Raw genomic sequence first — 566,201 nt, forward strand, 5'->3', positions numbered from 1 at the left:
GTTCTTTTGGGGGGAGGCTGCAGTCCCAGATGGTTACACTTCTGTTGCTGAAGTGCAGGAGGCAACCGTGAGCCAGGGAACAGCAGCCATTGCAGGGGATCTGATCTGTGAAGAAATGTTGAGACAGTCAGGTCTCTTTTCCTTCATTTTTTTCAAAAATATTTTTCTTTAACTGTGCTTTTCAGCTTCGCATACGTTGTATGGAACATTATTTGCTGTAGTCAGCAGGATGTTTTGAAAACCAAGGCAGCGTCTCTGCAGCTAAAAGGAGAGCACCGCCCTGCCCCTGGGGGCGGCGGGGTCAGCGCCGTAGGGCCACGGACCCGCGGCCATGCAGGGTCTGCTCTCAGCCAGACAGCTGGCACCTGGGCACTGGGAAATGCCTCCACCTTTCCTCAGAATTATTCTTTAAAAATAAAAACAAAGACCTACTTTGTACTGGGATTTGTAACTATTCTGGCCTTGTCTGTCTAACACATCAGGGAACATGTGAATGGGATTATGGGGAACCAGAGCTGCATTTTTGGTTCAGTTCACCAGACGTGTCTTTCATAAATCTCTCAAAGCCACTGAAGCTGGAGCTCTCTGTGCTGCTGCAGTGGGTTTTGTATCAAGAAAATGCCTCCCGTTCTGAGGGGCCGTTTAGAGCCCAGCTGACGCTGGCAGGCTGCGGCACGCCAGCTGCTTGGGGCAGGGCGAGCGCCCTCCTGGCCGTCTGCTTGCCCGCTGCAATGCCACCTCGGACACTTTCCTACCTTGCTTTTGTACAAAAAAAACTTTCTGAGCCTTAACACGAAGCTTAGGAGTAAGCACTAAGGCAGAGAGGTTATCTGTCAGTTGTCTGTCGCATTTAAGTTCTCAGTTTTAAAAGGTTTAGCTTTGGAAGCACGCGAGTGCCGCCCTCCTGGAGCCAGAGCTGGGGCGTCCGGGGGGGCCCTGCCTGCACCGCACGGGTCTCTGTGTGCAGTCTTCCGTGACTCTTTCTCTGCAAAGGATAAACAAGAGAAACAATATTTTATAGTACGATATTAAATTTTTAAATATTTTATATGCACAAATGCAGCACAGATGCAATGGGGAAAGCCCCTTCAAATGATGCAATGTACATGACTCCTTTAATCAGCTTTGTGAACTATTTAACATTAAAGTTGTTATGTGAATGTTCTTTTGCCACCTAGTTTCAATTCTTTTTAACTGAACTAAAAAAATTGCCTACTTTGGTATCAAAAGTTACGCAAGTCTCCTACTTGTTTTCATGGCCATAATGCTGTGCCACCCACTTAGGTTTATTTATTCTAAGTAGATATTCAATATGTGCAGTATTTTTCTTTCAGGAAAGCCTTAAGGTTGACATAATAAAAAAAGAAAAAAAGAAAAAAAAATGAAAACTCTATCTAAACTGTGGTAGCGTTTGTGGGTGCATGGTCACTTGCCTGGATTGGTGCTGCGTTGCACGTGCATTTACAGCCTCTTAAACCCCTTCCACCTGCTTTATTTTTAACACAGCCTGCGGGGGAGCAGGGACGCTCGCAGCACAGCCGAGTGAGCGGGGCAGGGAGGCAGGGACACTGCCCTCCCGTGTGCCCCGGGGGCTTGGTGGGGAACGGGCGAGCTGGGGAGCCGGGGAACGAGGGCGCTTCAAAATGTTCATTCACAGTTAAGAAACAAAATTACTTTCAAAACCCAGATCTGCTTGAATACGCAGCGTGGAGAAAATGTTTCTACTATTTTGTGCTTGCTGGAAGAGTTAAACCAGAGCTCATGGTTGCAATCTGTGCACAGCCGAACAAAAATCCATCACGGGCTGGTCTTTCCCCGGTAGTTGTAGATTTAATTGATTCAGATGGGCATTCAACTGGGTCAGCAAAGCAAGCTGTTCCTTCCATGCCTTGTTACTAGGCTTCAGCAGGAGAGGGTGGCTGCTGTCTCACGTAGCAAGGATGACTTCTCCCTGAAGTGCATCAGTCTGTATAGGAAGCATCTGAGTTTTTCTGAATTTTCTCTTATTCTGCTTCAACAGGCAGGGACCTGCCTTGTTTGTGCACCTGAAGCTTTATCATTGATTGCACCTCGTGTGTTGAAATAGATGCCACAAAAATCACCACCAAAACCCAGTGACTCGGGGAGTACACAGAGTGAGCCAACAGCGGGGGCTGCTCTCCTCCTGCAGCGCCAGGAGCCCTGGGACGTGGGTGCTGATTGCAGCCCGGGTGCTCGCAGCCGCTGGTGCGACTCAGCCACCACTGCCTGTCCTGCCTGGCTTTGCACAAAAATGTCCCAGATCCAGCACGGGCTCCCAGGGCTGAGCCAGCCCGCTTGCGGGTGACCCAGCCCACCACCGGCCAGCCAGAGGAGCGCAGCACGGCCGCTGGTGTCCACGCCTGGTCCCGACACCGCCTGTGGTCCCATGGCCTTTGTGGTGGGAGTGCTGGGGGGGGCCGGGCACTGCCCCGGGAGGGGCGTGAAAGGCCAAAACAGCTCCGAGCGCCCTGTCCCTGCTGCCCGCCTGTCCCAGCCGTGCTGCAACCTCCGGGACACGGTGCCGGGACAACACCCCCTGGGCTGGATAACACGGCCACTGATAACTCAAAGCAATGTATTATACCTCTGCGATTTCTGCTTCGTGTCAAAAGTCTCTTCACTTAATGCAGCCAATGCAGCCCGTTTCAAACTGGGGTGATACCTTTCTGTACTTTCAGATCAGACAAAAATTAGAGGCTTTTCAGCTGCCCTTCCGGGCCATTCCAAGCGAGGTAAATTCCTGCCTGCACGGCTCCCACTTCTCCCGAGCAGAAACAACCCGTGCTGCTGGGCGGGCTGACCTCCTCGCCGAGGGGATGGCGGCCTTCTCTCCGTGGGGACGGCCGCCCCCAGCCCCGCGCTCTGCAGCCGCAGCGAATGCTGTGAGCCGGGCACGGGGCCTCGAGCACCCTCGTGCCTCTCAGCCTGCCTGCAGAGAGGGCCACACCAGCACCTCTGACCCAGGCACGTGCTGGCGTCCCAGGCGAGGCCGCAGACCTGGCCCGGGCTCTCCACGGGCTCTGCCCTGGTTTGCTGCGATCTCCAGGAGCGAACTGAGCAGAGGTTCCCCACGTGCTGGGGCTGGTGGCAGCACCAGGGCACCCGAGGGCTCTGCAGCAGCAGTGCTGGGGCCGGGGCACTGACAGGAGCGTGGCGGCTCCCACCTCGCACCAGGGGCAGGGCAGAAGGCACTGCGCAGTCCTGGGTGCGGCCCTGAGTTTAATGGGGGGTTATTTATGGAGACGTGTTTGTAATGGGCGCATGAATTTCATGGAAATGCGCTGCTGTGGCAGCGTGTGGCATTGGGTGCCGCCGCTGCTGCTAAAATTAACACCCTTAAATCACATCCCCGAGCGGCCTCCCGGGTGCAATGCTGGGACGGGGATGGAGACGTGGGTGCGATGGCTGCAGGGGCTGCGTGGTGGCAGCACTGTCCCGCGCCCCACTCGGTGCCAGCCCCGCAGCATTGCTCACATCCACCGCCAGCAGCCGGGGCATGGGCAGGGCCGTGCGCAGCCCCGTGCTGCCACTGTACGAAGGGTTACGCATGGTCACATTTCATTCTCCCCACACACCTCTTCTTAAATGCAAAAAAAAAAAAAAAAAGGGGAAAAAAAATCTCAACAGGGTGTTGTTCACTCTAAAAACCCTAAGCATGATTTGTGAACTCTCACAGCCTTGGTAATCTCATCAGAGTAATGGGATTATATTTCAAATCACCATGGCCTGTTCATTACACATTTAAACTCCTTTGACAGAGGAAAAGTTAAATAAAATGTGTGCGTCAGCCCTGGTTGACTTTCCCAGTTCTCTTTCTTGATTAGACAAACAGATGCTGAGCTCCAAAATGAAAAAATAATGTGCTCATTTATTCATTTTTCTGACAAGTCACAATAGATTTTTAACTACAAATGAGCACCCTCCCCAGGTGGGGAGCGCAGGGGGTCAGCGCGCGCCGTGCCGCACCGCAGCGGGCGCTGAGCTGGCGGTGCCCCGACCCACTGCAAGCGGCTGCACCCGCGGCCAGCGCCAGGCCGCTGCCATCAGTGCCCAGTGCCTGAGGAAGGTTTCCGAGGAGCCCTGCTCTTTCCGAGGAGCAGGGCTGCAGGTCGAGACATCCCCATGCCCTCGCATCCTCTGTGCAAGGAGGGAAGCGGCCGGCGTGGCCTGGGAGCAGCCGCTCTCTGCTCCCGGCCGGCGCGGTGACGCCGGTGTCCTGTGTGAGAGCTGAGCATGCTGGCAGCTGGGCCGCGCGCCTGCCGGGGCGACTTTCACACCGAGGAATGCCGGGGCTCTACTAGGGAGCTGAAATGCCAGATAATTAGAAATACACCTGCAAACACCCTTACTGTCAGGAGAATGCAATCGCATACAGTAATGAAGCAATTATTAATGAGCAACTGCAAGGCTGTCATTAATTTAAGCTTTTCAGGATCACAGGCTAAGGCAAGCTAAATGCTACAGCAGGACAGGGTGGTCAGAGGCGGGAACACCCCAGGCCCACAGCCCGAACAGACCTGGCACCGTCCTCGTGCCCACAGCAGCCTTCCCAGCCCCGTGCCCTCACCTCCCCCGAGGCCCTGCCCTGTGAGTGAGCCCTGGGGACGCCTTCATGTGGCGTGGAGACGGCTGGGGGACCCCTCCGGCAGCGGCACCCGCGAGGTGCCCCTGCCTCGCGCCCCAGCTCGGTGCAGCCCCCCACCAGCGCGCGGCCCCGTGCTGCAATCTGTCACGGCGGCTGGGGCTGCGCGGTGCTGCAATCTGTACCTCGTGTCTGGGCTGTCATCTGACATAATTCCTCCCTGCTGGCATATTGCTGATTTGTGCATAAGTGATGCATGCAATCCACCTGAGTGAGGAGTCAGGGGTTTCGTGATCTGGGGCTGTCAGGGCAGGGTGTTTTAGTGCCTCCTGCGATTAGGTGGAATTGACAGGCCCTGAAAGCAGGGAATTGCACAACAGGGGAATTAACAGCCAGGGACTGAAGTGGAGTGTGGCACTCGTTTAATCTGCAATTTATCAGTTTACGTGGCTTCTTGTCGCAGGTGGAAGATTACACTCCAAAAAAGAAGGCTCCCTTTTTTTTAAATTTCACCTGACAGGGAAAAGGAAGAGCAATATTTAGAGGCCGACACATTCCCTGGCCCTGGTGTTTCACTGGCCTGTGCTGCACTGTGCTGGGCTGCACCGAGCTGCCTCACAGCACAGTGGCAAGGGCAGCCCCAGCGCCAGGGGCACCCAGAGCACCCAGCCCAGGCTTCAGAACTGCTGAATTTTGCCTCACCAGGACAAGTGGCTGCTGCCTTGCCTTGCATGAGGGTGGTGCCGTCCCACAGCCCCACGTCCAAACCGTGCCAGGGCAGGGCACTGGTGAGCATCCCCTGGTGATGTGCCCTGCCTGCAGCCCCGCTCCTTCCCCAGTGCATGCCCTCACCCACCCCTGTCCCACCCCACCAGGAGTGGGTGCAGGTGCTCCCACGTGCCAGCCATGCCCCTGGGCACTGGCAGGGAACGAGTGGCCCCGGAGCTGTTCTTTGCTGTGCAGATTCCCTGTCCCTAAGTGCCGGGGCGGCCGCAGCCGGCTCCGCGCTGATCGACTGCCAGGCCATTAGTCTGTCCGCACGGAGCAGTTCCTGGAAGCAGAGCTCCAGCAGCGCTCGCTGGCCGAGGCAGAGCTGAGCTCGTGCCCTCTGCCAGCTGCTGAGAGAGCGTCCAGCGCCGCTGCACCCGCCAGGCATCGCCACGGGAAGGGCAAACCCAGGGCAGGACGTGGTGAGGGCGGTGTCCACGTGCCGGGTGTCTCCTGTGCAGGCACAGGCACAAGGTACCAGCACGGCCCCTGCAAAGGCTCCCCGAACCACGCTCAGATGCATGGGACACCGGCACCCAGCAGCACACCCACACGCAGGTGCCTGACCTGCTCCAGAGGACGCTCTGCAGTGCAACAGCCCCGTCCCACAGCTCCAGCCGCCCTGCAAGGGACGCAGGAGACGCATCTCGGGCAGAGGAAGCACCAGCCGTGGTGCCTCCTCCTGGCCCCCACCACGCAGCGCGCTCCAATTTTGATAATATCATTAGAGTCTGATAATGGTTTCCAGGAACACTGTAGCCTTTCTGCGAGGTGACAGCCTGTAAAGGCAGCATGACAGATAATGTATTCTACAAGGGTACAATAATGTGACTCCAAGCACATTAAACTCCTTTAATGTGGGTGACATACACCTTCCTCTTAACATACATTATCATCCTGGGGGCACACGCGGCACGCAGCAGCATGGATCCAGCACCCTGAGCTGCAGCCGGCCGCCCTGGCACGTGGCCCCTCACCCTGCCTTCCTCCCGCCTGCCCCCGGTGCTGGTGCCCCAGTGCCGGTGCTGGTGCCGGTGCCAGTGCCGGTGCCAGTGCCGGTGCCGGTGCCGGTGCTGGTGTCGCTGCTGGTGCCAGCACCCCACACCCCACCACGCAGCCAGGTTCTCCCGCACCCACCGCGCTCTCCCTTCCCCGGGTGTGAGGAGGTTAAATCGCGCAATGCAAATGCTTTTGCTGCTTATAAGCAATCTCCTTGGCCTTCTTGGCGGCCTGCTCTGATACTGCAAACCTTTATCCAACCTTATGGTATCAAAGATTATTTATAATGAATTAAATATGTTTTTAGCAGCTTCTTTCCACACTTACTGCCACACTTTCACTGCCGCTTCAACTTAATTAGGGAGGCCTTGCTAAAGAGATGGGAGTAAATGCATCTAAAGAAATATATCTATGTATAAATGAAAAAAGCAGCCACCACAGGTCAAACCAGTACTTTCAATTTATTGCCCTGGTACATTCATTTGTAAATAGCTTTGCCTTGCTGGTTTCTAAGTGCAAGGCTAATGTTGGAGTGCTTAAATTAATAGTGACGCACACCTTTCATTATTGCTATTAAATTAGGTGCTGGGCTTTGATGGATTCACTTGTTGCTGAACTAAAAGCCTTGTAGATGTGGGTGTGCGTATCCATTTGGTTTTACAGCAAATTTAGGTCTTAATGTCAAGGCAGACAGAACTGAGAGAGTTCCTCCTCAGCACGCGCTAATTAGCAGGACGGGCACCTCGCCCCCGTGCCCCTGCTGCGGGGCGGCGGCGCAGCTGGCGCGCAGGATGCTGGCCGCGGTGGCTGGCACGGCGCGGTGGCACTGCGGGGCTGCCGGGGCGCCGAGCCACCACCCCGGGCATCGGCCCCGCGGGCACCGCGCTGCAGCACCCTGCTGGAGCCGGCGGCCCCCGGCCCCACAGACACCGGGTGTTGTGACACCGAGCGTCAGCCCTGACACGTCCCGAGCACCGTGGCTGACGCAAGCCGGCGTGAGGAGCCCCCCATGACACCAGGCACGGCAGCGGGGAGCCTCCACGCCAGGAGGTTTGCAGCCAGCTCCCGCTGTGGGGGCTGCGTGCGCCCCTCGCCCTGCCCTCACCCCCCCGGGGGTGCCGCTGCCCTGGTGCTGCCCCCCCCCCCCCCCCGCCGCCCTCCCTGCTCCGCTGCCGCTAATTAATCCTGAGGTTTTGCCAGTCGCATTGTGAAGTTCCCGGGCTGGGAGAAAGAGCAGCTTGTCTCCTTGACAGCAGAGAAGAAAAGGGAAAGAAATCGAAGCAGCAGCACTTAGTCCCTTCTCCTGTCAGCCAGACAAGTTGTTTTCATCTCCCTCTGAAGAAGATCATAATGGGACGGGCAAAACTTGGCCGCCTCGGAGCCAGCACCAGCGCTGCTGACGCAGGCAGGCCTGGCTGCTGCCCCGCCGGGAGCCTGTGGGCCCGCCAGCAGCAGCGGAACCGGGGCGCCTTCACAGAGGGGACAGCTCAGCGCCCTGCGCGGCCTGACGGAGAGCCGGTGCTGCTGCACGCCGGGCAGGCTGCTGCTCGGCGCTGTCGTGGCACCGATGCTGGTGCCGGAGGAAAAGTGGCCGTGAGCTGATGGCCTGGCACCGGTGCTGCCACCGGCAGCGCCACCCAGCTCCTCGTGCACCAGGCGCTCAGTGCCAGGGACCTCGGTTGTGACTCATCCGTTTGGATAATCGCGGTGTTTGGCCACCAACACTGCACCGTGCCCCGGCCCCAAAGCCGGGATGGGGCTGCGGGATGGGGCTGCGGGAAGAGCGGCAGGACGAGGTGCAGGACGGGGCTGCAGGATGCGGAGCAGGACAGGAGCTGCAGGCTGGGCTCTGTGCAGAGCTGCCTTTGTTCTGCAGCACAGTTCCCACTCCTAGCGTGCCATCTTGAGGCCGCTGACAGCAGCCCTGCGGCGCCGCACCGCCTGCGCGCCCACCACCACCGCCACGCTCCCTGGCCCTGGCCTGGCCCTGTCCCCACGTCCGGGGTGGCTCTGCCCGGGGGAAGCGGGGACCCCAGCACCCCCGCACGGGGCCGGCGGCCGCTCTGCCCCAGCAGCACGAGGAGCTGTGAGGGCTGCGGGGAGCCCCCCGTGCTCGCCTGTCCCAGACCCCGTCCCCATCCCATGCTGCAGAGCAGTGGTGGCACCGGTGGGATGCGCCTGCGGTGCTGCCCAGGGCATCAGTGCTGGTGGGAAAGCATTGACAGTGCGCACGCAGAGCACCTTTGGGATGTCCCCGCTGCTGTTCGGCCTGGGGAAGGGAAGTCTGGGGGGGGGGCAGCGTGGCAGAAGCCAGCCCTGGCATTCACAGAGACTTGGGGCCAGACGGGAGGGCTGGCCCGTTACGGAGCGCTGTCCCAGAGAAAAGGACAGACACCTCCCATAGGACGACGTGTCTTACTTCTGGAGAAGAAGCCTCACTGGCTCAGTTAAAAAAAAATCTCCCATCTTGGCCCTGGCAGCCGAGGGGGCACTGCCCCGCCGTGCTCCCAGGACACCAGGAAGCCCCTCGCCCAGCAGCAGGGCACCCCGCTGTGGCGGCACAGGACCGGCTCCTGCACCAGGAGCTGCCGGCAGCGCGGTGCCCGTCCGTGCCGTGCCGCCCCGCCGCGCTCGTGTCTCCGCACGTTATGCGACAGGCATGCACAAGAAATATTTCAATGCTAATTCTTTTTAAAATGATAAAATTTGTCTGTATTGTAAAATATAAGTCTCTGGGTTCCTGAGAGCTAAAATATTTTAATATATTTCCATGTAAATCTCGTTTTAGACTTTAATATCCTTTTAACATACATTAAAGTTTCAGCATTCCTGAGTACTTGACTATTTTAAGGCGCTGCTCTGTACATGTGGGATAAAAAGGCCTGCCCAGAGGAAAGAGGGGATCGAGGTGTGCAGGATGGCAGCGGGGGAGCAGCAGCCACCCTGCTGTGCCATCAGCACCGCACTGGGGCTGGGGACAAGGGGCCACGCCAGTGCCACCAGGCACCTGAACACTCATGGCACTGCGGTGCTGAGCACTTGGGTGTTTTCACACAGGCAATGAAATGTTATTAAAAAAAACCCTGCATGTGGTAGCAATTCCAGGATTTCTGGTGAACGAGGTTAAAAGTGTTCTGGACAAATAGGTAGCACAAACCTCTAACGAGGGACAAAGGACAGGGACGCTCCCTGCCGCAGATGTCCCTCTTCCACAGCTCCTCTCCCCCAGCACCTCCCAAGCCCCGCTCTCCTGCCATGCCGTTTGGGAAGCTTCAATTGCACAGAAAAACCATCTTCTTGGGAAACACAGCCATTTGCATTCCAGTTTGATGCTTCTCATTGCTTCGCTGCTGGGGGATTAAAATCATCACCGTGCTAAACCCTGGAATGGAAAATAAACAAACAAAAAACGTCGCTGTGAGCCGGTCGCTTCTTGGGGCTCAGACACTTTCCTTTGGCGCAGGGCCCTGGTTCTTCCTTTGTAAAACATTATTATTAGTCAATAAAAGTTAAATCCCCTCGATAAGCCGGCACCCCCGCGGAGGAACAGACGGCCCCCCCTGGCCTCGCTGATTGACTCTGCGCAGCCCCGGGACTGCTCGCGCCTCCGCAAATGGGAAGATCTGATAAAGACCTAATCCAATTACAGCTCGGCACTTGCCAATGTTTGTTCTCTTTTAATGGGACTTTGGGGTTGTTTTTTTTCTTCTCCTGCAGAATTTCCTGCGGTTCTCTGCTCCGGACGACAAAGCAGTGCCAGCTGCAGGAAGAGTGCGGCGGTGGCTCTGCCGGGGCCAGCAGCCGGGTCACCGCCGGGCCTGAGGGACCCGCGTGCCGGCTCCATCCCGCCCAGGGCAGAGGTCTCTGTGCCGAGCAGCCCAGGGCACGGCGGGGCTGTGCTGGGGCCATGGGGTGAAGCCCAGGGCCGGTGCGAGCGGCTGCGGGGGCCACGGCTGGCTCACGGGCTCTGCGCGTGCCCTGGTGCCAGGGCTTGCTCGCGCCCTCTGAACACAAGCGGTCACACCGCACCACCTGCCAGGGACATGGCGCGTGCAACGCGCTGCCATCGGATCAGCCAGCACCACTGCTGCCCTCGCCGTCGGGATGTGGCAGGGCAGGCAGTGGCGCATGGCAGGAGCAGGATTGGGCAGGAGGTGCCGGCAGCGCGCTCCTGGCCACGGGGCTGGGCTGGCACGGCGGGGCCCTGCGTGGAGCCGGTGGTGCTGGCAGGGCCTGATGCTGTGCCACGTGCCAGCAGGGACCCCTCCGCCAGCAGCGAGGCTCGGTCACGGGCAGTGTCAGACACATACACACACCCACACGCACACACCCCCCCCCTTCCCCATGGCTCCTTTGGTGTTTTAGAGAGAATAAATTGCTAATCAGCTGCCACCCCCCTCCTCGGTGTCCTCTGCAGCAACGCTCCAATAATTAATTATAAACTACAATACTGATCAGCTTGCATGTACTCCGTCTGCACTGACAATCATTAACCATAATATGAAATTTATAATGTTGAGACGTGGAACCTGGTGAGATGAACTGCTCTGCTTTTTAATCAGTTTTATGGGATGATATAATGCATTGATCGACAAAGACAAGATACAGTACGTGTTCCCGTGTCTATAGCCGGGCAACCTTATTAATTTAGATTTACAAAGAGTTGCTTCATCTGAAGGGGACAGAGATGGCCAGGCCACCTGGCACAGGACAGCCCGCTGCCAGCCCCCCGGGAACAGCAGAGCTTTCCATGAGGCTGCTGTGATGCCAGGGACCCGTGCTGGGGTGGCCCCGTCGAGGTCTTGGCGGTGGTGGAGCCGGCCCCGCACGTGGTGCCGGGCAGCGAGGGCCTGCCCGCGCCTCCCTGCGCCCGGCTGCACCCGCGGCTGGGCATCGCCTCCCGGCCCGCGCGGCCGTGGCGGCCGGACAGCTGGTAGCCATACGGGTGTGCCTTGGGCTGTCATACCGCATTTGCACGCCTGCTCTTGCGCTGAGCCCGGGAGAGGCTGGATTGGTTGTTTTCAGGTCAGGGGCTGCAGCCAGCATAAGAGGAAAATTCCCATTTCCCCACCGAGCCGTTAACCGTGACGTGGCCTGGCCCCGCTCCTGGGCCCTGGCGTGGGCAGAGTGGGGCTGTGCCGCCACCCCCGGCCCCACACCCCGTGGGGCGCTGGGGGCACACGTGTCCCCATCCTGTCCCCAGGGCAGAGCCCAAGCCAGCCACATGCCAGGCACCGCCGGGCACCTCCCTGTCTGCCACGGGGACCCTCCACCACCACCGGCTGTCGTGGGACCCGTCTGATTTGTAAAATCCTACTCGGAGCAGTTGGTCGCACAGAGCAGGATAAGCCCACGGCACGTGAAGCTGTGCCTGCAGCTCTGAGGACGACCGAGCAGCTCCTGAGCGCACTCAGCGCTGCGCCAGTGTTTGACGGGCACGGCTAATCCCCTTAGTCCAACATCAGTCCCGCAGAAAGCAGCTGAAGAGCTCGAAACAGATCCAATTGGTACAGAAAGGGAATGTAATTAGTGCCAGTTAGCACAGCTTTATGGAAAGTAGGTCTTGTCAAAAAATTTGGTTTCATTCTTTTAATTTAAAAGTTTAACTAATGAAAGTAACTGGGAAGCTGTGGTATACTTAAGTTTCTGTTAGGCGTTTGATTTAATAGTACATGACGTTTTGATTAAAAAATTAGCTCTATATAATATCAATAGAGCACACATTAAAAGGATTAAGAATTGGCTGACTGACAGGTCTCAAAAAGTAGTTGTCAATGGGGAATCATCACCGAATGAAGATATTCAACATTTTCATCCACGATCTGGAAGTAAATATGAAATCACTGCCGACACGACTTGCGATGACAAGGACAGGGGAGGTGAAACCGGCAACATCGGGGGGGCGGCCGGGACACTGCCCTGTGCACCAGCCCCTTGGAGGCACCTCCTGGGGGCCGGGGGCACCAGGCAGCCCTGGGCGGGGGTCCCTGAGCAGCACACAAGTCCTGCCCGGCCGGAGCGGTTTTGGGAGGCACAGGCCGGCCCCGAGCTGTGTGGGGCAGGGTTTGCTGGGTGCTGCAGCCTGGCCACGCACCAGCGAGCAGGAATTGTTCATGGGGGGCAGGGGAAGGGGGCAGTGAAGGAACAGCACTGGCAGTGCGGTGAACTGAATGACCGGCGTGTCTCCGTCTGGTTCCACCTGGAGCACCGCTTTGCCCCGAGCACCAGGGCAGGGGCAATGGGGCACTGGACCTGCACCCCCCGGGGCACAGCCTGCTGGTCCCCAGGGCCCCTCAGGGACACAGCAGTGGTGCTGAGAGGTCAGGGCTCAGCCAGCTGCCCCACAGCCCCCGGGCCCGTGTCCAGCCACCAAGGGACACGGCTGGTGCCGCCGCAATGGCCCTGCAGGAGCCTCACACCCGACACCTCCTCAGCCCCTCTCGCCGCAGCACCCTGCCCCTGTGTGGTGCCAGCCGCCACCTCGGCTGCAGATCTGGGCACCCCGTTTCTTACAGCAGCTTAACAGAAGGAAAACCTGCTGCTAATAGAGCCGTTTCGTCCCTCCAGCTCTGCGCTGTGAAGAGCAGCAGCCACCTCTGCTGGAGCGGCAGGCCGGGAGGACTCGCATCGTGTCTCGGCAGCCGCTCTGCATCGAGCAGCCCCGGCGTGCCGGCAGCGAGGGCACTGCCCCCGTCCTGTCCCACACAGCTCCTGTGCATCGCCTGAGCAGACGGGATTTTGGGGGATGGAGGGGACATCGCGTGCCAGCACCGTGCCCTGTGCCGATGCCGCCCCAGCCCCTGCACTGCAGGAGCGGCCGAGCGGGGGACGCACGCAGCCTGTGCCATCGGCCGCTGCCTGGCACGGGCAGGGCGCTGCAGGCACCATCCCTCCGCTGGCCTTCAGCAGGCGGAGATTTTTGAAAGGCAAATCTTTATTAGTGCAGTGAATGTGTCTAACCCGCATTAATTCCCAATTGCGAATGCTTTCAATTAGCGACTGCAGGCACTCGGAGTGCTGGATGTGTTCATTAGTGACATGGCCTTGCGGCTCGGTGACAAGTGGGATGACAAACCTGTCTGAGGGACTCGTAAGGGCTTCAGCTGTGGCAAAGCTCTTGCACTAGCAGAGGGAGAGGGAAGCTGAGCTTCCCCAGGTGCCTGCAGCGGTGCGGGGACACATTCCCACCGCCGGGTGGACGGACCCCGTGGGACCATGCACGATGGCAGCGCTGGCGGCAGAGCAGCCCCGCACCCACAGCCTGGTGAGGGTGACCCGGTGCCCTGACGGGTGCAGGCTGGTGGAGGAGCCCCCTCTGCCCGGGCCTCAGCACATCCATCACCAGCAGAGGCATCTGCAGAGCCTCTGGGGCCACCGCAAATGCTGAGTCCTCAAAATCCTGCCTGAGCAGATGGCCCTGAGTCACCTCCAGAGCCACCTGGGGAGCAGAAGGACTTGTCCCATCCCTGCCCGCGGGCAGGGGGCTGCACAGCCCTGGCAGGGCTGCAGCGCTGCCCGAGCTCAGCCTGCGGTGCAGATTTACCCCCTGGGCACCGCCGCCCCCAGCAGACAGCGGGGCTCAGCCACGCGCCCAGCCACAGCACCCACAACAGCCCTGCAACGGTACTGTGCTTTCACAGGGCTCTGCTGGCCCAATAAAAGATTATCAGCTAAATAAAACAAGAAGTGAGTGATGCCACTATGCCCTGCTGGATTGAAATTGTGTGAGCAAAGTGGTTTTCTCAGGGAGATTTATTTCCGCTGCTGGATGCAGGCAGCCAGCCCAGCGGAGAGAATAAGCCTTTCGCTCCGAGGCCACTGCTCCCTCCTGAAGTCAGCACTTGGTTTTTATCTCATTTTTGAGGGAATCAGAACAATAAAGGAAATATAAGCAGATATTCGCTCAACACTAGCGGATGGAGGTGTGCACACGAGTGCACGTACACACGCACGCTGCCAGGAGCCACGTGCTCCAGCTTCTGCCGCGGGTCCTGCCCTCCACCACACCAGCAGTGCCCAGTGCCCACGCTGGGCAGGATAGGGACTGAATCACCGTGATTTGTCTTCCCAAGGTGGGTGCCTGCTGCCCAATTGTTGGGTACAAAATGCTGTTAGCCAGCCCCCAGGGGCAGTTAGTGGGAAGGGGGCAATGCACTGACCTGGTGCGTGCAGAGCAGTTACAGAACTGACCGTGGCAGCATGGTTTGGGCTAAAGCAGAGCCAGCTGTTACAGTATTTTAAATACCAACAACCCAAACTCGGCTTGTGTTGAGTTACAAGGGAGCACCTCCAGTCCCCAGCGCTGCCCCAGTGCCTGCTGCGGGGCACGGCCGCTCTGGCAGCAAAGCCCAGCAGCCGCTCACCAAATGCTTTGCTTCACCCCGCGCCGGCACTCACCGGCGGCCACCAAGCAGAAGGCAGCGAGGCTGATGTCTCCTCTGTGCCAGCAAGCTCTGCACCTGACCGCAGATGCTGCCGCTCCTGCTTTCAGTGCTGAGCACCACAGAGGCTGCACGTGGACAAGGACAAGCCCCCATGGACGTGGAGGTCCTCGGAGGAGGCTGTGAGCTCTGCCCTGGGTGATCGCCCACGGTCAGGGACAGAGCCCCCAGGCTCCCCCACACCGCAGCCTGCAGGGAGCAACCAAGGCACCCAAACACCACATCTGAGATTATCAGATTTCTGCAGCTCAGAGCGATCCCCCTGCAGACGTCACAGCAGAACAGGAGCCTTAAACTGCTCGCCTTCACCTCTCCCACTGCGAGCTTCGATTTCAGATACCGTCACCCCGTAATAAGTGGGCACCAATATCTGCTCCTGCACGAGTCCTGCTCGCTGGAAAGCATGCCATTATATCTCCAGTAATTGTAAATATTGTAAAGTGCTCGAGTCAGCAGTCTTGCTGAATTTTGCTTTCAACATCTGCAGCCCTATAAATCTTTGTCTCCTTCAGGTGAACTGTGCTCTCCACTCAGGCTCCCATTTACATCCTTCGGCACAGTCACCCGCAGCAGCTCCCAGCCCCGACCACACCGCCTTCGGCTGCCCTTGGGGATGGGGCCACGAGGGACCTGCTGGCCTCCCGGGAGCCGCGGGCAGCCCCGGCTCCACCAGCACCGTGTGGCCGTGCTGCAATGGGCCCAGCGGCCACCGGCACCGTTCGCTTTGTGCCAAAACCCTTCCAGTCACCAGACCTTCACTGGGCTTTTTTTTTTTTTTAATTGTTTTCAAAACAGATTTCATGTGGTCCCAAAATGAGACCATGATTGTAAATTAAAGTGTAATTAGCCTTTACGCTTTTATATTCATTAACTCTTCTCTGTTAATGATGCAGAGGCTGGAGTACAAACCCAGCATTATGAAACCACATCCAGGAAATAAAATAGTGATTTAGATAATGGCCAGAATGTATTGCTACTTACACATAATTAAACAAATGCTCAATTTACACTTGGAAACATGAATGAATGTTGATTAACCCCAGCCCAACGACTCCGCTGGCGACGCGGGTAAGTGGCCGCGCTGCCGGCAGGGCAGGGCAGGGCAGGGCAGGGCAGGGCACCCGCTGCCCCAGCGCATCTGCCCGGCCCAGCTGCTGCAGCACAGCCGGGCCCGCGGCCGCCCCAGCCCGGGCCCGCGGGCGGCTCCGGCGCTGCAGGTCAGTGCCAAAAACCGCCTTGGCACAGCGGCCGTGTCCCTGCTGCTGTGTGGCCGGGGCAAGCACCAGGGCTGCCGCTGCCAAACCCAGCTCCTCGTGGGGAGCCGCGGGGCTGCAGCGGTGCCGCAGTGAGGAGGCATCGCCTCCGCTCCGGGGCTGCGGGGCTGCGGGTGGGCTCTGCCTCCACTCCTGCACAGGCTTTGTCTCCCAGTCCCGTGAGCCTCCTGCCCTCCAAATGTGCCAGTTACTATGGAGACGTCGCCTCGTTAGCACAGGAGGAGCTTAACGAAGTCCACTTGTGCAGGATGATGTTATTTGCTGCTGCAGATCCGGATGCAAGGAACACAGGTGGGGGCACAGATGGGCCCCTGCTCCATCTCCTGCCCCTCGTGCCCACGGCCACTGCGAGACTGCCACCACGCTCTGCGTGGCCACGAAGCGAGCCCAAGGAAGGGACCTGGCCACACGGAGGGCTCGTGGCCCCGCCGTAAGGAGCTGCAGGATCTGGAGATGGTTCCAGTGCCAAGCGGGGCTCCCGTGGTGTTTCCTGATGCAGTCAGCCGTGGGCGCCTGGGGAGGTCAGGGCAGCTTCTGCTCCTGGGGCTCTTACTGGGGAGAGGGGCTGGCAGCAGCCCTGCAGCACAAAGCCACCTCCATCCCGGGCCTCCCTCAGCCCTCCGCGGGCGCCAGGGCGGGGGCAGCGGGCAGGACAGGCGCTGGTGGAGACCTCTGCTCCCAGGGACGTGTGGTTCATGGATCGTTGACTCAACAGGCCATAATGGCTCCATCTATCGGGGTCAATACGGGCGCCTTTGACACATGATAGACAATAATTGCTCCTGCTTAGAGACTTTTTCGTTCATGGATCATTGACCTGATGGGCTGTAACAGCTCCGAAGGAGGCCGCTAACGCGCTGTACACCCCTGCGCTTAAAAGCCCTCAGGAAAGAGCCGCGGCGTGAAACCATGGCACTGCCACACCGGCGGGCGCCAAGGCCCGTGCAGGGCCGCCTGTTAGAGGGTAATGGCCAGGGGCAGGGTCCAGGCCTTGGCCTCTGCCAGAGCAAAGGCGCGGGCGTTGCTGGGGCAGAAGAGCGCTGGCGGGGAGGAGCGCGGCGCTGAGCTCCTGGGACTCGGCCGCGCGGCGGCCACCAGCCCTCGCGGCCCCACAGCGGGCAGCCCCAGCGCAGGCACCAGCCCAGCTCTCGGCCAGGCAGCCCTCCCACGGCAAGGCCAAGGGGGAGCAGCAGCCCGGGGAAAGGCCACGGCCCCCCCGCGGCACCAGCACCCCTCGAGGGCCGCGGGACGCGACCAGCACATGGGGACGGGCTCCCCTCCCAGGGCCCGGAGCTCCCCTCTGCGCTGGCAACTTCCAGGTATATGATTTAATGAAAGGCACAATAAGAAGTGAAACAATTAGAATTTCTGCCTCATTATCATGGTAATCTTATCAGTCGGATAATGAGGTATTAATGGAGATTTAATGTGCCTCTCATAACAGAATCCCTTGGAGAAAACACATAAGGAAATTGCTGTAAATCCACTTAATGATGGAAAGGTCCCCAAACGCCATATTCCAGAGGATGAAAAATGCCGGATGCAAATGAGAGAGAATCAAGGTCAATAACGCTGCGGGGACCCAGCGGAGGGCGGCCGCGGCCGGGCGGCGGAACCGGCCCCGCTGCTCGGCGCCCCGGGGCGGGGGGGGACGGGACCGGGACCGGGAGCGGGAGCGGGAGCGGGGCCCGGCGCTGCAGGCGCCCCGCGCGGCCGCCAGGGGGCGGGCGAGGGCCGGCGGCGGGGGCCGGGGGGTGGCGGCGGCGGGGGCCCGGGGAGCGGCCCGGTACCGCCGGGGCAGGCAGGGGCAGGGAGCCCCGGCCCTCCCGCAGCGGAGCCCTTCCGCAGGGCCCCGCCGTGTGCCCGAGGAAGCGAAGGGAAAGGCCGGCTGAAGCGGGAGGAGAGCGGCGCCTCCCCGGTGCCGCCCGCTCCTCGTGGGACGGTACCTGCGGCACTGCCGCTGCTCCGGGGAGCGATGCAGAAAGAGGAAGCCTAGTCAGGTAAACTGCTCTCCTTTTAATCGGTTTTTTACAGAATAGTACATTAATAACCATGTTAGAGACAAGATGGGTTTCCTGTGTACAAGATTGTGCAAGCTCATTAATTTAGATTTATAAAGGCTTTACCAGTCTCAAAGAGGAGAGGCAGTACAAAGCTTTTAAATAGAGGTAAAGCACAATTAAAAGGTACAGAACACACATTACTAACGCAGCAGAGATTAATTCTCAAGTAGTACAGGCTCAACCAGGTTACCAGCTGTTACCCGAATCAGAGCATCCTTCCCCCTCCTTGTCCGCCGTTTGCCTGCTGCTCCAGCTCTCCCGTCATGCTGCCAGCCCCAGGCTGCGCAGTGGGTACAGCAGCACGGCCACATACGTTACACTCGATTTCACACACACATGCTTCACTTGCTTGAAGCTTTGCGGCTAAACAGGTCTGCCTTCTCCTGCTGCTCCTTCTCCGGCCCACCAGCCTTCCCCTACACGCCACTCGGCTCTAACGCGGCGGTGAGTTCTCAAACTTCTGCTGGAATTTTGCTTACAGAACACCGATGTTTGCGAGTGATACAAACCAACACTGTGCTCACCAGAAACCCACCTACAGGAAAGGGGATCGCGATAGTGGCTTTTTTTCCTGAAATTTATGGCAGTTACATTCAGCATTTGGTAATATAAGGTCTTTAAAACAAAAACCTTTAAACCTAAATGATTAATAGGTCATACACATTCCAATTCTCCTTAAAGAGGATCTAAAAAAAGCCTTAAAGAGAAAACTCCTTTAGAGTTAGGAGCAAAAAAGGAATCTCCTGGGGATGAAAGAACCAGCCCTTTTCTTTCACTCCGCTACCCCGCAAAAAAGGAAAACACCACCTTTGCAAAAATTAACAGGCATAGTCAGGCCATTGTTCAATTTGGCAGTTTCTCCAGACACGCTAACACCCAGTGCTGAAGTCAATGACCAAACCCCAAGTCCATGAATGCAATCTACTTACTGCTAATGACCTCCCCCCAGCCCCTTTCCCTCAGGGTGTTCCATTCATTCTTCAGTGGTTGACGTAATTTTAACAGAAAGCACCAAGTTTACAGAAACAGGTGTACATGGTTGGCTGGCACCTTTTGGCAACAGTTCTGTTACTTTTGGTCCTTTATGCACTCTTTTCACATTTACTATTGCACACCAAAATCTAACAACATCACTTCCTATACACGTAATTTATCATTTTAAAACAAAATGTTATGGGACACCAGGGGAAAATATTAAGATGACATTACAAGGTTTTTAATTCTTTGGAAAGCCTAATTCTCTAACTACACCTAGTAATACTATATAACGGACTTTCAAGAGCAGGTAAAAAAAAAAGGCAAAGGACCATCTTGCAATGAATACTCTCAGCTAATCTGGGGCTCACCGAAACACTTACTGGTTTAAAAATGTTTTTAAAAAATTACTCCAGTTCTTCTAATCATTTTTCTACACAGAAAAGCAAATTAATAAAAATAATGAAGAAAATGGTTCTTGCCACTTCCATGAAGGAAAGCAAATCTGAAAGACCAGGTGATGCTGATCAGACTCTGTTTGCCAAGCTTGCAAATGGGACGCAATGCACAGGGTCATCACCAGCTTAGGTGTCGTTGTGCCATCTTTTAAACTAGTAAGATTTAGAACAAGACTGATTTAAGGATCAAATATTATCCTCAACTAAAACCCAAACTTCAGGACTAAAAGAATTTTCATACATTGGTCTTAACATCTCAGATATTCAAGTAATAATTACGTATTATAGGACACTTCAATATAAATAAATTTATATTGCTTTTAGATATGATCTGGCCATATCTTTTTCGAGGGCATATTTGTGCTTCACTGCTGTGTGTTATCGGTCAGGGCTGTGCTTGCAATATTAAGTTACATGTTCAGCACCAAAAACCCATCAAGGCTAAATAACCAGAATGTTGCAGTGATACACACACTGAGTTCCCACAGTAAGGCAGATCAGAAGAATTCCATTTCTATTGAGTGTTGCTCCTCCACACAATCAAGTCTCTAATAAAGGAGAAAGACTATTAAAAAAAAAAAGTTACCATTCCACTCTTTCACCTGTGATTACCTTGGCAAAAATGCTATACTGAATTACATATAGAGCCCTAGAAAATAAGTTTCTTTAATTATGCCTTGACAAGCAGCACAGCCAAATCAAGCACTTGATACTTTACATAAATTGTTCTAATTTCAGTTAACCAAGTGATTTTAAGTACTAGTTCCTTACAGGTTTTAATCATCAAAATGCACACACACAAACACACACACAAAACCCAACAAAAAAAGCAAAACAACAACAACAAAAAAGAACATATTTTGTAAAGAATGTGAGAAAGATTTTGTTTCCTTTACCAGTCACAGACACCAAGTCTTAACACATCCCTCTGTCAGAAGTGCACTGAACACTCCAGGAAGAGCAAGGAATAATACTGACATGAAAAAGTTAAATGCTCACTGTCCTTTTTCAGTGTAATTCTAACTAAAAAAGAACAGCAATTGCTTATATACAGGTGACAACCACTGGCCATCACTCAGACCATTTCATTCATGAAAAATTTATGGGGTGTTGTGCATAAAAACGTCTTTGAATTCATAATTAGCAGTTTAAGGGAAAGGTGGGGTGAGAAATCTATAAAACACCCTGACCTGATGTCATGATATGTTTCATAAAGAACAGTGTTATATTTTAAAATATTTTATATGAACAGTAAAACTTGCACTGCTGCATAGCAGACAACATGAAGAACATTTAGTAAAAACATTCACTGAAACCCCTGGCATATGTATTTAATGTCACTAATCAAAATATATATTACAGCCCAAGGTTTTGTTAAGGATCTCTGTTTGGGGTTTGTACAGTATACACAATATTTCAGAAAAAAATATTACAGTAAGGTATTATTACTCCTTTTTATATTAGACTTATCTATTGTAACTTACAGTCCCTCTCCTCTATATATTCAAACCTTTATAACACCCTAATGCCCTAGCCAAAAAGCGTTTAGCTATCAATTAAGCCCTGTCTATTATAAATTCCAGTTTCAGAAATTTCAGTAATTACATTTTAATAAATAGTTTAGTTTGTCCTTTTTTAATCTTGAGATCTCTCCTTTTGAGAAAGTCCTTTCATTTACCAAAACACAGTACTTAACAACCTGTTAGAGGTCAGAGAGGCTTTTGCTTGTTTATTTAAAGGATAATGAGTCCAAAGATAATTGCAATGCATTAAATATAGTTATATAATATTTACATTGTCCTCTCAGATTTTAAATTTAGGTGAAATACAATTGGTAACTAATGTCACCTACTACAAACTTGCAGTGTGGCTGGTGTTTTATTAATAAAAGGTGTATTAAGCTAGAAAGTATACTAAGTGGTTGCCCTGATTCTTCTTGTTTCAGTATTCCATTAGAAATGAAGTGAATTATTCACGTGAGTAAGAATTCAGGAAAAGGGGTGATGAAAAAAAACATGGAGACTTTTCTGCATATTTTGAGATTCCAAAATACCTGAAAACTGTGGTCCCTTTTACAGTGCCAGTATCTACAGGGGAGAAAAACGCAACCAAAAGAGAAGAGGAAAACCTGTTAAATTAATTTGGTTAGTAAAGGTGTGTTTTAAAATGCCGCAATTCTGTACAATATTATATACAAGGAAAGTTTCTTCTTAGCTTTTGCAGCTGTTGTACATTCTTATAGACTCTTCTGCTAACAGTCTGCCCGTGTATGTGCTGTTTGAGTTACTTGCGATCATCAATAGTCTTAATGAATTCAACTGCTGCTGTGAACTGCATCCACCAGTAAGATTCTTCTCCAGATAAACAGTTGGCATAGAAACTACTAATGTACTGAACAGTGGACAGCAAGCAAGGTGGATTTGCCTGAGGGTTAAAGAAGAAAAAGATAGTTTGTTTGCAAAGCTAACTGTAGAGAATTGTAAGATACATAGTAGTACAATTCTATTTCTGCAGTGATCTCACAAATATGTACATGATTATGCAATACATCTGTAGGATAGTGACTGCTTATCCAGACCACCCCCTTTTCACATCCTCAGAAGACATCTGACTTGGTGAAAGGAGCATTTTTCCAACAAGGAAAAACAACTAACAGGCCAAGAGAAAGAACAACACAGGCAGAATCTATAAAAGCCATCACAGATTTTAACACATGGAATAGCCTATTATTTTAGAATTTTATACATCACAGACCATTCTCCAAACCCTCATGCTTCAAAAAAATGCAAGTCAGTACTAATGTGAATCTTGGATGTCGAAGAGGACAACATTAAGCATGCACAGATAACAGAGGCTGATGGACACACAAAAAAAAACCCACCACCCAAAACAACAACTACAAAAAAGAACCATCACCATCACTCCAACAATGCCTGGTCCCAATTTCCTTGGTTCCAACTAGCGAAGTTTGCTTGGATTCAAAAACCGTAACTGTGATCACATTTCTGATGTTTCTATTTAAACATGCTGAATTAGTTTTTTTGTTTGTTTGCTTGTTTAAGTTTAGCATGCTCCCAGTTACCCAAATGAATTATTTTTCTTCCTAATGTGTGCTTGCTTATTAAAAGAATTAATTGAAGTTTGTGATCTTTGCAGAAGAACTCACCTTTATGAGAACAAAGACCAGAACAGGAACAAAATCATCTGCCCCAGGTACTGAATCTTCATTTGCCAAACTAAGCAGGTTCATGATTGTTGAACACATTCGCAGGATACACTGTACTTTGTCTCGGGGGGTTTTGTAAGCGCTTATTGTGCGGATTTCAGACTGTGCAGATGGCCACGGTGCCTCCCGGAGATATACCTAGGAAAAAGAAACACATTGCCTGTTCTCATTTGTCCAAGCTACTAATGTGCACCACAAAGGATCTGAGGTACCACAGACTTGCAGGCGGGAGCAAGGCTCCAGACTAGCAGGAAGCTCTAGGTCAAGATGGTTGCATTACACTCAGAAAAAAGGTCGCTTCCTGCTGTGTTATAATGAAAAAGTACAAGGAGACAATGCTGTATGTGCAAGTAACATGATTAGCCTGTACTTATTACTGACTTCTCCAGTACACTATTTTGAAAGAAGGTAGAGCTGTACGTCTCTGTCTTCCCTATAAGCAGCTTTATGAATGCTCACTGTTTGGAGTCACACAGCTCAAGCACTGAACTAGGAAGGCTGCAAACATTCAGCCTCTCGCAGACTTCTTAAGCCTACCAACCTGCTTTTAGTTACCTTATTAACCATGAGAAAATTGAAAATGCTGTGCAAATTCAGAGATGTGTCACGGTTCTGTTAATGATGGCTAGTTCTGAAAGCTAACTTGATAACTGCAAACCACAGCTATAGCCTATGAATCACATTAGAAATATAAAGGGTTGAAGTCTTGTCTTTTGAAGGAAACTATCAGAAAGTTACTGCATCTTAGTATTGGCGCAGTGTTTTTCGTGCAGGGTATTACAGCTGGCACAGATAGAAAAACAATGTTTCTAGATGTAAAGCAAAACAATCCTCCCCTCATCATAAACACAATCAAAACCCAAGAACCTCAACGCACAAAGCAAAGGAAAGGAGAAGTTGTTACCTCAGGTATCTGAAGTGCTTTGTGGTTTGCAGTCACTACTTTAGATAGCCTTTGTATATGTTCATGAAGGACCCTAAAAACAAACAGAAAAAATAAGAGTAAGAGGTAAGCAGCAGCCAGCCAGTAGCCCCCTGGGGTTTCCCAGTAGTTTCAGGTTTGGTATACTGTAAAGAAGATCTTCAGAAATGTATATCACGGTGGTCCCAGCTAATGGACATTAGGTCAGTAAGTGACACGCAGGATTTTGCCATACAATCAAGTTCAACTATGCAGCCAGTAAAGCATTCAAAAAACATGTTCTAAGAAGTAGCAAAACACCTAAATGCATGGAGAGTGCTGTACTAAAACAGAAAATGGAAAGAGCAAGTCCTGAAGCAGATTTCAATTATTCTCAGCATACACACCTGCAGAGCTGAAAGTCTGTATCTCAAGTCATTATACTTAAAATTTTATTTCATTCTAGCTGTTTGCTGCAAACACAAACTTTTGCACGTGATGCTAAAGTACTTCTTTGGTTTTGTACAAAATGTTCTAAAAGGAAACAAGTTTATATGGCATGATGGCCTTACGACAATCAAGTTTGTCACATGAAGACCACAGAGCTTCCTTCTGCACCAACTGCAAAAAAGAAACCAGGTACTTCAAATTGCAGTAACTTACTGGTCACGCAAAATATCTCCATCCTGATTAGGGTAGAACGCAAGTTTGAAAATACGATTCATCACACTGCGCTCTATAGCTAATTGTGCATCCTGAAGCTGTTCTTCACTGGCATTCTGCCATATGGCATCCTGAGCCATCGCCCCATATAAGAACTGAAGAAAATCTTCAACTTGGGCTGTTTTATCATCTGCTGCTGTAAGTTTCTGGAAATCTGATAAAAAGTAAAAAAAGCACATTCAGTTAAAGTTTAAAAAACAAACAAACAAAAACATTTCCTAGATATTTTTCTGGAAAGAAGAGCTCAGAATACATTTCAGACTTCTCGCTAGGCAACACTGGAGCTCTGTTTTGCCCACACCCTGGTCAGGGAAATTCAGGCAAGAACACCTGAATTAAGCAAAGGAATTAAAGGAAAAGCATATAGACCATATTTAGCAAAGCATACGGTTAAAATACTTGATAATGTATCAATCACTTCCTCTGCAGTACCAATTCTTGTACTTTCTTTCTAGCCACCCACAGAGATAACGCAGAACAATCACCAGAACTGGTTGGAATGAGTGCACACAAAGTTGTCAGGGAGAGGGAAAAATAAATAAAATCAAGAAAACCTGTGTGTACTATTTTCTACCCCTACCTTTATTAAGTATGCATAGTTGCAACATTCACATTTATCTACAAAATACAGAACGAGTGATGCAGCCAAGTTAATGCAGCGTGACCAAATCACTGGCCATTCATCAGCATCATATTTATAGCATTCTGGATCAGAAGACAACTGCCACTCACATCTGCCAGCAGCCTAAATGCCACAGTTGCCAATTTCTCTTTTAGATCATCCAGAAATAGCTGCCTTCTTTCTGTCCAATGAAAGGGCTTAACTCCTTTTCTGGGTCACTGAATCTTGTTACCAGAATTTAATCCCAGTAGATATAAATTCTTATACTAATACCAGCCTATTCAGACAGATTTAATATACAGCACTATCTGCTCCAGGAGCAAGAACTGACTCCAAATTTCTTATGTGCTTCATTAAGTCAGGTATGTGCATATATAACAGAAATAGTTTGTTCTAAGAGGCCCTGTTTTGGGAGTTGTCTTCCTGTGCCTATATTCCTTATGCTATGACATTTTTGTATCTTTGATTCATCTGATTCAAATTACTACTCTTCTCCACATCTTCTAAGATACAACCACAGGATCTGTGCTGATGACTAAATGCTGCAACTTAATTTATCATTTCATAATTAGTCAGTCAATCTTAATTGCTTAACAGTGTTCATGCTTGGAGCAGATGCTAGATAATATGACTTAGCATCACTTTTAAGGCCAGGTGAGGTGAAATTACTTTCATTCTAGCCCATGAAAAACACAGACAGTTACCACAGCTTAGCTGACACAAGACAATGTTAAATCACAGTAATCTGTACATTTGAGCCATTAATTCACTAGCTGAAATGAAGACTGTTTTAGGAATCCGCTCCTCAGACCAGGAGTTATACTTTAAAATATTAACCCAAGACAGTACGTAAATACCGAGTGAAGTAATATAAACAATCCACAGTCTGCATTAATCTTACCTTGAATAAACTCCCTTATTTTCTTTTCTTTGCTCTCGAGCAGTAACCTCACACATACTGTAGTGAAGTATCTGTTGGCCACTTCTTTATCTCGCAAAACTCTTTGCAACAGCCTTTCCAAGTGTGCTTGTGTTGTTTGTAGACCTTGGCGACACCGAGTTAAATAAGCGATATATGGAGCTCTTTTCCTAAAAGAAGTGTTCTACATTAGATTCACAGAGAAGATAGAAAATAATAGCTTTATAAACTGTTAAGCTGTAGTGCAAGAATAATCTTCAACCTGCTGTTTTTAAAACAAAGATAACACCTGAATTAGGAAATTCAGTCTTACACAGACTTCTCTGCCTGAATTCACTGCCCTTGCAGCACTCCAGACTGCAAGACTAAAGCAAATTCTAAACTGCCTCTTTTGTGTGTTAAGAGCTGAACATTAGCCACAAACTGATTTAATTCAAGTTTATTTCTACCTGAACTGACTTAAGGTCCAAACTTTAAGCCATTCCCAGAAACAGGAGACAATGTCATCACTTTGTGGGAAAGCAGAAATATAATACCTGATTTGGTAAAGTACAATTTAAATCAAAATGGATCTTTCCAATCTGTTAGTGAGTAAGTATATGAATTCATAAACCCACTAATAATGAGACACAGAACAAACCTATAGTCCTCTGCAATAGAGGCCAGCAGCTTTCGACAGGTCCTGTTATCAAAGCGGCTTACACATCGCATTGTTTCTTGCAGCTGGGCCATCAAGTTCTTGTCTTGAAGGTTAATAGCTTCAGCTAGCTGAACTTTCAAGAAGCACACTATTTCATTATCTAATAAAGAAAAAAGAAAAATTATTAAGGAAAAGGATGTAGGCATAATGAAAATGGAACAACAGTCTTGAATATGGGAGACGTATGCAGCAGTTTAAACCAAAACTTCTGTACATGACACAATGAGTGTTAAATTAAGTATTTCTGAGCTTCCCAGATATCAAGGGGTAAGTTTTCATATCACTACCTTACTTACTATTTAGAATTATTCTGAAATGTGAAGAGGACCAGACAAGAAGACAGATTGACCTGTCTGCAAGTAAACCTATAACCTGCAGTACAGGCATCATTAGACTGCAGAAAAGAGGAGATGAATACAGTACAAAACATTTGAATGCATAAAGAAAATTTACCTTCAGGGTCTGTGTGATCTGGTAGACCATTCCTTGTTGAATGTGTCAACATTGGAAAGGCAACAGAATCTGCTGAACAAAGAGCCAACCTCAATTTCTTCTTTGCATCCCTTAAAGAGGAAAAGCATTTTCTTAAATGCAAACACAGCTTCTTCATTAAGCAGTCTGTTTTTTGTTTCTGTTGTTTTATTTTAAACTTACTAAATGTTATTTAACATAATTTTAATACACCCATGTTGTCAAGACTTTCGAGTATCAGTTCTTTTGATATACCACTTAGACCAGTTTCACATGAATTTTTCCAATGAATTGCTCTCTCCTCTCAAATTACAACATCCCTCACTACCTCGGTGGAAATAGAACAGTCTGAGATGCTCAAAACTAAAAGCACATAGAAATTTACAATTAAGGAAGACACCATTATCCACACTGATATTTGTGGGAATCAATAACATGGCTTCAGCTTTTACTTCTGCTTTGTGGTTACGATTAAACTCGCAGATGTGTTTACCTATAGGAGAAAGCAGAACTTTGTGGCTGGGCTACTTGACTTGCAGAGTCTGGTAGATCATCTGCAGACATGTTTTGCAAAGCCTCATCACGTGGAGAGTCATGCACGCTCTCACCATCCCCTGTAGTCTCTATGAAAATAAAAAGTTACACATGAGTGAAGGAGTCTGAAGAAGAACCTAGACTAATACTCTAGGAGAAACAAAGACAGCAAATAAAATAACTTGTTCTGAATAAGTGGAAGACCTATATTGAAAAATACGCAATCTGCAAGTTACTAAGAAGAAATTGCAACAGTTTTCAAAGACAATATACTTCTTCAGTATCCATTTGTTAATAGCACATCTCTTGCCAGTTTGCTTTTTTTAAACAGCCACCTCAATGGCAACATGGAAGAGCTGCCCTTGGGAATACTAATTTAATTCTCAAACAAACTACTCTACAGGTTATATGAGAAAATGTTCCTGTTTTAAAGCTCACATTGTTCAGGTGTTAGCACTAACGTTTGTCTAGAACACTGAAGTGCTTTTTATCTTTAAGGAGGAAAAACTATGTCAGTGATGACTATAAAAGCCAGGTTCTCACCTCCACTGTCATAGTTTACTAAAGCTCCTTCACTAGGACTGGTTCGCTTAATTGCATTCCTGTATTTATCCAGAATATCTTCTGCAGCTTGCGCCTGTGCACTGAGCCTTGGGCTGGGATCATCTGAAAAGACCATTAAAAACAAAAGGAGTTAACCTTATATTGTGACAACTGAAAGCTAAATACAAAAATTTAGACTCACGCATCTGGACTCTGCCTTAGCCAAAACAAATAGCTGCTTGTGTTGCATAAAACCACAATTCAAATACATTTATGAGGTCTGAAGCAAAAGTAGGAATATAAAAAGTAGAAATAAAGTGCAATGAAAGCGAGCAAATAAAGCCAAATCCTTGGCATATTTATACTGTATACACAAACAGTTCTTGTCTATTTGAAGACTTCTAGAAATGACTAGGAAAATAGAAAACTCAACACCCAGGTCCAAATTATGTTTAAATTTAGCACTGAAGAAATTATCACAGGAATGCGTCTGCAGCTAGCCTTACAGCTCAGCTATGATAAGGACGCAAGCTTTTTAATGGAGAGAAAAAAAAAAAAAAGACTCGAGCCAAGGTTCCAGTACTATTGACAGAAGCATCATGACAATTTAAAAATCAGTCTTCAAGGAAACAAGTCTTTATCCACTTTCTTATTCAGAAAGTGGGTTGTGAACATTAACTATAATAGTGCATTTCTTTCTGGTATTGGACACCTAATGGGCACTCTGGAATTTTAAAGGGCATGTTACAAGCAAAAATTTCTATGATGATATTATTCACATACCTTGAAGTGTTGAGTATCTGTCAGGCACCATGTCATCTTTGTCTTTTTCCTGTTTTTCTTTCTTTCTAAATGGAATTGGAGCTGAAAATGCAAGGTAGCTTATCAGGGACTACACTGAGATAAAATCCAGACTGAAGAAACTTTAAGAAAATGGCTAACGAGGAAATTTGTCACCAAATAAACATCATCAAAAGCCTATCTGTGAGTTGGAGCTAAACTGTATTATCAGCATATGCAGTAAGTTCTACGGTTAACAAAAATACTACCAAGAGCCAGGCAGAGCGCTTTTTTTTTTTTTTTAAAACAGCTTTGCCTTCCAGTACATTCTACGAAATTATTAGGAGTCATGTTGGTTTCCATTTCTATTTATTTTTAATTTATATTTTAATTTAGCCAACAGTCATAACTCAAATATTTGTTGTAATGACAAGAATCTTTTCTGGCAACTCCTTCCCATTATTAAGTCCAGGGGGAAGATGTAAAGACAGTCAATTGTGAAACAGAAGACCAAATAAAGCAATATTAAAACACTGATATTGTTATTTATAGTCACACATTGATGCTCTGAGGATTATCTTATGAAACAGTAAAAAATTCTATGGAAGTGACTAAAGATAAAATAAAAAGGCATCACGTACTAAAGCACCAAAACCAGACAGACATGATCCTACCTTTGGGCATGGCAGACACAAAACGTTTTCTCCACCATGGCTTGTTTCTGTCAGACTTCTCATCATCACTGTCTTTTCGCTCTTCAATCTGTAGAGGGATGGAATATGTATTTTAGTACATTACCACATCACGTGTAAAGACAATTTCTCCTCAACAGCTACAGGTTATGCTTTATCAACTGTAAAAACAGAACTATGGCAGAGTACAGAAAGCCAGAGCAGGTTAAGTTAGAAATACCCCTCCTGAGGAGGACAGCCAAGAATACAACACAAATGCTGTGAAAAGAATTTATTTTTTTTAAATCAATTGCTTTTCAGGAAGCTGCACCATTTTCCATTTTAACAATACAACAGAACTATTTCTGAAATCCTACCAAGTCAAGTAAAGCTTATCCAGTAAATTTAAGAGGAAACAGGTAGATTTAAGTCAATCTGAATGCCTGTAGTTTTAGTTTGCAAGTCATTGGCCAATTTTTAAGAAGTACCCACAATACATTGTAATTCCTTGGTTAAAAACATTTACTAACAGCTTTCTGGCATGAGAAGCATAGTTATAGTGGGCACGCTAGGGAAAAAAACAAACCAACAACACAAAATGATAAACAGGAACCTCACCTCTCCCCTAGAGGAGTCTTTACTGGGAGATGAAGACGACGACTGAGATGCAGCCACCAGAACGGCTGTCCCAGTGTTGGTGGTTGGCATCGGAAGTTCCCTCTCCTCGTTACCAGGACGTCTGTTCCACCCAGGATCACTCATAGGTCTCCGAACTGATGACACTATATCTGAACTCCTGCTGCGGACTAGCCTTTCTGGGTAAGAATGCCTCTGCTTGAATGCTTCTAGATCAGTTGGAATTAAAGCGTGAGACCCAAAGTTTGGCAATCGGGCCTCATTACCTCCCATAGCTCCTTCTAAAATCGGTGGATCTGGTGGTGGGTGAGATGGTCTTGCATAGTGTACTTTAGGCCTTACTACAGCTGATACACCTGAGGTAATAAACATAAAAGAAGCCACACACATTTCTGTTAATATTCATCCAAATTAGCTGATACTAACATAGAAGTATTGAATGGCAATTTTTATTAACAAAGCTTATTCTTTACCACTTACCCTCATTTGATGACAGAGGGTCAAACAATGCAAGCAAAGAATCTGTCTGAGAAGGAGGAGATGTCAACTGACTAGCTCCTGAAACACAGGTTAAAAAAAAGTTAGCATTGTTCAAAGAACCACTTGCATGTAAGGGACATTGAAAAAACAGCCCTCAGTAACAGTTCACAGAACTTATGTTCTAAAAAATTATTAAAGATATTCTGATACGGAAAGATTCCTGTCTAATGTGGCCTGATGATCAAAAAACTGCATCACAAAAATGGGGAAAATCTTGAGGAGCAGACCAATTCCAAAGTGCAAGAAAACAATCAATGCAATCGAACAGAATTAGCAAAAGGCAATCTTAGATTGAAGGATCAAGCTCTAGTGCTACAAAATACCGGTATCTCTTTGCCAAACAAATACAGTGCTAGAAATAAGGAAAATATTGAACTTCTCAGCCATCAGATCTTTGAAATAGGGAAAAAACTAGGAGAGGAGGAGTATCCTCTGAGCTTCTACTGTGCTTCTACTACAACGTAAAAATTTGGGGATTCTCAATATCCATTATAAACACATCACTTTTACTAATGTTGTGAGACCTCAGTTATCAGAGTTTTTACTTCTCATTTACTGGTATCTTACTTACCATGGGCTGTTTCATCCATGTCAGGACTTGTCACAGAATCTTTTCCCCCAAAGTCAGAGCTACATTCAGACCTGAGATCCTCAATCTTATTAGGAATATCTTCAGATGTTGCACTAATACCTTACATATAACAAAAGAAGCACCTTAAATACTCTTCCAGACAAAAAGGAGGTAAAATCCTGAAGCTGTTAAAATGTTTGGTGAGCAATGCAATAATCAAGTCCTAACTGACAGCACCACTTAAGAGCATTCCAAATTTCCATAATTGTAAAATGAGATTTTATATTTCTGCTTTACATATTCAATGGTTTTAACACACCCATGAATACACTTTGAAAACGTGCATTAGAAAGATATTTCACTCTGATAAATACTTTGTGGAAAACTAGGAACTCAAGTACATATATGCCGATTTACTTAAAGTTACGATAATAAACTAAATACAAGAAAGTTAGGAGTTTCCTCTAAATCAATGCTCCACTACTAACCATTACTACTGTACCACACAGTATTCTATGCATTGCTACTTTTTTTTTTTAATTTTCTAAGTTAAATAAAGAATTACAGCTTTGAAAATCCCAGAATGAGTACAAAAAGTTACATATAATTTTTTTCTCATGAAACTAAAGCAAACGCAGCAGAGCAGATGCTATGTTCTAATATACCAGTGTGTTTTCAGACTCAATTAAACACACCTGATACAACGCTGAGGCCTGGTGTACTGGGTCGAGAGCTGACCTCCCTTACATCTGTGTCATCAGATGTGCTACCCAGCCCAGAACAGCTTTCCAGTTCTTGCAGTCTTTCTTCCTGTTTTAGGTCTGGGGCCTCTACAAAGGGAGACAACACAGAGAAGAGAGAAAAAGCATCATTACTCAATGCTAGGCTCCCTTAAAATTCACATACAAAAAGAAGAGTGTGAGGCTTGATTTGGAATATTAATTTTTAAGCTAACTGAACCACTTCAGCAAGTTTTCTCCGTGCACAGAAGGCAGGACTCTGCACAGATAGCAATGCCCTATTTGCATAGGCATTTTGACAAGTTCTTATCAGTTTAAGTATTGTATTACTTAGAGACAACAGTATACAGCCAAAACAACCAAAGTAAATCGTGATCAAATATAGCACTACTAAACAGCACTATAAAAAAGAGCTAACAATTTTGCTTTGCATTCCCTTCCCTCCTTTTTCAGCCCTTAAGAATTTATTAAGTAGCAGTAAGTCTCTTACAATGCTTTTTATCTTCTCTCTGCCTAGGAATAATACATCCTTCTAATACTAGAAGTATTCACAAATATTAACTTAAGCTTACAACAAGAGTTTCTTGAGGAAACAGAGGAAGAGGCTGTTGCTTTGGATTATATGCCTCTGGTTCACACTGAAGTAATAAATACAAGCTACATAATTCTGACCTGAGTCACTTGGTAATACTTCCACACTCCAGGCCTCGCTTGTGGTTTCTGATATGGTTGAACCTGTGCAAGGATCAAGCAACACAGATCCTGAACCTGGTAAACACAGCAAGCTGCCTAGCATGTTCTCTGCAGCTGCACCTGCAAAAGTAAAGCAGAAATGTACAACTAGATGTATACTTTCTGAAGATAAGTCTAACACAACGTGTTCTTATTTTTCCTCTTGTAAGTGTCCTTAATAAACTAATAATGAAAGACAATGTTACAAAGATAAAAATGGGCAACCAAACACAATACAAGTCATGCACACAAAATCCTCCTACAGAGCAGCTCCACTTTAATCAATGAAAACACCTATTTAGAAAGAGAGGAGAAGGGTTCTGGAGCTTCACCATTTCAAAGCAAGCATGAAACATTTTAACATACCAGATGCACAACTGAGTTACCTGCAATTTCTTGCAAATGGTCTTCATCAATATTTGGATCAAAGTCACTACCCAAGACATCTGTACTCCAAGTTTCGCTGACAGTTTCTGATATATCTCTGTCATCAGTCAACCCCATCATATCACGGATTTCAAACTTACGGAGCTTGTCATCAAGATTATCCTGAGTTGTGGCTATATAAAAATAAAAAGTTCTGAATTTTTTGAAAGGCTTCTCTGATTACTTCTAATTGAAAATCTGTAAGAGTACATTAAAGGGGGGGAAAAAAAAGCACAAACACTAATTCTGTCACATAAGATAGTGTTTACAAGTAAGGCCTGTAAAGCACCATTATACAATTCAAGAGATGCTCCCTGAAAGCAATGTTTAAGTACATCTGAGATGTAAGAAGAGTCTTAAAAAACACATGGTGACCTATCAACCAAACTGACAGATAAGGTAATGGATAAAATTTAACACATTATCAAGAAACTTACACAATTCCAATAAAAAACTTAACACAGAATTGTTGAAGTTGGAAGGGATCTCCAGAGATCATTCAAGTCCAAACCCCCTGTTCGAAACATGGTCAATTACAGCAGGTTGCTCATGGTCTTGTTTTGAAAATCTCCAAGGTTGGAGGCTCCAAAACCTCTCTGGGCAACCCGTTCCGGTGTTTCACAAATTTATGTTAAACAGAAAGCTATTCAGCTGCTTTAAGACTACTCCACGGTAGACCACCTTATTCCCTTAAAGGGAAATTAAGTATCAAACAAAACTTTACAAGCAGTTTCCTATAAAGGACTTAAGTCTCAAAATTCCATGCAATTTTCTTTTCCTGTGGACTACAAGAAATATTTCTAGGAGGAAAAACAAAAACGCCACAGAAATAAATGCAAGACTGATTGCACAGGGTGAACATTTCCTTATTTTTTCCCCAAACTAGTAAATTTCTCAACCTTTTTCCACAGAACTTTGGCTTTAGCATCTACAGCACCTCAGGCACTTGTTTCAGAGAATTAGCACCTGCCTTGTTCATGCTCTAACAGCTGCAGAGCTTCAACACCATTGCTCCCAGAGGGGCCTGCACCAAGCTCTGATACAGACTCTCCTTCTAAATCCAAAGATGATACAGAGTTGGAGCGATTTGAAGGACCTGTGAAAACACATTTTACCATAAATCTAATTTGAATAACAGTTTCCAAATATACAGGATTAACAATCCAGGACACAATTAACAACAACGATTAAGAGAAATTAAGTAGGTGTTCCAATACAAAATACTGAACTGATGAACGAAGTGTTTTGCTACTCTTGATCCCGACTCTGTAGATTCTTAATCTGCACTATGATTTTTACTTCACATGTACGAAGGACCATGCTGACTATCATAACCTACAAATAGATTACCAGAGATATCTAGAATCTCACCATTACCATACTTCAACTGAAAGTCAATAAAGCCTTCTTCTTTAATTAAATTATTGTTTATTTGAGAAGAAAGAAAAGAGAGCAAGAACTACATTACAGAAGCTATAAAAAATAAAGCACACTAAATAATTTGTACAGACCTCTTCGACACCACAGATAAACTTCTGCTTTGTTGTGTCTGAGGTTAATATAAAGGAGTTGTCCTGAGTCCAGAAACCATTCTGAGATATGTAATAGTTTATTAAAACATGATGAAAAAAAAAAAGTCTGAGAACTCTAAGTTTAGAGGAAAGTTAGATTATCTTTAATAATTAGTTGTGCATTTAATTAAAAAAACAACAACACTCTTCTTCTAAATACACTTACTGTTTTTGGTCATAATACTCAGACTAAGTTATGCCTTTGCAGGTCAAAGTTCAGTTCCAGACTTTTTTCTTTGAATGGCTAACAGAAAAGACAAGCTCTTAGCTTGGTCTTTAAAACAGCAGAGATGACATGCTATATTTAACAGAAGTTTCTTTTACAGATAAGGGGAAAAAAAGTGACAAAACTTCTTCAAGACTTAAGTAACGCTTCACCTTCAGATATTCCTTCCAGATTATCACTGCAGAGGGAAAAGCGCAAGGTTTTATCAGGTTTACCATGGAGTTTGTTTTCATCAACAGGGACATCTCCTTGTCCGCCATCTGCGAGCTGCATGTTTAAGACCTGGAGAGTTGGGGGGAAATAAACAAGACTTTCTTAACATAATCTATTTTCCAGATAATTACACAGTGAACAAAAACTTGCACATGCTTTTTGTACTTTTTTTTCTAGATGTTAATGGTATAATCAAACTCCTAACATTCCATTTGAAAAAAACACATTTATCTCCAAAGTTAGAGCCTGGAGGGGATATAAGGTAACCAAGACATGAACATAGGGCAAACCCTGGTAATAGCAGGCCCACCAGCTCCCTCCTTACTCCATCAGTCTGATGTAATATGGAAACTGATGGTTACACAAGGCTGCAGAAGGAGATAATCCCAACTATCAAGCAAAGCAGTGAAGATGAAAGCAGAATGCTGTTCTGTGCCTGATGAAAGAACAGGCTAGAAAACCAGCCTTAACCTAAGTGACATATTTTGAAGGCATTCGTGGCAACGTGACCACAGCTCCACCCTCACAAGAAGCTGGGCTTGTGTGATTCAAGTCTGAGCTGCCAAAAACATCAGGATCAGCGTTCCTGTGCTGTTATTCACATACATCACTTGATGCAGAGGACAAAGCACACAGGGAGGTAATAGAATTAATTTATTCATGCTCAGAAGAAACAGCCCCGGTTTGTTAAGCATGTTAGATGACAAAGCCTCTTCATAAAACTGCCAGCCTCATTTTTCCTGTGTTAATATACTGTTTTTCACAACTTGCAGATATACTAAGGGAGGAGAAAAAACTTCTAACACGTGGAAATTGGAAAGCTAAAACACCCAAGTTCAGTAAAACAAACAAGTGAAGATTTTAATCACTTTTTGAATGCATTATCTGAATTTAAGCACCACAACTTCATTGTTCTGCTATTAAAGAACACAGAGGCTGTATTTTTCAAAATATCTAAGCTGTAATAGATTTTGCATACCTCATTTTCTGACATCATTCCTGGAGTAATCTGTGGACCTGTTCCTAAAGAAATCACCAGCACTTCTTCCGGCTGAACTTCTGGGATAGTCTCCTGCGAGGATCCTTCGTGATCTCCATGCTGATCCATTAGAATATTTGATCTACTTCTGCTACGAGTTGCTAAGAAAGTGTTTTGAAATATCAACATTAGAAAGCTGTTCCTTGTTTAGGGAGAAAAAAAGACAATACAATGGAGATACAGAACTGCAATGTTTCAAATTAATAACATGCATACTAATAAATTTATAAAATGCCAAGTCTTAATAGAATTTGAGAGATAGAATCAGTGTTTAACATTAAGTACTGAACTGTGAAAAAGCACATAACATAAAAATTGAGAGAAACAATGTATGTCACATCCTGTTTGCCTGCACAATTTTTTACACCAAAGATTAGCACAAATTTCAGTAACTTTAAAGGGTCCAGAGTTTTGACGTGTAATCAAAAATGCAACCAAGTAGTAACAGTGAATTTGATGTGGTGGTAGCTGCAGAGGAGCTCCCCAACTATATACACTTGGAGGTGGGAATATGATGTCTGCACTCATTTTGTTAAAAAGACTACTCCATCCATATAATTCAAAGGAATTGAGGAAGATATTTATGTTTTAAATATTTTAAGAACCATGTGCTATTTCTTCGCTCTTTAAATAGTAGTCATACATGCCCACACAACCTAGAAAAAACATCTATCCTTAGAAGAGATTGCCACTGATCTAGTAATAGGCAAAGTTTAAAAAGCACCCAAAAAGAAACAAAAAGATCTCTTGAAAAACAGATTCTGCCTTTGTAAAATCGTGTGTTCCAATCACAGAAAGACCCTTCATAAATTAGTTGATAACATTAGGAAGTCTGTTACCAACAAAAAAGGTCTAGGTTCCTGTGGCTTATAAACGATGTTTAATTAATTTGCATTTTAGGAGGAAAAACTTTTAAGTAGAGAAAATTTATTCTAGTATGTGTCTCAAATGCAGATCCGCAAATACAACATCAGGTGTTTTATTCTGATTATTTGGTGACTCTTTATTAGTCTTTTCAAGTAGCCTCATTTTCATGTTTGACACTGTGGAAGGAAAAACACCCACAGGGAATTAACATTGCTAAGTATGGCAACATGACACCAATTATTTCTTTATTTGATCCAGGGAAAACAAGGCAAGTATGCAGAACTAACAGCCAAATTTTGATTTTAAAATCATCCACAAATACACATACGGTATTCTTAAAAACTACACGTACATAAAGAATGAGTTTCATATAGAAATCAATTACAAAATCTGAAAAAGAACTGATTGCCAAAGTAAACCAAAAGCATGCTTAAGTATGACAGTTGTGTTATAAGTAAGTTTCACAGAAAAGAACGGAAAGAGGGCATTACCCACCAAAAGGGGTTACTAGAGTTATATGAGCTGAAAGATTGGTAGCAGAAGTATCCCAGGCAGTAATGGCTGCCAATTGCTGTCCTGGATTTCGAAAGCATTAAAGTAAAACAAAAGAAATCAAAACTTTGAGTAACAAAACTATTTTGTATCATAAAATAAATCTTGTTGTGCCACTACTTTATAGGCCTAAGACCAGACCCATTCAGCAGCAGAGTTAAAACAACATGGGATAGGTTTGTTTTGGGGTTTGTTTTTCTGTGCCGCTTATCTGTCTGTATGTATTTTGATCCTACTACAAACTAACACGAAATGTCTCAAATGAACAGAAATATCCCATTTGGTCATATCCACATAAATACACAGTGACAAAGAGTACCACACTTCTTATATTAAGAGAAAATATTACTGAAATGGAAAAGTTCAAGATTCGGAAAACCTGTTCAAAAACAGGAAAAGAAAACATAAAATTGCATTACAGTATCTTAACTACTGAAACTAGATTGGACAAATAATGGAGAACAAAGAGAGATTCTCTTCTCAACACATACTCAAAGTTCTACTCTTTTTCTTCCTCCTCCACATTTGCTCCCTTCTATGATACAATCATTTTAAACTTATTTTGCCCCACTATTTAAGTGTCATAGCTTCCATCTTACCAATTTCCTACGCAATCTTCCCTCCTAGATCTGCTTCCCATCTTCAAACTTTCCCTTTACTATCCTTGCATTAACCTAAAAACTACTCCAGCATTCTTCTCCAGTTCAGTCCAGAGTGGGGAAGCTCACGACACTCACATCAGAAAGTAATAAAGATACCTGGCTATTTATGCAAAAGAAAATTCTCTATCATCTACAGAATAAAAAGCAGGACCTGAAGGTGTAGCCAAAGAATAATCCTAAGAAGATGATTAAAAAAAGGTTAAAAAAAAAAAATATATCATGGTATCAGAAATCATGCAGGAAGCCTGTTTGCTGTCCTTACCTATTGGTAAGCGATTTTTTTTGTTAGCTGGAGTGGTTGCAGGAGAGAGCTGTGGTGTATTATACGGAGTCATTTCAAGGCTGCTGCTTTTCCCTGGTTTGTTCTGGGGCAAGTTTGCTAGCAAGTTTTCCAAAGCCATCCGATCTTCCTTAAGTTGATCACTTGACATCACATTCCGCATAAAACCAACCTACAAGTTTAGAAATAGAGTGGGTAAGAACTGCAGTGTGAATTACCAGCCCTGTTTATCCGATCTGTAAACACATGGGTGCAAGTTTATATTAATTCTATTTAGGAACTTAAAATATTACCAGACTAGTTAGCTGGCTGTATGTCATGTAAACCACTGTTCTACTCAGCCCCTCCAGGAGATTAACTGAAGACATTGGAGGAGTTTCAACTGCACGCCCATCAATAACTACGTCCAGGAAAGCAGCAACGCAGCTCTGCAAGGGAAGAAGTTTTGAAATGAAAGACCATGTACCAGCGGTTGAAAAGAACCTAAGTTATGACAAGAGCTAAATAGTTTACATAATAACATTAAGTTTTGCTTCCTACTTCTAACATCTTAGGATAAAATACCATGCATTATTAAACCCACTGAAAGGCAAGTAAGGAAAGTCTGCAGTTAGTTTTAGTACTTCCTGCAATCCTTTTCTGCATTTAAAAGTGCTACTTAAGTGTTCTTACAGTTTTTAAAGTGTTTCATTGCAGAACAGCAGTTTCAGATCTTAAATATGAATTAAACTGTTTATGGCAAATAAGCTGCCCCTTCCTGAAGGATCTGCTGAGCACAGATTAAAAGTGAAACAAGGAAGCAACACACAGTATCACTTTCTAATCTGACTGAACATTACCTGTACAATAGATATGTAACTTCGTATGATGACTGAAGTGCACTTTTAATTAACCAAAACCTGGAAGTTACACAAGCAAATTAAGTGTATGGGGTTTTTTTGTTTGTTTGTTTTTAATATATGGCTGTACATAAAAAATCATTAGTTTCATTGTTCTGATGAAGCTAATTGCTATGGAGGAGTCATACTAACACATGAAAAGGCAAACAAAAAAGCAAAAAAAAAAAAAACAAACAGAAGTTCCTTGTGCCAACAAATGACTTTTTAAACACTAGATTTCATAGAAAAGTTGCCTGCAGATCTAAGTGTTTTCTTTCGCATCAGTAAAAAACAGACAGTAATTCAGCATTTCAGTTTAAAAGGTAACTTGCTTTAATTTCTTTTCTGCATTTTCTTTTAAGAAGTATGATGTCAAAGTAGAAGTGAGAATCCCTGAGCCTTAATTCTAGTACTCAAGATTTTGTTCCCAGCTCTGTGCAGATTTAATCTGCTTTTCAGTACATGGAAATCCTAAGTTAACTGCTCAGCAAGTCCTATGCAATGTCAGAAAAAAGAGGCTACAGAAGGATGAAGTATACACAGGAGTCTTGGTTTTTTGAAGTCTGGACTCTTACTTTGTCAAATTTAGCAAGGTTGTTCTTCATACGTGGATCCCCCTCTTCAGAACCTGTCATTGCCAATTGCTGCAGAAGTCTCCCGACCTGAAATGAGGAATAAATATTGCAAAACATCATCATGATGGACCCTGTTATAAAAATTAGTTAAGGCAACTCTTCTGTTCTACGTTCATTTTAATTTAACATTATAAATACTTTTGGTTGATTGGATAGTTTTGTATTTGCTTTTAGGGCAGAAAAAATGCAAGCATATTAAAAAAAAAAGCAGTCATTGCATTTAATAAGAAAATCTGCATGCACAGTATGCCATGAGTATCCATACTTCCTTCACAAGAACAAAGCATGTTTGTTTTTACAACATGACCTAGATTCAACTCTCAATTCCGATTATCTCAAAGCTAGAGATTTTAAAAGGCTGTATGTACTTTACTAAGTGTAAGTGGGGAGAAAAACAAAACAGGAAAAGGTCTAACTCTTGATCAGAGAGTATACTCGTTATAAATCACCAACTGCAACCTACTCTCAGTTTTAAAGAGTCAACAACTGCAACCTGTGCTGCAACACGCAAGCTGCGATACTGGACAGGACTGCTAACGTACCTGAAAACCAATGCAAGGCCCTGGCAGTAAAAGTGTAGTGAGTAAAATTCACAGGAATGATTTTTGTGGGGATCACTGTCCACTTCGTAGACATTTTTTAAAAAGTTTTGTTACTTGTGTGGGCCATATCCTCAGCCAAACGAGTCTCACTTAATACCCACAGGCTACACCTCTATATACTAGCATTAAATTGTCCAAGTATTCACACAGACAAAAATTTGCCGTGAGGGCTGGGGAATACTCTAATAAAAGAGTAGACAGCTACACAGCTACATAGTGGTCACTACTGCTTGACAAGAGGTTTTTTTGTCAGAAAAATATTTCATTATTTTGTTAAATACCTGGCATAATACTTAACGTTAGAAAGAACAGCACTGCATTAGTTTACATACATTCCAGAATTCATCTTACAGTCACGTTTACACTTTATAAAAGCTACTATGAAGAATGGAAGCTAAGTACATTTGCAGCTCTTGTAAGAGAGAAAGGAATACACCCTGTAACATTTTTAAAGTGAATATTTTAAGCAAACAAGCAGATAAACTTTAGAACATGCCTTCTCAGCAACGATAAATACTGTATTAGCATTTATCTTGTAGACTGGAGGTAGAGCACTCTACCTTTAACACAGTACCACCCTGTTGCAGTAGAGGAAAAAAAAGCCAAGGACATTTCTTTCAAATTTTTTTTTAGATTAGCTTAAAAGGAGTCATACCTGCATCAGATTAAATCTTGCCACCTCGTTTATAGGAGCATCAGAAATTATCCCGTACTGTTCTGGGTTAACAATCGCAGGACAGATGAAACATGCTAGCAGGAGATCCGTGCACATTGCTCTGACCTCTCCGACCTCCAGCCTGTCTACACATGAGAGCGTTTTGTACATTTGTGACACGATCCATCGCAAGCTGTGTGGAAAACAGTATGTGTTTTGTTTGAGATAGCCTATGAATTTGTTCACCAAGGTCACCAATTTGGCCTCGTTGGAGTCGACCATCTCTTGAACTCTTTGCTTGAACTTTTCTGTGCCCTTCTCTCCAAACAACTTTTCCTGTTGTACTGGAGAGAATCTCTCAATTAATTTGTTTGGATCGGTTTCCAGGTGGTCTTCGTCTTCAACCAGAAGCTGCATGATTGGCTCGTGTAAAGTTGCAGTAAGAAAAAGTTTTGCAGAAAAAAGTCCTTCAGAAAAAAGTTTGAATAAGATGCTGAACGCACAAGTACCTCGTCTCAACAGCCGCCTAGGGTTGTCACTTTCCTTAAGTTCAAATTCGATCAAGTAGCGAAGGACCTGGAGGAGGTAGCTCTCGTCCTCCTGCATGATGCAGTTGCCGTAAATGGAGGTGAAGACTGTGTGGATGACGCCCTGCGTGTTGTCCTGGTTGAGCTTCTCTCCGGCAACCAGACAGGATGCAATAAGCCTAGGGTTCTCTCTCAGTCTGTTTAGGAATTCTCCATAAGCAGTCTCCTGAAATCCCAACTGCTTGTATCCATCCACAAACTGCGTGTCCTCCAGGATTTTTGCATGCTGACAGCATTCAGCAGGAGAAGCCTCAGCACTTTAAAGAAAAACACAGAAACAGTGTAACTCATAAGCAAACAAGTTTACCAGAAGGCATCAGGGGGTCAATCTGTTAACAAGGGTACACGAAGGCAAAAAGTCTTCCCATACAGTTAACCCAAACGATTGCCATATTCAGGGACAAGGACAGTTTGCTCCCATAAACTCTGAACAGAAGTAAAACAAATACACATATGAAATGGGGGTAGCTTAAACAGACAACAAGCAAGCCTCAGGTGAGTCAGACACCCTAGTTTAGATTTTTAAAACTTCACTATTTTTATAGTCAGCACAGCAAAGGACTCGAGATAATAAGGATGAAAAATCTGATAGATTTGCTGCAATTCACAGAAGTTTAGAGTTTTTTCTCCCCACAAATTCTCCACTACCACCCCTCCTAGTCACCTTGTTATGATCAGTCTGTCCAAATTAATCCTTTGCTGCTTGGAAATCCATGCTGTGCGGTACAGCTTTTCAGCTGTCTTCAGTACATCCGCATTGAGCCTCTGAATCAGTTGCTTTTCCGAGTTCACATACAGTCGTTCCTGCTTGAGGTGATGAGCCAGCGTGTGTATATCCAGCTTCACCATCTTTGACAGTGGACTACACAGCACTCACTGAAAGAAAACGGGGAAAAAAAGGTGAATTTCAACACTTCCAGAACTAGCTTTGTTGGCCCCGATGAAGCAGTAAGAAGGCTGCAAGCTTAGCAGTAAATATTTCCGTGGCCATCCTGCCTTAATGTGAGCTTTCCTAACAGCCAGTTTCATTAACCCCTTGACATGTCAGCACATCAGGGACACTTGCACAGCAGTGAGTGGCATCTTCAACTCGCACATCACCTGAGCCAGCAACACAGTACCCACAGCCCTCTTACACCGCACCTCCAGCAGGCAGGGTGAGCAACCGGCCACTACTTGGAGAGGGGCAGACATTCCTGCCGCTTCGATGCCACGAGCTCGGGAGAGGAAGAGGAGTCCAATTCTGACTACTGCCTGGTGAACATGGAAAAAGAGTTTTGTGCTTGCTTCTTTGCTCTAAAGCATGCCCGCATAACACAGCGCCACGCAGGTATCTGGGGGTAGTTATCTCTGGTCCATTAAAAGAGCAAAAAGCTGTCCCCTAAAAAGGAGACCCTGGGTATAAGGGGCACCAAGCTCTCAATATATTAATTGGATTTTTCTGCTACCTAACTAAAAAAAAAAAGAAGGATTACCACTACCTAGGTAAGGCAGAAGTTGGAAGTAAGTCTGGAGATGCTTCTCAATGGTAAAACTCACCCAGAAAACATTCCTCAAATATTTCCACTCAGAAGAGTATTTGGGGGGGCGGGGGGGGAGGCGTGATCCAAAAAAAATTATTTTTTTTTAAAAGAGAAAAACCTGAAACAACCAAAGGTTTTCCTAATACACCAGTGACAAAAAAGAGGTCACCACTAGCCACTGTCTGTCTCAACATCTTCTCCTTATGAAGTCAGAGCTTATACTAAATCTTAGTTACTAGTTAACAGTTACATAAACACAGAGTACCATACCACTCACAGCAAGTTCAAGCAGCTAATCCATCTAAAAATTAACTCATGGACAAAAAAAAAAAACAAACATCAATTGCATTAATGCTGACAAGGGAAGGGGTAGAACCACATAGATCAGATCACGTCTCCATAGCATTAATCATTAACTGCTCCAAGGCTTCTTCACCAGCAGCATTAAGAGCCATGCTAGGTAATTTGGGAAGAGAAGGGCTTTGATCCAGACCTAACAGCTACCTGTCGGACATCCTGGTAACGGATGGACGTCAGAGCTGTCAAGGGATCTTAGGGAGGATCCTTCAAAACCACGCTACAGTGAAACAAAAGATTTACTCCTCATAAGAGGCACCCTGCTTCACAAGACCATTTATTCCACGCTTGAACAACTACAAAACGTTTACCAGCCACCAGTCTAATGCTCTCTCTCTTTACTGTTTTAAAGACCTGTGGCTCACTGCTCCTCATAGCTAGCAGACGATCCTCTCTACACACACAGATTACAGAATACAGATTAGGCCCAGGTTTTACATTCGTTGGCGGGGTTGGCTTTTTTGTTCTTGTTTTTTCCCCAGTGAATGGAGAAAGCCTGCTAACCAGGTGCACCGACAACCATCACTACTCCTTGAGCACACAATAAAGTTCTTTCATCTATGTTTTTTTACCTGACAACAAAAACCCTAGCAGAGATGGAAACAGATGTTGTCACAAGTCTTTATGCATAAAAAAGTGTAGTATTATTACACCTGGTGGTTTAAAGGACGTTCCTAGCAAATAGAGACAGACACATATACAAAACTCTCCTTAAAAACAAAAAGCAAGCAAACAAACAAAAAACCCCAAACCAGCAACCCTAACCAGTTAGAGCTCATGCATATTTCCTATCAGAAGATGGAATTAAGCGAGGAACTTCAAGGATGCGGTAGTTCTGATGTTCTAACTAGGGCAGTCTCAGACAAACGATTAGAAAAAAGAAACACTGACATTACTGCCAAAGTTCTTTGAGAAACAAATACCAACTTTTTGCAACAATTTTATTTTTAGCCACAGAATTTTAGGGCTTGCAGAAAAATAGCATCAAACTTGATATTGTCTGTAAAGAGAGTAAAAACTTGTTATTAGACTACCAGCTGTTGATATCAACCAGGAAAAAAAGTTGCACGTGTATAAATATACATACTCTGCAATCTGCAGAACTATCTTCTGCCTTTTCACATGCTTTCCACCATAGGGCTGGACTTAAAAGTTGCTCACAGCTTACTAAACCATAATGGTTTTAGTTGACGCTTTCCATTTTAAGTTGTTCTCCCACTTATGAGCAAGTTTTGGGAAGGAGCAGGGGACTGCAGGGAGGACCCTCATGAAGAGCCTGCGTTCCTGTGCCTTTGCCTTGCCAAATTTCCCAACTGGTTTCTATTTGCGTCACTCATTATAAAAACTTTCAACAATGGACATGCTGATTAACCTGCTTCTGAGATGTCTCGTATACTTACTAGTAAAGTTATTTCTCTCACAGAGAGTTTCACTGCCACTTTTTTTTTTTTTTTAAACAGAGAAGGTGTGAGACATGTAAGCACTGAGTAACCGTGGCAAGTTTCACGCTGCTGTGCAGGTTTTTTTACTTCTCCAAATCACCACGGCAAACCTCAGGCCCCGAACAGCACACAGCTCAGAAGACTGCTAGCACCTGCAGCGGCACTTCTAAACATCCTGGTGCCAGGACCACTCACTAACATCCTATCAATTTGCCAGGGCCCACGTGTCTCTTACCCATTGCTACTGCAGAACACCAAATATAATGAAAGAGGAGAACCGATCTGAAATCGAACCGTGGGAGGGTAGCAAGTGCCACCATTTTGTCAGGAGCTGTGAAAATCCAGAGGGCAGGAAGCTGACTGCATGACACCACTCTGAGCCCTGTGTACAAGAAAAAGGGAGCAGCAGCTTCCGTGGCTTTACAGTCCTCCAAAAAACTTAAACATGTTGACAGCTAATGACAGCTGCTGAAATACACCGCTGCAGACGAGGAACGTCTCATTCGTTCTTATTACCAGTTCTTAAAAGTTAATTATTTTGAAATCACACAAGCATAGAAAGTAACAGTGCAAAAAACTTTGTCTTCACCTTCAGCGTCTGGCCGACGTCTGAGAACACCAGAGCTGTAACGCTGGTAGTTCGACACATACGGCGCTTCAGCAGGCTTCAGGCTGGCTCTAAAGAAAACATGCAGCACAGTCAAAGAAAAAAATTAAAAAATCCCCAAAACCTCCTTAGGCGAGATGCAGATGCTATTACTCTGTTTGGATACTGATATGAACACAGCCTAAGCTGAAAGGGGAAACTCTTCTACCATGAATACACCTATACAGCGCACCGCTCCCCTCAGAAAACCTCTTCCCTTTACAATCGGTATAACAGGACAACAGCTGTATTCTCTGACCTTCCCACGCTTCACAACATTCACTCCATGCCAGCGCTCAGGACGAGAGCTTTAAAAAGCAATTAGCCACACTTACGTACTCGGTAACGCACTGCAGAAGGCAACGTTAGACAGAGCGGCAGCAGCTTCAGCTGGTACTAATTCCAGAAAGCTGTTTATCAGATCACCTTATCGGTTTCTCACAAATAAAAAAGCTGTCCATAATTACCCAGTTATCTAGTTTAAAACTATCATTCATCAACTTGAAATGAGAGATGTCTGTACATAGTTGTATAAAAGAGAGTTTAGGAAATTTACCTATCTGGCAATCTGATGTGTCTGAAGAAACAACAGGTACTAAATAACTCCTGCTATCTGCCAGCTATTTTTCAATCCCGGTAATCTCATTTTCATAGGAAAACACTTCATAATTCCTAAGGCTGCTCAGAAAGCTACTGAAAGCTGTGGCACAGTATGAAAAACTTATCACAGCAATTCAAGCAATTCCACTTTGTGACGCTCCACCAAAACCACAAAGATTGTGTGACCTGACAGCTTCTAAGATGTTTTGTCCTGCCATCAGCACGACCTAAGTTTATTAGAACCCAAGACAATCTCTGCCTTTGATAAATATGGGACTAACCATGGAATTGCTTCTCACGTTTAGAATTCCTGGAAAACACTCTCATAAACCTTCAGGTACTGAACTTACAGAGTATGCGGTTTTGTACCGTGCCATACAGAAACGAGCGACACCTCCATTAAATATTTCTGCGATTCAGTTGACAGAAGAGAGATTAAGCAAAGCCACAGATACTGCCAGTACACCAAATTCTCCCTCCTCCAACGCTTCCTGCTCAAGGTTATTTGCTCCTCCTGAGTCTAGCTACGCAAGACTCAACTTCCAAAGCAAGTTTGGGCAGATCTAATGTAGGCAGGGCAGGGCAAGGCAAAGCTGAAATCACTCCATCTTACTGAAAAAGAATTCCAAAGCAGGGCTGAATAACTTCCATGCTAGTTTACCCAGATGAAACTCTCTCTCTCTTTGGTAATATTTATAGTAACAACTAACAAGCCTTCTTTATACAAGCTAACAACTTATCTCCCAACTTTGAGCAAAAACAAACAAACAAAAAAACCTTTTTCAGCAGGATAGTTCACCATGACCTCGGATTTACCCGCTGAACTCTCACGTTACAATACCCACCATCTCAAAACACGTCCAACATGCAAAACGCATTTCAATCTGCTACAATTCGACTGTCAATATTAAGCTGAAACTCTTTCTTCAAGTTAGTGTCTTCATTTGAAAGTGGCTGCTCTGCAGCCAACACGCAGCGTAGTGCCTATGCAATGAGATCTACGTGCAACAAGCTCCTTGCTTCTCATGCCCCTTAACAGGGCTTATCAGGAATGCTCAGGCTCAGCTGGCTCCTGAGCTGTCAATTGTGGTATGATTGCATTGCGCAAAAATCCACAGGAGCACGCAACTAGGCTAAAATGCACTCCGGCTGCCTGTGCTGTTAGAAAGAGGGGTTCCCCTTACATAATGAGTCACACTAATTAACTTTCAGTCAGAAGAAGCGCAGAACTTGAAGTCGCTGACAAAAACAACCCGTTCCCAGCCTCCTTGCTTGAGACCAGTTCCTATCTTCATCTCGAGACGTCCCAGCGCTGCAATCCACCGTAAAGGGGGACTGACTGCTGTTCAGCACAGCCTGCACGCTCTGGGACCTGATGCATCACACACTGAAACCTTCCCGTACGGCACCTCAAGCACTCTGGAACCCTCCCCAGGAGGAGCAGCTCCTAGGAGCGTTTCCTAAAATCACCGTCCTGTCTGCTGCCCATTTTTTGGAAGCGCACCATACTGGATTTCACCTATTGTCTGTGCCATGCCCCCCTCCATCATCTTCAAACTGCAGCTTCCACTTGTGAGTCAGCTGCATCGTCCACAAAAATAGCCTTCCACCTATCGCTAAGTAGAGCATCGCACGCTCCGGGTGAGAGCCTAATCTCAACGGCACGGACGGCGCTTCCCTCGCAGCACAGTATCATGACTTTGCAAGAAAAAAGACAGACACTCGCTCGGTCGACTTCTCCAGCGTTAAGACCCTACTACCAAGAATTTAAAAAAAAAAGAAAAAAAAAAAGAAAAAAAAAGAAGAAGGAAGTCACGGCGCTCTGCAACTTGCAAGTTGTAAAGCTCCGGAACGCGACGGGCGCCGCGGAGCCGCGCTGCCGGGCCGCCCGCTGCCCGCCCGCTGCCCCCGCCGCGGCGAGCAGGGAGGGCCGCGGGGCAGCCCCGAGCCACGCCGGGGGCCGGGGGCCGGGCTCCAGCCGCCCCCCTCGGGGCCAGCCCGGCCGCGCTGCCCCTGCCCCTGCCCCGGGGACGAAGCGAGACGGCACCTCCTGCTCGGCGCGCAGCCTTCCTCCCGCTCGGCTCCCGGGAACGGGCAGAGCTCGGCCAGGCCCGGGCTGCCGCCTTCCTGCCCTCCCGCTGCCCTTCCTCTTCCTCTCCCCTTCCCCTCCCTTCCTCCCCTTTCCTCTTCCTCCTCCTCCTCCTCCCCCCCGCCCGGCGGCCCGCGCAGCGCGCCCCTACCCGGCCAGCGCCCCGGCTCCGCCGCCGCCCGGCTCCCGCTGCGGCCCCGAGCCCGGCGCGGCACTGCGCAGGCGGCGGGCGGCGACGCCGCGCTCCTGGGACCCGGGGGCCCTGGGACTTGTAGTCCCGACGCCGGGGCCGCTTGGAGCGGGGGCCGACGGCGAGCGGAGCCAGCGGCGCGCCGCAGAAGCACGGGAGAGCCGCCGACAGAGGGGCGCGGCAAGCCTGCCCCGCACGGAGCGGCGCGGCCGGGATCGCTGGTCTGAAAAGCGACCCGCGCGGGGGGGCTCTTACTCTGCCCGTCCTCCTCGCCTGGCACGCCGGCCTCGGGGAGCACGGAGCTGCTGGCTGGGCGCGATGCGGCCTCGCACGACTTGGCGGCCCAACGACTGCTGAGGTCACGGCGCGGACGGGCATCGAGTCCAGCGCTGGGACTGCCAGCCCGGCCGACAAGGCCGCTCCTCCCAACGCGCGTACCTCTAGGCTTGCGCTTGCAGGAATGCTAGGGGAAGCTAAAGAGTTGGATGTCGTTTATTACGTGAGAATTTGTCCCGACAGAGGATTTAAGAAGCTTATTCTCTAAGAAAAAACAGAGGTAATCGCAGACACGTCAGTGGTGCCATTTGCAGCGTAACCGCTGCGGACTCGCAGGGAGTTCACCTGGGCACAGCACCTCGTCGCAGCGCGCAGTGACAGCTGTGCTCCACGGCTCCTGACATCCCTGGTGCTGCGAATCCCCCAGGGCGAACACCCTGGCGAATACCCCCAGGTGCCCTGTGGTAAGGACCGGGCATCCAGGCCTCAGCACGGGGCCGGTGGTGGTGTAGGTAGGAAAGCAAGTCCCTGAGTCACCGCGGCTGCTCTTTCTATGCCTAAATCGTCTGTAAAGCTCCTCCAAGGGCCAGCTCAGCACAAGAGCCACCCATTTACGCTTTATATCTGTTATTCTCTGAACTATTATGTGTGTGCCTCTTCCGTACTGGCACAGGTACCGCCTTGCATTTTCTCCTCTGATAAAAGAGAATGCCTTATGCAATTGATTTCTAAAAAGCCAACTGACGTTTTAGAAACAACCTTGGCAAACTGAAATACAACAAGAAAACGTTTATCGAGCGTGACCACACAACGTGTCACCAAACTGCTGTGCCTGGTACCAGGCAGCCGGCTGTCAGCATTGCTCCCAGCAGCACCACAGGACACCAGGGGTGTTTACGGCATTACTCCCCCAGGAAAGCTGACAGCAACGAGCCTGAGGCCTAGCAGCACGCAGCTGTCCCCTCGCCTGCACCAGGCTTCCTGGGAACCCAAAGGGGCTCTTTACAGCTCCCGGACACACGGCTGTGCTGACGCCGCCCTCTTCCACGAGCTAAGCATCACTCACTGAAGAACTTCAGGAAACGTCCCCCCCGCACACGGGGCGGCTCCGAGGCGAGCCCTGCCCGCAGGCCGCTGCCGGCCCCGCTCCCCGCGGCTCCGTGCATCGCCCCCAGCCGCTCCCTCACGGCTCGGCCCTGGCACGGCCCAAGGGGAGCCAACGACCTCGCGGCCCCGTGATACCGCCCGAGCCCCCGGCCCGGCCCGGCCCTGCCGCTGGGCTCCGGGGCGGGAGCTCGGGGGTGCGCGGGGCCGTGCCCCCACCCGCCCCGTCCCGTCCCTGAGGCGCGAGGCGCGGCGGGCGGGGCGGGGCCGCGCGGTCACCATGGAAACTTCCAGAACGTCCCCCCGGCGCTGCCCCGTCCCCGCCGTGACGGCGTCCCGCGGCCAATGGGCGCCCTCCGCTTGGCTCACGCTTCTCCGCTGATAGGCCCGCGGCGCCGGGGCACGAACCAATCGGGCGGCGGGAGGGGCGCGCGCCCGGTGTGTCAGAGCGGCCGCGCGATCGTCGCCAATCGAGGAAGGCCAGCTTAGTGGCAGCCGACCAATAGGCGCGCTCCAGCGAGGGCTCTGCAGCCAATGGCGAGCCTCCACGCAGGAGTAACGGAGGGTATATATGGGCGGGCGGCGCGGCCTGGGCGTTCAGCGGCAGTTGGCGGCGCGGTCGGTGTCACGGTACGGATGGGACGGGAAGGGGTGGGGGGATCGGGGCCTGCATTGGGCCTGGCCTGGGCCTGGGCCTGGCGGGGGGGCGGGGGGCAGGGCGGTTGCGCTGGGGGCCGGGGCCGGCGCGCCCCGCACGTGGCGCCTCCATTTTGTGACCCTTGGCTCCCCGGCAGGGCGGCGAGGGGCGAGCGGCCGGCATGAGGCATCTTCTGTGGGCGCTGCTGGTGCTGGGCTCCGCGCGGGCGGACGACGAGGAGAAGAAAGAGGACGTGGGCACGGTGGTGGGCATCGACCTCGGCACCACCTACTCCTGGTGCGTGGGGGGCCGCGTGGGGGGCAGGGGGCTGGCTGCGGGCCGTGGGCCCGGCTGGGGGCCTGGGAGAGCGGTTCCGGGGGGGCGGGGGGGGGAATCGGCGGAGCACGGGGAGGGGGAAGGGAGAAGCGGAACTTGAGGGGGGGAAGGGGAGGGCAGGCCCCCGTGCCGCCTGACGGCTCCGCTTCTCCTGCAGCGTGGGCGTTTTCAAGAATGGCCGGGTGGAAATCATTGCCAACGACCAGGGGAACCGCATCACCCCATCCTACGTGGCGTTCACGCCTGAGGGGGAGCGTTTGATCGGGGATGCCGCCAAGAACCAGCTGACATCCAACCCTGAGAACACCGTGTTCGATGCCAAGCGGCTCATAGGCCGCACCTGGAACGACCCCTCGGTGCAGCAGGACATCAAGTACTTGCCATTCAAGGTGTGCCTGGTTACGGGGTGGTGGATGGGGGGGTGGGTGGGGGTCAGGAGAACAGGCTGCAGATGCTGCTTGCTTTCTCTCTTGCCTGAGAAAAGCAAGGCCATTAAATCAGCGTTTTTATGAGCAACCCTGTGGCTTTTATAGCCCTGCTTTCAAATCAACTGTCTTAAAGGATTTACTGAATTATCAGAGAGAAGGAAGCAATCTGGCAGTTAGGAATAACTTTTGGAATTGCTGGAATATGACACCATGTCTTTTTCTTCGCAGGTTGTTGAAAAGAAAGCCAAGCCCCATATTCAGGTTGATGTTGGTGGTGGACAGACAAAAACATTTGCTCCTGAAGAAATTTCTGCTATGGTCCTGACAAAGATGAAGGAAACTGCAGAGGCTTACCTGGGGAAGAAGGTGAGTTGAGTGCTACTAACAAGAACTTAAAGCAGCAGCTGCCTTACAAAACTAAAGATAACTGGGCAGAATCTCAGGATTAAGCTTGCTGTCATAAACTTTGTTCAGTGCTTAGGCGGCTCAGCTGACTGTGGGGTTTTACTAGGACATAAGGAACAATGGGCTACTTGTTCCAGGCGTTGCTATGCTCATTTCTAAGGTGTGTAGCTTTTCCTTTATTTTTCTAATAATCTTCTCTTGCTACTTCTGCAGGTTACTCATGCTGTTGTTACTGTGCCAGCCTACTTCAATGACGCTCAGCGTCAGGCCACAAAGGATGCTGGTACTATTGCTGGACTGAACGTGATGCGGATCATCAACGAGCCGTAAGTAGCCTAAACCACTTTGCCTGCTGGTTGGCTGGGGGTGGGCTCTAGAGATCAGTCTCCTGAATTTGTTACTCCCTAAACAGAACGGCTGCTGCTATTGCTTACGGATTGGACAAGAGAGAGGGTGAGAAGAATATCCTCGTGTTTGACTTGGGTGGTGGGACTTTTGATGTCTCCCTCCTCACAATTGACAATGGAGTCTTCGAAGTTGTGGCTACTAATGGAGACACTCACCTGGGTGGAGAAGACTTTGACCAACGTGTTATGGAACACTTCATCAAGCTCTACAAAAAGAAAACTGGGAAAGATGTCAGGAAGGATAATAGAGCTGTGCAGAAACTAAGACGGGAAGTGGAGAAAGCAAAGCGGGCCTTGTCATCTCAGCATCAAGCTAGAATTGAAATAGAATCCTTTTTTGAGGGAGAAGACTTCTCTGAGACACTTACTCGAGCCAAGTTTGAAGAACTGAACATGGTAAGCTTAGAAAACTAACAGTAAATTTCCTCAGCCCCTCCCAAAACTGCTGCTGGTGAATGCACAGGACTTCACATTGTGCCTTACACTTCAGCAGAATATAAGTAACTTAGAATTTAAATAACTTGCTACTTGACCTAAAAAGCAGAAAGCCATTGTTTCCTCGGGCATCTGGGGCTGCACATGTTACTGACAGCTGAGGTCCCATCGAGGCTGAACACAAGCCTTGTTGATGATCGGACTCGGTAGTTCTTAGTACCCTAAGCCTGCATAACTTGGGGACTAGGCGTGTGGGAATACAGTCTCACTGTCCTAACTCTTGTCTTCTCAGGACCTGTTCCGTTCTACGATGAAGCCTGTCCAGAAAGTTCTGGAAGACTCTGACCTGAAGAAGTCTGATATTGATGAGATTGTTCTTGTCGGTGGCTCTACTCGCATCCCCAAAATACAACAACTCGTTAAAGAGTTCTTTAATGGGAAGGAGCCTTCTCGTGGCATTAATCCAGATGAGGCTGTAGCCTACGGTGCAGCTGTTCAGGCTGGTGTTCTCTCTGGGGACCAAGATACAGGTAATTACATCTTCATTCACACTTTGAGGAGTGCCTGAATAGTGGGTATTGTTACTGACAAATAGTGGTAGATCTGAATTTCCTGAGTCCTTAATTAGTTTTGCATCTGCCTCAGATTGCTCCTCACAGTGGTGCACTCTGTCAAAGAGGAGCTGAAGTCACTCACATTCTGCCCCTTGACCTGTTTGTTACAGGTGACTTGGTACTGCTCGATGTGTGTCCTCTGACACTTGGTATCGAGACTGTTGGAGGTGTGATGACTAAGCTGATCCCAAGAAATACTGTTGTTCCCACAAAGAAGTCTCAGATTTTCTCTACAGCTTCTGACAATCAGCCAACTGTGACAATCAAGGTCTATGAAGGTAAGTGCTGCCTCTGTCCCCTGCAGCAGCTGGAATCTCGCTGAGACTCGTACTTGCTACCAGTCAGACAGCTGTAGGTACTCTCACACTTAAACCTAGCTCTGGCTGTTAACAGACTGAGGCAGCTCTGAGCAGCATCAACTGCAGATCAGCTCTCAAACATGATTATTCCATGGTTGCGTTCTGAAGAGCTTCTCTTCAGAGTAAGAGGTGATACTGTAGGCATCAAGATAAATGTCGAGGTGGAATTTAAAACCTCAGCTTTGACAAGCATGTAGCTTAAAGCTGATGGTCTTGCAAGAAGTGCAAACCACAGGTAGCAAAGGAAAAACTATCTAATTGTGAACTATCTAATTGTGTAATTGCCTCTTCTAGGTGAGCGTCCCCTCACCAAGGACAATCATCTTCTGGGAACTTTCGATCTGACGGGAATCCCTCCTGCTCCCCGTGGCGTCCCACAGATCGAAGTTACCTTTGAAATAGATGTAAATGGAATCCTCCGTGTCACAGCTGAAGACAAGGGCACTGGGAACAAAAACAAGATCACAATTACAAACGATCAGAATCGGCTAACGCCTGAAGAGATTGAGAGAATGGTTAATGATGCTGAGAAGTTTGCGGAGGAAGACAAAAAGCTTAAGGAACGTATTGATGCCCGCAATGAGCTGGAGAGCTACGCCTATTCTCTGAAGAATCAGATTGGGGACAAAGAGAAGCTGGGTGGCAAGCTGTCATCTGAAGACAAAGAAACAATAGAGAAGGCAGTAGAGGAAAAGATCGAGTGGCTTGAAAGCCACCAGGATGCAGATATCGAAGACTTCAAATCACAGAAGAAGGAGCTAGAGGAAGTCGTTCAGCCCATTGTTAGCAAGCTCTACGGAAGTGCAGGCCCCCCTCCCTCGGGTGAAGAAGAAACAGCAGAAAAGGATGAGTTGTAGATACCGGCATCCCTGAATGTGGTGTGTGTATATATTGGACTCAGGAACACTTGTTTAAAATATTGAACTCTTAATTTGGAATGTAACTGAATCTTCACTCGTGAGTGGAGCTGGAAATGCTAGCCCAAAGTGGCTGTTTACTGCTTTTCGTTAGCAGGTGCTTGATGTCTGGGGAGGGAAGGGCATGGGGGGGACGTGTAAATGAGAGCAGGGGCGTAGAAGTACTGGCCATGGAAGCGTTCTATTTAACAACTCGGTCATGTGAAGTTGGTGGAGAACTTTTCTACCTGAAGTGACCACAATAAATTTGTTATTTACACTGGATTGTTGTAGCTTGTACCTCTGCCACTGAGCAGCAGCTGCTCCTTCTACTGAGGAAGTGGGGGGGGCCCTAAATGCTAGGGCTGGGTAACCCCTGACACCCTTCTTCCTCAGGGTAAGACTGCCCTGGGAGGGTGCGAATTGTAGCAGCTCTGCTACAAAGCTGAGCTCTGGCTGCAGAACTTGAGTTTGATACAAAGAAAGCTGCCAAGGAAAGGTGCTGGCTTGAGAGCTGTCACCCTGCTGCTGGGGTTTGGTGCTGAGAGCTGGGTTCAGGCCCCTCCTGTTGTGCAGGAGCTGCCTGTTCCAGGACAGCTCCCAGCCCCGGTTGGATGAGGCTCCTCACGCTCAGCACTTGCTGCTGCTGGAGTGTGGCTGTGTAAGCGTCTGAGGGAAGCTAAGCTCAAAGCTCACAGGGACTGAACCCCCGCTGCAGCACCGAAAGCTCAGCCCTCCTAGGGGATGACAAAGCCCCTCACACCAGGGGAGCAAAGTCCAGCTCTTGTACCTGCTTCCTGCCTGCGGGGCTCTCCCTGGTGTGGGGGACAGGTGGCCCTGTGCTTCCCACTCACTTTCACAGTACTGGCAGCTGAACCCCTTTAATTAAACCCCTTTAATTATCCTTCAGAAAGCTGTAGCTAACAGCAGCGCTCTGCAGGTTTCTGTGGCCGAGCAGGACCATGAGAGCTGCATTAGGGAGAAAGCTGCCCAGAAGCGATGCACAGGCCTCTGCCTCCCTGCGGTGTTCCCAGAGTTTGCTGCTGAAGCTCTTCCCCAGCAGCAGCCTTGCGAAGGGACTCGAGGCATGACCGTGCAGAACAGGCGGCTGTACCGGGGGTGGGCGCAGCGCCACCTGTCCGGCAGCACCAGCTCCTTTATTGGAGGGCAGGAACTTGATCAGATGCCACTACAAAACCTGCCCGGAAAGGACCGCCCGCGGGCTACTCGATCAAGGTTACAAGGCAGTCCCTGAACATCTCCCCTTGTGTGTCCATGCCCCCAAACACAAACAGCAGATGCAGCGCTGGGTCCTCACCGAGCCCCTCCTCGTCCCGGCTCCCCTGGAGGAGGTTGGCCTTGCCCCCAGCTGGCGCGGGTGGCTCCTCTTCAGCTTCCTCTTCCACAGTGCCACCGGCCCGCCAGGGAATGACGCACATGGCGTGGTCCAGCCTCCCCGCGGGCAGAGGGGCCTCAAACTGCAGGAGCGTCCACCGCTGCTCCCCTGCAGTGCAAAGAGATGTGTTCGCATCTACAAACAGCGCATCCGACTCAGAGACGCGTGCTAGAGTGGTGCCATCACCACGGACTAGTTTGCAACATCATACAGCCTTAAAAAAGCAGCAGAGAGAAGCAGCTGCAGCGTTTAGTCTTGTCCTGGTGTAGTCCCAGGGCAATGACACCAGCTGCTAAGATGAAGCCCGGGAACGGAAGGCGTTAACGTTTTCAGACAGACCGGTGTTTACTGCCACGTCCCGAGGGGCCTCCCTACCGATGTGGTACTTGTGTGTGGTGTTGAGGGTCCCGGCCGGGCCTATCCCCCCGAAGATGTACAGGTGGTCCCTAAACACCGCTGAGGCGTGGGACGCCCGTCCTCCCGGGACATCACCGCTGGCTGGTATCTTAACCCACGTCAGGTCGTCTGTGGGAGGAAAACACCACACCTACGGGTACATGTTATTAAAAAAACCACAACACAAAAACAGTCATGCTTAGCATGACTGAAGTATTTCACGGCAACTACCCAAAATCATAGGTTCCCTTTATTTTAAAAAGGGTTCCTGTAGGGTTTTGCTTTTCTGAGCTCAGGAAATAAATGTTACGTGTTTAAAAGAGAAAGCAAAGGCAGCTGCAGATTACTTGGTACTACTCTGCAAACAGCAGCAGAGCCAAGCTGAGCAAGATGCGGCACCACGCGGACCTTGCTTCCCTGTCTACTACACTTCAGAGCTGATCTTTTAGCAAAAAGGTCTCCCTGAAAGCAAAACGCACCACCACGGCTCTTGCTCCAAGGAGCCTGTACCCATCCTTACTTGTATCGATGCAGAACAGGTCATCATAGAAAACGTCGCCAGCCAAACCTCCGTGCACGAGAAGTTTGGTCCCGACTGCAACCACGACGTGCCCGTGCCGGGGGGACGGGGGATCACCGCGGGTGTCCGGCTGGGACCAGGTACAGGTGGCTGCAATGGAGCACGGCTGCATGAGGGAACGGCCCTGGGGCCCCCCAAAGCAGCGGTCCCACAGCCCCGCCGATGCTTCTCCTTGCTGCACGCGGGGCCGGGGAATGAACAGAGCAATAACGACACCAGGCGAGCACACCCGTGGCGTTGCCATCCCACTGCCATCCTGGTCCAAGTTCCCAGTTACGGTATGAGGGTGAGCGTGCATCAGCAGCCTCCGCCTCCGTCCACCCAGTTAAGCTGGCGGCCGAGGCGGGGGCCCAGTGTTTGGGTGTCCCTGACGAGCTCAGAACGCGGACCTGCAGCCTGGCGGGTGCTCGTTCCCAACCTTCGACAACAACCCAGAGGTACCTGTGTCGAACACGTGAAGCTGCTGGTCTCGGACCGGTTCTGCTCCCTTGTCTCCCCCTCCGAAGACGTACAGACGGTCCCCGATAGCTGCCGAGGATGTGTGGAACGTCCTGGGCAGCGGCGGGGTGCCGGCCACCGCGGGACTCTCCCAGGTTCCTGTTTCTAATCGAGGCGTTTCGTTAAGAAGGCAACGCGGCAGGCGGGGGGGAACGCAGAACACCCCTGGGCCTGAGCCGGGGGGCTGCGGGGGCTGCCCGCTGCCACCAGCCCGCGGCCCCGGGCCCCCACCCGCCCTGCCGGGGCCGCGGCCGGGCACTCACCGGGGTCCAGCGCCTGGACGCAGCTCCTGTTCCCGGCCCGGTGGGCGCCGCCGAAGACCCAGAGGCGCGGGGGGCGGCGGGCGGGCAGGAAGGTGGCGTGCTCGTAGCGCGGCCGCAGCCCACTCCAGCCGGCCTGGGCCCAGCGCAGGGACCCTGCGGGCACCGCCGGCGGCGTCAGCGCCGCGAGGGCCCCGCGAGGGCCCCGTGAGGGCCCCGCGCCCCCGCCCCGCCCGCCCCCGGCGCTCACCCAGCTCCACGAGGTGCGCGTCCGCGAAGGCGCCGTCGGGGTCGGCGCCGCCCAGCAGCAGGACGCGGCCGGGCCCGCCCGGCACCGGGAGGCAGCCGTGGCCCACGCGCCCGCTGGGGCCCGCACCGCGCGGCCGCAGCCGGTACCTGCGGGGAGGCGGCGCTCAGTAGCGGGGCGGGGGCAGGGGACCGGGGGGTACCGGGGGGGTGCCGGGGGCAGCGCTCACCACGTGCCGGGCTGCGGACGCCGCCCCGGCTCCAGCGGCGGCAGCGGCGGCCCCATGGCGGGGCCGAGCCGGGCCCTGCCTCGCCGCCCTCCCGGGGCCGCCGCCGGAAGCGCGCCCCCCTCCGCTTCCGCTTCCGCTTCCGCTCGTACCGCTCAGCGCCGCTGCCCGGAAGTTTCGCGCTCCGCTTCCGGCCCCGAGCCGCCGATCCCAAGATGGCGCCGCTGGACCTGGACAAGTACGTGGAGATCGCGCGGCTCTGCAAGTACCTGCCCGAGAACGACCTCAAGGTGCGGCGGGGCGCCGGCACCGGCACCGGGGCGGCGGGGGGCGGGCGGTGGGGGGCGGCGGGCAGCGGGTAGCGGGGCCGGCGGCGGCGCTGACCCGCCCCGCCCCGGCCCGCTGTGGTCGCCCCGCAGCGGCTGTGTGACTACGTGTGCGACCTGCTGCTGGAGGAGTCCAACGTGCAGCCCGTCTGCACGCCCGTCACCGTCTGCGGCGACATCCACGGGCAGGTAACGGCCGCGCCTCGGCGCCCGGCGCCGGCCTCGGCTCCCGGTGCCGCCCGCCCGCGCTGAGCCCGCGCCCTCCCCGCAGTTCTACGACCTGTGCGAGCTGTTCCGGACCGGCGGGCAGGTCCCGGACACCAACTACATCTTCATGGTACGTGCGGCCCTCCCCCACCAGCCCGCTGCCCCTCCCCTCCCGCTGCCGGGCCCTGCGGCGCTGCCCGGAGCTGCCCCGGAGCTGCCCGCAGCGTGCCCGGCCCCCGCAAGGATCCCGCAGGTCCCAGCACCGCGGTGCCCCAACGCGATGCCAGTGACCAGAGCCCCTTCCCCTGGGCGCATCCCTCCGGCGCTGGGTGCCTCGCGCACCCGGGAGTTCCCGCGCTGCCTCCCCCGCCGCTCCGTTTGTCCATTCACCGATGTTTTTTTGACTTGCAGGGGGACTTTGTAGATAGAGGTTATTATAGTCTCGAGACTTTCACTTACCTTCTTGCACTAAAAGCTAAGTGGCCTGATCGTATCACGCTGTTACGGGGCAATCATGAGAGCAGGCAGATAACGCAAGTGTATGGATTTTACGGTAAGTCCTCATCCCAATGCTTTCTGAGCGGGGGTTAGCGCGCAGTGAGCGAGTGCCTCACCTCTCCCTTGGGAAGCCCGCTTTGAACTGCGTGGGGCTTTTCCAGAACTGGGGGGGAAACAGACTCAATAAAACTTAAACGTTAACATTGTCAGCGCGGTTGTTGTGCTCGTGAAGTAAAGGTGTTTTAGACCACACCTCGCCCGTCCTTTCCTCCAGCGTCTGTGTTTTCTGTTTGTGCTTCTGCTCGGCAATGTGCTTTGGTGTCTGTGAATGAAAGGTGCTACGCCAAACGCTGCTGTTACTGTAATTCTCCTTAGGTATAACCAAAAACGTCTGTGTGTAGTTTGCTGTGGAGGCCGTGTATTGCCAGCAGTTCCCATTTGGGAAAATGCCCCTGACAAGAAGTGAGCAGCAGAATGACTGCTCCGAAATCTGGGGGAATTAAGTTGCTGGGGAACTTATTTTTTCCTCGGTGCGAGGCTTTGATAAAGTCTGAGGAAATGCTGGGAAGTATCGTAGCGCCTGCAGCAGCGAGCATGGCCTGTGACGTGCGTCCTGCTGGGGAACCGTCACCAAGAGCACGAGTAAACGAGTTCACCAGTCAGCCAAGCTCAAAAGAGACATTTGTCTGTCAGCTTCAGTGTCACGCTTGTACAGCTTTAACCAGAGCTGCCCTCGCGCCGAGGGGTCTGTGGGAAGCAGGGAAAGCATCGGCTGCTGGGGACCTCGCTGTCTGCGCGCGTTGCTCTGTAAGCAGAACACTGCAGGCACCGGGGTCTGCTCCCTGCCGGTGGGCCCAAACAGCAGGGAGGGGTGGCTCCCACCCACTGCTCGCTGCTGCTCCCGACCGGGGTTGTGTTTGCTTGGTGGCTGGTTGTGTTTTTTTTTGTTGTTATTTTTGTATTATACACCCGACTTTTCAAGTTCTGTTGTGCTGCCTCTGATCTTACTGCCTGAACTACTTCTGATCCATTGAGAAGGAAAAACTTCTCTGTTCGACAGATGAGTGCCAAACCAAATACGGAAATGCTAACGCTTGGAGGTACTGCACCAAAGTCTTTGACATGCTCACAATAGCAGCTGTAAGTGTAAACGCCGCAGTGAAACCACGAGTAGACTATCTAAATATGACCTCCAGAACCGGTGGCCGTTAGGGGCCACACCAGCAACGCTCTGGGTTTGAGTGAAATACTGAATGTTTTGCGTGTCTTTCCCCAGTTAATAGACGAGCAGATCCTCTGCGTGCACGGCGGCCTGTCTCCAGACATCAAGACGCTCGATCAGATTCGAACCATTGAACGCAATCAAGAAATTCCTCACAAAGGCGCCTTCTGCGACCTGGTGTGGTCGGACCCAGAGGACGTGGACACGTGGGCCATCAGCCCGCGGGGCGCAGGCTGGCTGTTTGGAGCCAAGGTGACGAACGAGGTGAGGGCGCTGCCGCGTGGCACGCGCGGCAACTGCGGGTACGAGACATGGGGCTTGGTGGCAACGCTGGCGTTTACCCGAGCGGTGAGTGGCCTGGGGCGCTGTGAGAGGAGCTGTCCTCCTGGGGAGCTGCAAGGAAGCTGTGGAGGAGGAGGAGGAGGAGGTTTGCTTGTGCCTTATTGTTGTCCCTTTGAGCCCACTTGAAAAGAACAAGCTGTTTCATCCTAAAGGCATGGATAAAACTGCCAAAGGAGAGAACAGGGATCTTGCTTTTAAAAAGCGCAGTGCAGTGCGACTAGCCAGGATTGTTGGGGAGTGCGTAGGGTACTTGGCTGAGGAGTCGGGAGAAGACAAAAATACCGTTTCCTGAGCAATTCTTCACTTAATTTTTGTTACTTTGCAAAACAGCGAGCAGACTTCTCGAGGCTAAGACATGTTGATGTTCCCAGGCTTCTGAGCCAGCAACGTTACAAGAGCCTCGTGCTGCCCCTTGTTCTCTGAGGTCCTTCTACAGAGGAAGGACTGACACCCCTGACAGCGCAGCCGCAGGCATCCCGACTGCCTCTGAAAGGAGCAGTTCGCACCGCTGAGCGTTCAAAACCCCAGCGTGCCCTCGGCGTGCTCCCAGAGGAGAGGCTCACTCGTGGCACTGCTGGCACTGCGCTGCCCCCGCCGCGCCTGGAGGGCCTGGAGCCCGCTGCTGCCGCTGCCTCCAGCCGCAGGGGGACCCTCGCACCGGGGCCCAGGGGCGGCAGTGCCGTGCTGCCGGGCTGGCTGGGGGCGTCTGCGCAGCCTGACCGTGACAGGGGGCCAGGAAGGAGAGGGGCCTCGGGGCGGGCTCACAGGGCAGGGCTGCAGCTGGGGGCCGTGAGGCAGCTCCTGCCGGGAGGGGGCTGGCCGTGGGCGCCGGGCGGAGCGCTGAGGTTCCTTTCTCTCCGCAGTTCGTTCACATCAACAATTTAAAGCTCATCTGCAGAGCGCACCAGCTGGTTCACGAAGGCTACAAGTTCATGTTCGACGAGAAGCTGGTAACGGTGTGGTCCGCTCCCAACTACTGCTACCGCTGTGGGAACATCGCCTCCATCATGGTCTTTAAGGACGTAAACACGAGAGAACCAAAGCTGTTCCGCGCCGTGCCAGACTCGGAGCGCGTCATCCCGCCGCGGACGACCACGCCGTACTTCCTCTGAGCGCCCCGCGCCCCCCGCCCCCCGCAATACATTTTTATTGAGCACTTTGCTGCCGACGCGCTGCCTCCTGCCCTCGTTATTGATCGGTTGCCGAAATTTGCTGCGTGTTGCACAGCCTGCGGCGAGTTCCCCCCACCCCCCCCCGGTTAATTTGAGAGTCCTGGCCCGAGGCCTTGCCCGGGGGGCCCCTCGCTGCCGGGGGAGCTCCGGGGGCTTTCGGCAGCGAAGGCCCTGCCGGGGCCGCTGGTGCCGCGGTCCGGGCGTTCCCGCGGGGCGGGGCGGGGGCGGACCGGTGCCGGAGCCGGGTTCCGGTTCCGGTTGCCGGTTCCAGGGGGCGGTTCCGTTTCCGGCGGTCCCGGTTCCGGTTCCGGCATGGCGCGGAGCACGCTCTCGTCGCGCTTCCGCCGGCTGGACGTGGAGCGCTTCGACGGGAGCCGCTTCGAGGACGAGCCCGAGGAGGCGCCGCCGGCGGAGCCCGAGCCCGGCCCCGAGGCGGAGGCGCTGCTGCGGCAGTATCCTTGGGGGGGCGGCCGGGGGGGCGGGGGGCGGTGCCGCTGCCGTTGGGGTCCTTGACTCGCAGCGCCGCAGGGGGGACGCGGTGCGGGCCCTGCAGGCCGCCCTGCGCAGCGCCCCGCGCCTCGCCGCCAGCCCGGACACCAAGGTGAGGGGGGGGGGGAACAGAAGCGCCCCGGTGACACCCGCGTGGGGCCCGCTGCGTGCTTCGGGGCGGGGAAACGGGGCTTAAAGCGCGGCATTCGCGGCAGCGCGGCGGGCGGTGCGGTTCGGAGAGCTGCTCCGGGAAAGCAGCGTCAAAAAGCCCAGCTCAGAACGGCCTCCTCGTCTTCCTTCTCCCCGCCCGAAGCGAAGGCCGTTCGCCTGCTGGGCACAACGAACAAACCGTCCTCTAGAGCAGCCGCCGGCCCCCTGAGCACGCTTTGTCCGGCACGGGCCCGGGGATCGCTTCCAGCTCTGCGGGCTCTGATTCGTTTTCCTTCCCTTTGCAGGAGCAGGCCCAGGGAACCATGCTTAAAGTCCTCACGTCTTTTAAAAGCAGTGAGATAGAGCAAGCGGTGAACTCCTTAGACGGAAATGGCATTGACTTGTTAATGAAGTATATTTATAAGGGATTTGAAAAGCCAACAGAAAATAGCAGTGCAATATTACTTCAATGGCACGAAAAGGTAGGTGTCCCCTCCGGTGCCCTCTTGGCACAGGCGCGGTCAGCACGGCACCGCCAGGGAGAGCCCCTGGGAGGAGAAGTATGTGAGATCCCTCCCTGAGGAGCGCAGTCCTTGGTCTTGCATTTTATCTTTGGTCTCTTCAGGCTTGGACTTTTTAAGTGTTTACCTGATTTCAGAGCTTTCCTCAGCCAGGCAGAGAGGTGAGACGTGGCAGGGCAGCGACCGCTGCAGGAGGCGTTGCACGTTCTGACTAACGTGCGCGGTGGTTTCGCCCACCAAGGAGAGAGGACTGGGAGCAGGGATGTAACTGGCTGAGAGGTGTTTTCTTGGTTTGTTGTAGCTGAGTGTTTGGCCAGTGGGGGGCTCGGGTCTGACGCTTCCCATCAGCCAGGTGCTGTCAGCACGCTGAGACCCAGCTCAGCGGGATTTCGTGAGCTGGCTTAGTTTGCACGGTGAGGGCTTCTGCCAGCTCTGGAAGGATTCCAGTGGCAGCCGCGGCGGTGCTGCCTGGAGTTCCTGTGAGTTGCTCGTAGCGGGGTACAGAGGGCACAGAGAGGACAGGTGTGCTTGTGCCCATCAGCTGACTGCTTTTTGTGCTGGGGCGAGGCACGTGAAGCAAGCGTTCTGTGCCACTGCTGCCCGGTGGGAATGCTGCTGAAACGACTGCAGACTCCCCCAGCTGCACAGGTTTTAACCACAGCACTGGCTATCAGCAGCTGTCACAACCTTGCAGAACGTTGCCAGGTGAGGAGGAGGAAGAGGAAAGTTCTCAGGAGGGAACAGGTTTCTGCTTGACTTGTTTTTTGTTGTTGTTCGTACTACCGGAGACTGTTTTTGGGTAACCGTGGGTTGGTGCTCCCAGTGTGTAACATTGCACAAGACTGTCCTGACTGGAAAGACGTCTGCGTTCAGAGCATGTGGCCACATGTAAGCATCTCTTCCTTGTTGTTTTGAAAGGAACAAGGCGGGTCAGAAGCAGGCTGGGCAGTATTTAAAACTTTGCCTTTGTCCTGCATTGTGGCAGTACAGGTAAGAGGTGGCTTGCTCAGACTGGAGGCAGCTGCGGGAGTTGAGCGGCAGACGCACACCCTTTGTGTGATGGATCAGCTGCACCCAGAGAACCGCTGCCAGCCTGGCAGGCTGTCGAGAACAATGCGGTTTGGTGTCTGAATGAAACTTTAAAATGTCTGGAATGCCTGCATAGTCTAGAGAAAACAAATAGCTTTTCCCCAAATAACTGTTTTAAAGAGTTGAAAGGAAAAAAGGGTAGAATGAGGTGCAACCTGCCCGTCTGTGAAAAGCAGTTTTATGGAGAAGAGCCATCTACGCCTCTGTTACTAAACACACGCTTGTTCTTTTACGATACCGTTTGGGCACGGCGTGGCGGCTGGCTGTGTGTGACTGGAGTAACACCTCTCTCCTTTTCCCATCCCCACAGGCATTAGCAGTAGGTGGACTAGGTGCCATAGTAAGAGTTCTTACTGCAAGAAAGTCTGTTTAAAGACTATTAACGAACCAAGATGATGATCAGTTTTGGAGCCAGAAGAAGGAACTAGCTGAAACGACACCAGTCCATCCTTATTAGAGATTGCAATCTACTGAACTACTACGGGAACCTCCTCTTGGAATGCTTTTAACCTTAAAGGTGGGGAAAGAGCAAAGGTATTCCTGCATATTCTGACTACCACATACAGGAGCCAAGACATTCTCCTGATCACTTTAAAAAGGCAGAGAGAAGGCAACCTCCTGCCTCCTGTTACTGTAAGTGAACAGGTGTTCGCAGATGCTGCTTAATCTAGCTGTGGTGATAGCAGATCCTGTCTGTACTGCTTATTTAAGAGGGCCTTAGCGGATGCAAGATTCTGACAGCTTATGAATGGAAGAAGTGTTTATTAGAAAGATGGTTTTGTGTGTATACATACATATATATATGTGTGTGTGTGCATATATATACATATGGTCGAAGGACTAGTTGGGCTATGGGGTTGGTTTCATTGTAAAGTGCCTGCTGCGGTAATAAAGTTCTTGGATCATACAAGTTTAGTAATGTATTTTTGGCTTAATCCTAAGTATGACACATTCAAAAACAATACAGCACTTCTAAGCTAAGGGCCCGCCTCTAGAAGAGTGCTCTGATCTCCACTTCCCTACAAAATCTGTCAGTAAATTAATAAAGATGCAGCTGTTCAAACCAGCGTTGTCTCCAGCATCCGTTACAAGCAGCCTAGGTAAGAGCACCCTGTTTGTAGCGTCCCTCGGGGCTCAGTTTGCAGTGTAGGCGGAGTCTGGGCCTTGCTTCTTTTGGCACAGCCCTGTGTACGCCACCTGAAGCAGCTGTGAAGGGAGGCTGTATTCCCTTCTGTCTTTGTTTTTATCAGCTTCTAGAAGTGCAGTAGCAGCTGTCCCTGGTGAGATGATTTTAGGAAGCACTCTGCCTCATTCCTGACCTAATTCTCTACGAGAAAAAGAGGCCTTAATTACCTAACTACCCCTTCTTATGATGGGCAGATGATAAATGTTGTTTCATGCTTTAAAACTCCCAATTTTAATTAGCTGCAGCGTCCCAGGGGACATAACCAGGACTATAAAGATAAAGAAATCAAGATTAGAGTTTTAATCCAAAATGTATTGCACCACAAATTTCATAGTGTTCCAATACAATCCATATTTACAGCATAGAAGGAAAGAAATCCATTGGCCATAGAAAGGATTGTGTATACCACTGGTTTTATACAAGGGAAAGTGCATTAGCTCTTTTTTTTTTTTAGTACACCACACACACACACACACCATTCTTGCTCTGGTATCTGAAGAAAATTCAACACTTAAGAACTAGTTCTTATGGTAAGTTGATCCTGTATGAGCTTTGAGATCTTAAAGCGTTAGTCAGTCTGTTATCTAAGACACGTATCACGCTTTCTTCTAGGGTACCTGTACTGCATTTGTTACTATTCAGCAGTAACTTTTCAACCCAGGCTCAACTTAAACCAATTTGTCATTAAGCAGGCATCAGCGTGAGAGAATCCCGTCCCATGGCCTTGGGTCCCACAGAAACAGGACAAGGGGACATGCTAAAGAAGGCCCTTCCCAGAACCAATGGGGTTATCATCCTGCCCCCACTTTGTTTCAATACAGGAGCAGCTGACAGCAATATACCTTTTGATTGTCTGTTTTCATTATTAGAGTTGTACTCTTCCCCTAACCTTCCCTACTCTATACAGTTAAGTGCCACAGATCAAAAGTTGCTAAAGACTCTGTTTTGACAAGTTTAATGTACTAAAAAGTCCTGTTGGTTTTACTAAACTTAAATAGAGCCTAGCTCTAAACTGAGGAGTGTCACCTGTACCAAGGTAATAGCTACTGTGAGTACCTACGTCTTGTATATGGCTACTTAACCAAAATCGAAGATTTGCAGCAGATTTACTGCTCTATCAACTTGACCTCATGTAGGATACTTTCATCTTCACCACAGCGTCCGTGTGCATGGGAGCAGTTCACATGCTGAAACTCAACACTACATCTTGACTGCCACCACCACGGTCATTCAGACCCCTGTTAGCAAAGCAAAGTTAAAATTCTGAACAGTGACCGTATTTCCACTAAGGACAGGTGGAATTGTCTTGACTGCATTTAACATTGTTAGTAACACTAACCTCAGTGTAAGAGACTTCCCAGAATTGCAGCCTGCTCAAATTCCATACATGCATAGTTTTTGTGAAAATATATCCAAATTTTAAGGAGCCAGACTGATTGCTGCTTCCTATTTTCGTCTAGATTGTGTGGTGGTGCTGTAATTAAAGGGCAAAATTGTGCTTCCAGTCTGTGCCAGCTTGGTCCCTTCTTCCTAAGGCAGAAGAAAGCAACCTGCTGGGACCAAGATCTATTAAGCGTTGAATTTTGCCCTCAAAACCAAAAACCTCATAAGCAGCGTTCCTTTTACCATGTAGCTAGGACACAGTTAACAGCCCACTACATGTTCATAGCAGTTTTTAAGCATCAGTATCTGAACTATACAAAACCACAAGAGAGGTGGATACTGGTTATGAAATTTTGTCACTATCAGACTTGGAAAGGAAAAAAAATTAGTACCAATATTCTTCACCTTTTTTTTCTTCTTTTTTTTTTTCTTTTTTAAATAAAAGCTATTTTCAGTGTGCATTTACAATACCTGGAATTCAGCTTTAAAAATTTAAAATAGTTTACCACCCCTTCTTCCCAATGCTAACAACCTATAGTACAGACTAATAGATTAGTTTTAAAGGCGACTGAGTATTAGGACTATAATTAAGACCATTTTAAATATTATTTTTCTTTAAGAAAAGTAAAATCAGACAACTCTAAAGTTGTGCTCTCAAATTAAATAATCGTCATCAACATGCAGCCTTCAGGACTGCAGGCCAGGATATATGCACCTTAAATTACACAGTGATATGAAAAGATGCAAATTATTAGTTATGTCAGTATAACAAGGCAAGGCAAATTTCGTTTTTGGTTAAAGCTCCTGCTCCTGTTCTCTGAAAGCCTTCTCAAACTGTCAAAAGTTCAGTACAGTATTGCCAACATTTTTCTTCCATTGCTTGCTTTCCACAGCGAGACAAGGAAGCTTTACTGTGCCTAGAGTTACTCAACTCTAGCACTCCATGACAGAAGCTGGAGCCACCCTCATAACAGATGCACGTGTTAGAAGCTTGAACTGCCAGCACCGGTGTTAGTGAGGTTAACGTTACCCTTTGGTGCCAAGAAAACCAGATTGACGAGCACAAGGAGCTGACTTCCTTTGAATGAAAGACCATCGAGACAATGGTCCCCGAATCCAACCCGGAAGAGGTGTTTCAGTCTGTAGTGAAAATTTCTCCTTGCACAGTATTACTTTTGTAAACAGCTTCAACGTTCTTGTACAAAATACTGCAATGACAGTGATTAAGACACACCTGAAGTGGTGTGTTCAGTGTTCTTTTCACAGAAAAAAAAGTGGCTAGATGCTGAACGCCCATTTTCAGGTTCCCTTAAGACCACAGTGTCCTTGGGCTCGAGATAGATGGCCGGATACTGCCTTTAGGAGATGGCTTTGACCCAAACCACGACATCTAGGACAGGAAAGCACAACACGCATTATGCTAGGTACACACTTTTAAGAAGCTGAAGACCTGAAAATGAATACAGCACCTATGTATCTCCCTATCATTTGAGGGAAAGAGCTATTTACAAAACAACACTGTGCTCTTCAGATTAAGAAACTGAAAACCGTTTCACATAACCAAACCTGGAAGGAACAGCATCCTGTTTTCACAAGTGAAGATTACTGAAGAGTACACTTATATGTATTCTTTAAAGTAATAACAAATCTACAGTCCTTTAAACGGTACCTGTAGCCAATCTAGTATTAAGCTGCTCTCTGAACAAGACGGCAAGGGGTACGTAGACTGAATGCGTTCAACCTACCAAATCAAGAGAAATAAATGCAGGGCACATTGAAGAAACTGAGGCAGCACTCGTTTATGAACATCCACTGACAATGACATAGCCAGGGGCATAGAGCAGATCTCGTTTTATGCAAGGCAAAGGGAGAAACAGATCTAGGTGTCTAAGCCTAGTGTCAAAATGACAAGACCAAGAATTCAGCTTCCTCTTAAACATTTGACTACTCAAGGAGCTTCTAGCTTCCTGTCACAGACTAAGTCCACTGGGCAAAACTGTGCTGTCACTCCTCTGAAGCACCAGAAAGTTGCTCTGTATTTCCCTCACTGACAGACTATTTCCAACACGTATCTATGCGATCAGTTAACGTTTTAATAATAAGTTACATGTCTTATGGTACCTAACATTTGGAAAAGATATTTTTCATGATCTCCTAGCATCTAAGAACATTCATTCCTTTTGCTCGGAATCCAGTTAGAGATTACAAGTGGAACAGAATCCTTACCTTGTACTCCAAAGTTTCTTTAAGCATATTTTCTTCCTCTTGTGAAAAATTCAGTAACACAGATACAGCTTTAATTAGATGGAATGCCTGAAAGAAACCACAGAGTTTTGCTGCTTATGATGCTCTCAGGCTCCACATTTTGGACTACAGTGCAGCACCGTTTTTCTGTAGGTTTAGTCACAGACTTTTTAGTCACAGCTGTGAGAGGAAGAGCAACAGCTTTCCATTATCCCCAATTCCAGTAGACTAGGACAGCCTGTATCTTATTTCTTCTGTTTGTGTTTCCTGGCTTTCTGTTCTTTAACAGTGGTTTGCATATTTGGGGGAAAAAAGACAAATGGGGAGCCTAGTTAGTAAGAATAAAGAAGCCTGGCTCCTGTGGCATCCTAGTTTTTTTAAGCTTTGAAAAGTTGATCAAGCCAGCATGCAGGCAGGTAAGAATCATGGTGTTTTAAGCACACACTTAGGTGTATTAACTGCATAGTACTAGTATTCTAAACGTGACACATCATGGAGAACTAGTAAAGGAGTCAAGCAGTCAAGATGCCATGGAGCTGCACTATTATTTCCTTGATCTTATCTACTGTCTGACTTGCAAATAAGCGTATTTTGTCATGACTTTTACCTATATTTTTTCCAACATAATGTGGAGAGTATAAAGGAGCCCCAATGCACACAGAATTGCACCTCATAAATATCACCTCAATAGCAAGTGGTTTATGTCGTCCTTTTTTGTTGCTGTCTTAAATACACAGCCACTTTACACTAATTGCATATACTCCATATGCTTTTTAAGAATAGTGCAGAGAGAACGTCTTGTAGCTTCAGATCTTTAACTTCCAGACGCAACTACCTCCTACCTTCCATTTAGTTCCTAAAAATCTGTACTTCCAAACATACTGCTGTTAGCTAGTTTGTGTTACTGTGCTGAATCAGTCAATTACTTTTTAAGTGCAAAAGTACGGAACTGGCACAGAAGTATCCTTAGCGGGTGCCAGTTTCTAGAGAATGAAAGACTTAAAAGACAAGCATACATTTTTACCTCAGACTCCCGGCAGGACATGAATTTTAGTACAACGTGTTTAAGGTATTCAAAGTTTATCTCCCTCGAGTCATTTAAATCAGAATTGTTTGTGACAGTCACAGAAGTATTAGGCACTTCAGAATTTGTTTTTTCACGTATTTCAGGTACCTCACTGTCAGGCCTTATTTTCTGAAAAGGAAAAGAGAAATACGTTGTGGACTGTGTCAGTTTGGCACTGGGAGAAGATTTGCGTCTGAAATATCTAACGCAGAGGGCTTGTATCGACAAGGTGGGTAAAACCTTGGCATCAATAGGACGAGCTTCTCATCCTTCATGGGATCATAGCAGAGCGACATCTTCACCTCTCCCTAGACTCTAGGACAGAAGCTAGTTGCTGTTAGTGTTACGTCTACATGCCACAAACTAGCAGAATTGGCTTCAGCCTAGAAACTGTCATCTGGTCATTTTCTTTCACCACTCATCTGCTCTATGCTTTTCAAATGAGGGCTTTCTCCAAACAATTCTCAAGCTCAGAACAAAAATCACATCATCAGAATATTTAAAAATTGCTTTTAAAATGTTTAAAAGAGAACTTCTTCTCAGAGAGAAAAGCCATTGTACAAGGGATTAAAGAAGAGCTTTCCCTGAGGGCTGACATCACTCCCGTGGGAAAACTTCAATGAATGGCAGCTAAGTAGCAATCAAACCTCAGCCAATCGCTCCACAGAAATGTACTGGATGCTGGACACTACCAAACACAGGTCATCTACAGCTAAAATTTGGCGTTGCAATAGCTCAGTGGTGATGGCTACCTGTCACACCATCCATTCAATAAATAATGATCTAGGATGACGTATTTCTTAAGTTAAGGGTTCACAGAACTTGCCTAAAATGCAAGGAAACTGCAAGCATTCCCAGTAGAAAAAAAATTACACTGTAGCTAGCAGTCAAGTTTTTGGAACTACTAGTTCAAGTAACTGTCAGCGAGTGCCAGCTGGAGAGAGACTGAGAAACACAACCCTTACCAGTTCTTTTTGGAGGGTTTTTTTCAGTTCCGTCATTCTTTGCTGTAGCTGCTTTATCATCTATAAACAGAGCAAAGGACAGCGCTAACATAGCATTCACTGTTAGGACACATTTTGACCCACAGGTGTACGTAAAAACACGTGACAAGTAAGTGTAAGGAACAGAACAATAATTAAACACAGACAGCTCCAAAGAAGCAACCTGAATGTCTTGCCTTTCTAGCGGCACACATTCACAGGCATGCAATAGGATACTTGGGTTTTAATGTGACAGCACAACGGAAATTAATTCAATGATTTCAAACAAAAGGGCTCTGCAGGAAAGCTGTACGTGGTATCATTTGGTGCTTCCTTCCTCCAAAACAGATAAGGAGCAGAACATGCCACAAGCAGAGATTTCCTTACAACTCTGGCTGCAGTTTTCATTTACTGTTACGATACCCTTATACAATCCAGAGGGAAAAAAATTACTCATAGAACGTTGGATTCAGGTTGGATCTCTCATTTGGAGAAGCCTGCTTCGGCCTGTCTTTCTAAGGCTGTGGCACAGGTAGCTCCAATTATTAGGCTTCCTAATTAAAATGGGAAAGACTAACAGCTGTTTCTCCTGTTTCAGTTTACCTTGTTTTTCTCAACAATTTGCTGTTCCAGCTCTCTGTTATCCTTCTGAAGTTGAATGACATCTGCAGCTGCTATCTCTCCATTCTGTTCCATCACACGGTTTTCTGGAGGATGTAAATGCTCGTTGTTCAAGGCTCCTGCTGATTCTTCTAGATCTGAAACCTGTAAAAATGAAAACAGTGAATTGCAGAGATATCATGGTATTTGCAGCCCATAATCACTCTTCAAGAAGAAAGCTGGACTTTCCTACTTCTGGAGTTTTTTTGTTTTGTTTTATTTTTTGTTGTTTTTACTTGTTTGCTTTTGTGTGTGGGTGGCAGCGGTTTTCTTTTTGTGTGGGGGTGTTCTTTTAAACCACAAAGCATTAGTGACAATCGAGTTGGCTACATCATCTCCCAGTGGCCTCTTCAGAGCTTTTGGGTCTCTGTCTCATAAAATGTCTTGAGGGAATTGAGTAAGTCAAATAAGATGGTATCCTTCATGAACCAGTCACAGATCTGACAGCAAACAGCTTCCTTTAGGAAGACAAGGAGCAACAACTAATGGTGTATAACCAAGGAATGACAGAAGCAGATCTCTTGCACAACTACTTATTTTCCCAAAAAGTCAGAACAGAGTAGCTTTGCAATTGCACTCACATTTTTCTCATGTTCTCTGGCCAACATGCATTCCTGTACCTGCAACTTCAACTCATCTATTTCCTTTCTTGCCGTTTCTTCTTTCTCCACTGCTTGGCTATTACATGCCTCTATCTCAGATTGCAACTGGTGCATTTGCAGCAAGACAGCTTCATGATCTGAGGAAGGAGAAATCTGCTTAGTATCAGTCTTCTGAATCAAATGGGATTTTTTTTTTTAATTATTTTTCTTAGACAAAGCAAGATACACTGACAGTAAATCCTGACCTTTTTGTTCTGCTCTGTCACAAAGACAGAGGACAATGAAATTTAAGCCACCCAAGCTCATGCACATATTCTTGCAGAGGAGCGCTCTAGCTGTTTAAAAGTCAGGGTGATTTTAATACTTAAAAGTATAATTATAAATTATACCCTGTTCTAAAAGAACACGGACCTCCACCAGAAGTCTGCAACTTGTGTTCTGACCATGCAGGAACACGTGGGGCTGAGCTGCAAGCACAAATGGCTAGCTGGCACAGATGGCTAGCCAATGGAATGGTGCAACACGAGGCTAAAGTTTTGTTCCCTTTCTAAATAATGACAACACACAAGAGAAACACAGAATGTCTGAAATTGAATGAAGATGACTGCACTTCATCTTTTAGTATAATTGTGGAATATCGGCCTACAACTGCTCTTTAAGAATGTAAATAATGTATTTCATGCAAGTGCAGTTTTTAAAGTGGTACAACAAAGTAGCAGTTTTTGAACTGCAATTCTTTATTTCACGTGTTTTGCACAATACATTTGCCTACAGCAAGACTGTACTCAGATGAAGCTGTCTGGAATACAGTAAGCTCGTTTGATCTAACCTTGTCTGAGTTGGTTTAGTTCTTCCTTCTGTTTTAGAAACACATCCGATTTTTCACCAATAAGTCGGTCTTTTTCCTTTATTAAGGAAGCCAGATGTGAAACCTTCAAAGCAGTCAAACAAACAGAATTCATTAAAGACATGCAACTAGAAGAGGCTATGGAAAGATTTCAACATATCTCAGGTTCAGAATTTGGGGGGGGGGGGTGGCAAGGGAGGAGGACTGGAGAAGAATTCTCCTCTCAGTGGAAGGCAGCAGCTGGTATCTACAACTAGGCAGGGGCTGCCTGAGCCCTGCGCTAGGCAATACAGCACCTTGAGAAGTAGTTTGTCCAGCATTAGTGTTACAGATAATACAACCTGGATGTCTGTGATCTGTCCCAAGACTCACAGAAGGCATCACCTCCACACTCTCCTCATTTAGAAAGCACTGAAGTCAATGTGCTGCCGGAGCTAAAACCACACTTCCACTTCTAACAAGCTCCCTGTCACAACTACAGCTTGCCTCATAACCAGCAGGTGGCAGCTGTAAAACAGCCACTGTGCAAAACCAGAGATCACTGTACCCCTTCTACAGCTGGATCGAGCAAGCACATTATCTACAACTGTTCTAGAAGCATGAAGAAGCCGGAAGATCAAGATCAAACTAAATTCAAACTTGCTCAGCTGGCAGTTCCCAGCTTCAGAAAGCAGGAGTTCCCATTATCCACTACATTGCTTTGAACAAACAGAACAAAATAAGACTACCCAGAGTTTACATTTGGTTACTGGATATAAACTCCTCCCTAAAAGGAAACTTAGGATTCTAGAACTGCTGTGCTTAAGAGGGACAAAGATGTGATACAAGCACTGAAAGGAACAACAGAATGATTAAAAAAAAAGAAAGCCAGCTAGCCAGTGTCTCAGGATGACTGGCCCACTGGGACTACACACCATCTTACAGATTAAAGGGGTCTGAAATAATCATCTTTGTTCTGAGCAAATGTGTTCATTTGCTACCAACTGGTCTTCCCCTCAGTTTTTTATAGTAAACGTCACAACCTGCCCTAATTCTTGAGCCTACAAACTTACAAATACCTTCAACTTTGCAGCTAGCAGCATTTTACATTTTCCCACCGGAACAACTTGCATAAGTTGGTAAGATTCCTGTGCAAGCATTTACATATTCACCCCAACTTTCAAGTTTACTGAGGCAACCCTGGCTGTCTTGCATGCTGAAGATGATTCCAATTAACTAACGTAAGTCAGGAACATTACGTCCAAGTCTCATCTGATCTGTGCAAGGTTAGAGCACCTGAACGTATTTTAGACTATTGGTATTGACCAACCTGCTGTTGTAATTCCTCCCTCTGTTTTCGTGTTTCTTCCAGTGCTTTGGCAATTTCAGTGCTGACAGTCTCTCTGCTGCTTAATTCCTTCTGCAAAACAAAGGTAATTCAGATGTTACTTGAGGCAACTAAAATCAGGTTAGTGTCTCATCTTTAAAACCAAATCCATTAGCAACTACAATTTATCGGTGTTCTAATACACTATGATTTACATTTATTTCCAATTGCGCACCACTGTTTTGTTTGACTGTACTACTGACACCCGCACACGCAGCAGTACAGAACTCATAATAGACCCCAAACACATCCAACACTTAAAAACATCTTTTATTAGCTTGAAATATCTATTACAAAGTGGTGGCTCCTTCCTACAACTATCTTTAAATTTAATTAAGCATCTAACAGTAGCTACAGAAAAAAACTTTCAACAATCTAAAATTAGTCAGAAGACTAAGTATAAGCTGTAAGTACCTAACCAAGTTCCACTTACGTTTATGACTGCTTTTTTTGAATGCTACGAGTGGAATTGATGTTGAACTACTCTGCGTTCATTGCTGCCAACAAGATTTAAAAGCTCTTCATGCCTGACAGTATGGGAATGTATTATTTCTGCATGATTTAGGCAGATACAAGCATTCTGTTTCAAGAAAGGATCACCCATTTGTAATGCTCCTCAAATGTGTTTCTACTGAGGACCAGAGATGATTTACAGCTTTAAGTACACAGAACCTAAATGCAATCTGATTCCAAGTATTGAGAAGGTAACATACTTTGCCAGGAACGGTTTCTCAAACTAAGCACAACATTTAACCAGTATCACTAACCAATTAAGCCCTTACCTTTAGCCTGTTTAGTTCAGATTCTTGATTTTTTAAAGAACTCTCGTACTTTTCTCTGCTTTCATTAAGATGTTCATTTTCCTTCTCCAACTGGTTCTGTAAAATAAAGATTGCTTAACTACTAAGTACAAGTATTCCAATGCTTCGTTTAAACACATCTAGTGAGTTGCTCTGTTCATATTTAGTTTCTCAAAGTATTAGATCATCTATTGGAATGCTTAGGAGCTCTAAGTAAGCACATTCAGACAACATGAGTATCTACTAGCTTTGTTAAAATAATTGTGAAGACTCAGGTGCCCCCTGAACAGTATCTGTACTTACTATCTTGTGCCGAGTAGATGTTTTATCAAATTCCCAAGCTGTTTCAAGAGCAGCAATTTGAGACTCCAGCTCAGTAACTTTCTGGTCATACTGATGTTTCTCACTTGATATCTGCTGCTGCAGTTTATTTCTTTCATTTTCCAGATCTGTTTGCTTAAGAGAAATAAAGACCACTGAGTAATAAAACGGTATTTTATTAATTGTATTATTCTCTGATAAGAATTGGACATCATTTCATGTGACATATACTCAAACTGAATTAACACTGTTTCTTTGGCAGCAGTGCCATGCACTCTCATACAGACATTATTAGTTTAAGGAGACAAACAGCAAGAAAACACCGGAGCAACGAATTGAACACAGAGAAAACAGTGCCACTGGAGATGCTGAAAACTGATTTGCTACTGGTCACGAAAATATTATGCAGCATACTCACCAACTTCTGGATCTTCAGATCTTGCTCACCAGCTGCTTCTTTGATCTTTTTCAATGTTTCTGTTGTGATCTGCAGTTTTTGTTCCAGTTCTCTATTCTAAAACATAACAATACAGTAACTTCCTTATCCATTGGCATCTACACTACTAGAAAAAAATAATAACATACAGAACGTGGGATGATCCAGTAAATATCAACACAGTGAAACCACATAGTTCAGAGAGAAAGTCTACTTGACACATGCAGCTTTCTTTAAAAATTCTTCACCATCCCAGCCCTTTCCTCAGCAATGCTTGCACTTCAGCTACTTGTTTCTTCGGGTAGGAAAGATACGCTTGAAAACTCTCAACTTCAGAACCACTAGGCACCTCTCCATCACTGTAGGTGGGGAGATGACCAGAGCCACAGATCAATTAAACTTTCCCTTCAAGACTAAATGGGACACAGCCTCACCTTTGGTCAAGAGCACAAGTACAGCGAGAGGAAGAGGTATTGTGTATAAAGAGGATGGAAATAGTGGGAATTTGTAGGAAAAAAAATATTTACCTGTGTTTCCAACTGGTTCACAGTATCAGTGTGATGCATTCTGTCTGTTAGTATCTGCTGTCTGGTTTCATCCAGTTTCAGCTCGAGAGCAGCTTTCTGAAGATTATATTGGGTTGAAGAACAGGAGAACAGACAGACAGAGATAGGATTTTAATTAAGATTTGTCTTTGCATTTCATTAATAAAACAATACTAAAATGGACCCACGTGCAAAAAAAAAAAAAAAACAGTTTCCCACTCCTATCTTAATGCTTTGCCATTCATGATAATAACAAATGAAGAATACGAAAAAGTGCGCACTGTTCTCTGTAAGGATTAAACAATAAAACTTTCCAGTTGCTCCACCTTTTGTGGGCATGTTAAAAAGCTCTTCTTTCCCTTCTAAGCAGATAGACACGTTGCCTAAACAGACAATTCAGAAAGACCAATGAAGACATCTGTGCAAAAAGTACATAAATAGGCCCAATGTAGTCATCCACACAAGCCTGTCCAGCACAGCGTGCCAGTATACACTAGAAGATCAAACATGCCTGCATTACATCATCATATATTCTTTCCATATGTAGTGAACAATGTATGTTCTAAAAAGATCTCCTTAAGACTGCACTTTTAAGCAGTCTATAAATGTAAAACTACCTCCTTGAGCAGTTCCTGCACATGTTCATCCCCTGAAAGATTTCTTTCTAGCTTCTTTTCCAAAGAGGACACTTTTTCCTGCAGCTGTTCGGTAAGTTTACTTCTCTCAGCAAATTCAAAAGTCATCTGTGGGAACAAGAAATCATTTTTATTTTTTTTTGTAGCCAAGCTTTCATCCAATCCATTGTAGTTTGACTTGAAAAAAATGCCACTAGAAAGAGAAAAGTTCTATTTGAAAAGACAATATAATGTTCAAACACTTCATGAACACCAAATTTCAGACTAACAGTGCATTACCAAAGTATACACCTTCACACCAGGCAACAGAAGATGCATCTGAAAACACTTAACCTTTAGCTTGTGTTGTTCATATTCCACCTTCAGAGATTCATGCTCCACCTGTAACATTTCCAGTCTCTTCTCACAACCAGAACCAGCAACTTGAGCCTAAAAATTTTGAGAAATGACTTGCTTTGAACCTTAGATTTCCAAAACCACAAAACTGATATCAAATATAACTTCTGTAAACAGCGAGCTCTTTGAATCAAACCTCACTTATCTGAAACTTACATTTTGCAAGTCTACAGAAAGCTGCTGAATGACAGCTTGGAGTTCCTGTTCTCGTAACTCCAGAGCAGTGATCTTATTTTCTGCATTTGTCTCAGCTGTCCTTAGTTCATCTCTTCACAGAAAGAGGGAAAAAAAGTGATATAGTATTCTAGAAAAATAACCTTTGGAAAATAATTCTGCTTCTTATGAAAATGGACTAAGCAACATGAACAACATTTTCTTGCCTTCAAACCAGCCACCATCTTGACTATATGCTTTCCAAAGAGGTAATGATTAAGTATTCAAACTACGCACACAAAAACTGTAACATTCTTACAAAATCCTAAACCAGTACCGCTTTAATTGGCTTGAAAATCAAGATATATAAACTTGGCATTTGCATCCACACTGGCACACTAGAAGCAATTACTCAGTTAATGCAATTATTGTTCATTGCATATATAAACTCTTCCATAAAAGACAGACTCGGGCACAAAGTAGAAGTATAGGGGAAATGAATACACCCATCACGAAATACAACATCCGTACCTCTGTGCTTCTAGCTCCAAGAACTGCTGCTGCAACTCCTGAAGATCTTTTCGTAGGCCTGATGACTCACTGCTTGCATCCTGAAGCACTTCCTTAGTGTGGGCTAGCTCTTGAGTGCGTGCCTCTAGTTCCTGCTCTGCTTTGCTCAGAGATTCTTCCTTTTTCAAAAGCTGGATACCAGAACGTTATCTTTAACAATATATATGAACTGGTAATGCTGACAGAGTCTTCTCATTTAAACCTGTCTCCCTTATTAAGTTATGAGCTGAATTAAATGAAATAACTCCCAGAAAAGTCACTGTTGTAACACTCTGTACAGTACTGTATGCACATACCTACTGATAGGACTTGGACACTGACCAAGACTGTATATAAGCATTAGGGCTAAAAATAACACAGTGCTACCACTGAGTAGGTATTCTAACAGAAATTTTAGCAAAAAGTCATGTTCAAAACAATCTTACCATGTGTTTAACTTTGGCCATTTCCTGCTGTTGAAAGCCTTCCAGTTCATCAATTTCATCTCTCTTTTGAAAAAGGTTCAAACTCTGCTCCCTCATTTCTCGTAATTGCTTTTCAAGCATTTTTTTTTCCTGATAAACAACAACAAAAAAAAAAACACAAAAGGAATCTGAGAATATCTGAATGCTAATTTGAAGTCAATATGAGTTTAGTTAAATTCTCTGGGAAAGAAATCTTTTCTGGCATCCCCAAGGCACTCTGACAGTGCCACATATAGAACTAGAACCTCTTCAAATTCGTGTTGCACCAGGCAATGTGGAGCAAACTACTGAACTTCAAAAATCTTTTTTTAAAAATTGTCTTCGTTACAATGCAGTCAATGAAAACGCAACTCTAAAAAACTGACAGCAAGTAGTAACATGTTTAATGTCTTCATAGTCAGAGGTACTTTAAAATAGACTAAGTTAAACGGCCAGAACTACAGCAAAACTGAACTCCCATACCAAAAAATAGGTTTATTTCTTTTATGAAACAGATGACCCACTACAAGACCTCAGACTAAGTCACTACCTCTTTCTACATCCCAGCTGCCTCCTCAGTAAGATCTTTCCTCTTGCAACCCATCGTTCTTTTTTTCCGCATTGAAAATTAATTCCAGAAATATTTCATGAAGCACTGGAGCTGGTAAATCCCTGGCCCCACCCACTGAACAATGATCAAATATTAAAAAGAGCTGAACAGAGCTGAGCTGTAGAAAGCATGTGGGTGCTGTTTAAAAATACAAAACAAAAGAAAAGCTTAATTACCTTTTCAACTTGACCCAATTTTTCCATCCACTCCTGAACAAGAAAGAAAGAAGAAAAATCAAAACCCAGCTGCAGACTTTAAAGGAGAGCAATTATGGTTAAAAAAAAAAAAAAGAATTTGTACTGATACAAAGTTACTGATACTGATAAGTTGTGGAAATGATAAAAAAAAAACCACAGTAATCACCAAAAAATAACAGGTAATATTTCAATATATAAAAACCGTGGAATAATTTATGTTACCTGCATATATAAGCATTATTCAAGTAAAATAAAACAAAAATGACAGCAGGTCTACTGCAGTGGAATCTTACAAGTGTGAACTTGACATTAGAAAGTTTTGCGGGCTCTTATTAAAAACATGAAGAAGACTCAGAAAAATGACAAGTACTACACCATTTTAATTAATTTATTTTTTTTAAACTTTGGCACACTAATCGAACACGATGCAGAACAACTACTTTAATTAATGGTGACCCCTGTTTAAAACATCAACGTCATGCACTCAGGTCTCCACAGCCAGTCAAAACCCGAGCTGTTCAAGCTCTGTTACCTGGTCCTTTTTTTCTAAGGCCAAAGCCATTCCCTCAGCCATCTTGGCTCGGTTGGCCTGGTGAGCTTCATTCTGCTCTTGAAACTTCCTCATGGAGGCTATCAACAGAGAATCACCAGCTGTGTTAAAAACCCATCAACGGCTTCCGAAATTTCTATGTCATTTACATCACACTGCTTGCACATGAAACAAGTTCCAGAAATAACAAAGATATGAGTATCGTTCCTCACAGGATTATAACAAAGCTGTAGCTTTCAAAAGTCTCTCCTGCACGTTAGCCCCAAATTTGCCCAAAAAGAGTGTATTAACAATTTCATTCATCAGCCAACAAACTACTGCTGCTTATCATGCTGTAAATAAGGCAAGAGCTTGGGTTCTATTTCTTGCAACCCACAGGTGCACAGTTTGAAAAGAAATGTTTAAAACAACTATACATCAAAATTGTTTCTTTTCAGCTGTATTTAAATCATAGCAGTTTTCAACTAAAAAAAAAGAAGAGAGAGAAAAATACGTACAATCCTGATGCTTTTCTAATGCATTCTCAAGCTTCTCTTTTATCTTCTGCAAGTTTCGGATCTGATCAGCATAATCTTGTGTGAGGAGGGAGAAGCACAGACCAGGAATGGACAGACATTAGGGAAGGAAATCAAAGAGAAAAAAAAAAACAATAAGGGAAAAAAAAAAAAGAAAAAAGGATGAGTGGAAAATGACAATGATTTTCTCAACCAGAAAATCATTCCTGCTGAGGAAAACTCGGGTGACCGTAACAATGAACACAAGCAACTAATTCTACGCTGTCCATAGGGAAAACGACCGGTACAAACAGGAGGGACCTGTCCTAGGCACGCTAGTTACTCAAAAAAAGGGCAGTACCAGAGAATGGAAAACTATCCCCACATCTGGCTATAAAAAAACCTATCTTCATCTGGCTATAACCTCTCCTTATTTCCCAAGGCCATCTCTGACCTTTGGGAAGGAGCTGCACAACAGCTCATCCTAGTCTCTGATCCACTCCATGCAACAGGAATGGAAACAGTCTTGAGCAGAGCCCTTCCAACAGCTCTACAGATCAAGGTACCATCTTAGAAAGAAAAACAGCCTCAAGACTGTTTTATGCTCAATTCTCTGCTTTTTCTTCATTTCAACGGTGTTACTGTCAACACCACAAGTCTTAGATACTGAGAGACATGAACTATCACATAAAAATATATTAAAAAAAAAAAGTGGGAAACACTATTTGAGGCACGGGGACAGAAAGCTACCCCAAAAAGGAGTACATAAATGCTGTTCAAAAGGATCGCATAAATGCATCGAGGAACCAGTAGAAGAGTCATCCATCAATGTTCAAACCAAACATACATTTTAAATAAATGTAAACACTTAAGTTGAAAGGAAAATAGTTTCTAATAGGATTTTATATGCATCAAGACACATACCAGACAGCTTGATCTCCAGCTTTCTTATTTGTTCATTTCTTCTGAACAACTGGGATGAAAGATCCTCTCTAGAGCTGCTTCCATCAGAAGCCTTGACAGAAGAAGAACACTTGTGTAACGTATAAATATAGACAAAACGATCCTGTCATATACTAACTCTACGATGATAAACACCGTTCCACCAAGGAACGACGCTTCAGTTTTTCACATAAAGGGGGGGGGAGCTGTACTAGCACAGCAGAATGCACAGAAAATGTTAAAGAAGAACGGTAAGGAGTTAAAAGAGTCAGCTGTGCAACACTGGCCTGTTCCATGAAATATAATGCTTTTAAACAAAGCCATAGCTGAAAACCATTTGTTCAAACTGATCGCTGAGGAGATGGCATCATAGACTTTTTCACTTTTATTTATTCTCTGTGCTCTAAACTCACAAGAATGAGCTTTCCTTCAATTTCAATAAATGAAAATTCCATTTGAGAATCTGTTAAGTGCAGAACAGAAACCGGAAAAATAAAAGGCTAATATATATTTCCACTGGCAAGTGTATTTAAACATCAGGAATTGCAACTTTCTGCACAACGGAACTTGCATTTCAACTACGTGAGCTTCAGAACAATGAGTTAAAACTCCACTGGGTAACTAACATCTCAATTTTGCAGACAGCAAAATGGAAGCACAGAAGTGACCTGCTGTACGACTGCAATCAATACAGCAGGCACCAACTATAGCAACGTTACCCTGCATCTTAATCTGGGGTTTGAAAAACACTATGGCCATCAAGGGGCTGAGGTGCCAGAGCATTACAGCACTCATTTAATCCCTTCACACCTGGAATTATGCAGATTGCTTAAGCAACGTTTTATAACAAAAGACAGCTTGTGCATAACATGGGAGGTACGACAGTGCCCTGAGTGCAACCATACCCAACGCGCGCTCTCAGCAGTTACGCAACGTGCTGGCTAACCAGGAGGCAAACGCAGGTGCACGGCGAGATCACAGCTAACCAGCATCCAGCTCCCTTTCCTACTGCTTCAAGGAATTAACTTCACGAACAGGTATCTTACGTGTTCGTTCGTTTAACATTCGTTCAGTTTTATAACTGCTCAGCAATGTTCTGTACCGAGGCAGCTCTGTAGCTCACGTTTACGTGAGCAAGCTACTAAGCGCTGTAGTAAACACACAAATATTTTCTCATCCGTGCTTAAGTCGCCTCAAACTAGTGACTCATCCACGTATTAAGGCGCACACCTACAGAGACACGACACGTACGCAACGCGCACGGCCGGCTCAGCACTTATGGCCTGCGAAGCCACGGCAGAAAGGCTGCGGAAGCAACCAAAACCCGGCGCGGGCCGCAACTCACGAAGTCGTCTCCCGAGTCGGCCCCCACGGACGTTATCGACTCCTTGCTGAGGGACCTGGGGATCCTGGCGGCGCCCCCCGCCCTGGGCGCCACGGCCGCCTCTTCCGCGATCTTCTTCTTCAGCTTGGCGAACATTTTACCCTCCGCGCTGCCGCAACGGCCCCGTGCTCCCGCCGGCCGCCGCGCCCCGCTCGGGTGAGGCCGCGGGGCTCCGCGCGCCGCCTCCCGCTGCCGGGCTTCGGCTCCGAGCCCCGCCCGCCCTCACGGCGCCCCTCGGCCCATAGGAGCCCCGCGGCCCGGCAGCGCCTGCGGGGTACGGCCGGGGGGTTCGCGCCGCGCGGGGCGGCCGCGGGCCGCGCACGGACACCGAGGGGCCCGCAGCCCCCCCCCGCAGCCCCCCCGCCGAGCGGCCCCGGGGCTGTGCGGGAGGCCGGAGCTCGGCGCCGCCCGGCCCCGCCGCCCCCGCCCCGCTCCCAGGCAGCCGCGGCCCCGCGGACACCGCGTCAGCCCTGCGGCCCGGCCCCGCCGCCTGCCTCCCCGGTTCCCGGCCCCCGGTTCCCGGCCCCGCCCCGCCCCGCCCGCCACCGCCGCCGGGACCCCGCGGCCGCCGCCGCTCCCCTGGCGACGCCGACCCGGAAGCGCCGCGCGGGCCGGAAGCGCCGCGGGACGCTGCGCACGCGCCGTGGGCGGGCGGCGCCATGGCGGGTCCCGGCCCCTGCCCACAGCCGGCCCCGACCTAGCCCCACGCCCGCCCCCCCCGGCCCCGGCCCCGGCCCCGCTCCCCGCCCGCCCCCGGCGCAGCAGCAGCAGCAGCCGCCTGGTCACGCACAAGCACTTGCCACAGTTTATTGACAGCAAACGCGGCAGAGCAGCGGGGTACAGCGGCGGCGGGGAAGCAGCGCGGCGCGCCTCAGGCGGGGCCCTGGCTGCCCCCTGACGGGGCCCGCGGCCGTACAAACGCGGCTCTCTCCTCCCGCAGCCGCCGAAAGCAAGGGCAGGACAGGCTCTGGTATTACAGATCCCCGGCAAAGAAAGGCTGTTTGCTCCAAAAGAAAAGTTTATTTATATATCTTTATATTTTTAAAGTAAAATATCTGTTTTTTACCAAAATATGATATACAGGCACATGGCTGTGAAATAACTTTAAACCAATTCACTATAAAATTACTTTGCGTAACAAATCATCTGGTTCTCAGAGGCAAAACGCTCCTTTTACCTTCGCGGGCGGACGGGCCCTTTTCCCTCCCCGTTCTGCTTCTGCAGAACCCTGCCCCTCGCCCTGCCATCCGCACCGCCCTGGTCCTGCCTGAGCCTGGGGCTGGGGCACAAGCAACGTCTGCTTTTTAGGCTGCACCATGCAGAATCCTGCTCCTAAGAAACCGGTTACAACTGAGAAGTGATAACAAACACATGCCAAAAGAAATCTGCGAAGTCAAGGGGGCAGATATTCAAACCAGGCTTTTATTCTTGAACAAAGAGCTGCTGTTAGATCTAGAAAGATCTAAATAGCTAAAGAACTCCTTTGGACCAGCAAGTAGCAGTTGAAATCTGCTCTAAACGTGAAACCAGGAGCTTTAAGAGAAGCATCTATGCATGCTTAGGGCAGCTGGCTCATTAACGTAGCAATCAGAATGCAGAGACAGTCCTTGATTTTCCAAAAGATCTGTCAAATTCAGAAATCTCAAACTTAGTCTTTTCTGTCGTGGTAGAGGAATGGTTTGGTGTTAAGGTAAAAAAAAAAAAAGTTAAGTAAAAAAAAGTAGCTTTACTTTCGTTCTTGAATATAAAGCAGACAAATTCGTTTGATGTATTCCTTCCTGGTTCTATTTGTAGACATCTGAATCTTGAAAGCACTTGCAATAGATTTGGTCACAGTAACAAAGTTGCTCTAGAATTCAAAGATACTAGAAAACACAAGAGCCATCTCAGGAACATGTATTTTCTCTACTCCGCAGACTTTTGCCTTGTCCTCTGCACCAGTATCCCTCACGCTGAGGCTGACACCAGGCTCATGTCAGCAAGGTGTACAGAAGAGCTTCCAGCTTCATACGTTAGCTTTTTCCCTTGCTGGTAAGATTCCCTTACTGTTACCATCTGCGGAGCTCCCTCAGTCACAGGAACTGCAGCAGCCATCACAGATCAGCTGCCGACTCCGAAGCAGCCTCTGGGCCTGGAATGGGCAGGACTAAACGAGGACTGTGCCACTGCCATCATTAGTGATCTGTAGTAAGAACATCTACTGAAGAATCTAACATAGCTAAAGATCTTACAAAAGAAGCCTCAAGAGAGGGAAAAAAAAAAAAAAAAAGTTGTTCAGACAGATTCCAAGCTTTTTTTTTTTTTTTTTTTTTTTTTTAGCTTTCAGGAAAAAGCAGATTTCAGGCATAGCATGGAGTTACAGCGCAAGGAAGAAGGCAAAGCAGGGGGAGGCACTTCACAACAGCATGCCTGTGGATGAATGATGGAGCAATACTTCCATCCTTAGAAGGGAAGCCTGACCAAAGCTACTCAAGTTGCAGCTTTTGAAGACGATTACCTTAAGTCTAATTCCCTTTCCTCATCTATTTCATATGGTCTTTAAAAGACATCTCTGCACATCTCCCTGTCATGAGAGTTTTAACAAGTCACAACCTTGCAGATACTGTTTTGACAAATTACCCAAACAAAGTCCTGAAACTTTTCAAGAAAGCACTCCAGGCAGCAACTCCAGTTCACACAGCCCACAGAAGCTAGTGCTCCATTTAGCTGTGCATGGAGAAAATGATACATGACATCCCAAGAGTAGTTAAAAACAGAGCTATAAAGATTCATGACCCTCTCTTCCCCTCTCACTGTTATTCTGAGAAGTCAAACGGGAAAAACAGAAGGCAACAACACTAACCTAGATGTCCTAAAGCCAGTTTGAACAGAGGAGTAGGAATAGAGGTGCCTCCTGTGGAAGTAGGATTAATTTGAATGTATCACATGCAGTAAGTAGGGAGCTAGGTAGAAGGAGTCCGACACAGAGACATTCAGTACAGCTCACATTTTCCTCTCTTAGTATATTACATACAAAATTTACCCTTTTAGTTCAGTATTGCTTGGTGGTGACTAGTCTTATTCACTAACATATGCAATATAGTTATATGTGAAGAAAGGGTTAATGAGACAAGAGGGAAGGCATTAGGCCTGAGAAGAAAAGGATCTGTTCTCTTCTCACTTAAAAATGGTTCAGTCTTTCCTTCGCTTCCAGTGAGGACTGCTAGATACACAAACCAATTTTTTTCTTCAGTACATACAAGCATACATAGAGAAGGTACCTACAACCACGGCACACAGCACACAGTAGCACAAGTTTAGAATGACTTAGTAAGTTCAAACAAGACGAGGAGGGAAAATAGCAATATTTTCATCTTGAAAGCAGTCGTTTTGGGCCAGAAGGGAGGGGACTGGCTCAAAATCCAAGATCAGATACTCATCCTATCTACAGCTAGAGCAGACAGAAGGTATCAGCCTTTTTCTTACAAAGTACAATTTTGTACTACTAACACAACAGGAGTAAAATCAATATCTTTGAATACTCTTGTCAGCAGCAAACCTTCTGAAGCAAAGGTCAGGAGGTAAGAAGAGAATGAGGGACCTCCAGAATGAATTTTTGACTTGGACAGTCAACGCTGTTAAGAAGTTCAACTTCTGAACTAATTTCCAAAGCCTTAAATTCTCCTCATGTATTCTAGCTTCTTCATCTTTGCTTTGTTGTTTTTTTTTTTTTTTAAAAAAAAAGCGCATTCTCCTCTGATTAGATCTGTGTTGGTAACAAGCAAACAAAACCTCTTCTCAGGGCTGCACAGTGGATTAGAAGCCTCCCGGATCACAAGCAAGGACTCCTCGCTTCAGCGCAGCTAAAGTGAAAACTCGCAGTCTGCCAAGGCTTCCCCAGTCAGGTAACACGCAACATCCCACAGAGGGTCACCAGCCCACGCTGATGGTCATCACTCCCATGCTTACAGTTAGCATACTATTGTCCAGATACACGGAGCCAAAATGAAAACAGCTTCATCAAAGCAAAAGCTAAAGCAAAACAAAAGCATTTGACTGGAAGGGAGTGAGCTGGGGAAACCTGAATTCCCCTCTCCCGTGCAAGCTGAACACTGCTGGAGGAGGAACAGCAGACGGGGTAACAGATAATGCGTATCTATCCCCTGCTGCTGCATTAAAGGCTTTCACTATTTTCAGCTTCCACATACAATCCCACGATTTAATATCTGGGGACCTCCTACCAGAAGAAAAGGCAGATCATCAGCTTCACAGTTAAGAATCTATGAATCTAATCACTGTCATACATACAGGAGTACTCATTCCCCCTGGCTAACCGAGGCCTCCTGTACCTGAAATCAGATCTGAATTACTTCAAGGACCAAGTGCAAGTCCATGAAAACAGAGAATTACAATGGCAGAAGAACAATAACCTTTACTACAACCACAAATGATCTGGTATACTTTGCGGAATGCACCCAGAATGGCGTATGTGTGTATATATAAATTTTGTATATAGACATTGTACTGTTTCATACTTTTTAATACATATACAAGTACCTATACATATATACATATTTACAATTTACACCAGCCAGTAGATGTATGCGTATTGTACATATACACACAAACGCCTAGAATACACATGCACACACACAAACACACACTCTTTAAAATAAACTCCACATTCCATGTAACAAAGTCCTGCCATAGTCCAAGAAGAGCAGCACCAAGTGATGGTGGGGGCAACATAATAGCTTCAAGACTGCTTAGAACAAACACGTTTTTTCTTTTTTAACACTTGGGAAATTAAAGAACGGGTTGCATCAGCTACAGCCCAGATACAGAGAACCCTCATACAAACTTCAACTCCAACCTACACTCCAGCAATTCTTGCTATTCCATACTGTGCTCTCTCCAGCTGAATGAGGATGTATCAGTGCTGATCTGCTGCCCTGCACTATTCCAGCTGAGTACATCATACCTCGTATGACAGCACTACAAACAGGTCTACTGTAGTATCTATGGCAGTCAGGTACTCACCAATTTTTTTTTTCCCAACAAAAATGGAGGCCTGGCTGGGGTTCAACATTAAAAGAACTGATCAGACTTGTTCTTTCACTTCCTTTCTAGTATATGGAACAGTGAACATTGGCTTATTTAACTAAAATATTTTCATTTCCTTCCTTCTGATCGTGCCTTCACTGTCAGGAGTTGCAAGAGGTGCTCTAGCTTTGCAAAGAAGGAGGTACAGTCCAAATGAGGCAGGCAGTAACTTTTCCCAGCAGCCAGAACAGCCTTCTCCGGCAAGTGCCTTTGCAAAGGCCACTGTACTCCTTAACATACCAAGTCTGAGGGAGCCCATAGTTCTGCCAAACATAACTACAGCCCCCCAGTTTTACTGGTTCAAAGAAAGGACCGAGATGCAATGATGACCACTCAAAACATTAACAGGGCTTTATGGCAACACCCACTTCGATTAACCTGCGAGAGGAGCACCAGCATCTCTCCTTGGGCACTGGGATCCAGCACAGACTAGTCTGATAAACGAGTGACAGGAAGGGATTGTTTGTATTCAGTGCTTTTTGGGGCATTCTTTCAACTCCAACCAGGGACTAACTAGTAACACTGTGGGAGCCTCGCATTTCACCCACACAAAGAAAATAGGGTAACACACCTGCTGAAAATTTAAAGATTTCTGTCTAGTATCTCAAAATGAAGAATGCCCTCTCCTAGAAAATCATGGCAGCAATACAAGTGGCAGGATGACCCTTATTACATTGAGAAGGGGGCTAGCTTTCTTAGTTTCTAATTTATTAACCTGCTAACCACCTACCCAGCCAGGCAGAGTGGAAATTGTGTTCTTGGTCAGCAGTACAAATTTATATATAAATTGCTGTGTCGAATTTAAAGGGAGCATTAATTTCTTTACAACTTCATTTCAAACCTGCTGCCTCCAAATACAACTTAATCTTCCACAGTTTTGTCTACTTACTCGCCTAAGACTGAAAAAATATATTTGTTATGAAGGACTCTGTGTTATTGCTATTGTTGGTTTGCACTGTGTTGTTCCACCTTTACCATTTCAAATCCAGACTCTTTGGGGATAAAATATTGTGGTTTTTTTCCCTATTGATTTTTTCCAATTTCTTAAAATTTGTATAAAAATAAAGAATTTCCACAAATGTGGGCTAAAGGTAACCAATAATACGTATATGCTTAGGATCAGCTGTTGGAAATGTGGTTGATATCCACAAGACCACAAATAAACCTCTAGTGATTCTTTAGTTTAACATTTACAAGACAAGAAAACTTCTGCTTATAAAATTGACCCCATACAGAATGGAACAGCTAACCTAACAGCTGTTTATTGTTACTTTTTAAAATAATGGTCCTAAGTTTAAAAATAAAATCAAGTACTTCCTTTTATGATTTTCACATTAGAAAACTGCACCATTCAAAATCTGTGGCCAGGGAAACCCCTTTGCAGTAAGACAGTTTCTTTTAATAGTCGTCGAGAGTGTTTTCCATGAAAACATTTCTAACATCCAGTATGGAAGCCAGCTCCAAAATGTGCTTTTGGAGGTGAGGGTTCTCCACCGTTTCATCTCTTGGCAGCTGAGGATAAGATTCTGGATAATTTCGTGTTTCCTGCTAGATGACAGTGAAAACAAAGAGAATCAGACATTCATTTATTTTTACAGCCTTTCAGAAGAAGATTGCAAAAGGCCAGTTTCACGTAAGAGATACCCTAATCTGTTTAGCATGCCACAGAGAGAAAAGATTCTAGCAGAAATAAAGCCACTTTCAGTTTTCTTTTCCTTTTGACTCAGAGATGGTTGTAGCGGCAATACAAATGCCCATTCATCTAAGATGGTTATTCATGTTCAAAGAAGCTTTGCAAATAGAATAATAATTGAAAAAGGCTTGACATATACTTACCTACTAGGCTGGAGTTCATTTCTTGAAATTGTAGACATCTAAGCATCTCCACTGGGAGATTCATCTCATCCTAAAACAAATATCTAAGACACGGGGGGCGAATCCATCCCCGCTCAGAGATAACCTACTTTTCCCCGATACCAAGGAAGCCAAGGTAGATTAACTTAGGTTTGGAAAGCTACTAGATGTCTGCAGTTAGACGAGAAGAATACTGCACCTTTCTGTGTTTTGACTTTTGTTTTTTTTCCTCTAATGTTTAAAACGGAGCAGGCAGTTTATATGCCAACAATTATAAATAGAAAATGATGTAGATCCAGAAGTAGGACTTCACTGTTGGCACAGCACTAACCAACAGGGAGGGAAGATATCATCTTCCTGTTTAGTTTACTCAAACTTCAAACACCTTTCAAACTCTATTTGTGCTATTGCATTCCAGCAGTAAAGTTCCACTACTCCCCACTTCCTCTTATTCTCTCGTTTTACAGCTTTTTAGTTGCATAGAAATAATAACCTTGACTTATTAAGAGGAATTTTTCTACCAGACAAGGCTGTTTAGAGTGACATAAGTGAATCAGAAGGTGTCTGCTACTTATGTAGAAAAATAAGACTGAAGCAAGTCAAAGGCTTCATGCCTTTGGAGAGGTACAGAGGTACAAATTCAATACAAGCTGAAGTCATTAGCACGTGAGAATCAGCTGTCTTTCCGAACTCACAGTGATATGCTTAGCCATAAGACCCTTCCAACCTGCAGTTCTATATGCACTCAATTGTTGCTCTCACAAAGGGACAGAAATCCCTGCATACCCGGAAAATTTTGTGCATCCTCATAGTAGCCGAGCAGAAAATAAATCTTGTTAGAAGCAAACGAAGAAATTCATCCCCAAAAAACTGAAGAAAGGACTGATCTGTAAAGGAAGGCAACAAAGAAAACTCAATTTAGAAAGGCTTTAAAAACAAGAAAAGACCTGGAGGAAACCACCACAAATACTTGTGCATTCACTTTATTCACTGTTCTGTCCCTTGGAAAGGCTGGGCAAGAACAACCAGCATCTCCTCAAGCAGCAGAGTAAGTCTTAGTTGTACATCTGTAGGCACATACCTATGGAGCGGGAGTGGGTCAGCAGCTGGGCAATATCTCGATTGATTTTTCTAAGGTAGTCTTGACACTTCTCCCACAAACCTCTGCGCATGCTTGATAATCCAGAGACAAATAGGAATGCCATTAAAGGATTGTTCAGAAAGAGTGTGAAGAGGCTACCCCGCTGAGACTGATCTAAAAATCAATAGACAAAGAGATACATTTGGCACATGAAACAGAAAAGAGGTCCCTGCCACAGAATAGAGTCACTCACCCGCTAAATTCTCTAACAGCAGAACTACTCGTTTATGTTAGCTACGTATATTCTGCTTTTGTGGAAGATCTGTTCTCAAGGTGATGCACAAAACTAGCAATAAAGCCTCACTGGAGATGTGCATTAACACCAAGAAAAATGAGATTCTCCCATGAACTGTAGGAAGCCTGTGTCATCATTTTGTGCACACAACTTGAACACAGAAGTTGTAAACAACTGATAGAAGATACTGATTATAAACCCTGAGAGGAATTTAGTTAAACATGGACATTCCTATTCCACTCCCAGAACCAGACAGCTGAACCTATACAACATCTCAAAAGTCTACACAGTTGCGCTTTTATTGGGCATCGCAATATCTTAAAGTCCATTTATTTCATGCAGCTCAACATAATATGCAGGGGTCCAAGCTTCAGCTCAATAAGCTAAGAAGTCTCTGCATGGCGCTCTAGTGCAGTGTGCCACATCTGCAGGACTGCTGCAAGACATTCCTGACTGGTCAGTGAACACCATATAAGCATCTGGTATTTGAAAAAGAATTAAGCTCTGTTTTTCAGAGTTTGTTTAAACGGGATTCATCATTACAGTATTTACTTTCTACTCAAGTTTCAGCTAAGTAACAGGACTAGTTCTAAAAGAAATGAGAAGCTTCTATTTCTCGTACATTTGATCATGATACTTGCTTAACACCTCTCTACGTGGCTTGAGCTAGATCTTCGTACCTGTCTTTGTGACAAAGATTATAATGTTTTGTTGCCCGTTCCTACTACAAACCCACCTTCTCAGGCCATACAAATCCAAGCTTTCCTAAACTTACCCTCCAAAATCAGAACCAGCTCTGAGAAGCTTTTGCTCTACATATAGTATTTAAAAGCTGATAACTTAACTGACTCTGCTGACTTTCTGGTACTAGTAAAACTACCCGAAGTACTACTAATAACAATGATAAATAAACAGTAATACAATAATTAGAATCCCAACACTGAGCAGGCAATATTCTGAGTCTTCGTGTAGGAGCAACTTTGCCTTTTAGCACTTATTGAAGCTGTCTGTTGTTAGAGTAAGTTATTTGCCATAAACTTTATGTCAATTCTATCATACTACTTTAAGAATGTTAACCTGATTTAGGGAATACATAATGATAAAAAGATATCTTTTCCTGAAGAATCTACACTACATATGTTTGAGATGGACAAATGACGCAACCGTAACTTGTTAGGAAATGCAATGTACTACACATACCTTGTAATGCTTTTGGATATGCTGTTGGAGAAAGCAAGCACACCAATGGTTGTCCAAATAAGTTTGTGAAATTCTGTAACAGATAAGAATTTTGAAGTATTGATTGTCACTCTGCTTGCTTTTGAATTTTTAACAGGTTAAGGGTACAAAGACTATTCATGACAGAGAACGCGCTAACACCTGTCACACAGTTAAGCATTGACAGTAAGGCTGACAAATTGACTTACTCCTAGAACACAGCACAGAAGGAATATAACCCATTACATATTTAAGGATGTTTAATTCTCTCATTTCACTGTTATCGATAGCAGACACCGATTTCATAGAAATACGGCTTTCAGTAGTAACATATTACTTGAAAAAATAAACAAACAAAAACCCAACCACCTTCTGCAATAAAAATGAAAGCCAATGGTTTTCAGGTCAAAACAGATCTACTGTCTTTCCTCAATACCAACTGAACTATCCAGTCAAAGTGATTTCTTTACACTTTTCTTTCTGATGAAACAGTAGAGACCAATGGAGAAAAGTTTTAAAATACATTTGCTTTAAAACAAGTGGGTCATGACCTTAACATCTGCTATACTGAAGTCGTATTGTAAAATAACCATTTCCTGGACCAGCATCTTAAATATTGCACAAGCGTCCTGTGGCACAGAAATTTCTCCAGAAACCTCAAAAGAAGCGTGTCTAGTTTCACCAACAGTTACCTGGTAATAGTCCTACTATGTATCTAAGAAGTATGTTCATTGGTAATAATGATTACTAAGGAAAAAAAAAAAACATTTTTCATTTAAACAACCTCCCTGCATCACCTCTCATATCTCTTGTCAACAGCAGCTTTCTTAAAACTGAAGGAGTTTAAAACTCCAGGAGGAGTCACTCAACATTGCCAGTTTGAACTGAATAGGCACTGGCAGGTCACACATTCTCAAGCAACATACATGCTTAGGATTCATGAACAGATTCACATGTTGAATTCAATCTTGTATCATGCAGCTAGAGACCAAAGTAGACTTCCCATACACTCCCTCAGTAAAAATAACAATGCTATTAAATGCTGCCTACAGCAAAATCAAGGGTCATTCATATATCTCAAAAAGGCTATTATTCATTGACAACATCTGAGAACATTTTGGACTCTAAATGTCCCATAAGAGGCTAAGTCAACAAAACAACTACATCCTACAAAGAGGAGAAACTACTCGGTTTACCCTAACTCACAACTCTCTGGAAGATGATTGCTTATATCCAGTCGCTACATCTAAACTGTAGATCCAGGAGAATAAGACTCTCAAGCTCCCAGGTACCTGTTCCAGGTCTTGCCCGGACACAACTGCCTAACCACAGCCCAAGCAAACGCCAGGATTCACTCTCCACCACCTTAGCCCCTGACTTCAACAGAAAAGAGTTGTGTGCACACATGCAACAAAGGAAAAGGAGCAGGTTACAGCCATGATTTAGAGAGTAGGACCACAACGTAAACAGGAAAGAAATAGCCCTGTAGGGTAGATGTTAACAGCAGTTCTGGGTAAGGAACAACCTACCCTTCAGTGCACGGACAACTCAAAAAAGGTGTTTTTTTTGGTTCAAAATTGACTCTTTTTTGACTTCAGTATTCAAGTTTTCCAAAAGAAGCACTGCGGCTTTTAAAAATACATTTCACATCTCACAAACATCTCTTTCCAAAAAAGAGCTACCTGTCAACACCAAAAAGATCATTTCACAAGTAAGTTTTACTGAGTATTATATCACATCACCAACAAAGACTTTGCATTCTTACTGGCTGGAGCAGTACTCTTTAAGCCTTTGGATTTGATCATAATCTTAGACAACCACAGCTACAAGAACATACTGAATTTAAAATATTATTTCATCCACAAACACAGTGGTAACCTTCAAAAGCACGGCCATCTATATTTAAATGGAGGTTTAAAAAAACATTCAAAGCTTTACGTAGATATGCTTGATTTGCAGTTCTCTTCCACTTTCAGCTAAATATATAGGGGAGGAAGCTATTCAAGTGAGTGCCGCTGATTTGGCAAACTGGCGAATCACTTCCTGGCAAGACTGACTCTCAGTCATCACCATTTAAACCTTCAAGAAAGACAGTGAGAATGAGAATGCGCGCAGAAGATCAGAAATGGGTTTAGAAAAAGATGTGCGAGCAGTTGCTGATACTGCCGGTATTGCTAGCAGTGACATTTAAATGTCAGGATAGCTGCTGTCCTATCAGAAAAGATCAGAGCAGCCATGTGGAAAAAAAGTCAGTACACTGACTTCAACTTTTCACACAATTGCACAGAACCTCTTTGTTTGTGCCAGTGCTTGAGTCTACAAAGCATCTCGTAACACACCCAGAGGGTATTTGCAGGACAACACTATGGGTATATTCTGGCTATGTGAAACCAAGCATGTAAACACATGCAGAACAACAGACGGGAATTTACAAAGGCTAGGAAGTACTGAGATCAAGAACTCTGTCACTGACCTTCAGTTGAAAACAAAACAAAAACCCTATACCCATTCCCACATACTCACCTGCCTAGGTGCAATTGCAATCGACTGTGAAGGTGAGTGCAAGTTCTTAAATGATAAATATATATATATATTTTAAATAGAGGACCATGCTTTTTTTTTTTTTTTTTCATTCTGTTCTTAGATTCCTCACAATTATACCCACACCATTCGCATTTCTGTGCTCCTTAATAAAGACAGGAACTACAGGACCTCTCTTACACCAGCTGTTCTGTGTGCTTAACAGACAGAGCACTGGGGTATTTTACACCACTGATGGTCAGTTCACTGCAGAACAAGGTAAAAAAATTGGAGACTTACGTTTTTACACACTGTGTGCCCACAAAAAAAACCAAAAACACCAAAAAAAAACCCTGCAATCTGAAGATAATTCAATTATCAACTTAAAATTTAGTACAAAAAGTGAATTCTACTGAAAAAAACCTTGGCAGTTATACTCAAAACAGGTACAAATCTGCATGTGGGAATCCATGACCCCAAAAAGACCCTTTGCTCTAAGCTATCCACAGAAGCCAGCTATGTCTAGAGCTGTATTGGAACTAAGGATCTCCAGAAATCCCTTACTCTCTCTTCCAGAGATGATCCACTTGACCACTTTCAGCAAATCTAGTAGAAAGGGGGAGAAAGAAGTCCATACCCAAGCTGCTCTTTTTCCCCTGAAACAAACCCAAACTCCCCTGTTGTTATACCAGAATCAATGTCAAGAAAGAGCAAAGGAAAATAAATCCCTACCAAATCCTCATTTTCTCTGAAAGACAAGGAAACCATTCTAAAATAGAGAAGGGAATTTAACAAAAAGCAGATTTGTGTTGATATCTAGTGCAGCGAAGTTAAATGCAATAGTGGTTAAAAAGCCCTTTGAAATGCATTACAATACAACAAGCAGAAAAACCTACAGAGAGGGCCAGATCATTTTTAAAACTATTGGGTAAAAATTCTATGATACAATACTGGACGACTCTGAATTATACTGATCACTAATTTAGTAACTCGTTAGCCAACACATGCCTTTAAAACAAATGACACAGACTATGGATACTGAACAAAGAACGAGTTCATCTGGCCACTAGACGTCCCTATTCCTCTTCAGAAAAGCAGCTGCGAATGTTCACTTTTCTCACTGCAAATAATGGAGCTATAAAAAAGGAAGACATAAGGAAGTGGCACTTTCCCCAGATACAGCATATTCTTAATATCCCATTCAGGAATTAAATAATTGTCATAATGCTATCCAGATGCAACTGGCAACTGAGATTGAAAATGCCTGCTTCTTTATTACCCGAACTGCAGATTCCCAAAGGTGATTTGGCATGGAGTAATTCTACTTTAAGTCGATAGCCCCCTAGAAGGAGACTCATTGTCCAAGCATATACCACTCTACAGTAACACTGGATGCTAATTTGAGTCTTGTTATTTCCTTGGTTGAGACACTTTTCAGACACAGACACCCCGTGTTTTAAAAGATCAGGCTCAATGCTTTGACTCGTTTCTGTTGGTTAAAAGCAACTGAGTGCTGGACGACTGGAAAAAGAAAAAGCAGATTAGTTAGCTCCCTCCCCCATGCACACGCACCAAGATTTGTCTTTGGTATATAACAAAAATAAACCTCCCACCAGAGATCTTGGAAATCTTGAACCTTTTTTCCCTCCAGGAGGATTTATTACTTTCCAATGAGCGGCTGTTCATGTGGTTCTCCTTCTTGTTCCTATTCATAGGATCAGATCCTGACTAGCATGCACAACCTCAAAAGAAAAGAAAGACTGAATACAAAGTGTTTAAAAAAATAGCCCATTAAAAGTGTAAGCTAACTAGGGGTTGACACTGTATCCTACCATGTAAGTAGCTGCCTTCAAGAGCCTTACCTTATAGGCGACGCTATTTGATGAATCCACAATGATAAAGAGAGGCTTTCTTGTGAAAGGGTAGAGATCTCCAGGGTGAAGACTGAAAAGAGAAAGAGATGCTTCACAGAGCACTAGAATCGCTACAAAGCTGTGACAGTGCAGAAGTTTCTCAGATACACAGCTGCCCACGTCCAGATAAAAAGAAAGCAGATTCCTCTTGCCCCGGTCTTCAGGCGCATCCTGAGAAAGTAACTGCAGAATTAATTTGGTATTCTCTGTAATATACCAGACTTGTTATTAGCACCTTCCCAAGAAGAGATGTTTATCTTCTTGCAAACTTATAATCCATTACCTGAAATTTTCCAATAATAAAGAACTTACCTTAAGTCACAGTAATACTTTTCAGTGCTTAAATCATCATTCAGAATTGCATATTCATTTATAATTCTTGAAATTCAAACCAATCTACATTTATAATGTTCTACAATGATGAGTTTGAATTCAAGAGGCTTTGATGTATTTTTCTCTACTAAAAACAAATTCTTCTCAGTTGTCACATTCATGAGACTTACCAGTGCATCTCCTTGTAAGATTGGTTTCGCTTGTGGATAGCATCTCCATTTATAACATCCCGGTTACTATTTGTCAGAACACCACCAAAATCATATGGACCTACACATGGCAAAAAAAAAAAAAAAAAGTTAAAATTAGCAGAGGTAACTCAGCTCTGTTATGGACTTAATGAATATATGAAAGGAAAGAAGCAACCAAAAATCCCAGAGAACTAAGTGAATCTGAACTACTGTAGCTGTAGAGACTTTACTAGCTCAATTGTATGCATTTTTAGTAGTTTCAGCATCTATCATATAGAAGAAAACAACGCAACTTTGTAATTTCTAACTTGCTATTTATCCACAAATATAGCACAAAAGATCCAAATACTGTCTCTCATTATACTACATAGCAAAAAGTTTAAAACCCATTACATGTTTCATACAGGAAAATCAATACCTCTGTTAAATTACTATGTAAGCTAGTATATTCTAGAATCAGAATGTGACCAAAAACTAATGCTAAATCAGTCAAAAACTCTTTTGCCTCTCAGAATGGATATAATATCTGCAGTAAGAAGTCTGCAAAGGGGAAAGGAAAAAGCTCAAAGAATGAATATGCTTTTAATACTTCTAGAAAGGAAAAAACATTTTAACTGGGTTTCAAATCTGCAGAGAAGATTTATTTTTAAGATTTCAAATAAAGAATTCACAGTTTTTAAATGCACGCACCCTGGACATGTGCTCCTACTGCACCCTAAAGAAAGATTCCACTAATCTTATACAGCTGAGCACCTGCCTATCTGTTTGATTTAGTGCAAAGATGAAAGTAATAAAAATACCAAACCCTACAAAAAAAAAGCACTAGAAATACCAAGAAATATTTCTGCCATTGATACAGTTATGAAGCATCATTAACATTAGTAAAAGACAGTATTAGGTTTTCCTAATTCTGTTATGTATTTGCAGAGTTGAAAGACTAGTATTTGGCCACCAAATGCATTTTTTTCAGGCTTGGGTATGTCAGACACCCTTCCATTTTAAGGGAAGCTTTGGGAATAGAAAATTAGGAGCAGAACATACATTAATTTAGTACTGTTACAAATGTTTAATGTGATCTGTCAAACTGCTTACAGGCAATCAACAGAGCAGCTTGCAGCTGCTCTTCCTTTTAATAAGGTAGAACTTTTTGGTCTTTGCAGACTACACTACCTTATTAAAAAATGCAGTTGTAATGAGATTCATTTAATAAAAACTAAAGTCTGACTGTGCAGATTTACAGAAAAAGGAGCCTTGATGGCTCTATGGTAAAGTACTAAGCTGAAATAATACATGCAGTGAAGTGAACGTAATACTGTTAAGAACACAGTTCAGTTAGAAGCCACCACCAAGTCATAGCAAAAAATAAAATGTTAAAAGCATTTAAAAAAAATCACTGCCACAATCGGATGTTGACAGAGATTTTTTTTCCTTTAACATTTTGGGAGCTCAAAAGTCATGCATGAGAATGGACAAGGCATGCATCTTATAAAGGAATGCAAGTCTCAAACAGATGAGGCGTGTACAATATTTAGGATGTTAAAAACATTTTTTTTCCTTAAATTATATAAACAGATCTTTTGACTGTGTTTGCTTCAGCCAACCAGTTTTCAACTTTTAGACTGCAGCTGCATCCAAATATTCTGCTAGATTGCAAAGAATAGGAGGATGAGGTGACGGGAATTGTCAAAAAATCATGAGAAGGGCTTGAATTGTCACATGAACAAACACGCAAATAGAACAATCCCTGCAGATGCTTCAGCCCTTTTACCACCCGTTTCCTGACCATATGTTCTCATGGTACTGGAGATTTGAAAGAATCACAAAGTGCCATTTAGCCATTTTATTAACTTTGCACGGATGCATCAATAGAGACATGTAGTCTTCAAAACTGGTGAAGCTTTTAATACTTCAGATGCATCAAAAACTGTCTATGTCCCCTGAAAAGGTCTCAGGTTAATGAACACTAATTAAAATACATGGAATTAACTACTGTTTGTGCAAAGAAAAGACTATCTGACTAAGTAGACAGGAGAATAAAATTGACTTGTCTTTTAAAAGGAGCTTTGTGACATCTTTCTTGGCCACTTGTCCTGGAACACATAGAGAATTCAAGCCCTGTTCATGACAGGGAGCATTCCTTTATTGTACCTTCACTATCCGAACGACCTGATGGGAACACGCCCGTGGCAGACAAGTAAATCAGCAGTACACTGTTTGCAGGCAGCTCCTGAAATTCAAATAGAGAGAAGAGTAGCAAGGGAGAAAATGCATAAATTTATTATAATACACTACCATCACCTTAGTAAAAATGTCATCATTTAAGATTGCGCTACTTCTGCTTCTAGCTTCCCTTCACTCTATTATTCTTAGGTGTATATACCTCGCCCCACTACATACACCCCTTCAAATAGGTGAGTACATAGACAAAAATGTAAACTGGAGATACATTAACACTTTTTTTTTTTTCCATATTGACATTTAAGCTGACATTAGAGGTTCAAGCAGCAATTAAAAAAAAAAAATGAAAGGATTTTCGGATTCTCAAGATACAGAATGGAAACCAAAAGATCCATGCAGACTAACTCCCAAATAATTCAAGATCCTAAGGGAAATTCTTTGTTTCCAAATATCCCAGGGTCTGCAACATCTGCCTCTTCCCCCTGACCCTTTCAACTTCTCAGCTGGATAACAAGCACAACACATCCAGGTTCCTGTATAGACCTGTAAAAGAAATCTATTTTCCACCTGTCTACAGACTGGGCCAGCCACATGAGGAAGCAGAAACTTTTAATTTCTGCAAAAGGCTGAGCATGCAGGCAGCCAGAAGTGACCACTTTCACAAACCTTAAATGATGCTGCTAAAAACGTATACAGCTGGCTGAAAGTTGGTTTATAAAGTAGATATTTATGGGGGTTTTCCCGCCTGGCTGGTTTCTCTGTTGACTCCTGTTGAAAAAAAAAAAAAAAAAAAAAAAAACAACTTTAAATTTACGAAGCAGCTTCATAAGCCTCTAAATTTGTATTTATTAGAATGCTCACCTTCAACGTATTTTTCATACAAATGCTCTGTCTGTGCAGCATTTCCTACTACATAGTAAAGTATGATGCACAGTACTTGCACCAGAACTTTACATTATCCCTCATTTTATCTACATCTTTCTTATTCTCTAAAGCATAACCCATGAGAAGAATGGAAAAAAAAACACTCCCCATGTCACCTGAATAAATTAAAATCTAGCTGTTTAATTCTGCCTACAGATAAATAATTTTTGTGCTTTCTCTGGAAGGGACATTTAAACTTCCTATGAATTAGCAAGCTGATGAACTTGTGTGGCTGCATGACTGCTAGAGAGAAAACAAAACAATGGGTGAGTGTACATGGACAAGGATAGCCATTACACACCTTCAGAAGTACTCAAACTATACCAGTGTAAACCTTTTGTGAAATGATGCCCAAATATTCACTTCGGATACTTTACCCACCAGTGAAGGTTTCCCCAAGAAAACAACAACAAAAATTGATTACTTGGGTCAAATTCCAGAGGTTTGAACTACCCTTCATAACCTGCATAACCTCTGCACAGGGACAGTACAGAAATATTACACCCTTTTTTTCTTTTAAATCTATTTAAGATCTGTTGTCAGATTTGTCACTGAAATACAACTCACTTGCATTCCAGGTTTGTTCATCTGTGAAGCTAAATTCATTGGTTCCCTTTCAAGTGCTTGTAGCATTCGAAACATATCAATTGTTAATTCACTGAACTTGACCTGCAAAAAGAGTGAAATGGTTTACTCTGCCAGACACAAATTAAACAGTCTCTTTCTTTAGAATTACCCAGATAACAGCTTCAACTGCATCCCAGACAGACTGTTTTCTGTCAGTATCATCTCTGAATCTCTAAAGACCCATTAACATCTTAGAAGAGCTCACAGAGGACAAAGTCTATTTATTAAAGGTCCTCTAGTCCAGTTCACTGTCATGCAGACTCTACTTCACAAGTTAGACTTTTCTGAGGTGTTTACAAATCAAGTGCTGGAACCTGCTATGTACTGTGAATCTAGACAAAATCTGGAAGATACACAAACTGTACTTTAGATACAACTTGCTTACCTGAAAAAAGAGCTCAGAGAAAAGTCATGACGTTTGCACAACTTCATTATCATCATCGTGTAAAACACAAGACCTTGAATATCTTGTGAAAATCCCTTCCTGTTGCAACTGAAGTTGCAACAAGCTGGGGTATATCATATGAAAGCCCGAGTCAAGATTTTTATAGACAGCCTACAGGCTCTTCGTGCTTGAACATTACTAAGACTGATCTGTTATATGAAAAATCATTTGTATCTACTTATTGACATGATGAATAATAAGCAATATGAGGTGAGTACCACAGGTGTAATATCTAAAAAAAACCTGTCTCTTATTTCTGAGAACCTCTTATGTTTGCTGCCACTGCAAACATCACTTCCAAAATATTTCAGTGATCACTTTATTGCAATCTCTAGTTTCTACTGTATGATCCAAAGGGATGTCACAGGAGGAAGGACTTTGTGAGGCCTTGGGCTTGTATCTTTGGAGTTCAATCTCTTTTACCTGGTTGTTGCAGTTCCCAATAATCAGTGCATCTGCAAGAGCAAGCTGTCCCACTATCATTCCCTGCTCTAGCAATGGAGCTCCGGTTTCAGAAAGCCTGTTGGAGGTGATTACAATGGTGTTGTCATCATTTAAAACCATTACAGGGTCTGCCTAAAAAGACAACCAGAATAAATAAGGAATTCAACGGAATGTACAGATTTACAGTTAGAGAGAAGATCGAAGGTCTCGCCACTTACAACAAACCTTTCATAACCGAGGCAGATTTTTAAAATTAATTTGCCATGCAGATGTTTGCATGCAAACCACACAGCAATGCCTTAGCGCTTGGCAAGGAAACAGCTTTTAGAGACTTCAAGCAAATACATGGTACAAGTATTTGAAGGTACAGCAGATAGAAAAAATGTATTCCCTCAAACAACACGAACTCCACTTCCTATACTATAGCTTTTCTACACCTGAGGAACCGAATGTCATCAACAACCGGACAAATTGATGCAGAACAAACTACACATTCCTAAAATACAGAAAAATCGTGCACTATTTTACTGCTTCTTCCCTTCCTAGAAGGAACTAGGAAGGGCGATGAGTCAATCAAAGATAATGCTGCCATCTATTCTGGCAATATTTAAATACATAATCATGCTACACAATGACGTCTTGTACAAAAAGAAGAAAGTAGAACACTGTCTTGTTTGATAGAATAAATACATTTATTTTAACAAACTTCAGAAGTTGGTCACATTACAACTTTGCTACGAGACACTATCAGTTAACTGCCATGATTACATTGTATTTTCCAACGGTTTATGTGTTGCCTGTGTAAAAGGCCAGTACTCCAACAAAGTACACTTTAAAACAGTCGAAACGCCAGCAAAAAAAAACAGTCAACAACTGACAACTAAGAGAGACCGCTATTCTCACCTCAATAAAAGCTGCCACTTCCTGAAGAACCAGGTTCCACTCCACCTGATCTTCAGTATTAAAACGATGAGTGTAGTCTTCAATTTCATCTGACAGCTCCTGATGTAAAAAGTTCAAAGACACAGTTACTTCTTAAACTGAGAACTTAACAGTCAGTAACTTTACAATTTGGTTAGCTGTGCTGGCCTTTAAGAAGGAAAAAAAAAATCATTTTACTTGAGAACATATGTAGCATGCTTGTGACTAACATGCTAGCCAAAGCGTGCTCTTTCAAGAGACAGAATGCCAATGTTGCACTGAGCTTTGGCAATGAAAAGTGTCTTTTCATCAGGTCCCAATGCAAAGAATATCTGGAGTTAAGTGTAACTATCACACTCACATACAGCTACGTCACTGGTTATTACCTGAATCTACGGACACAGAGGACTCAAATTTAAGCTTACAAGCAATTTTAAATACATTGAGAAAGTGAATGGTATGGCTTTTTTAGCTGCTACTGCTAGTTCAAGTAAGCTTAGACAAAAAGACAGTAATGCAACCTACACAAAACTGTCAATGCCAGGAGTTGCTTGCATAAGGTTGTTAGAGCGGTTTGGGAAACATATGCTGTCAGGAGAAGCATACTGATCCTTCGGTGTAGTTAAAGGGTACCTCCCAATCTCAGTTGTAACTATCAGAATATTTTACTTGGTGTTCAAACAATACTGTCAAATCATTGGAACATTAAGTGTCATTATTAAATGTCAGACTCACAGAGGATATTCATTGTGTTGGATGTCAGATATACCACAAAGGCAATGATCAACATTGGTCAGTACTTTATTCATTGTACCTAAAGACTTGAGTTTATATGCAGTCAGTACTTTACTCCCACAGCAGAGGCATATGCAGACTCAGCCTCTCCAATTTCATAGTAATATTTATATCCTTTAGCAAGGTTTTATTTTGATGGGTCTCTGGAAGGTGCAAAATATATTCAGGATGTGTCCTAGACATGGGACAGAGTGACAGCAGTTTGGAAAGAAGAAAAAATAAGCCCAATATCAATCTAGGAGATACTGGCTTTCACAGCAATACAGTGTCATAAAGACTTTCTGGGGAAGATTTCAGCAATGTCTTAAATGAAGTATAAGAATGAAGATGTACTCAGAGCTACCGGATGATTCCCACACTTTCAGATTACTAACATGCATTTTACAGTTTATTCCCAGTAACTATATCAATTTGTAATTTTTTTCTCTAGCCAAATGTTCACATCATACTGACATCTTTCCACAGATCAATCCACGTTATTCCTTCCTTTTGTGGCATCCAACAGCACAATCAAATTAAATTTAAAAAAATGAAAAGCTATGTTGTAGCAGCAGCAAACATCATAGATCTAATGAATCATATTTCAGATGAAATAGACTAAATTATAGATTCCTTAATTAGGAGAAAAGCCTTTAATAAACAGCAGCCTCCCACCCATCACCTTTATCATCATTTTAACATACCTTTACAAGGTCCTTTACAACATCCATTTTGTTGAGCAAGAGACAAACCACTATAAACCTTGCATAGTAACGCAGCTTCTTAACCACTAATTCAGGCCTGAACACAACAAGAACACCACAGTCAAATTTGAGATTGAAATACAATATAGATAGGCAACTATGGAGCCACGGTAAGGGAGAGGAGGAGGTTAAGATCAGAAAGAGATCAAACACACTGCAAATTAGGAATTCTAACTGAATTCGTGTAGACATCAACAGGTATCTGGCTCAGTTTATTTAAATTGAATACAGATACAAAACCCAGAAAACCCCTTTCCTCACAGGCTCCTTACATGAGAAGAGGCATGGGAATCAGTTATAATAGCTGTCTTTAAGCCTTTTGACAGTTCATGGGCAGTATCTGACCCCATTGCATCAGATGATTATCACAGCTGGCTCAGAGTTCACCCACCTGGGACAACTTAAGAGACCTGCAAGTCAGCATACCCTGTAATTACTTAACCACTTCTAAAATTGCCTGACAGCATCTAGAAACATGCTTGCTCAGTCCTATCTTGTCTGGAACTGCTCAAGCACTCAGACTGAAATTGAGAGATTTTTTAAGAGAGAAGATAATAGGAGCAACAGACACCAGAGCAGAGCAACTTTCATCTTTTTGTGGCACGTAGGTACATTTAGAAATCTGCAAGACTACAGAAGTGCAAAGAAGTCCAGAGATCCTTGAATACTTTGCAGGAAAGTCCCTAACTAAACCTTCTGCATTATCTTGATGACTTCAGATAATTTCTTCTTTACCTTTAATTTGATAATGGAACCCAGGTTTACTCTCGAGAACATATTATCAGGATCCACAATTGAGTTTTCTAGCTATTCTTATTTATACCTATGTTCTTGGCAGTCAGTCAGTCTTGGCACTGCCACAACACATCCCTCTTTTGAGTACACCTTCAAGACACTATACCGACAAAGGAAGATGTTATGCCTTCTTAAGCTCTTGGACCTTGTCCCAGTTAGTTACAGAGGGCTGTTGTACAGCAGTACCAAATGATGCTCCCTCAAAATGCCTGATTAGAAACAAACAGTTCCTCTGCTCCAGCCCAACTGATTTATCTCCCAGGTGCAGCATACTAGGTCCTAGCACTGCCACTGTGCAGGACTCAAAATGACAAAAACCTTTGGGCTAACAGCTTTCTAGCCAGGACTACACAATAGAATATTCTTCCAGTCATCCTGAAAAGCTCTTATTTATCCTGAGGTTTTTAATCACTGCAAAAGGGTTGAAAGAAACTTCCTCCAAAAACATTGATTTCATCTCAGTTTTGATCCTACAGTCCATAATTATTTGCTACTTTCATACATCGTTCTAGCCTTGGGGAAGAAAAGAAAAAAAGGAGTGCATGCATTCAGACATACCTGTCTTCTTTGTTGACTTGGGAATAGTATGACCTCTGCCTAATTGCCGAATAGAAGGAGAAAGCTTCATTGAGATAGCTGGTTTCTGAAGTGCGCAAGCTGTAGAGGAAGAATCAGATTAGCTCACTGCTTCAGATGAAAATCCATGCCAGACCCTCCCTTCCTGCCCCCTCAACCATCTTGTGCATCAATGGCAAAACTCCCTCCTCAAGTAACATTGTATGAAAGCCAGACTCTCATTCTTTGTGCATGCTGGGAATACAGATTTCAGAGCTTGGATTCCATTTCTGAAAACAATCAAATCTGCCTATCTTGTGCCCACATGTACAGGTGACAGGTTAATTCATGTTTAAAGGAACATTAAGCTCCCAAACTTGTAAATCACACTTTTGCACAAGAGTCAAATGTAGCGCACATGGAAGACTTAAAGACACTTCTGAGGGAGGAGACAACTCCTTAGGCAGTATCAGTGTGACTCTCGCAATATCACATCAGGCTCACAGGTGCCTTTCTCTGCAGCACCCCCATGCAGTCCCAAGTGTGTTCTCATTCACAAACAGACATCACAACTCAACTGGCATTCATTTCTACCTCAGCAGGCTCCTGACTGAGCATCCAGATAACTGGCGTGAAACTGCCACTAACTCTGCATTTCCCTACCGAATCCTTTTCTGTGCTTACTTACTAATAATGGTAATAGAGCTGCCCAATCTTGGAAGCAATTTCCCCAATTTGCCACCGCTTCAACCCATACCGATTGTCCAATACTTGTCTATTTCGCAAGAGAGAAAAGAGAGATTAAAAGGCATTCCAGAATTTCTCAGAACATCACACCAGACAAGACAAAGAGCCATTGTAGGGCCAAATTCAGCTTTCATTCCTGGTGTGGCATTCCCAGTAGCAGTCCCTCACAGAGCCAACAGCACTGCATACACACACCAGAACAGGGACCATTTATGTTGCAAAAACTTGCAAGAGCTAGACATAAGTATGTTGCACAAAATACACAAAAAGGTCACCACTTCCCAGGAGAACACTCAACAACACAGCCAACATAAGGTGTGAAAGATCGGAGCCCACACTGCAGCAAGGCGCTTCACACCATTCCAGATGGGTTCTGCACCGCAGAAGCCATCATCTCAGCTTCTCCTTGGCAATATATTAAAGCAACATGCATTCAAGTAGAGCAAAAGGTTTTGTTCAAAAATAAAATAAAACGAAAACTCTGTAACATTTTAATTCATTAGACTGTGAGCACTCCAGGAAGTGACTGTTCCCTCCCTTCATGCTTGAATAACAGTGAAATCACAGTCTAAACTGGGGCCCCTAGGCATACCGTAATACCAGAGATTAAAGTTGCCTTTAAATCCATAGAAAACGGTTGTCTACAACATTCCCTTACCGATGTTGCTGTTGGAATTTCCAGAGTTTGGTGTAAACATCGAACGTTCGCCCGAAATAGGATTGCCACTGCTTTTGCCCATACTGAGGTAAATCCCTGCAACAGACAAGCGACAAACACAGAGTTACTGAGTAGATTCCAGTCAACCCAGCATGATGGCAGCGTATTTGAATCAGTGTCAGAATAGCTTTGTTCAGAATTGACTTGAAATATTTTCAAACTCTGCCTGCACCCAGAACTACAAGAAGCATGATTCCTACAGTTTTTCAAAACCTGTTCTAACTGCAATCTCCAAGGAAATGCTGTTTGGCTTGTAGGAAGTACATATATCGAGATCTGACCATACTGTCCCCAACACATTTACCCCCAAAACAGCCAGGCAGCATATTCACTTAACATATGTACGAGGCTGTGTACTCATATATACGAGAAAGAAGCATGCATGGGCATGAAGCAATTCTTCACTACTGTCTCCTAACTATGGCTTCCTACTTCCAGCTGAATTCTCTAGTCACTTTTCAAATGAAAAAAGAATTAAAGTTGTCAGTGTTAATAAAGGTCCCATGCATTTTGCAAATGTTCAGAATGATTGCATAAAGGTAATCACTGTTTGGGGATACAGAGAGCCAGTGTCATAAATTGCCCTGGTTTTACAGATTCCATCCAAAAAACGACAACGCTGTCATGTTAAACTGAAGGTATGCAGCTTAACCATAAGTGTCTGAGGTAAAATTTTCCTGCTAAGACAATACTTCACCCTTCATATGTGTGAACTGTAATTCAATCACTTATTCAAGGAACAGCAGAATTATTCTAATCATTCTAGTGTCTATCACCAGTCAACACCCACCCGTCCTTAACACCCTACCTGAGGGCACCTGTCCAGCTACAAATCAGACTGGCCAACGATCCCGACACAGCAGACCCCTTAGGAAAGGCTGACTGTCCGGGGTGAGTTGTGTCCCACAGCTTCCACCAGTTATACAGGTAGACATTCACTTCCAAGTCAGCTATGAAACATATGGTATATTTATGATGCATTCATACCGTATTTGTTATTAACACACAATACACTGAACACATGCGCCTGTTCTCTCCAGATGTACCTGGAATGCCAGAGTGGCTACTCCAACACGCAGAATGGCAACAGATGGAAGTAGTACTCCCATGAGTGAGCTCACATGAGTCAAGTGATTGGATATGCACAAAAACATTGTCTAAGGAGTAGAAAGGAATCCATGCTAACCCCATAAACATGCCTTTATCAAGGCTCCTCAGTATTAACAGGTTCTCAACAACCTTAGAAAAATAGGCCTACAGTCAACCCAAAGAACAGACGACCATGTTCCTACATGCATTTTTCAACATGTGATTGAAAACATCTTACTGTCTTGCTAAGAGAAGTATTTTCATTGGTTACATGCACTGAAAGCTAAACTGGACTCTTACCCATAATAAAAAGAAAAAGAAATTAAAGACAAAACAAAACAAACCACACTACCCAAGAGCAAGCAGAATAATCTAATGGTAATTAGTTCACTTAGACTCATTTAGATTGAAAATATTTCTTGCTACCCATTAAGGAAATTTCCTTTTTTAGATGGATGAGGCTGCTCACTGTTTCAGAAACAGACCCTATTATAACATCATCCATAAATCAGCTGTGCAAGTGTCACCAGGCCAAGCAAGCAATACAGATGCTCACGGCTAACATTCACTGGGTCAGGTTACATCATCAGAGAAACATTTGTCACCCTCTAACTCACACTTAGTGATAGGTTGGAACCCGAGACTGTATTTTCCACACTGGTCTCCAGTGCAGAAAGACAAGTTAGTCAAGCCACATAACTCTCCTTGCGTACGTTCATTCAAGCTCCAAGCTGTATTTCCCCCCAGCTCCACCCCACAACGATGATGTAGTCCTAAGGATCTTAGCTTTAAATACACATGCTCTTCATCCTAGTAGAAGGCCTTCATCTGGGAGTTATTTGAGCCTTGGAACGAATGCAACAGAGGAGACCAAAACCCATCAGTCTCACTGAATGCATGTTGCTTACAAACTATACTGAAGCTGATTCAGAGGAGGTATACAACCCTACACGGAACTGGAATCACTTGTGCAAGATGGCATAATCTGTCATTTGATTCCAGAATTATTCCTTCAGGGAATGCTCTCTCAGATCATTGGGCTGCTTCACGCACCATCCAAAACCTCAGTCTTCAGCAGACTTGCAGACAAAAGCAGAATATTCTACCTCCAAGCCTGGGATGCCCAGACTGCTGCAAAACCACTCCAAACCGCCTTTTGGAAACCACGCCATGTCCTCTGGAAGAGTAAGACAGGCAAAGCAGCACACCACAATTTCCAGAGAAAAAAAATGTGGTGCATTTTTGCTAACTGGAACTACTTTAACAGCACCCTGGGTAGAAAAGTAAATTAATATTCTTTTGCTCATCAGCCAACTATACTTCCCACACAGCTTGAGGGGACCTAGCTTAGTTACTATATGCAAAACGAATCTGTTATCAGCTATGACACTTACGAACCCAGAAAAGCCGTTCCAGTACCTGCTGCTGCTATTCTATGGAGATGCCAAGGTAGCATTTTATTTTAAAAAAAAAAAAAAAAGGATCATCTCAGACTGCTCAACATCTTGGAACATACTTTGTTGTAGCGAGGGGTAAACAGGAGCATAAGCAGGTGCTTCAGACCAACACAATATACGTCTTCATCCAAATACAGATTGATACAAAAATACATACATTTAAATAATTTACTGCAATGAAAGATTCACCACTTTCTATTGTAGTAATATATGCAAAATATTGTAGTAATAAATGCAAACATTTCAGCTAAACAACGAAGTTAACAAATTGTCCAAATACATGACTAAGATATATTGCAAGCTTTGATATAGCAAGAGGTAATGTTAAATTTAATTAGCATGTGCACAAGTTTCATTGTTTGTGGGGTTTTCTTTGAAGGGGTAAAAAAAAAAAAACACAAAAAGAACACAAAATAAGATGCAAACTCATCATTTAAAATTAAAAAAAAAGGAAAAAAAAAGTTCAATGACACTGACTTAATGACTGAATTAGTAAACTGACTCCAAGTATTAATTTGAGCTTTCTAGGCAAAGTTGCTCAGGACATTTGAGCAGAGGTCTGACATAAGGAGAGAAGAAGATGCACCCTTCCTCCCTTGAATACTGGGAAAAAGCAGGTATTTGCACAAATGAAGAAATAAACATCTGTTTGCTGATGATGCTTACGAATATATCCCACATCAGTAAGCTAAAATGTTCTTTGTACCTCACCTGACATCTTCCCTCATGCAACTGACTCCTCTTATTTTGCACCTTCCTCTCTATACAAGCCTGAGCATTCCTCCAAAACCGAGTTCAACTTGCTGTGCTGCACTAGTTCGGAATATGTGAAAATCAATGATATTTTAAAAAGCTGTTAGTGCAGCGTACATATGTTTGGCCATTGTTGTCCACGGTCACTGCTGGGTGTCCACACGTATATTTCTCTAGCTTTATGCTCGCCTAATTGCAGCTGGCATAGCTGCACAATACCATGCGATTCCTCAGCTCCCCAGGGAACAGGAAAGATCTCCATGGAAACAGACAGTAGCACTTGTTCTTTTGATAGTATTCTGACATGGCTGTAATAACACTTCATTTATGACAATACATTACCATGGTTCCATCTCAGATTTTTGCAGACAAGCCCTGCCATTGCTACCATCCATTTTCCTTCCCATTTGCTGTTCTGTGTTCTGATCACGCATGTTGCTCCCATGTATCAAGAAATTTTGCTGTGAGAAAGCAGACGGCATAAGCAAGAGAGGACATTTAGTGCACAGCTTCTTTAATGAGACCAGAGGATCTGCCTTCTTTGGTGAGAAGTAATAGCCCAAAAGAATTTTAGAGACTCAGCTGACTGCAAAGCGGATCATTAATACAGCTTCTCCCACTGAAGGAGGCAGGGAATATATGATCCAGAATTAACTACACACCCAAATTGAAAGCAAAATACCTACAGTACAGCAAGACATTTTGCGGCTTTCAGATCTAGAGAAGGACAAAAGCCATACATAGAGAAAAAGGCAACAGCTCCCTCTTCTTCCAGGGTGCGCTTGGCTCAGGACGCTGGGTAGGGACCAAGGGGCACTCACTCATGCTATTACTGATCATGACCAGCTTCAGAGAGGGACGAAGGGGCAGCAAGAAGCAATCCCCAGCAACACATGGAGACACATCGGCCTCCAGCAACACATGGAGACTGTTTCTGATTTTTTGATGTCTCAATATTCCAAACGGGACGTGAAGACAAGAACTCCCGTGTTCTGAAAGGATGGGTTTCTCACCTCGGGCACAGAAGACTGGTTCCTTACCACACTGGAGTGGCTGGTGGGTAAATTCCACAGAGAATTTTATCCACTATTGCTGCATAGCCTTAGCAAAGACCAGCACTACTCCTGTGCTTGTAATTCATTTTCTGCCAGAAGTTTGTTCCATCCGTGCTGTTGGCAGATGCCAGATAGTACAGGAAAGCAATTAAAGGTGCTGAGATTTGTTTGGCCAGCACCTCGTGGGAGCTGTCACACAGGGACATAGCTCACAGAGACACTGAGAAAGTCCTAGGGGCTCAGCAGCACACTTCGATTCAAAAAGAAGGTTACAGTAAGTTTAACATTCAGAGCTTCAAACACATTCACAGTTTTGACAGGAGATAAAAAGGACAATTTCCTATTATGTTCATATGCTTGTAGTAATTATAGGCTCCTGTTCCCAGAACCTAGACAGCAGTGGGATAACGGGGTTTCAGCACGGCGTCCCCCTGGCCTCTACCAACCCACAGAGGTAAGCACACCAGTACAGCACGCAGTCGCCCGCCCCACCGATGCCATTGGTGTGAGAAGCCAGTCCCTTTCCCAGCGTGAGCCAGGGCTACAGCCCGCTGCATCACCTGAAGCTAGCAGGGCCCCGTTGTTTCTAAATCAGCAGCATCTCATAAAACTTAGAGGTTCAATTTGCATCTTACTGCAAGTCTGAGAAATAACAGCTAAATACTACCAGTTCTTTCCATGAAAGGACAGCAGTCGTGATTCTTGCAGCCAACACAATGAGTAACAAGACTTTGCAGTCTGGGAAAGTACAACACATGTGGAAAGTCTCCTCATTTAAGTTTCAAGCTTCTCTATGATACTGAACACACTGAAGCACTTTTTAGCATCAAAAAGAAGATAACAGGAGACAGCACACCGTGAAAAGCTGCTTTGTAACACACTCCTCTCCACATTTCGATGAGAAAAGCAAGTGGGAGTGGGGAAAGGAGGAAAAAGAGAAACTGGAACACACTTCATTAACAGTTGTTTATAACTTATAGCTCGTCCAAAAACAAGTATAGATACTAGGAAGACAACCTCCTTTCTAAGTTATTCTAGTAGGTATGGCCACAAAAGGACGGTATCACTGGCAGTGTGAGCATGAAGTATACTTTGGAGCAGCAACCTTGGCAGATCATCATATGTTTTCCTCAAATGCTGTATTTGGCATCTGTATTGGGAAGAGAGGAAGGAAATGCTACTGAAACAAAGACGTGGCAGGCTGAGCCCTTGCATTTTTGGCAGCAGCAATAGCTAAGCATCTGCCAACACAGCTATAGGCTCAGTTCCCTGTAGCTGAAGTGCCCAGAGGAGATTTCGGGAAGGAAATCATTGCTCTCCTCTCCCTCCCCCACCACATTTTTTTTTTCCATGAAACATGTTAGGGACAAGACAATGGCATCAAATACAGCAGCAAAGGCTACCATCATCTTCAAAACAGAAGAGGGCAGGCAGGTATCAATGTATTTATTACGCTAAAAGGAAAAGCAAGCAACTGGACTAAGAATCAGGATACTTGCCAAGTCCTTTCCAGGTGAACTATCCGGAAGAGAATAAGCATTAACAGAGGAGATAACCTGAATGCTGCTTTACCCAGCTACAGCCATAGGAATCACAGGCCTTGTAGGTGAAATGGCGGTGAAGTTTGGTGCAAGAAGCACCTACATTAACTGTGCCAAGTTACAGCAAGGACAAAGGCAGCTAACCATTCTAGGATGTTTTTATTTTCACACAGGAGAGCTGGCTGCTGAAGCCCATCTCTCTATTTTTTATTGCCCAAATTCCATCCAAAGGTTACCTCCTATCTTCTGTCTGGATAAGAAGGTTACTTTTTGTCAAAATACCATGGATGTACATGAAAACTACATCTCTTATCTGGTAATCCAATAAAAGTACTAACTCTGCCCCAAAAGAACAGACAGAATGGCTGTAAGTACTCTGCTATCTTTGTGATCTGCGCTTGAACAACATGCAAACAGCCCATGCGAACTTCTACAGACGTTCTTACATACATGGTCCAAAACCACCCCTACACAGGTGCACGCTGCTCTCTCCTAAACAAACTTGCTGGTTTCGAGATTAAAATGCTGATTGTACGTCGTACTTCACATTCACTCACATACTCGAGCGTATGTTCCAATGCTTTTCTGAAGGAGTACTATCAAATATGCAATGCACTAACCTTAAGCCATTGAAGAGCTGTTTAGATTTATCCAACAAGTAGCAAAAGTCTGTAACTGTTTTCCTCTCTGCCTGAGGAATATCATCTTCAGCTCCTCCTGATGACATGATTTCTTTTAGGGCAAACTCAGTCCTACAAAGAAGAAAATAGACATATTACTCAGTAATTGAGGGCTACTATGAACTCACCCAGATTAGATGCATGTTCCACAGGGATGGTGACAACGAGCATGCAATGCTCCCTTGGGTGACTCAAGACTCGTTAAAAGCAACATCTGAGAATCAAAGCATGGGACTTATTACTTCACAATGCACTAGCTAACAGAACAAAATTAAAAATAGAATTGGCACAAGAGTCATAAAATAACTGAGGACTGTATTCACAAACACAAAAATGCTAGTCAAAGGATTTTAACATAAACATTTGAGTTTCATACTTGGACAAAGACATTCTGAATTTGCCTTCCAGTTTGGGGGGATGGCAGTGAGTGTGCACTGCTGACCAAGCAATTCTGTGATTCCCAGGGCAGACAAGATGCAGACACATTCACCTGAGTTTTGTACACCCACGTGTCAGTGCACTAGAGCACTACTGCAAGAGCACAGGGTGCAGCGCACCAGCTGCCTGCTGAAGAGTTCCAGAAAAAGAGGAAGTTTCTGCTCACTGTCAGGAGACTGCAATATGGGTGAGTATGGGTGCCAGACCATGTAAGAGTTCAAACATACCAGCCAGATGTCGAAACCTGTTGGTATGAGTCCAGCAAAGCAGGATGTGAATATTGCAAAGCACCAGCCCACGTCTGAGATCCCTACGTTTGCGATCACACAGCGTGAAACACAACAGCCAGCACTCAGAGCACCAACACATGAAACCGAAGGGAACAATGAGAGCTGAAAAACAGATGTCAGAAGCAGCCAGGAGGTGATTCAAGAATTTCAGGAAGAGGGACAATACCCCAGCTCCCGTGTGTTCTGCAGCAAGCTTGACCTAAATCCTGTGGCGAGGCCCCTGGGTTCTGCAGCGCTCCGCTGGGGACGATCGGACGCTCTAGAGCAACTTCAGACAGATTTCTAAAAAACGAGGGGTTGCTTAAATGGCTAAGTATGTTTCATACAGTCAGTATATTATTCCCCAAATTTAATTTAATGGTACAGTCAGTTTTATCGTATGCTGCCTTTAAATTACACTACTCACCTACCCCAACCATTGCTAACATTGGCCAACTGAATCTGTGTTAGCCCTGGAGCAGGCAAGCAAAACCAACCACAGTCCTCACATTAGAGTCGCCAGGCCCTCTGCAAAGAGGACTGTTTATGCAATCACTAAAAGACAAGCTAGCAAATTCCCTGCCTGCTGCTCTGAAAGGTATCAGGCAGCAGACAAAATACTTGCAGAGAAACCATAAAAAGCTGGGGGAGAACAAAAAATGGGAATGAAGGAAGGAAAAAAAGACTTTTCAGATTGTAGACAGTTAAGACGTACTTTGAAAGCCTATGCTAAGCCCTGCCAGTTCCTAATTATTTAGCATAAAACTAATTTGTGGAAAGTCAGAAGAACTGCAGGGGAGTTGGGGGGAGGAGGGGGAGAAAGGAAGAGATTCCCCAGCTGAAAACAAAAAAAAATGGAGAATATTCTGTATGTTCAGCTTCATGATATGGCTACTGGCATAAGGCTTTGGACTTCTTATTGAAGCAGAGGGCCAAAGCACCTTTTCTGCTTATTGAAAAAAATGCCTGAAAGCACAGGGAACGACCTGTCTTCTTATCCAAGACTCCTGCTGAAAGAACCCAGAAAACAAACCGCATTTCAGCATACTTGGACGCTGCACACATACCTGGAAAATTAGTACACCCCGGAGACAGCCCGCTACAACATTCACAACATTTTTTTCTCCCCCTCTATACAGGGGTTCAGGAATGCAAACAAATGCATGTTGCAACCGAGCCACGCAGGCGGCACTGAGGCAACCACCAGCCCGGGACCAGGCTGAGAGGTGGCACCGCGAAGCGGGGACGAGGAGCGCGGGGCAGGCTCACCCGCAGCAGCACGCCATCCCCGCCGCTGCCCCCACCACCTGGTGTCAGAAAAACACCCACCTTTACCCAAGAGCCTTTCAGCCCCCATGACAACAAACTGGCTCTGAAGCCTGTTGTTTTGCTGTTTCACAAGACCCAGACCCGGTGTGGATGGGCGCAGCACGGCGTGGTGGCCACGCCGCCCTCCCGGCCGCAGGCAGGCTTCTCCTGCAGGGCTTTGGGCAGAAGTCTCTGTGAGAAACCAGGAACACCCTGATCCACAGCAGGACTTGGAAAAAATCCTACCTGCCAGCTTTTCAGACATGCACAGCCTAACTTCATTAATATTTGTCGAACATTTTGAGGGTATTCCTCTCGCCCAATGTTAATCATTACCTCGTGAGACGAGCACGGGAACTTATCTCATTTTCTGCTGATGCTTTTAGAGGGAGGGAGGTGACCAGAAGACAGCTGGTCTGAGACATCAGAACGAATGGGTAGGACTCAGGCGTTTGTAACAAGCTATTTCATTAGTACACAATACATTACACACAGAAGTCTCAACGTGCCCTATTTGTTTTAGGTTATTTTATAATGAAACAGCCAAATCGCAGTTAAAAGGAGAATGAAACAAAACTGTAGTTATCCACACAGTCACAAAACCACCAATGACCTGAAGATGCAAACGTAATCGCCCGTGGGACAGAACAGATACAACAGACACAACGCCTCCGTGGGGAGAGGGAATGAGTACGCCCCAAGTAGCGCCGCTGGACGGTGCCTGCGGAGGAGCTCAAGTTTCACTCTCTTGCAGGATAATTAAAGGCACGTTTTGGCTCTGCCACATCTTGCATTCAGAAAACTGGAGTACTTCTAACCACCTGGTGCATTTACAGATGGACACGGTACAGTGGAAAGTCCTCCTGAAATTCCTTAAGGAGATGCTTAAGGAGTAAGACGAGGCTTGCTCAGGATGGACACGTTTCTTACTCACCGTGCATCAAACCTATCTTCACGCTGATTATAAAAACAACCATACAGAGGTTACGCTACCAAAACATTCGGACTGAGCCACATAATGGGCAAGCAGAGCCTTCCTTCCAGGGAAAAAATAACGGAAAAAGAAATAAGAATTTCAACCAAGAAAGAAGTAGAAGCAGAGAAAAAATACGTGCAGTTGTAAGAAGCATGACAATTTCCATCTGTGAGGTATGTTTAGAAAAGCTGCTAGAAGGTAATTTTTTCCACAGATCCCAAGTTCAAAGCAACATTTTGGTTACAGGCACGAGCTGAGCACTGCTGCAATTTAAACCCTAGTTTCACTCAGCCACAGCATGTGCCTGAATATGAAGAGAAGATGGGAAGGGAAGATGGACAGAAAAAGGAAAATGAGCAGTTAAGTGACAGGAGAAGCTGGCTTTTCCTTTTTAAATCAAGAAGAAAAATAAAATCAGTTATCTCATGCACTGGGTTTGGCTTCTCATGCACCAGAGAGGGTGGCATTTGGTGCTGTACAAAGAAAGAACTACGATCGCAGCAGCGCAGGAAAGGAGGAGGTCTTCCCTGCCTCAGAGACTGTGTTGTAATGCAGCAGCATCACAGACAGAAGAGAAAATTATTATTAGAAACAGCAAGTGGCACAGCAAAGGGAGGAAGACAGCTACTGACATCGCCGTTTCCTCAGGGACTGCTGAGCTACAAATGACAAAAAGAAATAAAATGCAACCAGTAGTATATCCACAATGTAGACCTCTCCTCCTCGATTCAAGAAGTAACCCCGCAGATCCGTGCTCCTCTTCTGCAGACAGACGGTTGTCCCAGTTTTCTAAGCCCGGCTATATTAGAAATATCACCTACTTACGTTTTTTTCTTGTGTTTGATGTTTTTTGCTTTCTTTCACACAAAAGAAACCACCGGGCTGCTCTGCACATTTCTTGTTTTTTATTCAAGTAGCACATTTTAGAACGATGCTGCTGGGAAAAAATATGTATATATATAAAAATGGGGATGCAGGTAGGTAGGTAGGTATCTCTAGAGTCTGAAGGAAACTCTGAAACATTGATTTAAGACTTAAAATAAGACAGAAAAATGTTACTTTCGGCAGAAGTTATTATTCTCTCAAAGGTTTTGCCAACTCCTCAGGCTATACAAGGCAGAAAAATTGTGCTAGCCAAACACAGCACTTCACGTGCCAGGTTCTTACCAACGCGCTCTCAGAATGCACAATTCCAGGTTTGCTCAGTACAATACGTTGTTATATTGTGCAAATTCATCCCACTGCAGCATGGAGGATGGGAGAGAAGAGCTTACAGGCATCCCAGAGAATGCCAAGACCATGCAGAGCAGTTGGAGCTGAAAGGCAGTAGGAGGAGGAGGGGTTGGATGGGAAACGGATGAAAGCTTCACGATGCTAGCAAGTAGTTTTTAAAGTTATGTGTCACTTACATCACACACATTTCCACTTCCCTGCGGTTTGCTGTCTTTTGGCTAAGGTTTTCCAGGCTCGGTTGGAAGGGAAAAAGTCTGCTCGAGTCAACGGTGTGCACTCCCAACTGGCCCTACGCTCAGGCTCAAGCTTGCAAGGCAAGGCATGCTTTGTGCATGGTGAAAGGACACCCTGCTTCACAGAAACCAAGCTGACAGCGGAAGTCAAGCACAGATATGTTAACCAACGGCATTACGCGCACATCTCCCTAGGCAGATTTATTGCTCAGCCAGGGTAGCTGTAACCTGCGATCCGTCTGTCCGGTAGGAGCGGGCGGTCACAGCCTCACGCCTGACACTCGCTGCGGAACAAGCGGCGATCCTGGAGCAGGATGGTGCCCGCGACCTGGGCAAACTGCTGAGCACGGGCACGCCAAACGAGGGAAGGTGTCTGGAGCTGCACAAGCAGCGTGGGCTGGACGTGGCACCTCGACCTCCTGATGTCTCCTTTGCCAAGCCATCGCTCCTGCTCAGCAGCGGGATCAGGAGCCCAGCTGCCTTCCAGTCAGCCCGCACAGCTCCTCACACGCACAGCTCCTCACACAAATGTTTATGGGATAAGAGCCAAGAGTGCCCATTAGCAGTGCTTTATCTACTTCATTTAAATGGTCAATTGAAAAAACAACTCTTCTCACCAGACAATCGGCGTTAGACTTAAAACTCTCATCCTGTACTAGGAGAGGCACAATCCCATTACACAGCCTTTAGCTGCACATCTCTCCTGTATTTTAAGAAATCAAAGTCTGTATCACTGAGCACAAGCGCAGATACTTCACATACGTGATAACCAACCAGTCTTTCTTACTTCAAATCGGAGGAATTCAGCCCTAAAGCTTTAGGCATTTATACTTCAAACCATCACTTTCATTAAAAAATCCTATTATTTCCTAAGTATAGGCACAAATACATCTTTCGGAAGCAACTCTTCCTAAAAGCAGAACACATCGCTCGCATAGCGAGTGACTTCACGCACCTTACAAATACTGATCCCCGGGGAGGTTCAGCCTTTCAAAGATTAAGTCTGGATGTTGAATATTCACACTACGCAGATAAATGTTTATTATGACCCAGAAAAGTGATCAATATGACCCAGGGAAGCTTCGTGGCGAAAATTAGAACAAGAATCTGTATTTTATTTCAGGCTCCAGCTGTTTTGATTACTGGGCTTTCCACTCTGTCCCTTAAATAACCCCCACAGGAGCTTCAAAACAGGACAGCAGATGCAAGCCTAGCATGGCAACCCAGGGTGGTCAGTCTTGGGAACAGGAATAAGAGGAAGAGCAACATCTTATGGCAAAAGTGCTGCTCTAGTGTTTTTCACCCGCGCAACTGATGACAGCAGGCTGCAAACCAAGCAGCGAGCTAGGCTGGGCTGGCTGTCTTGATTAACCCTTAGCCTGAGAATCAGAACTTGCATTTCTGCAACAGATGCAACATGAAACAGCACACTGTCATATGAACGGCACGTCCTAAACTCTTGCTGATCTGGAGTTTCATTGCTTGCACCGAATACAAATGGCCTGGGGTTTACAGTTGAGGCTCTGATTAATATTCAAATGCTGGAGTCGAGCAGGAAATATAATCATGTGCTTAGACAAGTGAGCTAATGATAAGAGTAAGTTATGGTTGCATCCTGATTCACAGCTTCATGGATAGTTTTACCATTTTAATCAAGAAATCACAGCAGAGAAATATAAACTGCTTTTCAAATGCTTCCCACTCCTCGCACAGAGATGCAAGTAATAACCAAAAAGCAAAAGCAAATAAACTTTCTACATCTATCTTGTTGAAACAGGAACTTCCCCAGACTAAGGCATTATTAGAACTGCTCTCCACAGAAACTATTGGTGGAATTCTATTTCTAATCATTCTAATCTGTCAGGACTTGAAAGGTTTCAAACCTTGAGTCAGAGAGACCGGCTCATCCTGAAACATCTCCCACAGCATCACTGCCAAAAGGGAATGCAATATAAAGCCAGACACCCAGTAGGTATTAATTGGCTGATAAGAAATAGATAAAACTAAGCTCTTGATCACTCATACCCAAAGCCTGGTACCATCACAGCTCGAATCTCTACCAATAAAGGTCTGATTTGCTGTCCCTTACTTCCAGATCAGATTGAAGCACCATTCTGTATCCAGAAAGCTTCAAAGTTCTCGCTAGATGATACTGAAATATGGTGCTGGGCTCCTAACAGCCCGCTAACTCCCTGTTAAAAAGAAAGGACAGATGCCAAGAATCTTCCTCATGCTTTACTCCGAGCAGCTGGTTGTGGCACCTCCCCTGCTGAGAACTTCCTCCTGAAAAACCACACCGAACCACTGCAGATGACGGCAGTACCCATCAAAAGAAAAAAAGAATCCCGCCCCTGCATTATGCCAACGTTCTTTCCCATTTCATCCTTTAAGGAAAAACAAACAAAAGATTACTGGTCTACAACAGATGGACCAGCACCACCCTGCTGCCATTGGCCAGGAGAAATATGAGCATTTCTGCTGCTGTCAAGCAAGACGTCTACCTTTGCTATTCGCCTCTCTCTTCCTTCTACAGACTGGCATACTCGCCTCTTGTGTTTCCTTTCAAAGCTACGCTGCACGTTTTGGGAAAACCATCTGTGTGTTTCCACGTACTCTGCTCAGAGCGCTAGTCCTGACAGAGCTGCAGACAACACAAAATTAATTAGAACCCAAATCCATTCTTCTTGCCAAAATACCTAATTCTCTGCTGAGCGCCACCGTCCCCAAATTCCTGAGCCGCCGCTCAGTTCTGCGCAAGAACCCCTTTTCACATCAGCAAATATGTCAGTAAATGCGTGCCCCCATTCACACGTGCACGCCAGAAGCTTCACAGCTCGCTGGCGCCAGCACTTCAGGGGGAGCGGCGAGGGGCAGGCATCCATCGCAGCCGTCACAGGCTGACAGGCAGAGGAATGGGACACGTCGGGTACAGCGACTTGATAAAGAAATATGAGGAAAAAAATATATAGATTCCTTTATCATTCCAAGGTTTGTAGTACGAGCTGGAACCAAACAGAGGCATTTCTCATCCCAGCCACTGCTGACCCCGGGGCACGCCCGCGCTGCGGTGACTGCGGCTCCCCGGCCCCATCCTGCTCTCCCCGCGCCGGGGCGCAGGCCGGGGGCTGCAGCCTGCGGGACGGGCCCGGCCTACACCCGGCCAGGCTCCCCATGGGCTGCGCCCGCTGCTCGCACAGCACCCCCACGGGATGCACAACGAACAGGGCTTGCACAGAGCCCGGCCTGCGGAGACATTTTTGTGTCTGACCAAACAATCAACTTAAAATGTAACTTCAGACACAGAAACAAGTACCCCTTTCGTTCGGCTCGAAACGCCGGTCGGATCACGTTCTCTGTGCCTGGATGTTGGGTTACTTCAAAAGGGCACTAAGGGGAAATGCAGCACGAGCAAGGAGGGTGAAAAACTTCTATTTTGTCAATAAACGAGTGTGGCTGACTGAAAATCACCTGCAGATGCAAATAGCTCTACACAATCGGGAACTCTCCAGGAAAGTATTTTTCCTACTCAAAACGTACCGACTTTACAGCTCACTTGCAGAAGTAGCAAGCTCTGCGAATCAAGCAAGAGGTGAGATACGTTAAAAAACTAACAAAGCCACAAAGCCAAGGAGTCCTGTGGCACTGCCCCGCACGCTGGGCCAGGCCGGCGCCTCCCTGCGCACCGGTCAGCCGACGGGCCGCCCTCCGCTCCTGCCCCTCAGACACACCGACCGTGTCCCGCTCCTTCAGCTCCGCCGTGCTGTGTGGAATCACTGGCTCGAGAACCGTCAGGGCCTTCGTCCCTCCCGCAACGCTGGTGTCATCGGACAGCGACCCAAGAGTTACTGGGAGAAGCAGGAGGAGGCCTGACTGCAACCGCACAAGCCTTGTTTGCCGCACAGGGCGGAGGAGAGGGAAGATGCCCGAGAAGACAGGGCGCACGTGTAGCGCTCTCCAGACCCCCAGCGCTACGGCACGTGGACGTGGCCGACGGCAGACACGCAGGTGCACAAGCGGCAGCCACCGCAGGCTGGCAGCGCTCTGCCTTCACACGAACGCGCAGCCCGTCCCCGGCCCGCCAGGCGCCCAGCGGCCCGCCAGCAGCCGCCGAAGCCCGCAGAGACGTGGGCTGCCAGCCCCGCGCTGCCGCCCGCCCCTCCGCAGGAACTGACTCAAGACTCCCGCAGGGAAACAGCCAACGCTACAAATCCTGCTCCGCTCGGAGGCAAATGAATTTGAATACCCAGAACAGAGTGTCAATCTTGTTATTTCAGTTTCAAATACGTGCCTAGGCTATAGGACCAGTTTTTTTTACAAGCCCTTTATTGCTTCCAGCACACCTGCCTGCACCCAGAACTGCAGCTTTGGCACCGTTCCCCCAGAACCGCGTGGAGCTGCCCACCGGCACCATGCCCTGGGAACAGAAAGCTGCCCCTTCCCGTCCGCTACAGCAAGAGATCGTCTACGTCACGCCTTACCAGCAGGCTCTCTCTGAATTCACTCCAGGCCGACTCACTTTAAATACGAGCGACACAATATCACCATGGGATGCATATGTGGCCTTTTTCAATTAACTTCATAACACAAAACTTTTGCTTCTCTTCTTTATGCTCCTGCCACTCGCAATCTGTTCCACATTTGTCCGCTCCGTGCCCTCTGTGATCCCTCTTTTGCTACAGTTCACGACCCCCTGTGTATGGGATGAACAGAGGGCAAAGCCCCAAAACGCCATCACAGTTGGGTCTCTGCTCTTGTGCTGACTTAACCAGCTCACAGCTGAAAACGAGCCCAAGCCCGAAGTCAGGCTGAGGCAGAGCCTCTGGGTCACCAGAGTCCAGGAATCCCCAGAAGATGGTTCAGAAGCAGCATGGAAGAGGATGCACCTACTTCCTTTCGTCCACGTTTAATTCAAATCGTGACTCTGCAGTGGTGCCTGTATACCACCTACATGGTGCTTAGCAGTCATTTGCTTTGTATGAAAGAGCAGGAGAAAAAAAGAACATCAGGCTAGCCTACTCTTGGCAGGGGTGGGAGGGGAAGAGGAGAGAGAGAAAAACACCATCAGCTGCGGCGGGTTGAGCTGTGTGTATTTACATTTCACAAGCTCAACTATTTAGTGGTTTATTTACACACAATGTGCTTGGAGCAGCTAAAATGCCAGTTGTGTTTTATCTTGATTTGGTGGCAACGTGCAGAAGCCACAAAATCACAGGAAGAGCCTGTAAATGAGACGTGAACCTCGCACATCTGGAAAAGCACACAAGCCACTGCGAGAAGGGAGGAGGATTTTGGAAGCACAGGCACAGTAAGGGCTGAAACGCATCAGTTATGACAAGACACCAAAATACAACCCAGGGACTCAAAGGCAGCTCCCGAGTCACAGCAGAGCAGCACGCGCTGCAGGGCTGCGCATCCCCACGTCGCTCCCGCGGCCAGGACAACCTGCAGCACGGCGTACCGGGGCCCCGGGACGCGCGGGGTGCCCCTCCATATTGCAGCGAGCAGGGAGTTGCAGTCAGCTCCATTTTATGCACGTTCGATGGCACGACGCCAACACAACTGTTGACTGAGCCAAAGCTGGGCCCCCTTGAACTAAGCCATCACCTAAAGCAGTGTGGAAAAGCACATGCCTCTCGCATATACGGCGGCCAAGTTCCTGAAAAGCATCCGAGCTACACGATAATTTTTTTTCTTGACTCAGAAAACGACCGATGTTTTAACTCCTTTATACACACTCCTAATTCAAAACGGAAAGGTTGCCATACAATGGGACTTGATGTTAATGCGGTGCAGAGAATCCGGAGACCTCTTTAGGGCAAGCCATTTACTAGATAGTCCAAATGGCAGTTGGGGCCAGCATCCAGCCTGCAGGGCAGGACTCATCACATGCTACATCTTGTTAGAGTTCTTGGCCAAGGTGTCAATGGCTGCTTTCCAACAGGATCCGTACCCTGACAAGAGAGAATGCAGTGCAAGCTCGGGAAAGCTTTTTGATCAGCTCAGTTCTCCTCCTCCCTCCAAGACGGTGTTTGGCATTGAGCTGCCAGCAAGCACGGGAATTGCACGGAGAGCGTCACCACTCCGGGAATTCACCCTGCAGAGCACAAACCGCTCCTGGACCGTTACTCTACCACAAGGCAGAGAAATCCCTCTGCTGATTTCTACCTTAATTATATAAAAAATTGAGCTTCTAGTCTGTGTTCCATTATAATAATAGCAATAATTAAAAATCCTTCAAGCGAGGAGTCCTCCAAACCTGCTGTTCCATCCAGGCTTTTTGGCATCACACACTTCCTTTCTTGACTGATATCCTGAGGGAACCAGACTGATGGTTATTCTATTCTATTCCTGTTGCAGGACTGTACTGTGCTCTCTCAGCACATGTAAACTGCTAGGTAATATTTGTGTTGGCAACTAACACACATACTTTACAGAAACAGACCTCTATTTGACCCTCCATGCGGCTCCCACGTACAGCTTCGTGCACTCCTTTAAACAGCCTTCCTCTGCTGCAACACATACCCCATTCCATAACTCTGTTTCCAGCCTGTTTAAAAACTACATATCCAGAATAGGGCTTATGTGCTTAAAGAGAGCAGCTTGGCTATGAGAGCCAAGCCCGCAGAATGTTCTTAGGCAAGAATACCAAAGAAAAAGTGTAAAAATTGCATGTAGAAGTCCTGGTTTTCCTCCTGCACAGCTCGCTCCAACTAAACATTTCTATGAAAAGAACTATGAAGAGTTCTGTGAAAAAAAGACACCAACACAGATTTCTGTGATAAAACTGATGGCTGTATCCTGCTTTTTTTTTTTCCCTTCCAAATACTGCCCAAATAGCTAAGACTTAACTGTAACATCACTTCAGAACAGGCTTTCACACCAGAACTCTTCCTTCTGGCCTCAAAGTCACCATACATGGCAAAAGACAAGCCAAAGCGACGCGTCCAGATGATCGGATTCATCTCCATTATCCATTTACACTGCTGTTTATCAACAACTCCTTTTAAAGCCAGCTGAGCTAAATCAGAGCAGAACCGATGCAAAGGTGCAGCGTGCACAGGCTGCATGGCGCAAGCACAGCGGCGACTTTCAGCCTTTTATCACGAGTAGACCTAGTTTCTCTAGTGACCACTGCGAACAAAGCACAGGGTGCTACTGTCTGGATGGTCCTCACACGTTTGATGTAAGCATGTTCTCACATGCTCACCCCAACCGGCCATCTTTGTGAGAAAACCTCCAGTGTTCATAAGGGACGCGGATTACCAAGTGACTTTTGTCTGTGCGTTGTACCCGCACTTCAAAATAAAGCAATGATGACAATTGTCTCTATAAAGCAGGAATATATTTTTCCTCTACATATGGTTTCTGTGAATAATTGCTTTTATATTTTCTGGAGCAAAGTACCTGGCTATCACATTTGTGTACGCTGTCTGTATTATTTTGGCAGCCCAGACTGACTGGCAAGTTATATTCTTCGCTTCTCGTTAAGCAGCTCATTATTTCATTTTTTTTTTTAAACAAGCATAATCCAGTTTACCAAAATATCTTAGAAGAGACCGACTTAACCGACTCCAAAAAGAAGCAAGAACACGATTTAGGAGCAGGTGTCACGCTTCTTCACCGCTCCCTGCGCCGCCGGAGCGCGGCGAGTCGCGGCCGTTACACAACGGGGCTCACCCCGGGCCGCCGGGCAGCGACTGCAGCCGCAAACTTCCAGGGCGAGAGCCCCGGCAGGCCCCTGCTGCCATCCCCAAGGCTGCTCCCACCACCGCAGTTTCGCTGCTCGCAGGAATGGTGGGAGGGCATGCGCATGCTGGGAGATCCGCTTCGCCCAGCGTTTTCATCATCCTACGGTCCGACAGTGCTGCTCCGCGCTGAGACGAGACGCCGAGAGCCACGGCTCGCGTTCGGACAGCTCTTGCAAAACCTGGCAATTTTTTTTACGATAACGGATCGGGGTGGGGGGGCTAGAACTGCCGAACCGAGACACGGCACGAGCTCGGAGCCCGATCGCTACGGCACAAAAGCCCAAGGGAGATGCTGCCACGAACGTGCCCCGCTCTACGTGCCGGAGGAGCAGAGCCTGGGAGCTGACAGCCGCCTCTGCCCGCGGCCTTTCTTTGGGGCCGCCGTCAGGTGCTGGAGGGCACGGCTGGGGGCAGGAGGGCGCAGCCGGCCCCGGGGGGCACGGCCGGACCCCAGCCAGCCCCCATCCGGCCCCGGAGGGTCCCCGGGGGGCACGGCCGGGCCCCAGCCGGCCCCCGGTTTCTCAGCGCCCGCCGCCCCGCGCGCCCCCCGCACGGACCCCGACCGCCTCCCGCGGGGCGAGCCCGCCACGCGCCGACAGCCCCGGGGGAGCGCGGCCGGGCCCGGGGGCAGGCAGGTGCCGCCCGGGGGCCGCTCAGCGCCCACCGCCGGCCCCGGGGGAGCGCCGGGGCACCGGGCACCGGGCGCGGCGCTGTCACGGCCGCAGCGCGCTCCCGCCGCGCGCCGGGCACCCGCCGCCGGGGCCGGCCCCGCACCTGCCGCGGCGCCGCCGCCTCACCTGGGCCGGGCCTCGGCCTGCGGCGGGGCCTCTCCGCGGGGACCGGCGGCAGGCGGGGGGCGAGGGGACACCGGCCCGGCCCTGCCCGGCCCCACGCCGCCGCTGCTGCCCTCCCGCCCCGCCCCGCGCACCTGGAGGCCGTGCCGGTGCCGCTGTCGGTGCCCGTGCCCGTGCCGGTGCCGGGCGGGCGCTACCGCCCCCAGCCCCCCTCGGCTCCGGCCGCGGCCGCCCAGGTCCGGGGGCGCGGAGCGCGGCTGCCGCCTGCCGCCGCTCGGGGCCGGCCTCGCCCCGCCCCCCCGCCCCCATTGGGCGAGCGCCTAGGCAGCGGCGGGACGGCGCGCCCTGATTGGCCCCGCGGGACGTCACTCGGGAGCCCGCCTCGCCCCCCCGCGGGGCCGGGCACGGCGGGAGGCGGGAGGCGAGCGGCGGCGCCATCGCGCGGGGACGCGGCGCGGCGCCACACGGGGCCGGCCCAACGCCGCTCCGCCGCTCCGGGACCGGCACCGGCACCGGCCCTCCCCGCGTCCCGCCCGGCCTCAGCCCCGGCCCCGCCGCGATGACCGCCCCCCGCCCGCCGTCACGTCCCCGCCGCCCCCATGCGGAGGCCGCCGCACCTCGGCCCGCTCCGCACCGCCGGCTCCGCTCCGGGGCAGCAGCGAGGCGGGGCGGCGGGGCGGCCAGCCAGCCCGGTACCGGCGCCCAGCCCCGCCGCCGCCCCCCGCCCTCCGCGGCCGGTACCACGGCGCGGCCCGCGGGGGTGTGGCGCGGCTCAGGGCCCTCCCCCCCCCGCGCCGCCGCCCATTGGTAGGCGCCGGGCCGCGGCCCCTCCCCCCCGCCCCGCGCCGCTTCCGGCCCTTCCGCCCGAGCCGCGACGCCGCCGCCATCATGGTGAGCGCCCCGCGCCGCCATCCGCCGCCATCCGCGCGGGCACCGGGACCCCGAGCCTCGGCCCGGCGGCCCCGTGCTCTGCGGGCCCGGCCCGGCCTCACCGCGGGGGGGGGGGAGAGGGGCGGGGGGCGGATGGGCCGGGGGGCGGCCGGGGCCGGGGCGGGGGGCGGAGGGGGTGCGGGGCGCCCGCCTGACGCGCCGTGACCGGCTGCCCGCCGCCCGCAGGCCAAGATCAAGGCCCGGGACCTGCGGGGGAAGAAGAAGGAGGAGCTGCTGAAGCAGCTGGAGGACCTCAAGGTGGAGCTGTCGCAGCTGCGCGTGGCCAAGGTGACGGGCGGGGCCGCCTCCAAGCTCTCCAAGATGTAAGCGGGGCCCGGGACCGGACGGGGCCGTGAGGGGCCGAGCGCAGGGACCGGCAGGGACCGGCCGCCCCCTGCTGCCCGCGCCGGGGGGCGGAGGGGAGCGTGTGGGCCCGGGGCTCGGTGTGCGGGGATCTGCTCCGGGGCGCTGAGGGGAGGCCTGCTGGGTGGTGCTGTGCCGCAGCGCAGAGCGGGCACGGTGCGAGCTGCGTGGTTGTGGAATATCCCCGTCGTCTGTTTTCCGTGGTTGTTTAAAACTGTGGTGGTTGTCCCTTGGTGCGTTCTGAGACCTCCTTTTTTTTTTTTTCCCCCATCTGCAGCCGTGTGGTGCGCAAATCTATTGCTAGAGTCTTAACTGTGATCAATCAGACTCAGAAGGAGAACTTGAGAAAGTTTTACAAAGTAAGTCCGAACTTCCTACGCAGTGATTTTTGTTATTCTCAAACACGCTAAAATTTCAGAAGCATTCTAACATTATAGATTCTTACTTTTAAAGCTTTAAACTTAAGGAAAAAAATGTTCATGTATGTATAAAGTTTTCTAATCATGGTTCATTTTAAAATACTGTTAAGAGACTAACCAGGATTCTGTAAGCTCAGTGTGAGTATGTTTTGCCAGGAGAGTTTTCTGGGCAGCACCCTTTCTCTGAAAGTCTAGTATATTTTCTTGAAGGTGCGGTTCCCAGAAATGCAGATGCTCTGCTTGCTAAATCTTAATTATTAAGTTGCAGGTGAGTGAGCAATTCTCGTGCTCAGCACATTCCTGTAGTTTTTAGAATAATACTTGTTAGGGGTGTGGGTTGGTTAGAATGGGAGAAGAAGAAAATTTCAAAAGGTCTTGGGAAATTGGGACCCATAAGATCAACTACTTACCTCTAACCTGAGTGAAGGTTAGTAGGACTGGTACAGAAGTTAGTATCAACTACTGCTTCCCAGCGGAGAGAAATCCGATAAGCTTGTAGACTGTAATGATAGTTCTAGTGCAAAGAAGCTTAAAGTACTGCTGCTAATGTTTTTATAGGTAACTCAGCTCCTTGTGAGCTCATGCATCGATCTCTGCATTGCAGTCTTTTAAACTCAACTGTTTCATGTTTTTTAAAATAGGGCAAAAAGTATAAGCCTCTGGATCTGCGGCCGAAGAAGACTCGTGCCATGCGGCGCAGGTTAAACAAGCACGAAGAAAATCTGAAGACCAAAAAACAGCAGAGAAAAGAACGTTTGTACCCTGTCCGGAAATATGCCATCAAGGCATAAAACGGCAGCGTACTGAAAGTTCTTAATTGTATGGGCTGGGTATGTCTCATTAAATAGAACTTTGTTTGGAAGGTGTTAGTGGTGGTCTTTTGAGTAGCAGTTAGATAAAGATGTCTTCAGCTTTATGGAGAGAAGTCAGAGGATTCTCAGAAAACTTGTTTGAACTTTTATTGGTAATGAATATGCTAACGTAACTTGCAGCCTACGATTATCTTTTCTCTCTGAAGAGCAGGTAAATGAGTACAGATCTGTGGAGCTGGCACAGAACCTGTTAAATGATTTCTTTTTCTGTCCCTTGCTGGAGTTCTTTGGAACCCAAAGTTGTGATTCTGAAGGCCTTTTTTGGTTCTGATGTAGTGAAGAGTTGCACAGAGCTGTCCAAGCGTTATTGATGTAGTAATGGTTTGTGTTAGTATAGCTAATGTATTCTAACATGAGAAATTCTCTACCCATCAGGGAGTCCTTACACACAATTGGATCCAGATTCTGTTCAGGGAAAAGATCTTAATTCTGCTCGCTGAACTCAACGTAGATCTGAAGGATTTTTAAGCCTCAAGCAAATCGTAACCAGACAGAGGTCTAATTACGTGTGGTAAAGTGAATTTCCCATATATTGAGATATTAGGAGGGATAGCTTTACAATGACGCTAATGTTGGCTGTGTGATAGCTTCATTAAGGGCTTAGTGCGGACCTGAACACGATGCACTTGGCAGTGAAGGAGGCGCAGCCTGACAGCTCTGGCCCGGGCCCTGCACGCTGTCAGGTTGGAGCGTTGAGCTGTGGCTTCTGTAGGCTAATGCGTTACCGAAATACGTGCAGCGTTACAAAATGCTTTGCTTACCATTTCTGAATGCCCTGCAGTGGCCAGCAGTAGCCTGTTCGGGATAAGCACGAGCTTTTCCCCCAGCACGCGTGGCCCTCCAGAAGAAAAACAAGCAGACCGCTGGGAGGATGCAGATCTGCGCACTGCTGTCCCAGGAGCCTGATGCCGTTGGGTTACAGATTGTTAACATGCTGCCCACCATTCAGTAAAGAAAGGGGGGAAAAAAAGAGGGGGGGGGGGAAAGCTTAAGTACCAGGCCCTGAGAATCTAAGGTGAAGCCACAGGCTTGGACAGCATCCTCATGCCCGGGGAAGACTCAGCATGTTGGCCAGGCTGCACAGATAAAAACGAATCGTGGCTCGCAGCTGACACCTCTGAACATCCTAAAGCCATTACTGAGAATTTGTTAATTCTGTGCTGCGGTTCTCCAAGGTGCGGTTCCAGACAGAATAGTTGAGGTCAGAAGGTACCTCTGGAGGTCTCCAGTGCAGCTGTGCTGAGAGCAAGGCCGACTTTGCAGTTAAATCAGTTTGTCTACCTTCTTCCATATCTAACGGGTTGTAGCTGCAATCTGCTGTTTTTCAGAAGCTTTTCTCTGTCCACCTGTGAAACAACAAAGCAGAAAGCTCAGCTTGCCTCAGCGCTGCCCCTCTGAGCTCCCCTCAGTGCAGCGTTCAGGGTGAGGGGCACACTTTGTTTCTGCATTCTTACACAAGCGGTGGTGGAGCAAAGTGTAACTGCTGTGTGGGGTGGGGTTCTCGTGCTGTGCTTTCCTGTCGAGGGGGGCAGTAGGTGACCTGTTAGATACCTGGCTGTGAAACCTAGAGTGCGAGGCAAAGGGATCGCCACACTGCTGCGGGAGTTAATAGGGGACAACACCGTAAGTTTTTGCACAATCTGCACCAGGTGTGTCGGGAGAGCCAAGTGCGTTTCAGGCACTGCATTAAATCCTGGGGCTGAATTGCTCCATCTGCCTGTAGCAGGGCGGCAAAACGTGCGAGCCCTGCCCTTTCATCAGAATCGCCCTGCGCTGCTACAGAAGACATCCTGTGGACAAAAAACTCTAAAAATATTGGGAGCAACTTACTGCGGTTCTCTGAATGGATGCAGGAGTGACGGGCTGCAGGGGGAGGACCGCACGTTACAGCTGTCGGAGCAGGAGGTGCTGCTCCCTGCCCTCCGTGCCACGCTGCGCAGGGCCGGCAGCGCTCTGTGCCGCTTCCCGCTCCGCCGAGCGTCCCGGCAGCCGCTGGCCTGGCTCTGCCGCCGGCCGCGGGCCCTGGGCGCTGCCGCCGCCTCCGTGCTCCTGCAGCGGCCCGGGGGCAGGGGGCGGTAGCGGGGCCGGGCTCCCGCTGGCAGCCGCAGCGAGCACCTGCTGCCTGCCCCCGGCCGGGGCGGGGGGCGCTGGGCTGACGCGGTCCTGGGGACGGCCGGACGGACGGACAGACAGACAGACAGACGGACACCCCTCCGGACCCCTCCCTGCCGGCAGCTGCCGCTGCCCCGTCCCGCGGGGCTGGGCGGGCCCGGGCTGGCCCCGGCCGGGCTCCGCGTCCCCGCCGGCCGCGGGGCGGCACCAGCGGCACGGGCAGAGCCCGCGGGGAGCGGGGGGGCGGCGGCCGGGGCCCGGCGGGGCGGCTGCGGGGAGCCCCGGGCACGGGGGGGGGGCTCCGCTGCACACAAAGCGCGGCGCTCCCGGCCCTGCTCCCGGTGCTGCTCCCGCTGCCTCCCTCCTGCGGGACGTCAGCCCCGCGGCTCCCCTGGGCGCTGCCCTGGCTCCTGCACGCAGCGGGGGACGTGGGGGCGCGGCGGGCCGTGCGGGGCTGTGACCGCGGCCCTCGTGTCCTCGGCCGCGCCCGCTGCCCCCCGCGTGCCACCGTGGAGCCGTGCGAGCGGCGATGCCATCGTCACCCCCGGCCCGGGGGGCAGAGCTGTGTCCCCCCGTCCCGCCAGCCCCGTGGGCAGCCCAGGTCCACCCGGGGCAGCCGCCCGCTGGCTGCCCTGAATGCTGGTTTTGTTGGCCGGGCAGGGGGAGGCCTTGTCCCCGCGCCGCCCCCGGCCCCGCTGCTCCCGTGAATGCGGGCAGTGTCTGCACGCAGGCGCTGCGCCGCGGGGCCCCCTCCCGCTGTCCTGGTGGCTCCCGGACAAAGGTGGCACTGGGGCTCCCGGACCCGGGGGTGCTGCGTGCCGGGGCCCTCTGACTCCCTGCCAGCCCGGGCCGCGCACCCGATGAAGGGAGCCTCTGTGCGAGGCCGAGCAGAGCCCAGCCGGGGGAGCAGCGCGGGCGGCCCTCCTCCCCCCGTGCCGTGCCACAGGGCGCTGTCTGGGAGGGAGCGTTTGTAGGTGCGGGGGCACCCCGAGCAGCAGGAGCCCCTCCTGCAGCGGGCAGGGGGGAGAGGCAGCGACACGGCCACCGCGCTGCACGGGCACCGTCCGGCCCCGGCGTGGCCCCGCTGCCAGCCGGCCAGTGCCGGGGTGCGCAGCAGGAGGGAGCAGGCCCGGCCGGGCTGCGAGCAGGCAGTGTGCGCGCTGGGCCGAGGCAGCAGCGCACGTGGGAGAACAGTAGCAAACCCCGACATCTGGAAGAGTTTTGCGTCCTGCATTGTTTCTTTAGTTCTGGCCCATTTTTGCTGAGATTCTCCTTGGCGGGGACTGCAGAGCGCAGGCTGGCCAAGCAGAGGAGCTCCCCGGGAGCACGACACCGACGGAGGGGTGGAGGCTGCCCTGGGGCTCGCAGTGGGGGCTGAGGGTCCGAGTGGCCCCTCTGCGCATCCCCCCTGGTCCTGGGGATGCCCGGGGGGGCTGCTGCTGCCCAAGCAGGCGGAGGGACTGTTCTGGGAGTGGTTGCTTTGTCCCAGCATCACCTCTGGCCCCGTCCAGCCCTTAGGGCACCCCGAGGGGGCTGCCATGCTCGGCTGCCTCGCCAGGGCGGTTTGGAGCAGCAGCGGTGAGCCTGGGAACGGATTTGTGTTTCCACTTGCGAGTGAGTCAGCCCCGGCACCGCCAAGGCCCGTGGCTCCCTCCCTTCCCTCCGGCCGCTGCCGCCTGCCGCTGCCCACCCCTGCCCCGCGGCGTGCGGGGTCAGCAGGGCTCGGCCCCACATCACCCACGGCTCTGCGGGTCCTGCACTGGGACCTGCGGAGGCACCGACACCTTCCCACCAAACGAGTCCCAGCGCAGGGGGCCGATGGGGTCAGGGCACACAGAGGGGCACGGGCAGGGGCTGAGCCTCCCACCCCCGGGGGTCCTGGGGGCCGCTAGGCTCTGCTGAGCTGCTGCCGGCACGTCTGGGCACCGTCACGGCACAGCCCTCCTCTGAGCCCCAGCCCTGGAGCCCCGGTGTGCCGGCAGGGACCAGCAGCCCCCCATCCCCCAGCCCCACCACGCAGCTCCCCGCCCCCTGGGCCTGGGGACAGTGGCTCTGCTGGGCGTGAGGCCGTGCTCCCTGCCGAGCTGCGCTGCTTCCTGCAGTGACTTAGTCACAGCCCTGTCTTTTGCTGGCCCTGGGGACCATCAGCTCTATTTTAGGTACAGGGAACGACGGTGTCTGATACGGCACAGGGAAGGGGGGCGGTGGGGCCCAGGGCAAAGCGGGAGGGGTGAGGGGATGCCCCATGCCCTGTGCTCTGCCCCTTCTGCCCCCTCCTGTCCTGCAGTGTCTGTGCGGGGATGTGCCCTCGGTGCCTGCCCAAGCCCAGAAAGGGGCACTTCAGCGGATGCCAGAGCCCCCCTGGTCCTGGGGTCAGTTCGTGCCTCGGCTTCCCCTCCGTGCCGTTCCTGGCAGCCCCGCGCAGCCCTGGGGGCTGGGAAGGTGTGTGGGGGCCGGCAGCGCCTGCTGCTCGCCCGACCAGCCTTGTTTGGGTTGGTCGATATTCGCATCCTGAGCCTCCTGCTGCACTGCCAGATGCGGCTTCATCGGTTACAAGAGAAACAGCTCCCTGCCGCGAGCACGGCCCCGCCAAGGGGGGGACTGGAGCAGGCCTGGTGCTGGGCAGCGGGGTGCTTTGGGGGGAGCCCCCCCCTCACCGCCAGCCGCGGGTGCAGCGAGCCGGGGGCTGCCAGGCAGCTCGCAGCGGGGACGTGCCCCTTGCAGGCGAGGCGCAGCGGGGAATGCCTCCTGTGCCGCTGGCAGGGGCTGCGCCCAGGCCCTCACGTAGCAGGGACAGTGTGGAGGGAAGGGTCAGGGAGGGCGATAAAAATAGACCAATGTGACACTCGGTACGGCTGGCTCTGGCTTTGAAGCATGTTTGCAATGTGGGCACAGCACCAGGACACACTTCCATCTGCTGCCGGACACACATTGCTTCATTCCCCGGGTCAGCAGCTCTGGCCAGAGATAAGAAGTGAGGGAAGGGCCCAATTCCCCGGCTCAGATTCCCTGAGCACCGCCAGTCCCATCTGTGCAGCACCATGGGCACACGACCCTCAGCTGTCCGTGGCCAGGGCAGGTGGGTGACGCCCAGCACAGGGCCATGCAGGGCGCGCAGCCCCGCGTGCGCCAGTCCCCTCGGAGCCACCCACAGGCAGATGTGGCCCCGTCCTGGTGCCCGTCTCCCTGCCAGCCTCCCCCGTAGCTGATGGCTCCTCTCAGGTGTGGTGAGTCTTGGAGGCTGGGGCCGGGCTGGTGCCGTGTGCTGGCACAGCCGCGCTCAGGGGAGGACGTTTGGGCAGCCCCGCTGGCTGTTTCTGAGGCTCCAGCAGCCGGGGCTGGGGGCTCCCAGCACAGCCAAACCCCCGGGGGCTGGAGGTGGGACAAGGACTGAGATCCGTGGTGCAGGGCTGATCCCCGACAGCGGGTCCCGGCGGTGCCCAGCACAGGAGCTGGCGGGCGGGAGGTGCGCTTGGCACGGCAGCAGCTCCCGGCACTGCAGGTCCGGGCAGGCTCCGGCCCTCCGGCAGCCACGCTGCAGCCAGGGCTGGCTCCGGCTGAGCCACGCCTGGAGCAGAGCCCGTGCCTTGCTCAGCACCCCTGCACCGCGCCCTCGCCCCGTCCTGCTCTGCACGCTGCCCGCAGGGCTGGGCTGCTCCCCGCCATGGGGCTGGCACCCTGGGGGGTGCCTGCAGCCCCGGGCAGCTCTGTGCTGAGCAGGGGCCCCAGCCTGATTAGCTGGGCCAGCGGGGAGGCAAAGCTACCGCAAACACACAGAGCCGGGCCGGTAACTGAGAAGGAAGCAGACGGGGTCAGGGGGGAGTTGGGCCTTTCTTGCTTCACCGCCTGCCCTGGCAGAGGGGCCCGCAGGGGGCAGCCCCCCAGGACCCGCCTGCGCCCCGCTGACCACAGCGGGTGTTTGTGGAACGGGGCACGCGGTGCCTGCAGCCACCCGTCCCCGCTGGCCTCGGCCGCCCTTCCCCAGGTGCCGCGTTACCGTCACCAGCACCAGGCCTCGGGCGCTGCCACCCCGCTGCGTCCCCATCTCAAGCTTCGTTTGCTGCTTGCTGCTGCGTGGAGGGATTTTTAATCTCTTAATCACGTTATGAGCAGAGGTGGCGCTGGGCACGCACAGGAGGAATGTCTGGAAGTCAGTGGCGTCTGGCGCGGCAGGAACCCGGCCCGTCCCCAGCCACGTGTCCCCACCGCGTCCTGCGCTGGGACCTCCGTCCTGCCCGGCCTAGCTGGGGACCAGCAGCAGGAGCAGGACGAGCACAAGCTGGCACCGTGCAGCCCACGGGCTGGCAGGGCTGTGGTCCCCACATGCGCAAGCAGCCCGACCCCGTGGCGGTGGCAGTGGCCCAGGAGGTTTCACATGGCCCCGAGCCGTGTGTCCCGGCTGCGTGGGCAGCCCCCGGGCAGGCGCCAAGGGGCAGCTCCATGGCCACGGCCGGGGGGGAGTCCCCGGCACACAATAGCGGAGAAAGGCATCGGGGTGACTTTAGGTTGCGAAAAAATCATGGAGCGGTGGGGGGCCGGGGAAGCCCGAAGAACCCAGCATAATGACCCCTCCGGGAGATAAAAGCCCCTTTGTTTTTGCTCGCTGCTGGTGTTTTTTCAGGCAGGAGCGGGGCAGGGCTGCTGTGGTGCTGAGCCGGGGGTCGGGGATGCTTCCACAGCCCCTGTGGCCAGTGCAGGGCCCAGCGGTGGCGGGCACTGGGCAAGCCCTGGGGACGCCATGCGCTGGGGTCGGCGTCACCCAACCACCGGCGTGTCCCCCAGGGCTGCGCCGAGCTGTCCTGGCCACGGGTGCCGCGGGCTGGGGCCGCAGGGTTTGGGGAAATGCCAGCAGCCGTCGGGGGAAGGACTTATCTCGTGAAATGTCTGTCACTTGGGTGTAATTAAAGTTTCTCGTTATCGTGGTGTTAATGGCAGCCAGGGTGTGCTCGCAGAGGGGCGCCTTTGCCGGAGGCTCCGCAGCTGCAATTAGGCAACGCTGCCCTCCAGCCACGCGGTTTTAATTAACCTTGCCCTGGGACCCCCCACTCCCTTCCCCTTCGGGCCCCAAACCGTCTCCTCTCATCGCATCCTCTGCTCCCCGGGCAGCCGTGGCTGCGTCTTCGCCTGCTGCCCCGGGCACGGGCCCAGGCAGCGCTGCCGGGGGCACCGGGGGCGCAGGGACAGGCCCCAGGGCGCTTCGGTGCAGGTGCCTGCGGGTCCCGTGGCGCTGGGTGCGGCGCCTACCCCCAGGGCACGGCCGGGGCCGTGCTTTGTTCCTGATGTTTTCGTTCCCAGAGGGGATCGAGGGACGCCCCTAACCCCAAGCCCAACGCTGGTCCGGCGCAGCAAGACAGCGCAAGGCAAAGCGGCAGCCCCCGCAGAAGAACAACAAAGCCCTGGAATTAGAGATGTGCTGGGAGTTTACTTTACCGCAAAAAAATGTCAGAAATCCGTATTGTTTAGACAGGGATTTGCTGGGGATCGTTAGATAAAAGCCTGGCAGAGACCCAGCCGGGGGAAAAAAAGTCAGCCAGCTCCTTTCCCCTGGCGGGGGACTGGCGGATGAGCAAGGGATGTGCTGCACCGCACCGCACCGCACCGCACCGCCAGCGGGGCACCGGGGCAGGATCCGGGCTGGGGCTGGAGCAGAGGCGGCGAAGGGCGTCCCGCAGTCCCAGGGCAGCGCCGGGCTGCCTGTGCGAGGTGCCCGCCTTGGGCGTTTCCAGCAGGAAGCGTCGTTTCGGCCATGCCCAGGATGTGTGCTCCGCTGGGGGGGCTGCTCTCGCCCTTTGGCCCCTCGGGGGCCTCCTGGCAGCTCCACGGTTGCAGAATTTCGCAGCAGGGCTGGGGCAGCTGCTGCCGCCCATGCCCACGCTCAGCTGCTCTCGTCTCTCTGTGTCCAGGTTACAGTGAGAACAGATTTCCTGGCAGCCGGTCCCGGCTCCCAGATGTTCCTCCTCAGGCTGCAGCTCAGACCTGGAAACAGCAAATTCCTCTTTTTTCCCCAGGACTGAGCCAGGCCGCGCTCCCGGCCCTGCTCTTGGTCCTGGCCTGCCTCCTGCACCGCCAGGCAGGGGCCCGCGGGACGCAGCCGTGGCCGCGCCGGGTGCTGCAGGCGGGTGCTGACCCCTCGGTGCCCACCCCGGGGCCCCACAGGGCCAGGCTGGGGCGGGCTGAGCCCCCCTGCCAAAGGGTGGGAACGAGCAGCATCGCAGCACGGTGCCCTCCCCGGGCACGGCCAGCGTGTGCAGGGAGAAGCCCCCATGCATGCAAGCAGCCCCTCCACGCCTGGCTGTGGGATGGGCTCACCCCGAGCGGGACCGCGAGCACCCACACCGCCCCATCCCGGCTTCAGGAGAAACGACGGAGGCACACAATCTGGTTTTACGTCTGTTACTTTTTAATACTGTTCACTTCTAAAATGACAGAAACCAAGCCAAGCAATCCTGGGCCCTCGCCCTGCCGTGGGAGGAGCGCAGGAGGGCCACGCGCCCCCTCCCCGCCCGGTGCTGGGCGCAGGCAGGGCGCAGGGCACACACCAGCGCTGCAGACAGGCTGCTCCGTGCCAGCGCACGCCTCCTGCGAATGCATTTAAATAACAAGCTAATGAATCGCAAAAGCATAGGCATCTTATTTGCATCTTCTAAAATAGCAATCAGCGGCTGTTCCTGCCGGCGAGGCAGCGCCCGAGCTGCAACCACCCTGCAGGACAAGGTCCCGGGGGTGCTAAGGGCACCAACGACCGCAGCGGGCACGGGGCCAGGCCGCATATAGCGGCTTGGGGTGGGAGAGGTGCCGGGCTGCCCCGTGCCCTGCCGCAGCCCCGGGGCCTCCAGCAGGCAGTGCCGGACCAGCCGCCAGTGGTGGCACCCGGCCCTGCAGCCTCAGCAGCCACCTCGTCGTGGGGGTGTCCCCGGGGCGCTCCCCGCACCACAGGGCCCTGACAGCCCGGCCCTGCCGGTGGCTGCCGGCTGGGAGAGCCCTGGGGGGGGAGCCGGGCTCTTCCCGTGGCCCCGGCCCAGCTCGGGTGCCGGCGCCAGGCTGCTGCCGGGTGCCTGGACCCGGCCGGGCGCTCAGACCACGAAGTGGAGCCTGTAGGTCATCTGATGGCCGTTGTCCCAGGCGTAGAGCACCTTCTCTTTGGGGTTGTAGTCGACCTGCGTGGTGAAGGCGTACTCGTTGAGGAAAGGCAGCCGGAGGTCCGCCTCTGTGTCCGTGTGCGTGTCGAAGGCGTAGGAGATCTGCCCTTCCTTCTGGTTGTAGGTGTCCACGGCGTACAGGATGCCGCAGATGATGAAGCAGTTCCCGTAGGCGTTGCGCTTCAGCCCCGTCTTCCAGGTGGTCTCCCTGCGCACCGACAGGTCCCCGGGGTCGAGGCGGCTCAGGACGATCACCTCCTGCTGCGAGTAGTCGTAGTCCACTGAGGGGTAGATGACCCAGAGCCCGCTCTCATCCACTGCGAAGTCGATGTCCGAGTGCCCCCTCCACTTCCAGGGCGTCGTGTCCTCGTACACCACGTCGTGGAGCAGCGCCCAGCCTGCCACGTAACGCTCCTTCAGGTCGTACTTGATGATGTTCTTGGTGAAGGCACGGTTGTAGTAGAAGGCGCCGCGGTACACCACGTGCCCGGTGCCGATCCAGTTGTAGGGCAGCTTGTAGAGGTTGCTCCAGCGGCCTGCGGGCAGGCGGGAGGTGTTGAGAGCTCTGGGTGGCCCCGTCCCCTCACACCCTGTGCTCCCTGGGGCCGGGCAGGACGCCAGGCACAGGGAACCAGGGGCAGGTCCCCGTCCGCTCCCCACGCAGGGAGGCAGCGCCCAGGGCCTGGCACAGCGCCCGGCAGGAAGCGAGGCCCCCCTCGGCCCCCAGCCTCACCCTGCTTGAAGTTGTCCAGGCTCCTGAACTCCACCAGGCTGTTGCCGTAGTAGTAATTGGTGACATAGATGCGGTCATCCTTGGCCACCGGGTCCTTCATCCAGGCCCCCTCGTTGCGCCCGTAGCTGTGGTGCTCCGTGGGGGGCTCCACCGACTTGATGGTGCCTTCACACTCCACCTCCTTCACTGCGGGAGGGAGGAGGAGGAGGAGGAAAAAGAGGAGGAGGAAGGCTCAGTCCTTGCAGGGCCAGGAGCTGGGCCACCAGCCCGCAGGAGCCAGGGCGGTGCTGTGGGTGCCCCCTCCCTGCAGCCCGGCTGTGCTCACTCACCTCTGTTGGGCGCTTCGGGGCCACTGGTGCTGTCGGCCCCATCCCCGGGGGGGCTGCGGGCAGCGGTGCGAGGGGCCAGGGCGGTGCTGGGCGCAGCCGTGGTGCTGGGCACGGTGGTCTCTGCCCGTGCGCCGGGACGGGACGGGGTGCTCTCGGCTGGGGGGGGCGTGGGGCCCCTCTCCTCCTGCCGCTCGGGCACAGCTGCCCCCCTGGCGGTGCTCTCTGTGGGGACACAGGGGAGGGTTCGGTGTGCCGGCAGCGACAGCCCCTGGCCCCTGCCCCACAGAACAGCCCTGCGCTCACCGCGGCTGCCGGCCGCCCCCTGCGCCTCCTCCGCCTGCCCGGCCTTGTAGTAGGTGATGCCCCGGACCACGGTCTGCTGGTGCGCGGGCGGCTTGGGCTTGGCCGTGGGCTGCGACCCGCCTCGCTTCGCGTTTTCCTTCTTGGGCTTCTCGGGCTTGAGCGGCTTCTCCTTGGGCGCTCGTGCAGCCGCCCTGTCCGCCAGCGCCTTGTGGGGACTGGGGAACCGCGCGGCCTCCTTCCCGCGGCCGGCTGCCGTGTCCTGGGGGAGCCCCGGTCAGACCCCTGCGGCCCCGACGCAGTCCCGGGAGCTGCAGGCACCCCCGGGGCAGCTCGGCTCTGCAGCGCCGCGGGGGCAGCCCGGCGGGGGGGTCGGGTACCTGTGCCTTGCTGTCAGGGACCGCAGCGGCGTCCTTCTGCAGCAGCTGGTAGCCCAGGTTGGAGATCTCCTTCTTGATGCTGATCATGATGTCGGAGTAGTTCTCGTAGCGTCTCATCTGGTCGGTGAGGTGCAGCACGCTCTGCTTCATGAAGTCGTTCTCCCTGCTCAGGTTGGTCTTGATGGTCTGGAGGGAGGGGAGGATGAGGGAAGGGGAAGGTGGGGAGGAGAGGGGAGTGGATGGAAGGGGGGCGGCCCTGCTGGGGGGAGCCCATGGCACCCCCCAAAAGTCCTAAGTGCCCAGACGGGGCCAGGCCACACGTCGAGGGCGCTGCCGGGCTGACTGTCAGCACGCAGTGGGGAGGGTGCCCCGGCGCTCACTCACCTCCTCCAGGGTGTTCATCTGGGCGACCACCTTGCTGATGTAGGAGTGCACCTTCATCAGGTCCATGCTGTAGAGCGTCCCCTCCAGCAGGTCCACCATGGACTGCAGCTGCAGAGCGAGAGCTGGGCTGGGGCAGGGGCCACAGGGCAGCACCCCACGGGGTGCCCCACGCGTCCCCTTCCCCGCCTGCGGCTGCAGCGCAGGAACCGCGCCGCTGCCCCCCCAGGGGCCTGCCGCTGCACGGGGCGGGGGGCCCTGACCCCCAGCCGCGGTCCCACCAGGCCTGCAGGTACCTTGAAGAGCTCGGGCGCCTGCTTCTTCAGCTTCTCCATCTTCCACTCGTTCTCGCAGGGGTTGAGCGAGGAGGGGGGCGCGGTGCAGGAGCACTTGCAGTCGGCCCCCGAGCTCACCGTCTCCACCGTGTAGAAGTCCTCCACCCGCATGCTGCCGTCCCTGACGCGGCTGCAGGCGTCCTTGCTGAGTGGCCGCAGGATGCACTTGCAGCGGCAGTCGGAGCCCTCGGAGGTCATCCGCACCTGGTCCGCCTCACCCAGCGCCTGCGGGGGACGTGGTGCTGGGGGTCCCGCGGGGCCACCCGCCGCCACCGAGCCTCCCTCCCGCGGCAGTCCCGAGCTCTGCGGGGTCTCCCCCTCCCCAGGGGCTCCTGGCCGTGCCCTGGGAGCGTGGGGCATGGCCCAGCCCGGGCCACCCTGTCTCTCCTCTCTGCATCCATCTGATGGTGACGGAGACAAAACCCGAGCAGCCCCTCACCCCCATGGCCGCCTGAACCTCTCGTGCCCTGGGGACGCGGGGCCGGTTCCTGCTGCCATTTCCCAGCTGCTGGCAGGACCTGGGTGAGCGGCGCTGACGGCGAGAGGAGCCAGCAGCGCCTCCATCCTCGCGTGCCTGCAGCATGGCCGGGGGGGGCCGCTTGCACACCCCGACCCCACACAGGGACGATTGTTCGTGATGAGACGCAGCCACCTCGGGGTGAGCTCAGCCCCTCCAGACGGGGACGGCTCCCGCGATGGCCTCAGGCCCAGTCAAGGACTCCCTTGTTTCCACACATGGCCCTGACTCACGCAAGAGCCCGGGGTGCTTTTCGGCTGTTTTTTCCAGATAAGGAACTGCTCTCTCCCCGGCTGTGCTTGGGAACAAGGCCCCCGGTGCAGCAGGCTTGGAGGGACGGGTGGGCACGGCCGTGTGTCACCCAGCACCCACTGTCGTGCCCAGACGTGGCTGCACCGTGGCATGAGGCCGCTCCTGCTCCTCGGAGCCGCTGCGCTGTGCAGCCCGGTGGCAGGGGCACCGCTGTCCGGTGGCAGGCAGCTGGCAGCCCGTCCCGTGCTCCTCGCCCCGCTGCTGGTGCTGCCCACGCTCTGGTCAGGAGCAGGGTGAGAGCAGGGCTGGGAGCCGCAGCCGAGCAGCTGCTGCGGAGGCTTCTCCAGCCCGGGGCAGCGGCCGGCAGCAGTGACGCCAGCAGAGCAGTGAGAGCTGCTTGTTCCCTCTCACACCCATCTGTGTGAAAACCCATGTCCCAGCCTGGTTTTGGCCAGGCTGCTGAGTTGGAAAAAGCAGCTTGTCTGTGCTCCAGGCTGCCTTCCCGGCCGGCCGGGTACATCTTCCCCTGGAGATCTGGGGCAGCGCGAGGCAGGAGCAAGCCAGGGACTTCCCATGGGGGCTTGTCCTGGGAAAACGCCCCCAGTGCCTGGGGGTGACGGGGAAGGAGAGCGCCCGTGGTCACGGCCACACTGGTCACTGCTGGCTGGCACCTGCCCGTTTGCGGACGTGCCCTCGGTCACATCCCAGGGGAGCGGTGGGGACGCGGGGGCTCAGCTCCCGAGCAGCCAGCGGGGTCGCAGCCCGGGGACAGGGGACGCCCCGCGGCTCCTGGCGGCCCCTCCGAGGGCAGCCTGCTGCGGCCACAGGGAACCTCCCCCTGCCCACCAGGCTTCCCTGCCACCGGCCACACCTTGCACACACAAACCCCGGCATTTTTGTGCCAGTGCCCTAACGAGCGCCTTGATTAATGAGGAAATGCAGAGCTGCTTGGAGGCTCCAAGAAGAGAACCCCCGGGTGACGGGCGGCAGCTGGGGCTCGGCTCCCGGGGCTGGGACAAGCGTCACGCGTGGGCACCCGGCAGTGCCCGCGTCAGCCCCCGGCAGCCAGGAGAAGCCCGCCGGTGAGCTCAGCCCGTCCCCGCAGCCTGGGGGGCAGCGCAGGGCCCCCCACCTCGGCTGGGTCTGCGGGAGCCCTGGGGAGCTGGGGACAGGTCCTGGCGGGGGCAGCGGCCGTGCTGCGCCGGGAGCGTCCTGCTCCGGGGACTGTCCTCATCTGGGGACCGTCCTCATCTGGGGACCGTCCTCATCTGGGGACCGTCCTGCTCTGGGGACCGTCCTGCTCTGGGGACCGCCCCGCTCCACGCACCACGAGGCTGCGAGAGGCAGCGCCGGGGGCCTGGGGGCAGGAGGGCTCCGCAGCCAGGGGCCAGCCTGACTCACCTCGGGAAACCAGACGGGGGCAGGGCCGGGAGCTGAGTTTCCCCCTTGCTGCCCCCCCCCCCCCCACCCCCGGAGCACGACGCGCCGTGGGAAGGGGCCGAGGCGCAGCCCGCAGGCAGCACCCGCGGCTCCGCCGGCAGCGCCCCGGGACCGGCGAGCGGGGAGCTGCGTTCCCGCGGCCGCTGCGCTCCCGGCCGGGCCCCGGTGCCGGCGGCTCCCCCGGCCCCGGGAGCTGGGGGCTGCCCTTCCCAAGGCTGCGGAGAAGCCTCCCTGCGTTTTGCATTTCAAAAAAAATCCCCTCTCCCTTTTCATAGGGAAACGAAGGTCGCACTAGCCGGGAGGAAAACATCAGGCTGCCGGGGAGCGCTGTAAATTTCCCAGGATCTCATAAACCTCTCGGCGGGGTGCCGCGGGCAGCGGTGGCAGAGGGCTGGCGGGACGGGGACGGGGATGGGCAGGGCAGCGCGGGGAGCAGGATCCTCCTGGGCGAACACCGCGTCCCCAAGCTCCCGCGCTCGCCCCTGGCTCCCTCCGACCTCCCCGTGGCAACGCAGGCGCTTGTGCGAACGGGCAGGGCAGGACGGTTCGGAGCCCAGCTGCCAGCCCCATCCCTGCACACCCAGGGGGCCGCGCGAGGTCCCCGCGTGCACGTGCGTCCCCCTGCCAGCCCCGCGAGGGCTGCGCCAAGGGGCTGGGAGGGCAGCGCTGCTGGCACAGCCCGTGCGGGGCTCCCCGCTTCCCACCGGCACCCCAAGGCCAACCCCCAGCGCAGCCCGACGGCCGAGCCCTGGGAAGCACGCTGCGGTCCTGCGCGCGCCAGCACCTTCCGCGCGGCACGGCTCCAGCTCCTCGTGCCGGAGGCTCGTTCCCGTGGGAGCAGGCGGCGGCGGGCGGCGCGTTCCCTCCCATCGCACTTGGCAGCGCTGCTCCAGGGAGGAACGGCCTCGCGCGGAGGCCCAGCGTCGCGCTTAGGTGGGGCGTGCGGGCTGGGGCCGTGCGCAGCAAGTACACCCGTAGCGCTGCCGCGGGTTGTTTACGCTGCACAGTGCACGGGGGGCTGAGCAAACCAAGGCTCCCCCGCGGCACCAAGAGGCAGCGACCTCTAAACCAGGAGACCGAGTGATCTCCTGCGCGCGTTTCAGCAGCAGCCCCTGCTCAGGGCAGCCTGCCCGCAGCCCCTTTGTCTCACGGGGGGTCAGCAGCAGCGAGAGCCGCTCGCCCCGGGCTGTGGGTGAGAGCGGGCGCTGGGGCTGCGGCGAGCCCGGCGCTGCACGCACCTCTGCGCAGCAGCCCGGGCACCGCGCCTGCCTGCACCCGGGCGGTAACATTAAACCCCGCTCTGCCTTTTAAATGGCTTCCTTAAACAGGAACCATATGTTCTATTTATACACAAAAGGCAATAAACAAGGAAGTCTTAAAAAAAGGTCCCCGCGCAGCCCACTCTGCGAAGGTCACTGCCTCCGAGCATCGCCTGCGGCGCTGAACCTGCGCAGCCCTGCCTGGCTCCGCGCTCAGCGCCCAGCCCCGCACCGTGGGGGGCACGAGGCGGCTCCTGCCGCAGACCGGGGGACCCCCACCCAGTGGCTCCCCCAGAGGCGTTCTGGGGGTGGCCGCAGCCCCGGGGTCGGGCTGCGTGCTGGCGGCCGGCAGGCGAGAGCATCCCTGCGCCGTGCCGAGGGTTTCCGTGCTCCCAGCTCTACGGGTTGGGTGATGTTCCCAGCGCTGCTTAGCTTCTGAGACCTCTTGCAAAAGTGTTCGTGCGAGCACGGAATTTGTGCCAGCGTTTGGAGGAAGAAGGGCTTTTGACAACGAGCCCGGCCAGCTTCTGAGCCGGCCTTTGCTCTCTGCCAGAGGACCTGTCCTGTCCCGCAGGGAGAACGCTCACCGGGAAGCTCGCTGCCGTGCCGCGCTCCTCGCGTGCGGCGGCTGGAAGGCGTCCGTGCCAGGGCAGGGCACCCGCGGCACCCAGGGCACCCTCACCCTCCTCCTCCTCGCCGCACGCCGTCCGCACGTGCCCCCGGAGACGACGCCGGGGCCGTGAGCGAGTGCCCAGCGGCGGGGCCCCGCGGGCGGCCGAGAGCCGAGCCCTGCGCTCAGGCCCCGGGGGGGCACCGCGGGGAGCTCCGCCCGCGGATCCCGGAGCCGGGCGTTGCGCACCGGCTGCCCGGGAACGTCCCGGCTCTGCACCGCCCTTCCTGCCCCGGGGCCGCTCCGGGCACCGGCCGCTGCCGGCTCTGCTCCGTCCCGGGGCCGCTCCCGCCGCGGGGCTCCGGTTGCGGCGCCCCTCTCCGCCCGCCCGCCGCTCCCCGCGGCCGCCACCGCGCTCCCGGCCGCGCCTGGCCGGGGCTGCCCCCGGGGCTCGCTCCGCGCACCTGACTCCAGCGCCCCGCTCGCTCCCCGGTGCCCGCCCCGGGGGTCCCGGCCCGAGCTCGGTCCCGGTCCCGGTCCCGGTCCCGGTCCCGGCGGGTGCTTACCGTGGTGCCGCCGCGCGCCGCGGCCAGCGCCGGGAGCAGCAGCGCCGGGAGCAGCAGCGCCCGCATGGCGAGAGCGGCGCCGAGCGCCCGCACCGAGCGCCCGCTCCGCCCGGACCGGCGGCGGGGAGGAGCCGCGGGCCCGCCCGCCCCGCCCCGGCCCGGCCCCGGCCCCCCGAGCGGCGCCGCGGTGCCGCCCCGCCGGGTGCCCGGTGCCCGCCCCGGGGCCGGCAGCGCCTTCCCCGCAGCCCCGGGGGCTGGAGCTGCCCCCGGTGCCCGGTGCCTGCCCGGTGCCTGCCCGGTGCCGGGCGCCCGGTGCCCGTGCCGGGCCGTGCCGAGCCGTGCCCGCCGCAGCCGGCCGGCGGCTGCCCCCTGGCGCCCCGCCGCTCCCGGTGCACCGGCGGGGGGCGGCCGGGGCACGGCGCGGGGCGGGGCGGGGCCGCGCGGGGGGGCGGGGCCAGGGGCGGGGCGGGGCGGGGCGGTGGGCGGGGCCGCCGCGGGGGCGGTCGGACTACGTTTCCCGTCGTGCCCCGCGCGGGGGGGAGGGAGAGGGGCGGGGCGGCCCAGCGGCGGTGGCCGCGGCTGTCAGCAGCGCCCGGAGCGGCCATGGGGGCGCGCGGCCGCCGGGGCCCCTGAGAGCGCCGCGCCCCGGCCCCGGCGCCGCCGCCATGGAGCTGGAGCCGCCCGCCGAGCTCCCGGAGCCGCGCGCCGCCGCCGCCAAGGGGCCGCCGCGCAGCGGTGAGTGAGCGAGCGGGGCGCGGGGGCGGCGGGGCCGGGCGCGGCGGAGCGGAGCGGCGCGGAGCGGAGCGGAGCGGGGCCGCTCGGGGCGGGGCAGCGGCTCCACACGGCCCGGCCCGGCCCGGCCGCTCGGGCGGCGGGGGCGCAACAAAGGCCGCGCGGCGGGCACGGCCCCGCACGGCCCCGGCCCCCCGGGCCTCGGCCCGCCCGTTCCCGGCGCCGTGCGGGCGCTTCTCCACCCGCAGCGCCGGGGCCGTGCCCGTCCCGCGGCCCCCGGCCCCGTTCGCCACCCCGGGGCGCCTCTCCCCGCACCGAAGGGCTCCCCGCGGGCAGCGGCCCCGCAGCCACGCGCGCGGTGCCCCCGCGGCCGCCCCGAGCGCGGCTCCGAGCCGCGTCCCCCCCGCGCGGAGCCGCCCCCGCCGCGTTTCCCTCCCCCCGCGGGCTGCCCGGCGGGGCGGGCGCCGGGGAAGCCCCCTCCGCGGCGCTCTGCTCGCGGGGCAGCGCCTGCGGTGCCCTCACGCAGCGGTGCCGGCCCCGCCGCCTGCCTCCCGTGGCAACGCGGGGCCGGGGCGCCCCCCCCGCGCCCGGTGCCACCGCTCGGAGCGGCCCCGCGTCCCGGCGGGTGCCGTGCCCGTGCCCGCGGTCAGCCTCCCTGCAGGGGTGGGGTAACAGCCTTTTACTACTTCGCCTTCAAAAACGTGAAACGTGGTGTTGGGCCGCGGCGTGACCTTCAGTCCTTCTAAAGCCCGCTGCGGGCGGGGGAGGAGCGGAAAGGGTCGGCTTGTCACTGCGTTGGCTTGCAAAGTACCTGCGGATGGTAACGCAAGGCAAGGGGTCTCGATGGTTCCTTATCCCAACAGAGATTCGGAGCTCTTTCGATGCCCTGAGGTAGGATTCCTTCTCTCGCTCTTTTAAGGAAGAAACGCCGTATGGAATCGTGCCCCAAAGTAGGTTGCGTTACTGGTGGCGGTGCCCAAACCCATTAATGAACTGAAGCCCTGCACGTGGCTCCTGTGCTAACCCCGAGCACGCTGCCGCGGGTTTACCGGGCTCTGCGGGGACAGAGGCTCGGAGGAACTTTGAAATGCGGCCGCGGGATCTGAGAGCAGCGGTTACTGGCAATTACAGCCTCATTATCTCAGGGGGCATTTCGCATGTCCTCAGAATCTAAGGCGATGGCTTTTCCTTACCACTGTGAGCGCGTCCCCTTCTGTGTAAGAAACGTATTTTGTAACTGGGTGAATCAAAGGCAAACGAGTCAAGTCAATTCTTTTTTTAAATAATATTGTTAGGGCTTTCACTTTTCCTGCACTGCTAGCAATTAGTTGTTGGCGGGGTCCCCTTAAGACCAATTTCCCTGGGGTTTTCATTTGGTATGTTGTTTTTTTTTTCCGTGAAAGAAACATAAAATAATTGAAGCGGTATAAAAGTCCTCATGTTTCAAATAAAACAAGAGTAAAGCTTGTTGTCTAGAATTAAGACAACTGCGGGCGCTTTGTGTGAGTAGTCTTGGAAGATTTAAGTATCGGGAAACTAACTGAATTATTTAGTTCCCTTAATGTTCCCGATGGGTAAATTTCTGATCCGGGTGAGCTTTGCAGCAGAAAGAAGGACAAAGTTGTGAGAGCACAGAGAATGCGAAGTTTTCAAAGAAAAATGCCACTGCTTGCATCCCTTCCCTCTCCTGCAGCTCTCTTAGAAAGTTTACTGGTACGCACTGACATTTTTAGTGGCTCTTTATGCTTGGTTGCTTTGCATCTGATGAGATAAGCCTTTGCTTAACAAAGACTATTTCATTGATACAGCTAGGTCTTAGTTTACTTGCTATAAACATTTCTTTGAAGGTTTAGGAAGAAAAACAAATTGAGTTGTCGAATGGCAACACTGCTGAAGTCAAATGTCTCTGAATAAACAAGAAGTTGCGGTGTTATTTCAGCTCGGTTTTGACTTGCGTAACGTGTGTGGCTCTTGCTTTTGTAAATAATAATAGACAACAATAAACACCAGAACTTTGAGCTTGTGGATGTGGTGAGAAATAAGATTTATAATTTAGGAAGAACTGATTCCTCTGTTTTGGTTTGATGGTTAGATGGAAAAATACCTCTTGGTGTAAAGCTGGAATTCAGTATTGATGGCTTCTGTAGATCATTAATCGGGGGAAAAGGCTTTATGCGTGCCTTTTTGTATTAAAAACAAGACTAGCAATGTATTTAGCAGGCAGTCTGTGATGTGGAGCTGCAACAATTTTTTTCTGCTATGAATTGTTGTAAAGTTACTCTACAATAGAAAATAAAACGGAATCTTCTGGTCAGGAGGCTGTTTTTACTGCTTGTTGGGAAGCAATGTTGAGCTTTTAGTCATGGGTCTGGCAGGTCACTTTTGATATCTTTTTTTGGGAGGCAAATTTGCAAGTGGTTTAGTGAATTACTGTTCAACTCTTCGTGGTGGCAGCTTTGAACAAATGCTTTTACACTAGCATTCTCTGAGAATGAGAGCACAGTTTATCCTGTCGATAAACTGCCTATTTAAATAAAGCCTTCAGCAGTGTAATCTGGTGATTCTAATGAAGTCATTTACATAAAGAATTGGCCCAGGATTTCATCAGATGGTTGCTGGTGAGCCGAAATGCATTCTTTCCCTCCAGCTGTATTAAACCAGCCTTTTGATCCTTCCTTTTTTTTTTTTTGAGCCTTTAAGCCACAGTGGTTATCACTTCGCAGAGTTAATTGAGAAAGGGAAGTTGGGGGACAAGAGGACCTGCGAGGTTCAGCTTTAGCCTTAATTATTACAGTTCTAATTACCTAATTAGAAGACTGCAGATTTTATGTTGATAAAAATGGTTCTGTACAGTTTTTTTCTAGAAAGAGGAAATACACTGCTGGTAGGCTAGCCTCAGTGAAATTCTGCATCGGTAAATGATTGCCAGTAACTTATCTGGAAGGCAGACTACGCCTGGAGTACCCTAATTCTGCGGCAGCTCTTCGGTAAGGAGCTTCGCTCACCGGAGGTGGACCCCGTGTCCTTCACGAGGCGTGAGTGGTGCGTCTGCCTCGCGTCGCCTCCTCGCCCCGGCTACTGCCTTTGTGGGGGCGCTGGAAATTTAACCTGGAGAAGTTGCTGGTCGCTGTGAAGGATTAATGCTTTTAGCTGTTTTTCCCTTTGTGTGAAAATGCTAAAAATTCACTGGAGCTCTAACGTCAGGCTGACTGCAGAGTGCTGTGCTGTCCCTGTCTTGAAGCACATCTCTCGGCTGAAACTTGATGGGAAGTTTAAATATTTGAAGGAAATAAACCTCGGATTTTACGTCCTTGGACGTCAGTCTGAAAACTCCCAGAAGGTAGGAGTGCGGAGGCAGTCCGTGCTGTAGCGGAGAGCTGCGGTGGGCGCGCTGTGCGGGGCTGCCGCTGGCTCCGGCACGCCTCTGAGGAGCACGTGGCTTACCTGGGTGCCTGGTGGCGCTCAGCGTTGTCGTAAGGAAATGGAGAAAGTTGTGCTGCGTGGAATTGCTGCCAGGCGCTGCCCGTGTCCTCTGCAAGTCTTCTCCTTCGGTCTCCCAGCCGTAACCTGACTTCGTTCTTTGGCAAGGCACAGTGAGAACTGCTCTGAACGTATCGCTACTGTAAACGTGTTACGTACGCTCTTGCTATGAGATTTCAGGTCCCCAGCCAGCTCTATAGACAGCCTCGGAGAGCTGCCTTTCTGCTGGGCACAGGCAGCAGCTGGCCTCACCTGCGGGCAGCTTCCCTCCCTGCAGCGCCGTGTTCTTGGCTACCGAGCCTTGGCTTAGGGTGGGTACCAGCCTAGCCGGGGTCTTCTCTTATTTTGCAGTGGAACGTAAGCTTTTTAGAGTACTGTTTCTCCTGGAGTTGGAGCTCTGGGTGTCAGTTCAGCAGGAGCCGAAGTTGCTGTGCTCGTTCCCAGATCCCTTTGGGCACAAAGAGAGCTTGGCCCTGGTGCGCTGTGTGGCCGTGCCCCGCTCGCCGCGGCGTGCCGGGTTCGCTGAGACAGAGTTCCTAGCGGCCGACAGGGTTGGCTGACATAGATTAAGTCAAAATCAGCAGGCTTCAGTCTGGCTCTTTTATTTCTGTTGTCGTCTTCCACGAAGCGTTTGTTCTGTACCCTGGCCGGGGGCGGTGGCAGAGCCACGACCCGCTGGCCCTGCGCTGCCTGGCGCTCCTCTCCTGGGAGCGGTGCTCCTCCGTAGCACCTCAGGCCGGGTTTCTGAATCGCCCAGCAGTAATGCTGGGTGCGTGCTTGGTGTTTTTCGGGGGGGTTAATTGCGAATGCAGCCTCTAGCACCCAGCTTTCCCAAGCAGTCTCTGTCAGCTTGGCCACCCGGGGCAGGGCCCCGGTCGGCCATCGCGCCCCTGCGCCGCATGGAGCCCGCGTGGGGTGACTGAAGGCCGGTCATAAAGCCCACCTGGTATTTCGTTAGGGACGTGGCTCTACTGCTCGAAATGGGGAAGTGTGTGCAAAGTGTGGGCTGCTGGGAGGTGGATTTGAAAGGCTCATGAAGCTCGGTGCTGGGTTTACGGTGGTGCCACCGGCCTGTGCGAACCGGGAGCCGAAGCTCAGCCTCGTAATTGAGGCCTCGTTAGAAATTCTTGTTCGGTGCTTCCCAGGCAGAATGTTCTGTTGAGCTTTCAAGTTTGTTTTCTGAAAGCGTCTCTAGAAAGAGAAGAGACGCAGACCTGTGGCTGGACGCGTTTCCCTGCCCGACAGGGCTGCGGAGCGGTGAGGGAGCAGCCGTGGGTGCGGGCGTGCCAGGCGGCCTGCCGTTCCCGAGGCGCGGGAGCAGCCTGACGGTGCGGCTGGTCCGTGCCTCCCGCCTTGCCCGCGGCTTCACGAGGCTTTTCTTTGCCTGCTTCTCTTTCCCTGCTTCCCCGATGCCTGCTGCATTGCCTTGTTACCTTAACGCTGGAGCCAGCCTTTGGTGTGTTGTCTTGATTCACACAGCAGCTCTCCCCAGCGCGCTGTCCCTGCCACAGGATGATATCCATAAAAATGACACTTCCTAGTCTTGGAAAAGCTCCCCAGGCCCGGTGGAGACGTGTAAAAAGGGCACCCAGCAGGAGGAGAGGCCCATGGCTTGAAATATTCATCAATCATTTTCCTGGCACCAGGAAACCGATCGGCCCTTCTAAGGGGCAGGGCGTGATCGATCACCCCGTGTGGGAAGCGGGACCGCTGCCCTGCCGGGAATGCCCCCGCGTCGGCAGGGAGGAGCGCGTGCCGTGCCCCTGTCCTTCCCCGGCGGAGACTCGCACACGAGGTGCGGCAGGCTGCCTTCTGCGTTTGAAAACAAACAAACAGCAAAGTTGTGAAGAAAACTGATTAATCGCCTCTACGCGGTCTCAGCTCAGACTAAAGACGTTTCCGGCACTTGAGCTGAGCTGTGTTTTGCTCCTGGATTTATTTGGTGTTTCTGTAGCCGACAGCAGGCCGTTCTCGTCTCCTGTTCCCAAGCCTCCCTGTCCCCACCCGCAGGTACAGCAGCACGCTGCCTGCCCCTGCAGGAGCAGAGTTACAAAAGCTTACAGCTTCTTCCTGAAACGAGCTAAGTTTGAAATAGCTTATGCTGCAGACTGGTACTGGGGAAGGAACGGAGCTCTGGATGCTGCTCCTTTTCTTGCGTGTTTAACCCGTGCTAAAAATAAAAATATATACGTAGACCTAGAGATTGCACAACAATAAGCAAACAGTCACTGCCAGCCTCCGCAGGGTATTTTGTTGTACCAGGTGGCTGGGGGTTACTTGAACTCTTATCTAGTAAATTGCTGTAAACTGAAACAAGCAAGTTGTTTACAACTGCGCTTTCTCTGAGGACTCCTGCAATAGCCGTTGTGTAAGGAATACCGTAATATTTATACTGAAATAGCTGTCACTTCCATTGCCAGAATTCCTTCACCGGAAAAACAGTTCTTGCATGCCTGCTATGGAACGAGCAGCGCTGCGCTCGTGGCCCTAGCGAGCCCTGCAGTGGGCTCGCCGTGCAGGCAGCGCGGTCCTTGGGCGGCGTCGGGCTCAGGGGCGCTCGGTGCCGCTGCCCTGGTGCCCTGGAGCTGCTTCGTGCCCTCTGCTGGGGGTGGCGCAGCGTGGCTCCCTGGGCCGTTTTTCTATTTTAAGAGCTCCAGAAGCTTGAACCCAGTGCTGTCGGTGTAGAACGTCTGGCCTTTCAGCCCTTTGCACGTGTGCTCGGGAAGGTGCCGGGCTTTCCCTCCGGGTGGCCGGAGGCCTTTGTCCTGTGCCTGGGGCTCCCCTCCTTCGGGCCGGCCTCCGGCAAGGCCCTGCACTGCCCGTCCCTGCTGAGCCTCCCAAGGGCCTCGCACGAGGCCGAGCTGGTGCCCAGGGGCTGCCGGAGGGGGCATCGAGGGTTGGGGCACCCACGGCCTTCCCTGTGGGACGAGGAGTTGCGCTCTGGCAGCTCCTCGGGCGCTGAACGCGCTTTCCTGGCATGCCCACGCAACACCCAGCGAGGAGCAGCGCTGCTCAGTGCATCCTCCGCCTGCTGGGACGGCGTGCTGCTAACCCCTGAAACGGAACAAATGCTTCATTGGAAGTACTCCGTACTTTTTTTTTTAAAGTCTGAGAAACCCCGGTGTTTAGTACACACCTTCACGTTACGCGCTGGGGTGGTTTACTGGCCACGGCAGCTCCTGGAGCCCGTGCCCGTAACCAGCGGGTGCCGGAGGCACGCGGGCAGCTGGGTGCATCGCCGGGTACCCAACGGGTCGGTCCCCGTGCAGCTTCAATGTCCGTTGTTACAAACTAGTTCCTCTTTCTGTAGTCAGTGAGGGTACTGAGCTGCTCACTATCTTCTAAGTGTGCAAATTTAAACAGCTCCAGCCCTGCTGTCAGGAGGGTGCTGTTCCTGTGGCTTTGCTCTGAAACACTGCTCCACTTCTGTGGCTTTCCAATGTAGCCGGTACGATCTGCAAGGTTTTTCTTGCTTCAGAGTATTCTGGTCCAAAATGATGTTGAAACCCTTTTTCTTATGTTCTTTGAGCCATTGTTTTTCCGGTTGAGCTGTGACTATTAGAAATTCTGAGTCTTTTTCTTATAAAAATGTTATCCTATTTGTCAGCAAGGAAGATAATGCCCTGTAGCTCATAAGGTGATAAACGTCTAAGGGGAAGCTGTGATATGCTTGCAGCTCTCGTGCCTTATGTTGTAAATGCTCGAGGAATCACCTCCTGGCCATCCTGCCCCTCTCTGGAACACGGGGCAGCACTCGGGCTGCCTTCACCTCGTTCAGTCGGCTGCAGATCAGGGCACACTGGGATAACTTTCTCCTTCGGTAGGGTGAGCCGCTTCCAGGCTCGGACACAGCTTGTGGCTGCGGGTGGGGGGGAGCTGGCCCGGTGCTCAAGTGGCGAGCCGCGAAGCACGCCACTGGCCAAGCAGAACGCGGCCATCTGCGGAGCGCGGGACTGCCGAGGTGGGGTTCTTATTTCGGGGTCGTGGGGCGCTTGGTTCCTCTGTAACACGAGGAGAGAACTCGAATGTCTCCGGTTTGGGAGTGTGAGGGAGTCGGGCGCTGCTGAGCAGGGACGCTGTCGGGACAAAGGAGGCTGCGGTGGCACGCCTGCCCCGGTGCCGCTGTGCGGAGCTCACCAGGAGGAGCCGTGCCCTGCGCAGCGCGAGCCTGGCAAGCGCTACAGAGCGGAGCCGCTCGGTAAGTGCCATGCCTGTGCCTTGCCTTGGCTGGCCCGAGGCGTGGGACGCTGGCCCAGGGGCCAAACTATTTTGTCTGAGTCGGATATTTTCCATTCACGCTTCAGCTGTCCGGGATGCAGGTTTTCAAAAACGCTTTCCTAAAGGAGATGGCGAACGAGTCATGAGCAGAAGGGGAGGTGCTGATACCCTGTCCTGACAGCTGGAGCTGTACGCCGAGGAGCTAATTCCTTTAAGCTGTGTTTTTGCTGCTGCATAAAAAATTGAATGATAAATTGCTGCTACTGTTTAGCCTGGTTTTGGTGGAAAAAAACCACATGCTGATCTTCAAATGTTTTTAATCTACTTGGTGAGCAAATATGCTCAGCTTCAAACGGAAGAATAGAAACAGATTTCTCTCAATGTATGTGAGTAGTGCTTTAGAATTACAAATTTTACAGTCATATGTCTTAACCTGGTACAAAAAAAGGCAAAATTTTATACTGCCTTTTCATGGAAACCAGCAAAATGTGAATTCCTGTACTATTGCTCTGAGGTTAGATTAAACTAGAATTAAAGCCTCAGATTTGTCTTTGGAGCAGCAGTGTATGCTAAAGTCACTCAAAATGAGTTTTCCACTGGGGAGAATGGTAGCTTCCTTTTTAAAAATGCAGGTATTTTCCTTGTCCTTAAGGTAATCTAGTACAAGTGGAGATAAATATCAACAAATATCCGAATGCCAGGAATGATGCTTCTGTCTTGGAGTGTGTTTTCTAGTTCTCAAACACTTTCTGCCATGTTTTCCGTGATGCTTAGATGTGTGCTACCACACTTAAAAGCTAATAAGAGACATGGCATCCTGCAAAATGAGATTATAGCAGCAGACAGATGCAGATGGAATGAGGCCCAAAGAGAAAGGAGTGTTTCTGGAATCGCAAGCAGCGCGAGCTAATACGGTTTGCAAACACCAGAGACAGTAGGCAGAGAGGTAGGTGCTGAGAAAGAATCAAATTTCCCTTGATTCTTGTCTGTATGCAGTCCCCATTCCTAGGAGGCCGATAATGTAAGCTTTTCACTCCAACAAAACCCGAAATGTCAGTATTTTAGGGCTGCAAGGCAAGTAGTCAATGAGACTGGAAGGCCACAGATCACTGAATTTCACGAAAGTTGCTCGAGTCAGTAGTTGAGGAAGGAAAACGTCTTTAACAGGGCGTAAAACTCAGATCCCGTAGCAGACATGGTTAAGAGGAGCTGCGTGTGCTCTCGGGGTCCAGGTAACTGCAGCTGCAGGACAGCTGCCCCTTCCCGTCTGGTCTCAGGGAGAGGTTCAGAGCTGGCGCTGGTCTCGTGTCTGGGACGGAGCCCAGTGCCTGCTCGCGGGGCGCTGGCGGCTCCGGCTGCAGCGTCGTTGGAGCTGGAGGCGCACACCCGGGCACTGAGCATCCCTCGGGCACGGGGAGCTCCGGGTCGATCCTTTTGCTGCCAAAGGACAGTTCGTTTATTGCAGTCGTCAGCGTGAGCCACAAAACACTTTCAGGTGGCCGTAGGAAGAAACAAAGACCTCACGAAAATGAAAGAGCACCAACCACGGCTACACCCGCACTGACAAACTACGTGGTAAGCTCATTCATTGATTTGGTCCTCTCGTGACATGCGGCGAGAGCTACAGCTCTGGTGATTGATTTATACAACAGAGAATATCATATTTCTAACACCTGCCACTTCCCTGTGCTGAAAATGAGTTATAGGCTTAAACACAGGATGCCTACAGTAGCTTTCTGTATGGTACAGGGAGCATACCTGCTGCAGCTCGGCTATCTTATTTTAGGATTGAGCATTACAGAAACGTGTTGTACGTAGGCCCTTATAAAGCTTTCACCCTCTCTCTGATGCGGTGTTTTGATGTTCACTGTGCATTCAGAAGTTAATTTTAATGGTTCAGTCTTTCTGAGCATGTGTGGCAGCAGTGAAGGAATGTTTGCATGCGTAGTTCCTACACCTGCTTCTCACGTTCTAGAATGCTGCCAGGATCCTTCTACAGAGCACGACCCCGTGGCCAGTAAGTCCCGGTTACTCTTCTCTCCTTTCCAGGTTAGCACCGAGAGCGGAGTCCTAGCAAGCTTCGGCTGGGTGCAGCTGAAGCCTGGTACAGAGAGGAGCTGTAACGCTATCTTCACAAAATAAAACTTGAACACTGTTAAATTCATTCCCCTTGAGGTTAGGGGAAAAACTGTTTTCAGAGCTCACCACATGTCTGTGCTTGCCCAGGATCAGTTTGGCGGTGCTGGTCGTGCACCAGCTGCTGAATTACAAGGGCATGGCGAAGAGGTCCGGTCGTGCTTCCATTCTGAAGCACTGGTGGTTGGCATCCAGAACCAGGCACCTCTGGGAACGCTGGCTAACTTACAGCCTGGTTTCTGGCATGTTCTACGTGACATAATGTGCTGTTAGTTGTTGGTGGTCGAGTGTTAGTCTGGGTTGATAACGCTTCAAAGACCAGTGGCATCTCTACCCTTGTATAACATTGGTTAACTTTACTTTTTAATGTAGGTAAATCTAGTAGACTGAAGAGATGGATTTTTCTAAGGTAGTATGCCAAGGACTTGTGTTGGCCAACGTTTTATCAGTGACCAAAAAGTAAATATAGGATTTTCACTAATGTACAGACGGCACAAAGACTTACAGAATGATTGTGCAATTGCTCTTTCAATATTGGAGTAGTCTGGGCTGTCTGCTAGGCAATACCCGGTTCAACCAGAACGTATTCCAGGTAAATGGCACGTCCGGGAGCAGAGGCAGCGTGCCTTTGGAGCGGGCAGTTAATGCTGAGAAGCGCTGGCTGCGAGATGTGTTTACGAGTAAGTGCCTGTCATTGCAGTGCTTCGGCACAGAACACCGATGCGATCCTTTGGAAGCTGGAGGTGGGCCCTTCGTGTTCACTGCCCATCGGCACTGACAGCGCTGCGTTGGAATGCTAACGCTGTAGTGCTGCTGAGAGCCCTGATGCCGATCGCCTAAAATACTGGGAATTGCCCCAAAAGATCAAGGGAGCCTGATAGTCTTGTCTTATTCAGTTTATCAAAAAGACTGAGAGTAATTATGTGGTTGGATTGCAGCTGCAAAAAGAATATCTTGGGCAGAGCTTCCAGTACAAGCAGGACCCGGTGTTAACAGACTGCGACCTGAAGCTCTGAATTCAGATTGAAAATACAAATTGAAGCCAACGATTTTTTACTATTGGCTACTTCTACATTTTGTAGTCGTTTCTGCTCTCGAATCAGGACAGAATGCCTTTGAAAAGAGATGGGCCTTGTGAATAAGGGCAGTGCCGTGCTCTGAAATCCTCCGTGGGAGCCCGTGGGAGCGGGGTGGGAAGGTGCGCGCTGTGCGGGCTGCCTGCCGTGGCGCGGTAAAGAAATGCAGAAGGCTTCTGGAAACGCAGTCTGGAACTCAAGCGGTAAGGCTGACGCCACAGCAACACGCATCTCCTCTCTGCCCCAATTTTTGTGTCTCAGCAGGCATTTCAGGAATCCTGTGACTTTTGATGGCATCAATAAATCAGACACCACGCTGACAGAATTTTCCTGGAATGTAAACAGACATTTAGAAGAACAATGTCTGCGTAGCGTTTAGTGAAGGGAACGGTGCAGGTACAGCTCCTTCAGCATGTGGGACGTTGAAGCGCTGTGAATGCTCGCAGCTCTGTTGGTAAATAGGAACCGTGATTGTTTTCCATGTTAACAAAAATAACTCAATATTTATCACGAAGTGACCTTACTTCCCGCTCCTCTCTCCAAGCAGCATGTTTTCAGCAGAGAGGTGAGACAAGAAGCTCCGCCTGATGTAGGGGAAAGGGGAGGAATGTCTCTGTATGGTAAAATTCGCTGATAAGGGATAATGAATCACCTTTAACTCGGCTCTGCTTAGCAGTAGCTGATCTGGAGAGCTGCAGGCTGGTCAGCCTTGCCTCAGTCCCTGGGAAAAGTATGGAGCTCATCCTCCCGAAGGATGTTTCCAGGCACAGGTAGGACAGGAAGGTAGCTGGGAATGCTGACGGGGGCTTACCCAGAGCAAACCGTGCCTGAGCAGGCTCCTTCCTCCTGTGCCGGGATGGCTGGGCCCCCGGACGGGGGGAGAGCTGACTGCCGTTTACCTGAACCTTAAGCAAGGCTTTCGACGCGGTCTGACGTGCCATCGTTGTGGCCAAATGGGGAAATGTGAGCGAAAAACTAACTCTGCTGTCTGGCCCAGAGGGTAGCAGTCGGTAGCTGAAAGGCTGACGGGTGGCCGGGTACCGAGGGGACCTGTGCAGGGTCGGTGCTTGGTGCCGGCACCGGCCAGGGCACGACGGGGCGCGCGTCTGACCGGCCGGTGAGGCTGGGCTGCTGTCCTGGAGGGCACAGGAGGACCTCAGTGACCAGAAGGAAAGGATTGACTGAAACCTCCAGGTTCAACAGAGACCAACGTCTGGGACGCGGTAACCCCCTGCAGCTGCGGCGCGGCTCTGCCGAAACGGCGCGGGGCCCTGCCGAGCCTCGGGGTGTCGGCAGGGTGTGCTGGGGGGGCGACAGCTCGCCAGGGGCCGCCTCGTGCGTAGCCGGCAGGCGGCGGGGAGCGCGACGGCTCCTTGGAGCGGTGCTGGGCTCCCCCCGGCACAGGACGGGCTGGGGAGCTGAAGTACGGCCGGAGGAGGGCTGCTGGGGAGGCTGGGGGCTCCAACGCCTGACAGATGAGGACAGGCCGAGGGGATTGCGTTTGTTTAGCTTGGAGAAGAGGAGGCTAAGTGGAGATTAACTGTCGGCCTCTCAGTCCTTTAAAAGCGGTTCTAGGAACAAATGGAGCCAGACTCTTTGGAGGTGTATGGCAAAAGGTCAGGACAGCGATCACAGGTTGCAGCAATGGAGATTCCTGCTGGATGTTTTGAGGGGGATAAAAATGTTATCGGCAGTGACGCAGTACTGGTGTCCAGAGAGGCCATGGAGTCAGCATCCCTGGAGGTTTTCAAAGCTTTGGTGAGGAGACCCCTGGTCAAACTGGTCCAGCCTTGAAAACAGGTCTGCTCCCAGTGGAAGGGCACTAGGTGAGCGACAGAGACCTCCCAACGCGAATCTCCTGATGGTTATACGAGTACGATTCTGCTGCTTCTGATGGTAGGGCTCCCGCAGTTGTTCAGGGCACCGTGCCTCGCGTGCTGTACTCCTTCTGTATGGGATGCGATGGTTACCGTTGGTGCTGGGCTGCCAAAACTCGTGCACCGATACCTTCAAAGTCCAATGCTATGTCACAGGTTCAGGCTAAGTTCATTTCTAGGAGTAGCCTCCGTGCACCCCTTCAATTAGCATAAACGGGGACAAGGGCAGGCAAAGGTCAAGAGAAGTTCAGAATAGCATAACCTCTAAAAAGCTGGCATTTCCCTACGTTCCTCGTCCTGCAAAGCTCTCCTCGCTCTCCTCGCCATCGTGTTTACTATACAGCCGTAAAAGTCGAAGAACAAGGCCTGGCTTGATACAAGGGGAGTTAGAAATCGAGTGGTTGAGAATAGGTAGCATTGTTGCTTAAAACAGGAGAAATAATTGATTTATGTTATGGTGGCCAATTAGGCTGTAAAGTAGGAAAGTCTTAAAGCAACCCTGTGGCTTCAAGGCAGCCTTGTGCTCTGATTTCTGCCCAGCAAATAGGGGGTACCCCAATAAAGGTCATCAGCTCCGTGAGCTAAATTATTAATTCCTTTCATGCCACTCAGGGCTTGTAAACAGTATATAATCCAAGAAAACAATTGGCACTGTTCACTTCTTGGGCAGAGGAAAGGTCAGAGGGTAAATAGTTGTATTGGCACCAGCTGCTCTTCATAGCTGAGCAGACTTTTGTCCTTTTCATCTGTTAGCGCAAACCTGTTTCCAAAGCTGCAGCCGGTTGTTGATCCATATCTCCTCTCTGAGCTGAATTGTTTTTAGGAGCCTAACGTTGCATGTAATGGTGAAAATAAAAGGGCTGGAGGGGAGGGATGTGTATAAGAACCAGCATTGCCGTGCTTCATAAAGAGCTGTATGAAACATTGAACATGCTGATTTATGGGAATAAGAGACATTTTATAATTCACCTATTCAAGGCAAGTTGTAAGGTAAGTTGTTGCTGCTTTTTTGGTGTCTTGGCTCGCCGTGTTTCCGCTGGGATGGCGTTGTGTGCCTCACAGCAGGGCTTGGCCGAACACGGAGGTGGTCCGAGTAACTTCAGAGCTGGGCGCCAGGAGAGCTGTGACCAGTGTGCTAGCCGTGGTGAATGTTGGTAATTAAAAAATCGATGTAATTTCAAGCATGAGCTGAAATTATCCTTTCAAGTGTAGCTAGGAAGTGTTGCGCTTCTGTTGTCTACAACTTTCATGCGGCATTGTAGCAAACAGCGTAAAACTTCAGGAGCCTACGCCAGCTCACTCGCGAAATGCTTACCACTCAGAATTACTCTTCCGAAGGCACGTGTGTTATTTGGTTGCTTTTTGAATGATACTTGATAAATTATTCCAGATGTTTGCAGGTGTAGCTTACCGCCCTAAGTGCTGGTCATTCACACCGCCGCTTCTCGAGTGCTGCGGGCTGCGCTCTGCCATCTGGCTGACGGGGGGGCAGCTGACCTCTCCTTGCCAGAGAGCAGCAGGTAACCTTTAAATGACCATCTGCTGATCTGTTACTTCAACCTTTCTGAAAGCTCAGTTGTGCGCAGAACTGACGTCTCCATGGACTAAATCTTGCCGTTCTCAGAAGGATAACACTAACTTTAATGCTGCACTTACTATTGAAGTTATCTTGGCTATATATGAAAGCATATTTAGCTTTAAATAGGGGGGAAAAAAAAGGCGGCTCTTTCCATGTATCTAAAGTTGTTATACTGCATATAAAGAATCTTTTTTACTCACAAAAATGTGTGCAGTTTGAGTTGCCTATAGCTCTTCCAAAGGGTTAGCAATTCCTGCATTAAGGAGATCATAGAAATAAGGTGGAAAACAGGAAGATGCAAAACTTTTTTTTTTCCTGTAAGCAGATCAGAAGAGCTGTAAAATGTGCTGCGTGGCGTGTGGCTGTCGGGAGTGCTGCAGGATGGCTGTGCCTTACACAGCTTTCTGGGCAATGGTGCGAGAAACACAAGGAAGAGCCAAGCCATACAAATGCATGTTTGTTCAGAAGTTCTGGGCAGTAAATCTCTAGTTCAACAGAAAATAAGACAGGCATAACCCAGGCCGTTTTTGAATAAACCTGTCACTTGCTTTTATTGTGAGTGGCAGTTCAGATGTTGAACTAAAGCTGTTGGTCTTGTGTAGTAAGACCGAGGCTCCTCAGCAAAGAGCTCAGCAGGTGTGGCTGAAAATATAGCAGGATTAATTTCCCTAAGCACGGTGCTATGTCTGCTCTTCGTGTTCCATGACAATGGTCTGCTGAAGGGTTTACATTCATTTGTGGTTTGCCTAATTAGAGCAGAACTTTGCACTTCTCAGTGTAAACAGAAGTCCTCAGTGAATTGCTGCTGCCGAACGAATCAGAACTGTAAGAATGTGAAACGCGTGGTTTGGCCTGGCAGCAAACCCTGGCTGCGGGCTGAGCTGGGCTTCTGGGGCTGTGTTCTGTGGCTGAGGAATGTAAACTTGTAGTATGCGTTTGCTGGCTCTTAAATATGACAATTATATATAATTGTGGGTATCTACCATCCTAAAAATGATGGAGAGGGAGGCTGATTTGTTGAACTTGGGCATTTGTGGTGATGGGATAAGAGTGAATGTTGTCTTTTTTTTTGAGAGAGAGAGATCCAGCCCCAAAGAGAATAATTCTTCATGCTACCTAATCTCAGATTAAAACTGACCCCATTACTAGAAGATGACGTCCTTGGTTTGGATCCTGGGAGGTTGGGTCTTTCCTGAAGTGCAGAGGATACCTGGCTCTTGGTTCAGATCACGCTTTTTTTTTTTTTCATTTGCAAGCACAGGAAGGTAGTTGTTTCTTTTCTCAGATGTTGGAAAATAAAGCTTTTTGGAATGTCTTTGTCTTTAAAGATACTTGCTTCAGGTACTGCTTCAGATCAAATGCCAGCGTTTTGTATACTTTTGGAAAGGAATCTGTCCTCCTATCAGGAATCTTTTGAAGGTGCACTGGACACAGTTGTCATCTCTTTCCTTCTGCGGTAATGCTCTGCTTAAAAGATGCTATTGTATACAGTTTAAAGCAGTCAGAATTTAGGATTTCTTCATGCTGAAGTGTTCTGAAATCATGTTCTTATCTAACTTGCAGTGGTTTTGCTGGAATGGCAATTCTGAAAAGCAAATCTGCAGGTAATGGGTATGTGAGATAATATTGTAAAAGGGAAAAGGGCAGTGTTGTTAAAAACTGCTTCTCAAAGCTACTTCCATAGATAAGAAAGATATGCCTATAAATGTACGTATAAATGTACGTTTTCAAAATTAAAAACTACTTAAGGCGCTTGGTAAAACGCACATCACAACTTTCTCATTTTCACTTTCTCATTAGCTACAGATGTGGAGCAGATGAGTTCCTCTTCTCCTGTCCTCCCTATGAACTCCGTGGGCAGTAAGTACCTCTTTTTCTTGCCAAATATAATGAGGTAGAATTTCTCGCTCTGAGATCATGTAAAGAGATGAATTCATACTTCACTGTAGAGACTTGGAGAAGTTTTACAGCTAATGCTTACTCACAGAACTGAGGATCTGATATTTCATTAGCTTTCTCACAGAAGTAGCACAGTCCAGGTCTGTACATCGCTGTTTACACCAGCACAAGGTAGGTCGCCTAAGATTTTACCATGAGAGATACATCAGTGAAAGCTGTAGAGTAGATGCCTGAATGTTAGTGATACAATGACTAAAAAAGAACCTGAGGTGCTGGTAGATTACATTGACCTAAAAGTATCCATCTGAATTGTATCCCTATTAAACTTAGAAATGCTATAGCTGGGGATTTCTAGTGAAACTGAAAGCAGTTGGTAAAATCTTCCATTTCAGTGCAATTCTGGGCCTGTAACATTCTGTGACTAAAAATCTGGGCTGCTGGACACTTAAAATAAGGTGAATTCAGAATTCTTTTTTAATACTCCATCTAGTGGTATTTGCTGTGTCCAAGGATCAAATGCATTTTGTTGGTTATAATCCACTAGATGGCAACAAGTCCTTGTTGGACTTGCAGATGTTACAGACCTAAATCAATACAATTCTATTCATAACAGAGGGATGAGTTATGTGCAAATTTGTAATTTAAAGCAACTTTTTTGTCATTTTTAGAAACACTGGATTTTTCAAGTGTGGCATACTATTAACTGACATTTTAAAGTAATGTTTGGATGCTCAGAACTACAAAAGTTCTTCCAGAGTCAGGACACTGGTCATTCCACTTCTGTTATCATGCCGATGGCACTTACTTTTATTGGAGAACTGTGGTTCCTCTGCCAAGGGGAAGTGTTTCCTCCCTCTGTAATGAGAACAGTCCTGTGGAATGAACGTAAAATAGGCTCAGAGTTGCAAACGTGCGTGCAGTTATGTGCGTGTTACGGAATACTGTTATATTCATCTAGCTAGGCTTTCTTGTAGTTGCTCATTTTTATATAGAAATTTCACATGCACATATAATAGTTATTTTCATAAACTATATGTGTATAGCTTATGAAAATATTGCTTAATGTTCTGTTGAATCTTTGTAGCCTGACATAGCTTACAGTTAATGCATGGGGGGCCGGAATGCAGTAACAGGTATTGAGACTTAATTTTCCACTGTATTCTCATATCAGGATGTATCTGCCAAATACTGAAAGCAAAGGTTTCTAAGATGAGTTGAATGACCTCTTTTTCCCCGAAATATTTGTATATTATTGCTGGTCTGAATTTGTCTAGCTGCAGCTTTGTCTGTGTTGTCTTTGCTAAACCGAAAAAATGCTTGTCAAACTTCTGTTCCATATGAAGTTATTTATATAAACTTTTCGTAAACTAAATAAACTGAGCTCCTTGAGTTCTTTTCACGTCTTCCTGTCTTTCGATCACACCTGCAGTGCTGGCGGGCAGGCTGACCCTCAGCAGCTGGGACGCGGGCACGCTGCCGGCGGTGCCAGCTGGTAGGAGTGTCGGGTGGGCAGCTGGGCCCTCGCGCCCGAGCCGCTGGGCCTTGATAGATGAGCCCTGGCAATTCCTGCCGGGGCAGCTCCTAGACCTCTGCAGCCCCAGCTGTCCGGTCCGCAGTGCTGGCAGCGCTGGGTGTGCGCTGGTGCTCGGCTTCGTCCTGCGCCCGTGCAGCTGGTTCTGCTGCCTGTGCTGCGGCTGCTGGCCTCTGCTGGGGAGCGAGCAGCTGGCGCCAGAAGCATCCCAAACTTCCCAAGCATGATTTTTCAGAAATTCTGAGTATGTCGGGTAACCTGTTTTCCCCTAGTAGTTTTTTTTTCTCTGCTTTCTCATTACAAAACATGATTAAAGCAAAAGACTTAAGGGTTTTCACGGTGAAGTAGAAAACTGAGTTCTTACGCTTCTTTGTGCATTAGGAGTATTGTGCTGTGGAGTGTCTGCTTAAACCTTGCAATTTTCATGCATTAGCAAACTTGTTCTGTAGTTTTGTCTGAAATGTCTGTCTTGGAGTAATTGCAGTGAATTATTTTCACATTTTTTTGCAGTAAGGATGAACATCTGGCAAGACTTTATTTTGTATTTTCATACAGATGTATGTGGGGAAAACCAGTAGGTCAAGTGAGATTTTGGTGTTTAAAATAACACAAATGCTTTCTTGTATATTGTTTAAGAAGCCACTGGAAAAAATACAAGTTGTGTGCTCATACTTCTTCAGCAAGTCTTCCAAACATGCTGAAAAATTTGGAATTTCAAAGGCAGAATGTCAAACTGCATCAAAACAATCCATTTGTCTAGCTCTCATGGCTAAACAATTACGCAGGCATGCTTTCAGGCTGATCACTTCTGTACTACTGCAGTGAACTGTCTAGATCCAAACTGATTTTTTCCAAGGGTTTCAGTAGAAAAGCTGTGTGTAGGCGGCTGGCACTGAACAGAGCCCTTCTGTGTCACACCTGGAAGACTTTTTCTAAAGCCGTGTTTTGCAGAGTTGTCTTCAGTTTGTGCATCAATTGAGCTCGGCAAAGCCGTTCCCATCTAAAATTAAACAAGTTGGTCTTCTGGCAGAATGAGTAAAGGGGATTTATTACTAATATTCGCCTAACTGGAGTTCAAATACCATTAGTAAGTTCTGACTGGATCTGTGCAGCACATCACGGTTACTGATTGGGGTACCCCGCACAGCGCGTCTGACCAGGCTGCTTTCAAAACGATCCCCTAAAAATAAGCAACTGCGGGAACAAACAAGGCTCAACAAAAATGATCGGGCCCATTAATACCGTGAATTGACTGTGATACTTCTGCTGGGTGAAGCAGCGTTCACCGTCGCCCATCTGGTTGTGCCCGGCGCTGCATTTTGGGGGCTGTGGGGTGCTCATGGGGGGCTCACCATGCGCTGGTCTCTGCAGCTGCTGCCCAGTGCTTTGCAGAGACCACGGGGCTCCTGGGCACGTGTCTGTGTCATGTAAATCATGGAGACTTTGGAAGACTGCTGAAGAGGTCACTTTTTCTGCCTCAAGGCAGCGGCAGCTATGTCTGCCACGCGTATGAGGTGTCTGATCCTCCCGGGATGGCCGCGGAGCTGGCGCATCCCCGCCTGGCCGGGCAGTCTGTGCCAGCGCTGCCCCGGACTGCCTCTCGCACAGGGCGTCCCCGACCTGAGCTCTCGCCTCTGTAGCTGAAGCTGGCCGTGCCACCACAGCGATGAGGAGAGCCCTCTGCAGCATCTTACAGCACCAGTGACTTGCTGCTGTCCCCCTCCCGTTCTTACCCTTGTCACCTGTAAGCCGTGCAATCTCAATTCTTTGTCATCTCTCACTGATCGCTTTTTAGGGCTTGATGTTGTTCCATAGTTGCCTTCATCAGAAGGAAGATTCATTTCCTATAATCAGGTGAAGCTCGCTGCATAGGCCTGTGCTTTCCTGATAGTGAAAGCTCAGAGAGCATGGAGATTTACAAATGCAACAAAGAGTTAAGTGTCCTTTTAATTAGAATGGTTGATCAAGTGAGTTTTCTCTCCCTTATGCCCCTTTAAGTCCTACTGTAGCTCTTTCTATCGTTCCTTATCTATAGTCTGTTAGCTGTCCTAGGTGCATTTGGGTCTTTTTTTAAAAAAAAGTACTTTTTAACATATGTAACTACATTTAATGTTCAAATTTGCATCACGTGAAGGACACTTGAAGTCACTGATAAATGCCAATAATCTATTCCTGCTTTTCAGTGTTTACTTCTCAAGTAAAATTCTTAAAAAAACAAAAATAAACCAACAACAAAGAAAAAAACACAGCAGAATATAAATATTACAAGATACTGTTTTAATGTGCTTCAGTAGACAGTACAGACTCGTATAAAAAGGCAGTGACTGCGGTTGATCAGGCTTCCACATTTAAGCAGAACGCTTTCTGTATCTTTACAAAGTGTCCAGCATGAACGCAGCTTCCATTGAAGCTGGTAAGTGACAGGGAGGAATAAGTCAGTCTGCGCTGAATTTGGATCATGATTGTTTTCCCGTATTTAGAACAAAAACACAGCCTTGAAAAAAGCTGTGTTCGTGCCCTGTTATAAGATCTGCTTTTCTACAGGGAATGCTTATTTTATCCAGAATTTACTGCTTTGTAAAACATTTAATCTTCGCAGCGGCTGTCAGGTGGCAAAGCATCTGTCTGGGCCTGTGCTCACGAAGGAGTGTGACCCGCTTGTCCCACAGCTCTTGGCGAGGTGATGGCAGAGCCATAAACCCGCCCTATGGCCAGCGGTAGGAGAACCTGAATTCAGTGCTGCTTCAGCAAGAAGCGTACGTCCCTCTTGCCAGCAAGCCCCAAGCAGTACGAGTGCAGTCTCTCAGCTAGCTGGTCCGCAGTTTGCATTCATTGATCAGTGAGTTGATAGAAATGAAAACCCACCGACAGCAATGAATGTTGAGTGCAGCCATTAGGTGCTGGGACGCGAGCGCCGCTCCTGCGGGCAGCTCCGCTCTTCCTGTGCTTCCACGTGGGACGGTCGGTACCGCAGCCATCCCGGTCTCAGGGCACACAACTCTTTCAGGGCTTCTTGTATCTCGGAGACTCCTGGGAAGTACACTTACACAGGGAGAAGAGCAGGAAAACATTCTTCACTTTAGAAACAGCATTAAAAATACAGGATTTCGTTTCTTCATAAAGGTGATTTTGCTTGGTTACTCCACTTAGGCTACAGATCCCTGCTGTCAGGCATATCGATTTTGTAATCAAGACCACTCTTGACTCTGTACCACAAGGGCTTGAGTCCTACATCTGATGTGGTCCAGCTGGGACGGGCAGGGTACGGGGCAGATACTGCCGAGATGCCTGGGCGTTCACCTTTCCTTTCCTTGGAAAGGAAGGCTGTTTTCTTGCTGTCGCTTTACAAGCAGGCAAACATGAGTTGCAGGAGCAGCTGGACCTTGCTGGGAGGAATCCAGTCCACAGCCAGTGTTCCCAGTGAGCAGCTGCTGAAATTGAGCACAGGTTCCTATGAGCAAATGAACTGACATTCCACAGCTTTTTCCAGACGAGCTCAAGTTGCCAGTCCAAATGGAAAGGAGGTTTTCCTCCTGATCTGGCCTATATTCTGCTATTTTGAACATATACCATACCCAGACTTGTTTCCAAGCATGCCATATGCCGTGGACACATTACTGCTTTTGTGCTGCCCATAGAAAACCTTCCATTACTCAGTTTTTTTGCAGAAATTCTGGTCTAGCTCATAAGTCTTTTTGTTTATTGTTGCTGTTAAATAGAAAACAACCATTTTTTTTAACTAGTTCATTTTTGGAGAAGGTAGGGAAGTAGAGCTGGAAAAACTCAACCTCTAGCTCTTAATATAATCTAAATCATGACCTGTTAATAGCAACCATATGCGAAAAACTCTGAAGGTTCAAGCTTTCCATTTAAGAGAGGGTTTGTGATAAACCTCAAGGTACAGTCAACGGTCGATGGTTTTTTTTAGTTCTCAAACTCACCGACAGCGTTGAATGTTCACTGAAGCTATCCAAAGACGGCTGTGTACATGCACTGTACATACTTTCCATGCATATGTTTTCCATAGACTAGCAGTGGAAACACTGCTGAGGGCTGCACATTCTTTATTGTAAAGTCTTAAACTGCAAGTATTTTAATTACGAAATGGAACCATGCGGACTAATGAATAGCAGAAGTGTAACACTACTGTTATCGATGCTAGCTTGACTTAGTGGTTCTTAAACCAGCTTCGAGTATATCTGAATCACAGTTGTGAAAAAGCCCTCCTCCTGTGGATGTGCACGCTGTAAATAGCCTCACTAAGGTTTTTAAAGATGTTTCAGATTCCTTTATAAAGCTCATTAAAAAAAAAAAAAGACACCTGTAACTGTAAATCCTCCCAAGTGTGAGGAGGAGGGATCTGTTTCTTAGTACGTGATGTCTGTCTGTGGTCCTACAGCTCATGTCCCCTTTCTTCTCGCCTGTGGTTTCTAAAAGCCTTTCTCTGTGCCGTTGCTCGAAGGCATTCAGGTTCGCAGCGGCTGCCTGCTGAACCGAGGGGACCCCTCAGAGGCAAGAGCATCGCTGGGCAGAGCTGCTTGAGCGAGGCGGGCGCCGGGCACGCTGCTGACTCCAGGGGGATTGACTTCACGCTAACACGTTTTTCATCTTGGCCGCAGCGGAGGTGACGTTCCCAACCTTGCTGATGGGCAGGCAGCACAAAATCATTTCTACCTCTTGCTGCTTCTGCTTGCTTGTCCGATATTCTGAGCTACTTCCTACGTGCTGCAGCGAACCCGCAGGTACATCTGCAGTTGTCTGTGGCAGCTGAAAGCGTGGAAGGGCCTCACTGGCCCCCAGGTGAGTCTGTACGCTCTGGGCAAGCTTACAGAGGCACTTGGTGTTGGGCTTTGTTCAGCGCCTGATTCCTCCCGTTTGGTGGGAGTCCATCAGCCTGCTGTTAGGTGGCTTGGGAAATCCTGCCCAAAGTGAACAACTGCCTCAGAAGTCTTTCTGATTCTCGGATCGTTTTTAATACTATCGAGAGCGTTACTGGAACAGCTTTTCCCTTAAACTGTGAGTTTTAAACTGAGTATGTAAATGTCTGCCTAAGAATGTACCGGTCAGAATACCTGAATTGTGTTATCTTCTTCCTGTAAAGTGGAAAAATGGATTTATTCTCCTTAGATTTCTATATTGCGTTCAGTTACCTTCACTTTTTCCACCTGGCTTCCATGGTTTGAAAGAGAAATTACTTGCAGCTTGTTTGTTAAAAATGGAATCTATTGCTTTATCTGAAATAGCTGCTGTAAGTGAAATGGAGCCTGCGAAGCCTGTAGGAATGATTTCTCTTTAAAATTCTGTAGACTAGCTTTTAATTCAGTGTTTTCTCTTGTCCTAGGGACTGAGTCTCTCTCTGAATATCCTGAGCTGATACATGTAACTTAAAAAATAATTTTCTTATACCGAATAAGTTGTATCTTTGAGAGATGAGCTTGTTCATAGAATATAGCTTGTAGACTGCACTTAAATGGACTGACTTCAGCGGTACCATAAAACATCAACTGATCCTGAAAATTAAAGAAATTCTCTGAAAATTAGTCTCACCTTGTTCCTGCAATCTTTTTGGAGTGGGAGCTGGTGGAATGAACAAAGAACATTTGCATTAATAACAAGCAGTGATCGACCTCAAGTGCTGAGCCCCGTGAGTGCCTGAATGTGAAGGGTGACTACAGGTGGTAGGTACAGCATAAAGCAGGGAACCAAGTGCAAACCAAGCATGAAACGGTATGCATGTATTACATAGAGAGGCTGTTCCTCAGTTCGCGTCTTCCTCCTTTTGTACCTCCACTGACCCTCTACCCGGTAACTGTCGTCATCTCATTTCGGAAATGGAAAGCATTTTTTTCTGAACGCTACAAACAGTGTGCATATTATTTCTATATTCTGGCTGCATGCTCCCTCCCTCTTGCAAAGTTCAAAGCTCTCAATCAGCTAGATTTTGGTCAGAATCTGAGATGAAAAAAATATTCCCCAGAAACAATGGAACTGGGCAATGTGTGCAGGCTTGGGATGGACAAATGAAATTGTTACAGGTGTCCTTTTGTAGGGGATTTCTCCCCCAAACTGCCTACAGAATCCATTTTCTCATTTCACTGACCAAGTGTTTTCTCTCTCCTGGTGTGTGTTACACTTTTATAATACAGAGGGTATGTACATTGTGTAAGCACGCTCAGAGGGTCACCCTGTTACTGCAAGGGCCATCTGGCAATGACAGCAACGTGCACGACCAGCCTGGAGACCGGATGCTCTCCTATGTAGTCCTAGCGTTTTCTCTTACTGTTGCTCAAATGATTGCTTGTATCCTATCACACAACGGGCTGAGTCACTTTTCATGCCATTTCTTCCCTATTTTGTTTCCCTACTGAGGTGTCTCACCTGCGTGCTTAGCGGAAGCTTCGTCATGGGGAGCGAAGCAGGAGCTGAGCTGGGCGAGCAGAGGGCAGCCTCACAAAGCTGCTGCTGAGGGGTTGTTGCATGAGCCTACTGCACGACATTTTTAGCAAATTTCTTTTGCATTAGCATAGCAAAATTGTTGAGATGCTGTTGTGGTTGTACTTTGTGCTGGTCTGGCAAACCTCAGAAGTTTGGAAGCTTCATTATCTGCACTGAATCTCGAACTCACTTTCCTTTCAGACTTTCTTCCTAGCAAGCGCTGAAACCAGCCCATATTTGACAGTTGCCATCTCTATTTCTATTATTTTTTTATATAGTGTTACGGATCTATCTTGTAAATCGGGGAGTGTAAAAAAAATAAAAATAAATTAACACTCCCCTGCCCCTCAGTCATGCTTTTACAGAAAGTGAGCATGGCTCTTCAACAAGACCTTCCTGAGTCCTTTACTAACTTCAGCTGAAACCAGCCAGGTGGGTAACGGTCCTCCCTGAGAGTGGGTTCCTACAGAACCGGTGGCAGTCAGTGTCTTGGTGGGGAATCTGTTCGGGAACCTGCTGAGAAGCAGCAGTGTGCATGCACCGCTGCACAGGAGAATCCACACCTCTGGAGGTGCCTCAGAAGTGGAAAAGGCACTAGGGGGACCTGACGCCTTCCCTAGGTGGTAACGGCAGTCAGCTGGTAGCCACGACCCGTGGAACTGCGGCAGGGCTCACTGATGTAACGATACAGATCGGGGGCAGAGCGCTGCCAGAGCAGAACTGAAAACGCTGCAGACTCAGAGCACGTGGGTTCTCTTTGAACCTGCACTGGAGAGAACGGGTTTTTGTATGAAGAAAACTTTCCTCAAAATGTGCATACGCATCCTGAAACAGGTTAATTGCGTAAGGTCTGGTGACAAGATTTAGTTGGTTTTGTGGACGATTCTGATACTCTGTGTATTTACGGTGCCTGAACAATTCTTACACCCTTACCGAACCCTTCTGTCACTTCCTCACAGCAAGACTTTTATTTAGAGCCTAGCAGGAATCCTAGCAGCACTGCCCCAAGTGCCACTACATAGGTTTACAGTATGCAGCTGGTAGTAAAGCAGCTCCGCTTCTCCAAAATCTCTCCTCTGCTGGGGTTGCTTACGAGAGGTGCCCCAGGGGCGCGCGGGATCAGCGCCGAGGCTGTGCCCTGCGGCTGTGCCCTGCGGCTGTGCCCTCGCGTGGCGCGGTGCCAGTGCCCGTCTGAAGCATTTATGGAAAAGCCCTGCATAAGCATGTTTGCTTTGTCCCGTAACCAACTTTGATTGTACTATAAACATGTGTTTGTAGAGGTAAATTACTTCAGTGTAAGCATGCAAATACACCTTAATGACACGGGGGGAGATAAGGATGCAATCACCGGCGGTGTTTTTAGTTATTGCTATTTCACTGGAATTTGGGTACGTGTTTAAGTAGCAATGCCACTGCCAAACGCTTCAGCATCAGCAGCCTTCTGCAATTAGCACTGCACGGTTTTATTCCTCTTAACTGTCCAGAAGCTCGCTGGATTACTACTTGACAAGTCTTGTGATAATGTGAAATCGGGACAAAGCTACCAATCTGTTCCGTTTGCCCTTTTAGAATATAGAATATGTTACGATGCCGATCCCAGAGAAAACAAACACAGCTCTTCTGGGACCTGAGAGAAGCGCGACTAATACCTGTTCCCAGTGATTTAGGGGGGACTTAGGTTATTTTGATCTAACTGTGCATCGACAAACTTGTCAGTGGATGCAGCATAACCCTAGACTTTTGGAAGGTGTTTGACTTAATACTGTATAACATCTTAGACGGGTATGATATAAATTTGCTGTGGCGAATGTTAAAAGGATTAAAAAATGACAAACAGGGAGGTCTCGGTGTAATTCTAAGTGGGAACTTGACCAAGTGATGCAGTCCTGTTCTGCTAAAGGCTACACTAGAGAGATCACTAAACTGGAGAGGTTGGTTTCTGAAAAGGTAAGTGGAGAGCAAATTAAAAAATCAAGAGACTTGGCAGCCTCTGTTCAGCTTAGGGTCAGGATCAACTTGATCAACCCAGCAGTGTGCATACGGTGAGCAAAACCTCACCTACAAAGGGTCCTTCAGCGTCAGAAACGTAAGCAAGGCATCTCTGCAAGTACAGAACAGCGTGCTTCAAATCTGCAACTCTCTGCTCTAAGAAGGAAACTGTTCCAGCTGTTGTCAGTGGTCCAGATGGATTATCACTAGGAGTATTTAAAAACTCTTGCGCTCTGTTGAGAAGAGCTAGTCCTGTTCATACGGGTTGTTCCAGGCAAGCCCTATGCCCTGCTGTTCAAATGGTGCCGAGGTCTGCACCGTTTGTCTGGTCCCGTTTGGGAGCTGGGGATCTAAGCAGCACCTCAAGGGGGAATGCTCAGAGAAAACAGCAACAAAATCCTCAAATACAAAATAGGTGCTTTGGTTATTCATGGAGCAAAGCTGCTCGTTCAGCCAGTAAAGGTATTTGATTATCTTGAAGTGTAGCTGCCTTTTGATAACCTACCAAATCTGAAAGGGGAAAAAATTGCAGACACTGAGGTCTTGAGCGGATGCCCATGAAGATTAAAAGTAGAATAAAGCTCTCTGAAGCAAAATGGTGGAGGGTAGGGAATTTTGTCCTCTCTGTTAATATCTTTACCTGCACAAATGAGCCAATTAGAGCGCAGCAACGCTGGCTCAAGCGTAGTGGTGTATCTGGTTTTGCAGGGGAAATGCAGACCCTTGAGGCTGGGTTAAGGATACATGCAGGAGAAACTTGCCCATGTCCTACAAATCATCTCTTGTCTTCCAGATGTTTTTCAGCTCCCCCTCTCTGTTTCTTGGTTTCTGTGCATTCAGCAGCAGTGAATGAGTTTTTGTGAACTGTCCAGCATCCCTGTGAACTCTTATCTTATCCCACATCTTTTAAGAGAACATTTGTTGCCATGAAGATTACTGTCAATATTAGATTCATTGTTAGGATTCCTGAGATTCTTCTCTATTAAAAATGAACTCCTGCCATTGTGCTATGCTCTGACACATCTAATGCTGGGTAAGCAGCTTCTGTAGATATAAACAACCTTGTCTCCGTTGGTATATCAACATGCTAGTGATTCTTCATCACTGAAATATTTGTCCTGCACCGCACTAAACCTAGGACATTGTTATTATAATGGTGGTGGTGAATTTAAGATAAGCACTTCCTCAGAAGACACTGCTATGCTGAATGCTCTTACTGACTGATCTGTGCTGAAGATCACAAAGATCTCCCACTCGCGAATTTAGGCGCAGTTCCACTGACTCGGTTCAGGAAGGAGAGCGATGATTGTAATTACAACCACTTGAGTCTGCTACCAGTGCGAGCATCAAGCCTGAGATTGGTTTCTTCCTTTCAGTATTTTTAGAATCTACTGGCCCAGTTGTCGGTACGACAGTTGTTAGCAAAAGCTACTTCTGTTGGAGAGAACTGACTTCTTGCTTTCGGATGGGAAATGGTTGGACTTGGCCAGGCTTGTTGGTGGTAGTAGGGAGGGCAGAAAACGCTTTCTGTCCGTAGACACATCTCAACAGTCAAATTGAGATACATTATACACTTCAGAAAAAAATAAGGGTAGCTGGAGATTATGTGAATTCCAAAGACCAGGACTCTCTTTGATATATCTTTAGTTTTTGATGAGCCAGCGCGTGCTGCAAAGTCTGCTTTGTGCGAGCTCTTCCTGAACGTGGTGTCTGCAGTGAGATGTGTGTCTTACACGGAAACATCCTGTGTTTCGATGTAAGGTAGTGAAGCAATGCCCAGGAACTGCATGTACGCTTGACAGATACAGAAAAATGTCTTGCAAAGTAATCAGCAGAGAAATTTAAAGAATTTGTTTTGTTTATATGGTTTAGTCTTGAAAGACTACATTAAAATGTGATCCCTGCAACAGAAGGTCTGTTCCTAGGTAGGGACACCTCAGAGGTGTCTTCCTGCAACGCAAGCCACATTCTGGCTGTTGCAATGTACCTGTGTTCGCACACTGATCATACTTAAAAATATAAAAATGCACATTTTTTCATATGCTAATTAGGACTTTCATATTTCACGTACTCTATTGGAATATTAACAATTCTAGCTGGATAAACCTTAGATTGTCTGCTCTGGAGGCAGTATGGATGGAGAGGGATCAAATGAAGGATTTGCTTTTCATAATCATGTCTCTTCCTGATTCATTGATAGTTTGTCCTTTGAAGATAATTAGTTTCTGTTTTTCAGCTACATAAACCAGCAGTTCTCAGCTGATACAATTCTAGGTTTGCAGTTCTCAACAAAAACACCTCTAAATTTCACGGGTTTTGGTTCAGTTTAGACAGCATGGCACCTCTGAGTCAATTTTATTTTGCCATCTTTCAGGACTCCATTTCAAGATACATTTAGTACGATAAAGATTTTACTTCTAATAGCCCTAAATAACTAAGGCAAAGTAAATGACAGTATGATGAGCTGCAAGAACATACTTAAAGATCCTCCCCATTCTCCTCGCAGCCTATTCTTACAGCTTGGCCGTGTCTGGTTTAGCTGGAAATGTGGCGTTCTCTTAATGAGAAACGTCTTCCTCAGGAGCTGAACGGGTGCGGTGATCTCATTGAACTTCAGGACGCTGGCTTCCCAGTTGTGCTTTAGGTTATTCCAGTTTAGCCTCCGCAGGTACCGTCAGGCTTCAATGCAGTGCTCCTTACGCCATCAGGAAAAGAAAAGCACCGTTATCAGATCCCGTGCCTGCTCTAACTCACACGATGAATGAACTTCCTCAGTTTCACTGCTCCTTGTTCAGGTTTCCATACCAAATTCCTTCAAGCTTGTTTATGAATGATCTGAACTACAGCGTGCAGCCACAGCATTGACTTTGGAGAACTTCAGCCACCGGATGCCTCAGAATGCAAGGACGGCCTTCTGTTATCTAGCGAGGTATTATAATACTACAGCATTGTGCGTATCGTTGATATCTCTAACTTCATTTTCTGTTTTTAGAGAAGATTCCGAAGTACTTTTACATTGGGTATACTGTTACTGCTAGAAAAGCTGATGGGTGAAGGAAGCAAATGGATTTCTCTCTCGATTCAGATTAGGCTGTCTGGAATTCAGAATGCAGTTCCTCTCAAACTTGCTGTTTTGAAAGATGCAAATTCTGGTAGCGTGCCTGACTGCTAGTCAGTTATTGGCCAATAACACTTCCCTTCCCTAAGAAACTCTGCCTGCAGGGATCGTGGGCCCTTTCAGTTCACTTCTTAGAAAGAAAGAAAAGATGGAGAACTGCTGCAGGGCGCCATTGTGAGACCAAGGATTCCTTTCTTGCTGTGCTTTAGTGTCCGTTTCTCACTTCTCCATTCCCACATGAGAGAAAAAAGAAAAGGACACATCTAAAACACACGTTGACAACTGGAAAAGCCAGTGCCCTTGTTACTCTTGTCCTGAGCCGGGGTGCAGCAGACAGCCGCAGCAGCCCTGGGCATTCGTTGCTTCTGGCGTGCCCAGCCCTGGGTGCCACGTTCCAGGACCCGTGGCTTCACAGTCGTTGAAGGCTTACCAACTTCATAACCGACCCTCTTTACAATTTGGAAATGACCCCCGCCTGCCTGGTTCTCGCCATTTGGCACTACTTGTTTACTGCTCCTGTTCTAGCATCTCCTGCAGCTGACGCTGGAATTGGAGAGGGTGCCTAAAGCAGCAGTACGGTCAGCCAGGGTCGCCCGCTGTCTGTGATGCTCTTCTTCCACTGCTTGGGCGTGCTGCTCAGCTAGAGAGCAGCGGTGCCTTTGTAACTGTTCTTCGGGTGTTAACATTTAAAATAGAAGCCTCTTCAAAGGCTCTTGTAGAACAACTGAGTATAATTTGGGGGTGGGTGGGAAGACACTCCCTTACATCTGGTGACCTGGCACGTATCCTGCTGGAAGGAAGACCTGCCCCCCTCAGGTATTTAATTTCTTTGCTTTTGTGTACTTTCAAGTATCAGACGATGATGGGTATGCCATCCAGGTGAGCAGGACTCGGCCATTCTTTTCAGACTTGTAGACTTAACCTATTTAAACGCAGCCATTCTGTGAAACACAAAGGAGAAAATGTACGCATCTTCATTTAGAAGAATGATCTTTGGGTAACGTCACCCAAGTACTACTGGTTTTTATCTTCCCTATAAAATAAATTGGTCCTAGTGTGCTGAGATGCACATAAAAGTTTGAATATGGAAGTAGCATGAAATTCAGATGACTCGGTAGAACCAACTTCAGAATTTTGAAAAGACTGGAGTGGATTTATGGAGCACAGTTTATGAAGGAGTAACGTGCTGGCGGTTTTAATCTCTGAATCTTAATCTGCTGGCTTTGTTTTATTTTTTCGTGCTCTTTTCTACAGTTTAATTCTATTACCTGTCTTTCTCTTGGGGTGTGATAAGAACAGAACTGTTTCATGCCACAGTTATCAAAGCACAGTAACGAGCCACAGACGGTAGATGATGAGTCTGAAATGTGTTTAGTGTACTGCTCTTTGAGTTGGGGATTCAACAATCGCATCGTTATTTTTAGTTTTCCTTTTAAACTCAATTCATTGGTATTTAGAAAATATTTTCTAATACTTTAAAGTATACCTTCTTTCCTTCCCTCTTCCGTGTACTTTCACTGAGAACCCGGTGTGTTTGCATATCTATGTTTCTGTAATTGCCTTCTAACTGGGACAATTAAGAGCTGTGAGAAGAGAGGGAACCTGTCATAAAAGCAGATTTCCATTTGGAACACTTTGTGGTTTCCAAGTGACAGCACAAAGCATGGGTGGACGTACTGCAATAGTATCAACATTCAGACAGCGAGACCCTTGTGCTCAAACACGTAAATGCAGGTTTTTGGAGGGAAGGCTGCTGCTGTTCTCAGGCTGAGTGATGCAAACCACTGCTCTTGTAAGGGCACCACAAAGCTCACAGAGAGGACACAGATGGAACAGCCTCGCTCTGCTCAAATACTTCAGCATGTTCTTCATTTTCAGAGTATAATGCTGAAATACTGCATCTATCCACTGGGTACTGAAGGAAAATATTATTAAGTAGGGCAAACAAAGCTGAAGCTAAGCTATTATGTATTTCAGCTTGCTTAGTATTTGGCATGTGGACCAAATGCTTTAGATTATAAGGCATAAGCCGTTCAGAACCTTAAGTTATTTTAAAATTAAATGGATGACAGACACAGGTCTGCTGCACGGATTTGATTTTCTTTGTGTATTAGTAGAAGTAGTAAGCAATGTCTGTAAGTATCTAATAAAGCTATTTTCTGCTATTATAGAAAGGTTTACTATGAGAAACAGAACTGACACAGTACTACATTTTCAATAAAACAAATTGAACAGATTCTCAGAAATCTAGGTCACAGTAACAGATGACCTATACATGGTCCTAGTTTTTGATGCAACTGTCTAATCTGCTCTGAGAGTACTAGCCAGACATCATTCCTAATTGACCTTGATATTCAGTGAACAGAAAGAAAGCTAAAGCCACATGATATTTAAATCTTCGGCAGAAAAAAAATATATGGCAAATCTGAACGCATTCTTTTATACCTGGAATCTATCCTTGTACTGCGAACCTTAACTGCAACTATGCTGATATCTTAAAAAATCTGAATTTGGGGCTCCACCTGAAGCAGTCTGAGCACAGCCGTTCCCAACACCTCGCACGGCTGGCGTTTGGGACCGCTGTGTGACCGTATCCTGGACTGTGGTTGCCCGTCGGGCTCCCCCAGCCTCCCGTGGGCGGACAGCGCGCTCCGGCTACGTGAGAGCGCTCTCGGCCCTTGGGCCGGTCAGCTCGGCTCGGAGCACGATTCCGCCGAGCACAAGGCCGGTGGTACGCGGAGGGAAGGCCCTGCAGTTATGGAAATGGAACCGCTGACACGGGGCCCGGGAACGCAGTGCGGCTGTGAGCGTACGCCTCTGATGGAATTGGAAATTACGGTATGTGTGGTCAAACCCTGACCGCCTCAGTTTGCGGACCCCACTCATCCTTTTTGTTCGTGACGTCCGACTTTAGGGCCTGCTGCAAATAATGCCACATTTACAGGCTTCCTACGTGTGAGAACAGAGGGATGTGCGCTAAGATAAATGTATGGTCTGCCAGTAAACCCAGAAGAAACTAAGTAATAAAGCCTTAAATGGTCACAGGACAAGATATTTTCCAAGAAAATATTAAGTTCCTTTAGGGAACCGATTAAGAATCAGTAAAGGTACCACAGAAGGTTTTGGGCTGATGACCTGTAGTTTGCTGGACCTCACTAGCTCTGTTGTCACGTGCCTGCGTTTGGCAGGTGACGGCATTGCTCCCGTCGTGCCGCAGGAAGCGCAGACGATGCCTGCCGGCGTTAGGAGCAGCGGTGCGTTGTGCTGCGAGGCCTGCCCCGAGCTGGCGGCAGTACCCCCGGCAGTACCCTCCAGGGAGACGTGTGGGTGCGCTGCGGGCAGCTCCGCGCCCTTTCGTTTTGGCCTCCCACCCCCAAACTTCTCCTGTCCTCGACTGCATTTTGGCATCTCATCTCAGACAGCCAGGAGTTTTTGTGTGGAACACGGGTTGAGCACAGGTCTGAGTAATTTGCTGTTGCAAAACCAAAGTGATGCGATTGTAAGAGAGCCGAGACTGAAAACTCGTGGTGATTGTGCTCAAGTGCTTCCTTGGGTTATGGGGTCGGGGCAGCTGCCGACGGTCCAAACTTTCCAGGCAGTACAGGGAAGCTGAGGGTGACTGAAGTCTGTTTAAGAAGTGTTTTTACTAATCTACGTGCCAGCGCTGCTGCGTATGGCGAAAGGATGCCTTTATCTTATCTGTAATATGAAAATACCTGATTGCTGTCTCCTGAGTTTTTTGTTTGAATCTTGCGTGATATTAATCGATAGTACGGTTTTGAAACGATCGTAGCATCTGCTGGCTATTACTGAGATAAAATGAAATTCTTAAGATTCCACATTTGTTAAATTGCCAAGTATATTGCTAAATTTGGGCATACCTGGTACATTTTTATTGGCAGCTAACCCTGTAATGCAGTACTATATATTAATAAATCCTCAGATTATATACGCTTTGGTATTTTGCAACTGCTGCAACTTCAAAGCCTGTTAGTAGTTAAAAGGTTTCTTCTTTTTTTTTTGAGTCTTCATAAACTTTATACTGGAATAGCTGTAAGTGGAGTTGGGAAAACTGACTTTTGAGTTACCCCGTACTTCTGTGCGTAGTTCAAGAAAACCTGACCAAACAAGATCTTCAACAGCTATCAGCAACCTTTTCTTATGTGCGTGACGGGGATTATTCTGATGTCCCAGATGAGTTTACAGATGTTTACAGCCAGGAGGGCATGCCTGGACATTCTTTTTACGCCTATTTTGATTAGGCAGAAACTCTTTTTGCCAACCTCTAACAGTATGTTTTCCACTCAAAGTGAAATGCCCAACAGCTATTCAAACTGAGACACCTAATTGCCAGGGCAGAACAGAACTTCAAGCAGATTTTCTTTTTAGGAAGCAATTTCAAGAGACTTTAACTTTTTTTTTTTTTTAATGTTTTAAAATCAGCCTACTGATTGAATAACCAGTATTAGTAGTCATAGAGGCAATGGAAAAGGTTGCTGTAATTTAAGAATACAGTGGTATTTAATCTAAAAGTGCTTTGTTGGTAGATGCATCAGTATCCGTAACTTATAACAGAAATCATCTGTACTGTTTTCATTCAGAGGCTTCTTTTTGATAGGTCCTTCTGGGTTTGTAAGTACCATGAAGAAAAAAAATAAAATAGCTTGATTGTAATCTACCCTGATTCTTATCACCAAAGTTTAACTGAGAAGTAAAACACCCAAAGCCATTGTACTGCATTAGGAAGAGAATTCAAGGAAATTGTATAATAATGCAGACAGAACTGATTCCTGTGAAAAGTATTTACATTCCTGTTTGTACTTCTAATGCCCTGAAACAGCAGCTCAAAGTGCTACGAGCTGGCCCTGCACATACAGGGACATTTTACCTCAATTTCACTAGCATTACAGTAGAGAGGGCTTCACGTTTTTCAAAAGTCGCGTAGTATTTCAGTCATCCAGACTTTTTGCTCCCCTATATTGCCAGAAGGAGCACTGGAGGCACGTCCTTGTCTGCCTGCTGGGCTGGCGCCGGGCGTATCGGCAGGCCAGGGGTCCCCACCCGTCTCCCCCAGGTGCCGCAGAAGAGGGCCCTGCTTGCCTCACTTCAACACCCTTCCCTTTTTCGCTGCGGTCACAAGGATTGCATTGATAAAGCACGCTTAAGAGCAGCAAACAGCAAAACCCGTTTTCTCTATGCGGTGATGCTGCAGCTCGGGGCAGAAGCGTACGTTTCCCAGCTGTAATTTATTACAGGTCTCTATTTTGTCTTTTCCCTGGGCGAAGGAGAGAGCTAAGGTATTTCTGCTGTGCTTGCGGCCGTACAGCAGAGATCTGCTGGCTCCTCTTAAATGCTGGAACCGAGAACTGCATCGGTATGCCCGAGAACGTGGAAAGCCGTGACATCCAGTTGGAATGGGTGTTTGCTGATGTTCACGGGTACGAAGATTTATGGAAGATCACGAGGAGCAGCCCCAGCCTTCTGCCTACTGGTAAAGGCTGAACCTACCTCCCCCCTCGGCGTACAGTTAGGGGCAGGCTTCTCATCTCACACAACCTGCTGGTTGGCTTTCTAATCTTTATAATTTCTGCTCATTGGCTCCAGTCAGAGGATTAAAGCCCAGTCTCTGAGGAGGTTTGTTTTTTTTTTTTTTTTTTTAAGTCTGAAAGACTGGGGGGTGGGGGGAATAGGGGAAATAGGAAGTACGAGACACTAAGTATTTTGTTTTCCTTATTTATTGTGGTATTTGCCAGGCTGACCCGACTGAACAGCATCCTCCTACACGCCTGACGGGGCGAGGCATGCGGTGAACTTGCTGTACCTTTAGGACGGAGCCAGCGCTCCAGCTCCAGCCCCTTCCAGCTGCCATTAACATGAGGCAGCACATCTCGGGCTAGACATCAGCTGTCTGGGTAACGGATCTGCGCTGTTTATAAACACCGAGGCTTTCTGTCATCAAAATTCCTTCCCCCCCCCCCCGTGAATTCAAACCTCCAGCTCGGCCACGCTCCTGCCTGCCAGCCCACGGGGCAGGCACCGGAGCTGAAAAGTAACCGTACGGACTCACGATTTGATGTACCGTGACAATAAAGCTTTTATGACATTCTAGGTGGTTAAAAATGGCAGTAAGGAGCTCTGAAACATGGCACGGTCGTGTTGCCTCTCCGTGACGGCAGACCTGCCAATAGTGCATCAAAAGCCGTAATTTCCTGTGCACTGAAGCCCCCTGTCTCTGCTGCCTTCAGCTTTGTGTCCCCCGGCTTGTGCCTGTGTGCTAACAAATCTCTATTGTCCGGCGGGGCGAATAGCGGCTGGGAGCAAAGAATTGCTGTCTGGTTTCTATTCAAATCCAGGTAGTCAGATATATGAATGGACTTTCTCGAACAGCCGTGCGAACAGCCTCTGCTCTGCACGGAGCCTCCAGCGCTTCCCTAGCTGGGGGGCTGCGGCGAGCAGAGGGATTTTGGAGGCATTTTAACGCCGCTCTCGGGGGGTGACACCGGGAACTTGTAAAGCTCGCCGCCCCACGCTTCCGGACCCGAGCCGCGGGGGCGAATCGCCCGCTTAGGAACTTTCTGAGCTCGCCGCAGGATTCAGCTCGCGGCACAGCCCCGCTGCTTCTTCGCGGCTCAGAAACCGCTGGGAAAAGTTCGGCGGCCCCGAGCCCCCCGCAGAGCCCGAGCCGGCCGGGCCCTGGGGCGGGAGGCGGCGGCGCGCAGCTCCGGGCCGGGGGAGGGCTCGCGCGGCGGCTCCGGTGCTGCGGGCACCCGAGGAACGGGGCTGCCCCCGGAGCCGCACCGGGCCCCCCGAGCCGGGCCGTGCCGGGCCGTGCCCCCCGCCCCAACTGTTGCTGCCTGTGCCGGCGGCGCGCACAAAGCCGGTGGCGGCGGGCGCCCTGCCCTGCCCTGCGCTCCCCGCGGGGCCGCCGCCTTTGTCCCCGCCCGCCGCCGCCCCCCGCCGCCGCCGCCGCCCGGTGGGGCCGGGGCCGGGTTCCTCCCCCCTTCCCCCCTCCCCTCGGCTCCCCCCGGCCCGGCCGCGCTGCCCGGCGGCGGCGGGGACCTTCGCGCCCGCCCGGCCGCGCCGCGTCGGGGCCGTCCGCGGGCAGCTCCTGCGCGGAGAACAAAGGAGCACGTGCGGGAACGGCACCGGCGGGCAGCCTCCCGCCGGGACGGGCTCCCCGTGCCGGGCCGCGCCCCGCCGAGCGGCCCCGCGCCGGTGCCGGCCCTTACCTGGCGGCGCCGTCCCGCGCTGCTGGGGCGCTGCTGGGGGCGCCGCGGGGCCCCTCGGGCTTTGTCCCGGCGCCGCGGCCGGGAGGCGCCGTCCCGCTCCCCCCCCCCCCGCCGTTCCCCAGCCGGGAGCGGAGCGGAGCGGGGCCCGGCCGCGCGCGCGCGCGCACACGCGCCGGTGCCGCGCCCGGGGTTTGCCAGCGCCGCGGGAGCGCGCGCGCGCGCAGCCGGGGCCGGGCGCGTCCCCGCTCGGCTCCCGGCGCCCCGCAGCCCCGCGCGCGCCGCCCCGCCGGGCCCTTATAGCGCCCGCTGACGGACAGCGCCGCCGCCGTCACGCGCGCCCTGCGCCCGCGCCCATTGGCCCGGCCCGGAGACGGGGCGGGGCCGCCCCCCGCCCCCCGCCCGCCCCGCCCCGCCCCGCCCCGCCCGGCGCTGTTTGGGTGTCTGGGCCGCGGGGGGGGGGGGAGCGGGGGGCGGCCGGCGGTGCCCCGGGGGCTCCGTCAGCGCCGTCACCGCCCCCACCCGCGGCCCCGGGGCCCCCCCGCTGCCGCCGGGAGCCGCGTCGCGGGCGGGGCCGCCCCGGGCAGCGCTGCAGCCCCGGGGGGACCCGCGGGGGTTTGGGCTTCGCCCCCCGGCCGTCGCCAGCCGTGCCCTTCCCCCTCACGGGGACGCCGTGCCCCGGGGACCCGAGCTGCGGGCGCTGCGGGGCCTGGGCTGCCGGTGGCCCCGTCAATGAAACGTCCTGCGGGGGGGGGGGGGGGGGTTCGGCCCCGCCAGGCCTCGCGCCCCTCGTCCCGGTGGGCTCGCCGCGGGTGCGGGCCGCACGGGGGTGGCGAGGAGGTCCCTGCACGGGGCGTTTGCCGGCACCGAGGGGGAAGCTGCTGCAGAAGCGAGAAATTGGTTCCCCGGGTTGTTCCCCCGGCACCGCCTGGGCCGCCCCCCGCCGTGGTGCTGGGCTGCTGCCAGCGCCCCTCGCAGCGAGCGGGGCCGGGCACGGCTCCTCGGGGGGCTGGGGGCCCCCGGGCCCCGCGGCACCGAGCGTGAGCTGCTGGAGGGACGGGTGCCCGCAGGCGTTTCCCCTCGCACCACGCCGGTTTATTAACACGCTGACCACACGGAAGCCGCCCCGGTAACGCGGCCCGGGCCCTGCGGGATCTCCCAGCACGCGGCTTTGGGACGTGCCGGGATGCCAGCACCAGGAGTCCCTCCCGCGACAGGAGCGCGGGTGGCGAGAGGCCCCTGGCCGCGTTCCTCCCGTCACTTCCCGCTGAATCCCCCCCTCAGGGGCTGGATAGATGCACAAATGGAAAATGAGATGAAAAAACAAATGACAGTTACGTGGCAGTCATCAAAGGAGAGGCGATTTGAAAAAAAAAAGGCCAATGCGGTGCTTTAGCGGTGACCCCGGCTCCTATCAGCGCTGTGCAGCTGCCATTGATGTGGGGGAAGAGGTTCCCACCTCGTGTCCGTGAGTGTGAAGGAGATAGCTCGTATCTGCTGTCCGTTCTGCCCACAAAAATCATTCTAGTAACTTCTCCGGTTCCCAGACAGCTTCCCCTCTGTCTCCCACTTCAGCGATTCTCTCTCACTTGCTGAGGCACTTGACCGTTCCTCCGTCCTGCTGTTAAAAGCTCGTTCTGGTGCTTTCTGGGCTCTGCATGGGCGCCCGAGTGGTCAGCTGCGGGTCACGCTGGTTGAAAAGAGTACGGTGTCTTTGAACCTATTAATGAAAAGTAAAAAATTAGACTGCAGGAGTGCCTTTGAGGGTAGTACGGGTTTCGCAAGCCACCCAAATGGCTGCTGCGCTCTAGGAGCTTTTGCAGCCTCCTGTGCATGGATACTGTACTTCCCAGGCCTCGTGTGGTGTCCAGTAATGAAATCTTTTCATGGAATGTTGTAGCAATGATATAAAAGACCCCAAACATGAAATGTTAGGGTCTAGAAAAAGAAAGTGCTTCGCCACAGTGTGTAAATGGAATCGCATCCCAGTCTCCAGATACCCCTTTGTGTCTCCCGTATCAGAGGTGATCTCCAACTGGTTAAGTTGCTTGAATATTTTGAGGCTTGTCCTAATTGTATTGCTCTCATTATCAAAACACTAGGTCCTGTTCACTGGATGTACATTGTGATTACGAAATTAGAACCGTGTTTCACTGCATCTATGGAAAACATCGCTCCCCAGTGGGAAGCCGCTGCTGGAGCGGTCGTGGAGAAAAAGATCTCCAGGCAAGGGCACCGCATCCGAGGGCGACCTGACACGCTGCTCCTGGGGCCTGAAGGACCCTGTCACCGGTGATGGCGCTGGGAGGAGGAGCTGGGGGTTTGACCCAGTTTTCAACCCTTAGACCATGCTAAAATATTGTAGTCAACTTTGTGGTATATTCTGCTGCAGCAAATTTACCCGAGTCAAAAAGAAAGCACAACGGAGATCTGCTGAGCCACCACAGGAAAGGCAGCGCAGGGGCACCTGGTGCTTCCCCCTGTTATTTGCGAGTCCTTTTGGCACGTCCAGTCCTGGAGAAAGGCTGTGACAAAACAGGGGGGGGAGGAATTTTTCCACAAGTTTGATCAGATCAAATAGGCTTGACCCAGACGGGTCAGCATCTGGGTCAAATACGTCTCATTTCTCTTGACACCTTGAAGCCCAGTGAGCTCAGAAGTGAGGGCTTAAATGAAAGATACTTATCTTTCTCTTCCTGTGTCATCTTTATTGTAGCTGCGGAGAAATGGGATACATGAAGAGCGTTAACCTGCGCACAGGCTTGTGGGGCTGTCTGGGGAGCGCTGCTGGTTTGCAAACAGTTGCCTTACTGGCCCCGCTTCTGATAAACTGGGTGCCCAGTCACTGCAGGGGCATCAGGAGAAGGGAAGGGGGGCTTGGTGCGGTCCTCGTCCGCGCTGGCGGTGACTTTGCTGATGGGCAAGGTGTCGTGAGGGGCGCCGCAGCAGGGGAGCTCGCGGCAGGAGGCAGGCTCCCGGCGGAGAGGCAGTTTGTCAGCGGGGCGACGGGAAGGAAAGGGGGCTTAACGGATAGGGGTGCCCTTAGACAAAGTCCTTGCGCTATGACGTGTTACTGTCCGTCCATTGACTGATTTTATTAAAACGTTCCAGCAGTCCCCAGTAGGAATTAGTGTAGCTCCTGAAGCTGGGGCTGTGAGCTGCTGGACTTGGGGCTGCTCAGCAGGGAGCGGAGGGGTCTCCCTCCTGGCTGCATGGCTCACGTTCATGGTCGTTACTCTTCCTTGGCCTCGCTGCTGGTGAGAGTAAGTTAAGTTGTGCAAAGCCAAAAGCCGTTCTGACCCGCTGAGCAGATCCTGGAGTCGAGACCCGCGTTGTATGGCCTTACCTCTTCCACCCGCCCGCTGCGTGCCCCGCGAGGCAGGCCAGCCGGGCTGTCTTCTTACGCCTCTCCACCTCTGTTCCTCTTCTGGGGTAATCGAAACGTGTCTATGGTCCCGTTCAGTCAGGCGAGACTGAAAATCAAACTATTTAAGAAAACAGTTTGGACAAAAGTTAATTTGGGTCAAAGAGGGATTAACTGGGGAAAATGTTCCTACTCGTTCATCCATCTGCTAAGAAGTAAGTGGGTAAAAGCTTGAAAAGAAACCTTGCTGAGCCCGTTTTATGAGATATTTTGTATGTGCTCGGTCCTTTTGGTAGCTGTCAATACTTAAATCTGTCTGCATCAATGAGGAAGGGAATAGATTGATTTGAGAGCAAATTCAAAGGGGAAAGATTTGGCCAGTGGCATGATGAAAGGCAGAAGCGTAGGTAGGATGGGATTAAGCAGAAGTACTCTTGGTATTGACCACACGGTCAGAGGCCTCCACTACTTCGAACAGTCATATTTAGGGCTAACTTGATACCTCTTTAGCATGAAAAAGGAGGGAAAAAATCAAAAACATCGGCATGAAACTGAGGGAGATAGCAATTGTTTGCTAAAACTGATAGAAATTGACGAAGACTCACTACAAAGCCTGAGGAGCAGCCTAGGGGAAGCCCACATCGGGAAGGCCCTCGGATTTGGGGCTGAAAACTGGAGGAATCGTCGGCAGCCGGCAGGCTCCTGGGGCTGCCCTGCCACTGCTGGAATCCGGCCGCCGTGCGGGACCGCGCGCGGCCTCGGGGCTTGTCCTGGTGAATCCCCAACAAAGAGCCCTGGGCTTCCTTCTTGCCTCTCTGTGCATGCAGTTTCCTCTCTCCTGTAAAACCTCAGTTAAAAGAAAAGCAGCCTTTACGAGGGGAATTACATCAGCCACCCGAAGCACTGCCACTGGAACGCGTTCTGTACACAGACCGCGGTAGCGCACCGCTGCGCTGGGTGCTGTGCAAAGTCAGTTTTCCTCACAACGTTGGAGAGTCAGGGAGTAGCTCGAATCTGCTCACTTGAGAAGTAAACAAGAGGAAAATACAAAGGAGTAAGACCAAAACTAAATAACAAGTCAGTGGAAGAGCCAGGAACGGGTTCTGCTAACTGTGCATGTATTTGTTTTTTAGGGTATGCTGCCAGTATTAATAACAAAAGAGTTGGCTCAGTTTCCACATTTCAGCTATGAAAAATGCATGTCTGTATTCCTGTAATCAGGGGAGCACTTGTACTCAAAGAGAGGAGCGCTGCAGGTTAGCACTCTGACTGTGTCCCTGTGGCTGTCTTTTTCTCGGCGGCTGTCACCTTCTGTAGTCATCAAGTGGATAAAGAATTTTTGTCATGCTGCTTCGTGAATGAAGTCTGTGCTCTTAAAGAGCATAAGAATTAGCTCTGAAGTGTGCATTATCACAAAGCGTATAATGACGCTGGAAATCATAAAAACTCAAATATACTTTCCTCTCTATTTTCCATTTCTCTTATCACGGCTCTGAGGAGGTTCAGAATCTGTTTTTAGTTTGTCGCATTTGTTGTGTTTTTTTTTTTTTTTCCCTAGCTGCTGCAAAAATGCTTGGGATCATGGCGAACTACCAGCCCTTTGCTTTTTGCATCATTCAAAAACCTTCCATTTAGAAACCATTCTGATATCTTGGTGGTTTTTTTCTTCTTCGTCTTTTTTTAACTACTAAGGAAATTTGCATGAAAATGGAATCATTGTTTCTGAAGAGTTCCATCTGCTCCCGCTGCTTATTCTGTAGCTGAAGTCATAATCCTCTGTTTGTGACATTTCCCATTGAAGAGATTTTTGGCTTGTTAGGGTTTCAGCACAACATTTCAGAACAGGGGACATAGAGATGCTTCACCTATATATATATATATATAAAAGAGGTGCCATCTGCAGTGGCTGCACTGCCGTTCCGCAGGGACTGGACGGGTGGGAGATAGGGCAGGCAGGAGGTGCGCCGGGCAAGGCTTAGGAAGGGAGAAGGAATTTCCTCACGTTGTCAAAGCTTTGGCTAGGCGTACTGCAGGCACACTGGTCTGTGGGCAGCTCAGTGCATGCAGCCTGGCCTCTGGCTGAGGTGGGCACGCAGGGCCGATTCGGGGTTATACCGGTGCTCGAACCAGCTGCAGGGAAGGGGCGAAGCCCTGTAACGGGAGGCAGCAGCCGGGCGTCCTCCGGCAGCTACCGAGGGTCCCTCGGATGTTCCTGGAGGAGCTCCCACGGCCCTGCAACTCCTTCAGGAGAATTTCCTGCAGATGGGAAGGGAACCTTGTTGTTCTAATTCCTCCCCTTCCTGGGGTCTGTGCGTTTTACGTGCACGTGTATGTAGCACCGTCCCGTGCGCGTGTGTGGGAATGTGAAACGCATTCCTGCAGCGGGAGCAATAGGAAATGGAGAATCCTGTGAGCCGCAAAGTTATACTTGTCCTGCTAGGACCTCTGTCGCTATGCAGAAATACTGCAGGAAAGTGGGTCACAACGCAGAGCTCCGAGCGGCGCAGCCGGCGCCAGCCTCGCTGCAAGGCTGGTGGCTCTGGGCGCGCGGGGCGGGCACGGGGCTGCCACCGGCCCTCGGGGCTGCCCGGAGAGCGTTCGTCCCCTCGCCCTGCACCCCCGTTTGAGGGAGTGCTTCCTGCATCTGTGAGGTACCTGCGAAAGGCACGGCATGCGTATGAACCAGGCTGTGTTTTAAGGCAGGCAGCGTTTAGTTCTGCTGAGGAAAACAATTGCTCTCAGACGTCCTTCAAATCTTAGCTTTACATTTTCTCTATTAATCGCCGTGTGGTGTGTGCACGTACCCTTGTGAGCACCGTGTGTGCTCGGGGACTGCTGTTAGCCCAGGAGCAGTGCCCAAAATGGCCTTCCCAGCACTATTGCTGCAGATTGAGTGGCTGTGCCCTGCCTCCCCGGCTCTCTGACTGTCCCAGGACGGCCACGAGGGCCCCTGCCCTTCCCCAGGCAGCGCCACGTCCGTGCACCGCCGGCCGGGCGCGATGCGGGTGAGTGGCTGGAGCGAGAGCCATCCCCGGCCGGTGCTGCCCCACGAGCCCGCGCCCTGGGCTGGCCTCTCCCGGCCGAGCTGCCCTCCCTGGGGAGAGCTCTTCACCTGGGAATCGCCTCCGCTGCGCTGCTGGGCCGCAGCTCTGCCTGCAGCCGAGCACAGCCTTACAGTCCTCCAACTCTGCCCAGATCAGGTTTGTAATTCTCCTCTTTAGGGACAAGGATAGCTGATACCAACAGATCCGCAGACCTGCGTACGGTTGTGGTTTGTAAGCTCCACAGGAAATACACTTAGCTAAACAAAGCCATAATTACGTGCAGCTCCCTACCTCTGTTTTCTTGCTGTTCTTTATCACGTTAATGCTCAAGTACCTGCTGTTTAGGAAAGCTCGCTCTCGTGCCCCTGTTGCCAGCATCAGGTCCCGCTCCGTCTCGTCTTCTCCTATCTGCCCTTGGCCCCTAGAGCCCTTCGGGGCCCGCCTGAGGCTGCTTGTCCGGTGGCACCCGGTCACGCAGCCGCCTCCGGGGGCTGCACCAGAGCCCCCGGCCCTTGGCACAGCAGTGCGGGGCTCCAGCCAGCCCGGCTGCAGGTGGGGAAGGACAGACAGACGGATGGGCGGACGGACGGACAGACAGACGGATGGACGGACGGACGGACGGACACTGCGCAGCGTGCGACCTCCCGGCGCAGCACGCTGTGGTCATGGGCCTGGCATCCCACAACATTGGTCGGAGGCAGAGGGGGGCAGTGGGTGCGGGCGGAGGGTGACGGGCTGCAACCTGCAGGTACCGAGCGCCAGGCGGGGGCTGCTGCTGGCTCCCAGCGTGACTGAACGCCGGCAAATCTGTGCGGAGGCGCTCTTCTGACGGGTGTAAGCAAGCCGCCTCTCCTCAGGGGGAAAAACCCTCTGTAAAAGTTTGGTTTGAGTATCGGCGCCTTCGTTTTTGAGGAGGGGTCTCTCACACATCCGACAACCCCAGGAAGACGTAGGCCTTCCAGTCTGGGTCGCGCTGGTGGAGCTCTTCTGGGTTGGGTGCTGCGTGTAAGGCTGTGAGCGTCGCCTTGCTGCACGAGCGGGGCCGGGGCTTCTCTGTTTGTCCTCCAGAGCCGCTTAGACGTCTGGCTGTAACACTGCATGGCACTAGCATGTACACATCACCTCAAACAAAGGGCCTTGCATCGCTGTTTGCATGTGATTTTTTTTTTCCTTTTAAAATTAATTCCGCTTTCTATTTCCGCGTGCAGAAGCACAGCAGTGCACACGTATGACCCAAGTACAAATTCTGCACAGCTACAGCCAAGGTATAAACGGGACCAGAAATTACATGTAGCTCCGTGATTTAATTTTCTCTGACATATTGAGTCTATGTTTTAGCCTACAGAACTCCACAGCTGTGCCCTAATTCTCCTTTCCTTGTGATCTCAGCATCGCTGCCTTTTAAGGCATTGCTATTCTGGGAGCTCAGCAGGACACCGTGTTACACTGCCACCGGGAGCTTGGCAGTGCTGCCACTGCAGAGAGCGGCTCCTCGCCGGACTGGCAGATAGTACGTGCAAGGAAAAGTTTTCAGATCTAGTCGGTGGGGGATACCAGAAGAGAGCACTTCATATTCCGCGTAATAACATACATTAAACTGTAGGTGCGGGGTTTCTGCTGTGATTTCTGTCCGAGGGCACGAGAAAAACATTTATGTTTTCTTACAAATAATGTGCAGTAATGTAATTGGATAAGACCTGTGTCTGAGAAGGCAATTCATTCACACAGAAAAAGATGGCAATCTATCTCCTTTGCTTTAAATAATAGAGTCACTGCCCTGTAGGTATTTACGCTCTGTTTTGTGAAGCGGTGTTTGGATCTGCAGAGCTAACAGGCCTAACTCTTATATTATGTATTTAACCAAATAGTGACTGGGTTTTAATTCTAGTGCTGCCTCTTTCTAAGGTCTTGGAGTTGCTCTTATGGATGTGGTGTGGCACGGTTTGCTGAATTTGCTAAGTCTGGGGTAGGAACTTGGTAGCTGCGATTTAGGCTGCTCCTGCACGTGGTGTGGCACCCTTGCTGTGTTCAGATCTGTGAACGTGACCATTCAGAGAATGTCTCCTGTGAGCAGCACAGGCTGATTTTCTGTAGTGGGTGTGCTGCAAAGTCTCCGAAACGCAGCACAAATAGCCCCGTATTTCCGCTGATAAGGTGCCTTGTGGTAAGCGCTAGGAGGTTCTTTATTTGCCTTGATTTCAAGGTACATACCACAAACACTAATGCAGTTTTTTTTCTGTTACAACTTTTAAAAAACAAATAGGCGAGCAACCTGGAAAGAAATCTGTCTATAAACACAATTGGAATTTCAGAAATCTAACTTTGAAATCCAGGATTAGTTGCTGGGGCAGGCCACTCCGGTTCCCACCCTGGCTCTCACGCTCTGGCTCCGCGCCGCGGCGCTGCGTGGTGCTGGCCGGGGTCGGGGCCATGCTGGCGCCTGCGGCAGCCCCGCACCAGGCTCGGCACGGCCGTGCTGCGACACCGCCGGCTCCTCTCAGCCCCGTTCCCTTTATGTAATCTGCCCTTTTTGTATTCCCAGCACAACAAAGCTACTAACACCTGAATAGCAGCAGTGGGCTTCGTGAGGTTTTGGCCGGGGGCAGACCAGCTCCCCGGCGGTCGCGGGGGAAGGCGGGCTCCTTCGGTGGGTAGTTAGAAGCATCTGTTAGGAAATTATCACTTAGCTGTGGTAGGTATCCTCAGAGAGCAGTTCAGCACACCTTAATTAAGGTTGCTAATTCCTGTCAGGCAGCTGCTTCCGAACCTGGAAGAGATGGTTTTGCTCCTTGGCTTGTAGAGGAGCGAGCCTCTTAACCTGCGAAGCATAGCAGGTGGGAATCCCTCCGGTCCTGGTTCCAGCTCTGGCGGTCTGTTGCTTTTCGTCTTAGATACAAATATTGCTTCCGTAATTAACAGAGGCATTAACCCGCACCAGCTATTAGACGTCGTACAAGCTCAGCGTTACCAAAAAGCTGCTCCATCAGCTGTGCTCCAGCGCAGCATCGACTCGGGCTCCTGTTCTCCCGCTTGGAGAAGATGGTTTCCACGTTATTCTGGGCCTTGATGGAAGGCGGTGTAGGACTTCCCGGTTCCCTTTGAGGAGTGGGCCGAGCCTGTATGGACCGTGTCACCGACCGGCTCTCAGCCCGGCACCCGGCACTGCGTGAAGCCGTTACGGCTGCGAGAGTGCGAGCAGTCAGCCCGTCAGCCGAGGGCAGGCCGGGCAGCAGCTGCTGGGTGACCTGCGTTACGGGCTGAAGTAGGTGCCTTGGTTCCAGCACGCTGCTGGCTGCCCCGGGCGGCAAACACCGCTCGTTTCTGCCGCTCGGACGGGGCCTGGGCGCTTGGGGCCCGGGGGCTGGGAGGGGAACGCCTGCTCCCGGGGGGACACGGGCACGGAAAGCGGAGTCAGGAGGTGACGGCAGTGGGAGAATGCTGCAGGTGGTGGAAACCGCTGGGGAACCCAGGGCGCTGGGTAGGATTGCCAGTCGAAAAGGACAGATGAAAAATTGAAGCCACTTCTATGCGTCCTGAATTCACAAATGCCCCCAAAACATCTGCGGTTGCTCTGAGAAGAAATGCAAAGGCCAAGAAACCCTCGTAACGATGACAAAGTGGGTAAAGAACAAGCCACTTGGCTTACTTTGCTGCCAGCACTGAATTTCAGAGGACAAATGAAACCTCTGCTGGCCTGCCAAAAGGACTCGGATGTGGAGAATTATTTTGTGCTTAAATGTCTTTCTCTAAAATAAATCTAAGTTCTACTTCAGGAAAGAAAAAAAAATTAATAGTTGTAATTTGTTGTTTCCTCTGCATCTGCTTTGGCCACCGCCTGCGACCTGGTCGGGGTCGCATGGGGCTGGCTGGGCTGAGGTCAGCGGCTTTATGGCGGCGCCGCTGGGCCGCCCGTGGGTGGCAGAGACACGGTGAACACAAACGTCAGCGAGGGCACGGTCGTTTCTGGTTATAACTGTTCGGCTGACTGGTGTCCCAGGTCTGCTCAAGCAGCTTTTTATAAATATATATATAATATATAAAAAAGTTGTTATGAGATACATGGGGAAGAATGAGAGAGGAAGGACATCGCTGCTGTACAGACCCCAAATTCTACCAGCACGAGGGGCGTTTCTGCATCGTGCGAAAGTAACGCGTGGCAGTGCTGCTCTCCCAAAGGAAACCGCCCCCTGCCACCACGCAGCACGTCCCAGCAGAGCTGCTAATCCTGCTCGGCTCAGCACCTTCCTGCCTCTTCCAGCGCCTGTCGAGCGATCCCGCTGCGCGCAGGGATTGCAGAGCTGCACACAAAGGAATGCCGTCAGCAGAGCAGCAGCGGCTGGTCCGGTCCTGGGTGCGCGGGTCCCCGTTAGGTACAGATGCCGCGGTGAGGCGGGCTTCTGTGGGCAGGGCTGCTGACAGCAAAGAAAGAGGGGAAAATTAAAATGTTTGCAGTGAAGTACCTTGGGAGGAGCATGCCACAATATTCAGGGACTCTTAATGTCCTGAGGACAAAGTTGGAGGAATTCAAAGAAATAAAATCTCTTGGACGGCTGTGACAAACCAGAGCGCTGTTACATTACATTTCATGTATTTTAAATGACTCGGGTGTTCTCTCCTGTGTCGGCTTTACAGCGCTGTCATCTGGAAGACAAAATGTAGAGCTGTGCTTTCCCAGCAGAGCTGCGCTGGGTCCGTACTGGCTGCACCTAGACGAGCAGACGTTGTGTGAACCGAAAAATTACCCCGTAACTGAACCAGCGCAGATGTAGGCTTCTGAAGGGTCTTCTCATGGGAGGCAGGTATTGACCAGCTACCAATTAAGGTGGCACGAGGCTGGATCACGTGGAAAATAGCGTGTGAAGATGGAGTTAAGGGCAGTATCGGGAGGCATATGTGTCCAGGGATCAACCTGATCCCCAGAGACCCACCATGTGGAGCAAGTTCTCGCCTCCTGAGCAGGTACCTGGCACAGAGCAGATGTGCTGCTGCGTGAGCCCGCCAGGTACCCGGCAATGAGAGGCTCATCCTAGTGTCAGTCGGCTGCAAAAGCACAGGAGGGCACACTTTTGAATGGGCTTGCTGAAAACAGAGGGATATTGGTTTTAAAGATTCCCTTTATTTTTATTTTTTTTCTGGGTTTGGAGAAGAGTGCAATTTGTCAGTTCCTTGCGAACTTGCCCTTGTTGGTGTATCCTGCCCTAGTCCTCTTCCTGTCTACTCAATTTCTTTGGTGGCTGTGGGTTGTTGTTGTTGTTTTTCCTGGGTGCAAGGTGATCGCTTTTCCCAGTTCCTCCTGCTTTCCTTCTCATTTGCGCAGTTATGGGAAATCCCTCAGTCTGCAGAAGACCCCGTTTATCTTTGAACTCTCTCTCTACGTAGAACAGTTTCATGACTACAGGAATTTCATCCCCAAAATGTGTTGCAGTCCTGGGGATTTGTTTTATTTACTGCCAGTTGTAGCTGCTACCCGTATGTAGTAGCTTTCCTCCTCGAGTGCATCGTCTTATTACAATAGATTTTAATATTGGATTTACCAAATGTTACTGCCTGATGCTCCAGTAGCATCGCGTAAGACACGTCACAGTAGATACGGGCTTTAAAGATTGTTTTAAATGGCTTTAATACAGACAGAGGTCAGAAAAGGCAAGATAACAGCAAAAGAGGCTATGTCAAAAAGTAATTAGAGCAGGACAAATGGATTGTGCAGGCATGTCGAAGGCTGTTATTTCTGTAGGCAGTGAGTAGGAAAGGTGTTAATGTAATGTGACAGATCTGGAGCAAAAATGAGGGTGCAGGGAAAACAAATAGGAGCTGACCAATGGAACGATCTAAATTATGAGGTTTGCTTTAACATAATTTGATAACACATGAAAGAAGTGTTTAGTGTAGTTTCTTTGAAAATCGAATTGTCTTAAAGACTGCGTGTTTGATTCAGCCTTCGCACCCCGAGGAGCAGTGCCCGCTCCGTGGCAGTCCTGCTGCGCAGCAGTAATAGGGTAACAGGCATGGGAACAGTTTGCCCTGTGCAGCTTCACGAATGGAGAGAAGATTTTTTTACTAGTGTTAATCTAGTAAGATTGGCTTTTATTTGCAGTCATGTACGTCTCAATCGGGGACCTCGTGCTATCTGGCGTGGGTGGTATCCGGGGCCTAGGAGCCGCTGGTATGGATTACATGAGGACTGAGAGCCTGTATTATTGGACGGGAAGGGCTGGGATCACATTTAGCGGACGGAAGATGGGCAGGTAGCAGTTATTTTTTCAGGACCTGGCCGTTGTGCTATGCAAAAGAGAGAGCAATGTTACACGGAGGCGGGAGGCAGCAATGCAGAAATACCCTGAATTTCCAGGCTGCTCCAGAGGACAGAGCAGAACAGAAGATTTACCTTCCCGGGTACTGTCCTCCCCTGCAGTGTCATGTTGAAATGCCACTACCTGCTGTACAAGCAAGGGTTGGACTTTTCAGGAGGAACAACCTTTACAGTTTATGGGAGTGTTTTTCCAGCAGCTGCCATAAGCAGAAACTTGAAATGATGAAAGCATTTCTCAAGGAGCTGCAGATAAAGCTTTGGACTGGATGCATAGGGCTAGACAATGAAAGCCCTCAAGGATTCAGAGCCCATGGAAAATCGTGTTCCCAGCCAGCTGGGCTTGCCATTGACCCCTCACCCTGGTGTAACAGCGCCGGGTACATCCCAGTGCCACGTCTGCTGTCCCGGTTGGCCTTCCTTCCCGGCTTGAGTCCCTCTAGGAATGAAGTGGAAGTCGCACTGGTCCGTTTTGTCAGTATGGGGGCGTTCCTGCCCTGCTGTCCAGGGTCGTCTTCTCTTTGCTGAAGTTTTATTTCTAATAATCGCAGTTTCTGTGGATTTTGACGTTTTGTGGTTTCGTCTAAACTTCATATGATCTCATGAAATAATGGTGGTTTATAGGTGGCTCAAGTGAGGTACATCAGCAGTGGTAAATCATCCAGTCTTCAGCCCGAGGAGGTGTTGGCAGTTAAGAACAGAAACTGGGAGCTCTGATGATGTTCTTTTTTTCAGCGGAAAATGCTGTTCTCTGATTTGGTGCGTTCTTGGCTAGTTACCTGGGAACAAAAGGAAGGTCTGTGGGTACTGTCAGGTGTAGCAAACTTTTATTCCATGGTTTTATTCCCATTGTTGTAAATTCTAGAAGGAAAAGCTGTTCAGCTTTTCTTTCTCTTCAGAAACATAGAGAAAGGTGCTGCGGTCCTGCTGCGGGGTGCTGCGGGGTGCTGCAGGGTGCTGCGGGGTGCTGCAGGGTGCTGCAGGATGCTGTGGGGTGCTGCGGGATGCTGTGGGGTGCTGCGGGATGCTGTGGGGTGCTGCAGTCCTGCTGCGGGGTGCTGCGGGATGCTGTGGGGTGCTGCAGGCTGCTGCGGGGTGCTGCGGGATGCTGCGGGATGCTGCGGGATGCTGCGGGATGCTGCGGGATGCTGCGGGGTGCTGCAGGGTGCTGCAGGGTGCTGTGGGGTGCTGCGGGATGCTGCGGGGTGCTGTGGGATGCTGCAGGATGCTGCAGGGTGCTGCAGGGTGCTGCGGGGTGCTGCGGGATGCTGCAGGCTGCTGCCCCCTCCTGTCCAGCCACCGGCCTGGCAGCACCACCCGCGCAAGGCGAGGGCCCAGCAGCGCAGCAGCGGGTTCCAGGCCCGCAGTGAACGCGGGCCTCCTCCCGCAGAGCTGGGGCAAGGCGGCGGCGTGCGGTGTGCGGGATGCGTCCCTGCGGGATGCTCCCGGGGGAGGGCGAGGACAGGGCCCTGCCTCACCGCAGTGGATAGTAAGGCTTGGGAATAATGTGTTCTTAAAACTCGTTGTAAATCCCTAGGATTACAAACTGCGGCCGTTTTTCCTCTCAGCAGAGTGCAAGCAGTTCTCTCTGCTTGGCAGCAGCCCTGCTTACGGCACACGCAGCTCGTGCCTCGGTGCTCAGCATCGCCCTGGTGTCACACATTCCTGCAGGTCAGCCTCGCTGCTCTGGCTGCCAGCGATGCGCAGGAGGCACGGAGCAGTGCACGGGGGGCATTTGTGCCACACTCCTGGTGATCTCAAACAGCTAATTAGCAACTGTGGTCGTAAAAACGTGTCTGGTGCAGGGTCAGGATCCGCAGCTTTAGCTGTGGAGTGTTTTCCCCCTTCGTTTTGCTGCCTGAGCTGGCGCCTGGGGAAACGCCCTCTCACTGTGGTTTGCGGTGGCAGTGCCCGGGTAGCAGGCACCTCTCATCCGCTGAGCTGGCTGCTTGGAAGCACTGGTCAGGGCTGTGATACTACTGGTTCTAAGGGCACGCCGTCAGCCTGCTGCTGTTATTGTTATGAAAAACACCGGTGATCCTGTGGCCAGGCCAGCAGAAATCTTCTGGCTTGTCAGGTTTCCACCGACGTGCCTGGCACTTCTGCCTCCTCCTCGGAAGCTCCCTTCGCCCTCTGACCCCAACGCCTCCCCTCTCTTCCTGCCTCCTGGCCAACGTCTGCAGTTGCTGTCCAGGCACGGACCCATTTTGGTTTTGGATGAAGAGATTTCTGCTAATTTGTGCGTGCGCTCGCGGCCAAGGTGTGTGCCAGGCCTCGGGGTGCCCTGTGCCGTGGCAGAGCCGTGTGTGCACCCCCCCTGTGCCCTGGGGGCTCGGTGCCGGGAAGGAAAGCCGCTGGTGCCAGGAGCGGCTCCGACGCGGTGCCGGTGACAAGGACCCCGCTCCACGGCTCCCGAAGGCTTTCTGGAATGCTCCGAGGCCGTGGGGCCGGCCGGGCTCGCTGACTGTCGCAGAATGCCGGCATCTGGGCAGGGGATGAAGTCATCCTGTGCCGAGAGGAGCTCTTTCTGCTGAGGGTTTAGAAAGGAGCTCGATTGCCTGCTCATAGAAATGTAAAGCTTTTTCCTTTGCAATTCTCTTTTCTTGTACTTGCCCACTAAGGCAGTAAAGCCATATACTTCTCATTCCTACAATCCCATTTGTTTTCCCTTTTTCCTCTGAAGGTGACCTCTCTAAGGAGCCCTTAACCTCCCCCCAGCTTCTTCCTCTGTCTCACAGCCTCCGCTATTTGTCACCCATCGAGCAAGATGCAATGAAACGCTTCTTGCAACCCGTTCAATGGACCCGCACGGCAAATTCAGCGCCCGAGCAAACGAAAATGTAAACAAATGAAACTGGAAATCTGATAGAAAAATCCACTTTGCACAACGACCTATGAGCGATTAAAGAGGAGGAAAATTCTGAAGTCTGTGTACAGCAAGCAAACGTCTTCGGCAGAATAATTAACGCCGTGTTCCTGGTGCGTTAAATGCTAGGAGCGGTAATTACTGCATCTGTTATTAAACTGTTATCCCGAGACCTCTCACAAGTCAGACCAATGTTTGTGATCATTTCTTGCAGCCCCTTGCATAGCTTCTGAACGAGTTTCTGTTGAAAAGAGAGGCAATACACCGTTTGTGTAAAAACAGAAACAAATCACACAAACAATAGTTTTGCACAAAGACTAGCCATGTAAAAACAAAACAAAGCCGCTTTAATATTTTAAACACAGCTTTTTCCTGTCCTCACTTGCAGACAAGTGACCATGTTGGTAACAGGCCGAGCGCGAGCAGGTAGGATCACCACGCAGATGCATGCTGCCAGGCTTTGACTCGTACATTTGTTCAGTTTACCTTTTTTATGGCATCAGGAATTGCTCCCTGTGACTTTCACACTCACGTAGTGCTACGTTCAAGTACAAACCTTTCCGATACGCTTTGCGCAGAGTATCTGGACTGGAGAACGGGGGAAAGGAGCAGGATGCCTGGTGGAGGCGGGGGCGGCTCGCTCTGCCTCCGTCCAAGTCCCCCGCAGGGTACCCCGGGTATCTCGGTGCGTCCTCCTCTTGCTTCCTCTGCCTGGCCCTTATGGCCGTAGCGTCAGGACAATAAATCTGGTGCAGGCAGCGTCGTCACTTGTCGAGTTGTTGGCGGTGTTTTTGGCTTTTACTGTTGTGAGCTGGTAGGCTTCTGAAATGGTAGCTGTCAGTTAGAATAGCATCTTTTTGTTCGGTTGTTTTTGTTTGGGTTGGGAATTGGCTGATTCAGGCAACATAACAGGCATAACGTAAGAACCAGCCACAACACTTTTCCTTTTACCAAAGTAGCTTTAAGGCTGTTTGGTTCAGACAATAGAATTAATCTTTCTTGTCTTCTTTTCCTGCCCTGTGCCCCATTCACAGTTTGGGCTCTCATTTTACAGAACAGTTCCAGATCTCTGCAGTTATTTTCTGCCCTTAAGGATTTATTATGGACAAACTGTGACATGAGTATTTAATATAAGTGAGTTTAGAGCAATTTGGAAGATTTGGATTGTCTGGCCAATTATCCTTTTCCCAGCACCACGTTTCGTCTATACTTGCAGTTGTTTCTGGATTTTATTTTATTTTTTATTTTTTGGATCTCTGTTTTCAATCCTAACAGCAGTTGTGAGAGCAACATTTCATGTTGGCCTGTTATCCTGAGATTAAGGCACTTTATTTCAGCTCCCTCTGCCCACATCACACCGCAGTGTTACAAAATAAGCGCTCCGCATTCTGGTCACACTTCTCCGAGGGGTGCCGGGAGCAGAGCAAAGCGCTCGCGTAGGATAAAGAATGTGGAGATTTTGGAGCAGGCACAATTGCAAACAGCTGTGTAAATAGCACAGCCAGGGGATGGGCTTACCTTGGCCGTGCTCTGAGGGTGCAGGATAACAGGCTCCTCTCACGAGCCCTGCTTTGGTAACCTCCGCAGTGAAAAAAGAGAGGTCAATCCGGAGAGCATGTCAAGGACTGACACAGCGGCTCCACGGATTTACAGCACGAGCACAGCAGAGGACCGGGCCCACTGCACGACTGCTTTGCAGCAACTTGCTGCCGCGCCGTGCACCTGCTTCTGCCCGAATTCGGAGCAGGACAGAACCTGGGCTGGGAGCAGGCAGAACCCTGCTGGTGGCTGGGGGGGTCCCGGCCCCACGGGCCGAGCCGGAGCAGGTTGCCCGGCCTGCCGGCGCCTGCTGCCGAGCCCTGCTGCTGCACGCACGGGGTTATTTGCATTGCTGGATGTCACCAGAAAGCAATAAAATTTCAGGCTGGGGATCAAGTGAAATATGACCTCTTTTGTTGCCTCTGTGACTTGTTTATTCTAAGCCAGCCATTTTTCAGAGCGCGGTTGAGCCCTGCAGCCCTCAGGATGAGGAACAGAAGCAGGCTGTGACTTCTGAGCTGAACCAGTGTAGGCTTCTCGAGGACAAGCTGGGTTTGGCATTGGCAGAAACTGCCAATTTTGGCTGAGTTCATCCCAGGAGGAGGGTGAGGGTGCAGATAAATGTGAGGCGGTATCTGATGAGATCTCACCGGTGCCTGTTCTGGGACTGACAGCTAAAGCAGTAACAGATTTATTGTTATGCAGGCCTGTGCTGCCACCAAGTTTGGAGGCAGACAATCCGCCTTGAGGAGAACAAGCAGCATGGATTTTCTTCTTACGTGAGAGAAAAATTGGGAAAAGATGAAACGCTCAATGTGTCATGTAATGTTTTCCATTCTAGTGCAGGTTTTCTTTTTGGAGCTATGGCGCTAGTGTAATTTTAACTGCATTCTAGCAATAACGCTGCTGAAATTATTTGCTTTTCATTAGAGAAGTGAATGCAGGCTTACTGACAAGCACTGTAGATAACATTTTTAAGTTCTGATCGTTTGACTGACCCTTGTCACCAGCACACACCTCTCTGCTCTACACACACGGCTTGTGTCAGCCCACTGCGGGGCCAGGCGAGCAGAGCTGGGCTGCAAAGCCCGCTGCGGTGATTGAGGAGAAGGAAACAGCACATCCAGGAAGGACCTGGAGGGACTCACTGGCCGTTCCCTCTTTTCTAATGCATCCCTTTTTAGAATATCGCTTTAATTGTTAAGTAAATCCATTAAAACTTTCAGCTGAATTCTGATGCATGGTATGTACGGCTGCGTGCTCAGCATGGCTCCATCCAGAAGTTACTTGGAACGCGTGTGCTGCAGCAGTGAGGAGGGAGCGGGACGCGTTCCCCTGCGGTCGGACCTACAGCGCTGAGCTCCGGGGGCTCCCGCGCACCCGCGATGGCTTGGGCAGAGCGCAGAGGTGGCGGCGTTGTACGGCAGGGGGAAACAACAGTGACTGGGTCTAACGTGACCAACACGGTCTGGAAATTTAGGCCTTGCAACCTAAAAACTGGACCCTGGGTGAAACTGAGACGTGGAAGACCTGAACCACTGACACCTGCCTCGGTGCGACACGGACGCAGTGCGTGTAGGCTGCTTTGCCAGCTGGGAGCTCAGCGAGATGCAGAGTACTGGAACGCCTGATGCCGGCTACTGGAGCCCTGCAGAAACCTCAGGATGGGCCTAGGGCATCCACATCGAACAGAGGTTTGCCAAAGGGCTCCTCTGGGGCGCTGACGGCCAGCACTGCCCGCAGCAGCTCCTTCAGCTTCCTTCCAAAGCGCCCGGTGCTGGGCACGGCCACGGGAGATGCTGGAGCAGACACAGACACGCTGCTGCTGCTCTGGCAACTGCCACGAAGCCCGAAGCGGAGATCTGGCGCGTGGCGTGGGTCGGGACGCGTGTCCTCCCGCAGCAGCAGCACGCGGTGCCGCTCGGCGAGGGCAGGGCGCGGGTGGAGCGGGCGCTGCGGTGCCTGTGGGAGCACCCGGCGGGCACCGGGCAGGGCCCTGAAGGGAGGGACGCGGCGGGGGGGCGACCCGAGGCCCCCACCGGCTCCCCCGAGCCCCGGGCTCCGTGAGGGGGGAGGCAGCGGCGCCGCGTCCCGCTCCCCTCGGCCCTGCTCCCCTCAGGCCCCGCTCCCCTCAGGCCCGTTCCCCACAGCCCCTCGGCCCCGCTGCCCCCGGCCCCGCTCCCCTCAGGCCCGTTCCCCACAGCCCCCCGTCCCGCTCCCCTCGGCCCTGCTCCCCTCAGGCCCCGCTCCCCTCAGGCCCGTTCCCCACAGCCCCTCGGCCCCGCTCCCCCCGGCCCCGCTCCCCTCAGGCCCGTTCCCCACAGCCCCCCGGCCCCGCTGCCCCCGGGCTCCCCTCGCTGCTCCCCCCCGGCCCCCTGCCCGCAGCCCGTCCGCGGGGGCCGCCCGCCGAGCCCCGCGGTGACATCACGGCTCGTTAGCATAGGGTCGGCCCGCGGCGGCGGGCGAGGGCCGAGCAGCCCGGCCGCGCCGCGGCCATGAGGCGGCCCCGCTGAGGAGCGCGGCGCCGGGGGGATGAAGCGGGACTCGACCTGCATGGAAGGTGAGGGCGGCACGGGCCGGCCGCGGGGACGCCTCGCCCCGCGCCTTTGTTCGGGGCCGACGGCCTGGGCCCGGCCCGGGGGTGGGGGGGGGTGTCCCGGGGACGGGGGGGAGGTGGGGGTGGATCCGGGGCGGGCGGGCCCCGAGCGCAGGGCCCGGGCCGGGGCCGGGGGGAGCGGGGCCGGGGGGAGCGGGGCCGGGGCCGTGCGGGGCCGCCCGGTGCCCGCGGGGCTTTGTTGTGCCCGCGGGGCTCGGCTGCGGGCCGGGAGGAGGCGCGGGGCGAGGGGGCTGGTGGTGGGCCCGGCCGCCGGCGCCCGGACCGCCTCATCCGTGCGGCCATCTGGAGGAGGTTTTTCGGTATTGTTAATTACTGATGGCATCGGGGTCGTGCGGGCTCCCGATAAGGCAGCGCCGGCCCTCCTGGGAGCAGCACCCGCTGGCAGATAGGTTGCAGCCCGGTTTTCTGCCTTCCCCGGTGATGGAAGCCGGGGCAGAGCCGCCGCTGGGTGATGCCGGGCCCGGGACGGGAACGCTGCGGGGGGAGGCAGGCCGGCGGGGCTCGGCGGGGCAGGCATTGTTCGGGGCCCGGCCGGGGCAGGCAGCGCCTCGCTCCTCGTCCGCCTCCCGAGCTGGGCTCTGCGTGGTGCTGCGCCTCTCCTGCCTCCAACAGCTCCGGCGGAGACGTTCCGGGGCGGGGAAGCCAGTTTTTAACCGTGCCGCTTCGTAATTCATCGATTTTAAAAAACTCCTCTAACCCGGAGCTTAACGGGGAGCGTGCGGCGGTGCTGGGACGGGGCGAGGAGACGGTGCCCGGGTCTGGTTTTTAAATGCAGGGGAGGCCGAGAGCCGTGGGAGCCGGCTGCTGAGCCCCGAGCGGCTGCGGAGCCGGGCAGCAGCTGCAGAACGCCCCTCCGCCGAGCTGGCGGGGCACGTTTGGGCGAAGCGGGCTTTTGTTCCCCGGGCTTTGTGAAACAACTGGCTCAAATAAACCGGCGGCCTCTGCAGGGCTGCCTTTCATGCGCAGCACAAAGGCGTGGGACGGGGACCCCGGCGCGGTGTGGGCCGCGCGTGGCGCCCCGCGACGAGCCTTGGTGCGCCGGTGGTGGGCCGTCGCCGGCCGGGGGCATCAGCTGCGCGCCGTGATTTATACCTGTGCGAAAACGGGGAGCGATGCTTCCCCTGACTTTTTTACGAGGGTTTGCTTTTGATGGAGCCCTTCTCCTGCAGAAACAAAATCAATATGGAATAAGCCCGCATCTGCTGGATGTAATTACTGGGGGAGATAACAAACCGAGCTGCACTGGCCGTTTCTCCGTCGCAGCATCTCTACTTTTGTCTCCCACGCTCCAGCCGGTGCTTTTTGAAATGAGCCCGATCTTTGTGTCTCTGTAGCGCAACACCTTTTTACAGCAGAGAGGAGGAGGTTGCAGGCCACCTCTTTTTCCACCCCCCCCCCTTTTTTTTTTTTCTTCCCGAGGCTTTAGGAGGCTTGTCCGTTTAAATTAACCTCTATCCCAGCTGGGCACACAAACGTTTTTGTTCCAGTTCGCAGAGGGTTGGTGCCGGCCGGGCTCGCGGCGCAGGCCGGAGGGGCAGCAGCTCCGCCGGCTTTGTGCGCCCTGCGGCGGCCGGGGGCCAGCCCGAGGACGTGGTCCCTGCCTGCCGTCCTTCCCTGCTGGTCGCTCGCAGACCCCCAGCAGATGCACCGGGTGCCGGCGGGGCGCTCGAGGCAGCAGTGCACGGTAACGGGGCCGTTGCTCCTCAGTATTGAATTTAACCGGACCTTTTTCCCGAAACAAAAAGCCGACCATGAACGAAGTCGTGGGGAAAGATAAGGGGCAAAGGAGTCTCAGCACGTCTCTTGGTGTTTGAGGCATCGTCAGAGGTGAGAGGTGAGCGAGGCTGTGTTAGGCTTTCAGTAACACATGTGTGAGAGCTCCCCTCCCCGCGCCCCTCCCCAGGCAGCTGCTGCGGAGCAGCTTGAGGTTTAAACGCGCCTGAGCAGGGCTGTGGGTGTCGTGTCCTCGGACGAGTTAATCAAGAAGCAAAGAAACGATACGTAGGTGAAGAGATGTTAAACCTATTAATTGCGGTGTTGGGTGCCACCTGTAATCTTCGCTGTGGAAGGTTTTCTGAGCTGTAAAGTGAGTTCAGTTGCGTGAACTGGAACTCCTGAAAACTGCAGCTTTCTTTGTCTTCCCTTTCCCTTCCCAGCCAAACTAAATCCCAGCACGTTCTCTTCTTTGGATCTTTGGTGCAGGTTTTGTCTTAACTTCTTGGCTCAGTCTAGAAAATGTACACTTTGTTTCTGCTCCACAGTATAGCACCGGTGCTCCAAACAGCACGCTGCCCGTGCGGACGCCGGCTCTGCCTCCCAAGGCGGACCCCTCGCAGGCAGCCGCGTGCTGTGGGTTTGAGCTGCACACACAGCAGCGGGTACGGCGCCTTTTGCGGCTCGGGGAGTCGGCTGCGATGCCGCCAGCGTCTGCTCCTCTCCCGAAGGCGGCGTGCTGCCGGCCCGCTCGGGAGGCAGCAGCAGAGGCAGTGCCCTGGTGGCAGAGCTTCTTTGCACGAGTGGCACCGCTGGGAGCGGTGACGGGGGCTTGCTGGAGACCAAACACGTGTCCTGATACTTTAGTTTATTTGCTCTGTATTTTATATGCGCATTCATGGGTTTTAATGTTTTCTGTACTTGTATTTTCTGTGCCTGTGTGCAGACGTGCCCAGACAGTTGAATGCCGAGTGCTTCAACAGGAATCTGAGGTATTTCTTCTGAGAAATTCGTGGGAATTTTGTTTCAAAAATGATTCCGAGTACTCATCTCATTGATGGGAAAAGTAAGTCTTTTATGAAGTAAGTGCACGGCTTTTACCGCTTGCCGTACAACACACAGACAAGTGGAGGTCCCTCTGCTTTCTCACACTGTCTGCTGTGACTCTTGTGTAACATCATAATATTCCTGTAGAATTTGCATTGTATTAAAATGTGGTATGAAACCTACCATGACCTTTGAAAACAATACATCCTTTAATGTGGCTTTGGGGAGGGGTTAGTGAGGGAGTAGCCATAAAAATCTTCAGGGTTCAAGATGAGGTTGAGATTTTTCTGAGTGCTTTTGTCGTAGCAGCAACTGTTTGATTTAGTGGCCCCTGTTACAATAGGTTGTGAGAACAAAGCCCGAATATCCCCTGTATGAGTCCGTTACGTGTAAGACCTATCAAAAAAGCTGAATCGAAAGGTGTTTGCTCAGCCCTTTCTCCCTGACAAACCACAAACAAGCTCTTTGGAACAGCTTGGTACCCGTGGCTTTATTTCCTAACCACCATTGTCAGGAGTCGGGGAGATGAGCACCAACACACCAGGGAGGGGGGCAGGCTGCTGCGCTTTGAAATGGCTGTACCTACACCGAGCCGTGGTATTCGGTGAAATTTCAAGGTTAAGGGGGTTTGGAGCACTCCCAGTGCAAGGCTGCTTTAAATTCACCCGTGCTTTACGATTTCTGTGAAGCCCAGTGACGATTCGGCCTCAGCGATCCCAGTGTGCACTTGCACAAGGAGCTTGCGTTAAGCAGGGTGAAAAATAGCAAAGGTCAGGAGCTGGCAGACCCGCGGGCTGTGGGAGGATCGTCCTGGGCCTGAGCACAATTTCTGCAGGATTTTTTAAAGCACCCAAACTCCGAGACTTTCTGTAGGCAATTATTTTTTGTCTGCCAGTTTTGTTTGAGGAGTAGTTTACGGGGTACACGGGCATCTCTTTCTCTGTTCCCTGGAGGTTTGTTTCTTTGTTCGTGGCATGAAGCACTGCTCTGTGGTGTGTTTTAATCTGGAAACACACCCAATTAGCAGTTTCTGCAGCGAGGCATGTGCAGCCCGAGGTTATTGTGGCAGCGGGGTCATTCACACTACCTCGCCGCTGCCCTGCTCGCGGGGAAATGGGCATCGCAGGGGAAGGGTCCTGTGCTCGGTCGCTTTAATCCCCCGTGCTTCCTACGTTCTCTAGGCGACGGCCCCATTCTTCCAACAACAAAAAGCTGCGCCTGGAAATGAGCCCTCGTTTCAACGCCCCTCATCAGCCCCGCAGCCTGTGCGGCGGGGGGACGCTGCCGGAGCGCGCCAGCCCGCTCCTGCCCGTAGGCGAGAGGCCGGCGGCCGGCTGACCCGCGGCCTGCCCGCGGGCACGGGGCTGGGGGACGCGAGCACGGCCCCGGACCCGATTTATCGTGGCGGTGGTGGGAGCAGGGGGGCGCTGAGCTCGGCCCTGCAGGGAGGGCTCTGCGGCCCCGCGCTCATCCCCACCGCCTCCGCGGCTTTGCGGGAGCGTGAAGGGCGTTGGTGGCGCAGCTCCCGATGAGGAGTCGTGCCCAGGCCTCCCTGGGCGAGGGGCTCGGCCGGCCCCGGCCCGGCCTGGGAAGCCTTCAGCCGCGTTGCTCGGGGCGCACGCCTGAGGTGGGCCGGCCGGCGCAGCCGGGAGCGCGTCCCCGCGGCGGTGACGCCGTGAGGGCTGCCTCAGCTGAAGTTCGCGTTGCCTTCCTTCAGGCCTTTGTTTTAGGATCCCGTAACAATTGCGGTGAAATTTGCAGAAGAATGCAAATTTGCATGCCGCACGTTAGTAAATCTTTTAAAAAATTAATGCCGATCGGTTGTGGTCACTGCTGGGTTTAAGCTGTGGGGAAAACTGCTCGTGAGTAAGAGCGGCTGGTTTGCGTTTGGGGCTGGCTTGTGTAACCGAGGGCCGGTTTCCTTTCTGCCCGAAGTGCTTGGCTCGTTTCTTTCTATCGAGCTCGTATGTTCTGCAGTAGGAAGGAGCTACGCTGGTTTGTCACAGTGCTGAGGCTACACCACGATCGGGGAGGGCCTCAGCGTGACTTCTGTCTCCTGCCACTCCAAAACCCGGCAGACAAAAATATCCGTGGCTGGGAAAGCTCCCGGTCAGGCGTGACTGAGGAAAGCCCGGCGGCGTGCGTGCGTGTGTGTGTGTGTGTGTGTGCCCAGGGGTCTGTCCAAACGCCAGGGGCTGGGTGGTGAAGCTGGGCTCCGGGTGCCTCGGGCTTGCAGCATCTGGCCCCAGGGAGCTCCAGAGAGCCATTGCCACCTCCTGGGGCCTGGGGGAGCTGCACTGTTCCTGCCCGGCAGATTGCGCTCAGGCCAAGAAATACCAGGAACGATCCGTCTGAGCCAGCACCCGCAGGAAACACACTGCGGCCAGAGACAGAAGCGTGGTTCCTCGAGTCCTGCTGACAAAACCGCAGTGATGTCCTTTCTGCCCCGCGGTGCCTCTGCCTCGCCAGGCCAGCGTGACCGAGGCATCCCGCAACGACGGTCTGGCTCTGGGGAGAGGCCAGGTGCCACACCGCACACCGTGTGTACCCAGCACGCCCCCGAGCAGTGCCCGTCTCCTGAGCACAGCTCTGTTTGCCCCGATCAGGGTTTCGTTGGGTTAAAACACGGGGGCAGGGGACGACAGAGCGTTGCTGGGTGTGCGGGGTTAACGCGCCTGGTGGTTAAACATCTGCCGGAGAAGGCTTCTGGTGCGGTGGGCTGGCGTTATTTTAGTAGGGCTGACTTTTAACGTGAAGCAGGATTTAGGTCTCCCCGTGCAGATGCAAGATAATGAGACTACATCTAGGTTAACGAAGTCAGTTGCTTTAGCCATCATTTACTTTTTCCTTTCTGTTTGACATCCACGTCTATGAAGATTACTGCGTGCTCGCAGAGGTTCTCGCTGAGCCGTGCATCATCCCTCTTCTGTCTCACAGGGGCTGTTAAAGCCGTAAGATACTGAATTTAATATGACAGCTCCTGTTGCTGGGGGTCGTACAATTTACATGTTTTGTCATCCAGAGGCCTTCCAAAGGTTTGGAACAGGAAGAGTAAAACCAAGTCACAGCAGCTTAACCTTGTTGTCGGTCCTGTGGTAACGTTCGCTCGGGTTGCGGACGCATGAACTGCGCAGCGAGGCTCTCCACGAGGTGGCCGTGTCCCCACGCCCCCCTGCCTGTCCTGTGTCCTGGCTGTACCCAGGGCCCCGTCCCGGCGCGTGGCGCAGCGCCCGGCCGCTGCCCGCCAGGCACCTTCACACCCTGCTGTGTCGGCTGGCGCAGGGCGCCGCAGCCCCTTTTTCCTCTCTGCTGGTCCCTGCGAAGCTCAGAAGGGGCTGCAGGGCAGAGCTGAGCTCTCAGGCCCGCTGGAAGGGTCCTGTCCCAGCTCTGGGGAAAGCCGTGGATGGAGCCCCCTGCTTCGGCGATGCGTTACTGCTCTGCAGTGCTGCGCCCTGGGTCTGGACGAGTGTGACACGCTCGCCTCCGTCAAACCTGGCCTTACAGAAATGCAGGATTTCCTTCCTGGTGTGTGCCCGCAGTGGGTGCCGTTAACACCAGCTATTGAGAGGAACGTTCAGGCAAAAAAAAGATTGGGAATAAACTTCGGAGGCAATGCGGCTTTCTTGTGCTCTGCTGGTGGGAAAATACAGCGCCCATTTCTCTGAGCACACACAGGCCGGTGCCGGGGAGGCTGCTCGGGGCTCGCTCTGCCCAGGTGGTGGGGAGCGATGTGCCCCAAGGCTGCTCGGGGAGCAAAGAAATTTCTGAGACGCGCAGGTAGCCGCGGTGGTGGGATCTGCTGCAGGCTTGCACACGCACTCCTCACAGTCTAAAAAGCAACTCCTTTTCCAGACCGCTTTGAGTTTCTGGTAAACCGTATGACTAAGAAAGAGGGTTTCTGTATGATCAACTGTGAAATGCGCTGCTTTGAGTAGGTTTTGGGCAATGAAGGCAACTCCAGTCCCGTAGGGGCAGGTCGGGTCACTTGGGGAAGCCGGATCGCTGACCACAGAGCCCTTTCCCTTCTCTTCCAGATGACCGGGTTGACCAGCGAACCTGCCTGATCTGCGGGGACAGAGCCACGGGTCTGCACTATGGGATCATCTCCTGCGAGGGCTGCAAGGGGTTTTTCAAAAGGAGCATTTGCAACAAGCGGGTTTACAGATGCAGCCGAGACAAGAACTGCGTCATGTCACGCAAGCAGCGCAACAGATGCCAGTACTGCCGGCTGCTCAAATGCCTCCAGATGGGGATGAACCGAAAAGGTAAAGAAACCTGAACTTTGGGTGCTGTATGTGCAGGCGTGAGCCACACGGCCCAGCTGGTCTTTCTGGGACAGAATCTGCTTTTTCCCTCTCGGGCCGCCTAAATAACCAAAACTAAAATGAATCTTGTCCTGTCTTAAATCCGTTGGCTTGCCTCTGCCACCCCTGCTCCTGAGGGTTCAGGGCTGCCCGGGTTCGGTCGGTCTGTCTGTCTGTGAGAGCTGAGGCTTGCAGCTGCTGGCCTGCGACAAGTGCAAGTGGCCCTGGCTGCTGCCTGTTCCCAGCCGATGGCACGCAGCCCCCAGCGGAGCAGCTCCTGGGTTTGGGAGCACAGGAAACGCTCGCCCCCAGCGCAAGGTCTCTGAGGAGGCCAGGACCGGAGCTGTCCTGGGTTAGGGACAGCTGTGGCGTGGTCCCCTGAGTGGCCGAGGTACAGAGCTGGTGAAATGTGGTGTCATCTTCCGGATGAGAAATCCTAAGTAGCTCGGAAATTAATAGCAAAAAATAGACTGGGATTTATTTCAGAGCTGTGTCTCTAGTCTCCACTCCAATCTTTTGACTTTTTAATCTGCAGAAAAAAGGTTGTTACCCTTTAAAAGCAGACGTTTCCTAGTTTAATGACAATAAGCTGAGTAGAAGCAGGGGCTGCTGTAGCACAGGGGCTGCTTGGGCTCAGGCTTTGATACAGAAGGACTGCTGCCCAGCCTCACAGACGCAAGCATCGGGTTGTGTTTGTTAAACGTAGCTATCAATGCTTCGAATATCATAACTCATATGAAAGCCACCTGTCAAAAGCACTGAAACCTCCATAAATTCACTGCAGATCCACCAGGGTCTTTGTTACAAAATGCATCTCGGGGGTGAGATGGAAAGCTTATTTCCCGACTGCCTTGATTACAAATTTTCCTGGGGATGCCGTTCGATGGAGGATGCCTGCTGCTGCTCGGCAGCCCCGTAACCTGCGCGGGGCAGCGCCGCCATCTCCCGGCCGCCGCGCCGGTGCTCGGCCTGCTCCCGGTCAGCGGCGGTCCTCGCTGCAGCCCGAGCCTCCCGGGGACAGGACGCAGCTCCTGAGGCCTCCTGGCTCTTTGCAAGTGCCTCGGGCTGGGCTTTTCCGAGCAGTTGGTGCGTGCGGTGGGGATTTGCAGCCACGGATAAACACCTGCGGCGTTCGGTTCGCATCGCACAGACCTCCCGGACACGGAGCGCGGTCGGTGCGGAGGGCACGGGGTGTGGGACGAGCTCTGCCCAGGAGGGCTGGGCGGCGAGCCCCGGGCAGGCTGGTGCCGCGCGCTGCTCCTCCTCGGTTCCTTGGCTTCTTTGCCCTGACAGGTACCAGGTTAAGGAACATTTTCTTCGGTATTTTCTTGCCACTGTGCAAAAGTTATTGCATAAATGAGGTGCAGAGTTACCCCATAAGCAGGTATAAATACAGTTATTTAATTCACATAAGGCATAGAGCTTAACATTTGGAAAAAGACCTGCTTTGAGGAGACTTTGGCTCCCCTGCCTGCCCTGCTGGCCTGCAGGCAGCCCCGGTGACGAGCGGGGCCCAGCCTGGCTCCTGCTGGCGTGTGCTGGAGCAGCAAGTGTGGCGCCAGCCCAGGTTTGGCCCCGCTGTAAAAGGTGCAGAAATAGCCCAGAGGGAGACGCTCCATGTCAGAAGGGTGCTGCTGGACACCACGAGACTTGCCCGCTACGGGAATTTTTCCTTAAATTTTGTCCCGTTTTCTGTTTCTGGAGAGCCCCCCCAGCCCTGAGCGCAGCGCGGGGGGGCAGCGGCGGCTGCAAGGTCATGGCGCAGCTGGGGAGAGCCTGCTGCCAAGTCTGCCCCGGCCCGCTGGGAACGAGATTGGGCCCTGATAAACACGGGGACCCGGGCCGGAGGGCAGGTCCCCTTCTGCAGGGCTGCTCCGAGGTCGGGGCTGGTGGGGAAGGGGCAGGTACAGGAGCGGTTCCAGCATCATCTCCTTAATTGGGCTTCGCTGAAGCTTTCTGGAAGTTGTTGAGAGAGGCTTAAAAATGCAGCTGCAGTACGGGGCGACGAGGCTGCTCTTCTGAAATGAAACTGCCGAGTTCAGGCCAGTAACTCAGATTTTAAACGGCCACTTTGCGTGCAACCATCTTGGTCAAATGTCTCCTCCGTTTCTGTGATAGCTTTAGGAGAGCTGGCCCTCTGAAACAGCAGCGGGGGCGAGCTGCTTTACCTCTGTGTTGTCTCCAGCATCAGCGGTGTCTGTGCTGGTGCAGCCTGGCTTGTGGTGGCCTCGCCGGGCTGTGTGCTGTGGCATTAGAAATGCCGCTGTTGGCTTTTCATTTTCTAGCAGACCTGCGCATTTGTTGAATTATTTGGGGGGAGCAGTAGCGTTGCTCTCCACGTGCCATCTCTCAAATTAATACAACGTTGTGATAAAGGACTGAGTATTCCTTTGTAGGAATCTATTAGTAGGAATCGATTTTTTGATACCAAATAGTAGTGTTCCTTACCAAGATTTGTTTGTTTTCTTTCAGCAATCAGAGAGGATGGCATGCCAGGAGGCAGAAACAAAAGTATCGGACCTGTCCAGGTGAGCACATGCAGAAATGTCTCCAGGGTTCGCTTGCTCCTGTTCAGCTGACCTTGGCACACACCTCTGCATCAGCTGGGCTTCCCTCTGCTGTGGCAGGGGAAAGGCTGGCCGTTTTCTGATGGGAAGGCAGGTCCTGTCCATGGGAGGTGTGTTTTCCAAGTGCTCTCCTTGCCATTACTCCTGGTTCTAGCTGCTGGGAGCCGGAGTCATGAGCAGCGCGCCCTGGGACGGGGAGGAGGCACCGAGCTGAGCGCCTTTGGGAGCGGGCTGGGGCGGTGCTGGTGCCGCGGTGCCGGGGAGCAGCAGGGGCTGGGCTGGGGCCGGCGCTGCTCTGGCAGAGCCTCCCAGCCCTGCCCGTGCCTCCTGCCAGCCTGGTGGGGATTTGGCTCCCCGTCTGGTAGAGATGCATGTCACAAACAGTAGGTTTGTAAATAAAGCGCGGCTCCGCTTGTCTGCGGGAGAGGACGCGTCACAGCCCCGGGGGATTGCTGCAGGTGCTTGCACGAACACCCTGGGATCCCTGGGTTACTGCTTGAGCCAGCGCAGTCGCCTGCCCTTTGTGAGCAGCACGAGGACCTCAATCCCTCCAAAGCTCCCAGTAAATCTTGCAGGCTGTGTGCTGCAATTTCTTAAGTTGTTGCAAGTGGGGCTCCCAGTAAATGTCTCAGTGATTGATGGCGCAGCTTGTCTGGAGATGTCTTGTAAAACGCGAGGTAATTCAGCACAGCAGCTTGTACCGCACGCGTGAGAAATGATGGCTGTTTCCAGCTTGCTTCTAGAAAAGTGGCCTTTAAAAAGTTTACTGTTTATTTTAATAAAACAGAAAGAATACTGAAAGCATTTTTGTGACAGCGCGCCTATGAAAATGCTGCGCACCCCAGCGCAGAATGGCAGATGTGAAGAGCCAGGGGCCAGGCAGCTCAGGTCCTCCGTGACTGACCAAGAAGAAAACAAGAATTAGGTGGTGTGGCCCTGCTGACAGTCAGCATTAGGAGAGAGACAGCTCAAATAAATAAATAAAAATCCCTTAGAAATGATACAGCATTTCCTGCTCTTTGCAAACATCGTGTTTACAACCACATTGGTTACTAATTCCAAATCCCATGTGGGTCTGTCAAGAAGAAACATTTATTTCTGGCTTGGTGACTGAATTTTTGCTGCCTCCGAATAATGCAGCTCTAGTAAAGGAGCAGCCTTGGCTAGGCAGCACGGGCCCTTGCTCACCTGAGGCTTGTGTGGTCGGTCAGTGCTGGCCCACAGGTGATGCCGTCAGCTCCATTTCCTGGGCAAAGACAATTTAATTATTGCACTCCTCACGTTTTTTACCTGGGTAAGCCTGGTAGGCTTTTCTGACAATTTTGCAAGACTGGAATAAACTCTGCAAGCAGTGTTTGAACGTCATTTTCAAGAGCCTGAGCTCACTGCACTGTCTAGCAGAGTGCTAATTCGAGGTCTTTCCATGTTCTGTGACAGCCATGCTGAGGTACTCACAATAAAAAAAAAAGAAGCCAAAATCTTTGTTGCATATTCATCACTGCCGATGCAAATCTCCAGGAGCGTAGCCAGCTCCTTGAACCTTCCTACTTCTGGTCTCTCCAGTATCCTGTAGCAGTGAATTCCATTATTTTTTTAAGTCCATTTTAGCTTCATACATTTTACTCTCTAATACTTATTTTAAGTAATAGGTGCTTGATGACTTCCTTAGGTGCAACCTGGGGAAAAAGCAGTGAACAGTGATTCCCTATGAGCAGTTTCCTGACTAATTCAGATACACCACAGTGCCTCTCTCAATGGCTCTGTCAAACCAGAGCCTGCCCCACCTGCTGATGGCCTTTTACCTCTGCTCAGTACCGAGTGGTGCTTTCAGGGGACTGGCCCCAACTGCTCCCCATTTTTTCACTGTGTGATCCAGCTGATTTATGGCTCGTTGCTGTGTGCGTATTTGACATCATCTTTTCATGTGTCCATTCCTGTCTACTCTGTTATCAGCACTTGAGTTGTACTGCTGGAGCTGAAGGTCACCATGACTAGCTGTAAAGAGAATTTTTCATGTATGTTGTTAAATGCAAAGGGAGAGTGTGGTATTTCTCGGGACACTGAAGCATTTCTGCTAGCGCAGGTCGGTTCCAGCCCTGTTTGTTGTGGCAGGACAGTCAAGGTGTTTGCGTATGGAAACTTTGCCGTGTTTCTCTTCTCAGTGGAAGTAGCAGCTTGGCACTAACTGTAATAATCTTATGTCTGAAAGATATCGGAGGAAGAGATTGAAAGAATTATGTCTGGACAAGAATTTGAGGGAGAGGCAAACATGTCATGGAGCAACAACGGAGACAGCGACCACAGTTCCCCTGGAAATGGAGTTTCTGAGAGCAACCAGCCTTCACCTGTTTCTACTCCATCTTCAAGGTGGGAATTACCTCTGGAAGAGTTTCACGTTACAATAATTTTGACTGTATTTCCCCGAGTGATACTTGGGATCAATGTAGGAAAAATTACCCTGGAAGTACCTCCTCGTGTAAGCTGAACATACTGCACATTTACTGCACATTCTTACATCTCTAAATGCGCTTTTAGAAAGACAGCCACTGGACTGGAAATAATTGAGAGGTGAAATGCTAATGATTAAATGAAAAAAGAAGGCAATGTTGAGTTAATGTTCTGATATTTGAAACAGAGTTCTTAATTTGTATTGATTTTTCCCCCTGCAGATCATGGAAACCTGATTAGCTCTCACTGTTTGTTCTATATAAGCTCTTATTCTCCACTGTGCTCAGATTTTGAAAATAAATGAACTCCATTTAGGTTACTAATTGGTGGTGTTATATTGTCAGTTACTGTTAGTGCTGGCCACCTGATTCAGCATTTGATTGTAAACACGGCAAGAATCTCGGGCTTGCAGTCCGTCTGCTTTCGGTTGCATTCTAAGCTAGGAGGTGTTTGTGTTCGCCGGCTGTATAAACTGCTTAATTTACAGTCCTAAATTCTGGCCCTTTAAGAAAGCAGGAGTGGAAATGCTTGCTGCAGTCAGCTCTCTGTGCTGTGCTCAGAATGGCTGCTCGGCAGCAGTGCCCCGTGCTTCGCTAAATGGATCTAGCTGGAGTCAGGCGCAACGCGAGGCGAGTGCGAGGCACCTCTCTGCACGCCCTGGTATTTCCAGTGCAGGATTTAAACACAAAGGGATCTTCTCTTCTCTTCTCTTCTCTTCTCTTCTCTTCTCTTCTCTTCTCTTCTCTTCTCTCTCTTCTCTTTCTTCTCTTCTCTTCTCTTCTCTTCTCTCTCTTCTCTTCTCTCTCTTCTCTTCTCTTCTCTTCTCTTCTCTTCTCTTCTCTTCTCTTCTCTTCTCTTCTCTTCTCTTCTCTTCTCTTCTCTTCTCTTCTCTTCTCTTCTCTTCTCTTTCTCTTCTCTTCTCTTCTTCTTCTCTTCTCTTCTCTTCTCTTCTCTTCTCTTACTCTTCTTCTCTTCTCTTCTCTTCTCTTCTCTTCTCTCTTCTCTTCTCTTCTCTTCTCTTCTCTTCTCTTCTCTTCTCTTCTCTTCTCTTCTCTTCTCTTCTCTTCTCTTCTCTTCTCTTCTCTTCTCTTCTCTTCTCTTCTCTTCTCTTCTCTTCTCTTCTCTTCTCTTCTCTTCTCTTCTCTTCTCTTCTCTTCTCTTCTCTTCTCTTCTCTTCTCTTCTCTTCTCTTCTCTTCTCTTCTCTTCTCTTCTCTTCTCTCTTCTCTTCTCTTCTCTTCTCTTCTCTTCTCTTCTCTTCTCTTCTCTTCTCTTCTCTTCTCTTCTTCTCTTCTCTTCTCTTCTCTTCTCTTCTCTTCTCTTCTCTTCTCTTCTCTTCTCTTCTCTTCTCTTCTCTTCTCTTCTCTTCTCTTCTCTCTTTCCTTTTTCATTTTTTTCAACATTTCTGGTGGAGCTGGATTTTTAACATTTTAATGAATTGTGTGGAATTCTTGTAGTATATTAAAAAGCTTTTCCTTTTCCAGTAGGTCTGTGGAGCTGAATGGATTCGCTGCACTCAGGGATCAGTATATTGGGACGCCGGTGTCCATGCACTATCAGTACCTCCCGCACCTTTTTAGCTATTCTGCTCACTCGGCTCTGATGCCCCCGCAAGCGCGCAGTCTGGACCCCCAGTCGCACAGCCTGATCAATCAGCTGGTGTCAGCGGAGGACTTGGAGCCGCTCGGCACTCCGATGCTCATTGAAGACGGGTGAGTGTGCGCAGCGTGGCGGAGGGGGCAGCCCCGAGCTCCACGTTTCAGCTCGTCCTTCAGTAAGCTGCCCGTGTGTGCGCACGCCCGCAGCTCGTGCTGCGCAGGGTGCTGGGGGCACGGGGAGCCGGGTGTGTGCTCTCAGCCCCGATGGCACGGGGAACAGCGCCTGGGGAGCAGCTGCAGCCACAGTGCAAGCAGCAAACCAGAGCGTGTCCCATGGCTAGGCTGGGCCCTGGGCTGGGGCTGGGGTGCGCAGACCTTGGCGGGGTGCCTCGGGCTGCATGTGCCAGGCTGAGCCTGCACGGGAGCAGGGTTTGATGGTTTCAGCCCCGAGCCGTGCAGAAGGGCTGGGGATAAGCCCCATAGCTGGAAAAACACACACGGCTGGAATAAAGCCGGGTGGTCAGCCTGCTGGGGCCGAGCTGCCCCCTGCCCCGGGAGAGCCCCTGCTGCCGGGGGGGCTCCCCCAGCCCCCGGCAGGCTCTGGCAATCGCTGCTCCCACCGCCAGGTGACACTCTGGGCACCGGCATGCCGGGCGCTCGCACGCCAATTCCGGTGACATTTTCCTTGCTCTTCAAGTGCCTTGTCAGATTATGTCATTCAATGTTTTTAATTATTTCTCTGCCTTCATATTAACTGTGCCTGCAGGTATAAAGTGACTCAGGCAGAGCTGTTTGCATTGTTGTGTCGTCTGGCGGATGAATTGCTTTTCAGGCAGATTGCTTGGATCAAGAAGCTGCCGTTCTTCTGTGAACTCTCGATCAAGGACTATACCTGCCTGCTCAGCTCCACCTGGCAGGAGCTGATCCTGCTTTCCTCGCTGACTGTTTACAGCAAGCAGATCTTTGGTGACCTCGCGGATGTCACCTCCAAGTACTCTCCCTCTGATGATGAGCTGCACAGGTGAGGCGCTGGGCTGAGCCCCAGGTGAGGGAGCGTGATGTGGTGATGGGGGAGCAGGCAGGGAGCAGGGTGGCCAGGTGCCTCTTCCCTACCCCACCACCCCTGTGGGGACAGGCTGCTTCGCCCGCTGCTGCCGCCTTTCTGTTTTCAAGGCAAGGTTATTCCGTGCTGAGAACAAATGCCTGAGACTTCATATGTGACGGGGGCCGTGGCTAGTCAGTGCTGAGTAAAGCCTGCATTTTCAGGGCGGTGTGTGATGCTGTCTGAAGTTTCCTTTTGGTCGTGCTTTTGGAGTGGATGTCCCCGGAGCAGGGTGGGCACACGCTGTTCTGGCTCATGCTTGTGCTCCTTAGGTCCAAATGCCTTGGGAAGAGCCACTGAGGTGCCCCAGGAAACCTTTTAAAAATCTGCATTTAGGGAGGCAGCAGATTCACTAAATGTGACAATCTATTACATCGAAAAAGTGGGTGCACATTTATGCATCTTCTCTGCAGGCTTCATTCAAATGATCCTGTGAGATTGTATTTTAAAACCAGCAGGTTTTAATTGGTAAGAATTACAGGCTTGTTTTCTGGGGCTGATGAGGACCAAGAGCTCGTGTAGACTCAGTGTTTCTGAAAATTATACCTCAGACTTAAAACGTATATGCTAGCAGTTCTAACAGGTAGAAGATAAGTGGTGTTTAGCTGTGCAAACATTTTTAGGAAACCTGATGCACCTTTGCTTTGAGTCTCATGTATTTGGATCCGAAGGGTAATTTCCATTTAAGTAGTCTCTTTTTAAAATATAGTTTTATTTAACTTGAAATGTTTGTCCTTCTCACTCGCATCCCCATTAATTTTATACAGAAGTAGGGTTTCAATTTCAGCCTCTCTTAATGGTGACTTGTCTTAGAATTCCTCTAAATTTTCAAACTGACTGACTTACCTGGGTCCTCAAACTGTGGGGAGACAGCTGAAGGTAAATCATGTTTGGAAATATTCATTTGGAATTGTGCACAGAAAAAGGGCAAGACTTGTAATATATTTCAGTCTGATCCCGTGATATCAGTTAGTGTTTTCTATTGAGACTGATAGTTTTGTTTCTGTCTGGTCTCTGTGGCTTCATGCAGCTCAAAAACACTTGCATTCTATGTTTCTCAGTGAGTGGCCCGTTTCTTCCTATTTTTTCCTGAGCTTTCTCTATATCCTTCTTTAAGAATTTTCAGTACATTTAAAAAATATATTTTTTTTCTAATTTCTTTGATAAAAGCTGATGAAGTTGATAAAATCAAACTGCAAATAAGGGAAAAAAAAACTGTGGATGTAGTCTGTTTCTCGTTTCTTTGTTTTTTAAACTAACAGCAGCACTAACAGAAGGGTTCCCCCCTGTCCTGAGCAGATAGCTCAGAGGCTTCCCAGCTGTTGGAGGAGAAAACAGGTACTGGTTAGATCATTTCGAGGATGGTTCGTTCTCCTGTAGCAAGGCTGTCTTCCTCCAGCACAGCTCCGCAAGCTGCCTTTACCGTGGAGAGAGTAAAACTAACTAGTCTGACACTTTGGGTAACCCTGAGATACAGAACAGAAGGTCTCCTTTAAAAATCTCTTGGGCCAGGGGAACGATTGTTCACAAAGCTGGTCATCGTTAGTATCAAAGTCTTCATTATTAATTGCTATTTCAGTGTTTTGATTGCATAAATTTAAAGATGTTGCAACTTAGCTGTTGTTTTTTTTTCCGTAGTGTGTACTATCTGATGTTCTGAGGAACCTGCCTTTCATTTATCATTTGGGCCAGGGTGATGGGTTTTTGTGTCCTTTTTTTTCCCTATTTTCCCTTTCTCTCCTTTCTCTCTCTGCTGTAGTCTTGGTGCCAGACAGGTCCTCCTTTTGGTGGCAGACTAAACTGCTGCCCACCCTCTGACGTTTGCCCTGTTCGTTCCCTGCCTCGATAGACCCGGCAGTTCTGCAAGAGTCGGCGGGGGATCTGAGTGTTTGGGGAGCAGAGATTTAAAACACTTCTGCGCGCTCGGTCGTCCCAGCACCTAGCAGTTTCACGCGGTTCCTTTGTGAACCGCTCTCACAACCTGAGAGGCTGACTGGGCGATGGCCACGAGGAGGCGAGGACTGGCCCCAGGTGCCTCATTTCCTGGGGCAGGTCCTGCGCCCGGCCCGGCCATTCATCCCGCATCTGGTGCCGCTCCTGCGAGGAGCAGCGAGGGTCACAGAAAGACACAATGCCACTTGTTCCTGTATTCAGCCTTCCCTTTGTTCGCGCTGTCCTGGTCGGAGCCTCTAAAGAGAAGCGTGCGTTTCATTTTGGGGTTGTGATAAATATGAGCGAGAGGTAAGAAAATAAGACAAAGGAGGAATCCTCGCCCTTCAGAAACGGGCAATTCAAAGCCGGTAGCCTCAAAAGTCCTTCAGGGCAGATCTGTGCACATGGGTGAAAATAGGTGTGCTTGGGAGTGCGACGTTTCTGTGGTCTCTTCTTCTGATTTAGCTTTTCAAGTATTAATTGTCATTAATAGGGAAAATGGGAAAACGTGCACCAAAAAGCCATTTAGCGGGAAGCTGCGCAGATGAGGGATCTGAGCTGTGCCCTTTCAGTCTCAGCTGTCGCCGTGGTGGCTGCCCCCAGCGTAACTGCGTGCGGCGCTGGGATCCGTGCTCGTGAAAGAGCTTTTCCTTCAGGTTTGTAAGGGGACTCAGAAGGAGAGGTTTTTCTTGAAGAACCTCAGTTTCCTTGAATTCCGGTGTTGGTTGATTATTACAAACTGAAGGCTGGTCTTACAGCCAATTGAAAAAATTAATTTAAGCAGTGCTAGTCTGGCTTTTTGGGGTGAATTTCAGTCTCACAAAATGCCAGGAGCAATGTTAATGCTTAGGTGGGTGACAAATGAACATATGGGATGAGCTCCTGTGTTTTAATCACTTCTAACAATGGGCTGAATGTTCTCGTGGCCTGCTGGATCAAATGTTTTCTTTTATTGTGCTGTTTTTCTGTAGATGACTATGAAATGAATAGATTCCTGACCTCCCCCAGCACTCTCCTGATACCGCTTCCCTTCCCCCTCTCCCCAGCTGATCCTGATAACCCATAGCCAGAAACCCGCCTGGTGTAAACTGCGAGGAAAAGTGTGTGGAGGAGTCAGTCCTCAGGAAGAAATAGGGCTGTGAAAAACAGAACAGCTTTGTTTGAAAGGGGGAGGAAAGTATGCACAGAAAAGTAAGACAGTTCAACTGCAGGAATGAGAGAAGAGCTCTCCTGGATTTATGAAGTGATGAGTGGCTGGTAAAAATGTGCACGCTCTAAAAACAATTAAACCCAACAGACAACTGAGTGGTCTTTGTGCTCATTAACTTCTTGAGCTTTGCAATCTTGCACCTGCAAGATTTTTAATGTTAACTTGAGAGCAAGGAAACTTGTACAACTTTAGATTAGCCGACAAGGCTTTCATCACTTACAATATTACTTTCCTGAAGAATTGACCTGAAGTTCAGATAGCTTGTTTTCACTTCTCTGAGGCCAAACTCCACCATGCATTTTACAAATAACTTTGAAGTAAACAAACACATGCCAAAATAAGGTGTTATTCAGTGAAAAGGGTTCTATTTTCGTTCTATTCAGAGATGGCTTTCTGGTTGTGCTCTTATTCTTTGTGCTGTACAATGCCAGAGCGCAGCTGAAGCTTGCCTAAACACTTCTGTCCCACTTCTCAGGATTTATGCAATATATGGTTTCTTTGAAACCGGTGGTATCGCGGTGAGAGGCGCTCAGGAGAGGCTGGTACTGGCCATTTGCACACGTGGGACATCGCCTGCAGGCACCGGGAGCTGCTCTGCGCCCTTCAGGTTCTGCCTCTGCCTTAAATCACCTCTGTTGTGCTGGCACGCAGGCAGGGCCTGGCTCCTGCGGGAGCCCAGCACTCACATCAGCATGGGGATTTTGTTCTGCACCCATACAACCTCCAGCAGTCGATTTCCCGGGGGATTCTGAGGGGCTGCCTTCCCGTGCATCAGGGTGCCCTCTCCCACCCCTCCCGTCAGCTCCTGGCTTCTCCTGGCGAGGGTGGGAGCTCGGGGAGAAGCCTGCAGCTTGCTTTCAACGAGCCTCCCGTGCCTGAGGCTGATGGTTTTCTCGGAAGCATCTCATCCCCCTCCTGTTTCTGAAGCTTCTTAGATGTCTGTTATCGTGCGTTTAGCATCGGACTCCCACGCTGGCCTCTAATCTCCTGCTCACCTGCCTGCTTTGAGTGAGCCCACGCCGTTCTGCCTGACAAACAGCCCGGCTCCCTCGCTGCGTATCGCAGCGTGGCCGAGCACAGAGCTCTCCGTATACAGACGACGCACATTCAGAAATGAGCGCGCCTTGTACCCGGTGAGAATTTCCCCTGGGCTTGTGCAAAGGGTGGCTCCAGGTCCCAGCAGCGGACCTGTGACAGTCCTCGCTAGCAGCAGTGGGTTTTTGATTGGATCTTGATACGCATTGATAAGGTGGAATGAAACCTGCACATCCTATTTGAGGGGCAGGTTTTAGAAGCAAATAGCATGTCCTACCTAGACCCTTAGGCATTGCATCTGTGACCTGGAGTTTCACTCACTTTAACAAGGATTATTTGTGCTTCTGTGCATGTTTGTATTTGCGGAAAAGCTCCCAGCCTTACTGTGGTGTCTCACTTCAGGAAGCTCTCAGTCGACAAAGATCAGCAAACCGTAACACACGGGCAATAAATGGGGTTGTGTGGAAGTCCGGAACCCTTATCAGTTGCTCGTGGGAATTTTAGGGAGGTGATGGAGGTGATCTTCCTCACCTGCCCATTAGATAATTGAAGGGTGCCACTGTTGTGCATGGGGCAGTGTCGTTCTTTGGTATATAAATAATGCTAACTCAAATAGCAGTATGTAGGTAAAAGAAACTGTAGGCACTTCTGCTGTTGGCAACAGGAGGTGGTTCCTGTGCGGCAGGGTCTGGTGTCCGTATTCCCGCAGCCCTGCACCACGGATGCAGCTGTGTTTTGGTGCTGCTCTGTTCATGTTGAAAAGCCCTGGGCAGAGCCAAAGCTTGCTAATTGCATTGATTTTGTAAGAAAAGGATAAAATTAATGTAGCAGCTCTCTGAAACGGAGGGCTTTGTTTGTAAAAAAAGGAAAAAGAAAAAAGCCAACAAGTTGGGTGTCAGGTTAGATGTCTGTTGCAGAGAACTTGTGTTCCTCTGTAACGTGCTGTACAACAGTACCAAGCCTAAATCCCCCAGGTTGGATGTGCGGTATTGTCCAGCTGTATGGGACACCAGCACACCTTGCAGGATGCTTCAGTATTTCTGCTGGCCACTTGCAGGGATAAATTCAGTTGCTGCAGGTGGCAGAAAATACAAATTGAAGAAAGGTGCCTGCCCAGTGAGGTGAGAAGGCACTATCCTGATGGAAAGCGGGGGAAATAGAAGTGTAGAGAGGCAAAGCAGTGTGCCTACAAGCACACAAGAAGTTATTGTGCATTTCTGGCTCTGTCAAACCTTAAGCTCTGTCAGAACAGGCTGATGATGAACTGAAACACTTGCTTCAACTTCAACTTAATAGTCCCAGCAGACTTGAAGCAGTTTTGACAAAGATTTTTTGAATTCCACTTCAAAATTTTAAAATCTCTGAAGTTATTTTAATAATCTTCTTACCTTTCTTGTGTGGACTGTGTCCTGAATGCATTGATGTATGATCTCTGTCCTCCAGATTCAGTGAAGAGGGGATGGAGGTGATGGAGCGGTTGATCTACCTCTTTCGCAAATTTAACCAGTTGAAGGTCAGCAACGAGGAGTATGCATGCATGAAAGCCATTAACTTTCTAAACCAAGGTGAGTCAATGAAGAGGAGGAATCAGTCCTGCCGGAGAAATTGTCTGAAACGATCTGAACAGTCTTTGCTTCCCTGATGAAAAAGGGGAGGAAGGGATCTGAAACCCAGGGACAGATGTGGGCTCTGGAAACTCTGCCCTTGTACAGACAATGCGCCACACAGTGTCATAGATACCTGCCTGAGGAAGTTCTGGAAGTGAATGAATTCATTTGCGTAGTCATTTGTATCGCCTTCAGATGTAGACACTGAAGGTAGTACGTGTGCCATTTTACACATGTAGCAACTGGGCCAGTATCAGAGTAAGACCATAGCAGAGAGACTGGCGAAACTTTCCTAGAGGACATTTGGGTGACCCATTACTTACCAACTGCTAATGAACTTTTCACCAGGCAAGGATCTGTCATCTGAAAGTATCAGTGGTTTAGGTAGCTCTTTAGGCAATTAACTAAATGATTCTTTTAAAACAGTTAATTCACATGTTTTTTTTTTCCAAAGTAAGTATTGATTATTTGCATGACGAGCTTTCACAGATTCCCAACTGAAAAATGTATTTGTTCATTCTTCTGCTTGAAAGGGTGGCTTTGTAAAGCTTGATTTTCCCTGTTTTTTGTTTGTTTGTTTTTTTTTTTTTTTTAGAGCTTTTCTGATTCTGTAAAATATTTACCTTCAGGATTTATGCTTAGGTCACCTAGCTGGCTTCCTGATATTTAGGTTCTTCATCAATATATTTTCCTGTGCCTAATGCTACCTCTTTAAAATGGAAAGTATTCACGAATGAAGTATTTATGTGCAAGCAATGAATTCCGCCTAATAAGGGGCTGTATCCTCCTGTTGATTAACCACTCTGTTAAAGCTGGCCGTCCAAAACGTTGCAAGACCCTTGACATTTCAAAATCTTGAATAAAGTCAGTGCAGAATGAACTGCAGATTAATTCTTCAATGAGTGAGGAAATCCTGGTCATTTCCTAACAAATGCAGTGGGCTGAAATAGTTTGGAATCGATAGGTTTGTTGTGATTCCCTGATACAGTAGTTGCTTGTCGTAATTACACATCCGTGGAGCCTCTTGGGACGTTTCTTTATGTTGTGTGTGCATAAATGAAGAAAACCGTGGAGAGGCAAATGCTTAATAGATGGTGTTCAGCTGTAATTTTGGAAATAAATGTCCCCAGAGTCTTTTTGTACTGTGAAAGATAGTTGCAGTCTGTAAAAATGTGCTGAAAACTCCCTCCTCCCCCACTCGTTTTCACCAGGAGATAGTGCTGACGCTTCAATGTGTGCCCGGGCTGAGATCCGGTTTGCTTCCCTGGGCAGTTTCCTGACACTGGATAATGCACTTCTTTAGCTGTCTCCATTGTTTTCCGAAATGTATTTTCATTAACTTCCTGCCTCCTTTTATTTTTAGTTGAAGTTTGCAATTTTTTATGTGAAATACCTGAAAATTATTTTTAAAAGTCAGCTCTTGGGCAGGAGATCAATGCCTCTTCCGTCACATTGTCGTACGGGAGCGAGCCGCAGCGAGGGTTGTGCAGTTCCCGTGCTCCGGCCGCGCTGGATCCCTCCCAGGACACCCAGCAGCATGCAAATGTCATTGATCATGCTGAAAGGTGGCAGGGGGACTTCCTGCCCTGTTGATGGCTTGGAAATGTCCATTTTTCCTTTGTGTACATTGCCTGACACTGGTAAAGCTAAATTTGAAAACGAGAGCTTGACCAGGTTATAAATGATATGACATAATTCGTAAGCAAGTGGGGAGAAATGCGACGATACCTGGAGTTACAGAGTTGACCGCTTTCCTCAGCCAGATGGTACAGTTAAAATCATGATACAGCTAAAATCACCGTGTTTCTGTCTGAGGTAGTATTACAGCGAATCCACTGTGAGGAGTGAACCTTGACACACAGCTGCCTTGCAAAAGGCAGTCAGGGACTGCAGGTCTGGAGCTGTTACCTGCGAGAGAGTTCACTAGGCTCTGAAGATGAGCAGCTCAGGACTTGGGCTGTTCTCATCCGTGTCTTTTGCGGAAGGAAGTCTTGCACCTGGACACCCTGGGGGTGCAGGCACACCAGGAGAGGAGTGAGATCTTAGTCTCTGGGTAACTAGACATTTGAAGTCAGCCTCCAGAACAGTGACCCAGCTTAGAGTTTTAGAAATCAGTCTGTCCTTCCTGAAGAGATGGCAGTAAGTGTGAATCTGCTGTTGTTCTCAGATGTTTTCCTCGTGTTTTCATTTCTCTAATCATATGCTCTTTCAGACATTAGGGGCCTGACTAACGCATCCCAGCTGGAGCAGCTGAACAAGCGGTACTGGTATGTCTGCCAGGATTTCACAGAGTACAAATACCCCCATCAGCCCAACCGTTTTCCGGATTTAATGATGTGTTTGCCAGAGATACGATATATAGCAGGTAACTTTTTCTCCCACCGCACTCATGTGCAAATTATGAAATCCTCTTTTAAAAGAAAGTTAATCTATGAGAATGAAAATCTTGCCTACTTTGTCAGAGGGTGTTTATGTGAGACCTTTTTCTACTTAAGCTTCTCCCTTGTCTTTGAAGGGGTCTCCCGTCACCCCCGGTTCTGCAGGTAGGCTGACACAGGGCAAGTTGTCCCCCTCTGCTGCACGGTGCGGCGCTGTGTGCTGCTTGCTCATAGTCCCCTGCTGCTGAGAAGACAGGCTTTGTCCCTCAAGTGCTTCAGTTTAAGTACTTGGGTCAGGTTTGCATTTTATTTTCTTCCCTTCAGTCCTGGCTCAGAGGCATTTTGTCTTAAATAGGTGTAGTCCTGGTCTGAGAGGTTGTTCCATGAGAGGTAGAGAGGTCCCTGAAGTGCTGCTGAGGAGCACAGGGCGAGCAGAGCAGTTGCAGTCCTACGGGGTAAACCCTGGGCGTCAGCTCCTCTGGGCGTTAGCATATCTGAAATACGCAGGTGAATTGTAAACTTCACTTGAGTCACTAATTAGATCTACACTGTCTGGTGTTATTAAGACATTGTTTGTTCCCAAGTGTTATGGTAAAGGAAGATACTCGCCTCCTGGTGTCAAGGCTCCGTATGCTTCATCCAACCCTGCTGTAACAAAGTAGATAATAATCACATAATAGCTCACATAATTTACTCACTGGGATCTACAAGGGAGTTTGAGGAGAGACAGCATTTAGTCTTTCCCAGTTTCTATAAATACTGCTCCATTGTGGAGAAATCATTTTGATCTGACTTTGCCCGTTTATTTAGCTTTCATTTCAGTAAATAATAAATCCTGTTGTGTCCAAATGGGTATCAAATGTCTAATGTAGCAGTAGGATGATTAACTGTTTCTCTGAGAGGTTCAAGGTAAAACCATCGTCAGCGGTGCTGGCTTAGGTGTCTCTCGGAAATCTGATTCAGGAATGGCTGCTAATTCTGGTCTTTTTCTTAACAGGAAAAATGGTGAACGTCCCGCTGGAGCAGCTACCTCTCCTTTTTAAGGCCGTTCTACATTCCTGCAAGACGAGCGCGAGCAAAGAGTGAGCCCAGCTTGCCCCCAACCCGTGCCTTACTCTGTGCCTCAGGCAGGGAGCGGGCTCACCTGGAGAGGAAGGGGGAAACATGACCAGGGCAGGAGGGAAGTGCTGAGACAGGGCAATGGGTGTCCCTGCCATTGTAGCAAGAACCTTTTGTGTTTGTTTTTGTTTTTTTACTCTTTTTCCTATATATTTATTTCACGACAGAGTTGAATGTATGATCTTCAACACGATGCACATGGTTCTGTATGAATGCAGCAGATGCATTCTCCAGCAGTTTACAGAATGTGAAGATGTTTAATGTGACAGTGTTTGTTAGGGTTAGTTCTTTTGTATTTTGGGGCTGGGGACTGAGATGACTAAGACTACCTCAAGGAGAAGATGCTGTTCGCGCACTGCTCTTTCCGTGATTTGTATCCAAAAGCGTTTGTCAAAGAGCACAAACTGCCTCACCTCACTGACAAGAGCTGTTAGCATCCCAAATGGACAGTTTTGGAGAAGTGGGTGTTAGAGAAGTGCCAAGCTTTATTTTTGTTATTGTTTAAGGAAATTAAAAAAAAAAAAAAGACGACAGGGAGAGGAAAAGAAGAAAAAGTTTGCTTAGCCAGTTGTTTTTATTTACTCTGGCAGTTCTCAGCCACAAATGGCAGTGCCTGCAGTTTCCTTGGATTCTGCCCCCCAGGATTGCAGTGCTCCCAGGCCGAGAAGGGCTTGCAACCCCTTTCCCTCCTGGAGCTGCAGGAGTGCAATCTGCCCTCTGTCTCCAGCCTCACCAGCTGGTCTGCCACTGCTGCTGCACCTTTCCATTCGACTGAAATTGTGCTGTTGCAGGTTGTAGCAGGTCTCTGACATTACAGCAGCAAGGTACTCTTGTTGAGAGAGAGAACTGCAAATAATTTCTAATCGGTTCCTTAAGATCCGTTTTACATTCATAAAAGCAGGAGAGAAGAGGCAGGATTGCCCCTTTTAGTGTATTCCCCCAAGGTGGTGTCTGACTGCTGAGGAGACTTCTGCACTGCAGCCATCAGAAGCAGCCTGTTTCTGGGAACAGTTAACCCACCTCATGGTTTAATGTAACCTGCATAATGGTGACCAGGGACTCCAGTATCCTCTGGCATGCTTTTCTCTGCTGGACTTGGGGAGGGCATGATCCATAGTTGTATTCTGCCAGGACAGTTTTACTGCTCAGTGGAATCCTTTCGCACCAGGAAAAATTGGTGTGAATACAGTACTTGGTCAGCTGTTTGTCCCAGGCGTTGCAAGGCTTGGATTTTCCATCTAGCAACCTCCACACCACTCCACTGCATGGAGGAATGGTTTAATGACAGCTGGTTAGCTGTGTGAGTAACTGCTAAGCCCTGGTGCTTATCTAAATTTGGGTATTCTCATAGGAAATCTCATGGCATCTTGCCCGTGGTGGTGGTGGGGAGCGTAGGGGACAAGCTCCTGTTCTGATCTCTCGTTAACAGTTAACTTAGGAAGATTCCCCTGGGCAGCCACGTTACCCTGTCTGGACTTCCTTCCCTGTATCATTATATATGATCTTCGGGTAACAAATTGTTGAGTGCTGTTTTGTAAAATACGTTGGGAAGCAGCTTCCGTTCCTTCAGGGTCGGAGGAGCCAGTTGCTCCCTTGATGTCTTGTCCTGGTAGCAGCTGTGCATGGCACACAGTAAGTACTGCTCGGGAGTGAAGCTGCTATGAGATGAAAATGAATGTGATGGTGAGCAGGAATGCCTTCACCAAAGTCGTCTTTCCTTCCCCTGCGTCCCAGAGGGTTCAGCTGCAACCCAAGAGACCTTGTGACCCACTAGCTTGGCACATCTCTAGGTTAGTCAACAGCGGTGCCGGGTGCTGGGTGCTGCCTGCTCCCTTCAGACCTCTCCTCGGAGGTGTGCTGTTGACTAGCGGCAGGCCCAAGGCGGCATTGCCTTCTTTGTGATTCTGCTTGGGAATCTTCCAGCTTGTCAGTTTCCCTTTTCTAAAAGTCCACTAGCTGCTCATTTTTCATTATTTAAATATGATGTTACGGGTAACAGCTGCTGGGACCAGCAGCAGTTCGGTTTGATAGAGCTTCACAAATCCAAAGTTGGTTCTGTAAATCTCATTTACTTTCTGATTGTAAAATGAGACAAGCACATATTTCTCAGGAAAGCCTTCTGCATACAGCATATACCTCAAGTGTAAATGGTAAGAGTTTAGTATATCTGTTTGTAAGTTAGAAATTATTTCTCAGCTTTTAAGTTTAATTTCCAAATAGCTTGATATGATCTTTTTATTACGGGTTATCTTCTGGCTTGCTGTTTTATACACTCAAGGAATTGTTAAATTGCATAGCAGTAATTTTATTCTATGATTACTGAATTCTTATAATCTGTTGATGAATGAGAGTTTGTTTTAATTAGTGTACATAGAAGTGGTCATCTTATTGCCAAATACCCGACAAAAATAACATATTTGCTATTCTGTATTTATCCAGAATACTCCCAAGACTAATGTTGTACCAAAAACAACAACAACAAAAACCACACCTAAATTCATATATGATGATAAACGGTCAAGAATGTTCTGCTTTCTATTATATAAACCAAATTGTATAAAGGCTGATTGGCAGCAGTATCTGTTAACAAATAATAGGTTTATTGTAGGGAGTAAAAAGCCTTACTAAGTTGACAAGTGAGGCAGAAGCTGATATACCAAACCAGAATGTAACTCTCTGGACAGTCAGTCGTAATATCTTCTGCACCAAGTCCTCTAATGACTTGTATTTTTTAAACAGGGTAAAGTGAATGTGTTGCATTGCAAACTCAGGTATTATGAGAAGGTAGGAACGTAGCTAGAAATGTAGAGACATTAGGTCAGTCGCTAGATGTATTTGTGAATTTGGTTTGAAGGACACCCTGGAAAGGTTGGAATTTTTGTTCCATTCTTCACGTAACATTCAGTTTACAGGGACTCATATTTTATTTGTGCTTAATGCTAGTAGGGGGAAGTTCATTATCTTTGGTACCTATCTGCTGTTGCTTATCTGACCTTCTGTCATAGAGGAATCAATCAACAATAATAGTCTTTGGTAGAATTTTCTGCCATGACAAGTCAATTTTTATCCCCGATTTGAAAGATAAATTGGCTGACTGACCCCCTCCTCTCCTTCATAGTATTTGTGCAAATAGAAGGCTGAAGAGTTACTTTTAATCCGAACCGAGATTCGGGACATAAATTTGAAATGCCCAGGCTCACATATTCAGAGGAGCTCTGCTTAGGTCTCTTAGTTGCTGTTTTACGGCTTGCAGCTCATCAGCCAGCACAGAGCGCAGAGCAGGCACTGCTGCTGCAGGTGTTGGGGATGAGTCTTTGCTTGAGTGGCAGGATCCCGGGACCTGAACAAAAGCTCTTTGAAAACCTCTGCATTTTCTTCCGAAGCTTGCCTTTGGGTCAAGCTTCTGTCACATGAACGGAGTCGTGACTCCACTGCGTGCGTCAGAGCAAGTTCTTGTCCTCGACGTGCCCCGGCCCCTAGAGAGGGCAGTGGGATGGGGGCACTGCCAGGATGCTCAGAGATGCCACGAACCTCTAAACCGAGAGGTTCTGGAGATGGCAAAATGGATGCAGCAGGAGCTATCCCTAGAGCCATTTCACATCCGTGCAAGCTCCTTTTTAATTGTTAATCCTGCTAGCGGCTGTTCCCTTGCTCATCTCGCGCCTGTTAGCCTACACTGCTGGGCAGAGGCATCGCATGCTTTGGGGAACCAGGGCATAGCTCTGGCTTGTTCTGTAGGTCCTAAATTCTGAGCTTCTGTAGTCTGCTGTCAGCACAAGCAGTGAAGGGGAGCAGCGGTTTCCAAACGGTGAGGGCAGGCCGCTCGGCCGGGCTGCCGGCTGCGGGCAGCAGGAGCACGGGGGAGCCCGGCCCCGTTACATGACGGCGAGGTGCGGTGGCACGGCCCCCCCGGCTCCCTCCCCGCAGCACCTTGCCCCTGCCAGCGCTGCTGCTGAGACCAGCTCCAGCCTTTTCCCTGCGCTGCCGTGGGCTCGGGGCGAGCCTGCGAGGGCATGCGGTGCGCGAGGAGTGCGGGCGTCTCGGCCGGGCTCCTGCTGCCCGTGGAGCCGTGGCTCCATCTGCTCCCGGCTGAGCGCGTGGGCATGGGGCTGTGCCGCAGGAGCAGAAGTGACCTGCGCAGGAGGTGGGCTGCGGGTACCTGTCCCGGGGGTGCCGACCGCTCTGAGCCCCTTGCTGCCCGTCCTGCCCTCCCTTACGCGCGGCACATCTGTGTGCCGGCATGGACAAGGGCTCTTCAGAAGTGTGCGCAGAACAGAAGCACAGCCAGCTCAGGTTAATGATTTTAAGTCTTGTCCTTCAAACCAACCTTAAAAAAAAAAAAAAAACTAAAAAAAAACCACTTGAATTTCTTTTTATTACATTTTTAAAAACAACAAAAAATTCTCCCGTGAATGTGCTATTTACCGTTCATTCTTTCTTCTTTCTTGGTTTTGATTTGAAGCTATGAAGCTTGGTGTCTGTGAAAATGTTATTTCTGTATTTCTCAGGATAATAAGCGGCAATCATCCCTGCCACATAAAAGGCAGGAGAAAGGGGGAAACTTGGGGAACTAGTTTAAGTATGAAGCTAATTTTTAAGTTTTAGATGATGTTTAAATCGGGGGTAACGCGTGAGATGTCAGTATCAAGCTGTGGCGTTTCTCTGGGTTCTCAGTGTGTTGTTTGCAATGCACAGCAGCTCAGGGATAAGTATTTAAAACGGGACCCAGAGAAACCCGAGTTTTGATGTTGCAACAGTTGCTTCTTTCATGACTTGTCTGGAGGACTCTTTGAGACCTGAATAAAGCCCCCATACGGAGGTGTCGGGGGGAGAATTCTGTTTTTCCTGGTGGGACGTTTGTTTAGGCCCCTCCGGTGGCTGTGGGGAACCCTCCCCAGGGATGCGTGGGGCTGGCAGGGGCACTGCGTGGCGTGGGGCTGGCGTGGGGCTGGGGAGCAAACAGCAGCCCCCGCAGCGGAGCTGTGCCGTGCCTCTGGCTGGCGCCCCGCTGCCTCGCCCCGCAGCCCCCAGCCCCGCAGCCCCCAGTCCCCAGCCCCGCAGCAGCAGCTCCACCGGGGTGGGAAGGGCGAAGCGTGCAGGGCCAGCCTCGTGCGTAGCTGCACGCCCTCACCGGGCACGTCAGCGTCTGGGAGTGGGAGAGGGAGGCTCCTCTGTGCTTCCATGTTCAAAGCAGCGCGTAAATGCACCGCATCCTTTTGCCCTCAGTGCTCAATGGGTTCGGGTGCTCATGGAAAAGGAAAAAACGGGCACCTCTCTTTCTCAGGCAGTCCCATTCCTGCCGTCAGTGTGTGGCTTAGGAATTAGAGCATTTGGATGTCCAGTTGGTACAACTTCCTCGTCGTGTTTGCCGGGACTGTAGGCTCATTCAGTCTGGCTGAGAGGTGTACTGACGTGTACAAGCGGTTCACCCGCAGCTGCTGGGAATATCCTAAATGGTGCCCTCCAGCCCGCTGCAGCCGCGGGCAGGGCCGGCACCGGCAGAGCAGCAGCACTGAGCCTGGCAGCAGGTTTGCGGGGCTAAAAGCCACCTCCTCGGCTGTCCCAGCAGCCAGGATGTGCACGCTGAGTTTAAACCAGCAGAGCAGAAAGCTGGTGAGGGCAGTATAGGCGGTGTCTTTGCCTTGAAAGAAAAAAATTGAAAAAAAATACTGTGCAGTTGACCTCTAACAAGTCTATGAAAGAAGCAACACGGTTCAGTGGAAGAAATGCCCCCAAGGGCAAAAAGAAACAGAAATTGAAACCAGATGACGATCAACCTTAACAAAGCCTTTTGTGATTCATTGTTTTCTTTCGATTTATGAAATGTCTTGTAATAGTTGATAACATTATTGACTCGATTTCCATAACAAAACTACCTCGTGTGACATCCTGTTTATCATCTCAAAGGGATTGTGAGAAAAACAAAATGCTGCCGGTGTTTGTTGCTAGAGAAGACCGGTCTGTGTGAATGGCAGGAGTTCCCTGCCTGTTGGTGCCGTTAGACGCACCCGTGGTGGTTCCTGACCTCACGTCCCCGAACCACCGGGCACCCCGGCTCGCAGAGGTCCTGCTGCTGTTCCTGGGACGAAGCACCACGGTGCCACGGGGGCACCAAGCTCCGCGTTCCCTCCTGACAGAGCACAGTGCCGTACAGGATGTGGCTCTTGCCAGCTTGGCTTGTGTTGGCACCCACCACTCCACGAGCAGGCAGCTCCGTCCCTCTGCGGCACGGCGCAGACCTGCACTGGTGGCCCGGGGCCTCCGCGAGCCTGCGCGTCCTGGCGGCGGATCCCGAGGGAGCAGCTCCGGCCCGCTGGCTGGTGCTCGTGTTGGCCATTGCTGGCTCGTGGGGTGGGTCCGAGGCCAGTTTGGTCCTCGGGCCCTTCCGCAGATGCTCCCAGCAGTGGCTTCTCCCAGTAAAACACTGTTTTTCCCACGATCCCTTGCCTAAATCAGGGAAGCAGGATGTTGCCTGGCATGGCACGTTAGCAGGGGGGAGCCGAGGTCGGGGCAGGAGCCTGCGCCCGAGTCCTGCGCCCTGGGAGCGCCTGGCAGGAGCCGTGTCCCCGTCGCCTTGCTGCGCCCCAGGGAATGCTCCTCCCGGCCCGGCGTGGCGCGGGGCACGGCCGGCCCTGCCGCAGTGGCACCGGCGCAGCTCCCTGCCAGCCCGGCCTGGCGCGGCTCCGCTGCCCCGCTCTGTGACTTGACTACCTGTGGAAATGTGACCAATAAGTGTTGAACGCATGTGTAGCGAGTGTTAGCTGTATGAACTAATAAATGTGAATTGTTCTGCACCGCTGGTGAGGCTGCTGCTTCCTTTCATCCACGAGGCGGCCGTCCCTGGGCGATGGGGCTGGGTGCTGGTGTGGTGGCACCCGCGGCGCTCCCTGGCACAGTGGGGCTGACACTGGAACCGGGGTGGCTCTGGGAGGGGCTGGGTGCCGCCGAGGTGGCTGGGTCTCCCCAGGGTGCATGATCCCGGTGTGGCTGGGTCTCCCCAAGGTGCATGATCCCACCCGTGCAAAAAGTGACCTCTGCTGAGAGCTGGGCGTTGGGATCGGCAGGCAGGCACCGGGGAGGGCGATGCGAGAGCAGCGGCTTGCACGGCGCATCCCCTCCTGACCAAGAGGTGGGAGGGCAGGGGGACAGAGCTGCTCCTTTCTGCCGTGGCCGTGGCGGGGCTGTCACCTGGGGACCCGGGGGTGGCCGGGACAGGCCGGGAGCTGCAGGAGGGGCGGCTGCAGCAGCAGCTGCGGCAGGAGGGATCGTCTGCATGAGCGGCTGCGGCGGGGAGCCTTGACCAGCAGCTCCGGAGGCACTGCAGAAACCGTTTGGAGATTTTCCATGTCACCGAGGTGGGTGTGTGGTGAGAGACTAAGAAGTGCTTTTCGTGTTTACATCTCTGTGGGTGCTGGGGGTGCACGCTGAGGCCCACACACTGCTGAGCGCAGCGGCTGCACCAAGCGAGTGGCTGGGCCCTGAGTCTGTCCTGGGATTGCTCTGCAGCTTGTGAACTGCAAAACTTCCGAAAACGGTGGTTCTGGGTCCTGCACGGAGCAGATGGGTCCATGCAAGGTGCCTGTGAGGACAGGGCTTTGACCCAACAGGCCTTTTTACTTCGGAGATTCTGCAACATTTCTTCTTCAGGGACAGCAGAAATCCTTTTGCTCAGACCTAAAAGGGGCTTTGCCCCAGGGAGCAGAAGAGGGCCAGGGGAGCCGTCTCAAAACCAGGCCAAGGCAAAGGGCTGGCTGAACGGTGATCTGCTCCAGCCTGGGCCCCTGACAGTAATTTGCAGCCAGATGAAGCAGTAATTCCCCCTGAGCTGGAACTTCGTGCTCACAATAATCCCTTACAGCAGCCGCAGTAAAGGTGTCAGGCCATAGATCAGCGCTGAGCGCCTTCAGCCTCATCTGAGGGCCGGTCCTGAGCTTGCACCGGGGCCCTGTGCTCGCGGGAGGGTTTTTGCTCTGCCCACAGGCCACGGCCTCGCGCTGTCCTGTGGTTCCCACACGGCACCTCCCGAGGGTGGTGTGGGTGCGGGCAGGGGCGAGGGAGGAGAATCCCAGGGTCACGTCAAGGGGGAGAATTGCTCCAGCAGCCCGTCTGGGTGTCTGTGCAGACCCTCCTTTCCCACAGGGAGAGCTTTGCTCCTCTTCCCAGTGCTGCAGGGACCAGCACACGAAGCTGGACGTGCCCGGCAGGGAGGGCTCGGAGCGGAGCCTGGGCTGAGGAGGGGGCACGGGGTGATGGCAGCCGGCCGGGTCCCCACCAGCCTGGGCACTGCTCCCGCTGATGCTGGCCCCAAGCCGGGTCCAAGAGCTGCCCGGCCCTGCACAGCTGCTCCATCCCTGCCACCACAGGGGCTGCAGGGTGGCCGTGTCCCAGACCCCAAGCTCGCAGGGTCCCTGCTGCCCTCTGCAGCGCCGTGCCTGCCCCCTCCACTCTCCTTCCAGGGGAAATTGCGTCCTCATCTCGGTCCCCGCGTGAGCCGTGCTGCCCCGCTCCTCTGCCAAGCGCTCTCCCTTCTCCTGCCCCCTCCGTCGTGTTAATGTTTCTTATTTACAGCACTTCCCCTCACCTGCGGCACAGCTCCACCGTCTTTGCTGCCACGCCGCCTGGATTTATTCCCCCGAGGGGCCCTGAAGGTCGGCAGTGCCGAGGCGCTTCGGGAGGTGGCGGAGGACACGGCGCACGTGGGGCGCTGGGCTTGTCCTCACCTTAAAGGCGAGCCGCAGGAGAGGCTGGGGGTGCGCGGAGGCGCTGGGTGGCCTCGCCGCGCACCGCCTGGGCACGGAGGGCTGCCTGGAGAGCAAGCCCGCAGTGGGAAAAGTACCAGCACGCTTCAATTTCCAGCTCAACCTCTACTGACCACTGTATTTTGATTAGAGCTCTGCTTCCTTTTCATCTCCGTGCTCCGGCTGGTGACAACTGCCACAGCCTCGTGCGCGCGGTGCCATAGTTTATCACCGAAGGCCAGCCGCTCTATGAATTCAGAGCCAGCGCGGAACAAATCACGCTGTCACTAACGTCAAACTTGTTAACCTGATCTTTGGTGGATCACTAGTGTCAACATTGCATGGGACATACATTATCGGGCCCAAGGACTTTGGGAGATGTGTTTGTCAGGCTGTTCTGTCACAGTCCCACTCTTGACCTTCGCAAAGTAACTTTCAAGGATAAGCTGCCTTCCTCTTAAAAAGAGGTGCAGTTCCCAGGAGCATCACCCCTCGGCCAGGGGCTGGGGCAGGGCTGTGAGGTGAGGCCAGGCCCCCACACGTGCGGTGGTGCTGCCATGGCTTGACCCATCGATGAGCAAAGATCTGCTGGGGTGGTCCCCAGGAGCCTCCGCCAGGCTTCAGGCTGCGGACGGACCTCCGCTCGTGTCTGTCACCGGCCACATCCCCTGTGTGAGCTCCCCACCGTGTCACCAACTGCTCTCGCTTGCCTTGCCCCTGTGTTTTGCTCAGCCACTGCCCCTGGCGTTCAGACCTGGACACCAGCCCATTGCGTGCAGTGGACCAGTGGGGCTGCGTTTACTGGACCAGTCCGAGTACCTCACCTCCCCGTTTGCCCGGCGCAGGTGCACGAATGGCTGCTGGCGTTTCTGGCAGGGCTGACCGCGCAGAGGTCAGACGAAGGACAGGCCCCCACGGCCGGGACAGCAGCAGCATGGTGAGAGGTCTGCGACCCCAGCAAGCTCCTGCCGCCACTCCCCTTCCAGTGCCCAGGGCCCTGCTGGGGCTGCGCTGCTGCCGGCCCCGCTGTCGGGACAGGGCTGCGCCGGGGCCGGGGCGGCTCGTGGCCGGCGGGACCCCGAGGCGGGCACTGGGTTCCAGCTCCACATCGCTCTCCCCGCAGGCCGACCCTGCTAATCAGCTGTGAAAGAGAGAGAGAAAGCTGGAGAGAAATCTTTCTCTCTGCTAACCTCATCACAATAAAGATTCCTATAAAGAGCTCTTATCCTTGAAGAAAATGAGGCACATAAGCAGGAATAGTAAACAAAAGGCTGTCATTTTGACCCAGGAGTGCTTCATGTTGTTGGCAACTGCCAAGAGGAAACATAAAGAGAGGCTGCATCCAAGTCCCAATTATGCAGAACTATGTGACTGATATGTCAATGAGTCCCCCCGGGAGGAGACCACCAGCGCTGCCTGTGCACCATCTGCACACGCCGCCATGCGCCGGGCCTGCCCGCACCCCCGAGTAAAGGCGTGCGTGGCATCGGAAGAATGCGGGGGACAAGGTAATGTCATCGGGAACGCTATCGCCAAAGTCCTCGCCGCGCGCACGTTATCGCCACGGGCCCCGGAGTCAGGGACTGCGGGCAGCCGGCGGTGCAGGCGGCCGGCTCTGGCCAACAGTAGTGCTGACCACACCTGCTGCAGGCACGCTCCGGGAACGTGGCGCAGGCAGGAGGGCTGCCCCGCCGCAGATAAGCTGAGTGGATGAAGATAACATCCGAGAAGGAGATATGCTTTGCCGAGCATCAAGGCTGCGCACCAGCAAGGAGCCAAAGCACGGCTGCGTCCCGCGGCGGGTGGTGCGGCCCCCGCGGGCTCGGCTGTGGCCGTGCCGGCCCTGTGGTGGTGGCCGGGGCTTTGGTGACAACAGGTGGGGTTGGCGATGGCCATGGCAGGGCTTGGCCCCATCGGGAGCACGAAGCAGAGGCTGTGCCAGTCCCTCAGCCATGATGGGGACGGCGTCACTGCGTGGCCGGAGGCAGCGGTGCCTCCTCTGTGCCCGCGGCTGTTGGGGACACCCCCACCGAAGCTGCTGCAGGGCCTTTGGGTCCAGGCACCCAGCGGCAGCCGGCCCCACCTCCCAGCACCTCCCTGGGGGCCTGTGTCGCTGGGAGCACAGGGTCCCTGTCCCCTCCTGAGTGCTGGCACCAGCTCGTCCCTCTGCCCCTGAACCCTTGCCCCGCTCTGCACCTCTGCCTGTCCCCAGGCACCCCCGGGGCTGTGCACAGCCTTTGGCACGGGCTCTGCACGCCCGGCTGCTGCTGCCTGAATGGGCACTTGCTGCGGGGGTACACGGGGTGCCCCCAGGCACTGCCGGTCCTGTGTCCCAGAGCAAGCCCAGCACCGGGACAGGAAGGAGAGCAGCAGCCTGGGCAAGTGGTGGGTGACACTGCTGCAAAGCGCCCTGGTGTTGGAGCTGGCGCCCTCATTGCAGACAAAGCCGGGCATCCCCAGTGCCAGAGCCCCCCGTGCCCACCTCGCCAGGAGCAGGCTCGCTGCGGGGCCCCCTGTGGCTGCCCCGACCCGCGCCTCCCCAGCCTGCCCTTCCGCGCGGCCCCACCGCGCTGCCCAGAGAACTAGCACTGACCGTGCGCCCGCCGCAGGAGCTGGCCATGGCCTTGGCGAGGGCCTGTGCAAAGGAAGGTGCCCAAGGCCAGCAGGGACGTATTTACCCCTGAAAACACCTAGCTTCAAAAATAGCAAGTGGCCGGCATGAGGCCGGGGCTTCCCGGGGGAACAATGCCCGGCGGGAGGAAGCGGTGTGGCCGCCCCGCGCTGCTCCGTCCCCGCCTCGCGCGGGGCTGAGCCGCGAGCCGCTGTGTGCCGGCCCAGCGGGGACCTTGAACCTGCCAAAGATTTATTTTCCCTGACATTGGCATTGCATCGGAACATCTGGCATTCGGCTGATAATTGCTTGGGATCGGGGCGGAAGCTGCCTCTCCAGGCCTGGCTCTTCTACAGAGCTGTGTTTTCGTTACTTTTCTCCTCTCTTCAGCTGCAGAGCAAGGAAAAAACAACCGGGGCTGCACAGCTCGTGGCTCCCGCTCCTTCCCCACGGCCCCGTGCCGCGGGCTCCCCGCTCCCTCCTGCGGTGAGGCCGTGAGCTGGGTCCTGTCCCCGTGGGGTGACGCCCATCCCGTGGCCCCGAGCCTGGGTCCTGCTGTCCCGGTACCCGCTGGGGCTGCAGCACAAAGTCCTCGGGACCGTGGTGCTGGGATGAGCCACCAGCAGGGCTCTGTGCACAGGCACGTGGGGAGACGCTGGGGTGATGGATAACGGGGCCTCGGGGTAGAAGAAAGAGCAAATTCCTGCCCTGGCAGGAGGGAGGCGTCGTGAGCCGGGGCCTCGCTTCGCTGCCCTCCCAGGGAGATGGAAACCAGAGCCCCAGCACCACCACAGTGCCCGCGGGACAGGACTGTGCCCGGCGCTGTGCAGGAGGTGGGAAATCCACGTGGCGGGGAATTTGCTGCCCCAACGCCTTGTCCCTGAGCACATTGCCCATGCACCCCAAGTGGGCAGCTGGGCTCCGTGCCTGTCCCGGCCACTGTGGGTGCTGGCCTGGGTGGCCCAGGTTCCTTCGAGGGCTGGGGAGGCCTCGGCCGCTGGTCCGCGGTGCTGGGTTTGTGCGTCCCGCGGATCCTGCTCCTCCCGAGGCGTCCTGCCCCACAGCCTGACCTGGCGTGGCCGCCCCACGGCCCCCTCCCTCCCGCCGCGGCCATAAATCAGCGCGGCCCTGGCGTGGGCGCAGGCGCTGGTGCGCTCGCCCCTGCCCACCCGTGCCCCCCACCTCCCGCCGGAGTTCCTCTCTCCTGGTGCTTTATCTGCTGCAGAGGTCCCACTTATCTCCCCTGTCACTTTCTAATGCTAGTTTATGGGCAGCATTTTGTAGCTTAATTATGATGTTTTTCTGCATGGTCACGTGGCCACAGAAACCAATAAGGCAACTAAGTTGGTCCACCTCGGCTGAGCCTGGCCCCCGCGGGGAGGAGATTGGCTGGTGTCCTGCACCGGGCGCTGTGCGCGCAGCCAGAGCCCCGACACCTCCCCAGCGGACGCGGGCCCTATAAATCCCCCAGCCCACTCCGGAGGGGGCAGCGGTACCCGGCACCCGCGGAGGCTCCTTGGGCTGGGGCTGCTCGCCGGAGGTGCGAGCGAAGTTCTCCTGCCACCCCCACCCCGTGTGCAGCGGGGCGCAGCGCCGTGTCGCGGTGAGTATTTGCCAGTGGGGACACCCGCGGCCACCCTGACCTGCCTGTTCCCTGCCCGTGCCCTGCTTCGTGGGGGTCTCTCTGGCACGGTGGAGGCTGGGGACACTTGGCAAGGAAGCGGGAGCCGTGCGTGGGCCTTCGCTTCCCGTCCCATCCCCATGAGCGGACGTGGGGATGGAGGCACCAGCATCAGCTGGGCGTGGGGACACCCAGGGACACCCAGGATCGCCTGGCCCTGCTTTGGGCCCCAAGGGCAGCAGAGCGAGGTCCCACCATGGCCTCAGCCCTTTGGCCTTGCTGCTGCCCAGAAATGCCAGATCCAGCCGCGGGGCAAGGGGGTGGCGAGCGAAGGCCACCGAGGGGCTCTGGCAGTCCGAGGGGTGGTGAGCTGGGGGTTCCTGGCCACCCCAGCTCTGTCGCAGCCCCCTCAAACACAGGCAGCCCCCGCACCCTGGAGCAAGCGTGGGGGCAGCCAGGCCCCCCGACCCCTCCTGGGCTCCTCTCCCCGGTGGCAGCTGAAGCTCCGCGGCTCCTGGCAGCTCCCCTGGAGCTCACCGTGAGCGTGGGGGCTGCGGCCGGGGGGCTCTGCGAGCGGTAGACGCACTCCTTCCCAGCCAAACCAGCCCGCGCTGGGGGCTGCCTGCTGCTATTCTTAGTCTGGGCTCGATTCCTGGTGGCTCTGGAGCGATCCTCTGCCGAGCCCGCTTCCTGTTTGCCGCACATCCCTGCCAGCGCCGCTTCCTCCCTGGGGCACCCGCGGGCCGTGACGGGCGTGCGGGACGAGCCGCATGGGGCGAGCTGTGGGGGACGAGCTGCGTGGAACGGGATGTGTGGGGTGGGATGTGCGGGATGAGCCGAGCCTCGGGGCCTGCGCCCTCCCTGCGGCTCCCTTGGGCGTCAAAACGCCTCAAATTGTGGCTCCGTCCCCCGTGGGCCCTTCTTGGCGCAGAGCTGGGCAGCCAGGAAGCGTCTCTCAATGAGAGCGGGCCGGCCCCGAGGGGATGGGTTGAGCTCCCCTGCCTGGCTCAGCGAGGGAGCCTCAAGCTCCCCGTGGCCAAGCACCCGGACCGGGGCATGTGCCTGGCCGGCCTGGGAGCAGGAGGCTCCTCCTGCCTGGGGTGATGCAGTGCCAGGCCAGGCACGGTTTTTCTGCGCCCAGACTCACCCCTTGCTGTGTTTTTGGGCTCGGTTTGGCCCTGGTTGCTGGCCAGGAGGAGCCCCCAGCTGGGCTGAACCCGTGTGTGCCTGCGTGAGGCCCATGGCTGGGAGCGGGACAGGCCACATGTGAGCCGCGTATCGGTGCTGAGCTCTGTTTGAGCAGCAGCAGCTCCTCCATCCCCACCGAGAGCTGGAGGCAGCGCCCGTGCTGCCCGCACTGCCCTGCGTGGGCAGGGGCAGGGGGCGGCTCACCGAGCCCTGTGCAGCCGCCTCTCCGGTCGCCCCTCAGCTGGACGGGGCAGGGAGGCTGGAGGCGGCCGCCTTCGCCTGCGAGCAGGAAACTTCCCCAGACAGAACGAAACCCAGCTGACGGCGGGGACGTGCTCTGCGCCGATCTCTCGGGGAGTGTTTCAGTGCCTAAAAGTGAAGCAGGGAACTGAACAGCGGCAGTGAGCGGTGACTGTCCGGCTGGCGCCACGTCCGTGCCGTTACCATCGCCGGTGGCCCCAGGGGAGGTGCCGGAGGTGCCGCACGCCCCAGCGCTCCTCACGCGGCTTTCCTGGGGCTCCACCGGCAGCCGTGGGGGTAACGGGCCCGCTCTGGCAGGCCTTGGGGGACCGGGGGCTCGGGGGGCTCGTGCTTGCCGTGGGTGCTGCGGGGCACCGCGCCCCGGGCCCAGGCGACGCGGGCGGCTCCTGGCCCCTTGGTGCGGCCCCGGCCCGGGGGCTCGGCTCCCACCTCCTCCTGCCCCGGGGCCGCCGCCGTCGGGGCCGCCGCACCCGGGGGGCCGTGGCCGGGCCGTGCCCGCGTCCCCGCGCCCCCGGGCCGCCAGGTCCCTCCTCCCCAGCCCGTCCCCAGGCGCCAGCCGCCCGCTCTCCCAGAGGAGGTTCCCCAGCCCCCGGGGGGCTGGCCGCTCGCCCGCACCAGCATGGAGCTGCTCTTCCAGGCGCTATAAAGGGCTCCGGCGCCGGCACCTGCCGCTCGCTCTCCGCCGCGCCGCGCTCCCGCTCCCGCTCCCGGCGCAGGGCTCGGGGCCGCCCGGTGCCCGTCCCCCCCCCGGCCCCGTCCCGCTGAGCCGCCGCCGTGTCCCGCAGCAGGGCCGCCGGCGGGGATGGACTATTCCTATGATGAGGACCTGGACGAGCTGTGTCCGGTCTGCGGGGACAAGGTCTCGGGGTACCACTACGGGCTGCTCACCTGCGAGAGCTGCAAGGTAGGAGCGGGCAGCGGGCAGGGGGCTGCGGGGGGGGGGGGGCACGGCCGGGGCCGGGGCTGGGGAGAGGGGGGGGGGGGGGCACGGCCGGGGCCGGGGCTGCGGGGCCCCCGCGGGCCGCCCCTCGCCCGCTTTCGTTAGCGGCAGCTCGCCGGGCGGCGGCACGGGAGCGCGGCCGCGACGGGAGCCCCGGCGGCGGGCGGGGGGCTCGGGGCAGGGCGGGGGGCTCCGGGGGCTCGGGGCCGGTGCCCGCCGCATCGCCGCCGCTGCCCGCCGCAGGGCTTCTTCAAGAGGACGGTGCAGAACAACAAGCACTACACCTGCACCGAGAGCCAGAACTGCAAGATCGACAAGACCCAGCGGAAGCGCTGCCCCTACTGCCGCTTCCAGAAGTGCCTCACCGTGGGGATGCGCCTGGAAGGTAGGCGCAGACGGGACGGGTCGGCTCGGGACGGGCTGGGACGGGTCGGGACGGGTCGGGACGGGACGGCCCGGGGGGCTCCGGGCTCGGCGCTCGCCCTGCGCGCTCCCCCCGCGGCGGTCGCGCTGCCCCCGGCCGCCGCCGCGCCCCCCGGGCCGGTGATTGCCGGGGCCGCTCCGGTTCCGTTTTTCCTCCCCAAGTTAAACAAAAATTCGTTTTTTCGCCTTGCCTTCTGCTTTTCGTTCCTTTGTTTTTGTTTTGTTTCTCCGGGGGTTTTGGCTGCTGGGGCTTCAACTTTCCAGGATTTTTTTCTTTGCTGGCAGAACGGTTGGGAAATAGCAGAGAAATTATTGTTTTCCTTAATCACATAATTCCAGAAGCTGACTTAAGGAAAACGTTAAATATTACGAGACTCACAATAAAACTACGTGAGACCCACCACGAATTATATTTTTCCTCTTGGTGACATTTAGTATAACAGATTTCTCAGCTGCCTGACTCTCGGGGAGTGCAATTACATCCCCCACTGTCGTCACCTCGCTCGTGTCAGAGAAGCTGATCCCGACTGAGGTGTTCGAGTCGGGCCCTGACATCCCCGCGTCTGTTGTTGTGGTCTCTGCAACGCTTAGCACAGGCCAGCGAAATACATGCAGGACACAGTTCGCTGGCAAGCGATTGCAAAGCAAAAGCAAACGCAAACGCGGAAAGGAAAACTCCTGCCGTTGTCAGCTCCCCCCCAACCCCTTCTGCCCTGAAACCCTTCACATTTTACGGCAGATGGATGGGGACAGACGTGCCAGCGGGGCTGACACTTCTCACCTGGCCGGGCTGGCCAGGCAGGGCTGCATCCGCGCGGGAGTTCAAGGCGACGTGCGGGTTAATCACAAAGTACTGCGCGTACTTGCAGGGAGCGAGCCGCTCGCTTCCCGGGGAGCGGGGTTAGAGCGCTGCTGGGGCGGAGGCGCAGGGCTGAGACACAACATCGGGCTGCAGAATCAGCGCCTGCAAACTCCCGGCGTGGTCCAGCTTCCAGCCCTGTCTCCAAACTGATCCCAGTTCCCTGCTTCTCCCCGGACTGGAGTTACTGGTACCCCGAGCCTGCCGTGCGCGGGCCAGCAGCTGGGCCAGCACCGCACCCGTCAGGCAGGGGCTTGGGAGTGGGGCAGGTGCCGGCTGTAAGGGACAGGCAGAGGCAGCATTTGGGGGGGCAGATGCACTTCTGGTTTCCCATTTTTGGCTGTTTTTGTCTTGCTTACCATGGAGCTAATTTGGCCCCGTGTTTTGCCTGGCTAGGAGGGCAGCGGCCGGGCTATCAGCAGCCGGCTCGTTCCAAACAGCCTCTTTTTGTTTATTTTCTTGCTGTTAGCTGCAGCAGCTCGCTGGGGAGGGAGGCACCCAGAGGCAAATAGCATTCCTGTGGGACTCTCGTGTTAAAAACTGGAGCTTACATTGCCTTCGTTATTGAATTTTTTGGTCAGGGAAGCCAAGCTACACGGAGAATGCTTCAGCAACACGGGACAAAAGCAAGCCCCGAATGATTAATTTTGGAGACAGGCACGGTGGTGATACTGGCCCCCTCCTGAAGCCGCAGTGCAGCTTGCGGCCGGGGGAGCTGCGGGGCAGGGGGCGCAGGGCTGCCGTGGGGATGGCGACGTGGCCAAGGGCCCAGGGCAGGGGGCTGGAGACTGGGGGCTTCCCTCTGCCCACCTCTCCCCCTGCTCCGGGCTCTCGGCCGTGAGATGGTCACGGTGTGAATCCGGTGGTATTTAGAAATGGATGCAGTCCTGAAATGGAAAAGTGGAGCAGGAGGGGTTGAAAGCCCCCTTCTCTCTTTGTGTTCTTGGTCCGAGATGGAAGGAGGTGACCAGTGTTTGCCTGGGGAAGGTTTTGGGCAGGGAGGATGTAGGCGGGCTTGGGATGTGCTCCCTGGGCTCCCTTTCTCAAAGGGTGGGGGAAATGCTGGTGGGAAAATAAACCCCAAAATATTATTCGGAGTGGGTAGGAGAGGAGGGCTCTCGGTGTGCCCTAGGGTGTGGGGCTGGCGGTGGAAGCCAGGTGCCAGCTGGGGCTGTGATGGGGTGTCCCCGCGGGGAGTCCCATAGGGGTGCTGGCAGCAGACCCTGAAGGCAGGCACGGCCCAAGGCAGCTGCGTGCGGGGCAGGCTCCCACGAGCCGGGGAGCTGAGGCATCCCGGGTCGCGGAGGATGCCTGTGGCCGCGTGGCTCGAGATGCTGTTTCCATGAATAAAGAATGAGGGAGGAAGCACAGGGCGGCTCCCCTGGGAGCACATTCCTGCTCTCCCTGCGAACGCTGCTGCTCCCGGCCAGCACTGCCGCCCTTCCAGCCTGCCTGCGGAGAGTCTGGGAGCTCTCCGGGGTCTGGCCACGCTTCCAGCATCCGCGGGGCACATGGGTGAAAGAGAGGCAGAGGTAACAGCGGCGACACAAAAGCAAGAACCGCCTGCTCTCGGTGAGGCTGCGAGCCAGCTGAGGGGCTTTTCCCTTTCATGCTCAGCCGCGGGCTGTGCTCGCTGGCTCGCTCGCCTCTGGTGCCTGCCGAGGCGTCCAGCTCGCGGCCTCCCGAGCTGGGGCTGTGCGGGTGGGCTGGCGGCCGTGGGGCCGGGATGAGCTTGTGCTGCGGAGAAGCACCTGTGTCCTCGCACAGTGACACATTCTTGGGTTTCCTCGGGGTTCAGCAGGAATGTCTGCTTTGCTGCAGGCCATCAGGACGACTCCGAGAGCGGGGCGCTTGGGCTGAGCCCCAGGCAGCCTGAGGGCACCTCGCAGCTGTGCGCAGGGCTCCGAGAGCCCTGGAAATGGGGAGAGGGTTGCAGGAAGAGTGCAGCTTGGGTGCACGCAAGCCAGAGTTTGTGTTGCCCCAGGCTCAGCAGAAACAAGGAAATCCTGGGGCTGGTCCAGGGTTGAGGGCTGTAAAAATGAAAGCAGGCGTCAAGCCCCCCCCCACCCCCCCACCTTGTCTGCCCAGGCTTCTGGGGCTCTGCTCTAAGCCCACACAGGGCACAACCTCCCCTACCCCCGTGCATTTCGTAGTTCAAGCCAAGTATCTCTTCCTTCCTTGCAATTCCCAGAGGTTTTGAGGCACAGCAGACCCCAGCCCCACAGCACAACCCTGCCAGCAGCTCTCTGGGCAGCTGTCCCAGCGCCCCCCCATCCCATTTGTCTGCCCCCCCCCCCCCCCTCGCGCTGCTCTCCCTCGGCGCGGGTTCACTGCAGCCTCTGCCGCCTCTGCCCCACAGCCGTGCGTGCAGACCGGATGCGCGGAGGCAGAAACAAGTTTGGGCCCATGTACAAGCGGGACCGTGCCTTAAAGCAGCAGAAGAAAGCCCTGATCCGTGCCAACGGCTTCAAGCTGGAGACCGTGCCCCAGATCGTGTCTCCCGTGCAGAACGACTACAGCCTGTCCTCCACCATCCACAGCATCCACGCCATGTCCAAGACCCTGCCGCCCAACCCCGCCGCCCTGACGCCCGTCGACTACGAGCGCGGCCCCTACGGGACGCCCTCCCTGGGAATGACTGTGCCCAGCCACGCGCCGCTCGCAGGCTACCACTACCCTTCCTTCCCCAGCCGCACCATCAAGTCCGAGTACCCCGACCACTACACAAGCGCGCACGAGTCCATGCCCTACATGTACCCAGAGACCTACCCCAGCAGCTCCCCCCCCGACATCCCCGAGGTCATCCTGAAGCTGCTGCAGCTGGAGCCCGACGAGGCCCAGGTGAAGGCGCGGATCCTGGCCTGCCTGCAGCAAGAGCAAGGCAAAGGCCGGCACGAGAAGCTCAGCACCTTTGGCCTCATGTGCAAGATGGCCGACCAGACCCTCTTCTCCATCGTGGAGTGGGCACGGAGCTGCATCTTCTTCAAGGAGCTGGAGGTAGGGGGCCTGGGCACTGGGAGGGGTGTGGTATGGGGATGTGGGCAGTGAGGGGAGCGGGGCTGAAGTGCCAGCAGGATGGGGTGCTGCAGCGGGCAGGATTGGGCCTGACGTGCTGGCAGGAGGGCGATAGCCATGACCACAAGCCGGCCGGCACCGCGGGGCTCGCCGTGTCCGGTGCGTCACGGCAGGGGCAGGTGCGGAGGCAATCGCCGGCAGAGTGAGTGCGGTGTCAGGCTCTAGGTATAATTGAAAAATGTAACGTTGAGGAATTATAGTTGAGACAATTCTCTCCTCCGCCTTTAGGAGGAAAATCGATGCTGTCAGGTGGGTGCCTGCCAGCAGCAGGGAGCCAGGGCCGGGCTGGGCCGAAGGCAGCTCCTCTGCATCGGCCTCAGCTGCCGGCAGCCCGTGTGCTGGGGAGCATGGTGCTGACCCCACCTGCCTGCCCCTCGCGTCTCCCAAGCCCCCCAAACACTTACTGGGGCCAGGAGAGGGATGAGCAGGGCTGGGGCAGCCACTGCCAGCCTCGCCACATTCTCAGATATTTTATGTTTGTGTTCTGGGCTGAACTAAGATCCCAAATTGCTGCAAAAATGGGAGAATATTTTGCAGTGTTGGCACAATGCAGCGAGCTGAATCTCGCGACTGCTGGGAGAGGCAGGTGCCTTCCCATGTACGCAGTGTGAGGCTGCACTGCCCAGGTCTGGCCAAAATCAGCACCCATCGCAGTGCCACAGGGACCATGCCCAGGACAGGGCCATGCTCCTTGCCATGCTCACCCCATGGATACCGCAGGGCAGAGCCTCGCTGCTCAAAATAGCCCCTGGCTATCCAAAACACTGTCAGGAAGTTGCATTGTGGGGCTGGGTCGGGCTTATTTCAATCATATCAGTGTCGAGCCTGGATTTTGGGAACAGGGTGGCTGTTGTTTTGCAGGAGATATTGTAAACAGTGTAAATTCAGCCATCAGCTGCATTGCCGTGTAGCCTTGTAACTCTATTGTCTGCCTGATCGCACCACGAAAATAGGCTGCTTCCGTGTGAATGCACCTCTGAGGGCGCTCCTCCTCCTGCAGGGCTCGGGACGGTGCCACGAGGTCTCACCTGGCTGGGGCCACCGGTGCCCTGAACACATCCCGGTGGTGCCCAGGGGTGGAGCTGAGCAGGGCACCCCGGGGCACATCCCCCTGAGCTGCCCCGTCCCTGGGGTGGGAGCGTGCTGGGGGCGCAGCCCTGCTGCCCAGCGGGTGCACGCCGCAGCCAGCACCGTCCTACACAGCACCGGGTGTCCCCCGGCACGGGGCGGTGGTTTATGGAGAGCGTGGGACGGGGCAGCAGCTCCACAGCACCTGGAACCTCTCCCTCTCCTGCCCGGAGCATAAAAGCGCGCGGTAAATGAACTCCTGCTAGTGCAGAGTTTATGGCTTTGCCCTAAAGCCCACTAGCACAGTGTAAAACCGCGGCCTCGGGGATCGATGGCCGTAATGCAGGCAGTCCCCGCGGCACGGCCGGAGCTCCCTGGAGCAGGGACACCGCAGCCCCCCTGGGAACGGCCACGTGCAGGCGGCCGCTGCTGTCCCCAGCCAGGGGAGGGCTCCTGGGGGGGCCGGGCTGGGAGGGCGATGCACCGGCATCGCTCCAGGATGATGCTGAGCAGGGAGCGGGTACAGGTCACCTTTGTTTCTGTGTCCCCCCCTCCCCGAGCACTCCCAGCTACCAGGTGTGCTGGGGCCACGGGCTCATGCTGCGGGGCCATTTTGCAGACAGACAGCTTCTGCCCAGGCCTGGAGGGGGCAAACCCCCAGGGGTGCCAGGGCGAGGCTTTGCTCCCTGCCTAGGGGAGCAGGAGCAGGTCCCCCCAGAGCCAGCAGGTCCCGTTCCCATTCTCATTCCCACACCAAAAGCCCAGCGAGGGACCCTGGCGCACCGGGCAGACCGGACCCTTTGCTGTCTCCTCCCAGCTGGATGCCGGGGCCAGGGCTGGGGACGTGGTGAGAGCCCCCCCGGCTCTGCCGCTGCGCCCTGGGAAGGACACGGGGGGAGAGGGGCTAACGGCCCCTTGACATCAGCTCGCGCGCCACGTCCGCCCGCAGGCGCGGGGCAGCCAGATTGAAAACAGATTTAACTTCCCAGATATATCGTTTCATTTAAGGGCCAGTAATTCTGTCAGTCTGCCACTGACAAACGAGGGTCCCCATGCCAATCCGCCGCGAGACTGATGTCGCCGCGTTCATCTTGTGTCACCAGGCGGAGAATTACGGACTGCGCTGGCCTTCGGAGGCAAGACTAATAATGCCGCGCGGCAGAGGGGGATTTGGGGGCCCGCTTGTTTATCGAGGGCCGGCCGCGGAGCCGTGGCGCGAGGCCGCGCGGGCGGAGGTGGAAGAGGTCAGCGCTGACGCCCATAAATACGAACTTTAACTGAGTCTAGATGAGATGTGTCAGGACTGAGGGAAGATTTGCAGCAGCTCTTCAGGAAGAAAAATATGGGCCGGGGGTGAAATATATTTTGTTGGGTCGTGAGTCTCAGGCAACTTTGTCCTTTCAGATGTAATTTTTTTATATATATATGGAGAGAGAGAGAGAGAGAGAGGGATGTGCATGCACACGCACACTTGCACACTCACATTGTGTCTGCTCGAGGTTCCTTTTATATACAAATATCTTGCACAGTCTGGTCTAGATAGGTGATATTGCTACACGTATCTATAAATATCATGCACACAGGGGTGCGATGACCTTTAGATTGGGATGAGCAGCCAGGAATGTTAAACAAATTGCCGTGGTTTCAGCCCGAGGCCGGTCAGAGCCCCAGCGGCTGGGCACGCGGGCTTGCTGCGATGGGCTCACTGAGATGGGTGCGCACGGCCAGGGGCCAGGGGACACCGATACCCAACAGCCCTTCCTCACTGCTCCCCACCCGTGGGTGAACACCAGCCTGGGGGAAACGCCGCTCCGAGGGGCTTCTGCGGCAGCGGGCGCTGCGCTGTCCTCGGGGCTGGTTTCCCTCGCTCCTTGTGAGCGATCTCGCAGCCACCACTGGGCCATTTGCAGTCGGCTGCTCCTCTGCCTTCAGCACGCATGGGTCATCTTGACCCCCATCTCCTGGCCAACAGCCAGCGCGTTTTTGGCAGATTTAAAATCTCCTTCTGGTCGTGGATGCTGCAGCAATGTTTAGCATCCTCTGCACTGGGGTAAATGTGACTGCTTCCCGTGGCTGCTGCTGGTGTGGCCCCTCGCTCCCGCAGCACGCTGATGCCCACACCACCTTGCCGAGGGCTGCTGCTGGCGCGGGCAAAGGGCAGCAGCCCAGGGCCGCAGCGCGTGCTCTGCCTGCAGGGAGGTGTCACCCCAGCCCTGCTGCGCTGGGCTTGGTGGTTTTTTTTTTTTTGCTTTAAGCTGCCCATGGCAGTGGTATCTGGGCAGGGGGAAGGGGGCCTGCATCTGACCATTAACACCTTACTCTTGTGTGGGGTTTTGATTGCTGGCACCCAGTGGATGGTTAATCCACTTTCGCACTTCCCAGCAGCCGAGGTGACAGGTCCTGCTCGCACCCAGTAATTGCCCGGGCTGCGGCTCGGGGTGCTGGTGCTCACCGTGTGCCCGCGCTGGGACGGAGCCGCTGGGGCCAGCCCTGCACCAGGTTTTGGGCAAAGTCCCTGAGGGCAGCGCTGGGGTGCGGTTGGGTCGGGAGGCGTCCGAGCACTCCTCAGGCCTGCAGCGTGCTGCAGCTGGAGCTGGATGGGTGAGCTGGAGCCGCTGAGCACCTTGGAGCAAGGCGAGGCTGGCGGTGCTCGCTGGGGTCACGGCGCTGCAGGGATGCCCGAGTGCAGGCAGTGGTACCAGGGGGACGCCCCGTGTCAGTGCATGCAGCAGCACGAGGATTTAGCTGCTAGGGTAATGCCTGCCCCCTCCCTGGACCTTTACAGCCCAGCCCCATTTATTGTAGGGAAATGGATTTTTCTGTCGGTTGCGGACCTGCCTTCCTCAGAAAGGCCTTTTCTGCGGCTGTGGCAGCAGGTGAGTGCTTGCCCCGCATGGGGAGCGTTTCACTGCCGCGTTTTGTGAATGGGTTAAATGCTTTCTTTAAAAAAAAAAAAAAAAAAAAAAAAAGCCTCTTAAAGACAGCTTGCATCAGGTCCTTGATAAAGCACTCCGCTGAAAAGCCTTGACATTAAAAGAGGAAGATCCTTTGCTTAACTTTTAAAGGCGAGTGTGCGTGCGTGCCGCCTCGCCGGGAGGACTGATGGACGCCGAAGGGCTGTCCATTAGGAGCCCCCTCCTCCGCACAGCGCAGGCTGCAGCGGGGGCACCGGGGAGGCCGCCCCCATGGTGGGAGCGAGGTGCAGGGATGCCCCCGAGCGCCCCATGCAGCGCTGGGGCCCGTGGAGCCGCTGCTGGGCTGTGCTGGCTCCACGCAGCTCCCCCAGCCCAGCCTCGATCCCACCAGGGCCCCATAGCGCTGCTGGGAAGGCCACACACAGCACGCTGGGGCAGGCCAGTGGGCATTTCGGGGCGAAGTGTGCCGTGGGTGGGGTGGAGGCGACACGCTGAAACTGCCTGCGGAGCTTGGGAGAAGCCAGCTAGTATTGTTACAGGAAGAAATGGGGGTTTCGAGATTGTTTAAATGTTTCCTTTTGGAAAAAGATGAGTTTCTTTAAAGCATTTTTTTAGAGCAAAACCCTCAGCCTGTCCCTTCTGGAGCTCGTCCCGGTCAGGAATGAGGCACAGGAAGGAGGTTACAAAACAACACTACGAGACGAGCGGGGGGCTCGGCGCTGGCCGGGTGCTGCTGGCTGGGAGCGTGCGGCCATGCGGGGAGCCCGGCTCCCTGCGCCGCTCACCAGCCGCCGGCCTTGGGGCCGGAGGTCGTTCAGAATGCAGAAAATCTCCATTTTGTTTTGACGCAGAATGAGCTTTTCCCCAGTTCTTTGTTCAGCAGCTGAGCAGAAACCCCGCGTTCTGTGGGGCTCAGGTCTCGGGGGCTCGGGCAGTGCTGGGCTGGGGGCACATGGCCGGGGCAGCCCTGCTGCCTGCTGCTGCGGGCATTTTGCACCGCCGGGCACCTCCCTCCCCAGTGCCACACGGGTTCAACCACCACCACACCTCCAAAATACGTCCAGGCAGCCTGTGGGGGGTGCCGGGCTCAGGAACCATAAAGCTCTTTCTCATCCGACTTCCATTCCTTTTGCAATCTACCGACCCTGGTTTATTGCAGCCTCTTCAGCCAAACGATGGTATTATCCAGCTCCATGATACTGCATCTGTCTTCCTTCTATTAAAAGCAGCGAGCACAATGGCCCTGCAGAGCTCTTCTGGTGGCGCTGAATTTGCTGGGAGGGAAGTATTGATGATAAACCCCCGCGCTCGGCCCGCCGGTGGGGACGGCGGCTTTGTGGCTGCCTCCTCCCTGCTGCCGGGGCCGGGACAGCAGCGTGGTCGCATCCTGCAGCACCCATGGGCACAGGGACGGGGCAAACACAGCTGTTCGTTTAGGCTGGCTCATCCCAGCTATCGCTGGTGCTGCCTCCAGCCCCTGGCTTTCCGAGGACACCCTGGAGGCCTGGGCAGCTTGCCCCCTTGGGCTGAGCCTCTTAACAGGGGCATTTCCAGAAATTTCTTTGCAAACCTGGCCGTGCACGCTTGTAGCTGTCCCTGCGTGTCCACACCACCACACATGCAGAGACGCATGTGGCTGTGTGCGGGGGTACGCAGAGGTGCAGGCAGGGCGTGAGTGCCGGGAGGCACCAGGGTTAAAGCGCTGCCCTGCGCCTCCCCCAGACCTGCCGGGGGTGGGAGGCCGGGCGCTGTGCTCCTGCAGCTTTAAAGTATCCCAGGGACGGGCAGGAGACACAGGGCCTTTGTGCAACAGCAGCATCGCACTCCCCCGTCGCGGTGCCAGGCGAGGGGATGCGGCCGGTAGTCATTTTGTTAAAGTCTTGTGCATGGCTTCGGCGGGATTCCTGCCGCGTGGAGGCAAGGCGGCGCTGATAAGAGGCAGCCAGCACCGGCGAGGCACAGCGGGCACCCCGAGCTGGCTGTGCACCCACCCCACTCCCCTCCTCTGCTCCGGCCCCGCTCCCCCTCCGCGGGGGGTCTCCCTGCAGCTGCGCAAGCCTCCGACAGTGGAGCCTCCCCGGGGTGCCTGCGGGGCGGTGGGGCTGCGCTGCCCTGCGTGGGACGTGGGACGCTGCGGGGTGCAGCTGCTGCTGGAGGCGCCCACCCTGGGGTCCCTCTGCAGGCGGGGACGGAGCTGCCCCGGGTGGCACTGGCAGTGCAGTGAGCAGGGCGCAGGCATCCAGCCCGGTGACATGCAGGGGAGGAGGAAATGGAAACCAGGAGCCAGACCTGTGCTGAGGGGAGGTGTTGGCAATTAACGTTTCATTAATCAGATGAAGCATTCCCTTGCTAGGAGGGTGTTTGCAGGCAGGCTGCAATTTCTACATAGAGATGTGTGGGTGAGAGTTTAGGAAAGGCCTTACAGGTAGGCTGCAGTCTGTGAGGGAACACAGAAATCCCAGAGAGTTAAAAAATGTGGTTTTTGGCAGACAGTGATGGTGGGGGCAAAGTCCCGGTCCCCGGGAGCAGTGGGGCTCCCTGTGGAGGTGCCAATGCCCCTGTGGCCGCGAGCCTTCACCAGCCCAGCCCGGCTGCTGCCAGCAGGCAAACCTGGCCCCGGAGAGAACCTGGGGTGGGAATGGCCCCGTGGGGTCCGGTCACCTGTGGGCCTGTGGGGAAGGCGGAGATTCGGCAGGCCTCCAACACGTCACGGTGATGCCGTACCCGTGCCAAGGCACTGCTCATCCTGTTGGCAGGTGGCCTCACCCGTGCTCTGCTTAATGTAATGGCACTGCTGGCCAGACTCACCGCTGTGCTTCTGGCTGCTAGAGCAGTGAAAACAGAGGAGTTTTTGACACTGCTGCCTCTGTTACCATCCCTTGTGCCTCTGCTGTGCTGAGCACAACGCTCCGGGCCCCGTGAGCAGCTCGTGCTGCCAGGCTGCAGCGCGGTGCTGAACCTCAAAAGGCAGCACCGGGGTGGGACTGGGGCTGCCCTCGTCCCCTCTTCAGGCTGGGAATGACTTGGTGTGGATGCAGCCCAGGCTCCTGTGCTGCATCCACGTGCGCGGGGGCATCAGCGGCGCGGCTCTGCCTGTGTTGCAGGTGGGCGACCAGATGAAGCTGCTGCAGAACTGCTGGAGCGAGCTGCTGGTGTTCGACCACGTCTACCGGCAGCTGCAGCACGGCAAGGAGCACAGCGTGCTGCTGGTCACCGGCCAGGAGGTGAGCGTGGCACTGCCCCTGGGGCTGCGGGGCCAGGGAGATTTTTGTCTCGCTTCTGGCCGCGCTCCTCCCGGCGTGGGGTGGCCGGTTTGTTTGTGCTGCGGGCTGTTTATGCAGAAGATGATGTTTTTGCTGCACTCTGCAGATAGACCTGAGCCTTCTGCCCGGCTCCAGGGCATGGCCCCATCCCACTGCCCTGTGGGCACCTGGGGTTGGCTCCTGGGTCTGCCGCAAAATGTTTCCTGCAGGGGAAAATCCACAGCCGGGTGTTTATTCACAGAGCGGGTATGAGCACGCTGGTTGGGGAGGCAGCACGAGCACTCAGCAATGTGCAGCTCTACAGGGACCCCCATTTCTGAACAGCACTGGGGAAGTGGGCAACACTGCCTAATTTTGGCTGGAGCCGTGGGCTGGGGCGAGCTGGTGGGCGCGGGGGGGAGGGTGCGGGGCGCCGCAGCTGATGCTCGCGCCCTCCCTGCAGGTGGACCTGTCGACGGTGGCGGCGCAGGCGGGCTCCATCCTGCACTCCCTGGTGCTGCGGGCGCAGGAGCTGGTCCTGCACCTGCACTCCCTCCAGGTGGACCGGCAGGAGTTCGTCTGCCTCAAGTTCCTGATCCTCTTCAGCCTCGGTGAGCAGGGCGCGGGCAGGGATCCTCCACGGGGGCCAGGGGCAGCGCTGCGGCCGTCGGAGCACCGCGAGGCCGCCCCAGGCGTCGCGGGAGGCGGTGGGAGCGGCTGGGCTGGCTGCTGGGGGAATGGGCACAAAGGGGCTTTTGGCAAGGCACCGGGAACAAGGGCTGAAGCCTCTCAGCTGCCCTGCCTTGTGCAAGAGGCCTCTGCAGTTCCTCGGGCTGTTTCTGCTCCGCCGTGGCTGCGGAGGACGTTGCAGCCCCAGGTGCCCGCAGGCAGAGCCTGTTTTGGTCACCCACCCGCTGCACCAGGCGGGGAAACAGCCGGCTGATACAGCCCTGCAAAACAGGCGTGTTGACAGAGGCGGCCGCGGGGACGGCCCTATCTCCCCCGGGATTTGCGTCAGAGGGCCCTGGCCAGGGGCTGCACGTTTCTCCTGATTAGGCGCTGCCTCGGAGCCTGCGGTCGGCCGACGCGGCAGGTTCACACGGTCCCTCCTCACCCAGACAAAATACGCGGGAGCCGCGGGCGCTGCCCTGAGAGCCCTCCCCATCCCTGGGCTGCAGAGCAGCTCTGCCCCAGCCCCGGCCCCGCTGCCGCCCCCGGGGAGCATCCCCCATCCGCCTCAGCCATTGCAGGGGCGCGGTGCCTTTTGCATTTTCCCACAAGCTTCGCCCCAAGGAGAGCAGCTCGTGGGGTCCAGCCGGAGCCACCTCCGGCCCAGCCGCCTTCGTTACCAGTACCGACACCATCTGCTCGGCCCCGTCCCGGCAGGAGCTCTCACCCCCCGGTGTGAGGACGGTGGCAGGGCCAGCGAGGGGCTCAGCTGGCTGCCGTGCTCCCGGCTCGCACCTCTGCTGCTGCAGCCCCTTGGCTTCACACCCCGCTGCTGCCACCGCTAATTGCACTTGCCCGCGTGGGGCAGGGAGCGGCGCTGCCCCAGGGACGGCTGGCGGCTGGCTGGGCCCCCGCAGTGCGGGCTCTGGGGCCGAGCTGGGGCCGTGAGCCCAGCCTGGGGCATCTCCGTCCCCATCCCCAACCAAATCTCCTAAATCATCCCCAGCTCTACCCCTGGCTCCAGCCCTGTCCCTCTGCAGCCACGCGGTCCCCCTGGGGAGCGGTGCTGGTGCCAGCAGCTCTGTGCCCCACTGCCAAACGCGGCAGCCCACGAGCTGTGCTCCTGCACCCTACGGGCACCCAGGTATTCCTGTGCCTCTTTGTTGCTGGAGGGGCTGCATTACTGCTCCAGCCTGCTCCTGGGGCAGCCTTGCTGCTGCGTTCATGGGGTAGGGGAAGCACCTGGCGTGGTGTGGTCAGTGGGAATCAGCTCCCCAGTGGCTGGCCTGGGGGTCGCTGTGGACATTTCCCTGCCAGCAGCGGGTCCCTCGCCGTGGGATCCCGGCACCCCGGGCAGGGTGGGTGTCTCAGGGCCTGGAGCCACACGGCTGTTCCCTCCTGCAGCTGCGGCATCTCCTCCCGGGGCTTTCTTTTTCTTTAGAGCTGTTTTGAAATCCAGAGAAATTAGATATGGGATTTGCTGTTCAAACAGTGATAAAGTGTGGCACAAACAGTGCCTGGGCTGGGAAATGAAGAAGCTGGTGGGGCCCGCACCCCAGCCGCTGCCCCGCAGGATCTGCAGCGGTCAGGCTGGTCCCTGCTGCGCTGCCCTGTCCCCCATGCCTGTCCCTGTCCCCCATACCTGTCCCTGTCCCCCATGCCTGTCCCTGTCCCCCCTTCCCATCCCTGTCCCCACCACATGTCACAGCGAGTAGGGGCCGCGTCCTCCCGGGCACATGGTGAGCGCCTGTGCCCGTGGAAGTTGTGCTGAGCATGGCGTGGGATTCCTCGCCCTTGGAGCAGCGGCTTCCAGGGAAGGCATGGAATAAAATAGCTGTGTTTTCCCAGACATCATGTTGCCCCAAATCCAACTTTTTCTCTCCATATTGCAGAGCTCACTTGGAGTAATTTGCCCTTCGCAGGCTCAGCTGTAGAGGATGGGATTGTGTATTATGTGCAGGATGTAATTGCCTTTAACAAGAGAATTTCCACATTTACCACTCTGGCATAGCACAATCAAAGCCAAGCCCTGCTCACAAGAGCTGCCATTTGAGTTCTAAATAGATTTCTCTCCTGAGCAGGTAAAGAGATTTAATTAAAATTAGGGCTTCTCAAAATAGCAATATTTATGAGGACGGCACAGGTTAGCTTTGTTCTACAGAAGGGCTTAATAGAGCCTTAATGGATTGACCTATCATTCGATTTCATGACTTACATTCATGAAGCAGCTACTCTTGGGGAGGGGAGGAAGAGAGGCTTTTATAGCCCACATTCCCTTAAGCGTTTGCAATTTATCAGCAGCTTCTCCCAAACAAAAGGAGCTGTGAATAGGAAGAACACTTGAGGGCATAGAAATAATCCCAGGCATATCTGTATGTGTGATGGGACGCTTTGTCACAGGACAGTCTTTGCAACTGCTGCAGTGTCGCTAAATGAAGTGAGTCAATGTTATTTGGACAACATTCTTTATTCCTTGCAGGAATGAAAAGATTATTCAAATATTCAATTAAACAGTGAATAGGGTCTTTCAGAGAACCAGGTGAGTTCATCGAGTAGAACTAGCTATTGTTGAGCCAACTCAGGGGATAGATTTGACATTTATCAATATAACTTCTTTTTTTTTAATGACTTGCACAATAACCTTATGCAGATAAAGAGATTTCATAACAACAACCCCGGGTAGAAGGGAGACGGCCACAATAGGAGCAAATGTGCCGCAGGAGTGAAAAGGGAAGGGTGATCTGATAAAGTGTGCCTTGGCACAACCCGTGGCACTCGTGCCTGCACCACGCAGCGCGCGCCCGGCCGCGCAGCCCGGCCCCGGCAGGGCTGGAGGCTGCGTCCCCCGGGACCCCTGGCAGTGCCTCCGCTCCTCGCCGTGCCTGTGCCGGGGCTTGGCCCCCCCCCCCCCCCCCAGCACCCCGCTTTGCCCTCCTGAACACTCCCCAGCCCGTTGGCCATGGCCACAGCCCATTTGGCCCAAAAGCCAAGTTCACCTCCCTTCTTTTTTGGGGGCAAAAGCCTGAACTAGACCCCAGACCTGCCACTGCCTTGGCTGAAGCCCATGCCCGGATCGAGGAGCTCCGTGAAGCTGGGCTGTGCCTGAGCTGCAAACCCAGACCTGAGCCTGGGAGCCAGGAGCTGGTGGCACCATTGCCCACGCAGCCGTGGCGGCACAGTAAAGCTGCTAAATCCGCTCGCCCCAAGTGCTCTCAGCGCCGATGTCTGCGACAAGGTCTCCCAGAGGCGGGTGCTGCGATACGATCCGTGTTTGGCTGTAGCCAGCCGATGGGGAACAGCACGGTGCGTAAAGCCATTAGACCTGCTGATGCAGCACCGCGGTAGGCAGCTTGACACCCAGTGCCTCGGCCGCGGAGCAGCAGCAGTGAACCGAGCGCCCACGCTGTGGCTGCAGGGGGAGGGCAGGCCTGTGGGTGTCACCCCGGGTGCCCAAAGCAGAAAGCCCCCCGCCCACAAGCTGGGCTTGTCCCTGGTGCTGCCCCCGGCCGCGGCTTCGGTTGTGGCGTGGTGGTGGAGGAGCAGCTCAGTGGGGCAACAGCTTCAGGGCCACCCAAAGGTGGGGTCCTTGCGGATCGGGCACGGGTCTGCAGCAGCAGGGGCACCCACGAGGTGGGCAGGGATGGGGCCTGATGGCAGCACAGCAGGACCCCTTGTGCCATGTGCTGGCACTGGGTGCGGTGACCGCAGCAGCCTTGGTCCCACAGGGTCGGGTCCCTCCTGGTGCACCCAGTACAGAGCGGGGCAGGTGGCTGTGTTTGTCACTGTGTCAGCACCCCCTGGTCTCTTGTAGATGTGAAGTACCTGGAGAACCACACGCTGGCTAAGGACGCTCAGGAGAAGGCCAACGCGGCGCTGCTGGAGTACACCGTCTGCCACTACCCCCACTCCACGGACAAGTTTCGCCAGCTGCTGCTGCGGCTGGCAGAGGTCCGGGCGCTGAGCATGCAGGCGGAGGAGTACCTGTACCACAAGCACCTGAGTGGGGAGGTGCCCTGCAACAACCTCCTCATCGAGATGCTGCACGCCAAGCGGACTTGAGCGCGGCCCCGCGCACGGACTCGGCAGAGCCCCGGCGCTGACGGCAGCACCACGGGGCAGGAGGTGCACCCGGGGCGGCCGCTGCCGCCTCTCTGCCCCGTGCTTCTCAGTGATGCTATTTAACCCGTACTATTGGAAAGGTCCCAGATGATTTATTTTAATACACAGTAAGGACTGTTAATGGCTGTGGGGCCATGGGCTCGGCCGCTGGACTGCCCCATCGGCAGCGTGGCCCCGCAGCTCCTCTGCACACCTGGTGCCCAGCACGCTGCCTGCCCGACCCGGCTCTGTGGTGTGAGGAAGGGTAAAGCCCGGCTTTTCTCCTATTTATGCTCCTCTCCTGCTGTCCTTATGCACCATCTCTTTGCCACTGCCCTCCCTGCCCCCAGCCCTGCCCTGTCTCAGGACCCCTCATGCACAGGGCAGGGGAAGAAGCGAGGTGAACCCCCAGCAGGCGGTGGTTTCGCAGGGGTCGTGGTGTGCCCAGGCACTGGCACGGTGGCAGAGGATTTCTGCAGGGGCAAACAGAGCCCTGGAGCTCCCACAGTGTCGCTGCCTGGTGGGTGCCGAGCAGCACAGGAGGGGCCAGGCACTGCTGAGCCCTCAGCTGGGTTTTTCTCCGTGCCTGCTGGTGCAGGGGCAGCAGCCGTGGCTTTGCAGCCCTCAGCAGCTGCAGTGCGCCCTGTGCCCAAGGTCAGCTTGTGTCTGGGGTGGCAAAGCTTCATACAGACGCTCCAAGAGAGTCAGTGCTGGGGGCAGGGACCTGTCCCTGGGATTTGGAGCCCATGGCCCTGCTGCTGCGACCCCCCTGCAGCAGGGCAGGAGTGGACACACAGAGGAAGGGCTGAAAGCTCTGGCCTGGGAGCATTGCGGGGGCCTGCGGGTCGCTGTGACCGGGCAGCTCCTCCACTGGTGCCTGGGCAGCCAAGGGACAGGGTGAGGCCAGGGGAGGGCTCTGTGCCCTCCCTGCCCACAGGTGATGCTGGTGGAGGTGGCACAGCGGCTGGGCAGGAGGGACGTGCAGGTCAGGCCCTGTGCCGCGGCACCGGGCAGCCGCAGCAGCACGTGGCAGCACGTGCCCAGGGCCTGGGGTGCAGCTGGAGGCCCCGGCGGCACCCCCTGCGTCCACCTCCAAAGCACTGGAGCGAGGAGTGGTAAGAACAGCCCCATGGTTCACGGGGCCTGAGCTGGGCCTCCAGGGCCCCATCCTGCCACCCCCGGTGGAGCCCTCCCTGCCCAGCGCCACCAGCACGGCCCTGTCCCTGGGTGGCAGCAAGCATGGTGCCACACGCAGCGAGAGGCTGCGCCGGGGGCTCGCAGGCACGACGGGGCAGCGCCGGGGGCTCCGGCTGCTCTCGCTGCTGCTTCTTCTCCAGCTCAGCCTCCACCCGCCCCACGCCTCCTCCTCGGCCGGGTGCCCAGCGCACGGTCCCCCCCCAACGCAGCAGCGAGGCCCCGCCAGCTCCACTGCGGCTCCCTCGGTGCCGCTGGCTGGGGTTCAGGCGTCTCCTCCGCTGCGGGTGGGTGTCCTTGCTTGGAGGGGACTCTTGTACGCCGCGGCTCTGCGCAGAGCCGGTGCCTTGAGGAGCTCTCACGCTGCAGGCGAGCGCCGCTGCAGACTGCTGTACCCAGAGCCGCTCATCCACGGAAGCTTGTTAGATGCAGAAGAGCATGTTTGTTTCTGCTTTTCAACGTTTGTGCATTCTCCTCCTGAAGTCTGTGGTTCAGTTTCACCTTCTTCTTTTTGTGAACTTAAAGAACTGGAGAAAATGGTTTCGGAGGTAAAAGATGTTTTATTTTCAGAAAATTAAAAGTGTCCTTAAGTGTCTTTCTCTTTCTCACATCCTTTCCTGTCTCTCATCCCTCTCCTTCTTCACTCCCCACCTTTCCTTCCCAGGCAGGAGGTTATTAACTTCCTTGTCAGGAGCAAACCACTGTAATAAATTTTGCAGTTCATTTAAAAAGGCAGACTTTGTCTTTTTTGACTGTATTTCTAATGGTCCTTTCTGGTGCCCCCCCGTCCTGGTACCAGGGCAGGGCTCAGCCCCGGTATCTCCATCCCACAGCTCCCCCGGGGTGCTGCTGCCTTCGGAGGGGACGGGGACACAGGTCCCTGCGGGAGGGAACCGCTGCTGTGGTTCAGCTGGAAGGCACGGGTCTCTCAGGACCTGGTGCAAAGCGCTGCTGAGAATTGCCATAGCGACTCTGAGTGTGTTTTGCAAGTGAGCCCAGGGATGACAGCATTTAGGGGCAAGGGGCACACCCAGGATTCTCTTGTAGCTCTTGGTCTCACTGCGGCCGAGAGCCGCTGGTGTGCCACGTACCGAGGGAGGGAGCAGGATCCCAGCACAGGCAGAGCTGTGCCGCCGGCTCGGTGGCCTGCCTGAAGGCGGCCCTGCATGGCACTGCCCCACGCGCTGGCTCCCTGGGCCCAGCAGCTCAGATGCTGCTCTGCCAGGAGCCAGGCACCAGAAGTGATGGCTCTGCACTCAGACCTCGCTCTTTTGGCCAGTATAAAGCTGCTCTGAGGGCTGCAGTTTCCAACAGCAATTCAATCCATGCCAAGCAGCACATGCTGTGCTGAGAGCAGGGAACACGGCGTAACGCGGCAGGCAGCACACGGGATCAGGAGGTGTCCAGGAACCACCCTCCGCTGCACCCAGCCTCGTAAAGCCACCACGTGCTGCCATGCCTGGCCGCGAGACCATTCCCATGGATAAAGTACAAGGAGAGAAGTCTGCCTTTAAAAATCAGTATTTACTGTCATCGTAATCAGCAAAAAACCAACACATTTTATGTGCTCTAAACACTAGGAGAGTAACAGGAAAAACAGTCCGATGCAGAGAGCAGAGAGGGAGGGAGAACATAACGCCAGCTGGAGCAGAGAGCGACGCCAGCCAGACGGGAAGCCCAGGGAGAAGCAGGGAGATATTTTATTGTCCTAAACACAGCAGAAGATGCTATTAAAGTCAGCTGGTTTAGAAAAGCATTGAAGCCAGCCGCTGTCTTCCTTGGTGCGTGTGCTTCCCATGCAGCCCATCCTCAGCCCTGCCCCTGCAGAGCGCAGCCCAGGCAGGAACAGGGCCAGGGAAAGCGATGTCCTCGCCTGCACGGGCACAGCCCCCGGATGGCTTCCCACCACCGCCTCATCTGAGAGAAACCAGCCCTGGTGGTGGCACAACCAACACAGGCAGCCGAGTGCTACCAGCAGCGCCTTGGGGCACACGGCTCCACCGGCTGGGCTTGGCCACGCTGCCACGGGGACCCAAGGGCGAGCCACACGGGCTGGGCAGCAGCCACACTGCGGGGTGCTCTGCACAGCCCCGGAGAGGTGCAGGGTGTCTTCGGCATCAGACGAAGCCCAGCGGCCCCGTGAGACCCCCCCAGCTACCCCAGTCCTGCCTTGGCTTTGTCCGCACATGCTGCTAGGAAGAAGCACAGGGTTAACAGCTCTGCCTGGACGCGAGGCCCTCCGCACGAAGCCAGCTCCTCTGCCCCGCCATCCTCCAGGCTGCTCGAAGGCCACCACAGTGTTGTGGCACCCAGAAACCGCCTCTCAGAAACCTAAAGCAAAAGAGAGATGGGCTCAGCTGTGCCGGCCAGCAGCGGGGCCAGGCTCCCTCCCAGGGCCGGGGGGCACCCACGGTTGTAATGTGGGGACAAAGCCCAGCCTGGCTCTGCCTTGGGTGGCTGCCTGGTCCAGGAGAGGCAGCCCGGCCCCCACCAGAACTGCTCTGCCAGCCTCCGTGTCCCCTGCCCCTGGAGGGGTCTTGGGGGCATGGCCCTGGGGCAGGGAGGTGCTGCAGTGGGCAGGGGCAGCCGCGAGGAGCCCCCCTTCCTTCACCCTGCTCAGGAATGAGCACACCGCACACACTGCCCAAGGCACCGCCAGGTCTGAGCGCACTGAAGAGTGAGGTTTCAAGGAGATTTGGTGAAAAATACCTACGCTGCCATGGAAGAGAGCACTGGTTCTGCACAGGCTGCGTTTCCTTCCGTCAGGGCATGAGGTGCCCTCTGCCCAGCAGGGAGGGATGGTGGATCCCACCGCAGGGCAGCCCCGCGGGGTCGGCATTTCCCTGAGTGCCCATGTGCCTGACCGTCTTTGAATCCCAGAAATTAATAATTTCCCTATTATTTTAAAAGAAACCCTACTGAACACGGTATTGCGAGAGTTGCAGAAATACTCAGTATTGATCACAGAAAGGCTGGGCCATGGAGACAAGATCCATGTTGCTATGTGTGGCTTAGCAACATATAAATGTATTCAAACAGAATAATGAAATTATCGTGGGGAAACAAAGAAGCCATCACTTGAAGAGATGGAGGATGTGGAGGCCTCTTGGAGCTCTTGTTCACCAAGACAAGGAAGACGGTACTTATTGTTTGTACAAATATGTGAACCCCCCCGGCCATCCCCTTCTTACATAATGGGTGTAATGAATCTGGGCAGAGTGCTCTGTGCAATGCGCATCTTTGTACAGCTGGGCTGGAGCTCATTACTGTGAAAAACGTGCGGCCTCTCCAAGAGAATTGAGTCCTTGGGGGGAGCCCGAATACTGGGGGTGTGAGGCGGGGGAGGGATGCCGGGGGCAGAGCACAGCCCTTGCCTGCCTCCTTGCCACAGCGACGCTGCCGAACTATTCATTTTTGTGTTTCTAAAACTGGCCTGGTGTTTACGGGGGTTTGATCTGCCTGCAAAGTGCAGCTGGGAGCCTGCTCCCGTCTCCACCACGGACCCGACGGTTGCCTCCTGCATTGGAGCAGCAGAGGGGCAGCACCAGTTACAGCACTGGAGCGGGGCAGAGAGGAGCTGGACCCCACCCCAGACCTCGTGCAGGTTCCCTGAGAGATTCTGAGCGAATCCTGTAAGCCCTGAGTTGCCCACCCGTGCTCCTCCAGCCCACGAGCTCTCCCCATGTGGGCAGCAGGGCGGGTGGCTTCTCTCCTGCATCTTCACATAACCTGCAAGTCTACTGCTGGTATTGTGGCAATTTTCATTAGAGCTGGCTGGAAATGTTCAAATAAAGACATTTGGGGCAAAATGCATCTCTTTTCATTACACTATCCAGGCAGAAAACAAAACAGAAGAGGAGAAGCAGTGTCCGCATTGAAATTATTTGTCTCTCAACCACCATCAAACACAGGTTTATGGCTTGCTTCCCCTGATGGCTGTTATTCCCAAGGGAGACGCAGCCTTTTGCTCTGTTGAACAAGCTGTGAAGACCCTGTGCAACACTGACATGCCCTGGGATCTTCCAGGCATTACCACAGCCGGGCACTGCTGCCTTTTATTTTACTTTCTTTAATGGCTGGAAGCACTCGTCTTAGAGCCCTGTGCCTCGTGCAGTGCAGCACATCTGCCCACCAGCGCTGTGCTGAATCCTGGCTTGCGTGCACACAAGTGTGCAGAGGAGTGCTCTTCTGGCTCAAGGAGATCTTCTCAGTCACCCTCAAGGTGCACCCGTCACCCCCAGGTGCGAGCGGAGCCGCTCTCAGGCTAGCAGAGAGGGTGGGCACGCACGTGCTGCCCTGCCCCAGCCTACTGCTTCCACGGCTTTTGTGTGGCCGCTGACCCAGAGAGAGGGGAGGCACCAAGCCCAGCCCTGCTGGTCCAGCATTGGGGACCCAGGCACCCCCTGCGTGCCCCCCCATTGGGTTCTCCTAAACTCGCTGGAGAAGGCACAGCCACTTCGAAGGACTGGGGGCTCCCACCCTTCCTTCAGTGTGTGCAGTGCTCTGCGGTTTTTTAGACATATCCTGAGGGCTTACCTGAGAATACAAAAACAAACTAAACAACCCACCTCTTTACACATCTGGAGTTTAATTACAATGCGGCTCCATTAATATATGCAGGAGCAGGTGAGGGTGAGAGCCTGGGGGACAGAGCACAAATGCCTGTGCTCAGGGTCCATCCCGCTGAGTGTGACCCCGCTCCTACGCCTGAAATGCCGCAGCACATTTATTCCTGGGTGCCACCGTTTCTGCCTTGCTCATGTGTCCACTGTGGGGAGGAAAGCTGTAATGCTTCTGGGTGGCATCTTCTCGAAAATAGTCTAAGCATGCCCTGCTTAGACACTTAATGTGGAGCAAAATCAGAAACCTGCTAATGCACTGCATCCCTTGACAAAAGAAAATGTAACAATGCAGGAAAAATAATATCAGTCCATCCCCGCTGCTTCTTCACTGCACTATCTGCTTGAGTGACCCCATCCAGCGACTGCACAGAGAGAGCTTGGAGTACTCATTGGTGATGGATTAAAAAAACCACCACAAACAACCAAAATATGCTACACCCATGCACAGGGGAGCTGGGGAGTTGGCCAAAGCCAGGCAGGGAAGTCAGGGAGGGAGCAGGGCGCTGCTGCTGTCGAGCAGAGGTCTGGGGCTTAGGAGGGATTTCTGTTTTCAATTCTACCCACCTCCATGGTGACATTGGCCTTTCTACAACCTGAAACAGAAGAAGCTAAATGGCTGCTTTTAAGCTCATAAATCCATCCCTGTCTGAGCACCCCACCTTCCCCGGCTTCCCTTCTTTGGGAGAAAGTCACTTCTAACACCCGCCAGCGCCTTCTGAGGCAGCTGCTGTTTTCAAATACCCCGTGGCAGCAGAGAGCTGCTGGGGCTCCTGAAAGCAGCCTGGATCTCACCAGGCAGCCTGGCGTGCTGGTCCCTGCCAGAGCTGCCTGCCGTACCCGCTGCATCTCCGCTGCCTTCCAGAGCCCGCCGAGCGGCCCAAGGGGCTGGTGTGCAGCAAGCTGCAGACACGTGGAGGCAGCAGGGAAGCTGCCGAGACCCTGGGGACAGGCAGGTGGGAGCTGTGAGACAGGCACCTGCGGCTGAGCGCTGCTGGGTGCTCAGGTTACTGAGCTGGGTGCTGTGGGGAGGCAGCGCAGCGGGGCCTTCATGCACCCACTCTTCAGCTCCTGCTGCTGCCCTGTTCAGGGGGACGTAGATCCCTCAACAGCCTTGACAGGGCTGCAGCCACCAGGGCAGTTTGGAAATAAAACATTCCCTAAAGTCTTAGTAAAAATAACCTGCCCTCCACCCTCCGATCCACGCTCCACGATGCAACCAGAGAAAGCAGTACCAGCAGTAACAAAAATGAAAGGAAATGATGTAGGCAAATGTTACCTGAGGATTTGAATGCTGTCAGCTCCACGGCCTGAAAGAGGGGAGAACATTTGTTAACAGAAGGCACGAGTCTGTGTGCTTGGTGGCTGGAGCCCTCTGCCACCCCCCCAGGGCCAGGCAGGTCCCCCGTGGGCACCGAGCGGCCTCGCTGCCCTTGGCCCCCAGCCGAGCTCCTGCAGAGGCAGGGACGCAAAGCCTGCACCCCGGCCCCACAGAGATCCCGGGTGCTTTGCTTAGTGCTGCTGCAACCCCATGCTCCTCTCAGCCTGGGTGCCTGCTACAGACTGCAGCACAATCCAGGCGTGCAGCAGAGCGAACTTTCGGCCTGTGCTCTGGTGGAGAGACCACACGTAAACCTGCTCCGTGTGCCTAAGTGATGGTTAATGCTCTCCGAGGTGTGAAATTCCTGCTCCCAGCCCAACAGCAATAAACATCACCAAACAACATTTAAAAAAAGCTGAAACACAAAGAACATCTTGTCTGTGTTTGTATCTTCACTCGCTCAGTGTTTTGTCATTTTAAGTGTTTTCAAACGTTTTTAAGTAGCATCTTCTCTTCATCCCAACCATTGTGCAGCTGCCAGTGACATCCTTAATTCACAGCTCCTCCAGCGAGTTACATGACTCATTTAGTCAGGGAGCAGGAAAAACAGCCCAGACTTATATAACTAATGAGCGCAGAAAGCAGCGCCTACCCTGCGGAGGGTAGCACCACCTGGGCACGGAGGCACCCACCGCCTCGCCACTGAGGAGCCTGGCTCTGGACAGGGGCTCCCGGCACCCCGGGGCTGCTCAGCATCGCGGGGCCACCTCGGCTTCGTGGGGGGGCCCTGTGGGCACAGCGCCACTGGGGTGCGGATTCACATGGGGACCGGCCCTGTGCCCATCCTCACCCCCCGCAGACGCGGGCACCAGCCCGGCCTTTTGAAGGCTGCTGAAGGCACGTTAGTTAGCACGGAAACAAGTCCATTAAAAATGAAATGTTTAAGCGGCAAAGATACAGTAAAGTCCTAAGTGACCCTCACGCAGAGGAAAGCGGCTTCTATCTTTGCCTGCTAGGAAATGCCATGGCCTTGGCATTTAGGAAATCTGCCTCCTAATGCTCCCTGCATTAGAAAACTCAGGCCTCTGGGCTAATCTCTTTAACCCACGTCTCGCATTTTGTGCCAGGGAGCTTAGCCCTGGTCCCAGTTTACACAGCAAGCACCTGGCTGGCTGAGAAAAGCATCACCTGCGGATCCTGGTCGGTGTTTAGCACAAGGGAGGAACGGCATTAACCGCAATATAAATCAAGGGAGATGAAAATATGGATTTTATTGAGTGGCTTCAAAACGATATGCCAGCTATAGAAGTATTATCTATTGGATAAATAAGAGCTGTCTATGTGACACGGGTTTTCAAAGGATAAATATTAGAGAGGGAGAGAGAGATCCTTCAGTGAGAGACTTATATGAAAGTAGTGTTGGATTTTATTCTGAGGAAATTACAGCACTTGTATGTCAAGTGCACAAGGACTGATGATCATTTCAATAGTGGGAGATGGAAGTGGTATCAGAGTAGTCAAATTTAAATTGTTCTCCACTTTAGGCCATGCCTTGCTGAGCTCTACGTCAGACTCACTTCTGCTGGGGGGGTGAAACGGCTGCAGAACAATACAGGGCTGCCCTCCCTGGATGGATGCAGCTCAGCTGCACAGACAACAAGCCCCCGCTGCCCTTTTTAAACTTGCTGGCCCTGGGGGGAGTCTCTTGCCATGAGCTGCACGACTGCTGCTCGGTGCTTCACGTACTCAAATTCACGAGCTCCTTCTGTTCATTTATATCCCCTGCTGTAAATCAGCCCCCAGATGCGCCCCCCTCCTGGAGAGGAGCTGCAAGCCCTGGGTGCGGCCGGGAGCAAAGCTGTGGCAGCGCTGGTTCCCGCAGCCAGAGGCGAGCTCTCTGCTTGGAAGTGGCTGCTTGGGGGCTTCCTCCCCGCCTGCCCCCCTGCAGGCACTCTCCTGCTCTCCCGTATTGCCCTCCGCTGACTGCCCTGCCCCAGGCCAGCCCAAGAGGTCAGGCAACAGCCTCCCGAGCCAAGCCCCCACGGGCACCGCGGAGCCAAGACAGTTCCCAGCCAGGAGAGCCTCCCTGCCGGCCGGCCGCGCTCTCCTCCCCCTGAGCAGCATCCTATGCTCCTGCAGAGGATGGCAAATGCTCCGTTGCATCTGGCTTGATTACTAGAAGTGGCAATTATGGGCATGAAGACACTTATCTTAAGTTATTTAAATGACTTAAATGAATATACTACTAATAACCAGTACGTATTTTAATAAATGAGCGTGTTCAGGGTTCGTATCAAGACCTTTTTTTGTTTCAGTCCAGGCAGACCACGTGTCTAGATTGGTCCTCAGGAACAGGGCATACACGCTGTGATAACACACTGTCTCTGGTCCACTACAAACACTTGGCAAGTGGTGTAACACCCTGGGACAGAGGGAATCATCGTTATCCTCGGTCTGCAAACAGGATGGATGAGTCAGACAGCTTCTGGGACTTGCTCAACATAAACCACTGAATTTGTGCCAGAGCTGGTAACACCACCAGGTGTTCCGAGGCCCAGCCCGTCGCTAGAACCTCTGTATACCATTCCTACATAACTGTTATGCTCTGTATATGGGTGAAGGTGGAAGAATATCAGAAGACATTACATACCGGTCTCTCTGGTGACATAATTGATGAAATCCCCATGGGAATTTTGGCTCCAAAGTTGCCTAGGGGGGAAGAAGCACAATGAGTTTGGAGACCAGAGAGCAGAAATATTCAAGCTTTACCAAGAACTCAGTTCTTTGTGCCCCCTAAATATCTTCCACTGAAGCAAAGGGACCAACCAGGTTATCCGCATAATTGCAAGTAAATCCTTGTACCCACAAACAGGTTGGAGCCTGCAATACCTTCCTTCCCATTCCTACTGCCACTTTCATGCCTTGGGAAAAACGTTTTACTGTGGTCTCATCCCACAGCCTGAGCAACAGCAGTGACAATCCTCTTTACCTTTGTTGGTGATGTTCTTCACTGGTGGGTCTTTCTGCACAGGGCTCGACAAGGCACGCTCAGCTGCAGAAGGACTCAGTTTCCCGGTCTCCCAGGAGGTCGTGTTTCTTGGACTTGATAAGTAGTTGATGGGATGAGAGCAGTTCTGTGGTGACAGGGAAGAGACACAGGACAGTGAAATCTGCAACTTGTCTTTGCTGGATCCAGGTCCAACTTTGAAGACTGGTTTTATCTGCACTGCTGCCCCTGGCGCTTGGACTCCCATCCCACCCCGGTACTGAAGGCTGCTTTCTAACTAGGGCAGGTGATCTTTGGGTCTGCATTGTCCAACAGGACTGCAACAAAGGGATTCAGTCTCTGCCGTTCTTCCTACATTGGACGAGTAAGGAGGAAAAATAAGACTTCTTTCCAACATCATCTCCTCAAAGAAGTCCAAATGTATACTTAGGGCCCTCCTCTAGTGGCTAAACGATGAGCAAATGGGGGCAGCAAGGCTTCCTTGCAAACTTACTGTGAATGAGAGTGCTTTCTTCTTGTCCTTCATCCTCTGGATGGCATTCCTCACCTGGAGCAAGGCAAGGACATTAGAGAGGGCCACAGCAACTCTTGCAGAGCAAGAGATCCTCCAGGAAGTCATGGAGAAAAAGCAATAGCTGTCCCAGAAGCACAGTCTGGGCTACGCTGTCTGTTGTATCTACTACAATCCCAGCTACCCCTTAACTGCTACTAAACACTTGCTCTGTAGTGACAGAGCCCCAGCCAGGGATATCTCTTACCTCGCTGTTATAGATTGCATAGACCAGGAATATATACACGCCCTGAAAAGGAGAGAGCACAGGAAGTCAGAGATGTACAGCTGTTTGGCTGCTACCTTCCACAGGAGGAAATGAACTTGATGAGTATTAGAATAGGTGGCGACCTAAGGAGAAGAGGCACAGGCACTGGGCATAGCACAGCCAGGGGACAGCTGGGCTAGAGGGATGTTCCTTAAAATCCGACCTGAGAGCAGGCTCTTTACAGAGAATCCAAAGCAGAGAAGGTCACCCCCCGGTCACTCTTCCTTTTCCTCTCCCTCTGTTTCACCTCGGGAGCAGCAGTTTGGGCACTCAGCAGAGGCTGCTCCGCACCTCTCTCGTGTGACGGACGGAGAGCTGGCATCTCCTGCTCGGCCCCTCTGCTCCCCTCACCCCCAAGCTCTCCCACACTCCTGCTCACTTGTGCATGCAAAATCCCCCCAGAAACACCTCCTTCAGATCTCAGAGACAGAAACCACCAGGAATTTGTTGCAAGAGGAACCCAAATCCAGGAAGCAGCCCTCCCTTTCCACTGAGCCCGGGGAGATGGGCTTGAGCCACCCTCCCACAAAACGCAGCATGATGCCATGGGCAGATCCGCTGTCCTACACAGTGACAGCCCACGGTGTGTCAGCAGGAAACTCCAATGCAAGTTTAGAGGGTACAGATCCAGAGGCTTTGCCCAGCCTGGACAAAGCTTTCCCCTTCTCAGACCAGGACCTCACAGCTTGGACAGCACAGCCGTGGCCACCCTCTCCCTTCCCACCAAACTGGTGCTCCTGTATGCAAATACTGGGAACCAGCATGCAAGCAAACACTCTGCCACGGCCCAAAGCTTGGTCAGAGCCCACTGACCGCTCGCGGCTCACGCAGGGTGTGCGATGGGCACAGCCCGCAGCGAGCACCACCTGGAGGCCACAGCCAGGGGCTAATTACAGCTCCAGACCAACAATTTTGGCCTTAAGGCAGCCCTATCTGGCCCACCAGATTTATGTTATATCTGTGGGGTGTTTGTTATCGCAGCTAGATAAATCAGCTGCAGCAAGAAAAGTAATCCATCTTGTCTTCAATGAGCCTTGCTCTTCATCTGCGAGCTCTTGGCAGGCGTAATGGTAGCAATACCCTGGCGCCGTGCCATGACCTGTCCTTCAGACAGCAATGCTGGTCACTCCTCCAGACCAGATTTCTGGTCGGGCTGCCAAGGCAGGTCTTCCTTGAAATAATCATTCTGTATGAAAGCGGGGTGGGGGAGGGAGCGGTGAGGTCGGCTGGGAGGAGAGCAAGGAAGGAGAGGAGGCCCAGCTGCAGCGGGCGGAAGCAGAGCCATGGCGCGGAGCGGTGCTGGAGGAGCCGCTCCTGCCTGCTCCTGCCCTGCTCCTGCCCACACCGCCAGCTCCCAGGGCAAGGCAGAGCTGCCATCCTCCCCGGGGACCTCCATCACGAATGGCACCTACTCCACTCAGGGGGGGTTTGGAGACGCCGAGCCAGCTGCGCTCCCGCTGCAGGAGCCCGGAGAGGGCCCAGTGCGTCGCGTAGCCTGGGAAGGGAGGGGACAAACCCACATTTGTCAGCAAGCGGCCATCATTAGGAAATAACTACTCAGCACAGTCCTGTGCAATCCTCCAGACCAGTCCCAGAAGCTGCTGCACCAGTAGGAGATATTTTAAATAGCTCTGAGTACAAAGACATCCAGCCGGAGGCCTGCCCCAAAGGGGACGGTGGCGCCGCACGCCCAGGCAGTGTGGAGCACCCAGGAGGCCACAGCGGCGGGGCAGCAGCGTGTGTGTTCCACAGCCGAGCCACCAAAACACCTCTGGCTGTCCCACCTCCACCGAGACACAGCTGGCAACCACCTGGGGGACCCTTCCCGCTCTGCTGGCCTGGTTCGGATGGGCCGAGCCGGCCGGGCCAGCACTGTCCCCGGCTGACATCAGGGAGCTCTGCTGCTTGTGCTCCGTGGGTGCCCACAGGTACCGAACCAAGGGTAATTAGTCAGTGTTGTACAGAAAAGCAACCTTTTTTTTTTTTTTCCTGCAGCTGTCTCATGGGAATTTCAAAGCCCAGTGCCTGGCAAGGCTCATCTGGACAAGACCAATGGGTGGTTTCACCTGTACTGGCAGAGGTCCTGAAGCCCTCGCAGTATCAGCAGAGCTGAGCAAGAAGGAGCCCTGGGGTGGCTCCAGTCCCCTCCAGTCACCCCTCACGCTGGTGACGGAGTGAGGGACTCATTTTGGTTGGGCTTTGGCAGCAGCACTGCAGCCTCCCCGGCCCAGCACCACGCAGTGCTGCTTCTCACTGGGCTGAATTCTTGTGCTGCCTGGCTGGAGAAGGAGTTGTCATGTTTGGTGTCGACGCACAGAGTAACCTTGAAAACAGGCTTCAGTTTCCGCAGATAAACAGAAAGCAGTCAAACAAACAAACAACTACAGCAGCAAAACTTTCCTACACAACACCAGCACATAAAGAAGCACACTGGCCTTAAAGGAAATCCCAAGGTGATCTATAGAAGTTGTCCTCAATAGGACAGCCAGCAAAGGAGCTGAAATGTGACGCTTTTATCCCTGCTTTCTCTCAACTCCACGGCTTCCCACCAGCATCACGCTTTCTTTTCTAGGGTAATATTTAAACTGACCTAACTTAGCAATGAAGGAGCAGAAGGCAAACAAGCACAGCACATTCATGGGCAAACCCTTGACTGTTTGCCCACACAAGAGACCGGGCTCGTACCGAGTGTTAGGAGAAAGAAGGAAAACAAAAGAAGCAGTAAGTTGGAAAGCAAGGGAAGAAAACAAATCCTGATCCAGCCAGCATCCCTGCTCCTCTCACCTAAGGTGGACATTGCTATGGGTTGTGAGAGGGGGTCTCAGGAGACATATCATCCAGAGGATACATTTATTCATTTCAGAAGATATTTCTTGCCCTTCCAAAAAAAAAAACAAACATATGCCTCACATCCATGTTACAACCACCTGCATCATATAGCCTCTCTGCTGTCATCAGTGATGAGGCAAAGGCTGAATGAACCATAGAAGATGCAGTCTGGGAAGTGACACTGTCAGGATAGCATCATGAGGCATTAGCAGTCGCTGAACCAGGGAACTTGTCGTGGGGTTCCTCTTGCCATTGCCGGGTCGCAGAGGGAAGAGCAGCCCTGAGTGCTGCTGGAAAGCAGTTCCCCTGAGAGCTAACCAGCCTGAGACCCTCAGCAGCACCCCGCTGCTGTGATACATACGCTCACGTTTTTACAGCATGAAAGCTGAAGCAAGGCAGAGACCTTTCAGCATCAGAACAACTGACAGAATAGTGCTGGGAAGCTGTACTCTGATCTGCCTCTCTCTGCTGATGTTGATGGAGTTCGCCTGTGCTGAGAAATGGTTTTGCTGTGAACAAAAAGATGCTGGTGCTGTCCTCAGCCCTGTTCGTCTTAGCATCTCTTCACAGCACTGAGCTTGGAGTTCTCTGCTGCTTGATAATCCAAGCATGGCATGAGGAGGCAAGGAGAACTGAGGCTGTATTTAAGTACAGTCAGCACAGGCTTCCTGCCACCCTGCTGGTATCCTTAATAGCAGAGACGTCCAGAGGCTGCCCTTTGGCCTTAGGATTTCCCCATCCAAGAGCTGACAGATGTGCATGAGCAGCACCCAGCCACTGGACCAGTGCCAGCCACAGGCAGAATGTGCCTTGGAGCAACCACACATCTTGTGCACATGGTGATAACGCCTGCCTTTCACCCTTGGATATCTGGGCCAATGTTACACCGAAGCCTGCCAAGTAAGCCAGAGGGAAGCACTGGAACTCTCCTGCTCCATAGACGAAAGCTTCTGCACTGGCCATTTTCTATTGCAGCCAAAGGAACAATGGAGATGCGGGTGGAGAACCCTTTGAGTCCCAGTGGCTTGGAGGATAGTGCCTGATTGCTCTCTTGAATTGGATCCCCCAGAGTAAGATTTGTCCTCAAGCGCCTGGCAAGGGACTTTGAAAAATGTGTCTGTGAATATCTGGTAGAAAGGCCCAGGACTGGCTGCGTGGGTACACCCAGATGGTTTTTGTATCAGTGCTGGCTTAGCACTGGGAGCTGGACTGCGTCCATGCATGTTCTCCTCTGCATGGCTCTCTGCTGACGGTAACTACCTGTTCGCAGAGAAGTCTGCCTTCTGCCTGGGGACATTTGTCTCTCCTGCAAATGTCAGGAGCAATGCTGTTTAGTGCTTCTCTAGCTCCATCTACAGCTGCTTTCTCTCGAGGTTTGGAAGCTTTCACCGACCAGGTGGATGATGCTTTGAATGTAGGTGGCAAGCACAAGTTCTGGGACTTCAGCAAGTCCTTACAACATTTTGTCACCCCGTGTCCCTGAGTTTCACCTTTTCTGAGGCCATGTGAACAGCTCTACCTCAGTGCAGAGCTGAGTGCTCCTGGCTGCTGTAACTATTACCATTTGCTTTGCTCTCTTAACCACATACAGGCTGCTTAAAATTTTAAGCTCTTTGAAGAAACCAGTAAAGTTAGAAGCAAATATTAAGTACTGCTTCACACACCAGGGTTACTTTCTGTCCTGCAGAGATCCCTATCAATACAAATGTATTAACAACAGTGACTCATACATATGCCAGCACTCAGGAGTCACACCAGAAGACACAAGACTGCCAAATATTCCTAACTAGCAGGAGAGATGGGTTACACTGAAGCGCAAGGAGCTGCAGGTACCTGCTTGGCTGTGAGGCGAGGCTCCCGATGGCACAGGACTCACCTGGAGGGAGTTGAGCACGATGAAGACATAGGCCCAGACGATGCTGAGGTGGACAAGGACCCCACACACCCATGTCAGCCCCAGCACGGGCAGCAGCACCAAGATGGGCTTGGCTGTGGCCCTGTCACAAAGAAGAGCTCCGAGTTACTTGGGCGTATTTCCAAGCCGAAATGCTACGCACTGGCACCCCACCAGCACCCCTCTCCCAGCACCACCATGAGGATCTCAGCCGTGCCCCATGTGCTCGAGCTCAGCACCTCCTGGCAAAGTGCCCCAGCCTGCCAAGTGCCCACCCTGGCCCTGCAACCACTGCCAGGGGCTTGCTGCCATCTGCCTGGGGCTCTGCACGAGGTTGCAGAGCACTGCGGAGTTTAGAGCGCTCTGCTCTGCACCGTGCAGGTTAGAAGACAGCTTTCCTTGTCTCCGTGCGGGAAACGGCTCTGTGCCCCCAGCAAGTGCCTACCAGACGGTGTGTTGTGCAAGCAGCACCCAACATGGCAGCTATGAAACAAAGTTCTTTGCAAACAAAATTAGAGGAGAAAAACCAAACGCTTCACCTCCTGGCCCCCCGTGTGCTAGCCCTGCTCTTTTTTTATCATTGGCAGTTAGCAAGAAGGGAGCTCTTTGACGTCATTAGCCATGAGAAGGCAGCTATTTCCCCCAAGTCGCTGCCACAAGCAGGACTTCTGCAATTGTTTTATTAGCATATGGATGTCACCCTGCCCTCCTGCATTGCCCTATCTTTCTGCTTCTGTAAATTTGGGAAAATTTATTTATGATAGAGGGGAACAATGCGTGTCTAGCAGGGGTATCCGGCGCCAGCTAACAACAATAAAAATTCACAGAGGATGATAAAGTAGTGACTCAAGCAGCAGTTTTTTAGAGGTCTCCCTACATTAACTGATTACAGAAGTCCATGCTGCTTCTCCTTGCCCATGTATGTAACCCCCACCAGGGCTCCTTTTGATCCACCAAGTCCCAAACACATACAGAAAATGCTTCTTATTATGGTAAACAGCCTGACCGCCCCGCACTTGGTTCATCTAGCATCCTTCTGACGGGCATGCACTAAGTAAGGGATGAGTTTGAACTGCAGTGCTCTGTGAAGTGGAGAGGACTCACTTCTGTGGCTCAGAGCCCTAGAAAATTCCAGGAGACTAGGCACCTAACGTCATTTGGTTCCTGGAAATGCCCCAGATTGCCACCTCACTTCCCTATGCTTCTATTTTGCAGGATGTCTGCGTGTCTGCCAACAAGCTGCTCAGCAGCTCAGAGGCCTACTGTTCTCAGTGGTGTAGTTGTTCCAGCAGAGACTGCCTTTGGGTGATGCACAGGTACTGTGGAGGAGAAAATCCCTTCTGTCCTGACTGCTTTTCATTGCACCCCCCAAGGCAAAGATGCTCAGCTTAACAGTAATTCCACCATTTCAAGCCCAGACCAGCCAGTGTGGGGATACCCAGCCGCTGCCCTGCTCACCAAATCTGTATTCCGATCTGGTTTTCCAGGCTGCTGTTGGGCGTCAGCATCTTTGATCTCCTGCGAGCACTGGACACAGTCACCATCACCACCCGGAAAAGCACAAAAGTATTCACCTGTCAGAAAAGAGCCAGTGGACCCCATGAGCTATTGTGAGCTTCAGCGTGGTGAGCCTTTTCTGCTGGGAAGTCAATAACTAGTTTCAGAACATAGGGAGAACGTATCACTCCTGACAAAGCTTTAAGTAAAATACTTTATAGAGCTATCTGCACAAGTATCAAATCTATAAAACTTATCTCAAAACCTCTCCCACAGAATGTATTGTTGAGTGTCAGCTCTAGTCCCCTTATGCATTTCACCTTTTTCTGCTACTGTGCTGTTCTGGAGTGATACTGATCCTACTTCAGGGAGGTAGCTGTTCCCATGCAACAAGCAGACCTTTAATTAAGGCAATGTCACAGTCAACCTACACATTTACCTACATTCCTAGTCCAAGAGCCAATACAAGAACATAGGGCAGCATAATTTTCTTAAAACACTTTTTTCTATCAAAAAGCTGCTTTGGTTAAAAAGATGTAATTGTATTGTGCTAGCATGTATGAAGTGTAACAAAAATTCCCCCATAAAAGCAGCGAGGACAATGGGGCCAGCGAGCAAGCACCTTAGCTACAGAAATGCTGCCACCGCTGACCCTGCGATGCTTTCCCAAAACCAGACACGCGGGAATCACACCTTGCAGGAAGGTTTCGGCACTTACTGCCAGGATGAAGAGAACCGGCCCGACAAAGGCCCAGATGACATTGGTCTGAACGTTCAGCCAGCAGCGGCTGTCTGCCACGTACTTGTTAAAGGAAGTCGCAAGGGTCACAGCCACGATAACGGCTGGAAGGCCTGCAACCACACACACAAAAGGAAATCAGAACCCAGGAAAACCAAGAATGACCCAGGCAGATTGGCTGTGCTCTAGACAATTGCTTCAAAACCCCCCCGTGACCAGACACGCTCCAGCATGAGGCAGCTTAGCCTCTTAAACCCCATGTGCAACATCAATTTACTGCAGCTCAAATCTGTCCCAGCTCTACAGGACCAGATTTATATGCTGTCAGCATCATTCTCTTAGGTATAAAGCATTCCTAGTCCTGAGCCCTGATCAAAGCAATTTACTCCTCACAATGCTTTTTTAACAATCAAAGACATAAAACAATGCAAAATACTGGGGCCAGTTGTCCACCATCCAACTAGGTATGTGTTTTGCAAGGAGCAAAAGAAGCTTGACCTAAAGAGGCTCTTCTGATACAAAACTCTGCTTATTCTATGTCCCCAAAGGACTCACTCAGAATAAAGGCTGCTTAGTCAACGTGTTTATACATTAATTACCATCACAGTAGTAATTATCTCCAAGAATAAGAACTTACCATAAACCTCCTCCTCTAGTTCTTTGAACTGAACCCTTGGTTTTAGAAAAACAACAGAAATGTTTTTAACTTACACTCTAAGACTGGCAGTTTGACACATAAGGGTAAAAAAGCCTCTACAGAACAGCGGCTCCCAGCTCTCATATTGAATCGAACCAAACATTTGTCTGGCTCAGCATCGCTATTGGGGGAATCTCTCCTATTGAAACTTTTGCTAGAGAAAAAATTGACACATTTTTTTTGAGTTCCCAATGCAGAGGAAGCTGCAGATACCCCAGCCTGTCAAATAGTAGAACTTCATTCTCCTGTCTTCACTCATGTTGACTGCTACCACTTTGCTCCACAGGAGAAGTCCCTCTACCAGCATCCACGAAAAGGCTGCCATGAAGAAGAGATGAAGGAAGGCAGTGACCATGAAACACACCACCTGGAGAGAAAAGAAATCGCATGCTGTTACAGGAAGGGCAGTCCTCTGGAAACTTCTCAGAGCGTGGTCAGGAAGAAGACAGGAACCTGCAAATTGTGCTGCAGGGTGGGCAGGATATAACTGCTTACATTTACAAGTTACTTAAAGTTACAGGGAATTAACAAAATGTTATTAGAAGGAATTAAACTTCTGTTCTGTTTGCTCTTACAATAACACTTAGCAGAACTGGTCCTGCTGGGTAAATGGGATACTTTCAGTGAGCGTACCTGGTTGGTCTTGGCCAGTTCACTGAACATGAGCAGAGCTTCTGCTGCAGCTAAGGCAAAGATGAGGTTCTTGTGCACAGTTGTTCGCTCACTCTTGGGGACACTGAGGAAGGAGACACGAAGCCCTCAGCTGCAGTCACATTAAAGGGTGCACAAGCTCTGTCTAGTGCTTACTGGGCAGCTTCTTCCCACCCACCTACATAACCGTACCTTGTTTGTGTCCTTGTTCGGAAGCAAAACGTCAAAAAAAAATACAGAGAAGGCAACAAGTGTCTGGAATTTTCTTACCCAACTGCCAAGAATAAAATAAAGGTAGCAATCAGGGCACAGAAGGAAACTCCACATCCAATAAAAGTCAAGGTCTGTAGTGTGATCTCCTCCTTGGTGGTCCTCTGCTCCAATCATGAAGCAACAAAAGACACAAAACCCCCACAAATTACCCACATGCTGCTTGCAGTTCTTGCACCCACCCCACAGAGCAGTAGAGAAAGGCTGCTCACTTACCTGCATCTCGTACACTTGCAGCAGCACTGCAAAGTTTGTGGTGTGGTTGCAGAAACAGGCAGTGGAGTCCGGGAGAGAAGTCACCACAGAGCAGCCAGCTGTCGACCACATCCCGCCAGCATCTGGGCTAACATGCAGCGAAAGACAAAGAAACACGTGGAAATTGCCATCCACAAGATGTAAAGACAAGGTGCTAAGGGAAGTTCATTGTCCCAGAAGAAGCAGAGTTGAAATGAGGAAGAAGAGGATGTCAGAGACAGGTCTTCATGTGGACTTTGGTTTGGATTGTCTCAGCACATTTACCTTATCCATCAGAAAACAGATCTAGCATCAATGTGTGTAATACAAAGTACAGTTCAGCCACTGCTGCTTTAAACAAAGCTCAGTAACTGCACAGCTCTGGGAAGAGCTCCTTCTAAGCACATTCACTGACAGCATCCCTGGACCAGACATCTAACCCTCTCCATTGGCTTGGCTGCCACAGTTCCACCGGAGTCTTGATTTCCAAGGCAGGACAGCCTGTCTGCAGCCGGCCAGCTGCTCAGCGCTGCCCAGGCAGCTAGCAAAGCTCCAGATTTGAATTTCCTATGCAGGGACCAAGGCTGCACTGGCTCAGCTTGTTCTCACTGGGCAGCACTGCCCTTCTGAGTGTGTGGTACCAAGGCAAGACCAAATTCAGACCAGGGCTGGTGGAACTGTTTGTGCAGCAAGCAGCTCCCTCCGAAAACACGCTCTGCTCACCTTCCCCAAACGCAACCATGCCTATTACAAGACTGTGACTCCAAAGAGGTCTTTTGCAGTTGAATGACTTAATTGCAAATCCATAATACATCACAGTCTCAGTGCTCTCACTGTGGTGACATTCAGCAAAAACATGTCTCAATGCCACGCAGTATTTATGAGGCTTGGGAGCCCTGAGTATTTGTTGTGCTATATATCTCGGCCCAGCCCTTCTTTGTTGCAGACAACAATCACAGTTAACGGGCTTTCCATTTTAGTTGTACATACTTCATTAAAGGTCACTTGCTTTTGAGTGACTTTTCCAAAGGAAATCTTCCCAGGAGAGAGCTCTGTTCCATCAGATGGAGGATGTCAGCATGCAAAGCATGCAAAGAATTACAGGTCCCTACTTTTACCATTATATTTGTATCGTTATGTTTGGTTTACAGTGGAAATAAAAGTTTGTAAATCTGGGGACCTGAAGAGAAACAAGGCACCTGAGGCTGAAGTTCCAGAAGGCACAGATGGGCCCCGGCGGCTTGTCGGGCAGATCCTGCAGGAGAGATGGACAAGAGGAGGTCATGCAGCCCTGCACGTACATCACATGGACATCGCTCCCTGGGCTGCAGTGGACCAGAGCACGGGCTGTCAGCCCCAGACAACGCCTCCCCGGGGAAACAGGAGTCAAGGTGAGAGCCGGGCACTGGACACGCGTTAGTCCAAGAGCTCCGGGGCCCTTGGGCAAAGTCTCCGCAGGGCCTGGGGGGCTCGGGCTTTACAACTGGCCTGGGAGGGGGTTCCCCGGGGCTCCCCGGCCCCCTGTCCCGGGTACCTCGATGCGGTGCTGCAGGCGGTAGCGCACAGACGTGCTTATCTCCTGGTCGTCGCTGAGCAGAGCGGCCGAAATGACGGCGGTGCCCACCGCGGTGCGCAGGTACCTGCGAGGCAAAGCGTGCTGCTCGGGGACCCGCCACAGCCGTGCTCGGGGGCAGGACCGCACCGGGCACACACAGGGCAGGCGGGGACCTCCAGGGCCGCTGCTCCGGAGGTACGGGGCGGGGGAGACCCCCGAGCACCGAGCGAGCAGCGGTGTGCGGGCGGCCACCCCCACCTAGCGGGCGCGGGGCGCAGCGGGGCTCTGCTGCCCGGCTCCCGCTGCCCGGCTCCTGCTGCCCGGCTCCGGCAGCCCCCGGTTCTGCCCGGCCGGGGCCCCGCCGCAGCCCCCCCGCAGCCCCCGGCTCGCCCCCGGCAGCGGGAGGTGGTGCGGAGCCCGCGGGACACGGGCAGAGCCCAGCCCGGCACTGCCCGGTGTGCCCAGGTCTCTGCTTGCACAGAGCACCGACCGCTGAGCCCCCCCCGCTGCTGTCCGGCCGCCCCGCAGAGCAGGGGGCAAGGGGAAATGGGGTGGGATGGAGCAGGGTGGAGGTGACCCCAGAGCAGGGGCACTGAGGGGCTCAGCACGGACTCCGAAATGAACACCCCAGCCCCGGGGTTCTGCTTCACTCACTTCTGTCCTCTGTCGGAGGCAGCCATGTCCTGGGAGGCCGTGGCGCTGCCGTGGCCGGTCAGGCAGCGCTGGAGGGAGCCGTAGCCAAACCACATGTTCTTCACCGTGACCCTGCGGAGACCTGGGCAGAGAGAGCCCTGTGGGACGGGTGCAAGCACTCCCCGGGACTGCCAGCGGGCACAGTGAGGACCCTTCCTCCCATTAAAGGTGTTGTGGAAGTGCCACAGGGACAACCAGGGACAGGCTTCGCAGCCTACCTTTGGCTTTCAGCCTTTGCATCTCTTCCTCGGGAACTTCAATGAGGTCAGGCCTGTCTTTTTCGGGGCTCTGGATCAGGTATGCCTCACTGCTCAGGTCTGGCCTGCTCAGTTCCAGCTTCCTGACCTCCATCCCTGTGGCAGGGGCAAGATCAGGTTTTGAAGCAGGGTTCACCCTTCCTCCAGGGCTATTGCACAGCACAATGCCACCAGGACATTACAGCCCCAGGCAAGACAGAAGCAGCAGATAGATCCCTTTCATCTGCATCTGGGCTCAGTTTGTCTCTTGTACCCAAAGGTTCCTTACAGTCCTTTTAACCCACTTGTTTTCTCACAGTGGCCCAAGTTCTGTTCTTACAGATAACAGCCTGCAGAAGTGGACTGAGAGGGGAACATGGTAGGTGCCTCCCCTCCATCCCGATACAGAAGAAAAGGATGCCTGGTAGGCAGCCAGTGATGCCATGTGCTGAACGGAAAGGAGCTGGGATCTGTCCAACCTGAGCCATCACTGACTCAGGCACACCCAGGAGAGAAGTCCTGAACTAAAAGGGGGTTTGGAGAGGTGCCTCCCACACTGCGACACTTCTGCACAAAGGAAAGGGGGAGGAGGCCGTAAGGGTTAGCAAGGGATGAGCTGGAAGCCAGGCAGGATGACTAAGCTGGGTCCCTGTGAGATGCCCGCCTCTGCCCTGCCATCACCAGTGCCACTCACCAACATTCCTGTGCTGAATTGTGATCTTTGTCCTCCCTGCGGTCAGCAGTGGGGCTAGGAGTGACACCATTCTGTCGCAGAGCTCAACAACAGCCATAGGCCCTCTGATAACCTGGAAACGTGCAGAGAACAAGAGGAGTCAGCACCTGTACTGCCAGCTCGCACTGCTTACAGCTCACAGGAGTTTTCTTATACGCTTAATGTTCGGCAGAAAAAGAGATGTTGGGACTCAATGCTTCTGCTTTGCTTTTCTCTGTCTTCTTTAAAGAAAAATGTTCCCAGTTCCTTCAGCAGCGGTGGAGAGACTGGCAAAAAGGGAAACTTGACCGTCTTTATAAACAGTCATTAAAATAGCAAGCAAATAAATAAATCAACAAATAAAACAATCTTCTGGAAAAAAAAAAAAAGCATTTTAGGCCTGGCTCCTTATTTTTTCAAAGCTGTAGAACAACCTGGAAAAGGTTTCCCTGCTGGAGGTGTAGCAGGTGACTGGCCCAATCACTCCAGGTCCTGCGTGTGCTGGGCAGCACAGGTGCCACCCCTGTACACAACACAGCCATTAAAACCTCCTGGAAACAAAACAAATCCCTTCTCCTTCTGCAGATACACCTCCTGCACCAGCTAATCCGAGCCAAGGCTGTTTTTATGCCATCATCAGGAAGCTGTGAGTAATTGTGGCCACAGAGACCACAATTACTTAGTTTAGCTACTCTGACGAGGTAAACTCTGAACTATTCAGCATCCTTTCATCTCTGGAGGTCTCTGGCTCAGTTCCTGGAGCACTGGCCAGGCCAGACTCTGTCACATTTTTCCAAGACAGGTGGAGAGTTTGGGTCGTACAAAAGACATAAAAGACCCATGTGAGAAGGGAGGAAGGCAGTGGGGAAAATCCGAACGGGGGTGGGATAATGAAAATTCCTCACATAAAGCCTGGCGGTGTTTTGAACAGCGTCGGTCTGATGACAGACAACTTCTTGGCAGCCCACCTACATAAAATGCAACAAACTGGAAACGAAGGGCATTGCCCTGCCAGACAGTGGGATGTGGGAGCGAGGAATCTACTAAGCAACGGGAATCTGCAGACTGTGTGCAGTCCTGCAAACCAAGGCTCCACAAAGTGGAGAAGCTCAAAGAAAGCGGAGATGACCGTGGGAGCCAGCCCTTCTCTGAGCTGGTAAAAAGGCTCCGTGCCCATGCTCACTGCAAATACTTGAGCTCCAGAATACGGCCAGAAAGGCTACACGGACCATGCAAGGAGAGGTCTTCAGCCCGTGGTCGTGCTGTAGGCCAAAGAACTGCACACACAGCAAGATGAACCGACGTGGCACAGGGCTGGCCAGACTGCTGGTGGCATGTTACCTGGCTGACTGATGACCACGTTTCAATATTGTGCTCTTCCAGGATTAACTCGGTCACTTCCACATAATATTGGCTCAGTTGCTCCAATATCTTCAGCTCCTCTCCCTCCTGGACTTCCACATTGGAAACTTGCTTTAGTAACAGAAGCACCGCAAGCAGGTCCGAGGGCTCCACCGGTGCCTCTCCTTCCCTCAGAACAGCTGCCAGGACATCAAGAGCACCAAGAGCGACGGAGAGGTTCATGTCTCGGACATCACTCCTGAAGATGTTCTCGGGGATCTGCCATGGAAAATATATTTTAAGTCAGTGTATAGCCATGACCTCTGCCTGCTCATCAGCTACGCAGTGTGCTGGGGACGTGAGCAAGGCCCTGCTCACTGCTGTGCAGACACCTGCCTGGGCAGCCTCCCTTCAGGGGAAGGTCTGCCCGGACATTTTGAACTTCTTGTCCAGCCTCAGTCTCGGTGACAACCTGAGGCCACACTCTCCAACAGCACCCCAGAAGAGGCCACAGGCATAATTTCTGGCAAAGTGACATCAAACGCCAACAGAAGCCAGCAAGCCCACCCCAACAGCTCCTGCTGCTGCCAGCGCCCCGGGGCAGCTAGCTGCTGCAGCTGAGCCTGCAGGACTCACCACAGTCCTCTCTGCAAGCGCGTTCACACGGCTGACAAGCGAGTGGCTGGATTCCAGCTGAGCTTTTTTCAGTTGCCAATATGCATCTGGGAATAAAACAAAAGCGTATCTATGGCTGTGGTGTCTAGCAGCATGGTTAACATATGCCCTGTTCAAAGCCTGGGGAATGCTCCTCGGATGCTGAGTGAGTTTATAGGACAGTCAGGACAAGGAGACTTTGCAGCTGTGTTTTATTTCTAGTACAAGATCCCATCTGGAGAGACAGTCTAACCCTTCTTCTCTGCCTCCTCCCCATGTCCCCCTGCCAGCGAGTTTGGAGGTGCCCAGACTGGGAGGCCCCCTGCAGCATTGCATCCAGGAGCCATGTGGTGTGTACAAGCACAGCTTCACTACAGAGTAACAAAATAACCCATCAGAGCACATACAAACGAAGCAGTCGCTGCTACAGCACATTTTGCATGCCATCTCTTCAGAGCAGACACCAGGCCTCCCCATCACTGACCGTGATCCCAGTTAGGACCCCCAGGAGTGAACACGGTGGAACCAACGAATAAATAAATAACAGATGCTGTACCCTTTCTGTAGCGACAGATAAAAGGCAAAGACTGCAAACAAGGCATGTAGCGGAATCCACTGCTGCCAACTTCAAAAACTCGGCATTCCTCAACAGGCCCTGTGGAAACACACAAAGAGAAGGCCCGCCATTCCCCAGGGACACGCCGTGCCCAAGCAGATCTCGTTTCCTGCAAGCAACCCACGAACTCTGTTGAGGACAAAAGCTGCGGACTGCTCCGTAAGCAGCCCCACTGCTCAGTCAGAGCAGAGCTTGCGCTGGGCTCTGACTGCCTCCAACATCCAGGAAAACATCGGAGGAGGTGGCAATGCCAGGTCCTGAGTTTGTGTTTTATCAGCATTGCCAAGCCGACCTGGCTGAGGGGCAGCACCTGCCTCCCAGCAGGGCACAGAAGCTCTGGGTGTGCAAAACCCAGGGAGCAGCGTCACTGACAAGTAAGACATTTCTCCTGGTAGAAGAGAAAGTCTCGCTAGCCCCAGGCATCTGAACAGCTATCTTTGCTAGTGTCGTTGTAAGCGTCTTCCACAACCAAGGATTTAGTGACAACTGTGGTTCTAATACGATTTGGAAGTTGCCCAGCCCACCTCTGGATCTTCTCGCACAAGGAGATGGTCCTTCCCACCAACCGTGCAAAACTCCCTTGCTGAGGATGGGACTTGTTTCTTGGGCCATCCCTGCGTGCTGACCTCCCACCGCGGAAGGGAGCTGCAGCAGCAAGAGGCACAGGACTTACCTGGGCAAAGAAACTGTGCGGTCACCTCCTGGATGGTGCTTTCAACCTCCAGAGCATTTGAGCTCCACCCAAATACAAGCTCTTGTTCTACCATCCAGCACGACCGAACTTTCTCAATCTGCTCCGCACTCAGGACTTTCTGCCAGATGTGCAAGTCTGTGATGTTCCCACTGAAGGACTCTTTTGCCCTGAAGGTGCCCCCCAGGGAATCTTGATCCTGACCGATTATGAAAGTGCCCTGGCCGTAGATGGCCTGGGGGGCAGCCAGCCCCGCAGCACACAGACCGCTGGCAGACGCCCTCCTTTTACCATCGGCGTAGATGGCCCAGGTCCCATTTTCCTGCTGCCAGGTCACACAGAAGTGATGCCACTGTCCATCAGCACGGAACACAGGCAGGTATGGGGAATGGTGCCCGTGGACAATGAGAGCAAATCGAACAAAGCCTTCCTCATCGACAAAGCCACGGAGCTGGAATTCATTAATAAAAGCTGGCACGGCATAGGAGAAGATGGTGGCGATCTCCTGGGTCCTGGTGTCCCACTGGAGGTGGGCACAGGCTGTGACAGCAGGCAGTTCTGGGAAGTCAGAAAGCACCTTCACGTATTTTGTGTCTGTTTTGTCTTTGAACACCAGGACTGGTACGACATGGTCCCCTAGAAGGAGAAATTTCAGCCAGCATAAAGAAGAAGCATGGCCAAAGCTTGCTCATCTTCCACTGCAATAAAACTATCCTTTTCATTGGACTGCTACCCAAGCTAAGGACTCACAGCCCCTGCACACGAGAACATCCTGCATGTATGCAGCGAGGCTTCAGCTTCCCCTGTGCCTGGAGGGAATCAGGAAGGCAGGAAAGCCAAGGTTGCATTATTACAGCAAGTATAATTTCCAGAAATGTAGGTCTGCAAACAGTGAATCCGGAAAGAACTGCATGTCCCCAAGCATCCCATGTTATAGCAACCAGGAGCACAGTCAGATAAGACCTTTGAGGCATCTGCCATGCAGAGCCTTGTTACTGGGGAACCCCGTTCTCCTGGTCCTGTCTCTGCAGGACCATCACTGCTCTGCAGAACTGAAGACCACAAATGGCAAGGCTGAGCAAAGCCAGAGCTGTTTTACAGGGAGATGGCACAGAAGGACAGAGCAGATGAGCCCCTTTACAACTCCCTTTGGTTGCAATGCATTGCGAAATCTTGACAGTGGCTGGGCTGCTGATGTACCAGGTCACTGGTGTTCCTGCTGCCAGTTCCCGCTTGTGACGGGAGGCATCACCACAGCGACAATAAAAAGCAACTGGCAACCTTTCCAGCCAGATTACTTTTCCAGGATAAAAAAGATCCAGCAGTGAGCGTGTCTCCAAGTAGTCCACACCCACTTATACTCACGTCTCCGTTTTGGCTTGTGCAGGACACCATCCCTGTCGTTCAGCCAGAGGGAACCTTTGATGTGGTGGGACTGCAGCAGTTGGCTGAAGGAAGCTTGCTCACTGTCTGGGGGTTCAAAAAGCAACTGGGCAAAGCGCTGGTCACAGTATCTGTCTGCATGCCACCAGTCCAAAGCAGTGGCCACATATTCGTACATGTGTCTTGAGGTCTCTATCGTGACAGGAGCAAAGCCTGAAGAAAGACACACACAGCATAGAGCGTGTACCTCGGGCGACACCCAGCCTGCAGGACACGCAGCAATTTCCAGAAAGCAGCACTTCAGCTCTCGGGCTGCCCCCTCCCCGGCTGGCTTGCCCACCAGCACCCAGCGTTCTCCAGCACAGCCCCTGCCATCCCACTTCCACGCTGAACAGGAGGCAGGGGTCAGCCTCTTGCAGCACCCCAAAGCATTTACAAACCCTGTGCACCCCAGGGGAGAGGAAAGCGGGTGCTTGTTTCTGTGTTCAGCCCCTGGGATGTTCAGAGGGCGCAGCGTGACAGAAACGTCCAGACTATCTTGGAATGAAAATGCAGGACATCCGTGGGTCTGCTCACAAACTGAATCACTGGCCTAGAGTTGCAGCTCAGCCAGACACCCAAAGCCATGCCAAACTCCAAAGAAAAACCTCACTGTGGTATGCCCAGGGATTGCCCTTAAGGTAGTTGGGTAGTTTGTTCAAAGTAGATATGGACAAGTAAATTTTCTCTCTCTTTTTTTTTTTTTTCCATTCCCCGCTCCTACCAGCTTCTACATTTGCAGATCCAACTTGCAAGCACAAGATGATCTCTGTCTTGTTTGCAGCTACAGCAGAAAAGGCAAGCAGCTGGGCAGTACTCTCCTGATTTTAGAGTAACTAAACTCTAACTTCAGTAACTTCAGTAACTTCATCGTTAACCAAGCAAGAACTTACTGTACAGATACAACAGCCACAAAAAATGAGATCAGAAAAGGTTTCTTCACTTTTCCTTCTGCAGTGGGACACCCTTTTATGCATTGTTTCTCTGTGCTGAATATTGCTTGTAAAAACAATACAGATTAAAACCAATATAGACTAAAAATACAGAAGTGCCGATAAGAACACTAACCTTTAGAAGTCTGATTCTCAGCAGGGGCTGCAAAGACTAAGAAACTTCTGGACAGACTACCAACCTGTTGGAGAAGAGGTTTTTAACACTCATACAAAGTATTAATATTATCTGAAATATTCAAATTATTAAAATTGCTGTAAAACTCACCAGAAAGCTGAAGAACCAAGAATCAGATCTTGAGTCTCTCCTAAACATGCTGACCAACTGGTAAGCTTTCACCCCTTGCTAGAATAAACAAAATATTACTAGAGATGCACTGCAGAGACAGAAACATTCTGCAGAAAGCTAGTCTTCAGAGCAAGGCTGCTTTCCTCATTAGGTCTGAAATCAAAAATGAGAAAAGGGCTCTCTGAATCACCTATCCTGGCTATTATCCTATCGAAACAAGCCTCGGTTCTTAAAGAACTGGAGGTCTCATTTAACATGTGTTTCCAGGATACAGAATAACTAATCATAAAACATATATGGATGTGTGATATTAATAGGCAAGTTAGCCTCTTTATCTGCATTAGCTAAATAAAAGAGCCGTCATAAATTTCAGGGTGAAACAGTGCCAGCTCGTGGGTAGCTTTTCTCATTTCTCTTAAAGTCCAAGGGAACACAGCACCAGCAGAGGTCCTGCGGACCAGTAAGCCCAGCATGCCCGGTCAGAGCCCGAGCACACCGCGCAGCAGCACACAGCGCCAGGCCGGGGCAATGGGGTGGAGAGCTGGAGGGTACAGCCACGTACGAGCTGGTGGGGACATCGATAAGGGTATGTAGAGAGACATGGAAACTGGCAATGTGCTCTCCAGTGCAAACAAGTCCTAAAGCCGTCTCTCAGCAGTGACACTGCTGGCTGCAAGAAGTCCCGGGGCTCTCCGTGGGACTCCTGAACTGTGCGGACAGTAAAAGTGCATCCCAAAGCACTGGGTGCTAAGGGGCTGAGGAGATGGGTTCTGAAGCCCTGACTCAAAATACGTTCTCAAAGGGGTCTTCCAAAGCTCAGCAGCGGCTTTACGAAGGGCGAACACAGCTCCAGGCCCTGGGGGAGTGCTCGGCTCCCACCCGCCCGGCCGCTGCCTGCAGGGAGCCGCGGCCGGCAGAAGGCGCCGGGGGCAGCCGGGCGGGCGCTTCTCGGGGAGCTGAGCCCCAGGTGCAGGGAATGGGGCAGGGCCCGGGCAGGGGGAGCAGCCAGCAGCCTGGGGATGCAGGCGGGCGTGCCGCGGGAGGCGGCCAGCTCCGGCGGAGCCGTGCCGGGGGACGAGCCGCCAGCCGGGCGGGCTGCGGGGCAAAGCTCACGCAGGGGCCACCGCGCCCCGCATCCCGCATCCCACGCCCCGCATCCCGCATCCCACGCCCCGCATCCCCCCCACGCCCCGCATCCCGCATCCCGCGCCCCTACATCCCACAACTCACACCCCGCGCCCCTCTCCCCGCACCCCGCGCTCCGCACCCCGCTCCGCCGCCGGTCTCCTCCGCCCCGCTCCGCGGCTCCCCCGCCCCGGCACCGGGCGGGCCGGGCACCCCCAGGGCCGGGGGCGGCCGGCGGGGCTGGAGGCCGGGGCCACCTCCAGGGGCCGGCAGCGCTCCCCGCCCCGGGGCTGAGCCGCCCTCCGCCGAGCGCCCCTCGGCTTCGTCGCTCGGGCTGCAGCGACCGCGCTCGGCTCCCACTCCTCCCTCCCGGCGGATGCTTGAATCACGCCACGGGTTCACGGGCAACTGGCTTTTGTTCTCCGGGGTCTTCGTCCGGGAATGAAGGCAATTATCGCATCCCGGTGCCTCTGCTCGCTGCAATAAATCTCCCTCCGAAGAATGGACCTTGGAGGCAGCTGCTCGGGGCTGCTTGGTGACCGCCGCCAGCCGGGGGGCGGCCCTGGCGCACACGCAGCGCCCCGGGCTCGCCAAGCGGCGGGGCAGCTCCCGGCCGGGCCCTGCAGCTCCGCCAAAACCGGGTCCTGCCTCGCTGCGTGGTGGGGGAGCAAGGGGTACGGACAGAGCCCAAGTGCAGACCAAGGATCTTCAGATGAAAAAGTGCAAAGTATCTCTCAAACGTACAGCTAGGTTAGGTTTAGTAAGAGTTAGGGTTACCCAGCAGATGGTAAACTATTTTCTTTCTGCCTGTACCTCAGACAGAGTTAACCAACTTGTAATGGCAATAAATGTAGTTTCCTGGCAGCATTAGAAATGGAATCCAAACCACAGCCTCCAGCATCACCCCTCTTTTCTACAGACATACACAGAAAACATCCTCTGTGCACACGAAGAGAGGGTGAAGAAAAGTTTCCAGTGCTCAGTGAATGCTGCCTGAGTTTCTAACCTCACCTGCACAAGTTCTTTGGATTTAAATTTGAACTAACTTCCCTGATCACACACTGGAGTTTCAAATAAGGCTTCTGTGCTTTGGCTGGAATCAAGGACGGCTCTAGAGGGCTCTGGTGAGAACACTGCAGGCGTTGCAAAGCAAAGGTGGCAGCCTGCATGTGGAAGCCAGTGCCTGGCACCTCAATGTCTTCCACCTAAAATCACACCTGCTGTGCAAGGCCCCAGAGTGCTGGGTAAGTCCAAAAACAGGGGTCCGAGGCCTGGCCTGCTGGAAACTTCCTTTGGATGGCTCAGCTCCCCAGCAGGTTTCCTGCAGCCACACACACATATTGGCGCTGCAATCTGTTTGCTTCTTGCCATGAAGGCAGCCATCACCACCAGTTCTGGTAATTCAGCTTTGTATCTGCACTTATTTACACAAAGCAAATACTCAAGACGGTCATCTGTCCCCTTAAGGCAACTGCAGTTCCTAGAGTCAGCCTTCATTCCATACATCTCAAAATAAATTAGAAATAACAGAGTTTTTAGAGTTGAGAGATGTCCAGGCAGTGCAAGAAGACCTTAGCAAGTAGAGGTATGACCTTGGGACAGTAAGATGGTGAAATCCCAATGTACTTTTAATGCCTGTAAATCTCTCTAATAAGCAGTTGAGCAAAGGGCAAATTGTATTGTGCAGTTTGGGTGATGCTGTCACTCTGGGTTAGCTTATTTTTAAATAGGTTGCAATTCTGTTTATATGCAGTCAATTAAAAAAATCAGCTCAGGTGCATTTTAGGAAGCGTTAGCCTTATCAGCTCATAAACCCTGATCTGCCACCCTCAAGGCACATCTTTCACACAGCCCTTGGAAGAGCTTCCCAGCACATGGGCTAGCAACATGTTAATCTTTATAAATCAAATATTTGCCAAGTGGAGTAGAAAGCCACGTGTCTAAATAAGATGTATTGAAAAATGGAACAAAGTGATGTGTGTGTCAAAGATCACTAGGTCATGTTGCAAGCCTGTCCCCTTGCAGAGTTATCCTTCAAACATCTCCCTAGCCCAGCTGTACATGTAAATTCTACTCCAGTATTTGTTTTTTCCCACTTTTTAATACACAAAACTGACCCTCTCTCTGACCCGGCTCCTCCTCACTGAGTTTAATGCAACCCAAACTTTGTTTGAATTAGATTCACTACAGACAGGGCTTGCCAAGTGTTGACTTAGGAGGCATTGGGAAAGAAGATGCAGACTTACCCCCGCCCACCCAGTACCAGGGCAGTGAAAGTAAGTCTCATGTATTTCAATTATTTTACGGTTTCACACAACTGAAAATTTGAAAACCTGCTGTTTGTGCTGATGCCTCACACTGATAGCAATGCTGCTTCTGCAGTTCAAAGCTATCCTTATTTATCTGCATATGGAGGCTTCCCTTTGCTTCTGCAATGGATACTTGTCATGAGGTTTGGAAGGACCTGAAAATGCAGACTCTTTCTTCATCCTAACAAACCATCTTGAACTACTTCGCTATTTATTATTCAAAAAGAAAAGTGAAGCGATTGCTTCTGCTTTCTTGGCTGATGCTGAGTACTTGAAAGGGGGCACCTGGGCTGTTTGTGAGCTCAGGTAAGAACCTGAGCCTTCTGCTTCCTCGAGTTCAGACACTCTCTTGGTGAGCACAGACAGAGCCCAGATGTCTCTCACATGCAGAAATTAAAACTTCAAGCTGCTTCTACGTGCCCAAAACACTTCTGCTTTCCAGTTTCACTAACAAAGACTTCCACCAAATGCCATCCACCCAGCGTAAAGGCATTGCAAATTGGCAGTTTTTAACTACCACAAATTAAAGTCTGTGGCAGATTTAAGGCTCTGGATGGTCAGTCTGCCGTTGCACTAGGAAGAAGACTAACGGATTTCTGAGTGCGTTCTCAGCCTGGACATTTAACACATCCCTGGAACAGGTACTTCTGTGCTAAAACTCCTCTTGTCCTTCCCACACCCTGAGAATCCAGCGTGTAAGCAGCGGCAGGGGAGCTGACTGCCCCTTAACTCCAGCTGGTTGAGAGGCCTACCAGGCCTGGCTTCGGCTCCTCCAGGACCTCCAGGTCTCCCGAAAGAAGGCCATCAGTATTCAGCAAGCAATTAACAAATATTTGGACATTTGCATTGATCCACTCATGGCAAAACTTCCCGCTGCTCCAGCTGATGGGGACATCAGCCCCGGACATCCTGTCACTCAGAGCAAGCTGTTAACACATGCTGTCTCACATGGATCAGGCTATCAGAAGCAGCAGCGTCTGGAAAAATCTACACAATCCTTTCACTTCCTCTGGATAAAGACACGGGATCAGCACCTATCATCCACGCACACACTGCCCCGAAGAGCAGCCTGTAACTACACAGCAACCACCGGCTGGCCAAGCTAGCAGCAGCCATCAAATGCACAATTCGCTCTTTGGACTTTGGATTGTGGATGCAATTTCACATTCACAGCTCTGCAGGAGAGAGGCATGAGGACATGTGTTCTGGCTAATTCTTCAGGTTTCCAAACAAGCTTCCGTATTCTGCACACTAAAGGTTTACATTGATTTGCTTTTATGGCCAGACACCTGCATGTTTGGCGATCCCATTATTTGTCTAGCTCTGTCTATTTCCTCTCCCCCTCTCCTCTCAAGTCTGTCACATCAGGGTTGACCAAACTTCCTGATGCTACAACTTCACACCAAGAGTCTGGCACGTCAGGGACGTGCGCCGCGGGAAGCTGAGGGCAGAGGGCAGGAAGAGCACCACCTGCCCGAGGGGACAGAGTGACCCAGGCATGTGGGTCTCAGGAGCCTGTCCGTACTGGCTCATATCCTCACACAGCAAACACACAGTGTTCCCCTGCAGGACTCATCCCACCGTGCCCCGTTACCAGGCCTGACTCCAGCAAACAGCCCACGCCTGAGCCGCTTGCGAACAGCAAGCCGTGCTGGAGCTCCGGGGTGAGGATCTGTGCCCCCTCTGCCAGCCTCGTGCCCCTCACACTGCTGAAAGTGCAGTTTGGGATCTGTCAGTGAAGACCCACAGGAGAAATTAGTTTGTGGAATACAGCAATCATGAATCATATACCTGAGAAGATGGAGGTGATAGCACTGAGAAGGTTTGCCTAATTTACCTCTCTGGCTTTCCTGATGTCTGGCAGTTGGAAGAATTCCTCCAGCAGAAGAAGTCTGAGACTTGCCGACCAGTTCAGCCTATTCTAACAGAGAGCTCTGTGAAGGCTGAGCTGGGCAGCGGCTTCCCTTCCCGTTTCAGTACTGGTCACAAGAAGTAGCTGAGAGCAGCTATTTCTGATGCTGCTTTGCTTTTGGGGCCTTTGTAGGGTTAGTAATTTGGGAGAGCTTTAAACATTCAGAGTGCCAAGTATGGAGGATTGCCTGGGGCTTATAACTTGCATTAGCAGGGTAAAAAGTCAGTTCCACTGGCCTTCTGCAGGCACTGACGCTTCGCCCTCGTCCTGGTTAAGCAATAAAAACTCCCACTGCAGCTGCAGCATGCCGAGCCCCGCTTGGTGTTTATTTCCTATGATACACCACTGACAGCTACAAGATCTCTCAGTTGAGAAGAAAGTCTTTCCTCCACAACCCCAGGCTTATATTTCTCAGGCAAATGATACAATTCCAGTGCTACTTTGCTTTCTAGACTTGTTTGTAGAGTTAGCTTTAACTAGGGTTTTATTTTGTTGTTTTTGTGTTTTCAAATGCCCAAAAGTCTCAGTGAGATTTGTTTTAACAATCTCTCGTGGAGATGCCAGCCTTAATCGCACTCTTCCAGGCCCTTCTTATTGTCTGGGATGAAAGCACAACACAGAGCCTCCCCTGCTAATTGCCAGCTTTCTGTTTTCCAGTGACAGGTGCATTGTCTGGAGGAGCAGACTCGATTGTGTCCCTGCACAGGAGGGCATCAGCTGCTGATATTAGAGAGCCTTTCAGCAGAGCTCGGGCAAGGCTTGTTATTCAGTGCCATCATTTATAACAAATCTGTGTAGCCTAGAAACTTTTAATAGAAAAAATAGGACCTGCCGTTATAATTCATTTTTGTTTGTTTTTTTTCTCAAGCTGCTAACTACTCCTAAATCTCCCGTCCTCCTACGATCAAGACAGGGCATTTGGTTCTGATCCTCTGTGAAACACTATATCTTTCTAATATCCTTTTTCCATAGTTTTCTCGTGAAAGGATTTTGTTGGTTTAGCCAGACACCCACTATGGTTCTACTTTAACCTGTAATCAGAATTGGCAAAAACTTTTTTAACTGGTGTTCCTGTGAGGTCCATTCTGAAGCGGTGGGGCTGGTCAATGTGCATCAGCTCAGGCTCAAAAATGTCCCAGAGCTCTGGCTGGTGTTTCTGCCATCCTCTGAGATCCTGAGCGAAAGAAGAGATCGCTCCAGAGATGGGGACCTGCTTTCTGGGGTGAAAAGAGGGGCTCTGGTGCTCACGCAGAGTGAGGGAAGGCAGCAGCAGGAGAGCTGCTGCGAGATGAGAGCAGTAAGCATGAGAACAACATTAGGCACAGACCACATCTGTCTTTCCCATTTTTCACATTAAGGGTAAAGTTTTCCACATGCAATTGTTGTGCAACACCAGAACTCCAGCGACTGCCACAGCACCATGCAACCAGGCACACACCAGACCATGGAGCAGATGGCCTGGGTTTTTGCTGCAGGAACCTGGCAGTAGAGAAACCATCTTTTTCCTGGATCTATTCACCTCAGTCACAAGAGAGAAGGGAAGGTCTACAAACAACTGGTGTAAGCAGCACACCCCACGGAGCTGAGGCAGGGGCAGCTCCCAGGGATGCAGGGTGCCTGGGGCCACCGTGCCTCCTCGGAGCCCCCCTGGGCTGGCGGGGTCCAGCACCCCTTGCAGTAAATGCTCTTGCCCAGCAAAGCAGCCCTACCCACACACACAGGCCTCCGTAAGATACCTCGTGTTTACTTATACAACACAACAGTGAGCGGTGAGAAAAGCCAATGTGACTTTTATGGCTTAAAAAGGATGTGAGGCTTCACTTCCACTAGGTACAGAGTGAAGGGTTTTTCCCAGTGCCAGGAAATTAATGCTGTGAGGCTGAAACGATTGGTTCAGAAGTGGATCGGCTGCTTTCAGTATCTAAGTTACTCTCCGTTTTCCCTCTAGGATGTTCAGTGGTTCCTGTCATGACCCCACAGAAGGCAAAAGTACAGTCGGGGGCTGCGACCTGCACCAGCCTGCACCAGCAGCGCCTGCAGCAGGTTGTTCCTCAAGGCCAGGCTCCGCTCCCCACTTCCCTGCAGTTTTCTGCATGGGGAATCGCAGCACACCTGGCTGCCTGGCCCCACCACCCAGCCTGAGACCGGGTCCTGCGCTGCTGGGGGTCCCCGCTGAGCTTTTCTGCCCAGATCACCCAGCAGGGCATTCCTCAGTGCAACCGGGCGGTGCTCCTCCTGCAACACGGCGGGCCACACACTGCAGCCTGGACCTGGACCTGCTCCTCCTGCAAATGCCAGCACTTAGAGGTTACCAACACCTGTGTTCAGAAGTTTATCCTCTCTTAATAACAGCTGTATTTCTGCAGTCATGTTCAGCCGACTCAGCTGCGTATTCACAGTCCAGACGGAGACTCCCCGCTTCACACCCTTCTCATGACACACAGCAGCATCTCAGAGAGCTGCACAGACCTCTTCATACCTGAAACTCTCTTCTTCCTTTTCCAACTTGTCTAGTTTTGCCAGCCTGTTCTGACAGAACCTAAATAAAGCTGAAAACTCAATCCAGCACTACTAACAGAAGGACTTTTCCAATTGTCAGCAGAACACCAGAAATTCAGGCACTTCTCCTAAACAGTATTGACAAGTGATAGACAGTAGCAGAATGATTTGAGTATCATAATGCTAGAAAATAGCATAAGATCAGCACTGGACTTTCTTGAGTTTCTAGCATCCAACAGCATCTAGCTAAAAGCAAGCAAAAGGCTCCCCATGCACTTTATTTGTCCCCCCTAAGGAAGGAGACAGTCTATTTCTTGTTTCTGTATTCTGCCAGGTCCTTTCCCCCCATTCAGAAAATTGTTCTTTCAGAAACTCCTGGAAACTTGCTTCACGATTCAGTGCATCATCACTTGCCTGCAGCACTTCTCTGCTCCCAGCTTCAATCTCTTCTTTCAGTTTTTACATAACGAATAAACTTCTCAGATTAGGTATCTCTATTTCCTGTAATGAGTTTGAACACCTTGAATAGATCTCCTGCTTTCAGAAGCAACAGTTACATGATGCAGAAGATCCCTGAGAGATCACCTTCTGTCCCAACCTGGGGAAGCGCTTCCTTGATTAGCTTTCTTGTACCCACAGGTTGGTAAAGTTTTAGTCCATCTCGTTCAGATCTGTCAGAATTGTATTTAAATTCTTCTGACAGATTCTTGGCCTGCAGCTTGCTAACAGATCGCTGTTGAGGCAAGATGTTTGAAATTAGAGTGGTTTTGAACAGGAGAGACACATGGTGCATTTATTCTCCTGTTCAGTGATTGTCTCTGCCTGGCTCCGCTCCTAACCCAAGTTCACCTTGGGACATTACGGTCGCTCCTGGCTAGTTTGGGAACTCATGAATGTGTTTGTTGGATAACACACAAGACAGCCATGACTAGGGTTCAAGCACAACCACAGTATGCGCTTTCAGCTTCTGGACAATCTGCATTGCCTCTGGCCACCTCTAACAAAACCCAGTCACACGCAGGGTTGGGTGGTGCAGGAACCCAGCACGTTCCCCCACGAGTTCTGCAGGCAGACATGAAGCATGAGGGAAGTCGGACGTTCTGCCACCAGGACATCATGCAACAGAGATACAAGTGTGGCTACTCATAGCACAAGAAAGCATTTCTTAGGCTTCTTGCACTGCCTGTCATTTCACATGCATGTGCCAGCAGTGATGTGTCACTTTTCAGTTTGAACAGTTGCAGGCACCAGTCCCATAGCCCCAAGTCGCTGGGCACCGTGCTCCCACCACCGACACAGCCAGCTCTGTGTTGGCTTTCACCTCCCAGCACTGCAGGCTTCGCTGGCGTGCTGTAGAGCACTCGGGATTTTCTCAGTGTGCGCAGCTGTTGTGCTGACTGTGGCTACCAGGGTTGTCTGACTGTCCTGTGAAAACCTTAAACAAACAGGTTTAGGTGCCAAGTTATTCCACCAAGGAAAGCTGGAACAAAGGCAACCCTTCACCCATCACTTGATCCCCCATTACGCAAAACCAGTCCTGTCTCTGCGGGATCAAAAGCCTCATCTGCTAAGACTTTACTTTTTCTAACTCCCTTATCCTAGAAAGCAAAACTCTGGTTGATGATTTACACTTGTTACCCTGAAGAAAAAGCATGTTTGTCTTTAATATGGCAGGAGCAGGTGCAAGCTTCATAAAGTAAAACCGTACTGAAGATTTTTTTAAACAGTCCAAGCTCTGCACTGCCTCTTTAAATAAGGTCTGAGAATTCAAGATGTCATTTGGCACTCACACACAAAGAAAGCACTGACTACAAAACTGGGGAACAAGGCAGGGTGTAAATGCAGACACCAAAATACCTGGGAGTTTGTAAATTATACACAGATACAAACCGTAAGGATGTAGACTTCAGCCTGAATGCCCACTTGTTGAGAAAAAAAAAACACCATAATTCCTTGTATCCCAAGTAAGTTTCAAAAAAAAAAAAAAAAGGTATTTGGGGTGCTATTTAACTTCCCTGTCAGATGCCTTATAGGGCGATAAACTTGGATTGCAGGTTAAGGCTTGAAACAGACTTCAGGGCAGCTTTGTAACAAAAGCAAAACCAAAACCCAACAAAACAATAACAAAATAAAAGCTTGCGGTCTTCAGGCTTCAGCATAGCTCATCATAGGAGGCTAAGCTAAGCTCTGGAAAGTATGTAGCGGTAACAGAAACTCTGAACAGCCAATTTCACTGCCTGTCTGGAGACCACACAAGCACACCTTTATAAATGGGCCCAGAACCTTAAAAATTCCTTTAACTCCACACTCTTTTCCCCAGTCTTCTTTCTTCTCAACAATTTCAGATTTACCGAGCTCTTCAGAACAGGACCACCACGTTATGTCCTCCCAGTGTGGTACTGTGGGTACGCAGCGGCCGTGGCTGTGCCTGGTGACAGCAGCCACCACCCCGCGTCTGTTCGGAGGAGCACAGGGAGGGTGTCAGCGCTCAGTGGTCCTGATAACGTCCCACTGGAGGACTCTGGACAACTGTAGAAAACTTGAACAAGTCATCCGTGTGTATAGTGGAGGGCATCGACCCAGAAGCAAAGATTGCAAGCAAACAGCTGTGAAAAAGCCTGTGTAAGATGATCAGAAAATAACTTGTTCTTAAGACCATCGGTTGTGCCTACGTACGTGGGACTGGAAATAGGTATCCTACAAGGCTGAGAGGAAGAAACAAACACTTATCTGAAATTCAGCCAGCTGTTAACCAGCAATAGATGGAGCTAGTGGTGCACTAAGACAGCTTTGAACTAAGGAAGAGCCCTACCTGCACATCTGCAAGAGAGCCAGTTGCATACCTGGGAGGATAGGAAAAGACACTATATTACTAGAAGGTAAAACAATAATCGTAGGACATCTGCTTGGTTGTCAAGGACCAAGAGGGAAATAAAGCTGTTGTCCCCTCTAGCTAAAACCTGCTGTTTCTTTTTCCCCAGACTCTCAACCACCAACTGCTCTACAGTTTGTATGCCAATCTAATTTTGACGCCTGTAATTCACCCTAGAGACTGTTTATTTTAACTTTATCAACTGAAGAGAAAAACAACTGTGTTAGAATTAAAAAAAATAAAAAAAAAAGAGCATCTGGGAGCAGGATATTCTTCCTCTCAGACATCTTCCCAGCCTAACTGGTGTACAAGAATATGGGATTTTTAGTTATGCAAGGGTTGAAAGAAGGGGGAGAAGAGAGTGCAGGTTCTTTGTGTGCTTATCTTATAGATGGTCTTTTGTGGTCTGTTGGAACAAATGCTGTCAGTATACTGCACTCCACCTCAAACCAGGCAGCCAAGCTTCATCTGGGACCTACAATACACAGAGGCAATGAATCCACATGCAGGGACACTGTCTGATTTAGCCAATGCCAAAAATGTGAACTCTGGAACTCCACCAGCTTAGCAATGTACCCCTGGGAGCCCACAGCTGGTGTGGATGAGAGCAGCAAGGCTTTCTGACAGTGACAGAAACCAAAGGGCACTTAGAAATAACAGAGATGCCCATTCCTCTTTCCAGTTTCAAGCATCAGGCGCCTTTCCCCACTCTGCAGCGGGCACAGAGACTTTGGGCAGTGTCAGCACATTTCGCAGAGTTAGCCATCTGCAAGGTGTCCTCAGCAAGGGCTTGCAAGTCATAGGATCTGGAGTTAACCTATCTCTAACATAAAAATTGATTCTTGCCTATTTCACAAGACTTTTCTATTAACTGGCAGGGACAAATGCCATGTCTGGCTCTCCAGCTCCTCCAGTCTGAACACTGCTTTAGTTATTTTGCTACAAGACTGGCATAAACAAGAAAAATGCTGGATTTTGTTTTTCATCCCCTTGGCTGTTTTCTTTCCCCTCCCATTGGCATCTATTTTTGAACAGGGAAAAGCAGACATTGCACGATAGCTTTGCCCACCCATCTCATTTTTGTTTGCATACCTTTATCTGAATAACACACTGATGGGGAACATTTTAAATAATTCAGAGGGGCACTGCAGACATGTAGATTTGTTCTGGACACATGGGACCCCCGTTTCAATTTTAGGCCATCTGCTAACTGGTGCTTGTTCAGAGGGAGTCTGCAAGATGTTTGATTCACTTCTGATGCAAGAACTACCGTTCCTTCTGGAATGAAAGCCAGACCTGCTCCTGTCAGCAATGCCACATACTCTCAAGATGTGCTCTGAGGATGAAGCACCTCAGGAAGGAAGATATTTAGTAAAATGCTTGGAAAAAGTCTCCTTTAGGCAAGAAGCGAATGCACTACTTACGTTCTTGTGGTGTTCTAGAAGAGAGAGGGTCTTGTATAATTAACATTTAATGTTCAGAACAAACAACATTTGACTTTTTAAAATCAACAAGATTTTTAATTTCAGGCACTTATGTCTTTTTTTTTACCTAATTCTCTAGAAAACAAATTAGACATGTAATAAAATATGCGGTAGACTTCTGAAAAATCTCACTACGTTTGCATTTAAGATGCATCCTTTCTTGAAAAGCTGCCCCAAGTTCTTTTGTCTGTGAATACACCGGGCCATTCCTTTTCATATGTCAGTAACCTGGGAAAAAGAAAGCTAAAACAAAAGTCTGATGTAGTTTATCTAGAAAACAGTGAAACAATTTTATTGATCTCCTTGAAATACAGCAGGAGTTTGCTAATTTTGAAAACGGGCATTTATATTTTCTCTCTCACCATACAACCATGACATTAACAGCGCAGCAACGTCAGGTGGGTTTGCATTTTCTCTTGCAGTTGTAGGTTCTTTGTAAGATCTAAACGTAAGAGTCAGTCTGATGAGTGCATGGAGAAACAGGATTATAGTAGTGCAGGACGGACCACCTTCGGCTGCTCGGTGTAAATTACATGTAAACTGCAGTTCACCCGTGTCGCTTTCTTGTCGCTTATTTCAGCCTGGAAACAGACCAGCACTCACTACGGGGGGCTCACACTGCCCCCGGCCCCACACCCAGAGCCCACCCTTCCCTCTCCCTGCGCCCCAGCACCTCTGCCACCGGCTCCAAGCGCTCTGAGCGCTGAGAGCAGGGCAGGGACCCGAACGCAAACGGCTCCAGAAGCACGGCCTGGCACCTCCAGGGTGGGAGGAGCGGCCCCCCCGGCCCGGTGCCCGCACGGAGCCCTGCCCGCACGGAGCCGAGCCCTCACGGAGCCCGGCCGGGCCGAGCCGTGCCCCGCCGCCATTTCGCAGCGCCCGGCCGGGCCCCGAGGCGGGCCCAGCCCCGGCAGCGGCCCCGCTGCGCGCGCAGGCGGCCGACCCGGAACCGCTCGGCGCGTCCGTGCCGCAGCGAGGAGATGGCGGCCGTGTCCGTGCTGCAGGCGCCCAGCGGCGGCTTCAGCTTCGACAACTGCGCTCGGTGAGGCCCGGGGCGGGCGGGCGGGCCGGGGGGGCAAGGGGATGGGCGGGCGGGTGGGCTGCGGGGCTCGGGGTCGGCGGAGCCCCCCCACCTCCCCCGCCCGGCCCCAGCGCTCGCCCTGTGTTGCAGGAACTCGCTCCTGGAGGCCGAGCTCGTCCAGAAGGGGCAGCGGCTGCCGGCGGCCCGCAAGACGGGCACCACCATCGCGGGCGTCATCTTCAAGGTGAGGGGCGGCGGGCGGGATCCCTGCGGCGGGCCGGGCCCGAGCGCTGAGGCGCCGCTGAGTCACGGCGGGGCCGGGCCCGGTGCCGGCCCCCCCCCCGGTGCCGGCCCCCCCCCCCGGTGCCGGCCCCCCCCCCGGTGCCGGCTCCCCCCCCGCTGCCGAGCCCCCCGGTGCCGGCTCCCCCCCCGGTGCCGGCCCCCCCCCCGCTGCCGAGCCCCCCGGTGCCGGCCCCCCCCCCGGTGCCGGCCCCCCCCCCCGCTGCCGAGCCCCCCGGTGCCGGCTCCCCCCCCGGTGCCGGCTCCCCCCCCGGTGCCGAGGCCGGGCTCTGGGAGTCGTTCTCTCCTTGCGCAGGATGGCGTGGTCCTCGGAGCAGACACGAGAGCAACCGAAGGAATGGTCGTAGCTGACAAGAACTGCTCGAAAATACACTTCATTTCTCCTAACATCTAGTAAGTGTTAAATCGTTTGTTGTGTGAGATTTTCAGCTGTTCCCTTTGCCAGCAGCAACTATTAAGGTGCTTAAAAACAGTAATTTACGTTTATTAGCCAGGCTTGCTCATTTTTGGCATTTTATTCACATCTAAACAGGATATTTTGTTTTATGCTTTGAAAATATTAACTGTATGGGAACTTAATTTCTTCAATTTTGCAATGAGGGAAAGGGATGCTCAGACTGCAAATGCTGAAAAGAAAAAAAAAACTCTTAAGGGGCTATAATTACGTATGTCGCTCATTAGAATTACCAGTAGCAAGGCTGTTGTGTTTCAGAAACTGTAAATGCTGTCTAGGGATGGCCAAGAAGAAAACCCAAGTAGTTACAAGGAGTTGAATGACTTGAGGCAGCTTAGGAAGAAAAAGGAAGTTTAAACTTGTTGAATAAAGCAGGCAGAATGCTCATAGAGGCACAGAGTTCCTTTTTTCCCCTCCCCACCTCTTCCAACTCACTTGCAATATTTTCCAGTTGTTGCGGTGCTGGAACAGCTGCAGATACTGATATGACAACTCAACTGATTTCTTCCAATCTGGAGCTCCACTCGCTGTCTACTGGGCGACTTCCACGCGTTGTCACAGCTAATCGAATGCTAAAGCAAATGCTTTTCAGGTAACCGAACGTTCTTATTTATTAATAATGCTATTAAAACTTACCAGCTGTGACTCAAGCTCCTGTGAGTGCGCATCCTCACTTAGCCTGCTTAACCTCCATAACAAGACTCGAGGAAAGACTGAAGAATTGCTGTATGTGTGATATTTTAGAGAACTGATACTACGGTTGTGCTGTGTTGGTAGCATTTATACTGCAAAAATATAAGGACAATACTTTAATGAACTGTTCACACTGTTCACACCAGTGAAAATTGATCTGTATCTTTTTGTGACAAGATGGCTGGACCAGTAATCTTGTAAATGCAAGCTTTTGAAATTGAGAATTTTATGACCTGTAATAGAAATAAAATATGAAAATCTATTTTATTTTCAAAGGAATAGAATGACTCACCATTTGAAACTTGCAGCTTCTGTTAATACAGAATTCTGCTGGTGGTTTAGTGAGATACAGGAATATAACACTTGGAAGTTGTTCTGCAGTTGTCCTAAGAAAAATTATCTGATTGCTTGACTGATTGGAAACCATTACAAATATGGCAGTTGTACCCCCTAAATAGCAACGCAACTTAAAATGTGCCGTTATTGAGGGCATGTTCTCCAAATCTTTTTAAGCATTGCAGTATTGTTTTAATACTGTTTTTTGTAGAAGTAAAGAATGCTGTTGAAAGAGAAAAAAGAATGAAACAAGCATATTCATTTAGAGAGATTGTTCAAACTATGGAAGAGTCTCCAGCACAACTTTGTTCAACCAAGTGACCTCGATGAATTACAATAATTCAGCTCACTTGCTTGATGCTGTATTGCTGGGCAGTTTGCCTTAAGCGTGTCATAAGACAATGAATTAAAAAGTTAAATCAGCCAAGAACATCTTATGGAGGAAACGAAGGAATATATTTTCTTTGAAGTCTCTAAATATAAACATAATTGCAGATACAGGAATTTCATGCAAGGCTTGAAAACTGTTCTGAATTCTCTCCCTGTCAGCACAAATGTATCTTCTAGCCTCCTTGCTTGTCCAGTGCACGCTTGTTCTGGTTGACAGTGAAATATATAATGTTTTAGTTAATTTCTCAGTTTAGGCTGTTGCTCACAGATAGTGAAAGCAGTCTTTCTGTTATGGAAATGTACCTGGTGTAATCATGGAATAATTCTCAAATGCATGCGTTGTGTTTAAAACAAACAAAAAAGCACAGCTTTATCGTAGGTTTCCATGTTCACGTATAAACATCGTCCCTAGGTATCAAGGCTACATTGGTGCTGCCCTGGTTTTAGGGGGAGTAGATGTCACAGGACCTCACCTTTACAGCATATATCCCCACGGATCAACTGACAAATTGCCTTACGTTACCATGGGTAAGTGCTGGTTCCCTAGTACTCTGACACAACTATCTGGTAAAAAAGTGTAATTTTTACGTAAATTCTGTTGTTTGCTGTGAGCTGTGTAGAGCTCAGACTTCAGAGATAAAGCTGTACCCGTATTTTTGTGGCAGGTGAGATGTTCTGTTTTGAATGCTTTAAGGATATGGGCTATTATACTATCTAAATCTTAAGCGGCACAAAAATGGTATTCAGAAAGTTGCTCTTTTGGTTTCCCAGCTTACCTCAAAGCAAAAGAATTTGCAAAAACTTACTGTAAAAAATCTATAGAAACTTGATGTGCAGATAGTGCTAACTTATGCTTCATATATAATCTTGCGTGGGGAACTGCGTTCTTCCTGAAGTTTTACTGCAGTTCCATTAGGAATAAACGTGTCTCGCTTCTCATTTGGACCTATTGTATTTCTTGCTAAGTAGCAGCAGTGTTTTAAGCAAGAAGGTGCTTCACTGTAGTTTATTTGCTACGTATGATTAGTTTTAATTACGATAGGGAGCTTCTCAATAAGAAGGTTATTTCTGTTGTTGGGGTGCCAACTTGACATTAGTAGCCCACCGTCAGGTTATTAACTCTAAGTCTTGCATCTGTACCTTTTCTGTAATAGCACTAATTTGAACTATATGGAACTGAAGTAAATTTTTAAAAGTTTCTGTTGTTGTGGAAGGTCCTTTATTTTATTATTATTATTTTTTGAAAATGTCCTGCAAGCTGATAGCTAATTTTAAGCATGAACCTTCTTCCTGCTCCTGCCTTGTGAGGGCTGTGGAGGAGAGTGTGAAGCTGTTCTTTGATCTTCCTGGCATCAGCCTTCTGTTTTTGTTGGCCAGAGGTAGCCAAGTTTTAGCTTGCTTTAACCACATAGTTTTCACCTCTTGCTAAGAAAAAGATAGAGGTTCCTAGAAGAACCAAACCAGCCTTTAATCTACATGATGGCCTTGCTTCTTGGTGTCATTCCTTTCTCTTCTTGTGAGATACATAGTATATTCCTCTTTAGCTGTTTTTCCAACTTCCTATTCACAATCAGTGTTTCCTGTGGTCCCTACACTCCAGGAACTAGCTTGTCAGTTTCAGAAATTGACATTTGCAACTTGAAAAGGAATCATCTGGCTTAAGTACACATTGTTTACTCCAGTAGTTTGATACAAGTGTTGCATTTGAGGGCCTGCAGACTGTGAAGATCCCTTCTTTGCTATTTCTGCCAGCAGTTTGTGTTCTAAAAATGAAGAAAAAAGCAACTTAAACAGTAATGTTTGTCATGCGTAATGCTTTCATTGCCAACAATTAGAAAAAGCAAGCAAATCATAAAAATGCATTTCTGTATATATCTTATTCAGTTCTGGATTAGGGAGTGTGATACCAAAAACTGAAAACGTGTAATTTTTGCATGCATTTTTTTGACATTCAGGTAGTACTGCCTTGCCAAGACCAAGTACAAAAGTAATGTTCAAGGTATATAATAAAACACAGTCTTGGTAAATATATTCTGATTTTTTTTTTCCTCAACTGTAAACAAGTATATAGGATAACTTGTAAATGAGTGCTTCATGGCAGCAGAATGCAAATGCAAATCATGGGCAGCTTTTCTGGAGTATCTTGTCTTTCTCCATTAAAAGCAGATCCATTCTTCCATTGCTTTCCAATTCCACAGAAGCAGATGAAGAATACCTACAGGAGAGAATTAAACTTTTGAACTCCTCAGTGGTGCTTTGCAGTAGCAAAAATCTCACACTGAAGTGGCTCTTGAGCATAAGCCCGTTTAGTTGTGATCTCCTTGATAGAGCATTGGAGGCCATTAGGAGTATTTTTAAGAAGACACTATTCCAGAATACAGAATCTTCATTCAGCTAGGAATTCATACTATATCTTAAAACTATTCATTGTCTGTGTCGTCTAGATAAATTTCATTAGCTAGACATCTTGATCAGTTTTTTATTTATTGAGGGAAGATTGAAGAGGCCCCTTGGTAAGAATCCAGAAATACAATCTTCGACTTGCAGGAGAGCCTTGGTGATTGCCATTCTCCCTGGTTATTTTTTTTGAAAAGGGAATTAACACACACGTTTTTGAAGAGGACACACACATCTTGAAATATTACTGAACTTGTAAAATCTTTTGCACACAGTTGTACTTTCAATGGTTTCATCGTTTGATCAGTTCTGTTCTGTTTTATAGACAACAATTTGAGGTTGAAGAGTAAAAACGGGTAAGAAAGGTAACTGAGACACTAGTAAGAGAGAAAACTGGTGTCTTATGAGCTGATAATAGTCATGTGCTGTATCACCTATGATTTTTAAGATCACTACCCTAGCAAGAATATCTTATAAGCTGGAAAAAGTAAAATTCCAAACATAACTGGGGTTGCAGTTGGTCTCTGAACTCAAAAGAAGACACTCGTTTCAGATTTACCTTTCATTTTGAAGACTTGAATGATTTTTAAATGAAATCTTGGTTTCTGCAGAGTTGCAGAAGTGTAATGTAAAGTCCACATAAATCAGAAAAGCAAATTGAAAGCAGAAAAATGAAATAGGTCAGATTAATAAGCAAGACTTGCTCTATGTAGCTTTTATGCTGACTCTGTGATGGGAAAATACAACTTCAATTTTAGTTAATCTTTTCCTGTTCATGGTTGTTATCTCTAGATTAAATGCCATTAGCTATATTCTTGGAAATTTTAAAGCTTTTTTTTTTTTCTTTTTTTTTTTTCCTTCTGGGTCTCTCTTGGAGTATCTACAAAATGGCTTTTCTGCTCGTCTGGAAGAGCAGGAACCAGAAATGCCATAACCTGTGGTTTGGGGATTTTTTCCTGAAACGGATTCAAAATGCCACCACAACACTAAGAACAGAAGTTCTTAGTGAGCAGTTTTTGTGGAGTTCTAGTACAGTGCATTAAACTAAAACAGCCTCATTGTAAAAACAGAATTTATGCTGTAGGCTTTTTCATTTATTTGTCAGAAAAACGTGTACTTCTGTGGGACAGGGATTTAACTTGTCCGTTCTCTGAATGTGGTTAAGGAAGTAGTGGGTTTTAAAAAACGCTCAAACTATTTGTTAGGGCTTGACTTAACTTTCTTGTACCAATTCGTTTGACCTTCAGGCCACCACTTTCTTTGAATTTGTTTTCAAATTTCCGTTGCGTGTTCTTGGTAATTTTAAAGAGATCACAGCCTGTTTTTATCAGAGCTTTAATATTCCTCATTTGTTAGAGCTGAGGATGTGATCTCAAAGTTTATTTTCTTAAACATTTTTAGCGTGGAAAAAAAAAAGTCTTTGAGAACGCTGGAGGAAACACAAAGATTCTGGTATAAGTGATAAACCAGGGTTGTATGTATGAATCTATTTCAAATGTTCAGCGGATTGAGCCTTTGTGTGGGACAGTTAAGTGTGCATGTGGTAGCTATTCCGAGAAGCTGTGGCCTCTGAACTAACTTGCTATGCGGGAAGTTAATGAACCTATTTTTAACGCGCAGCCTTTAACAATTAAAGCTTTCCATGCCTTTGAACTAGTAAAACAGTACAGCTGTTAAACTGAATGATCCGGTTAGCTCTGTGGGTATGAGAACTGTGATCAACTTACAGAAATTCTGCAGAGGTGGTGCTGTACCGATAGATGGTGCCGTTACCTTAGCAATGGGAACATTACTTGCTTGGCAAATGAAACCCATGTAACAGTCATGTTATGTGATGTCATTGTTTAGCCTTTAATAGAAGAAAAAAATAGTGTAAATGTCTGATTCTTATAATTGCCTTATGTCCAATATTGTAGTAAACTGTAAAACCGTAAATGACTTTAAACTGCTAACTACTAGGAGCTGATTGCCTGAATAAAGTCGCACAGCTGCCGTTATGTTCACGGTTACTTCTGTGCCTATGCTTTCAACGCTTTAAAATATGGTATTTCTGAAAATCCTGGCCATTCCTCTCCCTCTACAAAAATAACGTAGTGGCAGAGCATGTTCAAGTAAGTAAGGGAGTAGGCTCTCAGTGGATTAATTTTACTCTAGTTTAAGCTTTGATTTGCTGTCAGCTGTGCCAGATCTGTCTGGTGATTGCATGTTACTTCTGTCCATGCTTCCACACAAAGCCCTGCTCAGCACAAATGTTCTTTACCTTTATATACGCGGTACACTGATACTACTTTGTCTAATGACTAGGATATATTTTAGTAACAGGAGATCTGCTTACCGTTATAAATGAAAGAGAACTGAAACAGCAGAAAATGTATCAAAGGTCATATCCAAGATAGTAATAGGAGTTGTATTTCTGTTTTATGTAGACCGTAATGTTTTTCCACAAACGTTTGAAGGGTGGTTTATTAAATCAGGATACATATCTTTGGCCAATCAATTTCTGGAAATGAAATTCTTAATGGGAAATGTTGCTGAGGTGTTGGGTTATTTTTGTTTTAATGTGCTAAAATATCTTGCCTTGAATGTATTTGTGGACGGGTAGAGAGATGTCCTCCCTTGCAAGGCAGATTTAAAAGATACTCAGTGCTTACTCAGGAGTGAAAACATCAAATTAAACTGTTTATGCTGACAAAGGACAAAATTGGATTTCAGCAAACGATGCAAGATTGTCTGATTGCTTGGCTTGTCTAGGAAAGCTCCTGGCCAAGACTTATAATGAAATGCGTGCATAAAATTAAACCACTTGAAGTCTGTAGTTCAGCTTTTGGAAACAGTAAGTATGTTCCAGTAGTCTCTAGTGGCAGAAGCCAGTCCCCTGGTACCTGTGTTGCTCCATATTCATAAATCAGCTCTTCATGCATTGGCAATGTTGTCCTGCCGAGCAAGCAGTACCACCACTGAGACTCGGCCCCTCAGCCAGGAACCAGGGTGAAAAATGATCCTGATCGATGGGGCTGTGGAGATCACCAAATTTTTACCTAGGATGAACAGCAAATTGAATAACAATGAGTGCGTGTGAATAAATGCCCTGTCAGGGAGCCCTGACACTGATGGATTAGGAATTGCTAAATGTTGCTCTCGCAAGGCTGTGCACATCCTCCGGTGTGGCAGGCTGAGGTAGCAAACAGGTCCTTGGATGATGAAAACGGGCTGTGCTTAGCAGCGAGGAGCTGTCCTCAGTGAGTGCTCTGCTAAAAAGGTCCAGTTCGTCTGTCGTAGAAAAGCTCCTGCAGTTGCAAAAGACAATGGAAGTTGTTAGCTGGATTTTCTGCCAGGTGTCAACAATTATCTTTTACTTCAGATCTGATACCGAAGTGGTACGACTCCTCGTGTAAATGCCAAAGGCATTTTTAAAGTCAGATTATTACAGTCAAGTCTAGGAATTTTTGAATAATTTGGTTGTGAAAACTTATTAAATGGCCAGTCTTTCTTAAAGAAGTAAAACAAAACAAAAAAACTCGTGTGGTCTTTTAATTAAGTTCTCTGGTTCGTGCTAATTGCAGGACTGAAAAGTATTTGCCTTGGAATACAACTTTGCATCTCGGTTTTTATGGTTCTTTATTTTTTGGCTATTGGCGTTTTTATATCTTTAGATGCCAGTGTAATATTTCCTGAATATTTCTGTTTCAAAGGTGTAGCTTACTGAAAATGGATGTGAAATAAATTCTTCAGAATTGATACGGCACTTTTTTCTTGTTTCCCAAGGTGTTGAAGTAATATTGCCATTGGTGTTTTAAAAAAGTCCAGCTAAAAGGTTTCTGTATATTATGTAGCACAAATGCATGAAGACTTTACCAATTGTATTTGGTTTTAATTACCCTTACTGCTGATTTACAGAAGAGTTGTAAGCTAACATCTTTTTTTAAAAAAAAAAAAAAATCCAACCAAGAGAAGTTCCTATTTCTGCACTGATAGTGTGGATTGTGTGGTGTTAAGTTCCCAAACTTAAAAACAAGCTATCTATCTCAAGCTATCTAAGATAAATAACTGTTGAGGTATCGCTTTGGGTCTGATCTCAGTTGAAGATGCTGTACAAGGATTCATTGCATCACTGCTTCCCTGATTATTTTAATAGATTTGACGTTGATTTGCTGCAATGTTGGATCCTCGCTGACTTGAATCAGTTGTGTGTGTATGAGGTGGAAGCGTCTATTCCTCATTAGTGGGTTGCGTTTTGCAGTGCTTGGATTTTGTCTTTCTCCAGACGTTGTTGCGGGCTTACGGGGAGTGCAGGCAGGGGGCTTGGTGGCTGCTGCAGAGCAGCGCCCGCGCCGTGTTCCTGCGTTTCTGTGCGCGCTGTGTGGGACCGGGGTCAGTCCTCCGGGAGCACAAAGGGTGGATTGAGGCTCCTTGCCTTGGTGTGCTACAGGTGGCTGCGTTAACTCACATCGGTAATGGTTTTCAAGCAGTTCCTATTGCTGTTGTCAAACAGCAGGTGATTTGTTCTGGTGGAGGAACTCAGAAGTTTCCATATATTGATGTTCCTAAAAACACAGTTGTTACAGCTGGTGCTAGGAAGAGTAAAGAACTTCCATTGTGATAGTTAAGATTACCAAAATCTGTTCTTTCAGAGAATATTTAGCTGTGTTGCAGACTTCTGCTAAGGTACCTTTTTTTACAGGCAAGCTTATAAAACTTACCTTGGGATTCATAACCAGTTGAGGAAAAAAACTGGGTTTAAGCTGCTTTTCCATCGTTGCTTCCTGTTCTTGGAATCTTGATTTTTAGACATAAACGTTTACATGTAGTGATAATTAAGTACGTTTTCAACAACTCTCCTACAACCTATGTTGTAGGACCAGCTACATTTACGTATTTAAAGCTGATATTAAATTTGACGTTTATTTGCATCTTGGTAATGTGGTGAGATAGTTAAGATTTTTTTTAACCTTTCATTAGAAATGTTCCAGCGTCATTGTACAAAAAGAATTATTTTATAGTTTAAGTCCTGTATTTGTTTTGGAATGCACCTTATTTTGACCTTGTTTGAAGGATCAGTAAAATTCCTTTTATTTGGTGATTTGTTCTGTGACATCAGCTGTTTGTATCAGCAGTTCATTTCCGCTATTAGTTGCTTAAAAATCCTTTTTATTCCCAGCTTCATCATTTAAAAAATGGAATCGCATATTGCTCCAAGGTGTAAATGAATAGTCACAGCCTGTAATACAAGTATGCACTTAGAGTGTCCTACTGCTTTTGGATGTGATGTATTTGGTACTGTAAAGGTAATGATCCTCAACCACAGCAATATTCTGTAACAGAAATATCTGTCATATTCATTGGGATTACCATGTTCATTGATTTGTGTCTGTAAATCTGCTGTTTCTACCCTTTAAATTTGATCTATAATTGGACCTCCTTAAATGGTTCAGATAAGGTAGTCTCTATTTTCTCAACAGTGTCACTGTCAGCTTCTCCTTTTTCATTATACATTCAGCAGACTTGATAAAATCAGCAGGACACCTCATTTGAAACTGTTTAATCGCTGCCTTTTTCTTTCACTAAACCATTGAGGTGGTCAAGCGATATACACAAATCATTTTAAATAGAAAATATGGCTTTCACTGTGACCCAGCTAAACAGATAGCAGTATGCAAAACAAGTTAAAAAGTAATAAATGCCAAAAAATCTTCTAATTGGAGTAAAAAATTGCAGGTAACTTTATTCACTCCCCAAAAGTAGCACACACTGAAATATGGTTAGGGCCACAGACAGACGGGATCCCTTCCTGAAGATTCACTCTGAACAAAGCACGTTTACAGTTTCCAATAGTATTGTACTGCTTTTTGTATTCCTTTATGGAAAGTGTATTTGTAACACCTGCAGTTAGTGCTTTGGGTAGAGACGGGCTCCCTTACGTTATCATACTTGCAGCGTGGGCTTTAGGAGAAGTAATGTTAAACTCGTGATGTCATCTTTGTCATTTCGTCTATTGAGTTGTTATTGTTGAAAGTAAAAATAATGGCATGAAATAAATGTGTAATAAACTGTTAGATGTGGGAAATAACCTGATGGCAGCAGCCAGCAACCCAGTTACCTCTGCTGGCTTACTCGTCCCCTGCACAAAGGTGGCTGTGCCGGGGCAGCTCGTTAGGGCGATCTGTTCCCTCTGGGCACCCCAGTGTCAAGTGCCGTGCCCTCTGGTGTGGGTCGGGGAGTGGAGGAGCAGGAGTTGAAGCTGGTATTCAGGTAACTCGCTTTTGCTAACCTCATTTTCATATCTCAGTGTTTACAGTGATAAAAAGGCTGTTGGGACAGGGGACACTAGTCCGTGTACACCAGATAACAAATTTAGGATTAAATTAGGTGTTGGACCTCAAGAGGTAGATATTGTGTAGTGGTTTTAAGCGAAGGTAGACTTGAGGTCTGATTTGTGTTGTTGATTATTTGTTACCTTTTCTTTAATAAATTAATAAGAACCAACCCAAAATCTTGTATCTAAATATGTTGGCTAAAGAAGCGTCCTCATTTTGTTACCATAGGTTCTGGATCACTAGCAGCTATGGCCATTTTTGAAGATAAATACAAACCAGACATGGAGGTAAGAGATGATTTTTTCTTTCAGTGTTTCTTTGGCTACAGTAATTCTCATGACATGACAAATTTAAGAGATTTGCTTTAAAAAAGTTAAATCTGCTCAAATGCTTAAAATACATTAATGTCAGCTTAATGTAAAGAAATTGGGGGATACAAAATTTGAATAAATGTATAACCTTGCAAATTTAAGTATGGAAACACTTGTATGATTTTAATGTAGATGAAAGCTTGAAAAACATGTACATTACTAATCATAGTTGACTCCAGGAGTTTAACAGCACTTGCATAGTCAGTTTTGCTGTTTTTTTTGCTCAGTAGTCAGGCAGTCTCTTCTTTATGCAACTCTCAGTCTTTAAAAGAGAATAGATGATTGTAAAAATAACAAAATGTTCAAGTAGCATAGGAAACCAGTTAGATTTTGGGTTGATTGGCTATGTTCAGAACTAGCAACTACATTCTTGTTGTTACTATCTACTTAAAAGCTGGTTATTGGGAGACTTGGTTGTGAGTTGTTCATGTTTTGCCAATGATCAAACTTGAGAAACGTTATGGTTGTTCATGAAAGGGAATCATTAAGGAGAGCTATAAAAGCTGGAGTGTCTTGATGAAGATCTGAATAAGTTATTCTGTTATATATTTTTTTAACGGATTTATCCAAGGACATTATTTTTGTATTCTCTCTAGTATTTCATTACACTTAATAGCACCATGTTCAGTGTCTGCTAAACTAAAAATGGCGAAAAATCTAGTTACCTGCAGGCTCACGACTGATGAAAAAAAACAACACCAAAAAACAATTGTAGAGCTTTCTGTGACCATATTTTGTGAAATGCCTCAGTAGTGTCAAGACCCCCTTTAAACCATGTTAATCTCTTCAGAATTTGTGAATGCTCCTTCTCATTCTAATCAGTTAATAAGTTCACAGTAAAGAAAAAAAATTAGAACTGAACACAAAATCAGAAAGTTAACCCATTAAAATGACTTGTAACATTAACTCTTGCAGTCATTTGAGCATGAAATACACAAATAACAAATCTTACTAGATATTCAATATCGCTGAATAACACACGAAAAGTTGATGAACTTCAGAAAAGATCTTCAGACGTTCCTCATCTTTGTAGTGCAACTGCGGTGGGCCATTTTCTCCCCTCCAGATGTTGCCATGACTGCAGCGTGTTTTCTGGGGATAATCCCATAACTCTTGAGTTCCTCACTAAAACTGATCAATTAAAATTTACACTTAAAGCATGTCATATGCTGTTATATATATGAAATAGTTGTGGGTGTGCAAAAATAAAAAATGCAGGAAGATGAGGATTTGTATGTTGCTTCAGTGTTTTAGGTAATATCTGAAGAAGCTGGATTTCTGGCCTCCAGTATATTTATAAATGCTATCAAAAACATTGGAACCTTTTAATAGGCACTCAAGTATCTTCTGTAAGTAGCATTGCACTAGATAACTAATACAAAGAACCACTAGGTGTAGAGGTAGTCTTTCTACTCTTTTTTTCCCCCCATACTGCTGTGAGAATGACACAGTCTCTTTTCTAGCCTCTCCTGTGACTATGCACTTGGCATGTGTGCTATTCAGACTGAAAACATGGACTGCAAATCCTTGGAATCAACAGCTACAGCATAATAGTCCCCTTTCAAAGATACAAATGTCAAAGAGCTATGCTATGAAACTAAAAATCTTACCTCATTCTCAGCTAGTTTTCAAGCTTGTATTTTAAGGCTTTCTTTGTGTAAGAGCAACCGAAAATGCACCCAAATTTGGTAATTTTCCAACTTTTCCTGTTTAGAAAGGTCATCCTAATTAAATTGTCTTCATACACAACCGTAAATGGCAGCAGATACTCACTGTTAGAACAAGCATGTGGAAATGCAGCCTACCAGTTTGTTGAAATAGATATTTAGATGTTTGAGGCTTGTGTGCAAGCCTCAAACCCTTAACCCTTCCTTTGTTTTTATGAGACATTCTGTTGTCTAATAATTTAATAATCAGAATATCTAAACCAGCAAAGTTTCAAGTGGTAGAGCTCAAACTGTACTTTTAAACACTTCTTCTTGCTGTTACAGCTGCCATCTTAAAATATTTACTTTCTATGCCAGATTTATTTTTTCCAATAAAATAACCAAATAGCACACTTCTATTGAAATTAAATTAAATCCGAACCACGCTGTGTATTTTATGTAAAATTTGCTATGAAATGGCAATGATGATTAAATTTAAAATTCGTGGAGATTAATTTAATGAAATGGGTAGAGGATTAATATTTTTCTGTCAAGATCAATACTGCTTTCTTTTGCACTAATTGTCAGAATATCTTGCTAGGGCTACTGAAGGGTAGTGGTGTGCTGCAAGACCATCACATCACAGAAAAATGATTCAAAGGCAAACTGTCCTGCACCCTCTGGTATCGACTTGCAAATTAGCATCTGGAATGTAATTAAACAAGCTTAATGAAAGTAGCAGCTGAATACTACTGGAAAAGACAATCAGCTTTTTTCCCTCTGATACATATTCTGTACTATTGAAGCTGATCACCAAACACATCGTATGAGCACAGTTAAAAAAAAATTAGCATTTATTTGAAGAATAGGAACTGTTTTTCATTCTGTTATGCTTTTGGCATGCACTGGTGTCCCATGAGAGCCATGCCACAGCAGATAGTGCACAATATTTATAAATCCATGACAGGCAATAATAGCAACTTGAAAAATTCTTTTGCTAGAATTTCAAGTTGAGAGCTGCCAAAAGCTGAGAGGATCAAATCTGCAGTGGCAGCTGCTGTGCCCTACAGTTAGAATTGTAGACTTTGAAGATTCTCAACTTAAAAAAAAAAAAAAAAAAAGGAAAAAAAAAAAAAAGACTGCAGGCTTAGCCAATTTTTGCAGGTTTCTAGAGCCCTGGCTCTCTGCCTTTTGAAGATGAGTTGCTGAAGCTTCTACCACTGCCTGAGGCATGCTAACACCAGCAGGATGTGTTTTTTTCCACAGACTTAGTGTGTCTTCAGATTTAAGTAGCACATGCTTTATCAATGCCAACTGTGATGGTCCTTTCCCTGGTTGCAATGCCGGGAGATGATCTTTACCCAACATCCTTCAGAGAAACTGCTAAGATGGATGGTGACGTACACAAGTGCCACTTCTGCAGTCTGATTTATGGAGGCATGTTTCATTATGAAGCAAGTGCTGGCCTCTAGAGGAACCATTATAGATTGCTGAAGATGTGAACACTTTCAGCCCTGAAGGCCTGTAGATGCTTCAAAATGTAATGCCAAGCACCTAACTACTGTGGAACAATATTAATCTGTCATGTGGGCAGCTATAGATCTACTTTAAAAAACATAAGTGGAAGAACAGCACATCTAATAGAGTGTTTTGAGCTTAGATCTTTCATTGCAGCCAATTTTTCTTTCAGCAGAGTAGCCATATGGTTTTTAAACCTTAGTCAGAATTTGCAAATACGCTCATGCCTTCCAGTGTTAAACAATAGTGAAGAAGTGCTCTGAAGCAGTAGATACGGCAGCCGTCATGATCTGGGAAAAAAGTCTGCCTATGGTATTAGATACTGGAATCCTGGCTTTATCTATGCTGTGGTTGTTGAATTCCTAGGGAAATGGGGGAGGAACGTTGTATGTTTTGTCCTGGTATTTGACTTCTCTTTGAAAAGTAGAAGGTTTTTTGTCTGTAGAAGAACTACTACATGTACAGTGAGGCTATACTGTAGCTTCATATTTAAGCATGGAAACAGGCTGTCTGTAACTTTCTTTTTTGTATTTCATCAAAACAGCCAAGTTTATTAAAGGAGGATCTAAAAGGAAGAGAGTGAGGAGAAGCCACAGAAAGCAGTATTACTGCAGAGAAAAAATAAAATACGTCTCGTAGTGAATTCAGGGGCACAGAATAGGTGGGGAAAAATGGAAGGGGATAAGAATCTGGCAGCTATTTAGTAATTACATCTGAAATGGATCGTTGCAAAAATGTGAGATTATATTTACAGTCATTTAGTACACCATTTTTAGTGTGGCAGGAAGTCGAGCAGCGATGACAGAAAACCAGAAGCTCTGGAGGGCAAGGAATGGATTTGAAAAGGGGGTTGTGATGCTGTGACTGTGTTCCCCTCGACGCACACTGGCCCTCATGCAGGAGTAGCTCTGCTGTCCGGGAGTTAAAATATTTTGCATCCTGCTTTCCCACCAGCGATGTGCGCTCCTTCACCTGGTGGCCAGATTTGCTTTTGTGGCTGTTCCGCAGTAGCTACCTTTGCTGACTTGCTTGGTTTTGACAAACATGGGTTAGGGAGCAATCTCACGAGCAGTCCAGCTGGCAGATTTGGTAATCCCTTGTAATGGAGAAATGAGAAGCAGACCAGCCGTGGGAGGTAGTAACCTTTTCCAGCTAATGGTTCCAACTGTCCGAGTAGGTGTGCTCACAAAGAAATTACAGAAAGGAAGAGGGCTGGAAGTGATCTAGGTTTAAAATGCGTAGTCTCGGGCTCTTTTGGTCCGCAGTTTTGTTCCTGGCTTTGCCATCGATTTTCGAGGTACGTGGGAGCAGCCCCGTGCCCCCAGAGCGAAGGAGCTGTGGCATAAAGGACGCCTTCCCCGAGATGCTTTGCGTGCACTGAAGGTCTTTGCTGTATCAAAGGGGAAGGTAGTATGAACACTAGTTTCAGCACATGCTTCTTATTTATTTATCTTACTGAAATAAATATCAGGCTTAGTACAAAATATTAGGAAAACATGTCACTTTCTTCCATTTTTAAACAGCTGACATACAGATCATTCAAAAATGTTTCTGTGCTTATATTTCCTACTGTCCCTCAATATAGTGGCATTATTTTTGTTTATTAGCTACTGAGAATAATACTGAGCTATTTTTGGAAACTGCCAAAACTCTCTAATCTTCAACAACAGTTCTCCTCATTCTTATTTAGACTGCATCTGTGTGATTCGGGGCTCAGGAGCAATGACAAGCTGCATATGAATTCTGTATTCATTAGTGATGGTGATCAAAATGCCTGTGTCCCCGCCATAGGGCTCAGGTGTGCAAGTCTGCAGGCTAATCCCACCAGCTGACATTCAGAGGTTTAATGACTCCATGGGAAGGTGACCACTTGCTGGGAGGTTTGTCGGCTGAACTCAGACAGCAGACAATAGAGATCAAGCCAGACTATCAGAGTTAAGCTGGAGAGCCTGCCTGAGATACTTGAACTCCTGTTGGTGTCAAACACAGAGATTAAGTAAATGGAAAAAAAAATCTGACTCTGTGAACAAAAATAAGTACTTAGTATTTATGTGCTCTGTATATCTGTTTATTTCATTACTCAGTGACAATAACGGAGACTGTTAGTGGCGTGTTTTCACTGCCTTTTACTGATGGAGCTCTCAGTGATACAGTTTTCATGCTTTCCTTACGTACCTGTATTATTTTCTCCTTCAGGGACCTGAATACCATGGGTAAATATCAGATATTACCACAGACAGCCATCCAGAAAATAAAGGCTTCTCATGCTGTTCCTTACTTTTTTAGGTTAAACTTAGTGTACCCTAACTCCGTTTCTGCTTGGCGCGTTGGCCAGTCAGTTCTGTTCTCATCTTCCGCAGGATTGTGCCTTGGATTGATTTCCATTGTTGAACCAATGTTAAATGGGAAATACGAACCTGATTTAAAATGGTCTGTGCTGCTTCATAGCTACGTGGGCTCTGAAACGGCTAAGATTACTGGAGAAGAGTTTTGAGGTGTGCTTTTGAATATATCAAAGTACAATTTCTGTGCAGAAATCAGGTGGGAAACCGCCGGCAGTATTAATCTGGGTTACCAGTAGTACCCCGTAGCACTTTCTTCTAGCTTTCTGTTTATGGGCTCTCAAAATAAATAAATTTTGCCTTGTTTTAAATTGGGCCTTGCTGCATGACAAAGAGCAACCATTTCTTCACCTTTACGAAAGTAATACTTAAACTTTGTACGTAATAATGTAGACAAGGCAGTCAGAAGCAGAGCTCCATGTTAAGAGATCATTTCACTGCAGAGGGTCGATGTAGGACAGGTAATTATTTTTGATGCATTTCTCAGGAGCAGGTGTTCCTGTTTAAATTGTTTCAGTTTGTATATCTCCTATAACCGCAGAACCCAGGCAAAACATGCTGGAAAATATTTCAGGTGGCACGGAGCCCGAGTGCCGTCCTGCAGCGAGGACTGCGAAGGCAGAGTGCGTCTCCGTGTGAGCGGAGCAGACCGGATGGGCGTGAGGCTGAGGGGGGATTGTGCCTGGGCTCCGGGGGGGAGGCATCCTGCGAGCCAACAAGGTTTATGCAGCTTTTTGGCGTGTTTAGGAAGAAAAAATTACCAGGGCCAAAGACTTTTATTTTTTTTTCCCCAAACGTTCACTTTCATTCCCTTCCATCGTTTTTTTAGAGTTTAGGTAATAGTCACGTGAAAGTTAATTTGCTTTAGTTGAAGCCAGATGTTATTGCTGGATATTAATCTTTTGATGCACAGTACTAAGGCATAGATTTTTTTGTTTTTATTCCCTCCATGGTTTACATTTCTTGCTACATCCTGGCAGCTAAGGTTCAGTGCCTTAGTGCAAGGTAATGCAGTGGTACAGAAAACCGAGGGTACCGCGCCGGGTAGAACTTGCAGCCTGGCAGAATTTACAGCTCTGTTGTTGTTGAGCGAGTTCATTTTATTCTGAGAATCGATTCCCTGAAAAACGTGACCTTTACACAGATACAAACAATAGATTAAATGTGTTTTCATATTAATTCTTAGCTCAAAGTATGGAAGTAGTATTAAAAGAAGCCCTGCAGCTGGGAGAGGAGCTTGTGATTTAATTCTGTACCAGCGGAGTCATGTATTGTACTAGTCTCCTTGTAAGGAATGAAATATAGGAACTAATGTTATTGAATAGGAGTTCCGAATCATATAAGTTTTTTGCCTTGGCAGGTAATTTGGCATAAATTGTTAATGTAAATCCAGGTTAGTGGGGAAGACATTATTTTACTAAAAAAGATAAACTGCTGATTAATTCAGTATAGAACTCAATTACAAATTGAAAGTGTCTCTGCGGGACGCCAGTACCCTAAAGACAGCAGATGTTGAATTGATACTCCAGCATATTTCACACTGGTATGAAATATTAACATGGTTTATTATACTTGTGTGGTGTACAATATCAGAAAGGGGGAGGTGGCGATGAGCATGGGCTTGCAGGCGTCTGTACCAATGGAACAAGAAAAAAATGTAATTACTGAGAATAGTAATTAGGGACTTAGGTATATTTTATTTGAAAAGATCTTAGTAAGAACAGTTAGAAAAATAAACATTTACTAATATATTATTCACAACAAAATTTGCATCAAATGCAATACAGAATTATCCGATATATTAATGAATTTAGGTAAGTTTGCGTAAAAACTTAAATTTGATGAGGTTTAACAAGGCTGCTAGGTCACTGCTGTGCTCTGATTTCTTTTTTGCATAATTTTCTGCCTATGCCACTTGTGCTGAAAATTACTTCCTTTCAAAACTAAATTTCCTGCATTTTTTGTGTATTGTAGGCAGCATATTAACCCTGATGTATTAATAACCCAGAGTTTTAAGCAAATTTTTTTTTTGTCTTTCAATGTATTGGATCAGTGATGGTGCCACAGTCTCTGTAGAGTTTGCATTTGAGAATATGCCACGTTCTGAAGGGAAAAGTGGTGTAGTGGCACAAGGAGACACAGGAATGTATGTAACTTAAATTCGGTTGTGCTTCATTTTTATTCATTTAAGTAGAAGTCCCAACTTTAAAAACTTGCAGAGAAGGTAGAATTCAGACAAATGCGATTAAAGTTACCTTATTATGAAAGCCATTCCAAACAGAAGGCATGATCCACAGCATTCGACAGGATGTGTTCTGGAGAGAAAATTGTAATCGTATTTAATAGTCTTCGAGTCCTTTTAATTTTTCCATCACACTTACTGAGAATATTCAGTAGTTTCTACCCTTTCTTTATGCGCGAATTGGTATTTGCTCCCAGGACCCATCTTTTGTGTCTTACTGCTACATGTCTCCCAGATGCTGCTAATCTTTACAGATTCTGATTTTCATAATCCTTTTGGCTTACTTTGTGACTTTTTAGAAAATGAACAAAAGCTGGTGGTGGAAGGAGCTGGGGAGGGGCTAGAAAGACTGACCACTTCCGAATTTGTTCATCTCATCAAAGCTGAAAGAAAAGCAAGATACAGTGATTGTAGCATAGTTTATTCATTTTTATAAAACAGATTTATGAAACAAACTATGTTTTTCATCTGCTTGTGAGGTACTGCTTGAAATTCACACTCTTTTTTGGTGAAGACTTGTGAAACCCAAGTGGTTGAAATTACAAGTGCCAGCCCCTTTCCAGCTTCAAAAGGCAGCCAAAACAAATTTGTTCTCACTAAATGGAGCCTTTCAACGTCTCTGTACAAGGAAAAAAAAAAAAGCAATGTACTTTGCTTCCCAGTTTTGTTATCTCTTTGGACTTACCCCGCAGATTTTAGCATTGCTTCCAGTTACATATTGATCTCTACCACGATTCCTCCCAACAGACAGACCTGCACATCCTCTCGCATGTTGTAGTCTGCTGATTACTCTTCCAAAGTCTAATTATGCTTCTGTAGGTGCTTATGTCCTTCAAGAGGTATCACTTTCCTAGCCTCCAATTCCCAACACTTCTTTATAGATTTTTTTTTTACCATCTCTGCCCTTCCTGAAGCTTCTGATTTCTTCCCCTCTGCTTCCTTCCATTCTCTTCCCACCTGCCAGTCTGGTGGACTCTGCCTTTCAGTAGGACGTACTTTTTATGTTACAGAATTTGAACAGATTTAATTCTGCTGTAAAAGTCAGTTTTGTTAAATGTTTTTAGATTTTTTTTTACAAAAGTTGTTACTTATACCCAATGATATTCATTGTGTACTAATATTTCAAATTCTTACTGAGACTTAGATATTTGATACATAGTGCAGTTCTCCAACACTAACAGGATACTGACGACCTGCAGAAGCCATTCATTCCTTTTTGGTAAGAATTAAAAAATAAAAAAGCTTTCTGCAGTTTTTAAGTATGGAAAAGACATCTTATTTAACTCGCTTGTGAAATTTTTAAAAAATAATAATAATTTAGGAAATAATATTCACAAAGCAGTTCAGCTGCTCCCCTTACTGCTGTAGGCATCATGATTAACTTGTTTAAAAGCTATTAGTACAATAGCATTAACATGAAGTAGAAATGTCCACATCCTCTGTAGAAAAGAGTCTTTTTCACTTCAGTAGTATTTGAAATCTGGAAATCGCTTAAGTGAGAGGAGAAACTTGATTCAAGTCGTATACAAGAGTAATGTGTAAAAGTTCCTTATTGGTGCTGTTTGGGACTTGCACCATAGCAGCTGTAGAGAGGTAATCCATCAGTTCTTGAGTGTCTACAAAATGCAACTCTCCAGATAACAGGTTTAAAGTAAAGATTTAATACAGTCTCTATCTACTATGATGCTGCAGTGACAGTTTAAAACTCATTCTCTAAATCTCAGCAGACTTTATAGCTAGCAGTGGGCTCATATAAAGCTTAATGGCATTACAACACATAAATCATCTTTTAAAGATGCTACCAGTAGCTCCAATATTAAATGCAGACAATTGTCTGTGTTATAAATAATTTATCAAACACCATTTCAGATTAGCCTTTCATGCTGAGTTATTTATTTTAGCCTTTACTGTACTATTCCTAAGACGCGTTTTGAAAGATCCATTACTGGTCAGTTTAATGAACTTGGGGGTCTGTTTGCTCCCCCTCCAGCACTATGGTACATCTGTGGTGACCATTACGTGGCTGATCTGGACCTCTTTGCGCCTTTTACAAGTGCTGCCCATTTGTCATGTAGTGGTAAATGGAGTTGCACATTGGAGTCCTGGGACACATTGCGTGATGTAGTGATGGAGACAAACGGATAGCTCCATAAAGCGCTGCTTGTCACAACTGACTTGTATTACAGTACATCACTCTTGCTGTAATCTCATTTAAGAAGCAGTGTGGACCCGAGAGAATGATATTCCCAGTTAGCTTGGTCTTTGCAACCATAAAGTAGGAAGTGCTCCTTTTATATACTCTGAACTTTTAGGGTTTTTTAAGATTAATTATTACAGTGACTCATTCGTGCCCTTACACTTAAGACTGTGTCAGCACTTTTCACCATAACCCCCTATTTTCGGGTTGTAAAATAGCAGTCCTTGCTAGAACTTTGTATGCAGCATCTCTATCAAGGATATTTTTTTTCCCCTCTCGTGGCTATTCTGGTCATCTTTCTAAATTATGGAAAGGGGAGGAGGAGTAAACATAGCACTGTAGTAGGGTTTTCTATAATTAAAATTATTCCAGGTTCCTGAACTAGGCTCCACTATATCAGATGAAGGAGCTGAGATTACATTTTAGACCTTCTCAGTGTAACAGATGCTGTAGCGTGGTTACAGCTGAGCTCTGTTGACTGTACTGGTCATTTTAGAAGCTTTCATTTTGATAACAGTAGATTAATAGAGTACATTTTAAGAAATAATAAAAAAGAGTTGACTCTGCAAGATTTTACATAATTCTAAAAAAAAAAAAAAGATTAAAGGGGGAGGGGAAGAAACACTCATTCTGCTTTGCTTTTCCTAAGCTGTGATGTTTCTCTGGTACCAGCAGCTCAAGTAATAGGTTGAAATGTTTCTGGTTTTGCTGCCACTTTAATTAAAAAAAAAAATCCATGCACACAGTATTGTTTGTTTGTCTTAGTAGTATTGTGAAAATAAACATAAAACACCATCAGCACACATCTGTGCAAGCAGTCTTGTATCAGCTGAAGGAGAAAACACTTGCTTATCAGAGCTTTACTACCGAAACACAGAGGAAACATACAGGAATTATTTTTACAGCATGTCTGTTTTGGTTTAGTCAGCTTGGTGGAAAGTGTAATTCAGTGGAGGTGGGTTTCTCGTTTTTAAAGATTGAGGCTAATACGAACTTAGGCTGTTTAATAGTTTACTGAAAGAGCCCCACTCTTGGTCAGTACCTTAATGAAGCTGTTAGAAGAGGAACGCTGCTATTAACAAATTCTTTTATAGAGGGCCATTGGAGAATGCAGAGTATGCGCTGGGAGCAGACGTGATTGTAGCTGAGCTAATTTTGGGCTCCTCTTCAGCTGCACTTGAACGCTGGGGCTTGTGCAGCTGCCGTCTGAATCGGAGGCGTTGGAGGAGTTGGGCTCTCTTAGCATCGTGATTTTCACGGGCAGGGTAGTGTCAGGGACGCTGAGGCCTCTAAAATGAAGCAAATGAAAAAGGTGCCTCTATCAGCATCAGCGCTGGGCGTTTGCTCTTTCGTTCACGTCTAACGGCAGAAGATTACTGAGAGGTGGGAAATGTCAGCGAAGCGACAGAGTGCCCGCAGCATGCAGTTACCCCACCGATCGCGTCGGGCTGGCTGTGCAGTAACGGCCGTGAAGGACTGTAAGCTAAAACTGAGACAAAACTTCCGTGTTCATGGGCTTTTTTCAGTCTTAATCTTTCTCCTTGGAACAGGCCTGCTCTGCTCGTGGTGTTTCTTAAGTTCTTGTACACATTGGAGAAAAACCTAAGCTGGCAGCGAGGGGTGTGCTTTGTGCTCAGGTGCGTACCTAAGGAGGCCCTGGAAAGATGAAAATGGGGCGGGTGCAGGTGCAGGGGGCATCCCTGCCTGCCCTGCAGCCTGACGCTGCTGCCAGCAGGAGGGGGCAGGCGCAGCGGCAGCGGGGCAGGGAGCTGCAGGGAGTCCTGCGGCACGAGGGAGCGGCCGGTGCTGAAAACAGGCGCCCGTCGCTGTGTTCTGTAGGATTTAAATGAATGCAGTAGGAAGGTTGGTTCGCAATATTGATGCTCGCTATCTTTGGCTACAGTGTACAATTAAGGATTTGCTGGTTTTAGTTCATTTCTGATATTGCTGGATCTCATCTGTGACTTTCAGCTTTTGGAGTTGCTTTTGGAATAAAAATCAGCCTTCCTTGGGAGCTGTAGAGGGAGCCAGTGCAGCTGTAATAGCCTGTACTAGAAGAGAAAGTTATCGGGCGTATCAGAACTTGGACTTCAGAGGCCTCTATGTCAACATGCCGTTTATTTTGGGATGGGGGATGAAGATGATTACAAAGCTGTTGTGATATTTTAACGGAGAGTTTTGATGATTTTGAAATGTTTCCTTGTAAAAAGACACTAATCTGAATGTTAACGTGTTTGTGTAACGGAGATGCTATGGTGCTCTGTTTCAGACTATTTAGACAGTTTCCAAATAATGTAAAAAATAATTTAAAAAATCCTCAGTTATGGGCAGCATGCGTAGCTCACCAGCTGCATATTTGCACATTTAAAAGACAGTAGATAATACAAAACCTGTAAGAATGTGAACACCTGAACTTCTGCAGGATTAGTGCATGGTTTCAGCAGCAGTAAAATGTGAGCTTTATTTCCTGTTCTAGTTTTTGATTCTAATTTTGCTACAACTAGGATTCTATTAGTTGTACTAAATAATGTAGAAATGTATGTTTTGAAATACATAAATTAATATGCTTTGTATATATATATATATATATATAAAATGCATTAATTACCTATGGGATTTCTGAAGTCTATAGCAGACGAGGGACTGTAGCAAACTTCCCATTTTCTCATCTAAATGCTAAGAAGTCAATCAAAACCTGCACTATTTTGATGAAGCCACCTAGTTCTGCCAGTATGTTCAGCCAAGGTTTCTGCACTTGTTTTCAGGACTGGAATTAAAAATACTAGTAGGCTACAATTCAGTGCAGAGCTAGGCTGCCTTGCAACGCAGTTACAGAATATATTTTGTAAACCAAGCTGTGTTCCAAAATTATACAAATATTTTTGATACTGCAGAAGAAGAGTAAGTAGTTCCTGCCTAGGGAAAGATTGTAACTACTCTGGGTCTTTAATTTGTATGCAGCTGTTACAGAGGGCACTATAGGGAACTTGTTTGTGTGCACAGAAGCCTGTAAAATAAAATCCACATGTTTAATTTCTCCACTCATTGAGACAAAAATCTTAATTTTGTTTCTTTAACTCTCTTTACTAAATCTGATGCCTCTGTCTTCAGGGGCGAGAGGGATGGAGCCTGAACAGGATGAAGGCTGTCCCACTGTTCAGTAGGCTGCTGTTCATGCTCTGTAGTCCTTGGTGATTATCTCATTTATTGTTGTGAGAGCTCACAGCTTCCACTGTCACATGGACAAACATTTCTGTGAAATGCCAACGCTTGTGCAATGACAGCTTTTTTTTTTTTTTTTTTAAACTTTTACAGGAAGAGGAAGCCAAACAGCTTGTGAGAGATGCCATTGCAGCTGGCATATACAACGATCTGGGCTCTGGCAGTAACATCGATATCTGTGTCATAAGCAAGAATAAGTTGGATTTTCTCCGTCCATACGATGTGGCCAACAAAAAAGGCGAAAGGTTAGTGTTTCCGAAGCTGTGCATTACCTAGGCTGCTCCTAACCGTTCTTGTTTTGTCATACTAAATTTTGTCATAGTGCTCTCGAGATCTCTATACTGAATTTCAGCTAAAAAAGAGAACAAAATTAGTGGCTGTACTTGGCAGTTGAGAAGAGGCTTAGTTGCATTTACAGGTGTGTGAAAGAAACTAATTGCTTACCTGTCACCTCTTTGCTATGTTGAGTCTGTTCATGGAGTTTCAGGCAGTTTGAGTGTGATGAAGTTTCACATTTGTGACTGAATAGATGTATCAGGTAGCAAGAAGGTCCCACTGTGCATGTTTGCTGAAACGTGTGGTGCCAGAAAGACTCGTGGCATCACCATGCCCGCTGCAGTTCTGCCTAATTGTAGCATGGGGATGTGAAAAAGGAGCACATGGCGCAGCCCAGCCTGCCGTAGCTGTTACCTATGAACTCACTGCAGGGGTAAAACCTAAAGAAAACTGCTGAACTCTAGCCTGGGACTGCCAGGTTGTCTTCTAGTTCTAGACTTATTTTCTAGCCTGTGGCTGGAGAACATAACCTATGTGAGACTGCGAAGACAACAAACAGACATTGTTTTGATAATTTTCATAATTTTTCTCATAAATTAAAATTGTCTAGAAATGTACAGTAATGTGAAAGGACAGTTTACAGTTAATAGCTAACTATGGCAGTAGCAAGATTTAAGACTAAACTTGAGTCCTAGTTTATGTATAAATTAACTACAACTGTTGTTATGAACGTTCTTGCTTTTCTAATGAAATAGTGCTCTTAACCACTTCGGCCGTGTAGAAACCTGTGCTGCTTTCCAGCTCTTCCCTTTTGCAAGCCCCATCAAAAAGATCCATTTCAGTATGCCCACCCCACCCCCTTTTTATGGTTCTCAGTGTTCATTGCCTGCATTTATTGAAAATGACATTATTCTGTGACTTGTTTTGAATGATTGTAACACAAACCTAACTCTGTAAGTTGTTGGGAAACAAGGTTACATTTAAGGATGTAATATTGTCTTGCATCACTGAGAATATTCAGGATGCAGAGGTGCTGAGATTCTCAAGTGAGTAAAATTTGAGTGTTAGCAGAGCTGACAAATTTTACCTCTGAAGGCTCAGATGTGTTGTTTGGTGAACTACATTGCCTCGTCAGTGAAATTACAGCCCCCAAGGCAGTTAAAGGATTTGTGATACGTACTTTTATGTTATGTGTAGCAAGTTGTGCAACTTTTCAGTACACTACCAAAATAGTGGACTTCAAAGGAATCTCTTTTCCCCTTCTTTTTAATGCAGGTGGCCATAGCCAAACCCAAAATGAATTGCACTGCTTCAGTTAAAAATCCTTTGGCTTTCTTACTATACAAACTTGTACGCATGACCCTTTATTCTGAGCAAAGACTTCTCACTATGTAGGCAGTTAGCCAGAAGACTCTTCATTGAACATTTTAAGTGAGATTATGGCTTCTACTGTGTAAATGGGAGAGGAGTGACAACTCCTTTACAGTCAGATGCAGCAAAATTTCTGAAATATGGCTTGATTAGAGGCAGGCTTTGTGTTAAATGGTAGCTACAATTAGCATGGAAACCCAAAGTTTGTACACTGGTAAAATTAATCTAGAGATGAAAAAAAGCTTGTGCTTTGAGCGGAAGTACACAGCAAGAATGGCCTATGCTATAATGAGATCCAACTTATTTCTACAACGTAGCCTTTCAAGTTACCTGCTACTTTTTTTTTTTTTTAAAGACCATGCATTTCATGAATATGCTAGGTTAACTAAAACTTTATTAGTTGTTGCAATCAGTTTAGATTCTGCAATAAGCACAGTGTCACTCTGGACACTTCCATATCACAGAAGGCTAATTAGTTCTGAACTTTTAAATGAGTTTTCTTAGGTAGTACCATCTTTCAGCTTAACTTCCACTGTTTTCTTTAACAGGTATGGTAGATACAAGTGTGAAAAAGGAACTACTGCTGTTCTCACAGAAAATGTAGCACTCCTGGAAATTGAGGTGGTGGACGAAACTGTACAAACCATGGATACTTCCTGAACATTATGTGCAGCCCTTCTGTGTCACTGCATATGACTGCTAGTTATGTTTCGCTTTTAGAAGCCTTCCTGCTCAAAGAGAAACATGCAACTGCTACAGAATAAAGAGGGTTCTGACCATTCTCTTAATTAGTATTTCACAGAGTGCTGATTTCTTTTGTTGCTGCTCCATTCTTACCCCCGATGAAAACACAGGACTCATGCAGAACAGAACTGAAGCATCTTACCACTGTGAAAATAAGTTGTATGCGACCCAAAAAGATCTGTTATTAACAAAAGAGGGCTAGAAGTGTCCAACATCCACACTGGTATAAAATGTTTCCATTTCTACATTACATAACCAGAGAAAACATCATTTAGAAGTCTTAATTGTCTTACTTGCCTGAATTTTTCTATAAGCCTTCACTTGGAACTTTTTTGTCCTAAAATCCTGAGTTCATGCTCATTGAGATGAACTGATTTCAAGTTGTTTTACACTGTATTCCATAATCTTAAGCAAAAGAAAAGCTAACTGAAAATCCACCTATAAAATTATTTTCTCATCTACTCAAAAGAGAATGCATAACATTTACAGTCAGCTTCAAAAGGTTAATTGGTACTAGGCCCTAGTCTTACCATCCTGGAACAGCCATCCGGAGGAAAAAAAATCTTTAGAGCAGCCACACTTCTAGAGGTTGAAGACTTGTGTACAGTTTTCCATCAGGACAACTGATAACAGCTTATGTAGGCCATTTTCCAGCAGCAGAGCTTTTTGTCAGGTATCTATATATCATGGTAGCTGTTAGCAAATTTCACACACATTTAGTCCTGTTTGAGTGTTTTTTTAATTTTTTCCCCCTCTATAGTTGACTTTTTTTTTTTTAAACAAAGGTGTTTATTTTGTAAATCATTTTTTTTATTTATCTAAAAATGCACAATTGCAAAAAAAAAATTACCTTTTGAAATACATTTACTTATAAGCACTAATGAATTTTATGCAGCAAGAAAGTGACCAGACTTCTCAAGATACTCAAATTTAAGCTGAGCTTCCCTGGAAGCCAGAGATCCTTTTCTATGTCACACCAATAGAGGCGCAGCACAGCCATCCCTATGAATGTGTAGCTGCCACCACAGCTTAAAGGAAACCTGCAGTGTGAAAGTGACAGTCTTCACTCTTGAATCTAAGAATTGCTAAAGAAGCTGGCTATAAATTAAGCAAGTTAGCATGGGAATGGTGGAAGCAATTTGGTGCCTTTCCTACATTCTCATGCTGATTTGAATTTCCTCAATCTCTCAGGAGAGCAGCAAGATCAACTTTCTGCTGAGAAGCCTCGATAAAATGGCACCTTGCATTAATGATACCAACATTATTCACAGCAATTAATAGCTTTTCTTTGCTACCTATATAAATACTTCAAAATTTGATGGAAAGTAGTTGAAGATGGCACTGCAGTTTTCCTTTAAGTAGAGAAAATTAGGTTAAAAAAAAACACTAAAAGCATATATATGTATGTAACCCTCTAACCCTAATCTTATTTCAAAAAAAAAAAAAAATTGTATTCTTTTCTTAAAGAAAAAAAACAACAAAACAACAACAACAGAAAAAAAGGCACAGGCTGCATTTGAACTGTCACACACAAATCTACATTTTGGCATTAGCCACCGTCACACATGGAAGCAGCGCTGTAACAGAACAGGCTTATTTATTTCCCCCGCTGTAGTCCTCAAGAACACTAAGTGCAGCACTGTTCCTCTGAACAGGCAAATGAAATGGAAACACTTGAACGTGAATCCAAGTTTTGTTCCTAAAGCAGTGAATATTTTTCATTGACAGTAATGAAACAAATCATTGATTCAATGAATGAATTTAGTTGGTTGAAAATTTTCATTTAGTTAAAGAAGATGACTCCTTCAAATCAGGTTGAGATTTTTATAAAAATTCACATTCTGTAAATTAGCTTTCACAGTTATATAGACGGGGCTGATCCTTATGTAGAATTAGATACACAAAGCATTTTACTTACTTGTTTTTTAAATGTTTCAGAGTTTAAAACACTGCTTTGCTTAAGTTTTACCTACTGGTACTTAACATACTACTGAATGTGTAAAAGTATCTTCCCCAAAAATCTAGCTGTATTAAACACTGGTTTTCAATATGAATTTGTAGTCTAAAAATAGTCACAACAAATGGGAAGATAAGTTTAGAGGAATTATTTGCAGAAGCATGATAGTTTGGGGTTTGTTTGGCATGTGTTTTTTTTTTTTTACTTCCCCCCCCAGCTATATGCTGAATTCATCTAATTGACTGTAGTCAAATTAGCAAGTAAATGCATCAGCAAAATATTCACTCTTAAGTTTTCAGTTAAAAAAAAAAATAAAAAAATCATGAAACAAATGCATTTCTCTCCTCCCATGCCCCTCCCAGTTTCTAAGTCTGAAGAGGAGGAAATTAATAAAAACACATAAATGGATGCTTTAAAATACACAAAGTAAAAATTGAATTCGCTATTAACCATTTGCAGAAGAGGCAAAGTAGCAGTTATACAAATTACACAAAAATCTACTGTAATTCTTACATTAGTATAAAGTGATTTCACCGAAGGAATTATTTCAATATTTCACATTACAGTTAAGATAGAAGAGGTGTGTCAAATGCTCTGACACCCTTGTTAATATAATCTATCCTAGATTACACACGACAGTTTTAAGAAAGGACCCTTAAATGATCTACAACTGTAACATGTTATTGGCTTAAAAAAAAAAAAAATCACTTGCAATACCTCACAGAATCTTCACTTTAAAGCATGACCACCTTGTAAGAGTCCTTGTCAAATAACCTGCAGAAATAATAGAGCATCTTGCTACGAGTGCTCAACCCTCTCGCTTGCGTGACTAGGCACCAGTCGGTTTCATCTGAGAAAAAAATTCAAGTAAGACTAAGCTGTGCTGGCTTTTGAGAGTGTTTGCAGATGGTTCAAGTGCTGGAGGTCCAAACATGCATTTGTTTTGCTATTTGGTGCACGTAACCAATATCAGGTCTTTGATCGGGATCGGGGTATATGCACATGCTGACCAACTCCCGTAGCTGAAAGACAGAAAAACAGGCATGCAAACACGTAAATGGATCAGCTCATTTCTCACTGGAAAAGGCTTTGGGGCTGTCTGAGCACTGGGCTGCCGGGCAGGAGCTAGGAGCCCTTTTACACGTGGATGGTCCTGGGCAGACTGCAGGCACGCATTTGTTCCCCCTCCTCTCCCGCCCCATGGAAGGACTAGAGAGACCCTTTTCCACCAAACCATCGGCACAGGAGCTTTAGTCCACACATCACAGTGGATTTCGTGTCATTTACAGTGCACCGCTAGCACCTGTGTACTTGGTGGGTTCGCCGTTCACTGCTCAGAGACGTCGCGCGGCTCCAGAGGGCCCAGCAGCCGCCTGGCTGCTCCACTGCTCCTGACTCTGCTAGTTTCAGAGCTTTAAAAACAAACAAACAGAAACAACCTTTTTTCTAGTGGGATTTTTGATTTGCTTCAGAGAAGCGGTGAGGCTGAGCAATGCCATCAGGTGACAGCAGCTCGCTCAGTGGGGCCTGCGGCACGGCCGGGTGGGCACGGGCAGGGGAAGCAGCAGGGGCACGGGGAGCTGGGCACCAGGGGCAGGAGCAGGACGTGCACGTGAGGAAGGACTGACCTTCCAGAAGTCCAGGTGAGCCGACAGACACGGATGGACGTGTCAGTGAAAGGGGAATCAGAAGAAAGGGGAAAGTAGAAGGAGGGGTTTAAAAACCTGTCCTGAACAGAACTCTCCTGTACAGCAGCCGTACTGCCCACATCAACCCTTTGTAACAAGCCGGCAGGGTTTTAACGTAAAACATCTGAACAGCACCTCTGTCTTGAGACACAGGATGCCTGAGCATGGCTGTCGAACACCAATGTTTCCTAGAAAACCTTTGTGAAGGAGAGACTGGTCATTGATTATGTTTAATAAATAAAATGCAGAAGGGTGAAGTCTCCCCACCTCCCTACACTCTTTATTGTGCACATGAAAGATTGTAGCTTTTAATTATACAGACACTGAAAGCTGCTCGTACCCCCGAGGCGTAGGGAGAAACAGCCTTGAGCCTCTGATCTTCTCACATCCTCCCAGTAGCCACAGTGCCAATTATTTTAATGGTAATTAAAAGCATGACCATACAGCTATCAGGCACACATTTCAGCTGCATTACTGAACGTACCCAAATGAGGTTTCAGCTCTGAGCAGAGCAAGGCCCCGTGCTGCAGGCTGTCGCAGGGGCTGAAGCCCACTCCAGCAGGATTTCTGAGGGCAGTCGGCACGCAGGCAGGACAGTGCCACGGGCACACGTCCCATGCAAGCAGGACGCGCCATAACGCGGTCACTACCTCACCACCTCCCGATCCTGCTGTAGGCACACGCTGAGATGTAAAACCTGGCAAGCCCATCCTCAGTAAAGTCAGCCCCGCTGTCCCTCTGGCCCTGTCCCACTCTCACACCTGCCGTGGTGACCTGTCCGATTCATCCGAGGGCAAGTGGTGGTTTGTAACAGCTGAGACCCCAACGATTTGACACGCACCTGAGCCCTGAGCTGTCCACAACAAAGCACCCACAAACAACCACGGTGCTTCTAAAGCTCTGCCCGAAGCCTGCGCTCTCAGTCCAATGTATCCACCCAGCAGCTGCGCTCCCAGGTAAACCAAGGCGCTTCGGCAGAGCGTGGGAAGTTCTGTTCTCAACCACCACAGTGCAGGCACTTCTGCATCAGCTGTAAGGAACCGGCAGACCACGCTTCGATAGTCAACCCATTACTAGTAAGCTTGTCTCTGAGAGAAAACCAATCCTGGCTGCAGTCCCAGCTCCTCCTGCTAACAGAGAGTAACCCAGTTCCTCGGGAGACTGGACTGAACAGAAGGCTACCGCCAGGAGGACACTGCTGAGGGGGAACGCCATGAAAGCAGGCATTCCTCCATAAATGCTCTGCCTTGTCCACGTGAAACAATGCCCCACGTAAAACACTCGTGGATCAGCAGCTAGCCTGCAGCTGAAGCCTTGGTTTGAGGCTGCATTGCCGGGCAAAGGACGGACGTGCTGACGGCTCCAGAACACCACTGAGAACCGGTAGCTTGGCACGGCCTAATCCGTGTCCCTGCCCCAGGGTGGGAGGACGCAAAGGCTCTGCTGCCTTCCCACATCACTTTCAACCCTGCTGCAGGGACAATATTAGAGCTGCTTAAAGAATCTGCCCTTTCCATCTAAGATGGAGACACTCGCTCTTCAAGGAAAACTCACATGTCCAGACAGAGGTAACCAACCCCTGCCCGTCACGGGAAGAACGAATTCCTTCTGGTGCAGCTTGCTGCTGCCGGGAAGTGCTGCCACATTTCTGAGCCTTTCGGAAGGACCCAGCCTGCATGGTTGATCTAGCTTGGCTGGTGGAAGACACTAACCCACCTTTCCCTTTGGCCCCTCACTCCAAAATAATCTCCAAAGTCCAATCTTTAAGGCCACCTACAGCACCAGATACCACTCGTGGTGGAGCCACGTTCTAATACTCAGAATTAAAGCTCTTTGTGGTTGATGTAAGCAGCAGCAGCTCATACAGCGAGCTAAGCTACAGCCAAAGGCACAGCCCTCCTCAGACTTTGTCAAGCATTCTGTTAATAGTGTATGAACACCATCTGGAGTCTAGTTCTCTGGGACCTGGCGCCTTTGAGCTTTAAACCATCCTTCTCACCCTGGATTGTATCACTACACTACACACACTCTTTAGCACTGCCAGAGGGAAGCAAACAGACAGTAATTGTAAAGACAGGAAACACATCTGTCAACTTACACTAATTCTTGCTGCCAGCAGGCATATCCTGAGATGCACGCTACAACAGCATGGCGAACGTGAACGCACAGAGCTGGGACTTGCTGCCACGGCAGCTTGGGAAAAAAAATCCACTCTTCCACAACAGCTCTCGAATAATCTCACAATGGTTCTTTTGCTACGTAACTTATGTAAACTGTGTGGTGGCCCAGAGGACAGTACGACACCAGCCCCAAGAGACCGGGTCGGGGCTCAGGCCGGAGCGAGGCACAGCGCGCTCCACGCAGGCCCCTCCACAGCCCTGCCTGAGCGACTCGCACCGTGCAGCGCCGCATGCAGCTCAGTCAAGCTTGGTGAAATCTTGGTGTTCTTACTCCTCTTTTAAATGCCATTAAAAGGGAGTTAATTATGTCCAGTCTGGGGAAAAGCACTCCTGCACCCCACTCACCCTGCGTGTGCCCAGCGCGCAGCAGCCCAGATGCCGAGCAGGTCGGACACGGGGCCGCCGCTAACTGCTGTAGCCCTGTAGCCTGCCTCTTGCCCCTCACAACTTTGAGGCAGAAATAAAACAAAAGAAAACCCTTGAAGGGTATGGTGAACATTTAAAATTACATTAGCCATTTCCTTTCAAATAGCAGGCAACTGTAAGTGAATGAGGAAGTAAGGAAAACAGATGGTTTGTCAAGGTAAGGAAATCTTAAAAGAAAAAAAAGCAAAGCTCCAACAGCCCTGCCTAAAAAACAACATGGGTGTTCGCAGCTTACGTGAAACATCACCGAGCAAGTATACATAGTGGATTTTTTAAATTTTTTTTTTTAAGGTAGACCAGCTCAGCTTCTGCTCTCCATCCCTTCCTTTCATATGAACAAAACCCAAATTTCAAAAATCCCCCCTACCCAGCTGGTGTATTGACACTTACTGTGTTAGACTAAGCGACTTTCCTTCCCTCCCCCTCTATTTAAAAAAATAATAATAATAAAAAAAATCCCCTCCTTGTAACAAACTGAAATCTACACAAACAAAAATTTAAGCACTGCTTTATGGTATGTTATTTTAAGGGAAGGGAAGCAAGGAGAGGGCTTTCCCACGGTTCATTGTTGTTTTTTGCCAGCATAACAGACTTTCAGTATCAAAATGCTCCCCATGTTAAGAAATCGCATTAAAAAAATCTTTTCTGTCTTAATTTAGCTTGTTGATATTCAGACATCACAACAATAGCTTCCTTAGCCAGCCATAAAGGCACCCAGGGCATTCTCTCTGGCCAGCCCCTGCTCTACCTTAGACATGGGCTCTTTTCCTCCTGGCCTCCTCTCCTGTGCTCGGGGCGGTACTTCACAGCACCCCCACATTCCCCTCCAAAAATGCTCCCAATTTACCTTTTCAGAATAATGTTCAGCTGGAAGAGGTGGGTAGTCACATTGCTCTATTTTTTGGCAAAGAGAAAACAGGTTCATTTTATCTCCATAGAAAGGACTCTGAAGAGCTGCCATCTGGAGAGGAAAACAGAGAAAGCATTTCAGAAATGTGAAAGATTTAATAGCCCTCAGTACTGCCGGCTTGCAGGAGCAAATTTTGGTCTTTGACTGTGAGCAAATGCTGCTGCCGAGGTCAGACAGCTCCGCACACCGCAGGGGCTCCCCGAGGCCCCGCCGCCCTTGCAGGGGGTGCAGAGCTGTGGCTGTGTCCCCAGGCCCCCCCGCTCTGCCCCTGTGTTACGGACCCCTCGGAGCCATCCTGCGGCAGGATGCCGGGGGCAGCGGGCTCTGGGCAGGGCTTGCGCCGCCCTTCCCGGCACCCCCACGCAGCCACACATCTCTCCTCCTTGCACCTCCTCACACGGCGAAGTCCCTGCGTTTTCCCATCACTGTGGTTATTTGCCAAAAACATCTCAGATGTAGAATTGCCTGTAAACAGCGGCCCAGAGCACGCAGCAGCGAAGTACCTGCTCATTTAAATAGAGACACAGGGTGCTCGTGCTGCTGGGCAGCCGGTTAGAAACCAGACGGTTCACAGAGGACTGAAAACCTGATGAACGCGTTCATCTCTTCACAAAGCAGCTCCTGTCTTTGATAACTGTTACGGTTTCAAGCTTCCTCGGTTATGATCATGTTCAGAGCAGCCAATGCATTTGCTCTCTGTGACTGGTAAATTTTTAATAGACTGCTACAAGAAATAAATGGATTGATTTTGAACATTTGGCTACCTAGAATACAAAGAACCTTTTAGTGCGAGTGATGCAGTTCAGCCTCTACAGAAACAATCATCTCCTCCCCCTGCAAATTTGCTATTTAGGAGAGAGCAACCCAGGCAGTTTGGGGATCCAAACTACTGAAACTTTTCCCCATCGGTCTGGTCTTTTTCCTCTTCAGATTCTGTTTTATTAATCCAGTATTTGCATCTCCAAACCCACGACAGATGTCTGACATAAACAGATTATTCACACAGCACAGAGAGCACAACGGAAGGCTCTTGGTGGGGAAAAACTCCTTGCAGAGCACGCGGAGGCTCCTTACAGAGAGATGTTTATATGATACTTAAGTGTCAGGAAGGAAACTGCATCTCTGTGCGTGGAAAATCGTCTACACTGCAAGTTTTTAATCAGGAGGTCTAAATGAGCACTGAACAACGAGCCTCAGGGAAACAGCCCTAGGAGGAGGTGCTTTTTGAACTTACACAGGGGCGCACAAACCACGCCAGCGTCAGGGCTGCCCACCGGGACCCACCAGCACCACACCACACGTCTGCGCAGGCAGCCACGAGGTGCAGGAGCAGGATGCTCGATACCAGCACGGCCCAGCCACTTATTACTCCGTGATGTGCTGGCCCTCAATGCTGCTCGGCACCCGCGCTGTCAGACGCAGCGCCGCACTGCCCTGCCTCCGCCTGACGAAGCGCCACCGGATAATTGTTGGTATTATCCACTCTGTTTAGATATTTAAAGCATTTTGCCACGAGCTGCATCAAATTGGCAAGCTTTTCATACTGAGGCCAGCTGAAGTTGATGCTTCTCACTATGTCTTTAACAGGGGGTTATTTGATAATTATTAGTCTTTTGCTCATTACCATGTGCTGTGAAAGCCATCAGAAGAACGCTGTCCTGCTGCTGACACACAGCAAGCTCCCAGCTGAATTAAAAACAGTCAATACTAGATCTTCCACTCTATTATCCTGCAGTTAGGAATCACAACTGACGGATCATTAGCGACTTGGTGACAGGCAGGCAGTTGTGAGTGGGGCAGGGTCTGAAAACGTTTGGGTTTCATTCCCAGCAGTCGGACGTGGCCCGGCGCAGGGCGCTGCAGGGGCAGGCTGCAAAATTGCACTGCAATGAACATACCTCAAGTGCTAAGCAACGCAGGACATGCTAAGAGAAACTATACTTGGTCTGAATCATAAAGACTTCTTTAAAACAATTTAAGGTTATTACATTTTTCCCTTGCTAACCTGCAACACGCACTGGCACAATGAATCCTGAGCCCTACAGAGAAGCAACGAGATACGTTCTGGGCACTTTCTTTCAAGCCACTTATCCAAGGTTATCTTCCTACGTGCCTCCGGACTAGTTTTTTTTCCACAAAGCTCTTCCAGAGATATTTATCAGATATCCAGAGTGGCATAAAAATGGCAATGCAGGTACCCAAAGCACACTGAAGGACACAATGAGCTGAGTACAGGGCTCCCAAAAACATTTCAGAAAAATTGCAGGCTTGTTCAGTTTTCTGGCTGCAATGCTCCAGGCGACACAGCCTGCAGTATTTGCTGTGCCCGTGACATTCACTGTGCTTGGCTGCAGGCTGAGAGAGAAGAGGAATTACACTCGTAAGAGCTCGTAACCCGCAACAAAGGGCTCACCAGCGGCTACGGCTGTCCCTCTCTGCAGTTTCACCCACCATTATCAGCAAAACAGCAATAATGAAGAGCCTTTCCTCATAAACTTTATAGACCTGAGGTTGAATAATTGAGGACAGGCGCGTGAGCTGTGCCCCGGTGGCAGGCAGCCGCCAGGAAAGCCTTGGTGCCTGCAGCCTTTCCAAAGTTTTTGAAGGCAAAAAGGTGAAGTTACATCCCTATTGCAGTCATAATGGCAACAGGCAGATCAGTGGGGAAAAATTACACACTCCAATTAGAGTCTCTAATCTCCAATTAGAGATTGATAGCAAACTGCTCCCAATCAGCAGAACAGAAGTGGAGAGCCCGGCACGCAGGACTGCTCCAAGAAAAACAACCACGGGCGCGTTACGGAGGGTGCATAAAGCAATCACGGGTTAAACAAGGTCTCCCAGATTTCAATAGAAAAATCAATAATTTCAGTCTGGTTGAAAAGGATTTTTCAATTCCCATTAACTTCCCTTTCCACATCCAATTAAGTGGCCATGTGCAAAAGAGAAGAAATGAAAAGGAAACAACAGAGGTTTCTGGGGTGCCAGACACAGGGAATTAAAGGGGGAAGAGACGGCACCCTGGTTGTGGCTGAAACAGGTCTGCGGAGGGCCATGGCTACAGGCGCTCGGTACTCACTAACAACGGCTGATGCTTCATTTGGGTTTGCTTTTGACATTTTGATTAGAACAATTACTGCAGGACAGCCAGAGCTCCTTTTAAAATGACCACCATGCAGTATGACTGGTTGAAAAAATACCTATACAGGAATCACTGTTGGTGCTTAAATTGATCATCTTGCCAGAACTGCTGAAGCCATTGCTTGTAGCTATATTCTTGGAATTAACAACTTATTTTCATCCCTCCAAGTGATCTCGCTGACAGATTTCTACAGAAAGTGAGGGATGAAGACAGTTGCTACTGTATTGATAAGATTTAATAAAAATCACTGTACGGTTATGACCGTCAAAGTTAAGTGGTGCTATCTGACATCACATCCCAAACCCCTCAACGTTATGTAAGTGGATTCCAGTGGACACGCACATCTCCGAGGGCAATTTGTACGTTAAAGCTCTCTGCAGCTTATCTACACAATGTATTTGGAAAAATATCAGAAGTGACTCATAACCAAACAAACATGGCTTCCTTACTTTTAAGCCAAATGGAAAAAGATTCTTATTACAAGGAATTAGCCAAGATAAAAATACAGTTCCTTCAAAGATGTATGAACCTGATTTTTAATTTTCCAAAATCTAAAAAGTTTAAAAGTCAAGTAGCTGTTTATCTAGCGAACGCAAAATTGGTAACCGTCCAGTCCTTCTTGGAATTTGCAAGATCTCACAGCTCTCGTTCACAAAGTAGAGGCTTACCTACGTAGGAAGTAAATTTAAAAATGCTTCAGATGCCAAATCTTTCACGTTACTATAGTACTGCTACTCCTACCAGAGAATTATGTTTAGTGCACAATTAAGTCTTCTTGAAATCTAAGGAGTACTAAGACTACTGTGCCATAAGGAGACCATATTGCCTGCAACAAAAACATATCTTAGCACAACGCTAAATATTTCTCTCTGCATAAATCTGGAGTCCCATCTCCAGTACAGCTCAGTCTCAGAAATGACTCAGAGCAGCCCGATGGAGAAGGTTACCTTGCTGAACAAGCATTCAGTTGTATTAGGTGAGTATTCTTCCCAGAAGTGGTTAACTGCAACAAGCAATTAACTCCTGCCAGAAAGAGCTATATTATAGGAAAATTTGCTTTTTTACTGTCTTGTCCTAAAGGTTTGTTTAACCAACTAGCTGAATTACATGTTTAACTACAGTTGTTTTCATAGCTGATTAGCTCACAAAATTGCACTTTTACTTATTCCCTCATTCCGTCTAGTTGTGAAAAATTGCAGTGAGAAGAAAAATTTCATCATTTCACATAATTGAAAGTAGCTCAGGAAAGCATGACCCTGACGCCTGGAGGTCTATTATCCAAAGAGGATGTGAGCAGTAGCCTTATAATTAAACATCCTAGTGATTTTTAATTCTCTGGGCAAGGATAAAAACTTTCTAAATGCTGACTTGTACTTTCACTTGAATTCAAAGATGACACATACATTTAAAATTATAAATGACCACAATGTTGTTCCAAACCCTGATTTCTGCTAAAAATGAAATCACAAAACCCAAAGTACTATTATAAAGTCATAGCACCTATTTTTAAAATGCATGTAATAAACACATGTAAAAATACTTTAAAAACTAGTTACACAGTAAGCATGCAGTTCATACAAAGTGTGCCTGCTTTGTATCTGTGCATTTGTCTGTAAGACAATGTACAATTAGAAAATACTCCAGCTATATTCTAATACAGTTAAAGAAACGATGATTTCATGTTGTATAAAAACCCTACTTTTCATTACCAAAAACTCTCAAAATTAAGATACTCCAATTGGTCAGAATTCAATTAAACAAACCAGTAGCTTATGTTCAAATAAGTTTTCTATTGTTAGAACAAATGGTATTCAGGAGAAACTATGAATATGCTGCCCTCATTACAGCTCTCCTCACAGTCAGAAGAACGAAATGCAGTAAACTGGCTTGTTTGTGTCTGTATCCTCAGCATCTACTGTGACCTACTAAATTAACTTTGCGTAAGTACCAAGCTGTATGGCACAATTTCTTTGTTCTTCAAGCCTAAAAAAATCACATGATGAGTATAGAGTTATATTTTCATAAAGTTTCTCAACAACTAAGCTAAAATAAGTCTGACCTACTCAATTCCTGTTTCACTGTACTGTGTGGTTAAGACAAATGGGGAAAAAAGTTAGAAGATACTTACTTCATACAATAAACAGCCCAAAGACCAGATATCAGATTTAAAGTTATAGCCGTTTTCATGTATTCTTTCTGGGGACATATAGTATGGAGTTCCCACTGTAAAGAAAATGAACAAATGAGGAGTTACTGTCTTAGAAAGAGACAGTGCAACCTGCATTGTACAGAAGTTTGATTTTGCTCAAGGACTAGGTTTAGCATGTATTGCTCATTAGAAGAGACTGGCACAAAAATTTGGAAAGAAATCATGGTTTCAAAGGCACATTCTTATGTAGAACCAAAAATATAATCACATGGAAAGCTAGAGAACTGCTGAATGTTACTGGAAATATCTTCTGTATTTCTGAAATTTGAGGAAAGTTATTTCCCCCTTCCAAGTACCACCGGAGTGTCTCTCACGGACGGAGCTGTTGTAAACGATCATTCTCCTTTGGTTCACTCAACAGCATATGAAACTGCAAGTTAGATGTCATGAATGTACACTGCTAAAACAAGAATCCTGTGACAGCACATCCATTGAAAGTTCACTTGACATATACTGCACTAGCAGCATGACAGATCAGCTGCAGATGTGACGGGGTACCCTTTTTAAGAGTTCAGGAGACCATTTATTGTAGCAGAGAAATGGAAGTAACAAGTCTGACATCAGACAGGTATTCAAAAACTTTCTGGAAGAACCAAGATAATAATTCCAAACTTTAAAACACTGTTCCAACTCAGTCACGTTAGAAGCTGTGGGATTTCTATGTACTTCCAGAAGTCTGCATTTTATCACAAGAAATTTACTACAGCATTTTGGACAGGACTTACAGGAAATTATTAATAAATTCCTTACCTCAAAAAGGCTCTTTTTAAAATCCGAAGTAAGTTTCAGTTTTGGTACTGAAAATACAAGACATCCTGGCAGTCTCAGCTACATCAAATAATCCTCAGATACATCATTTATTAAAACATCCAAGGACTTTATACGCTCTCTTTTCTCCTGCTTCCCTGTCCCCTGTCAATTTTTTTTTCATTTGGCATTCCAGTGTATCCTTCTCCTAATTAAAGACCTTTCTCATAAGATAGCAAATGTTTCATTTGCCCGTAACTTTCAGTTTACAACTTCTTCATTCAAGACCCTGACCACAGACAGCTGAAAGATTCCTTAGCAGATGAACAGCATTGGTGGCAGCTCTTCCCCCCGTCACTACCTTCCCCCAGCTTTCCTGTAGAGGGGTTTGCGCTCTGTAGGAAACAAATTACTTTTGGAGTGGAAAGCAACAACTTCCTGAAAGGCAAAATCCCCCGCAGAGCGGACGCAGGACGCAGCACAAACTGGGGGGCTGCTGACGTCTGTGTGATACCCAAGCAAAGTCACCTCAAGCGCCAAGAGCTCAGACCACACTGCGTTAAGTGCACAGGTGAGTCCAAAACTCATCTACATTCCTCTCTCATCCAGAAAACCTAAACACAGGCCGGGATTCCACTGGTATAGGCGCTGTACAATTTACAGTACAGAAAGATGATGATTACAGCCTCAAAGAATTCACGGGCACATAAACCAACACAGTGAGGAGCAGCTGGGCACAGGGCAGCACCTGGGCGGTCAGGCAATACTAGTTAGTACATCAGCATCCTAGCGGAGCTGAAAATCAAAGACAAAAATATTTTCTTAGGTTACTTAGTCAAAACAAAGAGCGCTGATTTGAAGTTAGCACTATCAATGCAACTACCCAATTTATTCCAAAGCAATGCATACATACAACTCTACTCATCAAAACAGATCAAGTAACCAAGAAAGGGGACCACTTCCCTGACTGGCTCATTTATTTGGTCCCCCAGGAGTTTCAGTAATCAGGAGCACTACATGATGAATTCAGCTTGCGTTTGCAGGTCATTCAAGCAAGAAATTACTTCACTTTCAAGGTGAGGATTACAAAGCAAGAAAGTACATTTTTGCAAATTCTACACAGACTACAAGATAGGAAAGATAACACATGGAGATTATTATATTTCCATGCTCAGTAATACCACATCCAGCCTAGGAATATGCTGAACTGATGTTGTCCCAGATCTGTCTGGCTTTAATTGCCAGTGAAAGGCCTCTACATGTAGATTAGACCAGAGTTCTGTCAATAGTCAGTACTTTTTAACACACTGCAGAGTAACTTCAGAGAACAGCCTGAGCAGACAGGACTCATTCAAAGAATCCAGCAAGGCTTTCCATGGATGTCTCCCCTGTGCATGCAAAATGCACACCATGGACAACACAGGTCTCCTAATAACTCCCATACAGTTTCCAGATTTCTATGGAAGAGCTGCACTTGGTTAGAATAGCACCGATTCATTTTCCTCCTTAAAAATACGCAACTGTAGAAGAAACAGTGATTAGTTAACCTCTTGAAAACAGTTCCGGAAGTCTCTATTGAACATGAGCATGTACGACATGTTGCTACTTTTCACTTCTCAATGCCTCTTCTCTTCTGAAATCTGACAAGAAAATTAACAGACTAGACAGAAGAGAAAACTTCCTGCCCCTCACCACCAGGGAGTGAAGGAGCTGCGTTCGGGTGGACCACAGCACACAGAACTGGCAGGAGGGAACGTGGAGATCGTTCCCACTCTTACTTCCCGAGATCTGCGTGCTTCAGAGGATACGGTGCCAGTGGTGGCCTCCAGCAGTAGCTGTTCTTGCTATCAGTTATTCTGGGTCACTGCGTAACAAGCTCAGAGCAAATAACAATGTGTGGGCTCTAAAGTTATGGCCTCGCCTTCCACGTTAGCAGGGGTCTGCTTGGTAGGCTAAAATTGTCGTTTCGGATAATGCCTTAAAACAACCTTCGATCAAAGCAAAATGACAGGGTTTACAACATGGATGAGTGCGTTCTAGTCCATATTTGATTTTTTGTGCATTAGTCTGTTCCATTACATTAATAGGTCTGTGGAGCAGTCCATGCCTGATCTGATTTTATGAAGCCTACCTTGCACATTTACCTATCATTACTGTAGTGTTGTCAGCAAATGTACGAACAAGCAGGACTCCGCGTTTCAAAACTGATGCATTAATTTTTAAATAACTGTCATGATAAAAGACTGACAAGCCCAATTCTCTTTATGGCCTGTCCAACATTATGTGGGAATCTCCTGTAATGAGCATCTTCTAGAGAACCGCACAAGACTTCCAATGCAATCAGTCAGGGCTCACCATTGCATTACATTAGTCAATTTGACAAGAATAGTCTAATCGGAGACTATTAATCAGAAACTTTCTTTGGCATTTGCCCTGCTGAAAATACAAAATATTGTTCAGATTCAATATTAATCACCAGCTGCTAGAGTAATGCCTTTAAAGTTATAAAGGTCACAAAATGATAGAGAAGAATATGACTAAGCAAGCATCTTCCCATTCTATTCCTGAAAGTCGAAGCACTTCACTTGAATATCAGCCTGCTTCAGAGACCCCAGAACAACATTTCTTCCTCCCTTCCCAAGCACCGTGTGTGTGTGTGTACGCAGCTAAAACACCCATGTGGACCAGAACAGCTCTGGTGCAACACCCAAGCTAGGGAAATGCTAATTATTCCGAGTTAAATTAAGAGCAGAGTCTCTTGTTTCACCGGGAAAACACAGGCAAAGGCAGCACAGTTATCTCAGAAATAAAATTCAAATACCTTTCCTCCCATATATAGTTGGGAACAAACAGAGACTACCTGCAAATCTGATCCATACTTTTAGGAAGCTCTCTCACAGAGCCTCATTCACTGAATTTAACGTACCACAGACGAGTCTCTTGCAGCAGCACTGTCACACACCTTCAGGCAGACTATCATTAGACAGAAATCAGCAGAGAATACTTCCAAATATTTTAATAAGTTCTGTACTTTTTTTTTTTTTTTTTTTTTTAAGTGTTATAAAACATAACTCTTAAAACTAATCAAACTCCATAGCCATATTTGGCTGCAAAATATAAGAGCAATTGATTAGGAAAGCTTTTATTGCTTTGCCTTCACCAGCATCTTCCAGCTAATCTTTATACCGAGCTGAACAGTGTTTCTGAATCTATCATTTTGCTTTCTCACAGCAGGCAACAGAGTTCTGAATATGAAAGAACCTAACAAATTCTGACCTTTATTATATCTTTACAGAGTATTCCCAGTTTCAAACCAAGAGATATCAGAGAGCAATGTGGGCCTCAAAGGGGTAATACTGATTAAAGCATTCCTTCGTCACCGAGATGTTCCACTCCTGTCAAAACAAACTTTGTAATGTTTTGAAATACTTGTGATTTTTGAAACATGTTCATTGCAAATGAAACAGGCAAAGAACTGTGTTCAAAAACCAGTGATGCCACCCATGAAAAACTTGGTTGTTAAAAACAAACAAACAAACTCACTCAGTTTAAAAATAATACTAAGGTATTTTCAAAACTACTAGCTTAGCTTTAATATGCCGGACACTATAGCGTATGCCATGAACATGCAGTTACAAAAAATATTTCAGTAGGTTTTAATAATATCAGGTGATGCAAATACAGCACGGAAACAATTCCACTTGCAAGTGACAGTCCACAACTCTCACTTGCTTGATCTCTCCAGACAAGCTCATAGGCCACCAAGAAAAACGTACAGCATTATTTAAAAGGAGTCTGGTTTTAAAGTATCAGTTTCTAAAAGTTTGTATAATTTGGGGTATATTTTCACATCCCTTCCCAGAAGAATAACTTGGGAATTAGCTCAGCTTTGGGTAATTGTTTATATATTGTCATATTTTCAGGAGACTTAATCTTCTCCTAGTCTGTGACCTATAAGAATACATGAAGTTTCCCATATTCTTAACTGTCAAGGATAAGCTTCTTTGGAATACTGAAGAAACATTAAATAACACAAACTAGATATAATACAGCTCTTTTCATCAGGAAACAAAACAAAACAAAAACAACAACAACAACAAAAAACAAGACAAAACAACAACTACAAAAAAAACACTGAAAGCCTGAGCAACTCAGCTAAGAAAAATAAAGAGAGCAACTCAGCTAAGAAAAATAAAGAGAGCAACTCAGGTTGTGCTTTTCTTGCTTTAGCCATTTTTTAGTGCCAAAAGTACTGGAAAATTTGCGAGTGCCTGACAGGAGACAAGCATGCTGCCTCCACAGCAGAGACTTGACAGCAAAATAAAAATAAAACCGTGGTCAAAAGCACTAAAATGTACATTAAACTATTTCAAATCTCTATGTGAGGTACCCACACTAATTGTCTCAATGAAAGGTTAAATAAATACATAAATCTACTTATTCCTACAAAAGAGTGTATTTTGTGCGTAGTATTTCAGCTCTTTCTAGTAGAAGTTGTTTTAAGTTCTCTTATTTTATTTATTTAAGTTACAAATACAACTCTACCAAGTCTTTACAGTCACATTTTTACATGCAGGTATTGCAATATACCTGCAGCAATCATTTCTTACACAAATACTGTACTTCAGGCACATACCAAAAAGCTAAAATTTCTCAAGATGCACAAAATATTGGCTGTTGTAATATTAGGCAGATTTCTTTTGTGTGTCTCTCTCTATTTGAAGGAAAAAAAAAAGCCCGTCGAAGTATTGCGACTTTGCTTCAGATGATAAAATAGCTTGGCAAGCCAAGGGAAAAAAAAGGACAAAATCTATTTATAAAAGAGCTCTTCTCATGACTGCAGAGTTACTCCCCGTTCACCCTCATATCCAACAAGAAACCAGAAGGAACGTGCAACACCCCACGTACACCAATCCACAGCTAGTTGCATGTTCTAAACTGGGAAGGTTTGACTTGCATACATCCCCCAAAAGGAGAATCTGCTCCAAGTTTATTCTTGTCCAAGAATAAATAATAAGTCATCTGGTCCAAAACAAGACTACTCTGTGTAAAAGTTTTTCCATCATTGCTGGTTTTTGGTTTTCAAAACGTAAAGCCAATCAGAAGCTTTGGATAATGCCAAGTTTATTTGGCTAAAAATGAGCGTTATACCATTTCACAATAAAATGGCCCATTTTAATAATAATGGAAATTCTCTGTATTTATTACAGATCCTAGTGAAACAAAATCTATCATTTTATTGCTAAGCTTTCCAAAGTCTTAAATGGAGTATTTAAATATTTTGCTATTTATAATATCATTATGATATTTACAAGTAATTAGGTTTTATGGCAAAAGTTAATGACAGGGCTATTCCAACATGCTTGTTAGAAATACCTTAACTGACAAGGTACGCCTCTGGATGCCGTCCTCGGAGATTAACAAAATAAATAACGGACACGAGCAAACTGAAGACAAGACAAAACAGGAATACTTCCAGCCCTGTTAAATTGTGAATGACGAACGAGGGAGACAACACCTGGAGGCACACCGCCCGCCGTCGCTGCAGCGCCTCCGGGCGCGATGCCCTGGGTGAAGCCCAGGCACCGCCTGCGGCGAGCTGGGCCAGCAAACCGGTGCCACGCAGCTCTGGGGAAAAGTACCACACAACGGGGGGAAGAAAAAAACCCACAGAACTAGAAATGTAACAAAATGCTAACTTTATAAATAGCAAATGAACGGGCCATAAAAAAGTCTCTTCATGAAAAGAGCGATTGGTATTAAAATGAGAAAAAGGAAAGAAGAATTCCTCCTCATCGCAGGCTGAGCTGCCCCTGCCCCAGTGCCACCAAGCTCTCGTGACAGCCAACTCCACCCCAACCGCATCCACCGGCACCAGGAAAGGAAGAGGCGAGGCACCACGTGGTGACAGCAGCAAACAAAATCCACCTTGGCCGCATCAATTACCTAAAAATCCAAGAGCTTCCTAGCAAAGCCCACGCGTGCCCAGAGCTCCCAGCAGCTCCGATCGCCGCTCCAGCCCCACACCAAGAAGGGATGGCGTGGGGCAGTGGTGGGTTTGTCTGCAGCCTGACAGCTGGAGGGATGCCACCGTTCCTGGCCTTCATCAGGGATCCTCCTCTGCCTCTCCTGACGTGCGGTTTTGTTATGGCCACAGGAAGGATGGTGGGCAGGAGGTGCCCGGGTGCCTGCAGCAGCCGCCCCATGCTGCCTGCACCCGATGCAAGGCTCACCAGCCTCTCCTGCGCTGCGTATGGGCAAATCTTTCATTTTTCTTTCATTATGCCGGCATGTACTGTCACTTAATTTTTATGTATGCAGTCCTTCCTGACAAATATGATCTGCTGCCTGGTAATTCGTCTGACGTTCATTCTGCTCCCTGCTCTAATTACGGCTCCCATCCCTGGCGCGATGGCGACCACGGCCCGGTGGTACACCTGTCAGGCAGGTCATGGCGCTGTCGAATGCCCTTTTATGCCAGTCTGATGTTGGCAAATACAAAGGAAGGAAAAAAAAAAGGGATGAATGTATTTGCATAGGCCCTGTGTTCGATTCATGGGTCAGCAGCCAGAGAAAGGATGGCGCAGGGCGGTTGCCAGGGCAACGGGGCCCAGCTCCGGCTTGGGCCTGGCCTGTGCCAGCCCCCGTGCATCACTCACGGCGACTTACACAAACGTCTTCATTAAACCAAAACCAGGATCTGCATCTTTCCTGCTGCCACACATCCTGTATGTCTGGCAAATGACCCAAAATCAAACAAAAAAAACCCCAAACACCCAAACCCAAAACCTTCAAGTGTGCAATATTTTTCGATTGTAAAAGTATTCTTTTTACTTGCATGCAGGAACCACTGCAAATGGTGTTCTCTCCATGCCCCCGCAGCACAGCACACTGTCTCCAAAATCGCTCGCTGCTGCTCTGTTAGCATTTTGCATCTCATTCACCTGTTTCCAGGATGCTGTTGGTCTGCGGAAGTGCAAGGTGCACACAGAAGAGGCTCAACTCTTCCTACAGGAGCTTTCTCAATTAAGAGAGAGCAACCCTGGTAAAGGTCACGAGCTTGGCTTACATGTGCAGCTAGCTTCCCAGCCCCAATTTATCCTTATTAATGTACTAAGTGCAGCAGTCAAGCTAGATAAGATCATATAATTAGACATGGTCATATTTTTGCCTGTTCAGATGATGAGATTGTAACTTTCTGTGAAAAGGATTTATTTTAATCTATTAAATACAGTGTGCATATCCAAGGATAACTTTTGATGCAAAGGGAAATTAATATTTTATGGAAGTAAACTGGAGAAACGTCTCACTTTTTCTAAGCACACATAAAATAAGGCATACATCTTCCTTCTTTACTTACTTAGAAGTGGACTTAGAAGCCCAGTGTCATTACAGAGTACTCTCAAATACGTCTGCATTCATTTAAAGAAACAATCAAGCAAGACTTGCACTCGGTGGAGGAAATTGCACAAATGAAGACAAATAGTGAAACAAACATGTCGTGTGTTCCTAAATCAACCGAGAGCACTAAATGTAAGAGAGCTTTGATACCGTGCTAAAGGCAAAGACCCTTCTCTGCTGGAACACAGAAATACCTCTGATTCAACAAATACAGCCACATCAACAAGAATGGAAAATCAGCCATCTCTCAGAGTACGGACACTCAGGGGAAAACTAAAAATTATGAAATATTTTATACTGTACGACAAAGGATGAACTGTGTACACTGTATACTTTCCTATAGTATTGTAATTAATGCTAACAGTATTTTTTTTTCCTACGCAGAAGTAGTTTCTGTGTAGTTCCTTCACGTTACCAAAATATCATTATTTATCTTTTGATTCATGCTGAAAATACGTTCTCCTCAGAACAGATGATTTCTCCACAATACCTCAACTTGCAGAGATGAAAACATACAATAAGATTCATTTTTTTCTTTTAAGAATGCTCTTACAAGACATGAGAAAAAGCATATAGTCACTCTGGTTTTCTAGTTTTGCTTTCTCTTGTAAGATCACACACAGAGGTTTGTTTTTGTAAGAAATTAGTTTTCTTTGCCAGATTTTGTAGATAACTTACTTTTTAGTAGTCTTATTGCAATTGTAATTTTATAATGATGCAAAAAATTACTTCTCCGCAACACATGAGAAGGTAGCACTATTAAAGAAAAACTCTGTGATATCATTTAAATTTATTCATTTAAAAAAGAAAGAATCAACAGATATAACTTTAACAGACCTTTTATCAAAGATGTACAACTTTACTTATAAGCAAACTTTGAAATCTAACTAAATGAAACCACAGATGCAAACCTGATCGGAAAACGGTTCACTGTCAAAATAGAAGGCTACCTCAAGTGAAGTCCTGCAAAACATCCTATAGCCCCAATTCTTTGAAGATATCCATTAACCACAGCAATGCTGTTGCCTTTGTGGATATCAAAAATCTGGGATGAGCCAGAGCATAGCAGAGTACAGAGGAAAATTTCAGAGTGATCAGTGTGAGAGTCTGGAAACAGGATACAGTTCAGTAAGAATAAAAGCAGGGTACTACGCTTTGGTGGGAACAATCAGCTGCACAGACAGCGAGCAGGAAAACAACCTTCAGATACGTGGAAGGCATTAAGAAAACTTGGATCTTTAAAGCCTAAACTGAATTTCAAGTCAAGTCCCTCTTTGGAACAGACAAGCTGTGAGGGCTTTAAACACCTCCCTCACCTCACACACCATCACAATCCCTGCTCAGGGGAAGATGTCTGAGAAGCATCTGCTAAAAAAAAGTTGTCTGTGTAACATCTAATTCTAGTAAGCAGAGTGCAGGCAAGCATGCTATTTAGAGTGGAAAAGCTGCATTTGTTACATCTGCTTTACCAGGCCAGACATGCCAGAAAAAAGAAAAAAAACACAACCAACCATCAAGTGGAGTTCTTAAGCAAAAAAAAAAAAAAAAATCTAGTAATTTTTGTATGAAGACTCCAGACGTTTCAATAGTATTTAAAAAGGAAATCACAGAAAACAACGGTATGTGCCCACCAAATCAAACTTCTGTCATAATAAGAGGACAGAAACCACTTCCTTTGAACATCATAGCTAACAACTATACAGCAGTGCTTGCTTAATGTCCAGAAGTATCATCTTACCTAAGGAATGTGCTGCAGTGGTTTTAGAACTAAAAAAACGGCCTAATCCAAGATCTCCCAGCTTCACCACCCCTGTGGCTGTTATAAACACATTGGCTGGTTTTATGTCTGCAAGAAGAAAAAGGTAGAAGGTCAAAGCCACAAAAGGTTATTTGGTTCTAATACTGCAATAGAAACATAGCCCGGAGCGCTGCCTCTACAGGACAGGCTTGTGCAGAACCGTGTTTCTTCACAGCTTTGATAGGCTGAGTCTTCCGTGACTTGAAGTTCATACACACACACAATACAGAATATACCTCTCAGCACACAAGAAACACCAGTGAGGGAAAAGTCATAGGAAACAGCATAACACAATAGAAGCAACCTCTTTAACTGACGGAATCAAAGGAATGCTTAAGTTTGCTTCCTTTTGGAACAATCATTTTCTGCAGGAAACAGTACTGCCTGCCATGGTCCCCTGATACCACTGGCAAATTACTGCCCTACCACACGCAAATTCTGGGCTCTGTACAGCCTATTTTGCTTGTGTAGTGTAAAAATTACTAGTATCCTGACCTGGCTACTTGGGAAACCAGAATTCAAGTTAAAAAGGCTATTTCCTCACAAGTCAAAAGACTAAATACGCATGGTTCCAAATTTCAGCTAACAATAGTAGAACTAATCCAGGTACAACTGACAAGCTACATGAGGGGTTAGATACAGGAGCAAAAGTGACACCGCTCTGCTGAAAAAATGGTTAAAAATTCACTACTTCTAAGGAGAAAGGAAATAGCAGAAGCAGCACAGACTGGTATTAGTGCCTTTTGGGATGTTTGCACAAGTCCTTCACAAAGCATTTTAGTTATGCTGCAAGAAGCAATGTAATTTTTGGATAAAGCTCAATGCAAAAAGTTCTAAGCCAAGAGATTCAAAAATAATTAATGAAAATGGAGAACAGAGTATGAGAGTGTGGGACATATTTGTATTAATATTTCAGAAAAGCTTCCAAGACAGGAAAACTCTTCTAAACTCTCTAAGGTCACAACTAATATAATGAAGACTATTTCTTAGAGTTCACTGTTATCTAGTAGTCTCAGCATTTTACTTCTGACACTTTTCTAATGGCAAGTTTGACACTTCTACTTAATATCAGCGTCTGGAATACAAAGCAGCTCATCTTCCTAGTACCACACTCACTTCAGACTGAATCCTTTAACAATGAGGCAAAAAGACAGAAGGAGAAATCCATCTTGCAAGCTCCAGCCTCTCTAAACATGCATTGGCTGAACATCAGCATAATTGTTTTTGAATGTAGTCGCTTACTAATTGGAACATTATATTATTATTCAGTGGAAAGAGACTGAATTAATGTTACCTCTGTGCATCACCCTGCGGGAGTGCATGTGTTCAACTGCACTGCATAACTGCACAAAATATTTCCACACCGTCCTTTCCGGGATTAACCGTTTCTGCTTTTTAAAATACTGTGGAAGGAAATAAATAAAAGATCAGTTGAAAAGCAACATATTTGACTAGTTCCTGGACTCGTGTTAGTCAACCGCAGGTTGCTCGTGTCTTCCCAATCTGCAGCAGCATGACTTGTCTTCTGATTAGCTTTTAACTCCTTCTCTCTGTATGTAGACTTCAGTGCAGTTCACTCATTAACAACTATTATGAAAAATATGCGTAAACAGGTTTGACATTTTTGAATGGACACCAATTATAATTAGCATTAATCTCCTTAATTACCTTGCAAAACATATTTAATGCCTCAAAACAACAAATGTCTCAAATGTTTTGCCTTAAGTAACAAAAGATCATTAAAAAAAATCTCATAAGCATTCATTATTGTACAGTGTATTAACAACAATAAGGAAATACGTTTCCCCTTCTAAAAAGATGGCCATAGCATCAATAAAGTATCTATATTTCTTCTGTGATCAGGTAGGATAATATATTCTATTTTATGCATAATAGGAATATTAAATTAACTGAACTCTCTCTAGTGAGATTGCAAAGACACTGCTGATAAGACGCACAGATTTGGAAGGAGGCTGTTTTGTGTGCTTCTGCAGTGCCAAGCATAGTTGAGTCCAGACCCTATAGACTTCTGGGTGCTAAAAGCTCTCAGGCAAAATAATCATAAGCAAAATGCATGCAATAAGATGTAGTGCATCTTGGGGATGGTTATCTCCAATACTTAAGTCTTCCTCTCAAGTAACTTATTACAGGAATAAATAATCAGCTGTACGCTCCAGTGGAGGCTAAATATGATGCATCTTCAAGTGCTCTTTTCCATTTCAGGAACACGCTACAGCTGCGTACACCGTGCAAAGTGCCACAGCCTCCTTCGATGCTTCCCAAAATTGCACTACTTCTGATTATTGGTCCCTGACTTCTCATTGCTTCTTCCTGTGTTTGATACTGAGCAAGTTCTTCATCTGGAACACTAACAAAACACATTTCTAATACACTTCCCTTCCAGTGGTTTAGGATTTATTTTCATCCTTTGATATACAAGGTATGACTGGATAACGACCATCTCTGAAACGCTGTATACCCTTCTAGCACTCTACAATCACATTTCTTTTGCATCGTACCCTTGAGAATTTCAGTCAGCAGCATGCAAGAGCAAGAATAAAGGAAGGAAATTGGCTGTTGCCCCTTTCTGCAACTTGTGCTTTTTCCTCTCAGCACAGACATCTGATGTCCGTTGTCACATTTTGTATTTTATGTGAAATGCTGTTACTGGATCGTGTTTGACTCAAGTAATGGCAAATTTTATTTTGCATATCAGCTGTGAAGGGGCATGACCGTGCAATTCCCCAGGCAGCAAGTCTGACAGCTTGCAACAGTTTCAAACCGAAACTTGATAGAGAGCACAGAGGAATTACAGAGGGTGAGGGATAAAGTGTTATATACACGATAATATTATTTAATTCTCATTAAAGTATTTAAGAGTGGATATGCAAGACCACAAGTGATAATTTTCTAAATGTCATGTCCAATAAGACTTGCCTGACATTTACAAGAGAGTCCCAACTCTCCAGTGGGTTATCCAGCAGCACTCTGTTACATCAGCTTTACAATACCTCATAAATAATGCAGGCAACAGGGGCGTGACAAAGACAGTCCCTGTTTTTATCACTCTCGCACCTTCAGAGTGTTGTTACTGCTGTTCCTACCGCCTCTCCGAAACTGAAAATCCTCACATAAGCTTAAATTCCCAAGGGATGGGTGGGGAGCAAGGGCGCTACAGAAGAGCAGGCAGCAAACCTCAGTTCGTCAATTTTACTTTCAAGCTATGTTTAGGAGGAGAATTTAATTCCCTCCTGGTTTTAGGGTTTGTTGTTGTTGTTTTTTCTTTTTCTTTTTTTTTTTTTTTTCTTTTTCCTGTTTTTGTTTCCCCACCCTTTACTTAAAAAAATGAATTCAAATATTTGCACCGAAGGATCATTTGGCATCATTTATATGACCTTTAAAAAGCCTTGTCTCTTCCTCATGACTGTGATAAACATATGGGAAAGCAGACCAGACTGGAGAGCATTGGCAGAAAAAATCCAAGTTACACTGTTGTTCCAGCTATCAACCTAAGTATGGGCAGAAAAATGTAACTCCTATTTATTAAGACAGAAATAATTTTAAGAAAATGAAATAACCAACCCCAACAGATTAAAAAAAAACATTTAGTAGGGAAAGTCTTAAACTAAAAACTTTAAACCACAAAAAGTTCAAATACTTTATATGATACCTGACGATTTTGCTGGCAAAACTTTTTAAAGCTAAGATTTAAAAATGAAGAAAAATACTTGCACATCCCAGGGTGATCACAGCCCTAACTCCTACCCTCACCATCCTTAACTACAGCTACTAAGAGCCTATGATGAGCCACAAGCTTCCCAGGATCTGTTGGGAAAACACATGAGGAGCTGGACGAGCGCAGTGCTGGAAGAGGACGGACGGGCAGGGCAGGAGCTCTCCCAGGCACGAGGCCCAGCGCTGCCTCCTGCCCCTTGGCGAGTCGGGCCGGGCAGGCGGCGCGTGCTGCCGCAGCAAGGCACCAGCCTCCTCCCAGCCTCGGCCACTGCCAGCTCGTCCCCGGGTCCGGGGCTGCTGCTGCTATCAGGGGGCTGCGGAGTGTCTGGAATTTTGGGGCTGTCCCCAGGAACTGCTCTGCCAACCACCCACCCCCAGCTTGCTCGCCCAGGGGGACTCTTCCCTGAGATGGAGCAGATTTTCATGGAAACTGTAAATTTAGCCACTGAGTACGGACTGAATGGATGACTTGTTTGACAGCCTTTGGCCTAGTGCCTCATAGCTCTGCTGGCAAAGAAAACAAATCTGTTAATAAGATATTTTAACTGTGACAACAAGGAGGAGGAAAACTTTCCAAACATTCATTTATGATAATTACAGAATAATGATGGCAAAAAAAGCAGGTAAAACATGGAGAGAAGGTTGAGAGTGCTAACAAACATGATATAACACATCTGTTCTCACAAGGGATGTATGTCTAAAGATTAACACGTCAAAGAAAATATAAAAGCAGGTGGTAACAGCTTAACTAAAGCTGGTTTGCAGCAATACAAGTATTCCTGAGAGCGACATAAGAGAAGAGCAAGTACTTGAAACATTTTCTCAACCCCAAATCCCTGTTGCAAGGAAAGTCAATACGCTTCCTTGAATGTCTTCAGAGTGGCAGACGGGCTATGTGAACACCGAATCTGACAATAATTAGATGTCCTCATCAGTCACAGGTGGGATAAATCAGCCTTGCAAAGTAAGGCACACATCCCACCAAACCACACGGAGACTTGCTCCCTTCTGAAGCAGCAGGCAGCGGGCGAGCAGCAGGCCGGGCGAGCAGCAGGCCCTGCTGCACTTCACCTGCCCGCAGACGCTCAGTCTCAGCCCTGCCATCACCCCCTGGGCGGGCGGCACCGCGAGAGGAGCATCAGTCACAGGCCTGCTGCCTCCCGGTCCTACGTAGTCCTGGCTGTTTGTAGCTCCTTTAGAACTGATACTTCCTTACCTTAATCATCTGGGAGAGATCACCAGCATCTGCCAGCTCCAGGACAATGTTAAGTTCATTGTCTTCAATGAAAGAATCCAAATACTTAATTATATTGGGGTGGTTCAGTTGCTGCAGATAGAGGAAGTGCAAGAAAAAAAAATATAACAATGCAGTAACAACTCAAAGATACAAAACTTGTACCATTATTGTAATCATTAAGCAAAATGGTTGATAATAGGTGCAACTACAAACTGCTCTGGGTTATTGTACACAAAAAGCATGTAAGAAACAAGGTCATTTATCAAAAGTGCAGCTTAATAAAATAGTGTCTTGCGTAAACAGCAATATGGCCCAGAACAGGGTGAAACAGCCTTTTCTCTTGTAAACTCACAAAATATTTAAAAGCAACATTCTGAAAGACACTCAGTAAGCAATAACTGCTTTTTTTTCCTGTTAGAATAATAATAATAATTAAAAAAAAAAAACAAAAATCTATTACTGATTACTGTACTTAAATTAAAAACAAGATTAAAAACAAGAGTAGAATTCAACAAAAATCTTGATGGAAGTAAAATAACATACAAATTACATTCAGTATGTTAGTCTATTATCCCCATTATTTATGCTTACATTTTCACTTATTACTTTCATTTAAGTATAGCTTTTTCTTACATTCACAACTGGTATTTTACCTTTTTTTTTTTCCCCCTCAGTGTTTCTTAAAAATTTGCAACTTCTCAGATTCTTATGCTTTATTCACAGGACTAAATTAAGAAATTGGCTCAACAAATTAAAATTTCCATTTTAATATTTTGTCTGAATTTCTTAAAATGGAAAACTAATTGCTTAGAAGGTAATGGAGTACCCAGATTTCTCTACTCGCTCGCTCTTGCTCATTTTGCATTACATTATCTTTCTCTTGTGCTCTTAGAAATGCAGTAAATTTAGAAACTACTAAAGTGAGCATTTCATCTACTAAACAGCTGTGACTCAACCTGCCTATTTCAGGGGTTACAAAGCCAAAAGAAACACTGTTATGATCCATCATGCTAATCACGCCTCTCTGCATGCACATTAGGGGATAGATTCTCCTTTGCGATGCCTGGACACTAACGCACATTAGTGTTAATGGGATCCATGTGCAGGCATCAGGAGAAGAGCATTCCCACCAGACCAAGCCTTAAATAAATAATAAATAAATAAATAGCAGAGCCCACCATTTCTGCTGAAATTTCTTTCACATGTCTGCCCTCAGGTACATCGATCAAAGACCAACTTCCAGGCAAGAAAGCACCAAAAGCAGGAGCAGAACGGATGCCGATACGGTGCGCACACCGGGATGCCTTTCTGCCCCCACAGCATCGCACAAGCTGACACAGCACAGCCGACACCAGGACACTGCATACTGCTCTTGCAGACAAAGGTAAGCCTCTGACTTGTGAGTTGCCTTCTATCTTCTGTAGGATGCTCTGATGGGAAAACTCTCCTGAGTTCCCAAAGGCAACGGGGAGTTCAAGCTATCACACAAACCTTCCTCTAAACCTCAGCACCGAGTGCCAATAAATCGCATCAAAATACAACAACTGTAGCAAGGAATGCAGACTGCACACCTTTGGAGACTTACCACACTGACGTTTTCCCCCCCCAGCGCCTTTTTTTTTTTACTGCATATAAAAAAACCCAACTACGCACATACAAATGTTGTTTAACTAACACACAGATTTTAAATGTATTTTTTCATGAAAGAACAAACGTGCACTTTTTATTGACACAGCTTGTATTGATTTAAAGAAACTCATCAGCTCTAAAGAGGGATGTTTCTTCTGTGACAGTGAAGTCGCACAAAATCACAAACAAGACACCCGTGCCACTGCGCCAACTTCTGTGATGGCTCTTTGGAGGAGCAGGCGTCCAAGCACTGCCCAAGAGCAGTGGAACTGCCGCCACCCTTTGCTGAGGCTGAGCAGCAGGACGAGCACTCTGGAGGGAGCCTTACTGAGCTCCTTCCCCTGCTGCAAAACATGGGAGACTGCCCACAACCCGCCTGAGGTGTGAATGCAGGCGTGTACATTTTCTCTGCCTTTCGTTTCACAGACCTTTGGACTCTTTTCCCAGAGCAGCTGGGCAGAGCACTCTGGATATGCCAAATCTCCATGCTCCACTCTTCCTTTTGTCAAGCTTATTATAAATAAGTAAATCGACTCAGGGGTTATTTCTGTAATGACGGTGTATGCCTGTAGCATAACAAAGGCTACCTGCAATCTCTTTTGTCAGAAGGAAAGTATGTTAACCCCCAGAAATCCTGAAATGTGAAAAACATTGCAAACACCTTATCTTGGGTTAACGACATTTCCTATTTCTTTAACACATCTGAAAAAGTTTGATGGCACAGCAGCGCTGGGGACTTCGGTCCGCGCACCTCCACAGTCACACCTTCAGTCACCCCCACGGTGCTGTAAGGACGGGCAGCACGGGAGCTATCCCTTAGCAGGAGACCAGCTGCAGATAGGCTCTGACACGTTACTTGTCGTAAGGCGCAGGGCGACGCGCTCAGCTGCTGACTGACAGGCACTGGAGCCAGCCGGATGAACAAAACCAATCCCATTTTATCAGCTGGTAGTTTTCAAAGCAGAGCTGCACTCTGCTGGCATCATGGAAACTCATTCCCCTGGGAGCTCCAGCTGCTACAGGAAAACGCACAAACAACAACTTGCAAGCACGCTACTCTGCTTGGAAGGCTACCACTGAACGCTTCAGAATAAACATGGATATTGCTTAATTTCAGACAAACAGAGGTTTTTAACTTAAATGCATGGGCTTGGAGCCAACAAAGTGCAATGCGTACATATTTTCCACAAACGTTTTGGAATAAATTATTGAGAAAGCAAAGATCATTAGCTGGTTTAATCCCTTAAAAAGCACTGCCTGGTTTCAGAGTTTGCACCTAAACTACCATTTTTCACGTGTATATGTATACATATGACATGACAGACATGCAAAACTTCATCCCTTTAGCAGGTTCATTAATCAGCTTATTTTAAAGAGAAAAACAAATCAAAATACAAAGTACAGAACTTGCATACCTCTCTGAAATAAGAGTACTTGGTGTATTTTTCTATGACAGATTTTTAATAGATTCCTTACACAACTGGCACAAAACTCAATGAAATAATGCTATAAGACAGAACTTACATTCTGTAAGCATTTTAGCATGCAAAAGAAAGCACAGTCTGCTAAGATTGTATGTGCCCTATGAGCTTTATTTGCTATGAAAGACAAACCTGAAAATATTTTTTCCTCAAAACAAAAAATTGAAGAATAGGAATTGTAAAATTCTTACCTTCAAGAGGTCAATTTCTTTAATGCAATCTTGCCTAGCCTTGGCATCCATCATTTCAAAAATCTACAAAGGTAAAAAGAGATTAAAATGAAATAACAAAAACTAAGATCTTACTTAACAAGAAATTTGCCTTTCCTCCCTCACTTTGTATAGCCTCTACTTAATGAGTATACATACAACTCTCAGATCAAAGAGAAACATTTTCTTTATTTTGAAACCACTAAAGTACTAGCAATAAGGTAAAATTAATTGTAGAACCTGTAGACAATATTCTAAGCAGCAGATGAAACTAAAGATACTAGCTTGTGAATTTGCTGTCGTCATTTTCGAACAGCATTTAGCTTAATTACTACTTTTTTGCATGGTAAATAAAAGACAAACTTTTTTTTCCCTTTTAAGTAACAGTACACAATACTTTACGCTGAGTTACAAATCAACACTGCTGGCACAAAAGCTTTTCTGAAATTATTCTAAAGTCTTCAACAAGCACAAACATTTCTTTTGTCTTTTATTTCAGCACTTGAGAGCCTGGCCACTGAGCAGCCCAGCAGCCCCTGCACGCCCAGGTATCGCCAACACCTGGCAGAGGGGGGAGAGGAGCCAGCACCTCCACCTGCCCCTCCTGCCCTCGCCTCCCGCAGCTGGTCTGTGTTGAGATGACAGTCTTGTCTGTATGACGATGGCCATTAGAGCCTTGTTCTCTCCCACACATTCAATAATAAACCTTTTTTATAAGGTAAAAAATTAAATTAAAAATAAATATGAAATTCCACTGCTGTTACTATTACTGCATAACTGTGATTTATAGAATAATATCAGACCAGATCATCCAGTGGTCTCAAACACTGAGCTCTCAATTTATAAAACATTTTATAGCGTTATTACTGCTGACAAAGAACATACTTCTGAGTCAGATACCTCTTTTTTTAATCTATGTAGACACCTAAAACATTCCCATTCTACTTGCTAAACAGTAAGACTTTGAATTTAAATGCTTACCTGAACTTTCTTTAATGCCACAGGTTTTCTGTCCAGAAGACAAGTTGCTTTGTAAACTTCACTGAATTGTCCTCGTCCAATCTTTTTCTCTATCTGAAAGTCTGCCAGCGTGCAGCGGTATGGGTACGATGTTAAATGTCTCTGTTCAATTCAAAAGAAATTCAATCAATGAGCTACAAAAAGCAATAGTAAATACAGAAACTTGCATTCCCAAGCTGCCTCCTGTAAGACCCCAAACTCGCAGTCTGTAAGACTAATTGTGTGCAGGAGAATAAGGATGGAAGGCAAGAAAGACAAAGAAACCTGGTGTTGGTAATACAACAGGCAATGGAGTGGTCTGGCTTTCCTTTCCTCACGGGCGATTTGCTTTGTGCACTCCTCGCAGTGCTGCACCAGAGCAGAGATTGTACAGAGCAGAGTTAACAACTCCAAGCGTACATGCACTTGTGCTCTTGTTTGTGATGTTCAGGAATTTATTCCAGGCTCATCAGTCCATAGATAATTCTGACCATAAATGCATTAATTTCCAGTAATTTATTAGTAATGTAAGCTGAATTAAGTTAAATGACTTTTCTAAAAAGGAAGAAGTCTTGCCTCCCATATAAGTAGCTAATGAGCCCCAAACTACTGTCTCCCCCGTCGCACACCCGGAGCAGCCTCAGGTGAGCATGCAGCCGGGCAGGCAGACACAGCGGAACGAGGACCAGGGGCTCCAGGGACTGGAATTGCTCCCTAGAGCCATTCCGGTCTCTTCTGTAATTAATGTGACCGCTAAACAATTTTTGAAAAAAATTATGAAAATAAATGACAAAGTTGTTGTGCATGCCAAGTAGACTATTTTTAAGCTTCAACATCTTGAGCCATTTCAGAGTTCCCACCGAAAAACGCAAAAAGCAATTAGCCAAGTACACAAGGGAAGTTGTGGGGACAGTTTCCCAGGGATTCAGCTGTTGTTTAAGTTGAATCTTCAGCAGACAACCCCAGCAAGCATCCAGGAAGAGCAGTCTGGAAGCTCAGGGAGGTGACTGTTGCTGCTACTGTAATTTCCTAACCCAGAGGGCTGGGAATGGAAATAAGATTTAAAATGCAAGTAAAGCTTTCAGTTCAGCAACTTCTACCAGTAGCACATACAAGCTAGAGTGACGACATCTTATAGTGTATGTTTCTTACAACTAAGTTTGAATTTGTTTCATTTGCAACAGGAATAAAAATTATAACTATTCAATAATAAAAAAAAGTATCAATCAGGTATTTGAAAAAGCTCCTAAATGTAAAGGTTTGTGTGACTCTGAACTACAATCATGGTTATTTGGCAGTGGTTTTATAAACAGAATTATAACATTCAGTATTTTTAAGAAAATTCACCAGTAAAAGCCTGCTAAGTAGTCATTTCTGACCCACAAACTGCATCAATCAACTGCCACCTTTACAGCATCCTCATCACAACAAATAAATCCCCACAACAGGACACTACTGTCATGCAGGCACACTCAAGAAAAAAGATTAGGTTTTATAAAGGCTTCGGACATATATCCCTGAGCAGGATACCATGTCCTGCTGCTGCTGCCCTGCCCACACCTCGGCGGCCAGCTGCCCTGCCCTGCCGTGCTGTGCCATGCCGTGCCGAGCCGCCCCACATCCCAAGAAGTGGCCGAATGCAGATCCGCACCCCTTAGATAGAGGACCCTCGCTGGGCTGCAACACCGAGACTTAGGAACCGCAGAGAGCACAGAAACGCCCTGCTGTCACGCCCCGCCAACGCCTGCTAATGGAAGCAGGCGCATAACTGGGTATTTAACTCCAGGCCAGCAGCAGATTTCTCAGCTTAAGTTCCCTAAAAGGGCCAACCTGCTCCTTTTCACGTGAAGTGGTCCTCTGAATAATTCTTTTTGAAGCGCCAAAGCCATAGGTAAATTTTTCCATCTGTCACTGTGAGCCTATAAATACTCCCACACTATGAGAAATGGTTTTTGTTTCTTTCTCCGGGCAGTGCAGTCAGAACCGTAACTCACAAACAAGAGGCTGCACGAACAGAAAGGCTGCGTTAGATTTCGCAGTTGTACGTCAAGGCCAGCCCCACGTAAACAAGCAGCTGATTTCCGCATGTATTTTGTTTACGCTTTCAAGACACACACGGGCCTCCCCTACACCCCGAAGAAGTGTCACCACCCATCAAACCTCACAACTCCACCAGCCAGACCACGCATCAGCTGCAGTCGGTGTGCGTTAGCAAGCAAGGGGGGTTACTTGTGGCACCTGTGCCGTGCTTGAAGTTATACCCTGTTTGTGAGCTATAACACAGCAGTGTACAGATTGAAATGAAGATGCATACACTAAAATGGAAGTATCTTTTCACTGACTGGGAAAAAAACAGCTCATGGATCCTGCTACTTGATCATTACATACAGCCCCCTTTAAAGTACTAAACCAAATGGAAGCCTGCATCGTTATCAATAAAGTGAGGCGACACGGGATGAAACCAAACAAGCAAATACTCAAAGTCTCATCCCTTGTAGCTTTCTCAGTTTAAATTGATCACAATCTCTCTTTGTGGAGATTTAATAAACCGTAATACTCATCAATATACAAGACAGTAATACAGCAACACCCATCTCGTGCCAGGGAGTGCTAACACATCAGTTTACCTGCATTTTTTGCACGATGAAGTCACAAGCAGAATGTCTGCACACAAGTATTTGTTCACCTTGAATGGTAACTAACCAGGAACATCGCAATTTCCCAACCTCCTCCATATGAATTACTAAGGAAAGTAGCTGAGGTGTCCAGCCAAATCATTTTAGCTGGTCAGAACAAAGGCCTCAGCACACAGAATTGCAAACCGCTTTTTACTCCTTAAAACACAGAAAGAAATAAAAGCATCCCCCTTAACTGTGAACGGGCACCTCCTCAGCCATGGCTCTTCTTAGGCAGTAAGAAATTTTGAGCAAAAGATTTTCTACCCTGGAATTCAGAATAAAGGTAAGAGTTGTAGTGTGATTTTACGATGTTAGTCAAGTGACAGGATGTGTTGTGTGTCCCAACCGCTTTCGCATGGTTAACATATAAAGTCTGCTTGCCTCGCTGGAGTTAATGCCGGATGACGACCGGACACCTTAGCTGATATGTTCTGGCATCCTCCAGGACTACAGCTGCACATTTACATATGCAATGACCTAGATTTGCATTTGCTACCATAACCTATCAGACCTAATTAAAGTAATGGAGCTTTCATACAGGCTAGATGTTTGACTGCAGTATAAGCCAGAGAGCGTGCCCAGGTTCGACCAAACCCTATCAGAAAGCTCCCTATTGAACGGGGCAGTCCACTTTCCCACACGTCTGCTTAAAATTAATCTTCTCTTGTGCTTTTTTGTACTTAAATGTAAGCAGGTAACTCCTACAAATAATGTCACACATTTAGCGCACCTAAGAAATATCAACCTCCTCAGAATAGCATCCCTGTAGACTGGCCTTAAATGTGTGTCACTGGTGTCATGACTTATGTCAGTGAAGTGTTTCTGTCTGTATGAACATAGGAGAACCAAGTAAACATCTCTGCAGGGCAAGCTTCAAGGTCCAGGATGGAGCTTACAGGAAGAAAAAAAAAAAAAAAGAAGAAATAGGAGGGGAAAAAAATGCGAATCACTAGAAGTCTGAAGACATTTGGACAACTTGGCTATCTGCAAACTTTGGTTCACAGGGCAGCTGTAGGAAAGGGACAGTCTGCGAACAGCTCATTTTGAGACAAAGGCTGTTCTCTTTATCCACACAATGAAGTCTCATTCTTCTAGCACTCTATTAAAAAAAAAAAAGCCAAAGATTAAAGTCAATTAATTCCTCATTCAAATAAAGAGGCTATTCATTTTTCAGAAGAAACAGAGATTATTCCAAGAGCAAGCTATTCTGGACAACATCTTTGGCATATGTGTCCTCTTTTAGATGTAATCATTGATGCAAAAGCAAAAATTTCAAAGCTCGCAGAAGTATGTGGCAACGGCCTTCTGCAAAATACTTAAGGGAGAAGTTTACCAGAACTTTCAGCCTGAAAATTTGAGATTTTATGAGGTTCTGCAAAACAGAATCAGCAAGGTTTTGTAATATAAAAAACAAAACAAAACAATGCAATAAAAAGTTATTTTATCTTGCATGCCCTTGAGTAGATACACTGCAATGATAAGAAATTAATTAAAGCTGAATAGGAGTCTCTACATACCAAATTATAAAGCAACACAAGCAATTGCAGAGAATGACAGTACTAAAAAAATTCCTTGCTATATACTTGCTCTTTGCTGATAGGTTGTAGTTTCCACTCGTGCTTCCACATTTTCAGGGATGTCTGTTACAGTGCCACCAAAGAAATATCCTGAACTGTTCTCCTGGCTGAGCGACTTGTTCCTCTTTAAGGAAAAGTGTCTCCAATATACTGATGCTCAGCAGCTTATTTGGCACTCTCCATTCAATGGCACATGGAGCAAGGGAAAGGCATAGCTCCTCTGCTCTTGTGAATGCGAGGCCAATAAATCTACTAATAAATAATCTCCAAATAATAAGGGGGAAGCCTGAGCAGTCCTGGAAGAACCGCCCCAGCAGCCCTTCCTGCAGCCGTTAGCCTGGTGTTTCAGGCAAAGGCCGACACTGAGCGGTGAGAGACTAAGAACAGAAAGGCCAGTAAAATACTGACCAGCCACAGAGCAATGCCTCTATGACTGCTTCTCCAGTGGTATGGGAAGACAAAAAACAAGCCTGAATAAGCCAAAAAATGGGACTGTTCACCGCTAATTAACGCTCAGGGTTTATACATTGTGCAATGTTGATTAATAATAAATTCAATCGTTTTACTGCTGTCTGCTTGCCATGTGGGAAACCAGCACTGGTCATCAGTCTGCACAAGTGGCTACAAGGTTGCACGATGCTTAGATTATTTTTAATCAACCAAAAAATTGCTAAAGATTGGTTAACCAACAGTTAAAAAGTCACACACTACAATCTTTAGATACCAATAAAAGCATCTTCCTGTAGAGCCATGAAATGAAATATTCTTCAGAAGAGTAAAAACATACTCGCCCAATTAATTTTCTGAAATCTCATTAAAAAATTTAGCCTGACTAAGTCATACACTTCTGACCTGAATTTTAATTATCTTCACGCTGGATATAAGTTTTTTTTTCTGATATTTGCAATGCATCATTAATTTTAAAGCAACTGTTTCCTTGCTTCTAAAGTGCATACTTCATCTGAATGACATTTACCGTAAACTAATTTCACCTTTAAAAGACATCTGTGATAGTAGATGGAGAAGCTTCAGCCCCTACAGCTGAACACGTATACATTATAAGCAATGATTTACTATGAACATCAATGTTTCAAATCTTTTTATGATGTCCCAAATTGTACACCCATCTCCACTCAATGATGCTTACCTGAAAAGAATTTTGTATACTTTGAGGTTGGAATTCCAGTGTGGATTTATGAGAACACTTAGAACAGATTGATTAAAAAAAAAAAAAAAAACTTCTGGGCTCACCAGAGACGAGGAAACTTTTAAAAGATGGATTATCCTTCAAACAGGTAGTCAAGTAATTATTGAAGAATACATCAGGTTTTTCATTTTGCGGCTTCAAAACTAGACTACACCGTCTTTGTAAGATATCCTTAACCTGAACTGTTACCTAGAATTTAAAGTTTGCTGAAGAACCTGGCTCGAATTTCAAAGTTTTAACATCTCTATCAGCAGATATCTGTACTAGTTTATGAAGACGAAAGAGAGAAATACCAGCTTGAAAATAGCAGACCACATATTCGCATCAACAAAGGAACTCATATTAACATAGAAATAAGCTAAGCACTTCAGAAAACAAACTGCAGTGTCTTTGCTGCTAGATGTTCAAATCTACTTTGAACTGGCAGACCGAAATGAAACTGCCATGAGCAGCTCCACTGCTAAGATGTGCAAGTATACCAGAGGAATGTTTAAAAGCGAGTTATTAAGTTTATATCGTATGAAAACCACATAAAAATTACAGCTCTGTATTTCATGTCACTGTTTTATTCCTCAATAACTTTCCCTTCTTATTGCTATAAACACCAAGTAACTCTGAGATGTCAGTGACTGACACTTTCTCTCAGGAGCATTACCAGAATGTGCTGTGTGCCTTGCTGACGAACTTCTTCGGGTCAGGTAGCCAGAAACTAAACCGTGATTTTATGTTCACTTACTCTAATTAGAAAACTTCTAAATATGAAGCACTGCTCAGAACTATCTTCTTACTAAGCTACAGTAGCTAAAGACAGGAAGAAGAGTCTGATACCCTCACTCATAGCTCTACTAACAAGTTACCTGACGTTAAGTAACTTCTTGTTGATACCTGTGAAATATCAGTAACACCTCTGTCAGCATGGAAAAATGCTTTAGGAAGCCGTGCAATTACAGGAAAAGCTTCTAGCAGAGGAGCAGGCGCTTGCATTGGTCTCTGTGGGGGAAAGGGGCTAGCAGGAGGAGCGGGCCCTGCCGTATCGAAACCCCTCCCCACCTGCGGCAAACACCCAGGCCCTGTCTCTTCTGCCTTCATCCCCGCCATGCATGGCACTTCTTGTAAGGCAACTTTGGTCAAATTTTCCTTTCCAAACCCTTCTCTCATCCATACGCTATTATATAGCATGCCTGCACTGCTTACACCTTCAGAAGAAAAAAAAATGATGTAATCTCAGATTCTTCCAGGTTAAAACGTACCAGGAAATTAAAAATTATATATAATTATGTTCCTGCAAAATGGAAAATCAGAAATATGTAATAAGCAATCGTATCATGTCATCAGTGTAAGGTGGCCTGCCCTCTGAATACTACAATTTTCTGTTAATTTCTAAACTGCATTTGCTGAGCAGAGGCGTTTTTCTGGTAGATCGCATATTTTGTTATCTGTTATTCAGCCTTTCCCTCTCCCCTTTTTATCTTAAAAAAAAGGGGGGAAAAAAAAACACAAGAAAACCTTCCTGCAATCCTAATTCCAGACTAGATCATTCTCAGAACAGTTAATATACTTAGAGACCTCCATTAACACAACTTGGGTATTAGCAGAGTGGAGGGGAGGTTTCACTAACAATGACCATACAGCAAAACGAGCCCACTCAGCATCAGCAGAACAGCAGAACATAGATTATTAGCTACTAATTACACTTAACTATGTCATTACAAATTCTAACATGTGCTCCAAGATGCCATGAATGTATCTGCTGCGCAGGAACACTTCCTAATCTTGTTCATGAAATAATTACAGGGGCTCTATCCTGCCAAATGAGGCAGTAATTAACCCTAATTGCTCAAAATGCAACTGGCTAATTCTAGGAGATTAATCAAGGGGATTCAATTATTATTAAATGACTTAATATGACAAATTGCTACATTAGGAGAGGGGAGCTCTGCTCCATACAACGTATTTTCCAAGTAGTGCTGTATAAGATACATTCATTGCCATACTATCTGTGTAGGCAACTCGTTGTTTTTGCAAACCCTATACTGGGTTTTGATACCGCCGTCCTAATGACCATTTCTTGCTCAAGAAACCTTGAGCATCGCTGGCCTGCACAGCTGGAACAACAAATTAACACCCACGTGCCCTCCCCACGGCAGTGTTACGCCACAGTTCCAATATTCTTCTTTCTGACAGCTTTTCCATGGTGCTTTTTATTCACTTTTCAAAATACATACTACTAAAACTCATCTGGTCTGAAAAACAGCAAAACAGTCTGAAAAATTCAAGCTTTCAGAATTCACGAAACACAAATTTCATGATTACAGTGAAGGTCTCGCTGTTATTTTATTACAGGTCTAACCTTGTTTTAACCCACTGCTTCAAAAGGGTTGGAAGGGGAAGGGAGAGGAACCACCACAGTGTAAGTTGATGACAGTACGGACAAAATATACTATGGTAGAAATCTTCCAGAAACCCTCAGGAAATGAAGTCAGAGAGTCTACAGTTTCATGTAGGATGAACTTTCTTGTATTTTGTAACTCTCTCTTTAGCATTTACTATTAATCTATACAAGGAAATAAAATGCATTTATTCACTTACGTTCAAACAACTGCCTTTTCTTCAAAGAATCACAGAGAACAGAAAGACAACATAGTCCACGTTTTTATAAGATGTTTTAAAAATACTTGATTTAAGTGAAATTTAAAGTATTTCCTTTGTCTCTTATCATCGTAAAAAATCGGATTCAGGAAACTCTGCCTGGCTGGCAAAATCCCAAACTGGATATACCCTGGAACTGCCATAACTGTGCTATAAACAAAGGAAAAGGGAAAAAAATCGCTAAGAACTCCCCATGCTTCATAAAAGGCAGGGACGAAAAGCAAAGGAGGGCCGAAGAGAGCGCGCTTACCTGAGGGTCATGCTGGTAGTCCTGGCCCGGCAGCTTGCAGAGCGCGCTGTTCTGGTCCCCCAGGTGGTGCGGGTGGTTGTGCTGCCCCTCCATGGTACCATGCCAAACCCTGCCTCACTCCGCGGGAGCTGCGAGCAACGCGCGAGAGAGAGAGAAGGCTCGTCAGTGCCAATCCAACACGGAAAGCAAAAACTCTTCCTAGGGGTGTGCCCGTACGCGGCTGTGCAGCAAGGCAGCAAGAACTGATTCCGCCCCCTTCTTCCCCCCTCCGATGGGCTACGCGTGTCACCAGAATGCAGCGGACCCAACCCTGCCACCCGGCAGCGCCCCGCGGGACCTTCGCCGGCCGCTGACGCACCCGCACGCCGGCACGGCCGCGCGAGCACGCAGCGACAGGTCACGCTTACGCCCGTGGTCCTGAGGTAACAGAACAAAACCACCTCGATGACAAACATTACGGGTATGTTTTCACACTAAGAAAAACAGCAGAAAAGGGGTTTATTCGCTCAGTGGTACGTTATCTACAAAAAAAAGCATTACTTTTCTCAACTCCGGTACCAAGGCTAACGGCGGGGAGTGTCGCTTCCTCTGGAGCTGCTGAGCGAGACGATCCCCGCAGCACCAGGCACGCGGGGGACGACTGCAGAAAGGCCAGCACGTTCTCCGTTCGCAAAACAAAAACGAACACCAGCGACGCTCACACCCCACCGCAATTCCTCGGCTTTAAGGCATTTCCGAACAGACCCTACCTTGCCTGCTTTTAAAGCATTCAAGGCTCTATGGAAATCTGAGGCACGTGCAATCAACGAGGCCATACAACACAAAGAAAGGCGTGCTTCTCCCCAGGTCACGTTTGTTAAGTTCTGGTTTAGGGTCTACATCTTCTGATCTTCCACAATACTTTACATCGTACAACCAACGTGAACCCAACTTTCCGCGCATTCTTCCAGAGATGGTAATAAATAATTCACACAGAGAAAGACCAAAACATCCAGAGAAAGACCAAAACATCCTTTGTGATTCTTACATACTTGTTAAACTTGGAGTGATAGTTCTTCATCTATTTTATTACACAGTCAAGTGAGAGCTGTGAAAGCTAACAAACCCTAATTGATTTGCAAAAACAAAAATTATGCCCAGATTCTACTCAAAACCAGACAATGCTTCAGGCAAGCTTGCACTCCATAAACCCATGTCTGAAATTGTGAAAAGGTCACTGACAAGCACCTACAAGGTTCTAGCTCTCCTCTAGACCCATTCGCGGCACAGAACACCAAAGCTGGTACATTGCTTTGGACAGGGACAACCTAAAAGCAGCACGACTTTACCCGTGCTCCCTCTCCCCTATCTCAGCTTAAAGCCATTTTCATGCAGCCACAGGAAGCCGTAGCTACGAAAACATTAAATTCAACCAGTTCAAAGTATTAGTTATCCTAGGAGCAAACAAGCAAACACGGGACAATTCCACAAATGACTTTTTCTAGCTTGACCTGCAGCAATTACTGAGCACAACTGTCCAGCAGAATTTCCTACAAAAATTGCAGAAGTTAAAGGCTGCAGAAAAGAATCTAGCAACAAATACCAGATAGAGAGCTCAAGGTAAGCTTGCGAACAGTGATGGTGACTTTTGTTTTTGCCATGACCCTTCATTTTTACTCCAAAATCATCCTGCACCTTATAGAGACCACTTCAGTCTCCTCTCCCTTTTTTAAGCACAAAGATCTCATTTGGGAAGTTCAGAGCCACAACACAAATAGAAATTTAACCTTCATTTATGCTGCTGGTAGCACAGCTGGTGAAGAGCTGTGAAATCCAGCACCTGTAACATGAAACTTCTAGCCATCACATCTCGCATCTACATTGAACCCAATTATTTCACAGTATGACAAGATTAGGTTTATTCTGAGCCATATAAAACCAAGCAAAACCCTGTGGGTAACAGGAAGGAAGAAGAGAAACAAGCACTTGGATGAGGGTGTTCAAAAAGCTAGAATCAACCCCAGCACACACCAACGGGAAGCACTCTGAAGGGTGGCAGCCAGGTTTTGCTGCTGTTTCAGAAGCAAAAAAATAAAGAAATAAACAAAGAGAGAAAATCAAAAAGAAGAAAGTTGAAATTCCCATGACGGTGGAATGAGGCGAAGGAATTTATTCCCCAACCCGGACAGAGCAGGCTCCTCGTTACTGCAGCACGCTGTGGGACTGCACGGGGCAGCACGGGTAGGGCTGACCCCGCAGCACCGCGCCACGCGCCTGCGCTCCCCCTGGCCCGGGGGCTGCTGCCCCTCAGCGCCGCCCCTCGCCCCAGCCCCGGAGAGCCGAGTCCCTCCTGGCTCAGCACCACCTCGATGGGCAGCGCTGCTCCTTGAAAACTGAACCCGAACCTGACCCAACAGTGGTGCCACGTCCGAGCCAGGCTCGGGGACACATCCTGGCTGTTTTACACTCTGAAAGCGTCCCCTAAATCGCTGGCACTGCACTGCTACACAGTGCGTGGTCTGGGGTCAGGATCCGGCCCTGGGAGCAAAGCCAGTCCACAGCAATGAGACCAGAGCGTACACAGAACACGCACAACGAACACGTTGATGTCCCTTCCCCTCCAAAGGATGTAAACGGGCTTTTTGGCTTGCTAAACAACATTTTTCACAGCTGGTTATTCATTACCCGTACACGCTCTAGGTAAGACCTGCTTTCAGAATTGCAGTGCCGCTGTCCTTAATGGTGACGAGAGGCGTAATGGTGACAAGGTGAGATTTAGTGGCCAACACAAGCGTTTTCAGAAACTTGTTTCAGGAGTTTTGGCAAGTACTCACTCAGTGAAAGAGCACAACCTGATCTCATTAGTGTATTAATAGTGCATGCCTGGCATTTGAGCAATGACTAATTCTTAATTTAAAATGCAAAGGTATTTTAAATATTTGGGGGGTGTGCGGGGGGAGAGAGAAAATATGATGCAGAAGAATTTCTATTGCAAGTTGTGCTTGGTTCTTCTAACAGTTGTCGGTGAAGTGGGCTTTTAGCTCCGGCAGGCCTTTCCAACGCCAGCTACCACAACGTGAGCACACGGCGCTGGGGAGGAATCCGAGAAAGGCTCCTCCTGGTCCTTAAGCGTACAAATGCTCACTCTAACAAGCACTCACTAGGAAAGAGGTGAAAGCGGGGATAGCTACCGCATACGAAGAGACAAATGCAAGGGTTGCTCTTAGTAAAAGATGTTTTTCCAAGTCAGTGTAATGAAGCTCCAGTGGAAGAAAAACCAAGGCCACGCCGGATGGGGCTCTGAGCAACCCGACTTAGTGGGAGGTGTCCCTGCCCGCGGCAGGGGCTGGAACCGGTGGCCTTTAAGGTCCCTTCCAGCCCAAACCCTGCTATGGTTGTGTGAAGAAAGATAATCACTACTAGCGTGACACAGTTTGATTTTAACATTCCTCCCATTTCAGGTATCTGTAGATTTAGAAGGAACAATGATGAACATTTAAAAAGGAAAAACAGGTCTCTCCATACCAACATTAAATTCTCCTATGAAATTCCTACCTTATATTATACTGACAGAACTATTATTTTATTATTCATTATTTTAAGAAAAGTCATTCACTAAAGGGAGAAAACAACACTTTATTTATTTATTTATTTATTTTTACTAAATCCACAGGCACAGAGGAAACGCTGCTATGGAGCACGGGCTCTGACAGCCGCCCCTTTCACCACTCATCTCCCAAGGAATTCGGGAATTTCACATTTGCAGCCTCAAGACAAAAAGGCATGTCCGTGCAGTGCACGTGAAGTACCTGTAGTCTAACTCTGATCAAACATCTTACCTACTGCCTCCTGCCTCAGGACAGGAACAGAGCCCACAGAGAAGAGGCAGTGAGCGCTGAACATGAGAACCCCAGTCATCTGATCACACACAAATCTGGGGCGTTCCGGGGAGAACCGAAGCTTTTCGGCTGCCACAGGGAAGCTCACGGCAGGACTGCTTACCGCAACAACGGGAAGGCAACCAGCAGCTCAGAACAGCCCGGCCGCCACGAGCACGTACGAGAATTTATTGGGCGGCGTGTTTGGGTTCGGTCACTGTTTGTTTAAAGTGCTACAGCTGGAAGCGAAGGAAGAGGCAAGAACCAAATATCAGCTTTGAAAAGAGATACGCAGGGCTCACATGACAGCCGCCCGCAGCCCGCTGACACCTACGGGACAGCGTGTCCTGCCCCGGGCTGTCAGCTCAGCTATTCTGGGCTGCTGGCAAACGCGGCATAGGTAGGCTGGGGGATCCTCGCGAGAGGCCCTGCAGACAGCAGCCAGGGACACAAAGGCCCTCTGCGATGTCCAAAAAGGTACTCGGGTTGTACAGTGGAACCCGACAAAATGCTGCCGGCTTTTTGGAGAGTCCCATAATTTGTGCATGAAATTATCTCATGGATTCCAACAATTAGCACGAAACACTTCCTTGTAACTAATGTAAGCATTTGCAGGAGATGTAGCGTACCAAAAGCCACACGTTCATTCCTTTGAAAAGGACTGGTCTTCTCAAAGTCATTCAAACGAGTTACAAACTCCCACCTTGTTCAGGCTGCACGGATCGGGCTGGCAGCACCTCCTGCGTGCTAACCACGCAGCAGCACCACATGCGTGTCGACCACAAGCAGTAAGGAGGCTGACCTACGTGACAGCTCAGCTTAGTTACTGCAAGGAATGCTTCCAGAACTGACGGTGATATTAACTAGTAATGAATTTTCCTTATTATTCTTTTAAGAGTTGGAAAGATGGGAAAAATTAAGACTTTGGCCGCTCCTGCACTTGAAGAAAATTATTTCTTATACCTAGGTTTTGGGTTTCATGTGAGGTGGTTTATTCCTTTAATTAAAGTTCTTTACTAGGAGGCAGGGTCCAGCATTTTCACTGTTAGTTAACAGCAGGAACACTTGTCACACCTACACCACTTCCACAAAACATGCAGCATTACCCCAGACTGGACACCAACATTAAAAATACAATTAAACTGAATGTACAGGAATAACCAGACTGCTTTTATGGCACATGTGTCATTTTTGAAGTAGCGATCTTTAGCGACAGCTAATGCATCAGCACCTAGAACCAGTGGTCTCCACATGTAGACCAAGAAGTTTCACCCTCCTGCCCCTCTTCAGTCTCAGACCTGCACGATGAGGGAGAAGATGAATCTACTATCCTGATCTGCTTTAGGATGTAATTTTACTAACAAGTGGAGTAACAAATTCATTTCACATACCACTTTCTAGCAGCAACATCATTGACACAATATAGCATCAACAAAAATAATCAAATAGGGAAGAGAACAGCTCCTCAGAACAAAAAACCAAGCAGTCACAACAACACTCCAGATTTGGTCTCACTTCCTCGTTATCAAATTCAGGGAGGAGCAGTTGCAGACAAATAATTGAGGGTTAGGGTGTTGTGGTTTTTGTTGTTTTTCATTTGTTTGCTTTAAATCTGTTTAAAACAGCCAAAGACAACAGTAGGAAATAAGAAGTCTTTGAATAAGCTCTCTCAGCATTGGCACACTTTCACTTTACATTGTTCTAGTTCTGCACTTTCATTTCTCAAGTGACAGGCTTTTTATTATGCTTCCAAATTTCCAAGGAAGCTCTGCGGTGTCAAACAGTTTCAGACTGGGTCTTGACCATGACAGTAAATTAAAACATGTTTAAATTGCATGAAGCATCACATATCTTCCAGAAAGTGGATAAAAGAACTGGATCCTCACCTGCAAAAGGTATTACAAGAACAACCTAACAGCTTTTTGACATTACTATGAATACATGTACGAGATATTTAACTTGAGCAAGTCCCCAATAACACATACGCCTCAAAAATCTACATATACAAAAGCAAGGGTTATATATGATTCAGAAAATCTCTTGCAGCATTTTCCAGATTTTAATCAAAACTGAAACGATTACCTCTGTCTCCAAAAAAGCAATTGCCTGCTTTGGGAACTACACATTAAAATCAAATGATGGCAATTGGGCTTCCTGTCCTTGAGAGAGGAAGGGGTAAGTGGAGCAGATACCAATGCTGGTGCCTGAAAGCATGGGGAAAAGAATTCCCTGATGCTCTATTGATACAGCATTACTTCCAGGATATTCCAGCCAAGTCACGTTAAGGATATATCACAATTGTTTGGCGTTTGGGGTCAATTTTAACTAGCCAGATAAACTCCAGATTGCTTGGCTTGGCTACCAACCAATGTAATAACTCATACAACAGCAAAAATGTCAGCAGTTCAGGTGAGTTTCAAACACCAAAGCTTATGATCACACACTGCTTTTACCTGTGCCACCTTTATATTACAAGAGCAGAGGCAGGCTTACTTCCCTCTGCACCAAACACCAAAGCACCTTTATCACAGCAAAATCAGAAGAACTCTCATGAATACAGAATACACTGATATCTACAGTTATTAAAGTATTGCTACTTAGCTGTACAATATAAAGCAAGGCATGTTGCCTTTGAAAATGCTTTTAACTTTCTCGTACAGAGCAGACACCACTGCAGCATATAGCCACACACAAAAAACGGCAGTTCCTATGTAACTGAATGTACTGCCTATGTAAATATTTGCAGAGATGTTAATGCTGAACGATTGTTCGCCTGCGCCACTGGGGAAAACAGTTTCTGAAAACAATGGAAGGAAGTGAAAGACTTCCAATTGAACCAGCGTCCTAAATAAATAGAGAAATATTTGAGAAAATGTACCTGAACTCGGCCTAGAGCTGCTTCGCCTCACCCAACAAGCTTTAAGTTGGGAGACATAAATTTTGAAACTAGTGCACCAAAAGCATTCCAGGTCCCAAGAAGTTTCACCTCATTTTCTTTTGGTTTGTACCTCAGCAGCTTTGCAGAAAAGTCAGCTGCTCTTCAGGAGCTCAGAAGAGATTTCGGAGTGGAGGGGAACACAACGAGGCCCACACGGGATGAGCGCTTCGCTCTCACAGCGTGACTTCAGGCGGGCCTACTGCTCCAGCCCTCTGCGCCACGGGGGTGGAAAGCGCTCCTGAGGGGAGCGAAGCGGACGTCAAACCAGGCCCAAGCACCCGCTGAGGCAGAAAGGCCCCAGGCAGCGAGGGGAGGCACCTCGGTGCGGTGGTCAGCACGGCTGCGCTCACCGGCCGGTGATAGGAGCCCGGCAGGCGGGGCTGCCCCGCGCTTCGGGTGAAGGCCCCTCCTGAGGCCGCTTCTGTAACGCGCCCTGCAACTCCAGCCCTCCCTCGTGCCGCCACAAAAACCACTCTGTGGAATGAACGATGGGGCTTGGGGCTTTCTACTTTTGCACCGCTTCCCACCCTGAAAGCGATGCAACCAGGTCTCCAGAGTCTCAGCGTTCCTGACTGTGAAATGGGGGCAGCTGTGCCCTTCCTGGACACGTTACTGTGCTGTTTGTACCTCTGACCTGCTCCAACGCCCTCAAATATCATGATATATGTACATATGTATGTATGTACGTGCTTTTCCACTCAGTTACTCTCTGCCTCTCACAACCTCCCCATCCCAAACCCCAGTGCAGCAGGAGGCAAGCCCCTCTATTTGGGTACCTTGTGTATAACAAAACAAAAAGGCAAGTCTTACATCGTTCCAGAAATCCACGGGTTGTTTAAACACAGCCAAGTGCATCTCTTAAACTACTGCCCAAACTCCCCCCTCTCAACGTACACAGAATACAGATTAACTGTGAACAAGAGCCGCCGCTGTGCCCAAGGCAGGCAGGCTGCCGGTCAGCTGGCGACATCCGCAGCAGAGCCCAGCGTGGGATTCGCTCCCAAAAGGACAGAGCAAACTATTTTACAAAATAAACACAGCCGCATCAGTAACACTTTCTTCCTCTCTACTGCCCAATAATATTCTCTCTTGCTTGCTCGTAAAATAAATCTGTCAGGATACTATATGAGATTCCCTATATATTTAAATGATGATCTTGGCTTATGATTACATTATCGCTCCGGTTCAGGGTACGTGCCGTGCAGAAGGCAGTCCAATCCTAGGAGAGTATTATTTTTGAGTGACTTTTATTGTCCATTATCTTACACCATTTCTGTCACAGCCGTGATGTCTGGTAGGAATAGTTCACAACAGAAATATCTCTGTCGTTAGTATTCTCATTGCAATTTAGGCAGATCAACCTTTAAATCTCATCCATCATACTGAAGAGCTTTGGCAAAGCAAGCGCAGTAATATATGCTTCCATGCAAAACCTAATTACAGGCTAGGTTAAAAAGCCTACCCCATCCCTTCTGCAGTGCAAGGTGACAGGGAGTCCTGAGCGTCCCCGGGTTTCTCACTCTCCCTTTTTGCTGGTGGAAGTGCACAACCCGTTCATTACAGCAGACTGATTCTGTCTGGCACATGACAAACTTACTTGAACCTAACAATTAAACTTCTGACAGTGTTTCCAAAAGCAGAGAGTATTTACTGTAAATGCTTGACAATTTTTTCCCCTCTCTGCTCATCTCTCTCAACAGTCACCTTATGATGACTGGAAATTACCATAAGCAAATAGCAGCCTAACATCCAAAAAAGCCTCACGTTAATGTGAAATACACACCTGCCAACACTGAAAATAAAAACAACCTATAAATACAAATGTTAAAGGGAAAAAACATGAGGAATGCCGCTGAAATGCAAGAGACAGGAGAGAATGCAGCAAGAGCCGAGTTAAGCAAACAATTTAGTAAAAAAACGTTTAGAAAGAGTTGCCTACAGAATGTGCAGCTGGCTGGAATGCTGCTGCGGTGGCGAGGCTGCCTACGGCCACCAAAAGCCATGCAGAGGAAGGGCCGTGCATTTTTTTCTTACTAACAGCTCCAGATTGCAGAAAGAGAATCCAAGCAAGAACTGTTACGCAAAGAGCAGATGTATCATCAGTCAACAGTTTCAAGAATTTAGGCTTAATATTAGGAAGAAACTGTATCTATGCATATACACCAGCAAATGTAATACAGCATGAATTATGTACACATGCAAAGCCCAAGAAAGCAAAAATACACGGAAGCGTGAACAAACTCTTAAAAACAGTATTACGATCACCCAGTTACACAACTTCATTAGATTTAGTAATTCCATCCATGACCAAAGGGCTAATATACCATCTAATATAATTTTATTCATCCTCAATGACATAAGCTCTAAAGGAGAAATGAAAACCGGCAGAAATCAGCTTTCCTCGTCTTTAATATCAGGGAAGTCACAGCCCTCGGTGAAAACCGTACCTGCAATTCAATTTATAAAACCCTTAAAAGGATGAGGATGTTTGTAACAAATTGACCACTACCTAGAAGAACAGAACCAAAGTCTTCTCAGCGTTTCAGACACATGTTCCATTTTATGAGTGCTGGAATTATTTATCCTGAAAGCAGGTGCAGATGGGGTTGCGTTAAGACTTTCTGCAAACTTTTTGTGGAGAATCTAGTTTGCACAAAGTCTTAACAGCCAGTAATGGAGTTCTGGCTTCTGGAAGACCCAAAAATCCACCAAGAATGTTTTAGCAAAATGGCTGAAAAGCCCTAGAGCTTTTTCATTTTATGTCAACAACTGATATTCATTAAACAAATGCTGTGACAGACACTGTAATTCACTGTTCCATACCTAGAAGCAAAATGACATTAAGTCAACAAATTTTAAGCCAGTCGGAGCCATCTCACTGCAGATGTCAATAAAACAAATGCTTCCTGCCAATAATTAAATATCCGTGTCAAACTTTCCCCTCTCCTTTAAATTACTCTCTACATCGAGTTTGGGTCCATATTCCCATTTTTAGCAGGCAAGATCATCTTTTTCAAGTACACTATAGTCTAGTTTGGCAACAAATCTAGTAAAATGACTTGGAAATAGCAAGGTCTCGGTGAGCATTTTCCCCTTCTCAACTATACTACTACACCTGAAGATGTTATTGGAGTTAAGACAATAAATCTGATAGAATGATTTTTATGCCCATTACTTGCATTAGTTCTCACCACCAACCAGAAAGGCAGTTACCAGCTTATTTCTAATTTTGGTTCAAAATCTCTCATGTTCCCATTGTGTTTTTCTCCATACATCATCTCCTTGATGCAACAGCATCAACAGTAATTTACACTGCTCTTACGTAGATGAGGTCTGTATGTTGTCCCCTATGGCTCCAAACACACCAACAGCTGCTAAATGATTTATTTTCTACCTTTTATTTGTTCCTTGTTACTACTGTTATTATTTTCTTGTAAACCATCTATTCTTCTTGTAGTATGTAACATGGACTTGGAGGACAGGTTTAATGTGAGGTTTTTGTTGTTAGTGTTGTTTTTTTGGTGTGTTTTCTTTCCTTTTTTTTTTAATATGTTGTGAAATCTGCTTCTTAGATCTTGGTGCCAAATCAAAAGATACAATTGTTTTTAAAAGTCTTCTAAATATGCTTTAAATGCTATGTAGCTCAATCCACTCACTACAAGGGATGGTTTCACACGGCTCCTATTAAACAGTCCTAGGATCGATGCCAAGGGTACTTGGTGATTTACAGTTATGGCTAAGTAATCGATGTGACAATGAGATAAATGTTCCTTTTCACCAGCCTAACCGGACTAGTCCTACCTCTTACTTCCCCGCACGGAATTTCCTCCTGCAACACCATGTGTAAATATTTACATACAGTGCTCCTACTATCTGTAGATAAATATCAAATACATATTTAAAATCAAAATTTAGTATGGATGGCATTCAGCTGCATTTAAACTGACAACAGCTACTTTGAAGACAGATAATACTGTACAGAACAGCAACAGCAGGCTGCATTTTCCCCCAACTAATTTATATTCTTCTAGGCACAATTTCGAGCCTTCCAAAAGTATTCATTTAATTCATTTTTACAACCTTTGAAAGGGTAGAGATAGACCTCTCAGGCCACTACTAGTGTTAACGAAACACGTTAAAAATAAACACATACTAAATCTACCTGGAATTTTACCGTATTGCTTACTAAGCATGCAACAACATGCTTACCTTTTAATTTATAATGCAATAAAGCTTTCAAGCCTGAAGCCAAATTATTTAAGAACATTTCTGTTGTCCTACTCAGAATTCATTCATTTCAGATGAAGGAAAGATTAAATATAGGCTGGAAATATATTCATAACATATACGTTCACAGAAACTGCCAGACATTTTCACATCATTAAATCATAACCGAAATAAGTAACATCACATACAGCTATGAAGTGTGCTCTGTCTGTACCCGTAACGTCAGCTTCATTATCCCGCTGGCTGCGGCCTCCCTCCTGCATCGAGGGAACGATCAGCTATTTGCACGTAAGTAAGCAAGCTTACAGTTCTACCAGCAAGCTGACAATCTACACGTGAAATACAACCAGTTTCCACTCTCAATCAACACCCAAAGAGCCCCTGTAAAAACAGAGCCAAAATCCAGTAGGGCAGACCAACTATTCCCAACCCATGGGGAAAACATCCGATTTCCGCCAATCCCTGAAATACGTTTCCACCACATACAACTAAGAACGCAAAGTATTTCCTCAGTTCACATCAGATGGGCTCAAAATCCCTGAAACCTGCTGTAGCCACCCTGCTCACGCAGTTGAGCTCTACAGCCATTAATTTGTGTCTTTATAGCCAACATATCTATCTCAAATGGAGGGAAAAGGAACAGAGGAGGACAATATATATATATTTATGTAGGCCCAACTTCAAAACATCAGAACAACAGCTTGAAGTATTTACATTTCTCATAATCAAAAGTAAGAGGAAATGATGCTGAGAATTATGCAGCCTAGCCAACGTGAAGACTCATATGATTCAAATCCAAAGGCAACTTCAAAGCCACCTCATAAACCCTCTGCACGACTTACAAAGCAGCCAGATGCTGCAAGAGCTTCCCCGCATCTGGATCCTGCAAGCAACAGCCAAACGGAAGCAGAAACTCTTCCCTGTGTAAAAAGATTTAACATTTTTCTACTTACAAAAATAGCTACATTAGAAACACGTTTGTATCATTCCTCCTCAAAATATGCCAGGACAAGTACTATCATATGTTGCTATAAAGTGTCTTATCTATACTAAATAGAACAATCAGTTTCCCTACCCGTTCCTGGAACCAACAGCACAGGTTTGGTTTGGTTTCATGCTGCTCTGCACCTCGTGCCCACTCCTCCGAGGCGCTGCCACAAGGCCCCTCCATCCCCTCTCCCACCGGGACAGCTCCCCTTGGAGAGCAAGATTCACGCACCAGTGCCTCGCGAATCAAGGCTGCGGGGGAAAACAAGAAAGTTCTGTTCTTTATAAAGTCTGCATAGTTACTTTTATTACTTATTTTGATGACAGACAGGGTTAATGACGTTCTTGCAGAGAACTCTCCCTTTCCTGGGCTAAATGCCCAAATTCTTTCAGGATTCACAAGACTGTCTATTTAAATTGGGTCCAATTTTTTCTCCTACAGAGGCCTGCACAGAATGTTCTGACAAGAAGCTGGGAATCAACCTTTTGAGAAGGCTCTGGCTAAATGCGCAAGCGCTGTGCAAGACAAAAAACATTCAGCGCTATATTCTGCCCCGCGCGTTTCATTATTCTAATAAGCCCCACTGTTGAGGCATAAACCCACAAGAATCAGCAGATTATTAAAACCCGTAGGCTCGCTCATGTAAATACGAGCCTCTTGTCCTGCCTGCCCCATGCTTCTTTCCCAGCCTGCCAAGACCCCACGTCTATGGATGTATGATGTGGTCTTTAATATAAAAATAGCGAAAAAAACACTCACGTCAGAGAGCGTGAATCAAAAGTTCTCAGACGTTTGCAAATGCCTTTACATTACGTTTTCAACACACGTGCCTGTTCTACCTGCCGCAAGACACCTCCGTCAGCCACGGCCGCGAAGAGAAGAATTTAGGGGAGAAGTCCTAACGCTACTAAAAGAAAGAAACAAAAATACCCAGCTGAGGCACAGTGCAATTTAGTTTTCAGCAGTCTATGAACAAAGCAAAATGCAATTTTCCAACCATCTTGAATTACCAGTTTTTAAGAGTAATTATGCTGAACACACCTCAAAATATCTGCCATGGGCCCGCTCAGCAGCGGGGACAACTCTTTACCATCAGGCACTTGCAGAAACACCAAGATTTGTTTCACAAAGGAACAAGCATTCACAATAGTTCAAAATAAACTACAATGTTTTATCAATATCAATTCAAATGATGTTGAGAGCTTGTTAATACCTGTGTACAAAACACTATTTCTCATCAACAGAAATAATTCTTAAGTGCAACAAAATCCAGGTGAAGCCAACCCTGAGCAGTGAAGTAGCAAACGACACAGCAAAGCAAGTGCAAAAGCAGAAAAATCAAAACTAAAGACACTGACAGCAAAGGAACAAGTTGAGCTGATGTGAAATGAACCAGCTTAGAGAGCTAGTAAAATAAATAAATAAATAAGTGAGTAACAATGTACCCAATTCTCTGGAAAAAAGCACGAACCGCAGCAGGAGCTATCCCGAGGAGCAGCCTTGCAGCCCCGCAGAAAAACCTTGCCTCATGCTGGTGGGACAGACCCAGATCAGGAGCTAGGGATCCATCGACTCTGCTGGTCTGACAGAACATGAATAAATGCTGAATTAGTGCCTTTTGGTTTGCATGTGGAAGAAATTTTTATAGTAGTCATCGGCTTTTCATTGGCTGATGACCAGTAGACACTTGGAAACGAACTGGGCTCAGTACGTGACAGAGGAGCCTGAACAATACATCCAGAAACATCTATCTGCGCAGGGGAGAAACGACACCCTTGTGCCCCCCCTGGGCTACAGGAGGGAGCTGTGCAGTGCCAGGCATCCTGCCTGGCTCGAATCACACCGTGCGCCAGGGCCCCGAACACCCCCCAGGTGAGAGCACCCGTCAGGCACCGATCTCTGTATTTCCAACAGGACGCCCCGAGGGCTCCAAGACCTAGGGAACTGCATTTGCTAACACCACTGCCACAGGCGCCAGAGGTGGTCAGCGACCACCAGAACCCTGCACCAGCCCCCGACGGAGGCAAGGTGGGGGCGAAAATATCTCACCTAGTTATCTCACATTTCGTAGGAGTCAAAATTTCAGTGTGCAACCTGAGCTCTAAATCCCTACTAGAGTTAAACACGGCAGCAAAGAAAAGCTCATCTTCTTACTGCTCCTAAATCCTAATGGATTTTCTAATTAACTTGATTAACCCATCTTGCTCAACTTCTCAAATACCCGTTCAGAACAGCCTCACAAACAAGTGATTTCTCAGCCCTGCAACGCGGGGCTTGCAGGAGAGCTTCATAAATCAATGGAGTTGAATTGAGGTTAAAAAATGCATTTGTGGCCAGCACAGAAGTCATTTAAGAGGAAAGGTGTACCTGGTATTTCAGGAAGAGGAAGAATCCTGCGAGGGGACTGTACACATTGCCGGTGGGTTTCGAGAAGTCACAGCCACAGGTTAATGGACCGGACTATTTTGGATCAAACCAAGGCTCAAGAGAGATAAACCCAAAGTCCCAGAACTGCGAGCACGGCGGAGAGGAGGCAGAGGCAGGACCACACCACGCTTTGGAGGTCAAACCCCAGCTTTAACACACGGGAGGTGATGAGGAGGGCTGCTCTGCTACGGCGCCTCGAGACCCCCTCCAGTCTAACCCCAAAGCCTGCTAGTAAAAGGAGAGCAGGTCTGTGAGGGACACACCTGCCACACGTTCTCAGCAAAGCATCCAGCCACGAGCCTGAGAGCCCCAGTACCTCACCCTACAGTCACAGCGCGAAGGAAAAGCTACTGACAGCAGCTGAGCGTGGAGCAGAATTAATGCCACGTCCTGGACGCATGAACAAAAGCAACCCTGGCTGTTACCGCTGCCTGATGACTTAAGTGTAGATAAAAACTTAAATACGGTCTGGTGTAACAAACTGGAGACAGTCTCCGAAGGGAAAATACATTCCCCACATCATCCAGCTGCTATTATCAAACTCATTAGTGCCATCTATGTCACCAATAAAATGAGCGAGCTGCCATTCAGCTGTCCCCCGTTTCAGATGAACAACACGAAAGATCTTGGGCAACTTTGCCAAAGTCTGATAACACGGTGATGCATGGTTCATTTCAAACTTCCTTTAGAGCACTACATGCAAAAAGGCACCCTGAACACACACGCCCCGCCGGCCGACCCAGGCTTGCCTTTCATGTACGCTTTTCGAGCTGAGCACCGTCTCACGCCAGGCAGGGTAAAGACGCCGCCAGCTCCCGCCAGTCCCAGGAACGCCCAAACGGCGCTGGCAGGCGGCAGGATGGGACCCCACAGACCTCACGGCGCTGGGGAGAAGCCTGCAGCGAGCGCGGTGCTGGGTGAGCGTCTCGCTGCCCTGTTACTGATGGAATGAGCGAAGCAGAGGCAGCGAACACCTGACCTTCCTACTCTGAAATAAAGTCTTTGTTTCCCTCATTACCCTTTTGACATTTCGCTAATCCACAAGCAAATGAAATATTGAGGGGGGTTATGGAGGAGGAAAAAAAAGGCTAAGAGGGAACACCACAGCATGATGTGCTCACAAAGCATAACCAACAACAACAACAAAAAAATCTCAGCTGAATCTTTGAAAACAATATGTTCACTGTGTGTTATACCAAACACGCTACAAGGTCTGCTTGTCCGTGAGAATGAATCATGGTTTACATCTGGGAAGAAAGAAAAGTGCAACTAGAAATCAGGCTCCTTAGGGGATTTATTAGATCCTCACAGAGTCACCACAGACGCCGAAACCTGCTTCTGCAGCAGAAGCCGCATCTTGCAAATACCAAACAGAACAGCACAAATGAAAGCCCAGCAGATTACGCTTCAGCATTCCCAGGCAGCAAGAGGAAGGGAGCTCAGTACAAGACTGTTCAGGCTCTCCGGCTGCACCTACCCTACACCTTCCAGAAGATTTCCCACCTTTCTGCTTCTTTGAGGGCTTCGATTGCTGATGAGCAGCAGTCGGGGCTGTCCCCAGAACGAAAGGAGCGGGGACACCAGCGTCAGGTCACACCGCCGTGCTAATGCTGGCGGCGAGGGGAAAGGCAATCTCAAGAAGACAATCTCGAGCATGGGGAGATCACCTTTTCAAAAAACAGACCTACTCAAACCCCTCGACTCAAACACATCTTCACTTTAAAACTGACAGCTACAGTGCCAACAGCCTCGAGCCAGCCCTCCCTCCCACCAACGCCTCCCCGAGAGCTGTGTGTTCACCAACACGGCGATGTTTGACTTACAGGCACCAGTTACATCAATAGCCAACCAAAAATACCTAAACATTATCTGCAGCGATTGTGACTTAAGTAGCTGCAACGTGATTAACAGCCTTTTCTTCAGAGAGGGCTGCGGCAAGTTTTCCCCTCTCCCTCCATTAGTGATGAAGCACAAAAGCTGCAATAAGTCATCACAGTCACTTTAAAGTACAAACCAGGGAGACTCAAAGAAATCCCAACAGGTCACACTGTAAATTATGGCATTCCGTAATATACAAAGAACCAAGAGCAAACACAGGTAAAGAACTGTACCCACCACTGTTTACCCTTGGATGGTAAAGTTCTTACGACTGACATAACGTTATAAATCGAGTAATTGACCTGTAAGGAAGTAAGGAGCTCAGGAGAGTTAAAAATTACCCTATAAATACCATAAAGATTAACAGATTTGTAATACCCACCCAAGAAGCACTTACTCTAAGTAGAATGATTATGAAAACACAGCAAGAATATTTACTACATAGTACCGACTCCAGTATATACAGACTGCCACGAAAGGCAGCACTGGTTCTTAATATAGTGACAGCTGAAAGTCACCACTTAGATTTCCCTGCTGATTAAAGGGTAACGTACAGACACACACGGCTCTGACTTATTTGCTTCTTTGAAATACAGTCGTGTATGTTGAAGGACCTTGTCAAGGCTTTTTGTTGCGGTTGTTCTCGCTTAGCGTTTTTAAGATTTAAGTTTTGCACAGCTGTTTGATAGAAGGTCTAATGGAATACTGACAGCACAGGGGAATGAAAGCAGAACTTCCACGAACGGAAGAGGGATTTTTTGTGTCCATGTTTGTGAATACCTATTTCAATCTAAGTCCCTACACTTGGGAGAAAAGGAACCTTAAAACACCTCTCGGGTTTTTCTCCCCATCTCCTCACCGTAATGACATCCGTATGCCCCGAGGACCAGAACCCACCACAAACTCTCCAAGAGAGTCTTGGCAGTTCTCAGTGCTTCTATGAAGAAACGCAAAACCCTCCAACAAGGAGAAAAAACTCCTTTTCAGAGCAGAAATGGCGGAGAAATGCGTCCATGAGGGTAAGGACAGGACAGAGACTTAAACTGAAATTCCTCAAAAGAATCACATTGAATTTACTGTGAAGTAATCCGCCCTGTAGACCAACATTCCCCAGTTGCTGCTGCACCAACTACAGCCATTTCCATCTCCAGCTGCACAGTTTACAATTCACGAGGTTAAGAAAAAACTCCCCAAAGTGAAGGAGGGCAAGGAGGCCTGCCGGCTCTCAGCAAAGAAGAACGGGAACGTGCGTTTCCCCGCGCCGCGAGCGGGGCGAGCTCCCCGCCGCCAGCACGCCCCTCGGCACCGCCTCTCGCACGAGCCGTCCTTGCCATCCAGCACCCGCTCCCGCTGTCAGCGTGGATTTAAGGTTCCGTCTCGGGCACACCGGGAGTTTTCAGCAGGCCGCCGGGTATTTCCCGCCTCGCAGCAAGCGGGCTTCTCGAGGCGCGCAGACCGGACGACGAAAGCAACTGGAGAGCGGTGCCTGTCACCGAGCTCTGCAAAATGAAAGACTTGCAAATCCTCCCAGGGCGTGGAGCAACACCTGCTCCGTCAGCAGGCTGGGCTGGGCGCGGGGTCACGGCCCTTATCGGCTCGGTTTTTGACCCCTGCAGAATCAGGGCGCTAGGTGAGGTGCCACCAGTCCCATGGGACGGGGGGGCAGAGCCACGGGACGCCCCCGGCCCCGGGGAGCCCCACGGCAGGGCGCACGCCGACGGACGGCTCGGGAGAGGTGGGATGCTGAGCTGAAACGCGAGACCGGGACCCCCTGGGCAAGGTCCCTCAGCTGTCTCCCGGCCAGGCTGCAGCGCCTATCTCGGGCTGCTGACAGCCGCTCATTTTGCAAATAGCTGTGCAGCGCAGAGCTTCGTTGCCCCTCTCCCACTCCGCCATCCTCTCATCAGCGGGGAGCCCCCACCCCGCTCCTCAGCGTTACCCCCAGGGCAGCCACTGTGGCTCCCTGCTTAGGATGGCCGGCACCGCACCCAGCTCGCCCCGCTGGCTTCGCCCGCGGCACACCACGGGTCAGGAGCCGGCTCCCAAAGGCTCCCCGGAGGGCTCCCAGCACAGGCAGCCCCCCCGTGCCTGGAGAAGCCACGTTTCCACCTGCCCCGTGACTGGCGCTGCGCAAACGGCCCGTCCACCGCGTCTGCGAACAACGCGCGTCTCACGCGACGCCGAGGCGAGCCGGCGCGCAGCGGCAGCCACGTCCCGAGGCGCAGCGAACAGAAAGGTGCACGGCCCCCTGCCCCTGAAGCAGGGCAGCATCAGAGCGAGAGCTGCTTGAAATTACGAACAAAACCAAAACCTAAAGGGAAGGACAAATGCACCGCCCTGCCGTGCTGCTGCCCAAGGCTCTGCCCAGAGACTGGGAAGGGCCTGGTGCGTGCTTGGAGTCACCACGTGAAGCACGCATCGTGCTTGGAGCCCGCAGCTGAAGACTTAAGTTACTCAAAGCAGAAACACCAAAAAATGGAAGAACTGCCTCTGGGCTGTAATAGGTATGTTAACAGTCCAGGAAAAAAAACAACTGATGGTGAGGAAACAATCACACGGGGAAAAGCTGTATGACAGCTGCCGCCACTTTTTCAGTTAAAAAATAAAATAAAAACAAACCACAACCTTACCATCTTTTGCATTTTGTCATTAGGCGTGCTCTAACAATTTTAGTGTGTTTTATATTGTCATGCTGTTCTTGCTCACAGGGAATAAAACAGTACCTCCAACCACCCTAACTTCTGGTCCCAGAACCAACTTCGTGCACTTCTGTGCGTGACCTCCATTTTCAAAACGACGTCAGGTATCACTTCTACCACCTCAAGATCTTAGCTGAAAATGCTCTATTTTACAAAAGTCATTAGGCTTTTTATACCTGCGCTGTTTGGGACTTCTCTGCACTTGGACTGTAAGAAAAATATGGATTTGCTACATGTGTCCTTGAGAGTTTCCAAACTACCTGATTTTGTTTTGCAAAACAGTACAAGAACAGGACAGCCAATACCACTTTATTTTAATAAAATGCAGTAGACTCTAAAGAAGTAATTCATAAACCACCTACAAGTCACTGGAAGGAAAAAAAATGCAGTTATCTCAACGTCACTGCAGGAGCAGGAGTTTTATTGTGCATGAGGAGTACGCTGCCTTAACCTGAGGAGGGGAAGATTTAAAAGCAGTATTTAAGTAGATTTAGAATTCCAGGACGTTAAAAAAAAAGAGACCAAATAAATAATGCATTCTGACTTCTAAGCAAGCATTTGTGAGGTTTCAAGAACGCTTTGGAGTATGAAATTCCTCGAGTCATTCACTTACCCCATTTGCTTTCAAATAGATACTGTCTGCTGTCAGTTCACTTAAACGCGTAACAGGAAACTCAAATTTGACTAAAAGGTAGTATTACGTTACTACTGGTTTTGTATGGAAACCTTTTTAGAAGTAAGAAGCTAAGGGGAAGTTTTTTTTCCTCCCCATCTGTGACAGACAGCTGTTCACTGCCTGGAATCTATGATAGCAGACACTTAAAGTAGCACCGAGCTGAAGTAAACACTTCAGAAATTTAATTTCTTTAATTGTACTGACACTGTAAAAGTGTTTGATATTTGCCATGTGAGAAATCAAATCATCTGATTAAACACTGAAGCTAAACACAGTTATAATTTATTTTTTTTAAAAAAATTATGAAATATTTAAAATATTCTGAAAATAAAAAAAATATATGTTTAAAAACGTTAACACAATTCAAGAGACTTCTTGTGCATGTACGTCAGCGTACAGCATGTCCAGATGTTTAAATACTTAGCACAGGTTAGAACTTGAAGTAATCTTGATCCAAGCCAATATGCATATAAAAAATAAGCCAAGATAGAAAGAGACCTATCTAGCCATAAAAAGATTTGACAGCTTTACGGACTGCTGCGTTTGAACCACTATTAAAAGCAACTCCCCACGGCTTTCTGCTTTTAAATAAAACTTAGCTCCCAAGTTCTAGAAGTGCCCGCTTAGTCCCATGCTTGTGAGGACCTTGGTTCCCCCTGTCCCACCTTTCAGCCAAGCAGCGACAGCGGCTCCAACCCGGCTTTAAAACCAAACGGCACCCTCCCCAATAAACCTGTAAGACGTTTTTAAACAAGGGCTGAATGTTCTCTCTAATTCAGACACACTGCAGCAATGGCAACCTGCTGGGAAAAGCAAACAAACAAACAAACAAAAAAAACCAACAGCGCACTGTGCTTTTAAAAAAGCACTTTCTTAAAATCTAGAATTTGAATGCAAATTTTTTGGCTTCTGTTTTTCCCCTCCCCCCCCCCCCCCCCCCCCCCCCCTCTCAGCACCCTCTGCAGTGCTGCGTAGCCCAACCTGAACACGGCGGGGATCCCACAGCCTCCCCGGGGAGCCACTGCACTGTGCCCTGCCAAACCCGCGCTGTCGGTGGCAGGGGCCTCTCCTCGGCTCACTGCTGCAGGGCCAGGATCCGACGGACGCCAGACACCTCCGCACAGCGCCAGGACACCGCGGTGCCCCGTGAGGGGCTCCGGCACTCTGCACTGCTTTTTGTTGTGCGGAATGCCTCGCGGGACCCGTACCTCACCGTTGTGAATTTGCCCTCATCCCAAAGCACTGCGTAATGAATACCTGTTGCAGCATCACTGGACGTGCCCTGCAAAGCCTGAGCTGACACAAGGCAGCAAGCCGTGCTTCCCAGCGCTGGGACGGGGCACGTGGCTGCGCGGCCTCGCGAGCCCTGGGGAACCCAGGCGGGAGGACCTCGGCTGCGTCCCGCAGTGCACGTGCTGGCCGCCCTCTGCGGAGCGGTCTGACCGCTGGGCGGGCCCGTGCCCCTCGAGGACTCAGCTAGGGAGAGCAGAAGTCGCCCTTCCAGCAGCCACGTTAAGGGGTTCAGCACAGTCGAGTTTTGTCTTTTGCTTCCTCAGCGTTACCCCAGCCCACCCGTGGGCCAGGCCTGGCGCAGGGCAGGGGCAGCCCGGCAGCGGGAAGCGGAGCCCCGTTCCCCAGCCCCGGCCGCTCCGCCCGACGCCGAGGCACATCGGCTCGTCCTGAGGCTGTCACCCCCAGCTTTCAGACAGACGGCACTGATCCCCGAGGGCACGCGGAGACCGACTGGCTGAACGCGCACGGAGCCTGCCAAGTGCTTTCATGCACTCGTGCTGTCAGCTTTGCAAAGGAACAGGCGAGGACAACAATCACACCCGCGTTAACAGGAGCTAACGCCAGAAGAAATTACTTTCAAGGCCTCCACCTTTAACATGCCAACGTTTTCCTTCTGTCTGTTTCAGCCAGCCTTTAACTTCCCCACGGTTTTACACCGGTAAAGGCCATTTCCAGGGGTGTACAACTGCGTGTCACTCAGGTGCGCCGAGGCTCCCCCTGTGCCACCCCGAGGGCCTCCACCTCCTGCCCAAAGCCCCGCGCTCGGGCCCTCAGCAACGAGCGGTGGCGTGAGGGCAGCCGGGAGCTCTGCGACCACAAGAAAGCTCCGTGTCTGCACGAACGTTGCCGGTGCGTCCTGCATTTAGGCCGGACACGAAGATGCACCACGCCATTTCCTAACAAAACGTCTGTTCACGGCTTCTTTAACCACAATTCTGTGCCCAAGCACCACAGCCCCTTTCCATCTGGACATGTCGAATTTTAATATACTGAAGCAGTTAGTAAAATAGCCCAGCGTCTAAAATGAAGTTCCAGGTTTTGGTTTTTTTCCCCATTAGCTGGAGATAAAGACAACTTTCATGGGTTCTTTGCCATGAACAACCTCTTCTATCACAAGAGCTTCCAAGAGAAGTAATTCAGGGTGACAAAGGCTAAAAAGCACAAGTCAGATACTAAATTTGTGTTCTAGAAGTCCTCTATCCCAACGAGGCTTTCAGGACAGGGCAAGAGTCAGGCCCCTGGGGTTATACTGATGTCCACTTTCATAATTTGGTTTTTGGCATCTTCCTCTAGGACTGCCTCTGCCCGTCCAGCAACACGTGACAACTCTCGTGCTTTAAATTCAGAACAAGAAAGTCGGATTCTTACTGCCTGCCCCACTCGCTGGCTGCTCCAGTTCTGTGCTGCCATGTTGTTTGTTGTCTATCTACTTTTCACAGCCTTAAGTTAAACATATTTGGCACATATGAAGTAGGAAAAGGTGTGAAGTACATTCACTAATTCATCCTCTGCACAGCTATAAAGTGTTCTCAAGGTGCGCAGAAAAACTTGCCTCCATTTTACAGCTAAGAAAGCACACGTTGAGTAGAAAAAAACGTAAGTATTTTTGGCTCCTATCCCTATACAAAAATAAAAAATTAAAAAATAGTCATTTTACTCTGAGTAAATAATTGTTAACAGATGAAAAAAGAACTACAAGAAAAAAAACCACCTCTTTAAAGCCACTGACTGGAAGAGGCCTTCAGACCGACGATAGGTCTGAACAAAGCCAAGAAGCGTGGTGCGAGATAAATCTCAGAATCTCCCACTATTTCCTCTAGCACAACCTCGATTACTATGAGAAATGAGAACAGACAGCGTAGGCTCAGTATTTTCAATATAAGTTTGAGTATCGCATACTGGCATAAAACCCTTTGGGTAGGACCACAGGAGGCGAGTACTAAAAAAAGTCAGTTTGCCCGCGTGGGCTTGGAGTCCAGGCTACGCGCTGCAAAGGTGCATTAAAACTCATCTCCAAGCTACGTGCCTGTCCTCCCTGACAAAGCACGTGTTTGTCAAGGAAAAGGTTCCAGAGGAGCAGGGCGAACAACACGAGCAGAGGCGCGTTCTGTGCCGGGGTGCTGGGAGCGCACAGGGCTGGTTCTGTCCTGACACGTTCCGCCAGGGCGACAGCCGTCACTCGCGCCCCGTCCAGAAACCGCACTTCCCACGGAGGATGCTCCTTTTCCACCATAATAAAAGCCTCCCCCCCACTTCTTTTTCTCTTTTTTTTTTTTTTTTAAATCTCTGAGGCATAAAGCCATAGGAAACGGGGGCAGCAACTCTGCTATCTGAAACAAGTTCCCTTCCCCCCCCCCCCCGCTGCTGAAAGCATGACTGTCACGGAGAACGTCGGCAGGAAAAAAAATGACAATGGAAAGAGTTCGTGTGAGCGTCAAGAGATGCCGGAGAAGGCGAAAACGGCAGAAAGGCTGCACAAGTCGAATGGTTGCTGGCCGTGATTCACAGCAACCAACTTCGAAAGGAGACGCAGGAACGCCAGCAGGACAGCCATAACGCGCCGGGGGCTTGCATCACCGGGCTGGTAATTGCTACGATATTTCCTATCGGATTGCCGAGCCCGCAGTAACGCCACGGGCAGCCGCCGATGTGCAGGGCCGCCCGGCGCGTGCGGGCAGGCGGACGGGCAGCGGGACAGACGGGCGGACACCCGGACGGACGGGCGGACACCCGGAGCCCCGATGCCCCCCGCCGCTCCTCCCAACAAGTGCACGCCGCCCCGGGGCCGAGCACCGTGCCGGGGGCGGCGGCGGCGCCCCGCGAGCAGCGGGGGCTCCCCGGGGGCAGGTGCCCGGCCCCGAGCCCCGGCACCGGGCGGCCGCGGGGCGCGCTGCGGGGCCGCGCCGGGACCCGGGGCCGCGCCTGCCCGGCCCCGAGGGGGCAGCGCTAAGGGCGGGCGGGCCGGGAACGGACGGGCCGGGCCGAGCCCCCCGCTCCCCCCCGGCCCCGGCTCGGCCCCGACCGAGCGCTGCCGCCCGGCCCGGCCCGGCCGTGCACGTGCCGCCCGGGCCCCGCGCGCTCCTCCCCCGCCCCGGGGGCCTCCCGGGGGTCCCGCTCGGTGCGGCGGGGCCCTCCGCCCCCGGACCCTCCCCCCCCCCCCCCCACCCCCGGTGCTCACCTGCGGCCGGAGGAGCGTCGGGGCCCGGCCCCGGGGCGGGCAGGCGGCGGCGGCCCCGCAGCCCCGCGCGAAGCGAGCGAGCGGCGCCGCGTCCCGCAGGCAACTTCGGCCGCGCGCTCCCGCCGCGCGCCCCCGCGTCCCCCCCCCTCCTCACCGCCCCCCCCCCCCCCCCCACACCCCGCGCCGCTCGGGAGCGCGCCCGGCGGCTGCCACGCAGGCCGGGGGCCGGGAGCGCGCGGGCGGCCCCGCTCCCCACCTGCCGCCGGGCTCCGCCGCCGCCCGGCCTCGGGCTCGGGCTCGGGCGCTGCCGCCTGCGCTCGGCCGCGGGCTCCGTCCGGCCCGGCGGGGGGCTCCGCGCTGCCGCCCGGCCGCTCGCTCGCCCTCTCGGTGCTTTTTCCACGTCCCGCGATGAGTCACCGCCGGAGCGCCGCTGCCCCTGTGGAAGGAGCATGAGCGGAGCCCTCCCACCGCCCTCCCGCCGCCTTCCTCCCCCGGAACATGACGGCGGCCCCGCGCCGCGCTCCCGCCCCGCCGCGCCCCGGGGCCGCCCCGGGGCCGCCGAGGCTCCGCCGCGGCCTGCGCTGGGCCCTGCTGGGCCGGGCCGCGCCTCCGCCGCCCGCCGCCGGTCGCTCCCGGTGTGCCCGAGTTAGGGCCGAGAACTCGAGGCTCGTTTACAAGGGGGGCAGAACCTGAAAGCGGGCTTAACCATAAAGAAAAGCGAAAGCCTTGGGTCTGGCTGAACCGACGCAGCGGGGCGACAGGCGCAGCCCGGCTGCCAGCACCGTGCGGCCGCTGGCGGTTTGGGGCTCAGGCAGTGTTCGTCCGCCCCGGCCCTGCCCCACCGGGACACCGCGAGCCGGCACCAGCACAGCGCGAGGCGCCGCGGCGTGGGGCCGGGTGGGCCAAGCGAGCAGGCCGTGCGGGCAGGAGCGACCGCCGCCACCGCGGCAGTTGGTCCCTACTTGGAGCTCTGCCACCCAGAAATAATACAGTTTTTTACAATGACCGCTGACCGAGGCCGTTCGGTCGCTGCGAGCAGCTGGCGTGGAGCTGGTGACGGCCGCGACCCCCCCGGGCTGTGAAATGCAGGCACACGAGGGAGTCGCAGCCAGCCCGGTGCTGGCGGCACGCAGGGGACCCCCGTCTTTGGGACGGGACTGATCTCGTCCCATTTGTCCTGGGCCTTTTTGTGATCCCCGGTTCCTTCAGGCGTCCTGAAGGGAAGGGCTTCGCTCGGCATCCTGCACTTACAGGCATGGCCAGCACCTCCCGGAGAAATGCTGGCAGCCTGCGGGGCTGCTGCATCATCCCCTCTCTGCCTCACCTGCGCCAGGGCTGGGGGAACCAGTTACCTGCGACATTTTGGTCCGAATAAGTCATTTTTGCTGGCAGACTTTCCTCACGTACCTTGAGCTCCAAAGTCCCAGTTCTGCAGAACCCGGGAAGTGCCGGCAGGTCCCTGCGCAGGTGGCACTGTTTATTCATCAGAACCACTTTTAGGAAAACATTCTCGCTAAAGCCGTGCCGCCTCTGGCATCCAGAGAGACAAAAGAGCTGCAGCAAATGTTTGTGGGATATTCAGGTTATTTTGTAAGATCTGAGCTGATTCTTTTGAAAACGTCACTAAGTTTTGTTTTTGTTGTAAAGTTGTTTACACAAAGCTAATATAAATTCAGTGCATCCAGTCCGGGTGAATATAAACACGATCCTTGCAGGGCCTCAAGTTTCTGATACGTCTCACATTTAAGATACTGCAGAAGTAGATTCTATCTCCCTGAGCAGTTCTGATAGCATAGATTTTTCTCTCAAGGGTACAGATGCCTGCACAGCTATGCAATGCTTCTCACTAGAGACAGAGCAATAGACACAACAGATGGAAACTGAGAGGCCACCTGGTTTTAAAGCAAATCATATCATCAATCTATCAGTACAAAATCTGAAACATGGGAAAGTGCTTAGAGAAACAAAATGAATTCAATTCTCTTTTTTTCTCCAAACTCAATTTTCTCAGGGTCTGTTGATGTGCCACTTGCAAAAATGCATTTCTTTCTCTTGAAAATAGACTGCCAGTGGATCGAGGTACAAGAACTTTCGTGTTTTACATCAAAACAAAACAAAAAGAAAGAAAAGGATCTTTTGTTAGGCTGCCATGAGTTACTGTCTTGCTATTCAGAAAAGCTGTTTTCAAAAATCTGCTACATTCTTGTGCACAGCTTCAAGATCCAGGTTTTTCACTGCTAAATTAGACACACCAGACAGAATTACTTTGGATTATCAACAGCAATTCAGTTAAGAAAGAAAATTAAATTTCCTCAATTAAGTCTTGACAGAGAGAGGCTTTCTTTCATACAGTATGCTAGGATTCTGCTGCAGTTCTCCTTCAAACAACCCCCAAAGCGAGAACTTCCAGAAGACGTTTGCGTTTTTCCTTCCCCGTTTCGGCCGCGCGAGGAGCAGCCGCTGGCCGGTGGCTCGCGGAGGAGGGAGGTCGGCCCTCGTGCAGGGCCAGGCCTACAAGGGCACGAGGTGCTCGACACACGCCCATCTGACGGCAGGTCGTGCCACGCGCTGAGCTCAGCTCCCCGTTTCCATTTAACCAATTTCACTGTTTTATACAGTTCGAGAGTGTGTTGACGCACATTTTAATCTACAAATATTTAAAGTCCCGCTGACACAGCTGTCAGAAGGAACTCCCAGCAGGCAGCGTAAGCCTGAAGCTCAGTCTGTAAGGAACGGAGAGCTACATAAATAAGGGTACTTTAAATAACTTCATTTTTACCCTAACATACAAGGAAGTGCTCTTCTGTTCCAGCGCAGCCAGGCATTTCTGCCTCTAAAGCTGCACGGCCAAAGCTCACACGGTGACAGCCTGCTTGTTCCCCACAGCCCAAGTGTTTCGGCACTGTCCCGACCCGTGGCCTTGAGGCCACTTTACTGCCGTCGTTCAAACACAGCCGAGTGCCACAAGTAGGCCACCACAGCGGTGGGGGCTGAGAAAATTAAACAGGTACCTTTCTTTATTTCTTACGGGGGATGAAGGTTCCCGATAGTGAGTCTGTATCTGGAAAACTAGAATGATCTCAACCCAATTCTTTAAGGATTTTAAATCAACATATAGTCAATGGGATTGATTTACCTTATTCTGAGTGCTAAATGCAACTGTCACTGTGTCCTTCATCCTCAGTCCGTTATTGATAAATTCCTGGCCCTAGTGACTTAATATATGCCTATTGACTTATTTGTTATTTTCCATTCTTAATAGCATCCACTGTGGAGACTTCTGCTAACAGTTATTTTCAGAAGAAAAAAAACCACCCTTCTTCCTCAAATGAAACTTGCAGAGTTTAAAGAGCTTCAATTTTCCAGCAGTAGCTAGAGAAGATGGGCTGTGAATTTTTCTTTCCCCGTGCACGGCGGCAGCGTGCCTTCTCCGCACACACACTGCATGCAGGCTGACTTTCACGGTGTGTCTGCAGCCTGCATGCTCGGTTCTCATATTTCTGTAAGGTTCGAGTCCCAGAGGAAGCATTAATGCTAAAGGAATGCATACCAGCGTGTAACTAGTCTAAAAGTCAGTACAAAATCTCTCCAACAGATTGCTCAGAGAAACACCTCTTTTTTACCGCATTTAAGATCTGCAGATTGATCTCATGAGCATTTGTGCAACAGTTTAGTCTCAAACTGATAAGAGTGCTGCACAAAGAGAGAAAGGGAATCAAAGGAGATTAAAAAGCGCTGGTCTTCAGGAAGATAAGCGACCTAGAGCCGCCACGTGACCCCGCGAGCGCTCCAGCTCGGCCGCCTGCGGATCTCATCAGGGAACCAGATGTGACCAGTGGCAGAATATCCTGCGCAGCGTGAGATCTGGAGTCTGTGATTGCCATCCAGGAAAGGGGAGATGGGAAAGTATGATGGAGAAAATGTCCTTTTTTTTTTTTTATAGAGTTTAATTGCTGAGAAGAAAGACACGTTTTCTTTTAAAGAAGAAGGGATGCTAGAAAGCAGGCTGAGGAAGGTGTCTGGAGGAAGGAGCAGGAGGAGTTTTTATACTACAGAAAATTTAACATCGCTTCCTCCTTGCTGGTGATCGTGTGTTTGGAAGGATTAAGCGGCAGTGAGCAGTTCTCATTCATTTCTTTGGTCAGTGGAAAGCAGGGCGGGGTGGCGGAGAAGAAGCAGAAGAGGCCTGCCGCCCCTCCTCGCAGGGCAGGAAACTGTGCGCTTCCATCCGCAGCTTTGCTCGCCCTCCGTGAGGAGCAGCAGCGCGGGGAGAGGCTGCCTGGTGCCTGTGCCCGTCGCCAGCACCGAGAGGGTCCCGGCGTGGGCTCTGCCCTGCCAGCGAGGGCTGTGGGTGGCAGTTCCTGCTGCCCTCGGGGAAGGGCGGGTGGAGGATGGGGGTTGTCAGGTTTGTGCTCGCTGCTTATTTTGGGGAGGAGGAGGAGGAGGAAGTTGCTGTAAAAGCCGGAGCTGGGACACGGAGAAAGCTGCGGGTCCTGCACGTGGAGATTCCGCTCCCCGTGCTCTTGCGAGAGGAGTGGTGGGCGCCTTGTCTCAGCCCCAGCAAAGGGTCTGGAGATGAAGCCCGAGCCCTTGCATTTGTATTCAGACAAAGGGCAGGGAGGCAGCGCAGCAGCCGAGCGCTGGGGTGAGGCCCCCAGCAGCCCGCATTGCCAAGCAGATGGGCTGCCGTGTTCTCAATCAACTCCAGTTTTTAAGGTCATGCCTAGATAATGAGCATCACAGCACTCAAGCCTACAGATCATGAATATATGGATGAATATTGACTCACACATTTTCCTTTCTACAACTCTGTTCCTGTAACTTCCCCTGCGCCCCAAAGCCAGCACATTCTGCCTCGTGGGGTCTCCAAGCCCTCAGCACCCTCCGCCTGCGTGCTCCTCCTGGCCTCCCAGCAGCTCAGCCCTCGGCAGCACGCGGCCACCAGCGTCTCCCACCGTCCTCTCTCAGGAACATCTCAGCATGGAGGGAGAAAGCAGACAGGCCAGACAGTGCCAGGCACAAAAGGGCTCCTTCAGCTGGACTTCAAAGAAAAGCCCCACAAAAGGGCAGCCCCTTCCCCACCTGCAGCGCCTGCTCTGAGAAGCCCTCGTCACCGCCGGGGGGTTGCAGCTGCTGCTGAAACCCTCATGGAGACTTCTCGGAGGGTGCTGAGGCACTGGAACGGGTTGCCCGAGGAGTTGTGCACTAAGGCGGCAGGTACCTAGGGCTTGCTTTGGGAAGGGAGAGGCGACTCGCCACGCCACGTGTGGCTGTGGAGGAACAATGACCAGAAGCAGCACTGTTCTGCTGCTGTTTGAGCGCCAAGCTGCAGGCCGTGCCGTTTGTGTCACAGTTTACATTGCCATTTGTGCCAGGGCTTCAGGAAACTCAATTCAAAGTCGTTGCCTCCCTCTTGCTTCTCTGGTGGGGTCTGAGCTCAGGTCAGGTCCCGTCCCGAGCCGAGGGCTGAGCCTGCCTTTGGCTCGCGTGGGGCTGCGGCCACAGCACGCGGGCACCCAGGCACTGGGGACACCTGGAGGGCTTGGGCTTGGGCTCGGGTGTGAACCCAGACCTCACGGGAGGCCGTCAGTACGGACGGGCCCAGCTGCTGCACTGCTCTGTTAGCGACGGCACAAGCTTCACTGCTAAGTCTCCCTGTTTTCTTAATGAACTGTCTTAAGTCAGTCCCTGTTTATACAGTGTCTCTGGTTGTTAGCAGTACTTGAATGCCTTCCCTTACTCAGCCGTGCTGGAGTTCTCATTTTTTGTTGCAGGTTTGCTTTCTCGGTTTCATGCGTGAATTTCTAGAAAAAGAAAAAGGAAAAGAAGAAAAAGGAAGGAAGAAAAAAAAAAGAAAAAGAAAAAAGGGAAGGGAAGGGGAGGAAAGGCAAGGGAAGGCAAGGCAAGGGGGAAAAATAGGAGAAGGAAAAAGAAAAAGCAACTGAAGCAATTGAAGCCAGATTGAATGGCTCCGGCTGTAACAGTCGTAGGCCCTTCCCCTATTTCCCTGACATTCCTCCTTGTGACCCCTTCCAAGTGTTCTGGGCGAGTTTCGCAGGAATGCACAGTTACGCTCCGTCTCCGTGAGCACGGCCTGTTATTCGAAAGGAGCTGGCAGAGCCTCCCGGCTTTCACAGCCAGATGTTACGAGTGTGACCCTGCCAGAAGCTGCATGCGTGCACCTTCCCATTCTCAGCCCCTTGCGCAGGGGATATTTTCTGAAGAATCTGTTCTGGGTAATGCTTTTGTGATTTGCTCTCTTCTTCACTTCTAAGGTCTGCTCGTAGCATCGGTGCTATATAATTTCACAGCCAGAGAAAGTGGGATACCTTTTGCCATGAACTTCAGCAGGAGCAGGACAGCATAATAACATTTCAGGACTTTGGGGTCCTACTCGTGAGTCAGGACCCAGACTGCATTCAGTGTTGTGCAAAAAAATTCAGAACAAAGGAAGATTCCTGCCCATAAAAAGCCTGCAGGTAAGTTTTACATTTCAGGCTAACAATATGGACACAGAGACAAAAGAATGCAAATGAAAAATGAGACAGTACTGGTTAGCATAACACTCAGGGATCGTGCAATAGTAACAGCTTTTCTTCCATCTTTTCTTCACCTTTTCTCTACATTCCTCTAGCTTATTAACAGTTACGGTGATACCTATACCAAGCCGCACAGCCAGTTCTTTACAAGTGCAGTAATAAATCACTGCACACTGAATGACAACTCTATCATCGTAACTTCATGTCCCACATGATGCATGCTTACGGATCTAAACAGTCTCAGTTTCAGCCAACCTTCTCCTTTCTCTACTATTGCTTTTCATAGCCTTGTATTAAATTATAAATTTTGCAAGACAAAAACTTTGTCCTTTGTAGTAGCACGCAGGATTCCTGACCACTCTTACACTTCGAGGAGCTACTGCCCTAGAAACACTTAACACGCGCCTCAGAACTAATGACTTGTCACTTCGTTTAATTTATCAAGATGTAGAATGGACATTGTTCCTATGCCTCAAAACGAGCGGAGGTGGAGGTGGGAATCATGAATTTTAAATCTAATACCATTTTATAATCCCAGGAATCAAATGACAAATTTAACCTTTAAAATAATATTACGAAAGGAAGTTAAAATAATGGCGCAGCACAGTTCTTAATGTTAAAGTGCTTTCTGTCCCTCCAGTGAAAGGTGCTGCAGAAATGCAGAGCATTATGTTTATTTATTAATAATCCCGCAAAGAAATTTTCGTGATCGCCACTGGGGACTGCCTGACAGGTGACACAGGCGACCTCCTGCCAGGAGTGACATCTCTCCCCTATAATTTACATTCTCTAAATGATTTGCGATCAAATTACTTACAGCACAGATTAGCTTCTCCCCCCGCTATTCACTCGCAGCACCACATTCAACTGTTTGTTCCACAGAACCGTAAAAATAATAATATGGAAAGTCAGTGCCTCTGCTTCCAGGGTATTCCAACATGGAAACAGCACATTGGCCAGGAGATCGATTCCTGCACTCATTTTCTCAGGCACTGGGATTTGCATCTGGGGGAGATGCAGGTCGTTGGCTTGAAAAGAGCATTCCGAGCTCACATTTTGATTGCACAACCAGATAAACAAATGAAGTGTCCCAATTAGAGGGAAGAAAATAATCAGCCTGCAGTGTGGTGGTGCAGGGACTGAAAGGACTGAGGAACAAACGCGTTTGGAACAGTCAAAGGACAAACCCCAGGTATTTACTGGATGTTAGGGAGACTGTAACCATCAGTGGCAGGGAACTGGTTAAGAGAATATATTAAAGGTGCAAAGGGTCTCCCGACCTCTGCCACTGTCAGTTCTGTCAATGGGCCTACAGACGCCAGTGGAATAATTATGGCCTATATTTAGATTATGGATGCATCGGGCAGGGTGAAGGTTGAACATGAGGAACATGGTTGTTTGCAGTTCATTAGCAGTGGGAGCAGCCTAGGGTGGGAGGAGGGCACTGAACTGGATTCATCCCACCTGGAGTGCTTGTGCTGAGCTGCATAATGTCAGGGAAAGAGATCTGATTATATGTGGAAACAAAAGCAATAAACAACCGTGTTCAGGTTGTCACACCCGACGAGCCGAAGAAAGGAAGGAAGGAAAGAGAGGAGAAAGCGAGACAAGCCTCTGGCTCTCGGCCACGTCGTTTCTGTACGAACGAACGCAATGGCCACCGAGAAATTGGCTGGCTGGAAAATGCAGAAAGGATGATGTGAGCCCCATGAATGCGATTTGTGGTGTCTGTGCAAGTTGTCTCTTGCTGTATTCTGAGCTGACCGTACGAACCTGTGTGCCTGGAGTGCTGGTCTTCGAGGGGAGGCTGGGCTCCCCACAGGTGACGAGGTGTGCTGTACTGTCCGCTGGACACGTGGGTGCACAGCAGTAACACTTGGGAGGGTTGCACAAGCAGGAGATACAGATCAGGGAAAAGGCACAACCAGTGAGCTTGGAAACAAACACTGTGCAATGACTGGGCAGGAAAACACTGAGGCTGCCACTAAGAAATAATCTTGGTTCTGACTCCTGGAGAAAAAAAAAAATGACACAAGGTAAAGGATGTAGAAAGCAAAGTGGCAATGCAGACAGCATGGCCATGGCTCATTGCAACATGATTAAGCAAACCTAGGGGAGCTAATACTGCAAATACCACTCAGGTTAGATTATGAGTTTTCCTTTTGCTCACTACCGGACCTCCAAGCCAGAAGAAATGTGAGCCCCAAATGATTAAAGCTCAAAGCACTCACTGGAGAGCCCACGGTTGCTTGTTTAGGGAAGAGGAACCTGCATGCTCCGTGCTCTGCATTTTCCCTGCAGTTCTTGCAGTTCCTTTTTGGCTTCGAAAGCAATCCTGAAAAGCTTGAGCTGAAACTTTCCCAGTTTTAAACTTATTCATATTATTGATGCCATGGCATCAAGGTCTGTTGTGAAACACAGCACTTTCATTCTAATTCTTTATTCACATCGGCATATTGTTTTGTCAAAGTCCTAGGTCCTTCTAAAGAGTCAGCAAACAAGAACTAAAGTTTTACCCAGGAATGCTGTGTAAAGGTGGTGGTCAGGAGCAGGAAAAAAGCTCTGTTATTTCTGTCTGCTGTTTCTACTTCACCCAGAGTATTTCCCTTACGTGAACGTTCCCCTTACTCTCCCAGGTTTTGGTGGGGCCAGAAGGAAGATCACTTCTTGTTTTCTGGCGGTGTGTCCGTTCAGTGTGGGGAGCTAACAGCAGACTCCCCCCTTTGTTATGCCCGTTTTGCAGACAGCAGAGACACTGCAACGGGAGATCGTTTGCCCAGGGTTGCACAGCAAGTCAGAGGCAAGAAGAAATGAGGCCCCAGAAGGTCAGATTTCCATTTTAAGGCAGGAAGGAGGAAAAGATTCTGCGCAAAGTAACAAATTCCAGCCCAAATCTAAAGCACGTTCTCTTCAAGGGAAGAGCAGAGAGGAGGAATGTTGTATCTAACACCACTGTGCAGGGCCGTGGCAACACTGCAAGTCCTCGGGGGTGCCCCTGCAGAAGGCCCTTAGCTGCTGCTGTGCTGGAGCAGCCACTAGGAAATAGCAAGTCAGATAAAGACGAGTTGCAGTGAACGGAAAATGGAAAACAGATGCCGTACCATCACATTATTTCCTCAATGCAAGCGAAAAACAACTGACAGTTTCCCATCATACTGACGACTCAGGGCCCCAGTCAAACGGCTGGCAAAGTTTCTTTACTCCAAAACACTGGGGATAATGAATTCAGAAGTTCTGAACAGCTGCTTTTCATGGATCATTTGGAATTTGCGATGCAAATATGAAAAATCCATCTTAAATGCCCTCAACTAATTGAGTGGAGTACAGTGAATACAAAGGAATAGATCACTGACCTTGGTGAAAACAGCACAAAAGCCTTAATCTGCCCAGAGAGACCCAGAAGGTTACTGAGGAGCAGAAGAGAGCAGAAGCCTGCGTACTCTCACTCAGGTTCCTAATCCTGCTCACCACGAGGCAGCTACAAGACCTTCCTTTGGGGAACACGCAGCAGCCCCCAGCGCCCTCCCTTACAAACCACAGCAAGGGAGAAGGAGGTGGGTGGGAGCTGGGCTTCAGCCAAATCGCTGGTGTCGGACCTGACAATTCAAAGCAGAACTTGACGCTGGGGGCGAAGAGAGAACAGATAAAGATACCATTTAGGAAAGGCGAGATGATGTTTTTGAATAGCTTCGAAGGCACAAGGCGGACGGAGCAGGAAGGCAGGGGTGGGTGGGAGTGGGGCGGGCGGGCATCAGGACTGCGGATCTCCAGGGCTGCAGCACTGCCGCTCGCACACAGCCAGAGATGGAAGAGGCAGTACTGGCAAACTGAGAGCAAAGGAGAAGTGTAGCTTTCCCGGCTGACGTGGCAGAGCCGTTCACCTTGGAAAAACAAGAATGTGTTCGTGTGGCCCGGCTGTATGTTGCAAATCCCTACCGTTTTTCCTTAGCTAGGTGTGTGCTCCAAAGGTATTAATTGTTAACCAGCAGCTGCCTGGACGAGGGGCTGTTAATGCCGCGCGAGGCCGGGCAGATAAGATGTTGCTCTCCCAAGGCTCCCGGTATGGAAAACAGCAGCAAGGTCCAGCAAGTCTCCCCAGTTGTAGTTTTCTAAAATTGGAGCGTCACGTCCGCTGGGCTGCGCATACCAGCTCTGGCCCTGTCAGCTGTTGCTCACTTTATCATCGTGCTCCTTCGCGGGGAGCAGATCGCAGGCTCCTGCCGCTGCGGGCGCCGCCACACCTTGCCCAGGTTGCGTCCGCGAGGAGCAGCGGCACGGCAGCGCTGGAGACAATGCAGGCCCGTCTGTTATTTATACCGGCTACTCCCTTTGGGCCTGAACAAGCAAGAAGCTCTCTTTAAAAGCTTGTAATTGTTGGTCGCATTCCAACAGAGACAAAGGGATGTTGTAAAAACAGTTCCGTTTGAGCTTGGTAAAACGCTCTCCTAGGGCAGAGGCAGCAGGTTTCCTTTGTGGGAAGGCAGGAGGTGGACGGCTTTGTTCAAACTCACGTTCACATTTTTCTCTGTTTTTCTTTTTAACGGCATTCATTCGGATTTACATTTTCTAGAGCAGTTTTCTGCAGTCGTAGGGTTTCAGTGGCATTTCCGAGGCAGCGGCCGTGCTCCGTGCCCGCTCGGGCGGGTATCGCTCAGGAAGCTGGCAGTGCTGACTCAGCTCCCCGCCAAGCACCTCTGTCCTCTGCTGCGAACAACCACAGAGCAAGAGTGTGTCGGTGCCCCTGGTTCAGACGCTGGGCAGAGCGCCTTCACTGCAAGCAGGAAGGAAACGGAGGCACCACAGCGGTGCCACCGTTGTCAGAAATGAGAGCAAAGACAAGCAAAGAGACCGAAGCGTCAGGAAGAAAACCAGGATCGCGGTCAGGTGCTGTGCTAGAGGCCTGGGAAAACACTCCGGTTGTGCTCCACTCGTTTCAGCTGAGGTCTGAATGCCCAGAAAGGGGCTGGAAGGTTGCCAAGACAACAGCGTTTTGAAAACCGCAGCGTGCAGGTTTGGACGGGGCCGGGGAACGTACTCGAGTTATTTTGCAGTATCTGGAGCCACAAGCCAGCAAGAGAACGCGCACGGTCGGCAATACCCAGCGGGAACTGACACGGCCGTCACAAACTTCTATTATTCCTTTTACTCGGCGCGATCCACATGTTTTTCATTAGGCCCAAATTGTAAAAGAAAATATATACATATTAAATAAAAATACCAGAGTTCTGCGAACGTGTGTTTGGCAGTTTGCATTCAGGTTACAAATGCTCACACTGTGTGTTTGAGAAAAAAGCTGTTTTACAAGGTTGCGATCTGCAGGCAAGTAACGAGAGACATGCCATGTTCTCAGACATGGTTTTGGCCCACACGTCCTCAAAAAGCAAATAAACAAAAGCAAGTAAACTAAATCATCCTGCACGTCAACAGCTCGGTCGGTTTGGGAAGATTAGTGCCTGGGAACAAAGGGGTTTATGGATCAGAGACCTCTTCGGTTTTCTGAACGTTGTAAGCCTGGTTCCCTAACGACGCAGGACTCCTGCATTCACAGCGTCCATCTGTCACCCCTCCAGCTCCTCTCCTGCCAACTCGCTGGCCAGTGAAATAATTTCATGTCATTTGGCAGCGAGTTGGAGGGGGCTCCAGCGCAGATTTCAGCGCGAGGAAGTTGAAGAAAGCCCAGTGGAACGGAACGTGAGCAGACGAGCACCCTTGCTGAGGAGGCAGCACCGAGGGGGCCCGGCTGTGCCCGCGGGGCCGTGTCCCCCGCACATCCCCGTGCCCCACCGCCGTGACCGCGGCTCACGGCAACGGGGTCTGGATGTGAAATCCTGCGGCCCCCCCTCCTGCCGCGCTGTGCAGGGCCCGGGGCTGTGCCGCTGAGAAACCTGTGAGAACAAGCAGCAACTGTTGGGCAGCACCATAAGTCAAGGTAGCATTTACACCGTAAAAGTATGCCGTGCTGGTGAAACACGTACAGAAGGAAGCAGCCTCTGAGAACGGATTGTTTTATGAGGGGCTGACTTCAAAATGAGTCATTTAGCACAGAGCAGCAATTGTGACTTTATTAAAAATCACCATGCTCTGGAGTGAACTCCTTGGCTCGCGGCGTGTCCTGCCAACTCCTCCATCAGAAAATAGGTCCTGCTGAATTCCCATGGAAAAGCCCTGGAGCGGCTCCCAGCCCCATCGCGCTCCCTGGGGGCACCGCTGGCACCCCGGCTGCTGCGCGCTCGCTTCCTGCCTGCTCCGGGCTGCAGCCTGCAGCCCTCAGCCCTCAGCCCTCAGCCCTCCGAGCTCCGTTCACAACTTCTACTGCTTTTGTAACAACTTCCTACTGTTATTCTCGTTCCCCTGCATTCACTAGGTACGTTTTGTGCAGTGCAAAGTTAATTAAATTAAGCAAAAACGCTCACGTGAGATTAAAAGAAGACCCCTCACAGCAGATCTGCAAACTGCAGCAGCTTACCTGCCTGTGCCAAGGAGCAGGTACCGACAGCTCCTGCGCGGCACGGGCAGGACGTTTGGGAGGAAGAGCACAAAGCCAAGGAACAGCAAGTGTGGGAAAAACACGGCTTCTCGTGCTGGTTTCCAGAGCCCTTAATGGGATCCAACAAATGCAGATATAAAACAGATTGTCTGCTCGATATTTTAACTTTTAAGTGTACGGCCTTTGCACGGCGAATTTAAAACTCTGCACTGAACTCCTTTCTTCTCTCCCCCTGAAAACAGGTTTTAGGGATGGAAATACTGATCTAAACTAAATCCCAGGAGCCTGACAATCCTTCTGCAGAACTTCCCTGAGACCCTGGGACGCTGCCAGCTTTATGTGATGGAAAGGAAGACTGCCAGGTCACAGGGCATGCCACAGATGGGATCTGACTTCTAAGCAGTTGTTTAATTTAGGCCTGGAACACGATTTATGGGAGTCTATCTGAAATCACAGAGAAAAGAAGGCACAGGGCTGGAGGAAAGAGGCAGGTACATGTGAATTCACATGAGACAAACTGTCTGAAGGGCGAATATTCCTGTGAGTGAATATCTCTGTTTTAAGGAGGGGGAAGCTGCCACTTCAAGTAAAAAAAATGCATGCTAACAGAGTGAGTAACAGTGGAGGGAAGAATGCGAACGCACAAGTCCTGCCGTCCGGCTTTACGGCCTACCCATTCCTCTTCCTCCCCGCACCCCCCTGCAGGGAGGACGCAGTGAAAAGGCAGAAGTGCTGTGTTATTTCCCTGCCTGCACCGAGCCCGGCGCACCCAGGCCAGGACATGTGCCACGAGCACGGCCCCTTCGTGCGGGCAGACCCGGGCCCTGTGCCCCCAGCCCAGCACAAGGCGCGGGCATTTCGGTCACGTTCCCGGGGGGGGGTGTTCGCCAGCCACCTCCACGGCGTTTTGTGCTGCTCCTACTGTGCAGCACCTGGCCCAGAACCAGGCTGGCCCTCCTGAGCACTTGTCATTTTCTCTCTTCCCTCTCCTCCCCTCTTAAAAAGAGAAAGAAAACAAAACCATTTCCCCACAGGCTGCAGACATAAGTGAGATGCAGGTGCAGGCTGCACAAAGCTAACGAGTTCAAATCCCAGCGCCCCGCACACCCCCACGTACAAGATGCCCGGCCCTCTGAAGAGCCGGAATGAAAGGAGCAGGAGCGCAGAGCGTGCGCCTGTAGGAGATGCGGGGCTGCTCCCCCAGCCCGGCCCACAGGCGGCCGCGGGACAGGCAGACAGACAGACAGACAGACGGCTGGACACGACGCCCGCCCCCGGCTGCCCCCGTGCCTCCCAGCAGCGCCTTTCCCCGGTGCTGAGCACCGTGCCTGCTTTTCGTGAGCTCCCGGGTGCTTTCCAGACCAAGACCCACTCAGACCTCCCCGTGAAAGAGAGATCGTGCGAGGGCCGGCGGTAGGCAGAGAGCAGGACAGACGGCGCCTCTCCTATCTGGGTTCAAATCGTCACGGAGCCCCGCACCTCACCCAGTCCCACGGGGAAACCACCTTTATTGAGTCCTGGCAGCGATGTGTCTTAATCACTGCAACGCTTTGTAGGTCAGTGGGAGGGGAAACGCGTTCCTCAGCTTTAGCCAGTCCCTTCCAGAACAGTCCGTGGCTTTTCTGCCGGCGGTTTAGGATCCTGCGGTTGTTTTGCCTCTTTGATGCACACGGGGAGAGAGAGGAGCTGCCTCCTTCCCTGCCCTTGGCCGGCTGAGCCGAATCCTGCTTGGGCCACGGAAACTCAGCGCTGGGGTGGGGACACGCAGTCACCGAGGGGCAGGTTCCCCGGGCTGGCCTGCCCAGGAGCCCGGGCACCGCTCCTTGACTTCCCCGAGCAGCCGGGCAGGCAGGGCCGGCAGCTTCCCCACGGCTGCTGCCGCTGCTGGGCCGTTTGGTCAGCAGGAAACGCTGACGGCGCGATGGGCACGAGCCAAGCGTGGGGCGCCGCGGGGTGCTGGGGCGCACGCAGCCCCCGGCCGCAGGGCTGAACCCACCCGCGCTGCAAACGAGCGCGAGTCGCAGCGCGGCCCCAGCGGCCGGCACGGAACCGGGCTGCGCGCTGAGAGCGGCCCCTGGCCTCCTCGGGGACTGGAGCTGCAGCTCCGGCCGGCGGGCCCGATCTCCCCTCGTTCGTTTCAGGCCTTCAGCTCCCGGTTCGCACCGGTGGGAGCAGGGGATGGTCCCAGCCCCTCCTCCCAGAAGCCTGGCTGGGGTTCCTCGCATTTCTTCCTTGCGGAAAGCACTGAGAGTCAATTTTTTCCCTGTTAAATCATCTGATTTTTTTGGCTCCCCTTCCGATAGGAATTCTTTCTTTCTTTTGCATTAATTTTGCCCAGTTCCAGCACTGACCCATGTTTATGAAAGGGGCTTATGAGCTGTAATGTTAACTAGCCTCAGTTTGCTGATTCAGCAGCAGAATAAATAGGTAATTACACTCTGCCATATGTGTCTCTAATTCCAAATAGATGGTGTCCAAAAGGCGCTGTGCATTACCAGCGGATGACTGGAGTTGGGACTGTAAAAATGAGTAAATTGGTCCCCAAGGCCAGAAAAAGCTCTGTCAAATCCCACTGTTTATATCATACTGAGTGGCTGACTTGTGGTTATTTTGTAATTTAATACTGCTAAATGTCAACGGGAAATCCTTTCAACTACAGTTTGATACCTAGTGACAGAAAATCATTCAAGACTTAGACAAAGCAGCTAGCTCGGAGAGGTGCGTTTTTGCCTTTTTAATCTGCACGCGCGGAGCGATCGGGCGGCAGCTGCCCTGCCCCGGGGGCGAGGCGAGGCGAGGCGAGGCGCTGCTGGCGGTGCTGCCCCGTGGCCCCGCGCCGTGCCCAGCCAGGGGCGGCCGGCCCGGAGCTACCACGGCCTCGCCGAGCTGCTCGCCCCGCACAGCCGCGTGCGAGGCCGGCGCTGCGGCCGGCACGTTTGTGAGTGAGAAAGCAGAGCCCGGGACGGCCGCATTCCCCAGATGCTTCCGGTAAACAAATCCGCACGCTGATGCACGCGCGAGGGCTGCGCTGAGCGGCGAGCCGCAGAGCCTGCAAACGGCTGGAGAGAGGTGTCCTCCGAATGATGGCCCGAATCTCCTTCGCTGCCCTAAATACATGCCTCTACGCGCACCCCAAGCAGCCCACCGCAGGGCACTGCAGGCCGCAGCCCCAGCACCCAGAGGAAGGACCTGGGAGCCGTCGGGACGGCGGGCTGAGCCGTCGCTGCCGGTGCCCCCCGCCCGCCGTCCGCCTCCTGCAGCAGGGACAGAGGGACGGCCGCCCGGTGCCGGGAGCAGAGCATCACGGTGGCGCCTGCGGCAAGAAGAAACTCAGCTCGGAGCTGACAGCACGCGGTGCGGAGACCTGCGGCGAGCCGTGTGCGGGCAGGACCCGGCGCTCAGCCCTCACCGCGGCAGGCACCGGTGTGTGCGGCACGGGAGGCACTGACCGCGGCCTGCCCCGGCCCCGCGAGCAGGAGGAAGGGCTTCTCCTTCTCCGTGTGCAAGCACGGAGCTCTGCCTGGCGCGGGCTCACAGCTCTTTGTGCCGGGCGGCAGCAGCCACGTGTCCCAGGGCTGCCGTCCAAGCAGGGCCTGTCGCACCTGACATCCTCTGCTCGGGCTGTCTCCGGCAGATCTCCCGTCTCGAGGGGCCCCGCGGAATAATTGGAGGTCTGAGAGCTGGACAAAGCCTGTCTGCTGGACAGGGTAATTTACAAACGCTCACACTGTCCACAGCGCTAAGCCAAAGGGGAAGCTTAATTAGAGGCACAGGAGAAATTCATCTGGGAGGAAATTAGGGCAGAGAAGCCCCCCCGGCCCCGGAGCCAGAAGGACCCCCCCATCCCACCCGAGTGCCTCCTGCCGCTGGCACGGGCTGGGCAGCGGGGGCTCGCTGGGAGCAAAGGGCTCGGCCCGGCCCCAGGAGCAGGCCCAGAGCCGCCGCCTGCTCCCTGCCCGCGCTCCCTCCCGCCCTGCCAGCTCCACGAGGAGCCCGTACCGGCTCGAGCGTCTCTCCCGGGCTGCGTGGCCCAGCCTTATGTCTGCAGTTGGCAGCTCGGGCTAATGGGGTCTGCGGGGAAGCTGTTTCACACTCAGTTCCTGTGTTATACACGGCTAGCTGCAAAGGGGGGGAGCTGCACAAGCTGCTCAGGCAATATGTCTGCACAGATCCCACCGGATCCCGTCTACTGCTCTCCAGTGATCCCCTAGGATCCAGTCTGCTTGCTCAGGGTTAGGCCAGAGGCTTCTGGAAAATGACGGCCAAGCAGCTTGAGGCTTCCTTGGCTGGGCTGGGGGAAGAGCAGAGTCAGGGCAGGAGCTGCCTGGCTCCGTGCAGCATCAAGGCAATGGGCACAAGCGTAAATTCAGAGCAGGCAGGAGCCTGCCCCGGCCCCAGGAGTGTGAGCATCTTGTGCCAGAGCTGCTGGGTCTGTGCCGATACCACAAGGAAGTGCTTCAAAGGTTTGTTACTTGCAAACTCCCCAGAAGTCTGGGGAAGACCTCGTATTTAGGAGACTATATTCTTCTCTCAGGATCCCCTCTTGCTGCCTGGGGGATGGAGCTGGTTTGTGGCTAAGGAAGATGAAGGCTGGGGCACAGAGAGTCCCAGATCTGCTCCAGCAATTTGCTCTGGGGCTTTGAACAAATCCTTTTTGGCCCAGCTTCTCGCAGGCACCTGACAAAGACGGGAGCCAGCATCTAAATGAGTTCTTTGTCTCGGTGTCTTACTTTCCCCGTTTGTAAGCTGGGACAATTCTATCTCACCACTTCCTGGGGGTGGTTTTGGTCATCATTCACATGTTTGAAGCACGGCGAGATTTGCAGATGAAAGAAATACGGTGACGCGATGGTGCTGCACGACTACCTGCTGGACTTGGGCACTCAGCCTCCGCCCTGCCTCCAGACCGAGCGGCTCCTGGCACCCCTGCGGGCGCTGGTGCAGCAGCCAGAGCACCGCGGGAGAGCCGGCGACGTCCAGCTGCAAGGGGCAGGGCGGCCACTGCCACCCCGGCAGCCCCGGTGCCACCGTGAACATCTGCATTTCTGCAGGGCTGTCAAATCCCAGCTCCTGCTGCGAGGGGCAAAGGCTCCTGATTTCACCCTCCAATTCCACAGCACAGTTTTGGGAGAGGAAAACGCCCATCATGCAGTAACCGCTGCCAGCCGTGGCTGGCGGGGATGCTCAGGGCTGTAAATGCCATCCTGGAGCCCCACGGGAGTTTCCCTCTCACCTGCAGGTTCCTGCCACGCTGTGGAGGGAGGCGAGGTTTGTTTCCTTCCCGACCCCAACCTGCCCCTCGCTCTTCTGCTGAGCAGATCCGAGCAGGGCTTGCAGCTCCCCTGGTTCCCCGGACGGATAATTCAAGCAGTGGGTCCCCTGCTCTGCCTTTCTAAGTACAAAAACTCAAGAACTGTGACCAGGAAAGTTGACTCACTGGCATGGATGAGCCTTGGTAAGCCCCGTGCCAGCCCAGCACACCGAGGACGGAGTCATCCTCGGGGATGATGTGGGTGCTACGACGCCCCTTCAGCATGCTGAGTGCACCGCTCCCAAACCCACCGTCCGACAACAGAGCTGTTTGGGGCCAGGCTGGGAATGATGGTTGCTCCAGATAACAGACTGACGCCCACGCAAAAAGCAGGAGCTGCCCTGGCTCACAAGGGCAGAGTCAAAGATTTCTACGGCGGGCCGCGCTGCTCGGGTTAGGGCTGGCTCCTGCGCAGCCCAGCACCAGCCTCCGCAGCTTTTACCTGCAGCCAGGGAGGCACAGGAGAAGCGTGGGCTGTCCCCAGCCACTGGAGATTACTGTTCATGTGATCTTTCCTTCCCCGTGTACCTCATTTGGCCCAGAACCCAAATTCCACAGCACCCACACTGTGCTGCATCTTCAGGCTTCGCTCTGCCGGAGGCTGCTGGGATGCCTGTTGCATGCACACAGCCCCTGTGAGCGGCGATAAGGCTGGTGGAACTGAGATATGGCACGCAGGGGATTTCCTGGCTGGTGGCAGTATCTCAGATTTCTACTTCTGAGATCAGCAGAGGGAAAAGTCTAGTTTGCACAGCAGTCCCTGTAAAGCAGGGCAGCCACTCCTAGGCAGCAGAACCGGCTTCGCTCAGATGCTCCCGAAGCCAAGCTAACCCCGGGACCGCGTCCCTCCAAAGCCCCCTGCGGCCACAGAGGGGCCGGGAGGCAGGGGTGGGCTCCCCCCCGTTTGAGAGGCGACACCCGAAGACGCCCGCTGCTGTCGGTCGCAGTGAGGTCTCCGGGCCAGCCGTACCCCCCCGTTCTGCCCCGCATCCCCGAGCCTCGTGCCGAGGGCTGTCTGTCCCGTGTGGCTGGGAGGCACAGCAAAGAGGATGCCCGGGCACCTTCACACCGGGCACGGCGAGCAACGGGGTCGCTGGCAGGTAGGTGCAGGGCTGTGACCGAGCTGTCACTGGCCAGGACAGTGGCCACCTGCCCGGGGCACTGACGTGCCCGTCTCCAGCCCGGCAGGGCAGCAGGGACGGGGAAGGACACGCCGAGACCCGCGGGGACAAACGCGGAGCAGCGCGTGCTGGGAGGGGGCTTGGCGAGGGGCTGCCGGCGGCACGGCTGCTCTTTGGCACGCCAGGCCTGCCGTGTCCCCCCCGCCTGCGGGGACACCTGCCAGGCCCTTCCGCTCCGGCTGGGAGAGATTAAAGGATGGAGTGGCTGGCGGTTCAGGCTCAGTTCATTAGAAAGAATCCTGTTAATTGGGTATTAGCTGGCCTCTGCTGGGGATCGGGGACACATGGGCTGGGAATACAGGAGCGGCAGTGTGACGCTTGTCAGACATTTGAACTTTGGCAGGCTGGGGTGGCTGGCACGGGGCGGGCAGGGCAGCCCTCAGCTGCCATGTCAGGCCGTGCCCCTCGGAGATTCGGGGCTGCTATTGTCTTGGCCAGACTAATCCCCCTTGCTGGGATGCTGGTCTGGTTCTCCTCCCCGTCCCAGACTGCGTGTCACACCTCCTGGGCTTCGCCCTGTTTAAAAATACATGTTTGGGGCTTAATCTGTGCCGCTGCAGGGCACAAAGACCAGGCTGGCCCTGGGATCACCTGACATCGAGTCCCGAAACAAAGCCCTTAGGGCAGAGCCCTCATACTCTGGCACTAAAGTCTCAATTCCTGTCGCCTGGAAACATAACAGGATTGTCTCCGTTTAGCGGGATTATGTCTGAAAAAGCCTTTTGTTACTGCCACTCTGCTCCAGGGTTGACAGCTGAATCGAACCAGATGGGAGTCCCCTGGTCGGAGCGAGGAGATGGCGCGGGGCTGACCTCGGACAAGTCGCCTTCTTGCCCTACACTTGGCCTCTCCTCCCGGGGCCGAGTGGAGGGAGAGGCCTTCGGAGACCAAACGCCTTTTGCCCTGGACATGCCCGTGAGCTGCGCGCGGCCAGAGGAGGGGCAGGGGTTGTGGCTGCTTTTGTCCCTCCTTGACCTGAAAGCGAGCCTCGCGCGTACGTCGGAGCGAGCGTCCCGCGGCGGGCGCTGCTGGGGCCACGCGTGTGAGGGGCGGCGGTGCAGCAGACCGCGGACGTGGTCTCCTGGATCCGTGAGGACGGGCGGCACGGCACAGCCAGCGCGGAGCTGCCCGCGGCTGCCCCTGCTCTGCAGCCCCGAGGACGCTGCCGGAGGTGCCTCCAGCCGGCGCTGCCACCGGCCGCTCCCCTGGCACCCGCGCGGCTGCAGCGGCGGCGGAGCCGCGCTACCTTTAAGGCACGAGGTACGCCGTACGCAGCGAGAAGGTTTGCCTAATTAACTCCGATTGTATATGACATTGTCATGTTGATTTACTAAATATACGCGGGAAATCTCTTTATTTCACCGGCTGATTGGTGACATAATCTGGGGCTGTAAGGAGCAGCCTTGACACCAATTCCCTCTGGTTATGTTACCTGTCTTTTCCACCTGCAATCGCATCAATGAAGCCCACAAGGAACTTCAATAACTAATTTATTCATTTTGCTTCTGATTTATAGTAAAAAGGAAAGGATGTCAGGATACACTTGTCTAGAATGACAATCAAGCCCAGAACCCTTCCGAGCTCGCGCCTTCTCAAGAAGTAGAAGGCTTCACCCCAGCAGCGTGTGCATTGTGCGGGTTGCAATTACCAACCACTTTTGTGTTACCGCAGGCTCTCACCAGCTGGGAGAAAGTTTCCAGATAACACGCGCCTGGAAAAGTCAATTACCTTGCTCCCTTACCCGCTGCAGAAATGGGCACCCCTGACTGACACACGGCTTCTCTGTTGTGCTTCTCATGCCCCCGCTTGCCCCAGAAGAATCGCTCTGCGCTCACCAGGCGGTGCTGAGGACACGCTTCTCCACTGCCCCACGCGGGAAAGGGCACCATGAGCCCTGGGATCGCTTGTGTGAGCAGCAGGCCCAGCACGGAGGCTCAGCTTGGTACGAATGCATCCACAGCTGATGGTGGAGGAGTCCCAGTACCGCTGCTGTATGGCCCAAGGAGCTTCCACATTATTCAACCTTCCTTACACTGAAGTACAGATTTTTAAATCTCCCATTGGTATCTAAAGAAAACGGACTCCACAACAGCTCTGCAAATCTCATCCTAAAAATTCTCCCATCTTGTGTGACTTGGGAAATTGTTAAAAGTTTGATCTGACCGTGCACCAGACGGCCAAGACTTTGCCCCACAGATGAAGAGAAACAATTATTGACCTCTGTGGAGGCAGCAACGACCTCTCCTTCAGAAGGGAACACAGCCCTGTGTGATCCGTCGGAATGCCGCTGCTGTGCGCTGGCAGTGCCCAGCTGTGCTGCCGCGGCCGCCCCGCGGGCAGGTTTGCTGTACGGATGCTGCCCGAGGTGTGAGCAGCCTGAGGGCCCCGCCGGCACGGGCCAGAGCCACGCGCTCTGCTCTCGCACCGTGTGGGAAGGCGCCAGCACCGCTCATCCTGCCCCCACCTGCATGTCACCAGCGCAGGCCACCACGGTGACATTTCCCGTTGCCCACGACCCCGACTGGCATTGTTCCCCCAAACTGGAGATTCTTCTCTAAGGCCCGGCCCACGGCTGAAGCAGGAGTCCCAGGGGCACGCCGTGGAAGGGGCTTCGCGCTGGCAGAGGCGCCCTGGGACACTACGAATGCCTCCTTCAGCACTTCTCCCAGCTGCCCCAATTTCTTCCCAAGTGAATGCCTGCAACAACAAAAGTCGCAGACCAAGCCCGCTTCCTCCTGCTCGCGGACTGTCCTCATCACCGCAGCACTCCTCATCGCCGTGAAATGAGAGCCTCATTTGGCAGAGCGGCGAGGGGAGCAGGGCGGGCTGCTCAAAGGGATGTGCAGATACTCTGTGTCAGGCGCGGAGCCCGGCTCAGCACGGCGGAGGCAGGGGACAGGGGAACATGCGACTCCATTGGACGAGAGCCTAGTTAAGATCCGTCTGTGTCAGCCCAAAGCTTAATCTGGATTGATGCAAACTGCAGAAAGTATCATTAGAGACTGTCTGGGGAAGTCAGAGAGCTTCTCTGCTCCCTTCTTGTCTTCCCCAATAATAGAGATATTTCTGTTTACAAAGGTGGACTTGATCCTCAGAATTTCCTCTGTAGATCTCCAGTATTTGCATGTGTCACCCTGTTTTCCCTGGCTCATTAATCACTCACTGTGCTTGTCAAATTGGAGCAGTGCCTGCTGTGCTCCCGCAACCTGCTCTGGGGGCCCCAGGCTGTTCCTGGCGCTCCTTTGCAGCGCTTCGTGGCACTTCACAAGGCAGCCACCCGCCGCGTGCCCCCACGCGCTCGCACCCCGAGAGCCCCGCGTCGGGCGGCAGCAGCGCTCCTGGCAGTCTGCTCGGCACCAGGAGCAGCTCAAGGCTGGTTGTTTGCTGCAGCACAAAATGCTTGCCTTAAATCCCAAATAAAACCTCCTTCATCGTCCCTGGGGTCAGCCTGGCGTCTCTCACGCTCCGGGACACATTCACGTGCCTGGCCTCTACTGTGCCCAGCGCGCGGTGAGCCCAGGCCCCTGCTCCCGGCCGGGGGCAGCTGGCGGAGCCGGTCCCGGGCACCGAGCCCGCGAGGGGCCAAGCAGAGCCGCCCCCGGCTACCCGCTGTCTCATGCAGTCCCAGACCTCACACCTCTCCCTCTTCCCTCACATCCTCACTGCTTGGTTTGTTTTCTTCCTGTTCAAAAACAAGAAGAAAAAAGAAAAAAAAAAAAAAGCATTTTGGTACACGGCGTCACGTTCGCTGCCTTTAGGGGCCGTCAGGATCGGGCCGGGGCCAAGCTCTGCCTTCCAGGTGAGTGCCAGTTTTCTCCCCGGGCAGCTCACCCACAGAGCCGCACTCGCTCCTGGTTGTTCTTGTCCTAGTAGCAACGGCTTTACAGCACAGTCCCTGTTTCTGACACGAGGTGAAAGCACGCCTTGCCTGCCCACCCGGGGCACTGGGAGAACAGGGGGAGAGAAGAGGGACCTCAGCCCAGGGCAAAGATGTTCACAGCGGGGACAGCCCGGCCGGGCAAGCCGGGTCTGGGCACAGCTTGCCCACATCCCCTGCGCCGGGCCGCAGGCAGCGCGGGGCTCGTCTCGCCGTGCAGGGCTCTGGCTGATTAGGAGCGAAGCCATCTCCTCCTTCCTGCCTTCCCCACCAGCTGGAGGACGCGGCTCCCAGGAGCTGCTCCCCTTCTCCTTCCCTCCCTTCTCTAATGGCTGGTCTCTGTGAGTGGAATGAGGAGCTGAGCCCTGGTAGGGCTGGGGAAATTCAATATTGCTGAAACCAGGACAGGAAGCAGCAATGTGTGCCTGCAGTCACAACTCCGCATTAAGTAATTTGCGTTAAACTGAAGATGACACAATGAAATGCTGAAATTTCCTTGTCTGTCCCAGCGAGCAGCGCTACATGAACTTCAAAGGTTCAGTTTGGAAATCGCAGGTATTTGTAGGGCACCTACCCCTCGTTACAAGCTCTGGCACACGCGTTTAGGCATTTACCAAAGCTGATCTACTGGGGAGGGAGCAGGGCCGAGGGAGGCCCCAGTCTCAGAGCTGCGTGCAGAGCAATGCAGGGGACAGCGGACGTTTCCCTATAAATCACCGAAGAGAAAAATCCCACAGGTTCAAGGCAGTTCGCTTTATCTGAAGATTTTTAGCAAAAATGTCCCTGAGCTTCCTGGTGCGCGGAGCTCGGAGAGGCCGGCGTCCCAGGAGATTCCCAATTCCTAGACTATTCCTGCCTATTTTTAGTCACATCAGAAATACGCCAGCGGCAGTGCCCGTCGCTGCCTGACGTCCGCACCACCCCGAGGGCAGCTGGGCTCTGGCCGAGGAGTGGAAAAAGTTAACTCTGCCTCGTCTCCAGTTGCAGCAGGGAGCTGAGGGCTCGGGGAGCAGCACGGGGCTGAGGTCTGCCCACGCCGTTCCCTTCGCTCTGCTGGCACCAAGGCCTGCAAGCCAGGACGGAACCCGCGTGCCCGCGTTTGGTACGGCCGTGTCCGTGGAGCAGAGACCAGCCGAGGCTCCCGCTTTATCTCCCTGTTTTGACTTCTCACCGGTGAAAATCAGTTTGACAGACGGTATGAAACCGACGCTTAATGTGAAGTTACGCTTCAAGTCTTATTTGAGTGTTAAAATGAAACTGTGGGGACCTCTGTTTGAATCCTATTAATAGCTCCTAAATTTCCCAAAGAAATTAATAACAAGTTATTGATAGGTACACTCAGCAGCTGAGCAACGAAAAGGGAAAACCACGACCATGGAGAGCTAGGAAGGTAACGCCAGAGCCATTTTGTGCCAGAGCCACACTTTGCTACAAACAATCGCAGGAAAGTATCGCACTCGTGGTTTTCCATATGACAAGTCACAGCGGGAACACACAAATCCCTCGTTGTTATCTGTGGCACTGAGCTGGCACAGCCCGGGATGCAGCAGTGCGGGTAGAGGGACGGCAGCGAGCTGCCGTGGGAAGTCCCAACCAGCCCGAACCCTGACCCTCACCGCACACGGCACAGACACAGCCCGGCTCTTGCAGCATCGCAGAGCATCCCCGCAGCTTCCTCGGTGGTGTTCTGCTATTTCTGCAGACTTCTGCTCAGCTGGAGACCGCTCAGTAGAAGACACGCCACTTCCACAACCCGGTGGTAAGTCTTTGCTACTGTTAATTACGAAATTGCAACAGGAGCCCTAAAAAGAGAGTTCTCACGCCTGTGAAAGCAAGGAGTGGGCCAACTGAGCAACACGTCTCTCCTCACTAACTCACTTAATGATGTGCTTAAATTTAAGCTACTGCTTAGGCCTTTCGCTGAAGCATTACGCTGAGCTGGGACGTGCACTACTTGATTTTTCCTTTATGTGAAGCTCACGTGTCTGCAATGGCTGGGCGGTGCAGCACCAAGCACTGGTGTGCTCTGGAGGACGCACACACAACTTGCTCTTTGTGCTGCTTAGGAGCGGACTCCGGGAACTTCTGCCTCATCACTTCGTCTCACCCTCAGAAGTCTTGCACTGAATTCCTGAATTTCACAGTTCTCTTCTTTTCCTTATCTGGGTATTTATGGCTCCAGTTCTGTTCTCCATCTTCTTCCACCTTATCTTTAGGTCAGTTTGCTCCTTGTCCTCATATGAATGAAATCTCACATATGGTGTTACGCAGCAATTAGCAGATACCTTTTCTTTTAACCCTTCTGTCATTTCTTCTGCTGCATTTTCACACACAGAGATACACTCACATTTCCATTCATATTTCATTCATACCAAACTAAGTGTTTCTATTAAAACTCTCTACGGACACAGAAAGGCCAGACATACCCCCACTGCTGAATGGCAATTAAACAATTCACTTTCCTCTAAACTTTCTTCCAGTCTACTGTAATCTTTATCAAGACAATCAAGCCAACCCAAAGCAAATTAATATAGATATGCCTGCTCAAAGCAAATAATCGTTAGAGCAATCCTTCTGGCTGGGGAGGGTTTAGTTCTCGTTTTTTCTTACTGTTTACAGAGTCCCTGGAAAGGACGCGTTTCATTTTCTCCACTTCAGCGGGGTGATCTAATGGGCTGCAGCGGACTAAGCTCTGGAGCACGGTACAAACGGGCAGGAGCCATTAGACGATGCAGGAACAAGACAAATCAGCCCTTTGTAGCTTCGGGCCCTCCACGTCGCCCGTGGGATTGAGCTAACGCAAGAATCAGCCAAACAGAAAACGGAGCGCTCAGCCCCTGGCCGACAGGCGCTGCCTTCCCTCGGGGACAGGACGCCTCCCCACAAGGCAGGCAGGGGGGCGCGGGAGGAGACGCGGTGGCACAGAGCCGCAATTAGGGAGGCTTTGCAGGGGGGGTAGCAGGGGACGGGGTTCCACATCGCCTCTTACAGGGAAGCGGTTTGAGGAGCGGTGAGGGCCCCGGGGTGCCGCTCCCGGGCACAGGGCTGCGTCTGCGGCTTCGAGCTGCAGCTGGGAGGTGGCCCCGTCCCCCCAGAACATTCAGCAGCCAGAGCAGTGCAGCCCCCTTTGGCTCGTCCCCGCGGGGCAGCGGGGTGCTTATTTGACTCTTCTAGGAGCATTCCTTGGTATAAGTCATCGGGAGAAGAAAATTCCAAAGACCCTGGAGTCAGCATCACCCACGAGCCTAACCTGTACTTCCCCACACGGGCACTCGGACCAGAGCTGCCCACGGCTCCCCTGGGCAGGGCACCAGGAACAAGCCCGTGTCACTGCCCTCGCTGCTCACCCCAGAAAGCTGAGCTTCTGCCTGGAATACCTGTGAACTCACAGAATCGGAGTCTGAAGCAGTTATTGTAGAAGAGAAGTGAAAGTCGTGCTCCGACACACCACCTCGTTCCTGGAACAGGCACAGAAGCTATATTAGCTGTAGCGATTAGTCACTGCTCTGACCTCGTGCTTGGGCCAGCGGGGAGTCACGGGGCTGAAGCAATGCCATTTCCTTTGAAAAATGATTCAAAAGTCTTATGCACACCCCACTTCCCAGCCAAATGTTGTGTCTCCTAATTCCACCCCGATATTTCTTACTGGTAGTCAAATATTACGTCCCTTTGAAGCGCCTGTAGGGCCACCTGTCTCGGCTTGCCAGAGGGTTCTGCTCCTGTGCTTTTCCCACATCTCCTTCTACAACCTGGCCCTGTTCCTCTGCCCCCGCTGTGAAAATGACCGCGCCGGCCTTGCTGCAACGTGAACGAGGAGGAGTCGCTCCAGTAAGGGAAAGGAAACATTATCAGATGAAGATCCGAGGAGAAGGCGGACCAGCCTTCCCAGGGTGTCCTGGAAGACGACTCCGAAGGCCTGCGATGCATTTGTTGGTACCTTACGTACGCCTGTGCCCCTGTGTGTGCTGACACGCAGACAGGACAAGGGAGCTTTGCTTTTCGCACCGTTCGCTCCCTTTTGGCTCGGCACCACGAGTGGATTCAGACAGATCCACCCTGAAGGCGTCTCCCACCTCCCCGCGGGCACGGGCCCTGGCACAGCGCGGCAAGCAGCTTACAGACAAGTGCACTTCAGCGCGACCCTCTGAAAGGCTTTTACCGCTAATGGGGGAAGGCAGAGGGAGAATAAACATGCATTTTTCAAAAGCCAGTGTAAAAATGGTGTGGAATTAAGCTAGCAGAACAGAAATTACAGCTGGAGCCCATGATCCGGGCTGAATAACGGAACAGCTGGAGGCCTTGTCCTGGAGGTGCCAGGGGGTGGCTTGTTCCTCAGATAGCTATTTACCACTAGCAGGTTTCCAGATCTATTGGAAAGTCTTGCTACAGTTTCAAAACAATGGTCCCCTCTCCTTACACCAAAATTATAAAAAAAAACCAGGCTGATAAAATACAGAGTAGCCTCACAAGCAATTGGAGGTATGGCAGCTCCTACCCACTGGGTATAATTTTTAACAACCCAAACCAGCTCCAGAATAAAGCACAGAAAATGTCAGCCCTTTGTATGAAAGGGCTTTTGAAAAGCCAAGCTGATTCCAATTTGCCGGAGGCTTTAAGACAGCATATGTCACAGTGCCTGGGAACTGAGAGCCTGAGAGCTGGCTCCAATGTGCTGGATAATGGAGCCGCTACTGCGAGTCCAGCGAGCTCCGGCTGCCACCCTGCTCCTGGTAGCAGTTTCCAGCATGCTGGCACTCGGTCCAGGCCACCTGCAAGCCAGATCTGGTTTGTCGGAGGAAACTGGGACCTATTTTAGTAGCCCAGCTGCAGCTCAGCTCATTTGCAAGAGGCAGCCTGCCACATCAGAACTCCTTTAGGAAGCACCAGGAGGCAATCCAATCTGCTGCCTCCCGAAACAAGGAGGGTAGGAGGGTGCATCTCAGGCCCTGCTTAGATGGCGAGCGGAGGGGATTGCAGCCGGAGGCGGGAGGAGGCGAGGGCTGTCTCCTCACCGGACACCCTCTGCTGGGCTTCAGGGAGGAGCTCTGACATCCCCAGGATTAGGCAGAATCCTTGGGGCCACTGCATTTTGTGCCAGCATCTCACGGAGCCTGCCAGAGCCTGGCGCATGGGCGTATTTCACTCCGTGACACTGGCAGGGGATGCCGGTGTCCTCGGCAGTCAGCACCCAGCTGAACAAAGAGGGAGGGGGACAGGACCGGTCTCTGCAGACCTCGTGCAGCAGCAGAGTTGAAGTTTGCCCCTGGGTTTTCACCTGGGGCTCTGGCACGTGGCGCAGCCCGATGAGCTGCGTGCTCCAGACAGCGCAGCAGTGCCTGTGCCGTAACGCCCGGCCTCCCCTCGCTGCCCCGAGGCTCTGCCACCCGCCTGCCCCAGCCTGGCCACGCAGCAGCCCGGGGGGACGGCCCCGTGCCAGCAGCGCCAGGGCTGGGGCTGTACCCGTGCCCTCGGGCCCTGCCCTGCGCTGCAGCGCCCAGGCAGCGCGGAGCTGCTATGACTGCTGTCCCAGCACCCGTGGGTGATACGTACCCAGGGAGCATGGACAAGGCTGAGCCAGAGCAGAATAACGAAGTATTGCCATCTTCTCCCAGCCCTGGCCTTTTATCAGACACAGCTTCCTTCTCTTTAGTCATCCATTCCTGTTCTCCTGCCAGAACGCAAGCTCAGACCTAGCACGCAGGGATGACTGCAATGGCATCGCTCCCATGCTCACACCACCCCTGTATCCTCTTTCTTGCTCTGGCTGGAAGGGGTTTGCTCAACCTCCTGAGCAGAAACAATAAAATTGCCCCTTTGCAGGCAAGTGTCAGCCTCCGGGAAGAGCAGTGCTGTTCACGGCTATTTTTGTTCCAGTAAAAAGGAGTGGAAATACAAGCACAGAAAACAAGAGACCCATGTCCTCTAGAGAGAAAATCCGGTCACTCCCACCTCGATCGGCCTGTTCTGTTAGCAGAAGCTCCCGGCCAGGTGGTGTGGACAGGAATGAGTCAGACCCAGCGCTGGCCATAAAGCGAGCAGGAAATGAGATGCATTCTCGGTGCAAAATGTGCTTATCAGAGGGCTGGAATTAAGATGTTCCTTTTCTTGAGGAATGTTTTTAATGGAAATGTTCCTAGTGTTTTTTTAAGAAAAAGGCCTAATGTTTCGAATTTTTCGCTTTTATTTTCTCATTACAGAGAAAGGTTTTTAAACCACACACAGGCTGTTACTCTTAGGATAAAATGTTCCCCCGGCGTTAGCCTGCAGCGAACATCCCAGGAATGCGAGCTCACTGGTGGGAGCGATCACAAACCAGCAAATCCTAACCCACCCCGAAAGACCATTCCGTAAAGGAAACTACGGGCTCACAAACCAGCTTTTGCACCTGACGCCACGAGTCGCACTCACCAGCCTGGGAAGTGAAGTGCTGCCACGCGCACCGGCCGGCAAACCAGAGCCACGCCAACTCCCGTCGGCGCGCCGGCAGCTTCCTGTCGCAATCCCGCTGCAGACCGAGGGCTCCTCATGACTACCTCAGCCATCTCAAAGCATAAATGCAATTATTACAGTCTGATTAGGGACAACAGAGAGAGGCGTAATTTGCTGACGACGATACTCGCAATAGTTAATCTCCCAGATCTTGCCTTGCAGGGCTGTGGATGCCTTGGCGCGGGCGACGGGATGTTTCAACCACCTGTGGGTGCGGGGCAGCCGGGGGGGCAGGAGCCTCCCGGCCAGCTCGGGCAGGCGGCCCCAGTCCTGCACAGGGCCGGGGGCTCGGCAGGCTGGGAGGAAAACCCCACTTTCAGGTGGCGGAAGGAGCCGTAAAGCCCTCACAGACACCACCTCACGCAGCACACATCAGCACTGGAAAACTTCAGCACGGGTCTTAGCCCTGAACAGAAATGCCATCAGACTAAGCCCACAAGCTCTGGGGTTTACCGCAGCGCAAGAGTGGGGAAGTTGCAGCTACAGCGATGAATAAAAAGACGCAAAGATAAGGAGGGTGTGAAATCCGTAACCAGAGCGCGCTCTGAGCAGGGCGGGGAGGAGCCGGGCAGCGCAGGCAGGGCACCGGGAGGGCTCGGGGAAGCCAGGACAGGCGTTAACCTCCCGCCGGTGCCAGGAGAGCCGGGGGAGCTCAGCACCCACCGCCTCGCGACTCCTCGGCCTTGCCGCCACGACCCACGGCAAACCGGGGGCCGCCAGGGCCGCCAGCTGGATGCTGCGCTGACGGCGCCTCCGCTCCATCGCACGAGCCAGGGCCGTGGCCCACATCCTCCCTGCCCCGACCGCAGAGGGCCTGGTTTCGGGCAGCCAGCCTGCCTCGGGGGGAGCACTGCGTGAGCGGGGGCCGGGGCCGGCAGCGCTGCCCACGTGCTGCCCGCGGCTCGCAGCAGCCACGCGCTTCAAAACCGAGCCTCAGAGAGCGGTATTTCCTCCACGGGGGGAAAAAAAAAGTAAGTCTTGCTCGCCTGGAAGGCAGCAGCTGAAGCCGAGATTCGAAAGGGGCCCTGGAAGAGGCAAAGAGCCAGGACACAAGCTGCCTTTGGAGCTGCCACGGCCAGTGCTGAGCTCGGGCCCCTGGGCTGGGATTGACTCACGCTGCTGCCTGGAACGGGGCCCGTCCAAACTCTCCCACTTTGATCACCTTTTGCAGAAAAATTATGTAAAGATTAGATGCTCGTTAACATCTGTGTAAGCCATTTGCTGCAGCAGCTTATCTTGTCTGCTATTTGCCCGTGGAAAAAAAGAAAACTCAGAAATGGCACGCACAGGAAAGCCCCAGCACCACAGCACTGGAAAGATGTTGCTGGAAAGTCCATCTGGTCCCTGAGCACCAGTCGTGCTTCTTCCCCCACAGGAATTTCCACAGAGGCAGAAGCAGCACGGGGCTGGGGCTTCCCAGCTCAACTCCCACCGTCACGACGCCAGGTTACGCGGTTAACGGGATGCTCTCTGCTTTTGGAAAATGGTTCACTGAGCACAGCTGTCACCAAACAGCCGCGTAGCAGAGACTGAACAAACGCATTCAGGGGAAATCAGATAATAGCGGTGGACAGTGTCCTGCGATCCATTTAACTGTGCCTGCTCCCAGGAGAGCACCACAGAGACTGCTGGATTTGGGAAACCAGCCCGGCCACGCGCACGCCGGTGGAGGGAGACGCTCATGGACAGCGGGGCAGGGGCAGGGCAGGGCAGGGCAGACGGGGTGATGCTACCAGCAGGCTGCGGGACCAGCGGGAACATACGTGGCGGCCTCATTGAGCAGGTCTGGGGGCAGGCGTGGGTGCTGTTCTCCGGCCGGGGCGAACCTCAGCGAGCTGCTGGCTGCACAGAGCCTGTTCCCCAGGCGAAACCTCACCGAGGCGCCGCGTGGCATCTCCGCTGAGCCAGGTGAGTCCTGCAGCATCACCTGGCTCAGACAGACTCAGACCACTCTCCCCCCTGTCGGCTTAGTAATTAAGAAGTTGTTCTTGCCAGGTTAAGAACACATCTTTCTTTACAGCGCAGCCAGCTCTGTTTACCCCTAATTGCACTCTAGGTAAGAGGTTAAGAGGAGAAAGGATCTTATTATCTGGGTGAGCTGAAAACAAATCCCCTACCAGGAGGGCCCGTGCAGCTGTTTGTGCTTCTCCAAGGGCAGGGCTCTGCCTCTGGAACCTCCCCAGAGCCTCATCCCCACCCCAGAGAATTAATTATCTGCTCCTTGTGCCTGGGCAGAGCGCGGAGGGGAGGCGATTTCTTTGTTTTACGAGAGGAGTTGTGAGACTGATGAATTAGGCCTCGCTCAGTGTTCAAAGTCAATTACAGCCCAGCCTGGGCCAGCTCGGGGCTGTGCAGCGCACCGCACCTGGTACGGGGATGCACGTGTCCACGCACACGGGGCTGAGCTGGCGCAAGGAAGGATTTCTCCTGCAAGGGGCTGAGGCTACTCACACTGATCCTATCGATCGGCCAAGGTCTGCAGAATAAACCCCTCGCGGTGCTAGCCAGGCTCGGCAGTCCGAGGAACCAGCAGTGTGGCCACCAGCGCCTGACGTGCCGGCGACGGGCGCCCCCAGCGCGGGTGCTGGCTTCACCCCGCAGCGTAGTACCCGTGAGGGAGGCAGCAGTGGTTAGGGCTCTGCAGGTCTGTCCTAACCAAAAACGAGCAAGGAGGCCAGCAACCAGCAACCAGCGACCAGCACGAGGCGGAGCTGGGAGCGCAGCGTGCAGGGACTGCGTGGGGCGGCTGCCGGGCGCCCGCTGGGGTGCCAGCAGGGCTCAGCGAGGCAGAACTGAGGGGAAGGCGCACAGGGAACTTCACACAAACCATCAGGATCTGAGAGGTTTTAAGCACACGGTATCAGAAAAAGCAGGTTCAAAAGCGCCGAAATTCTCCGATTGTCTTTAACCCGAAGACGTCGGTCTCCCCACAATCACTTCTGTCACAGGAAGGTGGAGCCCGCCTGGGAGGGCTGCTTGCCCGGGCTCATTTCTCTGCAGATGTGCTTGCATTTCCCATGCAACTCAGAAAACATGCTTATCTTCTCCGGGCAGGGATGCTTCTTGACACAGCCAAGAGAAGCTGGAATACGCTCTCTGTGGGAAGCACGGCTCATTCTCGGCAGGAATTCCTTTCCCATCTCCTGAGCACACCAGTCAGTTCTGAAGCAATTTCTTCTTCTCTATTAACAATGTAAGGCGTTGGCAGATTACCCAGCTTAAAAAGTAATTTAAACTGCACTTATAAAATACTTCATGAAACATTTCTGAAAACATTGCCACTTTCAGTCTCCAGCCATGACAGTAGCGTCTGAAAGAAGTACGGTGCAGGGAAACCTCTCCCTTAAAGTCAGATCTCTTGAAATTTCTGCTGCTTCAAGCTGCTATTTCTATTCTTTATTCACTTAAAAGGTGAGGGAAATAGGCATAGTCAGTATCAGATTTTGTTGTTTTAAAACTCGTGGAAGTAAATACTTTGATCTAATCACATGTAAATTATGTGTCACTGCTAAAATATGGGACCGCATGTAAATCTCAGATACAAAAGAAGTCATCGCCGTCTCCATGTAGAATGAAAAGAAATGTAGAATATTAAAATCAGGAAGTTCAACTTTATTAGCATAACAGCTTCAGTTTATATTCATGTGCACCAAAAATGCACTCACAGCAAAATGACTTAGGAAGAAGAAAAGCCCTGATTCAGCACAGCAACATAGCTTGTATTCAGCTTTAAGCATGTGCCTAAGTCCAGCTGGGCTTAGGTCCAGATGAAGAAAAGTCCTCCGATAGTCAAGACAAAGCCAATAAAAGTTGAACAGATTGCAGGCTGACCAAAAAATCCAGAACAGTTTTTATCTGAGTTCAGTCTTTGTTTCAATTCAAGTGTATTCCGTTGTTACACATCTCTTTGTCCGGGCCTAGCCCAGGTCCTCTGAGGCCAATAAATTCCTAATGAATACTATCCTTGAAGGATGGAGGACAAAAGCTTCCAGGCTGCATCTATCTTCTGCTGACAGCAGAAGAGGTGGATGGAGCAGCTACAGGTAACAGCGGCGGCAGCCAAGGAGAGCATCCTGGTGCGTGCAGGGAGCTGAACAGGACGCTCCTCTCTCTCCGGTGAAATATGAAAATATCAAAGCTGTGAAGAATGCACGGGGCCATGCGTTGCCCCCTGCTCCCCTCTCCCTCCTGCGCCGGTGGCAGTCCAGAGCCCCAGGACGCCACGTCCCAGGCTGTGCCCCTGGCTGGGAGGCGTCACCCCGCAGCCGCAGCCCAGAACAGAGCCGTGCTGCCAGGCCGGGGGCACAGGGGTTTGTTAAAGCAGAATGTAGGAAAAGCAACAGGGAATGGCTTCCTGCCACCTCTAAGTGGAGGAAACTCATGTTACCCTTCCAGTACCAGCAGCTGGCAGCCGAGCAGACAAGAAAGGAGTCTCAGCACACACACATCCAGGAGACCAGCACACGCTGCCAGACTTTGGGGCAGAAACGGGAGAAGGGAGGCGCCCCGCAGCGCCGGCACCCACCGCCTGCGGCAGAGGCACAGCTGCTCGCTCAGACCATCAGCTTTCCAGGGCACGAGACGATTCTCACCCCAGATGTGTACACCTAGAGAAGGGGAAGTCTACCATCAGTGGAGCCAGACAGGTTAGTGCAAAATCGCAGTGAAAAATGATTGTTCTCGAAGTGAGGAAGAAACACTGAATAATCTCACAGAGGGCTGTGCCTTCTGTGAGAACAGGCGCCGGCAGCAGGGAAAAACATTTCATGATGATGCCCAAAAAGCCATGAGCCCCCCCAAAACGCTTTGGTGCTATGAATTCAACCATTTCCCAACAATCTTCTTCTTTTCCAGGGCAGCAGCGCCACACCCTTTCACAGCAATGTGGAGCGTCACTGGCCCCATGCACGCGGGAGGAGATCGCGGCTTCCTCTCTCTGCACATTAGGTGACTTCACTCTGTTTGCTGTGAGCTTTTGCAAAAGGTTCCTTTCATCAGCTGCCTTTGAGGTTCTTTGAAAAATGGAAATAATTAGGCACGTGTATTTTCATTGGCACAGAGAGGCTGAAGCCTGATCTGAAAGGCTTTCCCTTTGCAAGAAAATAATAGGTCCAATTAAATGTACTTTATTCTCTGAAGTTCAAACGCCATAGCTTTGGGGGCAAGAATTACGTGCAGAACAGGGATATAGGTATATATGGGACTGGGGTTAAACATAATCTGCTCGGGTTTATAAAACAACGATGCTGATGATGAAAAGGGAAGCAAGGGGTGAAAGAGTGCCGCTGCTGTCCAGAGGGACGACAAAAAAGCCCTGTGTCCACTGGTGCTCGGTCCATTGAGAACTGAGGGACTCCATTTGCATCTGTGATCACACACCAGACTGTGCAAGGACGGGAGTAGCTGCGATAAAAACACACCGGCCCTGAAGGGAGCAGGATCAGACCCCTCATTATCACTCATGATTCCTTGTTCAGTTAATTCTTGCAAGAAGTTTCTAAAGTTTCAAAGGAATATAAATCTTATCAAAGCATTCCTAATTGCATGTAAATGACAGGTACGGAGTCATTGAGCTGGGGCTGCAGGGAAGGGGCAGCAGAGCTCTCTGAACCAGCGCGAAGGTCTGATACTGCATGCAAAACTCACTGCGGAATCAAACCCTCTTAGAAATGTTAACCAAAAGCAAAATTGCAGTTAAAAACATCCAGAGAGGATGCTTGAAAAATAATTAAAATCATGTGAGACAAATCAACATGCTCCTCTGCTTATGGGTCTTGGCTCTCCAGGGGCTAGCGCCTGTCTTTGCTGCCTGCAATGGCTTTCTTCCCATATGCTTGGACAAAAGACACTTTATTACAGTAATTTATCACCCCATAAAAGTGGCTTTCTTGTATTGCTGAATAATTTTGAAAGAAATATGTTTTAAAAATTAAAAATGCAGTCGGTGTATGCACACTCAAGTCTGCTGGGAGACATTTCTGCAACTACTGTAACTGCCTGGGTAGTTTTAATACCTCTACCTTCTATTATTTAAAGTACGATGATATTTTTTCCTTCTCTGAGCTTTGTCAGCTATAAATAAAATATAAGGGTTGAATTGTACAGGGTATCTGTAAGCACTTCCATTATTGATACTTAATGTTACTTGGAGGGGCTGCTGAGACCATGGCGCTTCTCGTTTGCACCTAGACCCTGAGGCCCAACCGAGAAAAGCGGAAGGTGCGTGTCCGAGAGGTCGTTTTCTCTGTGCATGCTTCCATGCTTTGTCCTCCATCTTCCAGCAAGAAAATGGGGCACAGCCACCCACACCTAATGAAACGTTTAACTAAGACGCTTGGGGAACTTGTGAAAACTGCTTGGTGGGGTGCAGGATTAACTGGGGGAGCTTCCTAGGACAACGCCAGGACTCAGACAATGCTCAGACAAGGTCTAGAGCTGGGGCTATAAACCTGAAACACCAAAAACTTGTTTTGTGTTTTTTTTCTCCTGGATCACCAGGGTCCTTTCCCTGCTGGACTGGAGCTGCTTTCTCCCCAGCTCTGGAACAAAAGGAGCCCCTGCTCCTGGTACTCATCATTTAAGGTGTCGCCTGTGTTTATCTCAATGGATAAAGTGGTATGAGTCCTGCCCTCCCTGCCATTTCTTCAGTGTTTTTTAGCTGACGTGGCCGATTCCAGCCCATGCAGCCAGGACCCGAGCGCAGTGCCGAAGCTGGAGCACCGCTGGGTAGGGGCAGGCACGGCCAGACTCAGCTGTCTGCGTGTCCGCAGGCTCGCACAGGGAGGGCAATGGTCAGAGCAACATCTCCAGCACCTGAAGCACTGCGAAGGGAAGGGGCAGGGGGCTGGGAGTTTTCCCAAGAGCTAATGACCGCCTTTGGTTTTACTGCAGCCCAGAGAGATCACAGAGCAACCGGAGTGCTAATCAGCCCCGAGAACACACCAGCATTTGCCTGATGAATCAATAAGCACCCTGAGCTGAATTTCCCCTTCATATTCTCTGCTTTCCATATTGCCTCAGAACTGGTAATGACTGCATCAGATACCCTTTGCCAGCCATACGCTAATTACAGATCTGCAACCAGTCCTGATGCCTCTTCAAACCACAAGATGATAAAATTAGATCATTACTCACATCACCCTCTTTGCAGACAATTATCAGAGGGATGCAACAGTATCTCCCCATTTCGTTTTCTAAGAAGTGACTTCAAGACCCGGAGAGTGAGACAGTGAGTCATGCTCAGAGGTTTCTTCATCAGCTTTTATTTAATCAGAGGTAACAAAATGTAGCGCTGTTCTCTGGGCACAGATACCTAAGCACCGAACACGCGTAGCAGCTCTTCCTTTTGCAACAGCAGCCGCACAACCCTCAGGTTGTGAGTAAACCCAAATCACCGGTCTGCATTATAAAACCTGAGGGGCTGCCAGGCAAATCACAGGCACCGGGATCACAGCGAAAGCAGAAGGGTGGGAGCCGGCACCCAGCCACGAGCATAAGGGAGAGTCCCCGAGTTATTGCACTGGCAGATGGACTCCGTCTGTACCGCACATCCTTGAGCTGCCATTTCAGTTGGAAACGCAGCGAGCAGCGGCACAGACACTGGGCAGGGCGCTGAGGACTAGTGCTGGGGGTACGTCTAGACAGACGCTCACTTGTTGAGCTCGCAGGTTGTGGCACAGGTACGGAGCTACACGGGGGGAGAGCAGTGCTCACCTGGCCAGCGCCCTGCCTCCACCAGCGGCCAAAGGCAGGTGCCTGGGGCACAGTTTGAAGCCCGGCCACCAGTTTAGCTGCATTTATGAAGTCATTTGGGGAGGGACGCACTGGGTTGAGCTGGGCTTTTCCCACATATGCCCTACAGCTTTCCCAATGTCTGAAGTGCCACAAGTCCGCAGTCCTGCTCGCACTTCCCTTGTGGCCAGCTGTGTGATCTCCTGTTGCACCTTTCCGGGCATTCCCAGCCAGTCCTGCGGCATCACAGACACTCGCAGGCCTGCCCTGATTATGCTTCGTGTTATGGTACCAGCCTTACACAGCTCACAAGGCATTAATAAATAATGAATTGATATTGTTGGCTCGCTATATATGTAAGCAGCATGTGTCCAAAATGGTTACCAGCACATCAGTGGAAGCTACCATAGATAATTATAAGCTACAATTAAACGCAATCTATTGCTCTGCTGGACTGTGCAGCAGTATGTAATAAAAGATTAACTACTTATTAAAATAGCTACAAGTATTTCATTAACCTTTATGCATTATTTCTAATGGGGCTCGCCTACGCCGCAGTCACTGCAGTGACTAAGTGGACTAAGTGACAGAGGCACTGGGCAGGCTATAAGCAGCCCTGTTCTGGCACTGCGTGCGGCGCGGCCGCTGTGACTAACAGCGCTTTGAGCGCTTAGCCCCAAGTATTTACCCAGCTCTTTGGGCCGCATTTCTGGCCCTTGCTGAGCTCTGCGCTGCGGCAGCGCTGCGGCTAGCAGCACGCAACCAACAGGTACAACGCCACAGGCGGAGCTGCAGCCCCGTGGGAGCACAACCAGAGACGACTCCTCCCCGGCCCCCTGCATGCCACAGCTCTGGCAGAGCCAGGCCACCCCTGTGCAGCGCCCGTTCCCAGTGCTGGCGTCCCAGACTGGATCCCCTGGCTGCCGTCCTGCACGCTGCGAAGACATTTTGCCTATGCATAGTGGCCATTCCCCGTAATCCTCTAGTGACCAGTTGAACTCTTGCCCCTGGTTTCCTTCCCGTAATAGAAATCAGACGAGTCTGTTTTCCGGCAAGGAGTTCTGCAGGGAGCCCTGGATGTCTGTGCTCACCTCCACTCTGCGTGTCACCTCCGCTGGGAACTCCCACACCGTCTCATGCCGTTTGCACCTGGGGAGTTGAGATACATTTAGTGTGTTCATCTCTTATCAGTCGGATCTGGATTTACACCGACGTATGGAAACTCAGGCAAAATCTATTCTCTGAGCACATGCTATTAGCTCTGCTGATTACTCCCAGCAGTACTTACCACTGGATAAGAGAGGCTTTCAGAACTGAAGTACTTCAAGGACTGTGTTTCCTTCACAGAAGCTAGTCTGCTTCTTGAACACCCTGCTACTTGAAGCTCTTTCTGCCCATGGCAGCCTATTACAAGCCTGCAGAAACTAAATCGACTCAAAAAGGGTTTGCGACCGAAAAGTGGTTTTCGGGAATGCCTTTTAAGTGTGTAAAATAGCTTCGTGGCTTGTTGAAAGCCATCAAGAGGGTATGCTTGAGGAACAGTGTTTGGAGACAGCAGAAAATAGCTCTTCATTCCAAAGGATGGGAAAGTGTCTTTAGTTCTCTCGTCCTCTCCTATGCAAATGATTTCCTTTAATGTGGCTGGTCCTAGAGTGATAAAGGACACACCTTCTCCATCAGATGAAAGTACGATCTCTTCTCTGTGTTCCTTATCAGGCTTTCACTGTGCAGGAGAGAGTCTGAATTCTTCCTTTAACTTCTCAGACTTGCCTGCGTTTAAGCCCCCACGTTACATCCTATTTGGCTCTCCAGCCTTACCAGCTCTCATCTGAGACCCCGCCTAGGCTGCAGCCTCCCTTTATTCTCACTGCAGTGGGACCTATTCGCGCCTAAGGGACCTCCGTTATGCTTGATCTGAAAGATGTGTGGCACGTGGAAACAACATACTTTGAAACATTCACGCAGCAGTTCTGTAACCTCAGCCAGGGTTCAGAAGTTGTACACAGACAGATTCCCTAAATCACCGCACGCCGCAATACGCTGCTCGCCAGCAAAGCCGCTTCTCCTGTGCCGAGGCACAGTTCCTGCCTGCTCGTACCTTTTGCTTCTAAAGGCTGGAGCCTCTCTGATATATCAAGGCTAGGAGGAGAAGAAGGATTTTGCTCACAGAGATTTGTGATCCCCATCGGTTTGCACCTGTGACTTTCACTCCAAACGAAGCTCTTAGCTGGCATCACTAGATGTCACGACGGCCACGCGGGGTTGCCCCAGTGTTACATGCTGCTGCCCCATGCACCGAACAGCCGGCTCGAAGCAGAGCGCTTGGGAACCCCCCAGCGAACTCAGAAGTTTCCAGCCTGTAAAGTCAGTGGACAAGTTTCTTTTTACACAGATCTACTTTAGGTGACATATAATTAATTAGGAACGCAGGCACCTTGTTTCCACTGGACTATCCGTGTGCCGAAGCTCGTCTGGGAGAGGAACCCTCCCCAGACCCTCTGTTACCAGGGGCATACCCAAAAGCTCCCAGCGCAGGAGCACGAATTTTGAGAAGCAGCGTGACTCACCACGAGAGATAAAATATCAGCCTGCGGGAACGGCTCCAGGAGCCCGGGGGGTCCTGTGCGAGACGAGCTGCGAGGTCTGCCTGCCCCGGGCTGCTGCCCCCAGAGCAGGTGGCAAACAGCGCCGCCGCAGCACGGCTTTCCCTGCAGGCCCCTGCAGCAGGGGAGCAGCAAGGTTCAGGTGCCCGGTCCGCAACGATGCGGTGCTTATCAGCTCAGCAGTACTTGGGAGTAACGAGGCAAGCCAGAGAGATGCGCACTGCCTTTCGGCCCTGACAAATCTTTGACCCAGACGTTAATTTGCAACGCTGAATTCCAAGTATAAACTGTATAAAAGAGACTCGGTTTTGTTAATCTTAGGAATCCGGTTTCGCAGTGCAGTCCCCACGAACAGTAGCAGAAATTGCCCTGTTGCAAATGGTGAAAGGTTGCGAAAGATGTGGCAGGTAGCAAAGGTTCTGTAAAGCTTTTCTTTGGCTTATGTCTCCTTGGGGGTTGAAAATGTGGTTTTCTACTGTGACATTGTACACAGGGTGTGGAGCACAAGGAAATTTGTGAACTGCTTTCTGGAGAGCAAATGCCTTTCAGTTATGGCGTGTACAAACTTAGATGTCTTACGCACGATTTAGCAAAAATGCAGCACTTCACTAAATTGTCCTTGTGTTTGCTTCATCCCACTCGCTGCTTTCAAACACAGAAAGCACTCTTCTCCTTGTCAAAGATCCAAAGAAGACAAGCCTCAGAAGAGAGCATTCCTGCCCAGGGCTGGATCCAGAGCTCTGCACTTGACTCAGTTCATAACAAGTGTCCCTGAACCGGCTGTTTACAGGATGAATGAAATATTTTTCACCCTTTGTTTGCCTCAGTTCTTGGCACTTCTGCGAACTATGAAAAGCTGAAAAATCTGAAGCTTGCCAGGAACTGTTAATATGAAAAATTTATCTTTCCTCTGTAGTCTGGCAGTCACATCTCACGTCTCACATCTGATCTTGAGCAACACCTGAGCTTTTTCCTACAAAATGGTGCAGATCTGGGGCTCCACATACATCTTGTGCAGGTGCCCTCTCTCCTTCGTAACGTCAGAGCAGGAGGCACTGCAGCACAACTCAGTCGACTGCCTCCTCCACAAGCACGCAGCTTTTAAAACAAATCCTTGGCTGTTTTCGTCCTTCGAGACCATTTTCCAATGTGTCTCATCCACTGAAGCAGTCATGGGTATTTCAAATGTCTCTAAGCATCTGAAATAACTTTTCCGATTTCCTGCTGCCAGAGTTGGTTTTGGAAGCAAGCAGGGAAATTGCCCAGGTGTCGAGGTCCTGGGCAGGGCCCACTGGGCGCACCGAGGCACAGATGAAGCCACGCCACGTGGAGGTGTGGAGGAGGAGAGCCTCCCTCGGCCCCTGCCGGAGTCCAGCAGCTGTTGTACGTGCTGCCGGCACCCCCGCAGAGTTTGTCCCGTGCTGCAAAGTGCTCCCTCTTGACAATGCGGATTTCTTCCGAACGTTAGATGCTTTGGCTCTCTTCAGCCATGCTGAAGCTGCGCGCAGTTTCCCACAGAGTCCTGTACAAGCATGTACATTAAGCCAGAGGCCGGGCCCTGGCTTCCAGAAGTGCTGAGCACTCTCAACTCCCACGGCAGTCAGCGAGGGCTTCGTGCTCCCTGAAACCACAAGCCCCGGAGTGCCCGGGACCGGGAAGCACAGCCTGCCGTGCCCCCACTCCCCGTCACCGGAGCCAAACCCGCTGCCTTCCCAAGCACCGCAGACGCAAACTGGCCTTGTTCCACCGAGGTTGGCTGGAGCCCGCCAGCTCACACTGGCACTGTGATCCCACCCATCCTCTTGGCAAGGCCACTGGAGGGTTGTTTACACGGCTGGCCACTGTTTGGCCCATGCCAGTGCTTCAAATATATAAAATACTGCACGCAAGTTGAGATGGGATTGCTTGAATGGGGAGGGATTATCAGGAAGCCAGGCTGGGCAAGCAATTGCGTGATGCGCACGCCTTGTCCCATCCCCTGACACACCGTACCGGCCACCCCGCTCCATGCCCCGCGCAGACAGCCAGCAGCCCGGCAGGGCAACGAGCAGAGCGGCGCTGGGAGCAGCCAGCCTTGACAGGCTGTAACAGGAGCTGTGGACCCAGCTGCATGCGCTGTAAAACTCTCCTTGACACCACCACGGCCCGCTCTCTTGGAGCCCTGGAACGGTTTCAGCATTTCTCAGACAGTATCATATCGAGTTACTGCAAAGATTTTCAAAGAGGTGTTTGCGTCCCTAAATTTTCTTTGAGTTAATGCAAAGCGAAGGACCGAGATGGGGAGAAGACGGCGCCCTGCGAGTCTCGGGCCAGCCTCGGTGTCTTCCAGTCCCGGCCTCGTCTGCCAGGTGCCCACCTACAGGCAGGTACATGGAGGGGCCGGGTAAGGCCAGCACCTGAGCCGGCAGCCGGGCACTCGCAGCAATAGCTCTCTTCCCTATGAGCTGCTACGGGCACTTGTCTAGGAAGAAGGATCAGGCACCGAGGCTGACGTTCTGGCACCTCCCAGCAGCACTAAATAAAAGTCGGTGGCAAGACTAGAAGGGACTACTTTATTTACTTGTAAGTGCCTGAGACCAGAATACAATTTTGTGTTTCTTTCTCGGGTCAGGAATGTGTTTGTAGCTTGAAGCTAATTAAAATGCTAAATTACCTCCAGCAACTGCAGAGAAAAAGCAGAGGAAAATCATAATTTAATTACTTGTGAGAAATACTTTTAAGTCGCTTAGTTCATTTTGAGATAAACAAACGAAACCACTAAGATTTGACGCTTTGGTGGGTTTTCGGAACAGGAAGCAGTAACATTTCTGTCTGTAGGAACTTCCTCTGGTTCCCCTCTTGGCACTACGGGAACTTCAGGAAGCTGCCTGAAACAGGCACAAAACCTTTGTTGTGGCAAGGAGCCAGCCCCGTTCCGAGCTCTGCTGCACAAAGGCGACGCAGACGAACCCACCCAGAGCCCGGGTACGACGCTGATCCCAGACTGACCCCGGCCGCACACAGAAAGGTGCTGGGCTCCACCTTCACAGGCAGCCATCCGCAGGCAGACAGCACCTGTAGCAACGAGATGAAAGCTGAACTCGCTGGGAAATGAGCCCTCGGCAGCACACGTAAGGTCACATTAAAGTGTCCACCCCAAGCCTCGAACGCCCCTGCCTGAAGCTCCAGCCCCTGCCTTCACCACCCCGCGGGGCTCTGCAGACGCAGCTCAGCGCGTGCACGGCGCAGGGTCTCTGCGCGCTGATTTCCCCCTTCTTTTAAGCATCCCACTGCTTACGGCTGCTGCAAAGCTGTCTGCAAGTCAGTGAACGGCCCCTTATCACACAGAGCTTTACAGCGCCCTACAATCCCGCTGCACGGGGTGAGAGCTGCCTGAGCACGGCACCCACGCTGCACAGAGGCAGGGCCGGCACCCCGATGCCACGCGCTGTGCTCCCGGCGGGGCCTGATCCGGACCCCCCGGCCGGGGCCGTGTGGCTGGGCAATAGGGAGGGCGCTGGATGGACACGAGTCGCCACCGTGAAGTAGGTGTCCCGCCCAGACACGCTGTTAAAATACATCTTTCTCATTTGGAGAAGCAGATTTTGCCATCCTCCCCCACCCTTTTAAGCTCAGAAATGTTAACAAACGCTGCAGTTCAGAGGTATGAACAAGGCCGCCCTGATAATGTGTCTCTCTAGATTCCTGTCATGCTGCCCTGGTGATATTCGGCGTGATAATGAAGGCAGCAGGGAAGGAGGAACAGAGAAAATAGCAAACAACCTGGGAATAATGTGGAGTTGCCATGAAGAGTCACAGATTCGCTTACTGGAATTTAGAGCAGTTTGATTTTTTCTCCGAAGTCCCGCTTGTTGTGGCAGAAGCGGGACGCAGCGGCAGAACCGCCCAGCAGGGCTCAGCACGGCAGGGGCGGCTCAGGTACGGACGGAAAGGTCTGGGCCAGGCATGTCTCAGCTCAGAGACGCTCCTCGCCTACATGGAGCAGGAGGAAGGAGAGGGTGCAAACAGCCCCAGGGCCGACGACCCCTCACGGCCTTGAGGCATTGCTGCTTAACCGGGGCTTATTTTAGCGCTGCAAGTGCACGAGTGACCTCTCCTCCCCGCCTGCACCCGGCTGCCAGGCACAGCGGAGATGTAGGGCCCGGAGAGCAGACTGAACCTCGTCGGTTCGCTGGGCTCCCAGAAGTGAGGAAGGGCCTTGTTCTCGTTTCTGCAGAGCTCTGTAGATATGGATTTATTTCCTTGTGAGATGATTTCTTTCATGTTGTCATTTGTTTTGTATCTTTCATACCAGACGCAATGTTTAATTTGCTGTAACTAAATATACTGAGATTTCCGTGACTTTTCTGTCAGTTCCCATAACTCATTTTGATGGGAGCCCATTGGATTTTAATGGAAACCTATTAGGTGAACATATTGCAATCATTAATGAACCTGATGTGTGATTATACAGGGAACCACCCAAAGGCAATTAAAACCTATCAAGACCACTAGAGAATAAAGAGAAAGGAAGTTAGTCTTGTTTAAGACAACTAGCGCAGACAATGATCTGAGAAGAAATTAAATAATCCTCGATGAACAAAAGTTGTGTAGGTGGCTACCTACACACGCAAGCAAGGGTTTCTTTTGAAAATCAACAATTACAGCAGTCGGTTTCTGTCCTGTCTGTTCTGTTCTACTCCATTCTACTCTATTGCAGGTGACATTTAGACAGAGAGGCTCAGCCTTTTCCTTCCTATTGCCTAACTCTGACGTTTTGCTTATCCTCCGGTTCTCTGTGTCTGGGGCAGAAGAGCACAGTGTCCTTCTGACACCTCTGTTCTTGTAGGCCCAGGCAGATGGAAGCAAAGGAGTGGTAAAGCCGCTTGTTTCAGAAGGATTTCCTGGGTGACATTACGCCTGGATGGCGCACGCATCATTTTCCCTGTGTACTCAGGGCAGTACAGAGCTTGCACGCAGCTAACAGGGAGCACAGAAATGGCAATAGCCCAAAGGAAGAATTCCAGGTGTGGCAGGGAGTACAGCCATGTCCCACCCTACATTTTCGTTTTGTCTTATGTTTCTGCCCCACTGAAAAGTTTCTTGGTGCCAGGGATTTATCCCCACGGCCACGAAGGGCTAGCTTCTCAAAGAAAGCTGCGGGCTCCAAAGGTGTCCCCAAATCCCTGAGAAATGCCCCAAAATCACAGGAAATCCTATTGCTTGCCAACCACTAGACAATTAAAGGGTCCCCCACTTGGCTGTCATTGACCTGCTCTGAGTGCCCCTGGTGCAGAAAGCAGGGAACGTAATTAGCTGGCGGGCGATGTCCACCGAATGTCATTCCTGAGCACGTTTGCCTCAGTCCCTATTCACCAGCCTCAACAGCAAGGCTGCCTCCCCATCCACTGGCAAAGGCTTTCGCCAAGATTTTAGAATTCAACAATGAAACAGGCCTGCAACTAAAACATTTATCTGGCAGTTTTCCCTCTTTAAGTCAAAGTGTTATGTTGGCACACTGCGCTGTGGGTGGCGATTTGCCAGAGAAAAGCATGTGTTGGAAAACCTTGCTCAATATTATAGCAATCTCGTGCTCGCAAGCCTCGTACGACGCGAGGAGGAGCCTGCCAGCAGGGCTCGCAGCCGGCCTCCCCTCTTCCCCAGGCAGGCACGGAGCAGAGCTCGACAGCGGCCCAGAGCAATGGGAAAACGAGGTGTTGCTGGCCGCAGCCCCGTGCGCTGCTCGTGGGGCTGAGGAGGAGTCGGAGGGGCGGGGAGCACGCGGGGACTGCCGTCAGCACGAGTCAGCTGGCCCGCGGGAAGAGGCTTTGCGGAGGGCAGCACAGAAAGATGGGGGGTGTATTTTAGAAACATTTCCCTCTGGGTGCTTAAGTTTCTCTGGGGCCAGCCCGAGTGTTTTTACACGGGGCAGATAATCTTCGCTGAAGCAGGAAGACTGCAGGGGCTTGCCTGTAGCACAGAAAAACGTCCTGAGGAGGCAGTGGTAACTCAATATGCAGGAGAGGCCTGGCCTCGGAAGCCGGTTGCATCATTCATTTAGCAACACTCAAGCCGTGGAGCAAGAGCCGGGCCTCCAAGTACGCGCTGGGCATTGTGCTGCTGCCAAGTTCCTTCCGAGGGGAGCCAAGGCGTGAGCCAAGGCAGAAACAAGAGGACGAAATGGAGCGTTACAGAGCCGACCAAACCCAGGGCGCTCCTTCCCCTGTGCCCAGCCGACCAGGTGCCTGGCCAGGTACAGGACCAGCAGCAGACGCTGTGGGCCCCGGGGCCACCCCGCTGTCTGTGCCGGCACTGCCGGATGGGTGCAGCAGGAGAGGAGCAGCCGAGGCTGATGCCACAGCTCAGCCCCGCGCCAGCGGAGCTGTTCCCCAGGCACACGCAGCCGAGCGCTCCGACGTGTCTCGCCGAGCACCTGGCTCAAGTTCAGCCTTTGGGGCCGTTTCTAAGAGGGAGGTCTCTGAGGTGCAGAAGCTCACTGCTGAAAGCAGGGCTCTAACCCAGCTTCTGAGGCATGTCCTGGGGGTCACTGGGTGAGACAGGGGCCTCTGCTTCATTAGGTGGTGAGAAGTGCAGCCTTGTCTTTGAGTTCTCAGTTGGGACTGGGATTTCTCATTGCACTTTACGTATGAAAGCAACATTCCTCTCAAACGTTCATGCAGGCGCAGCACTACTGCAGGAGTTGCTTCGAATCACCTGGGTACGGAAGATACGGCGCAGATAAATGTTCACAGTTCTTGGTACAGACTCAAAATCGAGATGCAGCATTGCAAACTTGTTAGCGAAGCAAAGTTCCTAACAGTCATACAGCTACAGGAAATGAACAGTCCAACCTGCTACGGTTATCGCAAAGTGTGGTTAGAGCAAGAGCAATTTCATTTGTACTTAATGAGGTTTCCAAGTAAAGACATTCTGGGTTTTCTAGGATCTCATCTTGCTCTATTTAAAGCTACCAGCAGGGCAGATGTCACACAGGAAATAACACCGCTGGGCAGCTGAGCTCCTGCAGCAGCAGAGCCGCTGCGCTCCTGAGTTGCACAGAGCAAATACTGGAATCTAGCACACCTCAGTGGAAGTCAGCAGAAGAGCCCCCTTGTCAGGGCTGCCATGAGCGGTGCACTTGCTGCTCCAGCCATCCCGCAGAGCCCCTCAGACTTACAGTGCTAGGAGGCAGCAGCCATCCCGGGCGAAAGGGTGAGGAAATAAACGTGTGGGGCCGCCAGTGCCCGGAATTACTGTGCAAAGAGGGGCACACTTCACTTCCCCCAAAAAACGTGTGAAGGGCCAGAGGGGGAAACCACGTGGCTGTGATTAATGCCCCAATCTTTTATTAATAAACCTTCATAATTCTATCTGCTCCACATCAGTGATGCCAGGAGCTGCTGTGCCCTCAGATCTCCCAATGCGTGCAGTTCTGTAAGTTTGCTTTGAAAAAAAAAAACAGAGCCTACATTAATACATTAATATTGTGCACGTGCCATTAATGCAAGCCTTCCCTCAAAATGCTTCCCTTCTGGCAGAAGTGCATGCAAGGTATGTGCCTGAAAACCTCCTCAGGAGTCCTAGTCTGTTTCCTATTTACCCTCCATTCGAACTGAAGCAGGAGATTAGAAAAAAATCCCTTCCTTTTCTGCAGGTTGCTTGCTTTCTGTCTCTGCGGTGTGGCTGGCCTTGTCCCCGCTGCAGCTGAGCAGACCGTCCTGCTGCACACTCCAGTCTGGGATTTTTGACCTTTGGGAGAAAGCCCCCGTCCCACTAACGACAGGTTCTCCTTTCACAGATACTTCTTACATGGGGGACACCGCTCCATTCTTCCTCTTTCCCCAAACCACAAGCAGAAGCTTTAATTACCTTTTCTTACCTTTTAAGGTGTTTAACCCCCTTCTTACTGAGCTCCCTGGGCAAGCTCAGCAACTAATTGGCCTTTGATTTGTGCCTGATGTCTCCTGAGATGTGTGGTTTTGTGGACTTCCAGTGCCAGAGACCACGGGTTTAAAACGCACAGCAACATTTGAGGTGGGAGATGGGATCTGAAGTGTTTGCACATTTTTGTCTGTTTTATGTCCCTTTTCAGCCCAGCTTCCAGTGATGGAGGCCATGAGCAGCACTTGCAGGAGTGAACGGATAGCACGGAACCTGCGGTATAATTCTGTTTTCATCGTTCCAATCTAACATAGCTCAACGTTAATGTTGTCCTTCGATAGATTTATTTGCTATTTGGTGTTTGAATTCACTAAACCTAACAGAACCATTTCAGACCTGTCACAGTCACTCCAGGCTGTCACAAACCCTTCTCACACTGTGGATATCGAACCCGTGGTTTCTGTCCTCACCTAGACCAGTCCCACCCCGAGTCCCTGCCTTCCCAAGACACACAACTCTCCTGCACCAATATAATGCACGAATCATACCTGTATATCACATTAGCACTGTGATAGCCTATTTTCATCCTGATCCTCACACTTACTCCTGGCTCTAAATTGTTCTTTATAAAGAGGTCTGCAGGGACCTTGTTATTTTTATTGCTGTAATAAGGCAGCTCTACAGGAGAGAAGGGAAGTGTTTAGAAAGATAGCAAAGACCCTGAGGCTGCCTGAATGTCAGGGAGGGCCTGTTGCAGAGGCCAAGCAACTTGGGCTCTTGCCTTGGTGAGCACTAATCCCTTTGGCTTGTGAAACGGGCACCGGGCAGTAAAAAAACAACGGGTGACGCTGCCCGGCTCGAGGATTAACCTGCACCAGGATCCCTGACCAAGACAGGAGGCAGGGCAGAGCTGTAACACCTCCTTAGAGGGTGCTTCGGAGCGGTGGGTTTGGATTCCCTCTAATCCTGAGGGAACAGGCTCCTTCAGCAGCAATGATCTAACCCCTAGGGAACTGCTTAGCACGAGCAAATTAGCAGCAGCACATTTATGTATTTCAGGTAACTCAAAGCACAGGCTCAGCAGGCAGGTAACAGGCGAGGAGCGGCAGTACCCGAGCTGCGCGCGCTGCAGCACCAAGGCTCGGCAGCCCTGCTGCAGGGGGCACCGGGGCAACACGGGCACCGCAGAGCCGCCTGGGCACCCTCCTGCCCTGCCCGGCACCCAGCCCGGGGAGCGCTGGGGGCATTCCTAACACTTTGTGCATCCGTCAGCATGACCCTCCTGCACCTTTAAGTGACAGTTTCATCCTGGCTTTTCCCATGCAGCTCCTACCAGAGGTAAACAGGGCTGCTGAGCGTGTACATAGAGCCCTAGCTGAAGAGCCTGTGCAGCAAAGCCTCTGACCAGGCTTCTCTAACAGTGAAGGGGTTTCCTAGAAAGACTTTGAAAGGAGCACACAACATGAGTCTGGCTCTTCACTGACTGTTTGGGGTCACCATTACCTTCAGGCTGAGGAGTTGGTGGCTGCAGCTACGTTCCCAGGACGGGGGCTGACTGAAAGCTGAGCAGACAGCGGCGCATCACCAGATTCACCTCTCAAGACTCAGCAGAACTGGTTTCCAGAAAGGGTAGGAAGAGAAGAGCCTTGGTGGACACAGGGAGACGAAGTAACAGACGGCCATGTAAGCAGTGCATGTCCACAGAGAGAACCAGCGCGCTGGCTGAAATAGCTATTGATCCCATTAGTGCTACTGTCTAGTTTGAAAGCAAGTCCTTCAGCGTGCGTGACAGAAGGTCAGGGCCTGGGCTCAATTTCCAAATCACGCAGTAATAACAGAGAGAGAGAGCGCTGAAGGTAGCGCAAGTGTAAGGGACTTCCAGGATTGCAGCTGAAGCAAAAACAAACATTAAATAAATTGGGTGACAAGAGCTGTGCCCACCCTTGCTGCAGACACACTTGCTGAGCAGAGATGCTCAGAACGCTTTTGTTCAAATGTCAAAAACCAGAAAATGCTGTTTCATCAAGAACAGAAGTGCTCCCTGGGAACATGGGCAGTTCAGCAAAGCTTGAAACAAGAGCATTTCTGAACAATTTGTTCCTACATTCTGAAGTCTATATCCCCACATACTTTAATGTTATATATCATCCTGACACTTTGAAATTATTGCACTGAGATGCTTCTGTATTAGAGAAAGGTAATGTGTTGATAATGACGTTTTGCGTTTTTCGTCCCAACTGAAATACTTGAGACGTTTTGTCCAATGTAGTATTTCAACATTTTGATTTTTATTACAATTTAGGACAAAAAAAAAAATCTAAAATATCAGAATTTCTTGGGGGACCAATATTTTGTTTTCCAAACAGCCTTATTGCTGAGAAACTAAAAAGTTAGTGTCTTGGGAAGTGATTCGGTGCTGCAGCAGCATCTCAGACATGAGTACACTCTACTAATAGATGAGGCTGTTGTATGATGCTAATATGGAAACGAGAGCTCCAGCAAACTGTTCCTCTCCCTGGTGAACAGCTGAGCTCAGTAGCTCACAACTGTTTGCTTTATAAGCTCCCTTGTTGTTGCCATGAGGCCAAGCACACACATTTAGTTCCCTCAGCGTTCCTGCAAGACTTAATACTTATTCCAGGTTCCCTCTTGGCACAGAGAATTTGTTGGTTTGATCCAAAAGTGAAAGCAGCTTTTCTCGTCTCAATCCCATTGCTTTCAGCAAGTGGCAACTCGTTTTTCCGAGTGTGCTGGGATCGAAAGAAAGAGCTCTCGACAGCATACCTGTGACACCCGTAACCGCTTGGCCTGGAAGATTTGCAGCAAGCCATCCTGCCACCATTATCTCAGAGTTCCTTTTAAGATCTTACAAGGCAGTGACTGATCTGCCCATTGCAATGGGTTTGACTAATATTTCATTACCTATCCCGACTGAAAATGTTGTTTGATTTAGGTTCAAAGAGCTCATTATATAGGGATTTTTTTTTTTTTCTCAGACAGGAAAAAAATCAAGTGCAGAGTAAAAAAGTATCAAATGCTAAGCTAATTACATTTTGCCAAGGTTTGGTTGGTATATGACTGCATCCGAGATTTTGCTCATTACCAGTTGTATAATATAATTTCTACTGCACAGTTAATTAGTACCCAAAAAGTAACCAAAGGAATTTATACAAGCCTGGTTGGAGGACACGAAATAAATCACTGAGGAATAGGTCTGGGGAAAGTCCCCAGTGAGGCCATTTTCACTACTGAAGCAAAACACTCCGCGGTTTAACTTCCGAACCAGACAGATGCTTGGGAAGAAGCTCAGAAGCTCCTCAAGGACTGCCTCTGTGCCCTAGTCAGACAGCCAAACTCCATCTCCTTCCACAAGCCGTGTGCCTTATCTAGTTGATGTCAGCAGATTGCAGCGGGACCCGGCTCGTGCTTTCCGTTGGCTTGGCAGAAGCCCCAAGCGACATCCAGCCTGAGCGCGGCTCCTTTCATCGCCGCGCGTCGCTCCCAAGCCTGCTCCGCTTGTGATGGCTCATTCCGAACATCTGAAGCTGACAGAGAAGTATCACTTAAGCACTAACACAGACACCTCTGCCTTCCACCACCACAGTATTCGCCCTGACACAGTGGAAAATGTCATCGATCCTTTGAAGCCACGAGCGCTGTGACAGGCCAGCTGACAGATCGGCTCCCTCACGGCTAGCCAGGCTCCCCCAGGGTCCGCACGGCCACGCGAATTGCCTTCCCAGCTGCGCAGTGCGACTGGGAAACTACCGTCGCCCTCCTGAAAGGCTTCATTTTGGCCAGAGCTGCTCACCGCTGCAGGGCCGGGACATACTGAAAAGCTGTTGCTTCCATTTTGAGGCAGAAGTATACGCATCAGATGGGATTTACTGCCTATGTGGGCTTGGTTTGCTCTCCAAGTCAGCTGAGCTATTCCGAACTTGGGGTTGAACGTGGAAGGAATAGCTCTTTGTTTATTCCTTCTAAACCAGCTCATTCGCTCCTACTTTCTGCCCTTTTCCATTCAGACGCTTTTGGCCTTTGAAACATTTCCAGTTGTTTTCCCCCCAACCCAAGGAGAGAATAAAATTTACTACGTACATGTGTGTACTCTCTGTGAGGCTCTTCCAGCAGCTCAGCAAGAAATACAGCCCACGGGGATGTATTAAAACCAATGACCATCCCAGACTGTTTAAAGGGAAGTCAGATACCAGTAACCAAATACATTGCCATAAAATGTATTGCTCTGTCTGGATCTGCGTTTGCCATCATTTTAAAGCCTAGAAGTGGTCTCCAATTTGCCTGTATTGGAATTCTTCATTATTCCCCACTCCTCCCAAATCCGATGTGATCTGCAAACTAGGAAATCTTGCTTTCTATGTCCTCAGCCAAGTCTTTCATACACTGTAACTATCAGAAAGACCAGGATCCGCCAGTGCAGTCTCCTACAGTACACGCTCCTTTATTAACTTGTCTTTCATCTTGAAAGGCTTCTATTTATGCCTCCTTTCCCCACTCTGCTCCTGTCCTCTGGCCAATTTTCAATCAGTGAGCCAATTCTTCCCCTTTCCAACTCCCCACCTTTAGACATTAACCTCCGACGTGGGACCCTGTCAAACACCGTCTGAAGATCCAAGCCTCTCCTGACTGCTGCTTAGCCTCTTGTCTATGCTGACAGGAGTGTATGTTCTAAAAAAAGAAATTTCCAAAAGTTAGCGAGGCAGAAAAGGTCCTTTCCGGAAACCACACTGGCTATCTTTGGTCAAGCTGTGCGTTTCTCAACAGGCCACCTTTCATCTATTAAAACATTTTCTAAGACTCGTCTTCACCTGAAGAGAAACGAACTTCCCTGCAAGACCCTGGTGCACATCTGGGTTGTTCCTTAAATAATGGTGGGAGGCTGTCCGCCTTCCACCTTTGAGGAATCTCCTGCAAAACACTTCAGCTCTGTGAAGTGCCTGTGAAAACCTTTCCAATTTAGACCCACAGTTCCTTTAACCTCTCTAATAAGAGAGCCATAGAGTAGGGGGTTTGGTACCAACCATCCACTTCACACCCTCGCTCCCTGAAAGCTTCATTTTCTGTGCTCTCTTTTCCTTTGAGGAATAAAGTCTGGTTTCCACCTTTCTACTTACAACTTTGGTCCAGGCGGCTCCTCTCTGACTCAGGTGTATTCTCTCTGCCAGTAGCCAAGCCTGACATTTCTACTTTCCCCTTTATGCTTCTCTACTCCACAACCAATAGATTAAAACAAAATTAGCTTCCATCTTTGCCTCCAGCCCTTTCCTTCCTGCTGACGTGCAGACTCCGCCAGCTTGTTCTCACCCTGCTCAGCTCCGATGCCAAAATGTCCCCAATTACCAAAGAATCCCATATATCCTGCTCTGTGTGTGATCACTCCTGCACCATTATCTTGCCGCTCAATTCATAGCCTCTGCCTGGAAGCCGCAGTAAACCTGTCTCAATGTGCCACTTTACATCCACATTGAGTCTCCTTGGTCTCCAGAGGAGTGTCTCAGCTCACAGTCACCTTCCTGCTATGCCATTTACAGAGATATGTGTGTGCACAAACAGCTTCCTTCCTTGCATGCCAGATGAGATGAATATCTTATGTTGCTTACACAGCCTCATAAACAGGTATTTTCCCATGCCACCGTGTTGCTTTGCATGATTAGAAAGAGCTGACTTAAACACATTCAAATGATTGCATGGGCTAGTTACAGTACGCTGTGTGGAGCTGTTGTAATTTTTATCCTCCATATATCCAAACTGTCCTGGACAAAAATGCTATGTCTGTAAAATGGAAAGGAGCAAGATCAAAACTTATCTGGTGTTCTTGGGTTTGGGTCATTACTGGGGCTTGGTGGGAAGGGATGAAAAGATCAGCCCCAAATTATTTATCTGTTCAGCACAGACTGAATTCCTCCTAGCTTCAGTTCATCCGAAATGTACCGATGTAGGAAGAAATTAAAATTACTCTGCTCTATCTGCCCTACTTCAACACGCTTCACACTAGGTAAGGCAAGCCTGCTCTTCACTTCTCCTTGAGCAGCTTCATCGTCCTGGTGTTAGGGCATCCAAGGCAGTGACTGTTCTTCACCAGAAGCCTTTCCAACCTCCTGGATACAGAGGGGTGAGGCAGCAATTCTTCTGGCAGCTGGAGGAGCAGAGGACTGAGAACCAAGCTGACCTCTCGTCATGGCACTGCCCAGGCAGACGCACCAGCCGACGAACCTCCACACGGCGGTCTACCGTGGGCAGCAGCGAGGTCAAGAGGGAAGAGCAGCTCCTGCAGGGCCTCCCAGCCCAGCTGCACCCACCCGGCCAGGCGTGCCTACGGGAGGGTTCCTTCTGCACGGGAACCAGTCGGCCGGGCCTGTCGCAGGTGCTCGCTCGGCCTCTCACGGCCTGGCCGAGACCGCGGCACGTTAGTCCAGCAGAGGTGGCAGGGGATGCCGGAAAGCCGGCCGGGCACGGCAGGGTGCTGCGCGGGCAGCTCACCGCAGCCTCACCCGTCGTGTCCAGCTGCAGGCCCCTGGCACAACGAGCTCGTCCTTGGCACCGCGCTTCCCTCCTGCTGCACCCGAAGAGCGCCAAGGTCACATTCGCCGAGCCACGGGCTGCGGAGAAGCTTTGTTTGTTTCAGACAAGCCAGGGGGAGCAGACGAGAGAGAGTCAGTCAGTGTTATCACAACTAATGCAGCTCATTAGAATTGTTTTAAACTCTGAAAGCAAATGAATATCTAATGAGATTTCCCCCCAGGTGTAATTAGCAATAAGCTTTACATTGCTCTAAAAATACCCTCCAATTTTTTGAAAAACTAAATGCAGATAACTGGAAGCTCTAGTTACACTTAATGAACTGAACAAAGCACATTGAAAACTAAGAATATTTTAATTGTGTTTATTTAGCCTTCAGCAAAGGATCTAAGACATTTTCATAACCATCAAATTAATTCCAAAATGCTTCTTTGTAAGTTGTCCAGCTAGCAATGTCGATGTTGATCACATACAGTGGACTATTTCCTGATCGGACAGTCAATTTACTGAACAATGCATTATTCAAGGACCTGAAGCCATCTCTGCACCAATCTTTCCCTCCCCTTCCTTCCTCCCACAGGCTGTTTAGCATACAGAAGAGTTTATCCGCTCAAGAAGAAACACTGCATTTCTGGTTAGTGAAAATAAACACCATTAGATATCTTCTTCCTTCCATATTTGCCCCAAAAAGAATGGTGAGGAAAACACTCGTTTTCTTCACAGTTCTCCAAAATTACTAAAGTGGGTATCGCCTTTCACATTCACTTCAAATCAGTTGATAAGTTGGCTTCCTATCACCGAGCACCCCCAAAGACTGACTTATTTTGGCAACGACCAGACCGAGCTGTCTAAAACTCTGACCTTTGAAAGGAAAGAAGCTACAGCTCGACACCTGTATCATCTTTCCCTGGAAGAGCTTAGGGTTCGGACCTGGTTTTGATTAATTCAGCAAAATATCAGCAAGACATTGTGTCAGAGTTTCTCTGTGTCTGGTGATGGCTGCGGCACCAGGAGATGGAGCCCAGCCCCGCACGCGAGCAGGACACGAGACGGGAGCATGGCAACTCTCCCTCCTGCTCCTGCTGACCGTGTTTCCCGAGCAGCCCCCGGAGCCCAGGCTCGGGCCAGAGAGCAGCCTCGCTGCGTTTCTTCACAGGGCTCCAGGTAGTCAGATCCCATTGATGTCCTTTGCGTCTCTGCGCCTAGCTCGCTGGCTTCCTCCGAAGCATTGCAAAGGAGAGTTAATTAATTCTGACCACTCCTAATAGTCTTCTAGGTCGCAAATTGGTGATTCAGCTTCATTAATTTGATTTCTAACATTTCATCCTTTGCACTCTCTGCCCGATTAGCTTCCTGAAATTTAGTTGCAGTAAATGGGATGAGCAAGGCAGAAACTTCCAAAGAGATTTTCCTCACTGGCATTTGGAGGACAAGGCACGGCGCAAACCCCTGGACTGGCAGCTGGGGTGAGGTCACCTCCTTTTTGTGAACTTCTTTTCGCGACAGGCTGCAGTTGGGTCCCTTGCAAAGGAGCCATCGCTTGGCCCTTCGCATTCCTAAATCCGGAAAAGCTCCAATGCAAACTGCACCAGAGTAAGACCAGCGCAGGAGGAAAACCAGATGACAGAACTGAACAAAGGACTCATTTTTCTGATAGCATTTTAAAATAAAAGCTGGCATTAATTCGTAGGCGTATGTAAGCAGAGGCCACGTTTACTGCAAAGTGCTCTATTCTCTATACATGCGATGTCAGAAAAACAAAGCAAACCGTGTCAGCTGCACTGTAGGGGAGCAAGGCTCTGAGTCGCTGAACGCTGCTCCTTGGTCTTACATCACTTCTAGACGGGTCATTGTTATAAGACCCCCTAAAAAGGTGACTTGCAGGTGGAGGAAATGAATTCATTATTATATACTTGGGATCTGCGTGGGGTTTAAAAACTAACTGATTTTTTTGAAGTGATCCAAAGACCATTACGGCTCCTTCTCTGGTTTTCAGATGACAAGATTGTAACTGGACGTGTTCATATTTGTCTCTCTGTAAGTTTTTCCACTAAACAGCATATTTACCCTTCTTCCAGTGAGGGACTGAACCCAATTCTTTCCCAGTAGGACCTAATCCTTTTTCCCATTAAATAAAAGCTTCAGTATACTTCTACGTGCCCACTAATCAATGATGTGCTCACAAAACACATTCCAGCTGGGGAAGGAAGAGAACGGGAATAACATCAGTCATATTCAAAAAGCAGCATCTAATCCTGTGATGCTGAAAGTTTCATGAGGAGGTCTGAGGAAAACTAGAAAATGTTCTGTGGGTCCAGAAAATTTTACCTTTTGCCTCCACACGGATTACTGAGGAACATCTCCTACCAGAACTAACCCCCAAATCATTGTGAACCTCAGCTAAAGCCATGGCTTTTCCGTGGGCCTGACTCAGAGAGGTGCGTGTGGTTTTGCCACAAAACCACAAGGTGATGCAAGTCTGGGGATACTCAGCCAAACCCCGCTTTGTCACAGCAGCGAGATGTGAAAGCGGCTGGTCCCACCTGGCTTGTGGTTTCACTGCAACATCACACAGCTCCAGCGACAAAAGGAAACAGATTTCTGAGGCCAAAGGAAGTCTTGGGGCAAAGACATTTTCTAGGAGATGAGGTGAAACGTGCAGATGTACACCCAGAGCAGCACAACCTGAGAGAGAAAACAAACCCACAGCTGTGGCTGGCAAATAAACCTGCTCTCGGCAGCGCAGCCTTTCACATCACGGGAGCCAATGAACAAGTGCTCGAGTGTTCTCACTGCTCAGACATGTGCAACCTGGACCCTTCGCCGGGCTTATTGTTCCCTTGCAAAAGGCCCATTTAGAGCAAGCCCAGCAAGCCTGAGAGGGGACGAAGGACAATGGCAATCTCTCCCATTCAGCAGCAGAGGCCTAGGAAATATTTGCTACTCCAGGAGAGCAGCAGAGGCGCCTTTTCAAAGCTCCCTTTGCTGGGAGCTGAGTGACAGCTGAATCACAGTGCTGCTTTCCAAGAGCCAGACCTCAGTAGCACTGCCAAGAGTGGCCCGTTGTATTCAGAGCCCCGACACAGCTGCAGTTACTGGGAGGTCCTGCCATTGTCCTCCCCCAGCAGAAAGATGTTTCTGTCCCCCCTTCATAGACCTCCATCGCTGCCCAGTACAGGCAGGCTGAATGAAAATGTCAGCAGCGAGCATCGAGCAGATGTGAAGGGACCGTGCTCTCTGACCTGGATTCACCCATCACGTGGGCCGGCGCTGCTGGATGGAGAATGGCTTTGAGACAACCTCAGGGGGATGGGGCGCTGCCGCGTGAAACGGCGTGAATGTGGGGCACGAACCTGACCAGCGCAGGAACGGTGCTTCGAGGGAGGCGGAGAGGAAAGTCCTCCAGGGGACGTCGGGAAGAGCTCAGCGCCGCGAGAGCCGAGCAGGATTCGTGCACGCAGCAGGTACTGGGAACTCTTCCCCCGCAGTCCCACCCTGCATTTCCACACAGCGCGCCCTGGTCCCAAACAATGAGTGCCCTGGGTTTGAAGGGAGGCTGTAAGCTCCAAATCCAAGTTTTGCAAAAGTAAAACTGATAAAAAGTGGAAGTTTTAAAGAGCATTAATAAAACAATATGGCCAGGAAGTGAAGTTGACAGCCTGTGGTGTCATTCTGTCTGCAGAACAGTAAAATGAAATTTATTCAAAACAAAACAAAAAAAAAGTGAAAATAACTAGTATAGTTTCACAGTCCAAAATAAATAAGATGCAGGAAAAAACAACAGAACTGAGTAAACTAAGAAAAAAATGTCATGAATGTTCAAAACAAATTTCAAGCGAATGCTGTCCCCATTATGTTTGCGAGACTTCTGCAGCGAGTGCTAGAGCTGCAGCTCATTAGCCAAGTGCTAATGGGTGGCATCCTCGATATTCGTCGGAGGTACCCAAGCACCCGACCGCGCGCCACCCACAGCCCCCACTGGGTGCAAGGTGTCAGCGTCTGGAGAAAGGACGGAGCAGCACGACTGGTAGCTGGGCAAGGAAAGGGAAGGAAAAGGAAAATACTTGGGAGGTCTGTCAACGGGGCAAGCAGTGTGGTCCAGGGGGATTTTGCTTCGTTTGGGAAACAACAGGACACTTACGGAAGGGGCTGCGCTCCTGGGGATAGTACAGGAGAGCAGCTGCCTCGCGCTGTCAGCCAGATCAGAGAGAGCTCCGCATCCAAGGGCTGGATGCGAGCCAGGTGTACTAAGTGACTACAGAGATACCTAAGATACGGGGATGGTAATCTCTCACCAGGTTTGAAATGCAGATGAGGGTCTGCAGAAAGGGCAGCAACACAAATATCTCGGAGCCGAGAAAAGCCGACTTTGAAGGGAAACGAGACAAAGCTGAAGGAAATTGGCGGGGATTCAATAAGGCCTGAGAAATGCACAATGGAAAGGGTTTAATGCAGTCAGAAAGTAATTACGTTAAGATAATTCTACTCCACCACGTTTTTTGCATCATCAGAATTTTTTTCATGTTCTTTCTCAACCATTGGCGGAAGCCAACAGTCTCACGAGGAAAAAGTCCTGACAGAAACCTCGCGTGCCGAGGTACTAAAGACGCAGTACCCACGAAGAGACTCCTCTCAGCCACGGCAGCACGGGAGGAAGGCAGCGCCGGCAGAGCGGCACGAGGGCAGGAGCCCCGGGGCGGCAGGACGCAGCGCGGCAGCTCGCTCAGGTGTGCCGGCAGGAGGAATAGCCACTGCTCTCAAAGAGCTCCCGGGCGGAAGGTCAGCGCCGTGAGTGACAGAAGCAAACTAGAGGGATGGAGCAACTTCTTCCCCACGCTTCAAACCAAGCGAAGTGCCAGTACAGACAGCACAATGGGGCCATTGAAACCGGAGAGTGATAATGGGAGAGGAGGCGGCACCATACAGCTTAAAACCAAAGCAGATTCTTCCCAGAATTCACTCCCAGAGGCATTGCAGACTGAAGGGAAAAACAAGAGGGTAAAAATAGATTCAACTCTGATCCACAGTAATTGCACAACAGGGATAATAGGGATCTCAGAGGTGGAGATAATAAAGTGGCTGAGTTTTAAAAGTTAAAACTGTAAGCACCAAGAATTAAAGCAGAAGTTGACGAATCTGGAAACTACTTCTTAAAACGCTGCCTCAACTCTGGGCTGGCCAGGACCTTTCTCAGAGCCCCAGGCCGGGTCCTCCAAGGACTCCTGCTGCCTCTACAACCAGGGCCCCCTGCTAGGAGAGCGGGGTGCATGCAGCCCGCGCCGCCACTAAGCCCCCAGGAGAGGGAAAACGTTGTGCTCCTGACCCTGACTGCAAACAGAGCAGAAATGAAGCCTCCACCTCCCTCTTCTCGCCATCTGCTTAGCTGTCCTGATGAACTGCAGGGCTCAGCAGCCCAGCGGGATTTTTCCATCTCTGTTCTAGGGAGAGCTCGCACCGAACAAACGACCTGGGCGCTAACTTAAAAAGCTCACTCTTCCCGTGTACCTCCCTCTGTTCTGTCTGCCTCAGAAGGCAAGGTAATGCTGACTAATGCAGGACAAATAAAATGAGAGACCTGAATCTTAAAATACTACCGTGACAATTACTTCCAAGTGTCTGTTCCCTGAATGCATCAGGCAGACTGAGCAGGAGGCTCGATGGATGAGCAGGAGCAGCCCGTGCGGGGGCTGCCCCCCAGGCCGCGGCATGGGCGCGGGGTTATGGGCACTGTCCCCCAGCTGGGGACATCTCCCCAGGCCCCAGCAGCGCGTCCAGGGCAGCTCCTAGTCCTGCCTTCTTCTCCCACCTCTCCCCCAAACACTGCTGGTGCCTCCCGCCCCCCAGCGAGGACAGCTCAGTGCCACAGCCCCCGGGCAGGAGCGAAGCACAGCTCATTTCATCTGCGCGCACAAGCTCATAGGAACGGGGCAATCGCCACGGGCACTGGCGATTTCACATGCTAAAAAATAATGACTCTTCCTCCTCCCCAAAGCAACCAAGGGATAAAGAAGAGACACTTTGATTTCTCCCCCATTGCTTTCCTTTCTCTGAGCCAGTAGGCTGCGTTCATGTCATGTTTCAAAAGTTCTTACACAACCACAAAGATTAGAAATGTATTTTCTAAAATGAGAGCTTAAATTGCACAAATACCCATTTCTTTCAACATCTGGAAGAAAAGCCCCACAAAATACCGTAGGACTTAGTCACGTTACCAACAGGACACCAGCGAGCTCTCTTCCAGGAATCCCAGCCTGGTTTGGGTGCCTGATTCCCAAGAGCAGTCCTGCCTCGGGAACAACTCGGGAAAGGCAGCGAGCAATCCTCCCTCGGCCTCTGCCCCAGGCCTTGAAGAAGCGCGTCCTTCCGCGGCTGGCAGCCCTGCACATCTCTCAGACCAGATTCCGACTGCTACACGCAGTTGTACCGACTGGCCGTGCCTTCCGTACAAAACAGCCCCCAGCGTGTGACCACACCACGCTTCAGGAAGTTTGGAAAACTGCTTTCCATCATCACTCCTCCTCTTGCCAGGGAAAAAAGAAAAGAAAAAGTTGAGTTTTCCCTCCTAACAGAAGCATTAACTACTACTTTCACATAGCAAAGCCAAGCAAAAGAAACGTAACGCCCACTAAGGGCACAGCTTCAGGGCTGGGAAGCCGCGGGAGCCGTTGCTGGAGGTTATCGCCAGAGCCCCGGGCATCACAGAGAGACTCGAAGCTCCCCGGGCTGCCAGCAAGCACAACCTTCTGCTGAGTGTGGAGCACTGGGTCTCTCACCACGTCACGCTAAATTTATATGTACCTCGGAGTAGAGATGTATGTCATTTCTCTGTGATTAACACATTTCTGATGGGATCCAGACAAGTCTGAGGGGGCGACGGGGTTTGGGGGGAAATGAGGTGGTTTTGATTCAGACCCTGGCTTCCATCAAAGCGCTGTGGTCTGCTTAGAATGTCTGTGGACATCATTTTACAGCAATTTAACGCACCCACTCACACACAAAAAATCCCCGGGGGTTGTAAACCCTGATTTGCAGCTGGACCCAAACGAGAAACTTGTGCAAACAGCACGCCAGGACGCGGCGGCGGCCCTGCCAAACTGCTGCGGCTGGACAAGCGAGCAGCGGGCAGAGGTGCCGTGGGAGCCGCAGGCTCCACCACCTCGCCTCCGGCTTTGCCCGTACTGTCCTGGGGAGCTGCAGGCAGCTCCTGAGTGACCCCTTCCTACTGCCGGGGCGAGCCCAAGGCGTGCTGGCAGCAGCACTAACCCCGACCAGCCCTGCCCTGCGGCCGTCTGGTGGGCTCCCGGCACTAGGTGGTCTGGCTGGAGGCACAGACAGTCATAAAGGCAGCAAAATGCGTGCGCAGGCACATGGGTTTTTTCATGTCCACCAGATTATAACTAAAAATATTTCAACAGCTGTTTCTTTTTGCTGCAGGGGAAGGCAAGGAAAAGGAAGCACATGGTCCAAGTTGCTATCTCAAAGATATTTGCCTTGACGTTGCTGCTAAAAAGAGCAGACGTTAACTATTTTGTCAAAAACCTATGTCCTGCTGCGGACTGAAGAGCAGCGAGTTCCCCCTCCCAGCAGCAAACAATCCTCAGGCAGCCAGCTCACGACAGAGACCTTGCGGGCGCCCAAATCGCCTTCCCACTGCCCGGTGTAACAGGGCAGTTAGCAGTTCATGGCCCCGGCAGGCTCTTTTCTCATCCTCCGAAGCACAACTGCTGCTGAAGAGCCATGACCAGGAGGGAGGGCCCAGAGGCCCCTGGAGGTGCTGCGATGCGGTGCCCCTCGTACCGCAGCCGTGGCTCCCCGCAGCACAGGCTGCTGGCACGAGCGGGCGCTGACATCTTCGTGCCCTTTGGGCCTCTGCACTCACTCCGCAGAGCCCATGCTGCCTCGGATCAGAGGACAGGTATTTCTCTTTCAGGAGGTTTTACAAGAGCTTTAGGACTATCTCCTGAAAGCAAACCCTTGGCCTTGCTGCTTGCTTTAGGCTCCGCTGTAGCTACCCTGGAGGAAACGCTTCCTTCATGCTGATTCCTGGTGGGATGCCTGATCTGGCAAGGCAGCATCCCCTGTATTTTAACTGTCTAGTAAATATTTCAGATGCTTCTGGCTCACAGTTCATGCACTAGAAACAGTCTTGTCCCAGGATAACAAGCTACCCCTGCCTATAAAGAGCAGCGGTTTGTGCCTTTCTATCCAAGCACATGAGAGAACAGTAGCAGTGTCACCATCCTTAGCTAATTTGGCACTTCAAGCAAGAACAGGGCTTTTATCTCTTCCTTTTCATTATAACATGGTGAGACAAACATTAGATATCAATAAGTAACTAAGCTGGCTACAGAGGACAAACAAATAATTGCAGACGGTCGCTTGGTAAGTGATGAGCCTTTTGGGGCTCGATCACCACCTGTAGGCAAGCTTTGATTCATACATGAGATCATGGAAGAGAAAGTCAGGCACAAAGCAGACGCACAGAGAGCAGCACATCATTTCTTCTGGTACCTGGGACAGCAAACACAAGCAAGCACGACTCCTGTAAAACCCATGGGGGGAAAGAGGCAGAGGGAGTTGCGCCAATGCTCTTCTACTTACCTGCATTCCTATCGGTTCTTTGCTGCTCCCTGTTCCCGCCTGAGTACCTACCCTCTGTCATGGGACGATCCTCTGAAAGCAACGGCTGCCCCGAGTGAGGGACCTCGTGCAGCCTGCCCTGCTGCGTCCTCACTGCCGCGCACACCCGGGCACCCGCCACGGCACCCACCTGGGGAGCGCTTCCTCAGGCAGGACACCAACACAGAAGCTTTACGCTCATTCTTAAAGCCAGGTCAAAACAGAGAAAAACAACTGGGACCATAACCATGTGCTGAGTATGTACAGCCCAGAGAATTTGGTTCGGCTTCAGGAAAATGCAGCCGGGCTGAGACACTGCTAAGGCTGGGAAGAAAACCTCTCTTCCTCGGCCCTTGCACCGCAGGCCTGTGTTATGAAGCTGGCTCCTATTTCTAGAGCGTTTTCGACACAAATGCTTCCGAACTGCAGGCTGGTACCCTTCAGCCTGGGACCTCCTTGGCGTGACAGCTTGCTTCACCTGTAAGCAAAGCTCAAACATCAAGCAGCCGCGGGCAGCGTCGCGGGGAGCGGCACCCAGCGCAGCGGGCGATGGAGGCCGGGAGCGCTGTGCGGCGGGCGCTGCCCTGCCTGCCTCTGCTGGGGGCAACGGGAGGGGGCTTCGGGACCACCGCCCTTAGCAGGGGCTTCCTGGGGCCTCATTAGCAAACGCAGTAGCCGCTAGATGGCAAACTCACAGCCAAAACCGAATACCGTTGACCGTAAGGGACTCCCCAAATGCTGCGAAATCGAGGGTGCGAAAAGCCAACGTGGTTTAAGAAGCGACAGACACGGCTCGCTCCCGCACTGAGCTCAGCTTTTCGTCTGTTGCTGTCCCACCGCCACCCTGCTCGCAGGGAGCAATAAGGGGTGTGCTTCCACCAGCAGTAAACCACCCCCTGGGTTTATACGGGCACTTCCAAACGTCCCGGGCACAGTTATGGCAGGAGGGACAAAACCAAATTCCTGCACATCTACTAAAAATTTTATTGCTTAAGCCAGAAAAGACTGCAGCCTGCAAATAACGTGGCTAAGGGAGCCCGGATTGCAGATGATGTATTATTCATTGTCAGCATTGTAAGCCTCCAGCCAATCTAGCTTTTGCAGTGGGGGCTGCAGGAAAGGTGGGGCCACTATGTAAATCAGGAGTATCTTGCAAATGACTCTTACATATTAGCTGCATGTCTATGAAAAGAAATGAATTGCACGGTAGCCAAAGCTCTACAAAAGCAATCATCTTTGTCTCGCCAAGTGGCCATTTGTATTTTATGTCAGCTTGTTATTATCCCGAATCAGTTCTTGAGCAAAGATCAAAGCTAGCCTGGGTAAAGCAGCCCGCACGCCTTACATGCTGATAATTTTTCTGAGTAGGAGTCCTTTCCAGCAGCTGGAGTCCCAGCAATGGGCATTGTTACATGCATGTGCTCTGAAAAAATCTGGGTCACACCAAGCCAAAATTTCAGCAAAGATGCTGAGGTAGCTCCCTGCCTCCGCACCCAGAGAGCCTGAGCGTCCAACGTTGCCGTGCATCTGCAGAAACACGTGGGCAGCAGAGTGATGGCCATTCTACAGAAAGCTCCACGCCTACCGTCCTGCTAAGGGTGGAATCACCCCTCACTGCAAGGAGAATAGGAAAGAGATCCGTTTTTGTGTAGTGTCCAAAGGTACAAACTGCCACTGATTTTACCATGCTATCGCACAGGGCAAGACAAACTCCCAGGCACTTAACTCTCCTTGTACACCTATAGCAAAGAGTTGATCAAAGCAGTTCTCCCTTTTACAGCACTTCCAGAAGTTCATTACCCAGTACAGCAGGAATGCTTGCTGTACTCAGAGCAGCAGCAGTTGCTGTGTACCCAGACCCAAATATTCTTTCAATCCACACTTACTTTAAGAATGCCAAGCAAGAATAATAATAAACTCACAGTCCTGCAAGCATTAGTGAAATGATTTGCCTGGCTGATGGTACTGCTCCATATCTCTGAGCAAATCCAGCCTAACTAAACAAATATAGGATCCTGCTGATCCCTGCTTGCGTATCTGCAGAGCCACTCATCAGAGCTCTCAATACGATTTCCCAGATTACCCTCTCACATGACTTATTGGTAAGTTTTGCACCACCACTTCTGAACCACAGCAACTCCACTAGATCCGCTGACCCCCCGGGCGAGGGTGCTCCTTGCTGGTGAGGCGCAGTGACCGCCTGCTCCTCGCTGCTGGGAGCTTCGGCTCCAGAAAGGAGAGATTTTCGCTGACTCCCTGCGAAGACCCAAACTGAGGCACCCAGAGGTCCATTTGGAAGGCTGATCCATACACCCTCTCTGCTCTGCCTTTTTCAGTTCCACATATTTAGACAAGCTGGACAAATTTCTCCTGAAAGCGCACTGGGCAACCTTAATCTGCAACACATTGCTCCCTTTGGAGCCTTCTGGTTCCACTGCTTCCCTGCTTTCGCACCCACTCTGTTAAATCGTTGACACGTCTCATAAGCATGTCCGTTATGACCAACATATTTGATCAGTATGCTTCGAACCTGAGCACTGCACTTGCCCATTTAATGAGCAATATTTCAGACATTTTCCAAACTTCCTGTCACCAGCATTAACTAACACACGAGCGCTCCAGACAGACTCTTTTGTTCGGAGCAGCTGCGCTGTAAAACAGGCTGAGTATCTCTGCGGCCACGAACTGCTCTCCAAGGTCTCCCCATCCCCAGTCTGCCATATGTTGCCCCTACAGTTTGTACAAACTCTTTCATTTCCTCCCTATCCTGTTGCATTTCATCAGGTTAATCTAAGAGCGCACGCCGGCATCCGAACGCCGGCTGTTCGTAGCGCTCTGTGCGCTCCACTGTTGCAGAGGGCAAACAGCCCTCACCTGGAGCTCCTTACATGGTCTCTCGCTAAGCTCTCTGTCTTTTAGGTCTCTCCACTTTGTACCTCCCCTGCTTCCAAGGAACACTTTGGGAGCACTGGGGCTCACATCCAAGGCAGTCCATGGCAAAGGCAGTGGCAGCTGTGCTGCAGCGGGGCTATCCCCAGTCAAAATCCAGCAGTGAAAGAGATTTATGTAAGGAAAACCAGCAAAGAAGTTTGAAACCATCCACTGAGGTCAGAGAGAGACAGGGGCACTCACTGGCCACAGCACTGGGATCGAGGCTTAGCTCACTGACATTCTGCACAGCCTTCGGCTCACCTATGTCTGCTCCCCTTCCTCCCAGCTGCTCCCAATACTGGGGAACGAACACTGGCACCACTAAAGATGAAAAGCAACCGTGAGATGAAGGGTTGATCAAAACGAAATGCCGATGAAGATGCAACCCTCTGATCCCTGGTCAGGACTCCAAGTTCCAAGAGTCCACATCCCAGCCTAAAACCCCAACACGATGAGCGAGCAAAACCACCACTGGGTGCAGCTCCATGGCGAATTTGATCAAGGCGACCTCTTCGGCATCCCCACGCGGGGCCCAGAGGCAGGCAGCAGAGGCAGGCCCACGGTGGGATACTCAATGGCTCCCCCCTACACCCACCACCCGCTGGCTCTGTCTCCCCGTCCCGGAGCAAGGAGGCTGTGCCCCGCCGCAGTGCCGCCCTCCTCTCCAGCCTCACCACATCACGCAAGCGCGCGGCAGCGAGACCGGTACGGCACGGAAAGCAGCGAACCCTGGGCTGCAGCGCAGAGCTACTTCAGGTGATCGCAGCAACGGCAACGGAGCTGCCTCATACCACACCGTCGGTGTGCCAAGCGAACCCAGAACACCCAGCTCATCCGCACCCGCTGAGATACAGGCTTGTGTCAACAGCAGATTTTGAGAAAAGCTGAGACCTACAGGCAAGGCGCAGCCGTTGGAGAGGCAGAGACATCACGTGCTTCACGAGGGGAGGGTTTGCATCCCCGAGGCTTTGCACGAGCCTGTGGGGCCTCGCTAACGTGCCAAGTGGCAATGGTGAGAGTGAGGAAACGTTCGCAGTCTCTTGAGCAACAAACACCAAGAGGAGCCTCTTCAGTTCTCGGTTTCAGCTCTAGAGGCCAACAAGACATGAAGATATGTCAAGCTGAGTGTCAGAAGGATGCTAACGTGCAGCTACAGCCCAGTCTGACAGGCAGCCCCGCTACCTGTGGCTTTTCTCAGCTCCGTGCAGGCTCCTGCCGCCCAGAAGTCCTGCAGCAGCAGCGGTGGCAGGAAGCACGGCACGGCCGGTGGGCAGCACCGCGCTCTCCGCACCTGCGTGGCGCAGCTCGCGCACACTTCTGCCTGGACGGGGGCCGCGGGAGAGCCGTGCCCCTGGCCATGGCCCAGCTGGCCGTGCCCTGCACTCGCTGGAGTTTAGGAAATGCCATCCCTGCTCCAAGAGCCGCTGCTGGACTGAATTCGGCAGAGCTGAGGCAAAACGCCGCCTCTCCCACGACCGCGGGGACGCCCACCCCCTCCAGCAGACAGCTCACGCCCGGTGCCCTGAACAACCCGAGCAGGCTGCAAGCAACAGCAGCACCAAATTCTGCTCTCCTCTGGGAACGAGCCAAGGCTGTGAATGTAAGGCACAGGATGTGATTTCCTGCCCCTCCTGCAAAAGGAAGCTACAGTCCAAAAGGTAGAGAAAGAACTATTAATCCCAGAACAACCATTTAATGTTGATGTTCACATGATGCAGCTGCAGCAATACCACTTCAATTCAAACAGAACTTGTAATACGCCAAGCATGCTGCACTCATGACACATAGCAGGAGATACCAGATCCGGGTGCCAAGAAGAGGAAATACCATTCACAGGCCCCTAAAGAAAGATGCCTGTAGGACCATCATTCCTTGGACAGAACTCTTTAATCAAGAAAATACTAGAAAACAATTTTAAAAACTGCAGATCGAGTTCTACTTTATACTGCCTATATGAGCCGCCAGCAGCAAGGTGCTGGGCTCCTTGGGAAAGGAACAGCTTTTGGAGTGAAAGGAAAACTAATGTACAACCCCAGTAGGTTTACTTCTGCACAGTCTTTAAAAAGAGATGGAGAAATAAGCAGCGCTATTGAGTTAGCGCAGAGATGGGCTGCACAATTCCAGTAGCTACTGCCTGCTTCAGCACAATGAACCAGGCTGAATAGGAGCCCTGATGTGGCTGACTCACCCTCATTACTCAACAGCCTAAAATGGGGGGGGGAGGGTGTCTCTGGAGGAGATCAGAAAATATATTTTTAGGTGTGAGGCTGTACGGATTATGCAGCCAAGCCTCAAGGGCCTGTTATTTTCCATGGTCTGCATCTGTACGATCGTAAGAACTCTCCCGTGTGCAGAGCTCAACAACTACTTTTGTTTTCGGAGCGTCTGCAACCGTTTGCGAAAGACTGACAGACATGCATGCGCAGACACACACCGTGCTGTCGTGGGGACTTGCCTTCTGTTCTTTCTCACTACGGTTTTCCTCAGCCTAAAATAAAAAGTATGTTCTGTTGTGCCCTTTGTGCAAGAAAATATAACGTGAGAGTGTTTATTTACCTGTGAGCACCGTAGTCTTCATAGATCGATATTAAAACCCTTCACACTTATTTTCACTGCCTCGTTCAATTGAACTTGGAAATTCCAGCGTATCTTGAGAGAGTGCTGAACAGCTGCAAACTAGCCAAGGGATCACATTCCCACAGATGGTATTAGAGTCCAAAGCCCTTCATGTTTGACTGCAGGATATGTACAGGTCAGATGAGAAGTTACACTGTCTGGGAACGAAGTTTCACAGTCCTTGCAGACAGTGTTATTTCATTTTGCAGTTCTTTGATTTAATGCCACTCACTTGCAAACTGCTATTTTACTGGGGGGGGGGGTCTGCAGAGGCAATTCGAGGCCAGTTAACTCCCACCGGAGGCCGTCTTCTATGTAAATTGTGGTATCTCCAAACTTTGTAGCTCCTGCACTAACAGCCTGATCAGATATAAGGCTTGAAGCGGTGCTTGCAGCACTAATCTGACGTGTCCAGAGAGGCTTTGCAGCGCTCTGGGGAGGTGACTCGGAGCCTTTAACTGCAGATTTGCTCACTATTATTAATTACACTTTGCCGAACTTCTTACCCCCATTTTATGATTTGTCAGAGACATGCAGTGAATTTACCAGATGGGGAAGGAGGAAGATGTGGACAGGGGAGTGGCTCTTGCAGGCGTCACCTGCTCTGGCCTGTGCACATCACTCCGAGCACAGCGCTGGTGCCAGTCCAAGAACAGCCCAAACAACAGAGTTCACTCAGGAAAAGGCAAATGGCTGGTGACAAACAACAACTTGCTCTTGCTTGTCATTTGCAGCACTAGGAAGGATGCTGTGAAGCCCAGAAAGACCGAAAAGCGTAAAACCACAGCATCTGTCCAACCAGAACCTGCTTCCGTGTGCTGACTGCTATGCTCAGTAACGATCCAGAATTTGAGCTTTGGAATATGTATTCGGGCGGCAGTGACCTTGCAAACACCCATAAAAGTTAGAAAAAAAGACAAAACTTAAGAGAAAACCCTCTTCTCATGATGGCTACTTCAGAAATCAGGTGAGCATGAAGACCCCAGGTACCTGCCCTTTGGGCAGCGTGGGCACTGCTGCGTTCAGCTCGCACCCAGCCACTGCCTGAAGAGGTGAACTCTGCAATCGTCTTTTTTTTTTTTTTTTAACCAAAGCTCAAGAGCTGTTTGGCAGATACACGCTTCGGATTGCTAGGCAGGCACAAGGATTTGCTGTCTGTGTAGCTGAGAGGCTGGCCTGACTCCCCCAGGAGCTTTGTTTCCTGACCTCACGCATTCAGCGGGCACTGTAAAGGGCACAGAGGTCAATGGGCAGCCCGCTTGCAACAGGCAGGGCAAGAGAGAACTGTGCAGTGGAGACAAAGTGATTGTAGGCACGGATATATGAGAATATCACAGAGAGACCAGGGGAGAAGAAGTGGTGGGAGCACACCAGGCAGTTTCTCACACCATGCCCCTCCCCGAACTGCCCAAAGCACTCGTGGCCTCCAGTGGAGGCATCGCCTCCAAAGCTGAAGGCGGGCGGTAAGCACGGACAGGGGACGAGCACTGCAGCCGACTGAGCTCTGCAGCCTTCCTCAGCACCCGCAACGCACCCGTCTCACGTCGGCCTGGCCTGAACACCGGCAGTCACGGGTCTGAGCCGATCCCTGCTCCAGGCTGTCCCCGGGACGCAGAAAGACGAGAATTACCCAAGCAGGTCTGCATTGAATCTACCTACCCTGCCCGTTCTGCTGCAGCCTCAGAGCTTTCCAGAGGTATTCACAATGTCCTTCTTCCCATGAGCTTCCAGAATTAATCACCAGTGTATGAATTTGGCTTCCCATCCCTCTTCCCAGCTGACAGGAATTGATGGCACCAACTGCCGTCACCACGAAAGACAAGTGATTCCTTCGCTAGCATGGCAGACATACGCCAGCCAGGAAGAGATCTGATCATCAGACTTGCTTGTTTTGGCTTTTCAATGCAAAAAAGGCTGTTTTTCTCAGAATTAGGGTGACTGCAACAATCTGTTTTTAGACAGAGTTAGAACCACAAGATAAAAGAGGCAGAAATCTTCTCATCTGCATATTTATCATCAAAATGCAGCAACTGCATAATTTAAGCTTAGTGTTAAAAATATTGTATGTGTATTTTAAGGTTCTCCTACTCAGGTGCAAAGGAGACATGCTTTCACTAAGGAGGTTAATTATTTCCTAATGGTGTGAAAACAACAGGAAAAAAAAAAAAAGGAATCAAAAGGAATTTTCTTACCCTCCCCCCTACCCCGAGGCGCAGCACAGAGACATCTCCGTCCACATCCACATCCCCCACAGACACACGGGGAGGTGACTCGCAGCAACGGGGCTGAGGCTCGTGCTGGCAGCCGGGGTCCCAGGAACCTGGGGTGGCTCTGGACACTTGGACGAAGGCGCAAGTTGCAGGTGACTTGGGAGAGCAGGGGCAGGCTCTCGGCTCATTAAAGTGCTCCCCAAGAAGGGCAGCTGTCCCCAGCAAGGGACCAAGGGACGGGCACAGGCACCAGCTCCAGGTGGCTCTGCCAGAGGGCTGAGCGCTGCCGGCACCCGGGGTGCCCACGGCTGGGTGAGCACCGCACGCAGCCTTCACCAGCACCACAGCGCCTGCTGCTGCCTCCTGCCCATGCGGTCCTGAGCAGGGCCCAGCTGGGTGCCCCGCCGGGTGCCCCAAACACACCCAGGTGAGGAGGGAGCTGCTGTCCCCAAGGGAGGGCAGGACTGAGCACAATCTGTCCCTGGGCTCAGCCTTTACCAAGTTTTGGTACGGTGCAGGCTTCCTCATTCTCCCTCGCTCTCCCTGCTGTGCGTACCGTGCCGTCATGCCCTGCAGAGCAGAAGCAACCAGCTAGCCGGGCACGACCCACCTGCTTAGCAAGAGGACTTGTTCACCCCGAGCTGCCCTGGCTCGCTGCTGACTTTCCACTGGCTGCTTCCTCAAAAGACACGTTTCTTACATGACCTCCGCTCCACCCACCCAGACGTGCGATGTTCCAGGCAGGACCTTGCACTTACGCTGGGAAGCATCCTCTGCTCCGTCCCGCCCTGCTCCTCGTGGGAAGCCCTGGGCAGCTCGCTCACTGCTGAGCACCGTCCACGCACTCGGCAGGCCCCGCGCAGGCTGCAGCCCGGCCGTGGCAGCCGCCGTCCCCCGGCTGACGCAGCTCCCCGCGCCCTGCTGCCTGCCTCCGCGTCCTCACGCGGCCACGCGGCCCACCCTGCTGCCACAGCCCCGCGGTGCCCATAACCAGCCGGTGTGCACACGTGGCTTCTGTTTAAAGAGACGAGTTAGAGGGGCAGCACATGACAACACGCTACAGCCTGAAGACAGCCGATCAAACCAATAAATCCCCGCTCGCTCCCCAACAGCTGTAGCCCAATTAAACTCAACAGTTCACAGGTGTTCATGTAATGACTTTAACACAAAATGCACCGTTCCCTTTAGGGGCCTTTAAAAAAATTTAGAGCTCTTTAAATTTTATATACCAACAACATCAAACCAAAGTAGGAAATAATAAAGAAGGAAAGGAGATAGAGCAAAGAAAATAACACAGTGTCAGCATCAGCAGCAGCCTAATTAAACAATAGCCACCAGGAAAACGCACGTCATGCTCACCCAGGCACAGCCCTCTCGAGTTCCGTGTGCCAACGCAAAAGCAGTTTTCTGCCCAGCCTTTTCAGATCGGAGCAGCAGCCACACTTTCATTCATCAAGCCCCTCTGCCTCCTCGGCACAGCGCTCTGAATGAACGCGCCCCAGCAGAGCAGAGGCCTGAATCGACCGTTTCTCTCCAGCTCCTAACTTCCCCCGTCAGGAGGTCGAGCCTGGGCTGCTCTGCGTGGCGTGCCGGGAGGCAGGGCCGCACGCCTCTGGAGGTGACTGCTGACCCCGCGGCTTGCTGTGGCCGTGCAGCACGTGGTAGCGGACCCAGGGAGCCGTGCCGAAGCTGACACCCTTGCCGTTCAGGCTGCCTGCACCATCTGTTTGCTCTGCGCCAACAGCGGGCTCTTGCTGGGTGCCTCCTTGTTCCCGGCTTTGTTACACCTTGCTAGCAGTTGGGGCCACAACGCCGTTACACCCTGTGTGGCTCCCCCATGGCCTGCAGGTGTTCCTCTCCTTCTCAGTCCCCTTCTCCCCCACCTGCTCCCACCGACCTGCAGACGCGAGCCCGTGGCAGCGTCAGGATCACAGCTCGGAGCTGCGGGAGGGACGAGGAGGCAGGAAAAATGGTTCTCGTAAACCTAGAGAAGGAAGCAGCAGGCTGGAGGAGAATGGGTACTTTGGGGACCCGACAGGGCCCTGATGAGGCAAAGAAATGTCAGGCTTGGAAGAATCTCAGTCCAAGGCTTCTTTATTACTGCCCTTGATTAATGATGTGACTGTGACTCCTGGCTTTCCTATGGTGAGATGTTGAAGCCAAAGTGGATCCAAAGCTTCTGCTTTGAAGCAATTCTGGCTTCAGCTTTTCATTCTTATAAAGACGTGAAGTATTCTTACAAAGAAACAGTTTTGTCCATAAGATTTTTTAAAGAGGGGCAGTGAAAAAGATGCCAGCTCTGTTGTCAGTCAGAAGGTCCTGGGAGAGGAAATCAGTTTCTCTCCATCTTACCAAAAACTAAGAACATAAAACACTGAAATACTTCAAGGCTTCAAAATACGAAGTTACAGTGCCAAAACAGTGTCCAAAAGGTGTTTTCCAGGGACCCTGAAGAGGATAAAAGCCCATCTTGGTGGGCCTGTGAAGCCAGGGATTTGCACAGGACCAAACTGGGCAGCTCCAGATCTTGAAGTCTGGTTTTTCATCGCTCAGACAGCAGCAGTAAATCCCTGGCCTCAGTCTGCCTTTCCCTGAATGTGATATCTGGAATCTCTTCCTAGAACCAAAAAGATGCAGGGTTCTGTCCTCTGTCGTCTCTGCATGGAGGGGGTTAGGAGAGTGCTGCCAGCGTCCTGCTGGCGCTGCAAAATGTAATCTCCCTACAAAAGGCTTAGAGCGGTGTGGGGGGCTTTGCAGTTACACGCCTCATCCATGCACCTACAGCAGCCAGCACACTGGGCTCCAACCTGGGAGATTCCTCTAGGAATTACTGTAATATAAATAGTAAATAAATAGGAATAATTATCTGAGGATGATAACCAGTGATTTAGATATGAAAAGGCCCCGGGATGCAAGTGCTAATCTCCTGAGATACTTAGCCATCCTTTCAAGATGCATGAAGACACATAAGTAGGCTAATTACAACGGAAAATGTCTCTTGTATATAAATCTCATCTAAATTCAGAAGTGGTGCAAAAACAAATTGAGAAGATACCCAGGAAAAGTTCAATAATGTAGCTGGGAAAGGTTAATTTTTAGAGATTATTTTAAGATAACCCAGAAACTCCTTAAATACAAAAATAATTAAACCTGAAATAGCAACTGCAAGTGTCACACCAGAAAGGCACTCTAAAATGAACAGAACTATTGAACTGTGGACGCATCATGGCAAAAAACACAACAATTTCATTTTCTTAGTTTAGTTTCAATTTATAATTCACACGAGTAGCTTAAACACGTCGATTTGAGATCAAAACAGAACTGCAGGTTACATAGCATCTGTTCTATAGGAGGGTGCTGTGTGCACTGAGATAATTTTAGATGAATGTGTTATAAACAAGATCTGTGGAACATTGCAGAGTAGCAAGTTTTGAGAGAGAAAAACATACAGTTTAAATGCATAAATTGTTTAGAATGTTTAGCATGTGGTTGTAAAGCGATCAACCCAGTAATCTGCTTTCTGCAGTAGGACAGCTCACGGAGATGAAACAGTTGCTTCCTCTGTCTTTCAGGCAAGACTCGTTCACCATTTGGAGAAGCACATCCTCACTCTGTGCGAACTTGGCGATCACAAACCACAGCTTTCAGCCGCTGTGCTTCTTTTCTAACAGGTCTGCCTCTAGTCCGAGACTGAAGATTCCTCACCGACCCAGTACTCTGGTGCTAGGTCATCTCAGCATACTTTATCAATCCCACAAGTCCAACATAAACTCAGATGGGAATTAAAAATGTAAATCTAGAAGTGTAAGTTAGGTATAATTGGTTAGATTTGTATTTCTTTATAGATTTTTTTTTGCCATGTTGAAAAGAACAGGTGTGTGTGCAACAGGTATTTCTGACACTCTAAGCATCAATTCATGGATACAAAAGTAATCTGTGTCTTTAATCAAACCTAAACGCATGTCCGTGGTAGAGGTATAGTTCAGGTTAGAAAACGGCATTTCATATGTGAACACGTTAGAAAAAGGCATTTCGCATGTGAGTGTTAATGAACGTGCATCAAAACACTTTTCTAGCAGAATGCAAGATCTGAAAAAATAATACGAACCCAGCTACAAAACACAAGACAAAAGTCAGTTCAATGGATTGATAACCCTATTCAGGCTGCCGTGGAACATTTCCCTGAAATGATTCCTCCTTTGCTAGGTTATTTATGGTTTGCTTTGTAGCCTGACAGCAGCAACTGACACCCTGCGAAGAATCAGGATAAGAAGGGAAAGCAGCTAGCACCAGCTCCCTCTGCGACACTCCAGCCTTCTGTTCCGAGGCTGAGGCGCCTCGTACCAAGCCGCCACAACTCACACGCTGCAGGGGCAACGCGCTGCTGCTGCAGGGCTCGTGGCCCCCCCGCGGGCTGGCTGTGCCACCGGACACGGAGCACCCGTGTACAGACCGAGAGAGCTGGCGGCGTGGGCTGGTTCGGCTCAACAGCACCACTTCGGTGCTCCCCTCTGCAGATCTACTGAGGCCTGCAGCACCGTAAGAGTCCTCACCCGAGCAAAACCAATGCTGAATTGTGTTTTCCATCATCTAGAGCCAGGTCTAATTATAACCTGCTGCCCTAGTAATAGCCCAATCCCACTAAAGCACAGTTGCTCCCAAGCCCTTCTTTCTTCCCCAGCTTTCCTCGCCATCCCTGAGCCTGCTGAACCGATGTGAAACAGCCACGTGAGGCGCACCCCATCCAGTGACTCCATTCTGCTGCCACAAAGACCAGCTGGAGGCTGCAGCAGCTCCGCTCTGCCCCGCGGAGCACAGACAAATGGGTCTGGCCCGGTAGCACAGCTGCCCCCGAAAACCCTGCTGCAGCTGCGGAAGGGAGCAGAGTGCAAGGGGGCATCGGGCAGAGCCACGGCAGCATCGGCAGGGACACCACTCCCACCTCTGCTGGGTAACACTGCCCAACAGCAGCAGCCCTCAGCAGAAGTCGCCGAAGCCTGGCTTCAGCAGAGCAGGGCTGTAAGGGAGGGAGGGCCCTGGTGCGAAGCGAAGGCACAGCCACCCTGCAGCCATCGCCGGCCTCCTGCAGTGCTCTGCCAAGGGACAAACTACACCGACCCTCTGAAAGCACGCTGCCCAGCACGAAACGGCAAGCTGGACACGGCTGTGGTTGTGGGGCAGAGCAGACGGGACACCCCTTGGCCAGGCAGGGTCTCCCCGGTCCCGCTGCAGCCTTGGAGGCCAGGCTGCGGCGAGGGCGAGGAGTCCATCTGCTGTCTGCACGGGTTGCTCGCAGGGCGCGCTGTGACCTCCTCCCACCCTTCCCCAGACACCAGCCGCTTCCCCACACTCATCTCCTCGCATGCTGAGCCAATGCTCTGTCACTCACAAAGTTTATATTTAAATAAGCCCTTCTGTTGAACCCGAATTAAATATAACTCGGTTGAATGTGATACCATGAGAGAACCAAGGCTGGAGGCAAGAGAGAGAACGCAAAGGAGATCACAACTGAGCAGATACATGTAAAGCTGCAACGTTAACGCCAGGCTGCTCACCTGACTCTGGTGCACGCTGAGTTTGTTTCTTTTCAGCTCTGCTGTGGTATGGGTTGCAGTGCGGTCACCCTCGCGTGTCCTTCTGCTTTATGTCTCTCACCAGACAGACAGACACAGACCTTCAGGTATTACAGACAGAATGAAAATTCAGCCAAACGCTCATCTCCCTGACCTGTCAGCACTTACAGCAGCGCCGGACTGACGGAGGCACAAGGTGGGAAGTCAGCACCTCCGAAAAGGCAGGGACCTCAGGACGAATTTTGGAGCCTACTGACAACAACAGCAACCAACTCCTAGCTAATGTCCCAGCGCAACCGCTCTGTGCTGCCTGCAGCACACACTGCGCTTCAGGCCAGCGACTCGTTCTGGGCTCTTTCCTTATGGGGTTTGCCCTGTAAGCCATTTTTCAAGCAGGGCTCGAAATCTGCCTGGGGAGAGTGGCCCCAGTGGCTGGACGCGAGAACAGACCAGAGATGGGTGTGTGCATACCAGCAAGGATGCAATTAAACAGCCAGGCATAAAACAAACAAACAAACAAACAAACGGCCATTAGATGATGAAGAAGTGTGACCACTGCAATAAGGGAGGAAAGTTGTACCACTGTGGTAAGAGAGTCCACGAGAAATAACACAAGAAAGTTAACCAGAGCTTCAAGCCTGTTGGACTCAGGTGTTCAAATCCACTGAGCCATGGGCTTAGTTCCCTAAAACTTTTCACTGGGCTTTGGGATGAACCACTTCTGGCAGCAGAAGAGATTTCATGCAGGACAATCAGCCACCAAAAGCCACATCAGTCATCACATTATAAACCTGACTGACCCACCCACATGTATTTAAGAAACTGGCCCTGTTAGTTGCACTGTAAGTAACCAAACAGAATTGTTCCTGTCTCTGTCCCTGCAGCCTAAAAGCAAATACTAAAATCCACTCCAGATCTCCTCTGCTCTGACTGGCTGACTTCCTCTGTGGCTACTTGCTCTCGCTGACAGCTACGAAATCCACCGTGTTCAGTTACAAACTGGGCCAGGGCAAGGAGAACAGAGGGAAAAGCTTGATCAGTAAACTTGTTGGACTTGCAAGAGTTAAAGATGCTGCGTGCCCCAGTGACTGTCTCCTGCACCGATAAAAGTGTGTGTTGAAACATACGCTAGGCAAGCCCTGCTTTGTCCTGCTGCAATCTCTTCAATTATTTTTTGTGTTGTGTATTTTACGAAGGATAAATCATGGAACATTTCAAGAAATGTTTCTCATTCTAAAACTTATCAAAATATTGCTGACACTGATCCATGGCTGGGAATGTCATTCCTGAATAAACATGATGTCATTCTCATTCCATTCATACTTCTCCTGGACAGCTGCTGTCAGCCTCAGTGAAGAAAAATGCCACCTCACTGGTGACAGCTGCCACTTGAGGTACTTTGTGTATCAGCCTCCATACGAAAAAAAAAAAAAAGAGCCAGTCATGCAGATGCTATTTAAAGTATGTTGCATCTTGATGAGAAATGCAAAAGTTAATATGGGGCAGGTTGCTCTGTGTCAAAAGTCTGGACAATGAAGAATAAGGAACATTTCTCACCTTCCTAGTAAGCAAGGCTCAGACAAGGCCCGCACTCCTGCGTTGCAGTTGCTTTAGAAACAAAAGTACTGGATAAGACATACTTTGGTTGCGTTACTTTTTCTCATTTTAATCTAGCCCTGGAAAGCCTTCTGGAGCTTTTAACTTACAGGGGAAGAAAGAAGCGCATGAGCAGACCCAGTACTGATGCTCACCATGACTTTATAGTTATGGTGTCCCAGAAAACACCCTGGAGGTGAGGCTTTCAGCTCGACAGTGAGCTGCAAATGTTCTGGGGGTGCATCCCATCCTGACGATAACCACTTGGAACCTGGCAAAGCAGAAAACACCCAGGGAGCAGACCCAGCGCTCTGCACCCGGCCACGCTTAGAGGAGTCCCTTGGGGTCAAGGGCGTCAGCCAGATTCCGAAGGGTCTACAAAGGACAGGCACGTGCACTACTTTGACCACCAAACTCCAGGAAAGTTCAGAAAGATGCAGGTAGATGACGAGTGAGGCCAGAACAAAGAACATTTTGATTTGCAATGACAGGTTTTATTACGTTCCTAGGCTGCAAAAAAACCACAAACCCTAAACCTTTAGTTTCCTCCACCACCAGCAGGGAGGAAAATGAAGATTTTAAATATCAGAAATCCATGATATGTGATGATGGAAATTGTTGTGAGGCAGTTCTAATTGCAACCCTCCCACTGACTCATTTTGCCTCCATCTATGAAAGCACGACGTGCACTTCTGATCCATAGGCAGAATCCTGCCCTTGAATATAGATTTGCCTCTTTTCATATAGATCATATCTGAACAAAACTTACGAAACAATCAACAGCTAGGTCCCCTTCTTTCATCACATATTAACTGTAACAGACACGCAGAGATTTCCCAGCCGTATGTCAAATGCAATTCACCTCAGCACTCATATGACTGCTTCCTCTCTGCTGAATTTTGCAGGTCCTTCTGGTGAGACCCTGCCTCTCCCATAGGAAGTCATTTTTCGTGTCAACGTGCCCCAGAACACTTCCCATTGCAGGAGGTGCTGTAGAAAACCCATATCTGAGAAGTGGTCTGTGTCCCAAAGAGCACGCACGGTATCCTCATCTCCACCCACCCATGCAAGGAGAGAGAAAGCACACCGAATGGAAAAGAACTGTCTACAGTTCCTGATAGCACAGCTTATGGAGCCAACTGATCAACTTCATTTAGAAAATCCGTGACATTTTCCAACTTGGATAGGAGGTGATAAGAAGGCAAATAGCAACCACTGTCACAGCAAACACAGTTGGGCAACTTTCAATTTACCTGCCATGGAGGGATAGTACAACACGCAGATTTATAAGAAAACATTGCTTTTTCCAGGACCCAGGACTTGCAATTTGTTGGCACCAGGACTTCCTGCAGCTGCTCTAGGAATTGTTCTGGGCTGGTGTGCCTCACCAGTTGCTTTCCAAGCATGGAGACAGACAATCCTTGCCCCAAAGAACAGCCCAGACTAAATCTGTTTTCTGCTCTTTCTGGCCTCCAACTTGCACTGCTGCTTCAGTGTCAAAGGGGCAGATGTATAATCTGGGAAGCTTTCCAGATGCATCCTGAGCAAAGCAAAGCTTTGTGAATCACTGGTACTACGCAGGATCTTTCAATCTGTCACAGTACCACTGGCAGCACTTTATATGTGCTCACAGTACACCCAGGATGGCAAGCACGTCATGGAGGGAACACCACTATTCACCACAGCCAGATTCTCAAGTAACAAATAAGTTATCGTCCCTTGCAGGCTGTGGTGTTTCATTGTGCAGACTGTGCCCCAGCAGCACTTCTCTGCCCCCAGAAGAATGGCAACAAGCCCATGCTAGGCACGAGCCCCTTTGTAGCTGTAAATGTTGCATTAATATGTTTGCTTGCTAGTACTGGGCCATCGCTTTAACTTTTATTACTTCTCCTGTCCCATAAATGCTCTCAGGTGCTCTTCCAAGGAGTCTGTGCAGATTGCCAAACAGAGGAGAATGACAACGACATGGCCTCTGGCTCTCCCCTCAAACAGCAGCTTTTCTGTCATCCCCTGGAAGTGCCCCAGTTTCTTTACGGCTCTGGAAACGCGGCTCAAGCAAGGTTGCCAACACACGTTCCTCTGTGTCAGACATCACGCTGATTTTGGAGCCTGCAAGGCCCTGTCAGCTATCATTCTGCCAGGAATACCCCAGCCCGGGCTCCTCTGTTTTCAAATTCAGTCTGCGTTAGGTTGAGTAAGAGGAGCTGTCAGGTACCTGGGAAAACAATAGCAGCTCTTGCTTTAATTTGCATGCCCAGCATTGAAATCTTTTGTCACTAACTCAAGTGGGCAGTGGACAAAAACTAAGTGAAATATAATGATGCAATTGACATAAATGTGTGAGGAGAGCATCTCTGTGCCTAACCTCATGCTTGCCAATATTCTGGTGCAGATTTGTTGTGTCAAAGCGTCAGAAAACAAGTGGATATCCAGCAGGCCCCCTCTCCCCACTCCTGTATGACTCACTGGCAGACACAGACCTCCGTGGTGCTCGGACGTGATGCACAGCGCAGGTCCCCAACATACAAGAGGGGATACAACAGGGGGAACAAGGCCCATGCTCCGTGCTGTGTGTGGTTCAGCTGCAGGGACCCAGCTACAAACGTCCCCTCAGGAGGAGAACTGGCAGCCCCATGTGCTTCAGGCCCCAAACACCCCATCCCCGCTCCAGCCTTACCTGGTGCCATCTTCTGGGGGGTGCTTCCTCAGGTGGCATCCACAGGAGACTGCAGCTCCACACAGACCTCCACCAGCACTGCCAGGGAGGGGACGTCCATGAGAGGGGACACCGGCAGCCAGGGCCCAGCTCCTCAGAGAGGTTCCTGTCATCCCCAGGAGGGGATTCAGATCATAGAGAATCAGAGAATGTTGGAAGCGACACCATGCTCGAGCAAGTCCTGGGATTTCCTCCACATTTGAGGATAAAACACTCCATTTATGGGGCCAGCACCTCACTGAAAGTGCCTTGCACGTGAGGAGAGCCCCATCCTCCTCCTGCAAAGCCCCACAGCACCGCAGCTCTGCGATGCGCTGCTCTCCCAACATGGCCGCCAGCGCCCACCCCAAAGATGGCTCCCGCAGACTCCGCCCTCTCCTGAGGTGGCATGGCAGCTGCGAGCGGCACCTCCAATCTGGCATGGTGGCTGCAGGGCTGCGGCAGAGCCCCTCGATGCCTTCCCTCAGACAGAGGTGGCTGCAGCAAGGGCCCCGGGCCACATTGTGGAGGAACACCCGCCCTCAGGAGCCTGGTGGGGCCTTGTGAGGGAGGGCACCCTCAGCCCGCGGTGCACCCACCGCTCCCAGCAGCTGCCCCCGGGCTGTGCTTGGTATCAACAGCGACAGAGGGTGGCTAGACATTTGTAATGGGGTGCAAGGGATGCTGTGGGAGGCAGAGGAGGACAGCAGGAGCTCCTGCCAAAGCTGAGCAGACATCAGCATGGCTCCACGTGGCAGCACAAACCACCTCAAGGGACAGTGACACACTTGCAGGACGCCCCAAAATGGACATCCCAGCACAGCAGCACTGAGGCCCAAGCAAAGGACAGTTTCTTCTGTCAGGCCAGAGAGAGCCTGCAAAACTCAACAGCTCTAGAAAGGAGTTAATTAAAGAGCTCCAGTTCCCTCCGACGCAGACCCTGGTCCTTTGTGAGCACAACAGTAAGCCCAAGCATTCCCACTGCTAATTATGAATAAGTTGAGGAGCTCTTTGATATCACTGCCGTGAGTTCATGCTGTTACCACATAGCATAGACAACACCCACATGAAACCACGTGTGTGTTGGATGCAGCCCCTCCCCTCCCTTGTTTTGTTTTTATGTTGCTTTCAAGCATTAGAGGCAATCTTTGTGTCCCAGGGACTTGCAATTCTCAGCACTGCTTCATGACAATGTAGCACTGTAATGGTGTCAGAAAATTTCAATGACTTTTTTCTATAAAAGTAATTCCTGCATTTTTCTCCTAAATGGGTGCATCCACAGGTAGAAATACAGAGCATGGAGGCACATGTAGGGCGATCCATGGTTGCAGCATATGCTCCCACGTCATGGGAATGAGGTCTCCTTTGCTAAGTTTTGTCACAACTCCTGACTGTTTCAGCATGGCCTTGAGTTTCGTGAGTAGCTCTGCGGTGATGTGCGCCGACAAGGAAAGCGACTGTAAAGTCGCACAGACTACCTCCAGAGGCTGCCTCTGCTCAAGGGCTCACAGAGGCATGCGCCAAGTGCTGAGCTAACACTGTGGTCACCTGCTCACTCAGCTATTGCAAATATGGTGGGAAGCTGATAGCAGCTCACTCCAATGCTTCCTTTCACCACTCAGTGCCAGGTCATCCAGCATTGTTTGCTAATGCCATGTCCATACTGGATGTTGAACTAGGCCACTGTGCCAGTGGCCTGAGCTGTCACGACAACTTTCTGCTGGAGGTACAGCACAGTGCATGCTCAGTATCACACAGAAATGAGTTCTGGATCAGTTGGACTAAATCTTGCAAGCACATGAAAACCATTAACTTCTCCACAGACTACATGGAACAGCACACGATAAAACAAAGCATGTCACAAATGGGAAAACCCACAGCAGTTTCCTCACGTACAAACTCCAGAATTCTCTCCTTGCAAACAGGTTACTTGCCAGTTTGTTATGATAAGTGATCTCTTTGCACCATTTGGTTAGATTAAGTATGGACACCAGCACATGCTCATGTTTGACATTGATTCTCCCCCAAAATTCCCAAAACAACACTAAGAGCAGCTGTAAGCTATTCCCTCAGGTCTGCTCCGGAGTGGTGATATTCTCTCTCTGTCCAGTCTGATAGACTGCGCTGGACTTGGCCTGCCAAGCTCAGCTAGCCATGGCCAGCTGCCAAGAGACCCTAACACGAGCATCTCACTGGAGAATTAATAGGAAGCAGAGAGCATTATCTGTGCAAGGGAATGACTGCTTCAAACAAGGACAAAATCAGAAAGCAGAAAATTAGAGCTTCAACCATGAAGTTCAAAGAACATGGGGAAAAAGCATGAAAAATAATTTTGACACTTTGAAGTAGAACTCAATTGTTCCATTAAACTGTATTTTTAATAAAAAAATAACAATAACAGCATTCCAAATATCTATTTTATACGCTTTACTAATGTATATTTTTTTAATACATGTCAGAAATTCTTACTTGAGGCAAATGCAATATTTATAGAAAGCAAGAGACTTCAAAACAGCTCCAGAGACTTTAAGCTCTCGATTTATTCACAGATTTAGAATAACTCAGGAATACAAAATGACAAAATGTACATTTTTTATATTGTTTACTAATGTATTGTCTCTTGTCCCTGATCCGTCATTTCCCTGACTGGAGGAAACATATTCAATTTCTTCACTCCCTTTAATGCTACATACTTCTGGAGGAAAATATTCCCATTTGGTGAAAATCTATTACAATTCTGTCTTGCAGAATATCACTCCCAGAGAATTATGTGAAGATCATTAATAAATACATTTTTACAATGACAGCCATTTCTTCTTTGGTCATGATTTGTATCTATTATTTGCCTCAGCCTCTCCAGTTCCCAGAGAAACTGGTGGTGAGATTGAAGGAGAGGAGAGGCAGTGCAGCTTCAGACCAAAATCCAAACAGGTTTGTCGGTGTCTATAAAGGCTAACAAGGAATTGGAAGTTAGTTAGCCCCAAGTTCGCCATGTCACTGGGTATAGAAAGATGCCCTCACCTTCCGCAAGAGAGCACCTCCACAATGCGTCGGCTTGTTCCGAGGAGAGGAGCACAGCACTGGGAGCCGTGCGTGCCGGGCTCTGCTCCCAGCTCAGACCAAGCACGGGTGGAGAACCACACCGCACCTGGGGGTCCCTGAAACGAAGGTCCTTCTTCAGCCAGGACATGCACACAGCACCTGGGCCCAAGCCAATCAGCTATTCTGGTGAGAAAAGCCATAAATAGCCAACAAACAGGGAATGGGTAAGAATATAGGAAAGCAGTCAAGTTATTCTTCCTTTTAGTGTTATGAACCATTAGTTAAAAAAAAAATAAAATGATTCTAGTTCCACAAAAGCACATTGTTTAAGAACACCAAATATTGGTTCTTTTTATATATATTGTCTGTGAAACATTCTTCTTACTGGAGGCATTTTTGAAATTGCAGAACTGGCTGTTTCTTTCTGCCTCTTCAATCCGCAGGCGAGCAGGCAAGCTTGCTTTCGCTGTTGCTGGCAGTGTTATAGGGAGGCAGTTTCACTTTCAGTTCTCGTGCGTTTTTTCATTACATTACAGTGCAGTTATATTTTTACAGCCATGCCTAAACCCAGCAGTAGTAGAGCACAGAAATTTTGGAGCAAATAGTCTGTAACACCCCTAATCTCCCCAACACCCCCATGCCCCCCTTCTTTGGCAGAGGTTCAACATTGCTCCAAAAAGGATGAAGGGGAAACAAACACTCAAAAGCAAGAGAGAAATCCTTGCAGCATGAACTGAAGAGCCTCCTGTCCCGGGCCTCTGCTGGAACAAAGTTGCAATATCTGGTTGTGTATACCTCAGCGTAACAGTGAAAGCTCAAATCCAGTACCGTGTTTTGCTAAAAAAAATGTACATTTGTACTTGCATTAATAATCTTGGATATCTTCTGCTTCTTTTTATTTTGGTGCCATATAAGTTTTAGAGTTTAGAGAAAATTGTCTGACGTTTTTCTAAAAAGTAATCCAGCCTCAGATTTTGGGGTGTAAATTTATTCCACGTGCTCTGTGCCTACCAGAGGACACTGGGAAGCAAAGGCATTTGTGAACCACATACACAAATAACTGGATGTGCAGCATAATACAGATCTGGGCAGACACTGGGTTATTTTTCCTTTCCAAGACAATCCTGGATCAGAATTAGTCCAAAAGACATGCTACCCTGGCAAAAGATAAGTCCAGAGCTCTCCCAAGTGTACTGCTGATGAATCAACAGCTCCAGCACTCAGCCAGCTCAGTGTTGTGCTAGATGTACAGCAATAAATGGTGTATTTTTGCTACACAAATTGCAGCAGCAAAGATACGCTTTGAAAAGCAAAACTGTTGAAAGGCAATTAGCACACCAGTTCACTATAATACTACAGTGTTTCTTTTCTCATTAGACTTTCCCTGATGTTTCCAGCGCCTACCAATGTCCTGCTCAGGAAAAAAAAATAGTTTCAGTGCCTTAGGAAAACTGCTCCATTTTCTGACAGAGAGAAAACAAACTGGTAAGGCCACGAGTCTCCTGTTGGACTCCCATGGGCTCTGCAAAGACACAGAGACCTATCCAGGATCTACAGACCTCAACTGCAGGATGAACTACGGGTGCAATCAGTGCTTCATTTCCTGTGGAAGCACCCGGATGAGCCAACCGATGGCTGCTGTTCAGAAGAACAATTACAATATTTTGGCAAGAATAATTTCTTTGCAGGACAATTTCACTAGTGCTGTAGTAGCACCTTATAACCTCTTTGACTGGAATTATTTTATTTCTTTGTCCCAAAAATATAAGAGCAAAGCCTTGTGGACACCAAAAATGCCCCCTGTCACCCGAATACAACCATTATGCAATTATCTGCTGAGAAGTGAAGATCAACTTTTAGATCAACTCTGCTTCACAGGCTTGGGGAAAATGGTTTCAAATTAGGTCCATGGAACAAATTCCTTGGCTCAATGACACCATAGCTCTTATTCAACTCTGCTATAAAGGGCAGAAGTAACCCTCCGACCCTCATGGGCCCTGCTTCAAGCCCGTGGTGAGCTCCTAAACTAGCAACAGCCAGTTTGGGCTATTTTCCTTACATATAAATAAGGAAACGTATGCCAATAAGAATTTTGGTTAAACTACGTGATAAAAACCTAGGTATTTGTCTGTATGGAAACTACCCATGGCCACAAGGCCTATGGCAAAATGCCACCTGCGCTGGGTCTGTAGACAGCTGGTTGCCAGTGACTCCGCACCCAGCTGCTGCTGTGCAAACCCCAGCTGGTGCCATCCAGCATCACAAACAGCAGCTTTCCACAGCACTAGGGCTGGCACTTCGCACTGGCACCAAACCCATTCGGCTCCTCTCAAGGACAGGACGTCAGAGCAGGTTTCGGATCCCAGGGAAACCCGTGCAAAACCCCACCATTTCCCATCCCCTCTGCAACCCGGCCTGCCTGCTTTTTGCTGCCAGGGCCTGCAGCTCGAGCTACTGCAGGGTCCCGCATTGAGTCAGTCCTGCCTGTATCAGTTACTGACGTTTCCCTGTTCATAGCTCCTGCAGCAGCAGTCGGCAGGGCTCAGCAAAGCAATGGCTCAGGGGCAGGGGGGAAGGTTTCTCATGCTTGGGGCGTGCTGGGTGAGCAGGGCCCACGAGCTCTTGTGCCAAGGAAGCTCCTTCTCGCTCTGATATTTCGTCTTAGCAGGACCTCATGTTTTCGCATCTTGCTCCAGTGCTCATTCTCAAGGCTGACACACACAGCTATACCCTGTGTGGCCCCTGATAATTCATGACAACACCAGTGACTGACAAGAGCTGGCACCTTCCCCATCAACACGCGCTCTGGGCCAGCATGAGCAGCATATCTACAGTCGAGGAGTCTCAAAGTAAATGCTGGAGTGAGTGCTCATGGCTGTATCTTGCAAGCACTGTTCAAAAGACTTGGCTCCTGGGGCTGGAGTGTATCATCTCCAGTGTGAGCCTTGCTGAAGTTAATATTAATGATACAATATTAATGCTACAGCTAACCCAGCCAGCTGCTGCACAAGGAAAGATGAGAGTTTATAGCAGAAAAGTCCCTGCAGCCTATTAGTTCTCTGCAGGACAGCAGTCTCCTCCTTCCAGATGTGCACTCTGGCGTTCAGCTCCAGAGCATCTGAGTGCTGGGGAGATGGCAAACTCCACACATGCCAAACATGTGTCGGAAACATTTCTGAGAGGCTTCTGCTTGAGCTGCCCATCCCACTCTGTCCCGTGCTTTCCCCACACGACCGCAAGCAGCAGCGCCGCGCCAGGCTCTCGCCCTCAGGAATGCCATCCTGAAGCCGCTCACGGCGCTCAGCCCCAGCTCCGAGGGCTGCCGCTGCCCCAGAGCGCGCAGCCCACGGCAGCTGCACGGGGACCGGCTTTGCTGTGCTGCACGTACAGGTTTTCTTGTCTCCCCAGCTCGTAGGTACACACCAGCCTACGTGTATGCTGCTGAACGCAGGTGGGTTTGCGTCTGGCACACGCTGAGCTAGCAGGACAGAGAGGAGCCCAGTGCCTTTATACGAGTTACTAATTTTCAATAAGGAAAATGTTGCTTGCTCAAAGGGTACAACCATCAACATGAATCCTTTTTCACTGTATGTCTAACTACAATGCAGTTATCAGTTTGGTGGTGGATGCTAAATTTAATTCTCGTCCACACAGAAGTACTGGGTTTCCCCAAGCTGCACATTTTCATATGCTGGAGGACTTTTTGCAAGGATAAAAAGGCATCAACGGAGCAGCAATTGCTGTGTTCCACACTAGAGGTGTGGCTGCTGCCTCCCCCTACAGTAACTTTACCAAATAAGCTCCTTCAGGGAATTACAGAGCTGAACTGTTAGCAACCACTGCCCTGTCATGGATACAGCCATAACCCAAGACAGAGCCATACCCTGACAGAGAGGCTTGTCAGATTTTATTTGGGAGCAAACAGTATTTCGATGAAAGAGAGGCAGTTAGTCTAACGATGCAGGCAGAGAAATTAGCCAAGATGCACCAGAGGTACAGCGGGCAATGTACTAGCAGGAAAAAAAGTTGAGCAAGAAGTGATTTTTTTGGACATTAGTGTCTGCATACAGATCCTACACAATTAGACCTCCTGGAACGATATGTGTTGGTCTTTCTGGTGTCACTGTCTGCCCTTAAGAGACAAATGTTTTCTGCTCTTCTCCTCTTTCCTCAGAAAGGTGTAAGTGACATCTACGTAGGTGGAGAACAAATTTTGTTCCACCGAGTTCTGGTACATTAAACCTAATAAATATGCAAGAGATGCAGTAGTATCTAATGCTGTGAGCTGGCTGCCTTTGTGGTACATCACTACTAAGCAGAGTGCAGAGTGGGCCAGCCCAGAGCAAAACTATTGTTTGCATTTGCCTTTTCCTTTTGACATTTTCACTGTGTGTTCTTTTAGGATTGTAAATCTCCTGCAATGTCTTTACAACTCAGCTGTGAGGAGGCAATATCTAAAAGGCTGAAGAAGAAAATGTCCTGCCACCTGGGAGCAGCACTCTTTATCTCCCCAGTAACGTTCAGGTGTCTTGGGCCGGTTTGGCTCTCTTCTCTTCCACTGTGATATTTTTCAGTCAATGCATGCCTGATTCTTTTTTTGTTCTGTCCTGAATTGCAGGTAGCTTTGAAAAAACACGCATGAACCAGCCCTGCCAGGTGAAAAATAAAGGCTTCTGATTGCTATCATTATTATCATACCACTAGACATTTTATTAACACTAAAGTGTGACATTTCCCTCCAAAGAAAGGCCTTCTTCTGCCCTTCTGCGTGGCTACTTTATTGAATCCAAACTCCGTTTCCGAGGATCTTCACCTGTTTAAACGCTGCTGTGTTTCTAAAAGCAATTTAACCTTTCATCTTTTATGGATGTATCCTTTTTTATCAAAAATCCTATAGGGCCATTTTTCTCCTCATCTCCTTGTGATCTCAGTGATATTACGTGATGTAGCTTTTGAAGAAGAAATGCCGAAACAGCAGCTGCACCACCTGCAGCTAATGCAGCGGGAAGACGGAAAAGGCAACCTGGAAAAATCCCTTTTCAACATTTCTCTCACAAGCTCCTGGTAAGAATCCCCCAAACTGACAATGTCTCTTGCATAGAAATTAAGGGCAAGTGCTCGGGAAGGGGAGAATGGCCTGGAGATATTGCCCATGTAAAGCCCATCAGCTCATTTTCTAGCCTTGCATCCGCTCATTGCATTGACAACTCAAGCACCACACAGCTTTAATTATTTATTTTTAGCCATGGCTGTGTGTTGTCCAAGGTAACGCGGTCTCCTGAGATGCAGAAAGCCACTCGGAACACAATCAGTGCCCAGAAGGCGCGGTGTTTAGAGACAGGGCTGTTTTCAAGGCACTGTTGGATGATTTTACTGCTTACTTACTGCATGGCTCTCGGGAGACTCTCGGTTCAATAACAAACAGACAAACTACAGACACTAGTACGTATTTTCCTCTACCAAATCCTCTAATGCTAGTTCAGCCCAGAGCACTCAGAGAAATTCACCGCAGCACATGGCCACCTTAGCTCCCCCTGTAACCCTGCCACCCAGGCGTCCCCCCGAGCAACGCTGCTCCGTCCTGGCCGCCTGCCCGAGCCCGCTCCTGGGCCAGGCCGCGGCACCGTGGGGCTGCACTGGCACCGGCCGCAGCGGGCGCGTTCCTCCTGCCAGGGCCGCGTGCCTCAGAAAATATAGCCTGGCTTTCCTGAGTCACTGAGAAGCACTTAGGAGGGTCTCGTGGAATTTTGAACCAGGGGCAAACACAGAACTTGGATCTTCTCATGCTCGGGTCCCGGCTCTCTGATCTGAGGACCATACGTTCTCCAGTGACTGTGAAAGGTGACTGCTGAGTGCTGCTGAGGAAAGTCCCCTCCTTGGTGTGGACATCTGTCCCTGAGCAGGAGCTGCACTCAGTGACCCTGAATACAATTTAGTCAGCAGATCTCCTGCTCCTCTCCCCCTCCCCTTCTCTGTCCCTCTGCATATCAGGAGTCAGTTCGTGGTTTTGGAGCTTTTGCTTCAGTAAAACTTCTCCCAGTCACGCCTGGAACATCCTCCCTCGCTATGGAAGACGGTACTGAGCATTTCAAGCACAAATGAATGGATGTGCCTCACAGACGTGCCATGCCTGAGCCACAGTCAAAATCTACATTTAGCTGTGATTTACTTTATAAAACACATTAATAAAAACAATTAAAGCCACATAGCCAGGGCATCCACCAACCAAAGAGACGTCATTAACATTCTCTGCACCTGAATAACAAGCAAGGAAAAACAACACGGGATTTAGAGTTCAACTTGCAAAAGATAACACCATGCATTAGAAGCGAATGAGCCTCCCATTGGGAGCAGCACTAGAGAATGGAAAGAAAATAAAGTAGGGCAGTGTGCCAAATTCAGGAGGTTTAAAAAAAAATAAGCAGCACAGCCATCACAAAAGAATCCCCGTTTCAGCCCAGCATGGGAGGAAGTATGAACTGAAACCCAACGAGGATTTCCATGTTACTGTCTTAATTTGTAAAGGCTTTGAAAAATAACACAATGCTGAGCTGGTCTTTCTTTTTTAGGAAGAGGGGAGAGGGTCAAAGGGAACTGTATTGGTTATCAAATAATGACAGAAAAAGCTATTCTGTCTGGCTCTCCTAAACTCCCAAGTGACTTGAAGGGACACAAAACACATCCAAAGAAACCCTTGCTCAGGAAGGCAAAGCAAAGCCTGCACCTTTCTCCCGCATGCTGCTCTTGTGTAGCTGCTCCCTGCCTCCTTGCTGCGCACTGACACACAGCAGCTGTCCCCCAGAGGGACAGGAACTGCACCTTGAAATGGAGACTGATGCTTTCCCTTACGCAGGCAGACAAGCTTTGGAGACTATAAAGCATATGGCGATAATGGCAGGATTGGATCTCACGCATTCAGTGACAGTTCTGGACACACTCCACGAAGAGCACACACCTTGTAATTACTTCTCCAAGCTGGAAGAAGTTTATGCTCATAACACAGGTGCTGGCCATGGAGCCTATTTGTCCATATTTTGAAGGGATGCTACACGCATTTCTAACTTTTCCTTTTCATCCTGTTTTCAAACCTGTTCAGGATTTTTGCTTTTTCCCATTCTTATTCTGACAATTTTAATTGTATAAACCCAGCTTTTCACCTTTTGTTGCTCAGTGGATATAGGAGAAGGCAAAATGCAGGTAGAGCACCACAAAAGCAAAAGGCAGGTGAGCTTTGAAGGAAAAGGGATCTGGGAAAGGGACAAAAAGGAGCATAGAAATGGAGGGTTGATCTCTGTTGTACTCACAGCATGCAGTAAGCCAAGCAACAGCTACTGTACCTTAACTAGGCAGCCAGTAGAAAATCAAACCTTCACTGTGATCAATAGGATAACGGTGAGAGTTTGATTAGCCTTGGAAAAATTACAATAAGGAGAAAACTTTTTCTCTCCATGGGCTGGGTGATTTCCCTGTGAAAGTTTTTACAAGAATGAGGCTGCATATAATGCGTCTTGTTAACCCAAATTACATGCACTCGAATTCCCTCTCTTTCCCCAAAGAAATCAGAGAAGAAATCAGGCGTGAAATGGCATGTGGGTGGGGCTGAGCAGAGCAAGCACTGCACTTGTAATTAAATGAGACTTGCCGAGCCCCCACTTCTCAGAGCCTTGCAGGTTTTGTGCTGGGCTCTGCTCGCTACCCAGAAGCACGGGCACATACTACTGGTGTACAGACTTTGAGGGCTCTGTGCAAGAGAAAGCAAGCTGCAGGGAAGGGGGTGCCTCTTGCCTTCCTCGAGGTCAGGAAACCCTCAGACCTGAACTTCTTGTGGCAGCCCCAGAGTTGTCTGCTACCTCTGTATTGTCTACTGATTTGCCAAGTCCACTTTTTAATATCTCAAACAGAAGGGCTTCTGTCCTATTCCCTGGAGATAACTGAAGAGCGTGGTGCATTGCAGTTTTAATGCTCTAGTCATGTTCATTGTTTCTACAGCCAGATAATTGACCAAGCTCCTCACCCAAGACCCTGGGAGCCCGTTCTGCCCTGTCCTCTCAGTGGGAGCCCACAGCCTGAGGGTGCTGCTCTGTCGGCCCCAGCTCGGTGAAATTCCTTCACTTGCTTGCTGCTGGTGGGACAGCACATGTGAAAGAAGTACGCCAACCCCATTTCTACAGTTGAAGACTGAGCTGCTAGAGGAATTTAATGGCAAGATGGATATTTGGCTATGAAAAAAGATGTTGGGACCACCCAAAACTCCTGCATTGCTGTGCATTGCCCTCTCCGGGAGCAGAGATCTGCCATCGCTTCCAGCCTTGCGCTCCTCCAGCTCCTGGCATCCGCTGGCCTCGAAGCCGCTGCCTCCATCTCCACTTCTCCTCCTCCCCTGCCGCTGGGTGCTGGCACCGGGCCTGCTGGGCCCCTGCCGCCCCAGCCTCCCCGCAGCTTCTGGCTTAATTTCTGCCACTGAAGCACACGTTCGGTGCCAGTGGTCCCAGTGATGCAAGGGGGGGCTGCGATTGCAGTAACGAGCCAAGTAAGCAAGCCCTAAGGGGAGCAGCAGGGACAACATGCTGGTGGTGCTGCCTTCCCCCGGGAGTGGGACAGGAACGGAAAGAAAGGCAGCCGAGTGAAGGGGGCAGGCAGGAGACACTGGAGAGGCAGTGGGTGGAAGCCAGACAGCAGCGGACAGAGAGTGAAAAGCACTGCCTACCAGTTAGATGTGAGGAGCACAAGGGGAATACGAAGCCGAAAGAGATGCTAGATCAGGGACACGGCGATGCTGAAGAAGAAGCCACGGTTTAGGCCTTTGCAACCATAATTGGTGAGGAGATCTGCTTACGAGAGGATCAGCTCTCCTCGCTGACTGACAGCTGCTAAGTGTGCCAGTAGCTCCAAAGGAGATGTTTTCAGTGCACGCACCTCGGGCTGCCCCTGCTGATCTGCTGCCTCAGGTCAGGTATATTTTATACACTAGAAAATAGCAGCATCTTCAACAGTTCCTGAGAATCTCCTCCTCTGCAGTCATCAAAATGCACTCCTCATTCACAGTCTCCTTCCTACACTGGGAATATCTCAACCCTTAGCAACAGGTGATGACAGGGCACGACATGTTGTATCACTGCTTCAGTCTCTAGAAGACTGAGATTAGATTTCTCCTGTTTTTGCATTAACGTCCCGTGAGATACGTAGGACTCGGCTTTCAAGCGAAGTATCATGTTTCCTATCCACGGATGTACAGCAGAGCTCTGCACAAAAATAGCATATTGCTATATTGGTAATCCTTTTTTTTTTTTTTTTCTTTTTTGATTCAGAAAACCTTTGCTTGGGGGCCAACTTAATGTAGTGTTTTGACCATCCAGTTGTCACCTCAAGATCTCACAAAATTAAACTCATTTTTCATTACGGCCCCGCATAAACAGTAGAGACAGCCTTGTGGAAAACACGGTCAAGGCTGCATTTTTTAGAGATACTCTGTGCAACTGGCTTTTCTAGGGGCCAGAACCTATCTGGTTTGGTTTGGTGAGGAAACTGTTTGTTTGCTAAACAAACCCAACCAGGCCGTCACCTGACACAAACACAGAATTACGTTTTTGTAAAAAAATGGCTGGAAACCAGCGCCCCTAAGTCTTGATTGTGTCCAGAAACAGTGAGGAGAAGAAAGCAGAGGGGCTCTGACATTAATTAGATACTTCTTGTTCTCGCTATATCCAAATTGTCTCAGAAACTGTCATGAAACCACTGGCTTGCTTCCAGGTACCTCTGTGAAAAGGAGGACTGCAAGCCTCAAACTGGAGCTCTGGGAAGGCGACGCTTCAGGAGTGGGAGAACCTGGAGATTTAGTGCTAAGCCAAAAAAATTGCTGCAGCTATGCCACAGCCACCCATTTGTTGCAAATTACTGGAAATGTAGGGATGGAGAGGTTTCGTACGTGGGACCCAAACGGGGCAGTTGTGTGTGTGTCCAGCCAGGGAACTTTCCCAGAGACGTGACAGCTACAAACCAACCCGCTGCATTCCTGAGCTCTGCAGATCGTGTGCAGTATAGCTGCAAGCCTTCAGCCTCCCTAATGAATCCCGTTAACTGGATCATTAACAATGATCAGTTACACAAATGGCAAAAGAGGTAACCGGTTATTAACAGAGGACTCTTTTACTGTTTCTAAAAATATGCCTGTGCAGCTAGGTGTTTCGTTGTTCTCTACGCACACGTTAAAGAGAAACTGCAGAGCAATAAACGTTAGTATTTAAAAACAACCAACTTAAGCAGGGCACATTCAATATTACTTTCCTCTTTATGGAGGAATAACAAAGGATCCCTAAGCTTCTATGGTTCTACAGAGACTATAAAACGATTGTGAGTTTAACTGAATCTTTCCTGGTTTTGAAGGTATAAGATTAGTGTATATCAAGGGAATACGCTTTGTTAATACTTGAGGTTCAGTCCAGCTGCATTTTTCCTGTGTTTTACGGCATCTGTTTTTGTCACTTCCAACAGCTAGGTAAAGCTCCGAGATAAGAAACATACCCCAAACTGACTCTGTAAAGAGACAACAGGTTGGGCTGACAGTTTCCCAGTGCGGGCTTTGCAGAACTGGAAACTTGGGCATCCAGAAAAGTGCAGCATTTGTGCAGTAAGTGACACCTTTCCTTGTCAATTATTCATACCGAACAACAGATTTACTGCTCAGTAAATACATTTAATGAAGAGAGCCAGCTTAAAGTAGCAAACAGCAGTGTTGGGTCCAAGGGCAGCATGTGCAGTGCCCTGGGATTGTCCCCTCCGTATTTCTGACAGAAAGCTTGGACAAAAGAAAGAAAACAATAATCCCTCCAACATACTCTTGTCAGCTTTTACCTTGTGCTAACGACACGGGCTGGGATGCCGAGCAGTTAGAAAGTACTGGATATTTAAGTATGGCTACACCCAATATAGATTGTTTTCTCCCTAGCCTGCACGGCATGAGTCTAAAATCCTTCCCCAGACCAAAGCCTTGCCCGTGGCTGGGGACGGCATCACCTCTAACTCTGTAACTCCTCCTTATCCCAGCAATCTTGCACTCCTGACCTCTGGGACCGGCGTTCTTCCCACACACGCTCCCAGTGGTTTTTATACCGAAGTGATCCTTACCTTCGTTCGGTTGTAAAGCTCCTGGGGCTTTTCCTGTCTTGCAGGGAAGGAGAAAGGATAGACTTTCATGCTCCCAGGCTTACCTTTTTGACTGTGCTTAGTTTTCCACACCCCTGCTTCACACACCCATGCTTTCTCATCTGCAGTTACCAAAGAATATACTCTAGTGTCTCCTTCCTGGAAAGGAAGGTTTCCTTCAGCACCGGCCAGTATAAATTCATCTACATGTGATAGATTTGTGCATTCTCACATATCTTGCAAATCCCTAAATGGACACACAGTGGTTTATGTTTCTGTTTTGCAGAATAACATAAATCAGGTCCTCCTGTCTCCAGCACGGCTTAGTCAAGAGACAATTAGGGCTCAGAAGATGAGAGGAGAGATGCACATACATTCATCTGCTGTGGTTTCGTTTTTCGCGGCTTGCCATATGAAATGTAATGACTTCCACTTTGCAATTACACACATTTTGCACTAGTTTGGCACTGTTCACTCAAAAACTTCAAAGCACTTTCTCAAAATAAAGTCAAGGAACCTCTGGACAGCCTCCATGTGGCAGCTACAAAGTGAACTCGCGTCAGCGGTGGAAGCCGGACGCGGGAGCCCTGCCTCGGTCTCTGCTCCAACCCATAGAAACAGAAAGAACAGAAAAATCTGGAGTCCTGCCAGAAACACATTCTCCCTTTTAACACCTGGCATCACCTCCGGTATAATTGTGGAATTAAAATGGATTATATTTATATGCAGATCTTGTAGACCGTAAAAGCAGCCTGGCTTTCAGTCTTTTCTAAGCCAGCTGGTAATGATGGTGTCTGCATGTAAGCCGCAGCAACACACCTCACACTCCAAACACGGATCCCCAGGAACTGGAGCTGTTTTGTGGAGAGAAAGTAATTCTACAAATAGCTGCAAATGTCTTTTCTGTGACTTCTCTTTTGTGCTGGAGCAGCCAGAGGGGACTCTGGAAAATCCTGTCAGTGCTGGTGGGTGTTGGTGCACGCAGGCTATAACCTCTGGGACAAAACAGAAAGGCAGAAAAAGAGCGTGTGCACACAAAACATGACTGGGAACAGTCTGCACTTGGGGAGTCAAAGAGTAAAGATTCACAGAAAAGAGCATTGTACAGCTTTTGTATTAATCTAAAATGGATCCCTGAATTCTGTAGGCACAATGGGGGTAGAACTGGAAAAGACATAAAGATAAATGAAGGCCACAAATGGGGATTACATTAAAAAGGCTCTCGGAATGTGTGTGGTTAGGCTTATTTCTGTAACGTGAATGACACTGACTGCAGTGTAACTTTTGCCATCATTTAGTGTGTTGGGTGATGTGTTAGGAGCCAATGCCAAGTGTATATGAAATGGAGAAAGTCTGGGTCTGTATTAATTAGGACTGAATGAAAGAGATCGTAGGAACATCCGCAATTGATTTCTTAAAGCATAATACCATCTCCAAAAGGCACCAGCAGCTGGCCAGTGCAGCAGGCCGTTCCAAGAATTCTCTTCCAAAGCCTGCCCAGATGAAAGTGAGCACTGCAGACAGCGCTGGAGGGGAAGAGCCTCGTTTCAAAGAGCAGTGCAGGCCCGTGGGTATGAAACATCGTATCTCCCGAGTCCATGGGTAGCTCACACTTGTCTGCCTGCTTCTCCAGAACCAGTCAGATCATACGCTAACAAAAATGGATATAAAAGCTTTTGAGCTACTTCTAAGGGCTCTGTGCATGTGAACTAATAAAGGCAAGTTTATGGTCAGCTGGGTTAAATCCACTAGACAACAGTCTGCAACTCCAGTACAAAATGTTCAGCGGGTCTACAGCTTGAAAAAACCTGAAACTGCCTGCCCAGAATAATCGCTAAAGCCATGCTAAATAAAGAGTCCTTCAGCCTCAAAAAAAAAAAAAAATAAATCACACAAGCATTAACAAATCCTCAGAACCTCTAGGTGCAAGAGATGAGATGTCTATGGGGCAATGCCACCTGTTTACCCTCTTATCTGACTGTGGGTGAGGAGCCTGGCCTTTCAAAAATTGTTCTTCCCTACGTTCACAGAAACCTTGCCCAGACTGGCTTGGCATCAGCTTCTTGCTCAATCACAGCCTGCAAAACAATATTACAGAGTATCTCTTTTATTAGTCTTGATTTCCAGAACAGGCACAGCAAAAAATGAGTGATCAAACATGTGGAAATGATGTGAGAAGGCAAATGAAATTGTTGGTGGAAAAGCAATTTCTGGAGGCTAGAGGCTGTAATCAGAAAAAACACTTGAAACCTGTCCATGCTGATCTCACATCTGCACTCCCCGCATGCTGAGGTTAAGCAGTTGGAACACATCCCTGTGTGTGATGTTAGTTAGGGAAAAACCTGGTTCGAGCAATATTTTGAAGGTGTGACATGGTAAGGTGGAGCTACCTGAGGTGTTGGGTAGCTCCAAAGGCACAGCGACTGCACAGGTCGGAGGCATTCAGCCAAAGAGAATAAACCACAGCTGCCAAATTTTCTTGTAAATTCACCAAGATCAGAACTGATAAGAACATAAATATGCCTCTAGGGCTCATTTCTTCCTTTTGGCTTGAAGGAGAGCCAGAAACATCTGACAGAACTGTACATTGAGAGCCACGGGAAGAATTTTGATTTTTAGATCTGTGTAGGGACGGCAGAAGCTGTTTCTAGCTCTAAAGGTTTCAGCCAACACAAATAATGCAGGGATTAGAGCTCCTTATCATTGTTACCCTTTATTGGACCAATATGCTCATGGAAATTCAAAATTCCTTCCTAGGAACACTTTAAATTACCAAAGCATGAGCATCTTCTCACTGTTTTTGAATAGGAACCAAGGAACATTAAACTACATAGTAATTCCCATGCAGTGGATGGATAACGGCCTGGTTAGTTCTGTGTCAATGTAAGAAAAATATATGGATATTTCCGTGTTTGCAGTGCTGCAAATTCATTGTGACTTCCCTAACCCTAAATCCCTGTATTGCTGATTTTTATCAATTAAACCATAGAACTGCATAACACTTTCCAAATATTTTTGTCCCTCTTGTTAAAGCTATTACATTTTTCATAGGTACTTGGCTAAACTATGCGATGGTTAGTATAGGTTTCTCTTTTTAATGAAAAGCTTAATTATTTCTTTTTCTCTAGAGGTTGTTACAAAAACTGTCTGTTAAGTGCTGGATTTTACAATCTAATAAATGGATATAATGCCATGTAAACAAGCTGTGTAAGTATATATACAGAGACAAGCCTTTTACAGGGACTTTTTTAACAAAAGAAAAACTTTCACAGAAGTGGTATTCTCGGGAAATAATTATAATTTGCACAGTATAATGCACTAGCATGCTAGATGATATTGTTAGATACGAATTTACTGTCAGCAGGTTGCGTATTTGAGGTACTATGCTTTGCTCAAGACAAAACCCCCAAAATATTGACTGACTTTTGTTGCTACAAAAATCCAGTTGTCAGGCCAGAAAGAACTGCTGACATCATATTAATCTGATGAGAAGTCCTTTAACTGCCCAGTATATCTTTTTATCTAGTCCTTGGAAAAAAAAAAAAAAGAAAAAAAGAAAAAAAAAGGAAAAAAAAAAGATTTCTGTCAGTCAGATAAATGCCATTCATGGTCCTGATCCAGCACAACTCTTTTTACCAGGCTGATGGTGAGAACAAACAGGCGTTTAGTTAGTATCAAAGGTTAGGGGGGAAAGAGAATACAAATGAAGTAAAAAATTGTAGTAATATAAATTTCTGTTAGGCCTGTTGGAATTTGCTGCCTCAGTGGAAAACATTTTTGAGGCTGGATTTTCTTTCCTTCAGTGTGTGTAGGTCTTGATGATCTTAAGGGTCTCTTCCAGCCTAAATTATTCTATGACTCGATGATGTTACGAACATGGAAAACTCACTGTTGCAGCTGGAAATAATTCCTCTGGCGTGTGCGCTCGCTGCCTCGTGTAGCCAGGGCCGGTTTCTGTGACAAAACCCAGACACGACTCGGTGACAGCGAGTCGTATCTTGACTGTGCTTCACTCAAAGTAAAGAGTGAAAACTCCCTACAAACAATCAAATGTAAGAAATGCAGCTAAATTCAGCTGAAGATTCTCTAACTGCCCTTTCACATCAGCTGCTTTTTTAACTACGGATAGCAAGACATGATGACTGACACGAGGCAACGGTTACTTCCCTTCACGGCACGAAGCCTAAGCTACCTTCAGTAAAACAACCTAAAAATGCCTCTGTAAAACCCCAAATGCTAAAAGACTAACTGTAGCACACGGATTGCAAAAATAGAAATGTTAGCAGAACAAGACATGGATACTGATTACAATTATAAATTATTACAAATAGATTATTGGTCTCTCTGACTTTCCTAGTTCAGCCTACTTATTAAACATTTTCAGGAAAGGTTACCACGTCGAGCATGAAGATGCCTTCCTAGCAGCACCGCCCCACAGAACAGTGGGATAAATGCTGCATCAGCAGAGAATTTACTTCTAAAAGGTAACATTCTGATATTCAGTGGAGCCATCCTGCCTCCATCGACAGTAATTTTCAGACAAATTACTGGTAACTCACCTAACATCACGACAGATTCAAACTTGATTCTTCACTTTCCAGACTGAAATCACATCATTTTAAGCATCCCAGCTAAGTCCTGCAATGAATTAAAGACCATCTCTCCATTTACAAAGTGAAAACATGAGCACTTGCAGTCCAGCTGCTGTGTTGCTTGTCTTCATATTCATGGCAGCTTCCCGTGTGTCAGAAAGATGCCCTCTTTATTCCCTCTTTGAGTGATTTTCCAGCCCTAAGATATTCTTAGAACACATTTATCAACTATAGATCAAAAATCTAATTCTTTTAATTCTCTTTAATTAGGATGAGGACAGACCACGATTCATATCACCCCTGCTGTCTACATGGGTGGTGATGTATGGTACCAGAGGCTCTGACCAGCCGTAAATGCAATGTATGGGAGTGTGTGAACAATTGGTGTGGTTTGCTAGGTTTATTTCTTTAAACAAAGGTGCTGCAGACTTGGGCATAATGATTTCAAGTATGGGAGTAAGGAGAGTTCCAGTCAACTCACTTGAGGGACAAGACAAAAAGGACTCGTAGGTCTGGAAAGTGAGATGTAATATTGCAAACTTGGAAAGCAGAAATGCACAAAGCTGGCAACTGCATAAATTATATGCAGCAAATAGCAGATGCACGAGCATTTCACACCCAGCCAAACCCTGGCTGCTAAGGTGAATTGGACACGTTGCACATGCGTTTCACTCTGTAGCCTTTTCAAACGCAGGTCAAAGTGGTCTGGAAAATGCATAGACTTTCATTTTACAGATCATTATTTTACTACAGATATTAGCACTCTCAAAGTGCTAACTACACTTCCAAAGAACTATCTTTCCCATATTAGCTATGGATGAAATAATTGCTACCAGGAATGACTTAAATGGTTAGAGCCTCCCTATTAGGAGGGATAAATTGTAATTCAGCTACTTTCAATGCAAATCTCTCTTTCCAAGGACTATTAAGTCACTGTGAAGACCATAAGCATGTACACTTGGAACTTCTTTTAGTTGGATGGCTTTGCTACCATCATGCCTAAATCTCAACTCCGGTTCATACTTTGATTTTTTTTTTTGTCCTTTTTCTTTTGAGAAAAGGAGATGATTACTAAAGGTGTCTAAGTTTTGATCTTTACCTTCCAAAGGGAAAAAAAAAAAGCAGCTATAGGAAAGTGCTCTAAATGTGTTCTTAACAGTTAGTAAGAAATGATAATTTGGAAATCAAAGTATCCTAGAGGCCCTTTCTCCATCCACAGTGTTTTTTATAAACTCACTTTTGCTTCCAGAGCAAGCATTCAGCTTCTTTGTTAGTATAACGATCCTTGGCCTTCTCTCCCCAAACTTAGACAACATGAACTAAGAAATAAGTTTTATGAAATGTAACTATTAACAGTATCAATGGATTTTAAGTTGTGATTACGTACCACTTACAGTAACACTATGCCTCATAACAAAGTATGTCTATTCGGTATTCTTAAGATCAAATATTCTCTCCTTGTTTGACAAGAACAATCCAGTTGCTGCCAAGTGACTTGGAAGTTTTTCTAATGCATAATCCCCTTTCATATTCTTTATTGTTTATGAACTCAAAGACAAAATATCTGCATTATCTTAAATAAACTAGGTAAAATGTATTTCAAAAAGTTTCTTGAGTCAAAAAGTAGCAAATCATTGTATGTATTTTCCATATTTGTATAGGTTTCATTATATTCTCATTCTAAGTTACTCTTAAGTCTCTTTCATATTAAAAAATGAACTACACACCTATCATGCAAAATGTAAAGAAGTATGTTCAACTAGTTCAAATTAGATATACAGTAAAAATACACTTCCAAAGAAATATCATTTCCATTTTTGTTCATGTTTTTAACAGAATTTCAGACTAATACATCAAATGTGGAACTGTACAAGTATGTGAAGAAACATTAGGTTTGCAGTAGTAAAAAAATGTACAGCATTCAAAACCAACAAACTCTAAACAACCAAACAATACCACAGGATTGAAACAATCATGGGGACAACATAGGTCATTGGAGCCAGTGAGTGAATCCTAATGTACCTACATAAAGACCCTACATAGAATATCGTCTCTTATTTATATGCAAAATCCCTGATTTGATTAAACCAGACAATTATCTAATTGTCTCTTATAGGTTTCAGATAATATTAACACTAGAGTATTCCCCTTCATAAATTTCAGTTATTTGAAAAGGCAATATTGAGAGTTGTTTTGAAAGGTATTTCCATCCATGTGGATTCAGGTAGTTAAAATACAAGATCACAAATAAGAACCATCCGCTACATTTGCTGTAACACTTACGAGTTCAAGATTCTGTTTTTTAAAACTGCTTACAGGTTAATACACAGGGTTTCTAATTATGGGCTGTATCCTTTTAACATTGGACCAACATTGCCGTTTAAATCAAGAAAAGATACAGCAAAGCACGTCAAAAAATAAAATCTCCAAGGTAGCTGACAATGAGCAAAACATTACATACAGCAGAATCTGTGTCTGAATGTCTGTGAAAGGCGTACTCTTTTACAGTCCGCTAACCAGTACAATTTACTTATTAGACATTTGTAATATGAGGAAAAAATGTCTCGGATATATCTGTAAAGGCTATTAATTAAACCTGAATTCATTTTTTCAAATGTTTCATCATTGTGAATAAACGTAAAGAGCTATGCTAGTCTATTGGTTTTGGAGACTGGAGTGTAATCTTTTTCACAGATCTAAGCTAGTTACGATTTTTTGTACTATCTTGCTTTCCAGATAACTCACCTGTATTTTTTTAAGCAGAAGTGTGGGAAAAAAAGGTTAATAAATGACCTAATTATGTCAGCATTTCTATCCCACAGTCCTCGTTCTCTGAGATCTCTCACTGAGCTCAAAAGAAATTTGGCTTGCATGAGAAGGCAAATTTTCAGTTGAGAAAGCTGTATGAATACAGTGCTTTTAAAACCAAAACATTGTTACCAAAAAGTCTGGCCTAATAAATTATCTTCAGTGCTCTGAAAAGGGCAAAGAACACAACTCTTGGCACATATCTTGCTGTTTATTTGGAAAATCTTTTAGCAATTTTGATCCAATGGGAATGACAGATTAGCTTTAGAGAGCTACCCACATACAACCTAGGGTTTGACTGAAAAAAAATGATTGTGACAGGTTTGAAAAGGAACAACCATATGCATGTTATGTACCACTCAAAAATCTATAAAACTACTGGGCAAACAGCGTAGTGTATACTCATACATATTTAAACTTTGCTGAGGTATTTCTTTAATTACAGAAAAAGCATCTTTAAAAACAATAGGAAAAAGAACTCAAAATATGAATTATATTCTGCACTTTTTTTTTTCTGGAGAAGGAATTCAGTTATATTGAAAGGTCCATAATAGTTAAAGGAATATCCACTTTTTTAGTATTGATAATATCATATTCTTCCTTGGCTTTCTATTCCCTCAAAGCATTACAAAAAATGTAAGGCTGTGACTCTGTAAGACATAATTTTGCCTCATTTTTGCCCACCAATATTGTAAAATAACCTGAAATACTTCTGTCTTCTTCCTCGGGAAAGCATAACCCAGTGTCCACCTCTATAGTAAACCGTTTCTGGCCACACGGCTGTCGGATACCTAGCTTGCCTCCTCCATGAAACAGGACAAGCTCTCTCTTGCACAAAAGCAAGATTGTTTTCATAAATGCTGGCTGAAGTCAAGTTTCTTTCACACAACAAAATTAAATATATTTTGCCTGTTTTAACTTTAACATTATCTGATAATTTCTATCTGCAACTAACACTTATTTATTTCTCTATACTGAATATACCTAGACGGTTGTACGGGGGGGACTTCTCACCCATACAGACTTCAGGAACAAGAGGAATGTATACATCATATTTAGAGTTTATCCTAGGCAGATACCGTGTTTGAAATGCAACTTTCTAATCCTTTTAAATACAATCAGCCTATCTTGATTGTGAAGCTCATGTTAAATGTAACTGCAGCCATTACCAAGTAGTTTCCATAAGTGGTTTTATTACTGGTTAGATTTTACAAATTCTGGTATTCGAACAGACTTCGACCTTAAAATTCTAAAACAACAAAGCAACCAATGAAAGGCTTAGGACTATTCAAAGTAACAAACTCTTGACATTTTTGCCCTGGTCATAAATATACAGAGAGAAAAAGAGAAGTGGACATGGAATCCAAAGTATGTAGATAAAACAGTATATAAGGCACATGGCAGTCTTTGAAAATACAGAAGCTTTAGCCAACTTAAATTAATTGCTGTTTCCCTTGCTCAGTCCACAAAACTGTACAGTTACACAAATGTTGTGTTGCAATAGATCTTCCAAGTTATTCTTCAGTCCACACTCCGTAATACCAGAACACTACATTTCCTTCTTTTTTTTTTTCCTTTTTTTTTTTTTTTTAGGAGAGATCCTAATTGTGGTTAGTCAGTTGCTCAAAGCCTCTATTAAAATACACTTGGAATTTCAACTAAGAATAATTTCTTTTTTAAAGAAATTATTAAGAAAGAGTCATCAGAAAAGGTTTGTAAGAGTTGTCTGTGAAGGACTTCGAGATTCATGAACCTCAAGACTTCCGGGCACTGACGTCAAGACAGATGTCACAGTAGGCATGGTAGGATTAGTCAAGTCCGTTAAAGTAGTGGGAGTGCTGGATGGACTCATGGAGGCATTGGATATTTCTGATGCAGGACCTGATGGGGTCCCTGCTTGGAGTGTTGAATCTGAAGTCTTATCCACCCCTGTGTTTTCTTGACGTAAGAGGTTCCGTCTGAATTTGGCTCGAGCATTTTGAAACCAAACCTGAAATAGTTTAATATAACAGGGTAGCATTTAAAGAGCTGCAGTGTTTAGAAAAGCAAAAGCAAACTCACAAATTCATCAAAGCTTGAATTGGTGAAGATGTTTTTATGGTAACATGTTAAAAAAGTAGCCCCAGTCATGAAAAGTGTCCTCTGCATGCCTGTGAAGCATTCCTCTTTCCCTCTCCTGCAATTCTCTGTGTAAACAGTCTGCTTGGGACAGGAGGGGAGTCATTCAGTGTAGGCTGTGTATAAAGTTGCCTACAAATTTGGCGGCCCCTGAGAATCCTTGACTGCCCTCACTCCCAGAAGTACTTGTCAGGACGAGATAGAAATCAAGCATCTGATGAACATAAACTCGCGAGTTTCAGCACCCTGCTATCTCAGGTCCATCTCCCATTGCGTGCAGAAGGTGACACAGCACAGCACCCTGCCTTCCTGCGGGCTCAGAGGGCTCTCTCGGGAACTTTCTCATGTCTTGTCTCAGCAGTGCTCTCACTTTTCAAAAAAGACTGTCCCTCTTTCTTACTCTTCTTTCTCAAATGATTCAGCTCCTATGCCAGTCTCATTTTAAATTTTTTCAGTCCTGGAATGATGTTGGAAAAAGAGGCTCAAATGGTATTAAAAGCCCATATTGCATTAAAAAAATGTAATTTCAGAAGAAATGATAGCCACATACAGCAATAATATTTCCAAGATTTCTACTTCTTGCATTATTTATTACCTAACTAATCACTAACTAATCATAGGACAAATGCTATGACTACTGCTTTTTCAGTTAAATTTCAGTTTAGGTCCAAGCTAAAAATGCTCTCTACTGTTTACAGGATTTGTTTAAAGATAAAATATTTTTCTACCTATTTGAAAATAGATAAAATTTATTTGTGAAACTTGGATGAACTGTAGGTACAGAATATTACTTTGATTAAATTTGAAAATGCCATTAAATACCCTGTGTTCAACCTGCTGTATGTTGATGCCAGCTAATTTTGCTGGTACAACTAGCTGAAATTTCACTGCGCTTACTTATCAGAAGGCCTTCTGACATTGTTATGTTCTTTACAGTTGACTCAATCCTGATCCTACTGCTCTCACGTTGACCTCTTACAAGGAATAGGACCAAGTCTTTCCATTCCAGGTGCAATGAACTTCATCATCTCTGTATTTGTCAGAGAAAGGAGCTGAGTCAAAGTACCTGCCCAGCCTTAGTCCATCAAATTTCTCCGCTGTGGCCTGTACAGGGAAAGTGAGTGTGCAGAGCTCACAAGGCTGCTATGTGGTCACAGCATCCTTTACAGAAATCCTGACCCCTAACTCTGAACCTGCAGTCCCTGCCGCAGGATCCACTTCAGGCCAGGCTGCCGGCGGAGGAGTGGCACGGAAACACGACGCAGTCCTGTGAAGTCTCCTCTTTCCCTTCAACTTGCCAGCTGCAGTTAGAATTGGTGAAGATGGCTCAAACCATTTTTCCTCTGACTGGCTTTCTTCTCATCTATGGACGGTCCAGCCCCGAGTTCCCCCTATTGATCACTTCTCCTTTTCCTCTGGAAAGCTTTCTCTCTCAGCCAAGGGTCTGTAAGCACACGTACTCTCTCTTACACTCTCTCCTGGGAATGCCACAAGGAAATGATCCTCAGGCACAAATTCTAGCAGCGGCCATACGAGCTGCTTTCATTACTCACATCCCTACAGGTCCTTGTTTCAGTTTATGTTGGTGCTCCCCTTACTAAAACATTTTGTTTAAAGGGTATATATTGGTTTCATATACACAAAGAAAACAGAAACCTTCTCCTAAACTAGCACTGCAAAAATATATTAATTATTTTATAACACAGTCCATTATAGCGGTAAACCTGTGATGTGGTCAAAACTGCAAAAACAATTGTGGTATTTTTGCCTGAAACATTCAAAGCCAGTGTCTTCCCCTCGCATGACTGTTCATCCAGAGCCCTGCAAGAAGAGAGTCGTGGAAGTGTCTGTGCATGCTTCTGAGCAAGGTGAGGAGCCTCGTGTGCCAGGGGTGCAGGTGAAGCAAATTAGTTTGTTCTGGGCATTCGAGCTACAAAGTCTCAAGCGCCAATTAGTAGGAATGGTAGAAAACAGCAATTTTAACACTTTTGGGATTATTTTACCTTTCAGTAAGAGATAATTATATTTGTCCAACAAATTAAGAAATTTGGCTTCAATTTTTTAATATATACCTTCTAAAAATTGTAAAAAGAATCATATATATGAAGTTTAAGTTTAGAGACTGCCACTGTTGATATGTTGCATAGTTACAGCATAATTAAAACAGACAAAACCTCTAGTCCAGTTGAGATATTGTCAAGGTTAATCAGATAATGGTTACAGAGCTCTTTAAAGTTGTCCACTAGTAAATATTTGTAATATTACTGAAAAAGCATCTAAATATTTATTAACTGAAATTCAGAAAATGCCATGTTTTATGATAGAAATGAATAACAAAGTAATTATTGCAATAGTGACATTCTGGTACGCACTGAGGATATAAAAATATTTAGCAAAGACTTAACATTGAAGAGTAGTGAAAGAATTAAAACTATTGTTTTCTGAGTTGCAGGAATGCCAACTTGATTCGCTACTGCCCTGCGTTGTTGCGTATAGCTGTGCAAACGAGCGTGCAAGAGCTGGCGAGCCAGGGCCGCTGTCCCGTGCATAATGGCGGCAGTGCTCTATGTGCACACTGGCAATTCGGGCCCTGCACCTGTAACAGTATTACATCCAAGTAAAGAAATAATAACCCAAATATACATAACTGAAAGAATTGTTCCAGAAGGACTTATCTCACATCAATTACACAATTAGGAATCTGGTCTTCAGCACTGAAGAATAAAGAAATTCATTGGGAAGTACATAGTGTTTTTCTGTCCAACTGTATCATTACAGGGCTGAGCTGTTTCAAACCAAATGGGGAAAATATGTACCAAAACTCCCACTGAGAAATAAAAGCAGCCGTGAGACCCACTGACGCTACCACATTCTGGGGAGCCGAGCCGCCTGCCTGTAGCTGGGCAGCTCAGCAGCTAGGCAGAGTCGTTCTGCAGTAAAAATATTATACTATCTCTTCAGTGATCTGCACTGCTAATTTATCTCTCTCTGTCTCCATTTCCTGACTGTAAAATGGGAATAAAATAACATGTCCATAAGACAGGGAAGTATTGAAAATAAATATGCTAATTGTTGTAAAGAATTGAGATATCATCATGAATGAGGTCATGTTATCTAAGATAACTTTATTTTTTGTTGGTAACACCTCCATTGTTGCAACTGTTGTATACTGGTTGTACGAATAGCTTACACTAGAAACAAATTTTTAAACACAGTTTTGCTAATTCACACATCTACCTGGAGACATTTAGGTTAACTGAACTCTACTTACTAACAATGGGAGAAACAAATAAAAATGTAAAGGATGCTCCACCACACAGCAAACCGTGTTTACTCACTGAAGGCACATTCTGAGAATTGTTTTGATTATTAAACATACAGCTGAAAGAGAACTATAGGATATTTTATGAATGAAGGTTTGGTAAGTAGTCTGCAGTATGCTATCCTAAAGCAAATCTTCGCCAAAGGATAGTGCAGGATACTCACACACGACTGTGAAAATTTTTGTGCTTGTTGACTGCTGGAAACCGAATTAGCAAAGTCCAAATGCACGCAGGAATAATCTTTGTAGGATTTTCATCTCAACATTACTGGGGAGTGATTCAAGAAAGGATAAGCGGTGTAGAAGACACCCACTGAAAAACAATGGTTCATGTTCCTAAACTGCTTTTGCCATGGATAGTTGTTTTCCATACTCTTGGTTAGAGAAGAGGTACATAGCAATAGCTAGCAAACCGTATGTTCTTAGGGCTATCTACTTCCACCTTCACTTTCTAAACTCACAAAAAAGAAAGATCGATTCCCAAAAGAGTAACGTTTACACCAATTAGTTAGCTCACAATTAGCTGGTCACTTTAATTAAGAATGATAGCTTACAATAATGGACTCGTCCTCCCCAGCTGCAGTACAAGGTGCATATCAAAATGCAAATATAAAGCTAAATGGGAATGGAAATATATAAAGATAGGGAGTAAAAATATAAATAGGTTTACTGTAATTCTAATGTCATTACTTAAGGAAAATATTCTGCATTACAAAGCCACTGAATGAAATGTTATTTTTGAAGCAGTATGTTACATTTCCCTGTCATTCCACTTCTGGACATGGGTAGCTGATGACTAACTGTATATGAAGCCAAGACAGAAGTCAGGTCTTCCAAGTCCAGTATCACAGATCATTCATTATGAACATGGCCAAACTCTCTGCTCACCTACAAGCCACCCTCATTACATGTTATATGGAACTGCCTTTATAGTAATGGCACTATAGCCATTTCCTAAAAACACCAGGAACTCCTCTGCACGTTTAAAAAGCCCACTGGTTTCAGAATAAGAGAATTTGTCTTTCTCCTCATCTGCTACCTTGTATTTTCTATTACACTACATTCTGTTCATGATAGATAAAGAATCATTATCTTTCATCAGCTGAACTGAGACCTGAACATACAAAAATACAAGCGCTTACAGACATGCCTAATAACAAGATAGGGAAAGCAGAAAATTTCTTACTACTGGAATGTGTGTATATACATCTGGGAGTCCATACGCCTTCAGCATGTGAGACAGCCTAATACTAACGATGCTTGTTTAGATCAATAGTGTCAGTGAATTACTTCATGTTCAATAAATGACACAGATGGAATGCCAACCTTTCTGGCGCAAAAGAATTAACAAGTGACACTATTCAGTAACCAACATCACGAAGAGTTTTCCCCAGCAAGAAGCAACCTTGAAACTTGTACGGGTGAACATCAGCGTTCGAAAAATTCCCTCCATGGTTTCAGAAGCACACATTATTTTCTCTCACAGGTTAGAAATAAACCAACTGGGCACAAAGGTTCTAAAATCTAAAAAGTAAGTTTGTTTTTTAAAGCCCAAATTAATTTTCAACGGAGTAGAGAGTGCTCGTAACAAACAGAAAAACTCAAGCGATACTACGCAAAGTATCACTCCGAGTCATTTTCTTGAAGTGCCTCCAACAGCACCATCCTCTGTGTGCAGTCCTCACCACCAACTATTACCTTGCACCACTCTTCAGCTAAAGGAGCCCAGAGATAAAGAAGCATTTAACTGTGGAAGTAAAAGAAGTGAAACACCAATTACCAAAACCATGAAAAAAGTTTTGTAGAATTGTAAAGGTTTGCCACAAAAAAAGAGGAAGCACTGTGCACCTTAAAGCTGGGAGATGTGGTGTACTTAACGTGGAAACAGAAGCGATCAAGAAACTGAAAGAGAGGCTGAAGAGAGACATGGAATTCAGCTTTAGAGAGAAGAAATACATTATAAAAGGAAGGAACAGAGAAAAAGACTTGGAAAAGATTTGGAAGGACAGGCTCATTGGGTGAAAAGAGAATAGATATGGAAGTCAAAGTTGGTGCAGACTGAGGAAAAAGAACAGAAGGAAGATCAAAGAGAGGCATTTTCTAGGCACCGATCTAACTTCTTCATGCACTATGTGAAATTTCCCAGATAATTCAGGTGTGAGTGCACTGGTAACAAAGTAGATATCACTCAAGTGTGTAAACTCTGATGAGAAAATGAGGAAGTGCAAAAATAATGATAGTTAAATGCAGAAAATCCTTTGTTCCACACTCATAGATAAAAGAGAGCTGCTATGAGAGGCACTATGTCAAGTGCTAGGATGTGCACCAGTTATAGAGGAGGAATCTGTTCCACTGCAAATCAGCTTCACAAAAACAAGCAAAATCCAGCTGTGATGGATATGGCCAAGAGAAGGAATTACATACAGTTTTTCATTAGCAGTTTTACTAGGAAGCCTACAAACCTTTATTCCTTTTTCAGTTAGGTGTAAACACTACAAGATCCACAATTCTCCAGTGAATTCAGGTTTTTTTCAATGTTTTTGTTTGCTGCCCTCCACTTGCCTATGAATTTGTGAGGGCTGTCCACAGTGCTTTCCCAGGCGCCTGAGCCCTAGCTTTCTCTACGAAGCCCACAAACCATTTTTTTCTACTATTAAAGATCCATTTAAAGACTTCAGCAATAGATTTTGGAATGTCATGCCTCCTATATGCCCACATTTATCTCTAGTTATAGTTACTGAATAAGTGCCCATTAAAATTCACTTCCTGAATCTGAACTATAAATTAGAATGGAGGTAATCCAGCTAATATTCTTACCTTTCCTTGCCATAATAATTCAAATGGAGTGTATATCCTTGAAGCAAGAAAAATCCAGCTTTCAGGGAAAAGGTACTTTCAAAATGCAGTCGCCTTTCATTCTAAATTACTTTACTATGACTAAAAAAATAATCTTTGAAAAGTTAAATTTGTGTCCACTTACATTGTGAAGGAAAAGACATCTTCCCTGTCTTGATAAAATAATAAACAACTGCTGATTACTCACTTACAAAGAAAACCATTTCTAAATTAAGAGTTCTCTATTTACATTAACTGAACTTTTTTCTTTTTCTTGCAGCAGATCAGAAGCTAAAACATGCACCAGAATTGACTAACTTCAGGAAAACAAGTAGGACCCCATGCCTTCACAACTGTCGTTAAAAATTAAAACCCAAGTGATCTGCTTTTGGGAAGCTGAAATGAAATAACTTTTCTCATACTTTCTAGAATGTAACTGATGTCTCACAGAAGGTATGAATGATTATGAAAAGCTTGAAGATTAGTAAAATCCACAGCATTTCTTATATAAAAATGATGTTTTGGTACAAAAGACTGCTCTTCTTACCTGAAGAACTCTTTTGGTCAGGCCGGTTTTCTGAGCTAGCTGTTTCAAGTCCTTGGCATCAGGATTGTGGTTAATAGCAAAGTATGACTTCATTGTCCGCAACTGGTGGTGTTTGAATGATGTCCTCATACGCTTTGTTTTCTGATTGCTGGGGTATTGCTGGTCTCTATCCAGGTGGTCACCATCGTTTTCATTGCAGCTTAAAGCTTAAGGCAACAAGACGAAAAGGCGTGTAAACCTATTGCTCTGTGACCAACATTGTTTGCAGTTCATCTGAGAGCAGCAATTAAAATAACATACCATGGCATGTATTGTACTGGTACAAATCCTACTTGCCTTCCCCTCCATTTCTGCATCTTCTATTTTTCCCTTACAATAACCAGTCTGCGAGGACCCTCACCTGCCTCTTTATGGCTTTTAAAATGTCAGGTCTGTTTCCTTTTTTCTTTCCTCCATCTCCACACAGCCTTTCCTCCACTTTCTGCTTGTAGGACAGTAGCTGTCCTCAACTCTGTAAAGTGTTTTAACGTACTTTGTATCACTATAAATTGTGTTGTAATATACAAAGAAAGCTGTACAATAGAGCCCACTTAAATCTCGATGGAACAGACCAGTTAAAATTATAATTATTTCCTCCATCAAACTAAACCCTGTAGAGTACAAGAGAGACCATTAAATGAAACACTATAAAAGAAATAAAGTTTGTGGGTACCAGACAGCAAATTATGACTATAATTTGACTAGCTCAAGAAATAAAGCTGTTAATACAATATATCAGCAGCACACCAAATGAAAAAAAATACACTTTTTTATTATTTATATTTACATTTCATTTTTTAAGCATTTGAAAATACTACTTTGAATGACTGATTCTGTTATATTCTTTTGAAATCACTGAATGAGACTGACTGACACATTTGCATAAATCAACTGCAAAGCCTGCAAAGGACGTCTGTGACCAAGGAAAATTGTAATAATTATCAAATTGTATTAAATGTTGAATGCCAAACAAAATAGTCTCATAGACCAAAAGTAGTTTTTAATTTACACGTGCATAAAGTAAACCATAGAAAAACTCTTAAAATAACATTAAGGACCAAGCTTAAATTCACTAAAAAAAATCATGGATATAACTGAAAATTAGCTCTAATAAGCTGTCATTAACTTACTTTTTCTGCTCCAGTATTTGAAACTCCCTTTTAATTTCCTGTAAGTTGTAGGTTAAAAGTAATGAAAAATCACTACTATCTCTATTCTACTTAGCACGCAAAAAAAGCAGACAAGTGTATTTTAAAATGTGAGTTATTGGTGAATTTCCTAAGCACATAAAGAGATTTGTTTTCAGTTATCCATTACCACTGATTCATTACAACTGAGTACATTTCATGGACATGTATCTCTTTGTAATCATGCTTTAAATTCATACTGTCTAGGAGAGTTTTTCAGCCCTGTTGAATACATTCAATTTCTGAAAGGCATGCATTAAAACCACTATTTAAAAAATAAAATAAAACAAAGTGCACGTACTCATGGGGAAATATGCATATAGATACACTAAAAAGCAGTTTTGCAGCATGTGCAGTGGCTGCTTCGCAAATTTCAGCTTTTCAAAAACTTTAAAAGATGTGGCACAACATAGAGCAAGGCCTGCAAAACTTCAGCTGTGAGACCAAAAGCAGGCTTGTTTAATAGATCGGTAAAAAGTGTCTGAAGCCTCAAATATCTTGGTGAGTTTCTGTACCCCTACAATTCAAAAAACAGCCAGAAATAAATGTGCTGGATATATAAATGTGTGCACATGTATGTGCATGTGTATACATTTCTATAAATCCTTTGCAGACCTAACTTTCTTGTGCCAAATTCCAGTAATAAGAAGCATTTCTGCTTGTTTTCGTGATGTATGGAAAGACTGGAAGCACCTCAGTTTAAAAGGTGTAAGACACACAAAAGGAGATAGTAAAAATGCAGTATTAATGGAGCTGGACAGAATGTAGCAAAGTCTTTTTTCTGGTTTAAGAACTGAGATTTAGTTGCCAAACTGGAGTGACCCCACAAGCTCCAGTCTCCTTCAGAGCTACAGTTCTCCCTCTAAATAATACTGGGAAGAATAACTGAAACTGTATTTCTTATAGCAAAAGGTATTGTGGAAATGTAAAACAACACTGTACTTGGTCTTAAAACATACTCACAGAATTGTAGATGTTAGAAATGGAAAAGACCTCTGTGTGTTGTCTTAAATGCTCTCAAACCCTCCCAGAAATAACAGGGCAAAGAGTTAGGAGGAAGCACATCAAAATATCCATCAGAAGGACTGAGACCTGTTAACATGCAGCAAAACAAACCCTAGGGCTGCAAGTAGCTGGATTTTAACCTGTTCTACAGAGAATGAGATACAATCAGGATCCAAGGAAATAAAACTGATTCTAAATCCTCCCAGAAGGGAAGGAGGGAATCTGCTTTTCATCAACTGGACAACGAACAATTTGCTCTTTCAATTTCTTGTAATTTTACCCCTAATCTTCTAAATAAAAATAACATTGAGATGACAGTGAATATGTACCATTCGAGACCAGCAAACCGTTGTCCTTTTCTAGGAAGTTACAAAACAGACTTTGAAAGTGCACAAGGGTGTCTGCTCTTCCTCATCTTGCCCAAGTGCTTTGGGCACCCGCAGCATCCCCCAGCCTCACCTAACCCTCCTCGTTAGTGCCGCTTCCCCTCTCCTGTTTGTTTCTGGTACTTGGCACCATCTCCAGAATTTGGTTGTACCAATCCGGTGTTACGTGCAGCTCCTGCCCAGCCCGAGATGTCCACGGGCGCTGCAGGCGCAGACACAGAAGTGCGTGGAGACCTTAGGAGCGAAGGAGTTTCTGCAAGGGCCACCCTGGTGTAAGAGTGGCACCGTACGCGCCCCTCGTGCCGTGTTCTGGTTTCCAGGCACTTCCTCCCTGGTCCTTCGTGGTGTCCCTGCACATCGCCCAAAGGAATTGCTCAACCACCCGGACTTAGGATTTCCATGCAATTGCAGCATCTAGGACTCCTGCTGGGAGTTCAAAAATACAACTGGTAACATTCCAGTCAGAGGAGCCTTAAATTAACTAACGCTTCATTCCTATGTTGTGATAAAGCAAATTCTGAAGTGGTGCCAAGTATCTCTTCTGACCCCAGGCCACTTCTGAGGCCCTGCTGCCTTTCCCCCGGCCCCCACGCCCAGGCCATCGCCCCGCCGTCCATCCGCTGCCCTCACCAGAGGCGACCCCTCGCAGCCCCCCCGGCACCGCGACACCAGCGCCCGGCCGGCCACGAGGTGAAGCCCGCAGAGAGCGCGGCCAGGAGCTGGCTCTCGCTCCCTCACATCAAACCATCGCGCTTCGACGCCGGGGACCAAAATATCCTCGGCAGAATAACGTGTAAAACTGCCTCTAAAAACAGCGACACGAGTACGGAGCGGGACGCGCCGTTATCCTTGCACAAACCCTGTTTGCAGGAGGGAGCCGGGGGCACGGCTCCGCGCTCAGCCCCGGATCCCCCACGTCGGGGCCGCGGCGCCGGAGGGGCCGGGGGCGAGGAATTTCCTCGGGGGGGAACTTTTGTTCTTAGCGGCTCGTGTTTGACGCGTTACGCTACCCCCAAACGAAAGCGAACCAGCCCCGGTCCGGGAAGCGGGGCGAAACACGAGGCGCGTTCGGCGCTCGCCGCCCGCAGCGCCCCGGGGTGCGGGGCCGGCCCCGCTCCCACCCGCGGCTGCCTGCAGGGGGCCGGGGCCGGCGGGGGGGGGCCCGGCCGGGAGCGCAGAGCGGAGCCCGCAGCCGCAGGGGGGGCTCGGCACCGGGACAGAGCTGCGGCCGGGGGGCAGGAGGGGACGCGGCGGACACCCGGACCTCAGGAGGGGACCTTGCGACCCGCCGCTCCCCGGGCGCTGCTGGGGACGGGGGTGCCTGCGGCCCGCCCGCCCGCCCAAGGGGGCCGCAGCGGGGCTCTGCGGGGTCCCCCCCTCGGAGCCGGCGCAGCCCTGCCCCGGCCGGGAGCTTCCCGTCCCGGGGGGAGAGGGAGGGGGGAGCTCGCCAGAGCTTCCCCGGGTTTCTCAGGAAAAAACTCCTGGCAAAGCTGCTCGCGGGGCCAGCCCCCACCCGGCCCCGCTGCCGGCCCCGGGGCGGCGGGGCCGGGACCGGGAGCAGGAGCGGGAGGGAGCGGTACCGGAGCAGCGCCCCGCAGCGGCCCGGCCCCAGAGAGCCGCAGCCCGGCCGGGCCCCGCCGCCCGTGCGGGAGGGAGCGCCCCTATAACGCCCCCGCTGCCCGCCCGGCCCCGGGCGTGGGGAGCTCCCGCTGCCCCCCGCCTGCTCAGCACTCCTAGCGCTTGCAAGGAGAGGTCCCTGTCTTCTTATTAAAGGCAGAGCGGAGAGATGGGAATAAAGTACAGCGGGCTGGGGGAGGTTTGGGGTGTAATCCACAAAGGGAGTATTCAGAATTCTTTACAGGTGCTTCTGTGTTCAGCAAGCTTTCAGCCATTGATTTACTGACCTAAAAAAAAGAAACCAACATCAAAATCCAATCCAACAAGTGAAAGAAGAAATTACGATCACAGGAACACACTTTAAGAAAAAACAAAGAGAGAGAGGGAAAAAAATCTTTTTGAAGTTTCGGCATCCTTCTAAGCTATTTTCCACTTGTCAGGCTCTATCCACATCCAAAACCCATCATCCCTGTGCAAACGGAGTCTCGTTTAAGCAGAAACAAGAGCCAGTCCAATTCATGGCGCAGATGAGTGTTTGCTGCTATTTACAAAATAATTCCTGTCCCTGCTCTGGCCGCATCTCCGGGTCCCCCTTTTCCCACCACCTCTGGTGAAGATTTATTTACACGAAGCTTGCTACACAAAGTACCAGCCCCGAATACCCTCAGAGGACAACACCGTGCATTTCTCGGGAGGAAACGAGAAGTTCCATTAAAAATGGAGAGAAACTATCACACTTTTAAACGGCTTCCTTTTAGGAGACAGAAAATAGAAGGCTTTGCAATAATTTGCTGGTTTGTGAGATTTAAAAATCAACAGACAACCCCGTCTGATTTCCAAGATCAATTACACTTATTACCATATAAATTAATCGATTATCGGTTTAGCAAATATTAAGCAGACAAATAGTTTAAGCGAAGAAGCTAAAAGCTCCTCAAGGAAGATCTCTGCAGCATCGTTTACAGGGTCTAACCCCAAATTCCACGAGCAAACTCGGAGGGCAATTATTTTGGAAACGAATTCTTCAAAACGCGGCTAAGGACGGCGCGGTTAGGAAGCCGGGGAGCAGCAAGACTTTCCGGGGCTGTGCTCCCACCCGGGACAGACGCCGCTGCTCCGGTTTACGGGTCCTTTGAATGGGAACATCTGCCCTGCACGGGGAGGCAGCGGAAGGCCGCCTGGACCGCAGCCCCCCGCAGAGGAACCCTTCTTAAACGGGGGAGCCGCCGCTGCCTGCGTGTGCGGGAGCTCGCAGGGACACCGCCAGGCGCACCTTTCACCAGCCTTCACCCCTGGGACGACTCCGGGTTTCTGAGCCGTTCCCAAATCGCTGCCGAAGGCAGCGGTGGGTGGCGGCCCCGTCCCGAGGGGTGCTCGCCATGCCCCTTCTCCTCGCCCTTCTCGGCGCCCCCGCCTCGCCCTGCGGCCTCCCCGCGCCCCCCGGCGCCCCCCGAGCCCCCCGGCCCGGCTGCCCCGGCTCCCACCCCGAGAGCGCCGCGGCCGGCCCCGGGCAGCCCGAGGGGGCAGCCCGACGGCTGGGGCACGGCCCCGGGCGGCCCCCCCATGGCCGCCGTTCCCCAGGGACAGCGGGCCCCGCACGGTGCGGCCTTTGGGGCCCCGGGAAGGCAGGAGACCGCCCCGGCTCCTTTCCCTGCAAAGTTCCGGAGCCGCCGTGGGGAGGCCGGACGAGGAAACTCCTCGGCGAGTTGGCAGCTGAGGGCAGAGCGCCCGGGGCACGGCTCCCCCCGGCAGGGCCGGTCCCGGCGAGGGGCAGCGAGCGGCGGCGCCCAGCCCAGCCCAGCCCAGCCGGCCCCGTCCCGGCAGCGCAGCCCCGGCCCCGGCCGCAGCCACCTGCCCCCCGCGGCCCCCCGGGGACGGCCGCTTTTCGGCCCCCTGCCCCCCGAGGCGGAGGTGCGGGAGCTCGAGAGAAGGGCAGAACGCTTCGCCCATCAGCAGCCTCGGAGGGTGTAGCTACTAAAGAAAATTCACAGCTCTCTGAAGTGCTAACTTCCAAGCTCTGGTTTCCAGATTTTATTTCAGGCTCCACTCCCCCCTCTCCCCCTCCTTAACCAGATGACCTTGCTTCAAAACATTTTATTTCCAGCTGAAGTGAAAAATGCTAACATATTAGCTTCTGTAATTGCAGTTTGACAGCACTTGATCTCAATAATTATGCTGCAGCTAAACTATTATTAACGGTTTAAGCTAAAATAAACGGAAATCCCCCTTTGGAAGTGAACAAAAACAAACCGTCGGAATTGTTCTTGGGGGAAGATGGGGTCTCTTACCTGCGTTGTACGCTGCCAGGTCTGCCCCAGGCCCCGGGCTCTTCCTTTTCCTGGGTCTCCCCTTCTGGACAGTCCCCACGCCGTTGTAATAAGGCAGTCCCAAAGTACTGGCAGAGCCCGCTCCCAGTGCTGGGCCCTTCCCAGCGGCTACATCCGAGTGATTGAAATGCACCTGGTACTCCCCCTGGATGAGAGTCTCGAAATGGAGGCGGCAATACACCAGATTGTCCTTCATGCCAAAGTGGTCGCCGGTGGTCAGCATCTTGTTGCAGGTGGTGCAAGTGAAGCAGTTTAAGTGATATACCAAATCCCTGGCCCTCATGACCATTTCGGAGGCAGAAATCCCCAGGTGACACCTCGCGCATCTCTGCACCGAAAACCTCCTGCAAAACACAAGGGCCCGAGGAGACGGTGAGGGGCGCATCCCGCCCTTCCCGCTGGGCGGCCCGCGGAGGGGGGCTGCGGGCCGGGACACGACGCCGGGCCGCTGCCGGGAGGGCGGCAGGAGCTGGGGGGCTCGGCCCCGCTCCCCCCGCGGCCGCTGGAGCCCGGGCTGCGGCGGGGAGCCGCGGGGAGCCGCCCAGACCCCCCGGCCCCCGCCCCGTCCGCAGCCCCCCGGCGGGACCCGCGTGGGGCCGGGCCGGGCCGCTCCGCTCCGGGCCGCCCGCCGAGGGGCCTCGTGCTCCCAGAGCAGCCCGGGGGATGCGCCCGGCCCCGGCCGGGAGGCTCCGGGAGCCCGCGGACCCCCCTCATCCCCCCTCTCCGGGCGGCTTTGCGCTGTACCTGTAGTAATCCTCCTTGCAGTAAATGCTGCCGTCCTTGCTGAAGCAGGTGAGCTCGGACTCCAGGTTGAGCTTGCACTCGCAGCACTTGAGGCAGCGCATGTGCCACTGCTTGTCCACGGCCAGCAGGTAGTAGCGGTCCGAGATCTTCCCCCCGCAGCCGGCGCACAGGGCAGCGCGGTCACTGCTGATGGACGGCATGCTCTGCTGGGGAGAACAACCGCGGGCCGTTAGCGAGAGCCAGCGGCTGCTGCGCGGCTCAGCCCCCCCGGCCCGGCTCCTGCCCCGCTCCTGCCCCGCTCCTGCCCGGCCCGGCCCCGCTCCGCGGCCGGGGGGCTCCGAGGCGGCCGGCCCCGGAGGGGGGGGTGGGGGGGTGGAGGACGGGCCGAAAGCGGCCGGGGGTGGGGTGGGGGGCGGCTGAAAGCCAGGCTTTCTCGCTCCGTTTTTTTCCTTTTGTGAATTTGCCAGTCCCAGATCAAGAAAAGATGCTCCTCAATAAACAGGCGCAATCGTCAGAGCAGGGAAAATCGCAGAGAGTTAATTCTAAAATTTACCGTTACGGATACGCGGAGAGCGCCTGCATAGTTAATGCCCCGTGAGTGCGGGTCTGGGTGTGTATTTTCCTAGCTATAAAATTCCGAGTGAATTACGATCAAACCCCCCAGCAGCCGCAGCGGCACAGGCGCAGCTCCCTGCGAGCCGCTCCCCACCGACCCGCGCCCCGGGCTGCCCCGAGCCGAGGCACCGCAGGGATCGGGAAACACAACTGCCGAGGAGACGGACGCTACTGGTCTGAGGCGCTGAACGCTTCATCAGAAAAACGAAATAGTGGGGGAAACAGAGAGGAAAAACAACAGAGTGCTTTAGATTATGCTGGGATAAACTTGGAAGCAATAAAACTAAATGTAACCCCTATATAATTTAATAGTTTAGTGTCAAATCACAATCCAATCGAAACCCCCTGCAAAAAAAAAACAACAAATACATTTTCTGTCAACTCCTACCAAAAAAAAAAAAGAAAACACTAAAAGAAAATAAAGAGAAAAAGAATATCGGAAACCGTTTAAGCGCGCTCATGTATTTTACCCAGCACCCTCAGCCTAAACCCAAACCCGAAGTCAGGACAAGAGGCTCGGAGTGGGGCAGTGTTTGTGGCAGACCTGGCACTGCGCTGCCGTCCGCTTCGTCCCCAACTTGTCAGCATGGCAGTGCTCGAGGCCGGCCCGCACGGTGGTGCTGGGGCCAGAGCTGCCGTCCTGCAGACGCGCCGGAGCCGCAGAGCTCCCGCTCGGGGCGGGGGGAAGCCGCGTGTTTACTTTTACCTCCTCTAGAGCCTTAAGTCCCTGCGCAAAGCAAGGAGAGGGAAGACAGCTAACGGGAAGAACTGAAAGAAAACGAAGCTGTGTTTCCAGCACATGCTGACGGATTGCTTTCATCCAGCACTCGCAGAGATCGCCAACCCCCAGCACCACGAGCACTACTGCTGGCACTACAGCATTTCCACTACCAGCAGTACGTACAGATAAAATTATGGCACTAGAGCGGCATGGGAGCCACACAAGTCCACTGGTAGCTTAGTCCTTTAAGGCATTAACTGAACTCTGATTAGGGACCGTTTTATAACCAAAGTAGTTCCTTATAAATCCACTTTAAACAAAACACGATTTTTTCTGCTTTACCAGTAACAAAAATATTCTGATATCCAGAAATGGTATTTAAGGATCTAGTATCCTATCCCACTGCTCATTCTATACACGTGTGCATGCAAATAAATTCTAAGTAGATATATCAAGGTATCATGCCACAGTACTACTCCAGGAAAGATAACTTGATATTGTTTAATTTTACAGAGAAATATTAAGTTTTCCAAAGAAAACCAAAACTGCTTTGATTAGAAATCATGTTCAGCCCTTCTAGCTGAAAGGCTTATTTTCAGCCAGCATGCCAGGATTAAATAATCTCACTGTCACTTTTAAGTAAATTTCTCCATAGCATTTAGAGAAGTAACACCTATTGTTGAAGTTTTAAAAACCAAGCACAGATATCTTTCTTGCACATGCCCATATCAGCTTAAAAGACAGCATTACCAAAATATGGGATCATTTCTCCCCAGAATTATCGTTTCTTAACCAAAAAAACAAACCAAAACAAAATAAAAACAGTACACAGAAAATGTTGATTCAGTTAATACACTTGAGAAATCTCTTCCACTTTGCTGGCTTAACTCTGCTTCGAAAGATGCGTCTTTTTATTATCTAAATGTATTAAAATGCAAGTCGTGCGCATTAGCAGACATAAGATAAAAGTGATAAAGTTATAAAAATTTGCATCCGTCTGTCTCCCTGAAACACATCCTCTAAATCCATTTGCCATGTTTGCAAATCCAGTGTTCACGTATCTTTCTATTACGAAAAAATAATAATTTAAAGATGCTCGAGTTTTAGTTTTCCTTTTATTTATTTATTTTTTTTACTTAGTGCCATAACAACTACCTCAGCGTGGACATCCCACCTGAAAAATAACACCGAATCGGATTCTTTGTTGTTTGTGTTTCCATTCCGCAGAGAAAAATTTCGCTGTGCCAGAGCGTTATCTGTATAAAAGCATACTTTGCCTCTCCCTAAAAACTTTAGAAGGCCGGCCGGGCTGGGGGAAGGGAAGGCGTTCTTGGACGCTACCAAAAGGCTGGTCTAGCTTTCTGTTTTCTCGCAAGAGCAGTACCGCTCCTTTCACCCAAGCGTTACTATTACTATGCATATTATTAATAATTAACAGTTTCATGCCTTTCCCCGTGGTTTTACTCGACCTTTTGGGGGTGTCTTTATGCTTAATTTTCTTCCGATTTAGTATTTTGCATACGTTTCCCCCCGACCTGCTATTTTAAAGGAAAAACTGTATTTTTGAGGGGTTCGTTATGTTCAGGGGGCTGAATGACTCCCACTCCTTCGCCTCCTACCGTTTCGGTCTCTCCCCTGTCTATAGCCGAGCTGATGGCCGGTGCTTCGCTTTTGGTTCTCCGATCCATCTCGTCGATGACCCCGTGCATCTCCGAGCCGGACAGGCTGTGGAAAAGCATCGCTGAGGAAGCGGAGGAGGAGGCCCCGAGTTGCTGCTGCTGCTGCTGCTGCTGCTGACAGTTGTCGGGGTCCCTGCAGGAGCCCAGAACTTGCATTAAGCGGAGCCCTCCCCCATGCATCTAGCACGGCCGCCCCGTCTCTCCTCGGGCTCGGGGCTCTCCCCCCGGCGGAGCTCTCCGGAGCGCGGCGCAGGCTCGGGTCCGGGGTCCCGCGGGGTCGGGGAGCAGCAGAGGCGGGCGGAGGGGCCGAGGGAGCGGGGACCGCCGGCGCTGTGAGCTTCGGGCTCGGCTCTAGGCTGCTGCGCGGCCCCGGCGCATCCCTCTGGGAGGCTTCTTCAGCGCGGGGCTCATCGCCCCGGGTGCGGTCCCAGGCTTTACGCTCCGGCCCAGCCGGCAGAAGGCTGGGCAGGCTTACGGTGGGGAGGGATTAATAAATAATAGGAATGCATTTAAAAAAAATAGAATTAAACCGTCTTCGGTGAGAAATAATAAAAAATAAAATAAAAATGAGAAGGACAAGCCCCTACATCGCACTGTGCGGGGTTTGGAGGAGGCGGGCGGGGACGGGAGGCTGCAGCGGGCGGAGGGCAGGCTGGCGCTGCGGGGCCGGGCCGGGTGCCCCCGCGCGCACTCACGGTCCGGAGGGCTGGCAGCGGCGGCAGCTCAGGGGCAAAGTTTGCTCCGTCCCCCGCTCCTCCCCCAGCCCGCCGGAGCTCATTGGGAAAGGAGAAAGCCGGGGGGAAGGAGGGAGAGTTGGACGGGCACCAGGTGGGACGGGCACTCGGCGGCCCCCCTCGCTCCTTAAGGCGGCGCGGCCCGGGGCGGCTGCCGGCGGGGGGGTGTGGGTGGGTGGAGCGGGGGTGGGAGCCGGGCGCGGAGCGGCGCGGGGCGGCGCGGAGCGGCGCGGGACGGCGCGGGGCGGTGCGGGGCTGCGCGGTGGCGGCGAGCCCGCGTCTGCAGCCCGGGCGCCGCGCGAGGCTCCGCGCCTTTTCTAGAGGCGCGCTGACATCACGTCCTGCCCCGCCGCCATTGGCTGCCGCCGCGCCCCGGGGCCGCCGGCATGTGCTCGGCCGCGGCCCCGCCGCCGCCCCCCGGCCCCGGCCCGGCCCCGGCACGCGGACGCGGGGACGCACGCGGGGACGCGCGGCCCGGCCCCGGGACAGCCCCAGGCCGAGCCTCCCGCCGCACGGGTCTCGCCCCCGGGAGCGCCGGGCAGCGCGGAGGCGCCGAGGAGCGCCCCCCTTGCCCCAGCCCGCCGAGGGCCGCCTGCCGCCGCTCGAGGCCCGGTGAGCCCCGCGGGGTGTCCCCGCGCTTAGGGCAGGGGGCCGCGTGCCCTCGGCCCGGCTGGAGGCGTTGCGTGTCCCCGGGAGGACGAGGCGCCCCGCGGGACGGCCGCTCGGCCCCTCGCGAAGCCCGGCACCGACCCACCGGACCTGGCGGCGGCGGGAGCTGCCCGGACACCGGCCCGGAGTCGCGCCTGGAACCAGCGGGGCTTCACGCGTCAGGTCACCGAACTTCCGCCGAGTGTTACCGGAGCCGTACCGTACCCATCCCGGCGCAGCAACTGATCCCCGCCTTCCCTAAAGCACAGGAGGTTTTAGGTACCGCCCGTGGTGGGAGATGTGCCCCCAGTACGGCAGGCGCGGAGCGTTGCTCGCTTCACACCCTGGGCTCCGCCACCTCTTGCTGGGGAACAGCATCGCGTGGCCCCTACTGAGGCGCTTCGTTGTACACATCCTCCTCTGGTGCTGCTATCCCCAAATCTGTTAGTACCAGCCCCATTCGGGATCACGCAGTTGGTTACATACACTTTGGAAGTGAGAAAGGTCACGGATTCTTACGCTCCGTCTGACATCGCGGACTATCTAAAAGACGCTGTATTTTTTATGGAATTAAAAAGCAATATTTAATACGACTGCATTGCCCAAGTGGCCGGAACCAGTAATACCAATAGCATGCTAAAAAGGCACGGCATGACCTCCAGTTCACAGGCTATCTCTGATTATCTACTTAATGGATATACAAACACGAGAAGACATCCAACCCTTGCTACCAAAACACAAGGAGAGTAACAGAATGTAAACACAAAGCTGCTAATGTACACACTGACACATGAATGACATTTACATTGTTCAGAATAAAATCCAGGGTATCCTTGAATAATGAGCAACAGAAAAAATGCTACAGCAAAGTAATCTTTACAATCAACTGCGGGCTCTTTTGAAATGAGTTTTTTTTTCATTAAAAAAAATGGTGCAGCTAATAATAAAGTCTTTTAACCTGTATTTTGTTATAGGTGACAGGTGAACAAATCACAGGTCTTGAGTTTCTCTACCCTGCCTCTCTTGGTAACGTCATCTCCAGTACCATCTGCTACCTACCAGACAAACAGACCAACCACATAATGAGGTACCAGCTTCCACCCAGCTACCGTGACTAAATCAGAACAAAAGATTCAACGCCTCCTTCAACAAAGGAACACAAGTCTAAGCTGTCTTTGCTAATTGCTGGGTTTCAGGTTGTCTGTTACAGATTTTAAGTGAGCTACAAACTTCCATCAGATACTTAGAGCTGTTGGATAAAGGTACTAAGAATAAAAGATAAATGGAAGCAAAAGGTAAGAGAGAAGAGAAGAAAGCTTAGAAAATAAGTAACTACTTATGGTAATTTAAAGGCTGTGGAATAATATAAACATGAAAGACCAGGGGGCAGAGTGATTGATATCTCATATGTTTTTGATGCCCCTACGGTTATTAGAGTGCAATATATGGGAACATACAATAAACTATGAATTAAAATGTAATTGTAGCTTCAGGCGTCTTCTTCATTGTCTGCTGTGGTGTTATGTCTTCATGCACCGTGATTGACAAGGTGTAATTAATCATCTTACTCAGTTGTAAATATGGGCACCCTTCACAGTAGGCATCAGGAAGTGTGTACCAGCAAAGGAAGCAATAGTTGACGCTGATATACCATTAAATCAAAATCAGAACGCTTATATGTTCAGAAATGTGTGTTTGGTGTGATGCTGTTATCATTTATTTCTAAAATACTGTACCAACAGATTTACTTGATTTGCAAGTTAACTACAACATTAACTGGTTTTATTTATTTTGTCTCTTCTTCATTTTTATAGGCAATGATGTTGTTCTCCTAAAATGTGAGACAGTTTGCTTCTTGTCAGCAAGTGGAGCTCAGCTCAGCTCTTCATCTCCCTGAGCTGCTGGAGACAGACTAGCATGCTTCAGATTTACTTGCTCGATAGACTGACTTGAAATGATTCTGGGAAATGATTGCTCCATTCATATATCACTTTTTGCGCTTCTTATATACCAAGTGAGACACTTTGGGTGATTTTAAAGTGAAAGAAAATAATAAAATTAGCTTATTAACAAACACCATTCAGTTTAAAAATAGGACATTTCTTGTCACAGATGCTGTCCCCAAACTGGAAATGAGCGTATTAATAAATATGTTTTTAGTATTCCAGGGTAAGAAATGTTTAGTATCTGTTTCTTTTTCTAAATGATTGCTATCCTTACCCAGTAAGTGCAAAAATGGTGCGTGAGTCACAGGAAATTTAAGTGGTTTGTCTTGGGAAGATTTGGTGGTATGCATTTTTTTGACGCACATAGAGCTGTTGAATGAATAATTGGCAACCTATTTAATGTCCTTTGCTTTAAAGCTGTCGAGTACATTTGCTGTTTAAAAAATGTCTTTCAAAGCTGTTAAATATGTAACAAAAAGAGGTTGCTATCACCATTCTGACATGAACAAAGCCATACAGTGAGCTGCCCGAGGTACCTCCAGCATGGTATTAATTACAAACGCAATAAAAAAAGAAAATTTGCAAAGTTCTCCAATTCCGTTTCTTTGCAGTATCAGCTGATGAATGTTTTATAAAAACATACAGTAAAAATCTCAGTCCAGGAATTAGCCGTTAATTATTACCTAAGCCAAGCACTTGGGGGAGAGCAGGGAATCTGTTGGATCTGTAATTTCACCAGTTAGCCCTGACGAGTAAGATCTCTAGCTGTCTCAGAAGCAAACCGAGCTTAAAACAGTAATACACTTTCAAGAAGATGATCGGCTAAGAATGTGCTTTATTTTGATTTGAAAAACTGTCAATCATAGGTAAAAAAGAGCAAATAATGTTTTTATACAATACGACCTAATTGTTTTTCTCTGATAAACCAAGAATATGCAGGAAAAATAAATAATGAAGTTTAAAAGGAAAATACTCAGAATGTTTTGCCCAGATGTTGTGTAGAGATTGTTTGTCGCTGGTACAAGCAGTAGATTTCAGAAAAATATGCAAGCATGTATCTATATGTGTGAGAGAGAAATAAGATACCCATAATCTTACATATTTCAGTTTATATAGCCACAGCTATTTAAACAATTCCAAAACTGCCTCTACGGGTGTTAGAGAGGGAGGGAAATCTTCAGCCACATGATCTTCTCTCCAGAGTCCTGTTAAATCCACTGAACTTAAAACAGAACAAGAAGTGTGAAATATGGGTTTGAACATGTTATGTCAGAAATGTAAAGGTTGGAAGCCTTTTTAGTAACTGATATTAATATTGTATTAAATGTTATGAAAAGGTAGGTGTTGGAGAGAAGGGCTGGGCTCACGTGCAATTTTGTCAAGGTTTTTATCTGTGATTATGATTCCAGATGTATCTATTCCCTGAGGAGAAAAATGAAGTAAAGTTGGCATGTGACATGTGTTTTAAGGTGTTTGGCACAGTTTCCCAAAGTGATGACAAAATGTTCATTTTTATTACTGTGAATTGGTAAAGAAAATATGATTCTGAAGGTCAGTGGCTGTGTATTCAAGATAGCTGTGGAGAGTTATTTTGGGGAACATGGATTTTTGGTGGTGTGTTTAGATTTAATTGCCTGACTCGAGCTTCTACCGTAGTAAATAATAATTTAAATAGAATATTTTTTACAAAATATGATTTTTTAATTACTGCTAATTCAATAAAATTCATGCACAGAATATGGTAAAGATTGCAAAAATGTCTCTTTTTGAATCTGGTAGTGTAGCTGCTTCTTAGTGATTTATTTTTAATCTAATTTATACTGACTAATCTGGTTGCTGTACAGTTAAGAGCTGAAATAACTGCAATAAGGCTCTTTGTCGCAGAACAGTTGTTAGAGTAAATAGGTGGATTTGTATTTTTTTTAAACAAAGTGGTGAAGGTAGCTTTGTTGGTGAGAACTATTTTGTCTAAATGCACGTTAAGACTTTAGAGGAGAAAGTTCCTATGATTACCCAGCTCCCCTCCTCTCTTCCCTGCAAAGCCCTTCTGCGTGTAACAGGATCAGTAATTCCATGCTGACAGCAGGGCACCCAGGGCTACATTACCAGGCAAACACTCACTCATAAACATTTTACAAGTTCAATACCAACCAATCCTGGCGGTTTGGGAGGCTGCCCTGATTGGGTATATCATGGATTTGGTAAACACGGCTACATAACAAAAATAAGGTTTGTAGAGAAAGAGTCCAACTGTATTGCCTCTGCGGAATAATCAGAGACGAAGAATATGATTAATTCCATATTTTATAAGTAAACTTCCACAGCTCTGGGTCCATCTGCAAATATTCAGAGAGATGTGCTCGATACATTCCTTTCTGTTCTACAACCACATTTCTTTGTGAATTTAACCACATCAGAAAGCACTTCGGATTTCTAACACAAATATTAGATGCATTTAATGTAAGGAAGCTTCCTTTATTGGAGGTGATTGGGAACATTTTGTATTTTATAGGTATATTTAAGAGGTTAGCAGTAGGGGGGAATCGTCTGTGGAAAATCTGTCTACAGCTGAAATTTTTAGATGCAGAAGTGTTGCTGAAATGCCTAAATACATTCACATTCTTATATTAAGTAGCTCACAAGAGTATCCTGTCAGATACCAGGTACTTCTTTATTTTTTTTTTAAGTTGAATAGGGTTATTTTCCGTAGGATATACTTGTTTTCATTCTTCTGTGTGCAATTAGAAGATTTGCATTCTCAAGGGCTTTACTGTTTATCTACAATCTTATTTTCTTTTGTATAATCTTCTGCAACTTTATTTATCTTCAGTGCATGCATGAGAAGCATAAAGCTACTCATTTCCTAGTAAATTATTGATATGATTTACAAGTTTTCACAGGTTAATTTTCCATAGGGTAATTTTTCTCGACTATAAAATAGCCATAATTAAAGAATGCCAAAGGTTTAAGTATTTTATAGTACAATTTAGAAGTCCATTTTTGAAGTCCTTGTTTTTATATTTTAGATTTAGAATCCTACTTATACTTCAGTATAAGAAAAAATAATATGGAGTGTCTGAAAATCAGAACTCTGGTATTTTTCAGATATTGAAATGTGCCTGCCTAATGAGAGCAGAAGACTTGCTCACTGGATTTATTTAAAAGCAGTACTTTTACATATTCATAAATTAAAATGGCAGTTTTCAATGAGATACTTATTACTATTTTACTTGTTATTTGCAAGATACCTGACCGTTTAATATTTGTCCTTTATTTCTCTGAGCTGATCTAATTGCACCTCTCTATTTTGCATTTATTTCTCTTTGCAAACACTACATTATTCACTCTCTCCTGTGCTTATTAAACAGTGCCACCTGCACCAAATGAAACAAAGCTTCTCCATCAATCTATCCCAGCTAAAGCACCCTGACTATATATTATAATTAATTGAAGCTCAATTGAACACTTGAGTCTGAACTAGATACAGTAACCTGGAAAAAAAAAAACGTTAAAAAATTAGGATGTACTTTAAAGAAATCTTTTAAATGAAAATGTTCACTCAAAACTGAGAACCTAACCTTGTACCAAGCACTCTTCATCATCTCCGCACAGTACCTCAAGTAGCAATTAGCAGGTCCTTTAATTAATTAACTATTCCCTGTACATCACAGGGATTTTTGTGGCACTAACGTCATCCTTCATAAGTGAATACCAAATCCAGTCAATATTTTGTCACTATAAATCCTTATCTGGACTACCCGAATGCCCACCGCATGTCTCTGGAAAAATGATTTGAAAACACAGCAAGCAGGTATGGAAAGCAGATGCAAACTTTACAGGACTAGCCTAGGCAATTAGAACAGATACAGCTGAAAGGGGAGAGGTAAATGCAGAGTGTCTCACGTGTAAATGCTCGCAATCAGAAGAAATCAGATAAGACACAAAGTGAAATAGAAATGATGAATTCTTACAAATATAGTTAAGTAAAGTTATTTTACAAAAAAGCTGAATGTATATTCAAAGGGCTGTGGGCTTTGCTCACTGTGCTGCTTATCTTTAACACTGTCTGCTCCCAGACAAGAACAGATTAATTAAGTGGCAGGTCAGACACAAGAAGGTGAAAGGGCATTTCCAACCAATCGCCGACATTTCACCAATTTTATACTTTGCAAACTTTTTATGTAAGTATATATGTGGCTGGTTGTTTTCAATGCAGTTCTCCTTTGGAGAAATCCTAAGTGGCTTTAAGGGAATTAACATCCGAAAATGAGATACAAGGTATTGCTGGTTTTACAATTTACAAAAGATGCGGTATGTAAATTTGTTTATATAAATATGTATAAGATACATGACTATGAGGCTATGTGTGTGTGTGTGAACGAACATATGTGTGTATATCCATCTCTCTATTTGTAGCTTCAGACACAGACATATGTTATCATTTCTTAGAGGCAAATATCTGCAGAAATAATTCTTTGTGTTCAGTAGTTTTCTTTAATGTGTAGTAAGTTTATCTTAACCGATCTCTGTGTTCAGGGAAGATCTTGTGAATTTATGCAATGTACAGCATAATGAAATCAAATAAAGTATGCCTTATGATTTTGCAAGAATTATACGTCAGCATTTTCTTTCAATGCATGTAATATTTTGAACTAGGGAACAAACTTGATAGTTAATTTTAAAATAAAAAATATTTATATATGCTGGACTTGAAGAAATAGACGCTCTGGAAATATCAAGTAATAAAAAAGGAATAATTATTCAGATAAGTTGGGATTTTTGCCAAATGACAATATAATAAGAAAACATTTAATTGGAAGTACTCATGAGAAGTAATATTTATTCCACTACCAAAAGACAGTAGCTGCACCCCCATAGGATTTGCTATTTTGTAAGAGTAGCAGAAATTTCCATTTTTACCTCATGGATTCTCTTAAATCACTGTTACTGCAACTTCAATTAAAAAAATTCTGGCATGCCCAAAATGTTAGGTAAAATGCAAAGGTCAATGGATAAGCTATGATTGTATCTCTGCTTTTGCTGTATAAATCTGCTCTTATCAATAATTCACTATTCATGTTCTACAAAGACTACGTGTTTACATTTCTGAATTAGCATTTAAATTTTAACAAAGGTAATTAAAAAAAGGAAATACTAATCTCTGCACTTGGAGTCCTTATGTCATCATTTACTACACATTTTTTCCAATAGATTTGGCAAATGAATACTCTGTTTTGATACATCAATCTCAAACAAAGGTGGACTCTGGTGCAATTTTTCACTGTTCATTCCCCTGAATCTTTTGGGATATAAAGAATCGTGAACAAATACTTAACAGTCTGATCAATACTCATTGACCGTTTTGAGCCCCTCGTACCCTAACAAGCACAGCTTGATCATGTATATTTGATCACTGTAAAATTTCAAAGCACCTTGATACAGCAGAGCAAGTCTTTCCAGGGTATCTTTTTGTTGTTCCATAAAGTACATATTTCCCATGATTTAGCTTTACCATTAATGGAAACTTACTACACATATCTGATGAAGCACAAGATCATTAATTTCAGTGTTATATATCCCCAGCTTTTCTATCAATGTCAAACAGAAAATACAATCCTAACATTTAGGAGAGGGAACTCTGGATGTGCCTATGGATTCAATGGACCCCAGAGTGCAAATCTAAAAAGCCCCATCGTTATAAATCTTGCATTCCTGTTAAGTGTTGGCATGCACGTTACACTGAGGTGTGTTACGTTTATTTTAGGGGAAATATTGTAGTAAAAACCTTTCCCTTGGTATCCTTTGAAATATATGTTCACATATTTATAAATTTAAAAAATAAATATGCAAGCTCACATCTGTACTAGCCCTTATTAATATCATGTAAAGAGATAAAGATCTTAGTAAAATTACTTATAGTGAAAAATGTCTTTGCAGAACTTTATTATTGTTTGCATTTCCACTTCCAGTGTTTTTCACACAGGAATTTCAGATTATCATTAAAATATAACATCGATGTTACATTTGTATAGCTGCCTTTTCTGCTTATAATCATAATGTTTATTCTAACTTTCTGGGCTTATTATTTTAGACAGATATCAGTTTAATTAGCTTAAGCTGTCATACTCTAATAAATACAGACGGGTTGCCTGGTTCGGGAGGAGGAAGGTGGCTGCAGATTTCAGAAGCAGAGACAGTTAATGCTTTGTACATTATCATGTAAACAGCAAAAGGACAAAAATAATTACCTGATAAACTTTCCATTTCTGACACTCCCCTATATTCTTTCTGACCAATTTTTCTATAGAAAATCCATTCAGATTAAGCAAGTCCTCTAAATATCTGCAGCATCTGCTGGTTCAGACACCTTCCTTTATGCAGAGTACCATTTTCATATGATAATACATGTAATATGATATAGAATGACAGAATGCATGACAGTTGCCCATAATACATAGAAAGTCACTCAAAGGACAGAAGCGACATTTGGATAATTAGCATCCATTGGGCAGTCAATCATGCGAATAGAAAAAACTGAACAAAACCCACAATGGAGTTAGAAAACAAAAGGGACCCTAGCCAGTCTCAGGATTAACTGCTCTAAAGCGATCTAAATGCTTTTGTATCTAAAGAACTGAGGCTCCCAGGGCTGCCCTGTTCCCCTCTAGATACCCAGGGAACTAATTGTGGCGATCAAAGTTAAAGCATTCTCTCTTCTTTATAGACTGTTAAATACACAGAAAAATTATTTCTCCATTCGTGTTCATTAAACTATTTTAAAGTTAAAAAACTGATGCCATGTTCTTTTGCCAAGTGAAATGAGCTAGAGTATTGAGATTGTCCTGCTTTTATGGGAACACAACAGCCCATTTAATTTAAAGTCTGCCTTTGTTTGATTAATATTATTTTGCTGTTGTCCTGTCTGCTATCTCTTTCTTTTTGGATAACGAAGGCAATTGTCATTAAAAAGTCTTGTGTGAGAAAAACCTGAAAACAGTTAGGAATGACAATAATAATAACAAAGCCCATTAACAAAATTAAGCAGGAAAGGTCTCATCATTTCTTAGTAACTGCCCTTTTATAAAATAAAATACTTTTCCATTCAATATATGCAGCTCAGATTATTTCCTTTCCCCAGATTAGTTGGAAGATGAGGGCAGCCTCCTTTAAAGCTCCATCTAACAGAAGAGAGAGAGAAAGACATACAGAGAGAGCCCCAGGATGTGGAAAGTCATGAAAATACCTACCCTGGAGACAGTATTCCCATAGGATCCTTTTCATACAAATTCCAACTTGCCTAATGCCCTTAATGAATGAAATAAAGAGAGAATTCAGAAAGGCCCATGCTGATGGCTCCTGCTGGAAAGTGTGTGGTTTGAGGCATAGCTGCAGCAGTTCTGGGAGGGAATCGGCTCCGGTCCCCATCAGCCAAGCAGACAGGAATCACTGGGGCGAAATCTTCCCCTCTCACACATTTGCAATTGACTTGAAATAACATCACGACACCTTTGGATAATTGACGCCTTCTTACCTTTCGTTGTCCTTTGTAATTAATATTTGTAGATCTAGAGGTTTCTCCCAGCCACAGATAACAGGAAGGTGGAAGGGGTGGGGAGAGAGAGTGTGTGTGCGTGCGTGTGTGTGCGTGAGTGTGAGAGAGAGAGAGGGGGAGAGAGAGGGAAAGGGAAGGAGAGAGGCTTTGGTTGTTCGTCTGGGGGGGAATGGCGCTCCCGTATTGCTCTGAATGTGTATTTGGGGCTTTGTAAACCTCTAGAGCTCTAAAGGCGAGATGGAAAGTGAAAAGTGTGACGAGCTGGATCTCCCCTGTCGGTCGTTATACGGTTTCAGCAGCAGTGACCCTCAACCCTTTTGCTCTGTGTCAGCCACAACTTGAGTCCCCTTGCCCTGCTGCTGTGCCAGCGTCAAAATGTAGGGAAGGAAAAAGGGACAGCAGAGGTAAGGAGGCAGAGAGAGATTGAGATCAGGGCTTTTCGCCCAGTCAAATGGGCCTCTGGTGACAAATCAATCACGGCCTGTTCAAACCAATGATGCTGCCAGTCTCCAGCTCGCCAACCCCTCCACAACCTCCCCCAGCTCTTCCTGGCTCCCGTACATGACACTCAGCTGATGGCTGGGGCTCCAGTCAGAGCAGGGCTGCTTTTTACAGGTTGATTTGGTCATTAGCATCGTTCCTGCTCCATCTCCCTCTTGCTCGGTCCTTACCTACCATCCATTTATTTATCAAATATTGAAAAGTAGTATTAGAAGGGGGATTATGGCACACAGAAACACTCGTAAATACGTTCATATATTGCCTCGTTAAAAGTACCTAGATTTATTTGTTCATTTCATTTTATACACTTAGGAGTAGCTACCTGTTTTAATGGAATTAGCAGATCTGATCAATGTGATCAGGAACAAAGACAGTAGGCCTTAGCAGCTCCTCGGTGCACCTCCTCCCTCCCTCCCTCCCTTTATTTGTTTTACACTAGTAGAACTGGCTTCAGTATTTTTTCTATACACACATAGGACATGAATTATTTTTTGATTTTTTTTTTTTTTGGCATTTGTTAAAATGCAATTTTTAAGTCCCTTTTAAATCCACGAGGCATACCCTCAGCTGGAACAAATCTGTATTGCCACTGAAATTTCATAATTCAAGGAGTGTACGGTGATCATACACTAAATACGGTAGAGCAACAAACAAAAAATACTACTAAATCATGATAAATAGTTCTTTCAATAATGGCTTTCATCTGAATATCATAACATCTTTTAAAATGGTTGAAAAAGAAACAATAATATAAGAAGAGCACTTAAAAAGTTTAGGAAGAACAAAGTACTCTTTTGCTGGCTTTGTGATCTTAGGGATTGCACTCTCCGTTCCTTCCTTTTCTCTCCCCCTGTCCCCCCAGTCCCTAATACCATGGGGAAAAAAGTCAAAATAGGATCTTAACAGAGCGTATATAGCTCTTAGTTCTCTCTAACCTTAATCCCTGGAATAAAATCCTCCTACGGACAAAAAATAATAATAATAATTGCACATTAAGAATAAGGCAAAGCCCCTCTCTTGTCTTCAGTGGCAACCTCTTAGTTTAGAGATATCTCATATGTGTAAGTCAGGGGTGTCAGCCTATGTTTTTATTAACCAATTTACACGCTGGCCAGCGACAGCGACCGGCCAGCCTGACATCCTGCAGTGGGAAGGAATGGTGATGGAGATGTATTGAATGGAGCTGAGCTCGTGCAGGCTCTGTAAAGAAAGCTTGGGCAAGAAATAGCAGCATGAAAAATATAGCACAATATACTAAAAAATGTCTCCCTATCTCCTTTCTAATATGACTGAACTCTGAGAAACTGAAGTGAAGTGCATTGCAGATAGCAGTGTGGGGTGCTGAACAGCCTGTAGCTGGAGAGTGCTTCGGTCTTTATCTTCAAAGCTGTCCTGTCAAATACAACGTCTTTTAAACATCAGAGGGATAAAGTTTCTGATTCTGAAGGGTTCGTTTTCCTCTTGGTTTTCCTCAATCAGAAGTTAAGCCCATACGACCCCCACAGTAAGCTGGCTCCAGGATTGCTGCCCTGCTACTTGCCCCATGATTTGGGGACGCTTGTGTAGAGCAATCTCGATTTGCTCACTGTTTGTTGGGTTCAGTTTTCTTCATGCTAGTTCTTTCTTCCATCTTACATGTCTTGAGGCTTTTGCTGTGTGGCAGTGCATTGAATCTTATGAACTTAAAGGAAAATTGTGGCTGGGACTTGGAGAATATTCATCTGTTGCAGAAAATGCTGAAGTCTAAACATGTGAGAATTGAACTAATGAGTTTTTTTCCTCATTTCAGTCCCTCAGTCTCTTTTTTAGCTACACCTTAATTGCAGTGTTTCCTGAAAACATAATCTTGAAAATTTTAAAATGTATGCCTTCATTTCATTGCTTGTACTTCCTTCTACCAACATAAGAAATTAAGATGATTTACAAAATAATGTGTCTTTCTGTCATCTTACTGTCAATAAATAAGCAGTGCACCTAAATCTAGTTGATATCTAAAATGAAAATTCATTACATTTCTGGAAACTCAAACTATCAGCTCCATGCATTTTAATTAGATTGTCTTTTTGCATTTATTACTAATACAGTCCTCTTAACTATGATTTATTTGTTAAACAAAGTGCCATAATCCGTCACTTATTCATCTTAATTTCAGCAAAATTAAAGTAGTCGCTGTTATATTACACCTAATTGCACTTGCAATGAAAAGAACGGAGATGTTAATCAAAATAAATTGAAGATAAACAATAAAATCATTAAATCTTTGCTGCAGTAAGTGTAACTAATCAGTTTTGACTTGAAGCGACCGAACACAAATAATGAATCTGTCAGTGAAGACGCGCTCATTAAATACAGCCTAGTCCGCTAGGGTCCTGCAGGCAGCCTGTAACACACAGCCCCATGCAACCCTCTAGTGCCTCTCTGCTATTAGGGGAAAGCAAGGCAGAAAGAGGAAATTGTATACCATTTTCAGGACTGAATGGATCTATATATTGCAGTTTGATTAAGCGAAATGCAAATGCCACAGGTATACAGTAACCCCTGTAAATGCTGTGTCAGCAACAGTGAAAGACTATTTTATTCAGTAACCAGCAGGCCAGAGATTAGAAGAAGGGGGGAAAGGAAAAAAATAGAAATTCAGAGATAGGAGGGATTCAGTTTTAAAAGTTACAGAAGTATTAGTTTTGTAGCAGATAGTCACTGAAGCTGGTATTGCATTAAACAGATCCGTTTTGCACTAGCACAAGGATTGCAGTCCTCTGCTATATCCGCAGAGCAGGGACAATGCTTGGATTAGTGATAGAAGCTGTTCTTATACTAATTGTCTTTCCACCATTTACCACTTCTGACCTTACTAGCTTATTACAAGCGATGAAATGGGAACTCCAGTTATTTCCAAATACGTTGGTACGCTGGCAAGGAGTCCTGTATCTCAGCAGCCTGGTGAGATGAGCTAGAGCAATCAACACTTCTACTTCAGCTTCTAAATTGTTTACTTAATTATTTCAGCTTCCCCAATGGAGTATTTGTTAGTAATCATTGGTTAGCATGAATTTACATGGCAAGAAGCAATTTTTCTTAAAATAGTTTTCGTGGTACCTCTTCCTCTAATATGAGACAGCAGCTAAGTGCAGACATAAAATCCAAGGAGTGGGCCTGATTCTGTGCTCCTTAGTTAGGTTTATTTAGACTGAGCTACGTATTTTTTTTTTTTTGAGCAGCATCACCAGTTTCTAAACTGCAGGTAATTGTTGTTTTTCTGTGTGGGGGGTTGTTTTGTTGTTGTTGTTGTTTGTTTTTTAATTTTCCTCCCTGTGTTGTATCAGTCATTTTGCACACTTACAAATCTTACTGGTCTTAGTCTTAATCATTTACTAAACAATATAATTCAGCTTAAAATGTTGACCAGCACAAAGGATGTCTGCCTCGTTTTGGAATCATAACATAACCAATCAACATTTTATAATTCTAATTCTTTTTGTTGCATTTTAAACAGCATCCAGTCCAAATTTTACAGCGATAGTCTGACAGTTAATGTGCTGTAGCTGAAGCATATCAGAGAATTACACATTTTCTACTTTGCTTTTTATTATCTATGAATAAGAAACACGCAAGATAACCCACTGCCCTCTGAGCAGGAGGCTAACTTCTGCTCAGTTTCTTCTTTCTTTCTCTCTCTGTATTTATAGTTAATATTTCGGTCATACTAAGGGAGAATGATCATGGGATAACACAGTTCCACAGCCTGAACTCAGGGCTGGATGAAGACTAAGCAAGTTTTTTACCTCTGTTTTTCTCATGCCAATGTGATTTGCTTTCTGTGAATAGTTAACCTTGTTTATTTGTTGTTTGGAAAACTTCTACATCATGAACCTTACAGTTAGTTTCTGTTCTGCATCTTTCCAGCATTTATAATGCTTAACTTGGGACTGAACATTTCTCAAGGTACTCATTTAGAATGATTTATATGGGCTTTGCTAATTCAGTGGCAGGTGGGTAATTCTAGAAATTAAATACTGCTTGGTTTTCAGTGATATAACTATAAGCACTTAACAGAAGTAGTAAATATTACTATCCCTAATTTACAGAAAAGATAATAAAAATACATACTGCAAAGTGGATGGCAGGAATAGGGCCCAGGTAATGATAAAAAATTAACAAAAGGATGGGCCTGATCCTGCATTGCTTAGTTTCTGACTCCTACTGACTTCAGTCAAAATCTACCTTGAATGAAAATGATACAGGGCTCAGGAACTGTACAGGGGCCTGTGTAAAGTTAATCTGAGAATCTTATTCCGGTTGCTTTCAGCAGGTCTCTAAAAAAAATTCACCAATACAAGTGGCACTAATTGGACCCCATGTTGGGAGACTTTGCAGAGGAGCTTAGGATTGAATGGGCCTTGGAAACTGAACTCCCTCTCCTATCTAGATATGGCTCCTTGAGGTCACAGTTAAAGCACACCGGGGGGCAATGCAGAAGAAGGCTGCTTTTTCTTTACTTGTGCTTTACCTTTCCTGCAGCTAGAATACTCCAATATTCAGGTATCTTCATATATCACTTTCTGCTTGGTCTATATTTTAACTACATTGTGTTTTTATTTTTTTTTCCTTCTTCCCCCAGATGTAAAGAGTTTTAGACTTTGTTGAAGCAGAATGTATTTTCAAAACATAGGCATTGATCGTACACGCTTATGAACCTGAACGTGCAGGATGTGCATAGTAATTAAGAATGAGGACAACCAGCAGAAACACAAAGATTCATGTTCTCTTTAGCCCCATTCTGAACAGCAGTTGATGGCTAGGTATCTATGAAGAGGCTGCAAGAAGACAAAGTGAGATTTTAGTTTGGATAGGAGGAGACAGGTTTGGAATAAATAAGTAGATCTGACCGCTGGCAATATAGGGATGATAGCTGAATCTGCTTGATAATGAGATTACAGCAAAATAACATTTAGTTAGATGAGGAAGAAGGCAGCAAAAATATAGGTTTGCTACATACCATCTGAAAGCTGGAGAAGTGAAGAAGTGAAGAAGTGATTAGAGATGCAACAGAAGAAGCAAGGATTGGGTCATGGAAATCAGACAAGATGTCAAAACTGAGAGCTCAGTTAACTATTCTGAATGATGAAATGTAAAGGAGGATGAAATTGGAATAGTAATTCTCTGCTTTAACAAAGAAGTCTATACTGTAGATAGGTAAGACTAACTCTCAGGTACTCAGCTACTTCAGTGATTGTGTTTAAGTATGTAAAGCAATTAATCATTATAGATCTATTAAAACAAAACAAAACAGGTGGACACACTTCCTTGTTTTCATGCATGTGTGCATGCACAATTTGATGGCTAACCAGTCATTTAATCCAGCAGCACAATAACCATTATTTAAGCTCTGACAGAAGGTAGCAAAGGAAGTAAAATAGGAGACATTCTGTAGAACTAGAAACATATTGAACTGTATCAGAACGTAACTTTGCAGCACACCAATGTAAGAGATCATAATGTTGGCAAATGAATAAAATTAATTTGAATTCCAGGACCCCTCACAGTTACGAAAACTTAATTAGGCAAACTTGAACAACATGTGCTCTTCCCTTTGGCCAAATGTTTTTCAGAGTTCAGGATGAATTATTTCAATAAACTACTGGATTTCCTATTGGCTTTTCCATTTTTTCATTTTTAACATGATTCATGACTTATTCAAATTCCAGTTAGTGGAGGCAATTTGGCAATCTCATTGTGTCACTTTCCACAAAGACGTAAAATTTAAACTAGCAATGTTAAAAAGTTTAAACACTGCAAAACAGTAAGTCCTCCCCTCAGATCAAGCCCGAGGATCCTGAAGAGCTTTAGGAGCTTTATAGACTGATTATGAAGTAAGTAACATGGAACAAGTGGTGGGAAAATTCTGTCTTTACTCCTTTACTCATACCATCCTTGGGTGTCTTTCCAACAGCTCTTGTTAATCTTGTGGATCACTTGAGTCCATGCAAAACCAGGAGTATATTATCGGCTCACTTTAAAAACCCCATAATTTTCCCAGTTACTTTGCAGATTCCATAAAACATTTCAGATGGGCAACATCTGACTGTCCAAACTGGAATCTTCTAAATGTGAAAAACAGCATCTTCTAGGGCAACAGAGGAGAACAGAAAATGCCACACTGTATCAGCAGTCCATCTGATCCAGGGGCCCGTCCCCATGATGATGAGCTGAGTCCACAGAACTCTTCCCGGGGAAATGCTTCTTAACCCCAGGTAGCTGGGGTGGGGCTCATTTCTGCTTGCATGCCCAGTAGTTAGCATCCTAAAACCAAGCCCTCTCAGTTCTCTGTCCAACAGGGAGAAAGAAGCACTTCCACAGAGCGATGAATCCCATGCATTTTAGGGTAAGATCACAGACCGTGTAGGGTCATCTGTTTCTTTCCACTAATAACAGAAAGTCTCAGACAACAAGCCTAGATCTGGCTCTTTACTATGGCACACCTAAATTTAGGTGAGATTAATCCTATACACTGCTAGTGTACGCATCCCTTAAATTGTTCACACCAAGTAATACAATCGGATATATTCTAATTATGAATATAAATGTCTAGTTGTTTTTAATTTTTTTTAAAAATGTTTGAATTTCATGACATTGCAGCACGGAACTCACGGGCTATTTATAAGTTGTCCTAACAAAGAACTGAGAACAATTCTCCGTTACTTGCTTCCAGTTGGACTGGGCATCTCATTGCTTTTGCCTGGGATGAGAAGCAGCTCATTTGTTCTATCTGTTTCTGTATTAGGTGACGTGTTTACTGGCACAGGTTTCCTCCGTGAATTAATCTAAACATTTTACATTCTCACTCAACTGGAATTATGTGTTTAATAGTTCTATTAATCCATTTATATCCAATGCACCTTTTTTAGACCGGGAAGGTGAGAACTGAGTCAATACTAGAGATGAAACTTTACATTAAAAAAATCATCATAGTTAATGTAATGTTTATGGCTATTTTTAAATTTAATACATTTTGCCTGAACAGTGCAAATCCAAGGGAGGTATTCTTCTTCAGAACATATGCTCAGATCTTTTGCTTGAGTTGCTACACTGCATTTCTTGTGATAGCTCCTTGTTCATATAACTTTGTTATTTCTGTCAGACGTTATTAACAGTTATTTAGTTTGACAAACTTGCATAATTTTGGATCATCTGCATTTGTGTAACATCAGTGTTTATTCCCACTTTTTTGATCATTAACAAATACATTAATGTCAATGAAGGGAGTACATTTGAAGTCACCCCCCCCAAATTTTTGCTCTGTTGAAAATGTATTTTTTATTCTTCTATTTGCTTACCAGGAGACAGTTTTTAGTTGGAAACAGTGAATATTAAAACATTAAAATTCAAATTCTGACCATATCATCCTAATCAGTTTTAACTGTTTCTTATTACTGACATAGATGGATCTCTGCGTTGACATTCCCAGAACCACTTGTCTTATCTTTTAGAGGGTAATTGCTCTCTAGTCCTTTAGTACACATACTGATTTTAATCAGGTCACATATTCCTGTCAGCAGTTCAGTAACTTTTTTTTTAAATCCTCCCAGCATTTATTCTGCAGTCTTAGGAGGCAGTTGTTATTTAATTTGTGAATTTGTTCCAGCACATGTCAATTCCTGGGGTTGACAAACCCTCCTCTATATTGCCCAACAGGAGGAAATCTGGTATATCTGTTTTGCCCAAATTCTATGCAGAAATGCTAATGCAAACCAGTCATTTACCTTCATTTCAGTGTCTCCACTTTCTCATTAGCTTTCTCACTTTCCTACCAAATAGCCCACTGGACTTACAAAATCTCTTGCAGGCTTGCTCCTTCTTAGTACTTGAAAAAATCTTGTTTTCATGTCAGGCTATCTGCTCCTCAAATCCTCTGTCATCCTTCTAATCTTCCCTGTGTATCTGAGCCACTATATTTTATCCCTATTGACTTCACAAGTTAAAATTTTACCTTGAGAAAAATATGTTTGACTATACTAACTTCTTGAACCTTCCTGTATCCATATCACTCATTTTTGCTTGTCAGCTTCCTTTTTTGTTTAGGATTATGCATGCCTTCTGTTACACTGTTATGGTTGCTCAAGCAGCTTCCATGCTGAGTCTACGGATTTTAATTTCCTCACTTTTGACTTTAGGGTCTTTTTAACTAGCTTCCTCATTTTTTGTACAATCTCTCCCCTGAGGATGTTGAAGTTAATTATACTGTGGTCACTATTACTTAGTGGTTCAACTTTAGTTACTTTATAAACTAACTCCTGTGTATTACTTAAGGGAAGCTTTTCTTGACTTAGGTCTTTATAGCTCTAAGATATATATTTGGAAACATTTTTTTAATAAACATTCCAGCAAAACTAACCGGGAAGTCTGGAAAAAGGGATGTACTTACAGGATAATTAATAACAAAGACCAAGGACATTACACAAACACTTGTGAAATGCCACCTAGTCTTCACTGACTGTAAGACCAGAATAAATTAAATCAATTAACAACGGCTCCATTTAGTGGCAGAAGTATAGGAGCATGCAGATATCTCCCCTACATGATTTTAAATAATTCTGCAACATATTCAGAACAAAGTACAAAAGAACATTTCCAGCAGGGCGTTATCCCCATTTTAGAGAAAGGGAGGATATCTGATGTCTTGCAAATAGTGTCTGCTGCACTTTACTATTTAAAGTTCCTTCATTAAATACGGAAGGGGATGGCATTTCATAGCTCGTGGTATTACCTCATTACATCCTGATGTGGTACAGTTGCAGTAATTACATAAATAAAATTGACTTTTTATGAGTGATGAATCTGGGAGAAATGCACTTCAGTGCACTTGGGATTTTTTTCCCCGTATGGAATGGAACCGTAAGTGTCAGAGAACTAATCAAACTAACACTGAGAAATAAGCCAGCACTCTTATTTTTTGTAAATAACACCTACAGTTTGGGAAGAAACCTCTCCTCTATTGTGAACGCAGTCTATCAAGAATAATGCTGCATATTTCACATAATTAAATCAACAACAGACACAAATGAATGGCCATAAACAGACCATCCCCAGGTTAGCCAGGAAACCCTCAGTGCTTGAAAAGATCAGCAGCTGTCTTTCCTAAGCAGCTATTGGGCTTGGGGTGCATATTTGAACTTGTCAGACAGAAGGGGAGTACAAACAAGACAAACCTGGAGCTAACTTACCCTTCTGTTAATCAGGGGAAACATTACTGATGTCTTCTGAACACCAGGGCAGGAAAATCAGTAACATAAAATTATGGGCCATCAAGTCCTTTTTATATAAGCAAGTTCAGAACACCTACTGGCTGTCTAGCACTAGCTGTTGCCAGAGAGGTATTTTTGAATGTAGTCCTTCAGCAATCATACGGGATTACAGTAACATCAAATCGGTACAAATTAAGTATGACTCAGGCCCGTACTATTTAATCACTGTTATGCTGTTGAAGATTATAGTCATTTGAATATTTGATCATTTTTCCACACACAAGTATGAACTTAATCTTGATTTTAACATTATGGAGTTCAATTTTTTTCCTTAAGTACATACTTTCCCATTGCCAAAACAAATGGCTAACATCACAGAAGTGCTATTTGATTTTTTTTGTCATAACAATTTAAAAATAATGGCTTATGACAACATGTTGTCTGATGACATCTTAATAAGTATTGGGCCATCAATAGCTATCCCATTGCCGTCCAGTATGGCAGAAAGGATAAAGAGACTCCCTGTTAGAAGGGCAGTGAAGCTGACACTGCTAGTAGTCTTTTGGTTTACGGTGAATGTAGTAATTATATTTGAAGCCTGGCTTGAACAACATAGTTATGTTAAAAAGTTGAAGTAATTACTACTGAAAACACAAAATGGACAAACATGCAAAAAATTAGAATTCCATCAGCTGTGAGATGGGAAAAGCTGAGGAAAATCATATTGCTTACACAGATACTTCATACCAAAATTTTGTTATTTTTATTTCTAGAATGAGTGCACCAAAATATAAAATCACATTTTAAATAATACACATTGCCAAGTTACAAACACTGTCTTTTATAGATTCCTTCCTTCCTTCTTTCTCTCTTTCTTTTTCCTTCCCTTTCTTTCATGCTGAATTCACCAGCTTAAGCTGGTGTTAAGCGGTCTACTGTTCACGAGTTTAGTATCATATGAAGTAAGTACTTCCCTCTGCTCCAACAACTTACGTCTTGCTGTTCTGGATGTCTCCTAAGTATCCTTGTTCTTCCAGGCTCATTAATAACTTACAGGGACTTGAATGTAGCAGTCTGATTTACATCAGTGATCTTATTCCTTTCAGCACAGGAGGGTTATCTTTTCTGTGACAAAGGCTATCACAGATATGAATAACTATTTTCATACTGGGCTTTTTTTTTTTTTTTTTTTTTTGTCTAGCTGGAATCACACCATCATAGATTTTGCCTCATAAATCTGACTTTGCTTTATAGAGCAATAATGGTATAGTCGGCACTCTGCCATCACAGCAAGGTGAATAGAGAAGAGTAACTTAGGTCAGTTGCTTCTTTATTATTGGCAGATGAAATAGTGTCTTCAACAGCTTCAGAGCAAGAACCAGCTAGGCAGTGTGTTTTGACTATGAAGGCAGAGCCATTCTGAGAAGCCATAGCAAAAGTTTTTTTGCTAGATGCAAGGAGGGACACATAACCCACAGAGTAAAGCAAGAAGTAGGTAACCTACTGCTATTTTAAAGCTACTTGGGTGAAAACTTGGAGATTGAAATATGTATGAGATTTTCAGGTAAAAAAAAAAGAACTTCTGCCAACTGCGGTAGACTGCAGGAAGAACATGACAAACACCGCGAAGCTCATTTCCTCTGGATGGAACACATTGAAACGGTGAGGACCAACGCCGCAGCATCCCAAGGGTCCTGTAGGAAAGGGCAGCGTGGTGCCTTGCAGAAGACGAGGCTGTTTCTGCTGCTCAGCCCAGCAGGAGGTGCAACCTCTGCCTTCGTGCCCGTGTGGCATGGCCCTGCCGCACGCCTCTGGGGCTTGGCAGAAGAGCAGCATTTTTGACACCTGAAAATCCCATATGAACTACAGAAAAAGCACGGTACCAAACTACTGGTCCTTTAAAACTAGTTGCAGACTGTTTCCAAGGACATATAGAAGCAGTAATTAGTTGTTACCAAGATTTATATTTATGTTTTTGGGTATTGATGGTAATCTCTCCCTCATAAAAACCTGTTTGTGCTTTTTTCAGCTGTGTAATTGATAATTGGAGATATGTAGACTATATAAGCAAAAATGTGCATCTCTAAAAATAAGAATGCAGTTCTGCTAAAATGGAGTGTTAGAAACATTTCAGATGTAGCGTAATGATTGTCTGCAAAAACTTGACAACCAATCGAAAGCTCAAAAAGTTGAGTGCAAACTTTGAAAATGTCAGCTAAAGTATCATACAGAAAATGCCTTCTATTTAGAAATACAGTCATAAGAGAGCATTGCCACATACAGTTCGAATTTAATTTCACTTTGGCAGATAATTGTCTCTCTACGAAGAAAATATGAATTTGCCATGCTGAAACTGACACAGAAACACCAGCCTTTAAGACAAAATCTGCTCTGCTGGGCTGCCGAGTGCACTGAGGTAAACGTAAAGGTAAAAGCTTAAGAAATTTACAGCTGAATTCCTCAAATGACAAAAGAGCCGTGTTGCATGATACAGGCACGAAGACTGAACAAGAACAGAAGCGAACATGGGAAAGATGCTGACAGGAGACAGCATAACACGGCGTCCAGCGCACCATGTGGGGAACAACCAACCAAGGCAGTGACTCTTACCCTAACAGCTTTCTGAGCACCAGCCCCTTACTGCTGACCTGCCTGCTTTTCTCTCACTCAAATACTTTGACAGACCCGTCACATAAGATTTAAGTCTCTAAGCTTTTAGAAACACACCTAACAATAAGGGTTCAGGCTTTTTAGGATAAGAACGTAGTCATAGAAAAGCAAACAAAAGATAGGAGGCTTTTTCATGGGGTTCTGACAGTGTAAGATCCACAACCATTTCAGCATTCAGACGGTGAACATCATAGCTGTTAAAATCCAGAAGTTAGCTACCACTCCACAGGTGAACTCTGATTGACAAATTGTGGAGCCTGAAGCGAACTTTTAATTCAATCGGAGTTGGATATTGTGGGTAACTGAACGATGTACTGACAAGGGCCTTTACGGAGAAGCATCCGTATGCTTTGGACATCTGACTTACTACACAGATTTCAGGAACTGAGACTGGCAAACCTAGAGATCAGCGCACGGATACCGGTGTGCAGTCACCAACATGAGATGCCTTGTTCTGATCATGCACAGATCCATCTTCATTTCTGCAATGCCAAGAATCCCCGAGAATTCCAGAACTACGAACTGAAGCACCATACGATCTCCCACAAAGCAAAAGTTCTTCAGAAAGCTCAGCGCTTCATGGTTTCTGCAGCTCCGCAGCTTGGCTTCAGGTTGAACCAAGTTTTTTATCTATATTCTGCTTTCAAAAGAGAGATCCAGGCCAACTAGATCAATAATTCTTTGACCTGAGCTTTATCACTAGCTATAGGTATTGAGTGATGTGAGAGGGAGTACAGGCTTTTTCAGCACTCCAAAATGAAATCTAAAGAGAAAAGGAACATTTTTTAATAATCGTCCTCTGACATCAGTTTGAATGCTTGGATTAGTTTTCTCTCAAAAAAGAGAAAAAGAGGTAAATTAAAAGAGCAAAAATGTTTAGGATATGTATGTTTCTTTTAAAATAATAACTGATTTTAATAATTTTAACACTTTTTAATGGTGGCAGACATGTGATTCTTTAATTCTTTAGGTCAACAGTATAAAATCCTGCTTAAAGACCCTGAAAGAGAAAATATGATGAATATTGTAAGTGACGCAAGCAATAGAAATTTATAAAGAGAATAAAATAGATTTTTTGACAGGAAAATCACTGCATGGTTCAAGTCAGAGAACAGACAGCTCTGGAAGACATTTTGCTAGTTTCCCCACAAAATTAAATAACCTTTTTTTTTTTTTTTTCTCATGAGAGATTCTTACGGGAGAAAATGTAGTCTGTTAAGAGACAGTAGCACAAGGAAATGTTTGCCATATTTAGATCTCCTTTCACTAAAAAATGAAGAGGTCATTTCAGGTCAATCATCCTGGGCTCTTTTCTTTAGGGGAATGAGTCTCCAGCATGGCTCTTTATATTAAAGGATTTCATGGGCCTGAGTTATAGCTATTGGTATAATCACAGGTTTCAGAAATAAGAATAGTTATTTCGTATTTCTTTGTGAATGGAGAATGAAAAGGTCATTCAGTGTATGGTACTTCAAACACTTAAAAGGAAAGGTATTTTACTGCTTACTTACCTTTTTATGTACTGTATAGAAAGTAGGCATAATGTTGCCACACTGCTATGCAGACATTGAAGGGAAGAACCTTTTTTGTTTTATGCAAAAACTTGAGATACCTCTGCATTTCTTATTTTGACAATAAAATCATACGGAGATGAAGAAGGTAAATAAGAAACAGTCCTTCCCCGACACTTCTAATGTAAGATTTAGTGGCGATCAAATGAAATTGATGTGGCAGGTTCAACACAAACAAACGGAGGTGTTTTTTTCACTTAGTATGCCATTAAGCTATGGAAACTTCATGCCATAAAAGGTAGCAAATTATAAACTATACATAGGTTTAAAAGCAACAAATTAATGGAAGAAAAAAAATCACCAAAGCAATTATATAAATAGCATCTCTGGCTAAGAAAATAGATTAATTTATTGGAGGCTGGAAGAAGATTCTACAAAATTCCCTGTTCCTACACTCATCCTTAAACATCTGCCAGTGTCCAGTTTTAGAGACAGAATTCTGAGCTAGACAGACCTTTTATTTAACTTATCAGCTGTGTTCTTATGACTTTCTTTTCCTATTTTTTTTGTCATTTTTAAATATTTTCTATTGTATTTCCCAAAGATAAATTACACTTTGCACTTACAGATTACTGTTTCTTAACCCACAATGGAAAACAAGCACATGTAACTGATTTCCATCCATATGAGGAAGGACATATGCTGAACCAATACCTTTCTTGTTTCAGGGCATAAACTAATGTCTCTGAAGGCTAACCAGCAATCCTAACAATGCCTTATGAATCACAGTTTGGGAGCATTAGGAACGGATTACTTTTTGTAAAGCAGCATACATGAACACTTCTGGAGGCTGTTTGCACATGCAATGGGCCAATGACTTGATCCATAACTCATGAGATGTATTAGACAATGACAAGCATTACAAGCTTGAGGTTAATTAAATAACTTGTCCTTCGCATCTAAATAGAATATCTTTAATAAGCTTCCTATCGGGTTATAAACACTGATAGGGATTTTTCTAATCTTCCCCCACTGAGAAATGTGGAAAACCATACATGAGCATTATAATCAATCTTATTCCAGTGCCAGTATATTCTGTTTCAAGACATAACTTTTCAGATGAAGCTACTGATCTATGAAGCCATCATTTTGTTTCTTGCCACTCCCACTGCCTGAAATGTAGCAGAGAATTTCCCAAGTACAATTACAGAACACTTCAGAAGGGTTGTCAACATGAAAACATTGCTGCTGCTTCTCCTCAGTTAGTATTTTTGGTGCTGTGGGTGACTAAGGTATTAAAATATAAGTTCAGCCTAGAGTGTACAGTATAAGATCTCTGTTTCTGTGGTATTGAACTAAGCCTTTCTGGTCAATCTGGAAAGTATCCTAAGGCTTTCACCAGTCTTTTAATTCCTGGATTATTTTCTTCTGCCTGAAGTTTCCCTTCTGTTTCCCTTTTGTTTGCTATTAATGCTTCATCTCTTCTGGGAGGGTGATTCACAGTTAATCAGCTCGTTTATTCTGAGACATTCAAAAACATTGCTCCATGGACAGGCCAGCCGGCTCTTGCTGTAACCCTTACGCGGTTAAACCCCCTCTTTCCACAGGGGCTTCACTGTCTCTACTGGCTTGTAACCGTTACATAATTACCATCAAACCACTGGGCAAGCTGCAGACATCAATGCCATCAACAAAACTAGAGAAAATGTAGTTTGGGTTACCTAGTAAGCAGTAAACAAAACAGAGCAAAACTAAAGAGTACCTACGTCTACCTCTTAAGTCTAACGTCAGTCCATTTTCCAAACAGAGTGATGAAAGTTAAGAAACTGTGTTAACTGCTCTTATATTTGTCTTTCCTTATCGTTATTTTGTACTGCACCAGCATTACATTTATCAGCTTCCTTATTTTTTATTATTGATTGCGTTTCTTTTTTTCTTTCATAGTTAATTTTAACAGTATTCCTATAAACATACATATACCTGTCAAATGTGGGTAAAGCTTTCACTGTACTGGTAAAGTTTACTGTAACGGTTTAGTTAAAGAGGAAGAATATCCTTGGTTTGCACACACTAATTTTGGCTGAAAAGCTACCCTATATTGATATGGGCATGTCTGTAGGAGCCAGGGCACGCTGCTGTGGATGGCTCACCTTTATGTAAGGTGTAAAGGAGGGCAAGTCAGGAGCTGCGGGTAATCGTGGCACAGGCTGGGCCTCAGCGACCCGGCATGGTCCCACAGATGTGAGGCTGACAGCAACAGATCCCAGAGGACTAAACCAGGGTATCAAGTGGGGCCAGGAACCCAAAAAAGCCAAAGGGTAACGCGGGACGAGGCCCCCAGGCAGCACAGACCCTGAGGCTCTGCGACAGAGGGCGTGGGGGAAGCGCGGGGTGCAGGCACCTGGCCCCAGGTACACACCTGGGAATGAGGAGCACTCCTTTCTTCTCACCTCCCCTGATGTTTTGAATTGTAACTGAGTAAGTCTTCCATGACTTTCTCCATAAGTGTCTACCGCGTTTTTTATTTATTACTTGAATGAGGACGGTATGGTTTCTCCCTACCCAGCTCTGTGGGGAGCAAACGGGATATGTAGTATATTATATGGCCTCTCTCCCCTGCCTTTCTGGCTGACCAGAAGCAGTTGGCTTCAGCACTGAGCTGCAGTTTGGAAGTCTTTTTAAAGAAAGTCTTCCATTAATTTTCCCCCTTCCCCACTGCAAATCATCTCCACCTCTTAGTCTTATATTGTCAAACTATGCTAGAAATTGCCCAAAGCTTCCTCAAAACTTCTTGTAAAACATGTTCAACAAGACGTTGGGGTACCTGTTTGATCCTGTTTGCCAGCTCCAATAAGGCATGTTCCAACATCTGTCTCATCTTAATTTCTGAGTCAACATTAGCTCTGTTTTCAGCAGACTGCATCTCATCTCTCCTCCACTTCTTTCTGGGAAGCCTCCAGTCCCCTTTAGGGCCCTACTTGGGCTTGCTGTTCTTTTACCGGGGCTTGTTGTTCTTTTACTGGGGCTTGGTGCTCTTTCACTTGGGCTTGTTGCTCTTTCTAGGCATCCCTCATCGCCCTTCCAGCACCTGATCCCCGTGCCCAGCTGCACAACGCTTCTACCACAGCCCCGCACGGGCACAGCTCCCACCCTTCTGTCTGAGGGCTCGCCCTTGTTTCCTCAGGCTGCTCCTTCGTTCTGCCCGGGGGCCCGCGATCTGCTTGCCACACACCGGCCCGCTGGGACCTTCACAGGGCTCCCCAGGTCCCGTCTGCTCGAGGGTCGCCCCTCAGGGGATCTCTGCGGGCTCTGGACCTGCCCGGGGGGTGCCTGAGGAGCCGGCGCCCTCTGACAGGAGGCGCGGGGCAGGGGGTGCTGCCCCCCCCCCCCGTGCCCTTCCCGCCACTTTTGGCCTGAGGCGGCCCAAGGAGGGGAGGGACGCGGGGGGGGGGGGGCTCCAATGTGCCCCACCCCCGCGGCCCCGCGGCCCCGCCGCACTACAGCTCCCGGCAGCCCCCGTTCCGTGACGCGCCCCGGGCGACGGCGACGCGGGCCGGGCCGGAGCAGGGCCCGATGCGGCGCACAGAGCGCGGCCCGCCCAGCGCCGGCCCCCGCCCCCGCCCCGCCTCGCTCCGGCTCGGGCCCGGGCCTATGCGGCCCCCCGCGGACCATGGGATCCCGGATCCGGTGAGCGCCCCGGGCAGCGGCGGGGCTCCGCGGGGGAAGGGGCCGCGGCCGGCACCGGGACTTCCCCGCCCGGCTCCGAGCGGAGGCCGCGGGCGGGCCCCGGCCGAGCCCCGGGAGTGCGGCCCCGGGACGGGCCCCGGGGGCGGGCGGCGGGCGGGGGGGGGCCCGCGCTGCACGGCCGCGGCCCGGCCCCGCCGCGGGGGCGCCGCTGCCCGAGGGGGACACGGCAAGGCCCGGGGGCGCCTCCCGGCCCCGGCAGCTCCGTGTGCCCCAACGCCCTGTGGCCCCCCGCGGGGCCGGGCCGTGAGGGCAGGGCCGGGGGTTTGGTCCCCGCTGGGTCTGTGCAGGCCCTGAGGAGGGTTGGGGCTGCCGGCACTGCCCCGGCTGTGTGGGGTGCCGGGGGGTCGGGGGAGTTACAGCCTCGGTGCCTCGGCTGGAGTGGGCTGAGGGGAAGGAGGGCGGGCGGGTGGGCTGCCCGGGGCACCTGGAAGGGCAGCGGCACGGGGCTCGGGGGGAAGACGAGGAGCGCTGCAGTCAGTCAGGCCTGCAGCTCCGTGCCCGCAGTGGTTTTTGTCATTTTCATAAGTCAGGGGGTTGATTTACTGGTAGGCTCTCTTGGTGTGTCTTGTATTGTCCTGTTAGAGATCTCGGTTCGTGACGCTGTTCCAGGGTAATTCTCTTCCTCTGGGGTGGGTAGGGGTGCAATACAGCTATCGCCGCGCAGTGAGCGCTGACATCTCTGTGCATGGGAGCTGTGCTGCGGTGGGGACGTCCAGTTAGCTTCTGTCTCATTGAGCAATGTCAGTAGGTGCCGTTGAGCAACAGCTTTTCTTTCTTTAACACGTTGCTCGTCAAGATTACACAGGGCTTCAACTTTTCACCTCTGTTGTTTAATTTGAGTATAAGACTGGAGTAGTAGCAGTAGTTTGCATCGTCCTTGGTGTGATGACATGTCTTTGTATTCCCAAGCCTCTGGGCTGGGTACACATACATACATGTACTGGTGTTCTAGGGAAACGTCAATGGGTAGCGAGTGCTCGCAGTCGTAGTGCTGAGGTGACTGGTTGCTTACAGAAAGCAACCTTTCTTCTTTGGGAAGGGGTGCTTTTTGCCCTTTTGTGGAGTATGGGTTCTCCACTGTTGCTACAAAAAATCAAAGTAAGAAAAATAAGTTAAACTCTTAGCTTACATTCAAAGTACAAGTTCAGTCTAAAACCGTTGCCGTTTTAACATCAGAGCGAAGGCTGAGTCTGTAACTTGCAGTGTTGGATCTGGCAGCTGTCATCCTTGCATGGGTCCCTTCAAAAATTGCGGTCTGAAATCACTTTTTATGATGACCTTGTCTTAAACCGCTTAAAATGGGTGATGCTCACTTGCGTCTGCTTTGCTGATCGTGGATGCAGTCACTCGGATGAGGAGCTTCAACCGGAGCCCTCACTGAGGCGGGAGATGTGGCAGTTAGAAGTATTTACAAGCACCAACGGACTTACGGACTTTATCTGTACAAAGTCTGTTTCAGTGTGAGTGTCTCGTTCAGATTACTGGCAAATCCTGTGTCTTTCTCTGTCGCCAGGAAAGCAGAGGTGATGACCCCATATAAGCATTATGCTTCATTCCTCCTGGACTTTATAAGAAAACATTTTGTCTGCTGAGTGATCAATAATTTTGCACTAGAGGGATGATTAATAAATTTCATTTTCCCTCCTCTGATGTAAAACTACAACAGCACCGCGCTTTTGTCCTTATTCTACATGAGCACCATTCACAACAATCTTGAAGTACGCAAAGAATGAGAGAGGCTATCTCAGAGACGTGTCAGGTCTGCTGTTTTGAGCGAGATGTCTGATCACACTGAGATTTTTGTTAAACATCTTTGGGCAGGATCTTTCACCTTCTGTGTTGCCAGGGGAAATAACTATTAAAAGGGAACAGTGGATTTTGTTGCTGCTAATATTACAGCACATTTTACATGTGCATTGTCATATCCAGGTTTAAAATGAAGGAATTAGAATGAAAAGTGTTAAATAGTTGTCATGTGGCATAATGCTTGTAGCTTTTTTTCCAAAATTACAGATAAATCTAAGGTTTCACCTAAATTGATTTAAGACTTAACAGTTAATCTAATTAATTAAATTAATTAACATACCATAAAAGTTATGCCATAATTCAGAAATACAGAACTTAAAAAGGAGTCTGCCTAGAATACGCTCTATTTTAAGGTAATTTGAGGCTTTTCTTTTGACCTCTTCCTTTTTCCAAAGGGTGTTTTTTCTCAAGTTTCATTCCGTCATGTCAGATTCTTAGAAGCAGCACAGACTCTGGAGGCATTTACTGACTTGAGGGTGGTGTTCACCTGTCACCTAATATGTAGACTGTGTGCAGCAGAATGCTTTTGCAATGAATCCTAACGTAGTGAATAAGAGAGTCTACAGATAGTGGTGAAGTAGATCTGCGAAGTAATCTTCCTTGCTGTCGACAGGTGGGCTTCCCAAGCCGTGATGTTAATGAGTCTGAAGTGAATGCTGTACTTCCTCTCTTGTGGGGAGGAAGTAAGGAGCAAACTACTTGTTACAAACATGAAAACAAAATCGGGCTTCCACTCGGATTTATTTTCAAATTTGAAGTTTTGCTATTCCTGTCACGACTTTCATGTTCTATCCCTCTTAATTAGATTTCTGTAATTAATAGGCTTTATTTCAATTATCCTGCTGGGATCCAGTAGTAAAGAAATAAACTAAAATCTGGAAATCGCATTCTGACCCAGAGCAGATCAGCATTTTGAATTTCTGTAAAATACTGTACATTTGAATTTCTGTAAAATAATATAATCTAAAGTACTTTTGGCGGTGATAAGCAGCTTCCTTATTGGGGCAGTGAATGGGAGCGTGAATGAGAAAATTATTTTATGATGGGGCATACCGAGGCATGTGCCCATTACTCACAGTGCCGGTGAGTTTTGGAACCTAGCAAAAATCCAGTAGTCAGGTTTCTCGCTTCTTGCTATGGATTGATAATTAGGAGGGATATTAAACTCTTTGGCACATGATCACTTGCACACGCTGCGATATGCTCTGCACGAAACCCGGACATATGTCAGTTATGTTTTTGATGGGTGTATAGTAATGAGTCATTCGAGTGAAAGATCGCTTAGAGGAAATTATCAGTAGCTGCATCAGAAGGAAGTGGAAGAAATCACGAAGTTGCCAGCAGTCCTGTAAGCTTGTGGCTTGCGGGTAGCTGCAGGCGCAGAACGAGGTCCCGCGGGGCTCCGCTGGGGCGTTGCGCCTCGCCTTGGCGCGTGCCCTACGGCGCGTGTGAGGCACCCTGTGCCGGGCAGGGTGTTGGAAACTGGAGTCTAGTTAGCCTGGCTGCCCTCACTTCGTGGTAGCCTTCAGTGCTCAGGACATTAAAAAAGAGAAGATGTACCTAGTTTTGAACAATGTGTCAGTATCGGTCTCCTACATGGAATTGCATTGCAGAGTAAAAAAGTTACCCTGGTCCATCCCAGCGGTGGTTGGGCTTCAGTGAAGAAAGAAGAGAACCCTGGTGCTGGTCTGTTTGCCGTAGAGCTTGCTATGTACTGAGATGTGGTAGTACCTACTTAGGTAATACCAAGCAGAAAAAGTTAAAGACATGGAAGTTAACAAGGGCTGGAGGTGCGATATCGGAATCATGGACTTGTATAACCTTTTTTCTGTAAGAGATGGGTAACTAAGTCTTGTAACAAGAGACCTAACAGTCAAGCACTGTCAGGCTCCTCTCTTACACATTATTTTTTTAAGTAGAATGATTTTTTCTGTCGTAAGTGCTACTGCATTGTCCTGTGTGTAGGGAAAATACTGCTGACAGAATCCAGATTGTGGCTTTAGGTGTGTGAGATGCATACGTCCATACAGACAGCTTCGGAGAAGAACTTTAATTTTACTCTTCGTAAATCTTGTGTAAGACTTATTTAAAAATATTGTTTCAATATAAAATTTCTTACGGATTGTTTTGATATAAAAGCAATTTCTACATCAAAGAGATTTGCAGTAATACCTACAAATAGCACCTACCACAGAAGCATTCTTTTCTTGTAAAAACTCATCCTGAACTTCTGCTTACAAAAATTATTGCATTTCCTTTTCAGATTATCGAGTTATCAAATAATTGAGGTACTTTTTACCTATGTGTCCTGTGTATTGCTTTTTTTATCATATGTATGTTCACTTGGTAATTCACCGTGTGTCTGAGCGTTACCTGGGGGCTGCTGGGGGAGGACTTTGCACGAGGGTGTTTGGGTTCCCAACACAGGGGACAGGTCCAGTGAGCCAAGGTTTTGGTACAAGGCACGCGCAGCATTACGTCTGTGGGGCAGGTTAATAATCATAAAAAGGGACTGCAAAATATACATATTATGATGCGTGTTTATGCTGTGGTTGCAAACTATATGAAGTCTCATAGTGACTTGTTTCCTTAGTTCCACGGGAAAGTTGTAAAATGCTCAGAATTCAACAATGGCTTCATTCTCGCGCTGACTTCATTCTCATACCGAGGTGTTAGCTTCTTGAATGCAGTCTTTAATACGGAGTTTCTGACCTGGCAAAGCTACTTTAATTTCACTGTTTGTAGAAATAAGTGGACGTTTGTCATGGAATATTAAAATAGAAAATTTAATGTCTTTGTGTCTGAAAGTTTTGGTATATAGCATGTGCTCTTGCCAGCTGTGTTAAGCAGTGTTTTCACGGCAGAATTTAAACATAGACGCTAACATAATACTAAAAAGGTGTTTGTTATTTTATCCATTAGCTGTAAAAATATTAGAAAATGTATAAACTTTTAATTAAGGAAACAGGGTGCTAAAAATAGAGATATAAACAAGGAGGGTAAGATAAGACTGCACAGCAATATATTTTAAAGGAAAAATCATTTTTCTGTGTCAAGTGGTTATCGTATCATACTCATCCTGTGCCAGGACTGTAGCAAGATAGCTAAGAATGTGAATTTTTGAAGCAGATCATGTGCAGCACAAAGAAAATTAGGCAAGTTTATTTCACACTGCAAAGTAATAGTTGATTTGCTGGTCTTAGGTTGTCATAACTTACCAACGTGCTTCTTGGAAAAATGGCTACTAAATGCAAATCAGTTGGGAACTGGTGGCAAATTAAATTAAAATTAATTGAATTGTGGACAATATTGTTGCTCCTGAGAGGTGCTCTGTAAAATTGTAGAGTGTGATCCTATGCTACTGAAACCAATGGTAGCTTTTCTGTTAATTTAAATAGGTGTGGGATTTGGCTTAGAGCCATTTGACTTGCACTGAGTAGGTCTGTGGCATGAGTAGAAATGTTTTTTTTAATCACTTTTGGTGTTAAAGCAGGATAAAAATAATATAAATTCTCTGATGTGCAGGCTTAACTCCTTGACATGTTTATATTTTTGGTTTGAGATGCAGAGGAAGATGAGTTTTTGTTGTTGTTTTTTATTATTCAGATGGGAATTCTAGCATAAATATGATTTTTTTTTCTTGCCATTGTTTTCATTTGTAGCTGTAAGGGAACTAACAAAATTCACAAGTTACTTATACCTCAACAGGTTTCTAATTTTAGATAGTTTACGTTAACACATAGGAGACAATATTATCACTATACAAACAACTATAAATTTAGAACAGTTTTGATACTTAGTTTTAACTGGAAAATCTAAGAATAAAGTGTCACATGTTCCGACTTACAAAATCTCTATTTCAGTAACCAAAAAATTACAAAGTCTAATGTGTGGTTCTCTTTAATCTCATCAAAAATTCAGGAGTTGCTAAAATTGTTAGGCAGAAACTGAACTCAAAATATGCTTTCTTATACAATCACTTGTGGCATTTATATGCTCCTTATGAAGTATATTTCCAGAGCTTCATTTATGGAGTTGGCTTTAGATTTATGTTAGTAAGAGCTGAAAATGTAGGCTAAGTGTTTTTTTTCAGTCATATAACATTAACTTTCTACTTTTAGTACTGGTATACTAATAACTCTGGATGAGAATAGTCTCTTTCTGTAAGCTTCATTTGCCTTTTGTAGCTGAATTTGGTATCTCCTTTAATCATATCACCTATTTCCTTTTTTCATCTGCATCTGGCAACTTTCCACATGTAAGACTGCAGTGTCTTGAGGCTAAACCTTGTGCATTTGAAATATTCTCCAGCAGGGCCCTTCTGACAAAGAGATGCAACTGTTATTAACAGGTATTAAAGAGGGGAGCTGTCTTCATCCAAAATACAGCCTCTTAATTTTTCCAGCAATGTATGCATAAAGTGGCTTTGCATCCTCTTGACTGCTGCTGCTTTTTTTTCCATTTTTTTTCTGAGTAAATAGGTGTCATGAAGTTGAACTTGGGGGTCACAGTAATGAAAATGTGAATCTGTTTTGTTTGTTTCATGTTGGGCAATTTGACTCTGCTTTCAATTTGGTGAAGAGAAAAGGGTATTTAGGTTTTATTTTATTTTTTCTGAAAAAATATCCAAGATGGTATTTAGCATATACAGCGATCTACTTTTTCATTTGAAAGTAAAGGTGAAATAAAAAAGAACTTGCTTTTGCAAGTTGTATATGTAATCACATTGAACTGAAATAAGCATCGCTTTTCAGAATGTTACCCAGGGGAACAAAAAGCGTAGTTCTCTTTTTCTGGCAAAGTTTCTGAATAACAGGCCTGTGACATTTTAGTATGTAGAAATGCAGACAGGTCACAGTGATTGAAATGACATAAAGGATCTGTGTGCTTGATTTCTATTGTTTTTTATTTAATTTTATTTTCTCGGTGGAATTCGTTTGGACACTGTTCATACTGACTGATCTGAGCCTCAGTGCCTACCTGTTAGATTCCTGTAAGGCACAAAGATCTGAGGTTCTCAGGCCATAAAACAAGGAATCTATTTTATGAAGTTGTCACTGTAATGTATGCATTCTTAGAACCCTTTTTGTCTGATTAATTGAAAGCATGCTTGGAAAAAAAAATCTGTGTGCTAAATACTTTTTTTTCCCCCTTTCAGACAAAATCCGGAAACTACCTTTGAAGTGTATGCAGAAGTAACTTATTCGGGCATCAGTTGCATTGGGAAAGGTACTGTTTTGTGCTGTAATTCTACCTATTTCTTGGCTAAAACTATTTTTAACCAGATAGTGCAAGGTAATGAGGTATATTCATTATTATGCTCTTCCACCTTTTAAAGAAAGCTGGAATCTTTTACAGTTGGGACTAATAATAAGAAAATCCTGCCTCTGTCCCTATTTGTGGACAGTTTCTTGGGTTCTTTGACTGTTTTGTCCTTTGTCTTTTGGAATAGAAATAACTCTTACTTCATTAAGTTGAAAAAGTAAATGCATTTTCAGATTTATGTTTCTGCTCGTATGAGGAATGATTAGGTTTAAATTAAAAAATAATCCAAACATTTTTCTATGGAATTTATTTTTACTTACTATTTCTTACATGTCTACAAAACCATTGTCTTCCCAAAATTCTTCCTTTGATCAAATGATTTTATCTAGAAATAAGGCATGGAAATAGCTTATGATTTGGCTAACTGATTATTTTCACCAAATATTGTTATCGAGTTATAGCTATACAAGTATTTTTTCCATAATATTATTTCTGAGAAATATTCCTATGTTTATGCTAGAGATGTCCTGTAACAGCTGAAACCAACATGTAAGTGTATTTGTGGATGTTTGATTATCCTTGTTTCTATAACCGATGAAGTTAATAAAAAAAAAATAAACAACAAAAGCAAAAGTTGGAATTCCTAATCCCAGAATTTATTTCAAGATACTGTTTTGTGAGGTCAGTCTCTAGAAGGTTATGGAAAGGAGGGATGTCAAAATGAAATAATTAGAATTAGTCAACACATATTGAAGTAATACACTATTGATCTTTGACGAAACAATCATATGTTTATTGTATATATGGTATAATGAGCCATAACTTTATTGACTGGGGAGTCACTTATCTCCTTCTATATCTGTATTTGTTTGTTACAATCAGTGAGAGCCAAATAACTGCAACTCTTTCCTTTAGTGCCAAAGCCTCCATAGGAGTTGTAACTGGAATACAGTTTTGGCTTGTCCTACTGCTGTACACCGTCACAACTATTTGATGTAACTGCAGGAGCCCTTTTAATAACTGGTCTTTGTTTCTGCACATCTGACCTGGATTCTAGTGCCAGAAAATCTGAACAAATTTGACCGTAAACATTACATTGTACAGTACTAGTGTCTGGGTATAATCTTCTCTTTGAAGTTTGTTTGCATCCCCCTGGAGGGATTAATTCCCTGCTGTGGGAAGGTGGGTTAAAAAGCACTGAAACTACTTTACAGGTTTTTAATTGGAGAATTTAGTATACATCTTGTTCTATAAACCAACTGATTCTGTGGGAGTTTCACTTCGGTTGTGTTTTTAAGTTTGTTGTATGCACTTGTAGGTGCAAAATATTCAGAAATGGTTGTTCTTAGTGTGTAAAAAAATGTAAAACAAAAATACAGTTTGTATATTCTGAAGTTATTAATTCTGTCTGAATAATCTTTAAAAAAAATTTCCCACCTAATACTTTGTATTTAAGAGGTGTCCTTTATTCTCAGAAGTTTTAGATGAGTGTATCTCCAAATATTCTGTCCTTGTGTTCTAAACAAAGCTGGTTGGTTGTTTGCCTCTAAGCAGTATCAGCTGTATTTAATAGCTGAACTGTATTTCCAGGCAAAGCGCCATTCTGGAAATATAGTCCTAGAGGCCTCCATGTAGTCATCTCTTTCTCCTTCCTTGGCTATCTAGTCTTTGCTGGAAGACTAAGGATATACATCAGTGTGTTTTCTGGAATCAGAAGGATGTGTATTAAATGGCAAGGAGCAATTACTATTAAGAAAAGCAAAACACATAAAAAACACGTAAGGAGCAAATTATCAGACGTGTTTAAAAAAAACATTCTTCCCATAGAATGGATTCTGAAATTAACTGAGACAACTACCTCTGAAGTTTATGTCTAGTCTGGTAGTGCTATCGACCGCTTATAATGCACTTAATTCTTGCATCAATTTTCTAATACCGTCTTGAGGAGAATGAATTGTTCCAAAGCTATAAAAATCCTAGTGTGGGGGATTGTCTGGCTTGTGGGATGGTAAAACATGCCTCTGTTTTGTTAATAATCCAAAAGTTTGTATAGCAAGGGATATTTTCCATGTAACTGTTAAGTATCAACTGCAATTAAAAGCTTTAATATATTTCATGGCTCATTTGTTTCTTGCTGAAATGGGAAATACTGACTCCTGTTATTAACTACTGACAGACAATTGTACATTCAAGTGGCTTTATTGCTTGTATAATTGTTAACAATCATACATTAAATGTTTAGTAACTTGCCAAATGGATGAGAGCAGCATTTTACATCATCTGTAGAAGGCTCCCTCTTAGTTACCAAGACAGTTGACTGCAGAAGAAAAAAATCTATTCTGGGCTCCAGGAAAGATCTCGATAAACTAGAAGGAGTTCTTGGAGGGCCACCAAGTTGGCAAGGGAGCTGGAGCACTTGTGCTGTGAGGGGAGGTTGAGGGTGCTGGGCTTGTTCAGCCTGGAGAAGAAGAGGCTTCAGGAGACCTGTACAGCAGCCTTCTGTATCTGTAAGGAGTTCATCAAGGTGACCAGTTCTCAGTGCATGGCAGGAGAACAGGAGGCGACGACACAGATTGAAACGAGATGTTTTAACTGGACATCAGGAAACGTGTGTTCACTGTGAGCACGGTCAAGCATTGGAAAAGGTCACCAAGAGAGGTTGTGCAGTTTCCATCCTGGGAGGTTTGAAAGACCTGACCGGGTGACAGCCTGAGCAACCTGGTCTGGCCTCACACCTGCCCCTTCTCTGAGCAGGAGGTCGGACCTAAGGCCTCCGGAGGTCACTTCCAGCGCGAATTGTCCTATGATCCTACGATTTGATTCCTAGAAATGCAAGCTCCAGGATCACTCAGAAGATGTTTTCTATTTTAAGTAAGAGAAAACTTTCTCAAAATAAAGAAAGTTGAAAAATCAAATGTTTTGTTCCAGTCCAGGCACAACTCTGCCGAACAGCAGTGCAGTGTGGGAGCTGAGGAGGGAAACGGCCGCGGGATCAGCTCAGCTGTGGGCTCTTCAGCCTTTCTCGCCTGGATTGCTGAGAAATAATGAGTATCTGTTCTCAGCATTGGTAATTGTGTATTTCTGCCACATGAAGTCTTTGGTATGTTGTGGAATTCCTAGTTCAGTTGGATCTAAAAGCTATATTTGTACTTTTCTTTGCATATTCATAGATCTTATTTGGGTACTTACAGATTTTTCTTACTGGGTCACTTTATGTAAATGTGATATCTGTATTTTGAGAAGCATGAAGATATTTCGGGAGAAGACATTTAGCGATCCAGTTTTCTGTCTCAGCTTTATGAATGCAATTTCCTTGGAAGCTGGGAATTCCCAGCTTCCCCTTGACTAACTGAATCTATTAGAGTGGACTTGGTTTTTGTTTGTTTTTACTGTGTTTTTTTTGTTGTTGTTACGAACATCTGACTTCCTGAAATTGAACAGAAACACAAAACTGCTTTTATTTTTAACTTTCTGCTCACTCTTAATTTTTTCCTATATAGTTCTGACAGTAGGAGTATTTCTAACTTTAGTTATCATTTGGATGTAAGGAGCTATCTGCCTTACTAAATCCAGGTGTATTACTTCTAAAAAAAAAAAAAGTAAGAAAAAGCAAGCAAAGAGAGGTTTTTAGTTTTGTCATAATTATTTTAGAGATTTCACTGATAGGAGTTAACCTTTCTTCAGGAATTAAATAAAATAAAACCTTGAAAATTGAAGGTGGAGGGTTAATAATAATGCAGTGCATTGCCTAGCGGATACCAGTAATATATTCTAGATGTAATCTAAATGCATCAGTTTTGCCTTTCTTCTGCGATACTTAAGTGTGACATAGTTTCAACTAAAACATACATCTATTCATTTTTCTCTAAAATAAATATTATAACACTTGTGAACACTACATGCAAAGTTTAAGGTCTACCATTGCTTTTCTTAGGATACTTCTCAATTTCAATATCAGTCTTTGTAGCTGAAGAAGTTTATGCTGTTGTTTCATTGCTGATGAATCTGGTGCTTCACAAATAAAGAAAGATAAAAGTTACTTGTTTAAATATAAGCTGGAAATGCTAAATTCTCTGGTCTTAGGGGAGAGCTACAAAGAACTTGAATTGTTTCTGTTACAAATTGTAACTTCTGAACTTCGGGAATTCAGTAGCATTTTATACTCTTGACATATTTTATGTTTACAAGTATGGTATAATACGTTGGAAAAGCACTTGCTGTTTTTGAACTTCAGCTAAAATATTTTCTCCTTTTACCAAAACTTTTCAGATGCAATAGAAAGAATTTACTAACAGATTTTATTTAAATACCTACATAAAGAAAGCAAAATCATGGTAACTACTTAAGAAAGCTTTCTTTCAAATTTTCAAAGCACTTTATGATCTGACAACTGGTGCAGTTCATTCGTCAGAAATCTGTGACAAATGTAAGGATCTTGCTGGACCTGAGCCAAAGATCCCCCCTTGTTAGAGGGGGCTGTGAGGAGAGCTGGAGCAAAACTGTCAGACCATTGGTGTAGAAAAAGAATTTGTTAGTCTAAAGTAACCGATCAAAATCGTCTCTAAGATATGAACATCTGAAAGTAAATGCTCGTGAGAGTAAGGCACTCCCCCTGCACTCCTGTCTGGGAGGACATAGCATGCTTTTGTATGGGGTTTTTGTGTTCTCGCCAAAGCAGACATTATAAAAGTACGTCAAATCTGTAGCTTTACCATGTAGTGTGCCAAAGGCCTTTCTCTCCAAGGACCTCATCTTTCATCTTTTTGTGAGTGTAGCGTAAATTCTTGCTGTGTGTTCAAGGAAAAAGCTGAAATGGTTTAGTACAGTTAAAGGATTTTTCTTTCTTTCATTCTTTTTATTTTTTTTTTTTCATTTAAAATGATGGTAAGTTGGAAGCCTAAATGTGATAGCATGGACATAGTGTAAGTGTGCTAGAGTTTAACAAATGTTCACTGGATTAGTAAAGGAAATGTAGTTTATACTACTTCTTTTATGACAGAATTTAAAAGGTCTTGCTGGAAGACTCGCCATGTGCTTCTTTCTTTTCTCGAAAACATACCACTAAGTTGAAAAGGGAGATGAATCTTAGAAGGAAACTATTAACTCTGAGGGAGTTTATCATTGTTTGAGAGAAAGGATGGAATTTGCATTTGAATTGGCTCTGAGAGTAGCATGTACTACTAATCTTGTTCCTACTAGAAGCTTGTGAGTAGTTTAAGTACTTCCTTCTTTACTTTTCATGTTCTAGCCCTGTGTTGTAATAGCTCTTCCCCCACCTGCCAGTAGATCACGAATGTTATAACTGAAACTAATCGAAGCCCTTAACTCCACAGGGAGATGTCACGATGTACTCGGGCCCTAAAAGTATTCTACGGTTGTCGCTGTGGTTCCCGTGACAGGACTTCCGAGGCAGAGGGAACCAGCAGGCTTCTGCCTGTGCCAAATGCACGTGCTGCTGCCCCTTGCCATTCTCTGTCGTATGTTGTAACTTTCACTGCCACATCAGTACCTGCCAAAACAGATCAAGTATTGTCTTGAACGTAAACACTGGTACTTGAGTAGAGTTAAGAGTTGGTAGTTCAAAAGACTGTAAACCCTACCTGTGCATCTGTCAGAGCAACCTGTATTTTGTGAAGTGGAAGCATTTTGTTGCTTGAAGTTTGCCTGTTATGTATTGAGAAATAGGTAGCATACTAAATATTTAGGACTAACAAAGGAAGTGCAAAGTTCACACTATGTTCTAGTAAAAAAGGGCTTTGTGTTGAACGTGTTCCTTAATTGGGGTATTACAAGTTTTCCTGTCCTATCTGTGTGACACTGTGTTCCTACACCCAACTTCCTATTGCAGGACTGGAAAAATAACCAAATGTAAGGAGATGGCTAGCATCTAGGAATGCTAATTCTTCTAAGCTGCTTCTTTGTTTTCCTGTTTCCATTTGATTGCTTTTCTTCTGAGTACCTACAAGGTGGAAAACTTTCACAAAGAACTTACTAGGACTGAAGTGTCCGGATCAAGTAAGTAGCATTGTCTGAACTGTTCTGTTCAAAGACAGTTCCCAGTTTGGATTTTACAGTATAAATTAAATACGGAACTCAATTTGAGGAGAAAATCACTTTATGAAACATCAGAATTTGTCATACTGCAAGTCATCATATGTTTTAGTTAAAACTTTTCTTAGGTCTGTTCTTATCTGATGATACTAGATTTAATAAAGACCAAAAATGTTAGTTATGAATGTTCTTCCATTTCTCTAACTTACTTTGTGGAAAGAGATCTGTTGTTCGTCCTTCTTGCTTCATCCTTTAACTACTTCTGTCTGCAATCTTTTCTATTGCACAAGTATTTACCAGTCTGTGCTATATTGCTGCTGCTGGCACTGTTTAACTAGAGAGAAAAATTCAGCACAGAAAGTCTTACTCACAAGACTTTAAACTCTTTTGTTGATTTATATTTTTTTAAAGGAGCTTGACATCTTCATCAAGTTCACAGTGGGCCTGCTTTGTTTGCTTTCTCTTGAATGCTTGATAAGATTTTTCTTCTATTGTTTTGTGCAGCGAGGACAGAACTTGCCATGGCTGAGGTGGTTTTTTTGTAAATCCACAATATGGTCATTGTCTGCTGCTGAATAATTGTGACTGCTTTTTGTACAACCAGAACTAAGGCTTTGGCTGTGAACAGATTCCTTCTTAGCGTGAAAAGAGACTAATCCATGTAAATACAGCCCCAAAATAAAGCTTTACAGAAAAAGGGAAAGGCTGCTAAGCAGGAGGGCAGAGGTCAGCAATTTAACCTTTAACCTAACAAATAAGAAGCATGAAAGTTCCTGAATTGGTTTACAAAGGCAAGCTCCTGTGATCTGTCAGTTTTTCTTTTCATGATAGAGTTGGGTGAGAAAACTGACTGACAGCTAGTGCCTTTTTAACTGCAGGTTGAAATTAACTGCTAAACTGAAACTTTTTTAGGGAGGTTTTTAGTGGTTTTAACAAATTATTTTCATTCACTAGCTGTATTTGTAGTTTTTCTTGAATTTATAGAGGTTTGAGTGGTTCTTCTTTTTAAAGAGTTCTTGAGAGACTCAATTTAGATACCAAATGCTACTGAAGCATTTGATATTTCAGCATTTGAAGCGTTTAAGAATTTGATGAAGCACTTGTTGCAATTAACTCTCTGTTAATGTGTTCCTTTAAGAGTCGGGCTGTTATTCCAATAACTGCAAGCAGATTGTACTCTGAGTAGAGTCAAAAAAGTTGTTGTTATGGGGGTGGTTACTTAATCTAAGGGAGTAATTTTAACTTTAGTTTTTGCTCAGTCACAAAAATTTCCAAGGTGGTTTGGTTTTGTTTGTCCTTATTTAATTGCAACAGGTGATCTCATTAATGCTGTTAACTTTTGCTTAAATCTTAGTCCATCTAAAACCAGTTGTTAATTTCAACATAGACACTTCTGTGACTGGTAAAGAACTTTAATTAGAGTTTCATTCAGATGAAGAAACAATGTCTTTAAAGAAGACTCCCTGTAGATTAAGACTGGGGATTTTTTTATTATTTATTTATTTATTTTGCTTAATGCTGGTAGCAGTGTCCTGGTAACGACTGTCCATCCAGAGTTGTACTTACACTTCTTACGAGTGTCTTCGATAGAAATACTGGATTTTAGGAGTCATGACCATGTTTAGTCTGTGGGAACATGGGTCAGTAATTCTACCTAGCAAATAAGTTTAACAAGCAAGCAAAGTAAAATTGGTAAAACAAAAGAGGAACCAGGTCTATTTTCATTGCTGGTTCTTTTTGTTTTACGTAGTTCCTTGAAAGAAGAGAATGTAAACTCTAATTCAAAAAGAGGCCTAGCAGAGTGCCCTAGGCAGTTTTGGTCTGCTTCTCTGGGATGTGATATTTTTTGTCACGAACAAAAAGAGACGGTTTTTTCTTTTGTGGTGTGTGTTGTTTTTGTCTTTCTTTTTTGGGGGTGGCTTTTAAGATAGGCGTGAAATGAATCCAAGACTACCGTTTTGGTTCAGCCATGGCTGTATATTAAAAAAACAAAACCCCCTAACCTTTTGTGCTACTAGAGAAAAAATTGACCCTGCAGTTTTCTGTATGAAATGCTGCTGTGTGCTGATGCCCAGTTACGGGTTAGTGTGTGGTTCACTTCCCTGTCGTAGTGATTGTGAATAACAGTGATGGTAGGATACATTTTAATCACTGTATTATATTCTGTTTATATCTGAACATACTCATTATCTGTGAGCAAGGTGTCTCACCGGCTCGCCACTGGATTTCTTCAAGTGAGAAGTGAGAAGAAACGCCAAGGCAATGCTGCTGAGTCCTGACTGATGAGTTGAGGGATTTGGCCCTGCTGTGGCCCAGCAGATCTGACACATCTATTGGCTCTTGGGAAGATGATTGTTATGTCTTTTTTGGTTGGAAACAGTTTCACATATGCTTTCTAATAAAGCCTATTTCACGGAAGAGTGGGATGGAAACCAGGAAGTTTGACCTGCAGATTAAGGATGATAATCTCGGATGGAGGGGGTGGGAGCGAAGAGCTGGTAGTGATAATCTAGGATTCAGAATGGTTTTAATCTCAGGAGGTTCTGTTTATACTTGCAAAGGGGCTAATGTGTCTGTGTCCCATCCCATCTCATCTCCCTCTTCCCAGTAAATAATTAAGTTGCTTGTTTTTTTCTGAAGTCTTCTGTTGCTGGCCATGTGGAGAGTAATATTTTTTAATTTGATAGACAAATTAGTAAAAATAAACGATGCCTACTGTAGATAGTTAAATAATACAAGTCTGTGTAGAAGGACCATGTAGAAAGTCATAATCTGGGTGGAAAGCACTGCAGTTAAAAGATGAGGAGGAGAGTGAATGAAGAACTATTGCCAAAGGAATATTAGCAGTGCCAAAATACGGGGTCTGTCTCAGTCTTCATCAGCTATTACAGTACACATGCCAAGGGAACGGTTGGGGGGGAAAAAATAGGGGGTGGAGAACTTGCTGTGACTATTCTTTTTTAAGCAGTATCTTTTACACACTGAATTTGTGCAAGGATTTTGTATGGTGCTGAAGGGAATTACAGTTGCAACTCCCATTACATTCTACTGGGATTAACTGAATCCCATCTTTACTTCATTTGAAGGGTCTTTTATGTTGAAACTACATAGTTAGGAATATAAACATCAGCAACATTACCTCTTTTGAATTGGTTCTTACATGCTTTTATCTCTGAAGTAAACAATTAAGTCTTCAGGTATGTCTATGTGACCTGTAAGATACGTTAGAGGTCATTGAGGTCTTCTATTCTATTCCAAAGGTACTGAAAGGGACGGTGTGTGGAAAAACGCTTATAAGCATGAATGCGACTCAAAATCAGATTTTGAAACATGAAGACAAAATGTCTGGTTAGGTATCACAGCACAGGTATACAGTAGAGTCAGGCTTCCTCACTTTATGTATTTGCAAGCTTCGTATTTCACTTAATATTAAAATCCCGTGCTTCATATTGTTGTGAATAGGACAGTAAAGGATGGTGCAGGCAAGTCAGAAGAGATACCAGGACATAAGAAACAGCTCAGGCAGAATGGACAATAATTTAGGAAATCTCTTCAACAGGCAGCTGAACAGAACTGGCCTGAGGGAAAGGCCAACCCAATGCTTCCTCCCCCCCCCCAACAAACAAACAAAAAAAAAACACAACAAAAAAACACCCGCCAGCAACATAAAAACCAACCAAGTAAGCAAAACACAACGCTTTCCTTTGCAATAAGTATGAGACTGTCTTCTGAAGCTGCTCTTCGCTTGCACCTAAAGTAACACCTGACTTTATCTGATATTTCTCTGTTGCACCTTCACTCAGTTTAATTTGAATAGTCTATCAAGCAAGTTAAAATAGATTCATACAGAGCAGGTCATTATCTATAGAATTATAGCCTATACCCACAAATGCATTAAAATTCATACTTGTAATTATCATAGACTAATACATTGATCTCATCCCGACTTATCTAGAGATGATATTTGTACATGGAAAATGATATAGATACTTGCTTATTTTGCTCTCCTGTAATTAACGTCCTTATACATTGAAGATAACATTTCTCCTGTGTATTTGTTGCTTTTATGTAATGGATTAAGTGCCTTACCTTTGTTTCTAATAAATCATCTTGTTTTGTTTTTAATAGTATTGTTTTCATTATGGTTTCAGAAAATCTGCTCATAAACTATTCACTAAAAGTACATACCACTTCCATGCATTGTAGATTTTGTAAGCAGTATGCAATTGAATAGCTTTTAAAGGTAATTTCTGCTGGAAATAATTAACATATTAAAATAGGAGTGTATAGCTTTGTGTACACCTTAGCAGTATTCATAAACAAAAATAGATTTAGTGAATAAATAGAATTATTTAACTGTTCAGTATTTTATTTAATGAAATGTAGAGGTAGAAAATAGCAGAATCTCACGTTTTGCCATCTCTCTCACATGGAGATTGCAAAATGCATGCCTTGTTGCACTTAAAATACCAAATGTGGTACCCAGTAATACAGCAATTGTAGCACTTTTCATTTTGATGTATTTCTTCTTGATAGTTTGCTTTACCCTGGATACAGGATTAGGTCCTTCACTAAACCATCCTGAATCAATTCTCTACCTAGGCTAAATGCTTGGAATACAGTGGACATCGCATGGACAATTGGAATCGAATATTGACAAGGTTTTAAAAATAGTCATACACCTCAATTTTGTTTATCTCGGAGTTTTAAAAACCTATTGACCTCATTGCAGCTTGACTATAATTACCATGTTTAAACTTCTATGCATTTTTTAGTTTAAACAGCCTTTGTGTTTTTTTTAAACCAAAAGAAAATTAATGAGAAGAGACAAAGAGACATCAAAGAGGTTTTCCCTCTGATTGCAGTGTTAGAAGTTTTGCCTGAAAATAGGTTACATTTCTTGTGTTTTCAGCTGAATCCTCATTAACTTTACATTTTAATGATGTCCAGAGCAAATTATGCCATTATGGTAGATGCCTTAAAGGAAAGCTTAAAGGACACCTTTTTTAATGTTTGTTTCTTTATTGGTGGCAGTATTTGTACCAGTATTATAAACAGTGTTAGAATGCTAAAAGTAATCCCAAGACATATATCAAAAAGTGGAAGATATTTCTGATATATATATATATATATATACGTACACATACATTCATATATATACTGTAAGTATCTTTGGTTAGTATTGAACACAAGTGGAGTATATTAGGGGGATACCTTCATTGTCGTAGAAGAAAAATGTAAATCGTCTTTTGAAAGAGTTTATAAATTACTTCATCTTATAATCAGTTTAATTTATAATAAAATGGAGACAGATGATGTAACAGAGCCTCTGAATTATTTTTTTTCTTGAACCTTCAATGGAGTAGATGATTGAAATGTTAATGAAGTGATGGTTTGTGTTTTTACAATGAGATAAAGCATTATTGGAGGATCTCTGTGGAATTTCAAATTCATTCAAATTGGGGAACTGTGGTTCTGTGGCCTAACGCAACTCTTTTACTAAAAATTAACATTGTGTAATTAACTTCTTAGATGAGGGAATCTTGTTATATCAAATGCAGTAACATCGACTTGTATTTGGTGCACCGTACGTAAACAAGGTTAACTGAAATTGGCAGTAGCTTGAATGGAAGTTGAACAGTTGAGAATCCAGGTAGTTTAAGGAAATCCTATAAAACAGCAACAAGTTTTTTTTTTTTTTTTGGCTCCCCTTCTCCCCACTCACACTGTTGCCCCACAGAAGCACACGTTTCTGACTGTAGCTCAGTGAGGAGACAGACAGAACAAAAGGCCTCATGGACAGTGAGGTTGTTTTTTTCCCCGTCTTCACACCTGGTGTCTGCATATTGTGAACAGAACCTTTTGATTTTCTTGGGCTGCACTCTAATCAATAATCTGAATTTTTGGAATGTGAGGTTGTGGTGAGGGGAGGAGAAAGAAATAGCAATGTTCCAAAGTTCAGCTAATAGAAGATGAAATCCGATGGACTCAATGAAAAGTTATGTAAGATCTGAAAGCTCGGTATTTCATGACTGTATTGCCATAATGGAAGTTGCTACTTAATCTGATTATTACTGTAGGTATTACTCTGTTTGACATATGATTTTACTAAGGTAGTGTTCTGTATGTATATGTTCAGTGTTTCAGATCAGTATTTCTCAAAAAAAATAAAAATAATAATAAAAATATCTTTTCAGTGGAAACAATTGGCTCATCTCTAGTGCTTGTTTTTAATAAATGCAACCTCTTCATATGTTCCAGACTTGAATTGCTGAATGACTGGCTGTCCACTGTAGCATTACCAACTGTTTGGTGTTGCTGCTCGTCTGCAGGTATAGCAAACCTGTCTTCTCTAGTTGAGTGGAGCTGCACTTGCATATGGTTAGCTGATAGAAGATGCCCCTGAGAGCTCATATTGGTAGCCATGACTCAAAATAATCCTTTTGGTCCTGAGAACTTCACTTTAAGGGTGCTACAATTTTATGATCGGCTTTTCAACTGGTGTTTGTATAGCTACTTCAAAAGTTTTATTTTCTTGGCAAATGCATACATAGCTCTTACGTAAATGATTTTTTCCCTTTTATTTTGAATTCAAATAAGAAAATTTTCACTAAATGGCTTTTTGCCTGGTTGTATTCTTTCTTCATCCTTTATTTAGACTGGTATGCGTGTCTTGATAGAGTTATTTGATATTTCCATCGTTAATAACTAATCAAATAGACAAAAAAACTAAAACTGAACTTAACCTTTCCATTTTGATATGGTTCTTATTTATTCTATTCTTTCTTAATAAATTTTATGTAGAAACTGTTCAGAAGTTAAGTGCCATAGTTGTGTAGGGGTTATGGCAGACCCAAAGTGCGTACTCAGGTTGATGTGTGGTCTTAGGTGGTCTTTTATTAGAAAGTGGGTTTAAGTCTTTCAAATGTTCGACTGTCTGTAAGCTAGATGCTTGAAAACAGCTTTCAAAAGTGGTGGCTTAAGTTCCTAGCTTAGTTTAAATCTTTTAGCATAGATTCCTTCTAATATAACTTTAGTTTGAAGATCGTATCATTAAAGATATGCTCTTTGTGGTCTCTTTTTCTCAGATTTATTTTGTAATTATCAGAGAATTCACAGTAACTTAATCCTTAGTTAAGATGCATAATAAAAATACTGATTAATAAGCTCTAGCTGACAGGAAGATGTGTATGTTATTGTTATTTCCATGCCATGCAGGATTTTTGTATAGAACAATATTAGCAGTAAAAACCTGACGTGTTCTTCCTGGTAACTTCTTCTGCAAGTATTTGCAGCGTGGCTCTTTCCAACCAGTTATGTGGTAATGATAGTGCAAGGCTGAAACATTCCAATCATTCATGCTCCTGTCCTCCCTCTCTCATACGTGTTTCTTTGCTCAGCATTTTTGCTGTATTTCTTTGCTTTGTTGTGGTCAATTCAGTCAGTATAATAGCAAAGACATTGGCTTTTTTCTTTAATAAAGAGTTATGTTAGAAATATACTATAACGGAGATAAGAGCTATTTATGTCCTAAGCTATTGATTTTTAATTAATGTTGCCTGGGCTCATACATGTTGGCAGAATTGCTAACAGCTTGTGGCATTTTTTAATTCACATCTTCTTTTTTGGTATTTTGACAGTGTCATTCATATCTCATGAAAAAGTACCTTGTCAGGTTAAATGTGTTAAAACACCGAGCAAAAAAAGGAGAGAATGGAACATAGGGCTGCCTAGAAACCTTGATCCATTGCCAAAGTATTTAAACAATTTAGTGTTTTGGTTTTCTAGCTCCAAGCTGCTTCTCAAATCCCTTGCTAATTAATCCAGTTAATTCTTTGTAGACTAACTGTATGCAGGGCTTTTTCTTCTGCTTGTATTGCTGAGAACCCTGTTTTGTTTGAAGCAAACCTAAGCTCGGTTATAAAGGTTGTAGTAATAAAGTGAGTACTAGTAGATGTAAATACAGTGTTTTGAGTCTTTTTAAAAGGAGTTGTGTTTGTGTGTGTAGCTTCTAATTTAATCTTTCATGTTTAAAAATCAAACATATATGCTTGTGTTAAAAAGATGGAGAGAACTTTGCCGTTAGTTTGATTGCCTTAGAAATGGGAGTAGAGCTGCTATGGAATGGTGGTGGTGTGAGATATTCGTGTTGCGGCCTTGCAATTAGTGATATATATGTTTACTTTTTTCAAGGAAAAGTGCTGTAAATATTGTTCTCTTCTGTACTCTGAAATGGATGTTAGGATATAGGGCAAATAACGGAGTTTAACAGGAAGGAGAGTTTGCAGAAGTGACCTGTTGATTCTCTTCAACCAAGAGACTGGACTCCCCTGCTGGCGGTACAAAGGTGGGCGAACTCAGGTCTCAAAGCAGCAGCTAGGGAGCAAGGAGCTTGGAAGCCCAATTAGGCGTGGTATGAGATAATGAGAAAAGAGACTGTACACTCCTCTTTAAGGTGTGTTTGTCTGCGATAAAAGCAGCTGGATCTATTGGACATACTGTACTGCTCTGGAGCTTGCTTTAGTTTTTAAGATTTGTTTAAAAACTGCTCCCCCTCATCTTGCTGCTTATCGGTGCATATGGCTGTGTGCGATAACACAAGCTGACCTCTAGCTACCAGCCAGGTTTCTGCCAAGCCCCATGGGAGAAGTCTCTGTGAACATTCTTACTTCCTTCTCCATCAGCTTTCTCACTTTGAGAAGTTTCATCTGAGGACTTTTTGTCTGTAGGACACGTCTTTCCCTCCTATTCTGTGCAATGCTAGATGTTCTTGCAAGTCAGTGTTGATCCGTTGAGAGAATGTTTGTGCTGCCACCTCACCCTAACAAGTTACGCTCCTTGTTTCTGTAGTCATCCTCAGGAGATTTGCGTGTCAGCACAATGGGAGTCGATGACCATCTGCACTTCACCACCTTGTAGATAAATCTGTGGAGAAAAAATGTGGAAGTGGATTCAAGTTGCATTTTTAGATTTCCTTTGCAATTCACAGTGAAGGAAAAAATTGTTTTCAGCAAAGCTGCTGCTAAGGGTGGGCAGATTGGAAAGAGCTGGCAGAGTTCTTGAAAAAGTCTGAAAATATAGCTGTGATTTTGCTGTGTAATAAAGCTGGGCAAGGAAAAGAGAAGAGAAATGAATGAAATTGTTAGATTTATATACACCTGATTTTCAGGGCTGGATGGTAAATGAATATAATGTGATTTATGAAATGTTTGAGCTCAAAATTAAACTAGTTCACTACTTCAGAAGTATATGGGTACCTGGTGATATGCTATCATACATCTTGGCAGTATCAAATGTCTTAAAATGTTTCCAGTGCATTTCCATTTTGCAGTTAAAAATCTTTTTGATAGACTTCCATTTTCTACCTTGACAAAAATATTTTAAACATTTTTAGTGAGATGATAGATTTCCAGTCTGGTTGCACTGAACATCATCAAGCTCCTCTTTATGTAAAACAAATAACTCTTCAGACTGATGGTATTGCTTTAAATGTGCTAAACTTCTTTTCTTAGAGGCTGTCTTTTATTATAGCATCACACATGGCATAAAGTGAGCTTTGTTAATAGTAGCTGAAAGCACTGCACATACAAAACAGGTCAATACTGCAAGTGTAAATATACCCACAGTTCTCCTCCAGTTCTTGATGCTGTCACGTTAATGAACTTTTATGCCGAAAGAGAGAAGTCATTTTGGGTAGCTGAACACTCAGTGATTTTCTTTCACTGTCATCTCATGGTCATTAGCTAGATGAGATGTATTTTTCCAAGCCGGGACCTCTTCCCCTGCACCCTCTCCACTAAACTTTGAATAGTGTTCAAGAAGCTCATATCTGTCATTAACACATCTGACTCCACAGAAAGTTTTTGCAGGAGAGTGAATTGAATGCTCTCCCTGTTTTTACAAACTTTCCTCTCATTTAATGCTTTCGCTGGTAAGGCTTTCACAAGGCTGCAGCGACACTGTGGCTGTAGTTGACGCTCACCGTGACCAGTCTCTGATTTCTTTTGCTTTTTCTTTGTTTGTTTGTTTTTTAACTCTCTTCCAGTTCCCAGGCCCTTAGAAGTTTTTCGTTACCGTTTTGGTAGAATGAAGACCACTAATGTGAGATAAGTTGAGATGGGAATGTTACGCAGTTCAAGCTGAAGCAAAATAGATGAAATTAAGTACCGGAGGGTACAAGGCTGCTGTCTTTTATGTATGAATTTATATGCCTTAAAAAATCAGGAGTGAGTTGATGACCATTGAACCTAGTGGTCAGTTAGGGCCCTTAGCAACCACAGATTTCAGTAGTGGAAGCAAGTTAAGTGTGAAGCTCTAAGGTTGTGTGCGTTGTTGAAGAAACCACGACCATCCTGTTATTTGTTATAAAAATGTCTCCTCAAAAATGATCTATAGGTCTGTCTGTTCTTTACTGATAATGATATATGAATGTAAATCAGACTCCGTGCATGACTGATGGTGTATATTTTGCTGTATGTTCCAACAAGTGAAGATCTCCAGTACAGAAAAACAATAGAATTAATAATGGGATTCCCAGTTTCCTGTGGCACAATTTCATCTTTGATAGAATCTGTTTGATGCCATTTGAATAACTAAAGCATCCTGACATAAACAGAGATGCAGATATAGAAATTTTGAAGGCATCAAAACCCAAAACTATTCTGAAGAGTTTTTCTATAAGGTCTCCTATTGCTTTCAGGGAGATTCCCATAGGAGATGATATTTGCACAGATCAATGACATGTAACAGTGTCATTGGGAGCAGG

At 48.7% G+C, this 566,201-nt stretch overlaps 16 protein-coding genes and 4 long non-coding RNA genes across 58 annotated transcripts in view; 12 read left to right on the forward strand and 8 right to left on the reverse strand.

Moving 5' to 3' along the window:
• Positions 1–18,081: 18,081 nt before the first annotated feature.
• On the reverse strand, positions 18,082–50,508 carry GAPVD1 (GTPase activating protein and VPS9 domains 1). Of its 10 annotated transcripts, none has more exons than XM_066980965.1 (28): positions 50,273–50,508; positions 49,186–49,403; positions 45,995–46,083; positions 42,748–42,959; positions 41,497–42,340; positions 40,180–40,266; positions 39,020–39,154; positions 38,709–38,898; positions 36,306–36,466; positions 35,266–35,395; positions 34,287–34,412; positions 33,277–33,450; positions 32,831–32,971; positions 32,114–32,248; positions 31,419–31,538; positions 30,788–30,865; positions 30,290–30,663; positions 29,675–29,762; positions 29,004–29,084; positions 28,221–28,343; positions 27,637–27,766; positions 27,126–27,235; positions 26,613–26,772; positions 25,955–26,142; positions 24,372–24,585; positions 23,712–23,784; positions 22,748–22,945; positions 18,082–22,005 (listed from the first exon to the last, which is right to left on the reverse strand). In XM_066980965.1, exons 4-28 carry the CDS (start codon positions 42,930–42,932, stop codon positions 21,865–21,867), a joined length of 4,386 nt encoding a protein of 1,461 aa, XP_066837066.1. In that variant the 5' UTR covers positions 42,933–42,959; positions 45,995–46,083; positions 49,186–49,403; positions 50,273–50,508; the 3' UTR covers positions 18,082–21,864. The 10 variants fall into 10 exon arrangements, with proteins under 10 accessions (XP_066837066.1, XP_066837067.1, XP_066837068.1 ...); XM_066980966.1 differs by lacking the exon at positions 50,273–50,508 and adding an exon at positions 49,552–50,239; XM_066980967.1 differs by lacking the exon at positions 49,186–49,403.
• Positions 50,509–50,788: 280 nt separating this feature from the next.
• HSPA5 (heat shock protein family A (Hsp70) member 5) lies at positions 50,789–55,110 on the forward strand. Of its 2 annotated transcripts, none has more exons than XM_066980975.1 (9): positions 50,789–50,940; positions 51,105–51,244; positions 51,441–51,672; positions 51,940–52,077; positions 52,330–52,442; positions 52,529–52,919; positions 53,251–53,488; positions 53,683–53,850; positions 54,226–55,110. In XM_066980975.1, exons 1-9 carry the CDS (start codon positions 50,845–50,847, stop codon positions 54,786–54,788), a joined length of 2,079 nt encoding a protein of 692 aa, XP_066837076.1. In that variant the 5' UTR covers positions 50,789–50,844; the 3' UTR covers positions 54,789–55,110. The 2 variants fall into 2 exon arrangements, with proteins under 2 accessions (XP_066837076.1, XP_066837077.1); XM_066980976.1 differs by having other exon boundaries at positions 50,830–50,928.
• An 811-nt stretch (positions 55,111–55,921) lies between these two features.
• On the reverse strand, positions 55,922–58,564 carry RABEPK (Rab9 effector protein with kelch motifs). Of its 3 annotated transcripts, XM_066980977.1 has the most exons (7): positions 58,434–58,564; positions 58,208–58,353; positions 57,961–58,113; positions 57,641–57,802; positions 57,140–57,289; positions 56,599–56,748; positions 55,922–56,331 (listed from the first exon to the last, which is right to left on the reverse strand). In XM_066980977.1, the coding sequence occupies exons 1-7, from the start codon at positions 58,487–58,489 to the stop codon at positions 56,051–56,053; spliced, it is 1,098 nt and encodes a 365-aa protein (XP_066837078.1). In that variant the 5' UTR covers positions 58,490–58,564; the 3' UTR covers positions 55,922–56,050. The 3 variants fall into 3 exon arrangements, with proteins under 3 accessions (XP_066837078.1, XP_066837080.1, XP_066837079.1); XM_066980979.1 differs by lacking the exon at positions 57,140–57,289; XM_066980978.1 differs by lacking the exon at positions 56,599–56,748.
• Positions 58,561–62,193, forward strand: PPP6C (protein phosphatase 6 catalytic subunit). The gene is made up of 7 exons (XM_066980980.1): positions 58,561–58,720; positions 58,850–58,945; positions 59,028–59,093; positions 59,375–59,516; positions 60,522–60,601; positions 60,738–60,947; positions 61,889–62,193. Exons 1-7 carry the CDS (start codon positions 58,646–58,648, stop codon positions 62,135–62,137), a joined length of 918 nt encoding a protein of 305 aa, XP_066837081.1. The 5' UTR covers positions 58,561–58,645; the 3' UTR covers positions 62,138–62,193.
• A 251-nt stretch (positions 62,194–62,444) lies between these two features.
• ARPC5L (actin related protein 2/3 complex subunit 5 like) lies at positions 62,445–65,356 on the forward strand. The gene is made up of 4 exons (XM_048051221.2): positions 62,445–62,649; positions 62,726–62,798; positions 63,142–63,318; positions 64,757–65,356. The coding sequence occupies exons 1-4, from the start codon at positions 62,510–62,512 to the stop codon at positions 64,817–64,819; spliced, it is 453 nt and encodes a 150-aa protein (XP_047907178.1). The 5' UTR covers positions 62,445–62,509; the 3' UTR covers positions 64,820–65,356.
• Positions 65,357–65,917: 561 nt separating this feature from the next.
• Positions 65,918–83,786, reverse strand: GOLGA1 (golgin A1). Of its 3 annotated transcripts, none has more exons than XM_013188815.3 (22): positions 83,221–83,781; positions 81,858–81,948; positions 80,937–81,011; positions 80,422–80,519; positions 79,869–79,901; positions 79,065–79,193; positions 78,601–78,770; positions 78,073–78,184; positions 77,854–77,949; positions 77,503–77,628; positions 76,868–76,963; positions 76,323–76,418; positions 75,887–76,039; positions 75,566–75,661; positions 74,727–74,816; positions 73,400–73,502; positions 72,550–72,707; positions 71,912–72,073; positions 71,291–71,350; positions 70,284–70,454; positions 69,242–69,328; positions 65,918–68,405 (listed from the first exon to the last, which is right to left on the reverse strand). In XM_013188815.3, exons 1-22 carry the CDS (start codon positions 83,353–83,355, stop codon positions 68,325–68,327), a joined length of 2,418 nt encoding a protein of 805 aa, XP_013044269.2. In that variant the 5' UTR covers positions 83,356–83,781; the 3' UTR covers positions 65,918–68,324. The 3 variants fall into 3 exon arrangements, with proteins under 3 accessions (XP_013044269.2, XP_047907154.2, XP_066837075.1); XM_048051197.2 differs by lacking the exon at positions 65,918–68,405 and adding an exon at positions 68,420–68,756 and having other exon boundaries at positions 72,589–72,707; positions 83,221–83,786; XM_066980974.1 differs by lacking the exon at positions 65,918–68,405 and adding an exon at positions 68,422–68,756 and having other exon boundaries at positions 83,221–83,783.
• An 877-nt stretch (positions 83,787–84,663) lies between these two features.
• Positions 84,664–127,346, reverse strand: SCAI (suppressor of cancer cell invasion). Its single transcript, XM_066980625.1, has 17 exons — positions 127,216–127,346; positions 114,154–114,285; positions 107,579–107,674; positions 106,862–106,948; positions 106,177–106,275; positions 104,764–104,860; positions 103,268–103,366; positions 102,344–102,496; positions 101,416–101,517; positions 100,591–100,692; positions 99,895–99,973; positions 97,726–97,825; positions 97,172–97,253; positions 92,772–92,844; positions 91,277–91,450; positions 90,982–91,082; positions 84,664–89,889 (listed from the first exon to the last, which is right to left on the reverse strand). Exons 2-17 carry the CDS (start codon positions 114,258–114,260, stop codon positions 89,740–89,742), a joined length of 1,701 nt encoding a protein of 566 aa, XP_066836726.1. The 5' UTR covers positions 114,261–114,285; positions 127,216–127,346; the 3' UTR covers positions 84,664–89,739.
• Positions 127,347–127,971: 625 nt separating this feature from the next.
• On the forward strand, positions 127,972–129,786 carry RPL35 (ribosomal protein L35). The gene is made up of 4 exons (XM_066980626.1): positions 127,972–128,103; positions 128,329–128,465; positions 128,783–128,864; positions 129,566–129,786. The coding sequence occupies exons 1-4, from the start codon at positions 128,101–128,103 to the stop codon at positions 129,713–129,715; spliced, it is 372 nt and encodes a 123-aa protein (XP_066836727.1). The 5' UTR covers positions 127,972–128,100; the 3' UTR covers positions 129,716–129,786.
• Positions 129,787–138,285: 8,499 nt separating this feature from the next.
• On the reverse strand, positions 138,286–146,486 carry OLFML2A (olfactomedin like 2A). The gene is made up of 8 exons (XM_066980729.1): positions 146,150–146,486; positions 141,467–141,730; positions 141,174–141,281; positions 140,790–140,975; positions 140,413–140,671; positions 140,110–140,331; positions 139,781–139,966; positions 138,286–139,583 (listed from the first exon to the last, which is right to left on the reverse strand). Exons 1-8 carry the CDS (start codon positions 146,213–146,215, stop codon positions 138,982–138,984), a joined length of 1,893 nt encoding a protein of 630 aa, XP_066836830.1. The 5' UTR covers positions 146,216–146,486; the 3' UTR covers positions 138,286–138,981.
• Positions 146,487–146,706: 220 nt separating this feature from the next.
• On the forward strand, positions 146,707–234,032 carry NR6A1 (nuclear receptor subfamily 6 group A member 1). Of its 7 annotated transcripts, none has more exons than XM_066980565.1 (10): positions 146,707–146,884; positions 163,048–163,107; positions 209,977–210,207; positions 212,719–212,774; positions 215,023–215,180; positions 216,744–216,971; positions 217,624–217,878; positions 223,580–223,701; positions 225,956–226,108; positions 227,119–234,032. In XM_066980565.1, the coding sequence occupies exons 1-10, from the start codon at positions 146,815–146,817 to the stop codon at positions 227,205–227,207; spliced, it is 1,422 nt and encodes a 473-aa protein (XP_066836666.1). In that variant the 5' UTR covers positions 146,707–146,814; the 3' UTR covers positions 227,208–234,032. The 7 variants fall into 7 exon arrangements, with proteins under 7 accessions (XP_066836666.1, XP_066836667.1, XP_066836669.1 ...); XM_066980566.1 differs by having other exon boundaries at positions 216,747–216,971; XM_013188764.3 differs by lacking the exon at positions 146,707–146,884 and adding an exon at positions 151,020–158,561.
• Positions 234,033–239,979: 5,947 nt separating this feature from the next.
• Positions 239,980–260,873, forward strand: NR5A1 (nuclear receptor subfamily 5 group A member 1). Of its 2 annotated transcripts, none has more exons than XM_048052323.2 (7): positions 239,980–240,192; positions 242,448–242,563; positions 242,843–242,984; positions 246,241–246,878; positions 254,044–254,163; positions 254,645–254,792; positions 258,662–260,873. In XM_048052323.2, the coding sequence occupies exons 2-7, from the start codon at positions 242,462–242,464 to the stop codon at positions 258,907–258,909; spliced, it is 1,398 nt and encodes a 465-aa protein (XP_047908280.2). In that variant the 5' UTR covers positions 239,980–240,192; positions 242,448–242,461; the 3' UTR covers positions 258,910–260,873. The 2 variants fall into 2 exon arrangements, with proteins under 2 accessions (XP_047908280.2, XP_047908276.2); XM_048052319.2 differs by having other exon boundaries at positions 239,986–240,192; positions 242,445–242,563.
• A 130-nt stretch (positions 260,874–261,003) lies between these two features.
• On the reverse strand, positions 261,004–289,646 carry ADGRD2 (adhesion G protein-coupled receptor D2). Of its 4 annotated transcripts, none has more exons than XM_048052145.2 (26): positions 289,145–289,643; positions 287,857–287,934; positions 287,707–287,770; positions 286,582–286,812; positions 285,199–285,852; positions 284,466–284,564; positions 283,892–283,977; positions 283,256–283,534; positions 281,897–282,008; positions 281,185–281,319; positions 280,928–281,048; positions 280,253–280,358; positions 279,918–279,973; positions 278,701–278,827; positions 278,485–278,588; positions 278,197–278,299; positions 277,777–277,930; positions 276,846–276,979; positions 276,089–276,204; positions 274,613–274,733; positions 269,848–269,889; positions 269,583–269,636; positions 269,072–269,216; positions 268,733–268,791; positions 266,041–266,071; positions 261,004–262,473 (listed from the first exon to the last, which is right to left on the reverse strand). In XM_048052145.2, exons 2-26 carry the CDS (start codon positions 287,902–287,904, stop codon positions 262,466–262,468), a joined length of 3,189 nt encoding a protein of 1,062 aa, XP_047908102.2. In that variant the 5' UTR covers positions 287,905–287,934; positions 289,145–289,643; the 3' UTR covers positions 261,004–262,465. The 4 variants fall into 4 exon arrangements, with proteins under 4 accessions (XP_047908102.2, XP_047908089.2, XP_047908065.2 ...); XM_048052132.2 differs by lacking the exon at positions 261,004–262,473 and adding an exon at positions 264,712–264,984 and having other exon boundaries at positions 289,145–289,645; XM_048052108.2 differs by lacking the exon at positions 261,004–262,473 and adding an exon at positions 264,712–265,028 and having other exon boundaries at positions 289,145–289,645.
• An 11,315-nt stretch (positions 289,647–300,961) lies between these two features.
• On the forward strand, positions 300,962–327,956 carry PSMB7 (proteasome 20S subunit beta 7). Its single transcript, XM_066980618.1, has 8 exons — positions 300,962–301,120; positions 301,250–301,343; positions 301,695–301,792; positions 302,305–302,445; positions 303,685–303,800; positions 312,212–312,270; positions 325,615–325,766; positions 327,717–327,956. The coding sequence occupies exons 1-8, from the start codon at positions 301,059–301,061 to the stop codon at positions 327,826–327,828; spliced, it is 834 nt and encodes a 277-aa protein (XP_066836719.1). The 5' UTR covers positions 300,962–301,058; the 3' UTR covers positions 327,829–327,956.
• Positions 327,957–328,700: 744 nt separating this feature from the next.
• On the reverse strand, positions 328,701–392,662 carry NEK6 (NIMA related kinase 6). 2 transcript variants are annotated; one of them, XM_066980616.1, is made up of 10 exons: positions 392,439–392,662; positions 368,022–368,149; positions 359,643–359,783; positions 358,644–358,706; positions 355,322–355,432; positions 351,665–351,773; positions 350,311–350,418; positions 340,344–340,438; positions 335,011–335,124; positions 328,701–330,891 (listed from the first exon to the last, which is right to left on the reverse strand). In XM_066980616.1, exons 2-10 carry the CDS (start codon positions 368,112–368,114, stop codon positions 330,781–330,783), a joined length of 945 nt encoding a protein of 314 aa, XP_066836717.1. In that variant the 5' UTR covers positions 368,115–368,149; positions 392,439–392,662; the 3' UTR covers positions 328,701–330,780. The 2 variants fall into 2 exon arrangements, with proteins under 2 accessions (XP_066836717.1, XP_066836718.1); XM_066980617.1 differs by lacking the exon at positions 392,439–392,662 and adding an exon at positions 392,183–392,327.
• A 76-nt stretch (positions 392,663–392,738) lies between these two features.
• Positions 392,739–401,670, forward strand: LOC125180726 (uncharacterized). Its single transcript, XR_007159509.2, has 2 exons — positions 392,739–396,088; positions 398,458–401,670. It is a non-coding gene; the product is annotated as an uncharacterized lncRNA (long non-coding RNA).
• A 7,373-nt stretch (positions 401,671–409,043) lies between these two features.
• On the forward strand, positions 409,044–415,136 carry LOC136786683 (uncharacterized). The gene is made up of 2 exons (XR_010826044.1): positions 409,044–411,619; positions 412,446–415,136. It is a non-coding gene; the product is annotated as an uncharacterized lncRNA (long non-coding RNA).
• An 81,044-nt stretch (positions 415,137–496,180) lies between these two features.
• LHX2 (LIM homeobox 2) lies at positions 496,181–541,964 on the reverse strand. Of its 4 annotated transcripts, none has more exons than XM_066980608.1 (5): positions 541,392–541,964; positions 510,749–510,954; positions 509,966–510,348; positions 503,444–503,649; positions 496,181–496,611 (listed from the first exon to the last, which is right to left on the reverse strand). In XM_066980608.1, the coding sequence occupies exons 1-5, from the start codon at positions 541,488–541,490 to the stop codon at positions 496,324–496,326; spliced, it is 1,182 nt and encodes a 393-aa protein (XP_066836709.1). In that variant the 5' UTR covers positions 541,491–541,964; the 3' UTR covers positions 496,181–496,323. The 4 variants fall into 4 exon arrangements, with proteins under 4 accessions (XP_066836709.1, XP_066836708.1, XP_066836707.1 ...); XM_066980607.1 differs by lacking the exon at positions 541,392–541,964 and adding an exon at positions 513,704–514,591 and having other exon boundaries at positions 510,749–510,951; XM_066980606.1 differs by lacking the exon at positions 541,392–541,964 and adding an exon at positions 513,704–514,591.
• On the forward strand, positions 496,427–499,396 carry LOC136786682 (uncharacterized). The gene is made up of 3 exons (XR_010826043.1): positions 496,427–496,565; positions 498,446–498,607; positions 499,192–499,396. It is a non-coding gene; the product is annotated as an uncharacterized lncRNA (long non-coding RNA).
• LOC106040682 (uncharacterized) lies at positions 515,118–518,828 on the forward strand. Of its 2 annotated transcripts, XR_001210023.3 has the most exons (3): positions 515,118–516,014; positions 516,120–516,440; positions 516,960–518,828. It is a non-coding gene; the product is annotated as an uncharacterized lncRNA (long non-coding RNA). The 2 variants fall into 2 exon arrangements; XR_010826040.1 differs by having other exon boundaries at positions 515,118–516,440.
• Positions 541,965–542,114: 150 nt separating the features above from the next.
• Positions 542,115–566,201, forward strand: part of DENND1A (DENN domain containing 1A) — a 194,393-nt gene continuing 170,306 nt past the window's right edge. For 9 of the 10 annotated variants that reach the window (XR_010826022.1, XR_010826024.1, XR_010826023.1 and 6 more), the window contains exons 1-2: positions 542,115–542,254; positions 549,279–549,349. Coding sequence is in view for 6 of the 10 variants with exons in the window: in XM_066980576.1 (XP_066836677.1) it covers positions 542,238–542,254; positions 549,279–549,349 (88 nt within the window). In the remaining 4 variants the exon portion in view is untranslated. Of the gene's footprint in view, positions 542,255–549,278; positions 549,350–566,201 lie in introns of those variants that run through there. The other variant, XM_066980582.1, reaches the window with a different exon arrangement.

Source organism: Anser cygnoides, chromosome 20 (genome assembly GCF_040182565.1).
Source record: "Anser cygnoides isolate HZ-2024a breed goose chromosome 20, Taihu_goose_T2T_genome, whole genome shotgun sequence".
Taxonomy (NCBI): domain Eukaryota; kingdom Metazoa; phylum Chordata; class Aves; order Anseriformes; family Anatidae; genus Anser; species Anser cygnoides.

Bases quoted from the DNA above. Each gene is read 5' to 3' on its own strand.
- LHX2 (XM_066980604.1), bottom strand. From the start codon at position 512,183: ATGAAAGCAATCCGTCAGCATGTGCTGGAAACACAGCTTCGTTTTCTT. The intron at 510,349-510,748 runs GTACAGCGCAAA...TGTGTTTTGCAG, and splicing joins TGCAAGGAGGATTACTACAG to GAGGTTTTCGGTGCAGAGAT. The intron at 503,650-509,965 runs GTAAGAGACCCC...TGTTGCCTTAAG, and splicing joins CCTGGCAGCGTACAACGCAG to CTTTAAGCTGCAATGAAAAC.
- PSMB7 (XM_066980618.1), top strand. From the start codon at position 301,059: ATGGCGGCCGTGTCCGTGCTGCAGGCGCCCAGCGGCGGCTTCAGCTTC. The intron at 301,793-302,304 runs GTAAGTGTTAAA...AATATTTTCCAG, and splicing joins TTCATTTCTCCTAACATCTA to TTGTTGCGGTGCTGGAACAG. The intron at 325,767-327,716 runs GTTAGTGTTTCC...TTTCTTTAACAG, and splicing joins GCCAACAAAAAAGGCGAAAG to GTATGGTAGATACAAGTGTG.
- NR5A1 (XM_048052323.2), top strand. From the start codon at position 242,462: ATGGACTATTCCTATGATGAGGACCTGGACGAGCTGTGTCCGGTCTGC. The intron at 242,985-246,240 runs GTAGGCGCAGAC...TCTGCCCCACAG, and splicing joins CGTGGGGATGCGCCTGGAAG to CCGTGCGTGCAGACCGGATG. The intron at 254,793-258,661 runs GTGAGCAGGGCG...GGTCTCTTGTAG, and splicing joins CCTGATCCTCTTCAGCCTCG to ATGTGAAGTACCTGGAGAAC.
- ADGRD2 (XM_048052108.2), bottom strand. From the start codon at position 287,904: ATGTTTAGGAGAGACTCAAGATCTGATTCTTGGTTCTTCAGCTTTCTG. The intron at 278,589-278,700 runs GTAAGTGAGCAG...TGATTGGAGCAG, and splicing joins TGCAAGTGTACGAGATGCAG to AGGACCACCAAGGAGGAGAT. The intron at 269,890-274,612 runs GTGAGTCCTGTG...TCTCCTTTTCAG, and splicing joins TCGTGCTCAACTCCCTCCAG to GGCGTGTATATATTCCTGGT.
- RPL35 (XM_066980626.1), top strand. The intron at 128,466-128,782 runs GTAAGCGGGGCC...CCCCATCTGCAG, and splicing joins GCCTCCAAGCTCTCCAAGAT to CCGTGTGGTGCGCAAATCTA. The intron at 128,865-129,565 runs GTAAGTCCGAAC...TTTTTAAAATAG, and splicing joins ACTTGAGAAAGTTTTACAAA to GGCAAAAAGTATAAGCCTCT.
- SCAI (XM_066980625.1), bottom strand. From the start codon at position 114,260: ATGTCATCAGGAGGAGCTGAAGATGATATTCCTCAGGCAGAGAGGAAA. The intron at 106,949-107,578 runs GTAAGGGAATGT...CTTGCGAAATAG, and splicing joins AAATTCCAACAGCAACATCG to ACAAGTATTGGACAATCGGT. The intron at 91,083-91,276 runs GTATGTGCCTAC...CTTCCTTTACAG, and splicing joins GACCCACTCCCGCTCCATAG to ATCAGTCCTTTCTTCAGTTT.
- RABEPK (XM_066980977.1), bottom strand. From the start codon at position 58,489: ATGGGGCCGCCGCTGCCGCCGCTGGAGCCGGGGCGGCGTCCGCAGCCC. The intron at 57,803-57,960 runs GTGAGTGCCCGG...CGCCTCGATTAG, and splicing joins CGTCCAGGCGCTGGACCCCG to AAACAGGAACCTGGGAGAGT. The intron at 57,290-57,640 runs GTACCTCTGGGT...GCTCCATTGCAG, and splicing joins GCTTCACGTGTTCGACACAG to CCACCTGTACCTGGTCCCAG.
- PPP6C (XM_066980980.1), top strand. From the start codon at position 58,646: ATGGCGCCGCTGGACCTGGACAAGTACGTGGAGATCGCGCGGCTCTGC. The intron at 58,721-58,849 runs GTGCGGCGGGGC...GTCGCCCCGCAG, and splicing joins TGCCCGAGAACGACCTCAAG to CGGCTGTGTGACTACGTGTG. The intron at 59,094-59,374 runs GTACGTGCGGCC...TTTGACTTGCAG, and splicing joins ACACCAACTACATCTTCATG to GGGGACTTTGTAGATAGAGG.
- OLFML2A (XM_066980729.1), bottom strand. From the start codon at position 146,215: ATGCGGGCGCTGCTGCTCCCGGCGCTGCTGCTCCCGGCGCTGGCCGCG. The intron at 140,332-140,412 runs GTGAGCGCAGGG...GTGTCCCCACAG, and splicing joins GGGGGCGGCCGGCAGCCGCG to AGAGCACCGCCAGGGGGGCA. The intron at 139,584-139,780 runs GTGAGGCTGGGG...GCCTGCCCGCAG, and splicing joins CCTGGACAACTTCAAGCAGG to GCCGCTGGAGCAACCTCTAC.
- ARPC5L (XM_048051221.2), top strand. From the start codon at position 62,510: ATGGCGCGGAGCACGCTCTCGTCGCGCTTCCGCCGGCTGGACGTGGAG. The intron at 62,799-63,141 runs GTGAGGGGGGGG...TTCCCTTTGCAG, and splicing joins CCGCCAGCCCGGACACCAAG to GAGCAGGCCCAGGGAACCAT. The intron at 63,319-64,756 runs GTAGGTGTCCCC...CCATCCCCACAG, and splicing joins TACTTCAATGGCACGAAAAG to GCATTAGCAGTAGGTGGACT.
- HSPA5 (XM_066980975.1), top strand. From the start codon at position 50,845: ATGGCGAGCCTCCACGCAGGAGTAACGGAGGGTATATATGGGCGGGCG. The intron at 51,673-51,939 runs GTGTGCCTGGTT...TTTTCTTCGCAG, and splicing joins TCAAGTACTTGCCATTCAAG to GTTGTTGAAAAGAAAGCCAA. The intron at 53,489-53,682 runs GTAATTACATCT...TGTTTGTTACAG, and splicing joins CTCTGGGGACCAAGATACAG to GTGACTTGGTACTGCTCGAT.
- NEK6 (XM_066980616.1), bottom strand. From the start codon at position 368,114: ATGGAGGGGCAGCACAACCACCCGCACCACCTGGGGGACCAGAACAGC. The intron at 359,784-368,021 runs GTAAGCGCGCTC...TGAATTGAACAG, and splicing joins ACTACCAGCATGACCCTCAG to AGACATTTAACATCGTACCC. The intron at 355,433-358,643 runs GTAAGAATTTTA...CTCTATCTGCAG, and splicing joins AAGAAATTGACCTCTTGAAG to CAACTGAACCACCCCAATAT.
- GAPVD1 (XM_066980973.1), bottom strand. From the start codon at position 42,932: ATGGTGAAGCTGGATATACACACGCTGGCTCATCACCTCAAGCAGGAA. The intron at 29,085-29,674 runs GTAGGATCATGT...TTGCATTTTCAG, and splicing joins TGTGTCTGCCATGCCCAAAG to CTCCAATTCCATTTAGAAAG. The intron at 23,785-24,371 runs GTAAGTTACTGC...GTTTGTTTTTAG, and splicing joins GGAGATATTTTGCGTGACCA to GGTCCTTCATGAACATATAC.
- GOLGA1 (XM_066980974.1), bottom strand. From the start codon at position 83,355: ATGTTCGCCAAGCTGAAGAAGAAGATCGCGGAAGAGGCGGCCGTGGCG. The intron at 81,012-81,857 runs GTATGTGTCTTG...TCCTCACACAAG, and splicing joins GCTGGAGATCAAGCTGTCTG to ATTATGCTGATCAGATCCGA. The intron at 80,520-80,936 runs GTACGTATTTTT...CTCTGTTGATAG, and splicing joins ATTAGAAAAGCATCAGGATT to CCTCCATGAGGAAGTTTCAA.
- NR6A1 (XM_066980565.1), top strand. From the start codon at position 146,815: ATGGAGCTGGAGCCGCCCGCCGAGCTCCCGGAGCCGCGCGCCGCCGCC. The intron at 216,972-217,623 runs GTGAGTGTGCGC...CTGTGCCTGCAG, and splicing joins CCGATGCTCATTGAAGACGG to GTATAAAGTGACTCAGGCAG. The intron at 217,879-223,579 runs GTGAGGCGCTGG...TCTGTCCTCCAG, and splicing joins TCTGATGATGAGCTGCACAG to ATTCAGTGAAGAGGGGATGG.